The 570,617-nt window shown below is 38.8% G+C and overlaps 5 protein-coding genes across 8 annotated transcripts; 4 read left to right on the forward strand and 1 right to left on the reverse strand.

Annotated features, from left to right (window-relative positions):
* Positions 1 to 47,748: 47,748 nt before the first annotated feature.
* Positions 47,749 to 92,787, forward strand: LOC127525797 (rho guanine nucleotide exchange factor 38-like). Its single transcript, XM_028805189.2, has 4 exons — positions 47,749 to 48,148; positions 82,534 to 82,718; positions 85,903 to 86,020; positions 92,636 to 92,787. Exons 1-4 carry the CDS (start codon positions 47,992 to 47,994, stop codon positions 92,785 to 92,787), a joined length of 612 nt encoding a protein of 203 aa, XP_028661022.1. The 5' UTR covers positions 47,749 to 47,991.
* A 24,731-nt stretch (positions 92,788 to 117,518) lies between these two features.
* On the forward strand, positions 117,519 to 174,418 carry LOC114654567 (Rho guanine nucleotide exchange factor (GEF) 38). The gene is made up of 8 exons (XM_051929458.1): positions 117,519 to 117,527; positions 121,135 to 121,236; positions 131,174 to 131,296; positions 144,835 to 145,311; positions 150,752 to 150,883; positions 155,390 to 155,588; positions 170,527 to 170,768; positions 173,920 to 174,418. Exons 1-7 carry the CDS (start codon positions 117,519 to 117,521, stop codon positions 170,619 to 170,621), a joined length of 1,137 nt encoding a protein of 378 aa, XP_051785418.1. The 3' UTR covers positions 170,622 to 170,768; positions 173,920 to 174,418.
* Positions 174,419 to 182,668: 8,250 nt separating this feature from the next.
* Positions 182,669 to 206,259, reverse strand: ints12 (integrator complex subunit 12). Its single transcript, XM_028805191.2, has 6 exons — positions 205,678 to 206,259; positions 200,430 to 200,582; positions 192,122 to 192,309; positions 189,615 to 189,774; positions 187,093 to 187,245; positions 182,669 to 183,411 (listed from the first exon to the last, which is right to left on the reverse strand). The coding sequence occupies exons 1-6, from the start codon at positions 205,831 to 205,833 to the stop codon at positions 182,833 to 182,835; spliced, it is 1,389 nt and encodes a 462-aa protein (XP_028661024.1). The 5' UTR covers positions 205,834 to 206,259; the 3' UTR covers positions 182,669 to 182,832.
* A 62-nt stretch (positions 206,260 to 206,321) lies between these two features.
* gstcd (glutathione S-transferase, C-terminal domain containing) lies at positions 206,322 to 317,297 on the forward strand. Its single transcript, XM_028805190.2, has 12 exons — positions 206,322 to 206,403; positions 221,376 to 221,833; positions 222,926 to 223,372; positions 243,186 to 243,434; positions 250,149 to 250,242; positions 296,962 to 297,077; positions 297,271 to 297,315; positions 298,724 to 298,852; positions 310,759 to 310,892; positions 312,150 to 312,180; positions 313,868 to 313,937; positions 316,813 to 317,297. The coding sequence occupies exons 2-12, from the start codon at positions 221,402 to 221,404 to the stop codon at positions 316,956 to 316,958; spliced, it is 1,893 nt and encodes a 630-aa protein (XP_028661023.2). The 5' UTR covers positions 206,322 to 206,403; positions 221,376 to 221,401; the 3' UTR covers positions 316,959 to 317,297.
* A 67,976-nt stretch (positions 317,298 to 385,273) lies between these two features.
* On the forward strand, positions 385,274 to 545,603 carry npnta (nephronectin a). Of its 4 annotated transcripts, XM_028805193.2 has the most exons (14): positions 385,274 to 385,648; positions 409,492 to 409,592; positions 451,157 to 451,207; positions 465,052 to 465,144; positions 477,649 to 477,744; positions 493,242 to 493,361; positions 493,983 to 494,102; positions 501,592 to 501,726; positions 503,824 to 503,946; positions 504,808 to 505,119; positions 529,329 to 529,424; positions 537,953 to 538,051; positions 540,096 to 540,355; positions 542,821 to 545,603. In XM_028805193.2, the coding sequence occupies exons 1-14, from the start codon at positions 385,566 to 385,568 to the stop codon at positions 542,926 to 542,928; spliced, it is 1,797 nt and encodes a 598-aa protein (XP_028661026.1). In that variant the 5' UTR covers positions 385,274 to 385,565; the 3' UTR covers positions 542,929 to 545,603. The 4 variants fall into 4 exon arrangements, with proteins under 4 accessions (XP_028661026.1, XP_028661027.1, XP_028661028.1 ...); XM_028805194.2 differs by lacking the exon at positions 451,157 to 451,207 and having other exon boundaries at positions 385,275 to 385,648; XM_028805195.2 differs by lacking the exon at positions 477,649 to 477,744 and having other exon boundaries at positions 385,276 to 385,648.
* Positions 545,604 to 570,617: the final 25,014 nt, after the last annotated feature.

Consider the following 570,617-nt stretch of genomic DNA (forward strand, 5'->3'; position numbering starts at 1 on the left):
GCAGCAAAAGTTCAAAACTTTTTTTTCAAAACAGCTGATCCGTCCGCATCTCTTTAGCGTGCGTTCAGACCCCCCCTTCACAACGTGAGCAAACATTATAAATCCAACGAGAAAGAGATTTAACCATGCCCGGGGCAGGAAATAAAGGACAAATATTGTTTTTACAAAAGTTTTAAAGTAAAAATGAAAATAATGCATATGTAACAATTCCCATGAAAATAACAATCTCTTCAAATTGTTTATCCGGTAAACCAAACCCGGGGGTGGGCGGGCGAAGCCCCCGAGTATATATGTGTGTGTGTGTGTACTATATGTATTGTGACCGCTGCTGCAGGGGGACGAGGCAGCCCTTCAGAAACCCTCTCTTAAACAGTTTTTCAAAGGGAAACAAACTCACTCTTACAGCTCCTCTTTGCGAAATCAGCTGCCGGCTTGCTGGCTTGCCGCACGATATGCTTCTCATGCAGGGCTTCAAACATTTAAAAGACCAAGCTGTGGCCATCCTGGGCTCTGTCACTCTCCTGTTTCTCTTCCACCTGACTCTCTCTGCTCCGACCACTGAACCCTCTTGATGAAGAAGACTTTGTGTTCTTTTGAGCATGAGTTGAGGCCGATGCATCATGTTTGACAGCTGTTCCTTGTGAGACCGGATTGCCTCTGTAAGAGACTTGTGTTTGTATCTGGCAGAACAGCAATAAAGTTTCTACTCCTTGGGAAACCTGCTGAACTCTCCTGTGCAACTTTGTTACCCAAGTTTGACAAGTGGTACCAAGTGGGGTGTTGCACAAATGAATCCTCAGTAAGCTCCAGAGTTGGACCCTCAGTACGTTCTCCTACCTTGGGACCCAGAGGATCAGCCACCTCTTCCAGCTATTCACTCCAGAGACGTGCTTGTGGAGATGGGACCTAAGGATGACTACTGATGTGCAAAATGGACAAGTATCGGTTTGCATACATTGTGACACACTAAAATTAATTTTGAATATCCATCCATCCATTATCCAACCTGCTATATCCTAACTACAGGGTCACGGGGGTCTGCTGGAGCCAATCCCAGCCAAGACAGGTCACAAGGCAGGAAACAAACCCCGGGCAGGGCGCCAGCCCACCGCATGGCACACACACACTAAGCACACACTAGGGACAATTTAGGATTGCCAATACACCTAACCTGCATGTCTTTGGACTATGGGAGGAAACCGGAGCACCCGGAGGAAACCCACGCAGACATGGGGAGAGCATAATTTTGAATGTGATTTCTCTATTGTGAAACTTACTAAAAAGAGTTTTTGGGAGATTTATAGTATTTTTTGGGAACTGGAAAAAGGAATACCGAAGCAGTTTTATGTTGTTCTGAACAGGAGAAGGGTCTTATGTAGTTCTGGTAGAGGGTACATTAATAGTGAACACTTAAGTGGCTAGGTGTAATTGGGCTCCCAGAATGCACTATGCTCCATTATTTTTCAGGGCTAGTAGCAGGGATATGAAAAAGTGCTTCACTGTTAGTTTATTTTCTCCCAGCAGGTTATTGTAAAAGGTGGTATAAGGGCACATTTGAATATAATTCTTCAATAAAGTTAGTGACTGGTGGGGTACTGCTGTTTGCTGAAAGTGCAGAGGCACAGGGGAATGAGATTACAGGCAGCCCACTATCTGTATCTGCTTCATTTGCTTTTTCCCCCTTTGTCAGCCTCTCGTCAAGCAGCAGGGGGTCAGCAGTGCAGGAGGTTACAACTGGGCAGCCAGATTGCGGGTACAGTGCTGGACACTTGGCAGTCATCTGTGGTGTGTTGTGTAGTGTCATCAGTGCACATTGTGTTGTATGAAGTGCTGCAGGATTTCAGTCACTGGCCAGTGTGAAAAGAGGAAGGGATAAAAAGCCAGGGTAGAACACTTTCACTATGGAAGAAAATTTTGGACAAAATAAAATAAATAAATAAATGTGCTCATTTTAAAACGGGCCATGAAATGTGACAATAAACAAATAGTAACAACATGACAAGTGAGCATAGCCAATTAAATGTGTCAAGAAATATGTTTTTTGGTGCTTGTCTTTATTTCTTCTTTCTTCATTTTTTATTTCAGTGATACCGTACACAATATGAAATAAGCCTTGAAATGAAAACTGTCATTTTTACTCATCAAAGTTGAGACAGAGGGCTCTTCTGAACAGCAAAGTGTGTTTTTTAAAAATGTGAAAAGTTGCATATTTTGTACATGACGCGCACCGTCATGCACATTGCTTTGTTTTCTCTGTAGGAAATTGTCATTACACAGGAAACCACCTGACTCCTCACGTCCATTACCTCCCAAGCACCCTTTCCTGTTTCTTTATTCTCACAGCAGAGGTTGAGAATATGCACTTTCCAAACGTCGCAGAGCTTCTAATTTTTTTTTCTGTTTATGATGCATCTTTGGGATTGGAATCGCCATCATTGTCATCACAATAGACAAAGTGGGGATTGTACTATCAGAACACGTTTAGCGTCTCAAGAAAATGTTACACGTGACAGACAATGAGTCCAGTGATTACCCCCCACTACAACAACAACAACATTTATTTATATAGCACATTTTCATACAAACAATGTAGCTCAAAGTGCTTTATATGATGAAGAAAGAGAAAAAAGACAAAATAAATAAGAACTAAAATTAGGGAACATTAATTAACATAAAATAAAAGTAAGGTCCGATGGCCAGGGAGGACAGAAAAAAAAAAAACACCAGATCTTTGTTTAAGTACTAGATGGTAGACGGGCGCTTAAGGAATTAATGCATGTAAACATCTTTCTTTTCGTGTCAGTGGCAGAAATTTTACTGAAATGAGATGCAATTTGTTTTCGCAAATTTTTCATGACATGAAACAAAACGAAACAAAAAGTTTCATTGTGAATTCAATGTCATGTGAATCATTCTGTTAGATTTTTAAGAGATATTGAAGCATTTTTGAATAGGAAAGTGAAAACTCTATTATTCTTTTTTAGGGACACTTGAGTGTCTTTGAAAGAAAGGTATGACTTCAATTCATACAAAGAGGTCAGTGGAAGCTTTCTAATTTTGTTTTACAATTAAGCAACAGATAGAAGACACTCATGCCGAAACAACCAGGAGTGAATGTATGTGAAATGTAAAAGGTATTTTTAAAGCTGAGAACAAGCACAGTTAATTGTGCACTGGCCCTGAGGAGAATGATAGGCATTGCTATGAGCCAAATCTCCTGACACCACTTGGGACCCTGGGATTTGTATAAGCAAGTTCAGAAATTGTGACAGCTCAGATGCATAGTTGCTGTATAGAGTTACACATTAGGACTCCCCTAATGAAATATACAGTTTGTAGAGAGGAGTAAAAGAGACAATGGCAAGAAATTGAATTTTTTTACAGCAATCTTAGAAGTCTTTGACCCTCAGCTAGCTAAAAACCGTGCTGGTTTTATATTTTTCTAGAGACCCATTGAAAATATTTTAAAGTTTTTGTGTCTTTATTTTCATTTTTGTCTCTCTCTGTATTTTTGTTTGGCCACACACTTACTTGAACGTAATGTTTTTTTCAGCTCTTTCACTTAGTGTGACCTAATCTTTTAAGAAGATGTGCCAGACCTTAGGACAACATATCACAATATGAAGCTAAGGTAACAGAGAAATTGGTTTGTTAAAACTAACAAGGCTAATGCATTCTCCTGTGACCTTTTAAAAAATATTTGATTAATGTTTAAGTATTCACACCCAAGCTGTTTGTGTTTTACAAGTGATCATGTGTTGTGTAGAGTAAACACAGGTATTCAGGTGACTTTGCACAAACATTGCCAAAACAGAGAATCTGCTTTCTGCCTGGTGTTGTCCTACTTGCTAAATCAGAACTTCTCTGGTCTAATCACTTTATTCAACAATCTGTAGCATGTGTATAATTTTAAAGTTATACTTTTTCATCTGGATGACACAGTGGCAAAGTGACACGCTGCTGCCTCACAGTAAGGAGACCAGGGTTTGTGTCCTGGGTCCTTCCTGCGTGGAGTTTGCATTTTAATCAGGTTTCCTCTGACAGTCCAGAGACATGCAGGTTAGGTTTATTAGTGATATTAATTTTTCCCTAGTCTATGGTTTGGGTGTATGTGCATGTGTGTGTGTGTGTTTAATGTGACAGATTTGGCACCAAGGTTTGTGCCTGCCTTGCACCCTGTGCTAGCTGGGATAGGCTCCAGCACCCCCAGGATCCCTTTCAGGACAAATCTTCACTCATTTTGAATTTGATGCCTGCAACACATTCCAAAAAAGCTGGGACAGGGGCATGTTTACCACTGTGTTATATCACCTTTCCTTTTAACAACACTCAATAAGCGTTTGGGAACTGAGGACACGAATTGTTGAAGATGTGTAGGTGGAATTCTTTCTCATTCTTGCTTGATGTACAACTTCAGTTGCTCAACAGTCCGGGGTCTCCGTTGTCATATTTTGCACTTTATAATGCGCCACACATTTTCAATGGGAGACAGGTCTGGACTGCAGGCAGGCCAGTCTAGTACCTGCACTCTTTTACTACAAAGCCACGCTGTTGTAACACATGCAGAACGTGGCTTCGCATTGTCCTGCTGAAATAAGCAGGGATGTCCCTGAGAAAGACGTCACTTGAATGGCAGCATATGTTGCTCCAAAACCTGTATGTACCTTTCAGCATTAGTGGTGCCTTCACAGAAGTGCAAGTTACCCATGCCCTGGGCACTAACACATCCCCATACCATCACAGATGCTGGCTTTTGAACTTTACGCTGATAACAATCCGGATGGTCCTTTTCCTCTCTGGCCCGGAGGACACGATGTCCATGATTTCCAAAAACAATTTGAAATGTGGACTCGTCAGACCACAGCACACTTTTCCACTTTGCGTCAGACCATCTCAGATGAGTGCGGGCCCAGAGAAGCCGGCGGCGTTTCTGGGTGTTGTTGATATATGGCTTTCGCTTTGCATGGTAGAGTTTTAACTTGCACTTGTAGATGTAGTGACGAACTGTGTTAACTGACAATGTTATTCTGAAGTATTCCTGAGCCCACGTGGTAATATCCTTTACAGAATGATGTCGGTTTTTAATGCAGTGCCGCCTGAGGGATCGAAGGTCACGGGCATCCAGTGTTGGTATTCAGCCTTGCCGCTTACGTGCAGAGATTTCTCCAGATTCTCTGAATCTTTTCATGATATTATGGACAGTAGATGATGAAATCCCTAGATTCCTTGCAATTGTACGTTGAGAAACGTTGTTCTTAAACTGCTGGACTATTTGCCCACTCAGTTGTTCACAAAGTGGTGAATCTCGCCCCATCCTTGCTTGTGAACGACTGAGCCTTTTGGGGATGCTCCTTTTATACCCAATCATGACAAACACCTGTTTCCAATTAACCTGTTCACCTGTGGAATGTTCAAAACAGGTGTTTTTTGAACATTCCTCAACTTTCCCAGTCTTTTGCTGCCCCTGTCCCAGCTTTTTTGGAACGTGTTGCAGGCATCAAATTCAAAATGAGTGAACATTTGCAAAACAACAATAAAGTTTATCAGTTTGAACATTCGATATCTTGTCTTCATAGTGTATTCAATTGAATATAGGTTGAAAAGGATTTGCAAATCATTGTATTCTGTTTTTATTTACGTTTTACACAACGTCCCAACTTCATTGGAATTGGGGTTGTAGATAGATAGATAGATAGATAGAAACAGGCCTAAACAGTTTGTTGGTCAATCAGAGGACCTACTCACAGTATGTATTTGCTAATATATATTATCGACTCATCTAAGGTTGGTTGGTGTTGCGCCAAGTGCTCTTGTATCATTGACACCTGCTCCTTGTAACCCTAAACTGAATAAACAGATCAAATAAGAGGTGAATGAATGAACAAAATGTATTATACAATTACACTTAAACAGAACTGTGGCCAGTCCTATTCTGAACTGGATTAAGTGGGTTCGATGAAGGATATATATAAATATATGTTAACAAATTATTATGCTAAAACAGTAAACAGTATGTGACTCTACCATAATGTTGGTGGCTATATACAAAATATAGGTTTTTATAATGCATTAGTCAATCAGTAAAATTTAATTTTACAAAGCAGCATTAAAGGGACTAATGCATAAAAAATATAGAGGATTCAGAAAGTATTCAGACCCCTTCACACTCTACACATTTTATGGTGTTGTACATTTAATTCTAAATGGATACATTTGCCATGTTTGCTTACCAGTCTACCCTCAATAACCCATGATGACAAAATGAAAGCATGTTTTCAGTAATATCTGCAAGTTTATTAAAAATTAAAAACTGAAATTGCTTATTCGTACTTTCTGATACTGCCGTAAGTATAATTAGAATTCAGGGCATATTCTAGTTTTGTGAACTATATTATGTTTCTCTGTTCTATTTTATAAGAAACACTATCAGAAAGGTGTGTTTACATAAACTTATCAGCATAATATTTTGAGAGATATGGTGGTGAAGTCAGTAGTGCTGCCTCCTCACAGATCCACTATTCTAGGTTTGAAATCTGTGCTGGGATTTTGTCTATTTGGAGTTTAGGTGTTCTTCCCTCTGCCTGCATGGATTTCCCTCTCATATGTCCAAAAGTGTCTGCTATAGAATTTTTTGCAGTAATCTGCAATTCATTTGACATTTCATCAATCAAACCTACAGCATGACTGTCTTTAAGTGCAATATTGTTTTTTAATTGAAATTAAATTCAGTATACATTTACCTGAGATGGGATGATGCCACATTCTTTAATCAATGAAATTCACACAATAGTAGTACAATAGTAATGCAAACAAGGATTGCAGGTCCCCTGACTATAAGAGAGAGTTGCCAGTCTAATTTCACGCCACTGAATGGCTGCTGGACCAGAAATGAATTCCTTCTTTTCACTTTATTCTGACTCATTGGCCATCTTGTGTCATCTACACAATGATCTTGTGTGATCTACTTTCAAAAGACCTACAGAAAGGTAAAGGTTAAATCTATTTTACCACAGGATCTGTTTATCTATATTTTAATTCATTTTCTGAGGCTGACCATTCCAAAATAGCAATTTGTTATTGAGAAGCTGCTAATCCTGTGTGCAGTCGTATCTCTGCGTTAAACTCCTTGGCATTAAGCTTATCTCTCGGGCTCTGAATTCTATGTACAAACAGTTAAGCCTAAGTGTCTCTTGGGTAATGTTGTTATAATCTGATGTACACTACTATGCCTGAATAACACTCAGAACAGTATTCTGCTGCCATCTAGTTGATAAAATAACATAATGTGGTAAAAAATCATGAATATTTATTTCTATGCTTTCTGGCACTCCATGGTAACTCGTCAATATTCATGAATGGGGAGGAGCCTTCAACCAAAATACTCAATGGTGTTTAAAAGAAGAGTTGTAAAGGCTGTTTTAGAACAAACTGAAACTGAACCCTTAGTTGAATCAAGTAATAGTGATGAACATATGAATTGGTCATTAGGCATTGTCACAGATAGTGAAACTGATGCATACAGCACTGTACGACTGAACCTCCGTGATGTACCTGGTCACATGTAGCTTCACTGTGGTAACAGTACCTACAGTATGTGGCAAAAAAGCAAAATGATTGCAATCAAGTGGAAGAACAACAAAGATATTAGCTTCTTAAGCACTGTTCACAATTTAGAAACTGTCAATGTTCATGTCAGTGGAAATGTTGTAGTCAATAAGCTATATGCTGTGGTAGCCTATAATAACACAAGGGGGCAATGACCATGTGGATCAGGCACTGACATTCTACCCTCTCATGCACAAGCAACAGAACAAATCTATCTATTATAAAAAGAAATCCTGTCCTGGAAAGCAAAAAGCAAGTCTATGATACGTGATCTTCTCGTAAGACATTTTAAAGACCAGTGAGACCAAAGACACGCCCTACTTACAATCTACCCGCGAGACCAAAGACACGCACAACTTACAATCTATCAAATAGGACAATAGGCAGCAAAACATTCAGTCTTGTGAAGGATTTGAGCACACACAGATCCAGGGCTCTCAGCGCATATAAAGCGTATAAGGACAGTACATTATAAATTAAATGTCGACATCTAAGCGAAGAAGAAAGCAGCACAGAGAAAAGAGACTCAAATGCATTGGACAGAAAAAAGAGCAAAAAAGAATAATCGAGGTGCAAATTCAGAAAATAAGGAAAGTAATTATCAGCCCGGAACAAGTGGAATTGAAAAAAACACCACGTCCAATCCAGCTCAGAATTAAAAGACAATGAGTAAAAGAAAGTAGAACTTCATAAAGATGTTTACACACGTTGTCGCTAAACACATGCAGAGCAGGTTAGAGACTATGACACCAGGGAAATTAGAAAGGCTCAAAAAAAAAAAAAAACGGTGCTATACACATGTGGAGAAAGTTAAAGGATATGAAAGTAGGAAAATTAGAAAATATAAAAAAAGAAAGTAAAGATCGCAGTAGCGCAAACAAAGAAACTGCCTCATTTAACTATGCACCAGTCTAACTTTGGTTTTGCACAATAATTACTACACTATTGCACCTTAACACTTAATTCTACTTTATTCACATAATTTTAATTATTTATTATGTTCTACTATACTGTTGTCTTTCAGTCAATGACTTTTTGTTTATCTAATTGATATTCTTCTAACTTTGCACAGTTTTTGATAAGCGGATCAGGATGCATTTCACTGCGCGTGTTGTCCTGTATAACTATGCATGTGACAAATAAAGAATCTTGAGAATTTCAAAAACGGAGTTTACCGCATATGCATTTATTGGTTACTTTGTTCATGTATATATATTTATCTCTCTGCTTATTTAAAAAGCACAATTTACCCCAGGAGTCAAAAACGTTCTGTCTAGCCCTTGTACAAAAACCTAGACAAAAGCTGGGGTATCACCTTGGTAACCCCATGTACCTTTGGAACTGTGAGAGGAAAATAGCACGACTTTACAGACAGGAGTTCAATGCAGAACTCTACTTACTTTTTTACTTTGTAAAAAAAAATTATTAACTGCTGATGATATAGATCGTTTTGTCTGTGCTGAAATTCCAAACAGAGAAACCTGTCCTGACCTCATTAAAAAGATTCAGCATATTGGGACTCGCAAGATTACAAATATTGTTTTAACAGAAGTTCTGAAATAAAAGTGAAACTAATGAAATAGCAACAATTCAAAGAAAAAAAAATCTTAAAAGTGTGTATCCAGAAAACCAAACACGGGGGTTGGCGAGCAAAGCAAGCAGGGAGCAAAGCCCCCTAGTATAAGAAAAGTGCAAAATGAAACACGTTTCCCAATTGCAGTGTTGGTCTGTGATGAAAGATGAGTACTAAATTTGAATCAGTACAACAGAGGACATTAGACGTGCCTGTATTTATGTTGACATTTTGGTATTTACATGTTTCTGTTACACGCTTTAAAATTTTTTCTTTTGAAAAAATTCAGTGTTTTTGTCTTGTTTTTCTGGGATAAACTTAACAATAAGGAGGTTAAGGGCAAGTGATGCACTGCCCCTCCATTTCCCAGCAGATGGCACTATTGTGCAAAAATGAAACAAATAGTAAAGTCACCTCATAAATTTAAAATAGTGTGATGGGATCAAATCTTACATCACCCAAGTATACGTAACTTCAGTACTGAGTCAGCAGTGCTATAGAAATAAATGTTGTTGTTGTTATTATTTCAGGGTTCTTCTTAGGGTATGTTGTTATATTATATATAACAATTCTATGTTGTTTTGTAAAGGAGTTCAGGTGGGGAGTAGCTCTGTCTTTGTATATTTTTTCACATGTACAGTATTTGTGGTCTTTTGGAAGATTGTTTAAAGCCAGGATAAAAACTATTATAGAAATCATGTCATACTGGACTATTAAAAGAGGGATTACACATTATATTTGATTTGTGAAGGATGATTTTCTTATATTTTTTTTTCTTTTTATATTTATTCTAAATTTTTCAGACACTTTTTAATTATTATTTATTATTCAGTAAAATTAAGAGTGTACAGAACTGTTTTTAAGAAGATGTATTCATTTTTGTCATTTTACACACTAAAAACTGAATTTTTGCATGGGCAGTTCTGTGTTCTGCCACCGGCTATTGTTCCACTGGTGGTCCTGTTACTGGACGGCTGTGTCCTTACTCTTTTTTTTTTACTGACACAGGTTGTCACAAGGGGTAATAGTAGTATCAGTAGTATTGTCACATACTTTTAAGGATATGGAAAGAGTAAGTACTGGATAGGAAAGTGAAATGTTTCTCAGAACAATAAACATCACGCAATGTAGTGTTTAACAAGGTTGACTGACTGCCTAACAAATATGAGGATGCCTCCAGGGAGCAGGTATTCCCAGAGTATAAATGTGGAAGCAGGACATTCGGGGATTATATCTTGCTATGGGTTCCCAGACCAACACATCGCAACAAGGACCCCTGTTGTATTATGGGTGGTTATATTTATCCTGGGTAAACCAACTGGAGGTTTCTTGCCTGTTTCGCAGAGAGCTTGGCCTTAAGATTACAATGATGTCTGGCACAGCAAGGGTGGATTCTAGCAGAATGGCCCCAGGGCTCCCAAAGGAATTTCTAAATGTCGCTGGTACATCCCCAGAAATGGTTTACAACTGGGCTTAAAAGTACTTGAAAATCCAGAGGGCCAACTGGATGGTCACCAAACTTTTTAGCCAGTCTAATTAATGAATGTGAGGAAAACTCACAATGCTCTCCAAATTTGTAATATTTAGCCATTTGTAATTTCTGCTTAATGTAAAAATGTCTGCTAAATTTGCAGCATTGGACACAAATGTCTTTGAGTACTTAAAATCGTACAGATCACGGTCAAAGGTGCAAATGTCTTCAGTAATCTGTTGTCAGCCGACGCCACACTCAGCATAATGAATTGAACTGTTAAAACTAAAAAACGACTAAAATCTTAGGTCTTTACCTCTGATTTCACAAATATATAGTACTGGATCACCTATTCCACCACAATGAAGACAAGGGCCAACCACATGTGAAAGAAAGGCAAAAATGGTGTAAAGTTAACTGTTTCAATGCTGCAGTTACAGTGGCAACATTATTTCAAGGGATGATAATGCAGAACAAGCAATCTGCATTGATTAGTTTATTTGAAAATGTTGCTTACAAAGTCATTTTGTAATGTAGTGGATGCAGATTTTATGGATTTGTGCTAACAGCTAGAAGCACTTCTCAGTCAGCATCATCTATGTAGATGTTTCTCCACACTTTTGAAAACAATTTAATTGTTCTGTCCTTTTTCTATTTAAGCTCATAATGTTCTTTAACGACAGCTCCTCCCTACTTTACATGTAACACACCTGGAATCTGCATTTACATCTTTACAGATGGTGTAGGAGCCTCATCATGGCTGTAAAAAAAAAATAAAAAGTTAAAATCCGGTTTGACCCGTGTTTCTTCATTGGCAACTCTGGAGAGGCTTGAACACTGAGATCACTCGATTTGCATGCTGAGCCGTTCTTCACCTCACATGTGATGTGAACTCGCAGGCTCATCAGCTGGTCTGTACCTGAGGAGCGAGGTAGACATATTTTTGCTCATCTAGAAATTCAAAGAATTAATCATTAGGTTCAAGAACTACACCGTATTTATATCCAGTTTCCCAAGCAACAACATATATTGTGTTCATCAGAAATGATTTTTAATGTGCCATACTGCCAAAAATAGCTGCAAAACGCATCAGCTGTAGAGTTTCTAGGCAGAAGCTGTAATTGATTTGACATTTCATTAAATCAAATCCAGAAAATGAGTGTCTTTAAAAATAATACACATTCGTTCAACGTTATAACCCACTTATCCAGGGCAAGAGCAGCTGGAGCCTATCCCAGCAATCACAGAGTGCAAGGCAGGAGCAATCCCTGGACAGGGAGTCAGTCCATCGCAGGGCAAACACACACATACACACACACACACACACAGATATATCCATACACTAGGGCCAACTTAGTAGCACCAGTTCACCTAACTTTCATGTCCTTGGACTGTGGGTGGAAACTGGAGCACCCGAAGGAAACCAACAAGGACATGGGGAGAACATGAAAACTCTTGGGACACAAATCTCATATTGTTTTTTCAGCATAGGCACATGAAATTCAATTGACTGCTACCTTAGGGATGATGACGATGGTAGTGATTAAGGCTGCCACCGCAAAGCTCCAGGCACTTTAATTCTTGGCTTGGCCACTTCCTTTGCATGGTTTTTCAGGTTTCTCCCACATTCCAGACGTGTACAGGTTAAGTTCATTGGCCTAATTTGACTGAACACGTCTGTATTGGAGTGGCATCCTGTCCAGAGAAAGCTCCTATTTGTGAATGCTGCTAATGTGTTTTGACTAATCACTAAACATGCTGCATGTTGATTTACTGTATTCATTAAACAAGACAATAATGATCCTAAAAAAACCCTACAATTTGGTCCTTGTGCTAGATGAATAGGTCTGGATTCTCTGGTACACTGTAATGGCAGAAACAGGGTAGAAAATGGATGAGTGAAATATGTAAGTTTGTTGATGAGCATCTTTTAGGATCAATATATCCAAAAGCGTAATGAACATTTATTTTTTCTCATGTCGCTTTGACATGTTTATCGTTTACCTTTAAGAAGAGGCTTATAATCTTTTGTCCTATCTTTTCCTCCACTCAGTTTGTGCTTACCTTTTCAATATACTACTATATATGGCATTCTTTGCTTCTTGATATATTCTGTATTTACCATTGCCATATAGAGTTTAATTTTTTTTTATTTTATTTTGTAATTTTGTAAATAATTTAGGTAAATAATCGGGCACTGCCCTGTTTCGGGGTTTGCATGCTTTGTTTACGTCTGTGTGGGTTTTTTTACAAGTACTCAAAGGCACAAGGGTTAAGTTCACGTTTTAAAATTTGCCTCATGTGGTTGTGAGTGAGGACGGTCTTCTGCAAACTGGCCCCCCCGTCCAAAGCTTTGTTATTGCCTTTCTAATAAGATGCAGGAGCAACCCATAAAGGTTTAGGGAATTTGTACCCTGTATACTTGAAAAAGGGCAAAATAATAAAGTAACATCTTTACAGACAATGAGTTCAAAACAGAATTGACATAGGTAGGTAAAATGGTAGATATAAATGTTGGTGATAGGAAGACCAGGGAGCTGGTGGAACTGGAAATTATGTCATCCGGAGGAGGGCTCTTGGTTGGTGGAAGTGACATCAGCAGGAGGCGGGTGCTGTTGAGAGCTGCAGAGGGAAAAGAGGAGAGAGTATTATTGGACAGCGCCACCCCTTGGCTTGGCTGAGAATCGTTTATTTTGAACCCCTTAAGCTGTCTCCTAAGCGCATGTGTGTGACACCTTGTATCAGATATTGCCAAAAACTACATTAAGAAGGTTTAATAATGGATTTTTCGATATATTTAGATATAAAGTCAGAATATGGAGGGTCAAAGTAAGCAAATGTAGGGGGCTACCAGGAGACTGGTCTGAGCTGCCAATAGTCACCGTGGGCTGTACTCCAAACTGTATGCGCCAGTTTGCCTGAGTGCTTTATCTGAGTTGCCCCTAGGGGACAGTAATCCTGTGATGTATGCTACAGATAAAACTTCAACCCATAGTTAGGGAACAGAACAACACAATGAAGAAGAGTGCAGAAAAGTACCACGAGAGAGGCCTACGTAATGAAGAAGTGCATTTCATTTTTTCATAATGTCTTTTTGTACTGCAGATAACATAGCATAACTTTCCTAAACCGGATTTGTCCAAACCAGAGCTGCAATGGCTGATGCTTATCTCCAATTTATCTGGAGTTTTTGTGATTGTTTATTTTTCTTGATTTTATCATTGGACTTGTCTTTAGAAACTTACAGCGCAATATTATATGTAAGGATTCTACGTTTCTACTAACTATATATCTATGTTATATAAGTTCATACTGATTTATTTTTTTTTACTTATTCATTTTTATTCTTACCTACGGTATTTTAATTAGTTTTTCTTTCCTTGTAAGTATTTCTTTGATATTTTGTATAGCACTTTGGGCTATATTCTGGGTTTGAAAACATGCTATAAAAATAAATGTTTTTGTTAGATACAAATATATGTTTAGCCTAAAGTAACTCGATTATGTTTACCTCTTTTGTAAGTTGCTTTGGATAAAAGTATCTGCCACACAAATGTTTTGTTGTTGTTATCTGAAAGCATCAATCGTAAGACAGGAGCCAAACCTGAGTGTGACTCCAGTCCATCTCAAGCCTCACTATCACATGGGAAAAATTTAGAATCGGCAATTAACATAACATGCATGTCTTTATCTGGAGTACTTAGTAAAAACCAACACAGACACAGGGAGAAATTGTAGACTCAACACAGATAATAACGACACAGGAGATTCTAACACAGGACGCTGAGGCTGTGCAGTAGTCCAGCTAACCATTGTGCCAATGTCCTGCCCATTGTGCCCTGTTAATCCAGTTTCATTAGTCAATGGGCTTCTATTCTACAAAAAAATGGAAAATAAAAAAATGACAAACTTAAAGTTAAAAATGTGTGAATTGCTGTAGAAATTGACAATTTCTTTTTTGGTTGACTTTTTAGGGCTGGTAACTATTAACTAGATTTAGTGGGCTCAGAAATGGGTCATGTGAAGTTTCCTTAAAGTCATTTCTTTCGTTAGTGTCTAAAACTTCTGCATAAAAAACAAAGCCCTTCAACTTAGCTTCAGCATAAATCATGTAAGAAATAAAAAGCAAAAGATACCATTGCATGAAGGCAAATACGGTGCTTGCAATTTTGTCGTGCAGTATAGTGCCTTGCAAGTATCACCATTATGGACATGATGAAATCTCAAGTACAATGTGAAAATCCATCCGTTGCTTCCCAGTAGAGAGTTCAGGGGAGAATAAAATATAATGAAATTGAATTTTTCTCTTTTCTCCATTTAAGTTTGTTTCTCCCATTATCTGATAATATAAAAACATGTTAAATTTTCAGTGCACCATTCAGTGTGTTTTTTTTTCTTTCAGACTCTCCTATCTCCATCTGCGTCATTTTATTGTTCTGAATGTTCCCATTCAGTGTGCTTAACTCGTCCCTAATGTGTTTACTAATGTTATCCCGGATGTGAAGGAGGAATAGGACAGGTGCCGGCTTCACGCCGTCGCTAGGGTGTTACCAAGCAACATAATTGACCACAGAATAATCAAGGAAGCCAAAGAATGAATAGCTGCATACATCTGGCAACCTTTGACCTAAAGAGAAACTTGTTTGCTGCATGAAAGCTGAGCAAGCAGACAGCCGCTAGTAAAAACACTTCATAAACCTCAGCACCAGAATGGTACGTTGCTCTGAAAACACTTGAATTCAGTAGCTCCCTAGCGCCCATCTGGGAAAGTGCCATATGCCACTGATCAGCAGCCTTGGCTCTTGAGGCTTGCACCAGGAGGAAGTACTTCAACTTGGCTACGTCACAGAGGCTGTCAAGACTGCCAGCTGCCCTCTAGAAACTTGGCAACAGTGTGGATTACCAGAGGGGCCTTTGTAGAGTAAGCTGAAAAAGGAGCTTGGCCTTTGTTTGAATTTAGGTTTGATGAAATGTGTTTTTATATCTTGTCATTTTGAATCCTCCTGTGGTGATGCCTCTTGGGCAGACTGCATATGGTGCATCCTGTGTGGGCCTGTCTGTGTGTTCACTCATCACTGATGTGCTGGCCAATTGTTATATGCTTGACAACAGTGTATTAGTGGACTTGAAAAGAAAATACTGTAACCGTTCTGAGTCTGTCTTGTAATTTCCAGGCCCTCCAGCAGAACAGTAGAGCCAACCAAAGCCAGTGAGCTAAAGCAAGTTTTAACTATTTGCTGTTCTTCCAGACTAGAGTTGCTGACATCACTTCATTTCCTTAATATATTTGTCTCAAGATTTGACTCCATTTTTAAAGTAGATTCAAGTAAATGATCATTTTGAAGCCCAGAAGGAAAGTGACTGAGAACGGTGTAAAGGACTGATGTCTTGGATATGATATGACAGTAAAGGGAAGAAAAGGGGCAGCACCCTGGATGGTGGGGTGAGAAACAGAGGAAGGAATTTCTTGATGGCTTGGGGAACAGCTAAGAAGGTGTAGAGGGAAAGAGGGGGGAGTTGAGCAGGGTACATAAGGTGGGTTACACAAGTAGAACTGGTGGGTTTTTTTGGTCTGTTGATGGTGTCTCTCAGGGCCGTAAGAATGAAAGATTCATAAATTATTGTAAGTAGCTCACGTTCAAAGTCGTTTGTTTTGTTTTTACATTCATGTACTATTTTTGACTATTTGAGTATACTGTTCTGCAATCCCTTCTTTGTCCTGCTCTTTTTTTTTTTCCTTTTTGAACCCATCATGGTTAGGTCACTACAATATGTAAGTTGTTCACTTTCAGACTGTAATCAGAATTCCAGTCAGAAGAGAGTTAGTCAACAAATGGTGGTGAGGACTCAGGTCAATGTTGTGTTCACTTATTATGGGACAGATGATAAGTATATTTTTCCCAATGGGAAATTTAACTTGAATGCCTTTGGGTGTGTTAGCTCCCACTTCAATAATGCTATCCACATTAGCTGAGTTGTAATATCACTTTGACTTCATTTACTAGTATAAAATAAAAAATGACAAGCAGATCTTCAAAAAATAACATCATTATGATGAAATTATATTTAGAATTATGTGATACCTGTATACAGTGTTTTATTTTCAACCCACAGAATAAAGCGTATCTTTAATTGCTTTTGTGTGGACCAAATAGAAAATCAACAAGAAACTTGTGTCTCTCCCAAAATGACAACCAGAAACTCACAAAAATGGAACAACGAGAGAAGACAAAACATCATAACAGGTAACGCCAAAAATGCACAAAGCTTGTGTCCTCAGATTTGGTCCAGAACTGCTACAGTGGCTAGAGGGTTTTGTCTATTGCTTATTTAGGAACTAATCATTGCCAATAAAATAAAATATTTAATTTTGTATTTCAATTTTGCCTAGTCAGGTCATTCTTATATTGTCGATTTTGTTGTGTGTTCATATCTATCTATCTATCTATCTATCTATCTAACTAACTAACTAACTAACTAACTAACTAACTAACTAACTAACTAACTAACTAACTAACTAACTAACTAACTGTGGACCTTAACAGATTAGTAATTCTCAGTTCTTTTTCTTGTTCTCTTCCAAAGAGTGTTGTAAAGGTGACTGGGTTAGAGTGTGAATTGTTGGCTCTTTTGTATGCATCTTTTGGTTAATTGTCAGCTTTTTAAGACTAAAAGAAGCTATCAAAGGAATACTCTGCCTAAAAATGAAATATTTTTTATATGTTACTTACTCCATTTAACTTTGTAGTGATTGTGGAGAAAACATTTTCATGCATTTTTTTCATGCAGAATGGACAGCAAAAAGTATATGATATAATACAAACCAATAGTGACCAATGCTATACGACTACAAACGATGTGAAAAGCGCCCACGGGAGCAGCACAAAAGAGCATGGCAGATTTTTTTTCAGCGAGATGCACAGCCAAAAATGTTCTAGAAAACAAGAGATGAAAGAGGCATCTTCAAAGTTGATCTGAATGTTATGATTGATGAAGCCTATCTAAAAGACTCCCAAAACTGAATAAATGTTTAGCAGGTGTTAGTGTTTCTTTTGGATAGCAAGAAAAATGAAAAGGACTAGTACATTTTAACCTCACAAAAGTAAGTTGCTTAAACTTGCCCATTTTGCTAGGTTTTAGTGGCACACAAGGCCTGTTAAGACAGAAAATTTAACAGGAATCTGCATTCCTGAGTAAATGGCTGAACTGTGGCTTGTAACAATTCTTTGGTCAGCCCTGTACTTCATCTGATAAGACAAGAGTAAATCAGAGTTGAGCTGACGCCTCTCAAAAGATTCCCTTGAATAAAAAGTCTCCCAGATAGATATTCATTTAAGGCTTGTAACTGCTAACTAAACTCTGGCTAGATGTGATGAACAAGACAATGCTCCGATAACCAGGCACTGGATCTATAACTGGAAGGGGCCTTGATCCAGTCACCAGATATTACACCTTCCTTCAAAACTAGCTGCATTCATCTCTTCTGTCTCTTTGTGGGGCTAAAGGCTGACAGTCCACTTTCTTTGGGGACCTGAAAGCTGATGAGCCGCTCTCTAAAGCTGACAAACTGCACTCCATTTGGGTTGAAAAGCCATCCACTCCCTTAAGAGGAAAAAGCTCACATATTTTCTTTGTCCTGGAAGCTACTCTCCATAGAGCCTTGGAGCTGGATGCTCTGAACTCTGAGTCTCTGTGCCAGTGACTGAGCCTTGTCTGAGAAGACTGAAAAGAAGTATCAGCAAACAGCCTAAAGGCGAGCTGAGAAAGGCAGCATCAGACCACACCATGGACTAAGGTCAATTTAGCGGACCCAAAAGTGCACACCAATGCAACAAGAATCCTCCAATTAAACCCGGAGCAACAATACTCAGTTCCACAAAGCATCAGAATCATCCAAAAATACTTGGTATTGTAAAACTGTTTTTCTGCTCCAAGATAACCTAGAATTGGAAATAGGTAGTAAACAGCCAGCCTCTTCAGTGTTATATGTTTGTCTGTCTTGTGTCCTGTCTTCTATGTCGAAATTATGCAGTCGTCATATTTCTATAAATTTCATTATTCTGCTTTTTAAAACTAGTGTGCTTCACTTACCTTGATAGACGTCTAATGGCCAAAGACCTCCTCCTCTGAATATGAACTTTACCAAATTATTTAGTTAATTGCTCGCAAAACTGATAATTAACTGATTGACATCAATCAACCAATTTTGTTTCTTACACCCATACACCATTTTGTACATTTATTTGGTGTCACTGGGTGGGCAAAACAGAAATCTTTTAAATTTCCTAAAATATTAGGTAACAGTGTTTCCATATTAGCAGAACTATCAGTAGATGAACTATCAGATGCTCTCAATGTGACATCATATCTATGTTTATATTGTTAATGAAAACTATAACAAAAATTACTAAGATAGAATTTAGTTAACTGAAATAAAAACAATACTAAAAACTGTATGAGATACAAAAACTGAAACCAAACATAATTTAAAACTACACCATCATAAAACCCCCCTCCTTTAACCGCCACCTTATCGTGGTGGAGGGGTTTGCGTGTCCCAATGATCCTAGGAGCTTTGTTGTCCGGGGCTTTATGCCCCTGGTAGGGCCACCCAAGGCAAACTGGTCCTAGGTGAGGGATGAGACAAAGAGCGGTTAAACAAACCTCCTATGATGGAAAACAATTTTGGACGGCATTTTCCCTTGCCCGGACGCGGGTCACCGGGGCCCCACTCTGGAGCCAGGCCTGGAGGTGGGGCTCGATGGCGAGTGCCTGGTGGCCGGGCCTGCACCCATGGGGCTCTGCTGGGCACAGCCCGAAGAGGCAACGTGGGTCCCCCTTCCCATGGGCTCACCACCTACGGGAGGGGCCAAGGAGGTTGGGTGCAGTGTGAGTTGGGTGGTGGCCGAAGGCAGGGACCTTGGCGGTCCGATCCTCGGCTACAGAAGCTGGCTCTTGGGACGTGGAATGTCACCTCTCTGAAGGGGAAGGAGCCTGAGCTAGTGCGCGAAGTTGAGAGGTTCCAGCTAGATATAGTCGGACTCACCTCGACGCACAGCTTGGACTCTGGAACCAATCTCCTTGAGAGGGGCTGGGCTCTGTACCTCTGGAGTTGCCCCCAGTGAGAGGCGCCGAGCGGATGTGGGTATACTTATTGCCCCCCGACTTGGAGCCTGTACATTGGGGTTTATCCCATGGACGAGAGGGTAGCCTCCCTTCGCCTTTGGGTGGGGGGACGGGTCCTAACTGTTGTTTGTGCGTATGCACCGAATGGCAGTTCGGAGTACCCACCCTTTTTGGAGACCCTGGAGGGGGTGCTAGAGGGCATACCTGCTGGGGACTCCCTCGTTCTGCTGGGAGACTTCAATGCTCATGTGGGCAATGACAGTGAGACCTGGAAGGGCGTGATTGGGAGGAATGGCCCCCCATGATCTGAACCGAGTGGTGTTTTGTTATTGGACTTCTGTGCTCGTCACGGATTGTCCATAACGAACACCATGTTCAAGCATAGGGGTGTTCATATGTGCACTTGGCACCAGGACACCCTAGGCCTCAGTTCGATGATCGACTTTGTGGTCGTGTCGTCGGATTTGCGGCCACATGTCTTGGACACTTGGGTGAAGAGAGGGGCGGAGCTGTCAACTGATCACCACCTGGTGGTGAGTTGGCTTCGATGGTGGGGGAGGATGCCGGTCAGGCCTGGTAGGCCCAAACGTGTTGTGAGGGTCTGCTGGGAACTTCTGTCAGAGCCCCCTGTCAGAAGTAGCTTCAACTCCCACCTCCGGCAGAACTTCGACCACATCCCGAGGGAGGTGGGGGACATTGAGTCCGAATGCGCCATGTTCCGTGCCTCTATTGTTGAGGTAGCTGACCTTAGCTGTGGCCATAAGGTGGTCGGTGCCTGTCGTGGCGGCAATCCTCGAACCCGTTGGTGGACACCGGCGGTGAAGGATGCCGTCAAGCTGAAGAAGGAGTCCTACCGGTCCCTTTTGTCCTGTGGGACCCTGGAGGCAACTGATAGGTACCGGCAGGCCAAGCGGAATGCGGCTTTGGTGGTTGCTGAGGCAAAAACTCGGGCGTGGGAGGAGTTTGGGGAGGCCATGGAGAACGACTTTCGGACGGCTTCGAGGAGATTCTGGTCCACCATCCGGCGTCTCAGGAAGGGGAAGCAGTGCAGTGTCAACACTGTATATGGTGGGGTTGGTGCGCTGCTGACCTCAACTCGGGACGTTGTGGGTCGGTGGGGGGAGTACTTCGAAGACCTACTCAATCCCATTAACATGCCTTCCAATGAGGAAGCAGAGCCTGGGGACTCAGAGGTGGGCTCCCCCATCTCTGGGACTGAGGTCACCGAGGTGGTCAAAAAACTCCTTGGTGGCAGGGCCCCGGGGGTGGATGAGATACGCCCGGAGTTCCTCAAGGCTCTGGATGTTGTAGGACTGTCTTGGTTGACACGCCTCTGCAACATCGCATGGACATCAGGGACAGTGCCTCTGGATTGGCAGACCGAGGTGGTGGTCCCCCTCTTTAAGAAGGGGGATCGGAGGGTGTGTTCCAACTACAGAGGGATCACACTCCTCAGCCTCCCTGGAAAAGTCTATTCAGGGGTCCTGGAGAGGAGGGTCCGTCGGATTGTCGAGCCTCGGATTCAGGAGGAACAGTGTGGTTTTCGTCCTGGTCGCGGAACAGTGGACCAGCTCTATACCCTTAGCAGGGTCCTGGAGGTGCATGGGAGTTTGCCCAACCAGTCTACATGTGTTTTGTGGACATGGAAAAGGCATTCAACCGTGTCCCTCGGGGAATCCTGTGGGGGGTACTCCGAGAGTATGGGGTACCGGCCCCCTTGATAAGAGCTGTTCGGTCCCTGTACGATCGTTGCCAGAGCCTGGTCCGCATTGCCGGCAGTAAGTCGAACCCGTTTCCAGTGAGAGTTGAACTCTGCCAGGGCTGCCCTTTGTCACCGATTCTGTTCATAACTTTTATGGACAGAATTTCTAGGCGCAGCCAGGGCATTGAGGGGGTCTGGTTTGGTGGGCTCAGGATTGGGTCACTGCTTTTTGCAGATGATGTTGTCCTGTTTGCTTCATCAGGCCGTGATCTTCAGCTCTCTCTGGATCGGTTCGAAGCCGAGTGTGAAGCGGCTGGGATGAGAATCAGCACCTCCAAATCCGAGACCATGGTCCTCAGCCGGAAAAGGGTGGAGTGCCCTCTCAGGGTTGGTAGCGAGATCCTGCCCCAAGTGGAGGAGTTCAAGTATCTCGGGGTCTTGTTCACGAGTGAGGGAAGAATGGAGCGTGAGATCGACAGGCGGATTGGTGCGGCATCCGCAGTAATGCGGGCGTTGCATCGGTCTGTGGTGGTGAAAAAGGAGCTGAGCCGCAAGGCGAAGCTCTCAATTTACCAGTCGATCTATGTTCCTACCCTCACCTATGGTCACGAGCTATGGGTAGTTACCGAAAGAACGAGATCGCGAATACAAGCGGCTGAAATGAGTTTCCTCTGCAGGGTGTCTGGGCTTTCCCTTAAAGATAGGGTGAGAAGCTCAGTCATCCGGGAGGGGCTCAGAGTAGAGCCGCTGCTCCTCCGCATCGAGAGGAGTCAGATGAGGTGGCTCGGGCATCTGATCAGGATGCCTCCTGGACGCCTCCCTGGTGAGGTGTTCCAGGCATGTCTAACCGGGAGGAGGCCCCGGGGAAGACCCAGGACACGTTGGAGGGACTATGTCTCTCGACTGGCCTGGGAACGCCTTGGGATTCTCCCGGAAGAGCTAGAAGAAGTGGCCGGGGAGAGGGAAGTCTGGGCATCTCTTCTCAAGCTGCTGCCCCTGTGACCCGACCTCGGATAAGCAGGAGACAATGGATGGATGGATGGATGGATGGACCATCATAAAACCGAAGAAGGTGCCTGAGTTGCCTCGAAAGCTTGCATATTGTAATCTTTTTAGTTAGCCAATAAAAGGTGTCATTTTGCTTAACTTTTCAATTCATGGGACAAAATTAAAATGACTACGTAATCCATGTATGTGGTGGGTGGGTTTATGGAGTTCAGCTAACAACAAGAAGCTCAATTTTCTGTTGTTCTTCAAAAGTAATGAGTTAAAACTGCTCCTTAAACTCAATATACTTATCTTGTGTATCTTCTGTGCCACTGATCCCTTAAACCTACTGTGTGTTCAGTGACATCAGGAATCAGAGGAACCAGATGACATTCTAAAATTCCCAAGTCCTCACACAGCATTGCCTCCTGGTTGGCCAGTATCCCAGGTTTAGATCGTTCACATTCTCTGTTTATTTACCTGGTTATATCTTCGATACCCTAAAGGTTAGGTTGATGGGTGACTAAGAATATGTCTTAATGGGTGAGTAAGTATTCTCAGCAATGGTCAAAGCCTTACACAATTTGATCTGGCTCTCTTTGACCCAAATCTGAAATAACATAGTTCATTAAATAGATAGATGGATACATATTCCTCTTTATATCTGACCTTTTTTCAATATGGAATTCCATTGAGTTCTTCTGAAGCCTTTTCTTAGATAGATAGAGCAAAATGCTCTCTGTATAGGGAAAGAAAGAAAGAAAGAAAAGGTGTGACTTGGCTGTCACAGTTACAGTGAGGCATCTTGCAGACATATTTCTGTTGGTATAAAGGAGCCCCAGTAGGGTTTCTTGACACACTTGTGCTGAATAATTCATTGCCTGAAAGTATTCGGTGTCAGTGTGCCACAGAGAAGATGTGCAGCATTGTTCATAATGGCACTCAGTTTTGATAAAATTCTCTCTGTATAGGTAGATTGTCCAGCTCAGTGCGCTCTGTCAGTGGTTCAGTTTAGAGTTATCACTTAGCTTGTATGTGTTAACCCGTGCAGACAAAGTGAAAATATGACAACTCTAAAAAGTCAGGATTTGAATGTAGGGCTTTAAATTATTTAGCAGTGGTGCTAACAACTGCACCACCAAGCTTTCCCAACATTAAAAAAGGTCATTTTCTTACAAGCACCTACTGCATCTTGTATTGTTCTGAATCCTTGAAACTGCTGGACTCATTATCTTAGCCTCACATCCCAGGCAGTATCACCTCTTTAGGATCAGCCCTCACTTTCCCATAATGCATTCCTGAAGAATTGTTGAAATGCACAACAACCACAACATTTATATATCACATTTTCATGCATCAAACTCACTCAAATTGCTTTACAATAATAGCTAAACACTTTTACCAAATAAAGTAAAAACTAAAGAACAGTTATGTATAACAGTACAGAATCATAATGTCCAAAATGTATGGCCAGCTGGACAGGTATATAAAAACTTCAGTGGGGTTCCAAGGTGAAAAGAAAACTGAGCCTCAGTGTTTCATTCTACAGTCCATGACAGTGTCACCAGGTTGAAGAGGAATAACAAGAACTGGCTGTGCATTTTCATGAGTAAGGAGATTTTCTCCTTACCCTCTGACAGGACCATGAAGTGCATTTCAGGTGGTGTTGCTCTTCCGAGGGTCCAACTCTATTCTTTTCCTTAACAATCATAATCCACAGGATGTTAAGAGTTTTTATAATCAGGTCTCACAACTTCTAAAAAAGCCTGAATTTTTTTTATAAAAGAAGCCTAGGTCTTAAACTTGATGCAGGAAGAGGGGAACCATTTAAAACCTCTGTCTCAAAGAGAAAAAAAAACACATTATTTAATATAAGTTAATTTATTATTTCATTATTAGTTATTTAGTTGGGTGATGACTAGTACTACACAATAAAAAACAGTATCAACAATATACAATAAAAAGTCTCACATTACTTGTGTCATATCATGCATGTTAAGCCTTTTTTACACTGGATCTCACTTCTGAAATAAAGACAGGTCTCTTGGCTGATGTAATGGGGTACAGGTGGGTCTTCAATTCAAAAGAACCATCCATCTATATTCTAACTACAGGGTCATGGGGGTCTGCTGGAGCCAATCCCAGCCAACACAGGGCGCAAGGCAGGAAACAAACCCCGGGCAGGCCGCCAGCCCACTGCAGGGCACACACACACACAGCAGGGACAATTTAGAATTGCCAATGCACCTAACCTGCATGTCTTTGGACTGTGGGAGGAAACCCACACAGACACAGGGAGAACATGCAAACTCCATGCAGGAACGACCCGGGAAGCAAACCCAGGTCTCCTATCTGCAAGGCAGCAGCGCTACCACTGTGCTACCCTCAAAAGCACCATCCTGTGTGAAAAGGTTTCTGGGTTGTGGGCTACTTTTGTTATACCGGAGAAACTGATTTAGTTATATTTTAGCAAATCAGCTATCACTTCAAATCACATGGGATAAGCAAACTTTTAAATATATATATATATATACAGTATATCATTTATAGGGGGAGTATTCCTTTGAGACAATTTGAATGGTATTCAAAATGTGTTTTAATGGTAAAAATATTGTTAACATTGGCATGCTATTCTGCCATACTTTATCTACACAGCATACTAACTCCTCCAGATGTAAATATTCAGAAAAGAATACCTTTCATTTTGTTATGTGGAACATTAATTTTGTGTGGAATAGTAATATGTTAATGCCAATTAAATCAAAGAAAATCAATGGAAGACTAATGACTAACTCCAGTGATCAAAAAACCGTATGCAAACATGGGAAAGGCACTATATAAATAAAATTTATTATTATTATTATTAAAGCAACATTTTCAAAAAACAAAAATCCCCAAAAAAAAGCCTAAACACTAGGAAAACTTGCACAGAATTCAAAGTCAAAAGGGGAGACAAACAACATGAACTAGTTAGCTAATGCCTCAGCACAGGTCTGAGGCATGAATTGTATAGGCAGTCTAATCAGCTGTGTATCTGCTTACCAAACCAACTTAACTGTCATGGCTAAAAGAGAAGAAAAATGCTTAATGAAAGACAAATGCAAAAAAGAAAGAATTAACAGAAACATTTTCATTAAAATAAATCTCATAAACCAGAAAAAAAAGGATTAAAGGGTTAAAGCCAGGGATGAAACTCTGCTAAAACCATAACAGCAGTGATGTAGGTGCTTTAAAAAATCTACCGAGCCAGCAGTCACTTTAAAAATCATGGGCATTAGTTATGTGGATTCAGGAGAATTTCTCATGGGATACTGGCTGCCACAAATGGTACTCTGTAAGTTGTAAAATGTCTCTGATGGGGCTTGGCATTGCATACTTAAGCCAGTATAGCTGAGCTCAACTGGAATAAGTCCATTGTGAAGTAAACATGCCCTCAATGTCAGAAGCCCATGTAGTCACTTAAGCTAATGGAGCTCTCCTTTGGTTTGACTCCCTTAAACAGTTGCTTTCAGTGCTTTGTGTGACATGTGGACCCAGCTTCACATCCAAGGAGCCTAGTGGGGATATTCTGTTAAGGACGTGCTGCTTGGTTGAATTTTCTCTTATGGTCTGGTTTACATAATACAACAAAGTGAAGTGAAGCTGGGTGGTCTTTTAGCCTTGGAACCCCTAGAGGTTTACTTTCTCCATCACTGGAGCTTTTATATCCCTGTCCATCTGACCATGTGTTTTGGACATTATGATTCTGTACTGTTACAAATAACCATTCTTTAGTTTTTTTTTTTCTTTGGTAAAACTATTTAGCTAATATTGTAAAGTAATTTGATGCATGAAAAATGTGCTACATAAATGTTGTGGTTGTTGTGCATTTCAACAATTCTTCAGCAATGCATCATGGCAAAGCGAGGGCTGATCCTGAAGAGGTGATACCACCTGGGATGTGAAGCTAATATAACGAGTCCAGCAGTTTCAGGGATTCAGAACAATACAAAATACAGAAGGCGCTTGTAAGAAAATGACTTTTCTTTAATTTGTGTTGGGAAAGCAAGAGGGTGCAGCTGTTAGCACCACTGCTAAATAATTTAAAGCCCTACATTCAAATCCTGGCTTTTTAGTGTTGTCACTTTCTCACTTTGTCTGCATTGGTTAACACATACAAGCTAAGTGACAACTCTAAACTGGACCATTGACAGAAAGCACTGAGCTGGACAACCTACCTATACAGAGAGAATTTTATCAAAACTGAGTGCCATTATGAACAATCCTCTCTGTAACATACTAACACTGAGTGCTTTCAGTGAAAAAATTATTCAGGACAAGTGCATCAAGAAACCTACTGGGGCTCCTTTATACCAACAGAAAAACGTCTGCAAAATGCCTCACTGTGACTGTGACAGCCAAGTCAGACCTTTTTTTCCTTTTTAATTTTCTTGGTTTATAGTCATTCTGGTGTGTGTTCAGACCAAAATGTGTGTGTGTATTTATTTATTTACTTATCTACTGTAAATGATTACATACTGTATATGGATGGGCGTCCCGGCCAGGATTGGTCTTTTTCCATTAACCGGCCTGAAAGCCAATGTGGCAGAACAATGGAGGAAGGCTTCAATTTAAAACTGTATGTCTCCCCAACATGCTAGATGGTAGCATCCCTTTGTTTCTGATACCTACCATGAATCATGGGATTGTAGTGCAGTGAAGCTGCCCTGCTGGGATCCGTGGGTGCCACCAGAGGGTGCTACAGGGAGTTGTGCTCCTTGTTTTAGGGAACTTTTGATTAACCTGGAAATACTTCCATCAGGCTATGCTGTGGCACTGGAAGTACTCCTGGTTCCAAGATAAAAGGAGCCCCTCAACCTCAGTCAGCAAGTTGGAGTTGGGAGGAAGAGGGCTATTCTTGTAGAACGAAGAAGAGTTTGAGGAAAGAAGAGAGAAGAAAAGAATCACTACTAAATGTGTTTGTCTTAGACAGAAAGGTATTTGAAAAAAAATCTTTATTTGAACCTGTGACTGTGTGTGTGTGTCAGTTGTGTCTGGGGTTCCACAGCTATCTATCTATCTATCTATCTATCTATCTATCTATCTATCTATCTATCTATCTATCTATCTATCTATCTATCTATCTATCCCTCTCCCACTTGGACAGAGGCAGTGGTGCTGTAAGAATTATGTTTCTAGACTTCTCTAGCGCCTTCAACACAATCCAACCTCTGCTCCTTAGGGACAAGCTGACAGAGATGGGAGTAGATTCATACCTAGTGGCATGGATCGTGGACTATCTTACAAACAGACCTCAGTATGTGCATCTCGGGAACTGCAGGTCTGACATTGTGGTCAGCAACACAGGAGCGCCGCAGGGGACTGTACTTTCTCCGGTCCTGTTCAGCCTATATACATCAGACTTCCAATATAACTCGGAGTCCTGCCAAGTGCAAAAGTTTGCTGACGACACTGCTATCGTGGGCTGCATCAGGAGTGGGCAGTAGGAGGAGTATAGGGATCTAATCAAGGACTTTGTTAAATGGTGCGACTCAAACCACCTACACCTGAACACCAGCAAAACCAAGGAGCTGGTGGTGGGTTTTAGGAGGCCCAGACCCCTCATGGATCCCATGATCATTAGAGGTGGCTGTGTGCAGAGGGTACAGACCTATAAATACCTGGGAGTGCAGCTGGATGATAAATTGGACTGGACTGCCAATACTGATTCTCTGTGCAAGAGAGGACAGAGCCGGCTATACTTCCTTAGAAGACTGTCGTCCTTCAACATCTGCAATAAGATGCTGCAGATGTTTTATCAGACAGTTGTGGCGAGTGCCCTCTTCTACGCAGTGGTGTACTGGGGAGGCAGCATAAAGAAGAAGGACGCCTCACACCTGGACAAACTGGTGAGGAAGGCAGGCTCTATTGTAGGCATGGAGCTGGACAGTTTGACATCCGTGGCAGAGCGACGGGTGCTGAGCAGGCTCCTATCAATTATGGAGAATCCACTGCATCCACTAAACAGTGTCATCTCCAGACAGAGGAGCAGCTTCAGCGACAGACTGCGGTCACTGTCCTGCTCCACTGACAGACTGAGGAGATCGTTCCTCCCCCAAAATATGCGACTCTTCAGTTCCACCCGGGGGGAGTAAACGTTAACATTATTCAAAGTTATTGTCTGTTTTTACCCACATTTTTATTACTCTTTAATTTAATATTGTTTTTTCTTGTATCAGTATGCTGCTGCTGGAGTATGTGAATTTCCCCTTTGGATTAATAAAGTATCTATCTATCTATCTATCTATCTATCTATCTATCTATCTATCTATCTATCTATCTATCTATCTATCTTATAGTGCCTTTTCTAACTGTTATAACACACTGTAGTTACGTTGTCACTGCTCATATCCTCAGATCTGCAGACTTACTGAGTGACATGCACAGGTGTTTTGTAGAATTTGGCTCTTTTGCAGTGTGACCGACACCCTCCTCTCTTAGCATATTGTTGTCTGTGATACGCTACACTGCAGGTTTAATAAAGTTTCACGGATGACATCTCAGTTTTCTGGTGAATAGCTGATTAAGACAATTCATATTCATGACACCGTCACTGGGAAATTAAAGTTGAGGCGGCAGTCTCATGTTTTCCCTATGGGATGTAATTTCATTCATTGGCAAGGAATGGCAGTGATATTTCTTCATGGATTGTCACATCATTTCCCACAGTTTCAGTTATTGCCCAAAGCCTCATTTAGTTTTAGTAATGGTTAAAACTTGAGTCCTTATAGAGGGATAAGTGCTTTTCTAGGCAGTCTCCAGAGATGGTACAAGCATAACAAAAAGAACGTATCAGTTTGTTGTCATTCATTTTTTGATGCACTTTTCTTCTTTTTATTTTTGGCTTTTAGGGAGCATAGCATAGCCCCAAAAATCAGACATAACTGGACCTAAGACAGTCCCGGGTTCAAGTAATTTTTATTATGCAAAATGCCTTACCACAGTTTTTTTTTCTACAAGTTTCGACATATATAGATCTTTTCCTTTCCTTTCCTTTCTTTTCATTTCCTTTCCTTTCCTTTCCTCCACCACTCCTTCCCAGGCCAGCATTGTCCTCTTCTCCCAACTCCAACTTGCCTGAGTAAAGCAGATAATCCATGAGTGCTTCCAGCACTAGAACTTTACACTCAGGAAGCACTTCTGGGTCAGACAGAGCTGCTAAAAAGTAAGGAAGCCTTCTGGTGGCGTCTGAGGAACTCAACATGGCTACTCTCCATTACTACAAGTCCCACACACCCTTGTGGGTATGCAAAGGGAGCCACAACTGAGGCGCACTACCACCTCCAGCATATGGGGGAAACAAATGTATTCAGGAGGCAGCCTTCCTCTGTCCATCCACTATTCCTGCCTTCCCACTGAGGCCTGGAACAGCACCCATCTGTCTCTTGCATTGAGCCTTCCCTGATATGGTCACCCAGCTCAATAAGGGGACATCATGCAACCCGGACAAAATACCTGTCCATCTTTGACACAAGTCAAAGACTGTCCTATAAACAAATCGTGGAAGGCAAAAACCAGGTCTAGATGAAATGTCACCTGAACATATACTTCATTTTATATTATCCTATATGATATATATTTGATATAAGCGTATAATACATTTCATTTTGTATAGTACAGTGGACTCTTCAGTATCAGCATTTAAATTAAAGCTGAAGACTCTATTTTTAACATTTCAATCACTTATTCAACTTCCTGCTGAGGGTTTCATATTTCTTTTTCAACTGAAGTGGTTGTTTTGTTTGGCAGTTACTGATTAACTTCCTCTTCTCTGTGTCTTGCAGTGGCACTTGGTGTACCTTGGTATAAATGTATCGCCATCAGTGATAGACCCATCTTCAGACGTGACTGGTTACCTTTATCCAGGGACGTGCAGTTAGGGGAGCCAGCCTCACCTATCATCATGAAAAGTAAAAAACTAATAATGATAAAATAAAAGTGTCCACTGGTCTGTGCTATAAATTTGTTTTCTGTGTGATTCCAATAACTTTGATCATTTTATAGTCAAAACTGCTGAATTGGCGGATTTCCTGTTCACATACAGGGAAGAAACACGAAGTGCGGCAGAGACGAGCCGAGTCTCACCTTGGACTGCGCTCTCCCTCACACACTGGGTTGATGCATGCAGTTGGTGCGTGTCCATTGCTGTCTCTCTGTATGTGACCAATATAATGTTTGCAGAGACGTTTATTATACACCCTGGCTTTCCACAGTCTGGCTAATATCTTTAATGAATGTGTGTGACATATTTAGTCTTGCTGATCGAACTTAAAACCGCAGTGAAAAGGCACAAGGCGAGGCGGACAGTACTGTGACCCACTGAAGGGGGCGCATGTGAGCCCAGCAGGTGCTCGTTGCTGCTGTTCTTCTAGGCAGAGGCTCTGGGCGCCAATAAGTTAGCGATATCAGAAAGTCAAGTGCACTGCAGCGGCCCATTTATTTTTATCTTTTGTTCCGACTGACTGCCAAAATGGAAGATTAAGACTTTTAAAACTAAAAGAAAATACGGAGTACTTTTACAAGAAATTGGCGAAATTCACGTAATTTTCATGGAGAAAGATAGGCGCATGGACTTAATTTACTAATAAAGGTAAGACCATAAACGGTTTTCAATTTTGTAAGAAATGGGATCAAACTAAGAAAAAAAAAACAACATTTTAAAACTAAATTTTGACCTTAAATAAAATATTCTTTTGTTTTTCTTGTTATTCCTTTGTTGAACAGTCTGTATTATAATTGATTAAAACATCAGAATTAAAAGCTTTTAAAAACAACTAAATATTTCAGTTAAGGTCAAAATTGAAATCATTTTTTTTGTACACCATTCAACACTTTCATTTGTATTGAATGAGTTTGAATTGTGGAATTGCAACAGGAAATTTAGAACACATGGAGGCTGCAGAGCAAATGCGCTCTCTCTGCTCTCTCTCGCTGCTAAAAATGTAACATTCTTTCTTAGCCAGCTATGCACCTTACCTGTGTGTGTGTAAAGAATGCTGATGAGATAAGAAACATAACCAGAGGTCAATGTGCATGCTGGCTGCCAATTGAATAGTGAATAAGCTACTCTTTTGGGTTCATATATTTGTAAATCTCACTCTGAAAGAGTCAGTGCCTCACCAGTCATGAACCTCACCGCACGTCATTGCCTTTATCGTGACCCATCGCAAAGGGCAGCTGATCTAAGATGGTGGAATCTGGGACTATTAAAAGAAACCTTTCAAAACTTCAAGACATTATTTATAGTGTTAAAGCAAGCCCTCTGCACATACAGTGCATTTAATGTAAGACTCCTAAACCTATTTAATACAAGTAAAGAAAGCAGGGTGCCCCTAAGCCTATCCTAGCAACATCAGGTACCAGGCAGGAACCAATCCAGAATAGAGCTCCAGTTCATTGGACTGACTTACACCCACACTTGCATTTTGGCAGTTTGGAATCAATGGTTGACTAAATAATGTAGGACAAAAACTCCTCACAGACACAGAAAGAAATGCAGACAGTACATAGGTAGTGAGTGTGTGCAGACTGAGAGTGCTGCACCAATAAGGCCTCAGCTCTTAAACTGGGCCACTGTCTAGCCCAATCTGCAATAAATATATCATGGTATTCTCAATTGGTGTTTTGTGTTGTAGTTTTTGTGAAATGATACGTCTTGACATGTCAAAAAGGTTTGGGGCAGCCACCTGTATACTCAAATTAAAGGCTTGAAATAGTGAAGATTTAAGGTACAGTGTTGTACAGTTTGAGTCCAAAACAGAATTAAATCACAGAAGGAAGTTAGATGGGTTTTAAGGCAAGACAGAGGAAGTGATGTCATCGGGCTCAGAACTGGAAGTAGCGTCATCGGGCCAACAACTGGAAGTGACATCAGAGGTTCCAGGCAGAATTTCCTGTGTTTTGTAGGCAGGGATAAAAGAGGATGGTTTCTGCACCCCACCAGCCTCTGAATTACCTTCTTTTGGTCCTTCTAGCTGCCTCCCTTGTGCATGTGTGTGACATGTTATTTTTAACTATATTATACAGTATTTGTAATAAGCTTATACTGTGCTGAGCTTATAAGGGGAAGCAGGCCTTATGATAAATTGAAAATTTGTGATTTTTAGAAAATGTATATAAAATGCAAAGTTGACTGACTGACTGGATGACTCACTCACTAACTCATCAACAAAAACATTATTTCCAATTTAGTTATATACTGTAGCTGAAATTTAACATATCTAGGGCAGTAGATATAACAACAACAACAACAACATTTATTTATATAGCACATTTTCATACAAAAACGTAGCTCAAAGTGCTTTACATAATGAAGAAAAGAAAAATAAAAGACAAAGTAAGAAATTAAAATAAGACAACATTAGTTAACATAGAATAAGAGTAAGGTCCGATGGCCAGGGAGGACAGAAAAAACAAAAAAAAAACTCCAGACGGCTGAAGAAAAAAATTAAATCTGCAGGGTTTCCAGGCCACGAGACCGTCCAGTCCCCTCTGGGCATTCTACCTAACATAAATGAAATAGTCCTTTTTGTATTTAAGGTTCTCACAGAAGGACTTGATGATGATGGTCATGCAGACTTCTGGCTTTTAATCCATCAATGTTGGAACATCACGGTGCTTTGAGTAGATGGTGGTGGCGCAAGCTAAGACAGAACATTTTGATATATCAATATTCAGGAAAACTGAACACCTCAAAATCTCAAAAATGCTTTGACTGATTTGATTGAAATTTTGTGAATTTCTTTTATTTACCAGTGCTTAATGTGCAGAAATTTAACTTGGTAGATTAGGAGCTGCTTATAACAGAACACAATATCACATACAAATAACATAAATAGCATAAGTTATAAAGAAAAACTTCAAACAAAGTTGCAGAATAGTGCAATTATAAAAGAGATGTGCAGATGATGATGTGCAAGTGAAAGTGTGAGTGTATAGTGTGTAAGTGTGAGTGTATAGTGTGTATGCACATGCACACTCATATATGTACATACACTGTAAACACACACACACTTTCTTAACAGTATATGACAGAACACATGAATATGCAAAGAAGACGGGCTAAGTTACTGGTCTGAGAGGGCTATGGCTCTGGGAAAGAAATTATTGAGGTGTCTATTAATTTTAGTTTTAATTGACTTGAAGTGTTTACCAGAGGGGAGTTTTTGGAATAAGTGATGAACTGGGTGAAATGAATCCATGGTGATCTTTATGACATGGTTAGCGACATAAGATGTATACATTTGTGTCACAGATGGAAGCGCACAGGCTTCTTTCTGAGATAATGTGCTATATAAATCAAAAGTAACAATTTCAGACTGCAATTTTTAGAAATGCAAAATAAATGACCAAAAAAAAAAGGCAGAAAAGACAAAACACATAAAGGAATGGGGTTGCACAGTTGGTAGCGCTGTAGTAAGGAGACCAAGGTTTGCGTCTCTGTGTGGAGTTTGCATGTCCTCTCAGTGACAGCATGGACTCCCATTGTCCAAAGACAAGCAGGTTAAGGAAACTGGTGACGCTGATTTAGTCCTATTGTGTGTGTGTGTGTCTCTGCTGCAATAGACTGGCACCCTGTCCTTGGTTTGTTCTTGCCTTACACACTATGCTAGCTGGGATAGGTTCAAGCACCCTCTGTGACCTGGCTCCAGCTTAAGTAGGTTAGAAAATGACTTAAATGAATGCAAGGGCATATTGTAAGTTCGCAGGATAAGCTTCCAAAGTCATTTTCCATTTTAAGTTTCTCAAGCCGCAAGTGTCCCACAGGATGCCGTTGGTTGACACTGTATTGCTGACACTTTTGCAAAATATACACTGTAAGAGATGTTTTTACGGCATCAAGTCATTTGGAAAAAGGCTCTGGTGCAGATGCAAGCTTTATAATGTCACAGCGGCTTTACATCTGCCATCACCGGCATGTTCTCTAGCTGTAATAACTTATGAGAAATTCTAACCAGCTATTTTGTCAGAAGCGAATGGGACTGTTTTGACAGTCTGAAATCATCACCCATGTAAATAAATCCCAGTGATATATATTACAATTTCACAGGTATAAACAAATGTGCTTGAAATCATAAAAATAAATAAAGTGTTGTTTGTAACTATCTTTGCATATGTTAAGCCTTTTGTTTGCCCAATCCCCCCCTTGGTATTTGCTATATAAAGAACTAGTAAAATATTAAGCTGTGAAAAAAAAAAGTGAAAACTTTGAGAGTAATTAGTAAAATTCAGTTTAAAAGAAATCTTGCAAAAGCTTTATGGTGCCCTGCCGTGGCACTTGCTGCCATTGCTCAACTGCCAAGCTGCTTCCTTCCCATTGAAGAGACACTGGTGAATACAAGAAGCCCTGGAATCAATGGATGGAATAATTCTGTCATTGATTGGACTCAATTGTAGAATGCCCAGCTAGGAGTGGACGGCCATTTGGCTGAGGTCTTCAGCGCTGTGACTGTGTCTGTCTTGTCTTTAGTTTTCTCTGTTAGAAATGCCTGTGGACCCCAAGAGGTTTATTTTCAACAGTGATGCTGCTCATTGAAATTAATAAGTTTCAAAATACTTTGTGTCTTTATGTACTTATTAGGGAATGTATTTATTTGCATTTTGCCTGAGACCTGCGTCTGGACTTAATGAAGAGGACTATATTGTACACAAATAAATGGGATTGAATTTAAACAAATCATGTAAAGATGATTACTTATTTGAGACACACTGCCGCTGATTTTTTTCCTGATGTCTTACAATTAACAGGTCCTGTGCCTTTTTATATAGGGTGTTACCATTTGTTAAAATGTTAAATGTAGGAACATATGTTCTGATGTAAGTGATGGAGGGTTTGAAGACTGTCATGAAACTAAGAATCCCCTAAGCACCAAGTCCCAAAAAAATGTTACAAAAAGCTTCACAAGTGGAAGCATCTATCATCCTTCAGCTTGTAAAACATAAATGCCAGACAAAGATATTTTATAAAATAGAAAGATTTAGTTAAATGAAAAGGCTGTGCAGCACAAGAAGCTATGAGGAACACAAAAGACCCTTAAGGAACAACAAAGGCAATCCAAGGCAAACACATCTAAAAAAAAAAACAAAAAAAAACACACAAATCCAGAAAGAGAAGTCAAAAACAGAGCAGAGAGGTTAAAAATCTGAAAAAATAAAAAATAGGAAATATGCCAAAACAACTCATGAACACCACCAAGTGCATTCAATGAACTGCAAGGGACTGTGTGCTCCCTTGGCCATTACAGGATTGAGGGCAGCACTTTGTCGGTTATGGACAGGTGGCCCTGCCTCTTGGGGAACCACCCACACAACACAAGGAATATGGTAACTCAAGAATGAATGCATAGAACAAAATATACAGAAAACTAATACAAAAGACAGAACAATGCAAACAATTAACATAATTAACAATATTAACCCTTAAACCACCAGAACCAGCTATAGTCAGTCCCCAATGCAATTTGCCAGCACGCCGGAGCCGAGTATATTCGGTGACATTCATTCATTGAACTCCGCAATGGGCTAAACTTGTTTCCCAGTGCAATTTGGAAGTGCGCTGGAGCCGAGTATATTTGGCAAATTATATTCATTGAATGCCGCAACCAGCTACAGTTGCTTCACAGAGCAATTTGCCAACACGCCTGAACTGATCAATCAGTGCTATATATTCATTGAGCAGCCAGCTCATGACCACTGCCAGCCCCAGCAGCACTGCAGCATCACTGTCCTTGTAATTCAGCAGCTGCTCTAGACTAGCCTGCAAGCATCAGCGTTTACCTCTGTGTGCTTGCGTGCAGCCTGTTCAAGCATATTTGGCTTGGTGATTTACTGAATTTCATCAATGGGGTCAGTTGCACCTTGTACATATAATAATTGATTGTTGTAGTAGTTTTTTAAACGTTTTTACAGTTCATTGGCAGTGTGTAAAATGATCAGTGTTGCAGTAATTGTGATGCTCTTGGCATGAAAAAAAATATGTGTTCCATTAAAATTTCACATTTTCTTTGTGAATTGTAACGTTTACTTAAAAAGTGCAGCAAAAAAGTATTTGGTGTCCAGGGGTGCATTAACCCCCAAGTATGTGGCGGTTTAAAGGTTAACATTGCGGCCTGAAGGGGGCACTCCAGCTCCCCAACACCCGACACAGAGAGATACAGGCACAATTCTAGCAACACACAAGGTTCTTTATTTGCATAAAACTCTTCCCAAAGAGTTTCTCACAGCACCAAGCAAGTACAATAAGGACAAGTACAAGAGAAAACAGCCGACAGCACTTTGTCACTTTCTCTTCTCTCTCTGTCTTCTCTTCGTCTCTCTCTCTCTCTCCCTTCACTCCTCCAATCAAGCTTTGCCGTCCACTTCCCGATTCTGGCTTCTGGAGCTGTGGCAACCGGCTTCTTGGATACTGCACACTGGAGTACTTCCAGTGTCCCGTAATCCTGGTACAGAAACACTTCCAGGTGAGGCAGGAGCCCAACAAAGTGGGACTCAGCAGTCCTTGCAGCACCCCCCTGGAGGCACCTTGGAACCCAACAGGGCTGTGCCACCAAACTCCAACTCCCAGCATGCCCTGTGGGAATTTGTGGTGCTGTAACAACCCAGGGAGGCAGCCATCTAGCAGTCCAGGAAAAATAATGCCCTGGGCACACTTTCTTCCCAAGTCCTTCCATTAAGAAGGCATCCTGACCAGGCAAGGGCACCAGCCATCTGCCACAACATAAACAAGAGAACCAAAAAAGAAGAAAAACGCATGAAACAGGAAACTGAGTAACAACTGGGTGGAGGGAACCTAGCTCAAGCATAACAAAGACTGGGATAATTTCCCACATATTTAATTTTGACGAAGAGTAAGGTTGCACCAGCATTACCGCTTACTATTTAAATTACTGTATATACTCACGTATAAGTCGGGTCTTGAAACCCGAAAAATCTATGATAAAATTAGACCCAGATTTATACATGTTAGCATATCATGATCTCTTGGACCAATAGCGTGAGTTTTCCGCATTTGACTTATATGATTGAAATTATAAAATACCGGAAATTATACAGTAAAATCAAGTCCTTCCTTTTTTTAACGAAGTTCATGTTCTTCTCTTGAAGAAATGGCAGTTTAAAAAATGTATTAGGACTATGAGAGAGTGAGAGAAGTGAAGTAAAATAAAATTAGCGAGGGTCTGAGGCCAAATATGAAGGGAACCCAACTAACTAAGCCCAACTGTTATGTTTCAGCCAGTGTTTCTCCCCTGGCTTGGGTTCAAATTTGTGTTTCTTTATTGTTTTGTCCATTTTTGTGCCATTTATTTCTGTGAGAGTTTCTTTTGTTTATTATGTCCTTTGTCTTTGTCTGTGACTATAAAATGCCTGTGTTATGTCCCTTGTGTTTATGGGTGGTCCCCCTGAGCACCCTGAGTGCCCTTCACCCTATAAATCAGGAGGGTCTCCCATAGTTCCTGACAGTTCATTTCAAATGTGCTAAGGAGAGGAGTGGTTGCTTGTGTTTCTTTTGTGCTTATTGAGATTTCCTGGATTTTTTAACCTGTGCTCTGTATTGGGAGTGTGTTTTCTGTGGATTGCCTTTCCTTCTCAGGCAAACGCTTTTGTACTCTATGGAAATTCTTATGCTACAGAGCATTTTTGTTAAAAATAAATCTTTATTTTATAAAGATTGTTCATGTCCCTTTTTGTTTCTAGTTGGATCCTTGACTGTAATCCCTGGTCCCCAGAGGGAAATTCTGAGACTTATGTGCTTTTGGGACTTCCAGTTCAAGTCATCAAAATGCACACCAAACCCAGAGTCAAAAGACAAAAGCAAAAGCTCTAATTTTCATAAAAATTAATGATAACAACATGCAAGAGTTTTGTATAGCAAAGTATGTGCAAACCTGGTATTTGAAAGTAAATTGCCACCATCTTATACAGTGTCACACACATGCGCATAAGGGACAGTTTAAGGGCTCAGATAATTGTAATCTTCCTCCGGAAAGGCAGAGGACGCTGTCGACTAATGCCTTTTCTCTTCCTCTCTATGCAGACTGGAAGACTGACAGCCATGACACCTCTGATGTTACTTCTGGTTTCCTCTTGCCTGAGACCCATCCCTTCAGGCCAAGTGCCCTTACCACTGGAAGCAATGCCATCTTAGTCTATCTTGGAGACTAGCATCATCACAACATTTCTTTTTCTTATTCAGTGCTTCTTTTTTAATATACCGGGTTAGCCTTCATGATGCCCCAAAAATTTATAATCTCTTTTGTCTCTCCCAATAGGCAGACAACAATGGCAGCAGCATTAACATTATAGACACAACCATGAAAAAATACACAAAATGGGAGCAAGCAAAATTAAGCGCAAAATGACAAAGTGAAAGCATCATGTTAAAAATGAAAAAAATTATTAACTAAGTCAAACTTTTGCAAATAAATAAATATGTGCTGAAACTTTAAAATCACAACACATTCAATCAGATGACCCAAAATGTCATGTAGAGGCAGTGGTCTAATATATAAGAGCTTCTGTTTTCCATTTTCCATCATGAACTCCCTGCTGGACATTTAGACCCCCATACACATTCTACTAACCAGTGCCAGTCACAGACTTAGCCTTCAGTTTCTGACAAACCACCCACAAAGGTTTAAACTCAGCCCTCATCTCTCTCTTCCCTTCTACTCAGCACAGGGTCTCCACAAGGCTGTGTGCTGAGCCCACTACTTTAATCTTTGTACACATATGACTGCACTCCTACCCATCCCACAAATACTATAATTAAGTTTTCAGACAACACCACTGTAATAGGGCTCATACGAGAAGGAGATGAGGTCCAGAGACTGAGAAAATGGTGTTCATTGAATAAAACAAAAACCAAGGAACTCATTCTGGACTTCAGAAAACACAGCACAGAACCAGTACCTCTCTACATCAATTTGAGACCATGTGGAAAGGGTGCAGACCTTCAAATTCCCACATCTTAGAGAACCTTTTCTGGTCGTAGAACACCACAGCAGTGGTCAAAAAAGCACAACAGAGACTGCACGTTGTGAGAGTTCTCAGGAAATACAACTTGGAGCAAAAACTATTGGTGGCTTTTTATTGTTCAACCATCAAGAGCATCCTAGCATACTGTATCATAGTATGGAACACCAGATGCATGGCAACAGGCAAGAAGGCTCTCCAGAGAGTCATAAACACAGCACAAAACATCACATGAAGCTGTCTGCTCTCCCTGGATGACACAGCCTGCTCTTGCTATCTCACACGAGCCACAAACATCATTAAGGACCCTTCACACCCTGGTCACTATCTGTTTGAGCTGTTGCCCTCTGGTCAGCATTAGATCTTTGAAAGCACAGACCAAAAGATTCAGAAACAATGAATCTTTCCAATGGCTATAAATACATTGAAAAACAAAAAGCAAATTAAGGCAGGTTAAACAATTTTTGGTCAGTGCTGGGAACCATATTCATACATACTGCTGCTGCTCTTGTGCAGCTACTCCCCAATGGAATGGTATTATTTATTATTTATTGTATTACTACTGGTTTCATTTTTGATCTCATTTCTTTTTAAGTATATGTTTTACATATAACATACTGTGTGACCACTACAGGGTGGTCCAGTCACAAAAAAACCAGACACAAGCAGACACCAGGCACAAGTGCAGCACAGCACACGTTTTATTTACAAGTGGGGAAGCCCTTTTCCTTCGATCCACACAGCAGCACAGTATAAAGCACCAATATATAGTTCCAAAGCACTTTCTTTCCTTCTTTTTCTCTTCCTCATTTCACCTCTGCTCCTCTATGATCAAGCTTCCTCCTTCTTCCTCTGTGCTCCAGGTAGATAATTAGCAAGGTCTGGACTCACTCCAAGGTGAAGTGAAAGGCCCACATAGCAGGGCTCTGCCATCTCTGTAGATCCCCCATGGAACCCAACAGGGCTGCATCACCTCAAACTCCAACTCCCAGCATGCCCTGTGGGAATTCATGGGGGGGCTGCCCTCTAGTGTCCCGGGGAAAGTAGTGCCTTGTGGATGTTCTCTCCTCCGATCTTTCCATCCAGCTGGTGTCCCAGCAGGGTAATGGCCATGGCCGTCCATCACAACTGTTATCTATCAGCTGGGTTAATTGTGCAATATCCTTTAGTGCGATAACATTTTTTTATATTTATTATTTTTTCGTTGTTCTTATTGTGTGTATTATGTATTTTTTCACAAAATTAGTGTTGTTTGCTTTTTTGAACCCAGCTGGAGTGGCGCTCATAATTTTGTAACAATGACAATAAAGGCTTTCTATTCTATTCTATTCTATTCTATTCTATTCTATTCTGTTCAGTTGCTGCTCCTTTGTACTTAGTTGACTTATTTATTTAAACAGGTTTTGAAAGGGCTTTGTTTTAGTCTGTTAAGCCTTTCATTTAAATGACCCTTCATTTAGCCCTGCAATCTCATTTTTGGCCACGTTTGTGTTTTGGCTTTCAGTGTATATTTACCTGCTCCCTGGTACCAATGTTTAATTTTTCTTCAGATGAATATTTTTTTGTCCTACATTTGTCTAACCCACATCTTCAAATCTGCCTCTGAATAATGTGCTTTATCAAACTTTAAGAAAAGAATAGGTAAGACTCAAAATTTTAAAAAAAATTAATAATAAACTTATGTAAACTCAAAGAAAGTTTATGTGAACTCAAACTCAAATTTAACTTCTGATTTCTGGCCTGTGTTTGGTGTTGTTGCTTTGGTGTGCTGAATTTCTGCCTTGCTGAGCCAGGCTTCAACTAAATAGCCTCTCATTTGACTCCAAAAGCTTTGTTTATGCACCTCTGCCAATTAATATACTGTACAAATGTTGTCTGGCTGGACAGTTTTATAATCTAAAATGAATAGCGCACTACATTCAAACCAACATATTTATTTAGAAATACATTATAAGCAAATTTTTAATACTGGCCAGATAGTGAAACAAAAATTTGTTGATAAATTAGTTTTCTTTACAAAACATGCCATAATGGATAAAAACCCCATCTACAGTAGAAGCAATAAATCCAGAAATAGTCTCAGTAGCCATGAACTTGAAGAAAAGCAATGAAATGAAAGAAAAATTACAGTTCTTACTTTGAGAAAGTAATGCGTCAGAAAAGTTTAGCAAGTTCTTTGCTGTTGAGAGAGCTTCTCTTGTAGGGCACCATAAACACCATTTTATAGTAGATATTACCAGAGTCAATAAAGATTGTATCTTAACTAACAACCTGCAAACAATATGTGAAAGTGTAGTAGAAAAAAGTAAAAGAAAAACTGTGTTCCCTGGCACCCTCTTCTGCCCTACAGCCATTAATAAGATTCACTTTATTATCGGTGTCCAGACTCACCTATGGTACGTAGTACCACAGTAGGAAAAGTGGGAGTGCTGCGGCTAACAGTCTTGTCTCCCTTTTCCCTCACAACCTCGTAAACCACACTTTGAGGGCAACAGAGCCAAAAAAGCACCACCCATTCCAGTCCGATATAAAAGGGAGACACTCCTGAAAGGTGGCATCTCATTTGGTCCAGACAGAGAGTTTTTGAGAACATCAAGAGAGCGATTTTGGAGACAACTAGCCTATCACTGTATCATCATCAAGCTCATGGTTTGTTTAGAAGTGTCTCTTTTGTTCATATTAAACTGTTTTTTTTTTCCAGTTGGTACCCCAAATATTCCTGGACTCACCCTACCTCTTGACTCACCCTGCTTCACCAGACAGACAAGATTTCTGCCAGTAGCCAAACAGTTTTAAATGAATAACTGTCTACTTACTATGGCCATGATCCAGTGTAGCTGCAGATTCCAGCTAGATCAAACAACATGAGCAATGATACTTTGTTTAATAACAGAAAAGTCCATTCATGTTGTAAGCTTTACTTGTTCTTCTTGGACAAAACAGAAATAATTTTAACTAGGACCACATGAGTAAAGGCTCATCTAAATGCCAGGCTAATTTTTTTTTTATCACAAGATCAAATCGATCTTACGTCAAAAGAAAAGAACACACAATCCTTAACACAAACTCCTAGCTGTTTGAAACCCTGCCATTAATTAATTGCCCATAAAAGCAGTAATTTAAATGCAACCTCACATTCTCCAAGGTGGCCAAGAAATGTGTAATGTTGACTTTTCATCCTGTCATGACGGTGATGTCACATGTCACATACTTATGAAGAAATGAAAATGGTAGTGCCCATAATAAAAACAAAGGTGTTAGAAAAAAATGCAAATATATTTCAACTAGTAGAAAACAAAGCCAAAACAAAAAAATGGTAACACTTTAGTTAGGGCACTGCAAAAATGCATCTACTACTCATTTAATCTTATGAAACAAGACCTTAACAAAAACTTCTTTTTAAACAAACATAAGTAGGTGGAGAATTTCATTGGATCACCGTAATCTCAAAGCCAGTATAGGCTGGGCCTGATCAGCCATTCCAGTTTATTTTCTGTATTAATTTGATCCTACTACAACAAATAAAAGTTAAAATTTAGCATGTACCTCATTTAGGATAAGAACAAGGCAGAATGTTTAAATTGCAGCCCAGTCTTTGACTTCAAACAAACACTCAGTCCTTTTTCAATTTATGGTCATGCTGTTTTTCCAAAGCCGCACCTTTATTGACCTAACCCACTTGTAGGCTAGTCACTTTTAAATGGAGATCAGAGACACGCTTATCTCTAAAATGCCCTTGCACTCTGTGCACAGATTAGAAGCATTGCAAACTCATTTACTGTAGATGATAGAAGTTACTGTACTTTGGCTTATTTCTCCTTATTTCTCCATAATTCTTTGCATCAGAACAAAACACCTAAGCTTCACACTTCCCCATTTTTGTCAGTAAATAATTGTAATCAAATGGCACAGCGAATATTTAAGCTACTAAATAAACTCGCACATTAATGCTTCTTTTTCATTGATTTAGACTTTAAATCAAAGTGACTGAAGCTAGAAACTGTGCTTTAGTCATAGCTGTATATTTTATTGTACCCAAGTATATTGGAGGATGTCAGTTATACATAAGCTGGTTGGGCATTTGGACTGAGTCAGCTGAATCTCACATTTACATTTATTCCATTAGCAGATGCTGTTGTCCAAAGTGACTTACAAAAAATGTCAGCCTAACTTAATCTGGGGGACTATTAAGAACAAGTGTTACAGGACAATGTTACAAAATTGATCACAACAAGTGACATGTTGTAAACCAAAGATAACACAAAAAGCATTTTCTTTTAGTTACAACAACCTATCAAAGCCATTTTCAGACAGATATTCACAGAACAAGAGAGTCTTCAAATGCTTCTTAAAATGGAGGTGGGCAACTCCTACACCATCATAAACATTGTAAGTTGACTTGGATAAAGTTGTTAGCCAAATAAGTAAATGTAAATGTAAAATCTCTCCCATGAAGTTGTAATCACTTTGAATCAATATAGTGAGAGGGTCCCCTCTGAATTCCCGATCGTGCTGCACATTTCACTGCATCACTTTTCGAGGCAGGGATAGCAGAGGAGTCTAGGAAAGAGAAATGAGGGGGAGTAGAGGTGATGGGAGAAGGATACAGTGAAATAAATGGCAGTGGAAGAAGAGGTAAGAAGCAGAAAGAACTGAATGAAAAAATGGCCAGATATGTGTAATGAAGTGACAGTTGCATTTGTGGATGTGCAGTTCCATGAGAGAACAAGGTTAAGAAGTTTCCCAGCTTTGTGAGTTGGTTGGGTGTGGAGCTGTATCTGGTTGAAAGAGGAAAGAAGAGAGAGGAAGTCTATAAAAGAAGGACTTTCCAGATGGATGTTTAGGTCCCTGAGAATTAGATGTGGACTGCCAACTTCGGTGCTCGAGGAGAGCAGCATGTCCAGCTAAACGAAGAAGTTCTTTAGCACTCCTGGATGGCAATAAAGAACAACAATGTTAAAATTAATAGGGTAGGAGACAGTAATTGCATGGTACTCAAAGATGGCGCAGTTGCATACAGTACCTTCAGTTTTTGGAGACAAGCATGCCTGTTCCTCCATCACTTCTTGTAGAATGACATCTGTAGAAGAAGTTAAACCCGATCAAAAGCATTGTTGGTTTTGTTGCATTTTTCTAGACAGATCCATTACTCATTCAGTACTGCAAACTTGGAGTTCTCTCTAGGGGAAATGCTGCAACGGTCTGTTTTGTTCACAGCAGACTGACAGTTCCACAGGCCAAAGGAAAAGGAGTCTCTGAAGGAGATAACGATTGTCAAAATTATGGCCTCTCCTGTTAACAGGGTGACAAAAAGTCTAGTATTAATCACAGGAATGTTCTTAAAACAAATGTTTAGGAACAAAAGAACAGAGAATGTGTATGTGCTTGGATAAGAGTGTCCATTGTATTGCTCAGTGTCCTTATTCGGTGGACTTACTTAGGTAGACTCGCAATCTTTACACAAGTAAGTTTTCACATGAGGAAGGCAGCACATAGGGGCTGATACTTCCGTGGCAGTGACATAGTTCTCTTAAGTATGGAGCAGCTGACTGAGCACAGATGTGAGTATGGAGGTAATTATCAGGACAAAGTCAGAGTGTGGCACTCGAGAAACAGAAACTGGTCAGCAAAGCAACAAAAATATCAATATAATTAAATACAGAAAAATACAATAAACTTAAAAATAAAACCTAGCACAAAGCAAAACTATAGCAATGCTTTGCCCAAGTTACTAATCAAAAGAACTAAGCTTCAAACACTTACCATTCTCAATACAGATGCCTGAAGCCCAGAAGTTACTTGCCATGAAGTTAATCTTGACTTTTGCTTCTTCTCTAGTGCCACAGGTATATTTTTCTTGGGTCTGTTTGAACTTATTACTGAAAAAGTTCCTTATTATCAGTTTGCTACAATTTACTTTCACTGGTATGTCTCCTTGTCCCATTATGATTCTCATTAGAAAATCACAAAAAACATGTCTAGTAGTAGATTCTTCCAGTTCATTATGTAAAAAAATAACAGCATAGAGTTCTGCTATCCATGACATTAAGCAGGTAGCCTAAACCTTCTCATGGTCATCATTTAATAGGCCACAAGAATCTTGGAAAGTGGATTTCATATCCAAGGCAGCTTTGATGTAACTCCTAGGTATGATTTAGATGGTCTTCTAGAGATTGAAATGGCAGGCAAGAAAAAAAGAAATGTGAGGAGAAGGAAAGGTCATTTGAGGATGTAAAAGTGGACTGCCACCCCACCAACCAAAGAGGACTTGTCAGGATGATTGGGATAACTAGGCTTTATTTTTTAATTTTTAATGTGAAAAGACAAAACAAGAAGGGCTGGACTTCCATCCCTTTAATGATGTTCTTGTGTAATTTTCTTCAGTGAACTAGGTCAAGCTCATAGGACTTGATATTAAAATCCCAATATTCAGCACTTTCTTGATGTCTTGAATGGGTATAGGGCAATCACTTTGTTGGGGTCATCAGGTGGACACCCTTCTTCATCAGTGTTTCATTGATAGGCTCACAATACCTCCATAGGGCTCAACAGCGCCACCTGGCATCTCAGGTGTGCTTCTCACCACTTGTACCCCATGCTTCTCATTTTGCAGCCAACTTGGGAGGATTTCTCTTCTTCCAAATCCAGTTGCTGTTTCGTTCAGCAGCTTTTGAAAGCGACTTGACAGCCTGTCAGAAGACCTGCCTTTGCACTCCCATCCCCTTCAGAAGCCTGATTGCCTACAAACCTTCTACACCCTACCTCTACCAGGACCACCTGGGTATGCCAGCCGTGTCGTTCTGCCTTAGCTGCTATGTCTGCATACATAAGAACTTTCATATGCCTCACCAATTGCTGCTTCCTATGGAACCATTAACTTCACAATGAACAAGGACTTCTGTGAGGCTGACCATAAGTTCATGCCTGGCCTAAGACTAGATGTAATAATTTCTGCTGGAAAAATTAGCTTCTAATTTACATTAACCTGCATCTTCCAATCTTGGGAAATCCCCTGTAGGGTCAGCTTCTTTGGGATGGTGTTTGTGAATCTGGTGATTGAAGGAGGGAGGGAATTGGTGGTAGATCCTCTTTCTTGCATGGTTATCGCCAATTATTGTAGAACCTGGTTATGCCTCCAGGTGTAGCGACCTTGGGATAGACTGGTTTTAATGTTACTGGGAATTGGCAGAGAGAACATGATGAATCTTTTCCAACCCATTGATGTAGGCTAATGGGCGTGGGAAGAACATCACAGGTGACTCCAATGATGAAGCTGATTTGGCTTCCTTCCATCTGCCACCTATCCTTCCAAGTAAGATTGCAATGCTCTAGATTTTCCCAGCTAGTCCACTGGCACTGTTGGGACTGTGAGACTTCCCTTGCATATCTCTCTGCCTCATCTTGCTGCCGAACCTCAGCAACCACCAGCTGTCTTCTCTGGGTAGATGTTGCGCTATGCCAGGTGGGTTGACTTGTCCCTAACCCAAACCCACCTCTTCCTTGTTGCACCTGTCCCACAATGTCTGAATGAAGAAAATGAATCCTTGTGCACTTGCTGTCAATGGACAGCTCCCTTTCCTCACTGATCGCATTGTAAAAAGCAGCTGCAGTGATGTCGCTGTGCAGGAAGGTCGAGTCAACCAGAGTTCAGGGATCTTCCTTAGGGGGGGGACAGTCTCAGAACTGCAGGAGAAATTAACAGATATGTGAGTTCCCTGATCTCTCTTGCAATCCTGTCTCAATGAGCTCATGTAAATGAGCATGTTCTTCACCATATGTACTGTATTAACATTCTTGATTACTTCTCTCACATTTTCGTTTAATGATAGGATCCTGTTTGGCTACTTCTTCTTCCAGGCTGAACTAGACTTCTAGCTGCAATAACAAATTGTATTCTAATAATAATCAAAAATAAATATTTCACAGTCTTACTCCTAACTGCAGACATCCACTATTAAATCAGCTTAGTTCACTTCAGGGTTGGAGAAGCATTGGGTACAAGCCAGGCTGGGACAGAGTGCCAGTAACACTAGGATTTAAATCTGGTGCTCTGTAGGTGTGAAACAGCAGCTTCACCACTATGACACCCATACAAGAACCATGGTTATTTTATTTCTATATACAGGTAGTAAAGGCTGACTTCCTATAGGTCCAAGCATTCAGGAAGTCATACCCATGCTTACACTCCTTCCTAGCCAAGTCAATGTAAACTTCCCTTCTTCTTGTTTGCTTAGTTTTGATTCTGAGCCGAGCCTTCAGGTCTGGAATATTTGGTCAGCACTCAGTCACTCGATTGTTTGTGTTTTTTTTTTTTTTCTTTCTTTCCTTCAGCTGATGCTGCAGGTCTCTCAGGTGACAGGTAAATGATTCTCTTAGGGGTGGAGCCGCTCTTGCAAAGCTCTTGGCTAACCGGAGAACAAGTACACCTGTTGTGCCTCCCAAGCAGCTTGACATCTGACTATGCCTTTGGATTTCCACACAGCTTGAGGACAATTACTACACAACCTAGGCTCCACCATGGAGAATAAAATGAAGCAGATTTTCAGACCCAAGATGTACATTGGAGAAGGAAGGAGAAGCACAGACACGGTGGTGGCAGAAAATGTTACTGATACATCTGGCACAATCAGGAGGAGCCAGTCTGATAGGACAGAATATGGCAAAAAACTGAAAGGTAATCTTTATATATGGGATGAGGTTTTGCTCTTTAAAGATTCATGATATTGCTGTGAGATATAAGATCATTTAAAATTAAATTATTATACTCTTTCTTAATAAAAGTAGGCTTTCTTCCAATATTTAATAAGCAGTAAGTTAACCTACTACCATTTAATGTGATTTCCCAGCTGGTAGAAATGTTCTGTGCTCACACTATGCAAGAAGAGCTCCTTCCCACCTCATTAAAAATATATTGACTTCACATTAAAAATATCTGCTTCACTTACTGTATCATGGCAGACACACCTGTAGCATCCCTGGGGATTTGTCGCTGAAAGGGTACAAACCTGAAGGGTGCCAGCCAAACATCACTAAATATTTAAGGTGGTCAGACATTCACGTTGGACAATGTCACAGGCCATGGCAAAATGCCTGGTTGTCAGGTGCTGGCATTCTGAAATGCTGTAGAAACATCGCTGACACTGGTGAATCTCAGGAGGAATGCAGTCATCACTAATGCTTCAGGGGCACGGAGTCATCGACTTGCACATTTGAAAAGCAGTTAATAATTTTATGAAATGTAATGAGTGTGAACAAATGTTCAATAATGTGAGACGTGTCACCATGAAGTATAATGGAGGTCTGATGTTTTGGCAGATAAAAATCCAACTCAATATTCCTCAGGTTACCTTACAGCCAGTGAAGTGAAAATTAAGAGAAACAAAATCTATTTTCTTACCTGCTTGATTTTATATATTTGGTTGATATCTTTATCCAAAAAATGAAGACCCAGATATATTATAACTATTTTCTTATATCTGGGTCAGAAACTGTGAGACTTGCTCAGGGTCACACAGTGGTGCAGAGGCAAGGACTTTCTTATTTAACAGCCAGTACCTCACTCACTATATCATCTTGCCTTATCCTTTTCAGAGTGGTGGTGAGGGGTTAGTGCTTATCTCAGTAACCCTGGATGGGATGCTAGTCCATTGTTTACACCCCTTCTCATTCATTCCAGTTCAATGTTAAGGTGTCAGTAAAACTAGCAAGCACATCTTTGGATTATAGGAATTAAAAAAAAAACTCACATAAACATGGGGATAACATGTAAACTGTACTCAGGCAGAGGCTAAGCCAGGATTCAAATCATGGACTCGTGGGGATGTGAGGCAGCAGCATTAACAACTTAGAATATAATTAAGATGATGCAAGTTTGAAAGTAACATAAAAGAGAGGTATAATAAAAAGCAAAAAACATCCATAGTTTGTTTATCTTCTTTAGTAATAAGTTCAAATCTTTTTAATTTTTTTCTCCTAGTATAAAGTAAGAGTGCCGGGCATATTTATAATTAAAATATATCCAACTATTTCCTAGCCTGCTTAATTCAGCTATAGGACAGCACAAAGCACAATCTATTCCAGGTTGCCACCAATACAAGCATTAAGTAATTTTAAACATATATGTTCAAGCTTCTGTATCTATCTACTGTATGTACTGTAGAGGTGTGTGTCCATCCATGTTGTTCTCCCATATTTGGTTGAAGGATTTTATTTTGTGAATACTTGGCTTAAGGCAGGAACTAAACCTGGGTGGGACATCTGTGAGTTACTGGGCACACCCACCCAGACATACTAGGCCAACATGGAGGCAGACATCAACTTAAAGATGCACGTCTTTACATTGCGGGAAACAACCCACATGGACAAATGGAGAGCATGAAAACTCCATGTAGGTAGTGCCCAGACTGAGATTTGAACCCGGCTTCCTAGAGCTCTGATGCTACCAATTCAAACACTATGCCACTGAATTGCCTTTCTAAAGAAAGAGCATAAGGCTTGGCACAGTGGTAATGGACTGTGTTTAAAGGTTGGACATTACATTTTTTAAATATAATGTCATTACCTCACCTCTGTTGTAATGCAGATCTAAACAAACTAGATCGTCCACATTTCTTTCTGTTGTACTATGACAGATCGTTTTACGCTTTTCCTTAATGACTGGATAAATTACGCAGAGCAAGAACCCAGTAATTCAGGTTACGATGATGTTCCAGTCAACACTTTGTTCTTGACTACAATACAAGTCTTCAAAGACACAGAAATGCTCTTCTATTTATTCCCCTTTTGCATAATGTTACTCATAGTATCTGCTTCCTCCTTTCCTTTGGTTTTGTATGCTGTAAATAAACACTCAGCCATTTTAATGTAGATACTCTAGTCATTTTGTGTTGGTAAGCTGCAGTGTCCTGAAATTCCAGTAGTCCTTCAACACTTTATACACGTATCCAGATCATTTTACTGTCTTTTCAGCCTTTAAAATCGCCTCTTCTGTCTCTTGTTATGAATCTAAACTCCTGGGGACCCTTATTATAATGAAGCGGAAAAGAAGATAAGCTTTCAGATAACCACTAGATAATCTTTCTGCAGAGCCTGAGTGTTGTTTTATGAGGTTGTTAACCTTAAAGAGAAATGACTAGTCTGCTGACTACTGTAAATAACTGAATTCGAATAATAATAATTATATATTTTTATGGCACATTTCATATTTTGAATGCAGCTCAGTATACTTTACACAAAAAAATACAATACCAATAATCTTAAATTTGTATTATATATACAGTATATTTATATATAATTATTTGTATAGTATTTATGTATAAATACATGTTGTCATCAACCAAGGGACACACTTGAGCACAGAGGAAATGTTGAGGCACCAAACAGGTCACCCCTTTTACTATTTATAGCATTCAAAATAAATAGACACTCAATGGCACATCAAATAACAGCAAACAACAAGCAGTAAAAAAACAAAGAGTAAACAAGAGGATTCAGCGTTCTCTTAACATGGCCAGTACTCAGGTGGGAGCTCTGTTCTTTGGTCTGCTGTGTCCAGAATGACATGACCCTTTGCTGGGTGCACCTCGTTTTTATAGTGGAGGGACCGGAAGGGGTGGAGTCAGTACCCCTTAGTGGGTGGTTTCTCAGGGCTGGGGGAGGCAAAGGTGATATTACTGTCAACGACAGCACCCCCTCATATCCCAGAGTGGAAATTTTTACCTTCTATGAGCCCTGAAGGTGAACCTCAAACTCACAATGTACTGTATATATACACATATATATATTATATAAATATTTCTACATATAATAATAATAATATTATATAAAGTATACCGAGTATCTTAAAAGTTTACTTCTTTATCCTGTGATGTCATTTTTTTTTACCATTAGCTACATTAGTGGTCAGATGGCAAAGAAGGAGAAGGGAAAAAAAACCCACCAAACTCTGGAAAAAAATAAACATCCAGGCGTCGACAGTCTTCAGCAGCTGAAGAACATAAAGACCTGTTGACCTATGCCTAATGGCCGCCCTGTCCCTCCTGGGTATTCCACATTTACATTATCCAAGTCTCAGAGTCCTGATGTAGAAGTGTTGTCTTTTAAGCTGATAATACGTTACTGCTGTGACATTTTAGATTTCAGTAAATTACAACAATTTTAAGTCAACAGTTGTACTTATGTTGGTCATCCATTTTTTAAGCATTTATCCTGGTCAAGATCTAAGTGCACACTGGACAACACACCAATCTAGAGTTACAAACCGGTGTCACAAAATGTCTTGAGCTAGTTGGTGAGAAGTAAAGGGCAGAAGAGTCATTATGAGGGAGCCAGCATGAGAGAGTCTGGTTTTATACCTTTTACGTTAGCCAGTTAGCTCCTATCAAGAACTAAATGAGTTTTTCTTGGTACTGGCCATTTTACAACTTGTAGCCAGTTCAGTCTTTTGGAAGTGACCCATGAACGCAGTCATATGTGTAGAATGTTGCTGACCATATAAAGATGACAAAGACCAACAATCCCTAAGCTTTCCTAGTGTATAGACTAAAAAAAATCATTCTGACATTGAACTGGGCCCTGTGCCCATTAAGTGACCACATCAGTTTATTCTTAAAACATGTTTATTGAAGGAGACAAAGACAAATGTAGAAACAATCCAAAATTCAAAAATCCAGAAACAACAAGCACAAGGTAGGACATTGTCACATTATTTCAGGGCACTATTCCATTCTGTCTTCTTATAAAGGTGCAACACAGCGGCACAGTGGTTGGTGCTGCTGCCTGGCACTTACAACGAGTTAGGTTCAAAATAAACCCCATTCACTCTGTGTGGAGTTGCCCTCTTTATCACATGTCTAAATGGACTTTCTCCTAATAATCTGATGTCTTCTGACACCCCAAAGACATGTGTGTGTCTTTAATTAGCAACTCCAAACTGCCTGGTGTAGGTCTGCATAGTAGAAGGCCTCATAATGCAATAGCATTCAAGTTAAGGTTAGTTCTGTTCTTGTATTTGACACCCTTGGAATACACTCCTGTTCACCATGACCCTGAAGAAGGATTACCTTTGGCAGACACCCCAAGGAGATGCCTAATACCAGGGTACCTGACAGATGTTTATTACATATATGTTTACAATTGGAGCACAAGGAGATTAAGTGAGTTACTCAGGGTCACTCTGTAAGCTAAAAAAAGAACTGACAGCATAGCCTTGTGTCTTAAAGTCCAGTACGGTAGTTTAGCATCTAAATCTTTCTATAATTCATTATGTTATAACTCCCCATGCACTAAATTGAACTAGCCAGGATCCCGAATGGATATCACATTATTGCATACCCAACATAATTAAGGGCGGCACCATGCCGCCGTGGTAGTGCTGCTGCATAGCAGTAACGCGACCAGAGTTTTTGTCTGGGGTCCTCCCTGCGTGGAGTCTGCATGTTCTCCCTGTGTCTACATACCATTTCTCTGGGTACTCTGTTTTTCTCCCACTGTCCAAAGACTTTCCAAAAGTTAAGTGAACTTGTGATGCTAAATTGGTGTTAGTCTGTGTTTGGTGTGTTGGTGTGAATGTGTTCACCCTGTGATGGACTGCCATCCTGTCCAGGGTTTCTTCCTGCCTTGAGCCCTTTGCTAGCTGGGATAGGCACTGGTCTGGAATAACTAGGTTAGGAAATTACTTGACATATTTAATTTCACCACCTGAAAATATTAAAGATAACATTTCAAGGTTGTCACAGAGAATAACAGCATATTGCATGTTGATTAGCACATGTAAGTAGAACTTTCACTGTACTCTTTACATGTGACAATAATTGCCCTCTAAACCAGTATGACATATGATAAGACATGAGGGTGTTATTGTACTGCAGTGGTTAGAGCTGTTACTGCTTCATGGATTCAGTATCTTGGTATGTACATCTCCTGTGTATGGAGTTTGTATGTCCTTTCCATGTCTGCATGGACTTTTCCCTAAGTCTGCATGGACACATTCCAACAGCACAATACATCATTCATACCCACATAACATGTTCAGATCTGCTTAATTCAATTCAGGGTGGTGGGAGGCTCAGAGTTTATCTGAGCAACATTTGTACAACACCGAATAAAACACTGTGCTAAACTACAAAGTCCAGTCACATATACACTCACAGCCACAATAGGCCAGTTTAGAATCACCCGCAGTATTAACCTTTCATCCATCCATCCATCTTCTAACATCCCGAGCAGGGTCACAGAAGATCTGGAGCTTATCCCAACAAGTACAGGGCACAAGGAAAAGTCAAACTTGGACAGGGTGCCAGTCAATCATAGGGTGAACACACACACACATAACACCAAACACACACTAGGGCCAATTTAGCACTGCCAGTCTGCCTAACCTGTAGGTCTTTGGAGAAAACCTACACCAGACACGGGGAGAACATGGAAATTCTATATAAGGATGAACCCATGTCTCCTTATTGCAAGGCAGAAACGCAACCACTGCAACACCATGAAGCCCATCCGTATTAAACCAAATACACTATTCTCTGGGGATTTGTGAGGAAAAATAGAGTACCAAGAGAAAAACCCATGAAGACACAGGGAAAACCTGAACACCCCTCATAGACAATGACTGGGCAGGGAATTTGAACCCAGCATGCTGGATCAGAGAGGAAACCACGTTCACCACTAACCATTATTCCGATATTATATTATATTATCCATCCATTTTCCAACCAGCTGAATCCGAACACAGGGTCACGGGGGTCTGCTGGAGCCAATCCCAGCCAACACAGGGCACAAGGCAGGAACCAATCCTGGGCAGGGTGCCAACCCACCGCAGGACACACACAAACATACCCACACACCAAGCACACACTAGGGCCAATTTAGAATCGCCAATCCACCTAACCTGCATGTCTTTGGACTGTGGGAGGAAACCAGAGCGCCCGGAGGAAACCCATGCAGACACGGGGAGAACATGCAAACTCCACGCAGGGAGGACCCGGGAAGTGAACCCAGGTCCCCAGGTCTCCCAACTGCGAGGCAGCAGCGCTACCCACTGCACCACCGTGCCGCCCATATTATATTATATTATATTATATTATATTATATTATATTATATTATATTATATTATATTATATTATATTATATTGCTTATGACTCATTCTGGCCGTGTTTGTATTTACTTGTTACCTAAAGCCATCTGCTAGCTAGAAAGAGGACAAAAACTCACTCTTTTTAAATACCATCCAATGAACTTGTATGATTATATGTTTCCTGTTAAAGATAAAGAGCCAAAACTTATAAATACACAAAACAATCTGTCCAGTCATTCAATTTCTAATACCACTCAAGTTTGTGATGTCATCTGTAAAGGTTGACTGTGAATCATACTTAAAAACTGTGGTGGTCACCAAGCACTGCAATTGACTCATTGGTAAATTAAAGCAATCAGACCCAATGTTGGACTACAGTCTGGACTGTGTATCCTACCCATCAATCTAGTTACAGTGGACTACCAATTGATGGCATGATATACACCACTGGTGTCACTTCTCTTGTCTGGTCAGGTCCAAGGGTTCTAGGTGACATGTCAGCCTGAACTATAACTCTGCCATGTGACCTGAAAAAACATTCTACAAATTCTGAATTTACACCTGATTTGTATGTGCCTTTCAAAATGCATTGTGGTGATATGCTCTGAAAGGTGATAATGAAATAAAGTTTGACTGCCAGATTAATCGATTCTGCTGATATCCAGGCTCAACAGATACATACAACCCCAATTCCAATGAAGTTGGGACGTTTTGTAAAACATAAATAAAAACAGAGTACAGTGATTTGCAAATCCTTTTCAACCTATATTCAATTGAATACACTACAAAGACAAGATATTGAATGTTCAAACTGATAAACTTTATTGTTTTGCAAATCTTCACTCATTTTGAATTCGATGCCTGCAACACGTTCCAAAAAAGCTGGGACAGGGGCATGTTTACCACTGTGTTATATCACCTTTCCTTTTAACAACACTCAGTAAGCGTTTGGGAACTGAGGACACTAATTGTTGAAGCTGTGTAGATGGAATTCTTTCCCATTCTTGCTTGATGTACAACTTCAGTTGTTCAACAGTCCAGGGTCTCCGTTGTCGTATTTTCATAATGCGCCACACATTTTCAATGGGAGACAGGTCTGGACTGCAGGCAGGCCAGTCTAGTACCCGCACTCTTTTACTACGAAGCCACGCTGTTGTAACACATGCAGAATGTGGCTTCGCATTGTCCTGCTGAAATAAGCAGGAACGTCCCTGAAAAAGACATCGCTTGAATGGCAGCATATGTTGCTCCAAAACCTGTATGTACCTTTCAGCATTAATGGTGCCTTCACAGATGTGCAAGTTACTCATGCCATGGGCACTAACAGCCCCCATACCATCACAGATGCTGGCTTTTGAACTTTGCGCTGATAACAATCCAGATGGTCCTTTTCCTCTTTGGCCCGGAGGACACGACATCCATGATTTCCAAAAACAATTTGAAATATGGACTCGTCAGACCACAGCACACTTTTCCACTTTGCGTCAGACCATCTCAGATGAGTGTGGGCCCAGAGAAGCTGGCGGCGTTTCTGGGTGTTGTTGATATATGGCTTTCACTTTGCATGGTAGAGTTTTAACTTGCACTTGTAGATGTAGCGACGAACTGTGTTAACTGACACTGGTTTTCTGAAGTATTCCTGAGCCCACGTGGTAATATCCTTTACAGAATGATGTCGGTTTTTAATGCAGTGCCGCCTGAGGGATCGAAGGTCACGAGCATCCAGTGTTGGTATTCAGCCTTGCCGCTTACGTGCAGAGATTTCTCCAGATTCTCTGAATCTTTTGATGATATTATGGACAGTAGATGATGAAATCCCTAGATTCCTTGCAATTGTACATTGAGAAACGTTGTTCTTAAACTGCTGGACTATTTGCCCACACAGTTGTTCACAAAGTGGTGAACCTCGCCCCATCCTTGCTTGTGAACGACTGAGCCTTTTGGGGATGCTCCTTTTATACCCAATCATGACAAACACCTGTTTCCAATTAACCTGTTCACCTGCGGAATGTTCAAAACAGGTGTTTTTTGAACATTCCTCATCTTTCCCAGTCTTTTGTTGCCCCTGTCCCAGCTTTTTTGGAACGTGTTGCAGGCATCAAATTCAAAATGAGTGAAGATTTGCAAAATAACAATAAAGTTTATCAGTTTGAACATTCGATATCTTGTCTTCATAGTGTATTCAATTGAATATAGGTTGAAAAGGATTTGCAAATCATTGTATTCTGTTTTTATTTACATTTTACACAACGTCCCAACTTCATTGGAATTGGGATTGTATTATTTGTGATTATATATAAACATATAGCTTCTCTGGCTAAAGGAACCTTAGTATAGGTTAAAGTTTGAGATGCACCAAAGCCAGAATTCTGCTCTGGTGTTGTCATGAATGGATCACAGGAGGTGCAACGGAGAAAACATTCTGTCAGACTTTACACAGTAAATGCTGATATTCGTAATCTGTATAATTTTAACTTATGTTACTGTCTATCAGATATCTCTTACAGTGGACAGAAAATGTTTTGTCATATGAGAAAGCGTACTTAGTATTGTATGCTACTCTTCTGTTATTTTGTGATGTTTGTAATAAGAAAGATCTCAAATATTTGGAGACTGGTCATACAGTCACCTAGCCCAGCGGTTCAACCTCTTGATTCTCACATCATGACATGACATGACAGTTCGTGCTCCGCGAGAAGATTTACTGTCTTTTTCCTGTCCTCAATGCACTTCAACCTGTCCTTGAGTGTGCATTTCACTAATTAGCTGGTAGAAATTTGTCAAAAAAGCAGCATAACCCCGTTCTGATCATGCGAGTGTTCACAAGCAGTGACTGCTACTTTTAAAGATTCTAATAGTCTGAGTAATGTTAAATCACCTGATTGGGAGCAGACTACTAATTAATATTAATACAATTAACATGTAACTTTGCAGGAACTATCGGAATCCCGTTTGGTATTTTGAAGTGACTACAGGAGAATCCTCCCAGGAGCAGTTCATGTGCCATTAGTCATGGAGCTGCCTGCGAGGCAAATCAGTCCTGACGCAAAAACATTTGGATATGCGTGTTCAAGCAGCACGTTGTTTTTGGGGGAGGTGCTTACAGAGCACGCAGTTATTGCTCTTTATTTTCAAGAGCATGCAATATGTATTTAAGGACAATTATTAATTTCTTTCAATTTGAATACCTTTTATAGCAGATGTAATACTATGAGTTTTTTTAATTGAAAATTTCATTGAATATTATTTAGTTAACTACACCCCATATATATAACTGGTAGCTTCATCCTGGGCTACTTTTTTGCCTTGCACTTAGTGCTGCTAGAGCAGGCCATGATTGGATTAAGCAGGTCCAGAAGTCAGATGAACAGATTAAGCATAGGATAGTGGTGTAGTGGCTATCACAGATATCACTGGCTTCAGTTCCCAGTCCATGCATTTTTGAGCATTCTCTCTGTGTCCGAGTTTGTATTTCTCCCAGATCTCTTCTTTCCTTGGGCTTTTCAGAGGAAATAGAAGGTGAGATTTATAGAGCTGCCTTTTGATATGTAGCTGCCAAAGCATAAAGACACACATATAAACAGACTTTAAGGACACAAAATACTGGGTGTGCCAAATTTTCAGCTAATTGTTATTTTCTTATTCAAGATTTTCTAATCTTTTCTTCTTTGCAACCCTCTTTAGAATTGGTACATATTGTCCAGACACCTATCAAATTGTAAGTTCCTCTCTATTGTGACTTTCTACTCTATTCATAGAAAGTCTTCTCTAAACTGAATATGTCACTATCCCATGAATGACAAATACAGCTGAACACTCCACCTTGAACACCTGCAAAATTTTACCTCACAGTTCAGTTCCTTAAGTGAATCTTTACATTTTAATAAACCTGGAAGATGTGCACACTGCACGACATGTAATTAAAAAAAATGTCAATATAAGAAATCCTTCAAACAAGTGCAAATTGGAAAATTCTAAAACTCTTGACCAAGACGGGAAAAATCCAGATGAGATGCCATAGTCTGAATAACATAATGCCTTTGTAAGCTCTTAGCCTGTGTTTTGAAAATAACAACTAAATGTAGATACAAAATATGCAAGTCAAAGAAGCTACAGAAAATCTTTGGTCAAAATTGATTGAAAATCCTTTGAAATAATTAGTGCATAACAAGGTGGTGGCTTCATGGGTTCAAACCTATAAAAATAATTTCTATAAAATGAACAAAATACACCACAAATTATCAATACTCTTCTTATAGAGTCAAGTTGACCCCAATAACACATCTAGTTTTGGCTAAAAGGTGTTGATGGTGTTGAACTTCCTGGTAACCAAATGTGAAGAACTACAAAAGCAAAACTAAGTCATGTTACATAAAAATGACCATACTGTCATCGACAACACCCAAATAATCCACCCATCCATTATCCAACCCGCTATATCCTAACTACAGTGTCACGGGGGTCTGCCGGAGCCAATCCCAGCCAACACAGGGCGCAAGGCAGGAAACAAACCCCGGGCAGGGCACCAGCCCACCGCAGGGCGCACACACTCACACACCCACCAAGCACACACTAGGGACAATTTAGAATCGCCAATGCACCTAACCTGCATGTCTTTGGACTGTGGGAGGAAACCCACACAGACACAGGGAGAACATGCAAACTCAATGCAGGGAGGACCCGGGAAGTGAACCAGGGTCTCCTAACTGTGAGGCAGCAGCGCTACCCACTGTGCCACCGTGCCACCATGCCACCCCACCCAAATAATTCAGTGCTTAATTTCTTACTGGAGAACACAACACTGGCTTCAAAGTAAATGAAGTGGCACATTTTAAGTGAAAAAATATACTTGAAAATACGCAAAAATCAGCAATCAAAGGTCTTTATAGATTCATTTTCACTGTTATGCTGATGACACCCACCTCTCTCTGTCTACTAAGCCTGATTCCACTCTTCCACCTTCTCCCTCTCTGACTGCCTGCAGGAAGTTAAATCACGGCTGTCTGCTAATAGTGATGAAACAGAGGTTAAGAATTTAGGTGTCATTTTTGATAGCACCTTAAAATTTGAGGCACATATTAATAATATCACTCAATCTGCAAATTTCCATCTATGTAATATCAGCCGTTTACAGCTACCAACACTGCTATTCCTGTTCAAGTTCTGGTTACAATTATTCTAATTCTATCCTTGTTGGTCTTCCTCACAAACTCCAACTTGTTCAGAATGCTGCAGCTCGTATCATTACCAGAACCCCTTCCACATAACATACTACTCCTGTCCTTCAGCAGCTTCGCTGGCTCCCTGTTGAATATCACATTGATTTTAAGATTCTGCTTATTACTTACAATACCCTCTGTTTTGTCTTGGTAGAGTAATATATTGCTCTACTTTCCCCTATTGTATTATTAATATGTAGTCTTTGTCAGAATGCCTAATCTCACAGACTTACCACTGTTTATGAGGTATTATTGTATATAACTTATCCCCACCTTCCCTTCTATATCTATAACCTCAGGCAATTAGATGTAGTAAAAAGACAAGCAGAAGTTAAGTTACACATAAGATAATGTATTATTGGTAATATTCATAAATAATAACAATATGCAAAGTACATTTGAATATTGGCAACCATACAACCTGATTAAATGGTGATATGTAGTTCAGGCGGCACACAGACTTGTAGTTACTTAAATGTCTCTAGTTAAGGCATCATTGGTGCTCAGCTTTCAGCCACATGTCTGTTCAAAATCGCTGCTAAACTGTGCTCTTCATTGTGTTGTCTTCATCATCACAGGTTAGCAAGAGAGAGATACTTCTTCATCATATGCTAGTTGGTAAGAGAGAGAGTGTGAGGTTAAACAAGTAAATATATAGATTTTCTGTCCAACCCCTACAGCCAATAGGGCGTTGTAGTACTTAAAGGCCTCTGAGACAGCCAATTCCAAACGAGCATACCTCAGACCAATGGAGGAATACAGCATCTTTAAACCTGCCACCCCAGGACCATATGTCTTTATGGCTTTTTTGCGGGGGGTTGAAAGACTTTAGCAGAGAAACACTCGCCAAACTGGTTTAAAGCACACACCCCAAATCCTGTCGTAAAATTCAAAGAGATCTATTCCTTGGGTTGCAAACACGAATGCCTCTCACCAAAGTAACACTAAATTACATTGCTTTGCCTAAATTACAAATAAAGACATACAAAATATTTATCAAGTTATATGTAAAATCTCACATCACAACACCCTCCATAATCTGGCACCTCCTTATCTTTCTGATCTTCTTCATATCTCCATTCCTTCTCATATCCTTCTCATATCCTTAGATCTTCCACCTCTATTAATCTTATTCTACCTCCTGCTCACTTGACTACCATGGGTTTTAGAGCTTTCAGTTGAATGGCCTCTCACCTCTGGAATTCTCTCCCACAAGATACAGTATTCATAATATTGACTCTCTTCCTACCTTTAAATCTCACCTTAAAACATATCTTTTTAAGATGGCTTATTCTGTTTGATGTACATTTTAGTTAATATATTTAAATTTCATTTTATTATTGTATTTATTCTGGTTTTATTGTACTATAAATTTTTATTAAGCTTATATTGTGACTGTTGTTATCAATGTGTTCTGTAAGATGTTCTTGTGTGCCTTGAAAGGTGTCTATAAATAAAAAATATATATATTAAAATAAATTATTAATGTTAACAAGATGGCATTTTTATAGCAGGTTCAGAGGAAGTGATGTCACTGGGCCTGAATCAGATATGATGTTGACAGGCTCAGGGGAAAGAAAGAACGGGTTAGTTGAATATTGCCACTCACTGGTCTGGCATATAATTACTATCTTCTGGGCCCATTGGCTGCTTCTTATTCGCACATGTGTGACAATAGATAGATAGATAGATAGATAGATAGATAGATAGATAGATAGATAGATAGATAGATAGATAGATAGATAGATAGATAGATAGATAGATAGATAGATAGATAGATAGATAGATAGATAGATAGATAGAGGCAGAGGCCTTCACTCACGTAACACAAATAATGAGAGTTTCAGCGAGGCATTATGCAGACGTATTGCGTAAAGGAGCCCCAGTACCATTTTTTCACACATTTCTGCTGAATAATTCGCTTGCTGAAAGTACTCAGTGTTAGTGTGTCATTGAGAGGATGTACAGCATTGTTCATAATGGCACTCAGTTTCCTTTTAATTCTCTCCTTTGCTACTGCCTCCAGGGGATCCAGAGTGCACTCCATAACTAAGTTTGCCCTTTTAATTGGCTTGTTGATTCGGTGGGCCTCTCTTGAAGTGATGTTATCACCCTAGGACACCACTGCATAAAAAATCACACTGGCCATCATAGATTTATACTATAGAAGGTAGAAGTCACTTCCCACATTAAAGGAACACAGTCTCCTGAGGAAAAGATCCTGCTCTGCACTTTCTTGTAGTTCCTCTATGTTCCAAGACTAGTCATTAAAGTGGACCCCCAAGTACTTGTCCTCACAGGTGGCGCAGTGGTAGTGCTGCTGCTTTGCAGTAAGGAGACTGTGGAAGATTGTGGGTTCGCTTCCCGGTTCCTCCCTGTGTGGATAGTGCTTTGAGTACTGAGAAAAGCGCTATATAAATGTAATGAATTATTATTATTACTTGTAGGAGTGGACCACCTCTACATCCACTTCTTGAAGAGTGACTTGACACAGAGCCTCTTTGGTGTGACGAAAGTCCATAATCAGTTCCTTGGTTTCTGCAGATATTAAAATGCAGACAATTGTCTTTGCACCAAGAAACAAAGTTGTCCACCTGACTCCTATCGTTTGTCTCATCCCCCTTATCAATACACCTATAAGCGTAGAATCATCCGAGAATTTCTGTAAGTGATATGGCTTGGTGTTGTATTCATAGGTGTATAGGGGGAAGAGAAATGGAGACAGGACTGTTCTTTGTGATGCTCCAGTATTGCTCACATCTGTTTTGGAAAAACGGACCTTGAGTCTCACAAACTGCAGTCTGTCCGACAGGTAGTCCATTATCCAGGACACCATAGGCTCATCCACCTGTTTATCTCTGAGCTCATTCCTTAACAGGATCGTAGTGAAGGCAGTGGAGAAATTAAAAAAACATGACATAAGAATAAGCCTTGTAGAGCAGATAGATAATTGCATCCTTCACTCCCATTTTTGTTCAACTGTCAAACTGCAGTGGGTTCAGCTGGTTTACCACAATAGGACTCATATAGTCCAGAACCAGCATCTCAGAGGTCTTCACGCTTCTTTTCAGTGTCTCAAAGTTCTTCTTTTGTGCCACTGGTCTGTAGTCATTAAGTGAAGAGGTGCCTGCCTTCTTTGGAACAGGTACAATGCATGATGTTTTCTACAGCAGCTGCACTTTTCTGAAGCATTAGGGACAAACTGAATGGGTAGCAGAGGACACCACAAAGTAGGTCAGCACAGGCCTTAAGATCTCCATCTGATCCTGTGGCTTTTCCTGTTTGTAGGTTCCTCAGTTGTCTCCTTATCTGGTCTTCAGTTATGGACAGTCCATACTGATGGTCAGAGGAGAACTCGTCATTGGCCATTCCAGTTGATGTGGTGGGAGTTGGTGATGTAGTATGGATGGTATGGGGAAACTGGTCATTGGAAGATGGTGGCATTCTGAGGGAAAAATCTATTTAAAAAATTGGTTCAGGGTGTTAGCTTTGTCCACATCACCTCCTAGCACCTGAGCCATGGGCTGCTTGCATCCAGAAATCAGACCCAGTCATGATGCACCATTTTTTATAATGACAGAGACATAGCAACTGCACAAATACACAGGCACTTATCTCATTATTAAGGTGACCCAAAATGTTTGCGGCACTTTTTAAACTTAATTATTCTCTAATAAAAAAATCGTATGAATGGGGCCAAAATTTATATTATAATGTGGGTCAATGTGTGCATTTTTTTTCTTAGGTCTGTGGTAACTGTGTGATAAAAGTTAATGAACGACTAATATTTTGAACATTACATGGCCTTTAAATTTCACCGCCTTTTTTTCTTCTTAGGTCTGTAGTAACAGATAAGAGTTAATCTATAACTAATGTTTATAACAAAACATAGCATGTAAAGTTCTCCATGGTTTTTTTTTCACCTAGCTTTACATACATCTCACAGAATTTTTTCTACCCCTGCGTTAACTGTTAAATGAAAGATAATGTTATACAAACAACCAAAGAAGTCCTTGAGATTTTTTTATACGTACTATAGATTTGATATAAATATTTGATAAACGTTAATAAATCAGGATTAGATAATGCTGTGGTATTTAAATATGACTTATAAATCATTCAGTCATTTTCTAACCCGCTTAGTCCTGAACAGGGTTGTTGGGGTCCACTGGAACCTATTTCAGGTAGCATAGGGTGCAAGGTAGGAGCAAACTCTGGACATGGCGCCAGTCTATCGCAGTATTGCTCAAAATATTTTTAGTAATGTGTGGTAATAGGTAAGTGTTAATTTTATAAATGTGATTATTATTAATAAACAGATAACTTGTTTTACTTTGTATGTCCTTATGATTTTCTGTTATAATGTAATGTTGGTTCCTACTTTGTCCCTGATGCTGCCAGCATAGGCTCAGGCTTCCATGACCAAGAAATGAAGGAAGGTGTTGTATAAATAAATGAATGGTGTAATGCAAGTTTTTCAGCAAGTTAAGTATTGCTATTGAGACGGTTTCATTATTTTCTAACCATTTTTTCAAAAATAGTGGTGGCTCATCAAAAATTGGTTAACAAAATCTGATCCCCAGTTTTGCTGAAGTAAAGTCCACGTAACACCCACATATATAACACAAATGTGTCCTTTTTACTGAAATATTAAAATGTTCAAAACTGACACATCTGCTAGTTGTTCCTGAAGATTTTAAACTGCAGTTTTTAATTTGGTGTGTGAGTAACTGCAGAAATGAATGAATGAATATACAAGTAATAAACAAAGGTGAGTTTCAGAAAACGTAGAAGCATCAAATAAATTGCCAATTTGGAGCAGAGAGGTCTTTAGATAGATAGATAGATAGATAGATAGATAGATAGATAGATAGATAGATAGATAGATAGATAGATAGATAGATAGATAGATAGATAGATAGATAGATAGATAGATAGATTAGTGCTGTTTATGTACTTTTGTTCGATGAGCTTCAGTAATTTCTTTAGTTATTCTATATGTAATTTTGCCATTTTGACTTTCCAGAAACTGATAAACATGTTTTGGTAAATTGGACCATAATCAGGACATTTCCATTAAGCACTAAGTTTAGCTTCAGGACATGCAAAGTATGTTCCAAGCTGCAGTCTTTTAACAGCCCCAGCTATGTCAAATAAAGGCTAAACAAGATGGCTCTCAGCCGGTTCATCACTCCCACTGTAGAATAGAATGGCCTCAGCTTACAGAGCGGCTGCACGTTCCCACCACCCGATCTGCTTAATATTGTCACCCAGCTCTAAATAACTCTTTTCACCCTCTTTCCTCATAAAATGCATTCTTTTAAGCTGGTGGATATCTAATCTGTCATTTATTCAATAGCTTATTGTTTTCCTTTTGCTTTCACATCAAGAGATGCCCTCAATTTTGGAATTTATTTAACCAAAGGTGGAAAGAAATCTCATAAAGAAAGCCTTCCATATGGCAGACTACAGCCTTCAGCGCCACCCTGTCTGTGCACTTTTGTTGCCCAGGTATGAAGGGCTCGCATTCAGACCTTCATTATATTCTACAAAAGCATATTTGGAAACAGTGGCTCTGTTAATGGTGTGCTTGAACCTCACCTCCAGCATTAAAGGAATCACTCATATCTGTCCAGAAACAGATGGAATGCCTTTGTAGCTTTTCAAATTACATCAGCCAGGTGAACCGTGCTGCAACCTGACACCCATCCTACATAGCGCTTAGGGGAAGGCAGAAGTGTTCCTTGCAAATGTACCTAATTATAGACTAAAAATATATTCTCCTTCCAACTGCTGCACCTCAGTGCTGCTTTTATAGCAGCATTTGACCTAAAGAAACTGAGAAACCAACCACCTTAAGAATGGAGGAGAATCATGTCGATCCATTCATTTAGTTAGGGTCTGGTGGCTGCAGCCTATCCCAGCTGCAAGTGTTGGGTGGGATGCTAGTCTGTCATTGAGCACATTTCCAGAGGCACGTTCCTTGAGTTGCAGTTTAACCTAAACTGCATGTGTTTAGGACATGGGAAGACATCCAAGCCACGCAGAGAAGGTGTGCATGTTAGCTAGAGACAGAATATTGGACTTCTGCACACAGTCGCAAGACCATACATTGAACCCAGAACCCTGAAAGTATGACGCAGCACCACTCTAAAATCATAAAAGGGATGATTTTTTTTTTCAGCTCGGTCAAGCATGGAAATATAAAATTAGACAGCAACTCAAATCATCATCACACCGATTGAAATGTATGCCATTAGGTGCTTTTCACACTGAAGATACCGTAGCTACAAAATAAGTTACATTTACTTACTTATGTGGTTACTTTTGTACCCATTGCCATCTCAAAGATCAGACATTGGAAAATCATGTTAATTTTACAAAGTGTGATTTGCAAATGGGCTTTGGAGATGATGAACGGTTGGATGGTTGGATGAATGAATGGATGAATGGGCAGACAGCCCAGGAGATCACCAGTGGGAATTGCTGCTTTTGCCAGGTCACTGTCTTTGTAGGGTTTGCCAGATGCTGCTGATTCTACCACCTTATGGGCCTGTAATGGAATAAGCATGTTTAGAGAAGAGGAAAGGTAGATGGATAATCTGTTGAGGGTGACAAAGTGGTTTGTGTTGCATTACAAAGTTATGGCCCATGTTTAATTGTTCTGCAATCTCTGTATGTGTAGAGCTTGTGCAATTTCAGCATCTCTGTGGCATTTATCTCATGACTCTAGACCAGGGGTGCCCAACTCCAGTCCTGGAGGGCCGCAGTGGCTGCAGGTTTTCATTCTAACCCTTTTCTTAATTAGTGAGCAGTTTTTGCTGCTAATTAACTTCTTTTGAATTCATTTTATCTGATTTGCTCTTGAAGACTCAAACCCCTCAATTGTTTCTTTTTCTTTAATTAGTAGCCAAACAATAATGAGACACAAAATGAGCCAAAACAGGACCAGCAAACTGTGACCATCATACAATATCTGAACATAAAGAAAGGTGAAGGTCTCAGGAATGCTGATCTGCTCTTAGAAAAGAGAAAATCCACAATTTCGGAAATGTCATTAATTAAAATCGTTCTTTAATTCCATGGCTTGTTCCTGCTCTCATTGTGCAATAGCAGACAAGACTCAGAGCCTCATTAAGCAACTGGTTGGAGTGAAATTGGTTGGAGTTTGAGGCCCTGACTTAGTTGGTATTCTGCTGGCTCACTCACTTCACATTTCACTTCTGTTTTGGTGCCATTTAAGGAAATAAATGAAGCAATTTAGAGGGACAATGAAAAAATTCAAGGAAACATTTCTTAAAAACCAAGTCAATTAAAATGAATTCAAAAGAAGTTAATTAGCAGCAAAAACAGGTCACTAATTAAGAAAAGGGTTAGAACGAAAACTTGCAGCCAGTGCGGCCTGCCAGGACTGAAGTTGGGCACCCCTGCTCTAGACACATTGCAAAGGTTTTGCTTTATCATCTGAGTCTTCTGTCTTACCTGGCCCCCTACTAGAGTGGTCATGTATCTGTATGTGACTCTAGCTTGTGATGGCTAGAGTCCAGGAATGCTGGGGTTCCCTGAAACCATTAAACATAAAGGTGGGTTCACAAATCATATCGCTGGATGACTTGCAGAGTGAGCAGATGGATTTCCTCAACACATTTTTCAAACTGACTTCTAAAGCAACTTCACTTCACACGATTGTATAAAGTACTACAAAGCAGAATCTCAACATATTTTCCTGGTGCCAAAGTAAATTAGTTACATTTAAATTATAGTTTGATTAATAAAGAGATAATTCCAATATGGGCACTATTGTCCTGGGTCTAAATCTCTACCCTGGCACTTTCTATGTGGAATTTGCTTGTTCTTCTGAGATTCTTTTGGCTTGGCATATTCTAAATGGTGACTAAATTATCTTAGTGTTAGTGGCTAATGAGTCAATGTGCCCTGTGATGATTGGTTGGTCTGTGTTTTGCATCTGATGCTGCTAGAACAGGTATGACACCTACCCTATACTGTAATAAGCAGGTTCAGAGATTTGGCCAATGCAGAAATTAGGGGTTAATGTTGACACACAATTCTCATCTTTCAGGCAATGTACAGAAGCAACAAACTTCTATAAGGTTATGTTGTTCATCCGTTTTCAAACCCAACTGACCCCATTCAGGGTGTAGCATCCGTTCAAGGAAGGAACTAATTCCATATAGGGCATTAGACCATCACAGGGTCCATTTAGGCACATACTGTACCATTATGGGGCCAATTTAAAATGGCCAGTCCTAATCAAGATATGTTTGACATATGAGAGAAAAACTTGAAGTACCCATGGAAAAAGCCACACAGATGGTGAGAGAACATACAAACGACATTCAGTAGATTTGGAACTGTGAGGTATAAGCATGAATTATTCCTCCACTATGTTGATGACATTGTGATCTGTAGCGAGAGTAGGAAGCAGGTTGAGGAGACCCTGGAGAGGTGGAGATATGCTCTGGAGAGGAGAGGAATGAAGGTCAATAGGAACAAGACAGAATACATGTGTGTGAGTGACAGAGAGGTCAGTGGAATGGTGAGGATGCAAGGAGTAGAGTTGACAAAGGTGGATGAGTTTCAACACTTGGGATCAACAATTTAGAGTAACAGGGATTGTGGAAGAGAGGTGAAAAAGAGAGTGCAGGCAGGGTGGAATGGGTAGAGAAGAATGTCAGGAGTAATTTGTGATAGACAGGTATCAGCAAGAGTGAAAGGGAAGGTCTACAGGACGGTAGTGAGACCAGCTATGTTATATGGGTTGGAGATGGTGGCACTGACGAGAAGCAGGAAGTGGCAGAGTTAAAGATGTTAAGATTTGCATTGGGTGTTATGAGGATGGACAGGATTATAAAAGAGTACATTAGAGGGTCAGCTCAAGTTGGAAGGTCGAGAGACATGTTCAGAGGAGAGATGCTGAGTAAATTGGGAGAAGGATGATAAAGATAGAGCTTCCAGGCAAGAGAAAAAGAGGAAGGCCTAAGAGAAGGTTTATGGATGTGGTGAGAGAGGACATGCAGCTGATGGGTGTAACAGAACAAGATGCAGAGGACAGAAAGATATGGAAGAAGATGATCCACTGTGGCAACCCCTAACGGGAGCAGCCGAAAGAAGAAGAAGAAGAATTTGACCATTAAGGGTGGTGCAGTGGTAGTGCTGCTGCCCCACAGTATGGAGACTAGGGTTCATGTCCTGGGTCCTCTCTCTGTGGAGTTTGCATGTTCTTCCCGTGTCTGTGTGGGTCTCCTCCCAAAGACATGCAGGTTAGGTGGACTGGCAATACTAAACTGACCTTTTTTGTGTGTATGTGTGTTTGCCCAGCAATGGACTGGTACCCTATCCAGGGTTTGTTCCTGCCTTATGCCCTGTGCTGACTGGGAAACGCTCCAGCACCCCCACAACCCTGTTCAGGATAAAGTGAGTTTGAAAATGACTGAGTGACGATGTGATCATTTACATTTTTTTACTACTTTATCTTCTGAATCATTTCCCATGTGGAATCCTTTTTGGCTACACTTTTTAATGCCATTTGAAGGTCGACTTCTGCTTTGACGTTTTAGCAACAAAGCCTTGTTTAGACACCAGACGTGTTGTGCAGGTGTCTCAGATTTAGGCTGTACTGGGTAGAATAACACACACACACACATAACAATGGAACGTTAAACATTGCCTACGTCTCTAGTAGAGCCTCAAGGTGCTGTCTTATTATTTAACATTCACATGATCCCAGAGAGCTGTACACTTTTTGGCCATAGTGTTCTCTTTCATTGTTTTGCTGATGCACATAAATGTGAATCTCCAGTGCTGATTCATGTGTGTTTAGCCCGTGAAAGGCTTATCTGATTTCATACCATGAGGTATGATCTTATAGAGGTGAAAGAAGACAAAGATGTTGATGATTCCTTTCAGGACAACAAGTGGAGCATTGATTATTATTATGAATTGCTGGTCTGCTTGAATTAGAAGAATGGGAAATGTTGAAGAGGTCACTTTGTCAACAGTGTCTCATATTTTAGAGTAAATGACTTTTCCCTATGCCCTGTAACTCCTGATTCTGTTAATAATTTAATTTTCTATCTCTAAGTAGCAGTGGTGTTTTTGGCATGAAAGTAAGTGAGTAGGTGAGTCGGAGAAAGAAAGAAAGAAAGAAAGAAAGAAAGAAAGAAAGAAAGAAAGAAAGAAAGAAAGAAAGAAAGAAAGAAAGAAGATTTTGATCTGTTTGGCTTTGAAATTAACATGCAAAAACTTTTTAAACTTACACTTTTACTGTAAATCTTCAGTCAAAAACAATTTTTTTAATTACATTTTTGTCAATATCGCATTGAATTTTGATTCTGTGTTTGAACTTTCATCGTGACAATGCAACATATAACTGCCCGTGAGTGAATATCGTTTCTTTCTTTCTATTAAATAATATAACTTTTTCAAATTCTAATGTTATCTGCGGAAGATGTACTACAGTACATTGCCTTTCCTGGATACATACTTCTTTCTACAGTAATTCATGCGGTGGAAGACCGGATGGTGTTAACGGTTGTAGATATTCTTTGGGATATTGAAAGTTGATGTTTTCATCTTCCACACGATCACCACCAACAGTTTCAGCATAGTCTATTGATACGCATTTAACCAATTTGCTGTGTAACCGATCGAATTTTTTGCCTGTGTACTCTTTTTTTCTGTTGATAGCCCTTCATGATGAAATTCTTCAATAAGATTTGGACATAATACGTCTTCTTTAATTGGGAACTTAAAGTGAGAAAAACGTTAACATTTATAGGAGCTGAGAGAGCAGGAACTGAGTCTGTCAAAAGCATTCACATGAATGAGAGATGAGAGTACCATGTGTGTTGTTGAATTTGGTTGAGAGGAGGGCATGACTTTAAAAAATCTCATGGCCGAAGTCTCCTCTCGTGGGACTTGAAAAATTCTCTTGAAAAAAGTCTTGTCTCGTCCCAGGATTTTTTTATATAATAGAGAGACATCAACCTATCAACCTCTAGGTGGAAATTCCAGTCCACTTGCTAAATGGAGACATTCGAAGAAGCTGAGTGTCAGTATAACTGCATTCTGGTACTCAAGACAGATGGTTTGAAATGGGCAAGAAACACTAGAATTCGGTTCTGGAATTCTTTAGTCTGAGGTTAGACGAAGGTTTTCAAGGGGTTGGCAGTATTTAGAGAGACATTTCAAAGCCAACCCTTTGATGGATCAATCTCCTGTCTGGTGCGGTTTCCCACCTAATATTTGATAAAAAATAGTGCATTTTTCTCAAATTGTCCTGGTTTTCTAATTAATCTGCAATCAGAAATTGGCCCAGTGTAATAGAGTTTGCTTGAATTGTTCCAGCAATCTACTGGCGCCCTGACAGGTGTTATTTGTCACCTTGTGCTGAAGGGATAGACTTTGTTCCCTCCTGATGCTGAATTGGATTAGATGGATCTGAGAAGTTATCCATGCCTAACATAACCTAACATACATGTCATTGGGAAGTTGGGAGTAAGCTTGAAAGGAACAAAATGTAAACTCAGCTCAGGCAATGACTGATCCAGGATTCAAATGCAGTATTTAGAAATTGTGAGTCAGCAGTATTGTGACCACCATGCTTTCTGATACAGAAAGGTGTTATATAAAATGAAAGATATTTATGTGTTTGTTTGTAAGGTTAGAGAAGAAAGTATTAACATGCGCAATAATCTGACTCTTCATGTAAATATGAAGAGACCAATCACTTTCACACATAGCCATCCATCCATCCATCCATCCATCCATCCATCCATCCATCCATCCATCCATCCATCCATCCATCCATCCATCCATCCATCCATCCTCTTCCGCTTATCTGAGATCGTGTCATGGGGGCAGCAGCTTCAGCAGAGATGCCCAGACTTCCCTCTCCCCAGCCACTTCTACTTTCTCTTCCGGGGGAATCCTGAGGCATTCGCAGGCCAGCCAAGAGACATAGTCCCTCAAGCATGTCCTGGGTCTTCCCCAGGGCCTCCTCCCGGTTAGACGTGCCCAGAACACCTCACCAGGGAGGCATCCAGGAGGCATCCTGATCAGATGCCCGAGCCACCTCTTCTGACTGCTCTCGATGCTGAGGAGCAGTGGTTCTACTCTGAGCTCCTCCTGGATGACCAAGCTTCTCACCCTATATGCATCCATTACATGACACACTTAATCCACTTCTGGGTCACAGGGGCTGGAACTTCTATTGGCTGTATAGGACACAAGAGATGAACTAAGTCGGGACAGGGTGACAGTCCAGCACGGGGCACGCTCACTTGCCATTGTTTCAAAATAAACCAATTAATTTTAAAATTTGATCCTTTGCAACAATACCACACTTGATATTTAGTGCCAGCATCGAGTCAGGAAACGCAATAAACTTCAAAAAGATATTTTGCTGGGGCAGCTCCACTTCCCTGATTATCAAACTCAGGTTCCCATGGAAACAATTTTACCTCAGTAGCTTTTACTGCTGTAAGAAATTCAGCAGAAAGCCTTAATTACTTAACAAGAAAGTTAAATTACATATGTAAAAAAAGGCAATGCAAGAAGCATGAAAAATGCAACATTGTTATAACAAAAAGACAGAAATTCATTTAACCCTGGAGTGTCTGGCTTTTAATTTGAGTTCCACAGTTTCTATTCTCCTGTATTCAATGCAATGTCACCTTTCTCGTTCCCACTGTTTATTAACCTCCTATCCCTTCCAGTAGTTAAAGAGTGATAGTGAAAAATCTAATATGTTTAACTGAAAGAAAAAAATATTAGAAGCAAAGATAAAAAAGCCCCCTAGCTGGACATTTGTCTTTTATGTAATTAGATGCCTTCTGTTTCCCAGCAAGCAGTGAGGCAGCAAGAAAAGAGGATGAGCAATGCCATTTTGTGTCTGTATTATCATGGAGTGAGTGGGACTCACCAAGGTCATTATGGATTTGCCTACTCTTGCAAGCCCTAAGCTTAAAACACTCACATGCGGAAGGCAATCATATTTGTGTTTAAGCAGTGATTATCAGTTATTCCTGCATGGCCTAAACTCCTCAGTACGCCACACAGGGACTTACTAGCTTTGGCCTGAGCAATCCACACAAGCCATCCTGAAAGTGGAAGCTAATACACTTTGGGCATTGCCACTAACCAATTGTGCATCAGTCCTTAATGTGCTGCTCACTATTGGAAGAGTCCCTCCTCATTCAGAACCATGTTGGAAAAAAATGGCAGCCTACCGCACCAGGTGCCCTGTATTTACCTCAATTGCCCTCAAAGTGCAAACAAAATATAAAAATTAAAAGCAGAGCAATTTCTTTTAAACAGAATAAAAGCAGTTCAGGATACTTTGAAGTGTCCAAGGATTATTGTGAGTGTGAATGAACCAAGTGATGATAAATACTGAATTAGGCTGCGTTCACATTACGAGGATAAAGTGGTTCAAATTTGTTTATTTTCCTTAATGTGATACAAATCTGATATTTTCAGGGCTTTCTGGACGCAGAAATCCAACCTTTTCTATTCAGATTTGACTCAAATTCAAATGTGGTCCTAGACTGGATACTTATTCGCTTCGTGGTCATGTGACATGAATGAGAACAGTCAGATCGGAATTAATGTGTTTTTTTTTCCCTATACGCATGAGCTGGCAGTGTGGCAGTGATCATGACATAATCCTTGTTTCTGTGTAGATTTCCTGTCCATTGCTTCAGAATTTTGTTTGTCACCTTTCTCCCTCTCTTTTTAATTTCTCATATACGAAGTATAGGGAAAGTATTGTAATCGTCCAAAAATTCAATCTCGAGATTTTGATGAATCTCAATGTTTTAGACATCCCTGAGTCCGAAAATACCGTTTTTGGAATTATGTCTGTGTCTCTGTCTGTGTGTGTGTTTGTGTGTATGTGTGTGTATGTAAACAGGATAACTTGAGTATGCTTTCGCTTAGGTCAACCAAATTTTGCATACAATTGTTAGGTACAAAAAATAGATTTCTATCAACTTTTGAGCTATTTCCACTAACCAGAAGTGGTACTTTTTCGATTAATTCAACTTTACTTTTATAATAATTGTTCAATATATTATTAATTTGATTTGATTTGTTCTTGATGGTTCATTAATGTACATAATATAAAAATATAATTGTTGTCTTGCGGTTTACTCCTCAAATATTTATCCCCAAATCTGAGTATGCGAGAAAGTCTAGGGGAGACCACTCCCGATTTTTTACTTTAACACAAGGTTCAGTAATGACCTGTGTGAAAACATTGATAGGCCATGTGTTAGAGCTTGTATTGTTTTGCTATTTTTATTTGTCATCTGGAGTTGTCAGCATAAATACTAAACATTGTGCACTACAATATGGTGTGAATTATGAAAAATGTTCTCTATCCTCCCTTACCTGCAAAAGAAAATGTAAGAGTCAATGCTTATGTAACAGATAGCTTAACTAAACCAGGAAATTATGATCTCCAATGCCTCCAGTTTCCTCGTTCCACATCCCTACGTTTAGTAAGTTGAGAAAGGCCAACATGGAAAATTTAATCACTGTACTGTTCATTATTATTTGATTGTTCCTCCATGTTTAATTATTACGTTCGCTGTGCATTGATACATTTTACCAAATAACCATAGAATTTATATGACCTTTTTTAAAAGAAATTATCCTAGAGTCATATTGATCTATCCATTTTCCAAACAATTTAATCTAATTTAGGGCTAAATGGGGCTGAAGCTTTTGCCAGCACAATCCAGCAGAAGGTAGAAAGCAATCCTGGACAGGGTCTCAAACCACCACTTCATATATTCAAGCTGGGCCAGTTTTGATTCGGCAGCCAACCTTTAGAATGTGAGAGAAATCTCCACATCAACACCACACTGAGGGTCCTACCCAGAAAATGGTGAATGTGCATCATAAGGTTTCTGTGTTAATAAAATGTTTAGAAATAAATGAGGCAGAAAAGGGGAGAATTGTGGTCCACAAACAATCTCAGAAAAGAAGCCCTACAATGTTATTCTGCAGGTAACTGGTTTTGGGTGATTGAAAGCACTGACAGGGAATACAAACACAAAGTTTCATTATCAGCAATGATAGACTTCTCTTGGGAAAACGGCTGAAATGAAAACCTGCAACCACTGCGGCCCACCAGGAATGTGAGCAAGACAGGTCAGGTACGCCCATCATATGCACTGGCACTTAGGGCAGCAAACAAAGCTCATCCACCCATATCTATCATTGACCAATTTCTCCACGGCTCTTTTTTAACTGTAAGCGTCCATGTTGTTTTTAGGCACCCCTTTCTTCTTCTGCCTTCTGGAGTCCAGTGTAGAGAAGTTTTAGGGATGGAATCTGCATCCCACCTCAACATATGGTCTATCCACCTCCATCGCCTGGTCATCAGAATGGTATTCATGTCAACTTGGTTGCACTAGGCAAGGAGGTCTTGGTTGGAAATTTTCTTTGGCCAAAAGATGCAGCATATCCTTCTGAGGCATGTTGTGTGAAAGGATGAGAGTTTGGCAAAGTTACTTCCCACTATTCTCCAGCACTCAGATCCATACAGTAGTACTGACGAGACACAATTCTAGTAGTGGCTCAGTTTGGTGTGAATACTATACTGAGCTGATTTCCATGCACAGTTCATAGTTCTGAAGGCATTTCTTGCCTTGCTGAGCCTGCTCTGAATGTCGCTTCTGGCATCTCCATCTTTTCTGACTACACTGCCGAGATAGGTGAACGTGATTGGTAAGTTCTGCCCATTAATCTTCACAGACGCTAGATTCTCTATGTTTAGGAGCATTGTCTCCATATTTTTACAGCTTACCTTCAGCCCTACTGCATTTGCAAATGTGCTCAGGTGGTCAGTGTTCTCCTGCATGTGGCATTGTGTGTGTGGCAGCGTATCGTCTGCAAAGTATAGATCTTCTGTTGTGAAAGGTGTCCACCTAATGCCTCTGGGTGTGTCACTGGTGGTCTGCCGCATAATCCAGTCAATGGCAAGACTGAACAGTGTAGCAGACATCATGCATCCCTGCTGTACACCAGTTTTCACTTCAAAATGCAAGTCATTGTAGCCCACACTGCTGCAGAAGGTCATACAGAAACTCTAAATTTGTTGCACCAAATGTTGCAGAATTCCATAAGCACTCAAGATACACCAAAGACTCACTCTGTGAAAGCTGTCAAATGCTTTTTTGAAATTAACAAAAGTGATGTACAGTTGTCTCTGCCACTCTGTACACTGCTCAATGATGTTGCGTAAAGCAAAGATCTGGTCAGTAGAGCGTCTCCCTTTCCGAAAACCTGCATGCTCTTTCCTCAGTGACTTATCTACTGCTTCTGAAATTAATTTGATGATAATCTTAGCTAGAATCTTACTGGGGATGGAAAGAAGTGTAATTTCGTGTCAGTTATTACAATCACTGAGTGATCCTTTTTATTTTGGAATTTTGATTATAATTCCCTTATTCCATTTCTCCAGGATCTGAGCTTCCTCCCAAATAGTTCTGTATGGATAATGGAGAATAGTGGCTGCATGTTCAGGGTCTGCCTTGAAAAGTTCAGTGTTTAAGTTGTCATATCCTAGGGATTTTCCATTCTTTAGTGATTTCACTGTTGCTATTGTGTCTTCTTTTCCTAGCGGTTTCACATCATTATCAAGGTCTTCTTCTGCTTCTAAGATTTCCATATCTTCTTCTGGTGGAGGTCTGTTTGAAATGTTTTTTAAAATGTTCAGTCCATCGGGTTTTCCGTTCTTCTCCTGTTGTTAGGAGGCTTCCTTATTTGTCTTTAACAGCCACTACTGTTGTTGTTCTACGCCTGTGCATATATCTTTAGTAATCTTGTAGATATTTCCCTGTTCTCCCTTACTAGCTGCCTCTTCAGCTTGTGCTGCAAGACCATCCATGAAAGCTCATTTCTCTGCCCTCACCATTCTCTTCACAGCTCTATAGGCGTCTCTGTATCACTGTTCTAGCCTTTCCTGGAGTCTAGCTGACTTGGTGCCATTCTGCTTGTTTTTAAATTTATGTCTTCCATCAATGGCTGATCATGTCCCTTCTGATATCCATTCCCTTCTGTCCATAGCCTAAACATTCCTCACTGCTCTTAGTGTACAGCGAAGTCACACTCTTCCACTTCTGATTAATGCCTTCTTAGTTATTCTTAATCTCGATAATTTTGTAATGCCTAGTATCTGTTTTGATTTAAATTACAAAGGCTTTCTTGGCTTCACTGTTCTTCAGCAGGTCCACGTTGAAACATTTCTAAGACTTGGTCTTCCTCTTTGTGCTCCTTAATTTCAGTCTCACAGTGGCTCCTACTAGATGGTGATCACTTCCAACGTCGGCTCCTCTCCTCACTTTTACATCAAGCAGCGAATGCCTCCATGTGCTACTGATCAACAAGTGGTTGATCTGGTTCTTGCCTCTGTGGTTGGACGAGTACCATGTGAGCTTGTGTATATCTTGGTGCTGTTTAAGTAATAGAATTCAATGAGGCTTTCTCCATTCTCATTCCTGACTCTGCAGCCGTACCTCCACATGACTCTCTCATTATTTGTGTTATGTGAGTGAAGGCCTCTGCCTCTATCTATCTATCTATCTATCTATCTATCTATCTATCTATCTATCTATCTATCTATCTATCTATCTATCTATCTATCTATCTATCTATCTATCTATCTATCTATCTATCTATCTATCTATCTATCTATCACATAGAACCTTTCATATTTTGAAACACAGACATTTGCTTTACTTTCTAGAGGTTGTATGAGGATAGCAATCATAAATGAGACTGGCACTCTGCGTCATGTCTGGCTGTGACAGAATGCCTAGGCCACATGTTGTCACATTTCATGTACAGCAGTTCTGTACCTGATGATTCAGAACAAGCCAGACAATAGATATTTAATTGAAAAGCCAGATTTAGTTTACTGCGGTGGGCTGGTGCCCTGCCCGGGGTTTGTTTCCTGCCTTGCGCCCTGTGTTGGCTGGGATTGGCTCCAGCTGACCCCCGTGACCATGTAGTTAGGATATAGCAGGTTGGATAATGGATGGATGGATGGATTTAGTTTAGTAACAGACTGGATACATTGCTTTTGATAACCCTTGTACCATTTAGTCCTCCTCTCTGACTGAGTAGAATGGATGGTTTCATATTAATAAAGTATCTATCTATCTATCTATCTATCTATTTGCTATTAAGTCAATGGAATGCTTTACTGGAGTTACTCCACATTGATGGGGTATAGAGCAATTATGTAAATGTACTGTTTATTTTATGTTTTTTTACTTATTTTACATAAATAACAATAATTCTACAATAAAATGCCGGAGGATGCCTTTCTATTTCAGGGTGCATGTTTTGTATCTTTTGCAGCCAATATAGGCCTAGGCTTCTTAGCAGCTCCAATTGTGAATTGTGCACATTTGCTGATGCTCACCTACACAAAGTGCTGTTATGAAAAGGAAAAAGAAGTCCCACTTAACATAACTGAGCCTGACTTGTAATGTGGTTTTTACTTATGAAAATGTGTTAATTTTATGTGTTTTATGCCTCCTGAAAAGTAAGTTCTTTTACCTTGCAGACTAATGTTAGTACAAACATACAAACATGCCTGAAAAGAGGCAGCAGGGGACAAAGTATTCAAATATTGAAGGCAAATGATACTTTGCTTGTTTTCAATGTGATTCAGATAGCACATTACAATCATCAAAGAAGACTCTCTTGTACAACAGGAACATAGCCAAGTTTCATGTTTGTGACTCACGTATTGTTTCTCCAGCTGTGTCCAGAGGGCTTGACTCAGAGAAATGCTCCAAAGGCTAGATGGCTTGATGACTTCCAACAAAACAGCATGCAAGTTTTAAATCATTATGATAGACAGGGAGTCCCTAAGTGAGTAAGCAGAACATAATTCTCTCGTCACTTTATTGAAGAGTTGTTTACAAAAATTAGGCCAATAAAGAAAACAGTTACATGCAGTATACACTTCTTCTTCCTTATCCTCCTCTCTTCCAGTGGAATATTTTTGTGCGCACCTTTCAGTTACATCTTGTTGTCTAGATAGTCATAGATAGATATGCCTTATAGTTCAAGTACAACATAAAAAAGTTTTATATGCATCCTGAATGTGAGCTTAACTCATCTGTTAATATTTAAATATATATACAGCAAAATGACACATATGCCTGCTTATCAATTTCATGCATTCATCATAGTGTTATACTAATTTTTGATTATTTTTGCTAGACACACTGTATTATGGTTGTTATTTTTTTTTTACTTTAGTTATGTTTCTTTGTGCACATTAATCTTAATTAAATACCTTAGATTTCTAAAGTCTTCATCTTTCTGATCAATTAGACATTACTGGGTGTACATAAAATATTTATTTATTTCAAAAAGAGGACTCATTTGGGACTGGGACTACAAGCAGAATGGCTGTCACAAGACAGGGCAGAGATTAAAGGTCCTAATATAGACAGAGTAAAAAGGCATTTTTTAAACAACGCCATTCATCATTAATGCAAGTGCAGGAAAAACTGTCACCACTGGGGGCAGCAGTCTGTGCATTTGCTTTGGGTAGAACAGCAGAAGAAGTAGCATCTCCAGCACCACTAAAGGGCACACAACCCCAGGTGGGAATATTTCAGACAGTGCTGCCTCTCAGTTGGACAACTGGCCATGGAAAACCTGGGACTACACAGCTATTTTTTGGAGCCAACCTGACCCAATAACTAACATTAAGCTTCACCAGAATGTAATCCTAGGATGGGGGTATGTAAATTCAGTGTTCAGAGACTGTAAAATAACACTTGAATGTACAAGGAGGGAAGCTTAGAGATTGATAGACAGAGATAGAAGGTGAGTGGAGAGAGCGATTGTCCTTTGGGGGCAAGTGGGCTAGCTTCCTCACCTAATAGCCAGAGTTTAAACCATTTCACTGACTGTTCGGCATCTCTGGCAGCAGTGGCTGTGCAGGGGCAGCTCGATGGCCAGCAGGAATGCACAGTGGGCCGGCTACCTCTTTGTCTTCGCTCAGCAGGTGGGCAACAGTGGCAGTCGCAGTGTGACGCAATATGTTTGGTACCTCTTGTCATCATAAGTGGTGGTACTCCTAGGCGAACGCTGCTGTAGGCATATCAGCTACACAAACATGGTCAAATCAACAAAGCTACATAACTTTCCTTCAACCAAAGAGAGTTGAACTAAAACATAAGGGCGAGTTTTGTCGCAGTTTACAGCCCATTACTGCCCTCTACCCCTGAATTTTAACAAAAATCAACACCAGTCATGAAAGAGTTAAACAAATTTCATTTTGTCTCTAGTCATGGGGTGGGTTCTGTGTACATTAGAGCTGACAACCAATGAATGCTCACCCAGAAGTTCAATGCATCTAATGTAGCAATGAGAAATAAGGAACATGTTTGTTTTAGACATGACAAACAAAAGAGTGTCTCCAAATGAACAAAAAAAAGGTCTGAGATTGCAGTTGGACTTGCCGTAGCTGTTAACCCTTCGTACAGTTCTGTCTGGCAGGATGTTATTGGCTGTCAGAAAAAACAGTGAGCACGACTGTGCTGGAAAGTCATCATGCTGTTGCTAAAATTGACATGCCCAGCAATTTCCAGTCATGTAAACTGACATGGTATGGCGATGAGATCAGCAACTGCAGTCGGCAAGTCTGACATACTTTATGACTTATAGTCTCATAATGTGATATCTGCTTTACTGAGCCATTTAAGGAGGTCCAGAGGGGCACAAAGCTTTCTTGTAGTCTTGCGTTATTTTGTAATTTTCATTCTCCTTTCTATATACACGTACTGAGAGTTTTATTGTTTAATTAAACATTTGTTCTTATATACTTTGGTCTCATTAGCATTTTTCTTGTTTTGGGGATTGCTCTTGAACATTATATACACAGTAGATAGATAGACAGACAGATAAATATACAGGGTGATCAAAATGTTTTGAGCCTGAACATGAAAGATGTTATGAATTCCCAGCAAGGAAATGTTCTGAAAGTTGTTATTTTGCTGCAAAGATGACTGTGAAATGGAGGTGACAAAAGAAGCTAGCAAATATAGTCTTTTAACAGACTGGGGTCAGGAAACTGTAGGAAGCAAACTAAAACTGACTGTCACAGTCAAAACCACAAAAGGAAAGTCAAAGTCAATTAAACAGTGTGGATACCAGCCTCGACACAGACAGGCAGACACCGATGATTTAAACACCACAACACGTTTATTCATATTTACACTATTTACAGTTTCTGCACACAACCCAGTGCCCCTGCACCACACACCCTCAGTCCGGGCCTCTTTAATGTCCAGCTTTCCTTCACCGCCTCCACTCCTCTCCTCCGAGCTTCGTCCTCTTCCACCCGACTCCAGCTAATGAATGGAGGGAGGCGGCCCCTTGCATGTCCACCTGGACATGCTCCAGGTGCCTTCTGACGAGCCATGGTATTCCTTCCGCCAGCACCTCCTGGTGTGGCGGAAGTGCTGATGTCCAGGAAGTGCTGACGTCCAGGGCTTCAAAGGCATCCGGGCACCCCCTGGCGGTGACCACGGGCCCCTGTAGGGTTGAGCTTCCATGCTCCGTTCCTGTGGCCCCCATACAAACCAAGGCGGCTGCCCTCTCCTGGTCCGGAGGAAGCATAGTCCCTCTCCCGGTCCTTCTAGGCATCCCGGCTGGGCTGCCCACACAACAGACAAAAGGACCTCACAACTAACACATTTTCTTACTCCAGCTATGGCTAACAGTCTTTGTTCTTTTTGTTGTAACTTATCCAGTTCTTGGATAACATAATGCTGGGTGCTACAATTTTAAACAGGGTGATATCATGACAGGCATCCTGAGAATGTTTGAGCTTATGGTTACCAAAGGACAACAAAGCAACAGCAAAGCCAGAGTCATCAGAAAATACCACAGAATAAATCATGGCAAAACCTCATCAATGATTACACCACAGTGATGTCACGTTCTACCATGACGGATTGCTTATCATTATCATATTTATATTTGCCATGGTTTTGGCTCCCAGGGATGACAAAATATATGTAGTGCTTGATATCATCTACACAACCACTTAAAATGTCATCATTGTGCACTTCCTGGTCATCCAAGATTCCGAATAATTCAAACTAATACTGTCTTTAGGGGTTTGTGATTATTTAAAAAGTTTATTGGTTTTTGAACCCTTGCTAGTTTTATTGACTTCAATTTTCTATTTAGCAGGATAAACTTAGATGAAAATTGTACTGAGTATCTCTTATTTTCGCATCTGTCCTCTGGTTGATAATATTCTTATTTCTATCTGCCTCCCCACAGTGGCACATCATATATTCAGTACTCATTGCATGCCATTTATACTTTTGTGAGCATGCAGGTAAGAATTGTATTGTTCTATGTACACTATCTGCTATGTACACATAAGTAGGAGTTCATAGGAGTATTCTATGGTGTTAATTTTGTAAATGGCCCAAGATTATGTGTTGTTGATAGTTTAAGGTCCTTGTTTAAGAATCAACTCAACCTAAATGCTAAAAGCCACAAAATCAAGTGCTGCGTTATTCCTGAAATTCTATTGGTAGAGAACATTACATTTTATGTGCACCAGGAATAAAGCCCCCTTTCTCTACCACAGTCAATAATACCACAATGCTGGATTTTGCTCACTAAAGTGTAAATACACTATTCTTTATAGACAAAATTACTTGACCTTTGTCTTTCAAAACAGATAAAATGGCCTCCCAAGACACACCAACTTCATCCTGTTCAGCCCTTGATCCACAGGAGATAAGAAGTAAAATGATGGCTAAAAGATTAAAAGTTATTCAGGAGCTGCTTCAGACTGAGAAGGACTACCTCACTGACCTGGAGCTGTGCATCAAGGAAGTTGTTGAACCACTTAAAGACATACAGGTAACCCGGAAGCTCATTTACTAGAAAATAAATAAATGCTGAAATTGCTGAATAGACTATTGTTGCAGTTTGCTATTGGCTATCAGCTGATAAAAGCTTGTTTCAGGAAACAGGTTGGGGCACTAAGCGAAGGACAGGTTTTTCAGGAAATAAAAAGGCAGGTATTCATATGGAAATTTAGCTTCCTTACAGTATCAGCTGATCTCTCCAGTTAAATACCTTAAACAATAGAAAATGAGCTGCAATTATTGATCAATCAGGCAATCGCTCATTCATTCAAAATCAATCCTACTTAAACCAGTCAGAAGGAAGGTGACAAAGCTTGCTGGATGAGGAGTGGAGGTGGGCAGAAGCAGAGAAAGAAGGCACAAAGAGGAAGAAAAAGTGATGTGTGCTTCATTTGTGCTTTTGTACTTTGTACTGTGCTGTGGGAAATGCTTGGGGAAAGGTTTCCCACATAATACAAACCGTGTATTGTGCTGGATTTGAGCCTGTGTCTGTCTACAGTATGTCAGGTTTGGGGAGCTGGAGCACCCCCTGCAAGCCATAAATGCTTAGAGCAACACCTGAGTAACATCATCAGACTCAAAACATATGGTTTTAAGACAACAGCTTTTACCACTGCGGCACCATGCCAGCCTTTAAAAATCCACTTATCTATTATACATTCCATTTTCCAGTTCAGCGTCATGCAGAGCAAAGTGAGAACCAATCCTGGACAAGATGTTAGTCCATCGGAGAGCACACTCATACATTTTCAGACTTGCTCAGACTGTAAACATCAGTATCTTGGGAGAAAGTGCCCCTCCTGGCTACATTAGTGGCAAGGCAGGAAAAATCCCTAGGCATCAGCCCATTGGGCGGCACACTGCCTCATGCAGGATAAAAACTCAGGTAAATTCCAGACCCCTGCAATAAGAGGTTCATTCTATAATGGATGGGACAAAATGTACAAGTTAAACAAAGGACCTGGGGCCTCATGTATAACGCCGTGCGTAGAACTCACACTATAACATGGCGTAAGCACAAAAGCGGGATTGTGCGTACGCACAGAAAAATACAGATGCAGGAATCTGTGCGCACGCATACTTTCACGTTCTTCCACTACATAAATCCCGATCGGCGTGAAAAGTAACGCACGTGCACGCGCCTTCTGTCCCGCCCCAACTCCTCCCAGAATTACGCCTCTTTCAATATGCAAATCAATATAAATAGCCTTCTGTGAAAAGACAATGGGAAAAGCACGGGGAAAATATAAGAATTTCAGCGAATACCAAGTGGAGGAAAAGGAAAAACGTACTATTTGTTGGTTTAAGCAGTGGTATAATCAACAAAAGAAAGTTGATCGAGTGACAGAGTGTCGGAGAAACTCGAAGGCTCAACTTCACAAAGTCACACAGTGCCCGAAATAAAAAAGAAATCACATATCAAAGTCGCCATGAAAAGGCGAGTCGTAGCCCACCGTCTGAGTGTCATATGAAAGCTTATCAGGGCACAGAAAAAAAAATAGGCACACAGTGGGAAAAAAGCACGAAATGTCAACTTTAATCTCGAAATTTAACGTAGTTTATTTTGCCATTAAAGTAGAACATCATAGACTTCATTTTAAAATCGTTTATTTTACTAGTTTCTCAAGTAGCACGTTAAATGCTTTGTTCTGTATTTGATCTTCTTTGTGCTCTATGTATATGAATCACTACGTGCTTCCGTTCTTTCTCTTTCTCCGACACAGAATCCATTTCATTTGTGATATTACAGCTCTCTGAATAATTAAAATACTGACATGTATACGTGATATCACTTTCATGATGATAGGAATGAAAGCATGTTATTAAACATGGGAACACGGTGGCGCAGTGATTGTTCATATCTCACGCAAGAGGCTTGCTGCGCCATGTGCGACCTTCGATGAAATAATTTATTACAGAAGTACTGTCTCTTTCAAACGTACTAACCTCCAATTCCTGTCCTTACTTTTCTTTCTCCAAATGACCAATCGCCACACAATCAGCTCTGTAATAGACGTTAAGCCATTTGTAAGCTTAGAACGCCGATTCTTCAAAACTTTTAAGGAACATCGAAATATCTTCGTAGTACATGTTTAATTATTCTATCCGTCTATCTTTCCAGTGTCGCGTCAGCGCAAGAATACAACGCAATGCAGGAACAATCCCTGAGCTAGCTAGCGCTGCGGCACCGTGTCCTCACATGTTTAATTATTAACAATGCAGATTATTTAAATGAAGTTAAAGTTTTATCTGTATAATATAATCAACATATTTTGCTGCATTTCATCTTAAAAATGAATACCGTCATCATATGTAAATACGCACTTTATAAAGTGGCGCAGGTTGTGCAATATTATAACTGTAGTGCAAGTTTACAGTGAGGTGATTGTACTTATAAGTAAACAGTTATATAAGGAGCACTTGATGGACTGATTGAGTGCGTTTAGAGTTCTTGGGATGAAACCTTTTCTAAACCGCGAAGTCCGTACTGGGAAGTCTCTATAAAGCGTTTTGCCATGGCTCAGGCAGCGTCTGCTTCATGCTGTATACCGATATTTCAGCTGCTGCTGTGATTCCCCACTCAGATACAGTGATATAAATACTCCGAGTAGTGCAGCGAGAGTAATATGGAAAAAGATGATCTGCTGTGGCAACCCTTAACGGGAGCAGCTGAAAGAAGAAGAAGATGCAGTGAGAGTTACAACGCTAAAGCAGTTATGGTATTTGGAATACTATGGCTATTCCCTGGACCATTATATTGCTGCAGGTTAATTACAATCAGATGCATTACACTAATACACAATATGCAGTTAGTTTCAGTGTATTTATAAAGCAGCGTCAGGAATGTGGATCTAAGAAAGAAAGGTGATCACACAGGAACAGTAGCACTGCTTTGACGCTGGGTGCCGCCAGTCTGCAAAACCGATCGGAGAAATTGCGTACGCCAAGGTATGAGTTACCGTGGAAATGTGCGTGGCTTTACACCAAGTTTAGGTTTTATACATCGCGATTTGAGCGTGGAAAGGTTCGTACGCAACATTTCTGTGCGTACGCACCGTTTATACATGAGGCCCCTGGACTGTTCCCAGTTATCCTATTCCTATTATATTATTCTACAAATGCATTATTATGTGCATCTGCTATAAATTTAACCTTCTTCCTTTCTGTTTTCGAAGGCTGTGGAAGTGGACCGACTCTTCATAAATATTGAGTCTATCAAGCAGGTTTCAGCTTCACTACTGGCCAACTTGGAAGAGGCTACAGCCGGAGTAGACCCAGAAATACAAATTATAGGTAAGCTACTAGATTTTTTTTTTTACTTTATTAAGAAACAAAATATTAGTGAGAAACTACAGGAGTAGCGCTGCCGCCTCGCAGTTAGGAGACTCGGATTTGCTTCCCGGGTCCTCCCTGCATGGAGTTTGCATGTTCTCCCCGTGTCTGCGTGGGTTTCCTCCGGGCGCTCCAGTTTCCTCCCACAGTCCAAAGACATGCAGGTTAGGCAATTTGGCGATGCTAAATTGGTCCTAGTGTGTGGTTGGTGTGTGGGTGTGTTTGTGTGTGTGTCCTGCGGTGGGTTGGCACCCTGCCCGGGATTGGTTCCTGCCTTGTGCCCTATGTTGGCTGGGATTGGCTCCAGCAGACCCCCGTGACCCTGTGTTCGGATCCAGCGGGTTGGAAAATGGATGGATGGATAAGACTACAGGAGTCACTGTGTGGAAAGCAGCACATGTCTAGAGTATCTGCATGTCTTCAAAAGATAAAAACACATCAAGATGGTATGAGTGTCTATCCATCAAATGACCCATCCATTCAATTTCAATTTCTTTTATTTTTTTTCCTTTTTATATTTTATTTTATTTTATTACAATCAAAAAACATTCCATACATGCAAGTCAAGTTTAACAAAATTGGTTTGAAACAAATCAACCCCACCCAAGAGAAAGAGAGCTAGGTCAGCAGAGTAGCACTTTAATAACAGTAAAAATATGTAAATAAATAAATAAAAATATGTAGAATAAAAAAAGGGGAGAGAGAATCCATTTTCTCAATTGAAATGCTTATTCTAAAATGTTATTTATCAGATTCTGCCAGGTTTTGAAAAAGTTTTGTAAAGATCCTTTAAGTGAGAATTAGATTTTTTCCAATTTTAGATAATATATAACATCAGTTATCCATTGACTTAAAATAGGAGAGTTAGGATTCTTCCAATTGAGCAAGACAAGTCTATGTGTCAATAGTGTAGTAAAGGCAATTACAGTTTGTTTGTCCTTCTTCACTTTAAGCTCATCTGGAAGTAAACCAAACACAACTGTTCAATTTCTTGAGCAGTTCAGTCTCCTGGTAGCATTGAGTGAAAGGCAGATGCCAACCCAGGTTGGGATTCCAGTTAATTGCAGTACTGTACACACTCACACACTCACCTGTGGGGCTTCAGTTTAAAAGTCTCTGACTAATTTAACATGTTATTTATTTCTAGGACAGCTTTTGAAACTTTAGGACTTACTGTTAGGTCCATAAATATTTGGACAGAGACAACTTTTTTCTAATTTTGGTTCTGTACATTACCACAATGAATTTTAAATGAAACAACTCAGATGCAGTTGAAGTGCAGACTTTCAGCTTTAATTCAGTGGAGTGAACAAAACGATTGCATAAAAATGTGAGGCAACTAAAGCATTTTTTTTAACACAATCCTTTCATTTCAGGGGCTCAAAAGTAATAGGACAATTGACTCAAAGGCTATTTCATGGGCAGGTGTGGGCAAGTCCGTCGTTATGTCATTATCAGTTAAGCAGATAAAAGGCCTGGAGTTGATTTGAGGTGTGGTGCTTGCATTTGGACAATTTTGCTGTGAACAGACAACATGCGGTCAAAGGAGCTCTCCATGCAGGTGAAAGAAGCCATCTTTAAGCTGCGAAAACAGGAAAAACCCATCCGAGAAATTGTTACAATATTATGAGTGGCAAAATCTACAGTTTGGCAAATCCTGAGAAAGAAAGCAAGCACTGGTGAACTCAGCAACGCAAAAAGACCTGGATGTCCAAGGAAGACAACAGTGGTGGATGATCGCAGAATCATTTCCATGGTGAAGAGAAACCCTTTTACAACAGCCAACCAAATGAACAACACTCTCCAGGGGGTAGGCGTATCGATATCCAAGTCTACCATAAAGAGAAGACTGCATGAAAGTAAATACAGAGGGTGCACTGCAAGGTGCAAGCCACTCATAAGCCTCAAGAATAGAAAGGCTAGATTGGACTTTGCTAAAGAACATCTAAAAAAGCCAGCACAGTTCTGGAAAAACATTCTTTGGACATATGAAACCAAGATCAACCTCTACCAGAATGATGACAAGAAAAAAGTATGGAAAAGGTGTGGAACAGCTCATTATCCAAAGCATACCACATCATCTGTAAAACACGGTGGAGGCAGTATGATGGCTTGGGCGTGCATGGCTGCCAGTGGCACTGGGACACTAGTGTTTATTGATGATGTGACACAGGACAGAAGCAGCCGAATGAATTCTGAGGTGTTCAGAGACATACTGTCTGCTCAAATCCAGCTAAATGCAGTCAAATTGATTGGACGGCGTTTCATGATACAGATGGACAATGACCCAAAACATACAGCCAAAGCAACCCAGGAGTTTATTAAATCAAAGAAGTGGAAAATTCTTGAATGGCCAAGTCAGTCACCTGATCTTAACCCAATTGAACATGCATTTCACTTGTTGAAGATTAAACTTCGAACAGAAAGGCCCACAAACAAACAGCAACTGAAAGCCACTGCAGTAAAGGCCTGGCAAAGCATTAAAAAGGAGGAAATCCAGCATCTGGCGATGTCCATGAGTTCAAGACTTCAGGCTGTCATTGCCAGCAAAGGGTTTTCAACCAAGTATTAGAAATGAACATTTTATTTCCAGTTATTTAATTTGTCCAATTACTTTTGAGCCCCTGAAATGAAGGGATTGTGTTAAAAAAATGCTTTAGTTGCCTCACATTTTTATCCAATCGTTTTGTTCACCCCACTGAATTAAAGGTGAAAGTCTGCACTGCAACTGCATCTGAGTTGTTTCATTTAAAATTCATTGTGGTAATGTACAGAACCAAAATTAGAAAAAAGTTGTCTCTGTCCAAATATTTATGGACCTAACTGTATACACAGCTGATCAGCACCACAATTGACTTGTCCAACCCAGAACACACTCTTTAGAAGAAAAAGGAAAAAGACACTCTTGGTGCTTAAGACTTCATTTTATCTATTTTTCTGACCTTAGCTTCATTAAAAAAAAAAAATCTGTAGATCTTACTATGCTGCAGACAAGCATGTGACTGACAAAAAGAGGAGCGGCCATTGACAGAAAGAGGAAGGCATAAACAAGACGCTTGGTTTTGAATAATTCATTTCATTCTTTCCCATTTTTGGGGTGATGGGAAAAGGTTGTTTTGTGAGGAAGGAGTTAGCAACATAAAAATGTGAAATGTTTTTTTTAATTAAACTCAGACTACTGTAAAAATTCCAAAATTCAGAAGCGTCATTCATTCACTGTCATGATGATCACAGGGAAGAGAGATTCTGGTTAGTTTTTGCTTGTTTTGTGCTTTTTTTTAAGGGTTTGGACTTCAGATTACAAACTTGTCTGCAAATCATTAAAGAGGTGTTATGAAAAACAGAAGGTTCTGTGTCAGTAAAGACCATAGATGCCAGAGCAGAGTAGGAAAAATAGTAAAATCAGCAACTAATATCAGACAGACAGATAGAATAGAATATACTTACTGTAGTCAATGGATGTTTTGACCCATAAGACCAATAAAAATTGAGAACTGCAATAATCTAGTCAAAGGATGATAACAATATAACAGAGTATGTCTGCATCAGAAGAAAGGTCAGACTCTGTAAAGTCAGTGCCAGTCTAAGACCATTTAGAGGCCTGGGCAGGGGTTTGGGGAAGTAGATGATGCCCCTTGGTGTCCAAAATAGGCAGTCTGTACTATTAGACAACCCTTGTCCCCATCAATGTCCAGAGTGTCCGCCCCTTCAATTACAAAAATGACACTCCTCTGTGTTCATACCATGCACTTGAACAGAATGCCGCCCTTTAACTTTCCTTTTTTTTTTGGTTTGGCCATCCTGTGTCGCACCCTATAAGATGCCACACTTGGTGGCTGCCCAAGTTGCCCATTCCTAAATGCGTCACTGTGTAAACCTGATGTCACATTACATGAGTTCTTCTTGAACGGAATTTCGAACTTGATGACTGCATTGCTGATCTCAGTGCCAGAGTATGTCAGATTATGCAGCTGAAAATCGCAAACTATGTCAAATTACACAACTGTGTGATAAGCTTCCAGCAGAGTTTCACATTTCCAAACCATTGTGAGCTCAACCCTTTTTCTCATTGCAACTTGGCAGAGCCAGTGCCTGTACAAATGCTTTACAGGTATGGTGAGTTCAAACGAAATTATGGCCTTGTTTTCCATTCTTGTTGCAGTACATAAAACACGTTTCATAAGACAGACAAGTTTCTCTCCTGTTTGTCAGGTCCATAACACCGTGTTCCTCATTCTTCATAGATGCATTATATACATTATACTTTAGGAAGAGCATACATTGGTTCATTAGTTGTCAGTTCTCACACGCATTCAAGCCCACCCCTTTGACTAAAGACCTGTTTGATTTTATTTGAGAGAGTCACAGACTGGTTAGGGTGAGTCACTAGACATGTCAGACTACGTAACTGGAAGTCATACAGTGTGCCATGACTCAATAAAACTATGTGAATGAAATCTATGACTGAAAACCACTGGAAAATTTGTGTAATGTGACTTGGTCATAAGTAGTAAAAAGATGACAATTGGAGAGATGTGGTTTTCAAAACTCAAAGTGTTATCAAGAGTAACGGCAAAGACCACCTTAACGACAGACTAGCTGCTACAATAGGCCTGGTAAAAGACTGAGCACAGTGCTCCACTTACAAAAAAAGTCCCAATCTCATTCCCTGAACATTTTTAAAGATACAGTTAAAAACAAAATGTAAAGGTGAAATGTAAATATATTATTAAAAAGGGAAACTATATAATATAAACACTGAGCCCCAAACATCTGACACAGTAATGCCCAGCACGCTTTTAGGTTTAAACATTAGATATGTATTACAGTACACCAAAGCACCTTTCCAACAGTCACCATTCCAATGATTATCCACAATACAAATAAATCAATTTCTTCTTCCTTCCTTCCTCCAAGAGTATCACCCCTCTGAGCTCTTACTCCTCGATGTGAGGCGGCAGCGTCTCCTTTTCAATCCCAGCTTGAATGCTAGAATGCTTCTAGTGCCACAGCGTGTCTTCTTGGAAGTTCTTCCGGGTCATATGGAATGTAAGGAGGTCCTCCCCACGACAGCACCCTCTACCAGCACTCAGGGACATCAACAGGGTTACACTTCCAGACTCCAAATGTAGGTGTCCAAACTGGGATGCTACCAGAGGACCACTGCCACCTGCCATATGAAGGATAAAACTGTTCTCAGCCTCTGACTCCTGCTGACCCATCCATTATATTGCTCAGGTCAGGCACAAAGCTGTTTCCTTGTCCAGCCGACAAGTTTGTCTGTCTTTCAGTTCTGGCCTCCTTTCTGGACAAGAAATGATCCTCCTTCCTGGCCAGGATACCCGTCTGTCCTCTTGGGCATTTACAATAAACATACAGTAAATAATAGAAGGTACCCAAAAACATACAGTTGATATCTAAAGTAACGTAATATTTGCATACAATAGACAAACAATCCTCTCATGTTTCCTCACCAAAATAAACATTATATACAACACATACAAAAAATACAATAAACCAAACACACATAAAGTCCACATTGCAACAGTAGCTGAGATGTAAATGTTAAATGATGAAGCCAGACTAAATTCTTGAGGTAAAGTGAATGTAAATATAAAAAAGATGGCACTATCCTGAAGTGAAAGAACCTGAACAAAAATCAAACCGACCTCACCAATCTGAGTTCTGGCAGATGTAAAGTGTTTTCCAGATTAAAGTCAAAGAAAATGCCTTTCCATAAAACTGTGTTGAGATTGTTGCTCGAATTCCCTCACTGCTTGAGTTCATCAAAAAACTGTGTTTGCAATTAAATTTAAGATGGCAGAATATGAGAAAGAAGATGAAGGGAGAAAGACCTGAGCTTTAAACTCCTCTACATATAGAAAAAGAAACAACAAATGCTCAAAAAGAGCAAATAACAGTTTACTTAAATACACTTCACAGCAACCAAGTCTCAAAAGCATAATCTGAAAGCAGAATTTTAAAGGCAAAAAATACACAGAAAATCCAACAGAAAAGCAATACTTACAAAAATGTACCACTGCTGAGCTCCCCTTTTTTCTGGGCTTCTACAGCCAGAGAGGAGTCTCAGAAGCGGTGATGCCAGGGTGGTCCCGCCTCCTGGGGTGTCAACCCCAGAACACAAGGGACATCAGAAAACACCACATTACACGTTGAAATGAAATAATTTAAAAAAAACTGAACGCTATTCACATGAAAATGCATAATTACAAGAAACATATGAAAAACACTTAAAAATAAAGCAAGAAGACATAAAAAAGGAACATAAACAGAGGCCAGTGAGTACACCCTGGCTGATGCATAACATGTGCAGGATCTTTCCTTATTGTGTCAATAACAATTGAAGAACTCTGTTTGAAACATATAATTATTATACAAATTTTAACAATATTTTTGTTCAATTTCTGGTGGTAAACAAATGTGTTATAAATGTGAAAACGTAGATACAGTTAGCATAATAAACATGTGTCAAGGAGTATTGACCTCTAAACTTAAAAATAAAATCTTGGTAAAGTTTACTGAATACAACTTCATTACCTTCAACTTTTTTCTTAGGCAAAACCTTCTCACATGTCAAAGCAGAGATGGAAGAAGCATATAAAATCTATTGCTATCACCAGGATGATGCAAATAGTTTACTAAGCACCTATGAAAAAGATGAAGAAGTTAACCAGCAGTTCATCAACTGTATCATGACCCTTAAGTAAGTGATGCTTTTCTGTTACACCTCTGTCACATGATTTCATAACAACTGGGGACCTTCATCACAGTTAAATTCAGTGAGTTTGTTGTACTGAAAGAAGAGGATGGCTTCCTAGGTGGTGCTGCAGCGGGTCTACGCCACATCCTGTACACGTTAGTAGTCAGTCCCTGTTTGATTTGAACCCTCAATTTTGGGCTGATTATCCTGGTTAGGGAGCAGAAAATGAGCAGCTACAGAGCTGGAGCTATCTACTTGCTTCATTGTGGTGGGGTGATTCTAACATATCACTTATCGACATTGGTTTTATAAGCATGAATTAAACCCCACTATTCTTTTGTAGTGCATTTCAAACTAACACGAAAATTGATTGCCATAGTGAAAAGAAATGTATTGTTTGGTTGATATGTTTTTAATTTTCACATGATACAACTGCCAAAATTAAATGTGCATTGTGCATATGCATTATATTTCAGTGTAGTTAACATGTTGGATTGCATTTAATTTTGGCCCGAATAATCTTCCATAGTTTGTAAGAAAACACTTATATAGCTTACTTTTATATAAAATGTGCACTGTAATATTTTTCTGCTTTTTATACAGTTAACAGTGCAATTCTGATTAGTACAGAAAAATACAATAAAATAAAGAAGTTATTCATTAATACATTCTTTTGCAATTGATCTACTGCATTTTCTTTTTTCTTTTGCAGGACAATTTATGATCGTGAGTAAGTATTTTCATTTTCTTTCCATTGTTACTAAAATTAGATTATGTGCTTTAAAGTGGCTGAATGAATGAATATTTAAATTACCTTAAAACCAAGTTACATATAAGGAAGCATATTGCATATTACAGGTCTCAAACTAAGGTACTCCTGTGCTACAGTAGCAGGTTTTCATTCTGTAAAGAGACACAAACTTTCCCATATATTTGTCCGAGGATCTTAAGCAAAGATGAGATTGAAAAAACACAAGGTTTTGCAATGATGTCAGTAATGACTTTGGATAGGTCACATTTCCAAGAGGTCCTCTCTTCATGAGTCCAAAGTCTGATCTGGCGAGGTTGGCAGGATCAAGTGACCTTATGTAAGGGCGAGAGTGGAAGGGGCGGAGCTTTGGGTGACTCAGGCAGAAGTGGTTCCTTCCAGAATGTGCTGCTCCATTCTAGTGCAGACAGAAATTGGGTGAGAGGCAGCATTACATTTAAATCCTTCTCCATAAGGTAAGATATCCCAAATACCAAGAGACATACACCAAGCTTACGTGCTTTGCAATTTCTGCCAATTTATTAGTTAGAAGCCACTTCCTAATAAGCTGCATTGCTTTCTGGCTAGGGTGTAAGACAGGAAACTATGAGGATGAAGTTCAATTCTCACAACATAACCCTGAGCTAGTCACCTAACCAAGAGAGAATCAAAGGTACTGTATGTGTAAAAAATAAAATTTAACTCTACATGTGTCTTAAGATGGCATTAAAGTGCTTTTCAAAATTAAGGTTGTCTCTTAAATAAATGTCATTTAATTAGATCTTCGCAGGGTGGCTTGGTTAACACTGTCTGATAGGATGAAAGCTCAGCAATCCAGGAGAGCCTTAGAGTAGAGTTGCTGCATCTCCGGACTGAGAGCAGCTAGTAGAGGTGGTTTGGACATGTTGTAAGGATGTACCCCAGGAGACTCCCCTTAGAGATGCTCAAAGCACGTCCCACTGGGAAAAGACCCAGCAACACATCTAGAACGTTAGAGATATTACATCTCTCAGCTGGCATAAGACCATCTGGGAATTTTGCTGAAAGACCTGAAATCTGTAGTTAGGGACAAAGAGGTCTGGGCTGAACTGCTACATCTGCTAGCACTGTGACCCTCACCAGGAAATGCAGTTTCAGGATATATGATGAGATCAGATGGTGCTGCTCACTGCCTTCAGCCTCAGGAAGTATCATTAAAGTGAAACAAAAAACTATATGTCACAAAAAATAACATTCACTTTGTGTATACTAAGATAAAATGATTTATACATTAATAACACACTCCAGTCCTACAAAAAAAAATCTTCTGAGGCCTAAATACAGAATACCTAAAAGCAGGCTGCCTCAGAAAGAATGCTGATTACACACATTATACAATATAATAACACCTTTGGGCTTAGACCCGGTGTCTCGAAACAAATGAATGGTCAGTCCCACCAAGCACACAGCTGTTTTTAAGGTATGCCTTCATCCAGTCTAATCCATGTTTAATATTAAATAAAGTTATGACTTGCATGGTGGGGCAGCATTATTCAATTCCAGTTTAGCCGAAGAAATGTTTTCCTGAATAGTTATGCAAAATTTAACAGGTGCAGCTACATTGGGCCTGTTAGGCATAGCATTCAACATTAGAACATGAAAACAAACATTTCGACGCGAACAAATCAATCATGTCCGCCTAATTTCTCTAAAAGAACGTCAAGTCTAGTTCTGAAGGTCCCAAACGTCCTACTGCCTACCACACTACTTGGTAGCTTATTCCAAGTGTCTATGTTTCTCTGAGTGAAGGAAACCTTTCTAATGTTTTTGTGATATTTACCATTAATAAGTTTTCAACTGTGTGTCCATATTCTTGCCCAACTCATTTTAAAGTAGCAGCCTGGATCCATTGTTTAAATTCATATAATTTATATACTTAAATAACTCCTTTCATAAAATTTCTGTTATGTCATCTAGTAATCTCCATTTGATGAAAAATTTCAATTCCTTCAATCTTTCCTCATATCTCATGGTATTGCAGTCCTGGAATCAGCCTAGTCACTCTTCTCTGAACCTTTTCTAGTGCTGTTATGTCTTTTTTGTAATATGGAGATGAAAATTGCATGCTGTACTCCAGATGAGCTCCCAACTAATTCCTTATTAAACTTTAGCATGACCTCCTTCAACTTGTGTTCTACACATTGTGTTATATAACCTAACACTTTTGTCATCACTTCTGAACACTGTCTGGATATGGCTAGTGCTAATTATAAGTCCACTATGACTCTTGGGTCCTTCTCATAAGCAGTACTTTCAACTTTCAGACCTCCCATTGTGTGTTCAAATATAGCATTTCTAGTTCCTGTGCTTCATACTTTATGTTTATTGATATTCACTGTGAAAGATGCACAGACACAGACACAGACAGACATGGAGACAGCCAGATGTCCAAATGCACATACGTTTATTTACATAAACACCACACAGCACACAATTTAGCCTAAACACAGCTCACAGTCGTTTTCTCCTCAGTCAATTGCCGCCTCCACTCCACTCCTCGCAAGCTCCGTCCTCTTCCACCCGCCTCCGGCTCCTTTTATGCTCCAGGTACTTGATCACCTGTTTCTGGTTGTACTCCCGGGTGGGGCTGAAGATCCATCCAGTTGAGCTCAGGAGCCCATGCACCGCCTCCTGGCGACCTCCCTTGATCCCAACAGGGCTGTGGAGAACTCCATCTCCCATGGAGCCCTGCAGGAAGCTGAGGCACCACCATCAGCCAGGGAGGCTGCCACCAAGCGTCCCAGGGGAGGTATTGAGCAGCCCATGGTTGCCCCCCCGGAGCATACATTGAAGGGGCATCCCGGTCACATAACATTACATTACATTTGGCCCTATTCTGCCAAGCATGTAGGCTGTCCAAATCCCTCTTTAAAATATTATTCTAAATTGTCTGCTATTCCAACTACTTTGGTAAACATGTACCAGGTTCTGCAAAAACTAAAAAACATATCAGGATTACAAAGAAATGCCTGACAGTAGTCAGTCAGTCAGTCAGTCATTGTCTAACCCGTTTTGTCCTGAACAGGGTCATGGAGGGGTTCTGGAGCCTGTCCCAGCCAGAATAGAGAACAAGGGAGGAACAAATCCTGCACTGGGTGCCCCAATAGTAGTGAAAAGCATAACATGACAACTAGTGTTTATCTCTATCTTCTCGATGAGAAGTCAAGCAAAATGACACCTTGTATTAACAAACTAAAAAGATCACATCTTGCCTGAAGAAGAGGCCCGAGCTGCGTGAAAGCTTGCATATTGTAATCTTTTTAGTTAGCCAATAAAAATGTCATTTTGCTTGACTTCTCATTGCATCCATAATTAGCTAACATGGTACACCCCCCTATCTTTATCATCTCAAAACAACAAAAAAAATAACATTACCTGCCATAGGATGTTCATAGTTCAGTGCAAGAAAATGGTTGACAAGGACAAGGAAAACGTGATGCTTGAATCTTTTGTAACCATGTGGTGCCCTGTTCCAGTCTTCACTGCCATTTCATTGCTTGTCATTCGTCATTTGAATGTACTAAGGCCTATGTAGTCATGTCCACATTCAAGGCATGCATGGATGTACCACAAGTGTTAAGATCACATTATGATTCAGTCTGCTTCATTTAATTTGTTTTTTTTCTGAATGTTATTAAATTTAATTTTTATTCTCTGTACATCGCTTCATTAGTATGGTGAGGTTATCACATTGCCTTTCTGTGTATTTCTTTTCTATGGGTGCTGCTATTTTGTATGGTTGCCTGCATGGGCGCTTCCATTTTTATTGTGTTCGCATACTGTGCCATAGTCAATAAATAAGAGTTTCCCAGTGGGAGGTTTCACGTGAAAACCCTTCAATGTGGTTGTTCCCAGTAGTATCATACAAACCAGCCATGTTGCTATGATGCTGCATAGTTGCTACACACCTTATTCCGACCCATGTGACCCATGACATCATATGTCATGATGATATGTAAGTTAGATGTTCGTATTAAGCGTTTGTTCAACCACTTAAGGAACAGACTTACAAGAGACTTGCACTTGATCATCTTCGAAGAACAACCTCAATAAGAAAACAATTCTGGTTACATTTTTGCTTCATGTCAGCATTTAATTTTCATTTGCAATTTAGTTTTGCTTAAAAGACAGAACAAATTTCTATGTAAAGAGACCTTAACTATGTTTCTGACGTTCTCCTACCAAACCTTTAAAAGAAAATGTTTGCTTATCTTTACCCCTTCATATTTAATTATGTCAGACTGGTCCTACCATCCTTTCCTAACTGACTACAACAAAAGGAAATTCGACCACTGCCTGCTGTGAACAACAACATCAGCCATGTTACTCAGGCAGGTGATTCAATTTTTCATTTATCTGTGCAGGAATAGATGGACGAACTAGTTACAATAGTACACATTTCAATATTGTCAGGCGTTTTTCACATTTCTGTCTCATCTTACAGAGTGAAGATAAATTTAGTCAAAAGACAGGAAAACTGCCTGATTTATAAACTCAGAATGCAAACCAGAAATATTAGTCGAAAAATCAAAGCAGAACAATCAAAACCAGAGCATTATTTAACTAAAGCACACACTAACAAAGGGGATTTGTCTTTGTTATTATTTGCAGTCTTGGATAGTTAGGTCACCCCCCCAGGTAGAAAAACCATAGCAACCATAAGTAAACATGGCGACTCCTTGAAATATTAGGTACTTTTAACATTGTTTAATACACTTTGGATAAAATAAAATTACTTCCTTATAAATAAGAACCTGCTACAAGAGGAACTCAGTGTTGAGAGACAGGAAAAAATAGAGAAAAAATTAAAAATAATCTCAGGCCATAGCACACATACATCAATTACTTTTCATTTCAGACATGATTTTACAGACATTTTTGCTACTCAAAAGTCATGAATTCTATACGACTTGGAACCTTATACCTCTGCTTCGTCACATTTACTTTTAGAACACAATGTCTGTCTAAAACAACTCTATATTTCTACTTTTCTATGTTGGTTTTTCTCTAGGTGTTCTGGTGGGGCTAATTGCTATCAATAATCTGGTTATAGATAAGTGACTGTGCCTTGTGATGGGCTGGCATACCAATCAGTGCTGGTTCATGAATTAAACTTCAGTTTTAGTTCAATAACTGAATGAAGTGAGTTTAATACATGGGTATACTAGTTTACTAAATAGAGGCATGGTGAAATATTTATATCCTAATCAAACAAGATTTCAGACTGTTAACTAGCCCCCAAGAACATCTCATATTTTATTACAAACATTGTGTCCACTTTTTAAATGTTTGCTCTTCTGCCTATGCTAAAGTGGAGGAAGACATTTAAGACGTTATCAAAATGTAAATATTAGTGGCCATATGTGAAAACTCAGCTCCCATGTGCTTCTCATTTCAGGGGCAAGTCAAATTTGCTGAACATGAGATCCTTTATGATCAAACCAGTCCAGCGGGTGATGAAATACCCCCTGCTTTTACGAGAACTTTGGAACTGCACTCCAGACAGCCATCCAGACATCAGACCTTTGGAAGAAGCCTTGAATTCTGTAAACATAATCAACAGCAACATCAACGAATTTAAAAGAGGAAAAGATCTCGGTAAGAGTGTAGGGAATAGAGAGAAAACTGAAAACGGGGTGCCTGTCCACCACATTTGGGGGGTGTCTCAGGAGTTGCTTCTGTAAATCTGATCACAGAGCATCATTTCCATATTTCCACATAAACAATTTAACTTTCAAGAAAACTCAATATATCTGTTATTTCTTTCTTTCAAAAGAACTAAAAGGCTCAATAGAATTGTAAACCAGTCAGACTGGCCACTTTGCCCTTAAACCAGCCATTTTATACTTTCAAATGAAGAGAGTTGTGTGATACTACACAGCCATTGGTGGGAAAGAAAAAGAGCCTGTTTCATAGGTAAATAGTCACTTTTGTCTTTATAAAACTGCACATATTTATTAGCCTATACTTAGACTATACCAGAAATAACTACAAAGTTTTGTAGAAATAAGTGCAATAGCTTTCATGTGATGCTTGAACACATGGACAGAAAGAAATTCAATTTTTTTTATATTGTGAATATTGTTATATTGTGGGCGTGTACAGCCGCCCTAACCCCAGACACAGACAGGCAGAACACAGGTTCAACACACAACACCTGGTTTATTTACAGTTTTGTGTACAGTACACCAATACAACACAGTCCCTTCTCTGCCACCAATCCATCTGCCTCCACTTCCTCCTCAAGCTTTGTCTTCTTCCTCCCAACGCTGGCCATTGAATGGAGTGAGGCGGCTCCTCTTATTCAAGTCCTGGGAGTGTTCCAGGTGGTTCATCAGTATTACCTGCAATCACTCCCATGTGTGATGGAGGTCCTTTATAGGGCTCTGCAGCTCCCCCCCAGCGGCCCCCACGGAACCAAACAGAGCTGCACCAAACTCCAGCTCCTGGCATGCCCTGTGGGAATTCGTGGTGCCACAGCCGCCCAGGAGAGCTGCCTTCTAGTGTCCCAGGGAAGGTATTGCCTCACCAATGCCCCCTCCCCTGCTCCTTTCACTCTGTTGGCGTCCCGGCCAGGTAGTCACATATCACAATATATATATTGTGGAAATTGGCCTGAACACAGACAGGCAGACACCGATGGTTCAAGCACCAACACACGTTTATTTATTACCACTATTTACAAAGTGCACGCAATACAACCCAGTGCCCCTGCACCAATCACCCTCAAGTCCAGGCCTTTCCAATGCCTCTCTTTTCTGACCACCTCCACTCCTCTCCACCAAGCTCTGTCCTCTTCCACCCGACTCCAGCTATTGAATGGAGGGAGGCAGCCCCTTTTATGTTCACCTGGACGTGCTTCAGGTGCCTCCCGATGAACTTCCGCCAGCACTTCCTGGTGTGGCAGAAGTGCCGGCTGAGCACCCGGAAGCACTCAGGGTGTCCCTGGTATTCCTTCCGCCAGCACCTCCAGGTGTGGCAGAAGTGCTGACGTCCAGGGCTCTATAGGCATCCTGACCACAGGCCCCTATTGGGTTGAGCTTCCATGCTCTATTCCCGTGGTCCCTATGCTAACCATGACGGCTACCCCCTCGTGGTCCGGAGGAGGAGTAATCCCTCTTCCGGTCCTTCCGGTTGTCCCAGCCGGGTACCACCCCCAGCCGCTCACCACTATATATATAATATATAGAATATATAATATATAATATATAATATATATATATATATATATATACATACATATATACATATATATATATATAATATTATATATATATATTATATATGTATGTATATATATGTATATGTGTATATATGTGTGTGTGTGTGTATATATATATATATATATATATATATATATATATATATATACAGTGATCCCTCGCTATATCGCGCTTCGCCTTTCGCGGCTTCACTCCATCGCGGATTTTATATGTAAGCATATTTAAATATATATCGCGGATTTTTTGCTGGTTCACGGATTTCTGCGGACAATGGGTCATTTAATTTCTGGTACATGCTTCCTCAGTTGGTTTGCCCAGTTGATTTCATACAAGGGATGCTATTGGCAGATGGCTGAGAAGCTAGATTGCTTACTTTTCTCTCTCTCTTGCGCTGACTATATGTGATCCTGACGTATGGGGATTGAGCAGGGGGGCTGTTCGCACACCTAGACGATACGGACGCTCGTCTAAAAATGCTGAAAGATTATCTTCACGTTGCTATCTTTTGTGCAGCTGCTTCCTGAAACGACATGCTGCACAGTGCTTCGCATACTTAAAAGCTCGAAGGGCACGTATTGATTTTTGACTGAAAAACAAACTCTCTCTCTCTCTCTCTCTCTCTCTCTGTCTCTCTCCCTGCTCCTGACGGAGAGGGTGTGAGCTGCCGCCTTCAACAGCTTTGTGCCACGGTGCTTCGCATACTTAAAAGCCAAACAGCCCTATTGATTTGTTTGCTAGAGATTGTTTTCTCTATCTATGTGACATTCTGTGCTCCTGACACGCACTCCTTTGAAGAGGAAGATATGTTTGCATTCTTTTAATTGTGAGACAGAACTGTCATCTCTGTCTTGTCATGGAGCACAGTTTAAACTTTTGAAAAAGAGACAAATGTTTGTTTGCAGTGTTTGAATAACGTTCCTGTCTCTCTACAACCTCCTATGTTTCTGCGCAAATCTGTGACCCAAGCATGACAATATAAAAATAACCATATAAACATATGGTTTCTGCTTCGCGGATTTTCTTATTTCGCGGGTGGCTCTGGAACGCAACCCCCGCGATGGAGGAGGGATTACTGTATATAATATATATACATATATATGTATGAATAAGAACAAGATAAAGCATAAATAAAATGCCATTCCTTCTGAGCAATTTTAATAAGGCTCACTATTGACCTGTTGCTGCCATCCAGCGGATATCTAGTGCTATAAATTTGGTATTATTTCAGCTTTTGTAGATATTTGTACATATAAAATGTAATGTTTTATTAGCCTGTATTCTAAGTTACACTACACCGGAAATAACTGCAAAGGTCTATAGAAATAGGTGTTGTGGTTTTTACATGATGCTCTAACAGACAGATATACAGAAATTCAGTTTTATACATATAGGATAATCTCTATTTTATTGGTTTGGAAATGCCACCCTGATTCTGGGATTTCTGTAATCTATATTTTTGAGTTTAGATGCTTTAAAAATAAATTAGAAAGAGTAAATGTGCAAATCTTACAAAGTATATTTAAAGGAAGGAGATATTTTATTGCTGTGTATATTCACCTACTGTATGTCTTTCATTAATCTGCTGGAAAAAGGCTCATTACTCTTTTGTATATCAAAACTGACACCGAGCATGTATAACTAGGAAAATGCCACAATTAATTACATAAGAATATGAATAAGATAGAAATTAACCTTTAATTAAGAAAGTTGTTGGTGCAGAAACAAGCCGCCCCATAGGTCACCCAGTTCCAAGTTCAGGACCTAATGGTGCCACACAGCTATGATAATTTTAGTCTGTAATGAATTGAATATTATATTAATATTCCATTCTTAAAAAAATGACAAATGGCAGCTTATACTGTGCTATGAAGAGACAAGAGGCTGGGGGAGGTAACAGCTTTAGACTGCTGCTTGCTTGCTGCTGTGCTGGTTATTTTATTACACTTCGTCTAAAAGCAGATTGCTTCTGAACAAGGGGCTATTATCTGTTATCGTCTGAGGTCACATGTTAATAATGGCATAAAAGAAGCAGCTGGCAAGCCATGAACAGAATGGTTTGTAAATCACTCTGAAAACAGGAAACATGCCTCACTATGTTCAGTTCACTTCCTTTTACATATCACTTCATATCTGAGAGGCAAATGATTTTCATTTTCTTTAACAGTTAAAAATATTTTTAGGCACTATTTGCTTTATAAAAGCATTTGTTTATATTTTTCCTAATATTGAATGCCCTTTTAAATCTGTATATCTTGTATGTAGATATATAGATACTATACAGTCTAAATACAGTAATAGAACACATTAGAGTATATATACTGTAACTGAAATGCAATCCAAAGTAAGGTTGTATCGAATATGTTTCATTGCATACCAGCCACTGTCATATTGATTTTACGGATCTCTTCAGTGAAGTGGACTTCAACCAAAATAAAACTGAATAAGCAATCAATCATTACATCCCTCAACACAATCTGAATTCTAAAAAAACACCTTCTACCTGTAAAAAATTTCTACTCCTGGTGAAATATGGAATGCCTGTCATCTTCCTCCAGTGTCTTCAGACCAACAGCTGGTGGGACTGTGTTTCTTCTCTTTGGAGCTGTGTGCAGTCTCCGTGGGTTTTTATAAAATGCTTTCAGTGAGACTTTATTTGTCTTTTCTGCTGGCAGTCACAGAGATTCTTTGCCTGGTTTTGTGTTCCCATTTAAAGAGATGATTTTTATTACAGAATTTGGGGGAACAAGGGATTGTCCCGAGAGCAATGGATACAAAGCAGAAATCACTCACTCTGTCATGCTAATCTAATATACTCTGCACTTGGATAAAACTCACAGGTCAGTTACAAAATAAAGCAAGCACAGGTTTAGAAAGAGAGGAAATACAGCACTGTTGGTATTTTGAACAAACATCAATGGAGCCTCATTGAGTCTCAGAGCCGTCAGTAACCCAGGGCTTGAATCTCATTCTGCAGGTTCTACAGCCACTTCTGATATTGGTGAGTCTGAATGGTAAAGACTTTTAACATTTCAACCTTCCTTCAATTCTAATACAATGCAGGAGCTAACAGGACACTCATGCTGTATTGACAGATTTACTAGTAACCTAAACCTGCGATCTTTTGTGATAATGGAGATACCCAGATATACCACAAAGACACAAGGATATTGTGCAAATTGAAAACGGTCAGTGACCATCAAGATGGGCATTTTCAGAAGATCTCAGCTTCACCATGGTTTAGAATGCATCACAAGGGCAGTGTGGGCAGAGTGGTGGCTCTGAGGTTAGGGATCTGCACTGGTAATTGGAAGGTTGCCGGTTCAAATCCTGTAAATGACAGAAGTGACTCTACTCCGTTGAGCCCTGGAGCAAATCCCTTAACCTGCAATTGCTCCATCCTGGGTATGATGTTAGTCTGCATCCAGCCTTGCAAGTAGGCTCTCCAACCTGCTGGGAAAAACTTGGGGGTTGGTGGCAGAAATGACACTCCAGCCACCATAAAAAACTCACATTGTTCCATTCCATCTGTCACATGGCTGCCCTTGGGTCCTAATCTGGGATCTTGATGTGGTTTGTCATGTGGTGAATGCAACAATGCGCTATATCGGCGCATACTCCTAACCCTCTCACAAGGGCATAGTAGAGCTTTGAAAGGTCACAGCTGGCCACAGCCTAATCATGCTGTCCATTAGCCTTCAGTTATTTGTAATTTTAATGAATCAAAAGTGACAGATGTCTGTGGTCCTAATGATAAGGTTTCAAAAAAACTAATCATGCATTTCAACAAAGAGACTTGTGTTAACTTCATGATAAGTTAATTCAATGTATTGTATCACTAAAACACAATACCAATGATATAAAGTTAACTACAGATGGAAGATTAGGTCATCTCTATACACCAGTTTTCTGCCACAGAGTAGTGGCAGTAGTATGATACCAAGAACAATGAACAAATGAAACACAGAAATCATGCGTCTTGAGTCTGGCATAGGTAGGAATAGCATAGAAAGTGAGGAGTGCAGAAACAAAACAGTGAGAAAGCCTTTGCCAGAACATCTCAGGTTTCTCCAAGCTTTAAACAGCATAGACAATGCAATCAGGTGTTCTGGGTGTTTGATTTCAAGGCATTGGTTTAGTAATTAGCAGAATTTGGAAGATAACTCTGAAACAAGAGTGACCCATTGTAATGTGGACAGCTGCAAGATTATTTGATAATAGAGCTAAATATTCAATGTCTTCACTTCACTTTCACCCTGTTTATCCTGCTGAGGATCACTGTAGCAACACGCTGAGGTGGGTTGACAAGGGCATCCCATCCACAGCAACTGTTCCCAGCAACAACTGAGGAATTCCCAAATGCCAGCTGAGGGATACAGTTCCTCCTATGTAAATTTAAATCAGCAGTCACAATCAATCATTAATTATGGGCTGTATTTGCCTCACAATAGAGTAGGACTATTGGATTCTCAATCCATAGAGAGCTCACCATTATATGGCGACTAATTGAAATTTAGCACTGGCTCAAATGACCAAAACCTGTGCTTATAAATTAGATAACACAACTGTAAATTCATTAATTTACCTCTGGCCCAAGGTACTTTGCTAGCAGGTACACTTAAGAGCATCCTTGTGTTACTCCCAACCATGACACTCCAGATAACTCCATCATTTCCCATGAAAGCATTGAAATCTCCCAGTAGAACTACAGAGTCAGTTCCTTTTAAGTACTGAATGAGAGTTGTTTGGAGTGTAAATAACAAAAGTCCAAGTTTTACTCTCTGCAAACTGTAGAGACCTCCATTTCCCACGAGAACCATCCTCAACTATATGGCACCCAGCCAGATGCTTAGTAGTATTTGGGTCTTCTCCAATTGAGCAACTTCAACACAGGAAAGTGACTATCCTTGAATTGAGTGCCAATGCAGTGCATAGGCATACTGTATGTCTGGCTATATCTAGATGGTACTTTTCAACTTCCAGCACAAATTTCAGTTCCTTTCTGCCAGTAAATTTACACTCCAAATCTTATGAGCCAGATTTCATTGTGACAAGAATTGTGGCCTTGGCATTGTGGTGACCTTTTTGTGCCCCATAGGGCAATGTTGTTCTTCTGATTGGGCTAACCAAGGAATATTAATATAAGAGGGTAGACCAACAAACAATAGTCCAAGAATGACTTCCACAATGGTTCTGTTTACATAAAAAAAGTCTCTCTCAGGTAATAGACACTAACTCTCACTCTTGGGACCTTACTACCAATAAACTAAAAATTAATGGTATTGGGGAGTGATACAAAAAAGCTGAGGACTTGGAGGAAAACAGACATGGAGAGACGTGCAAACTCCCACAGTTAATAACAGATAAGTGATCCGATTCTAGGACTTTGCATTTATGAGGAAGCAGTGTTATCTATTGCGTTACCACGTCACCCCTATTATTTCATTATATACTGCAAAGAGTATAATATTGCAAAGTCAAAGACACCCAGACGTACACATGCAGCACATACAGTACATCTGTGTTTTGAGATTTTTGAGGTAAGGAAGCCAGATGTGTCAAGGTAAGGTAATTATACTCACTAATCATGGTGTCAGAAAGTTGAGATGTGTTGCATGTGGTTTAGCACATGCTTGTACGAATTTCACTGTACTCTGCAAATGTGACAAAAATGACCATATATACAAGTAGTGAACACTTTTAATAGGTACAAATTGGTAGTGCTGGGTAGAATTAATCAGGACAAGCTGAATACTTTGAGGATTGTACTCAACATGGTCCTGGACATATTCATTGAGGAATTTGGTTTGTGCTGACTTAATGGCATCATTCAATTCATACAGATGTTTTAGTCTATGTATTCATATGGCAAACCTTTACACCACCTCATTCCAAATGTGCTCTGTTGGACTAAAATCTGGTTTCAGCTTGTGATAATGTCTGTTTTGTGTGATGACACACTATCCTGCTGGAAATATCCATTTGTAAAAAGGGTAGACTTTGGCCATGACAGGATGGATAATGTCTGCAGTAATGTTAAGGTATTCAGATGATGCTCAGTTGGCATTGAAGACACCTAAAAAGTGACCAGAAAACATTTCCCACACCATAAACATGAACAAACCCACCATATACTCATGATCAAAGCAGGATGGATCCATAGATTCATGCTATATGCACCAAATTCTGAACCAACCACCATCAAGTTGTAGCAGAAAGAGATTTGTTAAATCAGATGGCATTTTCCTGATCTTTATTAATCCTGTTCTTAGTTGACAGAAGTGGAATTCAGTGTGGTCCTCTACTGCTGGAAGCCATCTGCATCAAGGTCTAATAATAATGATGTGCAATTCCAGTAAGGGTGGAACCCTTCACTGAAAAGCAGAGACAGTTTCTAGAGCTTTCTGTTTTTTCACTTGAGAAGTTTACTCCCTTTTTCAATGTTTCAGAACAATAGCCATTGTCATTTTTCAGAAACCATGGCTTTTTGACCACTTCTCTTTTCTTGTAGTTTGTGTTTTACTTCCTCTTAGAACATATTTGTAAATACATTGATCAAGTTAGGATTTTCACACTTCCTGATCTCAACGTACTTTGCAATAGGACACAGTAATTCCGCAATGGGAAGCTATATAGTTTTCCTTCTCACTGGATTATCTACCATGTAGATAGATAGATAGATAGATAGATAGATAGATAGATAGATAGATAGATAGATAGATAGATAGATAGATAGATAGATAGATAGATAGATAGATAGATAGATAGATAGATAGATAGATAGATAGATAGATAGATAGATAGATAGATAGATAGATAGATAGATAGTCTTTTTAAAATGAACATTAAAATGGCAAAATGTTAATGCAGTCATGCTGTATCATCCAGAAAGCACTTCTGAGCCATAAAAGAAGTGGGGAGGTCCTCCCCAGACAGTGCCCTCTAACGTTACCCAGGGACCAAAACAGGCCTGCACTTCCGGACTCCAACTCCCAAGTATCTCTGCAGGTGTCCTGACTAGATTTTCATGTGAGGACCACTGCCATCTATTGTATTGGGAACTGAACTTCCCCTGACACCTGGCTATCTCTGGTCCTTCCATTAATTTACACTGGCCAAGTATAAAGTTTTTTATTTGTTCCCCCAGCCAATCTATCTGTGTCATCACAATGGCCTCCCAACTGGTTAATCGCTTCTTCTATTTTCCGGCTGTTCTTTTCCTACACAGCAAATAGGCACAAGTAGATGTGGATGAATGAATCTGTGGATAATGGATCCTTGAATAGTCAGGTTTAGCTGTACTTCAAACAGTAAGAGAATCTTTGTGTTTGAATTTACATGTTCTGTAGTTGCATGTTTGGTTTTCAGCCCCCAGATTCATGGTTACTGTGTATCTCCAGTCATTTTCACTAGCTTTTGGGTTATGCGGTACTTTTTAGGGGATGCACAAGCCAACAATACAAATTTCCATACTGGATCGGTCGAGTCCCAGGTTAACAACAACCGCCACCGGTACTGTTAGTCAACAGGGTACTGACGGAAATTGGGCTACTGTTGGCCGAAGAAGAGGGGGGAGAACTGTCCGGAGGCAGGAGGAGAGGAGGAAGGTAAAGAGAGTGGAACTAAGGGTAGGAACTTTGAATGTTGGCAGTATGACTGGTAAGGGGAGAGAATTAGCAGATATGATGGAGAGAAGGAAGGTTGATATGTTGTGTGTGCAAGAGACTAAATGAAAAGGGAGTAAGGCCAGGTGGATCGGAGGTGGATTCAAATTGTTCTATCATGGTGTGGATAGGAGGAGAAATGGAGTAGGGGTTATTCTGAAGGAACAGTATGTCGAGAGTGTTTTGGAGGTGAAAAGAGTGTCAGACAGAGTAATGATTATGAACCTGGAAATTGGAGGTGTGATGATGAATGTTGTCAGTGCATATGCCCTGCAAGTTGGGTGTGCAATAGATGAGAAAGAAGATTTTTGGAGTGAGTTAGATGGAGTGATGAACAGTGTACCCAAGGGACAGAAAGAAGTGATCGGAGCGGATTTCAATGGACATGTTGGTGAAGGGAACAGAGGAGATGAGGAGGTGATGGGTAGGTATGGTGTCAAGGAGAGGAATAAAGAAGGTCAGAGGATAGTGGATTTTGCCAAAAGGATGGACATGGCTGTGGTGAATACATATTTTAAGAAGAGGGAGGAACATAGGGTGATGTACAAGAGTGGAGGAAGATGCACACAGGTAGATTACATCCTATGCAGAAGAGTCAATCTGAAGGAGATTGAAGACAGAAAAGTGGTAGCGGGGAAAAGTGTAGTTAAGCAGCATAGAATGGTGGTCTGTAGGATGATGTTGGAGATCAAGGAGAGGAAGAGAGTGAGGGCAGAGCCAACGATCAAATGGTGCAAGTTGAAAAAGAAAGACTGCAAGGTTGAGTTTAGGGAGAAGGTGAGACAGGCACTGGGTGGTAGTGAAGAGTTACCAGACAGCTGCAAAACTACAGCAGATGTAGTAAGGGTGACAGCAAGAAGGGTGCTTGGTGTGATATCTGGGCAGAGGAAGGAGGAAAAGGAAAACTGGTGGTGGAATGGGGAAGTACAGGAGAGTATACAGAGGAAGAGGATGGTAAAGAAGAAGTGGGATAGTCAGAGAGATGCAGAAAGTAGACAAGAGTACAAGGAGATAAGGCGCAAGGTGAAGAGAGAGGTGGTGAAGGCTAAAGAAAAGGCGTATGATGAGTTGTATGAGAGGTTGGACACTAAGGAGGGAGAAAAGGACCTGTACCGATTGGCTAGACAGAGGGACCGAGCTGGGAAAGAAGTGCAGCAGGTTAGGGTAATAAAGGATAAAGATGGAAACGTATTCACAAGCGAGGAGAGTGTGTTGAGCAGATGGAAAGAGTACTTTGAGAGGCTTATGAATGAAGAGAATGAGAAAGAGAAGAGGCTGGATGATGTAGAGATAGTGAATCAGGAACTGCAATGAATTAGCAAGGAGGAAGTAAGGACAGGTATGAAGAGGTTGAAGAATGGAAAAGCCGTTGGTCCAGATGATATACCTGTGGAAGCATGGAGGTGTTTAGGAGAGATTGTAGTGGAGTTTTTAACCAGATTGTGTAATGGAATCTTGGAAAGTGAGAGGATGCCTGAGGAGTGGAGAAGAAGTGTACTGGTGCTGATATTTAAGAATAAGGGGGATGTGCAGGACTGTAGTAACTACAGGGGGATAAAATTGGTGAGCCACAGCATAAAGTTATGAGAAAGTGTAGTGGAAGCTAGGTTAAGAAGTGAGGTAATGATTAGTGAGCAGCAGTATGGTTTCATGCCAAGAAATAGCACCACAGATGCAATGTTTGCTCTGAGGGTGTTGATGGAGAAGTTTAGAGAAGGCCAGAAGGAGGAGTTGCATTGCGTCTTTGTGGACCTGGAGAAAGCATATGACAGGGTGCCTCGAGAGGAGGTTTTGTTATTGTATGAGGAAGTTGGGAGTGGCAGAAAAGTATGTAAGAGTTGTACAGGATATGTACGAGGGAATTGTGACTGTGGTGAGGTCTGCGGTGGGAGTGACGGATGCATTCAAGGTGGAGGTGGGATTACATCAGGGATCGACTCTGAGCCCTTTCTTGCAATGTTGATGGACAGGTTGACAACGAGATTAGACAGGAGTCCCTGTGGACTATGATGTTTGCTGATGACATTGTGATCTGTAGCGATAGTAGGGAGCTGGTTGAGGTGACCCTGGAGAGGTGGAGATATGCTCTAGAGAGGAGAGGAATGAAGGGTAGTAGGAACAAGACAAAATACATGTGTGTAAATGAGAGGGAGGTCAGTGGACTGGTGAGGATGCAAGGAGTAGAGTTGGCGAAGGTGGATGAGTTTAAATACTTGGGATCAACAGTACAGAGTAATAGGGATTGTGGAAGAGAGGTGAAAAAGACAGTGCAGGCAGGGTGGAATGGGAGGAGAAGAGTGTCAGGAGTGATTTGTGACAGACGGGTATCAGCAAGAGTGAAAGGGAAGATCTACAGGACAGTAGTGAGATCATCTATGTTATATGGGTTGGAGACGGTGGAACTGACCAGAAAGCAGGAGACAGAGTTTAAGGTAGCAGAGTTAAAGATGCTAAGATTTGCACTGGGTGTGACGAGGATGGATAGGATTAGAAATTAGTGCGTTAGTGGGTCAGCTCAAGTTGGATAATTGGGAGACAAGGTCAGAGAGGCGAGATTGTGTTGGTGTGGACATGTGCAGAAAGAGAGATGCTGAGTATATTGGGAGAAGGATGCTAAGGATAGAGCTGCCAGGCAAGAGAAAAAGAGGAAGGCCTAAGAGAAGGTTTATGGATGTGGTGAGAGAGGACATGCAGGTGATGGGTGTAACAGAACAAGATGCAGAGGACAGGAAGGTATGGAAGAAGATGATCCGCTGTGGCAACCCCTAACAGGAGCAGCCGAAAAAGAAGAAGATACATTTATTTTCAAATATTGATCTCAGTTTTTTGTGCCATTTTATTAATGAAGTTATTATGATGTGTTGCTCTTTGTATCTAAAGATGCTTTCCTGTTGCTTCTACCCAACAGCGCATGCATCAATTGATGATATATCTGACACAGTCTTAGGTGTGGAGGGTTGCAGTTTATGAACAAAAATATAATAAAGTATTGTTTTTGTTTAAGAATTTCAGGTTCATACTTCAGAACTCGAGGCAATGATTTTTTTGATATTGCCTATGTACCAAACCTTGATCAACCATCGCTGGCTAGTGTTACAGTATTAAATTCTATTTCGTGTACAATCCTATGCCACCCAAGTAAATAAGTAATAAAACTGCTAGCAATACATTCTACGTTAAGAAAATGTTCTCCTTGGTCACAGTTTGGCATGTACACCAAAGTCCCATGAGTCAGTTGGTTGGCAGTGAAGGTGAAAGAACTTCAGTAATTCATTGAAAGCCATCATCAGAATACTGTAGTCAAATGTGTCTTGCCACAGGGTTTATGAAAGGATTGACATGTTGAAAAATAAGCACACAAGCATCACTAAAAAAATGATTAGGGAATCCATCCATGTTAATTTATGAGGCAATTCAATCAACCCTGACAGCTACTTCTCACCATCAAGATACTAACTATTGCTAACTGTGGCCTCAGCTCTCCAACACCTGACACAGACAGATGCAAACACAGGTTTTGCACAGCACACAACTTTTATTTGTGTGAAACACCACAACCCAGCACAATACATAGTTCACAGCACAAAGGCACATAAGAATACTTTCTCTTTCTCCATCTGTATCGCTTCTTCTCTCTTTCAGTCCTTCTCTCTGCTTTCTCCTCCACTCCTCCTCCAGCAAGCTTTCTCTTTTCCCTCCCTGGAGCAGTGGCAGTGGACTTCTATTATCCTGCACCCAGGAATACATCTGGTGGCCCGTTAATGTGGGTGGAAGCCTGACAAAGTAGGGCTCCACAGTTCCTGCAGCACCCCCTGGTGGCACCCACTGAACCCAACAGGATGGTGCCCTACTCCAATCTCCCATGAAGCTCTGTAGGAATCCATCACTGCAGCTCAGGGGGGGGCTGCCATCTAGCGCCCTGGGGGAGATACTGTGTCTAAGTGGTTAGCTATCCAACTGCAAACATGTTTTACTGAAAGTATACACATTTGCTGAACTGGAGTATTATTTTTTAGATCTGTTTATCTGTTATTGTTATTTTTTATGTGATAAGTTATTGAGTGTGAACACCGCCCTTTAACCCGTGTGATCTCTTTATGTATGCATGTGCTTTATTTTATTATGTTGCTGTGGACGCGGCAAATGTTTTTCCCTATCATGAACAGAAGTTGGTTACACACTTGATGACTCAATAATGGATATGCCACTTCACTGCACTGGTGGTGGTCGTTCAGCATTGAGTGAAGTGACTGCATACTGAATTGTTGAAGCTTACATTAAGAAATCTACCACCAAACTTCACTGCTGATAGGCACTGTGCCTACTGTAATATTTTAATTCATATAATTAATCATTCTGTGTTACTTAATTGCTTTAACAATGTCAGATAATCAGAATTTGATTTGGTGAGGTTCAAATCAAATAAAGCACCAACACAAACATACAACATAAGGACAAGAGTAGGCGTTATTCCCCAACAGCTCCCAAACAACCATTTCATCCAAGCACACACTGACATATTCATTAAATTAGTGTAGACGGTCGAGATGTTTTCAAATTGTTAGACTTCATAGCTTGTGGTTAAGTATGTGTATCCAGCATACCTATAATAACTTCCCGATGTTGTGTTCCTTTGCAGTGATGAAGTACAAGAAAAATGAAGAAGAAGGGAGACTGAGAAACAAAATTAACAAGTTTAGTTTTCATTCGCTCAGAAAGAAGTCAGACAGAGTGACTGGGCATATCAAACGCATCACAGGAAAAGAACCTCAGGTACATACAACTAATGTAATGAATGCGATGGATAGAAATTTTTAATTTCCAAAACACTCTTGTGGCTGCTGAATTCTGTTCCAAGAATTAAACTGTCTGTATAATTCAAAGTTTTATTTTTGTGTTTCTGCTGTGGGTGACATGTACCCATCAGTTCACCAATCTTTGCTTTATATGGTACTTTAAAAGTTGAAAATAGTATACATGCATAGTGTGTGTATTTGTGTGTGCATTTCTGTTTCATAGTAGTATAAATGTGTGATTTATGCACAAGATTAGATTGTTAATGACAAATTTTATCTATAAATATTTTTAAAGAAACTTTAAAGCTAAAGGGTCAATAAGTTCAACCAGAATTAATCAGTCCAATAATAAGTATTGTTATTCCTTTTCTTATCCTCTGATTTTTCCATTTTTTTTAATTACTAGGGGGCTCTGCCTTCTGCTCGCTTTGCTCACCAACCCCCAGGCGGGTGCAATGTACTAGTGACTTTGCAGCTCTGCCACTTGCGTATGGGGAAGCGAAAATGCAATTTAAATAGATTGTTATTTTCATGGGAATTGTTACATATCCATAATAGACCTAACTATTTTACATTACAGTGAGTAATTAACCATAGTAAAAAATAGTAAAACATAATAAATTGAAAGAAAATTATGTTTCATGTTATGTTAGAGGTATTTGTTGCGTTATACGTTTTCGTTCTTTTTGGCTTTGAAATTAACATGCAAATACTTTTTAAACTTTCACTTTTACTGTACGGTGGTGCAGTGGTAGCACTGCTGCCTCGCAGTTAGGACACCTGAGTTCGCCTCCCGGGTCCTCCCTGTGTGGAGTTTGCATGTTCTCCCGTGTCTGCGTGGGTTTCCTCCGGGTGCTCCGGTTTCCTCCCACAGTCCAAAGACATGCAGGTTAGGTGCATTGGCGATCCTAAATTGTCCCTAGTGTGTGCTTGGTGTGTGGATGTGTGTGTGTGTGTGTGCCCTGCGGTGGGCTGGCACCCTGTCCGGGGTTTATTGCTGCCTTGCGCCATGTGTTGGCTGGGATTGGTTCCAGCAGACCCCCGTGACAAGTGTTAGGATATACTGGGTTGGATAATGACTGACTGACTGACTTTTACTGTAAAACTTCAGTAAAACAACATTTGGAATGAACTTTTCTTCAATATCGCATTGAATTTTGATTCCGTGTTTGGATTTACATTGTGACAATGCAACATTTAACTGCCGTGAGTGAATATCGTTTCTTTCTCTGTAATAAATAAACCGACTTTTTCAAATGTTTATCTCTGTGATTTGTTAATTGTCATAGCAAAAGCTGTTCTAACGGGAAACTGTAAACGTTTTAATACAAATGGCATATCAAGATCTCCTTTGGTGTCTAATATACTACATTACCTTTCTTGTCGCCTGTTAAAATTTTACATGTTAGAATTGTTTGACCAATTTTCAATACAACTAATCTTTTACTATTGCATAGAACATCACTCATACATAAATTATGCAATAACATTACAATACATCCTTTTTAGGACAGTAATTTGGCCAGTGGAAGACCATACGGTGTTAACGGTTGTAGATATTCTTTGGGATATTGTAAGCTGATGTTTTCATCTTCTGCACCATCACCACCCACTTTTTCAGCATAGTTTATTGATATGCATTTAACCAATTTTCCCTGTAAGCGATCGACAATTTTCTCGTTAATTAATTTGATTTCATCGTTTTTTAATGCTAGGATTGCCCGTGTACTCATTTCTTCTGTTGATAATCCTTCGGGATAAAATTATTCAATTAGATTTGGACATAATGAGTCTTCTTTTATTGGGAGCTTAAAGTGAGGAAAATGTAAAAAATTGTAAGAGCTGAGAGCACAAGAACTGTGTCATTCACACAAATGAGATGTGAGAGGACCATGGCCATGGGTCGTGAACTAGAAATGGTTGAGAGGAGGGCAGGACCCCTTCTACCAACCTGAAAAAATCTCTTTGCAATAGTCTTGTCTCGTCTCAAGATTTTCTTTTATAAAAGAGATATTTCCCCAACTACTTTTAAAAATTTATATGCATGAAAATCCTTCAATTCATTCATTTTTTGAAGTTATTTCTTCAGTACAGAGTAGTGGGCAACTAGAGATTATAAGGCAGGACACCAGTCCATTGCAAAGCATGCCTTTCCACAAACGGGTCTTACAGTATGATGGGGCTCATTCACACTGACTTAAACACCTAAACACACATAAACAGAGAAATACATGCCTACTCCACACTGACACGTTAGGTAAGAATAGAAAGGCTAACAAAATGTTAGACTATATAGCAAGATATATAGAGTACAAGTCAAAGAACATTATGTTCAAGCACACTGGCTAGACCCCGCCAGAAGTACTGTGTGCAGCTTTGGTCTCAAGGCTATAAAAAGACATAGACACACTAGAAAAGGTTCAGAAAGAAGTGACTAGGCTGATTACAGGCTACAGGGGATGAGTTATGAGGAAAGATTAAAAGAGCTGAACCTTCTCATTTTAAGCAAAAGAAGATTAAGAGATGATATGAATGAAGTCTTTAAAATTATGAAGAGAATTAGTACAGTGCATCGAGACTGTTATTTTAAAATTAGTTTATCAAGAACGCGGGGACACAGCTGAAAACTTGTTAAGGGTAAATTTCGCACAAAAACATTAGGAAGTTTACCTTTACACAGAGAACCATAGGCAGCTGGAATAAGATACCAAGTAATGTGGTAGACAGTAGAACTTTATGGTCCTTCAAAATTAGACTTGATGTTATTTTGGAGGAATTAAGTGGATAGGAATAGAAAGCTTTGTTGGGCTGAATGGCCTATTCTCATCTAGATTGTTCTAATGTTCTAATTACCAATCAAACCAACAGCACTTTTGTAGACTGCTGGGGGAAGCTTGCAATCATATACAGTTATGTGAAAAAGAAGGTACACCATCGTACAGTTCAATGGCTTTATATATGAGGACATAACAAAACAAACATCTTGTGCTTACCATTTTCTAAAATTATTTAAATCTAACCTCAGGTGGAAAACAACACACAACAGATTTCACCGTGTCATTATTTATTTAACAAAAATGAAGCCAAAATGGAGAAGCCAATTGTGAAAAACTAAGGACACCCCATGATTCAATAGCTTGTAGAACCACCTTTAGCAGTAATAACTTGAAGCAATCATTTTCTGTATGACTTTATCAGTCTCTCACATCGTTTTAGAGGAATTTTGGCTTGCTCTTATTTACAACGTTGCTTCAGTTCTTTGAAGTTTGCAGGTATCATGCACAGCTCACTTAAGCTCACATCATTTCAGTTGGGCTGAGGTTTGCACTTTGATTGCAGCACCTTGATTCTTTTCTTTTTCAGCCATTCTGTTGTAGATATGCTGGTGTGCTTGGGATCATTGAGCTGTAGCATGACCCAATTCAGGCCAAGCTTTAGCTGTTGGACAGATGGCATCACATTTGCCTCTAGAATGCTTTGGTATGCAGAGGAGTTCATGGTCAACTCAATGACTGCAAGGTGCACAGTTCCTGAGGCTGCAAAACAAGTCCACATTGTCACCGTTCCACAACCATGCTTGACAATTGGTATGAGGTGTTTGTGCTGATATGCTGTGTTTGGTTTTCGCCAAACATGGCGCTGTGCATTATGGTCAAATATCTCCATTTTGGTCATGTCTGTCCAAAGGACATTGTTCCAGAAGTCTTGGAGTTTGTTCAGATGCAACTTTTCAAATCTAAGCCATGCTGTCATGCCCTTTTTAGAGAGAAGAGGTATTCTCCTGGCAGTCCTTCCAAACAAGCCATACTTGTTCAGTCTTTTTCTAATTGTACTGTCATGGACTTTAACTTTTAACATGCTAACTGAGGCCTGTAGAGTCTGAGATGTAGCTCTTGGGTTTTTTGCCATCTCTCTGAGCATTGCATGGTCTGACCTTGGGGTGAATTTGCTGGGACGTCCACTCCTGTTGGCAACTATCTTGAATGTTTTCTGCTTGTGAATAAGCTTTATCACTGAAGAATGATGGACTTCAAATTGTTGGGAAATGGCCTTATAAGCCTTCCCAGATTGATGGGCAGCAACAATTGCTTCTCTAAGATCATCACTGATGTTGTTCCTACTTAGCATTGTGTTAGCACACGCCTGAATGCTCCAGACCAACAAACTGCCAAAGTGTCTGCCTTTATAGAGGTGGTCACACTTGCTGATGATCAATTAATCAAGTGCATTTGATTGGCAGCATCTGACTGCTACATACCCTCTTAATTCCTATGGAAGCAGTAAGGGTGTACTGAATTGTTCACACAATGCTTCTGCATTTTGGCTTAGTTTTTGTTAAATAAATAATGACACTGTGTAATGTGTTATTGTTCATCTGAGGTTGTATTTACCTAACTTTAAGACCTGCTAAGCACCAAATGATGTCCTGATATGTAAAAACTTTGAATTGATAGACTGTAGAAGTCCTACAAGCTTCAAATATCTGTTACTCCAGCTGGCTATGCTAGGGCCTTCAGCTTATTAAGTTTATGTTGGTGGATGTTGACTATTTTATACCAGTTTTTTTATTCTTGCAATTAATTTATATTTAATTTATCTATATTGCCCCTTTGATAAAATGATTCAGCACTTGTTTCACTTTCTCATTGCAATGCTTCTGTTGTGAATTGGGCATGAAAAACTCAAGAAAATATTTATTTCAGAAATTTGTCATAATATAGGGTGATTCAAAAAGATCCATCCGATTTTGAAATGGTTGATTTCACCTGCAAATCATTACAGAACAATGCAGTGAATTGTAAATGGCTTAGGTGAACATAACGTTTATTATGTAATTTTACAAGTGCTCAATATGACCTCCTCAAGGTGTAAAGACAACATCAATGTGATAGTCCAATTCATCCCATACTAGATTGAGCGCAAAACGCTTTCTGCTCAGGGGTCGCCATCTCCTCACAGACTGAAGGAAGCCATCTTCCAGTGACAATGAGAAACTCTATGACCCCCTCTTTCAATTGGTTTGTGACTGGTTCCTAGGCACCTAATAGTTATAAAAATATCCATCCATCCATTATCCAACCTGCTATATCACTAACTACAGGGTCATGGGGGTCTGCTGGAGCCAATCCCAGGCAACACATGGCGCAAGGCAGGAAACAAACCCCAAGCAGGGCGTGCATACACACACACAGGACAATTTAGAATCATCAATGCACCTAACCTGCATGTCTTTGGGAGGAAACCAGAGTACCCGGAGAAAACCCACGCAGACACGGGGAGAACATGCAAACTCCACGCAGGAAGTACCCGGGAAGCGAACCCGGGTCTCCTAACTGCGAGGCAGCAGCAGCGCTACCCACTGTGCCACCAATCTTTTTGAATCACGCTTTATAAAGTGATAACAATCAGGCTGTCTTTGTTTTAGGTTTTAAGCATATTTAACTTTTTCATCGTTATTATTATCAAATTCGTTTAAAACATTCCTATTATAGGTGATAATATTTTCCTTTTCTTGCCTGAGCTCTTCAAAGTTCTTAGTAAAATCACATTTTCTCTTTGGATTTCACACATTCCAAAAAATATGTTCTTACTTGTTTTATTTTGCCACATTTTTATTTTCTTCTATGTTTTTGTCCTTATCCTGTCTTGTTATGTTTGCCTTACTTGCACTGTCTCTGCCCTCTCCCTTGTTGTGCTTTTGATACATCTAGGCATTTGTCTATTTTGACATCACCCTTCAAGATTTTTGCAATAAAAGGTGCTATATAAAAAGAACAGAATAAAGAAAAATTTGCTCAGCACCACCTCAGTGTATGCGCTTAATCCACTCTTCCCTCACAGCCACTGCCTTCATTAAAAGCCCAGGACTCAGAGCTTTTGTGTACATGTGGGGGTGTACGTGTCTTTTAATGAAATGAGCAGCTGAAATCAAAGGATGGAGTCAGAAGGGCAAAAAACAATATGAGGCTTGAATAATGAATTCCTTCTATTTATTGCAGCAGGCTTTTCAGAGTCAGCAGGGTGAGCTGCAGCTACAAAACAGCAGAATGCCTTGAAAGTTTAATGACGCCTTACACCTAGAGGAGCAGTTGTGATCATAATGCCACCTGCCAGGGATGGGCATCAAACACCTAGAAATATGCACTCAGCAGTTCAAGTCATGATACCTAGGCTTATAGCGACCATATTAGGCATTTTTAAAAAAAGTAATGATATAATGTGAGCAGTTCTAATCTCTGAGGCTTAGCAACAGGAGCGTCAGAGACTGTTATGTAAAAATGTAATAGTAGACTACAACATGAGGAAATGTCTGAAGTTTTATTGTTTTTAGTCCAGTACAAAAATGGATATTCTGAGACCCTGAACTAGAATAAGTTCAAAAACTGGATAGATGGTTGGACATCAATGGGAATCTTGCAGTCATAACTGAGGGAAAGATGGATGTTCTCTAGATCAGGGGTCCCCAACTCTGGTCCTGGAGGGCCTCAGTGGCTTCAGGTTTTCATTCTAACCCTTTTCTTAATTTGTGACCTGTTTTTGCTGCTAATTAACTTCTTTTGAATTCATGGTAATTGACTTGCTCTTGATGACTCAGACCCCTTAAATGTTTCTTTTTCCTTAATTAGCAGTCAAACAATAATGAGATACAAAAGAAGCCAACACATGACCAGCAAACTGTGTGCATCATATAATATCTGAAAATAAAAAAAGATGAAAGTCTCAGGAATGTTGATTTGCTCAGGTCCACAAAACATTTTAACAGTACTCTTAAAAAAGAGAAAAATCAGCAATTTCGGAAATGTATGCTATTGCACCTCAAGAGCAGCAACAAGCCATGGAATTAAAGAATGGGTTTAATTAATGACAAGACTCTGTGCCTAATTAAGCAACTGGTTGGAGTGAAATTGGTTGGAGTTTGAGGCCCTGACTTAGTTGGTCTTCTGTTGGCTCACTCATTTCACATTTCATTTCTGTTTGTTTGGCATCGAAGGAAAGAAATTAAACAATTCAGAGGAACAATGAAGAAATTCAGGGGAACAAATCTTAAAAAGCAAGTCAATTACAATTAATTCAAAAGCAGTTAATTAGCAGCAAAAACAGGTCACTAATTAAGAAAAGGGTTCGAATGAAAACCTGCAGCCACTGCGGCCTTCTAGGACCGGAGTTCAGGACCCCTGCTCTAGATTAACCTCTACATCTTACAGTATTATCATCTCATTATAAGTGCTTTTGCACTATTAAGCTTTTCGATTCTAGTTTAGAGCGGCACAGTTGCCCAGTTGTAGCCCTGCTGCCTTGCAGTAAGGAGACCAGGGCTCATGTCCTGGGTCCTTCCTGCATGGAGTTTGCATGTTCTCCCCATGTCTGCATGGGTTTGCTCCGGTTGACTCTCACAGCCCAAGCACATCCATGTTAGGTGAATTAGTGATCCTAAATTGGCCAAAGCGTGTGTGTGTGTTCAACCCTGTCCAGGGTCTGTTCTTGCCTTGTGCCCTATGCTAGCTGGTATAGGCTCCAGCAGACCCCCATGACTCTATTCAGGACCAAGAGATAGAGGAGAGGTTGGGAGCATGCACTGATACAGTGCTTTGCTGCACCCACCTCAGGATCCCAAATTAGGACCCAAGAGCAGCTGTCCAAAGGGTGACACCTCAGTACGACTAAGCGGGTTAGAAAGTGACTGACTGACTGCCTGATTTTAGGTTAAACAGACACAGATGAGTTACAATAACTGACCTTACAGGCAGCCTATCAGAGACTTGCCTTTTTACCGTGTTATTGTTACCATGGTTTTGGGTGTAAAATTTGAATCTGAAGCCTAAAGAAAAATGAACTCTTAGAAAACTACCTGGGAAGTCCAATTCAAATGCATGTCTGTTTTTGCAGATCAAAGATGAGAAATTTGACAAAGAAGAGAAAATGTTCAAGAATATTGAAAAAGCTGTGCGCCAGTTAACAAAGAATGTCAGTGATCTCCTCCAGGCTTTGGTAAGTGCAAGAACAAAGACAAAGGCTAATCTTCAACAAAACCATTACATGCCTTCAGAAGAACAGTATTACCTTTATTCTTTTCAATACCCAAACAACTTCCTTTTATATAAAACATGTAAATCAGACATAATAATGGAAGACTGCATTTCACTACCAGGCAACAATTCAAGGTTAAGGTCAAAGTCAAGGTTACTTTAATGTCATCAGCAACTGTGTACACATTGTGAAATAAATAGACCTTGACACCAAAAGAGGTTTGGGGCAGCCATCTGTATACTTGATTCAGGCTGCAAAAATTAGGTTTTGGTTGCACAGAAGTGCACAGATTGAGTCCACAACAGAACTGATTGCAAAGAGGTGGTTGGGTTTCTTTTATGGCTGGTCAGCGGAAGTGAGCTCATCTGGAGCAGGATGCAGAAGTGACGTTCTTAGGTCCAGAACCAGAAGTGACATTCTCGGAGCCGGAACCAGAAGTTACGTAATCAGGGTGGGACCGGACGTGACATCATCAGGGCAGGACTGGAAGTGATGTCATCAGAATCAGGGAGGCTTTCCCATGTCTGGTCTGCAGAGATAAAAGAGAAAGATTTACTGCACCCTGCCACCCCCTGGCCTGACATGGAATTACCTTCTTTTGGTCCTTTTAGCTGACTCCCATGCACACGTGTGTGACAATGTACATAGTGAAATGAGGCAATGTATCTCCATGAGCTCCGGTGCAATATAGCAAGATACAACAAGGTGTGACAGAAACAAACAATAAACAGACAATACAAACATATAACAGTATAGTGTGAAAGGGAGTTAAACTTTCCAGAATAAAGTAATATTGCACTATAAGTAAGATATTGTACAGAGGCACCATTGAACAAAATTGAGTTAGCAATGAGTATAAGGTTAACAAAGCACATAATAGGTGTGATAGATGGCCATGCATCATAAAGGAAGTACCCGGGGAGCGGATATGCACAGTGCAACACCTCCCAGAGAGCGCTAGATGGCATGCCCTCTGGGTCGGATTCCCACAGGGCTCCAAGGGAGCTCGAGTTTGGTACAGGCCTTTTAGGTTCCGTGGGGGCCACCAGGTGCAGCAGCAGAGTGCTACTTTGTCAGGCTTCCACCACACCTGGGAGTGCTTCCAGACCTTGCTAATGAACCACCTGGAATAATGGAATACCACATGCCTTCATCTGGGGAGCCAGAGTTGGGAGGAGGAGGAGGAAGAGGATGACTACGAATACGATGATGATGAAGAGGATGAAGCTTGCCAGAGGAGGAGTCGAGGTGGAAGATGACAGAAAGAGGAAGAGAAAGAAGAAAAGGCAAAGTGCTGTGTGCTTTATAATCTGTGCTAAATGGTGCTTTTCTACTGTGCATTGGTGGGAAATGGCTGGAGTGCGTTTCCCACAGACAAATAAAAATGTTTGTGTTGCAGAGGCTTGTGCCTGGTGTGTCTGTTTGTGTTGGGTTTGGGGAGCTGATGTGTCCCCTGGTGGCTACACAGGACATAAGTGTGCCTGTTGCATCAATAAACCACACAAAAGATGAAGTACAGGTGCTGTTGAAAAAGTCCAAAGTGTAATATGATACGTATATAAACCATAAAATGAGGCAGTACAATGGAATGACTGGTTATACAGGAACTAGATATTTTTGTGCATTCAGAATTCTGATGAGTTGTGATATGAAACTATTACTCAGTCTTGCAGAACCAGAGCGGAAGCTACAATACCATTTTCCACACAGTAGAAGAGAAAAGAGACCATGCAACGGGTGGGAATGGTCTTTCACAATATTACTGGCTCTGTTGTAGTATCGAGTTTGGTAAATGTCTTTCAGGTGAGGTAGAGGTAGACCAATAACCTTCTCAACTGTAGTGTGCTGCAATCCAAAACATTACAGTTCCCGTACCAGACAATGATGAAGCCAGAGAGCAGACTTTCAATGGTACTCCTATAGAATGTGATAAGAACTGGCGGAGGGAGGCTCGCTCTTTTCAACAATTTCATCAGTTCTGTGTGAAATGAAATATCTAAAGATAGTAATGAAGGTTTCCCGCATGCTGATTTATTCATTGGTCCTCTACTAGAATAAATGGGATTGTATGTTTCATCTGCTTGTTCATTTTTGCCCCCAGAAGCTAAATAAGGTTCATCCCATCTGCCTGTTCACCACTGCATCAGCATCCACAAACAGAATATTTATCCAGAGAGAGAAAATGTCTCATCTTCCTCTTGTTAACTTGTGTTGTTCATTTATTAACAAAAAAACTGGGATTGTGTACTGTTCATAAGCACATATGTATTCTGGCAAATGAGAGAGAACCATACAGTCCATCAGGCTAATAGTCAGTTTCTCCCATTATCGCTTCAGAATATTTTTTAGGGTTTCAACTTCATGTACATGACTTGGCAGTTTGTTCCAGATTCCCACAACTCTTTGTGTACAGATGTGCTTCCTGGATTTACTCTTAAATGCACGTCCACTTTATTGCCACTGGTGCCCTAGCGAAGGTGATTCAGTGTTTAAAAGAAGATGTTCTGATGGATGAGTTATATCAATGCTTGTTGGCTAAGACCCTTAGCAATAAGGGCAAAATTAATGACAATATGGTACCTTTAGACAGTGTAGACAGTAGAGGGTGCCAGAGATCGCCCAACACCAGATACAACCCCACAGGCACAAGTCTAATTAAAATGAAGATGGTTTATTTTCACACTACCTTCCACAAAGGTTCCAAAAATAGAATAAACACAAATCTTTCCACGCTCTTTCTTTCTTTTATTCTCCTCTACACTTCCCAGGCGAGCTTTGCCCACTTCCACCTGACTCTGACTCGCCTGGATGAAGTCAAGCGGCTTCTTTTATCTAGGACCCGGGAGTAATCCCGGTGATAGGGCATAGCCTGATGGCAGTATTTCCGGGTCAAACAGAAGTCCCACAAAGCAGGAAAGAGGAAGCACCCCCTAGCGGTCCCCACGGAACCTGACAAGGCCGTTCTAGGGAACTACAATATCCACAGTGCCTTGTGGTTATCCACAGAGGTGATATCACCCAAGGATGTAGTATTCCATTGTTTTGGGGGACCCCATGGTGTGCCGGGTTGTCTCTCCCTGTCCTCCCAATATACTGGCATTGTTCCTGGGTCCAGCCCAGCTGGGATGCCCATGTACCCACTATCGCATTTGCATCATCTGCCTATTTTCAGGTTGGTAGAGGACGATCTTCACCCTGTTTCTCGTGGCATCATAGGTCTGGCCTCCCATCCAATTAACGGACAATGTTCCATCATGGCTGGGATACCCACCCATGTGCCCTGTCCATCTCAACAGAATAATCTGTTTTAAAGACATGAGTACTCATTCTTAGTATAGGAAAGCTACAATGGGTGCAGGTTTTGATTAATTTAAATGCATTCTTTTTTTCATTTGTTCACTCATTCATTTTCTTAACTCATTCATTGCAAGATAGGGACTTAGCAGGCCAGAGCCCATCCCTTGTTTGGGGCTCCAGTCCATTGCAGGTCATTCTCATTCATGACTAATTTATAAGGTATGGGTTGCCAATTAACCCAACCTGTATGTTTTCAGAGTTGGAGAGGAAATCAGAGTGTTACAAAATTCCAAGAGTTTTAAACTGTGAAGCAGCAGTGTTGTATCCCTCCTTTCATTTTAGTTCAACTGTATTTATTTTTGATATTACATGGATAACGTCAGAGTGCTTTCAAATTTTCCAAAACACTATACTTAAAATGAAATACAAAAATGCACTAACTTTTATTTAGGTTCCTAAAAGTGTTAATGTAAGGCTAACTAATGCTAACTGATAGCTGAGATGTGCAGTACAAATTTCACTCAATAAAAACTCCTGAAACAGATAAACCTTAGGGTCCCGCAGCCATTAGAATTTATCTGACCTATGCCAACTACAGCCTATCTTGGAGGAGGTGAGTGTAAAGGATGTTTGTGGAACACAGTGATGGTCGGACGTTCCATGTGGCACTGGTAAAGCTAAATTATCAGTGATAATGATAACTACTCAATAGTTCTGTGTCTTTTCAAATGTCTCTGTTGTGATTGTGGGGACCTTACTTGAAAGTGCCTAAAACACAGTTCTTTATTAAAGTAAAAAATATTTATCGCCAAATAACATTTAGGACAGGGATAGCTGGGAAACAAAATAAAAAAAATAAAGAGCCATAGTGCACACAATAAAACCTCCCACTCTTCTGTTCTTTTTATTGTAATCCTACTCACATTACCTCCTCCTTACCACGAGGAACCATTACCCAACTCATCTCCTGACTCCAAGCTGAACCTCCTTTTTCAAAGTACTTTCAGAAAATACTTTGAACCACTTCTGGCTCAAGGGGAACCCCTCCACAATGTTCTGTGGCCCTTCCTGCAGAGCTTCCTCTGGGCCAGGCCTCCCTGTATTCCTGAGGTCTACTCCATGTTAATGGGCCGGTCACATTTTCCACAACTTTTCTAATGGAATAAAGCCCCAAAGTTATCATTTTATGGGCACTTGGAAACCTTGGAGGAATATAGTTTCTTCAGCAGAACCACATTTTTAGTGTCATGGATTCCCCTCCAGCACTTGTAAATTTCTTGTTCCTTGCTCCTTTAACTGCTAGCACTGCCTTGCCAGGCTGGAGCTCAGTCACACTCTCTTTTCTCTCTACACTTTTAAAATCCTCTACATTTTAGCCAAAAGTTTTGAGAATGACACAAATATTGATTTTCACAAAGTTTGCTGCTTCTGTGTTTTTAGATCTTTTTGTCACATGTTTCTATGGTATACTGAAGTATAATTACAAGTATATCATAAGTTTCAAAGGCCTTTATTGACAATTATATGCAAAAAGTTCATTCAAGACCTCTGTAATTCACCCTGGCATGCTGTCAGTCAACTTCTGTGCCAAATCCTGACTGAGGTCAGCCCATTCTTGCATAAATCAATGCTTGGAGTTTGTCAGAATTTGTGGGTTTTAGTTTGTCCTCCCACCTCTTAAGGACTGACCACAAGTTCTCAATGGGATTAAGGTCTGGAGAGTTTCCTGGTCATGGACCCAAAATTTTGATGTTTTGCTCCCCGAGCCACTTAGTTATCACTTTTGCCTTATGGCACGGTGCTCCATCATGCTGGAAAAGGCATTGTTCATCACCAAACTCTTCTTGGATGGTTGGGGAAGTTGCTCCCGGAGGATGTTTTGGTACTGTTCTTTATTTATGTCTGTATTCTTAGGCAAAATTGTGAGTGAGCCCACTCCCTTGGCTGAGAAGCAATCCCACACATGAATGGTCTCAGGATGTTTTACTGTTGGCAAGGCACAGGACTGAAGGTAGTGCTCACCTTTTCTTCTCCGGTCAATCTTTTTTCCGGATGCTCCAAACAATTGGAAAGGGGATTCATCAGAGAAATGACTTTACCCCAGTCCTCAGCAGTCCAATCCCCGTACCTTTTGCAGAATATCAGCCTGTCCCTGATGTTTTTCTTTGCTGCCCTTCTTGACACCAGGCCATCCTCCATAAACTCTTCGTCTCACTGTGTGTGCAGATGCACTCATACCTGCCTGCCGCCATTTCTGAGCAAGCTCTGCACTGGTGGTGCCCCAATCCCACAGCTGAATCAACTTTAGAAGATGGCCCTGGCACTTGCTGGACTTTCTTGGGTGCCCTGAAGCCTTTTTCACAGCAGCAGTGGAAATGGGTTTTTGGGGATTACTTTCATTTTCATGGCAAAGAGGGACTTTGCAATTAATTGCAATTCATCTGATCACTCTTCATAACATTCTGGAGTATATGCAAATTGCTGATATAAATACTGAGGCAACAAACTTTGTGAAGAGTAATATTTGTGTCATTCTCAAACTTTTGGTCACGACTGTAGATGCAGGCATTTAGTTTCCAATAGAAATTTGAGCAACTTCAGCTGAGTTGATGCCATTTTATTGACAAAGCTATATTCTGAATACATAATATGCTTGATAAGTCCCTTCATTCCAGTTAAATTGTTTCTAACACCAGGACTGGCTGTGTACAACACAGAAAACTGTAAATCACAGTTTGTCCTTCGGCAGAGCAGCTAACTAATTATCATTCAGCCCTGTGTTCATTTACTGAAAATTACCATTTTTTAAAAAGAGGGTTTGGCAAAAACAATTTGTCAGTTCTGAACTAGATGCAAAATGTAATTTTGTGTGCGCTGAAAGAAATAACAAAAACAGTCATTTTGATCAACGTTTTAACTGAAGATTAATTCTACTCCGACAGTGCTGATTGCAGATAAAGGAATGAGACCTCTATACATACGAACAAACTGCAGAAAGACTTGCAGCCATTGTAACACCAGCAGGTTGAAGACTGAGGCCTCACATATGAAGAGGGGTCTTGTTTGACGCATTTATTGCACTTAATGTATTTATTTAATATGATGTGGGAGACCTTCCGTGACAAGACCCTGAAGGTTGCTGAGGGTTGTGTTGGTGTTACCGGTGTTCCCAGAAGGAGGTGTTTCATCTCACAGGGCACCCTGGATATCATCAATAGGAGTCACAGTGCACAGCTCAGTGGCAACTCTGGTCTGTACCGGGAACTGAGAAGGACAGTTGTGAGGCCTCTGAGGGTAGATAAAGAGGTGCTTGTTAGAGGAATCTGTGAGCAAGTGACACACCATCTATAGTCTAGTGACCCAAGTCCTGCTTACAGAGAAATCAAAGCATTATGGACATCCGAATCTGTTCCTCGGAGAGTTGCAGTCAGGACGGCTGATGGAACAGTCCTTACGGATGACACTGCAGTTGTGACCCGCTGGGCTGGCTACTTTGAGCAGTTGTTCAAAGCTGATCCTCCAGCTAGGATGTTGGATATCTCTGGGTCCACGGTCCTTGAGGCTGATCCTCCAATTAGCTGTGAACCACCCAATCTCACTGTGATTGCACTGGTGGTGAACCAGCTGAGGGGGGAAAGGTTCCAGGGATCTGTGGTATCCGGGGTGAAGTTCTCCAGGCTGGTGGTAAGGCTGTCCTCCTGGCATTGCAAGCAATCTTTGCTTCCATCTGGGAGACTGGCATCATCCCAACTAACTGGAAAAGGATGGGTGATCGCCTGGATTGCAGCAACTACAAGGGGATAACACTGCTCTCGGTGCCAGGTAAGGTCCTTGCTAAGATCGTCCTCAATAGGATCGGTGATCACTTGCTCACCTACCGTTGATTGGAACAGTCTGGTTTTACGCTTAAGAGGTATACCATTGATACCATCCTGACACTGAGGGTTCTCATAGAGTGCAAATGCGAATATTGGCAGAGTTTCTTTGCAGCCTTTGTTGATTTTCATAAAGCGTTCGACTCAGTTGATCTGGCTAACCTGTGGGACATCCTGAGGGTTCGCGGGATCCCCTCGAGGTTGCTGGATATCATGGCTGGCCTGTACACTGGTACTGTGAGTGCTGTACAGAGTGGAGACAGAACCTCTGTGTTTTTCCCCAGTTGATTCTGGGGTTTGTCAGGGGTGTGTTCTTGTTCTACTCTGTTCAATGCTTGCATGGACTGGGTGTTGCGCAAGGTCGTGGGGTCCAGCAGCTGTGGGGCATCTGTTGTTGAAGAAAGATTCACGGATCTTGACTTTGCTGATGATGCTGTGATCTTCACAGAGTCAATGGAGGCTCTGATTGGGGCTCTTGAGAGACTGAACAAGGAGTCTGAGTGTCTGGGCTTGCAAGTGTCCTGGATAAAAACTAAGATCCAGTCCTTTAATGACCTCTTGGGCACAACCATCTGCAATGTGTCTGTTTGCGGAGAGAGTGTCGACCTTGTCGAGAGGTTTACTTACCTTGGCAGTGACATTCATGTCTCTGGTGACTCTTCCTATGAAGTCAGTAGATGGATTGGGAGAGCATGGGGGGGTCATGAGGTCGCTGGAAAGGGATATGTGGCACTCCCGATATCTATGCATAAGGACGAAGGTCCAAGTCTTTAGAGTCCTGGTGCTTTCTGTCTTGCTCTATGGTTGCGAGATATGGATGCTATCCAGTGACCTGAGACGAAGACTGGACTCCTTTGGTACTGTGTCTCTCCGGAAAATCCTTGGGTACCGCTGGTTTCACTTTGTGTCGAATGAGCGGTTGCTCATGGAGTCCCGAATGAGGCACATTACCTGCATTGTGAGGGAGCGTCAGTTATGGCACTACGGTCATGTGGCGCGTTTCCCGGAGGGTGATCCAGCTCGTAAGATCCTCATTGTTGGGGATCCGAGTAGATGGACCAGGCACTACATAACGTAAAAGCATATATGTTACCGTCACTTCAACTCAATTCTCTGCAAAGAAATTTTGCAAATGTTTGGTTTGAACACTTGATTAATAATAAATAATTCATAGTAATTTCATACTGTATCATTTCCATCTGTATGGTTTACCAATTGAGTATCATTTATATGTTGACATTTTTGTATTTTTCAATGCTCATGTTATATTGTTCAAACGTTTGTGTTGATTAATCTTTGCTGTACCGCTTGTTTTTTAATGTTTAAACACTGATACAATAAAATAAATATATGTTTAATTTTTTTGACAATTTACATTTTTATTCCTGTGAGTGGTTGTGCAGGTAAGGGCCCCACTGCACTGCTTTGCCCGGGGGCCTATAATGCTGTTAAGATGGCCCTGCCTGAAGATATTGCCAGAATTAAGCATCTCTGCCAACTTCTGGTTTGTTTGACCTCTAGCATCCTTGGAAGCATCTCTCTCTCTGTCCCTCTCAAGCTGGTTACCCTAGATCAGGGGTTCTTAACCTGAGGTCTGTGGAACCCTAGGGGGTCCATGGATGGGTTTCAGTGGGTCTGTGAGGATCAGATAAAAATTAACATTTATATTCACTATACAGCCCTCTGCTGTTGATTTAGAGTAGATGTAGTAGTAGTAGTAGTCGTAATGGTAATAGAAAACGTAGTAGTAGTTGATCTGTTTTAATTTGCACAAGAGGATTGCATTTCATAATTATAATGAGTGGCCATCACTTTTTGCATAAAAAAGGAGTTTTTTTTTAGATTGTTTACTTTAAAGTTTTATAATACTTAGTGTATGTCATATATGTATGATTCAATCAAAAGTCGATAAATAAAGTACATTATATTCATTGCATGCAAAGTTGTGTTTATGTGAATATTTCTGGGGAAGGGGGTCCATAGCTTTCATCAGATTCTTAAAGTGGTCCATGACTCAAAAAAAGTTAGGAATCACTGTCTTACATGATGTTTTTCCAGGTGAACTCAGTTTACCTCTACTTAGTGGGCCCTACATTTTCACATTGGCAGACATGAAACTTTTTTCTACTGCCAGTGAGGCTCTCCATCCTGGAGGAGTCCTTTGAGTTTATATTGTGCCAGCTCAGTTTTGGCATTAACCCCGGTGACAGACTACTCCTCACAATAGCTTTAAAGTGGGAGTCATTAAAAAAATGTTTTTGATCTCAATCACTTATCCTTGATGCTCTCTTTTATCACAAGGTAGATATCCAAAGCTACTCGGTGACTGCTAAAGAAATCTGTAAATTCCCTAACAGTGACAAGTAATTATGAAAATCATTCTCCCTCGCTAACCAGGCCTTGCCATCACTTTTTTGTTTTGATGACCTTGAGATGTTTGCAAAGAGTCCTTAACTGAATTCTTTTAATAATTAAGTGCTGACGTTAGGCACCTCAGTTTCTGAACTCCAGGTAGGTTCACATTTCTGAATTTTTCAAGGCAAAGGGTGACCCTAAGATAATAACACTAATGACACTTTTTACAACCTAGTTCATTTCAAGGGTCAGAGCCTGTCCCAGCAACACTGTACACAAGGCAGGATGCCAGTCCACTGCCAGGCCCATTTATGCACACATAAATTAATTTTATTTTTTAGAACTGATTGGTACTGTTTTTGATATTTCAGGAAGGAATTTCCACAGCAGCTCAAAATGACCAGCAGCTTCAAAGCATGCTGCTAGATCCTGACAAATGCGAGAGTGAATGTCCTTTGGATACAAAGAATGGTAGCAATCCATATCTACATTTTGTAAGTAAAAAGTCTATAAACAGTTTACTTTGGTGGTATATGTACAACCCCAATTCCAATGAAGTTGGGACGTTGTGTAAAATGTAAATAAAAACAGAATACAATGATTTGCAAATCCTTTTCAACCTCTATTCAATTGAATACACTACGAAGACAAGATATCGAATGTTCAAACTGATAAACTTTATTGTTGTTTTGCAAATCTTCACTCATTTTGAATTTGATGCCCGCAACACGTTCCAAAAAAGCTGGAACAGGGGCAGCAAAAGACTGGGAAAGTTGAGGAATGTTCAAAAAACACCTGTTTTGAACATTCCACAGGTGAACAGGTTAATTGGAAACAGGTGTTTGTCATGATTGGGTATAAAAGGAGCATCCCCAAAAGGCTCAGTCGTTCACAAGCAAGGATGGGGCGAGATTCACCACTTTGTCAACAACTGCGTGGGCAGATAGTCCAGCAGTTTAAGAACAACGTTTCTCAACGTACAATTGCAATGAATCTAGGGATTTCATCATCTACTGTCCATAATATCATCAAAAGATTCAGAGAATCTGAAGAAATCTCTGCACGTAAGCGGCAAGGCTGAATACCAACACTGGATGCTCGTGACCTTCGATCCCTCAGGCGGCACTGCATTAAAAACCAACATCATTCTGTAAAGGATATTACCACGTGGGCTCAGGAATACTTCAGAAAACCATTGTCAGTTAACACAGTTCGTCGCTACATCTACAAGTGCAAGTTAAAACTCTACCATGCAAAGCGAAAGCTATATATCAACAACACCCAGAAACGCAGCAAGCTTCTCTGGGCCCGAGCTCATCTGAGATGGACTGACGCAAAGTTGAAAAGTGTGCTGTGGTCTGACAGGTCCACATTTCAAATTGTTTTTGGAAATCATGGATGTCGTGTCCTCTGGGCCAAAGAGGAAAAGGACCATCCGGGTTGTTATCAGCGCAAAGTTCAAAAGCCAGCATCTGTGATGGTATGGGGGTGTGTTAGTGCCCATGGCATGGGTAACTTGCACATCTGTGAAGGCACCATTAATGCTGAAAGGTACATACAGGTTTTGGAGCAACATATGCTGCCATCCAAGCAACATCTTTCTCAGGGACATTCCTGCTTATTTCAGCAGGACAATGCAAAGCCACATTCTGCATGTGTTACAACAGCGTGGCTTCGTAGTAAAAGAGTGCGGGTATTAGACTGGCCTGCCTGCAGTCCAGACCTGTCTCCCATTGAAAATGTGTGGTGCATTATGAAGCGCAAAATATGACAACAGAGACCCCGAACTGTTGAGCAACTGAAGTTGTACATCAAGCAAGAATGGGAAAGACTTCCACCTACACAGCTTCAACAATTCGTGTCCTCAGTTCCGAAATGCTTATTGAGTGTTGTTAAAAAGAAAGGTGATATAACATAGTGGTAAACATGCCCCTGTCCCAGCTTTTTTGGAACGTGTTGCAGGCATCAAATTTAATATGAGTGAAGATTTGCAAAACAACAATAAAGTTTATCAGTTTGAACATTCGATATCTTGTCTTTGTAGTGTATTCAATTGAATATAGGTTGAAAAGGATTTACAAATCATTGTATTCTGTTTTTATTTACGTTTTACACAACGTCCCAACTTCATTGGAATTGGGGTTGTATGATATAGCAGGTATTGTAGTGGACATGCACATGGCCCAGTGATACAGGCCTGATATTCTTGACACTGCTGTATTGTTCCTGGATATACAATATGTCACGTTTTCTCCTGACATGGACTTAGACCTATTCTAGGAATAATTGACGTGTTGTGTAATATGTGAAGCTTACTGCTTTGTTATAGTAAGTGCAAAATACTAAGCTAGAAAGGCCTTATTAAACAGCAAAAACTATAAATTAACACATGCAGGCTTGCAAAGTGTTTATTCCTAGTCAGCAGAAGAATCTCTTCATATATTATTAATGGAATGAAAGATCAAAATGAATGACAAGGCCTTCACAACACAAATGTACTCAAATCTCTGTTTCAGCACCTACCCTGGCCTTTTGCATATCCACAAAAACTCAGTGTCACGATGTACAATTGTGTCTGAATTTTTTATTTGTTGTAAATATTTTTTGTTTTGCTTGTTTGAAATTCATTTTTGGTTATGTTTTACATAATTCATAGAGGACGACATTCATATTAGGTTTGCACTTTGAGGAAGTGGATGCACCAGGTTCTTATTTAAGTGTGAGAGTTTGCAGTTGCTCCCCTTCTGAACTTTATGACAAATAAAGGGAAGATATCTCTTAATTTCTAAGGAAAAAATAAATTCTAGAAATTCTAAGTTTTGACTGCTTTGACTCTTTTTTGCACATATGTTTCATCTCTTCCATTTTGCATTTTTGCTTTCAGACCTAAATACTGCAAACCCCTGCCACTCAGTTCACTAAACAGTTCATGTTTATCTTCTAAAGCATTTCTCACTTCCATATGGGGTCGCTACATTTGACCAGCCTCCTCCATTCTTGTCTGTTGTACACTTCCTTGCCTGATAATCCTTTTTCCCTTACATCCTCCTTCACACAGTCTATTCACTTTCCCTTTGGTCATTCATTTCTCCTCCGTCCCAACCTCCATATCTAGGAATCTTCTCTCCACATTGTTCACCTTTTTTCTCATGACATGCCCATAACACTTTACCTTTCTTTCCTGCTTTTTCTTTGGGTTCTTTATGCACTTTAACTGGACCTGTGGTTCTCTCATTCCTCATCTTTTCAAGCTTTGTTAATCCACACATCCATCTCAATGTCTTCAGTTCTGTAGGATCTAGTTACTCTTCATCCACATTCTGAGCTGCTCAGGTTAGTGATCCATAGAACAATGATGATCTGGCTACTGTTTAATACAATTCTGTCTTGCATTGATTCTTCAGTCACATAACACTCCCAATAGTGTTTTTCAGTTTTTTCAACCTGATTGCTTATTTCTAGATCTACAGTAGTTCTATATCCTCTGTTATTGTTGATCCCTGGAGGTTAACTTCTCCATTTCGTTCTTGTCCCTTAAATCTTAGATGTTCTGTCTTTTAATTGATAATCTTAAGGCCTCTGTTCTCCATTGGTCTTCTCCACTGCACTACTTTCATTTTCACAGTATTGATGCCAAATTGCACAATGTCATCTGTAAACATCATGCACCATGGGGACTGATCTACAATTCTCCTAGCAATAACATCAATAACTAGAGTAAAAGGATATGGGCTTAATGATGATCCTTGATGTAACCTGACCTTAACTGAAAATCCATCTGTTACTCGTACACTACTTTTTACTTGTGTGTAGGCACCCTCATACATCTCATTAACTATCCCCAGATACTTCTCTGGTGCTCCCTTCTCACTAAACAGTGAACATACTTCATTTCTTTAAAATTTTTTTGTTACTGACACATTGAAGCTTACCTGTCTCTTTCTCATTTCTTTTAAAAAAAATACAATCTTTAACTTAAGTGAGGATCTATGTTAGCAGTGTACATCACAATACTAGACAGCAAACCACAATAATCACACTATGTGAAGTATGCCTGTGGTGGCCATTTAGGTGTTTATAACATTTTGAAAGTGATAAGACATCTCATAATACTGTAAAAACGTGGTAAAATGCCTAAGACACAAGTCATGCAAACTCTTTAAGTGCCTGTTCTCAGTTTTATTTTTTTCCATTTATTTTCTAGTGCGGTACATCTCTCGGTGTTTAAGAGTAAATGTCAGGGCATGTGAGCAGAAAGAAGGCAAGTCTTACTAATTACTCAAAATTTACAAACAGGCCTATGAAATTAACCTTCCACCTTTTGCAGGGTGACAGTATTGGAAAGTAGTATCGCAGACTTACTAAAGAAAGAAATTTAAAAAAAGATAGATAGATAGATAGATAGATAGATAGATAGATAGATAGATAGATAGATAGATAGATAGATAGATAGATAGATAGATAGATAGATAGATAGATAGATAGATAGATAGATAGATAGATAGATAGATAGATAGATAGATAGATAGATAGATAGCAGGGTTACATGATTTTCATCATTTGTTTGGTCATTTCTGTTAGTTGCTGTCCCTTTTCATAATTGTGAATTGTTCCTGGTGTAAAAGTAACCTTCAAGGAAGGCACATGATTGACAGTGCTGAGCCCTTGAGGCGGAACTTCCTGTTTCTGTTAAACTATTTTCATGATGTTTCTCTATACAGAGGGCTATAGAGTTCAGTTCCATCTTTCCATCTTGATCTTCTTCTTCATACTTCATCTTGGCTTCACTTGAAAACACATTTTTTATGGTACCTCCTACCAATGCTTAGGGAATACCAGCATCCATCCTTATTAGAGTTCCACGGAAAAGCATGTTCTTCAACTTTTATATGACAAATGATTCATATCTTTTGTGACTCAAATTAGGGAGACTGTTTTGCTTTTCTTCTGTTTCATTCAGTTTGGGATAGTGCCATGATTTCAGGCATTCCTTTTTCATTCACTTTACTGTAAGGATTTAGGTTAGCGTCATCATTGACCACCATCTTCACAGCTACTGTTCCATCCTGGACTCTGTGTGTGTTTGGTTTGTCGGATTCTTTGTACATAATGTGTCTAATATTTATTTAGTAGGATAATTATTATATATGTTTTGTAGGGGTGAAGAAACAAGGAAGGGTAATTTTCTAGTGTACTATTTAATAATTTACTGTATATCCAGCGGCACATTTTATTATTTATGCTTATCTTTTCCTTCTTTTACAGTCTTTGCCTTTTACTTCTATATTTTCATTGCTGTCTTTGAACCATTGACAGGCAAATGAGATCTGGAAAATTTTTGCAAGCACATTACAGCATTGACTTGGCCTAGGCCCTACCTTTTCCAGGCCTCAGGCTTGCTTGTAAGTGTAGCAGACAGCCAAGGCATTTTGAGCCGGTTGTTATAAATAGATATATATCTTTTACTATTGGTAGGAGCAAAATCTGAGAGATGTATCAATGACTGAATTGTTAAAATCCATCCATCCATTATCCAACCCGCTGAATCAGAACACAGGGTCACGGGGGTCTGCTGGAGCCAATCCCAGCCAACACAGGGCACAAGGCAGGAACCAATCCCGTGCAGGGTGCCAACCCACCGCAGGACACACACAAACACACCCACACAGCAAGCACACACTAGGGCCAATTTAGAAAATTGTTAAAATCACAGACCTATTTTTATTTCTAATACAGTCCCTTCAACACAACAATGTGACACCTTACAAATCCAGACTCCTGGGTTCTCATTCTGGGCACATTGGTTGTCCATGTGGAGGGTTTTCCTATATGCACTCTTGTTTTCTTCTCACAATCAGAAAGATTTGTGTGTTTGGTTGAGTGCCAGGTTCAGTTCTCAACATCAGAAATTTTCTGGCTGTCACCTATAATGCAGTCCATCCATTATCTAAACTCACTTATTCCATTACAGGCTGATTGTCAGCTAGAACCTTTTCCTGGAAGAATCTGATTGAAGGCTCGAAACAACCCTGGAGAGCACACACACACACACACAAGTGTGCACACACGCACATGCCCACACGCGTACACACACACACACACACACACACACATACATTTTCTTAGAGATTCTAATTCGCCTAACATGAAAATCTTTCATCCTTGTGGAGAAATTGAAATACCTTCCATTTTCTGATTCACTTCATCCAGGTTTAGGATCATGGGGAGCTATAGTCCAAACCAGCAGCACCAGACACAAGGAGAAAGCTGATCCTAGCTGAGGTGCTGATCCATCTTATAGCATAAAAATACATACAATCTAACTTAGAGTTGCCAAATAACATGAGTGCCTTCCATCACAAGACACAGAAAAGACCATCTATCATTTTTTGAGTCAACTATAACTTGTTTTCGGATTATGGATACAGTTTATCTCAGCATCATTGGATATTAGACAGGACAAGGTTGCCAGTTTATTACATACTGCACTTGCACATACCAGTACACCCATACTCATTGGACCAGTTAACCCAACTTGCCCACCTCTGGGGAATTCTGGGAAAATATTGGACCACAGTGAATATCAACATTTCTTTGAAGTGCAGAATCTCTTTTTTTTTGTTTGCCTTGCTGTGCAGGCAATGCAGTTGCAAGCACTTGCTGTCTAGGCCGTCTCCAATTTTGCAGCCTATCAAAATTACCATCTTGTTGCCCTTGAAATCTGCTAAATGAATGTTTGTGAGCTGCCCATCACATTTACTGGCAGTCCTCTTGTTCTCCATGAAAGCTTCCATTCACACAGCCTTTCAAGCTCGCCTGTGATTATCTGCTTTTTTTCCTCACCTCAGTTCTTCCCATTCCCCGTGCAGACGCCTCCTTGTAATTAGGTTCACTGCTAAACCTAAAGAAGCATCCTGTCTTCAAGAAGAGCCTTGCTCGAGTGCTTTAAGCAGCACAGCCTTCCATTTACCACTGAAGAATGTGAGACGTCGCAAGTGCTTTACGCAGCAAAATGTGACAGATTGTTAAGGATGCCGATCCATCTGCCTCGCTTGTTAAAATTGTGAGTGCAACACACATTGAGAGGTAGAGCTAAATCAGAATACGTAAAATTAAGTTGAAGTCAGGCAACTAGTGAAAAAATATAGTAAAACATGAGCATATCATTTTAGGGGCAAAAAAATATACCATTTCTCACTTTGAAAATCTTCTTAGTCTGAAGAGACAGAATACGCACCTTTGATGCCCACTGTGTTTGAAGTTCATATGGCAAGGGGTTTTCTTCTATTTTTGAAGCCACTTTGAACCTAAGTATGAAAGAAGAACAGGTGGGGATGCACGAGATATTGGATTATGATTAATAGGACAAAGTGCACCTACGCATCCATTGTTTTGACTTTTAATTGTAAACCCAAATTATACTCTGATCTGAAAGTGGAGACATGGGCTTTCAGTTCACTTTCTCATTAAGATGAATAAAAAACAAACATATTTTATTTTAACCAAATGTATTTACCACATTCCACATTCTTATTTGAAAGTTGTAAGGTCATTTAATAATAGCAGTCATAGAGGAAAATTACCCGTCTGCTTTTTTGTTAGCAGGCATCTGCCAAACTAGGCAGAGCAGTAAAGGAAGGGAGACATGAGAGGTGGAAGTTTGACAAGAGCGCTCTACGCTGGGAGAGGGGATCACAGAAGAGGAAACTCAGGAAGATACACAAAGCAGGGAAAACCCAAGCCTGCACACGTTTCCTATACATGGCACCTGGGCAGCATGCCGTCTCATTCTAGTACCCAAGATGCCCAGCAGTGATCAAACAAACAGCCTTTATTTTATATCACGATGTTTTACTGGTACACATACATAGTGAACACTCTTTTCTTTTTTTTACATTTAAAGCACTGGCAAGTGAAATTTCTTCCACAGGGGCACACTTTGAGTCACAGGTGGGGGAAAGAACTGGCAACCTTGTGGTTTCGGAGCCCAATTCCTTAGCACCACAACACACCAGCAAGTGAACCATTTTACAAATAGCAAAACAATGTGGTTCACTTTTCATCCATCCATCCATCCATCCATTTTCCAACCCGCTGAATCCGAACACAGGGTCACGGGGGTCTGCTGGAGCCAATCCCAGCCAACACAGGGCACAAGGCAGGAACCAATCCCGGGCAGGGTGCCAACCCACCGCAGGACACACACAAACACACCCCCACACCAAGCACACACTAGGGCCAATTTAGATTCGCCAATCCACCTAACCTGCATGTCTTTGGACTGTGGGAGGAAACCGGAGCACCCGGAGAAAACCCACGCAGACACGGGGAGAACATGCAAACTCCACGCAGGGAGGACCCGGGAAGTGAACCCAGGTCTCCTAACTGCGAGGCAGCAGTGCTACCACTGCGGTTCACTTTTCATGATGTGCAAAGTGGCACACTATTTATAACTAGCCACTGTGTTCAAGCCTCAGTTTTTATATTTTCCTCATGACGTCATGGGGCCTTCTTCAACTTCTCTGGCTTTTTCATATGTCTCAAAGACTTGCATTTTAATGACACTAACTTGGCTTGACATTTGTACCCTGTCTAGGGTTGGTTGCTGCTGCAAGAACAATTTGAACTTGAAAGTTTTTTTTGAACAAATGAACACATTTTTGAACAATTGATCACATGGCTCTTGTTGCTTAAAAAGAGCACTAGCACCCCCAGTGGCTGTTACTTGAAAAGAGCACTAGCACCCCCCAGTAGTGGCTAACCTGCACAGGCGTTGGTTTAATTTTTAACTGATGACAGGCAGTTAAGGCTTTGAACATCTAACCCTCAGATTGTGGGTTCAAATACCACTACTGACACTGTGTGAACATGAGCAAGTCACTTGACCTGCCTGTGCTCCATCTGGAAAACCAAAAGAAATGTAAAGTATCAGCCAAATAAGTAAATGTTAATGATTACAGCACAGCACAAAGATTAAGCAGAGCACAAAGGCATCAGTGACAGACTGAACCTGAAAGGTGTGCCTCATGTTCAGAACTTTTGAATAGCATTTCTAGGGGTGCCAATTACTAGGGCAAAATATGTGGTCCCCTTTGTAAGAGCAGAAGATGGGCCATCAAAAATAAAGAGACCATTCATTTGAAATCTGCCCACCTCTCTGCTAATATTAGAAAATATTTAAATAAATTTTTAGTTTTGGAGAACAAATTATATTAAACTTGTTCTGTGCATAGCCAATTTATTGGAGTTCAAGGTGGAACTACTGTGCAGCGGCTGACAGATTGCCCAAAAGATGAATGGGGCTGCCTGACTGACAGCAGCCTGTGCATGGAGTGCTGCAGTCCACAATCTTTGGAAAGGTTTGAGCTACATTGTACAAGCCTGGGAAGATTGAAAAATGCAGTCCAAGACGTTCAGAGAGGAGATTAAATATCAGCCCCTTGCACAAGATAGAGGCTGGTGGATCGTAAAGAAAGTGTGTGACAGTGTGAGAGACAATTGGACACTCTGTTATGAGGTGTTTTCATGGCCTATAACAGTGGGAAAGTGTGACGAGGGACTTTAAACTTCACAATGTTCAGAGGGAAGATTTGTTATTATTAAATAAATGTGTCCATAGTTGGGCATAACTGCAATTTGGTGTGTTGCGACAGTCATTCTGTATTGGTGTTAGTTACAATAATAATGCTGAAACATCTTGAGACTCCAGTGTTTTTATTTATTTATATTTTTATTTCTACTTGTGGCTGGAGCTGACAGATAGCTTGACACATCTTTTTAATGGGCTGGTGGTTATCTGCACTGGAAAGAGGTGGGCAGGGAAGTGTTTTTTTGTTGCGCTTGCTGTGATGCTCGATTCACCTGACGTGATCTGCTTTATTGATGACACTGGTAGCATTTCACTAGCTCCTTCTTCCACAGATGATTTAAAAAGAAATGTTATCTTTGGTATAGTTTGGGAAAGGCTAATTTTTTTTTGGGCACTGCTTAGATATTTTCTTTTTCTAATCATAATATAACTCTTCCTTATATTTTTGTTAACTCATGCAGATGCTGTACTACAAAAAGGCCTGAGGCCATCACCCTCTAAAGTTCTGTGGCCAACAAATCACATAAAGGAACGGCCAAAACACCTAATCCAAATAAAAATCAACCTTAAATATTTAATACCATGAAAAAAATCTAACAAGGCAACACAATCTACAAATTAAAAAATGATTAAAGAAGCTTCACAGAGATACACAATACAAAAATAGTCATAAATTCAAAAGCAAAATTGTTTAAAGAAAGAATTCATAATACCAAACTTAAATACTCAAAGCAAAACAATAAAGAAAAGGTAATTCAGTAATTGCCAAAACAAGTCAACCAGAAGAAAGCATTGTAATCCCAATTGAAAAGGTTCAAAAGACCAATGTAGTACAAAAACAAGGTGAGTAGCAAATAGCACTAGCAAGGAAATGATAAGCTAATGCCTCAGCCAGGAGCTGAGGTACTCATGTGAAGTATCTGAGCTTTTTTAGGTTACACCTGGAAGCTCTAAGTAGACACTAGTGGGGAAAAAGCAGCCAAGACAAAATAACAAGTAATACAAAAATGTAAGCAGAGAATTAACAAGGAAGCAAAATTAAAAAGAAATACAAAAATAAAGACAGAATTCTAGCATAGTATCAATATGAGATGACCCTAAAGGCTTTCTTAGCTGGAAACCTTGGTGTTGTGAACATCCAGGAAGGCAGTGTATTGTAATCGTTACTTTATACTTAAAAACAAGACCTGGAAACAGAGGTTGAGATGAGGAGTTGGACAGTTTGTAACCTGCTGAGAGCGTGTGTTATAAAGCACAAAGAAGGCAGAAAAAGGTTTGGGGAACCAACTCCAATATTGTACAGCGTACAAATCAAAATTACTCATGCGTTCAAAAATGGCTCCAGAGCAATGTCTGGTTCCATGTCCAAAACAGGGACAATTAAAGAAAGAAGGAGTTGGGCTTTTATAATAGCCAGGTTAGAAGAGGTGGGGTCCAATAATTGAAGCCGGATGTGACTTTGGTAGGGGGTGCGGTCATGCAAGGGCAGCAGGAAGTACTTTATGTTAGTTACCCTTCGGGGGATCTGTAGGAGAAGGAGAGGAAAGGTTAGTGCACTTCAAAAAAAGCCGCACTTGTTTTCCACCCTTGGTTATGTCCTTAGCCTGCCTCCCAAGCACATGTGTGTGACAGCGTGGAATCAGGGAATTAGAAAAATCCAACAGCCAATCAATGTAACTGAAGTTAAAAAACAGAAGGCATAGTCAAATAAAACAGCAAAAGACTCTAATACAAACTAGAATTCCTTCCCTTAACTGTTAATATTAGGAAGCCAGTTTCTGCTGGATCTAAAATGCGAATGATTTAGTGTCACAACACAGCTATAAAAGCAGAGATAGTGTAGTTACGATTTTGAAAGATTATTCATTCCCCACTCAGTTCCATTAAATTCTGCAAATGTATAAGCACACACATTACACCACATCATCCAAAGCCTCAATAGTCACATAAACATAAGCAGATATTCCTTTGCTTCATTGGCTTGTTGCAGTCTTTGCATAGGACAGAACTTAAGTTCACATCTCAGCCAAGCAATTTGCTAAATTCATATCTTATCTGGAAATGTGGTGTGACAGGTAGGAGATATTACAGCGCTCCAAAGCCTGGATACAACTGACTCACAGACAGTCACGGGTTGAAAATAGATGCTTTTGTTATAAAAATTGCTCACAAAAGGTTTTTCTCAGGTTATACAAGCACAAGTATAAACAATATTCTTTCTTTCTTCCTTCCATCTCTTCTCTTTCCATCCACCTCACTCCAGTGAGTATTGTCTTGCTTCCTCCCTATTCTGACTCTGCAGTGGAGGCTGGACAGCTTCCTTTTATGTCATAGCCCAAAGGAACCACTTCTGGGTCAGGCAGAAGTCCCAAAAAGTAAGGAACATGAATCGCTGCAGCACCCCCTGGTGGCAAACTTAGGACCCAGCAGGGCTGACTCTAAGCACTACAACTCCCAACATGCTCTGCAGGGTGCCACATGGTTACCACAGTCCTGAAAAGTTGCCATCTAGCAGATGGGAAATAAAATTATAGAAAATTAGGAGATTTTCCCTACTGCTCCTTTATCTTGTCCTCCTGTACAGGTAAGGATGCCATACTCATCCCTAGCAAGGATGCGAGATAATCCTGCTTGGCACTTACAGTGGTATTAATGAACATTAATTTCATCCACTGTGGGCACTAGGGAGCTGCAACATCAGATTTTACCGGTTAAAAAGTAGGAATTATAAACTTACTTGAAAGTGAATACTTATGTTTTACCAAATAAATACATTTTGATTGCTTTAAACTATTTTTAATGATGCATTTGTCAGAAATCAGGTTGTTTTAAAAAAAAAATCCAACTGTATCCATTACTTATGAAGTCAGAAGCTGTACTAGGTTATCTGTCTGTGCAGCTGTGGCATCTGCTAACAGTACCCTGAGCTGAAAATTTCTCCAGATATGACTTAATGCACTTTAAATTAACCAAATAGCAACACTGAAAAGTATTAGTTTAGAGCAGTGAAGAGATTGACCTTGTCCATTTGAGCAGGTACGCAAAACGAACATTTGGCATAAAATGTTTACATACATTTTAGAAAATGTTAAATGTTAAATAATTTCAATCAGATAAGATAGACATTCTCATCAAGCAGCAATCAGGTGACTGTGGTAAAGTTTATATGAGGACATTCTGTCTATATGAAGACATTATTGAGATAAACCTGTGGCAAGACTGCAGGGAGTACTTCAATTCCCAGTAGTCAGCAAGAGTGCACAGGAGTATAAGTAGAAGCACACAGATTAAGGGAATCAACATTCAGCAGGAACTATGGATTAGCGCAGCACTCTTTCACATAAAACATCTCAGTGTGTATATGTGTCACAGAAAGTGGAGGTTTTGCTTGAGGTCTGCCCAATGCAAGGTGGTTTGGCTTTTGTGTGCAGTGTGCCTATCTGTGTATGGTGCAGTTCAATGACTTAAGATATGCATATCCTAAGCAATAACTTTCTCTATAGAGAGAGAATTTATTGTATTTGCTTTAGTATCAAAATAAGATTTTAATGCACGGCCAACAATTCCTTCTTAGGTTTTTTTCTGTTGTAAAAAGGATTAGACTCGACACATTCAAAAAGGTTTGGGGTAGCCACTCATATAATTTCCCTGGCTGCAAAAGGCTTTTTAAAAGAACAGAGATGTTCGCAAGACTGAGTCCAAAACAGAACTGGTGAGGGTTTGCAAAGATGGTGGCTTTAACGGATCAGACCAGAAGTGATGTGTGGGGACCGGAAGTGACATAAGGGAACCATAAGTGACGTTCTTCTGACACCCAGTCTGTGCGCCGGAAGTGACATTCTTCTGGGTACCAGAACTGGATGTGACATCATGCTGGGTGCTGGACGTGACATCATCAAGTCTGAATCTGACAGGTTTTCCCGCAGCTGGTCTGTAGAGATAACAGGAGAAAGTTTAGTGCACCCCTCCACCCCCTGGCCTGGCGTGGAATTACCTTTGCTTGGTCCATACAACGTCCTCCTACTTGCATGTGTGTGACACCGTCCTATTTTTTAATGTGCAATAAGTAAAATCAGTGGCTACAGGTCATATTACTGGGATGACTGACCACACTGCAGCCGCCCAATTCTGTATATAAGGTTTGCATGTTCTTGCTGAATCTGAACAAATCCCCATAGATACTGAACAGCTGCGGTGGGTTGACACCCTGCCCGGGATTGGTTCTTGCCTTGTGCCCTGTCTTGGCTGGGATTGGCTGCAGCAGACCCCCGTGACCCTGTGTTCGGATTCAGCGGGTTGGAAAATGGATGGATGGATGGATGGATACTGAACAGTGAGAACATACAAACTGCACACTCACTTTAATGGAAGTAACAACACAAACCACCATGTCACTTGTATGATTACTAAAATAAATGTTCTTTTTCCTTCTTCTCTTCACAGAAAAACAAGCTGGAGCATCTGGTTTTAAAACCCCTGTCAACGCTGCAGTCCATGTTTGTAGCCCCTCAGAAGCTAATTCAAAAGCGCTATGACAAACTGCTTGACTATGACAGCAGCCGAGAGCGGTCCTCTGATGAACTGGAGCTAGCCCGCCGAGACTATGAGGCACTTAATGCTCAGCTTGTAGAGGGGCTGCAGGTGTTTAACCCGGCCTCCAAAAAAATATTAACCAACTGTATTTATTTCATCGTTGCCCTCTTCCAGGATCTCATGAATTCCACACATCGGAAATTTCCTTCAATACAACATTTGTCAGTAAGTATTACGTTAATGAAATTCATGCTGTGTAACATCTGTTTGCTCTTCCATAGGGCTTGTCAAAATCTAAAGGCTGACAGTCCCAGTTGCACCCTAGGGGTCAGTGTCATAGCAATTCTAATCTCGAGTGCCTTCCATTACTTCAAGTCTTTTTATTTTGTAAGTGATGACCGTTTTATTACATTCTTACAGCACAAGGAAGAAAAAAATGCAACTTACTATCCCAACATACAGCAGCTCACATGAGGAGCTGTGCTAACATAGATCTGTATGGTTATAATGTGGTATTTCATTGGAGGAAAACTATAAATTGTATACTGACGATAATTAGCTGGCACATTTCAAAAACTGAAAATTTGAAAAGACTTAATATACTCAGCATGCGACACATGGGAATAAGATGCTGTGCAAGTACACAAAGACCCAGAAAATAAGTTTTACCTTTCTCATAACAATTTCAAAATTTCCATGCTTTCATATATCATGTAAATGTTGCATTGCATTCAGTAAATGGCAACTCAGGTCAATATGGTCTCTGCTAAACCCTAACCTAGCTGTGAATAGTAATGAACCAGCACTCACCATCCTTGGTCCCCTTTTTGATTCCTGCAGCTTTTGCACATTCGCCCTGCGTCATTAGAAATCTTTTTAGTTTGTTTGGTGACCCTAAATTATGGGTGAGCATGACTGCATTCTGTGATGTACCCGTGCTCTGCCCAGAGAAGTTCTTGTCTTGCAGCCAATTCTGTTTTGATAACTTTCAGCTCCTTGTGCCTCTGACAAGAAATAATTGGTGAAGAGAAAGAAAAAAAAACATTTTTTTGGAAAATGACTTCATTCCATTCAGAGTCACTCTATTAAAGCCTATCCTGGCAGTATAGGGTGAAAAGACATGAAACAGTCGCGAATGGAATGCCAGAATCTTACAAGACCACCTCCAACACAGGCAAACACACGTGGGTAATAACTGAACATGGGATCAAACCTGAGTGTCACCATGTTGACAGAGCTAGTGCATGGGGTGAGGCGGCAAGGTGATCACCTTAGGTGGCTCTTTCGTCACGGCGGTATTTTTATGTAACTTTTTTTTAACATTATGAAATAATAATACAAATATTATGTATAATTCTTAAGAATTCTATACTAATGCAGTGCTTTATTTATATAGTACCTTTAAAAATAGTGAGAAACATTTTTTAATTTAATAGTTATAAATTTCACATAGCGTAGTTGGCAAGGCCTCATCACACAGTGAGAATCAAAATGACACATGCGCATTTTGAAGGCACGTGTAAGTACATGGCCTTTATTTTCCTGATTTTTCTTATTTTAGACAAAAGTTGCAATGGTAAAAATGAGTTGAGAATTCTATACTGGCTATGTTGCTAGAACTTACTGAGGCTATATTCAGATTGCAGATAAAATTACCTAAATTTCATTTTTTTTGGCTCATATGCAATTAGTTTTATTTAACTGTTCAAATTAATTTTGCAAATAGTCCAAATCTGATAGGACTGTATTCCATTGTAAATCCTGAATCTACAAAATTATTAAAACATGAACTCATCAGATAGAAGCAACATAATAAACACATATGAATACCAGCTACCTGCTGACTTCAAATTCTTTACAGTGCAAGATGTCTGCAAATTGGTCAATTCATGACTGCAAGTGCTCAGAGCTGCTTTCAGTGGAATGATCACTGCTGAAACTGTCTGCAGGACTCTCTCAAGAAAAAAATGTGTTTAAGCAATTAAGGCATAACATTGCAGAAACATGCAGCAATTGGAATGTAATTTCCTTTCTTGCAGTTCACATTTGTTTAAAAAGATAGAATCTGCATCACATGAATGAAAAATATATAATTTTTGAATGACAGTTTAAACAAAATATTGTTCAAGGTGCAATGTCTATTAAACCCACCATGAAAAGTGACGATGACAGCACAATTATACTTTTTACTATGCAGACCCATAACCTATAAGGATATAGAAAACATTTAAAACTGTCTAGCCTACATAATCACAAAATTCAATGAAATTGACACATACAGTAATAATTATCTTTTAACATTTACCCAAGATTTCCAGTTAATTTATCCTCGCTATTGTATGCAAAGTATGTTATATCACCATCCAATCAATGCACAGCGTCAGTTTTCCCAGCGACACTCAGGATTTGGAGAACTTTTTCAGCATGCCAGGAGTGAATGTAGAAGAATAGTGACAAACAACACAGCATGGTATCTGCAGACTTTTAATGCAAGTTCTAATGCAAGCCCATTTCCCCTGGGAACAAATAAAGATCTATCTATCTATCTATCTATCTATCTATCTATCTATCTATCTATCTATCTATCTATCTATCTATCTATCTATCTATCTATCTATCTATCTATCTATCTATCTATCTATCTATCTATTTGAGAGATGCTTATATTTTTTTATTAAATCAGCCTTCAGCCAGGCAGTCAAAGTCTACAGCTGCAGTCCTGCTGCCATGTTTGTTTAATTTTACTTTTAATTTTATTAGGCCAGTTTGAGTTTTCTTCTTCTTCTTCTTCTTCTTCTTCTTCTTCTTCTTCTTCTTCTTCTTCTTCTTCTTCTTCTTCTTCTTCTTCTTCTGTAGTAGTAGTAGTAGTAGTAGTAGTAGTAGTAGTAAAAGCCGATCATTTTTCCCCCTCCACCCAGTGTTTATGATGGGTCAGTGCACATGCATATCACATTGTCCTGTATATGTACTAAATATGTTATTTTGTGAAATTGTATTAATTTCTGCTTTCTGATTAAGCTGTCAGTCATAGTGTTTGTTAAAAGTCTCTTAAGTTCGAAAGGTAAGGTGCCTTTTAGCTTTTAGGACAAAGTATGAAACAGCCAAGGTATTCAGAGAAGCGTGTCAGTGGAGTTATACAGCAGAGTTTCTTTTTGCATTAAGGTTCATATAATGCATTTGTATTTTGTGTTTTATAGTTTTAAAGCTAATCCTTTTAATTGTTTCACATTTTTTTCTAAAAATAATATATATATATATTTTTTTTTTGTCTGATGTTCAGAGAATGCAGCTTATCGCAAAGCCTGTATAGTAATGCACATTGTATGTGACTTAATTGTATCATCTAGTGCTTAGTCAGAATATATAGTGCCAACATCTGTATGGGCAGCAGAAATGTACCTTGCCTCAGGTGACACTGTTTATCACACCAGCCCAGAGTGTACCACCATGTCATTTGTTTTCTTAACTTTAAAAACATACTGTATTTTATTGTTGCAAACCTGTACATTCCCATCAAATACAAATATATAAGCAGGTATGAATGACTATTTTACATCAGGGTGAAAGTGGTAACATTTTAGATTGTAAGCTAAATTAACCATTAAAATGCATTTTTTAAAATTGTTTTTATAAAACTAAGGGATGTTGTGTCCCATAGACACAAAACACTTGTTTTCCATTTCTTAATGGATAGTCTCACATCTTCACAACTTAAGAGTTTGTTACACTGCAAGCTAATGTGAAGTACTAGTCTCCTTCCACATCCCAATGTGCCTCTTATCACATCAGATGCCCCAATGATTAGGGTTTATGTTCCTTCAGTACGAGAGTCTCCCATATGAGGGAATTTTCTTTCCTTGGTGCTTTTGGCTGTAACTGCCATTTAGTTCACATACAAAAAAATCAGACAAATTTACAACGATGGATGAGAATTTTAATTGTGATGCAGTAATTGATGTTTGCCTGCATCATACTACATTCTCTTCAAGCCGTAAATCAAAAACCTAAGCACCAATGCACGCGTCTGGAATAGTTAAAGAGCCAGGAAGGAATAAACTGATGATCTAATCCCCATGGTAATATATTAACATTCAAATATTGTTTTTTTTTTCTTTTGCATTTTATTGTTTTTTATTAAAATCAAATAACATTCCATATCAGCAAGTCAAGTTTAACAATTACAAATCAACCCCTACCCTTGAGAAAGAGGCCATCAGACTAAAACTTTAAACTAGTAAAAGTAAGTAAATAAATAAATTAATAAACGAATAAAAATAATAGCGGGCGGCACCGGTGGCGCAGTGGGTAGCGCTGCTGCCTCGCAGTTGGGAGACCTGGGGACCTGGGTTCGCTTCCCGGGTCCTCCCTGCGTGGAGTTTGCATGTTCTCCCCGTGTCTGTGTGGGTTTCCTCCGGGTGCTCCGGTTTCCTCCCACAGTCCAAAGACATGCAGGCTAGGTGGATTGGCGATTATAAATTGGCCCTAGTGTGTGCTTGGTGTTTGTGTGTGTGCTGCGGTGGGTTGGCACCCTGCCCGGGATTGGTTCCTGCCTTGTGCCCTGTGTTGGCTGGGATTGGCTCCAGCAGACCCCCGTGACCCTGTGTTCAGATTCAGCGGGTTGGAAAATGGATGGATGGATAAAAATAATAGAATAGGAAAGAGGGGAGAGAATCTGCTTCCTCAATTTAAATGCTTATGCTAAAATGTTATTGATTAGATCCTGCCAGGTTTTAAAAAAGTTTTGTACAGATCCTCTAAGTGAGAATTTGATTTTTTCCAATTTTAGATAGTATATAACATCAGTTACCCACTGACTTAAAAGAGGAGAGGATTCTTCCAGTTGACCAAGACAAGTCTACGTGCCAATAGTGTAGTAAAGGCAATTACAGTTTGTTTGTCCTTCTCCACTATTGTTTTATTTCAGAGTGGGAATGTGGTGGTGCCAAGTTTTTCCTATTTTTGATTCCCAGTTCTGCGCAGTCTATGTGGAACATGCATGCCCCTCCAAACCCACTGCCCTCATGAGTTTCCTTTAAGTACTGCACATTTTCCTATTCATGCATTTTAGTTGAACTGGAGACATTAAAGTGGTCTGGTAGCAGGTCACCCACCCTGGGTTTGCTCCTGCTGTGTGTTTAATGTTGGCATGCTAGGTCTTGGTCATCATGGGGATCTTAAAATTAATGTATGAACAACATATTGGGAGGCAACTGACAAACACTCTGCTTGTCATTGATGTTTCTTACGTGATGCAAAAAACTGGCAACCTTAATGTCCATCTTCTGGAGTTTAACATTTTTAAGGTCTTGGTTGCTTTATTTTTCATGTTTGACAATCACAGTTCTTCTGATGCACCACATCTGTTTCTACTATTCGATATTTTTTTTCCTGGCTGTTCAGGTTTACTATCACACTCTTCCAGTCATTTTGTCCTCTTTCATTATATATGGTGCAATTTAATATAATGGCAAATTCTTACTTTCAGCTATATAGCTGCAATTATATTGTCTCCTCTCTCATAAGCTGTTCTTCTGGAAGATAAAGAAGTTCTTATTTAAATAAAATATCAAACAGATAAAAAGAAAAGTGAAATGTTAGTTTAACGATAAACATAATGTGAAAGTTACGTCTTTAAAGTTGCTTACATCTCCTCACCCTTCTGCTATGCTAAGTCATCACTTTATTGAGATATCGTGATTAATGAAGTTTCACTGTTTGGAGTCCTAAGAGCCATAACTTAAATGAATGGCCTCATTTCTTTGTTGCAATCCTCGTAAATGATGTCTTATTTAAGCAAAAATAAAGAATTTTTTTTTCCATTTTCCAGGCGCCCTTATCAAACATCTCTGAAGTACAAAACAGCATTATGGAAGAACTTAATAACCTGCTATTTGTGAAGGAAAATGCTCCAAAGTTAATTGAGCGGAAGCTGAGTTTTGATAAACCTAAAAGACCTGCGGTAAGTGCTGGATAGCTCTGATTTTGATAACTCCATAATTGACTTTATAAGCATGTGATTAAATCAAAGCACAGTGTTCACTGGCAGAGGCTGTTCACCAAACGTATACTTGGCTCTCGAAATATCTGAAATGTATAAAAACCCCAGTGTGCCTACATTCATATTCCGTAACAGCCGTGTGAATGGCCATTTGAGGATTATGGGTAGGTTTTTACACAGATCAGGCATCAAAGACTAAACCATTACCTTTAAGCGAGTTGTGAGAAAAAGCCAGGACTGAGTGGGCATTTTTGAACAAGCTCCTATAAATTAACAAAGGGGATTAAGGTTTACCAAGTACACCATTGTATTTTCTAATCATATACAAGGGATTTCTCATTTATCTTAGCTTCAAATCATTCGCAGCATATGGGCTTTCCCAGAAATTTCCACTGCCAAGCTACAGTAGTCAGTGTCAAGATGTCAAGGTGAATTTTATTATCTCTATATAGAAAATTCAGTCTCTTTAAAAATGTACACTGGCAATACACTTGAAACAATCTTTTTTGTTGCTCCATGGGAATTTGATTTCAGATAGAACATATTCTAAACGGTTTTGTAGTTTTTTTGGCAGTGGGAAAGGATCTCTTTTTGGGGTCCCCAATTAATACCAAGTGGGGTTGGCTGAAATGAAGAGATAGAGGGCCAAGATCCTCGCACAGGCATGGCCCAGGGCATTATGGTATTGCTGATGTATGAGTGTCAGAAAGCTTTGCTAGTGGACAGATACTCAAATGTAAACTATAGACCCCTCATGAGAGACACCCAATAAATAAATAGACTGGGAACAGAGGCAGACCATTAACTTACTAAAGTTGCACTTGTCGTTCCAGTTGTATTGTATATGAGTAAAACATCATCCATTTTCTGAAGAAACTTTTATTATTACAGGGTGGTGAGGAATCCATGTCTAATATGGTAGCATAGAACACATGGCACTATCTTTCCCCACACTTACAGATACCTATAAACCAATCGTCCTAACCTTCATGTGTTTGATTAATAGAGGACACTAAAGTATTTGGACAAAATCCACATGAACACAGCAGGAACATGTAAGCTCCAAACAGACAGTGATTGGGCTAGACTTAGACATAAGCTCCTTGAGCTTAAAATTGGCAACTCTAACTCATATGCTTCCTCCAAATGGGCCCTTTGACATGACTAAGAAAATAATAATGTTGGTTACAATAACTAACACCAATGATTTTAATTGGGATTTCACATGAGATAGAGACATAAGGAAAGCTGATATACAGTATAGCAAATGGAATGGTACAAAGATGTAGTGCACTGACGTGTATCCATGTAGCAAATGCATTGTGGGTAGTGATGAGCGAATGAGATTTTGATTCACATAGTGTTTTTCAAAATTAAAACTAAAATTTGTTTGTAATTTTGCACTTGTAAAACTCACTAAAGAGTTTTTTTTGGAGTTTTAAAGGGTTTTTTTTGTGTGAATGGAAAATAATGAATACTACTCCCTAAATCCGCATTCACACTTCTAGGTTTATCTGTATTATTTTCTGCAGTAGCATAAAGCATATAATGAATACCACAGCAGCAAAATCAATTCTATTTATGCCTCCTGATCATATCGCTGCAGAGAAGTGCAGTTCATTTTTTTGAAATGTGACATGCTGCATATATTCCACACAAAGACTGAACAAAATATGCCATTGTGCACTTACTGTGTTTTTCTCCACAGGAAAATTCAATACACAGAAAGCAGCTGCTGAGTTTTGCTGTGAATTCAATATGTGGAAATTATTTCGCTCATCACTATTTGTGGGGGACCATAATGGCATAGTGATTAGTAACCTCATTGACTTGCGGTTATTGATCAGATAACTGCCTGTCAATATAAGAACATAAGAGGTTTGACAAATGAGAGAAGACCATTCAGCCTGTCAAGTGCATTGGGTAGCTAATAGCTAAGATGTCCCAATGTCTCATCTAGAATCCTTTTAGAATGTGTCATGTTTTCTGCTTCAGCTTGGTAGCATGGACAGCAGGGGACTTGCTGAACTCCAAACCCAGAACACAACTACTAAACACAACAGTTCCAATCCAAACCTCTTTTATTTAGCACAGTACCTTTTTACAAGGCTTCAAAGCAAACCCTAATATAACATCAATACAATAACCACAATACACATTTTTCATCCTCCTCCTCAAGGCAAATACTGTCCTTGTACCCTCACAACTTCAATTCGTCCAACTGGGGAGAAGAGGCCCCTTTTAAAGTGTACTGTCATGCCATCAAAGTTATAACCAAGAAGCACATCCAAGTTAGACAGCACTCCACAATGACAGGGAAGCCTGTCCCCTGTGATAGGGGAAGTGGGGAAGTTAACATCAACCATCCCAGCTGGGATGCCAGCCCATCCATACAGAAACATTTTGAAGATCACCTTAAATGTACTTTCGTTTCATTTCTACCAGTTTCCTTGAGCACATGACACTTGTGGACAATAGGGGGTGCTCCAGCTATGCTAACACCCAACAGAAACAGGCTCAGACACAAGTATAAAAGTAGTCAAGTCAAGTTGGGGAGCATGCACTGGTACAGTGCATTGCCGCAGCCACTACAAGACAAAACAACTCAGGATCCTGGTTGGCAACCCCCCAGGCAGACACGCAGTCCAGTCCCAACCTCAGGAAATTACCCTCTATCTGCTGCAGCCAGGTGTTACGTGGGCGACCCCTTGGCCTGGTCCAACCACTCAGGTCTCCAACAATGAGGATCTTACGAGCTGGATCACCCTCAGTGCCGTAACTGACGCTCCCTCACAGTGCAGGCAATGTGCCTCATTTGGGACTCAATGAGCAACCACTCATTTGACACAAAGTCAAACCAACGGTACCCAAGGAAAAAAAAAAGTAGAAAGAGCTTTTATTGTGGGAAACTCTCCTGGGGCAAGCGTTTCCTACCACAGCCACAGTAGAAAGCACTAAGGCATTCAATATACAGCATTCTTCAACACTTTGTCTTCTTTCTCTTTTTTCCCTCTCCCTCCTTCACTCATCCTCACAAGCTTTGTCCACCTCCACCCAACTCTTGCTCTCGGAACTGAGACAGGCAGCTCCTTTTATCTAGCACCCAGAAGTACTTCCAGTGTTCTGTACACATGGTCCGGAAGCACTTCTGGATGAGGTGGAAATCCTATGCAGTAGGGCTCCCCAATCCCTGCAGCACCCCCTGGCGGCATCCACAGAACGCAACAGGGATGAGCTGACAAACTCCAAGTCCCATGATGCCTTGTGGGGATCTGTGGTACTGCTGCAGCCTACGGGGTCCTGCCATCTAATATTCCAGGGGAGACGATGTCCTGTGCATGCTGTTTCCCCCTGTCCTTCCATCTTGAGGGCATCCCGGATGGGTAAGGTCAACAGCCGTTTCTCACACACTATATAACTGAAATGATGCTTTTGGATAAATTTTATTTCACTTATGATTTTTTACATTGTCGTCATATCAGTACAGGTCCAACACACAGTGTATGTGTTAGATTAGTTTAAACTGCCCCCATGTGTATGTGAGTAGTACATAAGTGGACCCTGGAATGAATGTGCACACTACTAAGTGTTGGTTGCTGCCTTTTGCCCAACACAACTGGATAGCCCCAATTAACTCTACCCCCAAGCCTATAACTGGATTAAGTTGGTTGGGCAATGTTATACTATGCTGTATTATAAACTGCATCCAAACAGCCACATATTTAAAGTTGTGGAAGGTGACTGTAGGATTACAGTGAGTATAGTACAGGTATACTCACCTATGAGTGGATGACACATACTTGCATAAAGCAATAGATGGCTAGGCTCCCAGTTTGGCCAAATGGTTAGTGCTGAACATTTGATCCAGTGTCCCAGAGTAAGTCTGCATTTTATTTCTGTGTTCTATGGCTTGGCACGATTTGTCCAGGGATGGTTCTTGACTTTCAGCCAAAGCTACCTGGAAAGGTTCCAGCCCCTGGATCAGGGTAAGGTGGATAGATGTGTATGGTATTTGCTGAAAAAAGAGCTATATAAAGCGAATTTTTAGAATGGCTTTGTAGACTGTAATTGTGGATTAGAAGGTGGGTCATGCCCCCCCTGCAAATGATGACAAATAGAGGCTGTGGTATTCAGGGCATGAAGCAGCTCCATTAAATTTTCTAATTCAATTAGCCCCGTTTCATTGTGGCACATTAACTAAGGTAATTAAGCAATTAGCAAGCGGCTCATAAATATTGTATCGCCGAAGCAGTAGACGTGTACCAAACTAAATTAGCAGAAGCTGTTTCTGCTCCCTTTTGGCTCACTTGCTCATTCCTTTGTGTGCCAATCTGTGCAGAAGCCAGTAATTTTTCATCTCAGAGTTCTGGAGCCTCTCTTACAAAGCACGTGCTTGGATGTTTCCATATGTTATGAGCACTCATTTTACTCTTAACCTCTTTCTTGTTTTTTTTTTTTTTTTATTAGCCGGAGTCACCAAGACAGTCGGAGGCCCAACGGGTGAAGGTGCTATCCACTTACCCCCTGGACAAAGTGCACCAGCTCAAACGCAATTGCAACGCTACGCAGGAGAGGGACTTGAGTCTGTTCGAGGGAGAGCTGGTGGCAGTGATAGAGCAGCAGGATCCCCTGGGGAGTACAAGCAGATGGCTCGTTGATACTGGCAGTGAGTGCCGCAGCCTGCTTTCTTCTAATCTTCACTCTCCCATGACTCATTGACATTCTCTCTCTGTCGCTCTCAGCTCTGATGATGTAAACCGCTCAAAGGTGCAGTCGGGGATGTAGGGCTTCTCGTTAGCTTGTAACAGCATGTGCTTATTAGACACTTTTTCCTCTGCCGCATTCCATACTGAGTCTGAGATGCTAGCTGTGTAGAAAAGCAATTCAGCAATTAGCCTTGGCGGGTATGATGGCTGTTGATAGGACTCCAACAGATTTGGGGGGTGAAGATCTAAATCAAAGTGTCATTTAAGGCTTGGGACACACCAGCTTTTGAATCTATTATTTTTATTACTGTCATGGTTTTCCGTGAAACAAATGAATTGATTGCAGAAATAAGATATAAGCCACTGGTAGGGGACCCACAGATCTAAGAAGTAAAGAAGCATATCTTTATAAAGCCTCTTGCTTCTTAATAGGGATGCACCGATACCACTTTTTTGGAAAACGAGTACGAGTACGAGTACTTGCATTTCAGTACTCGCCGATACCGAGTACTTGCCGATACCGAGTACTTAATAAAAACATGATTTAAATTTACAGGTAACAGCTTTAGTCATATAATTTAACAAAAAAAACAAGAAACTCTCGTCTATCCACTGGGAGGTTAGGCTAATTAGCGACACGGGGCTAACACTGCTTGTCCAAATATCCGTGGTGAAACTAAACGCAGAGGAGGCTTGCAGTAGGCTGTGGATATGTTTTTTCACGGAGTCGTGTAGTTTAGGCAGCTCCATGTCAGTCATGTAGCGGCGGCTTGGGACATCATATCTGGGCTCCAGAACATGGAGGAGACGCAGGAATCCCACATTTTCTACCTCCGAGAGTGGCTGGTCACTCAATGCAATGTACTCGATAATTGCCTGTGTTATTTTCACAGCACGTGGATTGTCTCTGGACATTTTCTCTCGTCTTGCAAGAGTTTGCTGCAGCGTGGGTTGTGTTGGTTTAGAAGCGTGGGTAAACTCTTTGTACTCGTTGTCGTGTTGGGATTTTAGGTGCTTGATTAAATTACTTGTGTTAAATGCGCTACCTTTTGAGCCTCCTCTGGACAATTTCGCTGAGCACAATTTGCAGTCCGCCTTTGTTTTGTCATCTTCTTAACCTAATTTATTAGCACATTACTTGGCACCCCTTCTAGAGTTGTATCCTCACATAACCACATCATGAAAAAAGCAGATTCTTACGATAGTTTAAGTTTCATTTGCAGTTGGGATCCGTTTCAGGATCAGTTTCATTTCTTCTCTTTAAGACTTAATAATTGTTCTCTGTGGTTGCTATACCTTTTGCTGGTCAATTGTCATATGACACGGAGGGGGGGGGGGTCATACTCCATGACTAAACACTACTGGTAAAAAGTTTTAGAACACCCCCATTTTCCCAGCTTTTTTTTTAATCAGTTCAAATCCAGTGAATAAACTGAAATTGTACAGGTAAACAGTAGGCTGTCATAGGTTAAAACAAAAAAAACTGAAAAAAAATTAATTTTCAGAGTTATACAAAAAGACATTTTCAGGGACCAAGTAATAGGTTGACCACTTACCGCTTTTATTGAAAAGGAAGTTAATTGTGCCTTGGAATTTAAGGTAAACAATTGCTACAGGTGTCCTAACTTTTGCTGATTACTTGCAAATTCTGTCTGTATAAAATCAGCGTGGGAGCAAACTATGTTGCTTCATCTTCTAAAGCATTATTTGGATAATATTGAACTGTATATTACTATCATAATGGTAAGAAAATGCATTAAACAATGGAAGACAGACATTCCCTTAAAAGTACAAGTCTTTCCTTTAGAAAAGCTGCCAAGAAGCCAAGGTTTGCAGTGAGTAGAGTGTCCTACACCATTAAAAGGAACTTGAAAACTTGAGGAAACTCTGACAGGTGCAGATCTGGAAGACCCTAGACAACAAAAGAACAAAAAGACAAGTGTCTGAGAGTCAAAGGGTTGCGAAATGGACTTGAACTATGTAAATTTTTGTTGTGAGGTGCCTTCATTCTTTAATTTTTTTTTTAGACTTCCAGGAGTAGTCTTTCTGGTCTCCTGTTTAATATTTTAAAATTTATTTTATAACATGCATATTAACAGTCAGTTGTTATGGGCATGATCACTCAGGTCACAATGTCGATACCAAACACAAAGAGGGATTAAAAGGGTTGTTTTTTCAAATATTTTCTATCTGAGTTTGCAGCTATATCCCTTAAGACAAGTTTGCTAAACTCTGATCTCCTTTCTGTTAATAATGTTTGCTACTACCTTTTTGACTTTGATTTTTCGCAATTAATGCTTGGTTCCTCTAAAAGTAATTAATTTGCTATTTAGTGTGTATTTTGACTATGTCTTATTTTATGGTCTCTGTTTCTTCCAAGACATTAGAAATTTCAATATAAACTAGAAAATTGGGGGTGTTCTATAACTTTCGACCAAAACTCAGTACTCAGCTAGCAGTAGTCAGCTTTGGTATATGAGTACTAGATTCACAACAGAAATCTTTCTACAGCCAATGGGGTACTAAGAAACCAATAGATTGCTGCACAAGTCTTGAATTTAAGCAAGATGGGGCAATGGGAAGCTCTTGTTAATGTGTTAGGATTTTCCCAAGACACTGGGGAGCAAAGTATGGTACTACTGTAGAATGTTTGTATTCCCATGAGTCACAAGGGTGGACAAATTCTGCACTCCCTCTAGCCTACTGTATGACACAGAGGTGCAGGATCACTTGTGGCCAATAGCAGCTGCTCAGATAACACAACCTAGGACCTTTTACACAAAGTCTGGAACCTGAGAAGTGATTTTGGGGGCTTACCCAAAAGTGGTCCATATGCTGAGCATTAAAGCCCCATCCACCCAGTACAGCTTGGTATTGGAAGGTGAGTGTTTGCGTGAGCTCAGTGGGTGTATAGGAAGGAGGCAAGAAAGGCACTCGGGCAGAGTTGTCTTAAAGGAAGTTGAGTAGTAGAGCAACACATGCAGTATTTATGAGCCACTGGACACTCTACACTCTACTCTATTATTCTTTATAGCCTAACTGTTCAGTTATCCTGCGTTTATAATTAACCCTTCTTATTCTTACACCTTTGACTTCCTTGAGCCCTTTTTGGATTCGAGGACCTCTCAAGAGTGTCCACAAACTCTTACCTTTACTATTGTATAGAGTGTGACACCCTATAGTGAAACTGTGGCATCGCAGAAGCTTATTCCACACTAGCTGCAGTTTCTGATTGCCACTTGATTATAAATTATGGTCTCCACCAAGATATTCATTGAATCTCCATAATTTGTTTGTAAGGTGGGATTGTGAAAATGTGTAACATATGTAACATGTAATTGTAACATGTAACTGTAACATATGTAACATGTAACTAGAGCTGTGAATGTAATTGGAGCCATGACTCTCAGATAAGGCTGTGGATATTCACCTACATATTCTCTTAACGGTACAATTGTAGGCTCACAGAGCCTATTCCGGTGGCACTGAGCATAAGACAGGAACCCATTTTGAATGGGGTGCCAGTGAGTTGCACTTACTCATACGGAGCCAAATTAGAGTTGTGAATCGGCCAATGCCATATGTGATATAGAAGGTCTAAATCAACCAGTTAAAAGTAATAAAATTTTATTTGGGTTATAAACATATGATTTGTGGGGCAGCACAGTGGCACAGTGGTCCTGGGTCCTCCCTGCATGGAGTTTGAATGTTCTCCTTGTGTCTGCATGGGCTTCCTCTGGGTGCTCCAGTTCGAAGATATGCAGGTTAGGTGGATTGGTGATCCTTAAATGGCCACGGTGCGTGTGTGTGTGTGTTCACCCTGTAATGGATGAGCATAACTATCCAGGGTTTCTTCCTGCCTTGTGCTCTATGCTAGCCATGATAAGCTCCAGCACCCCCCTACGGCCCATGTATGGAATAAGCTGGTTAGACAATGACATGACATTTGATGTGCTATCACCAAATGCTTATACCAGTGATCCCACTGGTTGGTCATAAAGTTAAATTCTTTTTTTGCCCTCTACCTCTTTTTCTTTTGGAGTCTTTTGTAAATTACCATACATGCTTTGTTCTACTTTTCAATACTACTTTTTTACTCTCTAAACATAATTGGTGCCAGGGGGGGAAGTCTGCAAAATCCAGGCCACCATGTACCAGACAAAATTTGTCACCAAAACAAGGTTTCTTAAACAACACATTTTTATATATGTGCATACATTTTATAGCAAGTGTTTTATGCAATTAAAAAATACATAATAAAAAAGGAGCTGACTAAAATGTAAAATGTAACAGTTTTCTGGGACAGCAGTGTACTGTAATTTTGATCACATATTCAGTTTTCAGATTTGTAAATTTCCTTCTTCTAATAGTGTGTTAAATAGTATAATTTCTTCCTTTTTGTTTTACTTAGCATACCATATCCTTGTGCAGTTTTACATTGTAAACAGTGAAGTATTTAAATAGCTAAATATTAAGCAGACAGAGCATTAACAGTGTTGTTTTAGTAGGCTTGTTAGCAGCATGTAAGCTACAGATGAGTCATTCTTTAGTTTTTATGCCTACCTTTATTTTTATTTTTTTAAATGAGCTGTAAATCTAGTACTATGTGTGTTGAGTTTGCAGTATGCCTAGTCTGTACTCTTACAGGTGCCACCCGACACATGTTTGACAGACAGTGGCTCTGCTGGACTTTGGGCTTGTTGAGCAGCAGTGTGAACCTGAGCTGCACAGTTTTATGTAGGATGAAATTCTGTTTGTTACAGTGTGATGCCGATGTATTCTCAGGCATATAAATACCCTGGGTTTTACTTGAACTGAAATTGTACATTGGTACCTCCAGTTACAATTGTTCTTGTGTCCTGACTCTGATTTTCTTCAGACTGTAGTAGAAAGTAAAGGTGTCCAAAAAGCTTTCTTTTATTTTCATGAGTTTTGCTTATCCCCTTATTTAGAACTGCCTTCCCTGGCCCCTTCTTCACCTAAAACAAATAAACATCACAATGTGTAGTTAACCAAAAGATTTAATTATTAATTTTCTTGGAAAGTCTCAGCTGCCATTGGCAGTAATGTTTGTTAACAGTCTCTAAACAAAGTCCTAATGCAGACTGCCACTCAGTAATTGTTAACCAAGTACCATCCATCCAATGTCAGATTAAAGGATAAGTTTGATATTTTTCAAATCAAAATTATTTCTTCACAAAAAGTGAAGTACTGAAAGTCCCAAATACAAATGTTGGGGCCCCAACCTGGTTGTCCCCTTTAATTCAGTCCAACAAAAATCAACAAAATGGGCCATTATGTGCACCCGTACAAGTAATAACAAAAATAAAATGAGAAAGCCATCAGGCTTTGTGTGTAGTATCTCAGCAGCACAGCCACTGATTGGAAAGATCTATAGCAGTTTGTGTCAAGAGCGAAGAAATAAAGAATAAATAATAAAATAAAGATAGTCAGGTCAAGAAAACCTAATATTGCAATTACATCGCAATGTACAATCTGATGCTGTGACACCCAGGTGAGGCCACCGCAGGAAAGAAGACACGTCAAACAATGCCAAACTTTGGTATAACAGGTTCCATGGTGATAGTGTTTTAAATAAAGTAAATATGTGCTCAGGCTTATGTGGAATGTAGGTGTATGTGGTAGTGTGGCGGAGCAACTCCAGGATGTGAATTCAGATGCAGACACACGTGGTTCAGTCAATTGCCTCAATAGTGCTCTGTAGGTTAAAGTCAGTGCCAGTACACTAGCATGCCTTCAAAAGGATATAAAGAATCCTGAGCAGGTAGCAGGGGAAATCAGAAAAGAGGCTGAGAGAATTATGAGCTTATAAAGGTAGGCATCGGGGTTGTTTTAGCCAGTGTGATGGAGAGGAGGGAGAGCGGTTAGTAGCCAGAGGATGAACGAGCGATTGGGGCTCCATGGGTAGATTATCTCCTGCTGATAATTGTGGAGGAGCGGGGGTATGATGGAGGTGTCCCTCCCAGCAATCCTGTAGACAATGAGGCGAGCGTCTCTGAGGAGAATCAGCTGGGATTGAAGCTGGAAGTGGGAACCGCAGCTACTGGCTGGGTGCACTGGGCTTTGGAAGGAGATGGAGGTTTTACTCTGGTTTTTATTATTTGGATTTATGAATTGACATTTTATTAGTAGAAGAGAATCTGTTTTTATAAATGTATTTATTGATGGTATTTATTGCCTGCACTACGTATTTGAATTTTGTTAGTGGAATAAAAGCACTGAAGCACTTTACACCATCTCTTGACTGTATGTGTCCACATTTGCGCAGCTCATACTCAGACATGTTAACAACGGCTATGGGTTCAAGCTGCCAGGGGGCCGTAGTGGGATTTTTTTTTCTACTTCAGTCCCTGTAATTAACTTATTACTGACATATGTGATGTTAATGTGTGAGTGTACGCGCTTCTCTAGTGAGTGAACTGAGGTTAGGGGTGCCCTTTGAGCTTCAACACCCAGGGACTCATGGGAATCTTAAAGGATAAGTTTGGTGTTTTATTTATTTTTGGCCATTTGTTCACAAACATGTTATATATGTATTTTCCACAAGAAATTGTGTTCTAAAGGTAAGAGTTTTCTATAAATTCAAAAAAAATATCTTGCCCGCACTGGTGCTTTATAATGGAAGCTATGGGGCATGGAGCACCAGCATAAAAAAAAAGCCCAAAAACTTAACAAATATGTCTACTTTTAAACAGCAGAAGTTTTGATATAAGAAAACATACCTTCTGCATTTACAGTGCTTGTTTGTGACAACAAATGGGATCTGGAAGTAATCAGTTTATTGCATTTTCTTGATACTTTTTCTCTTGAGATTATGATGAATTTTCTCTTTGCTTATGTGATGGTAGTGACTTTGTGGGAGTCCTTCTCTCATAAATACGTTAGTAAATCACAGAATACCAAGCACATGGCAGATGACATTTACTGTGATTTTGCCTTTTGAGAGGAAACCACCCCTCGGGGGTAAAAGGTTTTTACAGAGAAAGACAAGTGCTGAGGGAACACACACAATTGGTCTTCTTCTGAAATAGCTAATTCTCATAATATTTGTGTTTTTTTTGTCTGATGTGTGTGCGTCTGTGTAATCTTAAGATGCGGATCAATACTTGATAACTTTCCTGGTGTGAAAAATAGATCTGTTCTATAAGTTTTTAAGTTTTTGTTTTTCAGTGGTGCCCCATGCCCCATTGCCACCCTTATAAAGCATTAGTGTGGGCAAGGTATTTTTTAGAAAATGCCTAACTTTAGAACACAATTTTGCATAGCAAATACATATATACCACATGCCACGCATGTGCATATGTGGATCACCTGAGGGTCTTTGTTCCCTCTGCAGTACTGGGAAGTTGCCCAGCACAGCAACAGATGTTTTTCTTATGAATGTTGAAAAAATCTTGGCTCCTTCGACTGGTGCTGCTGACCTACTAACTGTTGCACTACTGAGAGTATCTTAACCTTTTATGTTTGTGTGTAGTATCTCAGCAGCACAGCCACTGATTGGAAAGATCTATGGCGGGTTGTGTCAAGAGTGAAGAATTGTTGGGGTGCAGCTTCCAGCCCTGGAGGACATCTATAGCACATAATAATAATAATAATAATAATAATAATAATAATAATTCATTACATTCATATAGCGCTTTTCTCAGTACTCAAAGCGCTATCCACACAGGGAGGAACCGGGAAGCGAACCCACAATCTTCCACAATCTCCTTACTGCAAAGCAGCAGCACTACCACTGCACCACCTGTGAGGACATGCTGCCTCAGGAAAGCTACCAGCATCTCCATGGATTCCACTCACCCATGCCATAGTCTATTTGAACTTCTCCCATCCGGCAAATGATTTAGAGCCTTTCATGCACAGACCTTGAGGCTCAGAGACAGTTTCATCCCAAGAGCTATAAACGCACTCATTCAGTCTATTAAGTGCTCCCGCTAGAGCACTTTACACTATATGCATATGCACATTGTATCTACGCTTTCATAATATATATTTGTGTTGTTTAATTGTACTATTTTTATCATTTTATGGGAAGATATTTTTCTTGTGAAGGAGTTTCACATTGAATCTCCTTGTATTATGTACAATGACAATAAAGGAATTCAGTTTAATTCAGTGAGGGCATCTGACTCCGTCCCTTCCAGTTCCCTGCCTATAAAGCCTGCAGATACCAGAAGAATGTATTCAGTTTGGAAGAGACAGCACCGCAGAATGGAGCTCCTTGCAACTTGAGAGAGCCTACTTATTTACCATTATACAATTTCTTGTATTAGGAATTTGTTAGTTTTCGCATAACCCTTGGGGTCAGAGCGCAGGGTCAGCCATTGTACAGCGCCCCTGGAGCAATTACAGGTTAAGGGTCTTGCTCAAGGGCCCAGCAGAGTAGGATCTCTTTTGGCAGTGACGGGGATTTGAACTGGCAACCTTCTGAATACCAGCGCAGATCCTTAGCCTCAGAGCCATCACTCTGCCCCATTACTCTAAACAGCAGTAGTTATGGCTTGTTCAAAGTACTTGCTTAAATCATCATTTTGGGTTATTTTTTGAAAATGTCAGGTATTATTAAGTACCTTTGTGAGAAGGGCCCTGGGGTGTGCACCCAAGTTAACCTGATGATGGATCCAGCCATGCATCCACCTAAAACATTGCTAAAACCATTAATTCCAGTAGCCATTCTTAGGTGGAGCACCACTAAGTAATTGTGGGGATTTGCATTTCACTTTTGGCTCATTTATAGTAGGCCTTTAATAGACTAACATTACTGAAGGTAGAAGTTTACCAAATTAACAATGATGATCTTTTGGTGATGCCGTGGTTAGCATTGCTGCATCACAGATCCAGTGAACCGTGTTCAGATAGTGTGCCAGGTTGTTGCCCTTGTGGAGTCTGCACCTTCTACCCATGTCAACAGGAGGTTTCTACCAATATCCTCAAAAAGGCACTTAAATAATTGTTGGTCCCAAAAGGTTGAGTGTGTGCTCTGTAATGGACTGCTGCCTTGTTCAGATCTGTTTCCTGCCTTGCGCCTGATGCTGCTGGTATAGACTTGCACCCTGTGACCTTTGATTGGATTAAGCAGGGTGGAAAATGTTCGATTATGTTAGGATAATCTTATTTTAACCAAGAAAACCATGACCATCAGAAAAACAATTTGAATTTTGGAATATTATTTTATATTTCAAACAGTTGCATATTTTTATGCTATTTTGCTCTTTTGCTATACATGTATAGACTTGTGACCCAAGCTGTGCTAAAATTGGACTAATGTTGCTTTGCAAAGTTTTGCACATTTAAGATAGGAAAGTATGAAAAGTGGTATAGTAGGCACCATTGGACTGAAATGATACTTCTTGATAATTCATCAAACTTCATTCAATGTAGTACACAGAAGCAAAAAATGGTTTAATAAGTATCCCTCTTCTGCATGACACCTCTGAGATTGCTTTGTGTTAAAAAAAATTTTTTACCACATCTTCCCATGAAAAACATGTGTCAATAGTTAATCATTCCAATGGCAGAGCTTTGAATTGCTAGCCAGAAGTAGAAACTGGAAGACAGGCACAACTTGATTGACTGAGCAAAACTTTCTTAATGAGGTGTAAAAGATGAATGAAGCGTAAAGCCAGGAGGGTGTTGTGGTCTCAGGTTAGTTAACCCCATTTACTTACAGGTTAATAAGGTTAGTAGGAAAGTAAAACATCGGTGCTCAATAGCTGTTCTGACTGTGCTTAGAAATCTGTGTTTTGTTATCACCATAATCAGTTTGATTCCTTCCTGAATTTGTTTATCTGGTTATTTATAACATTTATCCTTATTACTTTTTTATGGTGGCCACCATTTTGTGTGTATCTTTGCATGGCTGCAGCTATATTGTTTACTATTGCTGTGCTAGATGTTGGCCACGTGGGACAAAAGGCACATGATGTATTATGTCATCACGCCCCACCTCTTTAAGACGTCTGCATGCAGAATTAGGCATTCAACCTTTGGATTGAATTCTGAATAACAACTGCTCCTAGACTGATGGCTGATGAATTCAAAACTGAGTTAAGACTTTTTTGCATTGTATTTTATGACTTTGGTTTTGTGTTGGGCTTTGACAGTCATCACAGAAAAAACAGACATGATTTTGCTGTGCAGTTCCAGACACCGCCCCTACATGTCCCATTTAAATCTGTCCTCATAAGGACGAGACAGAATGATCACTTAACTTGACAAAAATTGCATTTGTGAGGGGGGTAGAGATTGTAATTTGGCAAAAGGGAGTTTTTGCATTACATTTATTTAAAGTTCAGACTGAGAGCAACCACAACATCACAACCTTAAAAGGGTAGCTGAAACATTGTCAGGTGGCACACAAGCCACTTGTATTTTAAAGTTAAGTTTTTTTTTTTTTTTTTTTGCAATAGTAAACTGCTATCATTTGCTTCTAAGTGCAGCTGCATTTAGTAGTGTTATGAAACATCATGGGCCCATTCATACCTAATCGTTTTACAGCTAGATCAGAACACTCCTAAACCGTTTCTAAAGCTATTTGCCATTATTTTCTATGACACTATTCCCATCTAAATGTTTTAGCTGTGAGATGTTTAGAATACTCCTGTCTGCAGCCTTCTTTGAACAGTTTCAGCGAAAACGCTTGTTCTGTTAAAGTAAATAGGAATGTTAAAAAAATTTGGTGGTAGAAAAAAACAAAGCATATTTGTAGCATTTATACAGGAAGCCATTATCTCTATATGTAAGATATGTGAGAAGTGAAGCTGCTTATCAAAACTAGACAAAAAATTATGGTGCTGTAGTACACATGTCTGCTTCGGTCATCTTGTGACAGCTATTGAGGGCGAGATTAAGTACGCAAGTAGCTTGCAGTCACGTGACAAGAACTGAATAGATGCTATATTAATACATTTAGTTTTTTTTTTCAGGTTAAAGTTTAATAAATTTAATACAGATGTTTTAACATCGGCAAAATAGTAGCGCAGAGCTGTCATTCCTGCCTCACACAGTGCCACGGTCAGTATGGGGATTGAAAATTCTGCCCGCACTTCTGAATTGATTGGTTTCAGTGAGAGTCCTTAACAGTATATGCTTACCTGTTTTAACAGTGAATACTAAATATGCATCAGTAATACTTCTCAATTAACAGTTTACGTTTAAGTCTTCATGTTTTGCAATTTAAATAAATAACACCCATCCCCTTTTTCCATCCTTAACTCAAGCCCCAGCAAATTTGTGGTATGAACAGTAGCCACTGTGCCACCAGATCATACTTTTTCACAATATATATGGCAAATAACTAGATTAACAAAAACCTATAAATGAAGAACATGTTTAGTTTTAGTGGATTATACACAGCACACTCTTCTGATTGGCAGTGCGATTGAGCCCTGCAAATAATCGGCATACTGTCCACCACATTTGCTTCTTAACTCATACTTAGTGCTTCTGTGAGAATCACTGGTTCCCTGTGAATGTAAACTGGGCGCATTAAATGCACCCCTCAGCCCATACAGGAAATGTATATGAATATATCATCTGTTCAAGTCTTGTCACTTGACTGCACACCACACACATGCTTCCTCACTAGCTGTCACTAGACAACTGAAGCATACACATTGTAATGTGGCCAGGCACAAGAGAAAGCAAACCGTGACAACTGAAGAATAGTTGGGATGCCAACCGGGTTGTCCAGTTTAATTCCTTGTTCTTTTTCTTCTAACATAAGCGCCTTCAGGCAGGAAGATACAATAGCCCAGAGGGCAACAAATTAACAGAAAACACAAACTGTGGTTAGCTGCTATTTTGAAGCAAATAGATTTCCCAAGAAACTCTGGCGCAGCCAGGTCTCAGTCTGAAAAGAAATCTTGTTCAAGGCACTCGGCTTCTTATTTTGTGAAAACAGGAAGAGGCGGAACTAATTGACCGCATTGGGTGGCTTCTCAGAGATGTGGGGAGAGAAAGAGAAGACACAGTTAGTGACAGCGTGACCTCTTGCCCTAGTGGGTTAACACATCCCTCGAGTGGGCCAGCAAGGAGATCTTCCAACGCACATGCGTGACACACATACACAGTGATGAACGATGTTTCACTAGAACAGCAGGCAATATCTGTGCAAAATAAGAGGATATTTTTTATATATGTCATCTAGACTCCCTTTGCTGCAGTACAGGATGAACCCAATTATCTGTGCTGATGGCACTAATGGCACTGATGACACCTTGTCTTCAGTACAGTGATTGCCCTAAATTAAAAAGCAATATTGTTATAGAAGACATTGAGGAATACAACATTCACCTCACAACCCACAAAAAGTTGACAAAAAAATGACATCACTCTTATTGTCCCTGCAAAATTCTCCCTTTGATAATGCTTGAGAAACACCTGAAAAATGCTTTAACATGTATGAAGAGCACCCAAAAAATTAATGAAAAATGTTTGCGAAACACCATTAAAATGCTGGAAAAATACAAATACGCCAATACAAATTTGAAACAAAAGTTTTATAATATCCACTGCAATGTGGCCATCTCTCAGTTTCACAAAGTAGGCCTTTTGTGTTTATGATACCCAAACAAACCAGAAAATAGTGTAGGTTTTTTTTTACAGATTTTTTGCTTTGTCTTTCCAGAGTTAAAGGTATAACTGCTCCTCCCTGCTCATCTCAGTGAAATTTTCATGTTAAAAACAATAACGTATAAAAAAATGTGGCCTGTAGTAAGAAATAACAACCCAGAAAAAACATTTGTGCATATTTAGCACAGCCTTAAAAGCCACAAATGGTGTGCAAATGTGCATACCCCAGATGTACTAAAAAAATGAATAAATCACAAGTGTACATGTTCCAGTAAACCCTTTAATAATCTTGATGCTTTAAAGCTACAGCTAATTATCTTAGGTTAAATATCTGTTCCCAGACTAACAGAATATTCCAGAACACAGAATGGGAAGCCAGGAAGATCACATATCTATCAGGCTACATTATAACGGTCAGCCTGCAAGGTTATGACATCACAGCCCAACAAGGTCTGTAATCAGACATACTGAAGTTATGCATTTGGTCCTTCCTGCCTTAATCACTTCATGATATATATATATATTTTGTAAATATTGTAATGGATTTTCTGGATTAGATAGATAGATAGATAGATAGATAGATAGATAGATAGATAGATAGATAGATAGATAGATAGATAGATAGATAGATAGATAGGATAGATAGATAGATAGATAGATAGATACTTTATTAATCCAAGGGGAAATTCACATACTCTAGCAGCAGCATACTGATAAAAAAATATTAAATTAAAGAGTGATAAAAATGTAGGTATAACAGACAATAACTTTGTATAATGTTAACGTTAAAATCCCCCGGTGGAATTGAAGAGTTGCATAGTGTGGGGGAGGAACGATCTCCTCAGTCTGTCAGTGGAGCAGGACAGTGACAGCAGTCTGTCGCTTAAGCTGCTCCTCTGTCTGGAGATGATACTGTTTAGTGGATACAGTGGATTCTCCATGATTGACAGGAGCCTGCTCAGCGCCCGACGCTCTGCCACGGATGTCAAACTGTCCAGCTCCGTGCCTACAATACAGCCTGCCTTCCTCACCAGTTAGTCCAGGCGTGCGGCCTCTCTTCTTTATGCTGCCTCCCCAGCACACCACCATGTAGACGAGGGTGCTCGCCACAACTGTCTGATAGAACATCTGCAGCATCTTATTGCTATTATTATGTTGAAGGACGCCAGCCTTCTAAGTAAGTATAGTTGGCTCTGTCCTCTCTTGCACACAGCATCAGTATTGGCAGTTCAGTTCAGTTTATCATCCAACTGCACTCCCAGGTATTTACAGATCTGCACCCTCTGCACACAGTCACTTCTAATGATCATGGGGTCCAGGAGGGGCCTGGTCCTCCTAAAATCCACCACCAGCTCCTTGGTTTTGCTGGTGTTCAGTTGTAGGTGGTTTGAGTTGCACCATTTAAAATAGAAACTCCTCTCACTCACCAACATAAATGATGGCACCACGAGACAAAGTGGTGTTGATGTCCAATAATGCCAACTGAAAACACTTAATCCTTACAGCAGAGGCATTTACTCTCATGGACCATTATTTAACATTTCTTACATGTGCCCCACTGGCTGCCCCTGAGTCTCAGAGAAGCTACAAGCCGTCCACTGTACTCTACTCACGTGTAGAGGTTTTGTCTGGTATGTGATTGTTTGTTTGTCATATTTTTCATATTCATATTTATTTGTCATATATTTCATATTTTGAATAAAAGCAAATCAACCAAAACTTGTCTAAGCATTAGAATTACAGTTCAAAGTATGCTTGTAACTTCACAAAGCCAGCTACCCATAACCACACTTCTCGGAGCATATAAAGAGAACCGCGTAGCCTGAGGCAGATATGCTGGTGAAACTAATGAAGTTTAAGGTGCAGAAGGAGAGGTCATGTTCAATAGTGGTCAAAAGTCTCAACAATGCAATATATCACTTTTATTTCATTGATTATTCTGGGTCCTTCTATCGTCTGAGATGAACCATGCAGTAAGTTATAAGGCTTTTCGTTCACATTGGGACTCTTGCCTCCATTAACTGCAATTTTAAGCCACGTGAGGAGGCAGAAAGGTTTTATAAATTACCACATGCAGCTATAATCAAAAAAATTAGTTTTGAAGTAAATCATAGTACATCATTCATGTGAGAAAATAAAGTTACCTACAAAAATACTTTCAAGTGTCACCAGTGCATAAATGACTATAATATGTTCATTTTTGTGTCTTGAGGGGTAGGTTGTATAGGTTTAAAGCAACACACACTTATTAGAGAAATATGGTGTTAACAATACATATTAATTTTGGTTTTGCATTTAATTCAGGTGAAAAAAGGCTATGTCTACTCCTCATTCCTAAAGCGTATAATCCCATAAAGGAGCAGAAACGGAAATCCACAGGACAGAGAGGTGGACTTTGATGATGTTAGCATTTTCGTCAATGCAGCAAAAGGAACAGTATGAAAAGCTTAAATAGTTTTTCCTCAATCAATGATATACAAGACTGGACTGAGACAGATGACAATGGACAGCTCTGGCAACACAGACGATCAACAGGTAATGAAGAGGTAACCATGCTAACAAAAAATGTTCATTAAACTTACCAGTTTCTCATTATGGTCTGTGGGATACTGTATAGATTTCTCATATCCACCCCATCGCCCAAATCCACTTGACCAATGAAGGATCACCAAGAGGCTGAAGCCTATCCCAGCAAGCATTCAGTACAAGGCAGAAACAGTCCCTGCAGTGGGCAACAGTCCATTTGCAGATGGAACACACGCACACACACCAGGCGGGAATTTAGCATTGACCAACCCAACTAACCTGCATGTCTTTACATTGGTATGAGGAGACCTGCAGCACCTGGAAGAAACCCCTCATGAACATGAGAAGAACATGCAAACTCCACACAGAGACCAGCCGGGACTTGAACCCTGGTCTCCTTGTTGCGAAGATGCAGCACAGCCACTATGCCACCCAAATTTCCTACATATTTTTTGCTAACTGTTTAGTGGTACAATTCTATTTTGTTTCTGAAATACTCAAAATTTATACTACATATATTATTTACCATTTGTGCCTTGAAACATAATGTCAGATTAGAGAGCAAGCTACCCATTATCTATCTATCTATCTATCTATCTATCTATCTATCTATCTATCTATCTATCTATCTATCTATTATGGACACTAGAGGGCATTCCCACACCTCAACCCCAGAACACAAATGCAGACAAACAGACAAGGTTTCAATAAAAGTGGTTTTATTAAATCCAATACCTTATACAGATCGAAGTCCTAATTAAACAGAGTTCTCTACACAAATTCTCTATCTCTCCTCCAGGCAAGCTTTGTACACTTCCTCCCAACTAAGCTCACCTGATGAGACGGTGTGGCTCCTTTTATCCCCGGGAGTACTTCTGGTATTAAATGGACTACAGCCTGGCAGCACAGCTGGGGTCAGTTGGAACCTCCTTCAATGTGTGCACCCTTCTTACAGCTCCCTTTAATGGCAGCCACACACCCAGACAGGGTTGTTCTCCGAGACTACATGTCCCATGGTGCCCTGCGGGAGTATGACTGGGAGCTCTGCCTGAGGGAAGCTGCCACCTAGTGTACTGGGGGAATAAACAGCCCCCAGTGACAGTACTTCCCTGTCTTTTCCATTTTTTCCTGCAAATGTAGTGAACACAAATCTGGCCGAGACGCCTATCCAACAAACTGGGGGCATCCCGTCCGGGTAAGGAACCTTCCTCTCTCTTAGTCGGGATGTTCGTCCATCTAGCTGGGGCCTCCCATCTGGGTAAGGAACCTTTCCCTCTCCTGGTCGGGATTGCCCATTCATCCTGTTTGGCATTTTATCTATCTATCTATCTATCTATCTATCTATCTATCTATCTATCTATCTATCTATGGCATATCCATGTTTCTCTCTGTCTTTGATAAACATTTTAAAATATAGTGTTATTCTTTCAAAGAAACAGGATCAATTTTTCATCCATGGAGTTCTGAATATTATCCCTCGTTTCTACCTTTTACCGTCTCTCAGGCACTAGTTTAGTTCATTTTTGAAATTCACACATTTAATTGTAGACCAGTTTAATTTAAATTTAACTGTTGACCAATGTGAATTCCATGTATTCTTACCTGTCAGGTTTTTGAATAAACAGCTGCTTCAATAAAAGGACAGGCATGCATTAGTTTATGATTTGTTAACTGGTTTCTTTTTATTTTATTTATTTACTTTTTTATGGCGTCGTTTTCACACAGCCATACTGAATTTCTAGCCAGCTTGCTTCATGTTTTATGTCCAATGCCATCCGGAGTCACTGGCCCTTCCTATAGCGCCTTTTGTTTTGTACAAAGACACATCTTTTTTTACTTTCCCGGTTTAGCCTTTTAAATGAATTAGCAGAATCTAATGTGTCTGTCGCGTCGGAGCTGTTAAACTCTTCGCTGGTCACACATTGATTGTGAAGCCCTCGCTAATTTGGGTTTAATTAAGCTTAATAAAGCAGACGCTCGGGGGTCAGTGCCCTGACAGCAGCGCCCACCGGCCGCCCTCGAGGTGCGCTGCTGCCCGACGTGTGCCGGTTTTCTTCTAAGCCTAGTGATTGGCAGCTTGTTAAATGGCTGATAATTAATTTATTCGAGGGTCAAGGCTGTCCCCAGAGGCTTTACCGCTGACTTCTTAGCCCCCACGTAATCGTATAACCTCCGCTGCAAAGTGCTAGACGTTCTGAATGAATTTGTTAATGGCCGCAGGATGAATGCAGAGGGAAAACGACCACTTCGCCTCAGTCCGGAAAGATGCCTTCTTGAATGCTGTCGTGCGGTCTTTTATATAATTCAAATGTAATATTACAAAAATAGAATTATAATTTAAATTATGCAATCTAGAATACAGTTTATTGTATGTCTGTTTTTTATTAGTTTTTATTTCATAAAGGTTTCCGCTCCTTGTACTGTTTTTGCCATTTCGAGTGATATTAGACTTTTACATCAATCACTTATCTTATTTGAAATGCCATCTCTGACTTAAATGCTCCAAGGGGAAATGAAATGGTGGCGCCTGCTGTTGACACGAGCTCTCCTCTCAGCGGAGAACATGACTGAATACCGTTATTTTATTTTATTTATTAGGGCCTGTATTCGTTTTCCATAATATTGACCACACTGCCATCTTCAGGCCAAACTGGATTATTGCATACGCATATTCCTAGGCATCCTTCCTGTTCAAACAGTTTGAATTAAATCGTCGATTTCCTAGATTTTTTTTTTTTTTTTACCAAGGGAGCAGCGTTCGATAAACTTGGATGTCCCGCGAGGAGAAGCTCGTGCAGAAACAATCAATTTGGTAAAACAAGTCATTTAGAACTCCCATCGCCTCACCTAATGACTGGTTAATCTGCCAAATTACTGAATAATTAGCGAAGTACTGCTTGCTGCTAACATGTTAGATTTAATGGATCGCTGCTCTCTGTTCCAACAATGCCTGTTACCGATGACAAAAAAAAAACAGATTTTCTATATCTAAAGTTCCTCATTTGTTCGAATGTCTAATCAGTATTTGGACTTCCTCACCTGATTGGAATATTTTATTATGCTTTAAGGGGAAGGGGCGGGGTTTGCAAATTTATTTAAATCAGCGCCGCAATAAGGTGAAGTGCGGGCCTCCCTAATCAAATCTTAAGTTTTCTCTTTTTTTTCTTGCAGATTTTCTATGCTGTCTACCCCTTTCAAGCTCGGTGTGAACAGGAGCTCAGTCTGCTGGAGTACCAACGAGTGCGGATACTTAAGTTTTGTGATGCAAGCGGCAATCGAGAATGGTGGCTGGCAGAAGCCAATGAACAGAAGGGCTATGTCCCCGCAAACTACCTTGGCAAGATGTCCTACGCATGACATTTTGTCCAGGGACTGGATTGTCATACTGCTTATACTTGAAATTTCATTTGTCAGAAGAGATGTCTGCTGTACAGCGCGCGCACTTGTCTGTCAACTGCAGTGTTTTCGGGATTCCATTTCCTCCTATGTTGCACTTCTGCTGATGTGTTTGTGAAGACGGTGATAGAAATGACCTTCACTTTGATTAAGGCAGCTAATAGTTCACTCACATACAGAGCCAAATCTATGAAGTAATTGAGAGAATATGATTTTTTTTGTTTAACTTAATAAAGATTTACTAATATATTCCAGAAACGTGTACAGTCTCGCATTTGTTTCATTGCTTTTCTCATCTGCACTTAAGTGTGTCATTTTGATCGGAACGCTTGGTTCTGCACGTGGACATCCGCTGCCACCGCATGGTCTGATCAAATTAAAAATTTAGGACAGACTTTTGGAAACTGTAGTCCATGATTCAAACTGCAGAAATGAATTGGAAGATCTTAGCAGATCGGAGGTGACTCGATGCAAGCAATATTTAATACTAGGAAACAGGCAGACTCCCGTCCTCAAATACAGGTGGTCGGTCCATATACAGGAAGGTGAACATTTCCTTTATGATCACGCATTCTTTTGTTTTCACTATAAAACATTCCTTTTTTAACATTTTATTGAATTTATTAAGAACAAGTAACATTCCATACATGCAAGTCAAAATTGGCAAAATTAAGTTCAAATCAACCCCCACCCATGAGAAAGAGAGCTAGGCCAACAGTTAGAGTAAAACTTAAAGAATAGGAAAAAGGGAAGAAAATCTTTTTCCCCAATTGAAATGCTTATTCTAAAATGCTATTGATTAGATCCTTCCCGGTTTTTAAAAGTTTTTACACAGATCCATACTTTCTGCCCCAACGTGAGCACACGGCTGATGTAACTTTCGTAAGTAGTGCTCTTGAACCAACTACTGATTTAACCAGTGCCGGATTAACCAATAGGCACATGTAGCATATGCTACGGGCCCCGCAATTTCGGGGGCCCCCAAATGGTGGACCCAATATTTAATGAAAAAGTGTAGCATTGAAAAACTGGTCTTTATTATCTTTACGTTTTTAAACTGTAAATTTCTTACACAACAAAACTTTAGGGGCCCAACACATAAAATTCACATAAATATTATAAGATTCTTATTCTAATCAAGAGTAAAATAATTATTTAGTCCGGTTTGAACTGTTCAGAATCTAAACTTCAGATGATGCAGACCAAAAAGGCCCCCAAATTTGAAATGTGCTACAGGCCCCCATAGCTCTTAATCCGGCCCTGGATTTAACCCTTAACTACTCACGCTGGTGTATTTTGTACACCAATCTCAGTTATTTTTGTCTAACGTCCTTTTAATTGAACCTACCAGCAGCATCCGCCATCGATCTTCAGCTTGATTCACTACAAGTACAGTGTTGCAATGGTTTTCTTTGAGTGTACCCCCCAGTCAGTTTTATGAGTGAATGCACAGTCACAAGTTCCATATGGTGCATTTGGTGCACCGTGCTTACCTATGTATGACAAAGATGAGATGTTCTTCTTGCAATGACTTTGTCTGCAAAGAACATTCAACAACTGAAGTGAAAGGTGATACATGTGCAAATCCTGCAGTGGATGAAAGTGTGACTGGTGACGAATGGGCACTGGAGAAGTAGATCAGGTTTATTTTCAGATAGTCCTAGACTGTGTCATACTATTCAGTACAATGGTATTAAATTACATTGCATTAAAAACATGTAAAATGATTGCAATAATTTATATTACAACTTCACAGCGTGCATATAAATAGACATTTTAACACTGGTGCATAAAGAAGAAAATGCAAGTACTTATGAGATGAGAAATCATGCGAGGACTTACAGACAGATGTTGTATTTGACAATCATTTCATTTGTTGCCATACATTTCTCTGTCCTTGTTGTTCTTGCATTCTTTATCCTGGAGTATATGTGGCATGTTGATGAGCCAAAGTGTTAGCCAGTTGCTCGATGGCTCTACAGTGCATCCAGAAAGTATTCACAGCGCATCACTTTTTCCACATTTTGTTATGTTACAGCCTTATTCCAAAATGGATTAAATTCATTTTTTTCCTCAGAATTCTACACACAACACCCCATAATGACAACATGAAAAAAGTTTACTTGAGGTTTTTGCAAATTTATTAAAAATAAAAAAACTGAGAAATCACATGTACATAAGTATTCACAGCCTTTGCTCAATACTTTGTCGATGCACCTTTGGCAGCAATTACAGCCTCAAGTCTTTTTGAATATGATGCCACAAGCTTGGCACACCTATCCTTGGCCAGTTTCGCCCATTCCTCTTTGCAGCACCTCTCAAGCTCCATCAGGTTGGATGGGAAGCGTCGGTGCACAGCCATTTTAAGATCTCTCCAGAGATGTTCAATCGGATTCAAGTCTGGGCTCTGGCTGGGCCACTCAAGGACATTCACAGAGTTGTCCTGAAGCCACTCCTTTGATATCTTGGCTGTGTGCTTAGGGTCGTTGTCCTGCTGAAAGATGAACCGTCGCCCGAGTCTGAGGTCAAGAGCACTCTGGAGCAGGTTTTCATCCAGGATGTCTCTGTACATTGCTGCAGTCATCTTTCCCTTTATCCTGACTAGTCTCCCAGTCCCTGCTGCTGAAAAACATCCCCACAGCATGATGCTGCCACCACCATGCTTCACTGTAGGGATGGTATTGGCCTGGTGATGAGCGGTGCCAGGTTTCCTCCAAACGTGACGCCTGGCATTCATACCAAAGAGTTCAATCTTTGTCTCATCAGACCAGAGAATTTTCTTTCTCATGGTCTGAGAGTCCTTCAGGTGCCTTTTGGCAAATTCCAGGTGGGCTGCCATGTGCCTTTTACTAAGTAGTGGCTTCCGTCTGGCCACTCTACCATACAGGCCTGATTGATGGATTGCTGCAGAGATGGTTGTCCTTCTGGAAGGTTCTCCTCTCTCCACAGAGGACCTCTGGAGCTCTGACAGAGTGACCATCAGGTTCTTGGTCAACTCCCTGACTAAGGCCCTTCTCCTCCGATCGCTCAGTTTAGATGGCCGGCCAGCTCTAGGAAGAGTCCTGGTGGTTTCGAACTTCTTCCACTTATGGATGATGGAGGCCACTGTGCTCATTGGGACCTTCAAAGCAGCAGAAATTTTTCTGTAACCTTCCTCAGATTTGTGCCTCAAGACAATCCTGTCTCAGAGGTCTACAGACAGTTCCTTTGATTTCATGCTTGGTTTGTGCTCTGACATGAACTGTCAACTGTGGGACTTTGACGATGCAGGTTCCGCTCCATGCTCCCATCAGCTGTTAGGGAGCCCTTGAACCCAACACCGTCGGTAATGTCACCGATGAGCTAGACAGTGAGGCAACAAACAATTGAGCAAGGGGATGATGTATTAAATGTGCAAAGTGCTTTTATTCAAAGAACAATCAAAACAATCAGTGTTCTAATAAAGTGCTGTGCAGTTCATTCAAATGTCTTCATTAAATAAATAATCCATAAAATGAAACATGAAGGTTAAAATCAATAAATAGAAAAACTCTTCTAAGAACCTCGAAGTAAAATGTCACAGGAAGTAATGTTAAAACCACAAGACCGGTGTCTTCTGCTTCCATGGCGGCTCCCCTGCTACGCCCATCTGGTCTGCTCTACAGGAGAGTCGCCTACCTGCAAGATCAGCTGCCCTTCAACCTAGTCCAGTAGCCCTCCGTTCCTTGGCTTCGTCGGGCTCCGAACCGGACCAAGACTTTGGATCATTCCCCAGCAGCCAAGGCGCTCACATTGAGGCTACACCGGTCCAAAGCCTCATCGACTCCCGCTGCCTTCTACGGTCAAGTCGATTCCTCCACTGGTCACTCCAGCTACTTAGTCGCTCGGCTGGAGCAATCGCTTTCTCAGCCCCACTGAGTATTGGCCAAACACTCCCCACTTGGGCTCTCTTCCCAGCTGCCTGCTTTCTCTAATACGAGCCTGCTCTCGCTCGCTCGCTCGCTCGCTCTCCATCCTCACACCGGCTTTCTCCACCTGCTTCCTGCTACCTCCCGTTCTCTCTTTCCTTCCTTTTACTTCTCTTTTTCTAACCAACTCGTGCTTCTCTTTATATGTGGAGAGGACATAGCAGCTGCAGCCCATTAGCCACAGGAACAATCATAGATGCGAGCAGTCTCTCACCTGTGCACTTAGGTGAGAAACGCTCACACCGCAGATCGCCCTGTGGCTTGCTATAGCCACCACGCCTCCTCGCTAAACCTCGAGCGCGGCGATTATTTATTTAAATAAAAACGGCCTTTGCTGGGAGAGCTGTGGACCCATAACACCACAGGGACCTTATATAGACAGGTGTGCCTTTCCAAATCATGTCCAACCAACTGAATTTACCACAGATGGACTCCAATTAAGCTGCAGAAACATCTCAAGGATGATCAGGGGAAACAGGATGCACCTGAGCTCAATTTCGAGCTTCATGGCAAAGGCTGTGAATACTTATGTACATGTGCTTTCTCAATTTTTTTATTTTTAATAAATTTGCAAAAATCTCAAGTAAACTTTTTTCACGTTGTCATTATGGGGTATTGTGTGTAGAATTCTGAGGATAAAAATGAATTTAATCCATTTTGGAATAAGGCTGTAACATAACAAAATGTGGAAAAAGTGTTGCGCTGTGAATACTTTCCGGATGCACTGTATATTCAGGCCTACGCTTTGTCGTTCTTCATCACCACCCCATCACCCCAATACTTCATGGACAAGCTTTTTAATCATCGGCCACCTTGGTCTATCAAGTAGCCCTCACCTTTGCTGTGAAATTGAAGCTCCACCATTTCCTAGGTGAGGGTGAGGCTATTAGTGGAGATAAAGAATGGAGCATGTGAGGGCTGAAAATGGACACCAGAGAAGCAATTCAGATATGGGGCATAAGGAGGTTACGACTTACCATTGGGTATCTCTGGTATGAACACAAATTCTGGGTGACTCTAGATCAAGACCAATGCATCCTTGGAGAAGATGGCACCCAGAGTGGACCTGGACTTTGGAAATGGAGAGCTGCATCTGCGTGGGAGAGAAATAGCTGATGCTGTGATCACACCTTCAAACCCTAAACATCCAGGTTCCTACCAGGTACGTCCCACTGGCATGCAATCTCGACAGTGGCATTCATCCTCTGGCTCAGAAAAGCTAAAAGACAGCACCACTGTTAGACAGACCCTGACACGTCAACATTCACCTCTGCTGTTGCCAATACAGCTGTCATGGCTTTATGGCAATGCACCACTTTTTATTTACGAGAACACTAACACCAATGACTGCCTTCTGCTGAAGTAGCATTTGAACATCTTTGCTGCTTATGATGAGGACCGCAACAAAACAGATCTGGTTTAGCATCACGTCAACACAGGCAGTGCTACTCCAATCCATTAAATGTCAGATAGCCGAAGAAAAGATCTGGGAAATAGCTGAGGCAGGCACGATTGAACCGTCATCAAGCTTACGGTCAGCTCCTGCAATCCTTGTCAAGAAAAAGGATGGCAGCTAGCACTTTTGTGTTGACTACAAGAAGTTAAAACACTGTCACAAAACCACTCTTATCTGCTGCCTCATATAGATGATGCCTTGGATTACGTAAGTAGCTCCAACCGATTCAGCTCTTTGGACTTGCACAGTGGCTATTACCAAGTCGCTTTAGGGCTAGTGACCAGAGAAAAGGCCGCCTTCACCATCAGGAAAGGTTGTGGCTTCTGATTGTTTAATAACCCAGCCACCTTTGAATGCCTCATGGACAGAGTGCTGGCTGGCATATTGTATGTGGATGACATCTTTTTGCATGCCCCCAATTTTGAAAGAGACCTGGCCCACCTATTTAAAGTGTTTTTCGTCATTTTAAACCTAGGATTTCAGCTGAACCCAGCAAAATGTCACCTACTGTAGAAAAAAAACAAACAAATTTTTGGGTTATATGGTCACTGCAGTAGGGAGAGCTACTAAACCTGAAAAGGGTGCCAGTATAAGTGATGGGCCATAGCCCAGTAATGTTCAGGAGCTCCGCAGTTTCCTGGGATTGGCATTTTATTACTGGCAATTAGAGAGGATTTGCAAACACAGCAGTAACACTACACACACTGACCAACCAGGGACTGTGTTCTTATTGCTGCATGTTTTTAACATGTCCTGACCCAGAGTCACAACTTATCATGGACACAGCCACTAGTAATCGGGGCATTGGAGCAGTCTTGTCCCATGTGAAAGGAGCGGTGGAGAGGGTTATTGGTTACTACAGCTGCTGCCTAGAAACTTCTGGTAGCGGTCTCCAGTCTATCTATCTATCTATCAGTCTGTGGCACTTCCACCCATACATTTACAGGCACCAGTTCACTTTACGGATGGACCACACCTTGCTCAACTGGATTCAAGATTTCAAAAAGCCACAGGGTTAGGTGGTAATGCAGATAGAATCACTGCAGGCGTAGGACTTTATCATCAAGTATAGACCTTTAAGTCAACAGTCCAATGCTGATGCCCTCTCACAAAGTCCTTGTTTCTTGGAGAACTTTAGCCACTGTGCTAGGGTTGATCAACACCAGGCTTCTCTCACTGAATGCTGTGAAATACGAGATAAAGATAAAGAGCTAACCACACTGCACGGCATCAACACAAACTGAATTCCAGAGGGCACAGAAGGAAGCCCCTAAAATTGCTGCAGTTTGTGGATAATTAACAAATGGACAGTGCCCACCATGGGCAGACATCATACCCAATGGGCCCACAGTTAAGGCACATTGCACACAATGGGACAATTTGGATGTCTGGGGTGGGCTGCTTTACCGAAGACTGGAAAGCCTGATTCCACGATGCTAAGTTCTACAACTGCTTACAGTATACCCTGGTGTGTACGTTACAAAGTCTTCAGCGAATATCCGGACCAACAAGGGGTGGGACACTTTGGCAATTCTAAGACACTACAGTAGCAGCTGAGCCAACAGTTCCACTGGATGGGCTGCAAGTGAGATACTGAGCTGTTCATCCACCACCCCTCAATCACATACATCTCTCCAGTGTCTACAGACAAGATCCCCAATGGAGCTGGTGGCGGTGGACATTCTTGAGACTTTCCAACCGATTGTTTTGTCCTTGTAGCTATGGACTATTTTACAAAGTGGACGAGGCACATGCAATCCCATATCAGAGCACGACCACCTTTGATCTTACAATTAGATGCTCTTCACCTTGATTATTGAGGCTGCAAAGAGTTAATCCTTACATTAAACACTTTTTTGCAGGTTAGTTTCAGAGCATTGATTGCCCCAGTAACTAAGTTCAATTTCATCAAATCTTTTTTTCTGCTACAGGAAAATACTAATTCCATTCAAAAAAGCATGATTAACAAATTATCTGTACTTTTGGTATCACGGATCACGTAATTCTGGTCTAATCTATTTCAGAAATGCAGGTCTGGCTAAATCCATGTTTTCTGGACTGAAATTAACCCAAATTCCATGAATCCCAACTTCAAAGTAATTCTGCTTTCTGTCGGAATCCCTAGAGCATGTTAATATAGGGTTTTACTGTTTTTGTGTTTTACTATTGAAGAGCTGTAGTGTAACTGCGGATCAAGACCAGACTACATAGGGTACTAAGAGGAAATGATCCTCGGGTCTAAAACTGTGCAGTGAACAGTGGAAGGAGATCAAACACAAGTTTAACTAATACGCAGCTACTCTTGTTTTGGTTTCATGTTTCTCCTCGGGTTGCTCAGCTGGCCTTCTGTTTGCCAATTAACAGCAGCGCACAGGCAAATAATGTCATGCCCACTTTCAATTCATGACGTGCCACTACACATTCTTCTTGATTTAAAGGGGCAGAGCAAAGGGAAAATGTATGTTCTTGCATTAGCTCATTAAAAAATAATTGCACTCGTTAAGCTATATTTGGTCGAAATTAGTTTGTTGGGGATGTTCAATTTTAATTTGCTTGGAGTGTGTGAAAATGTATATACGGAAAGTGATGACGAAGTAAGGTAAATGTTAGTTGAATATATCTGAAGCATAACGGTCTCTAACTCCTGACTGGATCTATCATCAGGGTGACCTTGGTGGCGTACCTTCTGGCTCCCTGGTTTCCAAAAAGGCCTTGGCAAATTCAAGAAAAAAAGTATTGCTGGTGCTCCATCAATTCCTCCTGCTTGGTCAAATTGCACTACTGTAGCACAAATCACTAGTTATGCCTGATGACCTGTGCTATCTCACATAGTTTCAGCAACTTTATCTGTGCGTTTGTTTTTTTTTTTTTTCTTCAAGGTTTGAGGAAGCAGAGGTAAAGTGATGAATTAAGGCATGCACAAACACTGGACTTATAGTGGGCAATGTCCAATTACAATGTCGTTTAATCATTTCACCAGGTCACTTTACAGAAGGTAGAAGGGTTTCAACATTAAAAATGAAAATATCTGTAGTGCCCACTTCCAGTAAGTAAACAAACCAACTACATTCAAAACATTTCAAGTATAGCTTTGAGAAATAAAAGGAACATACAGGAAAGAAAACAAAAAACTGTTTCTCCTTTTTAATTCAACATGTACTATTCACAGAAACATGTAGCAAGCACGTTTTATTTCTCACTGAAAATCCAAAGCATCTTAAAAGCAGCATAAACGGATCTGGAAAGAATTCAAGTACTACGATGGGGACAGTAATAAAACACCAGTTACTTTTTCAGTTTCTTCTGTGCTGCTTTCTTTTTCACCATTTGAAGGCGTTTCATAGCATTGAGCTGAGACTCCTGGGAAGTCGGTACTTTAACGCCAGAGGACGCATCAACAACCACCTTTGCTCCATTGTTAGTACCATTGGCTGCAGCCCCATTGCCACTGTTTACTGGACTGGCTACTGTGGAAGGACTGCTACTTGGCCCTGGCAAACCCACTTTGCTGACATTATCGCTACTTGAGGATCGGCTGAGTCCTGGTTTCCCCAGAGTTAAAGGAGGTGGTGGTTTTAGTGGTGGAGGGTTTGAGCTACCACTACTATTGTTATTGTTGCTTCCAGCAGACATTTTTGACCCTAGTGTAGTTTTCACACTTGCAAGCCCTAGTCCAACTGGCTTCTGGCTGCCAGAAGTGGTTGTCACTTTTCCACTGGTGCTTGGAGTAGGTGTTCCAAGCTTTGTGCTTGCTGGTACAGCAGTGGAGGTTTTGGCACCAAACGCAGCCCAACCTGTCAAACCACTCGCAGCTGAAATCGATGCACTAGCACCTGTGGTGCTCCCTGAAACTGTTGTGGATGCCTGTAATGGATAATAAAAAAAAGTATGAGGACCAATACACTTTTAAAGTAACAAGTAAGGTTCCACTTTAAATAATCAACAAATTATTTTTCATCATACATACCACATCGAGTACATTACTAGCCCTTTAATGTATTCCTTAATCACAAGTGTAAGTTTACAAAGACAAATAATAAAAACCTTTTATACATATTTCATAAGATCTTTCAAAAATATCACTAACTGTACTGTATGTGTGAAAACTTTACATTTTAAAATAGTGTCCAATTATAATAATCCTTAAGATTTTTTTTCATATTTAAAGTCAATTTTTACTATCCTAATTTCAGCATTCATTTTCTAATTATGTTATTACATAAATGGTGTTTTAAGTTCTGTTTTTGTGACACAATTTGAACTGTTCAGACTTTGGCCAATCTGTCAGTCTAATGGGCCAGACACAGAAACCTTCCATTATATTAACATATTGTTTTTCAAATTCTCACAGAGTAGACTTGCAAAAAAGTAACAATCAGATCAATGTGGTCACAGGCACAGTATTTCATACACTATAATAAGTAAAAAAAAAAAAAGTAAGGCACATTTTTATATTGTATATTATTTCCCCACTTCTCTCAAATATAAACAAACGTTCCAAAATTCCTCATCAATGTACACTGTTGATATCCTTGACTTGGTAACAGCCATATTTTACACTGCTCTTTCCTACTAACCACCTAAGATATTATAAAACACTAAGGTCTAGGTGTCCAGTTCCTCTGACCTATCTGACTGGTCAGTTTGGCTTTGGTGACGTGATCGAGAGAGGAAGTGCAAGTATAAGCTGCATGAGGAGGAGTAAACGCATTTGAGGAACGCTGAGAGCATTGTGTTTGAAGACGACAGGTACAAAACCAGACAGGAGGGGAGAAAGGCACCTCAAAAATAATAACAGAGTCTGAGAGGCAGGCCATATGGGAACACATTTGTGAGAGGGAGCGCTGGTTAACCTACATTCACACACAAACAAATACAGAAGAAATGCGCTGAATGTACACGTAGGGCAAGAGGTAGATTAATAAAAGACTATTTGCTACTACCCGTCTTTAAACAAGTATTGTGGCTAATTTAACAAAAAGGAGCTCCACAAAGAGTGGAAAAGTAGTTTCCCTGATGTTTCTGTATACTGAAACAACAACAAAATGCTTGCTGCATTTGTGAAAAGTGTTCGTTAAAGCTAACGTTTAAAAAAAAAAAAAACACCACTCAGTTGCCAGAATCTTTGTCTGACCAAATTAAATGCTGAGAAAAGACCTGTTCAAAATTATGAAGTGTTTTTGTGTCAAAACAAACATAAGCCTCAACCATTTTCCACTGCTACTGGGGGTTGTGAACCTCACAAAAATGAAGACAAGATGGCCTGTCTGATGTCTCATATTTTAAATAACATAACAGAATGGAAAGAAAAAAACTAAAGAGGAGAGAGTGCTGTTGAACTCATTGCAGCTGTTAACCCTTCGTACAGCACTGAGCAAGAGCAAGCATGACTGAAAGATCGGCACTCAATCAGTAAATGTGCCATGGGCTGCGATTTCCAGTCATTTAGCTGATCACAGCCGCTGCGCAATGTCAAATTAATCTGAAATACCCAATAATAAAAGTAATGTGTTATCACATTTTCTCAGATATTTTTTGTCCAGTAGCTCAAATATAATGTTTAATTTCTATACTAAATATAAAAATTCAAATATTTCTATTAATGTACTGTTGAATGACCGAATTCCAAGATAATCGAGGATATTTTATTTAAACAAACTCCTTAAAGCAGTTTATGTAAGAAAATGCTTTTAAAGTCTGGTTTGTGAGTGTACCATTCTGTTGGAAATTTAACATTTGTTTTTGTCTATACACAAATCCAGAATTAGAAAGTTACTTGGGCTGTCATTAGCTGTACTCAGATTTATAACAGAGACAGCATTACATTCTTCAATGTACCATTCAAGTATATATGACATGTAAGCTTTTACTTATGGGATATACTAAGGAACATTAGTATGCCTTCAAAAGCCAATCAGTGTTTACTATTCATAGTTAGCAATAAAATATGCTGTTTTGCTTGTCCTACTTTGTGTTTTTCGACGATGATGAGTCTCTGTTAACACAGTCCATGTCGTATTAATAGGGAGACGTGCCTTGTCCTTTGAAACACTAAATACATTTATTTTGGTATTGACAAATGGAGTAAATCATGTCATCGTTGGTGCAGACAAGCAAAATAGCCACTTCTTTTGTTTCTTGCCTCAATGTTTACTTGCTGCAGCTGTTATTAGGACTGCCAATCCTTCCACATCCCATGGTCCTATATGCATAACTGTGGATGCGAGTGTGCCCCACCCAGCCACCTCGAACTGTATACACCAATTAGAATAAAAGATGAGTGCTTGGACTAATGGACAGACATCTGTAGATTCATTTATCGTGACTGTGTAAGACACAACTTAAAAGTGATTAATCTTGTTATCTTTACATCTTTAAAAATGTTTGACAAGTTACATGATTGCACTTCATTTGATCGGTAATGTTATTTTCTTCTCAAAGCATACATAAAACCTATTTCTAAACTAATTCCACGATGGAAAGAAAGTGGCAAGAATGCAAACCTATGGTTTTTTTTTTGTTTTTGAAAACAAGTACTAATTCTGCACTTGCACACTGAAATTTACCTATCATTAAGCCATTATTTCTTGCAGTATTGTAACCATTACCATTATAAGTAATTCTTATATTTAGTTTTAACTCACATTTTTATCATGTATTATTGTGCCACTGGACTAATCTGTCTACATGCAGTCAAACATAAGTACAGATTTTCTCAGTATTGCTAATACTGTAAAAAAGCAGGCATTGTTACATTTTCTGAACTTTTGTTTCAAACTAGTACAGAAATATTGGTTCTTGTGACATCCCTAGTGCTAATAAATTATAAAATGTCTTTGGGGGTGGTCATTGAAAACATGCAGCTCCTTAATGTGACTAAAATTTGAGGGGAAGGGTCAATGTTCTGTGTAGCAAATTGCCTGTTCATGGATTATGTTAAAAAGTGCATGTATGGAAAATATAACAAAGACAACATGGAAATTATTAGTTTTTTGTTATCTGCATCAGGAGCTACTATGACTGACAACACAGGTTTCAAAAAGTGAAAAAAGACTTTTATTCTCTTAAAGTAATAAATATTCATCTGGAACCTGCTTTGGCATTCCACTTATGCCTTGAAATAAACCCCTTTTGCATTAAGGGTATTTTGGGCATTATTGCATTTAATTACATACCTAAAGATGAACGGCTATTATTTTGCTTTTATAATAAAGGAGTTGCAAATGTCCAAAAAGCAGTTAGTATAACACTTCAAATTTTAAAAAGAAAGTCTTTATATGAAAAAACATTTGTTTCACACCAATATAAACTAAATAAAAGACAAAAAATTAGGCATTTTAAGAATTTTTTCCCCAAAAAAAAAAAAATTAAAAATAAAAAAAGATTTTGCAGGTCATAACCAAGCCATTTTATGATGCAAAACCCTGGAATCAGTTTTCCTTTGTGCCCCAATCTGTCATCTATCTTTGTACCAAGTTTAGATTTCAGATTATTACTTAAAAGGTGTTTGTAGTAATGGTGCACATTAGACAAAACAAGTTCTACCTTTAGTTCGGTTCTCTTGAATGCCTGGAATGTAGCAGTGGTTTCCTGTTTGGGTTTGATCTCTGGTTTTTTGACAAGAGTATCCTTAACGACAGGAGCAGATGATGCGACGGCTGTTGCAGCTTTCTGGGGAGGTTTTTGAGTCTTTTGTGCCTACAAAATACAGGGATCAATAATTAGTATATTAATTTCCAAGACAGATTTGAAGGATTCCAACTTTGCTGAATTACATACCGCAGATTTTATTCATGTAATGCAATACAGAAAATTATTTTTGAAAATAACTGATGTAGCACAAAGGTTTACATAAGCACAGAAAGGAAAATATTTTTTACAGACTAATGTACAATAAACTTTTTGCTTTGGTTAACCTGAGGAAGTCAATCAGTTTGTTATGTTTTTAAATATTTTTCCCATGTCACTTTTTACATCTGTAACACTCTATAGAAGTTTTCTTACATGTTCATAACCTTCTAATATAGACATAGACTGAAAACAACATTTCATTCAGGCTTCAATCTTGGGAGAGGACAGTGCTCACAGTACATAAAAATTCTCACATAACTTGTATTGCATAATCCACATGTTCAATATCCATTTTAGTGATGAAACCATGCAAAATGTGTGCAGTTTTTGCTAAAATATTAACAGTTACTTCTTGAAACATCTGCATAAAATGTAATCAGGGAAGATGTCATTCCCACAATACTGCTCATTTGAATTAAAAACACTATTGATCAAACATTGAGGGGTAGAATCATATCTTGAGTATGAATGTTCAAAATGTAATTTCTCCTTGGCCACCACTACAAACTACATGGGGTAAGTACCATTAAAGAAATATACTCCACTCAAAAATTATATATCATTAAGGCTACAATTGAGCTAGCCTTCTGAACTGAATTTTGCCTAATAAAATTTATTAGTCATGGAAGAGGACACTTATATTTGTCTTTTGTGGGACAAAGTAAAATCGGAAAAAATGGCTGACCTGGACAATGGAGTCCATGCCCTCCAAAACTTCATAATCTGACCTCTTGCCAAATCTGATGGGCTTGCTTAAGCAACTGCTGTGCATCAAAACATAAACCGTGATTCATTCAGCTAAAGACACATCTATCATAAAAAAAAAAAATTATATCTTGTTGCAAGGTGTGTGCATCCAATCTTCACCCATTTCTCAAGCACTGGCTTGGACTATACTGCTGGATGTCTACAACAAGAAGCAGTTAAGGCACTTTGATTAAGCACAACAAAACAAATTATATTTTGCCTACAATAGCTACAATGCAGGATGCAAATTGCCCACATGCCAAAACAAGCTATGGAAGACAAAGTCATGACACCATCCAGAGGAATTGTTTGCGTCAATAAAGAACTATGGAGGCGGCACGGTGGCGCAGTGGTAGCGCTGCTGTCTCACAGTTAGGAGACCTGGGTTCGCTTTCCGGGTCCTCCCTGCATGGAGATTGCATGTTCGCCCCGTGTCTTCGTGGGTTTCCTCCGGGCGCTCCGGTTTCCTCCCACAGTCCAAAGACATGCAGGTTAGGTGGATTGGCGATGCTAAATTGGCCCTAGTGTGTGCTTGGTGTGTGTGTCCTGTGATGGGTTGGCACCCTGCCCAGGATTGGTTCCAGCCTTGTGCCCTGTGTTGGCTGGGATTAGCTCCAGCAGACCCCCGTGACCCTGTGTTTGGATTCAGCGGGTTGGACAATGGATGGATGGATGGAAGAACTGTGGATGAAGACAACGTGAGTGTACTTCACTACCACACACGCGTGTTTAGGGGACAACTAAAGGGCCTGAGTAGATGTAATTCCACGCCGGACCAGGGGGTGGTGAAGTGCACTAATTCTCTCTCTCTCGATTGCCTGCAGACCATTCTAGGGAAATCCCGCCCAGCTCTGGGGCAGCCAATGATGTCACTTCCGGTTCCGGTCCTGTTGACATCACTTCCCATACTGGCCTTTAAAGCCGCCATCTTGTTTCTAGTGAATCTGTTCTGTTTTGGACTCAGTCATGTGAACATGTCTGTTGTTTTTCATCAATTTTGCAGCCGGGAAAAATTATACGGGTGGCTGCGCCAAACCTTCTCAATGTCTTTTGGTCATTTTTGTTACTATATATAGATATAGATATGTATAGATATAGATATGTATAGATAGACAGAGAGAGTCTTTGTTCTGTTCCATTTACTTCTTTTGGCCAACCATCCATATTGATTATAAATGACGTTTTAAACTATACCTATTAAATTTAGCAATTAATTTGTGAAGTCTGTTATGATTAACATTAATGGTTGAAAAAATATTAAACTATACTGTAGGTTATATAGTATGACTGTAATGTCTATGGCATATCTAGAATCTATCAAATATGTTGGTTAGGGCAATTCAAGTGTTATGATAATGGTAAATGTAATTACAACAACTTATGTTTTCTCAAACTCCATAGCCTTTCTAGTTCATTCTCAAATTTAACTGAGAAAAAAAAAAAAAAAAATCAAACAACCAACCACTCACCATTCGTTTCATCTGCCTTGTACAACGGGCACAATACCAGACCAAACGGGGATCATTCACATCCTTATCAGTTACTTGAGGCTTGTGACAGTCCTGATGATACAAGTTGTGGCACTCTTGACATTCTACAAGTTGATTTCCCGAGGTAACAGTCATCTGCCTGTAGACATATCAACCATTTTGTTTCACATTTTGGATATTAAGAAAAAAAGAGCCATAATACACAGTATACAGTCTAAAAAAAATAAACATACATTTTGAAAGATCATACTTTACATCAACCTCCTTGCAATCAGTTAACATTCATTTTGTATATGTACCTTTCTTTAGGCAAATTTAAAATAAGAATAGGGAGACTTAAAGGGCTGATTTCATTTTTAGGCTTTTTTTTTTTTTTAAACTAAGTTTAAAAGAAGACAAGCTAATAACCCACCTAAGGTCTAAGACACAGCCTGGTTTCCATAAAGCACATGATAAGGGAGCTTCCCAAACCTCTCTAACTAGTTTCTCACATAGCTCTTACATCATTTCTTAAAATCCTTACAAGCAGAATACTGACCAGGCGAGCACTCACACCGATGTTTAAAAAAAAAAAATTCCTCTGATGTGTGAATAATTCTTTTCAGAATTAATTTGACCAAGGACACAAATAACTTAGATTTAAAACCAATCTATTTATATTTTTGTACATATTTCACATTCATCTGTTTTGCTACATTAGGGTTTATGCTTTCTTGTACTTAACCTTTCATCTTAAATTTGTAATTACCATACAGGTAGCTGGGATCATTAGTGGAAGTAAGCTTAATAATGCTAAATTAAAATTAATATTAAAGGACAAAGAGGCACTGCAAGGAAAAGCACCACACATAGTGAAGTAAGAAGGATTTAATAATATTAAAATATTGATAGTATCAATATTATGTATGTTATAGTGTAATTAACTGTAATAACTAATAACTGTAAATGTACAGTAGTAGAAATATCAAACAAACCATCCATTAATTTTTCTTAATATATTTATTCTAACACAGAGTATCAAAGAGCCAGGCTTTAACCAGACTGTATCAAACAATGGGATGTCACTCAGTCCCAGAGCATACTCATATCAATTTTTTTATTTCCAAATTCCAGGCAGTTTAAGTTTAACATATTCATTTAATTATTAACCTTTAAATGCTTACCTCTGACCAGGACTGAAATAAGAAAGTTGTCTTATGTATGTGTATTTAGACATATTAATATAGGTTTTGTTTTCAACTATACAGTATTTGTAAATGTACATTAGAGGTTTGTTAATGCAGTCAGTATATACAAATTTAAAACCTCTGTAGTGTGAAAAGTTGGAAACAGTTTGAGTTGAAATGGCAAAAAAATTTTTTTGAAATAGTATGACAGAGTGGGTAAGTGGCAACATCTTTATCCAGCTATGTATTTCTTAATCTGTTTTATTCAACACAGGGTCAATGGAAGGCACATAACAGTAATAGATTCAAGGCAGAAGCCAACTCTGAACTATGTTCCAGTTCATTATAGGAAGCATATATACTAAAGGTTGCTTTATTTTTTCACTACACTTTTGAAATTGCATCATGTCGCAATTTTGCTTCTTATACATAAGTTGATTTCTGCTTTTAGCCATATATAAAATGAGAACCATATAGAAAAGTTAATAGTGAGTGTTTTACACTAATTTTTGAGGGGTTGAGAAGATACTTCAGTTTTCTCAAAAGTCGGTTGGGATATCATCTTTATACAAATTGAGTGAGACTCTTGCAAGTTCTTCCCACCAGCACAGCATGCTATAGCAACCCATCACGAAATCTCTCACACAAAACATCCTCATGTGATTCTGCTTTCCCATCTGTCAAGCAGTGAAGTGATAAACACAAAAAATATATATCTAAACAATATACCAGTTAATGTGTTTGAGTAACTGCTGAGAACTCACTAACTCTTTCAACTGAATGATGCAAATAGGACAGTTTGAAAAAAATCACACATTTCTTAATACAAGAAAAAAAAATGCAGAACCTTATTGAAACTTCAGGGTTTGCTGACATGGAAATGAGTAGGGTAGAATCACAAAATCTGGCATGCCAATTTCATTTAGGGCTATTGAAACTTTCATACTGCTGTCATGGAAGCAAAAACTGTATTAGTTAAAAGGGTATGCTAATGATTACAAACTCAAAGCAAATAAATGTCAGTAATACTACCAGCAATCTAAGCCAGAAGCAGTTTAAATGATTTTAAAGCATGGAACAGGAGCGAAAAGCTTATAAACATATATACTATAGGACAGGCACTGTTATCTATATTGTGCAATATTAAGAAAAAAAAATCAAAGAAGATTTTCTTAAAATGTAACACTCTGACGCAACTCATTTATGCTAACCCATAGCAATTCATATTATATTATTTAGCTGCTTGTTGTTGAATTGACCAGATTTGCTTAATTCAAACTACTGAAAAAAAAATAAATTGTTAAATTACAGTTTACTTACCTACACTCCACACAAGCCAAACCCATTTCCATTGCAAAGTCATCAGCACTAGTTTCATCAAAACTTGAAAGGTCTGGAATGGGAAGGTCCTTAATTGTTTGTACTGTAATAGGAGAAGAGCGGCCATCTGACTTTTCCAAACGTGATTTCTTTGGTAAGTCTATTCCATCACTAAGTTCCACTTTAACCTTAAAAAACACAGAGAAAATAAACAGTTTACTCCTCAGTAAATATGATTTGTGCACACACTCATCTTTGCATGTAGACCTTACAATAAAAAGTTATCCATAGTTGCAAAGGAATTTAAAAATCCAAGCAAACAAATTTTCAAGTTTCTGTATGTAAAACATTTCCTTCAAGAAGATTTTCATAAAATGTAGCACTGATGCAACTGATTCATGCTGTCCCATTTCACTAGCTTTAAAATATTAGGCATTATATAACTAATTTCAAAAATATTACAATAAAAATAAAAGTACTACTAAATAGGTTCTCAATTTGTTTTATAAAATAAATTGATATTAGTGTATTCAAGTCAATGTCATATTATTTAACAAAAAAAACATTGGTTTTAGGCACTAGTGGCATCTCTTTCAGCAGCACTTAATTCAACCTGAAATTGCCTGTGCCTGTTGACCACTTAGCTTGGAGGGCTTTCGGTCTACTCCCTTTGACAGAATTGCTTTAGCGCATTCATATTTTGAGCTATGATGCATTAACTGCATTCTAACTTCTTTTTTTCTGGTATTCTACAACAATTTAATAGAAGAAAGTTCAGGGTCTTAGATTTGCAATTTAAAAACTCAACTTTTCTTCAGGTTCAGTTCTTTTGTAGATTTTTTTTTTTTTAGGTTGTATGACCCAGACTCTGTTAAATTTCAACCAACAAATAAAGGTCTTAACATTCTCTTACAGAATAAATTTTTATAATTCAGATTTTGCTGTTCCCCCCCAATAACTGCCATTCACATGCTAAGGTAGTAAAGCAGCTGTTCTGCCTATTCCATTCTTCATGGTTTGGATTTTTTCTGTTGGAATACAGTTTTTATTTTTTTATTAATCAAGCATTGTTTTTAATAACTATGAAAACTTTTCATTCCCATCTAATTCTGGTGATGTGCAGTAAGCATGACAGTAATGCTCTTTTTGGAATACAGTGAATTCTTGTACATATCCCATAATACACTTGTACAGTCCATTTTAACGCTACAGATCCTGTGCTGTTACCCCGAGGTTCCTTGTAACCTCTTGGTGTACTGCATTACTTCATTCTATTCCATTTTCTACAGTCTTTATACAGTTTTCTTTTTGATGGTAATGAGCTCCATAAACTCAGAACTGAATGACATTTCTTCTCACTTCTCATGGAATTCTACTCAAATTACTCCATAAACTGCACACGTTATCTTGCAGATTCACATATTTTAGTCTACATGTGTAACAAAATCGAATACTGATTCAAAGAATAACTTCTGTCATACTACACATCAAATCAAATTATCTTTGTCTTTATATTCCACTGAGCCCAAAGAAGACAACACACAATCTAATGCATTTCTGGATAATTCACAAATACCACAAATAGATGCTTTAAGTGCTGAGGAACTGGATAAACCTCTAACGCTAACAGAATTACTAGACGCTATAAAGTCACTACAAAGCGGGAAATCATCAGGCCTTGATGGTTACCCCGTAGAGTTTTATAAGAAATTCTCCACTCCGCTAGCTCCACTCTTATTGGTAACATTTACAGAAGCAAAAGACCACCAAATACTACCTCAAACATTTCGACAAGCATTAATCACCGTCTTTCCTAAACAAAATAAGGACTTGTTACAATGTGCATCATATAGACCAATTTCACTCCTGAATAATGATGTTAAGATACTCTCAAAAATCCTAGCTAGAAGGATGGAGAAAGTGCTGCCCTCGGTAATATCACAAGATCAAACTGGATTTATTAAAGGCCGACATCTATCTTCAAATCTCCGACGCTTGTTTAATGTTATATATTCACCAGCAAAATCAAACACCCCAGAGATATTATTATCATTAGACGCAGAAAAGGCATTTGACATGATCGAATGGAATTACCTTTTCACTGCATTGGAGAAATTTGGGTTTGGCCCGAATATTTGTGCTTGGATCAAACTACTGTATACCAGTCTAGAAGCTTCAGTTTGTATTAATAACATTTGCTCAGACTACTTTAAACTAGAACGTGGTACCAGACAAGGATGTCCCTTGTCGCCACTGTTGTTTGCAATCGCTATTGAACCACTGGCGGTTCACTGCCGAAATTCTTATCAGATAAAGGGGATTGTCAGAGAAGGACTGGAACAGAAAATTTCTCTATATGCAGATGATATGGTCTTATATATATCAGACCCAGAAAACACTGTCCCTGCTGTTTTAACAGCACTAACAGAATTTCAAAAGATATCTGGTCTTAGAATTAATCTGAATAAAAGTATACTCTTTCCAGTGAATTCACAAGCATATAATATTAGATTAGACATCCTACCTTTTACCATAGCAGATCAGTTTAAATACCTAGGGGTAAATATCACAAGTAAACATAAAGCTCTTTATCAACAAAATTTTGGCGTCTGTATGGAAAAAATTAAGCAAGACTTGCATAGATGGTCAACCCTTCATCTCACTCTAGCCGGAAGAATTAACATTGTTAAGATGAATATCCTTCCTAAACTTCTCTTTTTATTTCAAAACATTTCAATATATATCAATAAATCGTTTTTTAAACAGTTAGATTCAATAATAACCTCATTCATTTGGAACTCAAAACACCCACGTATCCGAAGAGCGACCCTACAAAGACCTCAGGCAGAAGGTGGCATGGCTTTACCTAATTTTCAGTTTTATTACTGGGCAGCAAACATACTAGCCATAAAAACCTGGACACAAATAAATGCACATACACAGGCTTGGTCCGCAATAGAAGTAAAATCCTGTAGTACTTCTTTATATTCCCTGCTCTGCTCTCCAATAAATGAAAGTTATTGCAAATATACTAATAACCCAATTGTGCTTTACTCACTCAGAATATGGAACCAAATTAGGAAGCATTTTAAGATGGAAAATCTTTTATCAGTGGCACCTCTGCAAGAGAACCACCTCTTTCAACCTTCGCAAGTATATCCAGTTTTTAATACCTGGAAAAGTTTTGGGATTAAAATGCTCAGAGATCTTTATATAGACAACATATTTACATCTTTTGAACAATTACGTTCAAAATTTAACCTCCCAGCTACACATTTCTTTTACTATCTTCAAATTAGAAATTTTGTTAAACAGAAATTGCCCGATTTCCCCCACCTTGCACCCTCCACACTGCTGGAAAAAATACTGCTCAATTCCGAGGAAACAAACACTATTTCCGCAATATATAAAATCTTATTAGAGTCCCTACCTTTCAAAGATCCAAGAGGACATTGGGAAGAAGATCTCTTAATCAATATATCAGAAAAGGAGTGGAAGATAGAAAAGCAGAGAATTCACTCGAGTTCTATATGCGCAAAGCATAGAATTATTCAACTAAAAATTATATATCGAGCTCATCTGTCTCGCTTAAAACTGTCCAAAATGTTTCCAGGCCAGGATCCAACCTGCGAGCGCTGCAACCAAGCTCCTGCCTCACTGGGTCACATGTTCTGGGCCTGCACCAAACTAACATCATTTTGGACAAAAATTTTTAAGTGCCTCTCAGACAGCCTTAGTATCACAATCCCTCCTAACCCACTAACAGCTGTGTTTGGTGTCCTTCCAGATGGACTGGAATTGGAGAAGGACAAGCAAACGGTGATTGCATTCACTACACTCTTGGCACGCAGACTTATTTTGTTAAATTGGAAGAATCCTAATTCTCCTCTTATAAGTCAGTGGGAAACCGATGTTTTATATTATTTGAAATTGGAAAAAATCAAATTTTCAGTTAGAGGATCTGTACAAAATTTTTTCAAAACATGGCAGGATTTAATCAATATTATTTTAGAATAAGAGAAATAACTATTATTGCATTTAACTCCCTTCTCCATCTCTTATTTATATAGATATTTACTTCTCCCCTTCTTTTGTCTAATGTTGCCTTATTAAAAAGCTTAAAGAAATTTTCCTTTAGCTAAGCTCTCCTTCTCAGGGGTGGGGTTTGATTCGTTTTCAAATTTGTTGGGTTATAAATTGATCTGTTTGCATGGAATGATTACAATGAAAATTAATAAAATAAAAATATTAAAAAAAAAAAAAATTATCTTTGCAAGTTATTGGGATTGTAATTAAAATCAGATCCTACTATAGGTCAAACTCATACAGAATTACAACTAATTCTAAACTTTTCACACTATTTTCCTATTGTAATTTGTCTTATTTAATGTGAATGAAAATGTTGAGTGGTTAATCATGCATAATTCAGATTATGACACTGTATGTAATGCAAATACAAATAGTTTGCATCACATAGGCTACATAGCCAGGCAATGTTGGTACTGTTAACTTTTCTTGCATTGCACAAACTTACAAAAATAATTGCACTGGATAAAAGGATTAGTCATTAGATATAATATCATGATTTACTCTTTTCAGCTTATTTTTGTTCTCCGAAAAAAAAAAAATTAAATCAATTTATATCATCATCATTGTCATCACCTTTTTAATGGCCACTTTACAGATTTACTGAGTTTAGCCAGCTGCTCACAAATCTAAATTTTCTACACTCTCCATGGTGCTGGACATCCTATGGGGTGACATGAGACCCATGCTTTTCATATAATCTTACACCATATCAAACCATTTTTCTTCAGCCTCATCTTCTCTAACTCCATCTTGGTCTGTTTCTTCACATAATCCATTTTTCCTTTCACATGTCCAAACATCCTTCCCATGGGCTCACCACCTATGGGAGGGGCCAAGGAGGTCGGGTGCAGTGTGAGTTGGGTGGTGGCCGAAGGCGGGGACCTTGGCGGTCCGATCCTCGGCTACAGAAACTGGCTCTTGGGACGTGGAATGTCACCTCTCTGAAGGGGAAGGAGCCTGAGCTAGTGCGCGAAGTTGAGAGGTTCCGGCTAGATATAGTTGGACTCACCTCGACGCACAGCTTGGACTCTGGAACCAATCTCCTTGAGAGGGGCTGGACTCTCTACCACTCTGGAGTTGCCCCCGGTGAGAGGCGCCGAGCAGGTGTGGGTATACTTATTGCCCCCCAACTTGGAGCCTGTACATTGGGGTTTACCCCGGTGGACGAGAGGGTAGCCTCCCTTCGCCTTCGGGTGGGGGGACGGGTCCTAACTGTTGTTTGTGCGTATGCACCGAACAGCAGTTCGGAGTACCCACCCTTTTTGGAGTCCCTGGAGGGGGTGCTAGAGGGCATACCTTCTGGGGACTCCCTCGTTCTGCTGGGAGACTTCAATGCTCACGTGGGCAATGACAGTGAGACCTGGAAGGGCGTGATTGGGAGGAATGGCCCCCCTGATCTGAACCCGAGCGGTGTTTTGTTATTGGACTTCTGTGCTCGTCACGGATTGTCCATAACGAACACCATGTTCAAGCATAGGGGTGTTCATATGTGCACTTGGCACCAGGACAACCTAGGCCTCAGTTCGATGATCGACTTTGTGGTCGTGTCGTCGGACTTGCGGCCACATGTCTTGGACACTCGGGTGAAGAGAGGGGCGGAGCTGTCAACTGATCACCACCTGGTGGTGAGTTGGCTTCGATGGTGGGGGAGGATGCCGGTCAGGCGTGGTAGGCCCAAACGTGTTGTGAGGGTCTGCTGGGAACGTCTGGCAGAGCCCCCTGTCAGAAGTAGCTTCAACTCCCACCTCCGGCAGAACTTCGACCACATCCCGAGGGAGGTGGGGGACATTGAGTCCGAATGGGCCATGTTCCGTGCCTCTATTGTTGAGGTAGCTGACCGGAGCTGTGGCCGTAAGGTGGTCGGTGCCTGTCGTGGCGGCAATCCCCGAACCCGCTGGTGGACACCGGCGGTGAAGGATGCCGTCAAGCTGAAGAAGGAGTCCTACAGGACCCTTTTGTCCTGTGGGACCCCGGAGGCAGCTGATAGGTACCGGCAGGCCAAGCGGAATGCGGCTTTGGTGGTTGCTGAGGCAAAAACTCGGGCGTGGGAGGAGTTTGGGGAGGCCATGGAGAATGACTTTCGGACGGCTTCGAGGAGATTCTGGTCCACCATCCGGCGTCTCAGGAAGAGGAAGCAGTGCAGTGTCAACACTGTATATGGTGGGGATGGTGCGCTGCTGACCTCGACTCGGGATGTTGTGGGTCGGTGGGGGGAATACTTCGAAGACCTCCTCAATCCCATTAACATGCCTTCCAATGAGGAAGCAGAGCCTGGGGACTCAGAGGTGGGCTCCCCCATCTCTGGGACTGAGGTCACCGAGGTGGTCAAAAAACTCCTTGGTGGTAGGGCCCCGGGGGTGGATGAGATACGCCCGGAGTTCCTCAAGGCTCTGGATGTTGTAGGACTGTCTTGGCTGACACGCCTCTGCAACATCGCATGGACATCAGGGACAGTGCCTCTGGATTGGCAGACCGGGGGTGGTAGTCCCCCTCTTTAAGAAGGGGGATCGGAGGGTGTGTTCCAACTACAGAGGGATCACACTCCTCAGCCTCCCTGGAAAAGTCTATTCAGGGGTCCTGGAGAGGAGGGTCCGTCGGATAGTCGAGCCTCGGATTCAGGAGGAACAGTGTGGTTTTCGTCCTGGTCGCGGAACAGTGGACCAGCTCTATACCCTTAGCAGGGTCCTGGAGGGTGCATGGGAGTTTGCCCAACCAGTCTACATGTGTTTTGTGGACTTAGAAAAGGCATTCGACCGTGTCCCTCGGGGAATCCTGTGGGGGGTACTCTGAGAGTATGGGGTACCGGCCCCCCTGATAAGGGCTGTTCAGTCCCTGTACGATCGGTGCCAGAGCTTGGTCCGCATTGCCGGCAGTAAGTCAAACCCGTTTCCAGTGAGAGTTGGACTCCGCCAGGGCTGCCCTTTGTCACCGATTCTGTTCATATCTTTTATGGACAGAATTTCTAGGCGCAGCCAGGGTGTTGAGAGGGTCCAGTTTGGCGGGCTCAGGATTGGGTCACTGCTTTTTGCAGATGATGTTGTCCTGTTTGCTTCATCAGGCCGTGATCTTCAGCTCTCTCTGGATCGGTTCGCAGCCGAGTGTGAAGCGGCTGGGATGAGAATCAGCACCTCCAAATCCGAGACCATGGTCCTCAGCCGGAAAAGGGTGGAGTGCCCTCTCAGGGTTGGTAGCGAGATCCTGCCCCAAGTGGAGGAGTTCAAGTATCTCGGGGTCTTGTTCACGAGTGAGGGAAGAATGGAGCGTGAGATCGACAGGCGGATCGGTGCGGCATCCGCAGTAATGCGGGCATTGCATCGGTCTGTCGTGGTGAAAAAGGAGATGAGCCGCAAGGCGAAGCTCTCAATTTACCAGTCGATCTATGTTCCTACCCTCACCTATGGTCATGAGCTATGGGTAGTGACCGAAAGAACGAGATCGCGAATACAAGCGGCTGAAATGAGTTTCCTCCGCAGGGTGTCTGGGCTTTCCCTTAAAGATAGGGTGAGAAGCTCAGTCATCCGGGAGGGGCTCAGAGTAGAGCCGCTGCTCCTCCGCATCGAGAGGAGTCAGATGAGGTGGCTCGGGCATCTGATCAGGATGCCTCCTGGACGCCTCCCTGGTGAGGTGTTCCGGGCACGTCCAACCGGGAGGAGGCCCCGGGGAAGACCCAGGACACGCTGGAGGGACTATGTCTCTCGACTGGCCTGGGAACGCCTTGGGATTCTCCCGGAAGAGCTAGAAGTAGTGGCCGGGGAGAGGGAAGTCTGGGCATCTCTGCTCAAGCTGCTGCCCCCGCGACCCAACCTCGGATAAGCGGGAGACAATGGATGGATGGATGGATGGATGTCCAAACATTCTTAGTCTGTTTTTTCTCAGCACAACACCAAGCGTTTCTCATAAATCTATTATTTAACTTCCTCTCACTTCACACATTCATATATATCATTCTCATCTTTGTTGCTTCAAAGTGTCACTAAGTACTTGAAGATTATTTGTTAAATTGTAAAGATTCCATTTTTCAAAATTGGGATGGAAAATAAGTGTAATAATGCTGCATTGGAATGTTAAAGCAAGAACACTGGGAGATTTTCTGCTTCACCGAATCTAATCTTTCTGAGTCCTCATCCCTAAGGCACTCAAAATGATTTTCTAAAATTAAGTCCTTCCAAAACAAACAAATTAACAAGTTTCCTTTTCAATTCTATAAAGAAGAAATTACCTTTTCAGGTGGCCTCTTTTCCGCTTCCTTCTTTGTCTTTTCAGAGCTACTTGATTTACCATTGTTGCTACTTAAACTGGAAGCTGATGATGATTTTGACTCCTGCTTGCTCGTGTTTGTCTTGCTGGCAGATACCTTAATGACTTCTAACTCCTGTAACAATCAATTTGTCAAATTAGCACATTATATACAACAGATGTGTCTGATTTTAGTCTAGGGTCACTAAAAAAAAATTCGAAAAGTGTAAGAATATTTTGTGTAGATCTTAAGTATTAAGGAAAACAGGCAAAAATACATAATAACATGAACCAATGATATTTTTTGCAATGCAAACAGAAAAATGCTGTGTTTTCATTTTTTTTTTTTTTTTTTTTTTTTTAAATACAGTAATCCCTCGCTATATCGCGCTTCGACTTTCGCGGCTTCACTCTATCGCAGATTTTATATGTAAGCATATTTAAATATATATCGTAGATTTTTTGCTGGGTCGCGGATTTCTGCGGACAATGGGTCTTTTAATTTCTGGTACATGCTTCCTCAGTTGGTTTGCCCAGTTGATTTCATACAATGGACGCTATTGGCAGATGGCTGAGAAGCTACCCAACCAGAGCGCGTATTACGTATTAAATAAAACTCCTCAAATATATTGTGAGCACGGCGGCTGTTCACACCCCTAGAGGATACGGCCGCTCCTCAAAAAACACTGAAAGATTACCTTCACATTGCTCCCTTCCTTGCTAGGCTTACTTGTGGTTGCTTTGTTGTGCAATATGCTTCCCGCACGGTGCTTCGCATACTTAAAAGATCAAACAGCACGTATTGATTTTTGATTGTTTGCTTTTCTCTCTCTCTCTCGCTCTGACATTCTCTGCTCCTGACGGAGGGGGTGTGAGCAGAGAGGCTGTTCGCACCCCTAGATGATACGGACGCTCGTCTAAAAATGCTGAAAGATTATCTTCACATTACTCCCTTCCGTGCAGCTGCTTTGTCAAGTGACATGCTTCCCGCACGGTGCTTCGCATACTTAAAAGCTTGAACAGCACGTATTGATTTTTGATTGTTTGTTTTTCTCTGTCTCTCTCACTCTCTCTGACATTCTCTGGCCTAGAGGATACAGACGCTCCTCTAAAAAATGCTGAAAGACTACCTTCACATTGCTCTCTTCCTTGCAGCTGCTTTGTCCGGCGGTGCTTCGTATACTTAAAAGCCAAACAGCCCTATTGATTTTTGATTGTTTTTTCTCTCTCTCTGACATTATCTGCTCCTGACACACACTCCTTTGAAGAGGAAGATATGTTTGCATTCTTTTAATTGTGAGATGGAACTGTCATATCTTGTCTTGTCATAGAGCACAGTTTAAACTTTTGAAAAAGAGACAAATGTTTGTTTGCAGTGTTTGAATAAAGTTCATGTCTCTCTACAACCTCCTGTGTTTCTCTGCAAATCTGTGACCCAAGCATGACAATATAAAAATAACCATATAAACATATGGTTTCTACTTTGCAGATTTTCACCTTTCGCGGGGGGTTCTGGAACGCAACCCCCGCGATCGAGGAGGGATTACTGTATGCTGATTATTTTACCCTATTTTTGCATATCCAGTATTCATCATCCCAGATGGTGTAAATGAGTCTGAAAGATGCGTATGCAAACAAGAACCAATTTTGAACATGCAAAAATATTAGCAGGCAAAGGTGTAGACTGATTAACAACAAAACTGTACTTTATTATCCAGAAAAGTAAACCAGCTTTTTAAAAAAATAATCATACAGTGGAACCTTGGTTCACGACCATAATTCGTTCCAAACCTCTGGTCGTAAACCGAATTGGTCGTGAACCGAAGCAATTTCCCCCATAGGATTGTATGTAAATACAATTAATCCGTTCCAGACCGTACGAACTGTATGTAAATATATTTTTAAAAATATTTTTAAGCACAAATATAGTTAATTACACCATAGAATGCACAGTGTAATAGTAAACTAATGTAAAAACATTGAATAACACTGACAAACACCCAGGCTCCCTGCTCAGCTGCATGTACAGGCTCGCTCTCAGCTGCACGCGCTCTCTCTCTCTCTCTCTCCCTCCAGCACGCGAGCCTGCCTGCTCTCTCTCTCTCATCAGCACACAAGCCTGCCTGCTCTCTCTCATCAGCACACGAGCCTGCCTGCTCTCTCTCTCTCTCATCAGCACACGAGCCTGCCTGCTCTCTCTCTCTCTCTCATCAGCACACGAGTCTGCCTGCTCTCTCTCTCTCTCTCATCAGCACACGAGCCTGCCTGCTCTCTCTCTCTCTCTCATCAGCACACGAGCCTGCCTGCTCTCTCTCTCTCTCTCATCAGCACACGAGCCTGCCTGCTCTCTCTCTCTCTCATCAGCACACGAGCCTGCCTGCTCTCTCTCTCTCTCATCAGCACACGAGCCTGCCTGCTCTCTCTCTCTCTCTCTCATCAGCACACGAGCCTGCCTGCTCTCTCTCTCTCTCTCTCATCAGCACACGAGCCTGCCTGCTCTCTCTCTCTCTCATCAGCACACGAGCCTGCCTGCTCTCTCTCTCTCTCTCATCAGCACACGAGCCTGCCTGCTCTCTCTCTCTCTCTCATCAGCACACGAGCCTGCCTGCTCTCTCTCTCTCTCATCAGCACACGAGCCTGCCTGCTCTCTCTCTCTCTCATCAGCACACGAGCCTGCCTGCTCTCTCTCTCTCTCTCATCAGCACACGAGCCTGCTCGCTCTCTCTCTCTCTCTCTCATCAGCACACGAGCCTGCTCGCTCGCTCTCTCTCTCTCTCTCTCATCAGCACGCGAGCCTGCCTGCTCTCCCTCTCTCTCATCAGCACACAAGCCTGCCTGCTCTCTCTCTCTCTTACATTGCAGCAGTTCACATCTGACCGAGAACAATGCAACACGTGCGGAAATCATCAGCGCGCACAAACCGAAAGGGAAACTGGCTTGTTCGTATACCGAGTGTGTGGTCGTGAACCGAGGCAAAAGTTTGGTGAACTTTTTGGTCGTAAACCGAGTTGTACGTGTACCGAGGCGTTCGTGAACCGAGGTTCCACTGTATACTGTACAGTACATAATTATAGCATACTATCAGGGAACTACTTGTTGGCTTTGAAGTCCAAAGCCTTAACCAATGTGCAACACTGCCTGTAATCTTGATATCATAACAAACGTCAGCAGATATTAAAGGTAGCCGAGACATTTGGCTCTCAGACTAAGAATTTTATAAATAAGTACTTGCCTTCAGAAGCATGTTATTCAGCAGACTCTGAGATTCAGAAACTGTATGAACGTTCAAGCAGTATAACTGAATGGCATTTATTCAGCTTGGCAATGTTAATAAAATGGATGTTACTGCACCCTGCTGCATGTTACTTTTTTAACCACACAATACTGATCCATATGTTGTGGTGAGCGCAAATGTTATTGAATAACCATTTAAAACAACGATGCTGACGTTTCTCTGTACATGACATGCTCAAGTGTAACTTCTGTAGAGGAGGAAAAAAAAAAGTATTTAAAATGATTTCCTAACCTTACCCAACTGCAATGCATGAACAACTGTAGGATCTTTAGAAATATATTTATATGTGGACAAAAGTCACCTTACAAATCAGATTCTAAAAATCAGTTGAAGGACCACTATATACAGCTCAGCTTGGTAAAAACAGAGCTTCTTGTGATCCCGGCTAGCCAGTCTGCTCAACTCCCCATCTCTGTATAGCTTGGATCACTGTCACCAGCACCTGCCAAGTCAGTACGTAACCTTGGGGTGATTACTGATGAGCAGCTATCTTTATCTGACCACATTTCTACTGTTTTTCATTCATGCGAGTTCACAATGTACAACATCCGCAAGATTATACCTTATATGACAGAGTATGCAACACACCTTCTGGTCCAGGCTTTGGTCTTGTCGCATCTGGACTACTGCAACTTGCTTCTGGCAGGAGTACCCGCATGTTCTATTAAGCTGCTGCAGATAATCCAGAACACGGAGGCCTGTCTTGTATTTAACCAGCTGAGAGTGGCATGTCACTCCTCTCTTCAGGTCGCTACATTGGCTTCATGTAGCAGCGCACATTAAGTTCAAATCGAACATATTTGCCTACTGAGTAGTCCGTGGGTCAGCACCCGAGTATATGGAGATAAGAACAATGTTTGGTGATGTTACCTCTGTATGGTATCAAGTCTCAATCCAGACTCTTTTCCTGTGTACCTCCTGGTTGGTGGAATGTGCTACCTACATCCATCCATACTGCTGACTCTCTCAATGTATTTAAGGGGCAATTGAGGACACATCTGTTCTGTGAATATCTGTCTAACTGATTGAAAAAAATCCTTTGCTCTGTGATCCTTTATATTGTTGGTTAAAGCTTAATTGATTATAATGTATGATTGTAAATGATTACATCTCTTATGGCAATCAATTTCACTTACCTGTCCTACTACACTCACTGAACAAACAGGCCCTAGCTTAATGATACTTGATTAAGTTTACCTCATTTGTAAGTCGTTTTGGATAAAAGCGTCTGATAAGCAAATAAATGTAAATGATGAAACGGAAAACTTTAGATGGAACCTTTATTTATTTACTAGGAAACAGCACCTTAACTTACATATGAATGACATCCTACAATGACACCCTACAATGACACCTTGGGAAATGTATTAGTATTAGTCGTTATCTATGACACAGAAACAACAAACTGAGTAAGAAGAGAAACCAAATTGTATTCAGAATGCAGTCAAAGTTAGATGTGCATGCAAAAACTGAAACCATCTGGATAGAAAGAGGACAAGACGGATATGATACGTAAAGACTGCAATTCTCTTAACAGTTCAAAAAGTATACAGAATATTTCGCAGTTTTTAATCAAAGTATCTTACTTTCGGAAATCTATGAAATCGCAAGTCATAAAATGACGCACCTTTAAGTCATATTTGGTCAGACACCTGTATTCTAGTGTTCTAAAAATCTAAAATAATAAAATTTTATACACATTTTTCTCTCATTTCTCGTGGCGTCTAGAACAAAAGCAGGTTATATTCTGTGAACGTTTTGCAACTTTTAAGAGTGGTAGGAAGCGAAAGAAGGACACAACTTACCACTCTCGTGCCGCTGTCAATTTTGAACGAATCTATTCGTGTGATTTCATCACTCTGTCTTCTACATTATTTCCACGTTAACACAAAAATTATAAAAAAAAATATATATATGTTACATTTTGACCGCTTACCTTTTGTGCGGTGCGGTAACTCGAGTCATTTCCTCTTGCTAAAGAGTCATCCAGGAGGGCTTTCAGTTTTTCGGCAGAGTCTTTGCTCTTGGAATGGAGGTATCCCAAACCTTTCAAAAAAATTGGATCCAAATCGAAACTGACCGTGCCAGCCATTTTCTTTAACAATTCACACCAGCAGACTGGACGAGTTTCGCTAACGTTCTAACTTGTATTTACTGAGAAATCATTGAGGGGCTCCAGTCCGTTAGAAAATGTGCTCCTTTTGAGAAACATATCTAATTCTCTCGACTACTTTAATATGTATATTTTTTATTTATGTCGGCTTATACCGTTTACTATATCTTTCTGCTAAAACGTCATTTTCTTACTAAAGAAAAACACCTCAAATTATGGTAACTCATTACTCATACGTAAATGACTTTGTTGTGTGCCCGTCATTAAAAAGATTCCGCCCCGACATGCACACTTTCTTTCCCCTACCGTTATTTTTCTTTCATTCTAGGTTTCTTACCAACAGAACAGTAAAACAAAATATACATCAGTTTACAGTATCCTCCTTATACTTTAGTTGGATACGTAACTATATATGTAAATTCTTTAAGCAAATTAAACGACAGCCATGCAAAAGTAAAGTCGGAAAGATTTACTTGTAGCACTCTATGCCCACGTGATCATCTGGGAGGTTCCAGGCCGGCAACGCGTGTTGTTCCTTTTAAGCCTCAAGTAAGTAAGACAGAACGGCAGCTGTATGCCTTTACGTGTATATTTAATTTTACACATAAGTCGCATTGTAACAGAGAAATTATTTTTAAAGTTAAAATATTTGTCTTTGATTTACTATTATTTTGTAGTTTTGTTGATTAGCTTGAAGATTTCTGACGCTTGATCTGTGTTACTTAATGAATCGGTTATTAAATAAACTGCTATAGAAATCCAGTGTTGCTCGTTTCTTAACGTTCTCTCTAAACTTCATATTAGTAAAACAGCAAATCTGAATATGGTCGGGGTTTTGGATCGGTGTCTTTATAATCCTTTTCTTGCAATGTTTTGCCCTTTTATTTAGGCTTTTAGATCTAATTAGAATAATTCAAACAATACGTTAGTTTGTCTTTTTTGCATTACAGGGTAGTGTGATTATCCGTCCTTCTTTTATTTTTCCCCCACATTATTCTTATTTCAGTACACACCGGTGCAGTGCAGCGTACAGTTTATAATAAAGTATCTATCTATCTATCTATCTATCTATCTATCTATCTATCTATCTATCTATCTATCTATCTATCTATCTATCTAAACCGTTTACATTGTTTTGTGTGAGCTGTTAATGTTACAAAATGACTAGCTTCTTTGAACGTCAAGCTAGGAGAATGATCCAAGTTTGGCTTTGCTCGATCATAAATAAATTAGTGTTCTGGGGGGTATTTTTCGTACGTGGATTACTCGCTTAGCCGGATGTAATTGTTGACGATTTGGCCTGATCCTGGATCTGTCGGTTTTTTGAAACTCTTGCTGGAAGTGTTGTCATAGGAACACATCCAAATCCGCAAACCTGCTCGGAGCAGGTTTGTTCTGCGTAAACAAGGATTAGTTTACACACGTGATCAGTGACGGTGTGGAAGTCATCCAGTCAGGGCTTCGCCGTTCATGAATGAGCGACCAATTGATATTGGTGCGCAAATTATACGAAGAGAATTTCATACAAAGAGGGTTTTGCGCGATCGGCAAGATCCTTTATTCTGTACGAAAGATACCGCTTTAGCCGAAGGGGAATATTGAACCTCAAAGATTTATTAGCTCCGTATATTCGAAGTCAAACTCGGCGAAGTCGGGCTCTCACAACCACACAGACAGTAGGCATTGCTTTGAGGTTTCTTGCAAGCGGCACTTTTTTATATACTGTAGGCGATGCGGAACATCTATCGAAAAGTGCAGTTTGCCAGGCAATTCGTAAAGTCTGTTTGGCTCTGAAACATTTCCTTCAGGTTTTCATTGTGTTTCCTGGACACCTGCGTGTGCAGACAATAAAAGAGGCGTTTCATGCCATTGCAGGTAGGTAATACACAGGCTAAAACACCCACAGTTCCATAAAGAATCTCACAGTCAGCCTAACATTCTCATTACCAGGATTTCCAAATGTGATTGGGGCACATGGAACTGATCAGAGTGGAGTTTGATCAAACATTATTTGGAAAATGTACCTCTCCTCCTGATGAATAATCAGACACAGTGTCTTCATCAAATATTTGACCTTCGTTAATATCTCGTTGGTCAGAAACAGGTTCAAGGGATATGACATTCCCTGCAACTGACCCAACAAAAAAGAGGGCTATATGGAACATACCTATAGCACACATGGAGGACAAATATATGCAATGACCATCCTTTACCTGAAATGAAATGACCACTGCATCCTGCCACTGGTTCTGAGGAGGAGCTTCCCCCTGGAATGCCTTCAGAAACAGGGCGATGGGCATTTTGCTGGAGAGCCAACTCTTCTGCAGGGGTTAGGTCTGGACCGCGTGGACCTCCACCTGTTTTTTGCTTGTCTGCCTCCTTATTAGCTTTAAAATTAATGTTTTTTATATTATATATGATTCTTTATGTCAACAATTCTTTAAATAGTTATATACCAATATTTACCAGTTTGAAGTATATTCTTGTACTTCACTTTAACCTGTTCCCATGTTCTCCTTGTGCTCACGTTTGATCTGGAATTATGACATATTAAATAATAATTAATGTGACACATAGGAAATGAAACGTTGCATTCAGTAAGTACAATGTACACTTTTTAGCGTTTAATTTTTTCGGCCACTTTTTGCCACCCGTCTTTTCTGGTCTGGGCTGCTTTTGCAGTGTTACCCCTTGTGTATATTAAATCTTGAAATTCCTCGTGTCCTTCGAATAAAAGGTCTTGCGCCGCGTGTGTGAAAAAAAAATGCGCCCGTTCTTTCGTCATTTTGTTACAGCCTATCAAAGACTTGCTGATCAGGTTTTCTAGACTCAATATATTTGGGCTTTTCACTCAGCGCGGGCGCGCGCATTCATCTCGTATGATTAGATCCAGCTACACTAATCTAATACACAGCTGCGTTTGAAAAACCGACTTATCTGGATTAGTTTCACTGGCATTAACTCATTCAAGATGAGGCACCTGATCTCGGATGGTTTAAGCGACGTACGAAAAATACCCCCCTGCTCTTACTTTGAAAAGGGTTAACATTTATGTAATCAAACACATTATTATTAGGCAGCGTTTTGATTAATTTTCCTTGGGTGTCTTTTCTGTCTTCAACTATGTGTCTAGTTAATGGCAATATACTCTCAAGACCCTCTCCTCTGTTAACCAATGTTATATTGTATAATAAAACGCTACGGTGTGTGTGTTTATGTGCGTGTTCAACCCCCGATCCCTCCGAGCAATCTGATTGGTCAGTCTGGCTCTGGCTGGTCAGTGGTAGGGAGAATGATACGATACTTTAGGGAGTGCGAAGTGCAAATCCTAATTGTGTCAAAAAAAAGGACCAACAAGACAAATAACGCTGGGTCTCTAAAAATTAATGAGGCACACCGTGATCCACCTTTAAAGATGGGAAGCATGATGTTTTCACAGCGGATAATAGGGACAAGTCTACCATTGGTGGTAGTCAAGAAGCAGACAGGAGTCAAGCAACATAGACATAGAATTACTAGACGCCTCATGACCAGCAGCATCGTACGTCAACGTCGCCGCCGCCGTATTGCGAGTGGCACTGCTGTGGAGTGAAGTAATGGATAAAGATGCCTCACGCATATGCAGCTTGGGATTGTACAAACCGCTGTACGCTCCAAACCAGATCACAGGGATTACATTTCATAGGTAAAGCTGAACAATTGTTTTGGTTATATTTGGCCATTAGAAAATCCCGTTTTATAATCTTAACTTTAGCTACGCCAGACTAAGCTAGCAAAGATATGCATTTATGTGCTCAAGTGAGCCTCCAAACAACGTTTTGGCTAAACGTATTTAGGCACTAACTATGTAAATTGTTGTTAGCTGTTAACATTTCTCAAACTTTGAAGGGTTCCCAAAGAAATCCACCTCAGGAAGCAGTGGGAGGTAGCCCATAGACGGGATTTTGAGAAAGCTGTCCTGTGATGTGTGCTGTGCTAGTCTGGTAACAGCTGCTGTACCGGCATCACATGATCAAAGCTACCACTTGCTCACATTAAAAAACAAAGGAGGTTTGATGATGCCTTCTTCTGAGGGTACAGTCAAGGTAGTCAAAGTAGCTGAGTGTGTTATCCGACAGTCGACATTAGGGCAAGCTGTCAGTGTATCTTTGATCAATCAGTTTGTTCGGGCTGAGATTGGTTCAAATGATGTGTTTTTTCTCAAGGAGTACATTGAGGAAACAGTTTGAAATTGACAACCATCATTTTATGCTCATGTCTTTAGTTGTGTCTGTCTTCCACAAACTAAGGCTGCACCATATTGCCAGACTGAATACTCTCAAATTACAGAGTGGAAACACACGGAAAAAGCTATGTAAAACAGTTCTGTTTCATGGATTTTAGATCCTATCCTGTATATATTTAAGCAACCACATTGTGTGTGTGAGAGAGAGAGAGACTGAGAGAAGAATGAGTGAAATGTTTTCAGAAATTATTAAGCCAATTTGTATACAATAAAATTGTTTATTTTTGTCATTGAGTGTATAATTTCACTGTTAAAAGAAAGACAAACAAAGATAACTGGCAGTAACAGGGCAAAATTCACAATTGGTATGCCAGTTTGAAAAATAAGTTTTGAGGGTAGTTTTAAAATGTGTTATTGAATCGAGCTGACATATATGAGAGGGAAGAGAATTCCAGAGTTGAGGAGCACTATGAGAGACGCTCAAGCTCCCAGAGTACTGAGTCTGACATGCGGTACAGAAAGTAGAGCTGCAGGTGAGGATCTGAGTGAGCGAGAGGAGTGCAAGTCTGTTGGTGATCAGTGAGGTTGTGGAGAGCTTTAAATGTTAAGAGCAGTACAGTATTTTGTATTGTATTCTGTAGTTAACAGGGAGCCAGGGAAGTGAGTGAGAATAGGTGTAATATGTTCAGTGGATTTAGAACAGCAGGTTATTATCCTGGCAGCAGAATTTTAAAAAAGTTGTAAGCGATGGATACGTTTTTGTGGGATGCCAGATAGAATAGCCATCCATCCATCCATCATCTCCCGCTTATCCGAAGTCAGGTCGCGGGGGCAGCAGCTTGAGCAGAGATGCCCAGACTTCCCTCTCCCCGGCCACTTCTTCTAGCTCTTCCGGGAGAATCCCAAGGCATTCCCAGGCCAGTTGAGAGACATAGTCCCTCCAGCGTGTCCTGGGTCTTCCCCGGGGCCTCCTCCCGGTTAGACGTGCCCGGAACACCTCACCAGGGAGGTGTCCAGGAGGCATCCTGATCAGATGCCCGAGCCACCTCATCTGACTCCTCTCGATGCGGAGGAGCAGCGGCTCTACTCTGAGCCCCTCCCGGATGACTGAGCTTCTCACCCTATCTTTAAGGGAGAGCCCAGATACCCTGCGGAGGAAACTCATTTCAGCCACTTGTATTCGCGATCTCGTTCTTTCGGTCACTACCCATAGTTCCCCTCCTTTAACCGCCACCTTATCGTGGTAGAGGGGTTTGCGTATCCCAATGACCCTAGGAGCTCTGTTGTCCGGGGCTTTATGCCCCTGGTAGGGCCACCCAAGGCAAACTGGTCCTAGGTGAGGGATGAGACAAAGAGCGGTTAAACAAACCTCCTATGATGAAAAACAATTTTGGACGGCGTTTTCCCTTGCCCGGACGCGGGTCACCGGGACCCCACTCTGGAGCCAGGCCTGGAGGTGGGGCTCGATGGCGAGTGCCTGGTGGCCGGGCCTGCACCCATGGGGCTCGGCCGGGCACAGCCCGAAGAGGCAACGTGGGTCCCCCTTCCCATGGGCTCACCACCTATGGGAGGGGCCAAGGAGGTCGGGTGCAGTGTGAGTTGGGTGGTGGCCGAAGGCGGGGACCTTGGCGGTCCGATCCTCGGCTACAGAAGCTGGCTCTTGGGACGTGGAATGTCACCCCTCTGAAGGGGAAGGAGCCTGAGCTAGTGCGCGAAGTTGAGAGGTTCCGGCTAGATATAGTCGGACTCACCTCGACGCACAGCTTGGACTCTGGAACCAATCTCCTTGAGAGGGGCTGGACTCTCAACCACTCTGGAGTTGCCCCCGGTGAGAGGCGCCGAGCGTGTGTGGGTATACTTATTGCCCCCCGACTTGGAGCCTGTACATTGGGGTTTACCTCGGTGGACGAGAGGGTAGCCTCCCTTCGCCTTCGGGTGGGGGGACGGGTCCTAACTGTTGTTTGTGCGTATGCACCGAACAGCAGTTCGGAGTACCCACCCTTTTTGGAGTCCCTGGAGGGGGTGCTAGAGGGCATACCTTCTGGGGACTCCCTCGTTCTGCTGGGAGACTTCAATGCTCATGTGGGCAATGACAGTGAGACCTGGAAGGGCGTGATTGGGAGAAATGGCCCCCCCCGATCTGAACCCGAGCGGTGTTTTGTTATTGGACTTCTGTGCTCGTCACGGATTGTCCATAACGAACACCATGTTCAAGCATAGGGGTGTTCATATGTGCACTTGGCACCAGGACAACCTAGGCCTCAGTTCAATGATCGACTTTGTGGTCGTGTCGTCGGACTTGCGGCCACATGTCTTGGACACTCGGGTGAAGAGAGGGGCGGAGCTGTCAACTGATCACCACCTGGTGGTGAGTTGGCTTCGATGGTGGGGGAGGATGCCGGTCAGGCATGGTAGGCCCAAACGTGTTGTGAGGGTCTGCTGAGAACGTCTGGCAGAGCCCCCTGTCAGAAGTAGCTTCAACTCCCACCTCCAGCAGAACTTCGACCACATCCCGAGGGAGGTGGGGGACATTGAGTCCGAATGGGCCATGTTCCGTGCCTCTATTGTTGAGGCAGCTGACCGGAGCTGTGGCCGTAAGGTGGTCGGTGCCTGTCGTGGTGGCAATCCCCGAACCCGTTTTTGTACACCGGCGGTGAAGGATGCCGTCAAGCTGAAGAAGGAGTCCTACAGGACCCTTTTGTCCTGTGGGACCCTGGAGGCAGCTGATAGGTACCAGCAGGCCAAGCGGAATGCGGCTTTGGTGGTTGCTGAGGCAAAAACTCGGGTATGGGAGGAGTTTGGGGAGGCCATGGAGAACGACTTTCGGACAGCTTCGAGGAGATTCTGGTCCACCATCCGGCATCTCAGGAAGGGGAAGCAGTGCAGTGTCAACACTGTATATGGTGGGGATGGTGCGCTGCTGACCTCGACTCAGGACGTTGTGGGTCGGTGGGGGGAGTACTTCGAAGACCTCCTCAATCCCATTAACATGCCTTCCAATGAGGAAGCAGAGCCTGGGGACTCAGAGGTGGGCTCCCCCATCTCTGGGACTGAGGTCACCGAGGTGGTCAAAAAACTCCTTGGTGGCAGGGCCCCAGGGGTGGATGAGATACGCCCGGAGTTCCTCAAGGCTCTGGATGTTGTAGGACTGTCTTGGTTGACACGCCTCTGCAACATCGCATGGACATCAGGGACAGTGCCTCTGGATTGGCAGACCGGGGTGGTAGTCCCCCTCTTTAAGAAGGGGGATCGGAGGGTGTGTTCCAACTACAGAGGGATCACACTCCTCAGCCTCCCTGGAAAAGTCTATTCGGGGGTTCTGGAGAGGAGGGTCCGTCGGATAGTCGAGCCTCGGATTCAGGAGGAACAGTGTGGTTTTCGTCCTGGTCGCGGAACAGTGGACCAGCTCTACACCCTTAGCAGGGTCCTGGAGGGTGCATGGGAGTTTGCCCAACCAGTCTACATGTGTTTTGTGGACTTGGAAAAGGCATTCGACCGTGTCCCTCGGGGAATCCTGTGGGGGGTACTCTGAGAGTATGGGGTACCGGCCCCCCTGATAAGGGCTGTTCGGTCCCTGTACAATAGGTGCCAGAGCTTGGTCCGCATTGCCGGCAGTAAGTCGAACCCGTTTCCAGTGAGAGTTGGACTCCGCCAGGGCTGCCCTTTGTCACCGATTCTGTTCATAACTTTTATGGACAGAATTTCTAGGCGCAGCCAGGGCGTTGAGGGGGTCCGGTTTGGTGGGCTCAGGATTGGGTCACTGCTTTTTGCAGATGATGTTGTCCTGTTTGCTTCATCAGGCCGTGATCTTCAGCTCTCTCTGGATCGGTTCGCAGCCGAGTGTGAAGCGGCTGGGATGGGAATCAGCACCTCCAAATCCGAGACCATGGTCCTCAACAGGAAAAGGGTGGAGTGCCCTCTCAGGGTTGGTAGCGAGATCCTGCCCCAAGTGGAGGAGTTCAAGTACCTCGGGGTCTTGTTCACGAGTGAGGGAAGAATGGAGCGTGAGATCGACAGGCGGATCGGTGCGGCATCCGCAGTAATACGGGCGCTGCATCGGTCTGTCGTGGTGAAAAAGGAGATGAGCCGCAAGGCGAAGCTCTCAATTTACCAGTCGATCTATGTTCCTACCCTCACCTATGGTCATGAACTATGGGTAGTGACAGATAGAATAGCATTACAGTAATATACGTGAGGTGTCTCGGGCATTAACCAATACTTCAGTACTGTGTTGCATAAGAACAGGACAAAGTCTAGAAATGTTTCGGAGATGGAAGAAGGCAGTCCAAAAAATGTTACTTATATTGGAGGAATTATTTAATAATAATAATAATTATTATTTAATAATTGTCATTATTAGTGTATAAATGGATATAAATAACTGCATTTAAACAATTCGCCAAAATCTGTTGTATGTAAATGATACTGTTTTAAATGTTATTGTTTTTTCATCAGAAAACTCGGTTTCCACGTTTACCTGTATTAGTTTAAATAGCACTTTTACCACTCGCAATATGGCATACGCATTGACGTATCGTGTCGACTGGGCAACACAGTGAATGCGGCGTCTATCTGTATATGTCTATGGCAAGCAAGGTGACTTAGAGTCTGAGAATCAGGAACGTGATAGAGACGGGAAGTTCCAGGCAAGAGAAGGTTGAGATACACGAGGATACTGAGGAAAGGCGTAGGAGGAATGCTGACGGAACACTTTAGAGCAAGAGATATAAAATATTTTTACATTTATTCTATTATCTGTGTATGTAACAGTTAAGTGTCATTAATATTTTATTAATCACAATTTTTGTAATGATTTTTAAATCAGAAATGCTTAAATTCATTGGAGTTAACCCTGAGAGTGAGTTATGCTCAGAATTACACTCATGCAGTCATGTTATGATCCACTTTACAGTTGTAAGTCAGAATAACTCTCTGGACAATATTCTGCTACCATCTAGTGGATAAAATAACATTATGCTGCAAAAAACATGAATATTTCTATGCATTTTTCCACTCTAAGGTATCATCAATATTCATAAGTGGGACAGAGCCTTCAACCAAAACACAAACTGAAACTGAACCATTAGTTGAATCAAGTGATAGTGATGACAATGTGAAATGGTCATCAGACATTTGCACAGATAGTGAAATTGATGCATAGGGCACTGTATGGTAGCCCTCTGAGTACTGTTTACAATGCAGCAACCATTGTTCTTGTTAGTGGAATAACAACAATGTGTATTTCTGTAGAAATGTGGCAGTCACTAAGCCTTGCGCTGTGGTAGCCTACAATAACACAAGGGTTGCATTGATATTGCAGATCAGGCATTGTTGTTCTACCCTCTGATGCTCAAGCAATAAAAAAAGCATTATAAAAACAGTGTCGCCTTTACTGTCCCAGTTGCAACATGTGTGTTTTGTGTTTGGTGACTGTTTCAAAACATATCACTCAAAGGACGTGTATTAAATCTGCAGCAGTACAGCAGTGAGCATTAGACATACTTTTCTACTTTATGTATACATTTTGATATTTACATGTTTCTTTTAGACATACACATACCCTTTTTTCTGTTAAAAAATTCTACATCATTAACTTGTTTTTCTAGGAGTTAACATAATGCTAAGGAGGCTAAAATAGTATTTTAAATATTTGCCTCCTGGATCAAGGAAACGTTTAAATTTAGTCTAGCAAAATGTAACAGTGATCAAAAACCTTTTTTAAATTATCTGCTACTACAATTGTAAAATCAGTAGTGCTTCTTGAAGTTCATATTAAAGTGTGAATTGTCTTGATTGTTTTGTTTTGTAATGACATTTACTTTAAGCCTTACAAGGGACACTTCCTTTATTATGATCCTTTAAAGGATCATTTATAAAGTATCGCAGTAAAAAAAAAAAATACATGCCCAAATTAAAAATATCAGGCAACTGGTTTCCTCACACTTTTCAAGTTGGCTCAAACTCTATTTTATATATTAGTCTTTTAAACTCAAAACAGCAACAAAATCAGTTACATAACATTTTGTTTTGTTAGGGTTACAGATTCTAAATACTAAGCTCTGTATTGCTACAATAGTACATAATTTTTCTAAACCTGAACGTGCATGTGTCAATAAAAATACTAATTATCAAGGTATACATTTATTAAAATACTTTACATGTACCTGTAAAATCTATAATAATAAAAGGCAAAGCCCTCACTGACTGACTGACTGACTGACTCACTCATCACTAATTGTCCAACTTCCCGTGTAGGTGGAAGGCTGAAATTTGGCAGGCTCATTCCTTACAGCTTACTTACAAAAGTTAGGCAGGTTTCATTTCAAAATTATACGCGTAATGGTCATAACTGGAACCTCTTTTTTGTCCATATACTGTAATGGAAGGCAGCAAGATGGCCGTAGGAGACTGAGTTGCGTGTCGCGTCATCACGCCTCCCACGTAATCACGTGAACTGACTGTGAACTCAGTACGTAGAAAAGAAGGAGGAGCCCCAAAGAGCGCTGAAGAAAACACTCATTACACAATTGACAAGGCAGCGAAACAATAAGAAGCGAGTGAGTGACGCATACAAGCATCTTCATAAGACACGAGGTATAAAAAAGCACGGTGTAAACCGTAAGTCTAAATTTACTTTATAGAAACGCTCCCGCTGCCGTTTGCAATACCATATTCGCGAGATACAAGTTTAATGAGAAGACACGAGGTATAAAAAAGCACGGTATAAACCTAACCTTAAATTAACTTTATAGAAACGCTCCCGCTGCCGTTTGCAATGCCATATTCGCGAGATACAAGTTTAATGAGAAGACACGAGGTATAAACGAGAGTTTGCATCACTTTGTAACAGAGTTAAAATTGCTGTAGCGAGAAACTTTTAACTGCCGGGTCTTAGCTAACATTAAATAAACCCGTGGACATCGCAACATCACACAAGAGAGCGGCTCACGTGAAGTGACTGAACGCAGCAGGAGTGATCACTTCCATGAATCAAACCTGTTCAAAAAACACATTACACAAGTGATAAAGTAGGAAAAGAATATGAAACAAAGCACGGTATAAACCGTAACTTCAAATTAAGTTTATAGAAACGCTGCCGTTTGCAATACCATATTCGCCCCTGCGAAGCGCGGTGATTTTGCTATATATATTAAACTATTTCAACCATTGTATGATCTGCTTCTCGCAACTGAAAGAGGGCACCGTGGCAGAAGTTAGCCGACTTGCTCACCAACCACAAGCGTTACCTGGTAGGTAACCACCCATACAATCAGATTGTGAATCAGACTACGAATGCCTGCAATGTAATTACCCCGATCTACATGCTGTCAAATGAACGAACCACACGCCGTAGCACAACGTTAGGGGCTTCGCCTCTACGTCCGAGGATCGATTCCAGTAAGGGAGTGCAGTGACTGTGTACTCCTAATGAGCCCACAATTACGGCGAAACACGTGTCGCATACTATGCATCTTCAAAGCACGGTGTAAACAGTAAGTTTAAATTGAGTTTATAGAAACGCTCCTGCTGCCGTTTGCAATACCATATTAGATGACTTTGTAACAGAGTTAAAATTGCTGGAGCGATAAATTTTTAACTGCCGGGTCATGTTGCGTGTTCTTGGGTAGGTACACCAAAAAATGTATACATTTATGCATGTAATGGGCAAACAAAAAATGTACTATACCCGAAAGCACTACAGTAGTACTCAATGTATCTTTACTTCTTAAATGTTAATGTTTTACTGTTTAATAATTTATACGCTTCTTATATGTTATTCAGATTCTTTTATCAAAATACCAGTAACAGTGCACTGCACGATAACGTGGAGTGAATATACTTGACATGACCATTCATAGTATTTATCCTCTTTCTCTGTACGTTTACCATTCGTTTGCTCAGAGGTTGATGAGCTTGCTGCTTAATGAGCAGCTCTTCACCCTAGCGTCCCGCTGCTTCTCTTCTTTCGTCGGCATCTTTTCCCGTTAAAACTGATTTGTTTTAAAACTTAGTATGTTTTCTTTAATTTTTCAGTTAAGCTGGCACTTAAGTCTTCAATCTGCCTCAAGAATGATTAGCGGAGGTGGTAGACAATGAAAACGTCAGCCGTACGCATCCGCCACGCACGCACTGGTGCGCGCAGCTGTGAGTTGACTCTACAATAAAATAAAATAAAGATAAAAAGAGCAATAACTTGCAGCACCGCTATTCAATTACACTTGCCTAACGCCTCTCCTAAGGGGAAATACTGTGGGATCTGGGCATCCGTCAAAGCAGCAATCACAAGCCCGATTAGAAAGCGGGAAGCTGTGATTTGTCCTCTCCCTCCCATGTAACAATCGCAGCCCGTGTTGCAACGCACTATGTATATATGTGTATGTGTGTATATATATATATATATATATATATATATATATATATATATATATATGTTCATATGTGTGGGAAAGCGAATAGTAGACGTGACGTAGTATATGTGTACCAAATTTCAAGTCAATAGGTGAAACGGTTTGCGAGCTACAGGTGATTTAAAATCCTGGACAGACAAACGAATAGCCACGGTAGCGTATTATAGAAGAACATTTTACTGTTTAATAATTTATATTTATATGCAATGTGCTTCTTATATATTACTTCATATTCTCATATGATAATTATGTTAATGTTGTTTATATTGATTTCTATGTTATTGTAAGTGCCCTTTATTTGTGGAAAAATAAATTTGGCAATTAAACTTATTCTATACATACATTTTATTTTTTTCTCTTGCACTCAGTGAGCGAATCCACTGGGTAATCAGCTATATATATATATATATATATATATATATATATATATATATATGTGTGTGTATGTATGTATGTATATATATAGATAGATATGTATGTGTATATATAGATAGATATGTATGTATGTATGTATGTATGTGTATATATAGATAGATATGTATGTATGTATGTATGTATGTGTATATATAGATAGATATGTATGTGTATATATAGATAGATATGTATGTATGTATGTATGTATGTGTATATATTGATAGATATGTATGTGTATATATAGATAGATATGTATGTATGTATGTGTATATATAGATAGATATGTATGTATGTATGTATGTGTATATATAGATAGATATGTATGTATGTATGTATGTGTATATATAGATAGATATGTATGTATGTATGTATGTGTATATATAGATAGATATGTATATATAGATAGATAGATATGTATGTGTGTATATATATATATATATATATATATATATATATATATATATATATATATATATATATATATATATATATATATATATATATATATATAGATAGATAGATAGATATATGTGTATGTATGTAGATAGATATGTGTTTATATGTATATATGTGTATATATATGTAGATATACAAATATGTATATATGTGTATATATATGTAGATATACAAATAAGTATATGTATATATGTGTCTGTATGTGTATATATATGTTGATATATGTATATATATATGTGGATGTGTATATGTATATATATATATGTATATATGTTTATGTATATATATGTTTACATAACCTCTTTAACACACTACTTCTCCGCTGCGAAGCGCGGGTATTTTGCTAGTGTTTAAATAAAATCCTTTTTTTTAACATCAAAAGTCACAAATATCAGGACTATAGTCAGGTAAAGTAGACATCCATGTGTTTACTTACCTTTTTCAAATGCAGCCACTTTTGGTATACAAATGACAATTATAAAATTTTAAAATTTAAATATGACTCCTTAATAAACCTAAATAAATATGAAAATAAACATTTTATGTAACTCCTTTTTCTTAAATAATCTAACTGAAATGTCTTGCCTGTAGAAATGTATCATCTATATAAACATCCATCCATCCATTTTCCAACCCGCTGAATCCGAACACAGGGTCATGGGGGTCTGCTGGAGCCAATTCCAGCCAACACAGGGCACAAGGCAGGAACCAATCCTGGGCAGGGTGCCAACCCACCGCAGATCTATATAAACATAAAATTCTTTATTGCAATGATATGGTCAACGTCATAGATAATCTCAGTTCAAGAGACTAAGATACTTTCATGCAAGCACTTAAACCTTGTTTTGTTTTTTCACTCAGTTTAACAGGCTGTTGTCAGTTGCTTCTAACTGTGCTACTTAAATGACACTTATACACAGTTCATTTCAAGTGAAATACACTGTCTTCCACAGTGTAGTTAAAATGTCACAAAACTCTTGTCTTCTCTTGAATCAAACTTTCCACCTGCTGTCCTTGTAAAAATCATTCTAAGATAGGGGCGTCAAACTACAGGTTTCTGTTTCAGCCACTTTCTTAATTAGTAACTAGTTACTACTGCTAATAGAACCTACTTCTTGCCTTGATTTCAATTGAATTCATTCAAAGCCTTGAATTAAAGAAAAAAGTGAAAGTCTGACTAATATTGATCTGTTCTGGTCAACAAAACATTTTGATGGTGTTCTCGTAAAAAAGAAACAATTACAGTAGTGGTTTTGAATGTTAAACACCAAGTCATTCATAATTAAGGCAAATAAGTCTTGTGCATTAACAGGAACTGGTCACTAATTAAGAAAATGGCTTGAACCAAAACATGCAGCCACTGTGGCCCTTCCAAGCTCTGACTTTGACACCCCTGCACTAAAATAACAAAAAAAGTTCAATTTGAGTGAAATGTTTATTTTTTTAATTATGATCATCCTCAACCTTAAGAATTAATTTTAAGTTTGCCCCAAATAAAACATTGCTGAAAATAGCATAACATAAAAAAGTTAAAACAAATAATTTTATTAAGCTTATGCTATATTTTGCATTTGGGAATTTATACAGTGTACTGGATTGATAGGCAACTTTAAACTGGCTAAATGTCAACAGAGCCCGGGTGTGTGCATAAATTGGATGGACCTTTCTAGAGCTGATTTTGTTTCTGGTGTTAATTTTTACTAGAACAGTTAATCTTTCTTGGACAAAGATGGTTAAAAACATTGAGTGCACTTATTTATTGCATGTGTTGTACCATCAAATTAGTTCTCGATAACTCTTAATAATATTTTGGATTACACCTATTACAGAACAAAAGGTAAACTGCAGTACTGCATTCTTTATTATTATTTGAATATTTGATAAATTTTAGTTATATACATTTGCAAATTCATCCATAATTCTTTATTCATTCCCTTCTATTATAGTCTTTTCCATCTTCATAAGAACAACATTTGATATGAGTTACATAAAATACTTATTAACATTCATTCTTTTAGGAACCCACAAGAAACTGCAACACAACATGAAACAGATTGCATCAGGTAGTACAAGTAAAGATCTCTTGTACCTTGATGTGTCAAAAGAAGAAGGAGAGAAGACCCTTTCCCTTCACACCTCAATAACATTGTTCCTCCTATCCTACTGTGAATCTAAGCTTTTCAAAGTCATCTTGGTTACTGCTTCCACTCCCAGTGAAGATGATGAGTTTTTCAGACACTTGGAAGGAATGCCAAAAGACCTTGAAGTTGAAGTTCTGTCCAAGAGTCAGTTGCCTCCTATTATAAGTAGCTGTTGTCTACCTGCTTTGTTGGACAAAGAAGGCAAATACTGTCATGCTGGGTTGGCAGTAGTACTTAGATACATTCTTCAATGGACATGTGAAATGGATCCTGGTAGAAATGATGTGGCAGCACTTCTGGGTTTTAAGAAGACCTGTCTGAAAGCCTGTGCAGAAGTAAGTGTGCATATTAAGAAGTTGTAGTACACAATATTGAGAGAAATTAGTTAAATTTGTGTTAACATGTGTCTCTATAATTATTCATTCCTTACAGTCTTCCCAGCCAGCACAGGGCGCAAGGCAGGAGCAAATCCCAGGCAGGGCACACACACACCCACACACCAAGGACACACTAGGGACAATTTAGAACGCCAATGCACCTAACCTGCATGTCTTTGGAGTGTGGGAGGAAACCGGAGCACCCGGAGGACACCCACACAGACAAGGGGAGAACATGCATACTCCATGCAGGGAGGACCCAGGAAGCGAACCCAGGTCCCCAGCAGCACTACCACTGCACCACCGTGCCACCCTACAGTCTTCCCTACAGTCTATAATAGACTTCAAATTTTGCTTGGGAAGCAATTTTCAGTTACTGCCTTTTAGATTTTTAATGTCTTAAGAAATGGTGTCTGGTATATACAAAAATCATTGATGTCACTTTGATTTGAAAAATGAAATTGGTGAAAAGTTCATATCAACATAAGAAAATGAAACACCAAATTTTGGCACCTTAGCCAAAACTATGTAAGAAATGTATATGGTAGAGATGAAATTATTTCATACAGAAGCAAAGGTGTTAAAACAGAAAATATAAATGTAACAGTAAATACCAGCAGTAAAACATAATTGTCTAACATGTTATATTCTTTGCACAATAAAAAAGGCTGGGGAGTTACCAGGACTCATGAGCTGAGGGACAAAATGCTTTTCACTGTTCTAATTTTCATAACTTTCTAAAAACCTATATATTTTTTCATTATGTCTTAAAATATAATACCATTAGGTGTTATAAGTAAATGTGGTGTGAGCTGTAAGTCTTTTTCATACACAGAAATAAAATCTAAATCTATCTATCTATCTATCTATCTATCTATCTATCTATCTATCTATCTATCTATCTATCTATCTATCTATCTATCTATCTATCTATCTATCTATCTATCTATCTATCTATCTATCAAGATACTAGTGTTTGAGCACAGTGCATGTGCATTTTTGAATTTTTGTTTTTAATCAAGCTGAACACATTGTGTATTTTTTTAAAAGGTAAGTCAGTGGACTCGACTGTGTGAACTTAGCATCCCTGCTGCTGTGGAAGACTTCTTAAAACTGCCTGCTGAGAACCAAACAGACATTCCTTTAGCAATTCTTCAGCTGGAAAAAAAACTTAGAGAGCCTGTTAGAGTGCATAATGATGACAAAATCCGTCGGCAAAAGCTGCAGCAGCAAAAAGAGGAAAAGAAAACATCCTCACAAATCAGAGAGCAAAACCAGGCAGAAACTGGGGAGAATTTGCACTCAGAAGACCTAGAGCTTGGTGCAGCACTTTCTAAACTGTCATTAGGGACAGAAATGCCCACTTCCACTAGGAGGCCTCCTTGCGTCAGAAAAGTGAAAACAACACATCTTCCTCCACTGGAGCATGTATTTGCAGAAGGCCTATACTTTACACTTACTGATGTGGTTTTACTGCCATGTCTTCATCGGTTCCTGGTAGGTTTTTAAAGCATATAATAATTTAATTGTTTTACGTTTATGCTTCTTATTTATGTTTTGAATGGAATGTGATGTTAGAAAAATATTTGGGGAGGTAATGCATATTTTCGTGTTTATGTTAAAAATAAAACAAAAAACAAACACAGCCTTTTTTAAATTCTATGAAGTATTCTGTCATCATTTCAAATTAGAGTTAGTGTAATAATATAATGAGTTAAAACTATTTTATAATTAATGTTGGGAAACAGTCATTATATTTCACCACTAGTAGTTAGAGAACTCAATAACATAAGTTTTCCAAAAACCTCATTGAAATTTCCATTGTTCAGTTGATTGATTCTACATTTACTTTGAAGTTTCAGTAATTTTTTCTATTCTGTGAAACAACCTGGGTTTTCTAAATACTGCATATTAAAGTGATAATTAAAGGAACTGGAAGATATTTGTCTGCAGGGCACTAACACAAAAAACAGAAATTAAATACAGTTTTTAAGTTGGTTTGGTGCTTGTTGTAAAACGACAGGTGTGACAGGCCCTGTTGAACTTTAGTCTTGCTTTTCTGTGTTTATTCCTTAAAAGTATTTGATGGCAATACTAAATACTGCAAGTAGTCTTTGTTAGATTTAAAAGGACTACAGATATGTAGAAGATAATATTCAATAGCTTCCTGCATCTAATGAGCTATGCAAAAATAATCATTGCTAAAGGTTAGGCACATCTTCTCTTTCAGTATTCTTGAGAGCAAACAATTAAAACTGATGTATGTTTATTTTTTATTATTTTTTTCATTGCTTAGAGAGTTCAGTTTGTTAGTGATATTGAAGTGATAGCCTAAGTGACATGAAATATCAGAACAATTTCAGACAGGGGGCTTGCTCTCTGTGGTTTGCATATTTGCTATGTGTTTGAATGGTGATGTAATATTAACCAAAAGTAAGAGACTATGGATGTGTTCTTCAGTATGAGCTTCAATGGATTGTATTCTTTCCAGAGTTATTCTTGATTTGTGCCCAGTGCTGTCATAGTAACTCCTCCTGGCAACAGTAATGTAATGTTAGATAAAAAACACTTCACAAACAAATTGATGTATCTTTTGGTGGTATAAGAAAGTGTTTGTTAGGGTAAATTCTGAAAGGTTTTCTTAAGGGAGTTTTGGATTTGTGTGCTGGTTGGTGGGTATCTTTATACACATTGCATTATTGTCTCAGTGATGCCCTGGTGTCCGCAGTCATGGGCTCCAAACTCTACCTGGATATTAGGCCAAACGAAGAGACAGGCAAGATTTTTTTAGTCAAAAGTGTAACAGAACATTACTAGAAACAAAGAATTAAAGTGACACAGTGCAAATAATCCTTCAATAAATAATGCTTCATAAAATGTATGCCCTTAAAAAGCAGTGTCTTTGGTTGTAAAAAAAAAATTCATAAATAAATCAAAACAAATAATTAAGTTCATTTAAAATCTAAATAATCTATTCACAATGTATCCCATTTTTTCCTGTTAGGACCCAGAGACAAATCACTCCTGCATACAATCTGGTATCCTGTCTGGCATCTCTATCAGTACCTGCAGACCATTTTACATAGCCCATTACATCACAATCTACCACCTCCTCCAATCACTGCTGTCCCGGACTGCCAGCCTTCGCAGCATATTCACTGCAGCTCACTTGCCCTAGCCCTTTAAACAATGCTGCTATGCTTTGGATACCACCCTGCTCTGTGTTCCAGCAGTTACATTCCTGTATGGTTCTCTGCTCACTAGCTCTGTGTTATTCAGCAGAGTTTCAGTCTGCCACCTACTGGAACTCTATGGCTACTGATGCTCCTTTACACAGCTCAGCAGAGCTGATACCATTAGTCCTGAGTATTCTAGCAGGAGTACCTTCCAGCAACTCATTGATTGGTCTATTCTTTCTTTTCAGTCTGTCCTGTTTCGCTGTTATTTTCACACAGCTCAGCGGAGTTGATGCCACAAGTCATTACTTTTGTAATCAGAGTACCAACCAGCTACTGTTCATTGATTGATTTATTCTTACTTTTCAGCCTCTCCTGTTTTTGTTGTCATTTTTGTTATCTTCTTACTGAGCACATTCATGCTCTTTTAAATTTTGTGGCAACCTCAGCTGATACTACTTAATTGTGCAGACCACTCCTACTGTAACCAACCGAATAAAGGTGATTGCATGCACTCATGTGCAGACTGCTAATCCGAGGTAGGAAAAATCCACTAAAACCCATTAAAATTATTAAATGGATCTATTCAAACCAGGCTCAACTTACAACAGGCTCTGTTTAGGAGAACACAAACTTTTAGTTGGAAACTTATAATTAATTTACTTCTATTCTGTTTTGTATTTCGATTTTTACTTTAATATCTCACTGTATAGTTTCTATTTGCCCATTGTCATCCAACCGACTGCTTCCAGTTGCTGCTTATCTTGGACAGTTGCAAAACAAGTTTTTTTTCTGCATGAATGAAAACCTCTATTGTAAACTTCAATGATGAACACTTAATTTTCAACATCTGCTTAGCTTCACCTAAGGGCGTCTGTCCAAGGTCAGAGTTGACAAGGTGGATGTCAGAAATATAACTTTTGATATCTGAGATTCTCAGTTGTATGTAATACAGTTACTCAATAGAATGAGCACTATAGGATTGGTAGCTAAATCAGAAATGGCCAAATGATACATAGTAACCAAGCTAGTGCAATTTTGTGTTTGTCTTAATGTGTTAACTATAAAGTTACTTGATATTTTTGGAGAGTATCTGAATCTCTGAAGTGCTTATACCAGAGTTCTGGATTGGACCTTGTATACATAACTCCTCAAATGACTTAGCTATATTTGCTTCATAGACACTATAGCATAATCTTAAATGTTCTACTGATGACTTCTAAATTAGATAATTCAAACAACCCTTTTGTTAATGTCAAAACAAAAAACACAAGATCCTCTGGAACAGGTCATCCCACTTTTTAAAGGCTCATTTTGTAGCTCTCATTGAATACTTATTTAGTGTAATTGTTCCTTGTGTCATGAGTTAAATTACTTTTATAAACATCATTTTTTTTCTCTCTTTTAGTGTAATTAGCTATACCTTTATAATCATTTTGTTTAATTTGAACCTTTTGTACTAACTACTGATTATGCTAATACTACATTGTTAACTTATACATCAGTGTAATATTCACTTGTATGCAAATTAGTAAAACTTAAATAACACACAAATGCTTGCTACCCTCCGAAAAACATAGAAAATCTATTTTGTAGTTTCCAGACTGACACATGAAAGAAAAAAAACTGGGAAATATCAATTTTCTTAGTGAAGGTAGAAGGATAGTTAAAAGAAAATGTTTGTGATGAATCGCTGCTGTTAGGCCTGAATTTCAAAACCACTGGTTTAAGAAAATGGTTAACGAAAATTAGGCATATAAAGGTACAGCAGAAAAAAAAAAATTTAATTTCTCGTAAATATAAATATAAAATTATAATGCTATATGCAAAATAAAAGAAGAAAAATGTCCAGCTAATTAAACAGTTAGACAAGTGAGATATAAGAGTGACTCCCTGATTTATGAAATTGGTTGGAATGTAAACCAGCAGCCACAGGGATACCCCAGGATTAAACTTTGGAATTTAGAGGTTACATTTATTTTTAGCATTTTTTCAAAGGCAGAATCAAAACCATGACACAAACTGAGGTCATCTGTCTGTCAAAACAAATGAAACATGTACTGTGGAAATTAAAATTAAGTGTATGTATTCCCAAAATATTTGCAGGGAAGTATTTCTCAAAACAATCAAAAAGTTCCTTTAAAACACTAATATGCTACCATCTGAATTAAGATAAAGATATGTCAGGCTGTTAATTAGAGATACAACCCACTGTTAAGTGGGTCCACAGATAATAAGGGATATGTGCTTTCATGTTTGTACTTAACTGTTTATGTCTTTATTAATGTAAAACTACATAAAAAGCATTGTGATTATTTTCTTTCCTTTGTTTTTATAACAGCTACAAAAGAATCATCTTTCCGAAAGTTATTTACTAAAGGAATATCTTCTTGTGGACAGATTCTTCTATACGAACAATTACTATAGATAATACAAATATTTCATGGGAGGATAAGATAACACATTTTCATTAGTGAAAAAAGAATGAGAACTAAATTATTTTCATAACAGTGCTGAAATGAATCACAGGGTTTGTTTTCTTTAGGACAGTAATAAGTAATAAAATTAAATCTACTACATGTTTCCCCTTGGCCTATACTTCCATTGAGTCTTTTAACTGTTTTATAGTATGCAAACATTTGTAGTTTGTAAAAAATGTTTGATAGACAATGAGCACCTTCAAACCAAGACATAGAATTTTTTAGAACTTTTTTAACTTCTAGTAATTCCTGATTTACGACATCAGATTTGAGCTCTAATGTTTTGAGTTTTCCTGTACAGATTGCACTGGAATATAATGTACCAGTGCCAAGGAACCTTTGTGACGAAGCAAAGCTTACACCTACACCCAAGACATCTTCACATTACACCTTTAGCTAAAGATACCTGAGTTTAGGGGAAGACTTGAATGTTATCTTCAAATGGACAAAAGCTTTTTTAGTTTTTGGTGACCACCGAAGCTTCTTACTGGATTTTCTTGTCTATAAGGTAATTGAAGGTTGGAACTGAATATTTAATTAAACAACTGTGTTAGTTTGCAAAATGAGAATATCTCATTATTTGTTTAACAGGAGAAAAACTATCCAATTAATTACAGCCCTTACCTATATCCATGACAAGCCCTCCATTGGATTTCTTATACCGTAGAAATAATGCAGAGGTTTTATGAGCTTACATTTCTCAACCTGAACTTTTAGGGTTTTTTTCCTGTGTTAATTTCAGCAGAATTTCTTGTGCATATGTTGATTGCTCTTTTCTTATTCTTATTGAAGGACAGATAATATAGGAAGCCATCTTATTTTTGGATGCCATCTTAGTGAAGTATTGTACTACTTTGATTGTTGTTTACACTGCTTGCTTTTTTTCTTTCTATCTTGGACATTTTGTGACCGCTTCTTGTCAGTAGGTATTGCTGTATGCATAGCTACTCTGCTGAATTTGAACAAAGGTTTTTTTGGTACTCACAGCACAAGCTCTTTAGTGATTAGTGATCACTTTGTGAACTTATATCTGGCCAAAGGAACAAAGGGAATGCACTTATTCTAGACTCAACAGTGTAGTATTTTAATATACCGTATGACAGTTGATGTTTGTTCTTACATAGTCCTTGTTGGACATGCGTTTCTCCATTTCAGTCTGCCAAATGCAATGGCAGAGATCATTTGTAACTAAAAACAATTGTGAAAGTCTGTGCATCTTAAATGGTATTTCTCTTAACTTCTTTACTGCTTGCCCACCCTCGTGTTTTCAAACTGTTTCCATCCATCCATCCATCCATCCATCCATTATCCAACCTGCTATATCCTAACTACAGGGTCACGGGGGTCTGCTGGAGCCAATCCCAGCCAACACAGGGCACAAGGCAGGAAACAAACCCCGGGCAGGGCGCCAGCCCACCACAGTCAAACTGTTTTGTTTTACTTAATTTTTATATTGCCCTTTTAAGTTCGCACATATCTGCAGATTGCATTCACTGGCTTGTACTTTCAGTCTCTTTTGTCTTGATTGGGTCTTAGGCAACCCTATTTTCCTCTCTTTGTTGTGTAGACCTTAACAAAGTGTGTTTAATCTTATCCTTTTGCATTCATATGTTACATTTCCTTTTATACCAATGCCCCCAGGTAACAAAAGAGAGCAACAGAACAAACAAAGAGAGAACTACACAATTAATTATTATAGTTAATAAGAACAAATTATAAGGCATCAGTACCATGAGTGTTGGTTACAAACCATACAACTTGATAATGCATCTTTACAGGCCCAAGCAACCTGCCTATTTCAGTATGGCTGCAGAGACAGAGTTGTCTTCGCTTTATGGAGGAATGGCAATGAAACGTGGAGTGACCAACTTATATGAATTCCTCTCACAAGTCCTGAATTAATGGGGCGTTGTGGTACAGAATGTCCCTCCAATTCAAGACCATTCTTAAATGGCCACTGTTCAGACCAATGGGTACACAAACTTATTTTTCAAACCTGCCCTCCTGTCTAGACTTTCCTTCTTGGAGAATGGGCTAATATGACTAAACTCCTCCTGTTCCCCTTCCAAGCTATTAGGTACAGTGGCAGCTCTACACCCCATCATCCCCACCACAAATTTCATATCCTGAGTCAGTACTTAACACCATCTCCTACTTATGCCATAGAGTATATGCTTATGTGTTATAAAACTGTTTCTTTGTTTTAATTATCTAATACAAATGTAAACCTATTTGTAACAATGCTATATATCACAATTACACAACAGCAATACAACATTAAAGCAAGTGCACTCAACACATGCTCTCAACCAACTTTGTGTAGTCCTTAAATCAGTTAATTTCTACTTTATATTTTTTTTTAATTTCTGAGCATTTTTAATCCCCATTATACTGCCATTTGGTTGTTTATTAGGAAAGATTAAAGCAGTTTTGGTAATACCTAATTTGTCTTAGAATAAAATTATTTTAAGAAGCATTGATATAATTATTCTATATCTGTCAATCCAATGATAAATTTTAATTAATATAAAATAGTATTAATCCTAAATACAAATTACAGTATATACAGTTAATTTAGAAAGTATTTAGCCCCCTTCACTCTCTGCACACTTGATTGGTTTGTAGATTTAATTTTAAATTTAATTTAAACTAATGGGCTTCACCCCCTGCTCGCTTCGCTTACCAACCCCCTGGCCTACACTACGCACCAGCCACTTCGCGTCTCTGCTGCTCGTGTATGTGGATTTCACTTTCACCAAACAACAAGTCTTTTAATTCTTGTGGCTACGCCTCTTCATTGGGAAGAAACACTACTTTTCCCTGATGGCAACACGACTTAAACTTAAAGTTTAAATCCGAACAATAAATTCAATCTCTTTTCGCTGTTCCTTTATTTCAGCAAGTAATAATTTCCATTTGTTTGCACTAATGTGATCTTTACTATTATTTTTTTCAGACTGTCAGATTTTAGTACTGTCATTATCTCTAAGTTGCTCTGCATGCGTTTTGTGGCAACGTTTTTGAACCTCTTTACAACGTTCTACTTTGTCATCTACTCTTTGTCTTTTATTTCTGGCCCTGGTCGTGGTTAAATCTCTTGGCACAAAGTCTCGTCTCACAGGACTTGAAAGTATCTCCCTGAAAAAGGTACGTGTCGTCGCAGGCTAAAAAGTCTCGTCTCATCCCAGGATTTTTTTTTATATAATAGAGAGATTTAATTTTTATTTTAAACGAATACATTTTTGTCCATTAATATACAGTCAATAACCCATAATGACACTTAATTTGATACTTTAGAGAAGCCCTTTTGGCAGCACTTTGTTTTCTTGGGTAAATCTTGGGTAAGTTTTGAACACCCAGATCTGGGCAGTTTGTCTCATCTTTCCAGGCAGATCTTCTTAATCTCCATTATAATAGATTGGAAGCTTCTGTAAATTACCATCTTTAAGTTTCTCCACAGATGTTCTATGGGGTTTATGCCTGGGCCTTGGCTGTGCCACCAAGGATAGTCAGGGACTTGTCCCAGAGCCACTCCAGCATTGTCTTAGCTGTGTGCTTTGATTTGATTCATTATTGTGCTTAAAGGTGAACTATCATCCTTGTCTGAGACCACATGCATTCTGGTGCACGTTTTCTTCAGGAAACACTGTATTTACTCTCACTGTCCCTGCCACTGACAAGCATCACCATGGCATGATGCTGCCACCACCATGCTTCAACATAGGGGTGGTATTAGGCCAGTGATGAGCAATGCCTCATATAACATAACAACTTGTCTAAGGAGTCGTTTATTTTTTATATAATTTGTTATATAAATGCTTTTACATTTCACATTCATTTTATATTTGTAAATTATATTGTAGTGTTTATGCCAAGTGCCACAATGGATGGATTCTATAAACTTTACATGTCTCTTTGAGGAGGCCCTCTATCCTTAAAAGGACTGCTTGCCTTATTCTGCACCCGTTGGGAAAAAAAGAATGCGACTTTGCAGTCTTGCCATTTATATAGGTGCCCCTGCCAGTGGCGATGTAATGCCAGCTCATACTTGGGTGACTCATCCTTGGCTAATGTAACTTGCCAGCAATATATGTTTTGGCAGCTGCAAGACCGCCAACTTGTTTAACATTTGCAGTGGCAAACTGGTATGCCCCAAACCAGTACAGTTTTATCTGCACCCTATGTAAAAGTAATTTATATAGTATTACCTTTAGGGTGTTTTAACCTCAACAAGTACAGTCAAAAACATTATTCATATTAGTTTCTACAGAGCTATACCCTTTAGGTTTACCTGATAAATATTGATCAAATCAGGGTTATTCTGTTTAACAAGGTTGTCTTGTCTTAAAACAGGTTGAGTATCCCTAATATGAAATTCCTGAGACCAGGAGTATCTCAGATTTTGAATATTTTTGGAATTTAGAATATATTGCATATACATAATAAGATATATTGGGGACACCCTTGCTCAGGTAGGGCAAAGCAGCCAAAACACTGAAGTGACAACTTGCGTGTATGATAATACATATCACTGAGCCGTTATTATAATGTGCATTGACATGACAAACATATTAAACCTCAAAAGTGATGAATATGATGTACAGACTGTATTTTAGTTCCCTTTTAAGAGGGTACATTGTGTGTATTTTTACGGAGGAACTTTTTGGGTTTTTTATTAGTGTATGTAGGCTGTCTGTTTGCACTTCTTGGGGAAGTGGCCGATAGGTCAGGTGTATCTCCGCCAGTCTTCAACTCTGTCATGCACTCTGTGCTATAAGCCATTAACTGACTGTTTAGACGTTACATTCAGCTAATGTATGATGTGGGTTAACATACACAACACATGTTTTTGCGAACAGAAATAAATGACAACATTAAAAAGCAATTTGCAGCAGTGTCTGGTTTTCCTGGTGTAATTGGAGGAATTTACTACACTAAAACTTCAATAGATACCTAGGAAGAATGAATTTGCTTTGTTGACCATAAGCAGTAACATTTCATTAACGCATAGAGCTGGTGTAATCATTTCGCTCCCAAAACCCCCAGGCATATTGAAACTTCCCACCCAGCATCTATCCACCGTCACAGCACTTTACGGGGGACCCCTAACCTCGCCAGCTCCCCAGCAATCGATCAAGTGATGGTGCTACATGGTGCTCGCAGCATCACAGGGTACCCCAACTGCGATCATTTATCGTGGGTCCTGGATTTGTGGCACTTCACGTAGGACACCCCACCCCTCCTGGTTCAGAAAGAATAAATCCACATATGTTGTTCACATCCACTCAGCAGTAAAAATAAAAACAATTAGAGGGAAGACAGGTGTCACTACGCCAACACTCAAAAAGTTTGGAACTTCGAAATATGGATACTCAACCTGTATTATGCGTAGGGCATCAAAATTCACAATTGTTTGCTAATATTATTTACATTTTAGTCAGTGATTTCCATTAATGCATATTTCAAATCTATATAGAATGAAGGAATCAGTATTAAATAAAATACATTTTACTAAGAATGTTTGAATAAACTGAACACATAACATGGTTATCCTTCATCATTTTAATTTTAGTCAGAATGACATTAAGATGTCACTTACAAAATATGTAGAAATTGTACATTTTATTTAAGAGAGACCTTTGTGCTGATTTATATTTAAAAAAAGGTAAAAAAAATTTGAAGTGAAAAGTGACTGACAACATGCCTAATTGTACTGCATCACTTGTATGTAGAAAGCTCACTGTTCGCTTTAAAATTTACTTTAAAATAACAACATGTCCCACATTCAGGTATTCTTTTTAGTTGACAGAAGAAAAACAGGTGAGAGATGCCAGCATGAGGGTAGAAAATTTCCTGCTCTGTGTTAGACTAAACACGTTTGGAGTCATATGAGCAATTATCACAATGGAATGTCATAGAGCAGTTTTTACTATTTTAAAATGACTATTTTTTTCTTTTACACCTTCATGCTTGAATGCATCACTGCATTATTAAAACACTGCTCCGTTTGGAGACAAACACACATACTGATGGTTTTTTGTCCATCAAATGGTGTGGAATTCACTTTCCACATGCTTTATACTTTTATAAATAAAATATTTGGAGAACTGATGATTGTTTCTTTTATCAATCTATCCGTTACCTAAGCCTGCTTATTCTAATAATAGTTTGGAGAAACAAGCCAGAGTGGATGGGGTGCCAGTCCATCACAGAGCACATTCTTACATGCATCCACACAAAATGGGATCTTACTTAACATGCAAGCCTTTTGAATGAGGTGGAAATCTAATTACCAGACAACCCAAGCAAGTACAATAAAATTGTACAAAATTCACACAGGCAATAGGTAGGGTTGACTTGTATGTATAATTTGTTAGACATTAGCCTGTGTGCCTACTTCAGTATTTTTAAGATTTGCCTTCTTTAAAGAAATTTTTCTGAACCTTTTTATGGTTTGGGTTCTGTTTTTTTGACAGTGGAGAAACACCATCTTAGTGTACAGCAGCTATGGTGCTGCTGTCCAGAAATGTCAGGAGTGTGCAGGCTTGGTGTCATCAATGTGGCTGTATAAACACTAAACAATTTTAGCATGTGTTTAGTTTATGATTCCTGGCAAAAGACTTGTGTGCTACTTCCTCTTGATTACAATTTTTGGCTTGTGATTTTAGTATAGACAAAATATAGGACTGATTCTTGGTTTAATTACTGCAGTGTTTTTTTTTTTTTAACTGCCTCTTGTTCATCATGGCAGTACAAATATGCTGCAAAGATATAAACACATCTACTAAGTATCAGGAAACAAAGATTTTTAGTGAAGCAGTATGTAGTTGTATGAAATGAAATCATCAAGACACTATATAAAAGCGGTCGGGATTGTCCTTCCGTCCTGTGAGTGCAAAGCGTAACGGTATTCCGCTTATCACAGACTTACTGCTTGCAGTACAAAGTGACGCAATGTGAGCAGAGTTCTGGTGCTCTCATCGTTCCCTTGCTTTTATGCACGTTCTTGGAGATTAGGTAGGCTATTTTTGGATTTGTATACAAAGAAATTTTGTCCTGCCTTACTTCTTCTAACTTGGTCACTTCATTAGCAGTCATTCATTGACTTTTGCGACACGACTAAAGGCAAAGCCCTCACTGACTCACTCATCACTAATTCTCCAACTTCCCGTATTAGGTAGAAGGCTGAAATTTGGCAGGCTCATTCCTTACAGCTTACTTACAAAAGTAACTCAAACCGATTATGACAGCAGCAATCCAAGCTGTGAGAAAACAGTAAAAAGGAGGCATGTCAGACGTTGTGGTACATTTTCTGATGCAGCTAGGCGGAAACAACTTCGTGACACTGCCGCCAAATACTCAGAAAAATCCACAAGTTAATAGACATGCTGTCGCTAAATACTAGCAGGCAAATCCACAAGTTCATAGACACGCTGTCGCTAAATATTCGCACGCAAATTCACAAGTTAATAGAGCTTCTGTTTCTAGGTATGATCCCAATAATAAAAAGCGGCTCATACGAAAGCAACAGGTTTGGCTCAAAAAACCCGATTGTGGATTTGCGTACAGCCACCGAAACTTTGTAATGGCATGAGACTTCAGGTCACGTGTCTGCAAAAGAACCTAATTGAGGCAACTATTTTTACTGGCAGTGGCTCAGGGGAGAGCTTTTTATTCCTCGCATCCCCGTTATACCCTCTGATCTTCCATTTCAATTCAAACGCCTCCAATTTCCAGTAAAGCTCTGCTTTGCAATGACAATTAAGTCTGAGGGACAAACCCTACAAAAGGTTGGCATTGATTTGAGGCAAGATTGCTTTTCACATGGCCAACTGTACGTTGCATGCTCAAGAGTAAGCTCAGTAAACAGCTTGGTCATATTACAACCGGAGGGCCGAACTGACAATGTGGTATACAAAGAGATCCTTAACAAATAATTATTTGTATATTTTCCCTCAGTTTAAAAATGTTTACTTTTCTTCTTAATAACAATTTTAAGGCAGTATTTTGCCGCTGCGAAGCACGGGTATTTTGCTAGTCAAATGTGAAAAACTGGCTGTGCAGAAATTTGGCTCCCCTTGTAATTTTGCTGATTTGAATGCATGTAACTGCCCAATACTGATTACTTTCAACACCAAATTGGTTGGATTAGCTCGTTAAGCCTTGAACATCCTAGACAGGTGTGTCCAATCATGAGAAAAGGTATTTAAGGTGGTCAATTGGAAGTTGTGCTTCCCTTTGACTCTCCTCTGAAGAGTGACAGCATGGGATCCTCAAAGCAACTCTCAAAAGATCTGAAAACAAAGATTGTTCAGTATCATGGTTTAGGGGAAGGCTACAAAAAGCTATCTCGGAGGTTTAAACTGTCAGTTTCAACTGTAAGGAATGTAATCAGGAAATAGAAGGCCACAGGCACAGTTGCTGTTAAACCCAGGTCTGGCAGGCCAAGAAAAATACAGGAGTGGCATATGCGCAGGATTGTGAGAATGGTTACAGGCAACCCACAGATCACCTCCAAAGACCTGCAAGAACATCTTGCTGCAGATGGTGTATCTGTACATCGCTCTTCAATTCAGCACAATTTGCACAAAGAACATCTTTATGGCAGAATGATGAGGAAGAAGCCCTTTCTGCACTCATGCCACAAACAGAGTCGCTTGTTGTATGCAAATGCTCATTTAGACAAGACTCATTTTGGAACAAAGTGCTTTGGACTGATGAGTCAAAAATTGAGTTATTTGGTCATAACAAAAAGCACTTTGCATGGTGGAAAAAGAACACCGCATTCGAAGAAAAACACCTGCTACCTACTGTCAAATTTGGTGGAAGTTCCATCATGCTGTATGGCTAGTTCAGGGACTGGGGCCCTTGTTAAAGTCGAGGGTTGGATGAATTCAACCCAATATCAAACAAATTATTCAGGATAATCTTCAAGCATCAGTCACAAAATTGAAGTTACGCAGGGGTTGGATATTCCAACAAGACAATGACCCAAAACACCATTCGAAATCAACAAAGGCATTCATAAAGAGGAAGAAGTACAATGTTCTGGAATGGCCATCACAGTCCCCTGACTTGAATATCATTGAAATTCTATGGGATGATTTGAAGCAGGCTGTCCATGCTCGGCAGCCATTAAATTTAACTGAACTGAAGAGACTTTGTATGGAAGAATGGTCAAAAATACCTCCATCCAGAATCCAGACACTCATCAAAGGCTATAGGAGGCGTCTAGGGGCTGTTATATTTGCAAAAGGAGGCTCAACTAAGTATTGATGTAATATCTCTGTTGGGGTGCCCAAATTTATGCACCTGTCTAATTTTGTTATGATGCATATTGCATATTTCTGTTAATCCAATAAACTTATTGTCACTGCTGAAATACTACTGTTTCCATAAGGCATGTCATATATTAAAAGGAAGTTGGTACTTTGAAAGCTCAGCCAATGATAAGCAGAAATCTAAAGAATTAATAGAATTTTTCATATGACTGTAATGTTCTTTATTTGTTAATTACTTGCCATTGCCATTTATCTGTTCTAATTTCTTTGCTCTTCATTAATTATATTTTGTGTTCATTGATAGTGGGTAAAATATAATTTTAGCTCACAGTCCTCAGGTGCTGCAATCATTTGAACTGTAGTTCCCTGAGAGTTATTTAGGTCATCTGTCCATTCAGATGAGCTTACTGTGGCATAAGCTCATTGTTTCTCTCCTTTTGATATATATATTTTGTTGTGTGGGTGGCACAGTGGCATAGTGGAAGTGCAGCTGCCTCACAATAAGAAGAGGAAAGGTTTGTGTCCCAGGCCCTCCCAGAGTGGAGTTTGCATGCTCCCCCTGTGTCTCCCACTGTCCAAAGACATGCAGGTTAGATGAATTGTCAACATTAAATTGGCCATGGTTTGTGTGTTTGCCCTGCGATGGACTGGCACCAAGTCCAGGGTTTGTGCTGTATTCTATATCTATCCACACCAAAATCCTGGTCTGGATTAAGAATGTTGGAAAATGACATGACACGACTTATTGTTGTTGCTTTGACACTGCAAATTTTGTAGTTTTCAGTTTTGGAACCAAAGTTTTTTAACTATCTTTGGATGTTTGACCTTCTCTTCCCTTTATTTTCTAGAACATTAGAACAATTTTGACATGAAAATGCCTATCAGTCCACTAACCTCATCAAACCTATTCAAGTAATTCCTCCAAACTGATGAGTTTTGAAGGTACCCAAAGTACCACCCTAGTTGATAACTTATTCTATGGTTCTGTGATAATTCAATTTAATAAACTGTACAAAATTAATAACATATCTTTTCAAGGTGTTTTGGCCTTGCATACAATACAGATGCCAGTTGTTCAGATTCATGTTCTAAAGAAAAAAAATGTTAAAAACAAAACTAGTTATATTCATCAAAGATATCTCTCTATTATAAAAAAAAATCTTGGGAGGGAAACGAGATGTAATCTTCTCGGAAGACACTTTGACGTCACGCGAGACAAGGCAGTGAGACAAAAGGACAGCTGCTATACAGGCTTTTAAATGATTGATGCACAGCATGACAAGCAGAACACACAGCTCGCCAGGAGCAGCTCGCCAGCAGCAGCAAGCCAGCAGCAGCAAGCCAGCAGATGATCCAACCACATCACCTTAGCATGCATTCAGCCCCCCCTTCACAACGCGAGCGGCAGAGATGCGAAGTGGCAAAAGGACACCTGCTGTATAGGCTTTTAAGTGATCGACGCACAGCGCGACAAGCAGAACACGCAGCTCGCCAGCAGCAGCAGCAAGACAGCAGCTGATCCAACCGCATCTCCTTAGCGTGCGTTCAGCCCCCCCTTCACAATGCGAGAAGCATTATACATCCTGAAAGAAAGAGATTTAACTGGGACCAGAAATAAAGGACAAAGAGTAGATGACAAAGTAGAATGTCGTAAAGAATTCAAAAATGTTGGTGCAGTACACATGCGGAGCAGGTTAGAGATAATGGAAGTACGAAAATTCAAAACTCTCAAAAAAAGGATAGGAAAGATCGCATTAGTGCAAACAAACGGAAACTATTACTCGGTGAAATAACAGCACAACGAAAAGAGATCGAATATATTGTTCGGAGTTAAACTTTAAGTCGGAGACTTGTAGATGATCTAATTAGTGTTGCCAGCGAGAATTAAAAGATTCCAAAAACATTGTTGTCGTATGAAGTCCCGTGAGATGGAGACTTTTAACATGAGATTCTTTCAAGTCACGCCCTACTTACAACTATTTTCAAACAAGACCACGGTCATCTAACCTCAGTCGTGTGAATGCTTTTGTCAGACACACTTCCTGCGCTCTCAGCTCTTATATAAATTTTAACAGGACAACAATTTTATACGTTCTAGATGACACGTCAACGACAAAGCGAAGAAGAAAGAGCATGGACAAATATTTGAGAAAGTCATTTTATTTATTAGAGAGAAAGAAACAATATTCACTCACAGGCATTGTCACGATGTATTCCAAAGATGGAATCAAAATTCAATGCGATCTTGAAGAAAAGTTATTTCCAAATATTGTTTTTACTAAAGTTTTAAAGTAAAAGTGAAAAAATGCATATGTAACAATCTCTTTAAATTGTATATCTGGTAAACCAAACCCTGGGGTGGGCGAGTGAAATGAGCAGGGAAGGTGCCCCATAGTCTAAAAAAAAAAAAAATCAAAAACTGAAATCTGTTGTTGTTTGAAACAGTACTCGGAACTTCATGCTTGCTAGTACCTTTAGTTGCTTGAGCAACAATATAAATCTCCTTACCATTAGCTTTTGCCGTTACTTCATTGAAACCATTGCCACATTTTCTGGATTAAAAAAAAACACTCTGATTCATTAATTAGAAAAAGGTACAAAAGCACTGTATATAAATGTTTTTAGATATCTGATTCATTAATTAGAAAAAGGTACAAAAGCACTGTATATAAATGTTTTTAGATATCCCACTGAGTTTGTTTAGTTCTGTAGAAAGAATAGAAGCTGTATCATGTCACCTATACAATGCTCAAAAAGGGCGTTCCTCAGTATGTAAAAGAAGGAGAAGACATTCTTCTGATATTTGAGAATTAAAACTAAATTAAATTTCAACACTTTAGGTACTTTAAAAATCATCTATGTACTGTTATGGAAGAAAACCTTAACAAACACTTCTTTGAATCTTCATAACACTTACAAAGCATTAGTAAATTGTTAATTCATCTCTGCAGTATGACCTACTAGCAAAATGTCATTTTAGAGTGGTTTGAGGTATCTTAACTGACACTTATTTTTCTTGATTTTTCATATTTAGTAAAAGACCTGTGAATCCATCATATTAACAAGCAATTTTACCATCATGTCCATATGCCACACTGCAAAAAAATAATCTATCTACTACCAAAAGTAGCCTTTGTTAAGGTTACTTAAGAGTAAATGAGTAATAGATGCATTTTTGCAGCACTAAGTGTTGCCGAAATTTCAAGGAAAATATGCAGCAGATAAACTGAAGCATTTCCATGTGGTTATCCTTTCATAAGGCTGTTGCAACTAAGTTTTGTTTTTGGATGCTGGTAAGTTTGTCCAATTTTTTAGAAGGAGGGAAATGTCATGAACCATATTTATTTTTAATTATTTCTGGGAAAGATACATTTTTCCTTAAACAAGATTTATAAATGTTATTTATGGTCAGAAAGCTTTTAAGTTAGATATTTCAATTGTATGTGTTGCCTTGTGAAAGGTATTTATTATTTTTGTGTTGGAATTTAAAGATACTGCAATGCCATTTTGTTTTTATTTGAACATCATGATTTTGGTGTCTGAATCCTAAGCAGTTGCCTGGGTCAATTCCACATTGGTATAAATTAGTGTATGGGTGAAACTTTTCCTATGTGACAATGTGGATACAGTTAGAACCCTTTGTGTTTATTTACCAGTTTTGACCCTGCTTTGTTTTCTTTTTTGAATTACAAGTTTACCTATCCTTTTGTTTAGTTGACAAATGTCTTGTCTTCCTTGTTTCAATTCTTGTCTGCCTATTGACTTCTCTTCACAGTTAGCCCCTTTAACATGTCTGCCTGTTTTTTTCCCCCAATGGCAGAACAGGAGCATGGTCACTAAATCAACTCACATATCCTTCCATGTGTGTGAAGGTGTAGCAATTGACTCAAAAATACAAAAAATTGTGAGGAATAACCCAATTCTAAAACACATCCAACTACTGTATTGGGAACAAAAAGTATCTCTTCAGGCAGTTGTGATAGAGGAAGTGTACAGACCAATACTCCCCATAAGATTCCTGTGAAAAAAATTAGAAATCTACTGTACACAGTTATCACCCCCAGAAACTTAAAAGATGAAAGTATGGGTTCTGGTACAGACACACTTGTATCAGGTTTAAACATGCGTAAAAATGCATCAGCCTTAGTATTATGATCACCTATGTTTATTTAGCTGACGCCTTTATCCAAGGCAACTTACAACATTTATGATATAGTTGGAGCACAGGCAGGTCAAGTGACTTGCTCATGGTCACACAGTGTCAGTAGCAGGATTTCAACTCGTCCCGCCACCTCAGGTTTGAAGTCCTAAGCCTTAACCACTACACCACACTGCCTTCCTGGTTGGTGCATCATCATAAAACTGAAACAGTTAAAAAAAAACCAGCTAGCAAGCTTGTCTTGCATTCAGTTATTTATCCATCCATCCATTATCCAATCCACTATATCCTAACTACAGGGTCACGGGGATCTGCTGGAGCCTGTCCCAGCCAACACAGGGCGCAAGGCAGGAAACAATCCCCGGGCAGGGCGCCATCCCACCGCACAGTTATTTATTTAATTTCAAATAATTCAAATTTTTGTGATCGGTAAAAATTATGGATTCATAGGCTGCTTCTTCAAGTCAATGGCCCCACTCTTCTGGGCCACTTTTAATTGCCAACTGTTTTACTGTGGGAAATGTATCTGTAGTACACTATACCCACTCTAAAGTGCCCCACATGTAGAGACTTATCAGCATGTGGACAGGTGCTTTAAGAAAGGAGACTTAAAGCTCATCACAAGCAGACCAAGCCATTGTCTTCAGACTTAGGTTGCATCTGTGCCAAGCATCAAAGCAGGTGCTCACTCACCGTACCATTTTTTATTGAAAAATGTCTTTTCCTCATATTTCCTGAATGAAGGGCACTGGCCAAATGAAAGTGTATGCAAGTCCTTGATCTTCTGGCAAACAGTTGGCCTGAGGCTGCCCTTTAATTACATGCTTGCTTATTTTTCTGATGACGGAGCTCTCTACGCCCCGGACACTCCCACATTTAATGGCAGCAAATTAGTAATTTTTTATGTTTTTTTAATGTAATGTGATTGGACACTCGTCAAGAAACTATTTCATGTTCACGTCAGTAGGTCATAGTTCACACCCGCCATTAATGTATCTACAGATGAGTGAGTGCAACTTTAAGTGGAACTTCAGAAATCGAAGACAATTCAGTTATTTCTTTAATGAAACATCCCTTCATAAATCATTCATTTCAAGAAAAAAATGAAGATATAGGGGCTTGGACCAGATCAACCTGACTTAAGAATTCAGCAGCTGAAAAGTTATCAAGGACAAGCTTACACAAAGGTTTTGTTCCTGCACATGCTCTGCAGATAGTCAAGACCTGTCCGAGGAGGATAGGTCTACCTGGAGAAGCTGGCATAAAAGCAGCTCCTTGATCACCATATTAAAGCACTTCGGACATGTCTCCTGGCTACTAGAGTCCATCTGCTCTGGATCTGTGGTCACCAGTGAGTCTCACGGAGCTGGTGGATAGTGGGCATACGAGTTGCCTCTGAGTCAGAGAGGAGTCGGCAAAGGAGCTTGAAGATGCCACCAAAGTGCTCACTAAGTGTCGTGTCTGCGATTGCTGATCTCGGAGCTCCTTTTTTACCAGCTTCTCCAGTAGTCCTGCCCCTTCAGCCAGTTGAGCAAGTGTATGAGATATACTATATATTTGTTTATGATTAGTAAAATAGTGGTGTGCCTTGAGATGATTTCAGTTACAAAAAGTGTGCCACTACAGAAAAAAAAGGTTGGGAAACACTGATCAAGACAATAGTATGTGGCTGAATTTTTTGCAGGTTTAGTGAAATGACTCACTTTAATCAGAAAGTAATTGAGAAATTTTCAGGCCTGAAGAAAAGGAGGCCAATATTTATGTTCAAGGAAATATAGATATTCTGATCGTAAAGGCAAAATAAGCATTGAGCAATGAATTATGCAATTTATACAGTTTGTAGTACATAAATACTTTGTATATCAGACTCCAGTTGTGATGGGTTTATGATGTTGCATACAGAATCAAATTAGTGTTTTATTTATGAATTTAAACATTTTCTTGCCTGCTTTGTAATCATAATGTTTTTTCCTGTCTTTAGAACAGAGAGTGAATCTAGCCTGAATTCGCTCAGACAAAGTGTTGGGTTTCATAATCAGTTAATCGTATTTCTTTTTGTGAAATCTTTGGAACAGTTATATTCACTTCAACCCAAACACCTCATCCGGGACAACATATGTTTATTTTTCTGTTTGCCATTTACTAGATTTCTTTCTGATTGCATTTATGAACATTTTAATTAGACAAGATTTATTTCTTTTATTTGTCTTTCAGGGTTCCCTTGGCCTGAAACTAGGGAGCATATTGCAAAAGCTACCTCTGATAAAGCGATGGTATCTCAGAGTCCAGGAGGTTCCAGGTGTTCAAAAAGCTGCTGCAAATTGTGGAATTAATTTCATTAGACTTCCCGAGCAAGGACCTGATGAGGCATATGAAGTCACAAATGTTAGCAGCTTTCAGGAGGAAAAACAGAATGATACTTCTTTCATAGGTGGCCCTAGACCCACTATGAACAAGCTAAAAGTAACCACTTTATATTTAATTTTGTAATGATATTTTAAATATTTTGTGTACAGTGGTAATTGTCTTTTAAACATACAATATTGACCTAAAGACCTTGGCTTTTAAAACCTTCCACTAATTAAATATCTGCAAAACTGATTTCAGATTCTGCAACGTCTTTCATGCAAGTACAAATTAAAAGTTACAGTATAAGAGTTACTCAGTAATGCTATTTAAAAAAAGGAAAACACAGTTAATCTAAGGACAACAATTGGCGAGGAAAGGGTAAAGGGAGGGCTACAGACAGTCAGGGATGATCAATGATGTAATGGATTCTGCTCTACTGAAGGTATAACTTCTTTTTCAGAATAAGCCATGACCTAGTAGTAGTCTCTTTGCTTAAATGTTGCATACATAATATGAAAATATTTTTAAATAGTTTATTTGTACTCTGCTGTAGCTGCAACTCTCAACCAAGACTATCAGTTGAATTTTGCCTTTAAGATATTTGCTTTATTTTTGTATAATTCTGATACTTTTATTTTGATTCTCTAGAATTATTTACTAACTAGCCATCCCCCGCGGCTGCACCCACGTAGTAGTGAAACAGGACAGTGTGGTGGGCCCTGCCCAGCTCCCCACTCCTGACGTCACGCTTCCCCCTCCCCTCAGCCCGCAGCCTCTGTCTCGGATTAGCGTGAATATATCTCTCCTGCAAGCAAACTATGATTTTTAGCGCAATGAGAGAAGTTGCAAAATAAACTGGAATGTTCAAGCAAATTTTAGAAAAAAACCTGATCTAAATCCATTAAGTAGTTCTCTCATTCGCAAGTTAAGCAGTGGTAAGTTACGCCCCGAGGCTGGTGCGTGAGTGAGGAGGGCCCTAGTCCATTCCCCTCGGCCCACTGTGTGTCTCTCGGATTCGCCCAAATAAATCGGTACCGCAAGCGAACTATGATACATAGCGCAATGAGAGAAGTCACGAAATCAACCGGAATGTTGAAGCCAATAATAGAAAAAAAAAACCAGATCTAAATCCGTTAAGTAGTTCTCTTGTGAAAAGCAGACAGATTTTATAATAATTCTTTACATTTATATAGCACTTTTCTCACTACTCAAAGTGCTCTCCACACAGGGAGGACCCGGGAAGCGAACCAACAATCTCCTTACTGCAAAGCAGCAGCACCACCACTGCGCCACCTGCCCTGCCTAAATACATATAGATATGTCACTGTTAATATTTTAAGTGTGATTTATGTGAATAGGAGAATAAAACTGATAAAGCTATCGTTAACATAGTACATTCATATACATTTGGTTCAAGCAGGTAGAGACACACTTAAGTGCAGAAGTATCAACTTGACACAAAGTAGGTAGGTTGGTAGGTAGGTAAATTTTAGGTTTCCCACTCTAAGAAAATATAAATTATATAGTTGTTACATATTCTGAGAGGGTGGCACGGTGGCGCAGTGGGTAGTGCTGTTGCCTCGCAGTTGGGAGACCTGGGGACCTGGGTTCACTTCCCAGGTCCTCCCTGCGTGGAGTTTGCATGTTCTCCCCGTGTCTGCGTGGGTTTCCTCCGGGGGCTCCGGTTTCCTCCCACAGTCCAAAGACATGCAGGTTAGGTGGATTGGCGATTCTAAATTGGCCCTAGTGTGTGCTTGGTGTGTGGGTGTGTTTGTGTGTGTCCTGCGGTGGGTTGGCACCCTGCCCGGGATTGGTTCCTGCCTTGTGCCCTATGTTGGCTGGGATTGGCTCCAGCAGACCCCCGTGACCCTGTGTTCGGATTCAGCGGGTTGGATAATGGATGGATGGATGGATATTCTGAGATAAAAAGTATACCCAGAATCAGTGGTTAGGTTTGTATGAAAAACTGAGAACAACATTTTTTACATTCAGTATTTCTAGAATCATGTAAGTTATTGAAAGAGGGTAGATATACAGGGTCAGATCATGTTAATTGTGTAACATCATTTGCAACTGCTACAGTCATATGAAAAAGTTTGGAACCCAAATGCATAATAATTTACTCCACTTTCAACAAAAAAGATAACAGTGGTATGTCTTTCATTTCCTAGGAACATCTGAGTACTGGGGTGTTTTCCGAACAAAGATTTGTAGTGAAGCAGTATTTAGTTGTATGAAATGAAATCAAATGTGAAAAAATGGCCGTGCAAAAATTTGGGACTCCTTGTAATTTTGCTGATTTGAATGCATGTAACTGCTCAATACTGATTACTTGCAACACCAAATTGGTTGGATTAGCTCATTAAGCCTTGAACTTCATAGACAGGTGTGTCCAATCATGAGAAAAGGTATTTAAGGTAGTCAATTGCAAGTTGTGCTTCCCTTTGACTCTCCTCTGAAGAGTGACAGCATGGGATCCTCAAAGCAACTCTCAAAAGATCTGAAAACAAAGATTGTTCAGTATAATGGTTTAGGGGAAGGCTACAAAAAGCTATCTCAGAGGTTTAAAGTGTCAGTTTCAACTGTAAGGAATGTAACCAGGAAATGGAAGGCCACAGGCACAGTTGCAGTTAAACCCAGGTCTGGCAGGCCAAGAAAAATACAGGAGCGGCATATGCGCAGGATTGTGAGAATGGTTACAGACAACCCACAGATCACCTCCAAAGACCTGCAAGAACATCTTGCTGCAGATGGGGTATCTGTACATCGTTCTACAATGCAGCGCAATTTGCACAAAGAACATCTGTATGGCAGAGTGATGAGAAAGAAGCCCTTTCTGCTCTCACGCCACAAACAGAGTCGCTTGTTGTATGCAAATGCTCATTTAGACAAGCCAGATTCATTTTGGAACAAAGTGCTTTGGACTGATGAGACATAAATTGATTTATTTGGTCATAACAAAAAGCGCTTTGCATGGCAGAAGAAGAACACTGCATTCCAAGAAAAACACCTGCTACCTACTATCAAATTTGGTGGAGGTTCCATCATGCTATGGGGCTGTGTGGCTAGTTCAGGGACTGGGGCCCTTGTTAAAGTCGAGGGTCAGATGAATTCAACCCAATATCAACAAATTCTTCAGGACAATGTTCAACCATCAGTCACAAAGTTGAAGTTACGCAGGGGTTGGATATTCCAACAAGACAATGACCTAAAACACAGTTTGAAATCTACAAAGGCATTCATGCAGAGGGAGAAGTACAATGTTCTGGAATTGCCGTCACAGTTCCCTGACTTGAATATCATCGAAAATCTATGGGATGATTTGAAGCAGGTTGTCCGTGCTTGGCAGCCATAAAATTTAACTGAACTGGAGAGATTTTATATGGAAGAATGGTCAAAAATACCTCCATCCAGAATCCAGACACTCATCAAAGGTTATAGGAGGTGTCTAAAAGCTGTTATATTTGCAAAAGGAGGCTCAACTAAGTATTGTTGTCATATCTCTGTTGGGGTTTATGCACCTGTCTAATTTTGTTATGATGCATATTGCATATTTTCTGTTAATCCCATAAACTTAATGTCACTGCTGAAATACTACTGTTTTCATAAGGCATGTCATATATTAAAAGGAAGTTGCTACTTTGAAAGCTCAGCCAATGATAAACAAAAATCCAAAGTATTAAGAGGGGTTCCCAAACTTTTTCATATGACTGTACAATAAACCAAGCACATGATGATCTGTTTTTCTGTTGTGTGAATATTTGGATTACTTTTATTATGATGTCTACCACTGAGTGCTTTTTTTCTACCACTTGTGCCTAGACCGTTTTGTCATACTTACATAGTTTTATTCTCCTGTAGAACTTCGCCTGATCGCATAGTTTTATTCTCCTGTAGAACCTCGCCTGATCGCACACACAACTGCCATCTCCCTCTTCAAAAAGAGTTTGACTAAATCAAAGGTTGTGTAAAGTATATGTATGTATAGGGAAACATCAGTTTCTTTGAATGCTTATAATTTTTCACCATTGAACCAGTAACTTTCAAGCTTTATACCTGTCAATACCCTTGACATCACCTCCCTATTTAATTTGCTGTCACCCGTGCCTAAAGTGCAACGTTTACAGATAGTTCGAATTTTCTTGTCTCTTGTCTCTGATCTTTGGTATTTTGCATGCAATTAGTTTCTTCCTTGTCCTTTGGTTCTGCCTTGTATCCAATTAGTAAGTCCAGGTGCTTGCAGAATATATCCCAAGATCAGTAAGTCATGATTAGTTAAATCTTTTTGTAAGATGACAGTATAATTTTACTTGGTTAAATAAATATTTGTTGTAAAATTACCTATAAATGTCTGACAACTTTAAAAGAATTTTTTAGTTTTCAGAAATTAAACTCTATTTGATGTAGAATTACTTGCTTCCATAATTTTGGCAGCTGCCAGTACTGTACTGTAGAACTGCTTGTATTTTAGGACTGCATGTATTGTTGAACTGTAGTTTTGGTTTGTAAAGCCCTATTTAAAGCAACCACTATTGAAAAAGCTTTCTCATGTTCTTATTCATACTTATGTGTTTCATATTGCTTTATTGTACTAACTAGCCATGCTAGCCATCTAAGAAATCTATATGATATATGATTGAAATCTATATAAATGATGAAGATCTCAGTCGACATTTGAAATGGGATTCATAAAAGCAGTGTCAAAGTTTATGATGCGGCATCTATTGGAATAACAAATACAGTGCATTTTATTACTTCAACGTACAGTGCATCCGGAAAGTATTCACAGCGCATCACTTTTTCCACATTTTGTTATGTTACAGCCTTATTCCAAAATGGATTAAATTCATTTTTTTCCTCAGAATTCTACACACAACACCCCATAATGACAACATGAAAAAAGTTTACTTGAGGTTTTTGCAAATTTATTAAAAATAAAAAAACTGAGAAATCACATGTACATAAGTATTCACAGCCTTTGCTCAATACTTTGTCGATGCACCTTTGGCAGCAATTACAGCCTCAAGTCTTGTTGAATATGATGCCACAAGCTTGGCACACCTATCCTTGGCCAGTTTCGCCCATTCCTCTTTGCAGCACCTCTCAAGCTCCATCAGGTTGGATGGGAAGCTTCGGTGCACAGCCATTTTAAGATCTCTCCAGAGATGTTCAATCGGATTCAAGTCTGGGCTCTGGCTGGGCCACTCAAGGACATTACAGAGTTGTCCTGAAGCCACTCCTTTGATATTTTGGCTGTGTGCTTAGGGTCGTTGTCCTGCTGAAAGATGAACCATCGCCCCAGTCTGAGGTGAGGAGCGCTCTGGAGCAGGTTTTCATCCAGGATGTGTCTGTACATTGCTGCAGTCATCTTTCCCTTTATCCTGACTAGTCTCCCAGTTCCTGCCGCTGAAAAACATCCCCACAGCATGATGCTGCCACCACCATGCTTCACTGTAGGGATGGTGCCAGGTTTCCTTCAAACGTGATGCCTGGCATTCACGCCAAAGAGTTCAATCTTTGTCTCATCAGACCAGAGAATTTTCTTTCTCATGGTCTGAGAGTCCTTCAGGTGCCTTTTGGCAAATTCCAGGCGGGCTGCCATGTGCCTTTTACTAAGGAGTGGCTTCCGTCTGGCCACTTTACCATACAGGCCTGATTGGTGGATTGCTGCAGAGATAGTTGTTCTTCTGGAAGGTTCTCCTCTCTCCACAGAGGACCTCTGGAACTCTGACAGAGTGACCATCGGGTTCTTGGTCACCTCCCTGACTAAGGCCCTTCTCCTCCGATCGCTCAGTTTAGATGGCCAGTCAGCTCTAGGAAGAGTCCTGGTGGTTTCAAACTTCTTCCACTTACGGATGATGGAGGCCACTGTGCTCATTGGGACCTTCAAAGCAGCAGAAATTTTTCTGTAACCTTCTCCAGATTTGTGCCTTGAGACAATCCTGTCTCGGAGGTCTACAGACAATTCCTTTGACTTCATGCTTGGTTTGTGCTCTAACATGAACTGTCAACTGTGGGACCTTATATAGACAGGTGTGTGCCTTTCCAAATCATGTCCAATCAACTGAATTTACCATAGGTGGACTCCAATTAAGCTGCAGAAACATCTCAAGGATGATCAAGGGAAACAGGATGCACCTGAGCTCAATTTTGAGCTTCATGGCAAAGGCTGTGAATACTTATGTACATGTGCTTTCTCAGTTTTTTTTATTTTTCATAAATTTGCAAAAATCTCAAGTAAACTTTTTTCACGTTGTCATTATGGGGTGTTGTGTGTAGAATTCTGAGGAAAAAAATGAATTTAATCCATTTTGGAATAAGGCTGTAACATAACAAAATGTTGAAAAAGTGATGCGCTGTGAATACTTTCCGGATGCACTGTAGGTAATACACCATCGTTTGGAATGACAGAGACATAGCAATCAAACGGACAAAGAGACAGACACACTGACACTTATACTTTTATTAGTTTTTGAAGCAAATCTATGGAAACTATATCCTAAAGCACTAATTCTCAGTGAAATATACCTTATTCTTTGCAAACAGTCCACACAATTAAATGTTCAGTATAATTCTGAATAGTTATTATAGCTTAATTGTTAGTGTTTATTATAGGTAATAAGAAAATTGAAAAACTCTGATATTAGTTGTTTGTGTACATGCATATTGTATTTACAGTTTCATTACTAGTTTATTTTTAAATTGAGTTTTAAATAATGTCATTAAGCCTGATATCTTAGTATAAAGAATTTAGTCAGTATGTGCAGAATGACTGACCAAGTAGCTATTCCTACACTTACATCTATGTTATATGTTTGCCATACTTAGGAAAATTGCATTCAGGCAGTTTTTTCTTCACATCCTTCCCCTTCATGGACATTGGACTGGAATGGACTTCCAACAGCTGTCAACCCTACTGAAGGTAGGTACTATATTATTCGACAATCAGACAGTGGTATAACCTAAGAAAAAGAGGAGGAAAATAAACAAATCCAAAAATTAATCAAAACACATTTTCCTAGTGGCCTATATTTCCTATGTCAGCCAATGCATTTTGTTTTTTGCAAGCTGGGAGCAAAGGCCTTTTCAAAGTGATAGTTAAGGGACTTATTTACATTTTAAACTTCCTTTACAAAGACGGTTTCTGAGCACTCAAACATTTATGAATTGTCAATCTCATCTAGTTCCGGATTCAGCAGTATACTTTGTAGATCCTTTTACGTCCAAAACTACACTTATTTGTGCTTTCTAATGCATTTACTTTAACATGCATTTGTGACATAATAAGCTTTATTGGGTATATATGTAGAAGACCTTGGATTCGTCAGAGACTTTCAATCCATACTTTGTATTTTGAAGAAACCAGCCATTTTATATGTTTAGCTTTTGCAGTTTACTTTCTAATTAATTTTTTGTTCACTTCTTGTAGACATTTTCTGGAGTTTAATTCTGAACCTCACTTTTATAAATGTATTGAATTGCAGTATTTTATTCTTCACAAGAATTTATATTTATAAATTTATTTATATTATTAACCTCTGCAAAAAAGAGGGGTCAATAGGGACTTATTTTGTCCTAAAATTAAATACTTTGTAAATAATTATTAAAATAAAATAAACATAATGTCAGTAATGGATAGGTTCCAAGGGTGTCGCATCCCTGAAATGGAATATGCATTTTTGAATGTTATGTTATACTGTCTGTGGTGGGTTGGCACCCTGCCCGGGATTGGTTCCTGCCTTGTGCCCTGTGTTGGCTGGGATTGGCTCCAGCAGACCCCCGTGACCCTGTGTTCGGATTCAGCGGGTTGGAAAATGGATGGATGGATGGATGTTATACTGTCAAATCTATGACACATGAGTTTGGCAGTTGGGAGCAGCCTTAGTTTGAACAATAAATACATTGACTGAAATTTCAGTTCTTCGTGGTGTCAGTGTTTAACATATTATTGTTTATTACATCAACTATATCCACACAAAAGTAAATTTTGGGGTGGGTGATTTGGGCACTTTTTTGATTTTCTGCACTGGGCTGAACTGATCTGATATTAGAAGAATGATACTGCTGTTTTCATTTTAATTAAAATTTAATTCCAATTGTCCTTTGCCTGGGCAATCTGCATCAATTGCAAAGTTTAAGTTTGCATTCAGGTGTTTTATTCTAAATGAGTAATCTTGCAAATTCTTATCAGAATACTAGGTTATGCTTAAATGCATATTCATGTATAATTGGTGTTCAGGAGAAGCAAAAATACTCAATGGTTCCAAAGTGCAAGGGGCTACTGATTTTCATTGGGCTGTTATGGTACATGTTACTAGCTGAAAAACTGAAAGTCTCGGAAGGAAATATTTGTCGATTCCAGTGGACCTTTAACCACTGTATTTTGTAGGGCATTGCTTGATACTTCATATAATTTCAGGGAAGCCTTCAGAAGTAATTCAGTAGTTATAATTTCAATGGCTGTCACCAGCCAATGAATATGGAATATATTTCATGAGTTGAACTGAATAAAAACTCCTTAGTAAGGAGGTAGCACAACCATGAATTTTTGGAAAGGATACTGAAAGGTAGTAGAGCGAACACTAACTGTGCTTTGTGAAATGGGCACTGCCATTTTGGGAATGACTGATTACATAATTGGGCTTAGTGAGATGGCAAAAATTTTATTTTTTGCATATTATGCCATAGTGACCCCCGTGACCCTGTGTTCGGATTCAGCGGGTTGGAAAATGGATGGATGGATATGCCATAGTGCTCATTTGCCTTTATATTTCATTTCAAGTGGGTTATATATAAAATATGCAAATACACATCATTCACCTAGCACATTTGACATAAAATTAAGTGTAAGTCTAAAGACTTGGAACACATCGTTGTTACTGTTATATTATCGGAAGAGTTAATAAACATCTGTTGATATAAATTAACTATTTTTACAATTGAAATTTAGCATGGATTTTATTATGGTGTTTTATATGTTTATAAGACATTTTGCACACTCACCAGTAAACCTGATTCAACTATAGCTAGTAATGTATCTGTTCTGCACTATAGAATTGCAGGCAAAAAAAAATCTAAGCACAAGGACCAGAAGAGAATATATAAAAATTGATGGGCAAGCAAAATATCTGAAGCCAGAAATTTAATTAGAGCTAAAGAATTTCAAAATCAAGCCACTAATCAACGCCAGACTCAATATTGACATGCCTTCTTATGTCTTCTCCCATAAGTAATTTTCAAGCACTACTGTACCACAAAATTTTGAGAACAATTTCAAGAAACTTGGACACATGATCCCAACGTGCTGCTATTTTAAATACAGGCAGCATGGTGATATCATGCAATGCATTTCCGACCATTATGTGGTAACAATTGGAAGCTGTCTCCAACAACAATATGCCTTTGAAAAAAACAGAAAAATAGCAAGTGGAAAAACAGAATTCTCGTAAAAATAATATTAAAAATATTAACTATGCTCTGTTGCATAAATGAGCCAAGAAATAAGTTGATATTTACATTCCTCACATGTCAAAACTTCAAATCATGACAGTATCTAGTAATAATTGTATTCTAGGAGGTTATTTAGAAAATTAAAAATAATTAAATATTTTTTTTGTAATTTTATTGTTTGCTTTCTATATTTGTATAAATTAACTTTTATACATTTATGCACAATAATATTATAAAAGAAAATTTTATAAATGTCCATTATCAAAAATGCAAATAAAGCAATTTGCAGACTTGTTATAATCAGAATGAAACATTAGTGTCAGGATTCTGCTGGCACAAAAATAAGGCAGCTGCATCATGTTTGTTTCAGGTGACAGGAATGTCATGATCGAACTGTTTTAAATTTTTTTGAACAGTTCCTTGGTCTCTAAAATATTTGAAACATTGTTTCTGGGATTATAGAGGCCACATAATCCAGTGGTTAAGTAAAAATTTTCTAGGTGTTTTAACAGTGTTGAATATGAAATGCATTATTCTGCTATGTCATCCTTCTTTTTCTAATGGAAATGCTGCAATTTTGAGACCTTTCTGTTTACGTTACACATGCTGTTGCTAGGTAGGTAAGGTCAATCGGAATTGGGAGCTGCATTACATCACTGGGTTGAAAACATAAAGGTCATAGTCATACACTTCCTGGTTGTTCAAGCTTGGAAATACATCTTAAAACTCTTGAATGGTTTTCTTTTAGACTAATGAATGATTTCTGATTACAGACCTTTTCTTTATTTTGACTATGTCTTTTGGTTTACATCTTGAATCTGCTTACTAAGCACTTTAGTGGTTTTTAACTCTTGCTGTAATGATTGGGAATCTGAAAGCATGCAAGTCCCAAAAGCACTTCCAAAAAATGCTTACTAGAGGGTGGAATCCTTTGATAGATTCAAAAAGGGCCAAGCAGAGTCTTTATAAAGTGAAAGATTTATTGTTACAAAAAGGCTGTGCATGTATATGAAGCTCCGTAGAGCACACAAGGCATCATGAAGGGCAATCTAAAGTGAACAAGTCCCAATATACATTCCAATCAAAATGGTCCGAAATCCCCCCACATAACACATGGAACATATCAAAGGCAGATTGCATCCAAAGACAAAATAAAAAATAAAAAAAGATGCACATTGTCAACATAAATAAAAGAATTAAGAATGAACTAAAGACACATAAAACATGAATGAGAACCCCAGACTGGCTGTGATATAACACTTGATATGCCCCTTTAACTATGATTTTGGTTGCTCATTCTGATCTTGTCTCTTCAATTCTTGTTTTTTACCATTTTGACCTTGGATAGTTTATATTGCCAACTTCCGTCTCCTGACTCCATACTCATTTCATTACCCGCCTTTTAGGGCGGGAAGTACAAGGAGGAGCCAAATTATGTGTTGGTATTCCCTAAAAACAGCCCTTTTATAACACCTTATAAAGCTACCGACAAGACTCTTATTTCCTTTTCAGCCCTACAAAGCTGAAGCTGGCCCTGTCTTGTTTCAAGGAGCAGACTAATGTGATAAACGAAAAAATGTCAACACAAAAATTGAAGCGTGTACTTAAAATAGAAATGCAGAGTAACAAGAAAAAAAACAAATGAAAAACAAAAATTATCTTCAGAAACTCATTGCAGACAACCTCATGAAAATAACATCAAGCAGGTACAGTACAAGTTTTAACTAAGAGCTAAATTTCACCTACACAAATGAGTTCTCTTACATATTAAGCACTGTTTATGTCACATGTACAATTAACAGCAACCACTGTAACACCTGCACACTCTTGGTCAAAGAGCTGGCACCATCTTGCAAGCAAAAATATAAGGCACCAGACCACTGTAGCAACACTGTGGTTAATAATGAATAAATGATTTAATCAATTAGAGGCACACTCAACTGATGTCATCAACTATGGCACCTCACAGGTACTATATCAAATGGTTATTGTTTTTGAAGTGGTAAAAATAATTTTAATAAATTCTGTATTATGCTTTTACTTTACAGTAAACACATCTGTAATTAGTTAAAATTAAAAATGAATACTATAATGGTAGGCATTGAAGATTATAATTATTTGAATTTAATATGCTTGAAGGTTCTAAATGTAAATGGTTAATTTGTTAATAGGTAAGTCTTACCTTGTGTTATTTTCAGTCTGCTTTTAGTAATGGTGGCAATAAACAGAGTTGGTCAGACTCATCACTGACCCTGCAGTAGTCATAAAATGTGGCTGGCGAAAGGTTGCGTATTTCTTGTTGCTGGCATTCCCTGCTCTGACTCTTCTCTTCAAACAGGGTTTAGTACCTTTTGCCCTTTCAGGGTGCAACTTTAGCTCTACTACCACCAGTGTAATACAGTTTCCTTAAGAGATCTTTTGTGGATCTTTCTTTTGTACATTGTTACAGCAGTAGTTCCATTGTCTTCACAAAGACAAAATGATGTTCGATGAGCCCTTCTACAGTAGATACAAAATGGACAAATATCTGATTAAATAGGTGATCACTCCCTTTGTTTTGATAAACAAGGTCTCGAGCAACCAATTACTTTTTGAACTTGTGTAATTAATTTAATGGAGTCCAGTTAAGTACATTGAATATGTTTCATAGGAATTAAAAAAAAAATAAAATTTGATTAAATCAAGGTCACAGCATCTTCCAGCACTGAATATTTGGCTGAGAAGTGTACTAGAGCTCCAAGAAGCCTTTGGCAGTGCTCAAAATGTAACAGTCTTCCACAAATAAGTTTGAGGAAATTGTGCATATCACAATTGCCTGAGCCCTGAGGAAACAGATCAGTTCCATAACAACAATGAATACTCATCCAAATGTTCTCAGTCATTGAGGTTAATTTACTTAAAGGAGACAGGGACAAAAACGGCAATAGGTTTAGAGAGACAAAAATATTATTTTGATATCCAGTTGTACATTTGGTGTAATTTTGTGTCTAAAGGATCTCTATAGGTGCTTTCTAGTTACATTAGTTATTGATTTTATTAATTAAAGTGCACAGCCATGTCTCCTAAATAGGTAAAAAGAGTTATTTTTATTTAATATATTATGGTAAGACTTTCAACACTGAATTATTGTCACATTTTCTCTGTGTCAAACAAGTAAGCTCCTAGATAATTTCATATAATACATTTAATATACAATACAATATTTATGTGCACATGATAATAAATATGAACTTGGATTTATAATTAAAGCAAATTTTATATTCTTATAACTTGATAAAATTCAGTTTGTTTTGTTATTATTAAGTACCCTTCTACGTATTAACTTGGTACAGGTCTCTAAAGTATTTCTGAGTATTGACCCATAAATAAATTATTTATTTCCAGCTGCACTTTAAAGCCATATACCCCAGCGTGTTTAATTACATATTTTCTTCCATAAAAAGATGGTTTCCATGCAGCTACAGGAATCAATTTGTTTTATTCCCAGCTAGGCCATTCTGTGTATAGAATTTGAATTTTTTTCTCATTTTTGTGCTGGTTTTCTCCAAGTATAGCACTTTCCTTCCATATCCTAAATGTGAACATGTTAATTGTAACTGTAAATTGTGTCAGTGAGGGTGTTTGTGTACATTTGTAGGAGTTCCATTGAGGGTTGATTCCTACCTCTCACTGAATCTACAAAACTGAAATGAATACAGATTATCGGGGAAATAGATTTAAGGACTATGTGTTTAACCAAAGTTTAAAGAAATTTATTTATTTTTTTATCCTAAATGCCTTTATAGATTCACTGAAGAGATGAAGCTGAATTAGTTCAGTTGGTATTCTCTTTTTTACTTTAAGAAATTTATTTTGTACCTTAAATTGAGATTTATGTTTATTTTCATAATGAAAATACTCCATTTGTTGAATTTTTTGTGTCTTTCATGTACTATATTATCTGGAGACTATCATCTCTGAGATGCAGTAGTGAAGATTGTTGAGATATTTTGTTATGGTTCTGTTTTGTCTCTTATTTGACAGTTCTGATTTTGATCAGTATAGCACGTCATTTTAGAGAATGTACCGATGAATATTTCTCTTAAGGGGAAAAACGTTTAATGTTAGCAGGGAAAAATTAATTTTTGACTTTCAGAGTTATTTTCAGTACTCTTTAGGATGTTTATCTGCTGTGTATTATGTTCATTCTGATTAAGATTTTTCATTTAGCTCCAGCCCTCATCTAAATTATCAGTTTCTTGTTGAGGCTAATCTTTGATTAATGTTCCTGGGTGCTTTGATTTGGTGCAAATAGGATATTGCTATGCCACATTAATTTCATGGATTTCATGCTTTGCTTCATGCTGTGCCAATACCTTCCAAACAATCCATGTAATGACATGTCCTAATACTTGTATGAGTGGATCTCTCTCTTTGGCTGTTTACATGTGAATTTTGTACTTTAATATGAAATCAAAATATCTGAAACTTTAATTTAACAATTAGCAAACTGTCAAGCTATGTAATTGTTTGGTTTATATTGGAATAATACTTAAGAAGTATTGGTAAATCACTTTTATTAGACACTTTTCTTGTTTTCATTTCTTTCTTTTGCTGTCATTTCTGTCTGGTTTATTTGGACAAAACATTTCATTGTGATCAAATATATAAGCATTTAAATATTTGAATTTACCCTTTAACTATAGCGACAGGCCACATCTATTTCATGTATGAGATTTGTCTATTACAGGAACCCCAACACCACTGCACATAAGCCAGGAACCAAGCCCAGAACTTATTCTGTCATAGGGCACCGTCATTAACTCAGTCACACCAGGGGCCTCATGTATAACGCTGTGCGTAGAACTCACACTATAACATGGCATAAGCACAAAAGCGGGAATGTGCGTATGCACAGAAAAATCCAAATGCAGGAATCTGTGCGCACGCAAACCTTCATATTCTTCCACTACATAAATCCCGATCAGCGTGAAAAGTAACGCACGTGCACGCGCCTTCTGTCCCGCTCCAACTCCTCCCAGAATTACGCCTCTTTGAATATGCAAATCGATATAAATAGCCTTCTGTGAAAAGACAATGGGAAAAGCACGGGGGAAAATTTAAGAATTTCAGCAAATACCAAGTGGAGGCAAAGGAAAAACGTACTATTTGTTGGTTTAAACAGTGGTATAATCAACAAAATGAAGTTGATCGAGTGACAGAGTGTCAGAAAAACTCGAAAGATCAAATTCACAAAGTCGCACAGTGCCCGAAATAAAAAAGAAGTCACATATCAAAGTCGCCCTGAAAAGGCGACTCGTAGCGGACTGTCTGAGTGTCATATGAAAGCTTATTAGGGTACAGAGAAAAAAAATAGACACACACAGGGGAAAAAAGCACAAAATGTCAACTTTAATATCGAAATTTCCACTTTAATCATTTTGTCATTAAAGTAGAACATCATAAACTTCATCTGAAAATCGTTTATTTTACTAGTTTCTCAAGTAGCACTTTAAATGCTTTGTTCTGTATTTGATCTTCTATGTGCTCTATGTGTATGAATCACTACGTGCTTCCGTTTTTTCTCTTTCTCCGACAGGACACAGAATCCATTGCATTTGTGATATTACAGCTCTCTGAATAATTACAATACTGAGATGTATGCGTGATATCTTTTTCATGATGATAGCAATGAAAGCATGTTATTAAACATGGGAACACGGTGGCGCAGTGATTGTTCATATCTCACGCAAGAGGCTTGCTGCGCCATGTGCGACCTTCGATGAAATAATTTATTACAGATGTACTGTCTCTTTCAAAAGTACTAACCTCCAATTCCTGTCCTTACTTTTCTTTCTCCAAATACCCAATCGCCACACAATCAGCTCTGTAATAGACGTTAAGCCATCTGTAAGCTTAGAAAGCCGATTCTTCAAAACTTTTAAGGAACATTGAAATATCTTCATAGTACATGTTTAATTATTCTATCTGTCTATCCTTCCAGTGTCGCGTCAGCACCAGCAATAATACAGCGCAAGGCAGGAGCTATCCGTGAACTAGCTAGCGCTGCGGCACCGTGTCCTCACATGTTTAATTATTAACAATACAGATTATTTAAATAAAGTTAAAGTTTTATCTGTATACTATAAGCAACATATTTTGCTGCATTTCATCTTAAAAATGATATCATCATCATACGCACTTTATAAAGTGGCGCAGGTTGTGCAGTATTATAACTAGTGCAGGTTTACAGTGAGGTAATTGTACTTATAAGTACAAACAGTTCTACAAGGAGCACTTGATGGACTGATTGAGTGCATTTATAGTTCTTGGGATGAAACTGTTTCTGAAACGCGAGGCCCGTACAGGAATGGCTTTGACAGGTTTTGCCATGGTTGAGGTAGTGTGTGCTTGAAACTGTATACTGATCAGCTGCTGCTGTGATTCCCCACTCAGATACAGTGATATAAATACTCCGAGTGGTGCAGTGAGAGTAATATGGAAAAAGTTGATCCGCTGTGGCAACCCTTAACGGGAGCAGCTGAAAGAAGAAGAAGATGCAGTGAGCGTAACAACGCTAAAGCAGTTATGGTATTTGGAATATTATGGCTATTCCCTGGACCATTATATTGCTACAGGTTAATTACAATCAGATGCATTACACTAATAAACAATATGCAGTTAATTTCAGTGTATTTATAAAGCCACGTCAGGAATGTGGGTCTAAGAAAGAAAGGGTGACCACACAGGAACAGTAGCACTGCTTTGACGCTGGGTGCCGCCAGTCTGCAAAACCGAGCGGAGAAATTGCGTACGCCAAGGTATGAGGTACCGTGGAAATGTGTGTGGCTTTACGCCAAGTTTAGGTTTTATACATCGCTATTTGAGAGTGGAAACGTTCGTACGCAACATTTCTGTGCGTACGCACCGTTTATACATGAGGCCCCAGGTGAAAAAGGAAAAGCCATATTTTACCAAATATTTATAGATAATTAATGAGAATAGTAAATTGGAGAACCTGGAGTAGACTTGCATAGTAACAGTAGGAAGGTGCATGCTCTGTGGAGACAGTGACCTGTCTGGTAATTAAAGTCCAGTCTCTCATGCTATGATGCAGCAGCATTCCAAACCTGTTAATGGTCTTTTCTTTGTGAAACAGAAATACTAAATCTGTAAGTAATATTCAAGGTGCTAATTGTACATATCTAAAAGCTATAATGTAAAGGAACTAGAAGCCCATGAATACCTAGAGGTAAATAGTAGTTAACTGCTGTTGATTTTAAGTAATTCTATACACCATATTAATAGGATTGCCTGGAGATACCATGAGCTCATGCTACTGTCTTACAGTTCGAGAGTCCTATGTTAGAAATCCAGGCCTGGGCAATAGCTGTATTTGGAATTTGCACATTCTCCTTTTGTCTGCATGTTTTTTTTACTACATCTCAAAGATCTGCATGTTATGTTAATTGGCCCAGTGTGAGCCAAATATTCTCAGCAATTAGAATGTTGGCCCATTAAAGCCACAGTGATAGATACCAGTTCTCTGCAACTCTGAATTATAAAAATGGGTTTGCATATTGATTTTATGAATATAAAGACATTTTATCATATATTTTTATCTATACTTTGAAATTCTCTGCAAATGCACAAGATAACACACAAATATTCTGAATAAAAATAATGTAATTTAAGGTCTGATTGAAATAAATTAAGCTCTACTAAGGCAAATGAGTACTTGTGCAGGTTAAATAATGTCATTGTTTTCTTTTACACAGTTTTGATAAGAGTGTACAACAAGTACCACTTAACTTTTTTGTAACTTTCAAATACTTTACTGTCAGATATTTAGTGATAAATAAAATTAATTTTCAAAGAAATAAAACATGAATACATTTCACAGAAGGTGCCATTAATACAAACTTCAGTGCTTACGGTACTATAACTTAATTTTACAGTGGATTCTTTAGATGTGTGAGGGCCATGTTCCTAGTAAGTTGTGTAAATCTATATATAAAAAAATAGAATGTGTGTATTTTCCCTGTACAGTCCTAAACCCTTTAACCAATCTGGACCAAATTATGCATAGTTATTCTCTAGCCCATACGAACAAGATAGGTTGCCATGAAATGTGGACTCCCCACCCCGTCCCCCTGGTTTGCTGTAGCAAAATTTTTCCTCATGAAAAATGTGGATACTGTATTGGGGGTCATTGCTTTTTTTATTCAACCACTATTTTATTGAAATGATTTTGCCCTTACACACCATCCCAACAAAATTTTAAAATCATTTTTACTTGTCTGTTGGGGTCATTTCCCTATAACCACCCACTATGCACTGTTGTTTGCGATGCTTCCAAATGCTTACATCAGTTCTTATTGTTAATATATTGATTTAGGCAACATTCAAGTCAATGAAGCTTCTGTCTTTAACACTTCCATGTGGCTTCCCTTGAGAGTAAGTCAAAACAATAAAGAATGCTGTTCTTACATTTAGATAGTGTAATTATATGTACCATAAGAGTCACCTGTTATAAATATAATGACAGTGTGATGGACTGCATCTGAAGGTTTCAGAATGAAACACATGCATATACAGTATATGATATTACCATAGTCAAGGATTAAAATAAGACCTGTCTCTACTATTCCATTCTGTAACATAAGGGAAAACAGGCCTTATTTCTATATGAGAGACCAACCTTCACTTTTAGTTTCTCAGTGTCGTTACATGATTTTTAAAACACAATTTATTATCAAGATAGATGCCAAGGTATTTATATATTTTATTCCATCAGGAGTAGATATTGTCAAGTGAGAGTGATCTTTGCTTAGTAAACAACATACATTTTGTGTTTGCATTTAAGAGAATTTAAATACTAAGCAGCTGTATTTGAAGACTTTTAAAAAACAAGTTGTAAGTGTTCAATGGACAGGCTTTTTTCTCATCAGTGCAATATACAGCTGTGTCATCAGCTTAAAGATAGACACTACAGGATTCTAAAAAAGACATAATATAATTTATGTATATAGTGAACAGGCTTGGGCTCTGCATTGACCCATTTAGAACCAATAAGAAAGTCTGTTCACAGGTTTTCTATTTTATGCACCAAAATTAATCAGAAGGGTAACTGTAAAACCAACTGCATGCTATGGAGTTTAAAGTAATGGGTGAAAGCCTTTCTAAGAGTGTAGCATAGCCTGCTGTGTCAAATGCAGTAGACAGATCCATGAAAAGCGCAACATAATACTGATGATAAGATATTCTTCATAACCAAGGAAACAGCAGTGGTTGCACTATGTTGTGCTCTACACCCAGATTAATTATTACTTAATAGTGTGGTATGTCCGTGGCTTCAAAAAAAAAAAAGGCCAGGTTTTAAATCCATAAAGCTGTGTCACTCTCCATGGGCGCGATTGCGCGACCACAGGTAGTTAGTGAGGTAGTTGGGGTGAGTTGCACCTGCATGTGTGGGTGTGATCGTTCTCAATTGCTTAATTGGCTTCCTGCGGCATGTGATTAAGGAGCTGCGCCCACGGAGACAAGTGTGTATATATACTGGCCGGCACAAAAGGAGAGGAGATGAATCAAAGAAAAGTAAAAGATCAAAAGAAAAGAGGTTAAAAGACGTTAAAGGCAGTCTTGGCGATGAGCTGGCCACCTGGAAGGAGGAAGCAAAACGAGTTAGGGCCCCGCAAAGGAGCTTTGGCTGTGGCACTCTAGGGATAGTTCACCCCACTGAATATTCGGGTGGAGTGTGGCGAGCAAGGCAGGTGTTGTCCCTAGGCTTCCGAGGTGCAACCAAGTGAGCGTGAAAGGAAGAAGGGAGGAGAGCTGACCTCAGACAGTCTGGCTGCGATGTCTGGAGGCATTCAAGACGGGTCTGCATAATGGAGCTCGTGGCTGCTGAGTCTCTGCCAGCTACACGAGCAATGGGTGAGCCAGGGGAGAATGAGAAGGAGGTTGCCTGAGATTGAGAGGAGGTAGCCTGCATTTTTAACCTCTGATTTTTAACAGATTTATTTATTGATTTTTTTATCCCCACTTTTCACTAGATTTTTATGGATTTATATATGTACTGTTTTTAGAACACTGCACAATTGACACTTGTTGGTTTTACTTTTGTGTTGACTGTTTTTTAATAAAAGCACTTGAGCACATTTTCCACCATCCTCTCGCATCATCAGAGAATTGTCCTCATTTGTCAGCTCATCTTGGTTATAACTATCAATGGTGTTGGTTCAGCAGACTCCCATGTGAGAAAAGGAAGTCTGTAGGGGACCAGCATCTGTCAGCTCATCTTGGTCATAACTATCAATGGTGTTGGTTCAGCAGACTCCCATTTGAGAAAAGGAAGTCTATAGGGGACCAGCATCATCACAAATAGCAAATGCTTCATCTTTCTTCCCCCATAAAACATTGGTCAGAAGTTAGATCTGTTTTGTCTGGCTTTCTATAAGAGACCTTCCATTAAGCATTCCATTTATGATACTTCCAATTTCAGGTAGTCTCTGTCAGACCTAGAGTTATATCTTTGGGTATTTACCCTTGGACCAACATGGAGATGGTTAAAGTTTCCCACAAATCTACCATTTTGGTTCCCTGTTGAATCAAAACATGGTGTTCCCTAAATCTCTGTTTTTCCTTTTAATGCCCTGAAATTAAAGACACGCATCCCTATTTTAAGTTCCTTAGTTTTATATGCTCTAAATATAATATAATATATAATGAAAGGGAGGTCAGTGGAATGGCGAATATGCAAGGAGTAGAGTTGGCGAAGGTAGATGAGTTTAAGTACTTGGGTCAACAGTACAGAGTAATGGGGATTATAGAATAGAGGTGAAAAAGAGAGTGCAGGCAGGGTGGAATGGATGGAGAAGAGTAACAGGAGTAATTTGTGACAGACAGGTATCATCAAGAGTGAAAGGGAAGTTGTACAGGACAGTGGTGAGACCATCTATGTTATATGGGTTGGAGAGAGTGGTACTGACCAGAAATCAGGACACAGAGCTGAAGGTAGCAGAGTTAAAGATGCTCAGATTTGCACTGGGTGTGATGAGGGAGGTATGGGTTTAGAAATTAGTACATTAGAGAGTCACCTCAAGTTGGATGGTTGGGAGACAAAGTCAGAGAGGTGAGATTGCGTTGGTTTGGACATGTACAGAGGAGAAATGCTGAGTATATTGGGAGAAGGATATTAAGGATAGAGCTGCTATGGAAGAGGAAAAGAGGAAGGCCTAAGAGAAGGTTTATGGATGTGGTTAGAGAGGAAATGCAGGTGATGGGTGTAACAGAACAAGATGCAGAGGACAGAAAGATATGGAAGAAGAGATGATCCACTATGGCAACCCCTAACGGGAGCAGCCGAAAGAAAAAGTTTTATATGCTCTGCAGGTATGGCAGAAATTTGATTAACATCTTTGCACAACTCCAATTTGGCACATCCATAAACCCATCTTTTAGAATACTTCTCTTTGTATGTGTGGCAGGCCCATCTCTTTTCAGCCATGGACTGGTTGGGGCTTTAGGACATTTGGTAATATTTATAATGACTTTTGAATTGACCATTCAAGTTACTCAAGTCCAGGTTTTCTGGTCCAACTTCTTCCTTCTTTTTCTATCTTCAAATAAGGTAAACAGGGGCCCAAAATCCTCTGTACTCCCTTCCCTCATTAAATTTTCCTGATTATTATTTTTAAGTCTGCTTAAGGCATCTGCTATACTTCTACTCTTATTTTCAGTCTAGCAGAATCCTCCAAACATCTCAGTTAACAAAATACACAATTTAAATTTGTACATCACCTGTACCTCACCCCTTGTAAACTTTATGCTTTGCATCTGGCTATTGATTTCATCTGTCAATTCTGTCCTTTAAATCATTCTGGCACTTCTCCATATGTTTTGGAATTGCCCTCCAGATTCTGCTTTTTGGGTAAATGTTTCCATTTGCAATTTTCTTCTCTTACCTTGACTTCTATCCAGTGGAGGATATTTTGTCTGGGAACCATCTATGCTAAACTAATTTTAGTCTTTTGCTAGAAAGCTCACACTCTGTGAACTTTAGGAAATCCTCTTTTTTTAATCTAACATTACTTGAAGTTTTTGGCAGTGCAGATCAGTGAATCATCTGTCTCCAGTATAGAGAAGAGGAAAGCTTCTGTGCGGTTGGCAGTGGTCTTTAATCTTAATCGTTAATTCTCCCCTTTTCTTATTCCATTTTTTGGACTCATTGTGTCTGTCTGGCCTCTCTCACCAGTTTACATGGACATCAGTATATTTTAATCCTATATAATCCCTTTGTACAGGGCAATTTTCAATTAGATGCCATGAAGGGATGTTGAAATTTTGTTTTTCTGTGATTCCTGATTGTTTTCCAGCTTTGATCTTTCAATAAAAAAAAAATTCTTGATTGAAAAAAAATGTATCAGTTCAGCAGAGGCCATACCATCTGTTACTGAAATCCTTGTTCTTATTTTTGCTGAATATATAGATTTCTTGTGATTGGGGCAATTTTCCTGCTGCAGAATGAGACCAATCTATCCTTTATGGTATTGTCAGTGGATGTTTGGCATTGAGGATGACATCAGTTCTGACCAGATCACCGACTCCATTTGCATAAATGTGTCCCTAAACATGCAGGGAACCTCTGCAGTCACTGTTGCATTCAAACACTCATCTGTCAATTTCTTCTCCAGACAAACTACCACCTCCTTCGGCCAAATATTTCAAATTTGGTCTGTCCAGAGCACATACTACCATTGTTCAGCACCCCTTGTGTGGGTCTCTTTGCCTTTTTCCACTTTTAAGGATTGGCTTTTTGGAATTAACTCTTACATGAAGACTACTTCTAGAAAATCTTCTCTTAACTGTGGAGGGGTATAAGCTGAAAGCAGTGCTGGACTTCTTCCATTTTTGAAGGGATGTCAAATTGATGTATGTCTTGTCTGCTGTACTCGGTTTCTGTGGCCAATCTCTTCATTTCTGATTATCAGCCTTGCCTTTATGCTTGTGCTTCTTTTACTGACACAATAATGTAGAAAACAAAAATCAAGCAAAAAAGGCAAATCTGATAATCAGAAGTGTCCTTTTTATGTTTGTTTATCTATAGAGTTTATTTATATCACAAATATATTATCAAGATATTCGGTTTTAATGCTTTATTTATTTATTTCTAACTGTTTCATTTTGTTCACGAATGAACTATTTCATTCATTTGTATTTGTTAATGCTTAATATAGCTTAAAAATGGCTTACAAGCTTCCAATTTTAAAGTATTGTATATGTAGAAACCAATGACTGCTGCAAAATATTTTGTGCAGCTCTTAACAAATGCCATTTGTTCCTTTTTGTACACGGAATGAAACACAATTACTGGAGTAACAGTTTGTTATAGTGGTTCATATGTTTTTGATGCAGGATTATTTGGTTAATTTCAGTAAAAAACAACTGTTCCAGTTCTTATTCTGCTCCTTGTTCTGTAATATTGTTTGTTTGTCCAAATCAATCAAAATAGCAAAATTCTTACCTCTAGTTCCTGTAGTCGTTTATCTAATTTAAAACTATTCACTAATTTGAATAGACTGTACAGGTAAAATAAAAAATTATATTAAAAAGCCAATAATAAATTAATCACAATAAAGTAAAATGCATTGCTATAGCCAAAGCTGAAAAATGACACTGAGCTAGAACTATAATCAACTTTTGAGGCAATTATGCCATTACTATACTGAATGTTTTTTTAATTGATTTATACTTTTTACTTTTGAAAGTAAAGGTTTCAAAATAAGTAAAGGTTCCAAAATAAGTCTTCAGAGTGACACCATAGGGGAACCATTTTTGGTTTCAAAAGAACCATGAGGATTCAAGAAAGAACCTTTATTTATTTCGATCCATAACCAATTTCATATGCAAAGAAAACTTCCCAGATTGAAACAGTTCTTTGTCAAGCAATGGTTCTACAAGGAGACACATCAGAGACATTTTAGAACCGTGGTTTTTAAGAATGTTGTGATATTTTAGAACAAGTCAAGCATTTTTTCTGTATCATTCCATTTTAAAAGTGAAGTCTTATGCAGAAAAAGGTATTTGGAAAGGAGCCAAAATATTACTAATCTAGCTTGCTTTCTTTGGATTCTTGACGGAGACAGTTTGCTGTGATTTATGAAGCCTGCGGCCAAAAAAGATGATACAGCAGCAGTGGAAAGCAGAACATCACAACAACCTGCTTGACAACTGAAGAAAACAAAGAGCATACTGTAAAAATGACAGACCATTATTTCATAGTTTTCCTGGTATGGGATGTCTGTATAATGGAATGGAACATTTTGCTTGGAATTGTCAGCTAATGACAGGGATAAGCATGTGTTTTCAACGCTTTTATAGTGAATTAGTATTCCCTTACAGCCCTTGTAATCTTTCTGAAAATTTTTAGTAAATTCTCAGGTTAAATATTCCATCAGGTGTACACAGACTTCAAAGTAAATAACATGCATTTTCAGTCAAACGAAATGTGAAAAACATCTTGAAAAATATGGGATAAAAGTTGTTGCCCTGAAATCCATGACATTTGTTTGCTGTTATACCATGCATGAAAACGCTCATGGGAGTTCTAACCTCCCAAGGTTAAAATTTTATTGGACTTTGTGGTTAAGGTGGAATACATCTCTGAAAGGCCACAATATGAAGGTGAATTCTACATAATATGCATCATGTCACCTTATAAATTAAAATAATTATTGTGCATGTATGTCACCATTTATAGAACACACTGCCATTAATGCAGCCATAGATAAAGTTGGACCTTCAGTTTTTAAAGTTAATACTTAAGTGGCAACATTAAATAATAATACAGGGCCAAAATATATGTTTTTGACAGAGGAGGATGCAAAGGTACTGATAAAGATGAAAATGGGTAAAGCATACAGCCAAATTCTAGTGGTGTTGGTAATGCTAAAGGCAGTGGAAGGTTCTGGAGTTGCATAGTTGCGCAACATGATTGTGTATGAAGGAAGAATTCTTGAAGACTGGAAAAGAAGTGTGCACATTCAAGTATACAAAGGAAACGGTGACCCATTGGAGTGTGGCTCATATCGAGCAATTAAGCGTTTAGAGCAAGTAGTGAAAATGGTTGAGAGACTATTAAAAGAAAACAATTGAAGATCAGGTAAAAGTTAGCAAAATGCAGTTTGGTAGGAAGTCAGCAATCATTGTGATCTTTTTTCTGAATTTGCATGACAACAAAAGCATATGGTTAAGGGGAAGTGCATTATGCACTTGTAGACCTGGAAAAGGCTTTTGACAGAGTCCTATGAGAGATGATGAGGTGGGCATTGAGAAAGTTAGATGTGGTGAATGGTTAGTGTCTGTGTAATATCTCCATATGAGAAAGCAAAAAATGTGTTCATGATGGCGGATAGAAATAGTGAAAATTTTCAGTTGGAGTTGGGGCTGCACTAGTGATCCATATTGAATCTGTTGCTTTTCATGATAATGATGGAGGTGGTGATCAGAGAACTGTGTAAAAGATTTTATTAGTCTTGCTCCCACAGAGTTTCATCCTACATCAGCTCTAAATTGCAAAACTTGCATTATTAAAAAATATGTCCCTGTCTTACCTAAGTGCCTGGGTTTCCTGACTTTTCATTCTGCAGATGTGCAATTATTAGATAGGACATGATTTTGTTCCCTGGTAGATGGCAAGCCATGAAGGTTGCCAATGAAGTGTCCAATGTCCATTACATACTGTATTTTTTAACTAGTCTAATAGAAATGCATTTTTCATTAACTGAACTGCTGTACCTTTAAACATTTTCATGTTTCTCTGAGTATTTGCTATAAAATATTGAAGACTAACAGAGATGGGATAAGAGAAATAGTGTGCAATGTACAGTAACGGTCAAAAGTTTTAGAACATCTCAGTTATTTTGGACATGCTCGCAGTTTAATGTCTTAATGTTTCATGAAATCAAGGCAGAGAACAAATAAAAATGGCAAATAAAAAAGTCAAGGAATCATTAAGTGTACAGAATGTTACTGAGATTTTTGATTCATAAAAGTAGCTACCCTTTGCTGATATAACAGCCAAACTGTGGTAACCCTTTTGATTCAGAATACCACACACTGTTCAAGTCACCAACTGTGCCTCCAGCAAAAAAAAAAAAAAAAAAACCCAGATCATCACACTTCTGCCTCCATGTTTGACAGTTGGTGTCACACTCTGTCAAACCTGCAGTACAAAGTTTCCTCTTCCTTATTTCCTTATTCCTTATATTCCCTTTTCTTTACAATATATTCATCTTTCACCTATATATTTTGTGACTTTCTGTCATTTGAGGGAAAAGAAAGTGGGAAACTTGTTGTAAGCAGTGTCTGGGTTACACTGGGCCTAGTCCAAGCTTTTTCTGGAAGTGTAGCAGCCAGCAAAGGTATTTTGAGCCGATCCTTACAAGTTTTTCTCTTATACAGTATTTTGTATTGGTGAAAGAGATTGAGTGGCATAAACTTAAAAATACATTTAATCATGTCTTTCCAATTCAAGAATGTTTTATTTGTCTGAAATAATATTATAGGTGAGTATTATGTGCTGTTTCAAAAGACTGGTAATAATGAGGAAACACTCCAAGTATCAAAACATACAACAAAAACAAAACCCTGGCACCATTTATTCTGAGCTTGAACTTGGTCTACTATATGTGGTAGCTTAACTGCTTGCTTAACGACCCAGTAGTATAACTATGACTCCTTTGTTTACCTCTCATCTGTCTTATAGGAAAGTACAAACTTACACCAATGATTCAGTCCATCAATCTCTCTCTCTAACTTTCTTTCTGTCTTTCTTTACTCTCAAACCTAGTCTCTCTTTCTGTTGTCGGTGCACCATGCACTCACCTCAACTCCAATCTCCAGATTCAATGCTTCTTTAAACCTCTACACATCACACCAGATCCACTTTCAAGGCCTGTCTTAGAATGACTCTTGTGGTTGGAACGGATCTACAAGTCTTGTGGCTGCCAAGCCACAGTTCCCACTGCCAATCTTTGATACCATTGCACCAATAAAATCTGTCTTATCCTCAAAGGGGCAGGGTTATAAATTTTTCCTTAGGATTGTTATCCTTTGAAAATGTCAATTCTGCCCCCACAGTCCTACCTAGGGATTGTGAATATCCTCCTAGAGGTGTGGGGAGTTGCATCAACATCTTTCCATCTCACAGAGGCTTTAGTCCTTCATTAATGTTCCCCTACATCTGTCTTCTTCCTATTTTTCCTTGGCAAATGCTGTTTGTCAACAGAGAAACAGAGATGTTCTTTAACAACCAGTGTGGTTTTTTATGTCTCTTCATTGTCAAATGCCATCTTGGTGTTTTCTCTGTATCTGACAGTTCATTCCCAGGCAGGTAACCCATCAGAGTACCTATGTATTTTGAGATTGCAGGTATAACCACTTTGTATGTTGTGTTGAAAATCTGTGTCCTGTTAGATCCCAGTTTAGTGTTTGACTGGAGTATCATTTTGAAATTTTTTTTTTTTTTTTGCAAGTTCTTCTATGAGAGATGCAAGTTTATAAATAAATAGTAAGACATGCTGTTAGGTGTGTTTGTATGACATCCTATGCAGAATTAATTCATATATTCTGAAAACACTGCTTATTCAATCTACTTTAATCTCAATAATTTTTGTACAGAATAAATCATGAAAACATGCACATAAAAAAGTGCCTTTATCTTGTCAAAGTATTTCGCCACTTTACTGTGGCCAATGCTATCAATATATTTCATTATGTAACTTTGTGATTGTATAATGACGGTATATTTCAGGAAAATGTATAGTAGTAAAATGCTCCTGAGAAAAACAAAACCATTTTTACATCAGTCTACACAACTGAAGCAGTTCAACATATAGTGGGCTACTTTGAATCTTAATTTTTAAATTCAGATTTGGGCTGTGTTGTGTAAATTGAATAACAGGTTTTTCTACTTTATAGTTATAGTAACACTTTCTTTCAGTAAAACAACCCAGTAATTATTTTAGACAAAGTATGTTTTGAGCTTCTTAGTGGATATGTTGATTTAGTATCGGCTTGTATTGTTAAATTTGTCTCTAGTGTTCAATACTAATTTACAAGCAAACCTAATCATACCTAGTCATCTTGATTCCACATTTTAGCAGTGAAACAGAAAAAGGTTTGAGCTTTCATTTTATTGAAGTTTAGAAGCTTGAACAAGTCGATAGCCTCCTAAAATTAACAGCGACTATTAACGAAGTACTTAGTAACATGAAACTGTGGAGAGAGAAGTACTGCTTGGATTAAATTGGCTGAAATCTGACAAGTCACCATGACCAGATTACATTTATCCTTGAGTACTTAAGGAAGTTAGTGAGTACATATACTGTATAAACCTTTGGCATATCTTTGTATGCTGAGAACTTTTTAAAGTTGGATACTAGAAAATATTATCCTGTTATATTAATAGGGTGATCAGACAGATCCAAGAAACTATAGTCCAACAAGCTTAACATGCATTATAAGCAAATTAATGGAAGCAATTATTAAGTAAAAGATCAAGCAGTAGATAGTATACAGGCATGCGCATATTTGTGGCAGATAATATTTCATGTAAATATTACCTAATAATTATTTTAGAAGAAGTAAAGTATTACTTTAGGAAGTAAAATGTTAGTTTTGAATACACAAAGGAAGTCTGAAACTTGAAAGTTCATCCTATGAAAAGGAATATGGTGTCCTAATTAACTCATCACTTTGTACATACAGACAGTATACAGAAACAATCAAGAAAACTAATAGGATGTTAGATTATATTTCACAATCTGTGGAATACAATTCAAAGAAGGTTATGTTTAAGTTATATAATGCACTAATGGGTCTTTGCCTGGCATACTGTGTTCAGTTTTGGTCTTTGTATTACAAAAAAGACTTAACTACAGAAAATCCAGAGAATAGCAACTAGGCTGATTCCGGGACTAAGAGGTGTAAGCTATGAGGAGAGACAGAAGGAGCTGAACATTTTTAATGTAAGCAAATTGAGATTAAGACAGGACATGATTGAAGCGTTTAAAAGTATTAAAGGAATTAGTACAGTGGATGCCTGTTTTTATTTTAAAATAAATTCTGCATCAAAAACACAATGTTATGATGGGTTACCTCTTAAAAGCAGTTTCTTCAAAAATGTTGGATAGTTTTTCTTTACACAAAGAACCATAGACATATCAAATAAATCACCAAGTAGTGTGGTAGAAAGTAGGACTTTGGGGCCTTCAGATCTCAACTTAATGATGTTTTGGGAAATCTGGATGAACAGGATGACTGAGCTTCTTGGGCTGATTGACCTGTTCTCATCATAATTTTCCTAATGTCCACATGCCAGTTTTTTATTCATATTGAACTATGGCTTCTGCATGCAAGTAATTATTTACAAGCAGTTTTCAACTACCAGTTATTATTTTAAATATACACTAGCTGTTCTACCTCTCTAAGTGTGTTGAAATCTAAGTAATAAACGTAAACCTCAGCATTATCATTTGCAGTTCATCATGCAATGCATATGTCTCTATTATATGCCATTGGTATGGGATTCATAAAAGAAGTATCAATGTTTGTGATGTGCCATCTATTGGATTGTCAAAAAGAAATAACAACCAGACAGACACACAGACACTTATCCTTTTATTAAGGAGAATAGCATATTGATAATTTTGTGATATCTCATGAACTACAAAAACCATGAAGAAAACAGATTTTTAGAGGAGATGTGATTTTTTTTTTCTTAGTTGCATTTTCTGATTTACTTTTTAACTGTTTACTGAAAGATGTCTTATGGTAATGTCAGATATTAAATATTTCGTACAAGCCTTGTATAATAAAAATGCAGAGTGCTTATCAGTTACACATGTCAACATTCAGTGTCACTATTGGAATCTTAAAAAACTGTGCCCACCAGGCAATGGATCATAAAGTAAACAATACCAATACAGTAATCCCTCCTCCATCGCGGGGGTTGCGTTCCAGAGCCACCCGCGAAATAAGAAAATCCGCGAAGCAGAAACCATATGTTTATATGGTTATTTTTATATTGTCATGCTTGGGTCACAGATTTGCGCAGAAACACAGGAGGTTGTAGAGAGACAGGAACGTTATTCAAACACTGCAAACAAACATTTGTCTCTTTTTCATAAGTTTAAACTGTGCTCCATGACAAGACAGAGATGACAGTTCTGTCTCACAATTAAAAGAATGCAAACATATCTTCCTCTTCAAAGGAAACAGAGAGTAAAGCAAACAAATCAATAGGGCTGTTTGCTTTTTTAAGTATGCGAAGCACCGCCGGTACAAAGCTGTTGAAGGCGGCAGCTCACACCCCCTCCGTCAGGAGCAGGGGGAGAGAGAGAGAGAGGGAGAGAGAGAGAGAGAGAGAGAAACAAGTCAAAAATCAATACGTGCCCTTTGAGCTTTTAAGTATGCGAAGCACCGTGCAGCATACTTAAAAGCTGCACACAGAAGGTAGCAACGTGAAGATAATCTTTCAGCATTTTTAGACGAGCGTCCGTATCGTCTAGGTGTGCGAACAGCCCCCCTGCTCACACCCCCTACGTCAGGATCAGAGAAAGTCAGCGCAAGAGAGAGAGAGAGAAAGAGAAGTAAGTTGGGTAGCTTCTCAGCCATCTGCCAATAGCGTCCCTTGTATGAAATCAACTGGGCAAACCAACTGAGGAAGCATGTACCAGAAATTAAAAGACCCATTGTCCTCAGAAATCCGCGAACCAGCAAAAAATCCGCGATATATATTTAAATATGCTTACATATAAAATCCGCGATGGAGTGAAGCCGCGAAAGGCGAAGCGCGATATAGCGAGGGATCACTGTATCCTGTTTTTTATGTCATGAATAAATTCTTTCATTTAAAAATATAGAATATTTTTCATTTTGTGTTGCTATTGGTTGTTACTTTTAATTTACTTTTTAATTTAGTTTATATAAAAACTAAATTGTTTTGTGTATGATGACAAGTATATCATTGTAATTCAACTTCATAATGACTCTTTTCCTTCTAGACTTGTAATCTTATTGTGATGGAGAAACATGCATTCCTTAGAGATTATGATATCTGTTATTTAAAGTCTGAGGCAAGGGGCTTGACAGAGACTGTCTCTCATGAAACTAAACTGAAAATACCTTACATAGAATAGAGTACCTGAACTCATTGTTGTTGCTCCCATGCTGAATGATGGTGGTGTTGGTGGGAAAGCCATATGTGAACTAAAACTCAAACTTGAACAGAACAAGAGCCATGTAAATTTTTTTTCATGATTTCTTACATTAGTTATGTTTAATATATGTAAATATTTTTCTGTTAAATATGTAATTAAATGTTTGCAAAAAAAATTACATTTTTAGAACAACCATTTGTATATACTATAGATATAAACTGATCGGCCACAACATTAAAATCACCTGGCTAATATTGTGTAGGTCCAAGTCATGTGACCAATCCAGCTGTGGGATCCACAAGACTTCTGAGGGTGTCTTTGATACCTAGCAGATCCTCAAATTCCTGTAATTTATGGGGGGTGCTCCATGGATCGAACTTGTTTTTCTAGTACATCCCACTGATGCTTGATCAGATTGAAATCTGGGGAATTTTGAGGTTCAGTCAACTCTTGAACTCTTTGTCATGTTTCTCAAACTATTTCTGGACAATTTTTGCAGTGTGGCAGGGCACATTATTCAGTTCTAAGAGGCCACTGCAATCAGGGAATATCATTGCCAAAAAGGGATGTACGTGGTCTGCAACAATCTGGTATATGTCAAAGTAACATCTTTATGAATTCTGGGGACCAAGGTTTCCCATGAGAATATTGCCCAGAGCATCACAATGTCTCCGCCAGCTTGTCTTCTTTCCATAGTGCATCCTGCTGCTGTCTCGTCACCAGGTTAACAAAGCAAGTGCACCCAGTTATCTACATTATCTAAAAGAAAACACAATTCATCAGACCAGGCCACCTTCCTCCATTTCTCCATGGTCCAGTTCTGATGCTCCCATGCCCATTGTAATAGCTTTCAGTGATGGACAGGGGTCAGCAATGGCACTGTGAACAGCTGTGGCCACACAGCGCCATATGCAACAATTGGTAATGCGCTGTGTCTCCTGACACTTTTCTCTTATGGTTAGCGTAACATTTTTTTGGCAATTTCTGCTACAGTACCTCTTCTGTGGGATGGGACCAGATGGGCTTGCCTTCTCTCCACATCCGCATCAATTGCCTTTGGTGCCTATGACCCTGTTGCCTGTTTAGCTGTTGTTCTTCTTTTGAACCACCTTTGATTAGTACTAACCACCTCGTACTGGGAACACTCCACAAAACCTGCTGTTTTTTGAGATGCTCTGACCCAGTCATCTAGCCATCATAATCTGCCCCTTGTGAAATTGCTCAGATCCCTATGCTTGCCAATTTTTCCTGTTTCCAACACATCACCTTCAAGAACTGACTATTCACTTTGTGCCTAATATATACCATTCTGGATAAGTGCTATTGTAATAAGATAATCAATTTTATTCACTTCACCTGTCAATGATTTTAAAATTATGGCTAATCAGTGTCAATACAAACACAAAAATAAGATTAATACAATTTTAAGTTAATTTGCTTATTTTAAATAACTTCTCAGTTATTTAGACTTATATATATTTGGGTGTTTTAAAAGCTACTTTACTCCATTGAACTAGGTTATTTAAACATTCAGCCTATGTAGCAAATAAAATCTTTTTCTAATAAAGCAGATTTTTTAGTAAATATGTAAAAACTGGTTCTGTTTGAGTGAAAGCCATAAATTTGCTTGTTTTTATGACTCAGTTCCATTTTCTCTAGCAATTCATAATAGTAGATAAAATATAATTTAGGAGTATTATCAGTTTTCTTCTATAACAGTTGAAGTATAAATGTTAGCAGTCCTTACAGTTTTAATCTCCATTCAAAATAAATTTTAAAATTTAGAATTTTAGGAATACAAGCAAAGCAGGGTGATTAAGCTTGTGGCTTACAAAATATAAAGATGTCTGATTTCTCAATAGAACTTTAAAACACTACATTCAAACACTTCACACAGAGTTTCTGAAAATGGCAAAGTTTTTTTGTGAATACACTTGACTTGAGCATTCCCAGTGTGATGGATGGCTGGCTACATATTCCGGCCCTCACCCCCAGGCCGCCAGGAGGAGCTCTCCCGACAGCATGGACGTGCCCTGAATTCCAGCAGGGCCTCATGGACTTTGTAGTTTTTATGCACAGCCCTGCTGGATACCTTGGGGACCACCGGGAGTCACTGTAGGGAGGCTCATGGACTCTTATGTGCCCTATAACCTGGAAGTACGTCCTGGTCACGTGAACAGGAGAAATTACATACTTCCAGGTTGAAGAAAAGGACCTTTACCCTGACCCAGAAGTAATAAGGACTTGTGGACTGTTGGGCAGGAACACTTCCAGGTCAGGGGGTATAAAAGGACTCTGGGAAAGCCCAGACACTGAGCTGAGCTGGGAGGTAGGGTGGCAAAGTGTCTGGGAGAGGAGGATTGGTATTTGTAATTGGTTTATGGATTTATATGAGTAGTGTGGAGTGGAGGGTGCTTTGTGCACGTAATTATTGTACAATAAACAATAATTGTACTTTCACCTGGTGTTTGGAGTGGTACCTGAGGGTTCAAGAGGTCGATACAAGCCTCTACTGCTACACTAGTTTTCATACTCTTTCTCTGTACGTTTAGCATTTGTTTGCTCAGAAGTTGACGCACTTGCTGCTTCCTGAGCAGCTCTTCTTTTCTCCACCCTAGCAGCCCGCTTCTTCTCTTCTTTCTTCGGCATCTTTTCTCATTAAAAGTGATTAAGTCAGTGTTTGTGTTGCAATTACTTAGTACATTTTCTTTCATTTTTCACTTAAGCTGGCACTTAAGTCTTCAATCTGCCTCAAGAATTACTTAAGATATAAAGAGGTAGGGGACGAGGTAGAGGTAGTGACGGTGAAGGTGGTGGGGATGAGAACAGCGCCCGTACGCATGCACTGCATGGCTGCCTAGCTGGCCCCTGCCGAGAGCTGATTGTACAGCATGGTCCAGATCTAATTATGCAATTTTCATTATGCTATAACTTATTAAGTTTATTACATAGAGAATTCACAAAAAAATTCTTTTTGTTGCTGATAGATGGCAGCACCTGCCCTGCATTCGTTTATTACAAGATATTTCGAGCAATTCTTTTGTCTTGTATTGTTTTCCTGCATTGCATTAAAAGTTGCATAATTACATCTGGACCACCCTATACAATAAAATAAAATTAAAATAAAAAGAGGAATAACCTTGGAGGTCAATCATCACCCCGAAAGCGGATGGTAGATGCCACTTAGTATATGTGTACCAAATTTCAGGTCAATAGGTCAAACGGTTTGCGAGCTGCAGGTGATTTAAAATGGACAGCCACGGTAGCGTATTATATATAAAGATAACTAGGGGGCTTTGCCCACTGCTCGCTTCGCTTGCCAACCCCGTGTTTGGTTTTCCGGATACACTCTTTTAAGATTTTTTTTTTCTTTGAATTGTTGCTATTTCATTAGTTTCACTTTTATTTCAGAACTTCTTTAAAAACAATATTTGGAATCTTGTGTGTCCCAATATGCTGAATCTTTTAAATGAGGTCAGTGAGACATGTGTTTTATGACTTTGTACCATAATTCAGGATAGGTTTCTCTGTTTGGAATTTCAGCACAGACAAAGCGATCTACATCATCAGTAGTTGATCATTTTTTTTGCAAAGTAACCAATAAATGCATTTCAGGTAAACCACGCTTTTGAAATTCTCTGACTTAAACTTCAAAGCCTTACAATATTTATATACTGTACTTCTGATATATCACCTGTGTCCATATATTCGATCTCTGTTCGCCTTTTCGTTTTTTCTCCGAGTAATAATTTCTCGTTGTTTGCGCTAATGCGATGTTTACTTTCTTTTTTTGACACTGTTGTTTTTTTCTGCTTTCATATTCTGTATCTTGCTCTGCATGTGTTTCGCGCCTATGTTGTTTTTGAGGCTTTTGAATTCCAGTTTTCATTATCTCTAACCGCTCTGCATGTGTTTGGCCTCCTTGTTTTTTAACATCTTTATGATGTTTTACTTTGTTTTCTACTCGGTTTTTTTATTTTTGACCTCGCTTTGTCCTTCTTTTTTTTCAGTGACACCTGGTCCATGGTGATTATTTTCCCTTTTTCGAGTAATAATTTGTTTGTTTGCACTACTGCGATCTTAACTTTCTTTTTTTTATACTTTCTAATTTTCCTACTTTAATATTCTATACCTTTCTCCACATGTGTATCACGCCGTTTTTTTTTTTTTTTTTTAGTCTTTTGAATTCCACTGCTTTCATAATCTCTAACCTGCTGTGCATGTGTATAGCGCCAACGTTTGTGAACGTCTTTATGAAGTTCTACTTTGTCTTTTACTCTTGTCTTTTAATTCTGAGCCCGATTGGACGTGCTTTGTTTCAGTTCCACTTGTTACAGGCTGATAATTACTTTCCTTATTTTCTGAATTTGCACCTAGATTATTTTTTCTGTTTTGCTCTTTTTTCTCTCCAATGCTTTTGAGTCTCTTTTCTCAGCGCTGCTTTCTTCTTTGTTTAGTCATCGACGTTTCATTTATAACATATTTTCCTTATACACTTTATATGCGCTGAGACCCTGGATCTGTGCGTGCTCAAATCCTTCACTTGACTGAATGTTTGCTGCCCGTTGTCTTCTTTGATATTGATTGAAAGTAGGGCGTGTCTTGTCGCAAGATGGTCCTGGGTCAATCTCTTGGCACAATGTCTCATGTTTAAGATCCCGTGGCAATTTTTTTTCGTCTCGCGGGTCTTTTAAGTGTCTTCCGTGATCTTAACGTGAAGATGACGTCTCGATGCCCTAGTGTTTCTCTCCAGGATTTTTTTTTATAATAGAGAGATGTAATTGACACTGTTTTGCCACTACAAAAACCTCCGAGAATCATCATCAGCTCATGCACATTTTGAAACTATGTGTCAGAACATGATATTGGTGTTCATTTTCCTGATTTTTACATACTGTATCTATGAATGAGACTTTAAGTAAATAAAATTTTATAAACTAAACAAGCAACATGACCTGTGCTTTTGAGGATGAGGAGGTCAGGTGTGCCACTCTACCCTCATTTGTCTCTCAGCGATAGAGTTGCGCATTACAACTGTAGTGTATGCTACATGCTTTAATAACATTTTTGCTGAGCTATTGAGATAATTCTCATTACTGTTCTATGAACTGTTCTTCACTGGAAAATTGCATTATGTTTCTTTAAATCTTATACTTAATTTCACAGTTACATTTTTCAAGAGCTTAATAAGCTCAAAAGTACTGGATGTTAAATAATACTAAAACACCATGTCTTTCTGCCTAGGAGGAGCTTGTAAGTGTCAGATCTGCTTTTTATTTATTTTAAGCATGCAGGGTTTTCAAAATGCCCACTAGACTGAAGATGGGAAGGACTATTAACAGAAAACAACAAATTTTGCAACTGGAACATAAACACTAGAGAAGTATTTTGAAAATAATTATTGCTGTTATACGATTATGTTCTTCCCAGAAAAAAACTCCAATATTAATGGTTATCATCCTATCAATGGGAACTTTTAAAAAAAAATATTAAAAATAAGTTGAATAGATGTTTTGACATTGTTGAGGTATTTTACAGTCACCTTATAGAACTATATTAAGATGACAAAAAAGACACTGGTGCCAAAATTGTTTTTGCCTGGCAGCATATTGGCACAGAGGTTAAGCACTGCTGTTTCATGAATCCAGGGTATCGTCACGTTTCTGTGAAGTTTCCTTAGGTTTTGCTCTGGCTGCTCTGGTTTTTCTTCCACATCCCCAATGATGAGTGGGTTAGATTATTTAAAAAATTTCAAATTAGTAGGGTGTGATTGTTGCTTGGACATGGGCCATATACTGTTAAGTGTTGACTCCTTCCTTGTTTCGATTCTGTGTTTCCAAGATAATCTCTGTTCACTTGTGATTTTGAGCTGTATTAAGCAGGTTTGAGATTGTGTGTGTGTGTGTATGTATATATATATATATATATATATATATATATATATATATACAAACACAGTATCTCACAAAAGTTTTGTACATTTTGGTAAATATTTTATTATATCTTTTCATGGGACAACACTGAAGATATGACACTTTGATACAATGTAAAGTAGTCAGTGTACAACTTGTATAACAGTGTAAATTTGCTGTCCCCTCAAAATAACTCAACACACAGCCATTAATGTCTAAACCATTGGTAACAAAAGTGAGTACACCCCTAAGTGAAAAATGTCCAAATTGTGCCCAAAATGTCAATATTTTGTGTGGCCACCATTATTTTCCAGCACTGCCTTAACTCTCTTGGGCATGGAGTTCACTAGAGCTTCACGGGTTGCCACTGGAATCCTCTTCCACTCCTTCATGACAACATCACAGAGCTGGTGGATGTTAGAGACCTTGCGCTCCTCCACCTTCCATTTGAGGATGCCCCGCAGATGCTCAATAGGGTTTAGGTCTGGAGACATGCTTGGCCAGTCCAGCACCTTTACCCTCAGTTTCTTTAGCAAGGCAGTGGTTGTCTTGGAGGTGTGTTTGGGGTCGTTATCATGTTGGAATGCTGCCCTGCGGCCCAGTTTCCGAAGAGAAGGGATCATGGTCTGCTTCAGTATGTCACAGTACATGTTGGCATTCATGGTTCCCTCAATGAACAGTAGCTCCCCAGTGCCAGCAGCATTCATGCAGCCCCAAACCATGACACTCCCACCACCATGCTTGACTGTACGCAAGACACACTTGTCTTTGTACTCCTCAGCTGGTTGCCGCCACATACGCGTGTATCTGAACCAAATAAGTTTATCTTGGTCTCATCAGACCACAGGACATGGTTCCAGTAATCCATGTCCTTAGTCTGCCTGTCTTCAGCAAACTGTTTGCGGGCTTTCTTGTGCATCAATTTTAGAAGAGGCTTCCTTCTGGGACGACAGCCATGCGGACCAGTTTGCTACAGTGTGCGGCATATGGTCTGAGCACTGACAGGTTGACCCACCCACCCATTCAAGCTCTGCAGCAATGCTGGCAGCACTCATACATCTATTTTCAAAAGACAACCTGTGGATATGACGCTGAGCACGCGCACTCAACTTCTTTGGTCGACCATGGCGAGGCCTGTTCTGAGTGGAACCTGTCCTGTTAAACCGCTGTATGGTCTTAGCCACCGTGCTGCGGCTCAGTTTCAGGGTGTTGGCAATCTTCTTATAGCCTAGGCCATCTTTATGTAGAGCAACAATTCTTTTTTTCAGATCCTCAGAGAGTTCTTTGCCATGAGGTGCTATGTTGAACTTCCAGTGACCATTATGAGAGAGTGTGAGAGCGATAACACCAAATTTTACACACCTGCTCCCCATTCACACCTGAGACCTTGTAACACTAACGAGTCACATGACACTGGGGAGGGAAAATGGCTAATTGGGCACAATTTGGACCTTTTTCACTTAGGGGTGTACTCACTTACACTGTTATACAAGCTATACACTGACTACTTTACATTGTATCAAAGTGTCATATCTTCAGTGTTGTCCCATGAAAAGTTATAATTAAATATTTACAAAAATGTGAGGGGTGTAGTCACTTTTGTGAGATACTGTGTATACTATATATATAGCAGTGCATAAACATTAGTAGGAACAGTCTTTATTAAATGGCAAAGGACAGTCTATTTTCTGTTACAGTAATACTGGCTTGTATGTGGCTATAATATGCGTCACTGTATTGTGTGCCTTTTAATTTTCTCTCACAGCAATACGTCTCTCCAGCAAGTATTTTACAGCTGATTATTGTATGTATGGCGTCTCCCCAGCAACGGATTTTATGTGCGCGAAAATAAATCTACTTTTAAAAGGCATCCTATTGTAATATCATGAAAATTCGTATATTTAGGAAAACACTTTATACTTTACCGGGCAAAGTTTGTTAATCGCAAATCTGACATCCTCAGAGTGAACACTTGCACAACAACAAACACTAATCCCACCTCTTTGGGGAAGCTGGTCTCCGCGTCTCAGTACCCGATTGGATTGTTCGTGCGTTATGTTTTAGGTCTTACCTCATTTACCAAAATCTGATTGGATCGGCCGTGCGATATTTTATAGGTCCTGCCCTCTCTGTCTTGTGTGACGCGTCAGGCGGCCTTTGATGCATTGCACTATGCCCCGCGCATGCGCACTTCACCAGAAGACACACACACACGCGCACACAGGGATTTTATTAAAGAGGATATATATTCTGATGTCACTTTTCTATATCCTGTACCACTTCCTTCAGGTTTCTTCCTTTTGCTCCTGTGTCTCTTCCTTCCTGTATCACCATATCTTTCCACCACTTTCTTGGCTTTCCTGTTCTTCACCTTCCTACCAGAATCTATCTTTCCACTCTTCTTGCTGTCCTTGAGTCGTCCATGCGCCGTACAGGTCCTGCCCATCTTATCATTTTTGATACACTCTTTTCAATGAGCTGCATCTGATCAGTCTTTTCTCTCAAATCTTCGTTATTAATCATTTTTAGCCATCTTATTCCCATAATCCGTCTCAAGCATCTTTGGTGAAACACGTCTAGTCTTCTCTTAATTGCTTGGCTAAATCACCAGCTTTCAGCTCCATATGAGGCTACTAGTGCATTAGACCCTTCAAAGTCCTCTTTCTAACTCAGCAAATACTACTCCTGCCAAACATAATCTCTTCATCATATCAGTCTCACAGCTGTCTTTCGCCTCAATCTAACTTCCCAAATATATGAATCTCTTTATTCTTTCCATTTCTTGACCTGTATATTACAACCTGTTTGTTTCTTCTTGTTCACCAATCTTGTTTACCATCTTCAAACATTTTAATTTGGCTATGGTTATATTTAATCCCAGTTCCTCTGATTCCAATCCAAATACCACTTTATAGTATTTAATTCACTTATTTAACTGGAATGGTGCAATGTTGTATTGCTCTCTAAATAAATTGAATAACCATTTTTTATTATATATTTATTATATTATTTGAAGCAAAGAGAATATACAAATAATTACAATTGCCATTCCTTCAACTGAATAGGAAGAAATGCCTCCTTACTTATTTTTTTCATTATCAAGAAAGCTGTCAAATAAGTCTACCAAGTCTATAGACATTTAACATTGTTCTCTCAAGAAATGTACTGTATAACAGTTTTAAAGATGTTACGGGGTATTTTGAAACAGTACTTGTTACATTTTGAAATAAAATAATGTCTTCTAACTTCAATTTAAAACTTTTCAGGAAATAATTAGGTGTTTTTTTTTTCTTACTTAGCCATATCATACTAGGAGTCACAAATGCAGTCAGGTATGTCTTAATTTCAGGATGATGGAACAGTTCCAGTTAGCAGGCATGGTTTCAGTATTTTATTTTATCCATGCCATGGTGTTTTTTGGCATATTGTCAGCCAGTCACTATTAGAAAGCTTGGGAACCTAGCTTGATTCCAACTACACATGATTAGAAAGGAAGAGGTCAACACATTCCCATCTTTGTACTTACTAATATAATGCAACATGCAGTGCAATAAGCTTATTTTAAATTGCACTCAAAGTTGTATAACTTTTTTTTTTAATAATTAACATTCTTTTTTTCCTAGAAATATATTCAGAAAATCTTAAGCTCACTTGTCCTTTATTCTCTAGGGCCAATTTAATTAACTTGAATATGCTGGCAGCAAATGCAATCAGATGGCATAAGAGTTGTATTCTTATCTTAGCATATTGGGTGGCCCAAGAGATAGTTCATTTAGTATATTTAGATTAGTGACTAGGTAAAGTCTGACACATTTCTGACAGCACTGCTTTAGTGAATACAATCCTCTGTTTTTGGAGATGCCTCGAATCTTTCAAGTGCAGTTATGTATGTCAGCAGAAGCTTTCATTACTAAAATAAATCTCACATGTAAAACTACACAATAAAAACAGGAAAAAGGTGGGCCACATTCCAAAAACAAGGTGCAGATCTTAGCAGTGACTAAAAATTGCACAGTGCCGTTAGCAGTCTTTCTGCTTACAGTTCTAGCAAAAACACCCCCACCCCCCCTTCGCTATCCTCTAAACCTTTATGGAATGCTTCCCTGAATGTTTACCTGAACAACAAGAGGAAACAAAAGAGCCCTGTCCTCATGGTATAAAAAACGAAAGCAAAAAAAAAAAGTGTTAATCCTTATTTCTTCAACTGTTACTCTTTGTAGTGTATGCGTTCTCATCATTTGTGTTAAAACATGGACCAGATTTTATTTTTTAAATAAAAGTCCAAAACAATGAAAAGTATATTTCGCTAATTTTTAAGATGTAATAGTTTCTAACATTCTTATGTGAAGGTTCATGTCTATAGCTTATATTTGTACAGAAACACTTCCTACACAATTGATTAACATTTTTATTCACTCTTATTTCACCACTTCTTTCTGTGTTGTTTGCATTTTGTCTATCCATTTTATTAACTTGGCTTATTAGGGTCGCTGAAAGTCAAAAGGAGTCTATTTCACCAAAATCAAGCCCAGGCAAGAAACTAGCCATGTATGAAAGACCAATCCATTTTAAAATACTCTCTGGGATACTGGCAGAAACCATCACACCATCTAACCTTGAAACTACACAGAGAAATACAAAGTGAGGTGTCTAAGAATTAAGCTCATTTTTAGTATGCCCTGTGGCAGCTGAACTAACCCATCTGCCACAAAGTCACACTATTTTATTGCAATTTTTAAATGTGGGCACAATTTTGTTTATCCAAAATCAAAAATACATAACATGTTGAATGGTCCTGGTACAGAAGTGAATCTGATCAGGATACTGAGAAAAGGCAAGTATGACATGCAATCTGAGCTGAAGAATAATAACTCTTTTACACTGTATTTCATCCATCCATTATCCAATCCGCTATGTCCTAACTACAGGGTCACTTGGGTCTGCTGGAGCCAATCCCAGCCAACACAGGGCGCAAGGCAGGAAACAAACCCCAGGCAGGGCGCCAGCCCACCGCAGCACTATATTCCTCCCACTTCCATTACAATCTACATGGAAACGATTAAGATCAAAAGGAAACACAGTGCTGGTACACTGGTTAAGCACTGATAATGTATAAAATCACCATTTTTTGTTTAGATTTAACATGAAATAATATAGGATCATGAAGTAAAGAAAAATAAGGTGTAGGAGAAATGCTGCAGTTCATTTCATTTAAAAGTACAAATCAATCTATTAATTTATTTTTTTAACTATTTTGATTAGTTTATTTTTTCTTAATTATCAATGCATCATCCATAAGTCTCTAAGCCATCGGTAAGTACATAATTGCATGAGGCAGCAGGAAAAGAAAGCACCCCAGAGCACCTCAGAAAGTGATAAGCTTAGAATTTTACAATTTGATATATTTGTTTGAATGCTTATTGGTATTAGACAGTATAGATATTACTTAATTGTGTTAAGTTATTGCTGTAACAATTGTTTTTTGAAATTTGATTTGGTAAAGCTAATGCATATAAAAATTACTAAGGATGTTAGTAATCATCATTTCCCAAAAGCCCCTAAACAATTTTATAAAAACCCACTTAGACGTATTAAATTCTTTTAGAAAATTTTTAATGGTAAGTTTGTGCAACTCACACTTTTTAAGTAACTACTATTATGAAATCAGTTAGTCCATGGTCTTGACTGTTTAACCACTTTCTCTGGTCAACAGAGATTCTACTGCACCAAATTGTGATGATGAATGTCAACATTCTTTGCATACCATTAGAAAATAATCACTGCATCCTGTGACTATCTGAACTTTAATTGTCCCAGAAAGAAAAGCCCCTGGTGAGCTTTTTAACCATAACAGAAGGGTTGAACTACCATCCTTAATTATTTGAAATGGTGGTGTGAAGTAAATTCAGATTCTCCATTACATTCACAATCTAACCATTTACTGTATAAAGGTGCATGATATTTTTTTGTCTTAGTTTAAGTACACCACCAATTATTTCTGATTTATTGACATACAGTCTCGAGTTATATAGACTACACCATTTGACTGGTTCTGGTACCTTATTTCTGTACTTGAACACATCATAATTTATATGACTTATTAAAGTTCTGTCATAACCAAACCACCATTCTTATGGAGTCCATATGTGAAATTAATTCATTTTTGAATAATAAATAAAATGTTCATAATAAGTTACATGGATCTCCTGTACTCAGCGGTAAGTGGCATAGAAATGCTGTCTTTGGTCTTCACCACCAACTCCGCAAGGATGAAAATCCAATGACCAATCAATGATTGATACCCATGTTTGTCAGTTTTTCAAAAAAAACTGTAGTTATTAAAGAGAATCCAATCCGAGTTAATTGTAGATGTTTTGTTTTTGACATACCAGGTGAACATCACAGGCTGATGTTCTTTATTCTATCCAGGACCGGAGTTGGCGACCCCTGCTGTAGACAAATTGATAAGATTTCATCTCCATTTTAGTCAGGAAGTTAATTATGACTCATTCACATACCTTCAGCCATACTAAAACAGGAACTTTTCCCTACTCAGATCAAAGGTTAAAAAATCTATAAAACAGGAGCAATCTGACTAGCACAAGACATATGCATCCTTGTAGAAACAAAGTCAGGTTCATATGCTTTCCTGAATTATTGAAAGTGGTAGCAAAGTCTGTCCTGTACAAAATTGTTTCTCACCAATTATGACAGCTGCTACATATTCATCCAAATCAATTTGTTCATAAGTAAAAAAAAAAAAAAACAGAAGAATTTGAATGTGTGAGGGACACATTCTTACAAAAATGGATGTAAGAAGTTTTTGTATCAGCCCTTAAAGGTCACAGCAAATATCTTTACACTTATTTCTCTCAGTTTCGTAATGTTTCCTCAGTTTTAGTTGTCAGTTGCCTAAGTTTTTATAAGTAGTTTGCATGATTTTGAATTATGTTTATATTTGAGTTCAAGATGATGATGTGATCAAATTGGCCAGAAGGTGGCCAGACTTGCATACATCTAGTAAGCTTCAGAGTCTGTGCAGTAAAGGTGATCATTTGTTTTTTTTATCTCTTCCAGTTGTGACTTCTATCTGTTTGTATCTGGCTATATCCTTCCTAAGATTAAAAAAGGACCCTAATTTAAGCATGAAAAGAATCTGGATTTGCATTTTCTGTATCAGTAATTTTCTTCTCTTATTGTTGGAGAGTAGAGGCTACTGTATGATAGAAGATAAAGAGCCTCCTGGAAATCAGGGGAATTTCTCCCAGCAAATATGTATTTAATGATATTTTAAAAATATCTGTACTCCAAGCACTTTTGCTTCTTTTTATATAAGCACATACCTAACCTAACCTAACCTTCAGTGAGTAATGACCTAATTGATCAGCTTATAACAGTGAGTAACCTGGCTGTCCTACCAGTTATCTGACAGTAGTGAAATTAACTGTTTTCAGTAAAACCTCAGCCATTGCAATTAAAGTAGTCCTACTTGATCAAATGGGTTTAAGCAGTTCAAACATCTTATTTGGTAAGGGATTTTACACAGAAAGAGACTTGGCAGTGGTAAGCAACACCTCCTTTTCCAATGCTATGTAAGGATGCCAGCCCTTCTAACTCCTTTCTTCCTCTGCAGTTGGTGATTGCAAAATATCACATATCTTGCTGAGATCAAACAGTCGCTTGATGAAAAAGTAGTGTGGTTGAAAGTTAATCAGCATGCTCATGAATTGATGTAATACAGTAGATCCTGTCGATTATACCCGAGTGCACATAGAAAAAAAATGATAAAGAACAGAAACAGCAAATGCAAATTTACTATTAAAAAGAGACATCTTATGATACACACTTAGTTCGTTGTATATAATTTGTCCTTCCATTTAATTTGTTTCTATCATTATTATACACCTCGTACATATTGTGCTTTTTAGTTTCTTAGCAAATAACATGTTCCTGCAGCACACACAAACCCATCCATTCAGGGCAAAATTTTCATAGGGCAACATTTTGTAAACCATAATAGATGTAGTCGGTTATATTGGTAGGAGATGGCGTCCTGCGATATTTGGTACCCTTCAATCCCAACACCCTCACTAAAAACTGGCCTCCAAACCCCCCATATGATCTTCAATTTCCAGTAATATCTATAGCAATTGCCTTCAATACTCTGTTGTTTGGGAGCAACATCTTTATTTTTGCCCAGGGCAGTAAGAAAGTTAAAGTCGGCACGGTATCCATTGAATAAACTGGCATTGAGTGACTCTCAGGTATTAATTCTCTTCCAGCCTAATTATGGAATTGGAATAGAACAAGGTATTGTAAAAGTGTAAAACTACTGAACCATTTCCTGCCATTCAAAAAAAATATGTGAATGAGTATGAAAAACAACATAAACATCATCTTTCATTAACGTGAATCTGCTTGCCCATATCCCCAGGTATGGTTTCATATACTAGTAGCTAAGCAACTCTTTTTTTTTAGTGCCCAGCTCCAATCTATTTTAAGCACATTTTTATTGGTTCAGTTTTTTTTCTGGAGGTCATCAAGTGCTGTCTTCTGGCAGTACTGCTGTGTTATGCATGCATGACAATCACTGGGAAAAATGGTCAAGGTAAGCATAAATCAATGCATCAAGCAGTTAAACTGCACAGTTTATTTCCAAAAAAAGTTGATACATAGCACATTAAAAAGTACATAAGTAAAACACATAAAAGCTAAATTGTATCTCTTTTTGTTACAATGCATATAATAATCTTGGTTCAAACCAAGTTTAATTAAACCTTCTGTCTTAATAATTTCACAATGGCTGCAATTTCTATTTGACATGCATAGCTGAAAAACAAACCCTTTGTAAATTTCCGTTTTGCAAAATTTTATTGCTTTAACTCACCAGTGCACACCTGTATTTTATGTTGTCCTTCCAGCTTGTGCCCTGTGGTAAAATCCTAACTTATAAAAGTTGAGAAAATGCCATTTATGTTTAAGAATGCTTCTTGAAATGATTAGACTTAGTGTGGGGTTAATTGTCAGCTAATTATATGTAAATACCAACACAATTTTTTAAACTGAAAAGTGTAATCTACTGTAAATCCACTTGTACGCAGAAACGCATCAAAGGACAGGAGCTAAATTGTTAAGTATTACATTACAATCGGAAACAGACCATTACCCTTTCCAGGTTTTATTGCTTTTTTTTTTTTTACTTCCTGTGTGGTTCTACAATAACCAGGCTTCTGATTCACCTTTAATACGTCTTAAGTGTAACCAGGTTAAAGAAAGTAATGGTGCTCATTTGAATTGCCTAATAAAACAACTTCATGGAAACTGCTTCAGGTTTAGTATTTCTCTGTTCCAGTTGCACTTGACTTCTCTTTCAACAACTCTTATTAGTGACCTTTCTGGTAAAAACCCATCCGTCAATCTTCAAGTCAATTTAATCCTGTTCAGTAAGAATAAATCAGTTTAATAAGTCCTTCATTCTGTGTTTTTTCTTTGTTTTAATACATATATGGCAAGTGTAAGCCAACAGGAGAGGGAAACAATGTAAAGTCATACAGCAATAAATAGAAGAAATAAGAGAGGAGGAGGAGCAAAAATGCTCACTTGTAAGTTTATGCAAATCTACACATAAGTCTGGGAAGAAGGGTGCCATAAGGTAGCTGAAATCCCTGAATGTATACAGAGAGAGACATACAGACAAAAAGGCAGGCAGGCAGGTAGGCAGGTCAAAAGGTCAGTTCTTGACCAATAGGTTGCACCACATATATCCTGCAACCACTTTGCCATTTTAAAGATCAATGACTAGGAGAATGAGCAGGAGGACAGTCATTTCACTTAGTCTTTGTACACAAAATTGTTGTAGGTTGTTGTCCATTTAGAACAAACAGCTTGAAAGCTGCCGAAGACAGCTGACCCTTTTCTGGAGTACATTGTACTGAATTGGTTAGTAACACTAGGAGTTCCTAGGAGGAGTTATTACCTTCTCTGCTGCATCCAAAGCAGATTACCTCTTCCCCTAGAGTAGTTGAAGGCTGGCTGTCAAGAGAAAGATGTTGTGTTCATGAATTGAGAGAGGATGGGAGGAAACAAAAACAGCAACACTTATTTCTATAGCACATATTCATACACAGAATCTAGCTGAAAGTGCTTTAAAATATATTTAAGAAATAGGTAACAAGCAAAGAAATTCAAATTAAAATTAGATAAGAATAATAAATAGCATACAAAAAACAAGTAAGACATTATTAAAAAAGATATATTATCTATCAATCTCTATCTATGTCTATCTATCTCTATCGATATCGCTATATAAATAAAAATATAAAAGTCAGTGTGTGTGTGTGTGTGTTGGTGTGTGTATGTATGTATGTATGTATGTATGTATGTATGTTCCTCATTGGTCGACTAAAAATACTGCAGGGTGAAATCAACCCTAACCCACCCCCTTCTGGGTAGGGTGGGGGCTGATCTTGTGGTCTTGTATGCATGTTATCATCCACTTGCCACTCTAAACGACCACCAAAGGGCAAACTGGAGGTGACTGCCAGCATTTTTTATGTTTGAGCGCCACCGCACCCCTGTTGCTTTTGAAATTAGAGTTGGCCGGTTCCAAGCGTCAACTGGATGATAACATACACACAAGACCGCAAGACAAGCACATTAGTGAGTCTTCAATGTTTGTTAATTTATTTTTAGAATTAAATTTGTGGGGTTTTTTTTAATTATATTTTTCTCAAACAAAAAAAAAACACTATTTTCCTTCCGGGCAACACCAGGTATTTCAGCTATGTTAGCTAGTAGAGAAATAAAGCTCTTATATAGTACAGAATTTGTTTTTAAGTTTGTAAAGATAAGTACAATGATAAGGTTAGATGGACAGGGAGGACATCTTGGAGAAATGAAACAAAATCTGTAGGGGTTCCAAGGCCAGCCGTTACTGGGCATTCTACATTCAAACATCGCAGTGCATAGTGCTTTGATCAGGAGGTGGAGGCACAGAACGCCACTAGAGAAGAACCAGGAAAGAAAACGCAGAAAAGTACAGATTAATGACTGCAGATTCATTGAAGAATATGATAGTTCTATGCATTTACATTTTCTTATTTGGCTGACACTGTTATCCAATGTGATTTACAACATTTATGATGCATTTGGTTACATTTCTTTTTTGTTTTCCAATTGGAGGACATACAGGTCAAGTGACATGCTCAAGGGTCACAGTGTCAGTAGCAAGATTTGACCTCATAACCTCAGGGTTTGAAGTCCAAATTCTTAACCACTACGCCACACTGCCATCACATACCCAGTTTAAGAGTAGAATTAAAAAGTAGGTATGAAAAAGCAAAATTTAAAAAGTGAGTTTTAGGATTTTTTTTTAAAATGATCCACAATTTTAGCCTGGCATATTGGTAAGATATTCCAGATTTTTATATGCATAACAGCAACTGGCCACCACACTACTTCTTTTATATTTGGCTCTTGGAATAATACGCAGACCATTATTAAAAGATCTAAGGAAGACTGTTGTGTAGCGGGTCCACAGCTCATATCAAAGGCCACTTTTTAAATAAATAATCACCGCACTCGTGGCTTAGAAAGGGGGCGTGGTAGTGTTGCGGAAGCGGTTCCCGGGGGAGTTTGTGATGCAGGCGGTCCTTGCTTAAGTGCACAGTTGAGGAGTTGTCCGCATCCGTAATTGTTGCTGGGGGCTGCTGATTGCCACAGCTGATCCATGTCCCCGTGATAAATAGAAGCGCGAGGCGGCTAGCAGGAGGAAAAAAGGAACAGGAAAGAAATGGACGGAGGTTAAGGGAAGAAGAAGGCTGGAGGCAATGAAAGCCAGTGCAGGAGCGAGTAAGAGCAGGTTTGCTGGTAAATGAAGGCAGCTGGAAAGGACACTAGAGAAGGGGCAGTTGGAAGTGGTCACTCCAGCTGAACGGTTTCTAGGAGCAGGAGTGACCGGCAGTATGGATGACTCCCCGCAGAAGGCAACGGGAGTCGAGGTGACTTAGGAAGGTGAGCCTCAGCGTGAGCGACCTGGCCATTGGGGAACCCAAGTCTTGGTCTGGTAAGGTAGCTGTACAGAGCCAGGGGATGGAAGGCAACCGGACAGAAGCAAGGTCAGCTGCACCTGCTGATAGGGTGACTCCCCTGTTGCAGGGCCCGTATGGGAGAAGCAGGGGAGCTGCCAGTTGAACGGAGAAGGCATCGGGGTTTTTAAAAAAGGACAGCTTCCAACCATTGTTTTAACTTCATTGTTTTTTTAAAGAGTTTTTCTGTTAGATTTTAACCTCCACTCATCACTCGTTTTTATGGATTATTTATTTATGGATATTTGAGAGATACTGCACTTTATTTATTTGGACACTGTTTTGATTTGTTGTTTTTCTATAAAAGCACTTTGCATTTTTTGTACCATCCCCTTGTTTCATTGTTATGCCTCACTGCCAAGATCATCGGTGACATTACCGATGGTGTCGGGTTCAAGAGCTCCCTGAAGCTGCATGGGAACCTGGAACAAACCCGCATCGTCACAAAGACCCTATGCAAGAGTAGTTTCTTTTTTGTCCTTTTATTTTCTTTGAGTTCTTGGTTAATTTATCCCCACACATGCAGGATTAAAATAAACAAGTTTAATATAATTAACTTCCTGGCATTATTTTGGCACAAAATGACTTGCTGTATCTCATTGGCAGTTATTTTTATGTATGAAATTAATTAGAAGCTGAGTAGTTTTCACTCTTTATGTAAAGATCAGACTTTGACTGATTTTGGTGAGACTGACTCAATCGTCTTGTTTTTCTGTTTGACTTTGATTAGAAATTGTGTGGTGTCCCTGTATGGTATGGTTATCTGGACATCACTCAGTTTACCACTTCATGTTTTCAATGCCCTTTTTTGGATTGGGGGTAACAGAAAAGTAAATCTGAGCATTCGCCCAAGGCCTTGGGATATATTTTTGCCAGTTATTTTGTACTTTCTATGTAATACAAACCTACTTATTAAAAATAATTCAAATTCTTGACCCCTGCTTTTAAAGCCTTCACACACTATTAGAGACTGTCCTTAAAGTATACCAATAGTTAGTTAGTTTTACTGATTTCACAGAAAATGAAAATATATCTTTGAATTTTTAGTAGCTACATTATTTTACATGATCATCTCACTGTAGGTGTAACGCTTGGTTTCCTAAAGTAATCCTAAAGTAATTGAAGAGTTTGCCATTATTTCTTTGTTTGAAAGAGTCTTTGTTTTCCAGTTCCTTGCTTAATTTCAATATATTTTTCCCAACCAAACTTCATTCACAGTTGCATCAATAATTGTGAAATTAAAGAGGTTTGGAAATACTAGGACACTTCCTAGAGATGAATCTGTCTTAAATGAGTATCCAGGCAAGGAGGGCCTTGGTCAGGAAGTTAACGAAGAACCCAGTGGTCACTCTAACAGAGTTTAAGAAGTCCTCTTCTGAGATGGGAGAACATGTCATAAGTACAGTAATCTCAGCAGCACTTCCATAATTAGGCGTTTTATGGTAGAGTGGTTAACTCCTACTTGGAGTTTGCCAAAAACAATTTAAAAGACTGAGAGCGTGATAGATTCAGTAGCCTTATGAGTCAAAAAGTGAACTCATTGGAAACGACTCCAAGCACTATTTTTGTGCTTTGATTTTTGTCTAATAAAATCCTTATTGTGAAACATTGTGGGGGCAACACTATTCTATGTGGGTGCTTCTCATCAGCAGGGGCAGGGACATTGTGAGGAAATGAGGGAAGAATGAATACAACCAAATACAGAGAGGTCCTTGAAGAAAACCTGCTTTGGAGTGCATGAAGGTTCACCTTTGATCATGACATTGATCTGAAGCATTCAGACAAGGCAATGCTGGAGTGGCTTCAGGACAAGAGTCTGAATTGAGTAGCCCAGTCATTGCCCAGAGTACAAATCCAAAGAACATGTTTAAACTGTAATTTTCAAATCTATCTAAAGATGCTTCCCATTCAATCTAATGGATATTGGGAGGATCATTTTTGAAGAATGAAATAAACTGAACAAATCCAGTTGTGCAAAGCTTGTAGAGACTTACCCAAGAAAACCTGAAGCTTTAATTTCTGTCAAAGGGGCTTCTACACAGCAAAGGATTAAGGGTCTGAATGTCATTTATTCATTCATTCATTTTCTACCACTTATCTATGATCAGGTTGCTGGGGCAACAGTCTTAGCATTGAGGCCCATATGCGCCTTTCACTTGCCAGCTTATAATGTGGGATCCCAAAGTGTTCCTAGGCCTTCCTCCCAGGTTTCCACCCAGCTAGGTCATACCTATAAAACCTCCACAGGAAAGCATCTAGGAGGCATTTGTATCAGATGCCCAATCTACTTCAATTAGTTTCTCTTAATGCAGAGGGTCAGCACCTTTACTCCTAGCCTCTCCCATTTGTCTACGTTTCTCATTCAGTCTCTAATTGAGAGCCTAGCCACAATGCAGAGAAAGCTCACTTCAGCTGCTTGTACCTGTGATATTGTCCTTTCATTCACTGTGCGAATTTCATGACCATAGGTGAGGGTAGGGACGTAGAACAACTGGTAAATCAAGACCTTTGCCTTCTGGCTCAGCTCCTTCTTCTGATCCATATAGTGACCACTTTTCTGCACTTGCTGCTCCCATCAGTCTGTTGATCTCAATATTCCTTTTCCCTTCACTCCTGAACAAGACTTAACTCGCTTACCACTTAGAGAGGGCAGTACATGTTTTTCCTATTGAGGACCATGGCCTCGGATTTGGAGGTACTGATCCTCATCCCTAACACTTCACACTCTGTTACAAAGCATTCCAATTCATACTGGAGTTCATAGAACAATGAAGCCAATAGGACCACGTCATTTGAAAAAAGCAGTGACGTACTTCTGAGGCTACCAAACTGGACACCTACCCCTACCTGGCTTTGCCTAGATATCCTGTCCATGAAAATCCAAAATATTTTCATGAAAGATTTCAGTTTTTGATTTTTAATAAATCTGCAGACCTTTCTAAAACATTTTTATTTTGTCATTATAGGTTGAGTGTAGATAGATGGGTAAAAATCGCAAATTTAAACCTTTAAAATGGAATTTATACAACACAATGAAGTGTACATCAAGTGAAGGGATCTGAATACTCTCAAGGTAATGTATATGAAGCCCTGAATTTTTTAGTAGTCATTATGTCCATATTTGAAAGAACCCAATGGTTAGTACTCTGTGTGGCAAATATTTTTTGGAATGTATGACAAAAAAGAGAAGATTGCAGAACTTGGATTTTAGGTTGTGGCGTGACATAACGTGAAATTGAGTGTTTAATGCCCATGATTTATTACTGTATAGAGTATCAGCCTGAAAGCTGGAAGTCGGATATTTGTTTCACATTAAAAAATTGCATGTGTTTACCATCAATCTCTTCTTTTTTAACTGTAATCATATTACTTTACAAATATAAAAAAAGGGAAACTGTCATTCAACCCCTCTATGTCATACAGTGTACAGTACTCACATTAGGCTTCTAAAAAAGTGCTCACAGTATACAGGTTAAATAATTAACTGGATAAAAAGAAGAGCAGTCAGATGTTTATTTGATAGTACTGATGCAAACATGTTTTTTTCTGAATAACAATAGCTATCCAGTAAGCTGTTTATGCATCTCCCTCTGAATTTAGAATATTTTTTTCTACATACATCAGCAGTACAAATTTTTAAGTTGTTCGACCTTACTCTAAGTAGTTCACTGCAGCCAGTGTAATATGTTTTAAAAAATCTACTAAAGTTGTAAAATTCTTAAGTTGTTCTTAGTGATTGATCTTACTCCTAGTAGTTCATTACAGCCAGTATAATCTGTTTAAAAAATCTACTTAAGGAAATACACATAAAATAATCTCTCACCTTTTTACTATTTAAGATATTGCAAACCAAAACTTTAATTTAACATAGTTTAGCAGGTTTAAAACAAGAAAATATACCAATTACCATGTACTGTTGAGCTTTTTCCTTTGCCCACCTTACAATTTTAACTTAACAGGAAAATTAGAGCAAGTTGAAAAAGCAGATCCTAAACTGACATGGGTAACAAGATGAGTCATGTCCAACTCTTCTAGGTCCTCTTTGGAAAAGAAGGAAATTATTTTTTCACCTACTTAACTAAATCAGTAACTGGCAAAGTGAAAAACAACAATCTAGTTATATCCTTCCATTTTCTACCTGACTAAATCCAGTTGAGGTTCATGGGAAACCTATACCTATTCTGGCATTGAGTGCAAGACATGAAATAGCCCAAGGGTAGGGCAGTGTCTGGAATTTATCTCTGAAAACACATTTCTGCTATACTTTAAGGCACTCGAGCACCAGTTTATTTTGTTGTTGGCATATGCATCCAACAGTAGACCTACTATTGTATTGTATTGTGTCAGATAGTAAGTGAACTCAGAGACTTTATGTCATGATTTTACTGCAAAGTGTTAGATGTTTACACAGCTTCAAATCTAGAATTAAAGATAAAGATACAAATAATTATTGGGATCTCTTACACATGAAAGGTAAATAAATTCCCAGCCATTGTGGCTGGAAAGCATAACATTTGCTATTAAAAAGAAAAATACTTCTTGTATAATTTAACAACTTCAAGTGAATATGTTTTAATTGTTCATTGAATATAAGTAAATAACTATCACGTTGTTTCTTAATGATATAAAAGGTTGATTAATAACTTGTGTTTTTAATCTTTACAAGACATTGACCCTTCCATTCATCCATTGTCAGACCCACTTAGTCCAGCTGAGGGTCATGGGATGCCTGATCCAGTCTCTGTAGCATTACATCATAAAATAAAATATTCTTGAAGGTTTCATTTTGTTTTAACTTGTGTGTTGTTAGGTGAAGGTGATATTTCACAATATCATATTTTTCACTTAGGCCTACAGGCCTCTTCCTAATCAATTATCACATTTAAAATGAATTTTTGTGTGCATTATCTATGTAATTTCATATTTGTAAAATTCTATATTCGAATTTTTATAAAATCTATTTACATTATTATTACTATAATTATTTTAGGAGATATGTCCTCTCATCGGGCTTTGAGAAAGCAGCAACAATTGAACAACCTCCTTTCCACGGTGATTGAGCTGGCCAAACCAGGAAATACTTTAGTTGACTTTTGCAGTGGTGGGGTAATGTATAATTTATTTTTTTAATCAGCTATTTCCTGGAATCTTTTTCACGCTTCTTAGGGTTCTGTCAAATACAAAGTGTGTTCAAGCAGTAGAAAACTGAACTGATATGGTTGTGTATGATAGAAATCAGCAAATAGATGAAACCCACTAAATAAGCTTTATTGACATGACTGTTTCCTTATGTTTGTAGGGCCATGTGGGAATTGTTCTTGCTTACAAATTACCAGCTTGCCAGGTAAGGAAACATAATAAATTATTTTTTACCTAAAAGGGATTTGACATATTATATGAAAAAGCACAGACAACTGAAGTGTCCGCCTGCCTGAATCTAACTCTTCATACCAGAAGTCCTGATCAGCAGAAGCTCCACCACCTTGAACAGTCTATTTTGGAGATGTTTTTCTTTTGTCTACATGACAAAAAGTAGCCATTGTCATATCAATAATTTGAAAAATAAGAAAGCATCTTGTTTTCTTCTTTTTTAGTGGTAGGGTTCTGTATTCCATTTACATGCCAGTATGTTAAATAAATTATTAATTTATCATAATCACACCTTTTTTACTTTTACTATAATATGTCTCAAGGAATAAAGATTGTTGAGGTTTAACCATGACTGCTATGTAGGTAATAGAAAGTATACTTTTAGATTGAATGAGTGGAAATATCTATTTGAAATCCTCCCACTCCAATGGAAAAGGATGGAAAGTTGAACAACTAAAAATAAACTCCATCTATGGAATTCTAAGCTTCAATTTTTCATTATCACATTAAAACACTAGTGCATCCACTCATCTTATGACATGAATGTGGATAAGCAAAGTACTCTATACTTTGTGATATTCAGGTTATTTCTACTGTTGTACCATTGTCATTGCTAGCCATGACACACGCAGTAGATTGATGTCCAGACACCTGGTAAAGGTAATCAAATAACTGAACTTGTCAGTAAAAAAAAACAAACTATGAAGCAAACATCCAAAACATCCACATCAGACTACACAGCCTCTTGTTTCTGATATTCAAATTTACCCTTTTGTCAGAAAGGGCTCTCCCAGATATGCTTGTGGTACTATTTTTTGCTGACATCTGGAAGTATGAGCTGTCCACACATTTCTTGAGCTCAGTAATGTGTTTAAAACAAAAGGTGTCCAGAGTCAGTTCCCATACTTTGGCCAAAAAAGAGCCCACTTGGATCTGCTTTTCCAAAGGAATATCAACTTCAGCTAGAAATGTATATGATTCAGAAAATTGCCAAAACTTGTAGTTGCCCAAAAGTGCTCATAAAATATGCACTTACCAAAGGTAAATAAATATCCCCTGCCTCCAAGAAAAAAGTTAGTTTCCCTAAATACCATGTATTTTATCAAATTTTAGGATTTTCAAGGAACCTTGTTCATTTTTATGTATGTGATCTTTGTATCCACATTGCATCTTCAAATTGCTATTACTCAATTTTGAGCCTCTTAACGCATTATTACTGAACTATAGTCAGTACCAGGAAGCTGCACTATTGTTTTGCTATTGTCTGTAGAAACCAGTGTTGACAATTCACTTCTGATTACTAACCCTTCATGCTGTGGCATTGTAAAAAGCATGCTAACACTCTGGAACACAGTCTTCTTTTAAAACTTTGTTCATTTTAGGTTATCCTTATAGAAAACAAGGAAGAGTCTTTAATTAGAGCTAAGAAAAGATGTGATGCGCTTGGACTTAACAATGTTGGATTTATTCAAGCAAATCTGGATTATTTCAAAGGATCCTTTCAAGTTGGGGTAAGTACTTCTTTGAATTTTTATTGTGCTCTTTAAAGGTCATACTGTTCAAGAAAAAACAATTTTTAAAAAGCTCTCTTTTTCTACCAATGCATAAACACATAAATTATTGACTTGGATTAGCAGATTATTTGCTGACCTTTTGAACAATAAACTAGATTGACATTATAAGCAAGCCTATTAATTTGAAAGCATTTAGAATGATGGCTAGTTACATTTGTTTAGTCACACAAAAAATTCAAAGGTGACAGAAGATCATATTTATCATTTTTCTCCCAAACTTGTCATGGTCAGATAATAGTCACTTACAGTAAAGTTATTCAAAACATCTTTTCTGTTCTGCATAGGGATTTGGTTCCATTTAAACAAGCTGATTAGTGAAAAAGGGAAAAAAGGATTTAACTTGCATTAAAGACTAAAATGAAGTGTGCAAAGTGACTAAGGATAAAAGCAAGAATTCACAGGTTATAAAGCTCAGAGAGGTAAGAAAGGCATAAATGTACACAGGATTTCTACAATGACACCAATGATCACACCCAAGTTTCTGAAAAAAGGAATACAGAACTCTTAACAGTTCATTCTTTGGTTGAAGGATTATAGCCAGCTCATCCATCTTATTTGGTAAGGAATGAACATTTGACAGAGTTACTCATGATAGTGATAAGAAAATGCAAGTTTTGAAGTGTGCCTTGCAAGCACACTAATATTTCTTCTTAGTTTCTTTCTTGGAATTGGTTAATTATTGCTTGACTTACATTTGTTGCTCAGATCAATAAAATCACTTGACAAATATGTGGTGTTGGCTGTTGCTTAATAATTATATATCATACCAAAATAAGAGACATGTCAATTAAAAGCAAGCAGCAAAAAGAATTGTAAAAACTTGAAAATATTCAGAACAGGAAAAAAATACCCATTAAATAAAATTCTGTAAAGGAAAGAAATACAAACATTAAAAGAAAATACATTAAGCAAATACTGAAAAGGATGGAACCCATTAGTTACTATAAACAGGTGAGCCTCCCAAAAACAATGAATCGTACAGATCAAAGAGCAACTTTAAAATGGACATACATAACTTGTGTGTTACTTTTTCACGAGTTTCCCAAAATCCACTCTTAATCAGGCATTGTGCAAGTGAGTATAAAGTAATAGTGTTAACTCTGCCCCTGAAGGTGCTAACAAAAAGGCATCATAAGTCAACTGGAAAACTATAGATTGACAATACTTTTATTCTCTTTTGGTTCTCTTTTGGGGTGAAATAAATGAAAACAACATAATATGAAGTAGACACCACACCATTATTTATAATAACCAATTAAACTAAAGCTGTAAATAAGCACAAAATCAGTCACCTGTTGTTTCTAAGACTTTATGAACTTTATGTGTCATAAAAGAAAACCACACTTTTCTAAAGAGGAGCTTGTTCATTAATAACAACAGGGTGTTGTTGTTTACTAAGGCATGAAGAAGACTTTACAACAGCAAGGGGAAATAAAAGTGGGATTAGATGGTAAAGAGGCTAAGTACCTGCACATCACAACCATTTTCACATTTCATTTTCAAGAAACAATGCTGAGATAATTTTAACTTTGTGGCATGGCGTGTTATCCTGCTGGAAATTGCCATCAAAAGATTGGTACACTTCGGTGATGGACATGGTCAGCAACTAACAACTCAGGTAGGCTGTGGCATTTAAATGATGCTGATTGGGTACTAAGTGACCCAATGTATGCCTAGAAAATATCCCCCGCACCATTACACCACCATCACCAACCTGAATCATTGACACAAGGCAGGATGGATCTCAGCTTTCATGTTGTTGATGCCAATTTTTAACCTTACCATCTAAATGTTCCAGTTTCTGAAATACTCTGAGCAGCCCATCTGGCACCAACAACTATGCCACATTCAAAGTCACTTAAATCACCTTTCTTCCTCATTCTGATGCACAGTTTGGATTTCAGTAGGTCATCTTGACAATGTCTACATGTGTAAATGCATTGATTTGCTGCCATGTGATTGGCTGATTAGATATTTGTGTTAACAAGCAGTTGAACAGGTATACCTAATAAAGTGTCTGGTGAGTGTATACTGTATATTGTATGAGACTGTAGAAAAGTAAAATGTGGGCTATTATAATAAATAAGCAGTAAAAAAATAGCTTCAGAATTGTCATTGATGGTTTGTTATCATGTGCTCTAATAGTTGTGTTTATAATATTCCAAAGGTAAAAAAGTTATTGTTTAATTATTCCGTTGGCTTGTGCACATAAGCACTAAATGTGTCTGCTATGTACGTTATTTTCTGTGCATTTACACCAAAACTTTTATAAGTTGTTTGCATCTGGCATGAACGAAATATCATTCAAGAGCTTTATGTGTGAATTTTAGCTGGCTCAGACAAATACTATTAATCGACTGGGAGGAAAGGAGGATTCTTAATCTTAAACAGTCTTTACTGTATTACGTCTCATCAAAACACACTTAGACATAAAATGTGACCCTCTTTGTGCATCCATGACTAACTAATCCCTTGTGTTTCACTGGTCTTGCCTCAGCAAGGCACCTGTCTTTTTGCTAACTAGGTTTCTCTTGGCAGCCTCATTGCCAGAAGGTTGCCCCTTTCTAGTAAAGCTTCTTTTAGTCAAGGAAGTGAACCCTGACTCTAAAGCCCAGATATTTTTAATCAGCTGCCTTTTGTGTCCCAATTAGTCTTAATGACCCCAATACCTGTGCCATAATTGGTGAAGGGTCATGGTTCAACTCGGAACTAATCAATTTAAATAAAGGTTAAAAAACAAAAACTTAAATACAAGGAAGAGCCAGTTAAAATACAAATGTATATATACAACAAATTGAATTTAACTTAATAAGTTTGAGGGTAGAGATTAAATTATAAAATACCTAATGCAAATGTGAAAATGAAGAAAACATTTGAACTGTCTTAACCTCGTATTCAGACCTAGAGAGAGAGTTTTGGAAAACAGGAGATGTAAAGTGTGATTTATTCAGGGTTGAATAAACAGAATTTGAAATAGTAGCTTGTCCTAATTTACTCAAACTTGAAGCATCAGTTAATTTAAACAAGACTAAAGATGGTTCACACTTTCCTCTCTGAACTTTTTCACACTTTATTGTGTTATAGTGTGGAACCATAATTTATTTCACTGATGTGTTTTGCCACTCATCAACATAAAGTACTGTATAATGTCCAAGTAAAAAATACAGACATTCCTCTAAATTCATTAAAAATATATTAAAGAAAGATAGATGGCCTAAGTATACACCCCATGTTTTGACACACCTAAATTACTTCTGAAGTAACTGCCTTTCCTAACGCATGTAATTAATTGATTGGAATCCACCCCTGCACATTTCAGGTGTTTTAGATGTCTACAGAATAAATACACCACCATCTCGGAGGAAACATTACGCCATGTACATCAAGGAACACTCCTGGCAAAATCTGAGAAAAGGTTCTTGAAATATACTAGTTAGGCCAAAGATATATGAAATATTTAAAGGCATTTAATGTACCATGTGACAAGTTGTAACAGCACACCAAAACCACAGATACAACAATGCAGCCACATGTCCCAGGTTCAAAAGCCCATTTATTTAACAGAATATCTTGCACAGGCTTCCTCTTCAAAGTTACATAAGCACAACAATCTCTGTGTTACTTCCACTTCTCCCAGGCAAGCCTCATCCACCACATCCTGACTCTTACTTTCAATTGAAGAGTGGTGACCTCTTTTATTTTATACCTGGTAGTACTTTTGGTGCCACCATACTGCATAGTGGAAGCACTTTCAGGTCTGGCAGAAGCTCTTCAAAGCAGGGAGGTCCTTTCCCAGCAGCACCCTCTGGTGGCCACCCAAGGACTGCAACAGAGCTGCTGTCCTTAACTACAAGTCCCATGCAGCTCTGCAGGAGTCCAGAAGAACACAGCTATCTATCATTCTGGGGGACAGACTCCCCCAGTCCATTTATTAATCTTTCTCCTTAACTGAGATAAAAACATGCAGCCATCCCAGCAGGGTTGCAACTCCATCCACACTGTCCTTCCATAGTGGCCTTCCAACAGGTAAAGGTCGACGCTCCATCCCAGTTGGGATACCATTCCATCTATCACATCTATTACAACCTCTAAACACATCATTAAAAGGTTAGAAAATATGCCATACATCTGTGAATCTATCAATAACTGTATTACAAAACTGAGTGCCAGGGCAAGAAGAGCTTTAGTAAAGGATGTCACCAAGAGGTCTGTGTTGTGATGAGAGAAACTGTGCAGCAATGACACAAACAAAGGCGGAAGAATGGCAAGAAGAAAGCCTTTGTTGATAAACTCCAATCACATCTTACATGGAATTTGCCCAAAGGCATTTCAGAGACCTAAAAATCTGAAGGGAGAGTCTATTGTATGATGAGATGAAAATGGCATTTTTGGTCTTGAGTTCTAACACAGCACTTCATACTAAGAATGAAGCATGATGATGAAAGAATGATATTTTGGGGATGTTGTGCTGCAGCAAGGACTACAAAATTCACACAGAAGGAAACATTAATAGAGGTAAACACAGAAAAATGCTGGAGGAAAACATAACTTAAATCACAAGAGCACTGGAAACTTGGAAATAATTTTTTTTCCAAAAGGACAATCAACCAGTACATACAGCAAAAGCAATACTGAACTAACTTAAAACAAAAAATGTCGATGTCCTTGAGCAGACCACTCAGAATAACACCTTAAACACTTTTCATATTAAATTTCAGTGTTCTTTTTGCTCTGACTAAACAAGATTTATTTAATTGGTCCAGCATTAGTTTATAGTTATTGGTTGAAATTATGAACACAGTTAAGATAAATATACCAAGTAAAATTTATAACTTCTTTCACTGTATTCCTTACGTACATAAATATTTAAGCAACTGTAAACACTCAGCAGCATTTATTTAAAGATTGAACAGAGAACAGAGAAACTGTTCTTGTCCATCCTATTTTTTTGTTTTACATTTGGCCATTGGATGGTCTAGGCTCTGCTTCTCAAATATATCAAGTATCCATTAGTAGATTGCCATAAAAAGTATCAAGTCTGTCAAGTATCTCAGACTCTTTTTATGTACATCAGTCTGCTACAGTTTCCTTGAAGTTGTGCAATTCAGCAAAAATCCAATGATGCAGACCACACTAAAAATGTGATATCAGTGCAGACCATGTATTAAGTCTGAAGTACTGTTCACCCTAATAACCAGAAGACAGTAATGTGTATTCATAGTATATGAATTACAACTGTTTCATTATATGTAAGTCAAAGGCATTACTAGAAGCAACATAACACAATTCCTAAAAAAAAAATATTTTTTATCTGCAAGAGATACATTGTACAGAATTACAAAGGATTAGATCCTACAAGTGACAAATGCCTTCAAGCACCAGCATCACCAGGTCACATGTTTTGGTTATCTCCTTTGCTTATGTCATACTGTCTTTTCCTATTTATCAAACACCTTTGAAGCCTTCTCAAAAGCTACCTTTCTAACAGCCCTCCCTGGGTTAACAGAAGAAGGATCATCATTGTGCTATGAACAGATTATCATGATAACATTTGGTACTCCACTAGCTCACCTACTTATCTTGATTAGCTGGAAGAATACTTTTCTGTCTAAAGTTTTACATTAAAGACAAGATCTAAAATTAGAAAACATCTCAATCACTCTACAGGGTGCTGTTGCAAAGCATTCAATGTTGGAAGCTCTTTGTATATATCAGTGCATACACTTACATTAGGTGCTGATAACTGCACTAGTCCTGCTTCTGATTTGAATTAATAATTTAAATGTATTTAATAATAACTGCATGAATAAAGTACAAAGTTAAAAAGTAAAGGAAAAATAATCTTACATTATACAGAGAAAAAATTATAATTGACTTTACATCCCTTTTTTCCATTGTACTTCAACATTGAAAGTGCAGTTGCCTGTTTTTTTAATTATTGTTTAGTTACCTTTTATTTTTAAAGAATAAATCAAGTACTTTAATATTAATGTGCACTGCAGTAAGCTATGCCAATTATGAACAATTTGAAAAGTGCAGTGTCCTTCTTAGTTTAAATATCTGGCAGTTTGTGGCAAATCTGATGTGTGAAAATAAGATAAATATAAAAAACACATGCTTAGAATACATTTTTTAAACTTTTTCAACAATTTTTAAAGTATCACTGGGTAATAGAAAATTTTGCTTGCCGTTTAAAATGCTGTTCAGCAAATATAACTTTCTATTGTATTTAAATCCCCAAGACCTTTTCTGAGGATTTGAAAATAGGAAATAAAAACATATATAGTATATGCCTAACTGGGAAATAAGTGAGACTTTTTAAACAATTCCATTATTTTCATTACTGTGATGCTGTTTGCCCAGTTTAGAGATGCTTATATTTTTAATCAAATAATGGGAAATTAATGAAATTGAGCAGCTGTTTTAAACTTAACATAGATAGGCATCTTTATGTAAACTTAACATATTTGAATTAGACTCTTAATCATTGTTTAATGTGCATCTGGGCCTTCCCCTTCTTTTTTTATCTTGGTTGGATACAGTTTGCCTTATTCTCAAGACAGTAATAGACATCTTTGTATAAAATCTTCGCATGTGACATGGAATAACCTTTATTCTACCAAAAGAAACATTAGACTGAAATGTTTCTAAAGAAAGCTGCTTCATTTTGGCCATTTTTGACCCTAGAACTGAACTTTAGGAATGCTAGCACCTTAGAACTCAAGCAAACAGGGTAAAAGGTTTCAGCAGTGCTAATAGGATTACAAATGCTCATCTATTACCCAAATAGTATTTAAACATGACAAATTATGGATGAGCTAAGGGAGCTTACCATTAGGACACTGAAGGAATGGCTGCTGAAAATGAGGCTTTGCCGTCATACATGAATAATAAATAAAAATCAGTCATTTAAGCAGTAATAGCCATTAGCAACACTAGTAATGTCTTCGCTTTATTTTTAAATCAATTTATTGGTTTCTTGATAAAAAAAATTTATATCAGAAATATGACCATTTCTGGGTGTGTCCAAACTTGTGACTGGCAGTGTACATGTATTGTGATCTATGATTAGCATGGTAATGAATCAGGTGCTGTCTCTCCTTATATAAAGCAGTCAAACAGAGAGTCACCAGTTTTTCCTGACTGGCAGACACAGGTGCCGGCAAGGCAGGCAAGCTGTTGATCACAATGCATAAAATGGAAAAGAGGAGACATAAAAAATATCTTTGGAATAAACATGTTATTTGAGATCCTTCTTTGAGGCACTGCTATTCATGAAATTAAGTTTTGTAATAAAGTTTCATATTATTGTGAAAAAATGTACCAGGTTTGGACTCTTATATATAAAAAAAAAAAAAAAAATGTGCATATGTACATATGTATATATGCGTATATATGTATAACTGATGCTGATGTTTAATCTTTTCTATGTTTTGAGAACATTTTAGGTCAAAATAATCACTATGTAAATTTAAGTCTCCTCGGTTTACATGGTAAAAATACAGCTCCAAAGGCACTATTGCTTACTAAAAATCAGTTAGAAATGTTACTCTTAAAAAAAAACTTAAAAATAAAACACAAACATTTTTTTACTTTCATAAGGAAGAATGCGAACAGTTGCATTTTTGTTGTAAGGTAATTTCTTTTTATGTTGGTTGTAAACCGTTTGTCTTGCACTGTCATTAAATTCATTAAATACTAGTGCCTCTAAAAGATAACTTTAATATCTCTTTTTTGCTTACTTTTGACAGCTATCTCAATTCATGTGGCAAGGATGCTCAAATGTCCTGCTTATGAAGAAAATTACAGTTAATATAAATTAACCAAAATTAGTGTTGCTAGGTGTTCAAGGATACTTAGCTGTCTTTGTTTAACCATGGTGAAGTCTTTCATGTAAGGTTGCCCAAATGAGAATGTTATATTTTATTTTTTCAATTCCAGATTAATTACAAACTTACTTTTTATATTGCATGAAAAGTTTTTTCTTTAATTCAGCACTGCAAGTATTTACAGAATAACATATACAGTACATATACTATTCAGACTTAAATAACACTGAGCCTGCAACCAGGAATAAAAGACATTCTACAAAGTTTATGAAAATATTGTACTGTAGCTAAAAAAGCAAAAATGTAACCAAGAATTTAAGTGCCTGCGCATCTCCTTTAGGCATTGTTTTTAGGTGGGTAATTTTCCACACCTTGGCTCTATTTTTATCTCTTTCCCAAGACAAAATATAGACTTCAGCAGATTGATCATTTGTGGGCTATTTTTCAGAATTGTTTGTGTTTTTGATCTGGCTTTAGGGGTAAAAACTGCATAAAAAGCATAATGTTGGCTCAGTGGACAGCATCTTTATCATAGCCACTTTTTAAATTAGTTCATCTGTATTTTTGTTTAGTAGTTTGACCTACCAGTGGTTATCAGACCTTTTTTTAATTTGTAGCGTGTTTATCCTAGTTCTTGCAGTAAAGCATAACATTTTTCCATCTGATCCACACTACCAGTGTACAATCCGTAAATTTTATTACATGGCCATGTGTCAAAGTCGTGGGGATAATTTAATGTGGAAATCACAACCAATACCAGTATTTTGTCTTACTGTTAAAACAGTACATGGTTTTTTGTGAGCAGACATCCATCCTTTGTTTCCTGATTTGCAGAAAATTAGAGTTTAAAATGTTTTATGTTCACATATTTCAGCTGAAGAGTAAATAATGATATTAAGAGCTATGTTTCAGTCTGGTTACCCCAGTCACATCACGAAAATAGCATGCCTGTGTAGTGCTGATGCACTGTGATCTATCTTATAAGAAACTATATGGAAATAAATGCACAGGTCTGTAATAAAGAATATCTTCATAATATTGCACATGTACCCTGACTTTTTCAGAACAAAAGTAACAGATGTTGAAGTTATGACAAGAACTCATTTTCCTGTTTTGTTTAGGAAATCTACCTTACGTTGATCTCCCATTACTGGTACATTACATCCATAGTATTCTTGTATGTTGTGTTTTGTTTTGGTTTTTTTTTTGCTCATGTTTAATTGAAGGATCAATCTTGGAAAACCACTATCAAAATATCAGTTTTCACAGCTTGGTAATTGCAAGTTAAAGAGATGATATCATAAAGTATATGTGGAAAAGTGTTGTGTCAGCTGCCTGATCTTGGGAAATCTGTGTAATTTTGAAGTGTTTATTGACCATAATAACTTTAACTGTTTCCTGTGATATTTATTAGAGTATAAAGCAGCATGAATGTATGGGCTGCATAGGAATCATTAGTAACTACAGAATTGTAGCTGAGATATTTTCATTAATTATTTATCTTCCAAGAATGGTGAATGCTTTCTTGAACTAGATAAAATAATAGTAGTAGTCTGTCACTAAAATATAAAAATGTTGGAAACATTAAGATGCTTGTAATACTAGATAGCTAGACAAGCATAAATAGTAGTATAGAAAAGAGAAGAGCAAACCATCATGCAGAGCATTTATTTTTCTTTTATTATACTATTATAGTATAGACTTGCACACGTTCAGTACAGATTTATGTACTTAAATCATCCTCTATTTCAATTTAGTCCTAGCATAACCATAAGATTAAACCCTCCTTTCATGTAAAAGAACAAACTTGATTTCTTTTTTCTATTCTTTGTGTTTCTTGGTTTAAATATATTGGTAATAGAACAGGAATAAATGCTGCACTGATACAGAAAATCATCCTTTAAGGAAGGTATATAACTGCTTTACCACTTACACAGTAACATCATAATCCATTATCCCATTCACCCCCACTACTTTCTTTTTCTGACCAGTCTTTCCCAATGGAAGTAAGCTTTTACCAGTGTTGCATCAGCATGTTTAACTGGGTTTGTCAAGACAAAGAAATAACTGATTTGAATGGCTGAGAATGGTTGTTTTTCAAAAAGTCAGAAAAGCAGACAAAGGTCAAGAACTGGAATCAAGAGTCATTATAAAACCAAAACCAAAAATGTAAAGCAATATTTGCCTTTAGAACAAAGTCTTAGGTTATGTTTGGCTAACAGTCCAACCATCCATTTTCCAACCCGCTGAATCCGAACACAGGGTCACAGCCAACACAGGGCACAAGGCAGGAACCAATCCCGGGCAGGGTGCCAACCCACTGCAGCTAACCGTTCTTTGGTTAAATCTGTAATGTTTGAGATTTTTCTTAAGGTTCAGATGCCTCCCTGGTTGCATCTCCATCTTTTGCAGCAGTGGCATGATGATATTAAATTTTTACCATTTTGTCAAAGGCCCACCTATTAAAATCAGTGCCTAAAAGGGCAGGGCTCATAGAAAAACATAAAAGAAAATGGTGATGTGATGATGTAATAAAAATATTCATAAAAATATATACCAAACATAACAATAATAATCATCATCATCCCAAATAAGGCACACAGCACAATGTGTATTACAAGTTCCTGACTCCAGGTACTTGTACCATGACAGTGCTTACTTTTCTGCTGCAGGACATTAAGACCTTAGCACAGCAAAGACATGGCCCTTATTGGTACGGCAGTAAAAGTACCAATCTTTAAACAGTCCCAAAATCATTGTTCAAGTTTAATCTGACATTTTAAGTTGATTCTTAAAATTGTTGGCAATAATGGGTAGTATCAAATAATAATCTCTAAATTGCAATTACAAACACAAATGTAATTTTCAATATCAGTTGTAAATCCAATCACAAATATAATTTGAAATATACTGTATATTTGTTTATTGAATGCTTTATACAAAAATGTATCTAGTGGTGTGTTTATGTTGTTTGCCCTTGGCTTGTACATAACTGTACATGTTTCTCATGGTGTGTTTGGACAGTTGAGGAATTTTTGTTTTATGCTTTGACCGAGTGTTCTTACAGTTTGGAGGACAGGGGTGACAGCTTTCTGGCATCATTCAGGGATGAGGGCCTCTTTATAAATATACTCCATGCTGCTGAGAACAGCAGCTCTACAGTTTTTAGTGTTTTTTCAAAACACTTCTATTTTGCGCATTTGGGAACCAACAGATTGCAGAGTTTTTACTGTATGTAATTGCACACTTTTGTGGAACAGAAATCTGCATATCTTGAATATTAGGAATAAATTAATGATGAAATTTTGTAAGATGATTTGGGTGATTTATGGATAAATAGATTTTTAAGGCATGTAACTCTTGGGATGAAATGAGAAATGTTATACTGTATACTGTTAGCATAATTTTGGTAAAGAAATTTTATAAGCTAAGTTTAGGCCTGGAAATACAAAAGTATAACATATTCCAACATTTAAGCCTAAAAAAATACTTGCCTAAAAGGCCATAAATTATATAAGTTTGGTTTGAAAACACCAGATTCTTTAGTTGATGAATTACTTGATGAACTGTGCACACCTTTGTTTACAGAAAAGTGCAGTTAGTCTATTTTTAAATACAACATCATCAGGCCAATTAAAAACTGGTTTAGTTTATCTTTTGTTTACTAAGTATAACATTTTGATAAATATTTTGATATAACTAATATCTAAATAGAGATTGAATTTTTGAATTATTTTGGGAATTCTTGGAAATTATATTTACAAGAAGCGTTTGTTTCTCCTCGCTTGTATAGTTACACAGTTGGCAGATAATTATTTTTTTTTTTTTTAATTTTATTGATTTTATTGAAATCACACAACATTCCATACAAATAGATCAATTTTTACAAAAATAGGATTGAAAACAAATCAACCCCCACCCCTGAAAAAGAGAGTATGGCCAGCAGAGTAAAACTCAATGATTTATACAAAGCTCAGGAGGTATAATTCATCAGTGTTTTTACTGTCATTGCAGGTTGCTCTTCATGCCTGTGGAGTAGCAACAGATATGGTCATTGAACACTGCATGAAAGCAAATGCTGCTTTTGTCATCAGTCCATGCTGTTATGGATTCATACAGAACACAGTGAAGTGCTCTTTTCCAAGGAGGTAAAAATGGCAGAACGACAGAAAAAAAAGTAAAACATTTTAATAGATGTGTTTGGTTTGAATAAAATGTCTGCTAGAATGTATTTTCCTTTTATTTATCTTTTTTGGGTTCTTAAAAACTGGAGTATCTACTATGATATGTACTCCAGTTTGGGCGGTGGGTAAATCTGCTTCTGTATAGATCCAATGTCCTATGTCTGAGTCGTGCACCCTGTGATTGTCCTTGTGGATTTCTCCTCTATCTGCACTGGTTTTCTTGTTTTATTTTTCCTACATCCTCCAAGACAAATACAATACAATAATTGATGGTTCTAAATTGTCCCCATGTGAGTGCAAGTGTGGTGTGTGTATGATTGGGTCCTGCATGATATTTTGTTCATGGTTAGTATCCTGCACGCAATACAGTTGGGATAGCCCATGGCTTCCCTGACAATAAAGCAGTTTTGTAAACAGTATGTGTGTGTGTATATATATATATATTATATATTATATATTATATATTATATATATTATATAGTGAGAAAAAGCGCTATGAGTGCTGACCCGACACAGACTGACACCGGAGGCACACGTTAAATAAATAAACTTTTTATTTTTCTTCACCTGGGGCCACGTCTTCCCCGTGTCCCTCAGGCACAACACAGTCCCAGCACTAAGCACAAACCACACAAAATAAACTCCTTTGTCTCATTCCAAGATCCTCCACTCTTCCCAGGCAGCTCTGCCCCTCTGGCTCCATGAGTAGTGACTGCTGGCTCCTTTTATAGTCCACCCGGAAGTGCTTCAGGTACTTGATCACCTGTTTCCAGTTGCTTTTCCGGGTGTAGCTGAAGAAGCTCCCAGACAGGCTCAGGAAACCCTGCAGTGTCCCCAGGCGGCCACCCCAGATCCCAGCAGAGCTGTGGAGTACTCCATCTCCCAGGGAGCCCTGCGGGTATCTGAGGCACCACTGTCACCCAGGGGGCTGCCACCCAGCATTACAGGGGAGGTACTGTGCGGCCCATGGCTGTTTCCCCGGACCAAGTACAGAAGGGGTGTCCTGGCTGGGCATGGGCCCCGGCTGTCTGCCTGTATGTGTGAATGTATGATATATATATATATATATATATGTAATATACAATATGCAAGTTCATGAATCAACCTGTTTTTTATGTTAAGTTAAATAATTAAATATGTAAACCTATATACAAGTATAATTTATTTATTATATAATTGTGTTTTAATTTAAATGCTAATAGTTTGTTGTCTTTTCCTTAGTCAGCAGTTTATGGATGTCTTATCCTATAAGGTATGTTTGTTTCAGCAAATAATATTTAAACTCTTTTATCAAAAACTATTCATACTAACAGTTGCAAACCACTGAACAATTTACAAAAATACAAAACAAAGGTTATCAGGTTTTCAGGTTATTCAGAAGGCTGGCTCTGTGATAGACAACTTAGAAACTGGCAAATTGGAGAATGTTGTGTAGACTTCAGTCTATTACTGAAAATGCTGATCACCCACTTCATAGTGTTGTGTTTGGACGGAGGAGTGTTTTTTGCAGTAGGCTGACTAGCATAAAGTGCTCCACTGACCATCACAGAAAATCCTCCCTCCCCATGACCATCAGACTAAGTAACTCTTCTTCCAGTCACTCATCCACATGATAAGTTGTTCCCTCTATCCTTAATTGATGTCCCAGAACATTTTTTCAGCTACTTAGATGTGCAATAACTTGTCTGTTGTTTCTCATTTGAATAACTTTTAACTTTTTTTTTGTTCTCAAAATGTTCAATATTTCACCTATATGTGCAATATTATTATGTGAAATACTTCCTACTTGGTGTGCTATTCTGTTTAGTAAACTAGGGATTTTGTAAGAGATTCAGATTTATAGTATTATATTTAATTCACCATGTACCTGTAGAGCATAATGAATGAGAATTTATTGTAGTTGTAATTAATATTTATATTCTATTTTACTTTATATGCTTATTTTTTATATTTGGTCTCTGTGTTACTTGTACCTTTGTCTATTTGTACAGTTGTAACATAAGTAATTTCCTTTGGGATTAATAAAGTATTCTGATTCTGATTATTCTAATTAATCAAACACTTGTCTGAATTTGCCATTAATATTAACTTTCTAAGACTGGCACTGTACACCCCCATACATTCAATTACTGTAAACTATATATTTAGGTAATAACTTTTTTGTATGAAGCATCAATGAGAACTGCATTTATAAAAAGTTACTGCATTATTTATGCTTTATTCCTTGTTTAGAAAATTATGAAACTGTGGAGAAATTATCTGATAGCTTGACATATAGTTAAACTGAAGTGTGTATTGAATTGAATGTGCAAAGCCACTGGAGTGATCAAATTGAGTTAATATTGCTTTTAATGTATTTTCTGATTACTATAATATCAGATTGTTAATATTCTATAAGCAAATAGTGACATTACATGTTTTAATGTTATATAATGTTATATACATATAATGTTTGAAAAAATTGTCTAACATGTATCCTTAAACACTTAACAGTCAACTGACTAAAATATTTCAACATGTGAAAAAAGTGATAATAAGAACTTGCCATTAAAACCTCTTCTAAACACAAGAATGCATCCAAGAAAAGAGTGTTTTACAAAGTAATCTTTTATGTTTAAAAAAATGGAAATGTCCATAGTATGCTTTAATAAACTACACTTATTCTAAATACTGAATTACAACATTAGAAAACTAAGTATTGAATCTGGGTGGTGTTTTCTGTAATGAACCAGAATTCCTTTCAGGTTCCGTTTCTTGCTTTCAAACTGTTCCTGACAAGTTAGGTTCTGTAACCCCCCAAGACCACAACTAGAAAAGACATGGTAAATTTTACACTTAACAATGCTGAATAACTTGTTGAAAATGATTTTTTTTTGTTGCTGCATTTATTAGTTTCTTTTTTCAGAGCTCAGACTGTAAAATGTTTTTTTCTCTCTTAGGAACACATGATCTTGTGTAGGTTTGCAGACCAGACAGCTGTCCAGTTAACCGCTGATCGACGATTAATAGGCATGTTTCTTATTTTTTGGTGGGGAGGAATCTTAATTTTATTTAAAGGAAAACTAAGTTAAAAATAGAATATGTAAATGGGAGATTTACATATAAAATAAAGTAAAAATATTTTGCTTTAAATGATTATTTGGTTATAAGAATCCAGACTTTCATTAAAGGAAAACTTTATTCTAAAGGTGATGGTATTGAGCCAAAAGTGGCATTTAGTTATGGTGTGTCTCGGAATAACTGGAGAAATATGATGGCATAGACTTTCTTGGAATGGTGAGTGATATTTAAGGCATTTCTCCCTAAGTATTTAGGATTTCAATTATTTGTGTTTGGTATGGTATACATAGACATATACTCTGATTGTGCTTATTTGTTTGTATTTAATATACTATGAAATAAAAAAGACTGTGCATTTTAGCTTTTTTGTCTGTTGCTATCCAAAAAGGACAATTGTTTCTCCTTTACAAACATTTGTTCTTAGAATTACAGCCTTAGCGTGCTTGTGTGCCTCAAGAGCTATTGTCTGAAGGTATATGTTCCTACTAGGATTACCCAGAGCCAAACAAAGAGCAATACTCGTGAATGTGCTAATTAAATCAAAGACAACATTGTCTGGAGCAGGAATACGGGACTCGCTCTTGGAGCCAGGCCTGGGAGTAGTGTTTGCTAGTGAGCACTTAGTGGCCAGATGACTTATGCAGCCCAGTCAGACTTAACCTGAAAAGGCTAAGTGGAGCCACCAACAAGGCAATGAGTGATGATCAGGTACAGTGACAGTGTGGAGAAAGGCAGGAGCTAGGTAGACCTAGGCATACTAGATCTTGTCAATGTAAGCTGGCTCGTAGGGCATGGAATATAACTGCTCTGGTGGAGAAGTGAGCCTGCTCTCATTTAGGAGGTTGAAAAATACCACCTACCTCTATGCACTGCATAGGCTCTGGAAGAAAACTTCTAAATCAATGGTGGTTTCTCAGTCTTTCTCTTTCACATGTGAATTCTGCTCCATCTGGCATTTTCCAAAAAGCTGACACACATGAGTTACATAAAAAAGCTGAAAATGTCATTTGTGTTCATAGATCCAATCACTGTTTAGACCATTTGTACATTTTTAGAGAATTCAGTGGGTTTTGTTTTTGTTTTTTTTAAGAGAGAATTCAGTGCTCAAAAATGTACCTTTGCCCTTGACTCAGTAGTCCAACCAGAAATATTCAGTGCTCCAGGACTAATACTGGGGATATCTGGAGGGGAATGATTGGAAAAATGGTCTGTTGGATTAGAATCAAGTGGTAAACTGGTACTGGATTTTTGTGTAAGTTTTTACCCATAATGAACAACTTGTACAAAACAAGGCTGCTCATAAGTGTAATTGATACCAGACTACCTTGGGCCAAAGGTCAACAATCAACTTTGTTGTCATATAATGTAATCTGAGGCTGTTTGTTATGGACAGTACAGTAAAGAGAGGTGGTAAGCTGTCAACTGATCATCACTGACCAGTATACTGGCACAGATGGAGGGTGCACCCAGTGGACCAACTCCTAAACCATGTAGATATACCAATACTGTGCCAAAAACATTGACTGAGGTTAAGTCCATCTCTGTAGAGGAGATAACTGCAGTTATTATAAAGTTCTTTAGTCACAGTTCTGAGGGGTGGGTGACATCCAACCAGAAATGCTGAAAGTACTGGATATTGTGTGGGTGTTTTGATTAGCAATGTTTAACATTGTTTGATTAATGTTGTCTGGAAGGCTGGAACAGTTCCTCATGACTGGTGGGAAAGATTTAGCAGTTCCCATATTTAAAACGTTTGTTTAATTTATTAAGAGATTATACTCCTCATCCTCACTGCATACACCTTTTGTAGAGGACCTAAGTAGACAATCTATGTGATAGCTGAACCTTCCACAGAAGTCTCAGGGGCCAGTAGAACTGTTGTTGCAGTCTGCTTGCAAGTGTAGATAAATTGGAAAGCAACTGGCTTTGCCAATTCCTGTAAAGGAGTCCTCTTTGTGTTTAAAGGTGACTCCCACAGAAGAAACTCAGCATAAAGTTTTGAGTATTTCTAAGCAGCGCAACCAAATGGCAAAGTCATCACTGCATGAGGGGACTCTTTAGGGAAAATGTTTAAGTACATGAAAATTGGTAACAATGTGGAAATGTGTTAAACTTGCTATTGTTCATTATCTTACTGTGAATATTTTTTATCAGCTAAGAATTTGCGTCCCATGCAGATTAATGCATTTTATTACCAATACTGTCAGGGCAGTTTTTCATGCTTGCCAACCCTGAATGGCACCAAAGTGGAGTAAACAAAATAGATGGCTGGACCATTATTTCTATCACCAACACACAACAGCTTTTATTTAGTATAGAAAATTTGAACTATAAACATTGTTACTTGTATTACATTGTTCATATAAACATAATGTCAACTAACCTATCATATCATAGTTTAAATGGATTAACAAAAGCTCACCCCCTTATTTTTATAACACATATTTGGTGCTCAAGTCTTTTTTTGTCATACTTATAAAGTACAGTGAAATTGTAATTTGCCGGTGTGGCATTTTCTTTGACGTATATAATGTCTGTTTGTTATAGGATTAGCTTATAATCTCTTTAAAATGCTGCTACTTTGTTTTTGCTTTCTGCCTGGATTTTACCATTCATCCATATCATATTGTTCCTTTGAAGCACTGAATAATCTCCCATTTTTACCACATTGGACACTTATACATTACATACCATTTGATTTAAAACTGTACCTGTATAACTTTGAAAGAGTTTTGAATTTTAAATATTAAAGCAGTTTTTGTATTTTAAATGCAGATAAATTATTATTTTGGCTTAAGGAATATCCTTTGTTTATGCTTTGTAGGTAAACAATGCATGGGCCTTGTGGATCTGGATCGAGCCTGGGCTGCAGAGAAAAATGGCTATTCAGTTAAAATCATAACCATGGAACCAGAGAGTTGCTCTCCAAAGAATAATATGTTAGTTGGTATTCCCAATAATTGCAGATAAGATGAGTTCTTCAAATATTACTACAGACTTTTAATTGGTAGTTCAAAATATCTGTATAAATCATCCTAAAGTTCTAAGTCTTTTAGTTGGTTTCCTTTTTGTTTCTTGTTTCAAGACTGTGAACTGCTACTTTATATATCATCTGGAGTGAAAAGAGTTCTGAGTTTATCTTTTTTTGCTTTATTGGACTGATATCATTCTTGTTACTGTCAGTGTCTTTTGTATTTCAGCATTTAGAATATGTTCACTTAATAAAACAAACTGAGTTTTTACCTTTTATGATTTTGCTTGGACCGAATGAACATTTTTATTTCTTCCAGAAATACAATTACACCTCAAGATATGGAAGCTTTTTTTTTTTTTTTAATTATATTTTAGGAGATGCATGACCCATAAATTCAGAAGGTATTTAAGTCAATACAAATGTGTATGTACAAAATTAGACTTTATTAGCTTTGAAAGTATATGCAGACATTTTATGGAATATATAAATTATAATGCATACTGCATATACGTATGTTTACTTTTTTGACTACACTATAACTGTCAGTCTTCACTTCTGTTTTCAAGTTGATGTGCTTTGAATTAATCATTTATATCAATTAAATAACATTTGTCAGGCTTTAACTGGAGTACTGGGTTCAGTTTTGATCTTCAAATTACAAAAAAGATATAGCAGCACTAGAGAAAGTTTGGAGAAGAGGGACTAGCCTGATTCTGGGATCAGGAGGTATGCGATATGAGGAGAGATGAAGAAGTTGAACCATATTAGTTTAAGAAAATTGAGATTAAGAGGTGACATGATTGATGTGTTGAAATTATGAAGGGAATTAGTACGGTGGAGCCCAGATGTTATTTGAAAATAAATTCTTTTACAAAAATACAAGAACACAGGAACACTGTTTGAAACTTAAGGGCAAATTTTGCACAAATGTTAGTTTTTCTTACCAAAATGGAATCATTGACACAAGGACTAATATACAAAGTACTATGTTAGAGAGTAGGACTTTAGAGACTTTTAAATCTTGAATAGATGTTATTTTGAAAAATCTAGGTGAATGGGATTGGTGAGCATCAAAATTGTCCTAATGTTCTAATTTTAAAAGAATATACAAATAAAAACTCTGGATTCCTTGTAGTTGGGGACAACATAGTAATTAGCATTCTTGCCTCATCTCTCCAAAGTCCTGAGCTTAAATCCAGGTCCAGGCACTGCCTATGTGGAGTCTGCATATTCTCCCCTTCTTTACATAAGTTTTTTCCTCACATCCCGAAGATGTACAGAGTAGGCTTACTAGGAGTTGTAAATTGCCCCATTATGAGTGAGAGTGGTTTATGCACGAGAGTGTCCTGAAATTGTCTGCTGACCTTCCTAGGATTAGATCCTACATGAGATACTGTAGATTTACCCAGAACTGAAGTGCAACAGGAAATGGATGGATAGCTTCCAGTTTGTTACTTTAACATTAAATATACTTTTGAAAGCTGTTGCTTTGTATTCAAATGCTGAAGCCAAAATAAATATGCAATTGAAGCTATAATCTATTGAATCTAAGGTAATCATTCAATTCTATCCCAAACAACCTTATTGGACTATAGGGTCAAAGTCAGGTACATAGCAAAAATCTAGCAAAGGGTCGAAAATCCCTCACATTTTACCAAACATCAGCAGCTCTGTGTTCTTTATATCACTTTATGCTCATAAGTACATTTTTTAGATAAACTAGGGGGCTTCGCCCCTGCTCGCTTAGCTCGCCAGCCCCTTCCCCCCTGCCAGCACTACACGCCGTTGTGAAGAGGGGGGCAGAACGCACCCCAAGGAGACGTGGTCACCCCTCCGAAACCCCTTCTTAAACAGTGATACAATGGGAAACAAATGCAGTTTTTTTTTTTTTTAATCTCCTCTTTGCTCGATCAACTGCTGGCTTGCTGCTGCTGCCGCTGCTGTGCCGCGTGATCTGCACTTCGCTCACCTACCCCTTTCCAACCAACAACGCCAGCACTACGCACTGTTGTAAAGAGGTGGGCTGAACGCACTTTAAGGAGACGTGAAACCCCTCTTAAACGGTGATACAATCCTCTTTGCTCGATCAGCTGCCGACTTGCTGCTGCTGCTGACGTGACACATGATCTGTATTTCATGCGGCGCTTCGAACATTTAAAAGCCTGTACAGCACCTGTCCTTTTGTCTCACAGGACGTGAAAGTGTCTCTCTTCAAAAGATCACGTCTAGTTGCAAGATTTTTTTTTATAATAGACAGGTTTATGCACCACAACTCACCTATAACCTCTATCTCTAGGAGATTAAATTCTCTATAGACTTGTAGATTAGGCTTCCATCAACCGTCCCTATGTACTATGTAACAAGAATGACCAAGAGACATTGGGAAGGTTTGGGGCAGCCACCCATATAATATTTCCCGGCTGCAATATTAATTAAATAGAACAGACATGTTCACACGACTGAATCCAAAACAGAACTGACTATTATCTTAAGATGGTGGCTTTTAAATGCTCGCAGAGGATGTGATGTCATCAAGACATGACATCGTTGGTTGCCCCAGAACCAGGGGCGGGATTTCTCGAGACTGGTCTGCAAGGAATTGAGAGAGAGAAAATCAGTGCACTTCGCCACCCCCTGGTCCAGCGTGGAATTACATGTATTCAGGCCCTTTAATTGTTCCCTAATCATGCATGTGTGACAAATGTTGTACCAAAATAATTCAGTATGCACTGAAATAATGGTCAAGTTCATGAAAGAAACAGTTGAGAAATGAGTTTGTACAACCAGAGCAATTTATATGATTTAATACCGGAAGTAGGTGGAAGGAAGGAAGGGTTGAGGTCTTTAGAAAGTGATGGAGGTGATGTCATCGGAGGGCAACGGGAAGTGACATTGTCAGAGCTGGATGGATGAAAACACGGAATTTTCTTCATGACATGGAGCAATGTTTTCTGGTGTGAAATTCAAGGTGTGGGAGTTTTTGTTCTTCCTTTTTTCTAGTGATGAAAAGAGAAAAGCATTAATACGCTGCCTTAAACCCTGCTCCGGTGTGTTTTCGCGTTCCGTTGGACCCTTCGGCTCCCCCTAATCATGCATGTGTGACACTTGCGTCAACAATCAGTGCACTGTTGACATTTTCATCCCAGTTGTCTTGAGCTGATGATGTATTTTTCACCAAACTTCATTGCCAACAACGCCCTAGCCTCTGTTCATGAAAGAATATCATGAAAATACTGAAAATTTTTATGGTACTGAAAATCCTGTCAAATGTGTCCCAACAATCAACCCAGTTTCTGAGATGTCTTCTTTGATGCAAAGTAGCAAATAATATGAAAAATTGGTTCTGGCCAGAATTTTGATTCATGATGTAACTGGTTAATCATTTGAATATCCTCACCTTCTTTTAATATAATTTGTATTGCTTATTTAACTTGGGTGTTTCTTTTGCGTTGTCAGTTACTGTATCTGTATCTGAGCAGCAGTCACTGGAATGACTAGAAAGCTACACTGCATGGTGTGTTATAATTTACCATACAGGAAAGATGCACAGTAATACAATACTTACTGTATTTTTTCTTGCAGTGTCAGGCAAAGCACACGTTTAAGTAAGGATTCTCTTCCAAGGAAAAATGTACTAAATTTTCAATAACATTTTTAACACTAACTATTGTTATCCTGTAGTAACAGCACTTTAGAAACTAACATGTAATTCTACATGCTGCATGGTGAACTGTAATTAATATGTGAAGAGTGAAGAAACCCCTTTTTTTGTTTATAGCAGGGGCTAAGATAACTGCAAATTGCCCCTTTAACTTTTGGAACAGAAAGTTTGAATAAAATCTTTTGCCACAGAAGTTACAGCTTATTGTTTAATATAGTTTGACTTCTGAGCAGTACTCAATAGATTTTCTATCTTATTAAATGTAAAGTTATTTAAGTTGCAGAGCAACATAGTTAGTAGTGTAGGATATAGCTATAATGTATCTAAATTTCTGCTGGCATACATTATAGCACCTTCTATATATTCATCCTTTTTATAACCCTACTAGCCAACCCGTGGCGTAGCATACGCCGCATAATTATGTATTGTTGGGTGAACACTTCCTGAAAGACACAGTTGTCCAAATGGGGTTGGTTTTGAGGATACGACTGTAGGTGAATGAAAAGATGTTACTCTGGAGAGGGCAACATACAATACAGCGTTTTACACACTGCATACAGTGATTCACATCGAAGCATAGACACTGCTAAGACCATGGGATACCCCTTGCAAACTGTTTTACACGCTGCATACAGCGATTCACATCCGCGACAAATATGATTCTTCTTAGATGGTGCTGTTGCGTCCACCCTTGCTCTCGAAGCATACACTGCCTGGTCATGTGCCCGCTTGCAAGAGCAACTAACAGAGACCTGCCCACCAACTCTAAGACCATGGGATACCCCTCGCAAACTATTTTACACACTGCATACAGCAATTCACATCTGCGGCAAACAAACTGTTTTACACGCCGCATACAGCGATTCACATCCGCAACAAACATTCCTCTTCTTAGATGGTCCTGCCGCATCCACCCTCGTTTTCGAAGCATACACACCACCTGGTCATGTGCCCGCTCGCAAGAACAACTCACGGAGACCCGCCCACCAACTCTAAGACCATGGTGTGTAAAACAGTTTGTGATGGTGGACGCGGTCGTGTGTCATAACCGAAAAGAATGCAGTGGAACCTCGGGTCACGACCATAATTCGTTCCAAAACTCTGGTCGTAAACCGATTTGGTCGTGAACCAAAGCAATTTCTCCCATTGGATTGTATGGAAATACAATTAATCCATTCCAGACCATACGAACTGTATGTAAATATATATTTTTATATATAACAAATATAGTTAATTAAACCATAGAATGCACTGCGTAATAGTAAACTAAATGTAAAAACATGGGCGGCACGGTGGATCAGTGGGTAGCGCTGCTGCCTCGCAGTTGGGAGACCTGGGGACCTGGGTTCGCTTCCCAGGTCCTCCCTGCGTGGAGTTTGCATGTTCTCCCCGTGTCTGCGTGGGTTTCCTCCAGGTACTCCGGTTTCCTCCCACAGTCCAAAGACATGCAGGTTAGGTGGATTGGTGATTCTAAATTGGCCCTAGTGTGTGCTTGGTGTGTGGGTGTGTTTGTGTGTGTCCTGCGGTGGGTTGGCACCCTGCCCAGGATTGTTTCCTGCCTTGTGCCCTGTGTTGGCTGGGATTGGCTCCAGCAGACCCCCGTGACCCTGTGTTCAGATTCAGTGGGTTGGAAAATGGATGGATGGATGGATGTAAAAAACATTGAATAACACTGAGAAAACCTTGAACAACAGGGAAAACTAACACTGCAATAGTTTGCGCTATAGCAACAAAAAATGAACATTTGAAAAAATCTGTAATTTAATAAACCACCAAGAAAAGTAACATTTCAAAAATGCACACTACGAACCAATCGCTGTAAACAGAAGTGAAAACAAAATCAAGCCCAGTGCATTCTTTAACTGCCTTCCTACCTTATGAGTCCAGCCCTCTCTCTCTCGCGCTGCCTGTGTGTGTGCACGGCTCTCTCTCTGGCCCTGCCTGTGTGTGTGCGCGGCTCTCTCTCTCTCACTGCCTGTGTGTGCCTCTGTCTCTCTCGCGCTGCCTGTGTGTGTGCGCGGCTCTCTCTCTCTGGCGCTGCCTGTGTGTGTGCACGGCTCTCTCTCTGGCCCTGCCTGTGTGTGTGCGCGGCTCTCTCTCTCTCACTGCCTGTGTGTGCCTCTGTCTCTCTCGCGCTGCCTGTGTGTGTGCGCGGCTCTCTCTCTCTGGCGCTGCCTGTGTGTGTGCGCGGCTCTCTTTCTCGCACTGCATCTGTGTGTGTGTGTCGCACAGGAAATGCACAGGGAGAGACTGAACCTCGCAAGAGCAGCTAACAGAGACCCGCCCACCAACTGTAAGACCATGGGATACCCCTCGCAAACTGTTCTACACGCCGCATACAGCGATTCACATCCACGACAAACATACTTCTTCAGAGGTGCATGTGGAGTGTAGCAGAGACGAACGCGAATGACGCCCCGCTCTGTGAGTTGCTGCGTCCGAGTTGGTGGGCGTGGCTCTGCGAGTTGTCATCGTATCCAATGGTCTTAGAGTTGGTGGGCGTGGCTATCTTGCATGCTTTCCATGGGTGTCTACTTGTCAGCAGCTAAGTGAATTATATATATAGATGTTCTAGTTCAGAAACACAAGTAGTGTTTGTCCTGCCAGCAGTGGGCACAAGACAGAAAACTACTCTGGAAAGCCATCCAGTCCATCACAGAGCACACAGGCTCACACCCGCATGCACTCATACTAGGCCAATTTAGAGTTACCAATTATCCTGAAATGTGTGCCTTTGAGATATGTGAGGAACCTACACAGTCACAGGGACTCAGTAGTGATAATGGCTGAATCACCATAGTGTCTAAGCACTGTTTGTAAGTTATAGGCAGCTGTCACAATAAGAATACAAATTTTTCATCAGTGTTTTTGATCACAAGATTAATACCTGGCTTATTTACATTCTTTACAGACTGGGCAGTTGTTTGGCCATGTTTCTGATTTTTAGGCTCTTTTATTATGCAGTATTTTACTGAGTTTATTCTGTTTACTAGTATGCAGTTGTTTGGCCATGTTTCTGATTTTTAAGCTCCTTTATTATGCAGTACATTACTGAGTTTATTCTGTTTACTACTAAAGGTGACAATCTCTACAGACTTTGCCAGATTGCAAGATGCTTTGCAGCACATTCATGTTAAGTTAATTGACCATTTGACTACTCTGATAGGTGTACTTGCGCATCTTGCAACAAGCTTTGAACTGTATCTGGAGGAACAAGATATATATTCCTTTAAAACTAGATGTGTGTCTGTATTTCTCCCTGGAGCTATTGGGCTAGACACTATTTTGTATTCCCCTGAAGACCCTGAAGGGTCACTAACTCTAAAATGAGTCTTTGCAGTCTTTGGCTTTGTGTCAGTGACAGTACAAAATTTATCAAGAAGAGAATCTCAGCACCTAAACTCTTTATAGAAAAAAATCCACATTAAACTAGTAGTATTTCAGTAAGAGCCACTGTTATCCCTACAAAACTACAGGATACACAGCAAATAGCATATCAATGAAAATGAGCTGAGGAAGACCACAGCATGAATGTTGATAAGGGACCATAGCGTTATATAATTCTTAACCCTTTTACTGTGTTTAACTCGTATGTTGTATTTGTAGCTGAAGCCTTCCTTTTATCTGTTGCCTTAGCCGACTGCATCCATTGGTATGTCTGTAGGGGCCTGCAGCACACCCCAGCAACATAGTTGCAAAATCTGGTGTAAATATCTGTCTTAGGTACTTCTGAACAACACAAGGAGGGATGATTACGGGAAGAACACAAATGAACTAACAAAACAGCAACTAAAACCAAACTATGTCCTGCCTAAGTGGCGGGATGGCACTTCAAAATACCACCAGTACTCTCCCTCTTTGTCAAGCATGACTTTTCTTTGCTCTTCTAATGAACCTTAACTCAGTTCCTCTCCGGATGTTGGCTCCTGCTACAGTCGGCTTCCATGTTAAGCCCTTCTGGGGTCATAGCAGCCATTTGTAACTAAAGTGACAGGAGTTTGGAGCTTCCTTTAGTTTACACCCTTGTGTCTGTGCTCCCACAGGCCTGCATAAAGTTAAAAGTGTCAAGTCTCCAAAGCGGCTTCTGCAGTTTCTTTATCTTTAAATAAGTAATATGGTCACACCTGTCAATGTTAGGAACTACATACTGCCATTATTTGGCTTGATGGATCTGATGAACCTCATGCCAGTATTCCAAAGCGTCATTCTCCCTGTGGTGCTTTTTTCTTGTTCTTCCAGGGAACCATTCATGGCGTCAAGTCATAATTCTTTCTAGTAGCTCAATGTCTGTCCACACGGGTGAGGGCAAGTGTATTCGTACTGCTATCTTTCAGGGAGATGCTTTTCTGAACTAATCTCTATTTGGTGCTGTCTTGATGGACTAAGTTTGTATAGCATTTTCAGAATGAGCAGGACAGGCCAGACTCCATTGCCCCCCAATTATACAGTCTACGGTTTCTTTTGCAGGATTTCTTGACATTCTCAGGGTAGCTAACAGAGAGATATAATTCCTGCAGTGTGTGATGCATCTGTCCTTGTCCCTCACTGTGCCATGCCCAGTATACCCAGAGTGGATTGTGGTAAAGTCTTCCTGCAAGTTATCCAATCCTCATTATCTGCTTTCGATCCGCAGCTGGACCATCTCTGTTCCAAGATTCTTCAGTACTGTCAGGGTCCACAAGCACCAGAGAAATTGCATTTTGTTCATATGGGCGTACGTAATAATACATAATAATAATACATTTTATTTATATAGTGCCTTTCCCATGCTCAAGGCGCCTTTGATAACAGGGAGGAGAGGCAGCAACATGCGTGCGCCAGTGTCCCCTCCGCTGTTATTAACGTAATAGAGCATTTAAAGAGGAAGAACTGTTAGAAGCCCCCTTCCTATACCAAAAAACAACCTGAAACATAGATAGAGACCTTCCTCTTCTGTGAGCCTCATAGTAATAAGAATTATAAATAATTTTCATTTCTCAAAAAGTTAGTCACTTCTAACTGAAGTGTCAATTCCAGTCAGCCCACAAGTTTATTAAAATGATGCTGTGGAGAAGAGCTGTTTCATGCCCCCTTATGTGACTTCAGGGGGTGACAAACTTCGAGTCCTCTCTAGTAAATCATTTTTGAGGAAATTAAAACATTTGCAACTGAAAAACAAGTTGATTAAAAACTTTCCATCTTGCACCATATATTAGCCAACATCACAAAATACAGTACTACTAAGAAATGCAAAATTGATATGAAATGGAGCGCCTGCTTCCTCACTCACCCCACAATTATTTAATCTAAAAATCACTCTATTTCACACTGCCACTCTCAGCATGAACCATCACAGGTCACTTTACATACCAAACTAAATAGAGATTTATTTTGCAATACAGTATTTAAACTGATCATTACAATATAATAAACACTGCTGATAGAAGTAAAATATAAATGTGGCACTTGGCCCATCTTTAATCATTTTATATTTCTTAACTTTTACATGAACATTTGGAGAATAGGAGCAGCAGTCTATGAGCCCTTACAGTACATGGGTGAAGACAGAAATGTAAAATCACAGCTGCTCTGACAGTACAAATTTTTTGGCGACCCTCCTTTGTCAGAGATTATAAACTTGAGATAATGAGGCAGTTTATTGGTAGAGTTAACAATGGTAATAGTTAAACTGTCCTGATTATCATCCCAGAAATATACTGTAAAAATATAAGCTAAACCTACAGTAATACTATGTTGAAGTCTGGAAGTGCAGCAGCACAGTAAAGCCTTCATTTCCTTAAGAAAACAAATAGGAATTGATGGCAGACAAGATTGCTGATGTAAAAGACTGCATATTAAAATGTAGCCTCCTTCTAAGTGGATTTTGCATGAAAGCACATGGTTCTGATTCAGTCTTATTCATTCATCCGTTCATCTATCCTTAATGCCTCTTAATCCAGTTCGGGGTCACACGGCTGGAGTCTGTCTTGTCAGCACCTGGCAAAAGGCAGGAACCAGTCCTAGAAGAGGTGCCAATCCATCTTATTGTCCACTCACAGAAACACACACAACTTAACATGCATGTTTTTAGGATGTGGAAGGAAAACTAGCTTAGCTAGAGAAAATGGCATTATCTCCCCAGAGACCGTGACTAGGCCAGGGTTCAAACCCAGCAGTCCGGAGTTATGAGCCATTGCCTCCTCAGTGGTTTCCTTCACTGCAACATCAGAATTAGGAAGTTAAACAACATATGCCATAAACTCATTCAAGTCTGATACATCCATGCATCCAAACACCTTTATCTTCCCCATCTACAGTTCACAGATCATCAGAAAACATTTAGCCCTTCCAGGATTTCTCAAACCCTAAAATACAAGGGAGCTGCTCAATGCTTTTTTCTTTCTTGGTTTAAGCAAACACCTATAATCTAAGTGACACACCTTAGACCCAGTAATTAAGAATGTAATGTATTATATGAGACAACTCTGAGTTTGAAATGCTGTGTACATGCAGCTGTTATTTTGAAATGTTCTGTTTTTTGTGACTTAATGTGTTTTATTATTAGGCAAAAGATATACTGTATGCGTGCTGGTTAACGACAGTTTGTACTGTGAGGTAATCGAAGAAAAAAATCAGCTACATTATTGAACATTATACTGTACTAGTTTCATCCTCTTTTTAAATTTTGTATTGCCCAGGACATAAGAGAATAAAAATCTGGATGGCAAACGTTTACTTTATTGCTATCTGGTATTTGAGAATCTAAAGCCAACGTAGTGTAATAATGTGGGAGTGGGTTTTCTGTTTATATTCTGGGCAGTTACATTTTGACCAATATATACAAATTAGGTATACTGGTAGACAGCACGGTGACACAGTGAATAACAATGGTATCTCACATCTCTATGCTCATGGGCTAATCAGTAATGCGTTGTCATGATACAGCTAGTGTTGTTGCCATGGCTTAAATTTGATTAATGAGTATTTCATATTTTTGTTGTTATGTATTATTTTTCATGTTATGCTATTAATTCTGTTTTGGTTTTGTTATACAGTGGGTTGAAAAAGTATTTGACCCCATCTGGAAAACCACCGTATTTCCATCTCACATCATTACAACCTATAAAAATCACAAATGAAAAATGAAATCACAAGTGAACTTTTATTTCTCTGTGTACATATTTTGAAACATTTAGAGCTTGGTGAACTAAACAAATGGGCGGCACGGTGGCGCAGTGGTAGCACTGCTGCCTCGCAGTAAGGAGACCCGGGTTCACTTCCTGGGTGCTCCCTGCATGGAGTTTGCATGTTCTCCCCGTGTCTGCGTGGGTTTTCTCCGGGTACTCCGGTTTCCTCCCACAGTCCAAAGACATGCAGGTTAAGTGCATTGGTGATCCTAAATTGTCCCTAGTGTGTGCTTGGTGTGTGGGTGTGCGTGTGCCCTGCGGTGGGCTGGCGCTCTGCCTGGGGATTTGTTCCTGCCTTGCTGGGACTGGCTCCAGCACACCCTGTGACCCAGTGTTAGGATATAGCGGGTTGGATAATGACTGACTGACTGAACTTACAAATGCAAATTGACAGTCATGTTGTGAAAAATGCTGTTGAAAAAGTAATTGATCCCGTCACATGACGCACAGTTAATACTCGGTAGCAGCACCCTTTGCAGCAATAACTGTTTGCAATCGCTTTGGATAGCCATCTACAAGCTTAGCACATCTGGATGGAGGCAATTTTTTCCCATTTTTTCTTGTAGAACTGTTCCAACTAGGCGAAGTTTGAAGGCTTTAGTTTGTGAACTGCAATTCTGACATCACACCACAAATTTTAAATCGGATTCAGATTCGGACTCTGGTGTGGCCACTGCAAAACCTGAATCTTCTTTTTGTCAAACCATGCTTTGGTTACTTTTGCACACTGTTTCGGGTCATTGTCTTGCTGAAAGTGGTAGCATCGTCCGAGTCCCAGTTTTATGGCTGACGTTTGAACGTTTTCTTCCAAAATCTGGATATACTTCTTACTATCCCTTCTTCCTTCAATACGGACAAGGGACCCAGTGCCTGCCCTAGAGAAGCAGCCCCAAAGCATGATGCTCCCCTCACCATGCTTGATGGTAGGTATGGTGTTTGCCGGATCATCGGCAGTCCCTTCCATCCGCCAGACAAACGCCTTTGTGTTGAGGCCAAAAAGTTTAATTTTGGTCTCATCAGACCAAAGTACATGACTCCAGAATGCAGGACTCTTGTCAAGATCTCTGTTAGCGAATTCTAATCGAGCTTTCAGATGACATTTTTTTAGTAGTGTTTTTTTCTGGCAAGTCTGCAATATAGCCCCTTTCTGTGCAAAACCTTCGATATTGTAGTCTTGTGCACATCCACTCCAGCTGCAGATACGGAGCTTTGCAGGTCACTGAGAGTCACCTTAGGATTTGCTCATATTTCTCTGACTAGTTTTCTTGACATTTTCTTTGTTGTTTTAATAGGGCAGCCTGACCTAGACCAGTTCACTATGTTTCCAGTTGTCTTCCACTTCGCTATGATAGCCTTCACAGTGGACACACTGATGCTAAGGAGCTTGGCAATCTTCTTGGCACCATGGCCATCTTTAATCTTCTTAATCACAGTGATTTTCAAGTCATTAAAAAGTCATCTTCATTTTTGTCAGTTTTTGAGGTTTCACCAAATAAGCCTCATGTACTGATTTCTCAGTTGTTTGTTCCTAAGAACTGGCATAAATAATCACTTATAGACCCGTCTATAGCTAGAGGATTAATTGCTTGATTGTTTACACCTGTTTTCATTACCCTTATTGCATTGTTAACAATCATACAGTCTCCGAGCTATTAGGGGTCGAATACTTATTCAACAGCAGATTTCACTGATATGTTCTTATGTGTGCAGTGTAATTTGATTTTCAGAATTTTTTAGTGAAAATTTATTGTCCAAGAGGCCCTAATTTATATGTAACAGTATGAAACTAAAGATGCATTTTCAAAGAAAAATATTACAAAAAATTTAAAGGTTGTCTAGGGCAGGAGTGGGCAAAGTCGTTCCTGATGGGCTGCAGTGGCTGCAGGTTTTTGTTCCAACCCAATTGCTTAATAAGAAGCACTTATTGCTTAAGTAACACTTCTGCTTCATTTTCGTTGTTTTGCTCATTTAGATTTTAAACCCTTATTGCTTATTTTAGTCTTAAACAGCTGTATTCTCATTTTTTAATTACTCCTTATAAGCAATAAGATGCAAATGACAAAAAAAACAACAAGTCTCCATTTACACCTGTGTGGATTTATTGTGCATTATTTGGTTTAATTTAATACTTGGAAGAAAAGTGAAGAGAAAAAAGTGAAGGACAGAATTACTCATCCGTTTACACTTCAAATCATTTGGTTGATATCCTTAGAAAGGAAAATGACATGACGTGGCAGAGTTAAAGCACTAACAAGCCATGAAATTAAATAATTGGAAACAATTCTTTTCTAATTAAGCAATTGGGTTGGAACAAAAACCTGCAGCCACTGACTTTGCCCACCCCTGGTCTAGGGGGTCGAATACTTTTTCAACCCACTGTATATGTGTTTCATTTATTCCATGTGATGTTGTTTTATTAATTATTTTTCATTTTTATAATATGTTAAGTTTCTGTGTCTTAGTGTTTCTTGTTGTCTCCCCTTACTCCTGTGTGTGGAGCCCAGAGAAGTGGGGCCCCCCTGATTATGATGCTCTGTACTGAAGCATCTGGACTACACTTTTGACTTTGATTCGTATGTTTTGATATTTGTGATTCTTTTGTATTTGGAGTTACTGGCATCGACGTTTGCTTTTTGTTCTAAGGAACATTTTATTGTTTATGGTTTAGACGGGTTAGCTGTTAGACTTGCCTTTTAAGGCAAAACCTATTTTTTGCTCCAGCCTATTTTTGTTATTCTCTTTTGATTTTTTTTTTTTTTAGAATAAATATTTAAGTAGACCAGAGCTTTCAGTTCCCTCTGCTCCAGTTCAGGACATTTTCTGTTTTAAAGCCTTACCCATATTTTTGGGGTTGTGCAGGTAGGAAGCCTGACATTTCAGTGTGGGTCTACACTGCCTGGGGTAAAGCTTATCCAGTATATCCAGACATGTAAGCGGGCAGGTCAGGCCTTTTGTGTGGGTTTTCTGAGGCCTACTTCCTCTTTCTGCACTTTGATGTAGTAGGAAATCAAAATATGTGTGAACTTGCACCTTTTACCTGTATCTCTGCAGGTTTTCCCCTATTTACTCAATGTTCCTCTTTTATTCCAAACATTTGGAATTTACTTTAACTGGAAACTTTAAATTGGCTATGTTTGTGAGGGTTTGACTACTGTAACAATGCACTTGTTTTCATTTAGTGTGAGCAACTGTCCTGATGAACTCACTACAGCTTGTAGATCCAATGTAATGGAAGAAAGGTTTAGAAAATGGATTCTCTGATAGTTTGGCATTTTCTGTTTTGGTTCGAGGCTCTGAGATGATGCCACCTCTCTGATGTTTAGTCACAAATTCAGATTGTAAGCTAAGATGTAAAAAACAAAAATATATTTTAATATAACATGCAGTTAAATTTCTTTTTTTAAATAGAGCTGTCCAATTGAGATTTAGATATTTAATATTAACAGTATACATCTGTTAAAATATGTTTGAATAGAGATTAGAAATTTTGACATTTACAAACATCTTCCTAAAATGAGGGAATGTCACTAAGATAGAACATTGATATGCTGCATGCACAAAAAATTACATATTAAAAGTTAAAATTTATTTTGACCTTTTTTGTTAAGCTCTGTTATTTTTTTTAATATCTGACAGTATTCATATTTAATATTCCTGGATAATATTTATATTTAAGAAATGTTTTTATAATTTTCCTGTTTGTTTTTTTAATGGGTTCTACCATTTTAGGTAATGGTTGTTATGACGTGGTGAAGTTGCGCAAGATGACATCATAGATGACATCAATGGAATAAAGGTTGGCATTCCAGTTAGAATACTGTAGAGAACTGTAGTGTGTGTTTTTTAATGTTCTTTTGATTTTTGATTAGGGTTATTTTTTACACAATTATTTATTTTGACTATGTCTGTCTGTTGCTTACTGCCTGTCCTTTGTTTATCCTGGGGAAGAACAGCATGAAGTGCTCGGAGTTCACATCTTGTCACATACACACACCAGTTCATGCCGTAGTTTAAACACACCTTCTTACTGTTGAGGGTTTTGTCCCTGGCTCAGGTATGTTTTCTTTGAACCTTTGCTCATTTTGGGGTGTGGAGGGTTCTGTAGTCAGTGCTCACCCACGGATTTCCTGTATTCACCATTAAGAATTGTATTTGTCTTAATGTGCTTAATTATATTGCTAAAAATTATTGGAAGAAAAAAATGCACACTTAAAATTTTGTCACTCCAGACTTAATGTAAATTATTTTAAATATTCATTTTTAAAACAAGTGTTGTGACTAGAATTTCTCATGATTTTTTTTTATATCTTTTTGGAGGTGTTATTCAAAGATTTATCTGGGCAATCAAGAATTCTGATTCTATCATTGGTTTATTTTTGGAAGTCTTTAGATATTATTTTTTACAGTTTATTTCAATGCACTATTTCATTTAGCTGAGGGTGCTGCCATATTTGCATTGGTGCATCTCTTATTACCATGACAATCAATCCCAGAGTGACCTGGGAATGTACAGCTTTTAATGCCTATTGTGCAACATTAGAAATGCTGGTACATGCTGTGAAAGGCACTATATAGGCGCCCGACCTGGCACACAAAGACCCAGAGGCACACGTAAAAATAAAAGCACAGTCCCAAAAGCACAAAGTAAATACACCAAAACAAAAAGCACACTGGTCTTCACCACCACTCCTCCCAGCAAGTGTTGTCCTCCACCTCCTGACTCTGGCTCTCGGAGTGGTGGCTGTTGGTTCCTTTCATAGCCCACCCGGAAGTGCTGCAGGTGCTTGACAACCTGCATCTGGCTGCACTTCCGGGTGTGGCTGCACTGCCGCCCAGACGGGCTCAGGAAGCTGCGCAGCTCCCCCCTGGCGGTGGCCACGGAGCCCAACAAGGCTGAACTCTGCGGCCCCAATGCAACCCAGGGGGGCTGCCACCGAGTGTTCCGGGGGAAGTAGTGTGTAACCTATGGATGTTTCCCCGGACCAAGTGTCGAAGGGGCATCCCGGCTGGGCATGGGCCCCAGCCATCCGCCACAATGCATTTCTGAATAGACCATGACTGGGATAAATACTGTTGGTGTGTGATTCTTTTTGTGTGTCATACTAGAAAATTCCTCCTAACAAAGTCTCAAAAACAGTTGCAAAAATCCCCATAAGTGAAAGAGTCAGTTGATCTTCTGCTTGTGTAACAAAAAGGGCAAATGAGGAAACTTTATAAAATGAAAACTTTCTTACACAAAAATGCTCACTAGGAAAAGAAGCTCCTAGGAGCACAAAAGGCACCACATAGCCTTCCATAAAAGGGAAACCAATGGCAAAGAAGTCTGAAATACACAATTCTCAAAGAGAGGTCAAAAAACAGAGCAAACGTCCAGTCAACAGGAATAATCAAAAGTAATGTACTTCAAGTAACTGTGATCTCCAGGTTTTATAGGGTTGATTCTAGCACTTTGATGGAGATGAACAGGTAGCCCTGCCTCTTGGGGAACCACCCAGCAAATACAAAGAACATAGCAGAAACATGGAAATGTATAATTTAAGTAATACACAAGGCTAAAAGAAAGCACAGAATAATGCAAGTATTCATCATAAATAAAATTATTAACTCAATGAGAAAAAAAGACATTAAAAAGAAATTTGAATACCAGGCAGAGGCCGAACCATGTCCGAAATGCAACATTGTGAGATTCTTTTTAGGATTTCTGACTACATATCTAGTAAAAGACCTACACTTACTAATCTTGACGATCAGTTTGATTCTCAGTCTTGAGTCCCATCCATTCATTAAAATCTTAACTGTCTCACTTCTGAGTCACTACATCTGAGTTATAGAAATGGCACAAGCTACAGAACACACATTTCAGACTTATGCAAAATACAACTTAAATATTTTTCTTTACCCTTTCAAATTTAATTGATGTTTAAAAATGCAAATCACAAAAGAATCACACACCTGACATTCTAGTATAACGCCACAAATGATATCAAATCTAAAAATTAGAAACTTAAAGACAGATTTTAATGAACTAAAATAGATTTTAATTGGTTTAGAAATGTAGATTTCTACATGTAAACTTCACCTTGTTTGCAATACCAGAAAAACATTTCAGAAAATTGGCAAGACGATGACTGGACATGTTTTGTTTGGTCTGCTGTACAAAGATGCTTTGCAGATGTGACTATTTATCTCACTGTTATTTGTGTTTACAGTTACCGCAGTCTCTGATAATTTGAGTTCTGAACTGTTGTGAAATCTTCTTGTTTTCATTACAAAGTTTTTTTAAGGCCTGTTATCGTTCTGCTGCTAAGTTTTGGCTTTAATTTTTAGTAAACACACATATATAATTTTCATACACATTAACGCATTTGCCTAGCAAATTGTTTTAATAGATACAGGAGAATAATTATTAAATCATATTTATTGTTAAACTCATTTATTTTTGAGGCCTTATTGTTGTGTCACTCTATACAATAAGGTGACTTGTTTTTCTTTCCTCTTGGATTATGGTGGCTATTCTTTCTGTCACAGGTGTGACCATCAGTCCGTTCACATGGTCAAGGAGTTAAGGGAAATTTGTGGAGTTTATACCCTATGCTTCTCCAAATCAAAGAGAAGTCCTGTCTACTTCAGAGTATTTTGTCATGGTTACAGCCATGCCTAGAAGACTTTAAAGTTAAGTACCAACATAAAGTATGTTTACTTTTATTGTGTTGTCTTTATTTTAGTTACGGCAGCACAGTAGCACAAGGATTAGTGGCAGAACCTGCCAACTCCTGGTAAATGACTTGAAGACTGACTTTGAATCCTGGTCCAGTCACCATCTGTGTATTAGTATGTATGGTTGTCTCAGTGATCTCCAGGTTTACACTGAAATTGAAAATGGAAACTATTCAAGCAAAAGTTAAAAAAAAAAAAAAAAAAGGCTCAGAAAAGCACAATTTTAGGTAATTTAGAAAAAAACAAATTAGTATAAATTAGCAAATATTCTTGAATATCCATGCCATGTATTGGAAAGTATAAATAGAATATAGATAGAGTGTATATTAAATGGCATGCTGTCGTTTATATGGCAATTCAGTTTCAGACAAATGTATCCTTTACATGTCTACAAAATACAAAAAAAGAAAATCTAAGCAAAGTACACATCAGCCTTACTAATTTAAACTTGTAGTTCTTATTGTACACTTCTATTAAAAGGGGCCCATCATCAATTGCCAGGCACATTATACTCCCCTCTGCTCAAATGAGATTTAAAGTTATTGAGGCAAACCACATATTTTTATTGCTAGAAATCTACAATGATAATTAAAATATGAATTCAATAAGGTTGCTGTGTTGTTTATTTATATTTAGTTTAAAATGTACCGTAGATGAACTCAGTAGAAAACCTTACATGCAACAATATAATTGTCAATTAAATGTCAAAAATCGATGATTATGTGATAAAATTCTAAACATAGAACTATTATATCAAAAGGATCCAGTGCCATCACTTTCTCCTAGACTTAAAAATATAAAAACATTTTGATTATTAAACCAAATCCAAATAAACAGCACATCAAACACAGTGGTTTCAAATTGCAATTATTATTGCCTGCTTCTTGGAAACTGGGTCCTTCATCAACTGCATAGTGCTTCATTCTCTCCCTCACTGGAGTGAGATTTAAACTTATGAATACAAGTCCTCATGTTTTTATGACTACAATTGTACTACACTCAATAAGGCTACTATATTATTAAGATTATTACTAAAGTGTTAATGACCACACTCGCCTCAGCCTATTCCACTAATAGTGCATATCACTGAAGTAGTCTGTATATTTCAAATACTAAAATATGCAGAAATGACTTCATGACCATAAATTCATGGTAAGTAATCAAAATCCTCTCTAAATATCAGATGACAATGCAATCTGTAGTTATCAATATAAAGTATAATTTGAGACAGCAAACACTCCAGAAAAACTGTTCTGCAAATAAAGTGGATTAATTAGGAGACATTAGACAGGTACAATCTGTATAGAACCAGCATCTAGAAGTAAGTTTTAAAAATTCAAACCGCCATGTTATTTCTAAATAGCAAAGCAGAATATAGATTAATAACCTACAGTAAATTTCTTGTCGTTTTCCAGCATACCCTTGAATGTATAAATGTTGAAAAATTTAAAAAAAACAACATGTAGGCAGATGTTGCAGAAGCAGTATTGGGCGATAAGTAGAACTGTTTATATTTTGTCAGTTTTTCAGTTGAAATTTGAAGTTTTTTTTTTTTTAAGCTTTGCCCTTTGTATGACCAATTCTTGAGTGTCGAATTCACTGTGAAAGATAGCTGCTATGCTCTCGTCATTACAATTCAGAGTGACAAGCTTTTTGAAGCCAAAAATTTTGCAAGCGTCCTTATTTTTATGCTGAAAATTACTGCTAAATATTATAATTTTACTAATGCATACTACGCATAGTTAAGAAGTGATGTACTGTATGTGCTAAATGCATTGAAGGAGATTTTTTTTTTAAATGACACCTCCAGATAACCTAGTTTATTCTTTTAGCCTGTTGGCACTGCTTCATTCTTAGCATTAAATGGTTATCAGACATTTAATGTGTTATTTTTCAGTGAAGTTGACTACACCCTGCAACTTTAAAAATCAACTTGCTTCCACAGCTTTTTGTAAATTTGATGACGTGTTCTTGTATACAGGAAACTCCACACACAGCTTTTTGGGATACAGTTAACATGGCATAATGAAGCTGTTTGGTCTTACGCCCCTTAAAACTGGATAGTTCTTGTAAGTGTGACCAGTGATGTATAGTACTGCGCTATAGTATTGTCTCTCTCTCTCTTTTTTTTTTTTTTGAAAGGATGTTGCCGCTGCTAATATACTGAGAACTTTCCACCCTGTCTTCCATTGATTTGATTTGATTATGATTTAATATTGCATGGTGCTGTCCAATTACAGCAGAAACATATTGTCACGGCAGATGAGAGGTGGAATCCATACCAATGTAGCCCATAAAGTGAATCATGACACCATGATATTATGAGATGCAGCCACTCAGCAGAGAAAACAAGAAAACTGTATTGTCTTTCTATAATATGCTAATATACTGTGCTTTGTTTCCAGATCCTGATCTAAAACCTCCTAAACCTTTGCATGTAATTTTATTTTAATTGGCCACTGTGAGCTCCAGATTTTTGGTTTTATTTATTTATATAGCACATTTTAAACAAATAAAAGTTGACCAAAGTGCTTTATATAAAATAAAGGCTAACAGTAAGAAAAAAAAATATACAAACAAGAATACACATGCCAACATAAAAACATAAATAGCTTATGTAAAATTATTTAAAATAAAATTCATACATAAAATGAACACAGAATAAGCAATATAAATAGAAAGATTTAAACACTCAAGCTTATAAGCTAAAAGCAAGTGAATAAAAGTGCATTTTTTTAGCAGAAACCTAAACCTATGAAGTGTGGGAGCCGACCTTATTATGAGGGGCAAACTGTTCCACAATTTAGGTCCAGTCACCACAAACATACAATTGCTCCTCAGCTTTTTTAAATACAATCAATTATAATTTGTGACAACCCACCACCATGAAAATGTAACAAAGTAGAACTGTTACTAAATAAATTTAAAGAGTAAAAATATTTAGATTTAAAAACGGGGAGCCACTTCAACCAACCAACACCACCAATGCCAATGTTCAACACCCATCTGTATGATGCATCAGCAACCATTTTCACACCAGTACGTTAACCACACATTAGCTATTAGGTGGTAAATGGGTGAGATAGTTAGAGATGGGATGATTATGGGGCCAGAATGGACAAGGTCGTGGTGGACAATTTACTCAGGACATTGGGTTACACCCTATTCTTTTTGCAGGATGTCCAGGCAACTCTTATGACCACAGGGAGTTAAGATTTCAGTTTTACATCTCATTAGAAGGATGGTGCCAATTTTTACAGCACAGAGGGATCCATATTCAGATCACAGTTCAAGCTCACCCTGCTGGCCTCTACAACACCTCTTCCAGCAGCAACCCATGCTTTTCCTAGAAGATCTCCCATCCAAGTACTAGCCTAAACATGCTTAGCTTCAAGTGCATTACCTTTTCTGAAGAATAGGATGTAAGGTTGCTGATTAAATGTTGTAGATCACCTCTGCTAAATTCCACTACTGCGTCATTACATCTTGGCCATATTGATGCATCCTGGCCAAATGTACAAATTCCCCATACCATAGGTTGGTTCCAGATCTGTGCTTCTCCACCATGTCAAAACTTATTTAACTGAATATATTTTCTAAACTGTGAATTAGACTAAATCATTTTAATATTGTTTAGCAAACCTTTGCCAGACCAATATGAGGTTTTGCTTCACATTCACTATCTTAAAGACAGACCTCAGTATGTGTGTCTCGGGAACTGCAGGTCTGACATTGTGGTCAGCAACACAGGAGCGCCGCAGGGGACTGAACTTTCTCCGGTCCTGTTCAGCCTATATACATCGGACTTCCAATACAACTCGGAGTCCTGCCACATGCAAAAGTTCGCTGACAACACTGCTATCGTGGGCTGCATCAGGATTAGGCAGCTGGAGGAGTATAGGGACCTAATCAAGGACTTTGTTAAATGGTGCGACTCAAACCACCTACACCTGAAAACCAGAAAAACCAAGGAGCTGGTGGTGGATTTTAGGAGGCCCAGGCCCCTCATGAACCCCGTGATCATCAGAGGTGACTGTGTGCAGAGGGTGCAGACCTATAAATACCTGGGAGTACAGCTGGATGATAAATTGGACTGGACTGCCAATACTGATGCTCTGTGTAAGAAAGGACAGAGCCGACTATACTTCTTTAGAAGGCTGGCGTCCTTCAACATCTGCAATAAGATGCTGCAGATGCTCTATCAGATGGTTGTGGCGAGCGCCCTCTTCTACGCGGTGGTGTGCTGGGGAGGCAGCATAAAGAAGAGAGATGCCTCATGCCTGGACAAACTGGTGAGGAAGGCAAGCTCTATTGTAGGCACGGAGCTGGACAGTTTGACATCCGTGGCAGAGCGACGGGCACTGAGCAGGCTCCTGTCAATAATGGAGAATCCACTGCATCCTCTAAACAGTATCATCTCCAGACAGAGGAGCAGCTTCAGCGACAGACTGTTGTCACTTTCCTGCTCCACTGACAGACTGAGGAGATCGTTCCTCCCCCACACTATACGACTCTTCAATTCCACCCGGGGGAGTAAACGTTAACATTATTCAAAGTTATTGACTGTCTGTATACCTGCATTGTTATCACTCTTTAATTTAATATTTTCTTTATCAGTATGCTGCTGCTGGAGTATGTGAATTTCCCCTTGGGATTAATAAAGTATCTATCTACCTACCTACCTACCTACCTACCTACCTGCCTGCCTGCCTGCCTGCCTGCCTGCCTGCCTGCCTGCCTGCCTGCCTGTACATTTTCAACCTAAACTGATTAAGGACCAAAAGTATTTTCTGTGAGCTTTCTGTTTTATTCAGAAAAACCTGTTTAGCTCTTGCTTTATTAGCACATAATTCAAACGTTAGATGCCCAGACATTTATTAATATCCTATGATGAGATCAAAAATAACTCAAAAAGATAGATAATAAGGAGTCCAGAAAGTGCTTGCTAATTCTTAATAATAGTAAAATTTTAAAAATAGGAATAATATTGAGATAATCTGTCATATTCATGGCAGATATCCTTATGTGTAGATAATCTTTCCCTGTGAACTCTTCTGGCTCATTCTCAAATCCATTATACTGTACATTTGGTCATAATATTTGAAGCGCCTTGAGCATAGAAAAGGTGCTACATAAATAAAATGTATTATTATTATTATTTTTATTCTGCAACAAGAAGAGGAGACTTGTCCAGAGGCCTGAGGAGAGGAGGAAAGTAAAGAGAGTGGAACTGAGGGTAGGAACTTTGAATGTTGGCAGTATGACTGGTAAGGGGATAGAGTTCGCAGATATGATGGAGAGAAGGAAGGTTGATATATTGTGCATGCAAGAGACTAAATGGAAGGGGAGTAAGGCCAGGTGGATTGGAGGTGGATTCAAATTGTTCTATCATGGTGTAGAAGGGAGGAGAAATGGGGTAGGAGTTATTCTGAAGAAACAGTATGTCAAGAGTGTTGTGAAGGTGAAAAGAGTGTCATACAGAGTAATGATTATGAAGCTGGAAAGTAAAGATGTGATGATGAATGTTGTTAGTGTATATGCCCCGCAAGTTGGGTGTTCGATGGATAAGAAAGAAGATTTTTGGAGTGAGTTGGATGAAGTGATGAACAGTGTACCCAAGGGACAGAAAGTGGTGATTTGAGCGGATTTCAATGGACATGTTGGAGAAGGGAACAGAGGAGACGAGGAGGTGATGGGTAGGAATGGTGTCAAGAAGAGGAATGAAGAAGGTCAGATGATAGTGGATTTTGCCAAAAGGATGGACATGGCTGTGGTGAATGCGTATTTTAAAAAGAGGGAGGAACATAGGGTTACCTACAAGGGTGGAGGAAGATGCACACAGGTAGATTACATCCTATGCAGAAGAGACAATCTGAAGGAGATTAAAGACTGCAAAGTGGTTGCAGGAGAAAGTGTAGTTAGGCAGCATAGGATGGTGGTCTGTAGGATGACGTTGGAGATCAAGAAGAAGAAGAAGAGAGTGAGGGCAGAGCCAAAGATGAAATGGTGGAATTTGAAAAAGGAAGACTGCAAGGTTGAGTTTAGGAAAAAGGTGAAACAGGCACTGGGTGGTAGTGAAGAGTTGCCAAACAGTTGGGAAACTACAGCAGATGTAGTAAGGGTGACAGCAAGAAGAGTGCTTGGCTTGACATCTGGACAGAGGAAGAAAGGAAACCTAAGGGTGGAATGGGGAAGTACAGCAGAGTATACAGAGGAAGAGGATGGCAAATAAGAAGTGGGATAGTCAGAGAGATGCAGAAAGTAGACAAGAGTACAAGGAGATAAGGCGCAAGGTGCAGAGAGAGGTGGTGAAGGCTAAAGAAAAGGCATATGATGAGTTGTATGAGAGGTTGGACACTAAGGAGGGAGAAAAGGACATATACCGATTGGCTAGACAGAGGGACTGAGCTGGGAAAGATGTGCAGCAGGTTAGGGTAAGAAAAGATAAAGATGGAAATATACTCACAAGTGAGGAGAGTGTATTGAGCAGATGGAAAGAGTACTTTGAGAGGCTAATGAATGAAGAGAATGAGAGAAGAGGTTGGATGATGTGGAGATAGTGAATCAGGAAGTGCAACGGATTAGCAAGGAGGAAGTAAGGACAGCTATGAAGAGGATAAAAAATGGAAAGGCCGTTGGTCCAGATGACATTCCTGTGGAAGAATGGAGGTGTTTAGGAGAGATGGCAGTGGAGTTTTTAACCAGATTGTTTAATAGAATCTTGGAAAGTAAGAGGATGCCTGAGGAGTGGAGAAGAGGTGTACTAGTGCTGATATTTAAGAATAAGGGGGTTGTGCAGGACTGTAGTAACTACAGGGGGATAAAATTGATGAGCCACAGCATGAAGTTATGGGAAAGACTAGTGGAAGCTAGGTTAAGAAGTGAGGTGATAATTAGTGAGCAGCAGTATGGTTTCATGCCAAGAAAAGCACCACAGATGCGATGTTTGTTCTGAGGATGTTGATGGAGAAGTACAGTATAAAGAAGGCCAGAAGGAGTTGCATTGCGTCTTTGTGGACCTGGAGAAAGCATATGACAGGGTGCCTCGAGAGGAGCTGTGGTATTGTATGAAGAAGTCGAGAGTGGCAGAGAAGTACGTAAGAGTTGTAATGGATATGCACAAGGGAAGTGTGACAGTGGCGAAGTCTGCGGTAGGAGTGACGGATGCATTCAACGTGGAGGTGGTATTACATCAGGGATCAACTCTGAGCCCTTTCTTATTTGCAATGGTGATGGACAGGTTGACAGATGAAATTAGACAGGAGTCCCTGTGGACTATGATGTTTGCTGATGATATTGTGATCTGTAGCGATAGTAGGGAGCAAGTTGAGGAGACCCTGGAGATGTGGAGATATGCTCTAGAGGGGAGAGGAATGAAGGTCAGTAGGAACAAGACAGAGTACACGTGTGTGTAAATGAGAGGGAGATCAGTGGAATGAAGAGGATGCAAGGAGTAGAGTTGACGAAGGTGGAGGAGTTTAAATACTTGGGATCAACAGTACAGAGTAATGGGGATTGTGGAAGAGAGGTGAAAGAGAGAGTGGAGGTAGGATGGAATGGGTGGAGAAGAGTGTCTGGAGTAATTTGTGACAGACGGGTATCAGCAAGAGTGAAAGGGAAGGACTATAGGACGGTAGTGAGACCAGCTATGTTATATGGGTTGGAAATGGTGGCACTGACCAGAAAGCAGGAGACAGAGCTGGACGTAGTAGAGTTAAAGATGTTAAGATTTACACTGGGTGTGACGAGGATGGATAGGATTAGGAACGAGTACATTAGAGTCTACTCATTAGCTGACCGTCTAATGATTAGACGGTCAGCTCAAGTTGGACAGTTGGGAGACAAAGTCAGGGAGGCGAGATTGCGTTGGTGTGGACATGTGCAGAGGAGAGATGCAAAAGTGTAAGGCAATTTGTAAAATTGATTAAACATATAAATAAAATTTGAATACAAATGCACTCATACAAATTGAATTATCTAGATTAAGATTATAAAAGGATAAGTGCTTTTCTTTTGTTTAGGACAGTCTTACAGGACATTCACTTTTTAAATGTACTTTTGTGGACTTTGATTACTTGCTGCATTTACATATAAACTCTGAACTTTTAGCCTAGTAACTGAAAAGACTTACTTTGTCCTATGATGATTTTGTTTAGCTGTAATTTTATTTATTGGTGAATTGTGTTGTCATGGACAGGCATGGTGCTGCAGTGGTTTGTGCTGCTTCATGACACCCTGCATTACAGATACAGTCTGTGTTGTTTGCAGCTTCTTTTTGTATTTAAATGGGCTTACAAATGTTGTGTGTTAGATTAATTATCACTTCTAAATAGGTCATGAGTGAGTGGCCAGTGAGATGTATTGATTTCTCATCCAGTGTTGGTACCTGAATTGTGCCTGGAGCTTCTTATATAGGTGGTAGTCTCGCCCACTGCCCCAAATTGGATTAAGTGGGTTTCACTCTGTGATTTCAAATTATGGTTTATTGCTGGGGTCATTTTGGTTGCTTTACTGCAACTATTTTTTTTACATGTCTGTTTTATTTCATAAAGATATACAGTAAGTATTATCTTCTGTTTCCCAGTCCACTGTTTACCAACTGCACTAGATCTCCACTCACACCCACAAGCTACTTGAGCATTGCCAGCTGACCCTAAAAGCATTTTGTTTTTAATTAATTTTGTGTCAGTTACCTGACCTTTTTTGCGTCATACTTGGTTCTGTATTTTTGAGAACTAGTTTATAGTTTTGCCCAGGGTAATATCTGTCAATGTGCTAATCCCACCTGCCTGTCTGGTTTGTACATTTTAAATACAGTATACAAAAAGGCTTTCAAAATTAACAATATTTATATATTGCCATTTTACTTGTTATATTATTTATATTGTTGTTTTTATTTTTTTTTGTTTACATGAGTACAGAATTTGGGTTTAGTTAATATAAAGATTTTTGGTTTTCTGTTGATATACAATATCCATAAAATTCTTATTGTGACTGTTGTCAAAACAATTAATAAATCATTGTCATCCATGAGCGTAATAGCTTTATACATACAACCCCAATTCCAATGAAGCTGGGACGTTGTGTAAAACGTAAATAAAAACAGAATACAATGATTTGCAAATCCTTTTCAACCTATATTCAATTGAATACACTACAAAGGCAAGATATCGAATGTTCAAACTGATAAACTTTATTGTTGTTTTGCAAATCTTCACTCATTTTGAATTTGATGCCTGCAACACGTTCCAAAAAAGCTGAGACGGGGCAGCAAAAGACTGGGAAAGTTGAGGAATGTTCAAAAACACCTGTTTTGAACATTCCACAGGTGAACAGGTTAATTGGAAACAGGTGTTTGTCATGATTGGGTATAACAGGAGCATCCCCAAAAGGCTCAGTCATTCACAAGCAAGGATGGGGTGAGGTTCACCACTTTGTCAACAACTGCGTGGGCATATAGTCCAGCAGTTTAAGAACAACGTTTCTCAACGTACAATTGCAAGGAATCTAGGGATTTCATCATCTACTGTCCATAATATCATCAAAAGATTCAGAGAATCTGGAGAAATCTCTGCATGTAAGCGGCAAGGCCGAATACCAACACTGGATGCCCGTGACCTTCGATCCCTCATGCGGCACTGCATTAAAAACCAACATCATTCTGTAAAGGATATTACCACGTGGGCTCAGGAATACTTCAGAAAACCATATTCAGTTAACACAGTTCGTCGCTACATCTACAAGTGCAAGTTAAAACTTTACCATGCAAAGCGAAAGCCATATATCAACAACATCCAGAAATGCCGCCGGCTTCTCTGGGCCCGCGCTCATCTGAGATGGACTGACACAAAGTGGAAAAGTGTGCTGTGGTCTGACGAGTCCACATTTCAAATTGTTTTTGGAAATCATGGACATCGTGTCCTCCGGGCCAAAGTGGAAAAGGACCATCCCAATTGTTATCACCGTAAAGTTCAAAAGCCAGCATCTGTGATGGTATGGGGGTGTGTTAGTGCCCATGGCATGGGTAACTTGCACATCTGTGAAGGCACCATTAATGCTGAAAGGTACATACAGGTTTTGGAGCAACATATGCTGCCATCCAAGAGACATCTTTTTCAGGGACGTCCCTGCTTATTTTAGCAGGACAATGCGAAACCACATTCTGCATGTGTTACAACAGCATGGCTTTGTAGTAAAAGAGTGCGGGTACTAGACTGGCCTGCCTGCAGTCCAGACCTGTCTCCCATTGAACGTGTGTGGCGCATTATGAAAATACGACAACAGAGACCCCGGACTGTTGAGCAACTGAAGTTGTACATCAAGCAAGAATGGGAAAGAATTCCACCTACACAGTTTCAACAATTCGTGTCCTCAGTTCCCAAACGCTTATTGAGTGTTGTTAAAAGGAAAGGTGATATAACACAGTGGTTAACATGCCCCTGTTCCAGTTTTTTTGGAACGAGTTGCAGGCATCAAATTTAATATAAGTGAAGATTTGCAAAACAACAATAAAGTTTATCAGTTTGAACATTCAATATCTTGTCTTTGTTGTGTATTCAATTGAATATAGGTTGAAAAGGATTTGAAAATCATTGTATTCTGTTTTTATTTACGTTTTACACAACGTCCCAACTTCATTGGAATTGGGATTGTACATATGGAGACATTTTGCTTAAAATCAATAGACACTGTAGGAATTTTACAGTGCTCCTAACTTTAGGAAGTTTCATTTGGATTAAAAGATTCATTTTTGAATTCTCTCTTCATACTCTCATTTTAATATACTCTGTACAACCGTTACTCCAAAAGTTGTCTTGAACTATAGACAGACCACCAGTCCATCATAGGGCCTCTTTCACACACATACCCCATTCATAAAGGGCCAATTTATGTTGCGTGAGCACAAACATCATTTTCATTTAACTATGATCTCATCAAATTTGAGGATTTTTTAAAGTTTCTTTTTATATCTTGAACTTCGTCAGATTTAATGGAAATTAACCTTCACAACATCTTCAAGCATTGACTCAGTGTTGTACCTTATGTGCTTTTGTTGAAGCAATTCAGACACATCTTTTTAGGTGCCCTGGACATCAGACTTTTTACCCCAAACCTATTTTATATTAATTGATCATCTTAACCTGTAGTAGTGATGATCATGTTTTAGAACAGGTGACATTTAGGGTGGCTTTATGGGATACAAGCAAACATTGCCCAAAATGGAGATTACAACTCGCTAAAGCAGATGGGTAGATATGTAAGGCATTAAATAACAGATAGAGAGATAGTTAGTTAGTCCTTTTATTTGTCTAGCTTTCGGGGAAGGTTAAAAAATATAGAAGTATGGTGGATCAAAATTGTGAGATTTGGAAACATTTTTACTTTTTGCAGAATTATTGTACTTTATTATATAAGTCGTAACATATCTGAGTGAAAAGATGGTATTTAGGTGTTTGTTTATGAGTTGTGAGCAAACTACCTTAAATGTAGTGGAAAATCCATTACTCAATGATGGGCCAAAGGACATTGCTGTGTTCAAAACATGTAGCAGCTGTATAAAACTATACAATAGGCAAAAAAGTTTCCAAATGTTAAAGTTAGGGTGCTTTACTAAAGGTCTTTACAATTCTAAGACGAAAAGAAGACGATGAAGATGTTTTCTATGGGTTATAAGCAAACAGACCTAAACCTAACCTAAATGGAAAGTGGTGAAAGTGAAAAAATCCATGAAAGTCAGTGGTGGGTCAATATTGTCCTGTAATACATGGCTGGGTAAAAGATTTTACAAGCTGTACAGATTATGAGATTTTCAACTTTTTTATTGCTCATTACTGTTGGGGAAATGTAGAAAAAGTTTCATCCTGAACAGATGACATTTAGGGTGTTTTTACTTCAAAAAGTAAGATTTCAAACACAAAAGCAGGTCAAATTTGACCCAAACATGTAGGGGTTAAGCATCTGAAAAAGTAAACCTACAGTTTGGAAGCAGCCACAGACTGTGAAGGGTGAACTTTGGATTATCTCTTTAGCCCTCAGAAGCCATCATGGCAAATGTACTGTACGCTGAAGATTAAGTGCATTTGAAGGTTCTTCTAACATCTTTAATTTTTCTAAATCAGATTATAGTAAAGCTAAGATTCCAAAAAACAAATCTACCAGTTTCAAAACAGACTGAGAAAGTTGAGCTCTGGATCACCTCAACAGATATGAGAAGATACCCAGGCAAATTGTTGGTGCATTTGGAAACATAATTATAAAACCATTGTGCATACATGGTGAGTTTCTAATGTAATTTAAATGCAGAAATGACACACACATAGAACAAGTACATATAAGTAGTATGATGCTGCAATATAGCTTGTGATATGTTCATGTGGTCCAAAGAAACCCAAAGGCAGAGGTTGGATGGTCGCACTAAAAATGAACAGAAAATAATTGTCAACAGGTTAGTATAGTGATATCCTACAGGGTCTCTGACCAATTATAATCAATCATTACAGTAAGTTATGTCACAATGGCTATTAGTAATGTGATGCTATCCAGGTACACACCAAGTCAAAAAATGTATATATGTGCAGAAAGCAATTCTCTGTTAAGCCTATCTATGCAGGGTTCCAGGCTTATCAAGCTGGTTTATCCCTGATATTGTCTCACTTACTTTTACTTGCTTCTCTTTGTCCAATAAGCCCTTAGGTATTACGCCAAAAACTCCTTTCTAGTCAGCCCCATTCCACTGAACTCTGGCATCACCTTTGGACCCACCACCCAGAACCTTTCCTGTTATGCCTGCTCTTTTCTAAATAAAAGATCCTAAGAGCCCCTTTTTTAAGTCATGCATGGCTACACCTTGTCTGGATCCTTAGTATCATCTGTCTTCTAATCTGGGTCTGTAAGGTCAAAGGAATATGTCCAATAAAAAAACAGGCACACAGCATGAGCCAGCATTGGATAGGATGCCAGTCCATTGCAGGGTATACTTATCCATGCAATCTGCAGTCACATATAGTTAGGTCCATAAATATTTGGACAGAGACAACTTTTTTCTAATTTTGGTTCTGTACATTACCACAATGAATTTTAAATGAACCAACTCAGATGCAGTTGAAGTGCAGACTTTCAGCTTTAATTCAGTGGGGTGAACAAAACGATTGCATTAAAATGTGAGGCAACTAAAGCATTTTTTTAACACAATCCCTTCATTTCAGGGGCTCAAAAGTAATTGGACAATTGACTCAAAGGCTATTTCATGGGCAGATGTGGGCAAGTCCGTCGTTATGTCATTATCAGTTAAGCAGATAAAAGGCCTGGAGTTGATTTGAGGTGTGGTGCTTACATGTGGAAGATTTTGCTGTGAACAGACAACATGCGGTCAAAGGAGCTCTCCATGCAGGTGAAAGAAGCCATCCTTAAGCTGCGAAAACAGAAAAACCCATCCGAGAAATTGCTACAATATTATGAGTGGGAAAATCTATAGTTTGGTACATCCTGAGAAAGAAAGCAAGCACTGGTGAACTCAGCAACGCAAAAAGACCTGGACGTCCACAGAAGACAACAGTGGTGGATGATCGCAGAATCATTTCCATGGTAAAGAGAAACCCCTTCACAACAGCCAACCAAGTGAACAACACTCTCCATGGGGTAGGCGTATCAGTATCCAAGTCTACCATAAAGAGAAGACTGCATAAAAGTAAATACAGAGGGTGCACTGCAAGGTGCAAGCCACTCATACGCCTCAAGAATAGAAAGGCTAGATTGGACTTTGCTAAAGAACATCTAAAAAAGCCAGCACAGTTCTGGAAAAAAATTCTTTGGACAGATGAAACCAAGATCAACCTCTACCAGAATGATAGCAAGAAAAAAGTATGGAGAAGGTGTGAAACAGCTCATTATCCAAAGCATACCACATCATCTGTAAAACAAGGTGGAGGCAGTGTGATGGCTTGGGCGTGCATGGCTGCCAGTGGCACGGGGACACTAGTGTTTATTGATGATATGACACAGGACAGAAGCAGCCGAATGAATTCTGAGGTGTTCAGAGACATACTGTCTGCTCAAATCCAGCTAAATGCTGGATTTGGGCGGCGTTTCATGATACAGATGGACAATGACCCAAAACATACAGCCAAAGCATCCCAGGAGTTTATTAAAGCAAAGAAGTGGAAAATTCTTGAATGGCCAAGTCAGTCACTTGATCTTAACCCAATTGAGCAGGCATTTCACTTGTTGAAGACTAAACTTCGGACAGAAAGGCCTTGTGACGAACGGTTGGGTCCCATGCCCGGCCGGGACGCCCCTGCTACTTATGTTCCGAGGGAGTAACCATGGGCAGTCCAATACCTCCCCCAGGATGCTTGGTGGCAGCCTCCGTGGCCGATGGTGATTCCCCAACCTCCCGTAGGGCTCCATGGGAGATGGAGTCCTCGACAGCCTGGTTGGGGCCCGGGGTGGCCGCTAGGGGGGGCTGTCTGGATGCAACAGCCTGGCTGGACGAATCTTCAACCCCAACCGGAAGAGCAATTAGGACCAGGTGATCAAGCACCTGGAACGCTTCTGGGTGGGCTATAAAAAAGGCCAGCCACCACCACTCGAGGAGACAGAGTTGGGAGGAAGGAGACAAAGCTTGAGGAGGAGTGGTGGCAAAAGGGAGAAACTGTTGGTGTTGTGGTAATTGTGCTTTTGCGGGACTGTGTATTGCCTGTGGGTCATGGGGAAGACCTGCGCCCACGGGTGAAGAAAATAAACGTCTGTGTTTAAGACATATGGTGTCTGTCCGTCTGTGCCCGGGGCCTAGTCTTCTACATGGCATCTCAGATGGGACGCTCCGCCTGTTAAAAAACGGGGATCCTTTTACAAATAATTTGTGGAAACAGGCCAGCACAGCAGACGAAGGCGTGTACATGCTGCAGCACGCTCACCCTGCCACAAGCAGCAATCTGAGAGTCCTGAGGTCCACAGAGGCACCGATTTACTGATGGGGAAGAAGAGCAGGCGAACCCTAAAAGTGGCGAATCCCCAGGCACGCATCGTCGTCGAGGACGCCCGGGTTGGCGCAGTGGCTGGAAAAGCCGTCCGGAAGCAGCTCGTTCTGGAAGTTGGATTTCGGGAGGTAAGTCTCGAGCCTGGGGACGATCTGTCCGGCGGAGCTTACCCCTTCATCCCATGGTCTTGCTTTTTAGCAGGGGAGTGCCCGAATCCACGTCAGTGGCCAAAGCATGCCGACCCGTGGAGCTACAACGAGATGACCGCGGAAGAGGATCAGGGATTACTGCTCGGTGCAGAACAAAGGCCGGGTGAAGGGCGCCTGGCAGCTTGTCTCCCCACAGGGCCTGAGCCAAGGCTGGAAGAGGCGGTTGAGGACTGGACAGCCCTCCTCGAGACAGGCGAGGGATTGGATGGCTCGTGTTATGTGCCCGCCGCTGTTAGGTCGTAGGCTGGACTGATGTACGTCAATCCCAAGCCTGAGGAAGACCCGACTGAGTCTGCGCAAGCAGCGCAGCAGCTCTGTGACTCGCAGCCGGCAGGTGGGAGTGAGAAAAGCATGAATCCACCGCCGGCTGGCATAAGTGACTTGTTGTCGGCTGTACAGGAGTTGTAGAAAGTCTTTCGTCCTGTACAGCCTCTTTTACAGGTTATGCGCGACTTGAAGGGCGTAATCAAGACGCTGGAGGAGACTGCGGACGCGCCCCTGAGAGCCGTACTAGGGTGGTTGAGGCAGCGCGACGTAGGATTCTCCAGCCAGTCCGATGCCTGGGCACAGGTGAGTGATACTGGTGCCGGATATAATATTGGAAACCCTAGCGAAGGGAACTGGGATGTAACGGAACGGATTCAAGTAGCAAGGATTCCGACAGTAATTGTGGCCGCAGAGTGAAAGAGGGCGGAGCGCAACAGCTGCAGTTATGGTTAGTACTGCTTGCCAAGTCACTCCGCCCACTACACAAGACGCTGCCGTGATGACCGACAGCGTGGCAGAAGAGCGTGCGGAGAGGCAGCTGGTGAATATCGGCTGCCAAACAACTCCGACCCAACTGTCCGCGCCGGTCTTACAGCCGTCTAAAGGGGTGCAGACAGCACAGAGTCTCCCTTCTTCCCATAAGGGGACCCAGACCATCAGTGCACCCCAGAGGAAGAGGAGGACCTGGACAAATAAGTCGGGAACTCCTAAAAAAGTTGCAGCGTAAGCCCGTCGGTTTGACGATACAGGAGGGCTATGCTGCAGAACGGCGGAAACGTCATGAGCCAGCCACCGAGCGGGCGAAGGGGCAGGGGTTTCCTGCCTGCTTCCGCACTCGCAAGGGTCGAACTGGAGGGGGTTGGTTGTGCTTTAACTGCAGCCACGGTGGCCACGTCTGGAGGTGTTGCCCAGAGAGGATGTCCGAGTGGCAGGGACGTTGGGGCAGCATCCCCACACCTGTTTATGTTTTTACAAGGCACAGCCGTGGAGCCAAGGATGCTGACTCCCTGTCCTGGAGAGGACCAGCCCTCGCGGGGCAGGCCGATGAGCCCCACAAGCCTCATCTGAGGGAGGGGCACTGTGACAAACAGTCGGGTCCCATGCTCGGCCGGGACGCCCCTGCTACTTATGTTCCAGGGGAGCAACCATGGGCAGTCCAATACCTCCCCCAGGACGCTTGGTGGCAGCCTCCGTGGCCGATGGTGATTCCCCAACCTCCCGTAGGGCTCCATGGGAGATGGAGTCCTCCACAGCCTAGTTGGGGCCCGAGGTGGCCGCAAGGGGGGGCTGTCTGGATGCAACAGCCCGGCTGGACAAATCTTCAGCCCCACCCGGAAGTGCAATTAGGACCAGGTGATCAAGCACCTGGAACACTTCTGGGTGGGCTATAAAAAAAGGCCAGCCACCACCACTCGAGGAGCCAGAGTTGGGAGGAAGGAGACGAAGCTTGAGGAGGAGTGGTGGTAAAAGGGAGAAACTGTTGGTGTTGTGGTAATTGTGCTTTTGTGGGACTGTGTATTGCCTGTGGGTCACGGGGAAGACCTGCGCCCACGGGTGAAGAAAATAAACGTCTGTGTTTAAGACATATGGTGTCTGTCTGTCTGTGCCCGGGGCCTGGTGTTCTACAGCCCATAAACAAACAGCAACTGAAAGCCGCTGCAGTAAAGGCCTGGCACAGCATTAAAAAGGAGGAAACCCAGCATCTGCTGATGTCCATGAGTTGAAGACTTCAGGCTGTCATTGCCAGCAAAGGGTTTTCAACCAAGTATTTGAAATGAACATGTTATTTCCAGTTATTTAATTTGTCCAATTACTTTTGAGCCCCTGAAATGAAGGGATTGTGTTAAAAAAATGCTTTAGTTGCCTCACATTTTTATGCAATCGTTTTGTTCACCCCACTGAATTAAAGCTGAAAGTCTGCACTTCAACTGCATCTGAGTTGTTTCATTTAAAATTCATTGTGGTAAAGTACAGAACCAAAATTAAAAAAAAGTTGTCTCTGTCCAAATATTTATGGACCTAACTGTATCACCAGGCCAGTAAGCACGTGTTTGGACTGAAGGAAGTGAGTATCTGGTAGGAATTCAGCTAATAAAGCAAAATAGCTTGACTGCTGCTCAATGATCACAAAAAGTTTACTGGTGTCAGAGTTTTGATCTTTGCCAAGCAGAAAATGAGTTCCTAGTCACAACATTTTCTGGCAGAAAGCTCTAAGGGGTACTATACCAACTCTCAAATAAGAAAATAGTAAAATCCTATCACATGCTAACCTTATTTTGTATAATCACAAGCTGTTAAACACAGTTGCTATTGCACTCTGAAAAGGGAAGCAAGCACCATTTTAGCATCCATCCCTGTCCCTCACCAACATAATGATTCAGGTAAGACAAATGCATGTACACAGGATGGGAGTGAAGAAGATGGGCTTGAACTTCTGGAAGTCCAGTGTCTGCCTGCCCCACCATCCAGTCTTCTGATTTTCCTATGAGAAGGGAAGACTAGATATACTTGACATTTAAAGTTCTGTTTTAGTGGTTTTCAAAATGGAATATAAGAAACACATGACGAGGAGTAACAGAACTAGGCAATATTGTCCTACAAGAATTGCTGATGACCTGCACTTACTTACTATATTTAACTGGCATATTGTAATTTATATTTACGTCTTGCCTCATCCCTAACAATACAGCAAGAACTGGAATTATGCTGCCTAAACACCTGAATGGAGTATAGAAAATCAACACAACATATTTAGGTACAAATGAGACATGTCACAGTCCTGGACTTAAAGCATAGCTCCAAGATAATATGGATGGCTATGTTCCTCAGGATATGTGGCACTGTAGCATAAAAGCTGATTCTGAACCTCCTCATCTGCAACTATGTCAACAAAGGTGAAGACAATGTTAAATCCTTTATTACAACATGTAATTTATTTCATCAGCATTTGGAAAAGACCTCTCAAGATTATGGCAAGTCAAATTAAACTATCTTTTGTATCACTGTCCCAGTCCTGTCATCAGCCTTTGTAGTATAAGTGGTTGTGCAAGAATATCTAATGCTGGTAGTTCTGAAATAATGACACTTGTATGTGTATTCTGCCTCATGTTTCATTAAGTTGATAAGAAAGTAGGAGAATTTTTTTCTGTAAAATCTGAGTGTTGTGCATCCAGGTTCAGATGACTGTAACCCTAGGAATCTGAATAAGTGGACTATTTCCACTGATGCTTAATTGATCTTGACAATGAAGATCTCTGTTCCTGAGTTTTCTTATGTCTACATTGGAAGCATTAAGGCTTAGATTGCTGTTGCTGTTCCACTTTATCCTATCTGCCATCTTATTCCTATATGTAGTCCAATCATTTTTTTGATCATCCAATCACTATAATTTCTTTGCTAAACATGATGATTTGGTTGTTACTGTCTCATTGTGATGTCTGAGTTGGGAACACAGAGAAACCACTGGGGAATTGACAAGGAAGTCCAGATAATGCAGAATATGCTTTTCTCTTCTCTCCTGAGAGAACAAGGAATTGGCTAGTGAGAAGAAGGTCCATTGAGGACAGCATTCACTAAAAACGCCCAATCCCCTCATATCATGCAACTTTAGGGACAGAGATAAAAAGAGGAGCTGGCTGTTCTCTTCCAACCTCATTAAGAAAAGGAATTCTGCCTAGCGCTAGGCTTTTCTATAGGAAAATGGTCCTTACCCTGAGAATTAGGACATCTGGTGATGACTGATTTATAAACATTATTTGAAGAGACTGTTATATATTTGTACCTGGAGAAGTACCATTGTGCTTGTGAAAGTGAGTCTCAAACTACAAATCTCATAAAATAAGGCACTTTCAAAAACTTGTTTGGCTATTAATTGTCTGAATAAACAATTTCTTTAGAATGTAAAGAGTGATGCATGAGTTTGTAATCTGGCTGACTGAGTGTTCTTCCACCTTCACACTGTATTTTTCTGCATTTTATTGGGTGGAGGTGGAGTAGCAGTCTTGAGGGCTTTGGTATTTAAAACCTGCAGGAATTAACATTATGTCCAGTTTCCTGACATAGGCCTCAAATTATAATAATAAAAGTGACAACTATAAAAGAATGTTCCCAATTACTGTTTATCATAGCATTAACTGCATTATTCAGATCCTGAAGGGAATGGAATTTGTTGACACAATTGAATTTTTATACACATTTATTATACTCAATTGTATTAATGCCAAGGCCTGTACTCAAGATTTTCTGGTATATTCTTTCAAATATTGTAATTTCAGGTAAATGTTTGTTAGTGGATCAGTTTTCATATATTGATATTAATCCTTAGTGCATTATTGTCCAAGAATTTCAATTTTTGAAATGACGAATGGGATGTAGAATGCAGTAAGGGTGGAAACACAGTTTGGAATGCCAAGGTTCATTTTCAGTTATAAACTATATAAAGATAATTATTGATGAGTGAAATGATACATGTGAAAATGAATCTGAAGCAAAACCTTCTGCATTCACTTTCCAATTCTGTAAACCAATCCAAACCAAAATCCTTCTGCCAGCTTGTCAGCAGGCACATAGCTGGGCCAATGGATTTTAGTGGGTGAGAAGAGCATCCACAGTTCTTGCAGGTTACTTGCTCTTTACCTGCACTCCCTTTTCATGCTCTGCACCAAATTTTGTAATACTTTTCCACATGGAGAAGAAGGCTGCGGATAAGATGAAAATAAATATAGTAATGGTGAGAATTTCTCCTATGGCAAAACATCACTTGTTTCACTATTTTTTTACAAAGTGAAACTCTTAGGCATTACCTTTGATCCCAGATGAGGAATGCGAGGCAGAGCCAGCAGCGTAAATGTGTACGTAGGCAGTGCATGAGGCACATGAGAGCTCTTGGAGTCATGTAGAGTGATCCATGGAATATCAGGGCAGAGTTAGAAAGTGGTCCAGAAAGGAGACAATAGTTTTGTCTGTGGAATAACCTTTGCTAAAATCCCCCTGAAACTTTAAAAATTCCAAAAACCTTGTTTCAGTGAGTTTCACTTGTGAAATATGTGTGAATTCCTTTTTAGGGACAATTTCACAAAACTGTATGCAAAATGAAACTCTGCTGTTTTGCTCACGACTATATATATATATATATATATATATATATATATATATATATATATATATATATATATATATATATATTTACTGTATATGTATATATATATTATATATATATATATATATATATATATATTACTGTATATGTATATATATATATATATACTATATATGTATATATATATATATATATACTTGTATATGTATATATATATATATATACTGTATATGTATATATATATATATATATGTATATATATATATATATACTGGTATATGTATAATATATATATATATGTATATATATATATATATATTACTGTATATGTATATATATATATATTATATATATATATATTTTATATATATATATATATATATATACTGTATATGTATATATATATATATATACTGTATATATATATATATATATATATACTGTATATGTATATATATATATACTATATATATATATATCATTTGGTACAATATTTAATTTCTGATGGTTTTGCTCCCAAATTACTAATTTTAAAGTATTTTTCTTTAATCTTAATCATCACATAATTTGTACCCCTCATCATTGCCAGAGCACACAGATGTATTATGTCTGGATGTAGAAAATCTTTTCATAAGACTGAAAGGGACTACACACCTCCACACTGCATGGGTTCGGGTTTGGGCACAAAAATAATAGACTGCTCAAATCCTGAATCTTTAGTTCATGTAAATTTTCATAGTAAGTCATAGTACAAGATAAGAATGTCCTCCTTTAACTGTTTTCACTATTACTATTAAATTGTTATTTCATTGGCTGAAGCTTGGATAATTAAGAGAGAAATTACAGAATGAAAGGGGGAATATGTCACACTATAATCCTAATCCAGGCTCTTCACTTCAGTACTCACTAAAGATATTAGACAAATTAGGGAAGAATTCAAGCTTCAAGATAAGCATATGTAAAAGAAAAATTAACGCAGTTAAAATTAATATTCTGCCAGTGTTCCCGTAGTGTTCCGTAGAAGGGTTTTGGAAGATAGAGGACTGAACATAAATCGGAAGAAGGCAGAATATATGAGGTTTAATGATGATCAGGATTCAAACTTTAACCAGCAGGAAGAGCAATTGAAAAAAGTGGATACATTTAAATATCTAGGTTCAAAGGTAGTTTGAGATGGAAAACTAGATGCAAAGATAACCCATGGAGTGCACTGTGGAAGGCACAAATGGAGGAAGGCATCAGGAGTATTGTGTGGTTGAAGAATTAAGGTGAAGGTTAAAGATAAGGTTTTTAAGACAGTAATAAGACCAGCAATGATGTATGAAGCTGAGACACGGGCAGTAAAGGAGTGCAGGAGTGCTCTGTTTATGCTTTCCAGTGTGCACCATTATGTGCTGTTGTGATCTGATAGGCTAGTCAATAAAAGAGCAATCTGTAAACTGATGTAGAGAGAATGGTTTTAGTGACAGATATTAATTAAATACTAGACATCAAGTTAGAGAAATCAGACAAATCTCAAAGCCAAAGATTTTAATGAAAAACTCATGTGGTGTTCATATTCTCAAGATAAAGAAACCCCCAAAATTAGTACAATTTGATGAAGAAAAATGTAAGCATTAAATGATAAATTAATTCATAGCAGATGTGATTGTTACATGAAATGAAGATCGATCTATCTATCTATCTATCTATCTATCTATCTATCTATCTATCTATCTATCTATCTATCTATCTATCTATCTATTCACTCACTCACTCACTCACTCACTCACTCACTCACTCACTCACTCCAAGGGTTGGATATAAGGAGGAATATGGATCCATCCATCTCTATATGTGTGTCTGACTGTCATGTAATGTTTTACTTGTTTTTTAAATGGCTTTTTGCCAGTGAGGTCATTAGGGTGGTGACTCCCAGGGCTTTAGCCTATGATTTCAGATGTACAGCCCCTTATCTCCATGGGAAACTGTCTTGGACTGCATGAAAACGCAAAGGTCTACTCCCCACTTGCAACATTACCAGAGGGGGTGGGAGGCCCAAATAAATGCTAAAGATAGTAACACCACTGTTTTAAAAGAGATTTATGTTACTATTATGGTTTTCTGGGCTGCTGAATCTATTTCTGGCATTCGTTTTTTGTTTTAGTATAGTTAAAATTAATTTGTGTTTTTTTTCCAGCACCATTTTGTTGTGCAGCCGTCACTCATCGCTGTGGAAGTGGGACAAGAAATACACATGCGTGTTGTCACAATGCGATAAAGGTCAGTGCATACACTTTCTGGCCATCTGAGATTATGTATAAGTACTTTGAAGTCTGTACATGTCTTATTTAGTGATTTTTTTATTTAAAGAATTTATTTTCCATATGTTTGGGGCTAGACAACTGATCAGACTGAACTTGGCTATGCTTAAACCAATGTTTTGTCTTCTCGTTCCTCCTTAAAATTCCATCTGCTATTTTCTTAAGAGGTAAATCAATCTAAATTTAGTCTTGAAAATGCTATTATCAGGAATACTCATACAAGATCTTGCAGTAATGTCTTTGGTGGAGCCTAATGGCCAATATTATATTTAATGGTATTTTTCATAAAATAACTACACAAGTTGGATATATTCTGAGTTATGCACAATTGTTTCTGTTTTATGGATTTAGAGGTTTCTAATGATTAGATAAATACACACATATTTTTGTGCTATCTCAGGTAAGTTATAAGTTCTAGAATGTGCATCCTCAAAGAACACCCTTTAGTTTACATGTAGATTAACAGAGCTCATATCTGAAAGTATGCAGCTAGGGCTGAATTGCTTCCCAGCTGTTAAATTTATTGAAAGCAAGAATTTAGTCCCTTGTTGTTTAGAATGAGAGTAATGACAGCAAACTATGTGAGGAGACATCACTGGTGTATGTGTTAACAGAACAAATGAAAAATGCAGCATCTGGAATGAAGACACTTATCCTCCCTTCCTCATACTGCACTACTTTGTTTTCACATTTTGAAAAATGACTGAAATACTTTAAACACATGATCTTCAATTAGAACTCTGGTCTTATTTGGCTAGGGAATGTGAAGACAAGTTTGGGCTCATACTTGGCTAGTAGGAGTCTACAAGTTTAAATACAAAAGGTTAGCATCTAAGGCCTATTATAATTTAATGCCACTTCTAGTGATAAATAGACCCTCAGCAGCCTATAGCAATTGAAACAAGTAGGAAAACACACTTATTATCTACATGTGACTTTGTGTTTGTTTAGAGGAGCTTTTTGATGAAAAGGCTTATGACTGCCTTGAAATATCTCAATCAGTCCATTACATAAAATGTGCATCAATTATAAATGTAAAAGATTATTTAAAAGCAATACATTATCAAACCCAGTTAATTCAATGCATGGGTCTAGGATTCGAGTCTATTATGGTAGCATCAAATGCAAAGCAGTAATGTGTTCAATAGGACGATGGAACCAGAATTTATATCAAGTACCTGAGATTTTAAAGTCTTCTTTATATGACTAAGGAAAAAAGTCATCAAGGTCATTAGTAGAGCCATTACACGAAATATAACCATTTTATTTCACCACGTGAAAAACAAAACTAATCTCAAAATCAAATGCTATTTAAAGACAGTAGTGTTTTATTAATTTAGGAAAATAGTACTAGGAACAAAAGCAAAATCTGAAGTCAAGATGAAGTAATAGTGAGGGCTAATACCTTAACTCTGAAAAGCTTTTTTGCTTTTGTGTGCTTAAGCGGTAACTTTCTCACAAAGTTCTTTTACATAACTTGTTCTAAGCTTTGACACTTTGCAATGTGCAATCTGCCTTCTTTATAGTGTAACTGTGCCAGTGTTACTAATCACACTATGTAAGTCAGCAATTCACTGCACCCACATCCCCAAAATGCTGGCACCCACAGCAAAACAATAAAAAAGGAACAATAAGAAGTAAGATGTATTGGACAGGACAAAATAACACAAAGCGAATTACTAACTTATTCCTGACAAACAGGCACACTCAGACCAGTTTAAAATATGTGTCTCTGCTAAGGTGTTGACCCCTGATTCCTGAGACAGCACTGCTGGGATGTGAACCTCTAGACATTAAGGAATACAAGCAGAAAGCTCTGCCATTGGAATGAATGGAAATCTCTCTTGAGCCAATAGCCAATCCACCTACCGGGTATAGAGGGGTATCGCATACAGCAGCAGCTCTCTTTCCCTCAGCTTCACAGCATGCACCAATCCAGTTACAATTGCCCTTCCCTTGAATAGATCTGGCTTGCAGTACCATTTGTCTCTGCATAGGGATTCACAAAGGATGTTGCTTTCCCTCCTAACTGCTTTTTTCCCTGAGACAGCATTGCTGGGATTCATATTCAGGATCTGGACATTACAAGGAGTGAGTTCTACCACTTTGATAGAGGAGCTCAGAGGCAAAACACACTAATTGTAAACCTGGCAACCCATGGTCATGTCACAGTGGTGTTGACTCAAGTAAGGAGGAGGAAGAGAGTAGTGATATCCTGAGCAAATTCTTCAGTGAGACAATCGGTGTCATAACATGGGTTTATTCAGGGCAGTATTACTGGAGAGGGGTGCACAAAGAGTCTGACATAGAGAACAATGGTGGTGTTAGAAGTCCCATCACAGTGGACAGGCATCATCTCCACAGCGGAAGAAGCTCATTGATTTTATTCCCAATAATCCTGAGTTTACATCCCAGGAGTGCTGTCTCACTGAGGAAGTGGAATGACACTCTGAGAGAACACATGAGCGGAAAACAACTAGTGTTCAACTAACTAACAACCTAACTCAGTTTCCTTCTAAGCAACCATTTTGTTTAAGCAGAGCTGGTCAGTAGCATAAGGGTGAACTGCGGCCTTGGTAACAAACTTGAAACCTCTTTGAAATAAGCACTGCTTTGTTTGTCTCAGTGCTTATTAGTCTAATTCCATATTAAACCCACATCTTTTAGTTGGCATCTCTTCCACCATATTTACTGTTCTGAGGTTTTTCAGGTAAGGAAGACAGATGTTTCAAGGTAATGCTGTTATACTCTACTCATGGCACCAGAGTGCTGACTTGTCTCATGTTGATCCACACATGCAAATAAGTAATTTCATGGTACTTTGTACACATCACAACAAAGATCCTATAAACCTTGTATCAAAGGCGGCATGGACAATATAGTCATTCATAGTTCATCATTTTTTACAAATCAATCTATTTTGGAAACAATGAACCTCAAAAGTAGCAGCATGTAGGTGTGGAAACTGTCAAGATAGGACAATGGTGGTGGGAGGTCAGGACTATAAAGCAAATAGATGCTCAGAGTTTAAAGAGAGTAGTACATCCTGTTCATTCAGTGAGGCAGGTACTCAAAGAGGCTACAAATTAAATAACAATTCCAACACATTAAAATATTTCTTTGGGTGTTTTGCTTAATGATATAAGACTAAATAGATTTGAATGTACTGTAGCTGCATTTGTCTAGGGTTTCCAAAATTTTGCACCTTCAATTCCATAGAATGGTTCAGGCAATGACATTTTTATAAAAATTCCACAGTACGTTGTAGTGAAATTCAAAGCAAACAAAGAATACACGGAATGAAGAAAAATTTCGTAATGCAGACAAAGAGGTAAACTTCTGGTCAATGAATCTTGGTTACATTTCTTTAAGTTTCTATTTTGTAACAGGGTGAATGAAGAGGCAGGGCAAAAGCCAAATGCTTGGGGTGCCAACCATGCAAAACTCTGTTTAATTCTAACAAAAATCTAGAAAACTAATATAAAATATGTGCTTTATTGTGCTGTTTGTGAGGTACATTTTCACTCTGAGAATCGCTTGGCAGCAAGCTCTTGCCTTGATCTGCACATTGGCAAAGTCAGCAACGAAATGAGATACTGCCTTCAGGGAGTGTTCTGCTTTTATACTGGACAGACTGGAAAGGGTGGGGCTTCTTCGGCTTGATTACCCTCAATGGACTGTTTCTCAAGGCTGTGAGAGAAAAAGGAATAAGGACCGTTAGCCTCAGTGCCCCCTCTTGTCCTGGAGTGGTAATACTTACTTTTGGTGAACCTAGAAGGTGACGCTCTGGCGCGCATGCATGACAATACGTTATCACATTCGTAGATACTTGTATATGACATACTGTACAGTCAGAAAACTGTATGCTATTTTGTAAAGTTTCTATATGCAAGCAAACAATGTAATCTAACAGTCCATTTTTGGAGCTAACAAACTGACTAACATTCTGTTATCACATTACAAATACCTGTATAGCTGAATGTTAAGGAAGTTCAATTACACATTACATGGTAGACTTAAGAGATAAAAGAATCTTCCATTGACTATGTAACTATATGAAATTTAACATTCTATTCAAATGTATTAAACATTTATGTAAATTTACTATTAACATTAAATTTCTAAGATTGGCTCTTCACATAAAACACAAGATTTACACAGTCTGTGTTTGTATAGGGGAAAGCTTTTCTTAAGCATTATAATATACTAGCTGTGTAAGCCCGTGCTGTAAAAAGCACAGGGTCCTAGAAACTATTAAAATTGTCAGAAAAAAATTGAAATGTCGAGATGTCAGGTAATTGAAAATTTCTTCTGAGGTTTCGTTTTGCCAGTGTGCTCGCCTCGCATGTGTATTAGCGGCGGGAGGAAAAGTAAAAGGGATACTGTTTCCCAATGTGCTCGCCTCGCTCCTGTATTAGCCACTAAGCGAGTTACTTTCTTCGGAGGTTTCGCTTTGCCAACTTGCTGGCCTCGCTTGTGTATCCTCAGAGGTAGAGCCCTTACCCCAACTCCACCTCTCACTTCCAGGCCGGACAGACACACACACACTTCCACATGTAGACGTTTATTATAATATAAACCTATATAATACTTTTTCATTACCTCACAGTTAAATGTGATGTTGGGCTGTAACTATATTTCCTGAGAATTACCGGTATGAGTGTAAATCAGTCCAGTTGTCTCTATATTTTTATATAGTGCCTTGTATTGCATAAAAAATAATATATGTTTTTAAGTGCTCCCTGAGTTGGAGAAAAGCTTTAGCTGCTGGTAGGAAACTATACTATTCTTTAAACTTTTCTGTAAGTATACAAGTATACGTGTATTGGTTAATATTGTTTTTATATTATAAGGGAAGGTATTTCAGTCCAGTATGCAGGATAATATTCTTCTGAGACTGTTCAGGTAAGGAAGACACAAGTTTCAAGATAAGGCAGCAATACTAGTTAAGTAAGAATTTCTCTGTGCTTGTGACAGTACTGACCCTATTAATGTACAGTATATGTTTTTAAAAACCAAAACATAATCACCTAAGCTTTATATGTCCTGCTATAATCTGAAAACACGCACTGCTTTAGTAGTAATAGTGCTAGTCATATTGTCACGTCCACAGAGTGCAGTAAAATTCTTACTTGTATTTCATCTGACATGCAACACGTCGATTATCTAACTGTCACTTTGAGCTTGTCCAGGGGAGATTTTTGCTAAACAGACCCTTTGTCTGTGTTCAACAGGAGGGAGAGGTGCCAAGTGGGAAGATCACTCCATAGAAGAGTATTTGTTCTCTTTGTAATTTTTGCAAGAAAAATGTGTGTTTTTAATAGAGTGCGGTTTACATCGTCTGTATTCAGCTTCAAGTATATTTAGGGGGATTTTTCCAGAACATAAATGATTTTGCCATTATTCAGAAAAAGAAAAGATAAAATATTTTAATACTTTTATACATTTTAACAGTATACTCACCAGTCTGTGCTTTGAATTTAGTTATTTATTTATTAAACCATCTAAATAAAGGACATGTTTTTGGATGACTCATTATACTATACGAAGTGCATCTAAAAACATGTTCTAGTTTGGCACCACATAGCTCCCATTGGTGGTGTACTGTTGGAATGTTCCTGCATTGGGACAATTAAATGAATACGTGCCAAACAAAAGTCCACAATGCCCAGACCTGTCTGTTCTCAAGCAGGTTTTATTCAGGAAGTTTTTGTTCCTCCACATGTAAATAAGCAAATAAGCCTGCTCTTCAGGAGTCAACAATGGAGTTTGTGTCCAGTGCCAGTGGAATAGACTCCTTTCCTATTTGATACAATAACGAGAAGTCTCCAAAAATGGATAGATTATTTTAATAATATTCATAAATTCAATATAGTTAAGCTATCTAGATTTATGCCCCCCTTTGTTCAAGTGTTTCCTGTTAGGAAAGAAGACCTTCATTCCCACTGACGGTCAATACCCGTATCTGTCAGTGGTTGTTTATTTAAAACTAAGCAGGAGTTCATCTTCCAATTGTGGTGGCTTAAACACACCATAACATGAAGGTAAGGCTTCATCCACATTACTACGTTTTCATTTAAAAATGGTATTTTTAACCAAATACATATCTCAATTTACACTGACGTTTTCACAACATTTTCCAAAGTATCGTCATTCACACCAAAACAACCAAAAACACCCATGATGTAGTTGTTTGCCTACTCTGGGCATGCAAACATCAGTAGAAACGGGAAGAGGAAGTGCCTTCCAAATAAGACATTCATTTGCAGCTTGGGTTTAGCAGCAATGGCTAAAGGCAAAAAAAAAACCAGATTGTTTTGTGTGGCTTGATGATGAGGTTGCTGCATATAAGTATAAGGCAAGCGAAGCAGCTAAGAAAATGTACTGACTAGGGTGAGATTATGTATTTTCAAAACTCTTCATTTTCTCCTATCTACACTGCAACACTGAGCCAGCATTTTCAGAAATATAATGTTCTGGAGAATGTCTTCAAAACTTCAGGGTTTAAAAATGCTGAGGTAGTGTGGACAACAGGAAAAAACAGAGTCTAATGTCTGCAAGAGTCTACAATTTTAAACAAAAACATAGAAGTGTGGACATAATTTAAGGAGGGTCAAGGTCTTCAGAGGAATGATTTCATGTATTCTGGTGAATCTACCTCTATTTCTGCAAGGTTATAAAATCGTAATACATTCATCCATTTTTAACCCATTTGTTCAGTACAAGTTTGCAAGTAGTCATGACAGCACTGGGTGCAAGGTGAGAAGAACCCTGTTGGGAACCATTCCATCGTGGATCACATTGACAAAGACGGAGCCTGTTCTACATACCTTTGGGATGTGGCAGTATCTGGAGAAAACCCCAAGCAGATGCTGGGAGAACATGCAAACTTCACACAGACAGAGACTGGACTCTGAAATATACATGGGGCCAATTTAGAAAGTACCTTGGTGCACCAGTTGCTTTGATTTAGCTCTTTCCTTTTTCCTATTTCTGTCAAGATAGAGTTTTAGTTGAACCGCAAGCATTTTTAAAAGACCCAGAGTACTGTTGCTACTTGATACCTTGGCTTTGATAAATACAGGGTACTGAGGCTTTCAAATAAAGACGGTACATCCTAGTTTGAATATTATTAACATTTTAAATTAAAAAATCATACATTCACTCAATGCATTTTATGTTTATAAACACTAATTTATATATTTGTTAATTCCTAATGTAAACAAGAGTGGTTAATATTACTGCTTCACTGCTCTAGGGAGGTAAGCTTAGTCAATCCTGGATGGGACGCCATTCCTTCACTGAGAATGCGCGTGTCTGTAGCTTTGCTCATTCCTAGCTAATTAACCCTAAAAGGCACATCCTGATAATATGCAAGAAAAACAGGCTGCCCAGTGCTTGCACACAGGGAGTTTAAGTGTACTCCAGATTGAAACTGAATCCAGATCTTGAGAGCAATAGGGAGAGCACAAACCACTGCATGGCCTTGTCCCCTCATATTAAAGTTTACCTTTTAGCATTCATGGAGACACAACCACACAAGGACACCATTTCAAGGATTACTTCAAGCCTCAATGAAGGGTACTACTTTCGAATTAAATTCATAAGCAAATGAAGAAGGGAGGACCCACGGTCTCTGATTTAAGCATATACAAATTTAACCGGACACACATTTAAATGGGATTCGGTGCAAGTAAAATTCAAGGCTAATACTAAAAGTGCCAGAGAACTGGCTAAATCATGGCTATCCAATGAAAACGCCATTAGCAGACATTTGGACATGAACCCAGCATATGCAGGCTTAAAAATAAGAACATGCATATAATAAATAAGACTTTATGACCAACACCCTCCAAAACTCACCTTACTAAACCCTCACTGCTACACCCACCTATGCCACTTCCTCATTTTCTAAATATTGCCTTGGATCCTGTTTGTCTTATTATTTTCCTCTGATGATGACTCCTGATAGGAGTTGAAAGCTTAGGAATAAAAATACTATTTTAAGATACTGTACATGATCCATTTTCTCCCTTTGTGGATTTCCAGCTGTAAATATGCAAACCATGTCACAGACCTTCGCTTCCATAAGCAAACCTCTACATTAATATGGAAAAAATAGGCCAAGGCTAAAACATTGTGTTTTTATTATGTATATTGTCCTGTTATGCAAAAAGCTTATTTTAACAGTTTTCCTGTGGCCACTACATTTATTAATGAAAATTATTTTTTCATTTAAAACCCTCAGTGTGAATATGGCTATTTTTTTAAAATAATTGCTTCATCCCTCAAATTCAGACATTTAATGTAGGTAAACATATTCCCGACAGTCTATCATTATATTAACAGAATTCCTCACAAGTATACAAAATTATTAAACAAAAAAAACAAACAAACATTTAGCTACAAATTGTGATTTAATGAGACAAGAGACTCTTGGTTGTAAGTCCAGTCCTAATTTCAGTTGCAGTTTTTTTAAATCCTAATCAAGATAAGAGGCAATTCTAACATTTATAAAAGAAAAGAAAAATGCAAAAGATTTATTCCACCAGAGTGATCTCCAGCCCATAGTTCTACAGCACTGCTTCTGTTTTGGAGTTCACGGCCAGGTAATGCACATCATGCTTGCTCCATTCAGCTTGCCTTGCTTTCTTAACATCCACCTCGCTATAGAGGGTGTGTGGGCAGATGGTTATCAGGTCATTTCCTGATCAGCAACTTAACAAATCCATTACACGCACACAAACACCTGCCCACCACACCCCCCAAAGACTGCTGACAGGATATTAGGTTTTATTTCAGCAGGTTTTGTTCCAAGAGCCCCAAAGCCTGACAGGTGTTAGCGCCTGTCTAATGCTTGAAATCAGATGAAATCAGAGCTCCACCCTGTCTGGATGGCATTTGGAGGGGACCAAAACTGAGTGGGATTGTCTGAGACCATAAAGTCACATCTGTCTCATGCGTCTATAATGCAATAGGATTTGATGTCACTCATCCATTTACTTTTCATATAAATCCAGAGGTTTAACACTCATTTGCAATAAACACTTGATCAAGGCAGTGCGGTGCCATTTGAGTGACACAAATGCATGTCAAAAAATTTGTATCCATTGTTATTACACAAATGCCAGTCTCTGAGTACTCCTTGATGTGCCGGAAGCAAAGAGATTATATACTGTGGTTTTTAAAATGAATTACTCTGAAAGACAATCTCCTAGAAGCGTTTAAAGTTTCTCTGTTGCATGCTGGATGCATACTGTTTTGATGGAAAAAAAATTTCAATATATTAAGTGAAAAGGATATTTTCTGTGATTTCACACGCACACACATTATGCATATAACAAACAAGTCTGAAACCACAGACATCATTAAATTGTCTGTCTCTCTGGAATAAGAACCTTCTCAGGGCAACCGCAAAATTAGAGGTGTAAGAACAGAAGATATAAGCATAACCATGAAATTGGAGGAATAAAGCAACGGAGATCACGAAATCAGATGTTCACATAGGTCACGCTGACATGTGTGTTGATTTTGAGATAGAAGAAGAGAAATTAGCAAGAGCAAGCAGGGCCAAGAAAGAGATGAACAGAAGTTTAAATTCTAAACACATATCTGGTTTAAATATTTCTTTTAAATGAAACTGAAGATAAAAAGGCAGAAAGCCCTCAACACTCTTTAGCTATGCCCACTTAAAGGATATGTTTCATTATTTTTGATCTTTGATATTTTTAGTTATTTGTTTCACAATTATGGTGTATGATCATCTGCCGAAGACATTTCTTTGTTTGCTGATTGTATTTTGGAAAAAAAAATAATGTATCACCCTAGCTATCTATGGTAAGTGCTAAGCATAAAAAACAGGCAAATATTAAACAAGAGACTTACTAAATATGTCCAGTATGTAGCAGCAGAGCTGATGATTTTGCAAAACATGCTTTCTGTGTTTCATAAGTATATTTATGACAATAAATTTTAGCTGGAAAGAAATTCTGGCAAAGGGAAGAATTCCTTTTCCTTTCTCCATTACTTTTGCAGTCACATATATTGATGTTTTAAGTGACATTTCTCTAAATGCCAAGAACAATTCTTAAAATTGCCTAATTGAAACAAGGATAGCCAAAGAACCACCAGCCAAAATAGTTCTAGAACTTTAGCTTTCATAAAGCTAACTCTAAGTAACCTCATACTGGGGAAGAAAGGGGAAATGTCTGTGCAGTGAAAGGAAGAAGTGATGGGGACATCTGATAATGGCACACAGTATCACAAAAGCCAAATATATTCTTGTGAAAACTTTCCCACACAAATTAAATATGAACATATCCAACCTCGAGATAAATCAATACGCAAAAACATACTGCATTTCTAAGTGGACACACCTGTTAAGTTTGATGTTTTTTTCCTTTCATAATTGTAACCCACTCAGGAAGACGTGTGTTATTTTATTTAACAATGCAAGTGTCTAGGAAACATGACAAGATTCAATGACAGTGAAAGAATAGTCTTAATGTCAAAAATACCAAACTTTAAAAGCTGGCAAGTCCCAAGTTAGATATCATTTTTCATAGCAACCACTGCCTTGAAATGCTAATGTTATGATTCAGGCCTCAAAGGAGCCAAAGCCCTATTACTCAAAAAAAAAAAAAGCCTGAATACTCAATGCCCAAAAAAGAGAGTGGGAAACCGCAAAAACACCTGGCTCAAAGAAGCAACATTTGTATTATTTAAATCAATTTATCAAATTGAATAAAGATAATTCAAAAAGCTCAAAAAATTGTAAATCAAGATACTGGTTCAGTATCCCCATTCCAAAATACTTGGGACTACATGTATGTCAAATTTTGAAATGTCTGCATATACATAATGAGATATCTTATGAAGACCCTTGATTAAGTAGAGAAATGCAGCCAAACCAGATGACTCACGCGTGTAATAATTCATATCACTCAGCTGCTATTATAATTTGCATTTACATGACAAATATATTATACCCCAAAAGTTATAAACATGATTTATGGACTGTATTTTAGTCTTCTTTTAAGAGGGCCAATGCTGTGCATTTGCACTGTAGAACTTTGTTGTTTTTTTGTCAGTTGATATTGGCTCCATGTTGGCACTTCTCAGGGAACTGGCTGACAGGTCAGGAATCTCTCAACCAACCTTCACTCCATCCTGCCTGCAGTGCTGGAAGTCATTAACCGAACAACGAGTCACTATGTTCAGTTTTCGTGTGGTGTGGGTGTGCATATATAAAACATAACGTTGTTATCAATATAAAAACGCAAATTGCAGCAGTGTTTGGTTTTTCCAATATAATTAGAGCAATTTACTGAACGAATATTGCAATAAGGTCACCTAGCAGAATAATAAAGAATAAAGATTGAGGCTGCTTTTGTTAACCGTAAACAGTGACATTCCATTAATGCCATCCTCTGCAATTTTGACTGTGCCATGCAGCACATTTGAATACTTGTGTTCTCATGTGGGGCTCCCTCCACTTGATCCCACTTTGAAAGAATTTGTTTTGAATGTGTACATATATTATTCACATCTGTGTTTTGGCATAAACATATTTTCATGCTCAACTCCAAGAAAAGTTTTATAAAAGAGGCCCCTGGTGTGCAATTTTTCACTTATGATGTCATGTTGGCACTCAAAAAGTTTCAGATTTTGGTGCATTTTTGGATTTTGGAATTTAGGATTAGGGATACTCAATCTGTAAAATTCAAAAGTGAAGAACAAACCATTATTTTATTTAATTTACAATAGCCATTTAAAGCACTCACGGACACCTTACAAAATACATAAATAGCAATAGTCATAATAATTAGAAAAATTGCAGTAACAATAAAACCAGTTAATTAAAATTAAATATATCAATTAAAATTTATATCAAACAAAACAAGCAAGTTTAGAGATGTGTGTCTTAAGGCAGGACTTAAAGGTACGGAGAAAGTCAATGTTACAGATGTTTTGTGGGATAGTGTTCCAGAGACGGGAGGCTACTCAGCTAAAAGCTGTAAACCCCACAATAGCTGGCTGAGCAGAAGGTATAATAAGATTAATAGAGGAGGAGGAGGAGGATGATCTAAGAATATGAAAAGGAGTGGGGATATGAAAAAGATCAGAGAGACAGAGAGGTGCCAAATTGTGAAGGGTCTTGAAGGTAAAAAGCAAAATCTTAAAATGAATGCGGTATCTAATAGAGAGCCAGTAAAGCTGCTGGAGGACAGGAGTGATGTGTTCTGTGGAAGGGGTTCTGGTAATGATACGAGCAGCAGCATTCTGAACCAGTTGGGAGTTTGTGGAGGAGTTTATGAGGAAGACCAGAAAAGATAGAATTACAATAATCAATATGAAATGTAACCAGAGCATATACAAAAATAACAGTGCTGTTAGCTGTAAGAAATGGGTGTAGATGGCTAATATTATGTAGAAAGGAATATACAGACCAATTGATATTATTAATATGTGCTTCAAATTTTAAGGTACTTTCGAGAATAACACCTAAACTCTTAACCTGAGAGGAAGAAGAGATTAGAGCATTATCAATAGTCAAAGAAATATTGTAACATTTGGCCAAAACAGTGTTAGTTCCTACTGGAAGAACCTCTGTTTTATCACTATTTACTTTGAGAAAATTAGCAGACAACCATGATTTAACTTCCTGCAAGCAGTCAGTGAGGGAAGAAGGTGAAAGAGTGGAATTGTGTTTAGTAGTCGGATAAAGCTGAGTATCGTCAGCATAACAGTGGAAATGAATATCAAATTTCCTAAAAATATGACAAAGAGGCAGAAGATAAATAATAAATAGAAGGGGGGCTAAGACAGAACCCTGGGGAACACCACTAACAACTGGGCAAACTTGTGATGTGGAATTTTTCAACTGTACATACGGAGTATGATCCGAGAGATAAGGTTTAAACCAGGCATGTGGAATGCCAATGATACCAATTGATTCTAATCTCTCTAAGAAAATATTATGAGAGACTGTGTCAAAGGCAGAGCTCAGATCAAGGAGCATAAATATGATAAACTGCCCAAGAGTCAGCTGCCATCAGTAGGTCATTGGTGACTGTAACCAGGGCTGTGTCTGTACTGTGAAATGGACGAAAACCAGGCTGAAATTGTTCAAACAAATATAAATGAGAAGATCCCAAAATATCCAGAAAAATATAATAGCAAGAAGACAATCCAATAAATAGACTTTTATGTTTCAGCCCAGATTACATTCTTGGCTCAAGTTTTTTTTTTTTTTTTTTTGTGGTTATTTAAATATTGTTTTCATATTATGTTATTTATTCTGTTTTGTTCTGAATATATTTTATATATTAAATGGTGTTGCTTGTTAATATTTTTTTTTATTTTATATTTTGTTAAATTTCTATGCCTTAGTTTTTCTTGTTATCTGCCCTGCCTCCTGTATATGGAGTCCAGGGACGCGAGTCTTCTGATAATGCAACTGGGGGACTACCCCAACTGTATAAAAGGAGGTGCTTCAAGTTTTACTGAAGCTTCAGCACTGTTTTTGTTTCAATTCCTGGTTCAAATTCTTGATTCTGTTCAGAATTTGGATTTACTGGCTTTGATCCCTTGCTTATTTTGTGTCTGATTTCATTAGATTTGTTTTCTTTAGGTTTTGCAGTTTAGCTAAGACCATTTTTTTGCTAAATTATTTTGCTGTGCCCTTTTGAGCACCCTTTTTAAAACTTCTTTAATGACACTTTTACAAATAAATGGCAAGCACAAGTAGAGCCAAACAACATTTTCCAATGTTGAGATTATTTATTACATTTTTTCTAGCTTTTGAATTTTTTTCTGTAAATTCTCATTTTTGTAGTGGATTTGAGTTCTAGAAATTCAAATATGATATTTTCAGTGAAGCTTTTTTGTTATTCAGTTGCTAGGATGTAACTGGAAGGTGCTAATGTGATATAAAGTCAAAAACATGGCCAAAAGGGGTTGATACCTCCAAAGATGCCTCTACTAAAGCAGGACAGGACCTTCACTGGCCAGCTCAGAATAGGTTCACCCCTGACCATTTTGCTCCACAAACCACTTCCTGACTGCTTCAACCCAACCATGCCTAAAATGGGGGCACTGGCCTTTCAAGTTCAAAAAGCTCAGATTATCAAAAGTGTCTTCCAAGAAGGCAAAGCCATAAGACTCTGGCTTGTACTGACAAACTGAAATGAGGAATTTTTATAAATGAGTGTCTTTATTTATACACTAGAAAAATAACCAAAAAAAGCTTCAATGAGTGAAAAAATGAGTTGCCTAGAAGATAATCCACAAAGAATATGGCCTTAAACACAATTCATAATCCAAAACTAGAAATCAGTGCAGAAAATAATCGGAAAACAAGAACATCCACAAGAAAAAAAAACAATCCTCAAATTTGACTCCAAACAGCTTCAGTGAACTACTACGGAATACACATAAATCCTAGTTGTAACAGATTGTATGCATTCACTGTCCAAAGTTGTAAATACAAAAATATCATAGTGCTCCTATTAAAGATTCTTTTCATCTTCTGGCTATTAAAACAGGATTCATTGGTTTGCTTCTGATGTTTTGGATCAAATAGAAACAACAAAGTAACTATAAAGGTGATTATTTGATATGATATCCATGAACTAAATAAACAAGTTAGTGTCATTAAATATCTCCCAAAGAATTAAAACCAAAGCAAAACTGGTAAGTAAAAGATGTGGTTATAAAACAGAAAGGTCAAACACAAGAAATACAGTACATGATGTGACCAGAGTTGGCCATTTTGCATCTTGCTTGCCCATTGATTGTCTCTTTTTGTGTCTAATGTCTAGCATTAAAAGACAGAAATATGTGTGCTGATCTGAAGACTCCAGTATCCTTGATTATAATTATATGTGTATGTTACTTTCAACAAGCGCAAAACATTGTGTTTTTCATCTAAACAGTGATTAAGGACCAAGATTTAAGCCCACCTAAAAGTACTTGCTTGTGGCGATCAAGTGCTCTAGTTGAAGTATGAGATTGGCAAGCATGCAAGGACATGATACAGAATTTTCTCACCAAGTGTGCTTGCTCATAGAAAAAAAAATGGACATGATGAATTCCACAGCCATACCTCATAAATGTAAGATTTCTTTTATTATTTCTAAAGAATGTGAATGGTTGTAAAATATCTAATGCTGCATATTTGACGGGTTTGGGCACTTATGATATGTAAGCTTCTTTGGGTTAGTGTTCAATAAATTGATGTGCGTAAGGTTAATCAGGCATGTGTATACAGGTCAGGTAGATTAATATAAAAATTAAAATCAAATGAATAAATAATTAAAATCACTTTGCTACTTACTGTGAGTAAATACTGTTCTAGATGATACCCTTTCCATACTCAGCGTTAGCCAATACATTGAATGACTTCAGTCTGTGTATTTCCTCTTTTATTTTTTTATTGAGAGAATAAACACAAGTCAAAAGTATTCCAATATACAGTATGTTTAATTATGGCAAATACAAATTGACTTGACTTTAAACACAGAAATCTTGTATTTCATGAACCATCATAATCAAGTCATGTCAAGTTAGGGAGTATGCACTGGTACAGTGCGTTGTCACACCCACCTCACAACGAAACAGCTCAGGATCTCAGTTGGCAACCCCCCAGGCAGACCAGTCCCACCCTCCAGAAATGACCCTCTATCTGCCGCAGCCAGGTGTAACGTGGGAGACCCCTTGACCTGGTCCAGCCACTCAGGTCAACAACAAAGAGGATCCTACGAGCTTCATCATCCTTGGGGAAACGCACCACATGGCCGTAGTGCCGTAACTGACGCTCCATCACAATGCGGGTAATGTGCCTCACTTGGGACTCCATGTGCAACCGTTCATTCGACACAAAGTCAAACCAATGGTACCCAAGGATTTTCCGGAGATGCACAGTACCAAAGGAGTCCAGTCTTCATCTCAGGTCACTGGATAGTGTCCATGTCTCACAACCATATAGCAATACAGGAAGCACCAGGACTCTAAAGACTTGGACCTTAGTCCTTTTGCATAAATAATGGGAGTGCCACACACCCCTTTCCAACGACCTCATGACCCCCCATGCTCTCCCAATCCGTCTACTGACTTCATAGGAAGAGTCACCAGAGATATGAATGTCACTGCCAAGGTAAGTAAACCTCTCGACAAAGTCAACACTTTCTCCGCAGACAGACACACTGCTGATGGCTGTGCCAAAGAGGTCATGAAAGGCCTGGATCTTGGTTTTAATCCAGGACCCTCGCAAGCCGAAACACTCCAACTCCTTGCTCAGTCTCTCGCGCGCCCCATCAGAGCCTCCATTGAATCTGCAAAGATCACAGCATCATCAAAAGTCAAGATCCGTGAATCTTTCCTCACCAACAGATGCCGCACAGCTGCTAGATCCCACATTCTTGCCCAACACCCAGTCTATACAAGCATTGAACAGAGTAGTAACAAGAACACACCCCTGACGGACCCCAGAATCAACTGGGAAAAACACAGAGGTTCTGCATCCACTCTGCACAGCACTCACAGTACCAGTGTACAGGCCGCTCATGATATCCAGCAACCTCGAGGGGATCCCCCGAACTCTCAGGATGTTTCCACAGGGTAGCTCGATCAACTGAGTTGAACGCTTTATGAAAATCAACAAAGACTGCAAGAAACTCTGCCAATATTCACATTTGCACTCAATGAGAACCCTCAGTGCCAGGATGTGGTCAATGGTAGACTTCTTAGGCATAAAACCAAGTGCTCTGGTCGCTGGTAGATGAGCAAGTGATCATGGATCCTATTGAGGAAGACCCTAGCAAGGACCTTACCCGGCACCAAGAGCAGTGTTATCCCCCTGTAGTTGTTGCAATCCAGGCGATCACCTTTCCCTTTCCAGATAGGGATGACATGTCCCGTTCTCCAGTCAGTTGGGATGATGCCAGTCTCCCAAATCTTTGCTTCCATCATAATCCAACATATGATAGTCCAGAAGTTGGAGCATCTTTCAGCTAAATCAGTGTAAGGCCGGTTTCAAGCCTGAATTCAAACATCATTCACACTGTGCCAGTTTGTGTTGCCAGTCTAACTAGCCTGGGCATCTTTGTTATATTGGAGGTAGCTTGACAAACTTGTGGCTGGGTAGTGACTTGAACCTGGGACATAGCAGCTTTGAGGAGTCAACAGTGTCAACAACTGTGCCTTTCACCTCTCAGCTCTGTATATGACTTATTTACATTAAACTCTAATTTGTGAACATGACAATTGAGATATGGCCAGTTTTCAACACAGGAAAGGATAGCAAATACTCCACAATCAGCTTTACTAAAGAAACCAAACATCTAGAGGGTCCACAGTCATTAAGCAAAGTCATAGGCAAAGTCAGTCATAACCATAGTTCTGGGGACCCAGACCTACTGGCTGCCCATCTGGTCCCAGGCATTCCACAATATTACAAATTCCTGCTGTGCAGTCTAAGGATAAGATTACATCTTTACTTCTTTGGATTGCAAGGCTACAAACATCGGTTGTGTCATTTTGCTTGGGCAGTGTTGTGTTTCAGCTACAGTGTACTCCCTAATTTATGTTTATTTTCTTTTCTGCTGCCCTTTTTGTCATTTCAGACGCATTTTTTATGTGTTTTCATTATGTAAATTTTGGTAACACTGCTCTGTTGATTTATTATTTATTTTCTATGTATTATGTCTTGTTCTAACATGTTCCTGGTGCTTTGTAGGTGGAACCCCAAGAGGCACTACCACCTGATGAAGTTCCGCCCTTAGCCTATTTATTTGGTTTTGAGTGGCAGGTCCTTTAGTGGGTCATTGACCGTTACTGGAGGTTGTAAGTACTGCTATTTACTGGATTACAGGTGGAACTTGTTTGCTTTGGATTGCCTTTGCTGTTTATACTGGGTAAAACAGTAAATGTTTTAATGTAGAGGAAGGAAAGATGCATGTAGTCAAAAGGCAAGATAAGGTCAGAACTGAAAGTCAATCCTATCTTTTAAACAAATCTTAAACATAAATTAAAAATTCGTAGTTAGAAATGAGAGTAAGAAATCAACAAACAAAAGGAACAAAAAGTTTCAAAAGATTTAAATGTAAGTATTAACTGTAAAAACTCAGATTCCCTATAGGTATATGCAATGACCTTTAAATTGTCACTCTGATGACATTGCATGCAGTTTACCATCTGCAGAATTGTGGGACAATGTTACAGCGGGTGACGCCAAACATGCCAAAACTGCAGTGCCATAGGAAACAAAGGTGGCATTGTGGCATAATGGAAAAAATCTTACTTATACTAGAAACAAAAACTGAAAAAAAGTGTGATCCCTAAGTTCAAACACCATGTAAATCTATCCAGGAAATCCCATAAAAACCTTACTAAAATCCAGATCACAACACCATTATTTTGCCATTTTATGATTTTTGTAATTTTCAAAAAAATATCTTTCTTTATAAAGATCCTGCTTTGGCCTTGTCCATCTAAGCCAGAATTATTTTTGGATCCTTTCCCTTGAAGAGCATATTTGATATTTTTAGGGACATTAAAGTATATTTTGAACTTTTTAATTCAAAACCACTTTCAGGCCCATGTAGGCTACAGCCAGCCAGTAGAAGTTGAAGTTAGGCTGCTTGGGGTGAGACCTATTCCAGGCATCCTAGGGAAGGCCCTAGACTGTTTTTCTATTCACCCTTTCACTATTTGGAACACTCTTTTGCTGTATCATGACAGGCATGAGTAGCAGCTTGTCAATATAACAGCGGCACCAAGTGTCAAAGTAGGATACTGAGAGGAGAAACTGAATAAATGGAGGGTCAGAAGCAGTTCATAATGATTATCAAATTAGTATTTTTGTGCAAATGACTAACAAAGAGAGTTGCAATATGAACAGCTAATCAGCAAGTTTAATCAGGTTATGCTAAACTTAAGTTTTGACTCTTCAGCCTGGACTTAAATGTAGAGATCAATAAGGCATCTCTCACAGGTGCAGGCTGGTCATATGCTGTTCAATAACTAGTGCAGTCTGGATGCAACAAGGAATACTGATTCTAACCAAAAGTTCTATTTTATAGTAAGCCAGTGTAAAAGACAGATATGAATATTCTGTACACTGGTTCATATACTTGTTTTCTTTGTTTCAGTAATATCTGACTTTGATCACAGCCCAATAACACATGCTAGGCATACTTCCCTTTCAGGAAATATGGAGATATTAGGAGAAGTTTTAGACCATTCGTCTTGACAAAGACCACTTTTTTGATAAGTTAATGCAGAAATTACAAAGGGTTCCCACTATTAATGGTGCACAAACACATGATGGCCTCTTTGAGCGCTTCCCCATTGTTGATTTCAGCCCATCGACATTCAATCCTTTCATTGAGTGGTTCACCCTTGGTGATTTCAGCTCATGCGTACACTCCATCATTTCATCTAGTTTTCCCCTTTAGTGATATCAGCCCACAGAATCTCAATTATTTAGTTGTGTGGGTTGGGGTGTACCCATTAGTGATTTTTTCTGAAATGCTGCACAAAAATTTTATATACCTGCTAGATTCTGGCACCTTATGCTTTTCCCTGACTCCCACAATGCAGAGGAGAAATGCTATAAATCCACGCATGATCTTGCCCACTCACTTGAGGAGCACAACCAGATACTCTTGAATGCAGGAGGCAGGGTCTCAACGCATCAGAAACGAGGCTACTGTAGCAGACAATGAAACTTTGTGGCATTGTGATTGCATAGGAGGTTGATTAGCATGCTCCATATATGGATATTTCAGGGCGGCATTCCCATAAGCATATTTACAAGGTGATTACGAATTATAAAGGGCAAATTGCATAGAAATGTGAATACACTAAGTTTTATAATTTTTTATGTATGTACACATTTTTATGTTTTTTGCTATGTGTATATTTTCATGCTCAAATCCACGCAAAGTTTTATAAATAAAACCCCTGGCCTTACTGCTCTAAATTTTCCATTGGATACTCTGTTTTCTCACTATGCTAATAACATGAGTATTCACCAAATAATAAAAAAGTAAAAGATTCAAATAAATTTTCTTGTTTCAATGAAGGACACAATTAGGGTTTGCTCTCTCAGAGGAATTCATGCATACATGTAATACAACCCACTGCCATTCTTTTTAAAGCCGTATGCAACAACTATTTCCAACACATACTGTATAACGTGTTCGAAAATAAGTAACCCTCTTCTAAAAATTTCATCCCTTATAAAACAACGTTCAAACTTATTTGCAATAAAACCAAGGTGTCAGGACCAAAATCAATGTTTGTCCTGAATGAATATTGATAATAAAACATTGTGCATATAACAGCATTCAGACAATAAAAAATAATTAATTTAAAAGACTGTCATAATAGTTAATTAAGACAAAGGCGAACACTCAGTTAATGATAGAAGAGCTTGCCAGCCTCAATGATTTTATGGTCAGCTACAATAAATAACCTGCTGAGGCTGCTTAAGTGCTTTAAGCATTGAATTAGCGCTTGTCCCACTTTAGTTCTACCTGTTTTATAACTGTTACTATTTATCCATACACAACATCGTATTGTTTTAGTACTAATTAAACAATCTGTTGTCAAGTCATGTCTGTATATCTTCAAACCCAACTTGCAGTGTTAAACAAAATGCAGTCTCCTGCTTCAACTGTCCTTCTTCCGCCATTCATATGCAGTCACGATCTGAACAACACTAACTTAATGTGACACCCAAAATCTCCTTTTATTTTAATCCTGTCACTGCACAAATCAGGGGAGAAGCAGAAATGACCTGTAACACAACCCTTTTCTCAATTGAATGAATTAAAGGGCTTCTTTGGTCAGTTAAGCTAATTTTGTTGGTTGGTGTTTACATTTTTATGCTAGTGTCATTTGACTAGTGACAGTGAAAGAGAACACTGGTGCTCTTCCTGGAATGAGATTTCAAAAGCTGTGATATGCTTTAAGAACCCAATAGGAACCAACATTAAATGGGTGTCGGCCTGGTGCCCCAACTATTTTAATGCATTCTTATTGTTTCTCTAGGACATTTCCTTGATTGTGGGGCTTTTGAGATATGCAGAATCCACTTCTGTGTTTTAAAAATGTATTTCAAATGTTTTTGAAAATGTTTATATGATTATGTCTATTTTGGCGACATTTTGTTTTCATTATGGACATCACCATTTTGTGAAGTAAATGTCCTTTGGTTTTTATGACAACTGACCACAAGAGCACAGTGCACTCAAAATATTAACTTTGAATGTTGGTTTCTAATTTAGGTGTGATGAATGATAAGACACACAATGGTTACAAATATTCACTTGGTTATGGACAATGTTTCATCTCCTGGTTAGTACATTAAAAAACATAACCTACTGCAAATATTACTATATAACAAAGGTGAGTTTTTTTTAAAAAGAACTCCCAGAAATTATTTTCATTTCCTTAATATGCTGTATATCATTCCTTAACATATTTCCCTATGAGCATAAAGCCTGTCTTGTTTTATATTTACATTTTTTTTATTATTTTTTTAATTACTGCAAATGTGTAAAAGGTACACAATGAGGGTTTTAGAGTCACATACAGTAGCAAGTTGAAAGACCTTTACTTCCTTCTTCAGCTGTGCTCTAGCCCACCTTTTCCAGCCTTAACAACATTAAAACAGTGACCTCTAGCCACCAGCGTCATTTGACTAGTGACAGTGAAAGAGAACACTGGTGCTCTTCCTGGAATGAGATTTCAAAAGCTTTGATATGCTTTAAGAACCCAATAAATGGATATCAGCTTGGTGCCCCAACCATCTAAATGCATTCTTGTTTGTCTATTATTATTGATGGTCAAATATGACAAGTCTAACGTGAGAGGAAACCCATGTGCACCCATGAATATATTTTTATTACTCAAATTATAACAAGAAATATAAATAATAACAAAACCCCTCAAGAACAGCACAATGGAGACAGACTAAAGCCAACCAGTGACCATGAAGCCACTTAATGGAGCCAAGTGAACCATACAAATTTCATGGAAGGCTCTGGACATTCCTGTTTCCTGAGTCAGCCAGGTTTAGTCTGAGTTGAAAAGACCTGTGTATTTTGGTAGAAAACCTGTGCATTTAGGCTTTCATTTTTTAAAATTTTGCTTTGTTTTTATTTATTTTTTGATTATTTTTAATTTTTCTCTTTATGATGGTGACATCATTGTACTGTCATTTTGTGGTCTAGCTTCTGTATTGTCACTGCCTTTTTGTGTCAGTACTTGAATGGACGTAACCATATTCTTTGCCATTGTGACACTTGTTGCTGATCATATAATAATGTAGTCACATGACACACTACAGGTATATCTTAACGTTCAGCATATAAAATATCAAGATATCAATTAATAAGAACCCGGGCTTTGGGTTCTTTTTGGTAAAAAAACAAACATTGAGACTTTAATTTCACTTTAGATTCATGATTCTGGTTTTGCTGATTCAATTTTGTTTGTTTCCCTGGCTTTTCCAACCACTGCCTAATTGATTATGCTTTGATGGGCTTCTTTTTTCACATCTATTTCTGTGTCTTTTTCTCCATCATACCTTCAGACACCAGCTCATAACTTGAGTGAGTCTTTCTCTTGAGCCTAGTGGAAAAGCAGCCTATGATCACCCATGTGAGGCAAAATGGCCAGTCTTTCTCAAAATGGTCCAGTTTATCATGTTTTCAGTATCTCTAAAATGGCATATTGGGCTGCACATTGGCCCAGTTACTAATGCTGCTGCCTCATAGCTCCACAGGACTCAGTACAATTTGCTGTCTGGGTGGATTTTGCATCTTTTTCTAACGTTTTCATACAGAGCCATCCTTAGCAATTGTGGGACCAAATCTGGACCATTTTGACAGGGCCTCCTGGATTTAAATTATTTAGGATTAGGCATCAAAAAATATACATTGTTGGATTTTATTAAAAGCAAAATAATTTGATGATTGTTACATTTGCAGTAATTTAAAAAAAACCAATTAAAATAGAAATATAAAATGCAGAACCAATTATTACATATAGTATAACTGAAACAAGTAATAAAAATAAACAAAAAAAATAAATAAATAAAAACAGGAAAACTCAAACAGCAGACTCCTTGCAACTCACCCGACACTTGATGGACAACAGTTTATAAGAATCTGAAAATACTGAACAAGGTAGGGAGTGCTTTACTTTAGTGGGAGAACGGAATGTGGAAAGTTTCTTTTTATTAACATGGGTATTCATCACCTCCACACAATAAATACGAGAAGCTGATCTCTGCTGTGTGCCATGCAGATGAGGCAGAGGATGCAGCACACAGGCCAACAGTACTTGTGAACAATGACCACAAACTGATCTTAATCTATACTGTTCTTGTTGACAGACGGTAAAACACTGAACATTAGTTTTTGGCTACATACTCTGAGTGCAGAAAATACTCAGACCCCTTCACTTTATGCACACTTTATTTTGTTGTAGATTTAATTTTAAATTTATACATTTTCCATTTTCCCTATCAATCTACACTCAATAACCCATAATGACAAAGTGAAAACATGTTATGTGAAAGGCTTGTAAAAGTATTAAAAATCAAAACCTGAAATATCCACTTTCCTGTAAGTATTCAGACCCTTTGCTGTGGCACTCCAAATTGTGGTCAGGTGCATCCTGTTTGCTTTAATTATCCTTAAGGTGTGTCTAAAACTTGATTGGAGTTTACCTGTAGCAAACTGAATTGATTGGACATAGTCTAGCAAGGCACACCCCTGTGCATATAAGGTTCCACAATTCACAACGCATGTCTGGACAGCAACCAAGCAGTAAATTCCAAGAAACATTGTAGGTGTCTGTGATAAAACTGTGGTGAGGCACAGATCAGGGAAAGGGGACAGAACCACTTCTAAAGGTGGTGGATGTTCCCAGGTGCACAGTGGCCTTGATAATAGTTAAAGGGAAGATATATGGAACCACCAGGACTCTTTCTACTGCTGGCTGTTCGTCCAAACTGAGTAAATGGGCAAGAAAAGCCTTGGTCAAGAAGGTGACCAAGGACCCATTGGTCAAACAGAGCTTCAGAAATCCCCTCCTGAGATGAGAGCACCTGTTGGAAGGATGAATGTTTCAGCAGCACTTCAGTGGTCAGGCGTCTATTGTAGAGTGGCTAGACAGAAGCCACTATTGAGTAAAAGCTTTCTTAAATGTCATTTAAAAAACTCTAAGAGCCTGAGGAAAAAGATTTAACATAACATGTAACTCTTTGAATAGAAAAACATGTGACTCTTTGAATAGAACTCAAAGTGCTTTGCCTAGTGAAGACAAGACACAGCTCATCACCTGTCTAATACCATCACTAAAGTCAGGGGTCCTCAATCACAGTCCTGGAGGGCCACAGTGGCTTCAGGTTTTTGTTCTGACCTGGTTGCATAATTAGAAAGCAATTCTTGTCAATAATTTAATTTCATGGCTTGTTAGTGCTTTAACTCAGTCATGTCAGGTCATTCTTGTATCCGAGATTTTCTTCCCCTTTCTAAGGATATCATCCAAATGATTTGAAGGCTAAAATGGACGAGTAATTCTCAGGTCTTCACTTTTTTCTCTTCAATTTCCTTCCAAGTATTTAATTAAACCCAATAGTGCATGATAAATACACACAAGTGGAAATGGTAATAAGTGCTTCGTATTAAGCAATCGGGGTGGAGCAAAAACCTGCAGCCACTGCGGCCCTCCAGGACCGTGATTGAGGACCTCTGACTAAAGTGAAGCATCATGCTATGGGAGTGCTTCTAAACTGCAGGGACTGCGAGACTGGTCAGAATTGAGGGAAGGATGAATGTAGCCAAATACAGAGGGGTCACTGAACAGAACCTGCTTCAGAGAGGCTCGCCTTTCAGTATGACAATGACCAAAAGCATACATCCAAGACAATGCTGCAGTGGCTTTCGGTCAGGTCTCTGAGTAGTCCTTGAGTAGTCCAGCTACAACTCAGATTTAAACCTCACAGAACATGTGTGGAGAGACCAGAGGATGGCAATTTACAGATACTTCCCATCTAATCTAATAGAGCTAGAAAGGATCTACCAGGACAAGTGGGTTAAACTGCCCAAATCCAGGTGTGCAAAGCTTTACCCAAGAAGACACAAAGTTTTAATTGATGCCAAAGGGGCTTCTACAGTGTACTTAATTAAAGATCTGGATATTTACAGTGTATGAGCTAGAGATTTCAGATTTTGATTTTTAATGAATTTGCAAAACTTTCTGAAAACATTTTGTATTTATGGGTTATTGAGTGTGGATTATAGGGCAAAATGGCAGATTTATTCATTAAAAATAAAACTTACAACACAATAAAGTGTGCAAAAAGTGGATGGGTCTGGATACTTTCTGAATCAACTATAATTAGACATTGTTCTCAATTCTTCTGTAGGGCATCTCTCACCTCTTAAAGCTGGTGATAGCAAGCCTACTGCATGCTCCATTGGGTCAGTTAGGTTCCACTTCACTTAAGGTCAGCTCTGCTTGTGTTTTTTATTCAGTTATACCAGTTGTCCCTCATAGATCCTCAAGACCTGCATGTTAGATTAACGTTGAGCTCTAAATTGGCCCCGTTTGAGTGGGTGTAGGTGGTTGTGTCCATGAACGTACCTCACTCGGAGTTGGTTCCAGCTTTCCGACTAGTGCTGCAGGGATAGCCCCTGTTCTCTGTCACACTTAATTAGATAAAGCCAGTTCATGGATAAACACATAAAGGTCAAACGTTGATTTTTCACAAGACATGGGATGGTAGTTCACTGTTGTATTTGGAGTTCATCTATATTGAAGTAGCCCATCTTTTGCTGCCACGCCTGTCCAGCCTCACTTATTTTTTCCATCGTCAGCAGTAATCCGCAGCTCCAACTGTCATCACTGGCTGTCTGCTAAACCTCCTTATATCCTTCACACATTTTTTTTTGTAACACTCTTTCTTCAGCAAACTCAGAAAGACATTCATCACAGACAAGATCTGTCTCCAGCACCTTTGTTCATACCTTTTTCAATTTTCTCTTTGCTCATGTCCTTAAGACCTTAAAATGTATAATATTGCACTAAAATAGTCAAGAATGTTAGTTGTAACCTGCACTCTCGCAACACCAGGACACAGTTTCAACTCTCAGCAGTGTGGGGTTTTCTTTCCCTCCATGTGTTCATGTGCTTTCCTCCAGAGACTCTGACTCTGTGAGTTTCCATGTATGCTGTTGTGCTGCCACACTATCTAGAGAGGGGTTATCTGCAGTGCCGGTGCTAAGTTATTTTGTGCCCTAGGCTAAGCTTATTAGAGCGCCAACTGACTGTTTGGTAGCTAACCCATGCGGCTAGCCCTCCACACCCCCATGATCTGTGCCCTAGGCGAATGCCTAATTTGCCTTAATGGTGGTGCTGGCCCTGGTCCAAAATAACCACTGGACCAAATAAATGCTGGAATGGAAATGAATGGGTTTTATAAAATAATTAATAAATAGAGATACAGTCTCAAACTTCCTTAATCAGATTCACAGGAGACTGAAGCCTATCATTGCAGACAAGATGCCAGTCTATCACAGGCCAAACTTAAACACACACTCATTCACACTGGAGCTAGTTTTGAGTCACCCCACCTAATTTACACATCTTTGAGGATGTGGGCAGAAAGCTGCAATATCCAAAGGGAAACCAATTAAACCAGGAGGGATCAGCGCTAACCACGGAACCACCCTGCTGCCCCATAATTAAATATATTCATGTTTAACACCATTCCATTGTGAACATAGTAAGTAGCAAATATATTTATATATTTACTACTTATTTAACTTACACATTTATTGACGCCATTCCCAGAAGTGTACTAAAGATAGGAACAAACTCTTAAAGCGATGCCACCATGTCGTAGGAACCATGCGGACACTCGCTTATACTTTGCCAAATGACGGCCCATATCACGTCTTTTGGATGTGGTAAGAAGAAACAACAGGTCAGGTATGTGCAGTAACAGGAGTCGAAATGAAGTCCAAAAAACTGTGAGGCAGCAGCAAAATCTAATGTGACACGTAATCATTAAACATCTTAAAATAAATAATACGTACCATCCAACTTATAATTAAACACTTATAATAATGGTATGGAAAGCAGTCCTTAAAAGGCGCTATACTGTACTGTACTAAAACAATTCAAATATTAAAGTGAAAATGTGTCTTTATATGTTTTGCAAAATAAAATTCAGTATTTGCTAATATTTTCATTAACAGATGTAGTTTTCTTTAACAACTAATCCCGTACTAAAAATGATTGACTCACCCTTCGGTCTCAATGCCATGTGCACTGTAGCGCGTCTGTCCGAGTCAGATTTCAGTCTTTTTGTCTGCAGTTTACGTTTCTTTTCCCCCGTCTGAAAATAAGGAATTAGCATTCTGGAAGGTGACTGGGGTACAAGATGAGATGAGCGAATCAATCGGTCTTAGCTTCATATAGCACCGTTCACACATTTTTCAAAGCGCCCCAAAAATTAAACACAGATATTTTGTGCGAAAGTGAACCATAATGGATAGACTTTTTTTCCTCTTTAACCCCGCAGACTACAGCAGAAAATAAAGTTTAAATCTTTTCATGTGACACAAAGATTAAAAGATATTTAAAATTAAAAAAGACATGGTGTACTTAAACATGGCCAAATATTTATATTTGTCAGAATGCGAAACAAGGCTGATAAAAGTCCTAATGTGTTTGTTATTATATAAACAACAAAAAAAAAATCTTATTCGTGATGACAGATTTAGAAATGACACTAGTGTTTCAAAATAGCGCTGCGGGCAACACTTAAAAAGGGCTGCTTGGGATTCCTGACACGTGAGATTGGGCTGTAAGGCGTTGAAGCGTATTCCTCTCCACACACTTGACTCAAGAAAACAGCAGCAGCAGCAGGAGGAGGAGAGTAACATTTATCACAAAAGTGCGTCTCCACTGTCTCCTTGTACCAGCACAGAGAGTTGCCCAGAGCTGACGAGTGAGCGTCTCGGACGGGTCGGGGTGCACGTCGCCTACTTCACCCCAAGGGGGCTCGCCTGCTCGCCCAGCGGCCGCTTTAATACGCGCTCTCTGATCAAACCCGAGCAGTCGGCGCAGCACGCCAGTGCCTACACTCAACTTTCTTCTGGGATTTGCTTTACCGTGAATGGGAGCCAAGATGGATGTAATGCTCAGGATTGCGTTTCTGTCCGCGCTTTACCTAAGAGCGACAGGAGACTTTGACGGCAGGTAAGGGAGCCGAGGCGCCAGCTCTTGGAGATTAGGCAAAAGGCTTGTCACGTAACCTCCAGGAACGCTTCTTTCCAACACGACAGGGGCTGTCAAGAATCTAAAGGTTAATTTCGAGCAGGTTTATCATTAGCTGAAATTGCGAGATATCGCAGTGTTACTTACTTCGCGTTTGAACCGGTAGATTGACCCTCGTGCCCGAGCAGCGGAGTTCACCTGTGTGAAAGTTTGGAATAATACCAAATAAATACATAAATAAATACTGACACCCACGACGAAATAACTCATTTCACGAGTGTGTGTTTAAGTCTTGTTCTGTATTTTCTGTGGACACACTGATATTGTTGCACGGTGAAAAAGTCATCGCCGCGGAACCAACACCTGCCCAAAGGAACCGCGACCCCCTTAAAGGCTCGCTCGGCGTGGTAGTCGCTTTTTGGACGTGAAGAACTGGGTATTTCAATTAAAATGCTTTCCTTTTTTATTTTACTGCTTCAAGTTAGAACTCACACAGCGTTTTAATATAAAAAAAGTTTTATTTTGTGTCTTGCAGGGTGTTGTTTAAGGATTAACACTGAAGTTCTGTAGTTAATCTGTTGCAAAACGCTTCCAGGATTCCTGTCTGAGTAGTTTGTTTTGTAAGCTATTCGCTACATTAAAAAGTGCTAGTCTAGTTCTTTGTAGACATTTGTTTAGTAAGCTAAATGGATTTACAGCTGGTGAATCTTGCACTTTGCTGACAGCATTTCTGGCTTGCTGTTACGGTATCTGCTTATTTCCTATTGGATTTGTAGTACGGGCAATGTACATTATTTGCAATTAGAAGTGTATAGCTGGAGCCATTCTTTGGCAATAAACACTCTTAGGGGTTACTTTAACACTGTAAGACATAATTTAACATTGCTGATTTTTACTCTGTAAATTCTTTAAAAATACAACAGGCTTACATTCCCTCTTCTCCCTTACACTTGGAGGAGCCGACTTTCTGTGACTAATAATTCAAGTTCAAACTTGAAACAGGTGAAATGGTTGAAAGCTATTGGAAAAAAAAGTGCTAAAGTACATGAATTTACTGGAGGTATGACTCAGTTAAGAAATTTGTCAACACTGGCCAAGTGTTTATGGTGTCAAAATTAGCTGCTCTCGTTATTGAAAGTATTGGTGTGTGATTTACTGTACTAATCCTAAAGCATGATGGATCAGTAGGATCACTTGGAATTATGTATACAAATTAGCATGGAGGAAAACGATATGTTTCTGTCTCTTGTGGTGGAGGCTGGCTTTTTCTTTGTGTTTTGTCAACTTGGGCAGTGGGGCAAAAAAAAAAAATCAACTCCGTTTTTACTGTGTTTTGGTGCCTCTCTGTCATTCTTATCCTTAATTTTGTTTGCTCATCTTGGCCAAACTTAGAAAGCCCTGCCTGTGGCACTGTTTGTAAATGCATCAGCTACACACGTTGTGCACTATTTCCATTCTCCTTACACTGGTGATTATTAAGAGACCAAAATTAAGACATGCTTCAAAATGTGCACTCATTTGTTTGTTTTTTTTTTCCTGTGGAGGTCACTTGTTGGTATCACTGGTCTTCTAGGTAATTTGTACATATTTCATGTCTCTAATTTTTTTTTTTTTTTAATTAGAGCGATGTCATTCTGATTTAAATTGGCTGATTTGAGCGTATTTATCTATTCAGTTTTCCATCCATTAATTTACTAACGATCTCATATCTTTTAATTCAGCACTGCCTTGTGAATATTAAAATGAATATCACTTTACAGAACTGTCAGACCTCAAGCTGGTTTTTGTTTTGTGTGTGTCTGCTGTTGTGGATGAGGTATTCTGTCTTGGTTTGTAGCCTTTTGCTTTATAGTGGGTGTAGATGCATCAGTGCAAGGACTTGGTAGTACTGATATAGAAAACCAGTAGTCACTCTGAAACTGAGCATGTATAATTCCTCCAAAAGCTCTTTGTAGTAGGCAGAAAAGTAATGAAATTCAAAATGAACTTTTATAATATTTAGGTACTCCTTTCTTGAAGCTGCTGTTTCAGGTACGTAGTCCCAGCAATTTAGGGTGCAAACTGGCAGCCCTCTCTGGACGACACTCCAGTCTGTCACAGGTTGTTTTTCCTCATCCACTGACTTTAGGACAGTGTAACCTAAGGAGGTGCTTTAGGATACAAGAGTAAACCAGAGTATCTGTCAAAGATCCCCATGAAGACAGGAAAAACATGCAAACGCCTAAAGCCAGTGGCTGGTCTGGAAATGTAACTCAGATACTTTGAACTATCTAGAAGCAGTGTGGAAGCAATTGTGCTGTCTACATTTGCATATTTCATCTGTTCCACTGTTTAACTTACAGTAAAGGGTTATGGACAACTGGACAAGACTGGACCACTGACAGGATGCCATTCCATCATAAGGATCCACCAGAACTCACAAGGCACTTACCCAATACAGAAACCTTTTTTCAGGAATGAGGGACATTTTAGAAACTCGGACTTTCGTAGCATTCTCACTGCAGGAATTTGGGTCTTTTTGTAGGTCCTGGTACTTTTTAGCTTCAGCTCCCGCAAGGTATGTACGTTTTGTTCAACCAGGAACCATCATCATTGAATTGTGCTGATTGGTTGACCACAAACACCGGCTGGCAACATCTTACAAATATACAGTATTAGTAGTTTGAACTTTGGAGAGTTATTGGTGAAAATGGAGCACCACACTTTGCATCGCATCTCTTTTCATAGCCACCTTTTCAGGGTGGTGCACCTTGCACTGGACTGAAGGAATAATCTTCCCCGCAAAGTTCTGAGTGCTTTGGAGCAGTAGGGTGCAGGGGGTCAGAACCCCTGATAACACTGCACTTCACACCAGAATACTCTTCATAACCATCCATCCATCCATTTTCCAACCCGCTGAATCCGAACACCGGGTCATGGAGGTCTGCTGGAGCCAATCCCAGCCAGCACAGGGCACAAGGCAGGAACCAATTCCAGGCAGGGTGCCAACCCACTGCAGTTTTCATAACAACCTCCTTGATACTCTTTGCCATACTCCATTTCGAAGCGGGGGGGGATGGGGGTCGTCAGGTCACCTGTTAACTCCCAACTACTTAACTCACTTTGTATGCCACATATTTTGCATAAAGGTTACAGTTCATGTTGTGTACTGGGAATGCAACACATGAAAGTAGCCACAGACCACAAGTGGCCTAGAGGTTCCTGCGGTGGGAGAACACCTATAAAGTTATGTTAGGCCAGTTTAATGTTTTATTTACTTTAAGTGGTATTTGTAATGTGGAAAAGAAGTGGAATACCTGGCGAAAAACCTCACGACCCAGTGAAAACAAGTTCATTGTGTATAGACAGTGACCAGGTTAGAAATGAAGTCCAGATCCCAGCAGCTATGAGGCATTTTCACATGCCACTGTGCTGCCCCACATGCAATGCCAATATTTGGTTGTGAAAATGACTTTGGGTTGTTGTTTGCATGATGTAAATCAAGTTCGTGACACTGAGTGACATTCCTTGTTGGTGGTGGTGCTCACCACATACGTCCTCCATTCTTTTTCACCACATAAATTGAAACTGCTGCTTTCAACCTTAAATTAACTTTGCTTTGCCGTAGGCTGATATATGATTGAAATCAAAATGAAAACATGGCATATGCCAGCAGAGAATATGTAAATATTGAAACACTTACAAGGTTACATCAAGGTCAGAGCTTCATATGAAAAGTACAAGTTGAACAAGTCACGCAGCAAAAAGGGCTCATAGTAATTTAAATACAACACATAAATATTGCCTATTAGAATATTTCAATACTCGTGTAGTAGAAGTTTAGATTACCTTTCAATATACAGCCTATGTATGTATGTATGTATGTATGTATGTATGTATGTATTTATTTATTTAAAGTCTGTGCATGTGGAGTAACACCAGATGCACTGAACTGGCTCTGCTGCCTTGAGCTAACTCTTCTGTGGATGCTGGTCAAGTCATGTTAGGCAGCAGAGCCCTTGTTGTGTTTTTATCTAACATCTGCTGACGATCTGTGCAGTTATATTCTTGTGTGGAGAGGTGCTCCATAATAAGGGAAAATATCCCACTCAAGATGTACTTAATCATTACCTGTTCACTGACTTCATCAAAATTGTCAGTAGTGCACAACTAATGGCAAAGAGCATTTACTAGTGTGTTCCTATAATTGTTTTCTTAAATGTTAGAACTTTCTCAAACCTGGTTAATTCAATGCATGGGAACTACCTTTGCAGTGGATACTAGTCCTTCACTGAGCCCAGGCAGTTAAAGAAGAGTTGTCCATTATTTGGGGATGTGAGGGGCAAAAACCAAAACACATGGAGAAAAATGATGCAACCATGGGGAGAACATGTAAACTCCATGTAAACAATGACCAAACAGGGGATTTGAACCCATCAAGACCATTTATCTATCTACAAAGTTAGCTGACTCACTTACTCACTCACTTATCAACAAAAACAATGTCTCCAGTTTAGTTAAAAAGCTGAAATTTGGCTGAAATCTCATAAGAAAGAACATGTTGATATACAGTATCAGTATTTGGGGTTAATCCTGCCCTGAACAACTAACTAGTCAAAAATGCCTTGATGGATTTGATTGAAATTTGATAAATGAAAAATAGCTAAAACTATAAGTTTGTTGTCAATTACATTTTTGCTGACTTAAATGCTCTGACTAGCTATGCAAAAAACACCAGTAACCAATAGGATGGGTGGATGACTGCAGATGGAGCAGTGTTCTGGACAAGAGGAAAGAGATTTGATTACATTTTGAAATGGAGAGAGGAAATTTGGCGAAGCTCAAGGAAGATGCTTGATGGCTAGCAAGTGATGTGTTTGGTTTTTTTTTTTTTTTGCTGTCAACTACTGGCAACTGCCATCGACCTCCAGCCCATGGTCACAGTGCTGAAAATTACAGGGATTGACCCTTACAAGGGAGACCACCAGCTACACATGTTTACTATTGAAATGCTTCAATAACGCAGTACCACAACATCGGTCTTGGATAGTGATGTCTGAATTTGTAATGGGGAAGCTGCAGAAGGTGGTTTCCAATGCTTGAAGCTACTGCTCCTTGCTCATCAGTGTAACACAGAGAGAATCTGGACTTTTATGCAAAGCTGTGCTAAAAGTTGCTATACATATACATTCACATCTGTAGACTTTAAAGGGGGACTACATACAACTGATGAAAAACACAAAAAGAAATGCTGTACTTGAGTGAATGCCATAAACAAACGAAAACCATAAGCATCTAATAATGATATGTACTCAGATTTTACTTTATTCCTACTGATTACCTGTTTCAATTGAAAATTATATTGTTCTGTAAAATTGTCTTTTACAATGACAATTAACTAAACTATGTCATTAAGAAAAGCAAGAACCAATCTAAAGCAAGATTGTTTTACTAATGATTATACTAATGATGTATAGTATGTTCAAGAGTAAATGCTCCAGTAACCTAATAGTATTACTGTTACATAACTGATGCCTTTATCCAAGGTGACTATCAAAATTAAGACACAATTGGTTACATTTCTTTTGTTTTTCCAGTTGACGCACAGGCAGGTGAAGTGACTTGCTCATGGGTACAGAGAGTCAGTAGCAGTTGTTTGAACCCACAACCGCAGTGTTTGAATTCCTAGGTCAAAGCCTTTACTACAACATACTACCTGTCGATAATATTAGCTCTTGGTTTAAAAAAAAAAAAAAAAAAAAAAAAAAACCTTCAAATATTGTTTGCACAAAACGAGTTAATTGCTTAGTACTTCTGAAACATCCAATTAACCAATGGCACTATAACCGAGGACCATTTTCTTATGAAATGTCTTGGTCGAAGCCAGGTGACACAGCTGGTTTCTACATATAGCATATTTTCATTCAAACAGTGTAGCTCAGTTATTTGCAATTTTTAATAGAAAAGTTACAGAGAAAAAAAATGAATAAAAACAAATACAAATAAGCAAGCAAAATGAAAAATGAAGCAGTCGCTTTTTAAATTCCGCATGGCTTAAAGCCCTATTACCTACACGCCATTTTTAGGTCTCTACTTGTTATAGTAGTAGCTGACAGAGTCTGATGCTCAAAGGGGACAGTTAGTCAAAAAGTGCAGCTCATGTGATGCCGGAACAAATAAACATCTCAGGGTTTCAAGTTCAAAAGACCACCCAACCCCTGGGCATTCCACAATACATAAATGTGATAAAGGTCTATAAATGTGATAAAGGTCTATAAAGACATAGGATGCTAGATTTTAAAGTGTCAGTTTTAAAGATTGTCATCCATTCCATCAGAAGTGCAAGTAATTTTCAGAATGTCCTTTTATGAATTATTTCAATGTCTGTCAAATAATACACCATAACTTAACTACATTGCCAAATTTTCATAGAAGAGTAGACAGCCATATGTAAGATTTTCCACCTGCCAGGATTTTTCTAAACTTTAAACATTACATGATAGTCAAGTCCTTCCTTTGCTTTCTTTCATGGGTGGTGAAATGGATAGCTTTAGTCCTGCTGCTTTACAGCCCCAAGTATCTTGGGATCAAATTCCAGGCGGGCCTCCGTCTTGTATGGAGTTTGCACGTTCCTATTGTGTCTGCCAACATTTTCTCCTCCCACATCCTAAAGACATGTAGGTTAGGCTCACTGGAGGCTCTTAATTGGCCCATTGTCAGTGAGAATGACTTGTAAGGACTGGTGAACCAACCAGGCTTTGTTCATGTTTGTTTAGGCCATTTGCCATTGGCTCATGTCAACCGTAAAACAGAATTAAGCAAGTAACTAAATTCATGGATAGATATAGCCTTTTTGTACTTTAATAAAAAATATTAGACGTAACGATGAATTACCGCTGAGACTTCCTCTAGCAGAGTTTCATCTTTCAGACTGCCAGTATAAAATAGCAGGTCAGCCTGAATATCTTCAGTCTCCATGGTTTGTTTTTCTGTATTGTGGCAAGCGACTGGGGGTGGTACCCAGCCAGGACGCCGGAAGGACCGGAGGAGGGAATATGCCTCCAGACCATTAAGGGGCAACCGTCCTGGTGGCTATGGGGACCATGGGAAAGGAGCTTGGAAGCTCAACCCTATAGGGGCCTGTGGTCTCCACCAGGGGTGCGCCCTGATGCCTGAGGAGCCCTTGCCCTCAGCATTTCCGCCACACTCTGAAGTGGTGGGGGGAAGAAGACCAGGGACACCCGGAGTGCTTCCAGGTGCACAGCCGGCACTTCCACCACATCGGGGAGTGCCAGCAGGCGCTCATTGGGAGGTGCCTGGAGCACATCTGGGTGGGTATAAAAGGGGCCGCCTCCCTCCATTCGATGGCTGGAGTTGGGAGGAAGAGAGACAGAGCTCGGGAGGAGAGGAGTGGAGATGGACCTGAAGAGAGAAAATGCATTGTGAGGCCTGGACTTTGGGGGAGTATTGGGTTGTGTGGCTACACTGTAAATAAAATATGTAGAAAATGGAATATGTAGAATAAACGTGTTGGGTTTTGTACCTATGGTCACCTTCCACAGTTTTATATATATATAATATAAAATGCTGTCACTTCTGGCTTCATAGATTACAGTGAACAGCTTGATTCCAAACCAGCTTTCAATGTACCACAATGCAATATTTAACTGTTCAGCTGAAACATTCTTTGCTTCCAGAAGCATTACACTTGACCACCCCAGCCTCTACAAAATAATTCTCTTTGTAGAAATGAAAAAGTTTATTTTTTTATTGATTTGATTTTTCATCTTTAAATACAATATTGTTTTTTTTTTGGGGGGGGGAACCCTGCCTTAAAATATACAAAATTCAGGAAAAAAATGTGCACGCTTTGTAAGACCTCTGATCCCATTTTATTCTTAAATGGGTTTGGAAAATAAATTGAATGGCTTAGTTAAAAGTAAATCAAAGTTTGACAATGTGTGTGGTTATTAATATATATTGCTGTCCATTTAAACACTTAATAAAAATAGCCCATCTGTTATTAAACCAACTTAATCCAGTTAAAAGTTGCAGGGGTTAGAGCCCACTGTGTCAGAGTACTAGCCCATAGGAGGACCCAGTTGCTTCTCACACACACACATTAGTACTTGTACACTCATGTGGCATCAGGTTAGGTTCACCAGTTACTCCCATCTTGTATGCCTTTGGGGTGTGTGATACAAGTCTAGATAAAACATGCAAACTCCATGTAACCTGTGGTCAGACCCTGTATGGCTATATTGCATCCCTAAATAATTACTTGAAACACTTCATTTAGACCACACAGAAATAAGAAAAGTCGATCCATCCATTTTTCCGGTCTCCCAGGGGTGTGTTAAGAATACATAGCAAATATCTGTTAAGTAAGTGTCATGTACTTGAATTCATTGTCATATTAATATTGTCTCATAAATGGTACCAAAACATCCACCTAGAGCAACTTCCCCCAACCATCCAAAAACAGTTTGGTGTCGAACAATTCCTTTTCCAGCATGATGGAGCAAAAGTCATAACTAAGTGGCTTGGGGAACAAAACATCGAAATTTTGGGTCCGTGGCCAGGAAACTACCCAGAACTTAATCCCATTGAGAACTTGTGGTTAGTCCTCAAGAGGTGGGTGGACAAACAAAAACCCATAAATTCTGACAAATTCCAAGCAAGAATGGGCTGCCATCTGTCAGGAATTGGCCCAGAAGTTGATTGACAGCATTCCAGGGCAAATTGCAGAGGTCTTGAAAATGAAGGGCCAGTACTGCAAATATTGAGTCCTTGCATAAACTTAATGTAATTGTCAATAAAAGCCTTTGAAACTTATGAAATGCTTGTAATTATACTTCAGTATACCATAGAAACCATGGTACCATCTGACAAAAAGAAGCAGCAAATTTTGAAAACCAATACGTGTGTCATTCTTAAAACTTTTGTCCTTGACTGTATATTTGATACTTGTGAAATTTTAGTGACAATGCTGCACCTCTTTCAATGTTCTATCTACCTGTTGCTTTTCATGCCTATCCATTTTTGATAAAGGTCTGTCCAACTAGGAGGAAGCTGGTCCAAGGAGGAATGGAAGTACATGTAACTCTGTTTATGCAAGTTTATGCAAACATTGCCACAAATGCTGCACACCTTCAGTTCAGGGAGATTTAAGTCTTAGTGAGAGCTAGCAGTCATGACTTAGAATACACATAAAAAAGAATAAAATTGTTTCCTTAAAGGGCCTGTGCCTTCATTAAATGAAGACTGCTTGTCTGTACCTTTAATACTTGCCTGACTGCTGGTTGTCTCACAGCCTCATCTCCTGCTTGTTCTTTTGTTGAATATGTCTGCCCTTGTTCTCTTGCCTGTACTAGGGGATGGGTACATAGTCATGGGTATTTCAGTCTGTAGAGGAGTTTTGAATTAGATTTAAAAGTAGACTTTTTTTGACTGGTTTCTTGAAAAGCATAACATTTTTTGGGTATAACATCTTAAAAGGAGTATTGGAAAAAATCCCAGTTCTCAAAGGGACTATAAGTAAAACTGACAGGGCTATACACAGTTGTGAATATTTGTCAGTGTAGAAGAAAGGCAATGATTTTGTAATCTCAGTTCACGGGAGGCTCTACATTCTCTGCTAAATTCTTTTTGCTTCTTAATCACACAATTTCCTTTCTAAGGCTTATTTTTCAGTTACTCAGGATTTAACTTTATTATTTATGTAATTTTATTGGAATTTGCAGAACTACCACCATTTCTCACCCTAAATGACAGTGTAAAGAGTATTCATGATTGCATCAGATTTAACATACAAATGTTTGTATATCTACTTCTTGATGGTGTGATGCAGTGTGCTTCGCTTTGTTTATGCTATCAGAGTACTCCCTTTCTAGCCTTGGGATATCTTCACAGCAGACTAGACAGTATATCTGAATGTATTTGTTTTAGTGTCTTTTCTCACACACATATCTCATGGATGGGAGGAATAAGACAAAAAGTAAAAACAATAACGAATTTAATTTCCCTTTCATGATATGTACAAAGGGAAGAAAGATTAGTAGCTTAATGAAAGTAAAAGTTGAATGTCAATTTGGTAATTTTACTAATGTACAACCTTTTTTTTAATTATGTGTAAGCAGTGGGCATTGCAGCTCCCTTGCAGTTTTTGGGATTTGGGTATAATTCTCAGCCATTTTGTCTTTGTGAATTCTATACTTTCTCCTAGTGTCTATGATTGTTCTCTCCAGGCTCTGTTTTCTTTCCATGTTTTCTTTACATGCATTTTAGGCTAATTAGTCTCTGTAAATTAGCAAAAAATATGTATGTGTGGACAACTTCTGTTTTGTTCCAAATATTTCTGGCATTTGGATACCTGGGGCCTCATGCATAACACCGTGTGTAGAATTCACACTAAAACATGTCGTATGGACAACAGCGGAAATGTGCATACACACAAAAAAATCCAGATGCATAAATCTGTGCGTATGCCAACTTCCACATACCGCTACATTAATCCCAGTCTGCGTAAAATGTAATGCTCGTGCACACGCCTGCCGCCTAGTGCTGGGTGGTATGACCAAAATTCTATATCACGGTATTTTTCAAAATTATACCGGTTTTTACGGTATTCAACAGTATTTTATTCCTCATGCATGAGTGTAAGTTAACCACATTTTCCACTGCAATTACTGCAGTAGACTGGCTAAGAATAACCTATTCCACTGTCATGAGAATTGTACATTGTACAAAAAGACATTTTAATGTGCACACAAGTATTAATACAGGTCTTAATGGCCCCATAAAGGGATAGTTTTCAAGGGGGTGGCACTAATGAAGAGAAGGAATCACATTGCATGACAGTTGCAGTCAAAATATAGAACCTTTTTATTGAACAAATTTTGCAAACAACTTAAACTAAAATTTTGACAACATATTTTCAACCATCCAAAGAGGCATTTAGACTTATGACAAGTACCTCTGGATATTTTGCTAAGTTGTATTGCACAGAACATGTCTTAGAAAAGGAATAAATAGTAAATATTTTTTGTAAACCAACTACACTTTCTGTTAATGTTAACAATCTCTGTCCACTGACACTTTAAAGTGACTTTTTAAACAACTTTACCATCATCAAACTGCATAATATTTAAACTAATAAATAATAACAATAAAATAAATAATAGTGCAAATTCCAGTAATAATACTATTACTTCAAAACTTCAAGCCCAGGTGCATTACACAGTATTCGCCAAATAAAAATAAAATAAAAGAAGTGCAACTTGGTGATGACATCTTTACCAACTGAATCATCATTAAGGCAAACTGCATATATGTGGAGCTTGCTTCAAGCTAAGCTGTATGCATAAATAATAAAACTGCAACTTGCATTTATAATGCTATTTGTGGTATAACCCTACGGAAGCGTATTAGGGCCATGGTGAAGAAAAAAAACTACAGACACAGTGGGGAAAAAAAAAACTATATGTCGAATAAAGTCGACATGTTGACTTTCTTCTTGACATTTCCACTTTATTCTCAGTTTATTTTGTCATTAAAGTAGAATGTCGTAAACTAAACTTCATCCTAAAATCAATGTTTAATTTACTAGATTTTCTCAAACCTCGTCATAACTATTGTAGCACATTACTTTGTGTTAAGTGTTCCCTGACCCAGGTTGCTAATCGCTACGCGCTTCTTAAACTGACTTCCTCTGCATTAAGAGGAGGCGCAGGCAGCAATCGCTGCACAGAATACATTCACTTTATGATATTCCTGCTCTCTGAAAATTTAGAATGCTAAGATAAATACTTGATATCATTTTCATGATGAAATGAATTAAAGCAGGTATTAAACATGCACGGTAGTGTGACGGTAGTGCTGCTCCCTCGCAGTTAGGGGTCCCCAGGTGTATGTTTAGTGTAGATAACTTTATGGCAGGTGTGACGAGGCTCCAGAAACTGGATGTATGAATGGGTATTGCATAGGTTTAACTTAAATATTGTGTAAATGTTGGGTTTGTGATCTGGTGGTCGGAGACACGAACATAGAATTCAATGGATGTTCTTCTGAGCGGGCTTTCTTTATTACATGCATGCTGTCTCTGTCTGAAGTACCAAATCCCCAGTTCCTATCCTTCCTTTTTCTTTCTCCACATAACCAATCACCACACGATAAACGTCTTTGTGAAATTAAAACTAGTTATAAACTTAGACCATGGAGTGTTCAGAACTTTTAAAAAAATCTTCGTTATATATGTTTAATTATGCCATCCATTCAGGGTTGCACCCATCCCAGCCTGCATTGTGTGCGAGGTAGGAGCAAATCCTGAACAGGGCGCCAGCACATCACAGAGTGAATACGAGCAATACATACACTAGCAGCGTCAATATAGTATAACAAAACCCCACATCCTACATGACTTTGCAAGGAAACTGAAGCACGCCTGAGTAAACCCACCAGAAAAACATGCAAATTCAAGGCAGGGAACACCCGGGACCCCCATGCTTCGAGGCAGCAGTGCAACCTCCATGCCACCGTGCCCCCACATGATTAATACATGCTTTAATGCATTTCATCATGAAAATTATATCAAGTATTTATCTTAGCATTCTAAATGTTCAGGGAGCAGGAATATCATGAAATTAATGTATTCTGTGTGCTGCCTGCACCTCCTCTTAGTGCAAGAGGAAGTCAGTTTAAGAAGCCCGTAGCGATTAACATGGCTTGTGGAACACTTAACACAAAGCATTTAATGTGCTACATAACTTATGACGGGGTTTGAAAGAATCTAGTAAATTAAATATTCATTTTAAGATGTTTAGTTTACGAAGTTCTACTTTAATGACAAATTACGAGAATAAAATTAACATGTCGACTTTAATCTCGACATAAATGACGAGAATAAAATGTTGAGAATAAAGTCAACATGTTGACTTTATTCTTGTCATAAGCGTCGAGATTAAAGTGGAAATGTCGAGAATAAAGTCAACCTGTTGTCACACTATTACACAGTACCCAAGTACATTACACAGTATTGAAAAAAAATATAACAAGTACAACTTGGCTTGCAGTAATATCCAGTACAGGTAGTCCCCGGGTTACGTACAAGATAGGGACTGTAGGTTTGTACTTAAGTTGAATTTGTATGTAAGTCGGAACAGGTACGTTATTTTAATAAATGCTATTGTTGACCGACTGTAACCAAGTGCTCTGCCAATGAATGATGGAGTTTCACCTCTCTCTGACCTTTTTATTATTTCTGCTTTATTTTCAATTGTGATGGTTTTTCTCTTCTTTACTGTATCACCAGCACTTGCATCATTTGTGTTTCAGAGACATTCTTGAAGGGTAAAGACAAAAGGTTAAGATGAGCTCTTCTGCACAGCACTGTACACATTATCACAACAGGAAGGCACCCGTCAACACGTCTGATGGACTGACAAGACACAACTTCCTGCTATGTGCGTAACAGTACAAGCAGGCTTGCTATTGAGAATGAATGGGGGTGGCAAGGGGCGGTTCATCACCAGCCCACATCACAGTCACCTCCACTACAGTATGCTGCTTGCAGTGTCCGCTCACCGAGAACGAACACGGTGCGGCCAAAGGCGTGTAGTGAATCGCCCAACCCCAATTCAACAGGCAGCCATTCGAGGCACATTACAATGCTAACCCACCGCCCCGTTCAGCCACAACCGGGTCACAGCTTGCAGCATTATCAGCTGTGTGTGCTGGGCAGGCAGTGAAAAGCCCCACTCCGCTGCTTCCAGCCTGCGTCCAGTCAGGAGCAGTAGCTGCGGTGGCGTAGTGGGCGGGCAGCGAACCATCGTCTTGCACACGAGCGATAGCTGTGGCCCTGATGACTATGGACCACGGGTCACCACTTGCCACTGGGAGCCACCCGAGGAACACTACACTACACTGAGTGAGCAGCGAAATCGCCCCTGTCCAGCCACCGCTTGCAGCATCCCCAGGCCGAAGATGATGGAGCAGCAGTTACTGAGGCGCATGCATCGCAGCTGCATCCTTGTTCGTAAGTCGCAGGTCAGATGTCCGTAACCTGGGGACTACCTGTAGTATAGAAACAGAATTCACACATTTGAACATAATGGTCCACATCTGATCTTTTAAAACCAAAGTATCTCCAGACAACAAACACGGCTCCTTTTTTCGGCAAAAGTTCTTCCGTGTCATCATTTTCAATTTCATCGTCTGCTACAGCTTCAGTTTCGGAATGTTCTCTGTCCATTTTCACCGTTCAATACCTCCACTAACGCATGTACTCTGTTGCATGTGTATTTAGCGGTGCAGCAGTGAAAAAGGTCCCCCCTTAAACAGTTTCCCACTGCGCCATGTTCTGAACGTTGTTTAGGCTATTTAAACCGGTGCTGCGGTATAAGATAAATCCATATCATAACAAAAATAAAAAACAGTTTTTGGTATGAACCGGTATACCGCCCAGCACTACTGCCGCCCCTCCCAGATTCCTCCTAGAATTAAATATACAGCTGCTGGTCATAAAATTATAATATCATGACAAAGTTGATTTATTTCAGTAATTCCATTCAAAAAGTGAAACTTGTATATTAGATTCATTCATTACACACAGACTGATGTATTTCAAATGTTTAATTCTTTTAAAGTTGATGATTATAACTGACATCTAATGAAAGTCCCAAATTCAGTATCTCGGAAAATTAGAATATTGTGAAAAGGTTCAATATTGAAGACACCTGGTGCCACACTCTAATCAGCTAATTAACTCAAAACACCTGCAAAAGCCTTTAAATGGTCTGTCAGTCTAGTTGTGTAGGCTACACAATCATGGGGAAGACTGCTGACTTGACAGTTGTCCAAAAGATGACCATTGACACCTTGAACAAGGAGGGCAAGAAACAAAAGGTCATTGCTAAAGAGGCTGGCTGTTCACAGAGCTCTGTGTCCAAGCACATTAATAGAGAGGCGAAGGGAAGGACAAGATGTGGTAGAAAAAAGTGTACAAGCAATAGGGATAACCGCACCCTGGAGAGGATTGTGAAACAAAACCCATTCAAAAATATGGGGGAGATTCACAAAGAGTGGACTGCACCTGGAGTCAGTGCTTCAAGAACCACCACGCACAGACGTATGCAAGACATGGGTTTCAGCTGTCGCATTCCTTGTGTCAAGCCACTCTTGAACAAGAGACAGCATCAGAAGCATCTCGCCTTTGGACTGCTGCTGAGTGGTCCAAAGTTATGTTCTCTGATGAAAGTAAATTTTGCATTTCCTTTGGAAATCAAGGTCCCAGAGTCTGGAGGAAGAGAGGAGAGGCACAGAATCCACGTTGCGTGAGGTCCAGTGTAAAGTTTCCACAGTCAGTGATGGTTTGGGGTGCCATGTCATCTGCTGGTGTTGGTCCATTGTGTTTTCTGAGGTCCAAGGTCAACTCAGCTGTCTTTAGAGCTGTTTTAGAGCACTTCATGCTTCCTGCTGCTGACGAACTTTATGGAGATGCAGATTTCATTTTCCAACAGGACCTGGCACCTGCAAACAGTGCCAAAGCTACCAGTACCTGGTTTAAGGACCATGGTATCCCTGTTCTTGATTGCCCAGCAAACTTGCCTGACCTTAACCCCATAGAAAATCTATGGGGTATTGTGAAGAGGAAGATGCAATACGTCAGACCCAACAATTCAGAAGAGCTGAAGGCCACTATCAGAGCAACATGGGCTCTCATAACACCTGAGCAGTGCCACAGACTGATTGACTCCATGCCACGCCACATTGCTGCAGTAATCCAGGCCAAAGGAGCCCCAACTAAATATTGAGTGCTGTACATGCTCATACTTTTCATGTTCATACCTTTCAGTTGGCCAACATTTCTAAAAATCCTTTTTTTTTTTTTTTTTTTTTTTTGCATTGGTCTTAATTGATATTCTAATTTTCCAAGATACTGAATTTGGGACTTTCATTAGTTGTCAGTTATAATCATCAACATTAAAAGAAATAAACATTTGAAATACATCAGTCTGTGTGTAATGAATGAATCTAATATACAAGTTTCACTTTTTGAATGGAATTACTGAAATAAATCAACTTTGTCATGGTATTCTAATTTTATGACTAGCACCTGTAAATAGTCCCTTATGTTTTGCATTCTGTGAAAATTCAATGGCAAAAGCACGGGGCAAAAGGAAGAATTTCAGCGAATACAAAGTAGGGGCAAAGAAAAACATACTATTTGTTAGTTTAAACAGTGATATAAACAACAAAAGGAAATTGATCGAGTAACAGAATGGCGAAACTCAAAAGTTCAAGTTCAGAAAGTCGCAAAGTGCCTGATATAAATAAGAAGTGGTCAGATATCAAAGTTGCTGTGAAAAGGCAAGTTGTAGCTTACCGTCTGTATGTCATATGGAATTAGAGTATAGAGAAAAGAAAAACAAAATAAGTACACAGTTGAAATAGACTGTGCGCATGGCTGAGACAGCGTGTGCTAGATGCTGTATCCTGGTAATCTGATCAGCTGCTGTACAGCTGTGATTCCACATTCAGATACAGTGGGTTAAATACTCTGAGTGGTGCACTGACAGTGACAACTCTAAGCATCTATAGTATTTGGAATAGTTTGGCCATTCTGTGCACCATTAAATGGTTGCGGGTTAATTACAATCAGATGCCTTAAACTATTAAACAATATGCGGTTAATTTCAGTGTATTTGTTAAAGCCTAGTCAGGAATGTGGATCTAAAAAAGAGAGGGAAACCACACTGGAGCAGTAGCACTGCTTTGACGCTGGGTGCCGCCAGTTGGCAAAACCGAGCGGGGAACTTACGTATGCAAAGGGATTGAGCTGCTGTAAAAATGAGCATGGCTTTACAGCAAGTTTAGTTTTTATACATCACGATGTGAGCATGGAAATGGGCATACGCAACATTGTTGTGTGTATGCACCGTTTTTACATGAGGCCCCCTGGTTATCTGTAATGAAAATAAAAATGAGTTTGGAAGATGAATTATTAATTATACAGTACATTAGAAAGTGAGAAGTGGTGGGTTTTTTTTTTGTTTTTTTTTTTTAACTTTTGAGCTGCCTGATTTATTACACCAGATGGAGGAGGGGACGTTCTTTCCATATGTACTTGGCATGCAAATGTTGATTTAATTTTAAAATACAGATGTATTTGGCTTGTCTGTGCCACTCTATATTCATCTTCTTCTTTTGGCTGCTCCCTTTAGGGGTTGCTGCAGCGGATCATCTTCTTCCATATCTTTCTGTCCTCTGCATCTTGTTCTGTTACACCCATCACCTGCATGTCCTCTCTCACCACATCCATAAAATTTCGCTTAGGCTTTCCTCTTTTCCTCTTCCCTGGCAGCTCTATCCTTAGCATCCTTCTCCCAATATACCCAGCATCTCTCCTCTGCACATGTCCAATAAAACGCAATCTCGTTTCTCTGACTTTGTCTCCCAACCGTCCAACTTGAGCTGACCCTCTAATGTACTCATTTCTAATCCTATCCATCCTCGTCACACCCAGTGCGAATCTTAGCATCTTTAACTCTGCTACCTCCAGTTCTGTCTCCTGCTTTTTTTGGTCACTGCCACCATCTCCAACCCATATAACATAGCTGGTCTCACTACTGTCCTGTAGACTTTCCCTTTCACTATTGCTGAAACCCGTCTGTCACAAATTACTCCTGACACTCTTCTCCACCCATTCCACCCTGCCTGCACTCTCTTTTTCACCTCTCTTCCACAATCTCCATTACTCTGTATTGTTGATCCCAAGTATTTAAAGTCACCCACCTTCGCCAACTCCACTCCCTGCATCCTCACCATTCCACTGACCTCCCTCTCATTTACACACACGTATTCTGTCTTGTTCCTACTAACCTTCATTCCTCTGCTCTCTAGAGCATATCTCCACCTCTCCAGGGTCTCCTCAACCTGCTCCCTACTATCGCTACAGATCACAATGTCATCAGCAAACGTCATAGTCTCATGGGGACTCCTGTCTAATCTCGTCTGTCAACCTGTTCATCACCATTTCAAATAAGAAAGGGCTCAGAGCCGATCCCTGATGTAATCCCACCTCCAACTTGAATGCATCCGTTACTCCTACCGCAGACCTCACCACTGTCACACTTCCCTCGTACATATCCTGTACAACTCTTACATACTTCTCTGCCACTCCCAACTTCCTCATACAATAACAAAACCTCCTCTCGATGCACCCTGTCATATGCTTTCTCCAGGTCCACAAAGATGCAATGCAACTCCTTCTGGCCTTCTCTAAACTTCTCCATCAACATCCTCAGAGCAAACATTGCATCTGTGGTGCTCTTTCTTGACATGAATCCATACTGCTGCTCACTAATCATCACCTCACTTCTTAACCTAGCTTCCACTACTCTTTCCCATAACTTCATGCTGTGGCTCATCAATTTTATTCCCCTGTAGTTACTAAAGTCCTGCACATCCCCCTTATTCTTAAATATCGGCACCAGTACACTTCTTCTCCACTCCTCAGGCATCCTCTCACTTTCCAAGATTCCATTAAACAATCTGGTTAAAAACTCCACTGCCATCTCTCCTGAACGCCTCCATGCTTCCACAGGTATGTCATCTGGACAAACGGCCTTTCCATTTTTCATCCACTTCATAGCTGTCCTTACTTCCTCCTTGCTAATCCGTTGCACTTCCTGATTCACTATCTCCACATCATCCAACCTCTTCTCTCTCTCGTTCTCTTCATTCATCAGCCTCTCAAAGTACTCTTTCCATCTGCTCAACACACTCTCCTCGCTTGTGAGTACATTTCCATCTTTATCCTTTATCATCCTAACCTGCTGCACATCTTTCCCAGCTCGGTCCCTCTGTCTAGCCAATCGATACAGGTCCTTTTCTGCCTCTTTAGTGTCCAACCTCTCATACAACTCATCATACGCCTTTTCTTTAGCCTTTGCCACCTCTCTCTTCACCTTGTGCCTTATCTCCTTGTACTCTTGTCTACTTTCTGCATCTCTCTGACTATCCCACTTCTTCTTTGCCATCCTCTTCCTCTGTATACTCTCTTGTATTTCCTCATTCCTCCACCAGGTTTCCTTTTCCTCCTTCCTCTTTCCAGATGTCACCCTTACTATATCTGCTGTAGTTTTCCAGCTGTCTGGTAACTCTTCACTGCCACCCAGTGCCTGTCTCACCTCCTCCCTAAACTCAACCTTACAGTCTTCCTTTTTCAACTTCCACCATTTGATCCTTGGCTCTGCCCTCACTCTCTTCCTCTTCATGATCTGCAATGTCATCGTACAGACCACCATCCTATGCTGCTTAACTACACTTTCCCCAGCCACCACTTTACAGTCTTCAGACTCCTTCAGATCAACTCTTCTGCATAGGATGTAATCTACCTGTGTGCACCTTCCTCCACTCTTGTACGTAACTTGTATGTTCCTCCCTCTTCTTAAAATACGTATTCACCACTGCCATGTCCACCCTTTTGGCAAAATCCACTATCCTCTGTCCTTCATTCCTCTCCTTGACACCATACCCACCCATCACTTCCTCGTCTCCTCTGTTCTCTTCACCAACATGCCCATTGAAATCCGCTCCAATCACCACTTTCTGTCCCTTGGGTACACTGTTCATCACTTCATCCAACTCACTCCAAAAACTTCTTCCTCATCCATTGCACACCCAACTTGCGGTACATATGCACTAACAACATTCATCATTACACCTCCAATTTCCAGTTTCATAATCATTACTCTGTCTGACACTCTTTTCACCTCCAAAATACTCTTGACATACTGTTTCTTCAGAATAACTCCTACCCCATTTCTCCTCCCTTCTACACCATGATAGAACAATTTGAATCCACCTCCAATCCACCTGGCATTACTCCCCTTCCATTTAGTCTCTTGCATGCACAATACAGTATATCAACCTTCCTTCTCTCCATCATATCTGCTAACTCTCTAGCCTTACCAGTCATACTGCCAACATTCAAAGTTCCTACCCTCAGTTCCACTCTCTTTACTTTCCTTCACTCCTCCTGCCTCTGGACACATCTCCCCCCTCTTCTTCTCCTTCTCCTTCAGCCAACAGTAGCACAATTTCCGCCAGCACCCTATTGGCGGAACTCTATATTCATTAATAAAAAAATAAAAAATTGCTGATGTAACCTTGCTAAGTAGTGGTCTTCCAAGAAATATTGATGTAAGGATATAAAAATGCCTTCATGTAGTCTGAAGTATTGACTATTTTGACAACTTTCTTGATTGACACTGCATTTCTGTCTCTAGGGAATTCTTTCATAGTAAGTCCTGGACTTTTTGTTGCATGCCTGTGAACCAATGTGTTTGTCTGCTGGTTAGCTGCTCTGTATTCATGATTACTTCTTGCTTGTCAATGTGGTTCAGCGCCTTGTCTTCTCATTCTTTCTCCTCTTTAGCCACTTAATCACCTTCTGCAATTTCCTTGATGCTCTGTAGATACTGCTGCTCTTCTTTTTCTTTCTGCCCTAATGGTGGTTATTGCTGGGTTTTGTGATCACTTTCATACACATAAAACTACAGGTCACTTTGCTGTCCTTTATTGACATGTAATACAGCATGATATTTGATGATCAATCAACACAATACTTACACTTGATAATGAATTCTGAACATGTATATTGTCTTTGGGGATTATTAACAGTTGGGCTTGCGGGTACGGTGTTTCAACCTAAGTTTTTTTTAAATTTCAAGAACATATCAGGCTATATTTAGAATTACTTCCTGCTTGTCTGTGTCCTTCAGTGTCTTGTCTACCTTTTCTTTCTCACTTAATTGTCATCTGTAATGTGCTTAACACTCAGCAGATGTCAACTGCTCTTCTTTTTCTTGCTCCTTGTTACGGTGTTCTTTGTTACATGATTGGCTTCAGTGATTTGCTTTATGCTTGGAAGATGTCACTGCTCATCTTTTTCTTTTTGCCACATCACCTGGTTTTGCGATTGTTTTTCAATAATAAATCCACTTTGCTGAAATTGCTGCTATTTAAAAGTTTTTGAACTTCCAGAATATATCAGGTCATAGGCTTTTGATTTTGACCAAGCTCAATGTTCAACCCCGAGTAGTTTGCAAGTAATGATGTGACCGATGGACAGACTTTAGCATTTTATGCGTATATTTTATTTTACCAGAACTAAACTGCTCTGAAGTAGTTCCAGCTTTAGCTTTCTGCCAGAGTCATATAATTTGTGTTTAACCAAAATAGAAATAATTTAATTGCTCACCAAAGTTTCACATTGTTCTGTTGTTTGTAGATGTTTTGGAAGGTTTCAGTTTTAATAATCCAAGATAGCCTGCACTTCTAATCATCCTACAAGGATAGGAATCCTACAAAAATTGAAGTAATGGATTTAGGAGGCTGAGGCACACAGAATGGTAAATGTAGTGGCCTGACCCGTTAGCCAGCATAACTTGGCCAGTGGGTCAGGCCACTACATCTAATTTATAACAAACTATTGTAAGTAATTAACAATACATGATCAGTTAGATACAGGTTGGACCGCACATGCTGGTTACTGTTGGAGCATACGATGTGGAAACTCTTACTTTTTGCTAAAAAGTATTGTCTTCTCTGTTACCAGAACGGTGATTCCACTAATTGTAACTTTAGAAATGAATGGTTAGTGGAGTGGTAGCAGGCCAGCCATGTACCTACTTCATTCCTCTCTGCATTGTAATAGCTTATGCGTCAACACTTTCAATTATTTTGTACAACTTGTTCTGCCCGAGATTGTTGGTTAACTTTTTGGATACTAACAAAGATTTCCACGTTTCTACTACTTAGTCAATAAAGTAAAGTATGATACATGTTTTTCTTCAGTTTAATGTGTTTCAGGGTAATGTAAACAAGATGTCATTTAATTCTGCTGTGTTACCAGTATAAGGAGTAAGGTTCAAATCACTGATTGTGTAGAGTTTTCCTGTGAATTTCCATAAAGCACTTCTGTTTCTTTCAACATTTCCGAGTGTAGCAATTATATTATATTGAGGGAAACATGATAATTTGTGATGGTTTATATATGCCTGGGCAGTGTGATGTAGTGGCTAGGGCATTGGAATCTTAAACCCTAAAAATGCAAAGTCACTCCTCACCTCGAACTCCACGTAGAACTCTGAGAAAATCACTTAACCTATCAGAACTTTAATTGTAAAAGAACACAAGTAAATATTAGTATTTTAGACATTTTCTCTACTTTGTAAAGCTATCTGTTCCTGAAACCCCATTATAATACAAAACATCATTTAATTTAAATGGAAAACATTTTGAAGTTTTCCCTGGCCCCTAAAAATAACTCATATGTACTTAAATGACACCAAACTACATGGAAATGGAGTTGGGTAATTCATAACATTACTTATCAAAACATACTGTACCTTAATATATTTAAGATATAAGATATATAAGATATTTTCCTATTGTTTAATGCAGTCTAAGACTCTTACTTGTGCTTTAGCACTTCAGGGTTTTCATTCAAAGGAATGGGTTTTTCATATTTCTTTGACTTTTCCAACTATTTTGTAATCTTTTTTGGAGCCAGGATGCTCGAGATAATGTGAAAAAAGCAGCATATATGACTGAAGCATAGCACATGAACTCCATATCTGCTGTGAGAAGGACCAAGACTATTATTGGGTTCATTATCATCATGCAAAGATAATTTGGTGTTTGCACCAATGGCACATATTTGAAAATCATGCCAACCTTTAGTTCCATTAAAATTCAGCTTCATTGTGGTTTATAAGACAATAAAAGGTATAAATTGATGTTATTCCTATACAAAGATTTTGTAATAGTTGTAAATTGGGGGGATACTTCTGTAGGAATGGCATCATAGTCGTATCATAGCAAAATAAAATCCGACTTTTTCATAGATACCATTGTAATATATTTATTTATAATTTTCAGACCGAAACACTTTTGTTATTTAAAAAAAAATGTGTCCGTGAATAATTGTGCACATAAACACACCAATGAAAGTGCACCTCGGCAAGACGCAGCTTTTTTTTATCCATTCACCTGATTTCATATCACCAGCTTTAAACAAGCCTATATTGCCATACCCACTTAATTTAATGCAGAGTCCCAGTGGGCTGGAGCCAACATCAATACACCAGTTAGACTGAATTACACCACTCTGGGTAATTTTCTTAAAGAGAGAGGCTCACTAAAGCCCATACTTTAAGACAATACCATTAAGACACTCATAGAGGGACAGAATCTAATTTCCTCTTTTGTTTTGCATGTACAGATTTGGACATTGCATGAAAAGACAGTTTTGGATCTTCTTGAAAATCCATACCTCAAAAAGGATTTTGCCCAGTATATCAGTATATATCTGGTTTATTGACCACTCCTAGTACTATATCATTGTACTTGTAAAGCATCAGTGGATGGTGTTTTCTATATGAAAAGAAGTTGCATAAAAAGTTATGACACCTGAATAGAATACCACTGGTGCAATCCAATATTTGTTTCATGCTCTTCTGTTTAGGCAGATGGTTACTGGAGGCCTGTCGCTTACAATATAAGAAACATATCTGTTATAAGTCACGTCTTCCTCCTATATACTTTTTCAATCTTTAGTGGTAATATATCAACCCATAACCACGATAGATTTGTATTGTGAACATTTTGCGTAAGAGAATATATTTAAAGCTTTTTTGTTTTAAATTTATCACATGGCAATAAAGCATAGTATACAGATGTTTCAGTCAGATTTTTTTTTTTCAACATCTAGGAAGTGGAAGAGTCTTTTTGAATTTGTTCATAGCTTCTTACAGATAAATACAGTTTTTCTTGTTTTGTAGGTGGCCTAGACAGTTGGCTTCTTCAAATGGATTGTGCCGCTACGGAGCTCGAATCGACTGCTGCTGGGGATGGACAAGACGGTCCTGGGGCCAGTGTCAGCGTGAGTAAAGCCAAAGCTGGGGCTTCTTGGGTTTAGATGGAGCTTTCCTCAGTGTCTATTGGATTTAGCACACTGGCACTGCAAGAGAGCCTAGACAATTGGGCACACATGGACTTACGCATACACCCAACCACGCACAACCATTTGTTTTGTTTTGGCATGAATATGACAATCTTTATGGGAAAGATTGCTTCATTATTACAAGTGCATGATAGAAAAATCTGGCATTTCAAACATGCAAAGAAATGTTAGTTACTGAAATAAAGTTGTAGTGGAAGGTGAATGTGTTTGCCGGTTTACTAGTAAAATAAAAACTGGAAGCTGTACTTGGGAGGCTAATAAGGTCTGTGCCAAATGCATTTCAATGTGTGCCACTTTTGCTTATTACTTGCTAGTCAAATTATGCTTTAGGTGTTAGGGTCAGTAGAATGTTAGGAAATCCTAACAACCAAACAGGGGTTGCGTTATTTTGGCAGAGGCCAGTAATAGGAGTTTGTCAAGTTAGGGCCCCCCTGTGTTTGATGTAAGACACTTGCTGAGTGGAAGCGGAGTTGCTCAAACAGTAATGGGTAATCTGTCTTTCTACAGATCTTGGATAACTCATTATAGACCCTGTTCAAAAAATACCTAACTGCTCCATGGTATACCTGTATGTAGCTGGCCTCTTCCTGTTTAGCACTGCAAAATTTACAAAACAGACCTGTGGTACTTCTGTCACATCTGGCTCTTTACAAATATTGTAAGCAGTGTTGAGAAGGGACCCCCAGAGATTAGTGGTCAAGTATTGGATCCCTTAATCAATCAGTTAACCTTTATTTTACAGTGCAGTCTTTATAGAGTACACCATCACAAGATGCTTTACAAAGCAAACTATAGTACACTTTGAATGTAGATAAATATAAGATAAAGATAAATAAGATAAGTATAATATCATTCTAAATAAACTCAGGTATACTTAAGATAACGTTATGTATGTTAACAATATCCATCCATCCATTTTCCAACCCGCTGAATCCGAACACAGGGTCACGGGGGTCTGCTGGAGCCAATCCCAGCCAACACAGGGCACAAGGCAGGAAACAATCCCGGGCAGGGTGCCAACCCACCGCAGGACACACACAAACACATCCACACACCAAGCACACACTAGGGCCAATTTAGAATCGCCAATCCACCTAACCTGCATGTCTTTGGACTGTGGGAGGAAACCGGAGCGCCCGGAGGAAACCCACGCAGACACGGGGAGAACATGCAAACTCCACGCAGGGAGGACCCGGGAAGCGAACCCGGGTCCCCAGGTCTCCCAACTGCGAGGCAGCAGCGCTACCCACTGCGCCACCGTGCCGCCCCTGTTAACAATATGAGATGGCAATATACTATGTTCAAGATCAGGGCAGTTGTTACAGAGAATTTCAATCTGAGAAAATCTTTTGGGGTATTTGGTAAAAGTGCATTTTATTGGTCCATAGAAGTGTGCAGTTTTAGTTAAAAGCAGTGCACTCCAGTTTGGAGGGGAACAGGTGCATGCAGTAGCGACAAAGAATAACCCCGGGGTACTGATTGAGGGGATTGGTGAAACATATTTTCACGTACAGACACGATTTCCTCTTTAGTGGCACTCTAGGGTCTGTAAGTAAGGCACCTGTGCCCATAGGAGTTTGAAAGATCAGCCTGATCAGGTAGAAGGGATGTAACAGGAAGAAGGGGAAAAAAAAGAAAGAATCAAGAGGTGAAAGAAAAATAAAAGGAGGATCTAGGTTCTCCCCATGTGAGGCAGGCAGTTGGGAATGGCCCCAAGAGAAGGGAGGGGATCCACTCAACGAGCAAGATTGTTCCTGCTGAGCAACCAAGGAGCAAGAGTGACCAACTGCACTAGTTGACCCCCACAGAACATTCTGGAATGGTGGTGGGAGGAAGGAGCAGGGCTAGCAGAGGTCCCCTGCTGAATGGCTAGGGATAGTGACAGGGACCTGAGCCTGATTTAATGGATATCTGGGCCTGTTAGAGGGCGTCTCCCTATGCTGAGGTGACTGTAAAGGTATAGCACAGGAAATTTCAGTGTTGGAAATAAGCACTACACTCAAGTTGTTTTTAAAGGACATATCCTGTGTGTTTTAACTGTGATTTTAACCTGTTTGGATGGATGTATTTATTGTTGCTTTTAACCTCCACCAGTGACACTGTTTTTATACTGGATTACTTATTTATTGTATGGACTACACCGCACTTTCTTTTTTTAATTTATTTTTGAACACTGTGGAATAAAACCACTTTTGCACTTTACACCACCTCTTCTGGTGTTATGCACTCATTACCCGCCTCATCCTTGGACATGACTATTGACAGACCAGAGTGCAAGAGTATATGCGAGCCATTGCAGGGCATAGTTAAAATATTGCCAACCAGCAAAATAAAATATTCTCAATGTGCAGTCAATATTCCATGCTAATAAAGCTGTAAGTTATAGAATAGATAGCTTATGTTTACCCAGTTTAATATCAACAATTGTATTGTATTAGCTGTAGACTACCTTTGAAAAAATTTAAAGCTTAAAATACCTGTCGGGCAACTTTGGTGCTGGATATGTGAATGATGTTTAATTTTGGATTGCTTCATTGCTTTATTTTGTGTTATTTAGGAGTTCAGGAGGGTTCTGGCAAATGCAAGTGATAGAGGTCTTGTTGGTTCGAATGGTACTTGCATAGCTGGTGGATTGCCCTGGTTCTTTGAGAATTTCTTGCCAAGATGAAGTGTAATTTATGATTTCTGACTAGCCCATCAACAGGGGGAATACCAATCAAAAATGAAGTGGCAAAAACAAACAAAAAAATTGTAAATGTAATTTTTGGCTGCCTCTGTCGAGTGGCTGGTTGTTCCTGTGCTGAAGCAATCTATTGGCATGTCTAGCAGGTATGCCGTGATCAGTAGACTTGAGTTTGGCAATTCTGTTAACATTAAGCCTTTCAATGTTCTCCTTCAGCAAATATGAATAATGCACCTATATAATCTTACAGACAAAATAAAGCAACTTACTTATGTTGATCAAAGAACAATTTAATTTGACAAGATAATAGATAAAACTGTAACTGTTAAAACATTGATTAACAAAAAATGAGCGCAGTTTACTGTAATGGAGTATATGAGAGAGAGCGTTTTTTAATGTTGAGGTAAAAAAAAAATCTGAATTAAAATTAACATTTAAACATACTGTAGGTTAAGATAGGTAGACTCTATTATTTGATTGGGAAATTTGTTTTCAGCAGGAATGTGCAAACATAAGAAAATGTTCCATAGATAAATAAGAACAAGTCAAGAGGCATGAAATAATATCCATTGTTAGAATACACATACAGATTTCTACTGAAAGTGCAGTTTTCCTTTAACATTACATTGTAATAGTTTATAAGGTCATCAGGGTCTCTAAAGCTTTAGAATTTAAAATACTTAAATGTTCTTAGACTTCCAAGGCTTGAGCAACAAATTTAAGTCTGCATCTGTACAGTACCAAATGAAATTTTGGAAACAGAAAATGGCTACTATCTAACAGAATAGAGCTCATCTTTTTTCTTATCTGTTTATTATATAGTGAAGTGGAATAGGACTGCTGCAGTCCAGTAATTTTAGTTGCAATTCTGACAGTTTTTCCTTTCAAAACTAAAACTAAAATGTATGGTAGATTCTGTAAAAGTCTAATAAAAGAGTAATCATTTATAAAAATTCAGTGTCCTTAGTAAGAACATCCATTTTCGTCCCTTATTGGAGATGTATGACATGTTGAGGTTAAAGGACAGCCTATTGTCCGTGATTGTTCCTATATATTAGTATTGCCCCACAATGTCCACACTTTGCCCTTTCATTATTGTTGACAGAGGGGAACTTCTCACATCTTCAACCATGCTCTTAGTTGTAAAATAGAACATGACTGCCCACCTTATCTTGTAAAAGACAATTACTTTGTTTTATAGATATTAATTTTAAGAGGTGAACAGAAGCATTGCAGGGATCAGGTGATAGGGTAACTTATTAGAGAAACAACCATCTGCACAAACTCAAATAGTTTAAAAAAAATCCAAGATTCTGTCAAGTTAAGAGTCCAAAAGAAATTATCCATATAAAGAGTAAGAGCAAATGAAAAATCATGAAATAACAATTTAGAATGACTATCGAAACCTTCTAAGTTCTCACTGCATTTGCAGATTTGAAGCTGTGTTGTTCTCCACCACTTATTTGCTCTCTTTCCAAGTTGACTAGGGTGCAGAACTGCAGATAGGTTTTAGTGTTGATTACCAGCTCTCTCGTTACACTTCTAAAGGGTTTTCATGATATGAAAAGCTAAGTCAACTGGTCTGATATCAGAACTTAGACACCAAGTTATCAATCTAGGGACACTGAAAATATTGTATGTAGTAGAATGCAGGGCAGAGTTACTCTACACTTTGCTGAAGCAGGTATCTACTTATTTTGTCTGGTCCATAGGAGTTTTGTTGTTTTTTTATTATTATTTTAGCTTGCTAAGGAGCAGTTTTGAATTTTTTTTTTCTAATCAAGGATAGGCTGACTCCAAGCTATAGTCCCTAGTTTAGCCTTTTGCTTTAAATCTCTAAGGTAAAAAATCCTGTGTCAAAGCTTTAATAAAAGTCAATTGTGAGACACCTGTTAAATCATTCTAGCCTCTACCACCACTATGAGATTCAGCCATTATTTTCATGTCACTGCACAAAGAACCCAGGTTGGCAGTCCATAGGTCTCTCTCAGGTCTGTCCTTATACTTCAACTTTGCATGTCAGATTTGTAATTCTCCCTGTTTAATTATAGTTCCATTAAGAATTTCCCTTTAGAACAGTTCCTTTAAATCATTGACAAACTACGGCTTGTTTTTAGAATATACCTTGACTGATTTGATTGAGATTATAGCATCCACAATAAATAAGATTTTAAAAATGAGAATGGTATCCAATGTTGTTTTAGGAAGCTACTGAATGATTGCAGACTTGCTTAATTTACAGTATGCTGGGTTATTCAAACAATAAAAATACAAGAATAGGCAGAAAAAAATACCTCGCCCAAATTAGCCAAGTTCAATAGTTAAAATGTCCTCTTTTTCTAGAACTCAACTCCGTTTACTTCAGGGTTGTGTGATTTTGGAGCCTATCCTGGCAGACATGATAATCTCTCTCTCCCTTTTCAAAAACATTTGTTTAAGGATATCATTCCAAGAACTCTGTTTTGCTAAAGTTATCCAAACTATCTTTAAGGTGACAATGTTAAGTAGCTATGCACCAAATCTTCTGGTGTTGATTACTCTTTCAGTGTCTGTCTGTCTCTCTCTCTCTCTTTTGCTTTATTTTATTTTCTCACACATTCATGACAATTAACAGAGGAACATTCTTGTCTAATAGATAGATACTTTATTAATCCCAAGGGGAAATTCACACATAATACATAATTTATAATATAAAATATAATTTATGTATAATAATACATTCACACATAATATTTGCTTAAAAATAAAGGCTGCTTGATTGTATTAATGATTGTTTTTGGACATTGCTTGCCAAATGGTTATTGCGAATAGTTGTGTATAATTTGAAAAGACAACAGAATGCTTAAGGTGAAATGAGCCATTATATTTGTTAAAAACACTCCTTAACATTGTATTTCACAATATGTTTATATTCTGTTCTTGTGACATTTAAAAAAAATATGTTTATAGTTTCTGCTCATTGCAAACTGAACATATTCAAAATTAGTTGTAATTCCTAACAACCACTTTCATATATCGTATGTCTCTTGTTCTTTTTCACGCAGAACTAGGTTTATAGTCTCTTCTTAGGATGTGTATGCACCTCATTAGTGATGTTATTTATTAAAATAATACACTTAATTTCAGTGAATAATGCTGCTGGGATTAGTCTTCACAATCCTTTTACAGATGAGAAAGTAGAAATAAACCTCTCCTCTAATATCTCTTATTCATCCTGCGATGTTACTGTTTATTTCAGCTGATGTCTGTTCCATTCAACTTGTACTTAACCCCTCATTATCTGCAAAATTATGTCAATCTCATGTATTAAAACATATTAAATGTGCCACAGAGGTGTGCTTGTAAGGAACTTCTGCTATTTGATTGAAGCAAGTTCGTTTTGCATAACTTTTAATTAAGGTACCATCAGCTGACTTTGCTTACTAGAGCTACTATCACTGGTAGAGAAAAACATTTACTCATAAATTATCTTGTCAGTATTTTATAGCACCTTGCAGTGATTTCAGAGCCTATTGTGAACAACTGGCATTCTGTACTGTGGTTAGGAGCTTCTTTCCTATTAAGTAGTAAACTGACCAAGTATTTCACTGCTTTGCACTTTTCAGCATTTACAGATGTAACTAATGATGAAATGTAAAACTTTACAGACCTTTTAACATTCAGTAACTTTGCTATGATATTTATTTAAAAGACCTCTAATAGACATAAATGCTAGAGCTTCTGATTAATTGCTGTTAGCATGTGCGATTCAATTTGTTAATGCAACCCCTAAATGTGTTAAATTTATCCAGTTGTTAGTGAAGCACTGCTAATGAATCCAAGTCTGTTAATAGTAGTAGTTGGTCACCAGCACATGATAGTTTCCGATGTTGTTTCTTGATAATGAACTTCATCCACACTTTCCAGTGTGGTTTCCACCTGTCCCTTATAATACAGGATTGTCCCATATTGGAACATAAAATGTTGCATACCATACTGAATCAATAAAGGAGATGATTTGTCCTGTTTTTTCATAGCTCTTCAAAGTGTAAAGAATAACACCCACAAACAATTAAAATATAACCAATTATACAAATGGAGTGAATGAGTTTCATTTTTGTGCCACGCTAACGTTGCAGACAGACAAGCACTATGTGCTGAGGGAGATTGTATGTCAGGTGATCCTTGTCATTATGCTGCATTCACACTTTTGATGATTAAAAAAATACATGGCAGTGGTGGCCAACCCTGATCCTGGAGTGCCACAGTAGCTGTTCATTCTAACTATTTTCTTAGTGACTAGTTTTTGCTACTAATTAACTTCATTTAATTTATTTGCTATTTAAGACTCAGACCCTTTAAATTAGGGCTGAGGAGTGTCAGTCCTGGATGGCCACAGTGGCTTCAGGTTTTTGTTCCAACCCAATTTCTTCATGAGAAATCATTTATTGCTGATGAAGCACTTATTGTTCAAATGACATTTTTCTGCTTCATTTTAGTTGTCTTGTTTAAGATTTTGAACCCTTAATTGCTTATTTTCGACTTAAACAAATGTATTCATTGTTTTAACTGGTCCTTATTAGCAATAAGATGCAAATGACAAAGAAACTAGCAGTTCTACATCTAGCTTGTCTCCATTTTCACCCGTGTGTATTCATCATTCACTATGTGGTTTAAGTACTCAGAAGGAAACTGAAGAGAAAATGAAGAACTGAAAATTACTCATCCGTTTCAGACTTCAAATCACTTTGATACATGTATCATTAGAAAGGAAGAAAAAAAATCTATGATTTAAGAATGAACTGACATGGTAGAGTTAAAACACTAACAATCTATGTAATTAAATAAGATCTGTTATTGATGAGGATTGGCTTCTAATCAAGCAACTGAATTGGAACATAAACCTGCCACCTCTGCGGCTCTCCAGGGGCCTCATGTATAACGCCGTGCGTAGAACTCACACTATAACATGGCGTAAGCACAAAAGTGGGATTGTGCGTACGCACAGAAAAATCCAGATGCAGGAATCTGTGCGCACGGAAACTTTCACGTTCTTCCACTACATAAATCCCGATCAGCGTGAAAAGTAACGCACGTGCACGCGCCTTCTGTCCCGCCCCAACTCCTCCCAGAATTACGCCTCTTTGAATATGCAAATCAATATAAATAGCCTTCTGTGAAAAGACAATGGGAATAGCACAGGGGAAAATATAAGAATTTCAGCGCATACCAAGTCGAGGCAAAGGAAAAACGTACTATTTGTTGGTTTAAACAGTGGTATAATCAACAAAAGAAAGTTGATCGAGTGACAGGGTGTCGGAGAAACTCGAAAGATCAAGATCACAAAGTCGCACAGTGCCCGAAATAAAAAAAAAATGACATATCAAAGTCGCCATGAAAAGGCAAGTCGTAGCCCACCATCTTAGTGTCATATGAAAGCTTATTAGGGAACAGACAAAAAAAATAGGCACACAGTGGGGAAAGAGAGCACGAAATGTCAACTTTAATCTCGAAATTTCCACTTTAATCACGTAGTTTATTTTGCCATTAAAGTAGAACATCATAAACTTCATCTTAAAATCGTTTATTTTACTAGTTTCTCAAGTAGCACGTTAAATGCTTTGTTCTGTATTTGATCTTCTATGTGCTCTATGTGTGTGAATCACTACGTGCTTCCGTTCTTTCTCTTTCTCCGACAGGACACATAATCCATTAGATTCGTGATATTACAGCTGTATAATATAATCAACATATTTTGCTGCATTTCATCTTAAAAATGAATATTGTCATCATATGTAAATACGCGCTTTATAAAGTGGCGCAGGTTGTGCAATATTATAACTGTAGTGCAAGTTTACAGTGAGGTAATTGTACTTATAAGTAAACAGTTCTACAAGGAGCACTTGATGGACTGATTGAGTGCGTTTAGAGTTCTTGGGATGAAACCTTTTCTAAACCGTGAAGTCCGTACTGGGAAGTCTCTATAAAGCGTTTTGCCATGGCTCAGGCAGCGTCTGCTTCATGCTGTATACCGATATTTCTCTTTCCGATCAGCTGCTGCTGTGATTCCCCACTCAGATACAGTGATATAAATACTCCGAGTGGTGCAGCGAGAGTAATATGGAAAAAGATGATCTGCTGTGGCAACCCTTAATGGGAGCAGCTGAAAGAAGAAGATGATGCAGTGAGAGTTACAACGCTAAAGCAGTTATGGTATTTGGAATACTATGGCTATTCCCTGGACCATTATATTGCTGCAGGTTAATTACAATCCGATGCATTACACTAATAAACAATATGCAGTTAGTTTCAGTGTATTTATAAAGCAGCGTCAGGAATGTGGATCTAAGAAAGAAAGGTGATCACACAGGAACAGTAGCACTGCTTTGACGCTGGGTGCCGCCAGTCTGCAAAACCGATTGGAGAAATTGCGTACGCCAAGGTATGAGTTACCGTAGAAATGTGCGTGGCTTTACGCCAAGTTTAGGTTTTATACATCGCGATTTGAGCGTGGAAACGGAAGTACGCAACATTTCTGTGCGTACGCACTGTTTATACATGAGGCCCCAGGACTGGAGTTGGCCACCTTTGATAGTACAGTATAGTATAATACAGGGGTAGGCAACGTCGGTCCTGGTGAGCCGCAGTATGTGCAGGTTTTTGTTCCAACCCAGTTCCTTAACGAGAACTCAATTATTGCTGATGAAGCACATATTGCATAAGTGACATTTTGATGCTTCATTTTAGTGGTCTCGCTTGTTAAGGTTCTCCAACCTTAATTGCTTATTTCAATCTTAAACTGCTGCATTCAGTGTTTTAATTGCTCCTTATTAGCAATAAGATGTAAAAGACAAAGCAGCCAGCAGTTCTCCAGCTAGCTTTTTTCCAATTACATCTGTGTGTGTTCATCATGCACTGTTTGATTTAATAAAACACTTAATAGAAAAATGTGACAGACTGAAAATGATCTGTTTTAGGCTTCATATCATTTGGATGATATCCTTGGAAAGGAAAAAAATCTACGATATAAGAGCTTTACATTGCACAGACTAACAAGCCATAAAATTAAATAAGGTCTGAGATTGGCAATGATTGGTTTCTAATTAAGCAATTGGGTTGGAATGAAAACCTGTAGCCACTGCGGCTCACCAGGACTGACGTTGCCTACCCCTGGTATAATATTTAGTATAGAGGAACATCCAGAACAAGATGATGCAAAATGATGTCTGTTAATGCAAGTCTGCCCATGAAACTTAAGAGGATGTCAAGGTATAGCTCTGATTGGAAGACTGAATGTCAGTGCATCACAGAGAGATGTCTGACCTGAGCATGCACAGTGCAGGTGCTACCCATGTTCGAGTAGCCAAACAGCAAATGTTACAGAGTGGAGTCACTCAGTTCTTTATACCTCACTCACACTTCCTCCAACGCAGAAAAGGAATGTTGTTTAATTAATTGTATGTTACCTACTGTAGCCTACATTATAACCTACTACCTATATTATACTGGAACCAATAACACTAGGCAATGATCAGTGCAAACTGGATCACACTAATATTTCCATCCAGCCGGACTGCAGGTTAAGATAGTTAGATATATATATATATATATATATATATATATATATATATATATATATATATATATATATATATATATATATATATATATATATATATATATATATATGATATTTATTTAACAGATACTTTTATCCAAAGCAACACACAAAGGAGGTCAACATAATCAAGTAACATCAGTCAAGGTACTGTTTTGAACAAGGGTAGCAGGAAAGGTTACACAAGTTGATTACCACAAGTGAACAGATACAAAGCTAGCATAACAAAAAAATCAACAATTTGCCAGATAGCCACAGAACAGTATGATTTTCAGTTGCTTCTTAAACACTTTGAGGGAGGCAGCAATTCAGATGGAGGTGGGTAGCTTGTTCCACCAACTAGGAGCTACATATGAAGAGTCTGAATTAAGATTTGATACCACGCACAGGGTGACATCACCAGACGCTATTTACTGGCACACCTGAGTTGGTCAGAAGGAGCATAGCCCCTCATCAGCATCTCCATATACACAGGTACTGGCCCATTGACAACTCTGTAGGCAAACATGGATTTGAACTTAATGTGTGCTGCTACAGGAGCCAATGTAGCAACCTGAAGAATGGAGTGACATGCTCTAATCTTGGCTATTTGATTACAAGATGGGTGGCTGCATTTACGCACCATCTGTAGTGGCTTGATGGCACATGCGGGTAGTAGTACTAGTAGTTGTTATGTCTAGATTATTGCAACTAAGACCATAGCTGGACCAAGCATTATGGTGCCAACTCAGCCAAATATGTCTGATTTTGCAGATAATTATTCAGTGGTAAAATTTTCATCTGGGGTATTGCCTAGTTGAGTCTCATTGGAAACAATCGGATGTTATATTTGTTTGTTAGGATGCAGGTATGAAGGGACCAACTGATTTTTTTAACATTTTCTAGATATGTATATTATACAGTAAAAAAAACAATGAAATTCACACTGATTTGTTAGTGGTAGCTATTTGACTTCTGCATTGCTGTTTCAATAGTAATAACATACAGAATGCTATTTTGTAAGCATATCCTCTTCAAGGAGGATTTTATCTCTTATTGGGAGGAAAAGGTGATCAGTGAGCAGAGTAAAGCTGGGGTTAAGGTTCCTCTTCTGGGTTACCTGATTCTGTACTTCTGAAGAAAGAGAACTCTAGGCATGTGATTCTCTTCTCATCCAAAACACCATCCATCCTGTGCTCAATCTAATTTGGTCCTCATAAAACTGGTGGAATTCGCATGCGTTAGATAAGTGACACAGGCATGTGTCAGTGTTTTAAGTAGGGGTGCTGCTGGCATAAAATCTTGACAAGATTATGTACTATTATTAATAGCAGTCAAGAATTGCAAAAATAGTTGGATGTTGTCTACCTTAATTGTGCCTTAAATCCTGGTCATGAATAATGTTCATATAACTGATTTACATTACCTCTTAGGGAGAGAAATCTGTACAAATGCAAATATAAGATCATGTAAAAAAAAATACATTTTGCAAAAAAGTCACAAAATCTCCCTAAAGCTGAGTACCAAAGTAACTGCCTAAGAAAAACTTTTAAATCTCTGTTGACTAAAGATTTTAATATATTGCCCTTTTTTTAAATTAAAAACCTCTTGCTACTCCATCCATCACAGGCAATTGCAAAAGTGAATGTGTTTGATCAGTGGTACTAATTTTGTGACTGTTCTCTGTGTTCATGTTGTCCTAGCAGCAACATTATTTGTGTCCAATGCTAGTTGGGTAAACTTGGCCCTTTTGCAACCTTAAAGAGGATTCAGTGGCCTTGATAACTGAAGCATATGTGGAGAAACTTAATTGTGAAACAATCTGCAATAAATATCTACCCAGTGAACATTTTGATGTAATTCAAATGCATATAAAAAGAAAACTCCTCCTCTTCACTAGTATTAACAGGTAGTAGTTTTAAAGCACTTGAATAATTTTTCTTCCTGTTGATAACATCACAGATCACAAGCTTTGGTCCATTTCAGAAATTAAGATATTATTTAAACTTCAAATTTAAAAATAAAAAAAAAATGACAAATTAATTGCAATATATTGCAAAAATGAATCACAGTACTTAACATTTTAAAGCATGAGAAAATCTGCAATATTATATCATGAGCCAAGTATTGGGGTTATGTTTTGTTATTGTGTTTCTAGCAATTCCCACTCCCGATAGTCAGTATAGAGAAGTCAAAATATTGTTACCTCCAAACAGGAAGGAAAGATATAATGAAAACATAATTATGTAATTGCAATTATATAATTTAGCTGGAACTTTCAAGAGATTTTAAGAGTAGATAAGATGTTTGGATCAGTTTATTCAACAGTCAAGAATGCCTCCATTTATATTATATTTCAGTTTATGAATATAATATACATGAATATATCCTCTGTTTTCCTCTGGTTTGTACTTTTCATCAATCAGACAGAAATAGAAAATTTCATAAAAATGGTCCCACAATGCCTGAATGGTTTACAAAGTGTGATGCATTAAGACTTGGAGTTGGTAGATTTTTACATATACTAATTTAAGTGAAAAGTATGTAAATATAGGTAGCCTCCACAGAATAGAGATATTGAAACTTTGTAAGTTAGCATCAAACTCTGACCCTGATTACTGAAATGGTCACAGAGGCTAAGAGTGTCTGTCTGATCCTCAAATTAGCTTTCCCAATACTGTACTGATATATTCCTCTCTTTCATCTGCAAAATTGTATCTTTCTTTAGGTAGAATCCTGTTTTAGGTCCTACCATGCAGTAAACTGGGACACCAGAAAGATAACCCCTTTAATGTCAGAGTTTCTGTTTTTTATTCAACAGACATGGAATGTGTTTGTTTCCTCAGATGTACCTGACTTGCCTGGGCAAAGTTTCCATGAGCTTCCTATTCAGCTGTCCTTGAAAATAGACAGACATGTTTTGCGGCAACATTAGTCTTATGTCACCCTTTTGAGATGTTACTTTGTAACTAGGGTATCCTGTTGAAAGCAAGAGAGGCTAGCTGAGACACTATTTATACAAATCCTGCAGCAAATGCTTAATAAGCCAACCAGGGCAGGGTTTAGCTGGAACATACAAGGGATTTGAAGAGCAGATAAAACGTTTGAATCAGAGTTTGTTAAATAGTCATGAACACATCCATGGTTGTTCATTGGAAAGGATAATAGTAGCCTCTTGGGTTGTGTTGTAGACTCCACACGAAACAGATTAGGTTTCCAGAATCTAGTGGACATCATTTAGCACTGTTAATTGGATCCAGATTCCTGTGAGTTAACCAAATGTCATTTTAATTATTATTAAACTTGCAACATACCAGAGAGATTATATCTCTTTGTTGGCTTGGGAACACTTGGGTTTTTGCCAAAAAGAGCTGAAATCAGTAGTTGAATAAAGAGAAATTGGGCTTGCCCTGCTAAGCTTGTTGTCATTATGACCTTCACAAGAGGTTATAAAAATTGATGCATAAAATATGTTAAACTACTGTATACAGATGAATCGTAATTGTCTGCATTTACTGTACAGTAGTGGAAATGCTTAATTTGATATCATGTAATGAAATTTGCAAGTAGCTTTGACCATGTAGTTTTTGTAAATCATGAATAACTGACTATAACTACAAAGCATTTCACAGACTACAAGTGGCACAGCGGGAAAGCATAAAGAAAACTGTATTATTTTTCAGCCATGTATCAAAGGGGTTTTCATCCTGGCCCAGTCAGTTTGTGCATGTTAGGATTTTCCCCAGGTACCTGATTTTTTTTTCTCCATATGTATGATAGACTGTGCATTTCATCCAGGGCTGGTTTGTTCCTTCTGCCCAGTGGTACCAGGATAGGGTCTTGCTTCTATAATTTGATTATTTTGTTTTTTTTTAAATTGGAAGAATCAATAAAATATAGAAACAAACTATGCATTTGCAGTTGAAAAATATCTTTTATTGTATGTAGTAGACTAATGTCCTTTAACTGAACAGGAACACTGCTTAATTGCTCGATATTCATGTGCGTTAGTGCTGGGCGGTATGACCAAAATTCTATATCATGGTATTTTTCAAAATTAATACCGGTTTCACGGTATTCCACGGTATTTTTTTCCCATGCATGAGTGGATGTTAACCACATTTTCCACTGCAGTTACTGCAGTAGACTGGCCAAGAATAACCAATTCCACTCTCATGAGATTTGTACATTGTACAAAAAAAACATTTTAATGTGCACACAAGTGTTAATACAGGTTTGCATGGCCCCATAAAGTGATAGTTTTCAAGGGGGTGGCACTAATGAAGAGAAGGAATCACATATTGCATGACAGTTGCAGTCAAAATATAAAACCTTTTTATTGAACAAATTTTGCAAACAACTTAAACTAAAATTTTAACAACATATTTTCAACTATCCAAAGAGGCATTTAAACTTAGTAAAATATTCAGAGGTGCTTGTCAAAAGTTGTATTGCACTGAACATGTTTTAGAAAAGGAATAAATAGTAAATATTTTTTGTAAACCAACTACACTTTTTGTTAATGTTAATAATCTCTGCCCACTGACACATTAAAGTGACTTTTTAAACAACTTTACCATCATTAAACTGCATAATGTTTAAACTAATAAATAATAACAATAAAATAAATAATAGAGCAACTTCCAGTAATAATACTATTATTTCAAGACTTCAAGCCCAGGTGCATTATACAGTATTCACCAATTAAAAATACAACAGTAAAATAAAACAGGAGCAACTTGGTGATGACATCTTTACCAGTTGAGCCATCATTAAGGCAAATTGCATTAATACGGATCTTGCTTTAAGCTAAGCTATATACATAAATAATAAAACTGCAATTTGCATTTATAATGCTATTTGTGGTATAGCCCTACGGAAGCATATTAGGGAAATGGTGAAGAAGAAAAAATACGGATACAGTGAAGAAAAAAAAACTATATACATTTCCACTTTAATCTCGATGCTTATGTTGAGATTAAAGTTGACATTTCCACTTTATTCTCAGTTTATTTTGTCATTAAAGTAGAATGGCGTAAACTAAACTTCATCCTAAAATCAATGTTTAATTTACTAGATTTTCTCAAACCCACCATAAGTTAATGTAGCACATTAAATGCTTTGTGTTAAGTGTTCCCCGACCCAGTTGCTAATCGATACGCGCTTCTTAAAATGACTTCCTCTGCACTAAGAGGAGGCACAGGCAGCGATCGCCGCACCTAATACATTCACTTCATGATATTCCTGCTCTCTGAAAATTTAGAATGCTAAGATAAATATTTGATATCATTTTCATGATGAAATGCATTAAAGCAGGTATTAAACATACACGGTAATGTGACAGTAGTGCTGCTGCCTCGCAGTAAGGGGTCCCCAGGTGTACGTTCAGTGTAGAGAACTTTACGGCAGGTGTGACGAGGCTCCAAAAAAACTGGATGTATGAATGGGTATCGCACAGGTTTAACTTAAATTTTGTGTAAATGTTGGGTTCATGATCTGGTGGTCGGAGACATGAACACAGAATTCATTGGATGTTCTTCTGAGTGGGCTTTCTTTATTGCATGTGTGCTGTCTCTGTCTGAAATACCAAACCCCCAGTTCCTATCCTTCCTTTTTCTTTCTCCACATAACCAATCACCACACGATAAATGTCTTTGTGAACTTTAAAAAAAATCTTCGTTATACATGTTTAATTATGCCATCCATTCAGGGTTGCACCCATCCCAGTAATCATTGTGTGCGAGGCAGGAGCAAATCCTGAATGGAGCGCCAGCACATCAATGGGTGAATACGAGCAATACATACACTAGCAGGGTCAATATAGCAGAACAAAACCCCACATCCTACATGACTTTGAAAGGAAACTGAAGCACGCCAAGTAAACCCACCAGAAAAGCATGCAAATTCAAGGCAAGGAACACCCGGGACCCCCTTGCTGCAAGGCAGCAGTGCAACCGCCACGCCACCATGCCCCCACATGATTAATACATGCTTTAATGCATTTCATCATGAAAATTATATCAAGTATTTATTTTAGCATTCTAAATGTTCAGGGAGCAGGAATATCATGAACACTTAACACAAAGCATTTAATGTGCTACATAACTTATGACGGGGTTTGAAAAAATCTAGTAAATATTCATTTTAAGATGTTTAGTTTATGATGTTCTACTTTAATGACAAATTAGGAGAGTAAAGTCAACATGTCTACTTTAATCTCAACATAAATGGCAAGAATAAAGTAGAAAAGTCGAGAAAGTCAACATGTTGACTTTATTCATGTCATAAGCGTCGAGATTAAAGTGGAAATGTCGAGAATAAAGTCAACATGTCGTCACATTATTACACATTACCCAGATACATTATACAGTATTGAAAAAAAATAAAACAAGTACAACTTGGCTTGCAGTATTATCCAGTAGTATAGAAAAATCCATTTCATAACAAAAATAAAAAACGGTTTTTGGTATGAACCGGTATACCGCCCAGCACTAATGTGAGTGGCAGTGAAGTATCACCATGAAATGTAGCAGGGATGGAGTTGTTTGTAAAAGCAAAGGTCAGAAACCATAAATCAATTTGGATAGATAAACAAAACTTGAAAACACCTTAAACAGCCTAATTTTGATTTTTCATAAAGATGTAAATGAAATCTACAACAAATTGTTCAGTCTTCCCTCCTGGCAAAGTTCAGACAATATGCAAATGCAATAGTTTTTCGAATGTAATACCACCCCACTCGCCTAGCAATATCCTCCATATCCTAACCATAACAACTGATACAAACCTGAAAGATGGTGATATCCTTTGAAGAGCACTGCCCAAAATGCAAAATGTCAGAAAACGAATCCACAAATAAATACCTAATAAACCAACTTTAAAAAAATTAAGTAACAAAAAAATAGTGTTAAGGATGTTTAGATATACAGTGATCCCTCGCTATATCGCGCTTCGCCTTTCGCGGCTTCACTCCATCGCGGATTTTATATGTAAGCATATTTAAATACATATCGCGGATTTTTTGCTGGTTCGCGGATTTCTGCGGACAATGGGTCTTTTAATTTCTGGTACATGCTTCCTCAGTTGGTTTGCCCAGTTGATTTCATACAAGGGACGCTATTGGCAGATGGCTGAGAAGCTAGATTGCTTACTCTTTGCTTACTCTTCTCTCTCTATTGCGCTGACTTTCTCTAATCCTGACGTAGAGGGATTGAGCAGGGGGGCTGTTCGCACACCTAGACGATACGGACGCTCGTCTAAAAATGCTGAAAGATTATCTTCACGTTGCTATCTTTTGTGCAGCTGCTTCCTGAAACGACATGCTTCACAGTGCTTCGCATACTTAAAAGCTCGAAGGGCACGTATTGATTTTTGACTGAAAACAAACTCTGTCTCTCTCTCTCTCTCTCTCTCTCTCTCTCTCTCTCTCTCTCTCTCTCTCTCTCTCTCTCTCTCTCCCTCTCCCCCTGCTCCTGACAGAGGGGGTGTGAGCTGCCGCCTTCAACAGCTTTGTGCTCCTGACACGCACTCCTTTGAAGAGGAAGATATGTTTGCATTCTTTTAATTGTGAGACGGAACTGTCATCTCTGTCTTGTCATGGAGCACAGTTTAAACTTTTGAAAAAGAGACACATGTTTGTTTGCAGTGTTTGAATAACGTTCCTGTCTCTCTACAACCTCCTGTGTTTCTGCGCAAATCTGTGACCCAAGCATGACAATATAAAAATAACCATATAAACATATGGTTTCTACTTCGCAGATTTTCTTATTTCGCGGGTGGCTCTGGAACGCAACCCCCGCGATGGAGGAGGGATTACTGTACTCGAGCACTTAGAAGATGCATCAGAAAATGACAAGCATTCTGGCACAATTAACATCAAAACAACGTATCCTTCACAGAACAGTCTGATCGGGTTCACTTTCCAGAATGCATTTTGAGGCGGTTTCCATACCAGCACATTTGTACATTTTTAAATCCAGCTCACAGGTGCAGGGTACCTATCTTGGCAGCACTTGGTGAAAGGGGGAACCAGTCCTGGATAGGGTGTCCGGCAATTGAAGTATCCACTCACCCGTACCCAAGACACTCACACTGCGAAATTTGGAATCACTAGTTAATCTAAGCAGCACATCTTTAATATGTAAGAGGAAAACCTAAGTACCTGGAGTAAAGCCCACAGAGGCATGGAGAAAACATGCAAACTGCACACGCACAATAATAAGTCACGGGATTCTATCCCAGGCACCAGGATTTTTTAGTCAGCAGCTCTAAGCACTGCACTACATTACCATGTTCAAGCTATTTGATTTGTTTCAACTTTTATTTTAAAAATAAGCCAGGTCATGGGGCTTTGAAAATAACCCTGCAGCCCCTGTCCTTAGAGCTTACTAATTGTTTTGCAAAATCATTGAACAAGAATTCCAACAAAGTAAAAAAAAAATTCCATAGATATGATGTATCCAAATTGAGTTTGTTTATTTTGTAAAAGGGACACAGTCTGTCTGGTCATTTTTGTATTTTTTTAATCATGTTTTTATGAATTAGCCAAAGAACTACCAAAATTCAACTAGTGTTAGTACCATATATTTATGTAAAGTCATATCAAAATCAAATTAATATTGGCACTCCTGCGCTGCTCTTCCATTATCCATGTGGGCAAAGCAATATGCATGAATGCCTATTGATTTGGCCAAAACATCCAAAAGCTTACGAGCAGCCAGCTTGTTTATCTTAATACATCATTAATAGACTCTTGCCAAATAGTAAAAAAGCTTTGGAATGTTCCTTACTGAGAAGATGAAATATTTTCTAATCTTAAGAAAAATAAGAACTCATTTTCCCACTGGTTTCTGGAAGGCAAGTAAGAGTCTCTTTTAGTTGAGTAAAATTAAAAGACAACTAAGCAGTACAGATGCAGTTTCATGACTGACTGTTACTCCAGATAGTGCCATGATAAGGTATGGAATAACTGTATGTTCAATACAATTATTGTTTTTTCCAATATGATATGTGCATAGGGTATTCCCAAAACGACATAGAGAGACAAGAGCATGAACACAGTTTGGATCTTGTCCTTGATATGTTTTGGATAATCCTAATCAAGCCAGATGCTTAAAATATATGATTTTTAAGAAGTATACACAATGCTTTGCACAAACTAATGAAGCTTGGATCTTATCAGTAACTCTGTGCTTAATTTAGCAAGACATGGTAGAATGTTTGCAATATATTTTACAGTCTTATAAAATCCAGTTATAATCTGCTGGTATAATTCTGTCATATGGAGGCAAGACTTGAATTTATAAGTGAGAATATTTTGCAGGTGGTTGATATAAACATGTTGTATTTTCAGCAGTACTGATTTCTACTGTAGCAAACTATAGCATCTGGTAAGAGGTCAGAAATCTATACATTGCAATTGAAATTAGTCTTGCCAATACAATACTGTACATTGCTGAATTCATGTAAGCAAGATACGAGATTACTTTTAACAACTTTTACTGGCTCACCATGGAGCTGCAACCTGCCCAAAGTCAAATAACACCAAGACTATAATAGGCCAAAAAAGGCTACCACTACTAAGTAAGAGTGGTATCCTCAGTTTTTAGCACCCTATCAATCCTTTCAATTAACTTTAGTTTTAAATGTTTTCAAAGGAAATATGTAAATGTGTATGTATATGAATATTATTAGAATATTTAAGGAGAATAAATACCTGCTTTGAATTATGTAATCCTATGGTAGCATGAAAATATTGAAAACTTGAAAAGCAGATGGTGGACAGTAAGGACCCAATTTCTCTCCATGAAGATGAAGAATTTAACATTAGCTTTTTGAACTGTTAAATTTGTTATTCATTCCCTGCTTCATCTCCATTACCACCTTGCTACATGCCTATAAATACCCAATTTCAAGTCCTTGCAGAATCTGTTTTGGGTGTCCTAGCGGTTGTCTTGTAGTAATATATGCCATAACATGAGGGGTAAAAGTAATCCAAGATTTAAAACAAGTGGTAAAAACGTCTCTCTAAACCTATCCTGTAAATTTCAGAGGAATGAAAAGCTGCAGTCAAATACAGTAAATGTACAGTGAGGTGACTGATGACAAACAGAAGTAAGAAAAATAAAACAAGATCAAGCATTAACTTTGTGCCTTCAACAGATCTAACCGGTTGATTGATACAGTGGCTCAGTAAACAGCTGTACTTTAATTTGGTCAAGAAAATGTTTAAAAGGAAAAACAAATGTTTAATCGTGACAGAGTATAATCATAACCTGCTTAAAAATGTGTGAAAATTTGGTGTCAAACGATTTTCTGTTTTAATTTACTGTTTAAAGATTAGTAAAGAAAACACTTAATATTTTAAATAGCATAAGAATTTGTAGAAAGCGGGTTAATGCATTTTTCAAAAATATATACAAATGTGAAGTTTGAAATTATTTGATCCAGAGCCATTAGCTTCCCCATTTAGGAATATTCTAAGCTTGTCATTGCTCTGAACACTGGTTATGACCCAGTTCACATTAAGAAACAGTGTCTCCCGTGTTTGCTTTTAGCCTTTTGTTTAGTTAATGAGGAGTATTCTCAAAACACTTGTTGGTTGTAATAACACTTATTGCCAGTCTAGTTGATACAGTAATGTGTAAGTTAATGGCATGAGTAGCGTAACAAGAATAGCAGTAACCTCGTGTGTCAAGTGCAGGAGAGAATGGAGGTAAACACTCCAGTCTTGAAAAATACTTATGATGGATAATGTAATTGTGAGAGTGAAATTAAACTCTGATTTTATATAAAGAAGGGAACTGTTAATGTTTGCCTCTGCTGTCTCCTGTAACACTGCCAAATTGTGTATGCTTTTTCCTCTATAACTTTCTCTAGTTCTGTCATTTCACTGTGACTCATTTTTAATGTTAGCCTCACCTGTTAGTTTAGACAAAACTATAATCAAAATCAATTTTTAAAGTAGTAACCAGTAAAATTATATGTTTAGTGAGTGTGTCTTGGCAGGAATAAGAGTTCAGGTGTCAGATAATCCACTAGGCACTTTTGCCTTCAAAAGATCTGTGATCACCATCTGTTTTTGAAGAGGGAGAATGTGATAAAGTGACCAGTTCTTACAATCATGTTGAATAATCTCAGTTAAGTAGCCTGCATGGCATTTGCTAAATGTATGCCTTTGATGCAAGGCGTTTGTATGGCGTGGTGTGGGAATGCCTAGCTTGTCTGTCTGAGAGCTTGCCAGCCATTTGTAAGTGCTGCAGGGGCTGCAAGGCTTATTTTTGTTGCTTTTTGATAATGATGTCATGTTGTACTATTTTGGTTGGCTTGAAATTTTGTATACTTTTAGAAGGATTTTATGAAGGTGATAACTTAGAAGGTGTAAATTAACCATATTAAACAATTTAATAGCCATTTTGAGAGTTCATCTAATTTAGCTGGTAGCCCCAAAGTTTAATTCCTCCACATTTTGAATTTTTTTGACAACTTTAGAGACAAGATCCATTATTCTCATCTTCTATTTCTTCATCTTTGCTACATCTCCTCTAGCTCCATTACACCTCCACCTTTCACCATGTGGCATAGTTCTCCTCATCAGATCTCTTGCTGTTGATAAACCAGTCCTTTTACAGAATCCTTCAGTTATCTTTCAGTGTCTTCGTGAATTTTTGTACAAAATCCTGAGTCGTTTTCATTATTTTAAACAATGCTTTATGCACTCTTGTTGTTGACTGGCAGTCACTAACACCGAACAGCACCTTAAACTGCGCCATTCAAGATTTTTTTTTCAGCTTCGGAATAAGACTCATCTAGAAGTTAGAACAAGATGTAAAACCTGAAAATCCTTCCTTATAAATCTTATTTTTAACATATGCCGTAGCCTCAAGGGAGCTGTTTCACATCTTTCATCATGTCCAAAAATGTTCTTTTTCATCCTCTATTACAGTGGTTCCCAAACTCGATCCTGGGGACCCATTGTGGCTGCAGGTTTTTGTTCCAACCAGATTCACATTCGTTGATAATAAAGCAGGTCATTTTTACTCTTCTCGTTATTCTGTATTTAGAAAAACAACAGTATGGTTTTTACATTTATAAGACATTTTGAAATATCTCTATTTTTTTCTAAAGCTATAAATGTGTAACTCACTTCTGTTGTTTTCCTATTGTTTTCCCCTTTTTCTGTGTAGTTTGCTCCCTTCATTTAACCCTAAGAACGACAATTAAAAACCAACATAGCAGAAACCCAGGATGATGAAAGCTGAAACGACCTTAGTGTCAGACCTGCTAATTAGTAAATAATCAATTAAATAATCAGAACACCTGGAAAAGCAGAATGAAAATTAGGTTGAAATACTGAACCCGACAAAAAAAAAACAAAACTACAAATTCCCCATATAACTACAACCTCTCCAGATAACTGCTTATTACATTTTAATAACAATCTACCATATTTAGTTTGTAATTTCGACATTGACTCCAAAACACAGAAACTGGGAAATAATGACTCACTTAATTAGGCTAATAGTCCAATGAAAAATGGACGTTGGTGGGAACAAAAACATGCGCCACAGTGGGTCCCCAGGATCGAGTTTGGGAACCACTGCTCTATTAGATTCATGTATTGCTAATCTCCTTATTAATGAACATCATTTCCTTTGCTTGTGTAGACTGCATCATACTCTTTAAATTGACAATAAGTGTACCAAATTTGAAGCCCCCTAAAATTTTCTCCTTGCTATTTTATTAGTTACCATACATCTGTTGACACCAGATTTAAGTAATAATGTCCCTACCTCAGCTTTAATTTACTGCCTCTATAGTACCACATTGGGCATGTGCAGTGACGGTTCATCACAAGGTTACCATCAATTGTCCAGTGTGTGTACAGCACATTGTGTTAATATCCTAATCTCTTTATGATGAAAAACAAATGGAAAAATATAAAGTACAGCAACTCGTGAAATGCTCTCAGTACTTACAGCTACTGTATGAATAATTTTTGCTCCTTTCCAATTCCACCATATGGAACATATCTAGTTCCTTCCTATTCAATAGCTCCACTGCTTTCCTTCCTTTTACCCAACATTGTACAGTATGTCTCTTAAAGTGTCTTCTTCATGCCTTCGCTTTCTCACTTTCTTTATTTCATCTATCATCCCATCACGCCTGCCTTCCCACAGTGCCTCAGATCCAGGACCATTTCAAACTGGATCCACCCATATGTGGCGTGACCAGATTCCTTAGGTTATGTTGCTTATTATTAGGTGAGGGAACCCATGTGGTACTTCAGACTGTACCACACTCATGCCTTATATCACTTATTTTGGAGCAATTTGAGCAGTTTGTTAAGGATTGATGCCCTAACTTAACATCAGCCTCCTGGGCTTAGGACAACGAGTCGACCACTTTGGTCTGGGTTTAGCAGCTGTGAAGTATAGTCTGAAATATATATATATTTTTAAAATTAGTTAACTGTTCTTTTAGAATCAAATTTAACAAAATATTTTTATTCTTCAAAAGTGGCACAAATGCATTGATTGCAAAAATAAATGAAACATTTCTTCTATTTTTCAGTTCATTTGGATTTAGTTAATGCTGCCAGAGTCTTTTTGCTTATAGTTTGCTAATGTGAATTAGTCTGCATGGCTAATGTTTGCTTGTGCTAAATGGGGCTTTGCTAAATGTGTTGCAGAAGCTGTAAATTTTAAAGCTTTTTTTGATATGATGTACAGTGCATTCAGTATGGATTCACCTCCTTAGCTTTATTTTTAATTTTTTTATATATTTTTTTACATTTTTGCACATCAAAATTTAAAAAATGTCTTTATTTTTTTCAAATAAGAAATGCATAATAATGAGTACATGTGTGAAATTAAATTTTTACATGGAATTTACAGACAATAATCTTGATTGAATAAGTTTATATTTGCAGTTATTTTCTAAACTAAGCTCAAGGTAATCTAGTTGCTCTGTGCAGTCACCCTAAACCTTCAACTGGTTGTCTTAATTACTTAAGAAATTGTAAAATTGGATTTCAAAGATGAAATTGTGAGATGAAGACCAAAGAGCTGTCAACTGTCTTGATAAAATCGTGAGGAAACAAACAAGGAGTTATACAGATTTCTAGGGTGTTGAAAAATATGTGGAGTTCAGTCAAACTCATAACAGCTGAAGGAAAAGATAAAAAAAAAAAACTGGACAACAGAGCCAGAAGGCCTTTGGTCATTAAAGTAACATAAAAACTGAGTATTTTTTGTAGAAAAGATGAGAGACCCTATCTGGAGGGCAGCAATCACTGTGGAATTTGGAAGACTTGGGGCTTTTGAACGGTGGCTGCACTAAAACTACTCCTGAGAAAATGACGCATGACCACACGCCTAGAGGCAAAATACAGAAAATGTTTTTAGTCTAATTTAAAAAATGTACTGTATAGCTTGAAAAAAAAAGTATAAAGTTTATCAGCTGTTTTAAACCATTCCAACTAGGGATCACAGTGATGACTGATTATGATATAGAAATGTTGCTCACCGAAAGACATTGCTGTAGAGGAAAGACGTTGTGCCAAATACAGGCTAATCCTTGACAAGAATGTGTTTCAGTGTGCAAAAGAGACCCTACGCTTAATTTCAGTGGCTTCAGGCATATAGCCAAACAGGATCTCTTGAGTAGGCGAGCTAAAGCCTCATCTTGAATCCCATTTCAAGGTGGTGGAAGGATTTTAAAAAGATTTGAAGCTTGTGCCACGCTAACATTATATATCTATCATTAAAGGCAGGAACAAATCTGCTAGGAACAGTTACTTGATGGAAATCCAGATTTTTGCAACTCTTACACAAACACTCAAGAAAACACAAAATGGTAAATGGTACAAGGTAGAGTTTGTAAGCAAACAACAGTTTGAATGCTTATGGGAGCAAATTATTTCCCTTTTAAAATTTTAAATTATTTTGTTGCATGTGTTAAGTCAAAGACTAAACTAATTTAATATATTAAAAATCAAGGTAAACGGCAACATTTGCAGTTGTTCAGGAGGTGAAATCTTTCTAAAGGCACTGTACTTGCATGTAATTTAACAGATTAAAGTAAACTAAAAATGGCTTATTGTGTTTATTATCCATTTTACTTGTTTATTAAATGTGTTGTTCTATGAAAGATGTATGTTATTGTAGCAATTGTTCATTCTTTAAGACCTGTTTTTTTTGCTGTATTCAGTGAAAAGGAAGGATTACTGCTTTCAAAAGTATTTAACCTTGTCCTCGCATTGCCTGATTCTTTTTAGCCTAGAGTTATAACACAATTTTCCATTCTTTATTTGGATTTGAGGCTTATGTACACAATTACACACCCAATGAGAAGAAAATATGGAAAATTACTTGATCAGAAAAGTAAGACTGAGACAGCCATGATTAGTTTTTATTCACATTCTTAAAATCAGCTGTATTTTGGGGTAGGTACGATGTGGTTTGTACTCTCTCTCTCTCTCTCTCACATATATATATATATATATTGTGAACGGCGCTATATAGCGCCCGACCCGGCACAGACTCAGACAGAGGCACGTACTTAAATAAAGCACACTCCTTTATTTTTCTTCAGCCGTGGGGCACGCCTTCCCCGTGTCCCACAGGCCCAACACAGTCCCAAAACACCCACTAACCACAACACTCTTCTCTTCCTTTCTTTACCACCACTCCTCCTCAGGCTTAGTCCTCCTCCTCCCGACTCTGGCTGTCCCGAGTGGTGGTGGCTGGCCTTTTTTATACCCCACCCGGAAGTATTCCAGGTGCTTGATCACCTGGGCCTAATTGCATTTCCGGGTGGGGCTGAGAAATTGACCAGCCGGGCTGCAAAGTCCATGCAGCTCCCCCTGGCGGCCATCTGAGCCCCCAACCAGGCTGTGGAGGACTCCATCTCCCATGGAGCCATGTGCCCGGTTGGGGAATCATCATCTGCCAGGGAGGCTGCCACCAAGCATCCCGGGGGAGGTATTGAGCTGTCCATGGTAGCTCCCCCGGAACAGATGCAGTAGGGGCGTCCCTGCCGGGCATGGGACCCGGCTGTCCTTCACAATATATATATGAGAATCTCCTGAAGTAAAATTGTACTAAAATGCTTAAGGCTTGTGACAACACAAGCAGTGAATACTAGGCAAGATGTAAATTCGTATTCCATTTTCTTCAATGGTTAATGAAAACTGCATCTCATTTACTGTAGAGTATCAGAGTATTTGCTTAATCTAATCATCCACACTATCATCTGCATTTAAAAAAAACTATTAGGATTAAAAAGCTGATTTAAAATGTTCTTAATTTAAGTTGTTTTGGAAGTAAGAAATTCTGTCCGAGGCGTGTTGTAACCTGAGCAAATAATAAAGTAATTAAGCAATTAGGTTCATGACAGTGCATGATATCCCAGTTGGATTTAACACATTAACATCAGACGCTGAACTCTTTATGGCTAAGAATACAAAACAGTTGTGAAGTCTCGTAGTAATTGTGTGTTAATGTAAAGACTAAGAGGTATCACTAGCACAAAATACTGCTTTTTTTCTGAAATGCAACCATTGTACTAAGAAAACATTTTCCACTCTTCTGTTTGTCAGTGGCTACAAACAACTAATGCCATCACCCGCCTACCCTCCACATCATTATTTTTATAGACCATGCAAGTTTGAACAAATTTAAATGTATTTTGATGTTTAACAAACCGATTGCCTTTAAACTGCTTTCTTCTTGTAATATGTATTGAGGTTTCTTGGCTTACAGCTCTCTGTCTTTTTCCAGAGCTCCCCTGTCAATTCATTTCTCATTCTTACTTGAACAGGCACAAGCATTTTAATTGCGTAATGTTTTTGGGCTGATTTAAGAAAACTAAACGCAAAGATTTGGATTAACATGCAGAGAAATGCAGTTTTATATTAAATCTGAAAAAGTAGTGTTGCCAACATATGAATGGGTGAAGTATATCTTTGAAAAAATATATAGATGTTTGATTATATTATTACCTGTTGTGCGGGTATAACCCATTTCCAGATTTCTACTAGAATTTAAGGGAGGTGTTATAAAATCCTTTGTTTGCATCTCATTGGTTAGGTTTTCAACTGTAACCAATGCTTTGCTTTGGTTTATTTTTAGTATATTTATTTGATATCAAAAAATAATCTGGTAATCTCAGTTTTGAACATGAACTAGAGGTTTGAATTAATCTTAAAAGTAGAAGCAATAAAATGTAGAGCTTTATGTATAAGCATTTGAGTACTAGTACTCTAGAAATTATTTATTGGATTGAATTTCAGCGAATGGCTGATGACATGCAAACAATGTAAATGTAATCAAGAGAAGGAATAAGGAGTTAGTTACACCTCCCAAAGACCAAAGATGTATTTCAGGATATTTTTGCTTCTTCATGAGTTACTGAATAACTGAATAGTTGTATTAGTACAACTATGTAAGGTTTAGGGCATTAAAATTACTTAGTGCCAGTACGAGTGCAAAGAAAGGATCTGTTTCAGCTTTTTTGTTTTTTTAAATCCATCAATTACTGTATATATTGAACTACTCTGCAATATGTATACTTGGTCTCCCTCAATTTTACATTCAACGTTTCCATTTGAGGTTCAAGTGGATGCTCCTTATACAGTATAAAAGAATGAGCTGTACAGTCTGAGTCCTCTGAAACAGTGGTCATTAAAGCTTTCTTTTCCTTGAAACTCACCTATAGGAATAAATATCTTTGTAGACAAATGTGTATTATTTAGTAGTAAGCTGGCTTAGGGAGTTTTATAGTTTTATTGATCATAATTTGTCATGATTACGAACAATCAAATACTTCAATGTAAGAAAGGTGAGATTGATGGTTTTTTTAGTAGATTTTAGACTTTCTTTGTTTTTTGAAAATGTAAACTTTTTTCACATCCAGAACTTAATTAAAAGGTTTTCAATGTCTTTGTTAAAACTAGACTTTTTTTTTTTCCTCTTTAAACAACCCAGCCGCTGACTCCTGATTTTCCCCAAGCAGTTCTTTGTGGCTGTTTGCCAAATACAGTGGAACCTTGGGTCACGACCGTAATTTGTTCCAAAACTCTGGTCGTAACCCTGTTTGGTCGTGACCCGAAGTAATTTCCCCCATAGGACTGTATGTAATACAGTTAATCCGTTCCAGACCGTACGAACTGTATGTAAATATATATTTTTTTTAAAGATTTTTAAACACAAATATAGTTAATTATACCCTAGAATGCACAGCGTAATAGTAAAACTAAATGTAAAAACATTGAATAACACTGAGAAAACCTTGAACAACCAGAGAAAACTAACATTGCAAGAGTTTTAAGCACAGGGAAAAAAATGAACATTTGAAAAAATCCGTACTTTAATAAACTATCAAGAAAAGTAACATTGCAACAATGTACGCTACGAACTGATCGCTGTAAACAGAAGTGAAGTGGAGGTTAAAATCCAATAGAAAAAAAGCCTCCATTAAATACAACGAGGTTAAAACAATGCTCGAATCAGTCTCTTTAAAAACAAGCCCGGTGCATTGTTTAACTGCCTTCTCGGCCTTATGCGGCCAACCCTCTCTCTCTGGCTCTCTCTCTCTCTCTCGTGCGCGCGTGTGTGTCTCTCTGTCTGTCTGTCTGACTGTCTGTCTGTCTGTCTGTCTCTCGCTCGCTGCACAGGGAATGCACAGGGAGAGACTGAACATGTGCGGAAATCATCGGCGCGCACAAACCGAAAGGGAAACTGGCTTGTTCACATACCAAGTGTGTGGTCGTGAACAGATGCAAAAGTTTGGTGAACTTTTTGGTCGTTACCCGATTTGTACGTGTTTAGAGACATTCGTGAACCGAGGTACCTGATAGGGTTTTACCACCTAAATGTTTATTGACATTATTTTTTTTATTTGTCCTACTGTACCAAATTTATAAATACTGTATATCGCTTTAAAATCGGCAAATTCAAAGTTACAAAGCTATATGCCTTAATGGGAAAGTATTTGTCAACTGTAAAAAACAAAGCAAAATATTTTTGAGATGTTTTATAAAGTTTCTAAAGTTGTAATAACTGGGCCATCTTATTGAGATACTTATTAGATCTCTTAGATCTAAGTTCTAAGCATACAGGTGGACTTTACCACCATCAAAGTACAGATCTTTTATGTCTTTACAATCCCTACAGTTAATTCCAAATCCAATGATTAATAAGGCGGACCACTATAAAGGGAGTTAACAGTGAATATATTACAAAAGATTATGAAAAATGAAAACAATCTCACCATTTATTATTGGAACTCCCCAGATGTTCATGCAATGTCTGTGAATAATCAAAATAAACCAACTTAATGTCTGGGAATATATACAGTAGATGAGAGCAAATTGAGAAAAACGTGGAAAATGTAGTCCCCATCATTCTAGATTCAAATTGCAGGAGAATTGTGATGGAAAGTCATTAGGTGTTCCAAACTCTTTTCTCTGTGTGCACTGTCTGTTAATCATAAAACCTAGGAAATGGTGACAAAACAAAGTTTTACCGCTCAAGGACAAATGCTGTCTATCACTGCCATTCTTCTTATTTATAATAGAAAGCAACATTTATATTATACTATATACATAAATAAAGGACAGTAACAATATTACCAAACTGAGGAGACAAGACTACTCACATGGCACCATTACAAAGTTACTTATGTGCAATAATATGGCATCCATTTTTCTGAGCTAGAAATGATTCACTATTAGCATCCTCAGTTTCTAGCCAATCAACAGGCCCTCCATTGCTAACTTGTCACATTATTTGATTTTGCAGAATTCTTATATCCATTCTTGTCTGTCTCTCTCTGTCTCTCTCTGGCTTTAAGAGTCCTGTTCCTTGGTGGTTTTTAAAGCACCTGTGCTTTTGTTGGGTTTATGTTGGTTTATTTTTTCTCAACATTTCTTGGGTTATCCTTTACTACGGGGTCATGTCTGTACTGTGTGAGAAATGCTACTGTGGTTTTTGTGTATGTGTTTTTCCCCTCCATCACTGTTTTTCTAAACTTCAAAGCATTTTATATGCCCTGCGCACTTGCAATTTAAATGGGATTGTGCTGATAAATGGTAATATTATTTATCATGATAAATAAAACCATTGTCAACAATTTTCAATATCGTCTCTGCACCCAAGCTGCCACATATGAAGAAGGAAAATAGTGCTTCAAAACAAAAGTCTTGAAATAACAGCCATTTTCTTTTTTTCTTTATGCATATTTCAAAGAAAGAATGGAAAAGGAAATTGGCTAAGAAGCTACCCAGTATAACACATATTACAATTTAAAGTAAAAAACTTTGCCCAATTAACTAGAGCACAGAGCTTACATTTTCACTTTTTTAAAAAAGTGAAAGTGGATAACCTAGAGATTTTAAATTTTTAGAAAAACATAGTTTGCATAAATGCACATACTGTATAACTAGTCTTAATTCATATCTGAAGTTAAAGCATGTAAGAGCAGGTGTTCCAAGTGTGAGCCAGTCAGCCTACATTTAAGTGGTCTTTTCAGTTGCTACATGAAGGAAGGAGTGAGAAAAGAATCCCTTTATGTGGTGTATAATAAGGGCATCTTCAGAACAGCATGGGACATTTCTTATAATTTGGTGCTCTGTCCTTAGACCAGAGAAAGTTAACATGCCTGACTTTCTCAATAAATCGTATGAAGTCTAAATGGGTTTTTCACAATGTCAGTTTTGGATATAGCTTATTGTAAAAATATTAAAGTAGTTAATAAATTATGCCAGACATAATAACTTCTTCAATAAGTATATTAGTCTTTTTTCTAAGGTTTTGCATGTTATTTCACACCAATCATGTACACTATTCCCAAGGAATAGAACTGAATGAATGTACTGTAAATAGCTTACCAGTGCTAATATGCCTGTTGAGGCTACATTTTATAAACTGTTTAGGTTCTCCTAACAATTATAAACCAGTCAACCAGTAGTTACTATCATTGTTGACATATTCCTATTGTTTCTGTGTATAATTCAAGGAAGTGTTAGAGTTGTGGGAAAAAAACAACTGTTAAAAAAACAGCTGTAAAACTGTAAAAACTTTGTTATAAATTGCAACTCTACTCCGTGCAGTTTACCTCTATTCTTATAATAATAATAATAATAATAATTCTTTGCATTTATATAACGCTTTTCTCACTACTCGAAGTGCTCAGCAATTGCAGGTTAAGGACCTTGCTCAAAGGCCCAACAGAGCAGTCCCTTTTGACATTTACAGGATTCTATCCGGCAACCTTCCGATTGCCAGTGCAGATCCCTAGTCTCCGAGCCACCACTCCGCCTAATACTTCTACTGTATAAGGTCCTCAAAAAACTAACTGACTTAGCATTAAATCAACTTCTCATAACATATTATAGTTTTTAAATTACAGTGGGTAGCTGGTTTATAAATGTATTCAAATATTCTATTTAATCCCCATTTCTTATGTTTAATCTTGCATGTACTGGCCTCTGCTTCCTTGAGTAGTCAAACTGTAGACGGTCTTCCAGTTACTGAAAACGCCACTCGCATCATAGGTGAAGAGTTACATTTGCTTTTGGATTGTTGGGCACTGCCTGTCTTGTTAACCTTAGTTTTGACTTTTTGAGTAGGCTGTTTCTTATGCTAGAAGTTTTGGTTGTTTTCATTAGACATACTGTATAGTACTTTATAATCCTGCTGTTTCCTTACAAGTATTGAGGATTTTGGACTTGAGGACTTCCAAAGCTTTGTCATCACTATTCCCAATTATTTGAAAAAGTTTTGATTATATCGATTAAACATTTGATACCCTGTCAGTATTGCACTATTGCATTTAGAGCTAATGAAAAGGATATGTTGATCAACAGTTCAGCAGTAGTAGGCAGCTCCTCAGGTTTCTCTGGAAACCTTATTATCATAGATATGAAGGGTGACATATTCAGCATGTAACCAGTCATTTCTTGTTGCTTCAGACAATTTATTTTAATAAAAAATAGTTGGTGATGCTGAATTGACCATGATGTGCATGTGTTTACCTTGCGATGGGCTAGCACCCTGTTCAGGAATTGTTGCAGCCTTATGCTTGCTAAGTTAGGCTTCAGCTTCCCTGCAGCCAGGCTCAGGATTAAAGGGGCTTATGAAATTGTATGATATGATAGTATTTTGTTCTTGGAGATACCCTTTCCTCACATTTTCAACCATTGATTTATAGTTCAACTTACCTTTCAACATTCCTTTTAAATTCTCATGTAATTGAAAGTATATAGCTACAGTTTAGCAGCATGTAGAAGACTTGTCTTTCAAGTATCATTCACCAGTAGTGCTTAATACATGCACCAGCTTAGTGTAGTTTACAGTATGTTTCACAGGTTTGCATAATTAATCTTTAAAGAAGTGAGACATTAGTGTGCACAGTGACATGACAAGCTGAAGACCTACAGTTAGTAGTAATTGCTGAAGGTAAGTGTTACAAATTATGTGTAACCATATAAGCAGTGTGGTTACACATATGCAATATTCCTCAGCCTTGGGGCATTCACTGTATAATCCTAGTTTTGCTGCAGACAAGAACAGAAGGAAATGGTACATTTCTATATGATTTACTATCTGATCAAAATCTTATTTTCCCACTAAAGGCATGTAAAAGCTATTCTAGTACACAACCAACTATATATAAAACTAAGGAGAAACTGTTTACATATGAAATTTAATATTGTTGGATTAATAATAATAAATACAACAAATAGATTACTTAGCTCATATAGATAAATGCATATGATTTTAGCTCATTCTTTGTGCCTTCTTGTGTTTAGTAAGGCTCTGAGCTAAACACTTTAACTGAAGAGCTTTGTAGCTGACTGCCAACCCAAATTAGGGACCTTTGCTCTCTGTTTGTAACTATTTTTCTCATTTATCCTCCTCCTCCATATCATCATCCTCATTATTTTCAGATCCGTGTTATATGAAAGATGTACATTCAGTCCTCTCACTGCCTTCCCAGTTAAGCAGTCAGTTTCCATCTAATAAATAAAGGTGCATGTGTATTTGAGTGTGTGTTTGTTATGCAAAGCCACACTGTTGAACATGTTTCTGCCAGGATTTGCACAGATTAACCATTTTTACAAAGTTATACCCTAGGCTATGTTTTGTTCTGGAATGTTTCCCCTTGGGGAGCTATATTTAGTGACCACATTTACCCTTTATTAGGTAAGTGCCGTTAGGGTCTTTATCTTCTTGTGCACAGTCCCATTTTCTTGAGTCCTGAGAAAGCCATTGCCTTCTAGTTGTGTATTATTTCACAGCCAGTTAGTTTACTCGTCTTGATAATGCATATTTATATTAGCATGTCAAAGTGTTTCCTTAACCAAAAATTGGGATTGTAGTGATCTTAGAAGGAAAGGGCAATTCTTTCTGGATCCTCCACAAGTAGCGACACAAAGCCATTACAGGCACTAGTACTTGTAGATTCTTCAATAATTGCTGGATGCATCTTCTCTTTCAAGGCACGATGATCAAAATAACAGCTAAGCTATTCATCATGTCTGCACCAAATTCAGCACTAAGTGAAGTCGTAATCAATTGGTTTATGATTGCCAACTCAGGAGGGAAAAACTGTGAAAGATAGTCTTGCAAAATGAAATGAAGTCGATGTGATCACATTGAGCAAATGGTAGTTAAAGTAAAACTTTTATATGCAGACACTAAAACCCCTTGTCGCATGTAAGGGTGACATAGTCATATGCTTCAGATTATATTACAGGGATGCCTGGCTAAATTAATAGATGAGTTCTGGTTACCTAGCCAGCATGGGGAAGATATTCCTGACAGATGACACCTGCAGTACTTTATGCTAGGCAGTTGAAAACCAGAAGGCTTTTACTGCTAGTGCTGAGTCTGAACACAAACATGTCAAGGCAGTTATCAGAATCAATAATTTGTCTTCACCTGCTTTTTCCTGTGCTGACAGCTGATGGTGGTGGAAATGGGTGGTGAAGTGAAAGGAAATGACATTACATCTAAAGCCTGTATGGGGGAGACAAAAGCAGTGACTTGTTACAAGGTCACATATGCCACTGTGTAACATGTCAGAAGTGTGTTTTTTTTTTTGCCTCACCGAAGCAACAACCCCTTACAGTATTTGACACTGCACTATTAAAGTTGCATTCCCTCATTAAAGCTTCTGCCATGTCACTTGGCTGCCAGACAGTACTGGACTCCATTGGCTCTGGCAGCTCTTTCTGGATAGCAGCACAAAGGCTGGCCACAGAGCTGTCAGGTTGAACCTCCATCTAATTGACTCGTTTATTGCCTTGGAATTCAGTGCTTATGGTTGTGAAAAATGTGCAGCTATAAATTTAAAACTTATAAACCAAGAAATAACAGTAGCTTCTGTTGGTCTATGGTGCAATATTTAGAAATAGCAACATTTCTGTAAATAATGTGAATATTTTTGGGGACACTATTCACAGAATAATAAAACTAACCTGTATTGTAACTGAAGGCATTTAGATATTTGAAGACTAGAAGAGTGCATGTCAACCTCATCTTTAATAATTAGATGCCATTTTGAAGGCCAAGTTTGTCTCAGATGAGCAATGGCTGTATTATATTACATGGACTCCTGGACGTTGGTTAGATGTTAGAATGTTTTCTGGCAGGAAGCTCTCTGTTGTAATTTGTCAGGCAGCTCTCGAGGGAGACACAATCAGCTAGGGCACTAACTTTGACCCTTGAAAATGCTTGTACATCAGCTGAATGATTACTTGCCATCCACTTGGTTATGTCATTCTTGTTGGCAGAGGGCTTTCTTTATCTGCTGTAGTGCTCGAGTTTTTAAAATACTACATCTAACTGCAACATTGTTCAGTGTATGCATAAGGTTGCAGTTAGAGTAATCCAAAAAGAATGCATTGTAATTCCAAAATACCCAAACTAATATTACTCTGAACCCTGAAATCAATTTAACTTAAATTAAATCTTATAGCAACTATGGCTTTCAGCATTCCTTAGTGTTAACTCTTTTTCATTTAGCATATCACTATGTTTTCCATACCTAGTTTCTTTTAGCTTTTGAATTAGAATAGGTTTTGGCACATAAATCATGTAAATGGCTATAAACATGGATGGAAGGTAGAGCTAGATATTTTTCATCAAATATGACTTTGGATGCTTTGCCATATGTTCTGTATCACCTTACTGCTGTGGCTATAAGAGTAAAATAGACTGTTTACCTTGTGTCTGTGTGGTCCAAATTTGCAGACGACGATAGTGCAGCTCAAGGCAGACCCCCAACACGCTGAATTAGATGAGAATTGTATATTAACAGCAGGAGAGTCTCCTTGACAGTGAAGAGATGGCTGTTGATTGAAAATAAATAGAATTCAAAATTAAATAAAATGACAAGCAGTTCCTAGTATAGCATATTATTTAGTCTCTGGAAATGATGGATTGTGAGATAAACTGACCAATGCTGTTGACACAGAACTCCATCCTTTGTCCAAAATTTGTGCTTTTTTTGTTGTTCAAAAATTTTTTAAGACAGATTAGTGTGTATTTGTAGCTTATAATCAAGGAATATAGCTTCCAGTAATAACATAATAAACTGAATGTTGAAAAGTTAATTTCCCATATACTGTTTTTTTCAATATTTTAAATAGAAAAGGGTTCCTTAGGGAAAAAAAAGGAATAGAAAAATTTTTATACATTCATTTTTCTTCAACTGTTCATCCCTTTTCTGACTAGCTTACTCCAGGTCGTGGTTGTAGGATGCTGACGCCTATTCCAGCAATATCCTGCTTAATGCAGGAACAAGCTCTGGACAAAACCAAGGCTCATTACGTTGTTTTAATAATCTTTGCTTTAAATATAAACAATTAAAGCACAATAGCAACTGAAGTATTTAAAGTGTACTTTTTGTATAAATGTACGTACATGGATGTATTAACTTATTGTCTAGTGTCTTTACAGGTAGAGGGGTTTGGTATGTATTTGGGATGTTAGAGAGTGCTTTATTTCTCATTTTTTTCTGTGACCTAGATTAAATCCTTTAGTGTCCCAAAGCACTGAAAAAATTGGATCCATAGTCCCCCTACTCGTAAAAAGTAAAAACTGCACTAAAGTCTAAAATACATTTGAATTTTTCTAAGTGAATCAAAACATTGTTGTCCCTTAAGTGTGTGTTTTATTCTTTTCAGCTAATGTTAAAAAATTAAATATTGCATTCTCTGCAATTTGAAATTCTCACAATCTTCCAGTCTTTCATTCTTGTACCATAAAGATCAATGTAACTGAAACTGCTCTTTCCTTTTTAAATAGATTTTGTGTGCATAGAACAGTGGGACCATTGAGTTCATTCTCAAACCAACTATATATGAGGCAACTAGTGAAATAATTCCTGACAAACTTGTGAACATTTTTTTCTGGATAAGCCCATACCATTTGCAAAGAAGTAGTAAAAGTAAACTCTCAAACAACAAATTTTATTTTTTTTTAATATCCCACACATATCTTCTCCATCCCAACTCTTGTCCTCTTATCCTTTCAATCACTTGTCACACAAAGAGATGTGGCCTGCACCCTCAATGCACTTGCACCTGGGACTATACTCTGACTACACCCAAAGTGGGCGACTGCCACTGGGCTTCACTTTCTGTACTGGAGGGTGTCTCCTCTCCTCTAATTCTCCAGCAACATTCTTTTAGTTTAAGGGTGAATCATGTACTCGAGGACATTAGCGGAAATTAAGGGGAAGTGCATTTAAGACTAAAGCCAGGAAGCACTTCATTAAGTAAAGGGTTGTGGGACTCAACAAACAGCTGACACATGTAGTTGAAGCAGAAGCCTTGACAACCTTAAGAAGAATCTGGATAAGATATTTTGACAGCTTAGCTATTACCTAAACAAACAGGCTTGATGTACTGAATGGTCTCCTCTTGTCTGTCAAATTTCTTATGTTTAAGCACTATACAGTAAGCTAGAGCAACAAGGCAAGCAGGGGAGCAGATTTAAACTTTTATTCACTCATAACAGATTTCAAATTCTTGATATACCAAAAAGCAGAATCAAAGCAAATGATGTGACGATTATAGTTTTAGCAGCTCTGAAAGACATTACCTGCTGACATACCAGGTTCCTTGCGTTTCTGCTGCATTTGGTTAACAGCATTATTCTTCTGGTCCTTATCATTTCATCTTACTGCTTTTGCTTGCAGTTACTAACCTTTTACAGGCTGTCAGGAACGTATTAGCTCATGTTCAGGAGGTGTATATGCACAAAGGTATTCAATGGGCCTTGCTTTTTATGCACATTGAAAGCCATAAAAAGATACTTTTCCCATGTTTACAGTTTGATACTTTGCTTGTCTGTTTTGAACAGCAAAAATAAAAGCCCCACTTTACTAACACTTCATATTTTGTTTTATTTTGGCAAACTGCCATCTAGTGTTAGATCGGTACTAAAAATTTTGACTTTGGTATCAATACCAGCTCTCAAACCTCAGTACCGGTTCCAAAATGGTACCAAAACAACTAACTTGCGACTCCCATCTGTCACATATAATACAAAGTCTGCTTTGTCTTCAGCATCACTATAGATTTGTAGCCATTTAGATTAATCCCGTTGCTGGTAGAGCGGAAACCCAACATTAATAGTTTATTTCTAATGTTTCAATGCAGCTTTCTTCAAAAATTACTGGAATGGGAGTAGTGTGCTGTTCACTTTCTTGCTTTCCTCATTGCTCTCATTCACACTAGTTCAACCTTTTGAGACAAGTAGCTTATTATGGCCTGATGTTATAGAGTGGCCCTGGTTCTTTGGTTTCTTACTAATTTTTTCTAGTTCATTCTGTTCCCAGCTTATGTTCTGTCAGAATCACACAGAAAATGTGGCTGTTTTAGTGTGTTCCAAATCCTAGTTAATTTAAAAAGTTTCAATAAGACATTTCTTCTACACTATATTTTGGTATGTCTTTCTTTCAAGCAAAGGATAACCTGTCTGAAGTCTCCTGTTCACTATTTCATTATATCCTAATTAGTTATTCTTTATTGCACTTTTCTTAATGATTAAAGTTATTTGAAATATCAATTTATTACAATACTACAAATTAGTTGATCTTCAGCTCATGCAGTAGTGAGGATGGCATCCGTTCTTACAGAATATTCCAAGGGATAGCGCATGTCGTCAGAGAGACTTTGAACCTTATTTATGTAGCCCCCTAGGAAACTGTACTGTGCACGAGCCATTAGAGCACACACACACACACACACACACACACACTGCCCTAGTTACAATACAGAAATGGATAGGTGGGTAGAGGAAAGATTGAGGATTGTGTACTTGGTTTTGTTCAAAAGGTATTACGTGACAGGGCTACTCTAAAAGATCCTACAAAGCCTCAATACCTATGCCAGCCTCATTTAATAGAACATTCAAAGATTCTGATATTTTCTTTACTTTAGTGAAGAACTCACTGGCAAATGGTCAGCCTGACCTTTCTTCTGTAATAATACTTGCGCTTTTTCCAAGAAGTGTTTGATTAATTCCATGTTGCTGTTTATTTGAAGCCCGATCCCTAGATAGGGCTGGAAGTGCTTATAGGTTTTAAAGCTTTGGTTGCTCCAGGGTTCAAGGAGGACCCCCTAGACTTGAGATATACATTCCAGGATAAAATCTGTATGCTTGGCAATTCAGATAGCTGAGTGGAAAAGGCCAGAGTCCAAACATTGAAAAAGCTATTTAAAATAAATTCAATGAGTAGCTGAGAAAGAGGTCTGCATTGCATATATACACCCCTCATTTTTAAACACTGCAATCATAATTCTGAAAGCTGTGCTTGCTCAGAAACACTCTGGGAACTCAATTGTATGAATAATAGAGTTCAAGTATGAAAGCAATCCAGACACATAAGGAGCCACACAGATTTGTTGTGACACTATATGAAAGGGGACAGGCATTTCTTGCATTGTTTGACAACACTTTTCTGTCATGAGCCATGTTTCCATCAGACTAAACAAGACAGGTTTTAGTTACACTCAATTCTCAATTTCCAGGTGGTTAAATACTTTTGATAAGACGTTATATCCTTCTAGCTTTCTTCAAGGGCTAAATATATGTTTGCACTAAAGATGTATGTATCTAGCCAGGCTTTCTTTCATGTGAATTGTAAGAAGGTGTTTCCACTGGGCATGACAATAATTGGTATCATTTAGTTTAATGAATGCTTTTGATGATTAGAAAGCTAGAAACCAGTGCTTGCTTTTTGTCAACTTTGTTTTCTTGTAGGAAATGGCAGTCTTTCATTACTAAAATGTTGTTTTGTGTTACTGTGAAGTCTGAATGTTCTCACTGTGTGGCTTGCTTCAAAAATAAGAATTGTTGCTAAAATATGTCACTTACTTTCCTGGATGTTAAGTTGAGAATGCAGCTTCTTAAGTGTTTAGATTTGCAAGACCCTCTTGTTTTAGGAGTTCTCCACTTCAGGCTTTAGGGGCTGCGCAGTGTCAACTGCTGTACTTGATTTGTTTAGAGAGATTTTCACTGTTGGCTAATACTACCAACCATATTTTTTAATTCAATCTATATAACACCTTTCATAAAATTATTTAAAAAGCTTCAGCGCAAAAGTTAATGAAACAGTTCTTAAAAAACATTCATCGCCATTCCCCTCAAAAACAGAGTGGTATTGTGCTCATTTTGAAATGATGCTGAGTCCCCCAACCACTCTTGTTTTATAGTAATGCAAAGCACTCTTTGACCAAGTGTAACACACAAACAGCTGTTTTTTCAGGAAAAAACAAAATTAGCCAAATCAAGGGACACCTTTTCTATGGAAAAAGAGTCGAAGCATACATTTTTATTTTGAACAGGAAAAAAATTATTCTTTATTATTTGAAAAGAAAGTAACATTTTCTGAAGGAAATAAAGAACGACTTACATAGGTTAAGTTCTGTGAAGCAGCATGGTGCTACGTTGGCTAACACTACTGTCTCACAGTTTTTCTGGACCCTTAGTATGTGGAGTTTGCTTGCTATCCCCCCATGTTCATGTGGGTTTTCCCTAGTTAAACTTGTCATGTTCCCTTATTCCAAAGACTCACATGTTGAGAATAATGGTAACTGTACATTGAACTCCACAAGCGAGTGCATATTTATGCCATGCAATGGACCGACGTCCTTTCCTGTGTTAGAACCTGCCTTGCATCCAGTGTTACTTGGACTTCCACCCCATTATGGAGAAAGCCAGTTCAGAAGATACTGAATGCTCTGTTAGGAAAGAAACCTGAAGAACAGAGTATAAAAAACTAATAAGTCAATTTTATTTATTATTGCCGTATTCAGAGAATGCATCAAAACTAGACTGTACAATGAGAAAAAAATAAAGATTACAGTTTGGTAAAGGTGAAATCTCTCTAAAAAGTGTGAAATTATCAAGTAAAATATTTCCTTGTCTGAAAAAGACACTGCAGCCAAAAAAGAAAGGAATCACAGAGTTCTTAAAACATAGAAAAAATAGAAACCTTTGACTTTTGAATTTTTAATATTGAAAGGGTATGAGAGATAGAATAGATTTAACTGTGATAACACAGGGAAGCGCAGAGACTCATTACGTATCACCTTTGTGACTCCAAGAATTTGAGTTCACCTCATGCCTCATTATAATTTTGTGGACTTGACATGTTCTCTTGGTGCCTACATGATTTTTATCTTGGTATCTCACCACAATTTAAAGATAAGTCAGATATGGTGGATGTTGACTCTAAATTGCCCCTTACTGTGGGAGTTCACCCATCCAAAATAGGCTGAAGTGCTGCTGGAATAGGCAGAAGCTCCCCGAGACCTTTATAATAGATAATGTGGATCTAGAAAATGGACGGATGACTGAATATAAGATTTGACAGTTTTGTTCTCTTCCTTCCAAATAACCTTTTCCTAGTAGGACATTTCAATATGAATCAATAAAAAAAAAATCATACTTTTATTTATTTATTTATTTCCCCCCACCCCCATGTAATTCTAATTCCTTGTTAAGTACAACAGTTGTCAGGTTGAGGAGGGTCTTGCACCTCAGGCTCTTTATTTATAAATTAAGGTTTGTGAAGACTGCATATAAAAGTGTAAATCCTTTGGAATGTACTGTATATCTGGTCTTTTTTTTAATGTGTCTCAAGGAAAGAAAAACAAAAACAACAAAAGCCTGGAATTTCTTTTTTTGGACATTTGTTTTGCAGCTCTCTTCGTCCTAACGCACAGAGTAGTCGGGATAAAGTGCCAGCCCCAAGGTTAGCTCAACATATTTCTTGAAATAATCTTAGTCATGTCCTAGAGTCATGACCTCTAAATCATGAGTTTCCACTTACAAATGTTGTTTTTCCTATCTGATGATGTATCACCTAGTGACTGTTGATATTCTTGGAAGTGAAGGACACAGAAGGGGACAGCCTTGGCCACATTTGAGCCTTTACAGTTTTTCATTCTTGTGCACCTTGATCGTTGGTGTAGTGTGGCTACAGAGATACTGGCTATCAAAGCTCATGCCACCCCACTCCCGGGCTCGATATTCAGTCCTCTGTGTTGAAGAGCTGTACTGTATTTCCCAAAGACCTACAAGGCAGACACATTGTTTTTCTCACAAACCTAAATTATTAATGTGCTGTGTACTTTTTGTAATGGAAAATTAACATTAGTTCATGTTATTACCCTATGAAAGGGAAATTAATATCTATATGCAGTGCATTTCCAGTGAGAACCATAAAAGGTGCTAAAATGCAATTCAGAATAATTAGAGATAATGAGGTTTACAAAATAAACAAACTGCTAAATTTATTCCAGTTAAAAACGGACCGACATTCAAGACCCTCAGTTAAAGATTACCACACTCTAAACTTGCCAGGTACACCAGGGCTAAAAACATTTTAATATGTTTTTTTTAATTACTACCAAAAAAATCCAAAGGAAAAACTTGTTGATGTGTTCTTTGAAAACTGCTCTGTTTATGGAGTTCCAATGAAATATCAAAGAATAATGATAAGATAAACTTTGCCTTCCCGTGGCTTCTGTACTTCAAAGCTTTAGAACATACAGTAGGTAATCCAAATGAGCTATAAAGTACATTGCATTGCCCTGTCAGTGTTTACTGTTGCTAATCTTGTTAAAATTCAGTTAAAAGATGCAACTTAGCATTTGCATCTCAGCCTCACATTGTTTTAGAAATGTTAGATGTTGAAGATTTGACCAGATATGTTAAACCGAATTGTCTGTTCACATGTAAAATTTCCCTATGACTGAATATTTGAGTCCATGCTTCTGGAAGGCTTAAAATCTGCTCGAATATTTACCTGAAGGAGCTTGGTGGCCTTATATTACAGACAAAAAGGGAGCCAAAGTGGAAAATGACAAAGGCCAAAACAGCCTGCCCTTATACCATTGAGCAAAATCCATTCCAGTACTTCTGGCAGTTTCCCAATACACCAAATCCAGACTGAATTTAAAATGATGGCCAATCTTTCTGCAGCCTCTTGCCAGCTAATTGATCCCATCTATCAGTTAGGAATGCTGCTAATTTGGCAAAGTTTCTTGGGGAAAGGGGAGCGTGGGTGAAAGGTCTTGCAGATGTTTCAACAGATACTTTAGAAAACTTAACGACAGGAAGCACAGTTACACTGTAGTGGTGCAGGGGAATCAGGGGCCCATATTGAACAGCACCTGAAGTTAACCTTGTCATTAGATTCATCTGTCAGAGCCCTTAGCATGGGCTGTTAGAGCGCCAAACATTTAGATAAAATCCCACATCCTGCAAAAATAAGAGACAATTGGCTACCTGAACAGAAAGCCACAATACAAATATTCATAAAAATTCAAGTAATGATAACAAAAACACGTCTTAAATATGCACACATGTTCCTAGAGTTTGAATCCAATTAATTAATGATTCTTTGGTGAAGCTCCTGTATTACGATAAGAGAGGAACTGAGGACATCCTAACTTAGGCTGAAAGACAAGGAGCAGCATTCGCCTTCTGTGTGCTGTATGAAAATAATGTCTTTCACACTTTCTTACTGCTAGGCACAACTTTATTTTTAGACTTGTGCTTTTAATATTTTTATAATTATATGTCAGCCCATTGTCTGCCTTGAGTGATGAGCCTGAAAGGTATGAAGCTGATATACCTCACAATGTCCAAATATACTTGATCCACTACTGCAGGTTGCCCAAAAGCAATATAAATTGAATTAAACCAGCTGTTGAGTACTTCAGCTCTAGGAATTTGTCAAGATCTGCTGCCAGGAATCTGGCGGAATCTAAATTTACAGCACGCTCATTACAAGACAAAAAACGTGTAATTGAAGTCTTGCAGAAACCTGCATCAGTCATGGGAATCGCCCACATTACAAAAATCGGGCAACACAGCCTAAAATTTTCTTCATTGCAGAATGGAGTGTTGAAGCCGTCAATCTCTTTCTGTCACCACTCTTCTAATTACTGTGTCGTTTGTCTGAAACCTCTGAGCTCAGAACCGAAACTGTGCCAAAATGTGCAGCATAGATAACTACACTTCTGTGGGACACACATTTTATTAGATATTAGATGTAAGTGCTGGGTGTGCTGGAAACAGTTGACTTGTCAGTCATTTCAGGTGGCAGACTTGACATTTGTATGATTTATGTGTTTGTATAGTACTGTGTGTTATCGAGTGATAAGAAGAATGGTAAGAAATCAAGAAAGTCAAGCTAACAACAGTGTTTTCTATAGACAGCATTTGTAACAGACACATTGCTAACTTGCTGTAATGTCTAAAGCAAAAATGAATTTAGGTATTAATTATCTCTACATCTATTTACTGTACATATTTAATGGATTTTTTATTTTCTTTGATTTGTGTGTATTTATATACATATGAATGCATTTTTGAGTGTGTGACTTTGATTTTTTTTTTTTTTTTAGCAGTTTTCTTGTTTCTTCGTTTCTTTAGATGCTACACAGCTTCCATGTTGTTTCAACATTAGATTCTAATAATTTTGAGTTGTCTACTTAAGAATAATTTGTTTTTTGTGTCGGGGCTTGATTTTCTATGTGACTTAATGGCTGAAAGACGACATGATGTCCGCCTTTAGAAATCACCCTCTCACATGGGACTAAGCATGCTTCAGGCTCTAGGGATAACCTTACTCTACATTTTTAGGGAAGTGCTGAGTTTCAAAATCTGAGATGACTTGTCACTTTACACTAAATCAAATTGCTGAATGACAAGACAATCTTGTCCTTGCTTAAGTGTCCTTTAGAGACTCTGCAACCAACATGTGTGGCATTGTTTGGGCTCTTGTTTATATACAATCTTCACATTTAAAATTTAATTGCAGCATACTGTGTATATTGCTTTATACATTTAGCAATAATTTATTTTGTTCAGTAGCTGAAACATAAAATGACTAAGATATTTTATTTCTGATATTGTTTAGACGAAGTGAATGTGTGAAAATGCAAAGTCCTTCACAGTTTCTAAGTAAAATTTTGTTTATTAAGTGTACTTGCTTTTCGATTATTAGACTGTACACTGTTGTTTTATATAACACATTGAGTAGAAAGTGGTTTCATTAGGTGGTTTACAGTACAATAGCAACATTACAGAGTTAAAAATAAACAACTTTTCACAAAGGAACCTGAAGGCACTTTGTTGATATTAGTCACATGATTAAAAAGCAACTTTTAAAATCCATAAACTATGGTGTTAATATAAGTGAAACTGCAAATACAGCTTGAACTAATACATCTGAAAGAAATAGTTAGTTTCAGATGGAGAGTCCATTTGGAATTAAAATTGAAAAGATGCTTAGATTTGCTTTTCTTCACTGTGGAGCAATTGAACTAATTATTTAGAAAATGTAAGATGAATTAAACACAGAACTGTTGCTGAATATGTGCACTGGATGCCTAAAGCTTTAAAACAATATAGGTAGCTTAGTGATAATGTAGTGTATAGTGATTTCAGGTCCAAATGGTATTCATACTTAGTGTTTATATACTGTATACTTAAAATATATAGTGTGTATGATAGGTGTAAATGGCAAAAATGATTAAAGGCTATTTCCACACTGAAAAGGAAAGAAGGTAAAAGACTCAACACTTTGGCCATACAGTATAGTCTTTATCAGGTGTTCAACTGAAAAGGAAAAAGCATCCCTACACTAATTCCTATGATATGGGATCATATATACAGTACAATACATGCTCACAGAACAAAACAATGCAGCAGCAGTTACTGTGTGGCAGAGAAGACCACTATGGCAATGTGAAGAGTTTCATGACAATGGTAGAGATGACTAGAATTGTTTACCAAATAAATAATTTAGTGCATCTGTCATCTTTCATAATCCACACTACTTCATTTAGAAGTGCATGGTATGTTACTGCCAACAGACACCAGACAGGACTTGTTGCCCAAACCACACTAGAAGATGATGGCCAATTTCAATATGGATCATGGAGATTACCCTTTATGAACAGCAGATAAGCATTTTATTTTATGTATGAGCCTCTGTGAAAAGATGGCTTACAATCTTGTTTGATTTGTTATTGTATTCAAATGATCATCCATTAATTTTTCCTATTGCATTTCTACAGCTGAAGTGCTTGTGCCAGGTGTACATGTATGTGTACAAAAAAGTGCTGCTGCAATATACAGTAGTTGCAAAACCATGTTAAGTGTCTATTCAAAAGATTTTACCAAGTTATACACTCGACTTAATGTCTATCTGCTGCTTGCAAAGCATCATCTCCATAATATTGACTGTAGCCTTCTAGCAGGCTGACCATGATCATGTTTTTCTAAAAGACTTATGGCATCACCTTTGTGACTTGTAAACTGAATTGCTGTAAAAAATTTAATCTCTACCTACATTCTGTAACTGCTCACATTGCTACAGTTGTTTTTGCAAAGTTCATTTTATTTTTTAGTTTATCTTGTTACTGCTTTTATGTGTATAATATACACACACGCACACACACACACCCCTATTCCAACAGGCCTAATCTTCAGACTTTAAGAAGCCTTAAATATGTCACTTATTTTCTGTCACAAACTGTCTTTGCTGAGCTTTGCAGAAATCCAGACAAAATAAAAAATTGCACAAGGAGCCAGACACTTCTAAGCAGAATACTCAATGGCTTCTGTATATCTATAAACAAACTCAAACAGGTCCACTTATAACATCTGGTGTATTTATACTGTCTGTAAAAGTGTAGCTGGTAAATGTAATAGTTAATAACAGGCATAGACAACCAGCTTCCTAGAGTGCCACGGTGGTTATAGGTTTTCATTCAAACCAGTTTGTTAATTAGAAGCTAATCTTTGCTGGTAATGGAGTGCCTTGTTTATTTCGACAGCATGAGCCCTAAATTGCTATGCCATTTGTTCATTTTACTTTGTTGCTTCTCAGGAGCAGACTGGATTACCTAGTACCCCTTGTTCTTTATTTTACTTATGTTATTGCTTTCTAAATACTTTAATAAAACTACCATCATATCAAAAACACCAGCTAGCATAAATTAAACTGCTGTGTACTTTTTTTTATAACCATTCTTAGGTGAGAGGTAGTAAAGAACAAAATTACAAGGTTGATCCAAAATAAAACAAAACAAATATTCACAATGTGTATCTTTGAAGTATATAGTGTGCAACACCAACAAGCATAAAATAAAACCTGCGGTACATAATTTATTATTTCTGAGATCACAGACTAAGAGCTGAGGTAAGCAATTTAACTAAACAAAATTTCAGTTTAAATTGATATTGACTGGAGAGGCTTAGATGAAAGAACACCTACATCTAATGTGTCATTTCAGGACCATATGCGACGAATATAATGTAATTTTAAATGTTGTATCTCATTTTTTTTCCATTGTCTTTTGTTTTTAAGATTTTTTACACCAACCATAAAATTGTCATTATCCTTTGGACCCTGCAATGTATCTGAAACCTGTACAGACAAGGGAATGCCTTGACAAGACCTTGGTCTCAGATTGGTTTCAGTACATGAAGTTGCATTCATTTTTGACCTTTCAGTGAGCTTTGTGCAAAATAGTCACTAAAACATTAGACTGCAGATTAATCAATGTTTGCTCTATTGACTGTGTTTAGCGCAACCTCAAGTAATAAGAAGAAAGGATATAGGTAATATACAAACAGAAAGCAGCCTCAAAAAAAAAAAAAAAAAAAATAAAAATATATATATATATAATATAGTATACATACATACATACATACAGTATCTTATACATGAGTAAATAAGCAACTGTCCATCCCTTTATGTAGAAGTAACACATTTTAATGTTATTATCTGTAAATCAGAAAACAGTCTTGCAGCTAGGCCATCTGATTCATTGTGGTTCGTAATAGATTAGATTAGATAAACTCTGTTAATCCCAAGGACAAATTCACAATATATAGTTCCTTATGTTAGAAAAAATATCTATACTGATATGGACTGGGTAATGTGTTAGGAATGAAAGGATGCCACATCATTTGATGGAAATGAAAATTATCAACCTACAGAGGGCTGAATTTAAAGACACTTCGAAAATCAAAGTGAAAAAATGATGCGACAGGCTAGTCCATTTTGATGAAATTTCATTGTAGCAACTCAAAATCATACTCAATAGTTTGTATGGGCCCCACGTGCTTATATGCATGCCTGATAATGTCAGGGCATGCTCCTAATGAGACGATGGATGGTGTCCTGGGGGATCTCCTCCCAGATCTGGACCAGGGCATCACTGAGCTCCTGGACAGTCTGAGGTGCAACCTGGTGGCATCGGATGGACTGAAACATATTGTCCCAGAGATGTTCTATTGGATTTAGGTCAGGCAAGCATCATCCTCCAGGAACTGCCTGCATATTCTCACCACATGAGGCCGGGCATTGTCGTGCACCAAGAGGAACCCAGGACCCACTGCTCCAGCATAGGGTCTCACAATGGGTCCAAGGATTTCATCCCAATACCTAATGGCAGTCAAGGTGCTGTTGTCTAGCCTGTAGAGGTCTGTGCATCCCTCCATGGATATGCCTCCCCAGACCATCACTGACCCACCAGCAAACCGGTCCAGGCAGCATAGCATTCTCCATGGCTTCTCCAGACCCTTTCACATCTATCACATGTGCTCAGGGTGAACTTGCTCTCATCTGTGAAAAGCACAGGGCGCTAGTGGTGGACCTGCCAATTCTGGTATTCTATGGTGAATCGAGCTCCACGGTGCCGAGCAGTGAGCACAGGGCCCACTAGAGGACGTCAGGCCCTCAGGCCACCCTCATGAAGTCTGTTTCTGATTGTTTGGCCAGAGACATTCACACCAGTGGCCTGCTGGAGCTCATTTTGTAGGACTCTGGCAATGCTCATCCTGTTCCTCTTTGCCAAAAGGAGCAGATACCGGTCCTGCTTTTGGGTTTAAGGACCTTCTACGGCCCTGTCCAGCTCTCCTTAACTGCCTGTCTCCTTGAATCTCCTCCTTTTGACCATACTAGGAGACACAGCAAACCTCCTGGCAATGGCACATATTGATGTGCCATCCTGGAGAAGTTGGACTACCTGTACAACCTATGTAGGGTCCAGGTATCGCATCATCCTACCAGTAGTGACACTGACCATACCCAAATGCAAATTTAGTGGAAAAAAACAGAAAAGATGAGGAGGGAAAAATGTCAGCGGCCACCACCTGTTAAACCATTCCTGTTTTTGGGTCCGTCTCATTGTTGCCCCTCTAGTGCACCTGTTGTTAATTTCATTAACACCAAAGCAGCTGAAACTGATAAACAACCCCCTCTGCTGCTTAACTGACCAGATCAAGATGGCTGTACTAATTCAGAAGGAGAAAGATGTGCATCTTCAAGAGGCACCTGAGTAAATTAAAAATAGGTTGACTTTCTTTGTTTTGTTTTTTTTATTTACTCCTTTAAAGCCCTGTTGCTTATTCTGTGGCTGTTCTACTGTGTGTTGGTATCTGCGGACATGGTGTAAGTTTGCCATTTAGCTTGATTTAGCCTCCTTCTTCAGGCTATGTTAGCGTTGCCTAAATTCACCAAACTAAGTATTAGTTTGGAAGTCTTGCTAGCATAATTTTCCAGCAATCTGTGTAGAGTGTCCTGTTGAAACTATAGTCAGTTGTTATCTTGTTAAATATGGGAAAGCTTCACACATATGATATCAATAATACAATGATACAAAAGCCTGTTGATTTAGTGCTCTTCATGTGTGGCTCAGTGCTTCTGTACTTAGCAGTGAGTAAATATGAGAAGAGAAAAAGTCTCTTAGAGGCATTGGCGTAGTTATTTCAAATGCTTTACATTTTGATTTTTAAAAATTAACCCTTTTATATTCCATATGAACAGTAGTGGCTAGTTAAAAATGTTGCTGGCTTTTCAGAATGACATTTGTAATGCAAGTGTATCTGTAATAGTTGCCTTCTAGCATATAAACTTTATTCTGTTCTTTTTTTGTTCCTTAAATGCAAATTTAATACTTGTACAAATACATATACTTCACAGATGTTGTGTTTTTTTTAATAAAAAAAGAGGAGGTGGTAAGTTGATTTTTAATAATAATATAAAGCTAAACACATGTTCCTTCTGTAGCTGAGAGAAGGAAAACCAGAAGAAGCTGGCTATCAGAAGGAACATGTAACAAAATGGAAATCACTGCTGCCCTAATGCTCTTAAGTCATGTTTTTCTTGCAAATGCAAGAAAACAATACTCTGCCTTTGGTCTCCATAAGCGGTGTCCCTTCACTTCCTACAGTACACTTACAACCAGACTTGTGTGCTGTCGCACACACACACACGCACTCTTGTGTTTAACCTCCTGTCCACTAAGAAGTTATTCTCCATCTCATTTACTAATAAAGGTTCAGGGGCCACTGTACTTTTTGTACCCTGCTTCAGGGTTCAGATATTGAAAAAGCAGGACTCCTGCAGATAATGAAGAGTTACTATGGGGAAAACTTTCCTGACATGACAAGTCAAAAGGAAAATATAAGACAGATTTCGTTAAAGTCATTAAATATTTTCCAAGCTCATTCTTTGAGTTTCCTTTGTAATGGTGTACCAGAAGTCTATAAGAGGAGGCAATGATGTCAGTATCTGTGATATTAAAGATTATAAAGGAATATGCATTTTGCTTAGTAGGCTGGTTGATTTCCAGTTCTGTGGAGGACTGAAAAATTAGAGGTCAAGCATTCATTCCTCAGAGAGAAAGCAAACATTTGGTATGAGTAGGAATTTAGGGAACTTCAAATCGCGACTTGATGTTAGGATGGATGAGGTTGTTAGGCAGAATGACCTGTTTTAATCACATCTATTAAAGTATTCAAAAGAAACTTACTACTTTATTCAAATGGCACTGGTACGCAGTGTTAACAGTTTAAAGTGATGAATATTTGCATTTGGGAGAAATAACAGATGTGAATTAACTTGCCTTTGTAAGGAGATCAGTAAAAAAGAACATGAATTTAAGTATATGGGCCCTTCCATCCTATCTTTTTCATCATGTGCTCTGCCTTTGGTATTTGCTGTATCAGCCTTATAACAGCTGGAATGTAGTGAGAGAAGCAGATTTACAGTTTCCTCCACCAGATTACAGCAAAAAGTCACAAAAGGTCTGCTAGTTTTACACCCCCCCCCACCCCCCCCCCTTCAGTTCAATTTATTAAAATTTAGGGGAGTATCTATGCAATGGAAATGCAGTATGACCTAAACATGCAGTTTGGGGGATTGGGGGAAGGGACATGACAACTGCACTCAGAAAAATGCCTGCTGGTTTATGCTACTATGATCACTTGCCTTAAGATGCCTGAAATGACAGTGTGCCTAGCAAGTTGTACTATTGGCTTTGCATTTTATCTTAAAACTATTTAGAAAATGTTTAATTTTAGTAGATGAGTCTACAAAATTAAGAAAAATGTAAACAAATGATCATGAGCAGGGGAGGGAAAATATTCTACTATGAACGGTTTAGATTTCCTCATGACTTATCATGTTGCAGCTTCCAGTCAATCATTCTCTTTTTATACATCAATTTTTGCAGAAATCACCATACCTAAAAGAAATAAAGAATACAATATTAAAGTAACACAAAATTACAAGGTAGCCCTGGGTCACTAGGAACAACTGTAGCTGGGGCACGTCAGCACAAGCCTCGCATTCATCAACTGCACAGCCCACTAGAGCGCCACAGGTCCTTCACACCAGTAAACAGAGGTACACAAAGTGCTACAAAATTCTACTCAAGTAGAAGCATTGTTACTTAGACAAAATTTTACTTAAGAGAACGTATCCAACCTGCAAAAGTTTAACAAGCAAAAAATATAGGCTCAGAGAAAGTGACTCATGTAAAAGTACAATTTAGTTACTTTAGACAAAAAAACAACTTAAATTTGTAAATACCCTCAAATATTCAAATATATTATGTGCTTTGGAAACCATAAGAAGAATATACATAGCAGTACAATAGATTGTATTTATCAAAATGCATATTAATGAACTATATACATATACACATAGATACAGCTAGAATGTGTACCGTATATGGCCATTGAATTTCAAACTAAGTACTTATGTACAATACTAGCAAGTACATGGTAAGGCAGTAATCAGAATCGTCTTTATATATGAGTTAATAATTATAAACTATCATTTGAGAAAGCAAAGACTTAAGTGGAGAGAATAGAAAAGCTTACAGTTTTACAGTAGGAGACTCAAGAAATGAAAGAGGTATTTACATCCAAATAGCAAAAGGCTTTTTAATTCTATTGACTCTAGACAAATACAATCCAAAGCATATAAATGCAAATTTTCAAAACTCAGATTTATGTAGTTGTGCTACACTCTCTGAAATACATGAAAGTACTAAAAATGAAAAACAAATATGTAGGGCGGGAGAGCAGAACTTTTCTCAAATAAAAGGGGTCCTTGATTATTGCTTCTCTTAATTGGAGTACCTAACACGATCAGTTGCTCCTTGAAATATGTGCTTGGATGAATACAACACTATATCAGCTGCTGGTTATGAGTGTCATTAATATAAAATCGAGAATGGAGCTATTGTATGTGCTAAATGTGTCTCAGTTAAGCATTATGCACTGAAGGGGGACATCTTTTTGTTTTTGTTTTTTTTTTTTTAAAACAATGCTGCATCATGTTGTTGTCAGCTTATACTTTTAGACAAATGGGCACTAACTTTATTGCAACAATACTTGACTAAAGTGTTGGGTTTACATCTCATGGAGGCCAGCGTGCAAACCTTGTGGAGGTGCTTTTCTTTTACCAGAATAAGTGACAATCAGAAATACTGTTCTCACTATCTTTATGCATTGTGTGCACATCTGATATGAATGCAAAAATTGTGTCAGTAAGACAGAAGTCTTGAAATTTGTTTCACAGACAGACTTGTCATTTATTAAAACATACAAAAAACAGTTTATTATTTTAAGCAGGTGCTCTATTTTTCTACATACGGTGCATACCTATTTATCTGCCTCTGTTTGGCAATCAGAACAGCCGTATCTTCCAGATACCAACAACTATTATTTTTATTATTAATGTTAAATTGTTTAAACACCCTGAATATTTAAAAAAAATAACTTATTTCATATATTTTTTTAAGTTGATTAAAGTGTTCTTGTGTATGGATAACTGCAGTTTTTGGGAAGCAGAGTTTACAGCAAATAGTAAAGCCGCTTTATTTCATGTTGTTGAGGCTGAAAGGCTCTAGTAAGTTTGGCCAGGGATATAAAATCTCTACTTTATAAAGAGTACTGTTGTTTCTGATACTTTTCCGAAACCTTGTTGCTGCATCCTACATCACCTAGGTAGGCATCATTATCTCCACATGAAGAAAACATCAAGTCACTGCACACTAGATTTAAGATGGGTTCTTTTACAATGCATACTCAGTTCTTGGCCAATAAACTAGGCTGTTATATTGTGATATACAGAGATGTATCCACACTCTCAAAGCAAACCAAGTAGGTAATCTGCAAGGCCATTGCAACATTTACTGAAAAAAAAATCTAGTATAAATATTGTCTTATTTAAAATGTTCATTGGAAACTTTGAACATAAGTAATCAATTTTACTTTGTAGTGATAACTTTGAAAACGTGATGAAGTACAAGTGTTACTAAATAAATATACAGTGGTGTGAAAAACTATTTGCCCCCTTCCTGATTTCTTATTCTTTTGCATGCTTGTCACACAAAATGTTTCCGATCATCAAACACATTTAACCATTAGTCAAATATAACACAAGTAAACACAAAATGCAGTTTTTAAATGATGGTGTTTATTATTTAGGGAGAAAAAAAATCCAAACCTACATGGCCCTGTGTGAAAAAGTAATTGCCCCCTTGTTAAAAAATAACCTAACTGTGGTGTATCACACCTGAGTTCAATTTCCGTAGCCACCCCCAGGCCTGATTACTGCCACACCTGTTTCAATCAAGAAATCACTTAAATAGGAGCTGCCTGACACAGAGAAGTAGACCAAAAGCACCTCAAAAGCTAGACATCATGCCAAGATCCAAAGAAATTCAGGAACAAATGAGAACAGAAGTAATTGAGATCTATCAGTCTGGTAAAGGTTATAAAGCCATTTCTAAAGCTTTGGGACTCCAGCGAACCACAGTGAGAGCCATTATCCACAAATGGCAAAAACATGGAACAGTGGTGAACCTTCCCAGGAGTGGCCGGCCGACCAAAATTACCCCAAGAGCGCAGAGACGACTCATCCGAGAGGTCACAAAAGACCCCAGGACAACGTCTAAAGAACTGCAGGCCTCACTTGCCTCAATTAAGGTCAGTGTTCACGACTCCACCATAAGAAAGAGACTGGGCAAAAACGGCCTGCATGGCAGATTTCCAAGACGCAAACCACTGTTAAGCAAAAAGAACATTAGGGCTCGTCTCAATTTTGCTAAGAAACATCTCAATGATTGCCAAGACTTTTGGGAAAATACCTTGTGGACTGATGAGTCAAAAGTTGAACTTTTTGGAAGGCAAATGTCCCGTTACATCTGGTGTAAAAGGAACACAGCATTTCAGAAAAAAAACATCATACCAACAGTAAAATATGGTGGTGGTAGTGTGATGGTCTGGGGTTGTTTTGCTGCTTCAGGACCTGGAAGGCTTGCTGTGATAGATGGAACCATGAATTCTACTGTCTACCAAAAAATCCTGAAGGAGAATGTCCGGCCATCTGTTCGTCAACTCAAGCTGAAGCGATCTTGGGTGCTGCAACAGGACAATGACCCAAAACACACCAGCAAATCCACCTCTGAATGGCTGAAGAAAAACAAAATGAAGACTTTGGAGTGGCCTAGTCAAAGTCCTGACCTGAATCCAATTGAGATGCTATGGCATGACCTTAAAAAGGCGGTTCATGCTAGAAAACCCTCAAATAAAGCTGAATTACAACAATTTTGCAAAGATGAGTGGGCCAAAATTCCTCCAGAGCGCTGTAAAAGACTCATTGCAAGTTATCGCAAACGCTTGATTGCAGTTATTGCTGCTAAGGGTGGCCCAACCAGTTATTAGGTTCAGGGGGCAATTACTTTTTCACACAGGGCCATGTAGGTTTGGATTTTTTTTTCTCCCTAAATAATAAAAACCACCATTTACAAACTGCATTTTGTGTTTACTTGTGTTATATTTGACTAATGGTTAAATGTGTTTGATGATCAGAAACATTTTGTGTGACAAACATGCAAAAGAATAAGAAATCAGGAAGGGGGCAAATAGTTTTTCACACCACTGTACATTTGTTGGAAAATCACAAAGATGATGTTTTCGAGGTCCCCTTCTTGGGATACTCAGTCAGTGCAGATTTTACAAAAAAGAGTTTGGATTGAACAAGTTCACAGGCTGATATTGCAAAGAACAACCTCTAAATAGTAACAGTGATACACAGAAAGAGAGAATCTAAATGAAAGTGTTGACTCTTGAGTCTTAATTTGTACCCTGATTAAAAAATTAAGCCTCAGGTTGTATTAATGGGTATTGTTGTGTTGTCTGTTTTATATTTCCTGTCAGGTGGTTCAATCTCCAAAATAAATATAACTGCTTTTTGCTTTTTCATTTTAACAGCACTGTGCCAGCCAGGTTGCAAACATGGGGAATGCGTTGGACCAAATAAGTGCAAGTGCTACCCGGGATACACTGGCAAAACCTGCAATCAGGGTAAGTTAGATAACCCCACATGGCCAAAGATGGGCTCCAGGAATGAACCAAACCGGCTGTGGCTTTACGAACAGACATGGTCTGTGACTTTCAGCTGGACCTGAGGACTTTGAATTCTGGCAACACATTCACATAAATTGCAAAGTATGTCTGCTATTCTCACTCAGGGCCCTTGGTAGCTTCATTATTTGGGACTGCAAAAATGCTCTTAGTAGTGGGAGATCAGATGTCAGTGAAGCACCTGGTGTTCTATAAATGTGAGTTAAGGTTTGAAGAAAAAGCTATGATTGAATCCTGGCTTATTTTTAAGCAACTCATCTGTTGTATTCAAATATCCTATGGGTCACAATTCAGTGCTCTACTGGTGTATTCCATGTTATTATTTGTATTTACGTTTTTATCATTGCTTTGTTATACCATACTGGTGTATTCTATGTTATTACTTGTATAATTATTTTTTTATCATTGCTGTTGTTATACCATTGTGCTTTTTTGTCTTTTTGTTTTGCTTCACAGTTTGTGACAATCTGCATAGCTGCTGCCATGTTTATGGTTACTGTGGCCATGTTTATGGTTACTGTGGCCATGTTTATGGTTACAGCACCCAAAACCTGTTTAAGATGGTGGCACACATTGTAAGGTATACAAGTGTTTCATGTTTAGCTCAGTTCGGGAAAGAACCAATTTGCTTACAGTTGGGACTCATTTGCAATGTTATTTTTTTTACTTACATTTCGGCTTTCTTATTTGATTTAATGATCAGTAGCATTCTGACTTTTGATACTGTATTTAGACCCTGGTCTGTCCCTTGACTACCCTTGATTAACACTCTGTGAGTTTTGGTTACTTCATCTCCTTACCACGTCATGGCTGAGTTGATCAGTGCAAGGTGGTCCATGGGAGGGCAAAGGTGATCCAGGAATAGTTCAAATCCTTTATAACAGTTTTAATACAGTTTCTCAAAAAAAAAAAAAAAGAAAATTTAAAAGCTAATCAAAAATGCTAAAACTGAGCAGAAACCCAGGGGTCCCAATTATGGCTCAATAATGGTGAGAGGAGTCCAGTTAAATAATGAGCTTATGGTGGACAGTGGCAGATGAACCTGATATTTAATGTGGGAACAAGACTGCATTGGCCATGGACATGTCCATCACTGAGGTACAATAATATGAAGGTTATGACCTATATGTCATAGCTTAAGTCTGTGAAGTAAATGGCTTTTAGGGATGTTTGTTTCTTAGTTGTTTTATTCAAATTCAAGCCAAATGCAATACATCACCACTCTCCAGTTACTGTGTGCTTGGTGCACTGGATGCTACCAGGCAGTCAGTTTGATTTACCATGAGCAGGGTCGCACTGCAAAGGCAGAGCAGACACTTAGCGAAGCAGAAGAACTGTGTCAGTTCACTTAAACTACAGATTCTATCACTATAGTTTCAACCTATCTAAGACAGACTGAAATCTAATAAGCTTATTTCTGTCCTAATAGCAGTTACTCTCTGATAGATGTATTTGCAGTGCACCATCTATTGGAATGTCTTTTGTAATGCGTATAGTAATAAAAAGAATTGCATTTTTTTATTCCATCAGATGGCACATCACAAACCTTTGCAATGCTTTTATAAATCCCAGATCCGCCTTAATAAAAAGAATAAGTGTCTGTGTATCTGCCCAGTTGCTATGTCCCTGTATGCCGTTTGGTGTGGGATTTTGTAAAGTGCTAATATTTGTGATCCGCCATCTGCTGTAATGAAAGAGACAAAGAGACAAAAGATGACAACATCTTAATATTGTTTGTACATGATTATTTGCTTCATATAAAAAATTGCATACACCGTAAAAATACATTAACCTAGCATCTTTTACAAACAAGGTGCTGTTACACTGTTAATAGGAGGCTGGCTAATGCAATTAAGATTTTTCTTTATATACAACATCCTTAACACCATTATTTCTATTATTGTTGCAGTACCTTATATACATGTTTCATGCACACAAACATTTTTACTTTGAATATATAAAAATACTAAAAGTTGTTTTTATTCTGCATTTTCTAAATACTATATTCTTGTTCATTTTCCTGAAACTATAACCATGCCACTTTATAAGTGCACATTTTCCTTTATTAAGCTAAAGAATGGTTTGCCTACTAGCCATCCACTTGCTACTCAAAGGAACTGCTCACAATGACAAATGATGAGAAGTCTACACAGAAAAAACAAAATCCTTGCATAGGTCTGTATCATCCACAAATTATATAAAACATTATTTTTGACTGTTAAATTTTGGACAAAAAATGCCTTACATTAATAGATTATTGGATTTTTTGTGTTTTGATATCCATTTTTCTACTGATTTTCCAATTCTGCTGTCCAGTTCAGCACTTGGTGCAAGATGAAGCCAGCCATGGTAAGAATGTCAACTCCTCTCAGGGCACACCTTCGGCCATACAGCAAATTTAGAGATGTTGGTTAATTTGACTTGCACATCACTGGAATGTGAGTGGAAAACTACAAAGAACTTGCAAACTCCAAGCAGGCAGTACAGACGTGAACACTAGAACCTGAAACTATGGGTAAGCAGATGCTGCAACATGCTGTCCTTGTTATGAAATGTAAACCAAAAACACCTGCCAGCATCACAAATTATCACAATTTTGTTTTATTTTAAGTGTGATCTTTTCCATAATTCACTGTTTGTAGGCTCATTTCTTCTGTGTATTTTCTGCATTGTGATAATAATTTGGCTTTATTCCGTCTAGAAAGTCTTAAAACATCAAACATTGCAATTCCTTTTTGTCAGCTTCTGAACAGATTAGTTCTGTGACATTGCTGGACTTGAATCTTCGATCCAGTGTATAAACTTTGTGTTGTAGTTTCTGTCTTTTTCTCCTCCTTACTTTGGGGGTAAAACGATGATTGGTGTTTATAAATATGATAACTGGAAACAGTTATTTGAAAATCAAGACCCAGCTATACTTCTGTCCAGAGCCAAAATGACAACCAACAAATCATTCTGCTTGGTGTTCGTACACCAGCTATCAAATAAGACTGGGAAACCGCACAGTCACCAATGAAAGACAAATAAGAACTTTCCATGAGAACCAAAGCGTTCACCTGTAGGCATACACAGACAACACATGTGAGGAGATAACTAACTACTAGTGCTGCCTTGCTCTACCCTTATACGTAGTAATGCAATGTGGATTCTAAACTACCAAGGCCCATATATGAAGCAGAATCAATTTTGTCTGGTGTTGTATCTTGCCCTGCCATGTGTTTGGAATTAGGTAATAGTTTCCCAAATGTGAATATGAGAATATGCCTGGGTTTGCTCCCACATCCCACTGAATGTAATTGTAGTACATCGTAGCTAAATGTTTTTGTGCAGCAAGAACCTGCCTACATCAAGAGAAAAAAACAGGAGGGATTTCCTCTAAGGTTGGAACTAGGTCAGCTCCATTCTAATTGAGGGTTGAGACTGAATGGAGGTGTGCACCTTGGTCATTTCCTTTGCCTGAGGCAAATTACTGGGGATGCACGCCTTTCCTTGGCCTGAAGTCTGCATAACTCCTTAAAAGAGTATGCAGTTTCAGCTATTGCCCGAGTCTATCTTGTGTGAACCACAGTACCTTTAGAGATGTACTTTATGGTGTGTACTGACACGCAAATTTTATTTTCCAAATCAATAGGATTTCACAACGTCCAACAAAAGAGCAGTGGTCAGTTTAATTGTATGAAATAACTGAGGTAAATGACATGCTGCCCCTTCCTACTCCTTCCTAGTCAGCGTTAGTCAGAAACAAGATACCCCATAATTATCATCTCAGAAAATCCTATTTGGAATGTAAAAAATCAACTGGTTTCACATTGCAGAGTGCTGGAACCATGTCACATTCATCTTCTGAATGCCTCAACTCTGGTTTGTTAAAGCTTTTCCCTCCAGTTCTTATCTTACCTCAGTCTGTTCAGCACTACTGTTTTCATGGCATTTATAGATGTGGGTGTAGATCATTATATAAATAAAACATACATATTTATGTACAGTATGTGTACACAGAACTGAGAAATTATAAAATCCACTTGTGATAAAAAGCCATCTCTTCTAATTAACGATGTATAGCCAGAAGAAAAGCAACAAGATCTAAGCTGCAAAAAATATCATGAAGATTTGGCATATATCATCAGTACACCATCTTCTGTTATTTCTTTTTTGTTGGCAGGATGGGGTGCCACTTTGTTGCAGGTCATGCAAATGTGACCGCACATTCATTCCCTCCCAGATGACCGAGTAACCATAGTTGACCTAACAGCCTGTCTTTTGGAGTTTTGGTTTACATTTCAGTCTCCAGGGAATGTCAATGTATGGCCAAGTGGCCAGGGTAATAGACTATAACTCATAAGGTTGTCATTTTATTTCCTAATATATGCATAGTATGTGGCCCTGTGGCAAATCCCTAATGCCAACACTATTCTAGTTGTAGAAATATTTAATAGCTATTTTGAAAAGTCAGTTAAGTAAATGTAAAAAAAGATCGAGCAGCAAATCCGTAAAGAATCAAACCTATTTCAGGATGAAGGTCTATCACATGGCAGTACCATTAAGCTGTTTACTTACAGTTCATGTAGCTTGTAATTTCCACAAATGAAGGTAAATGTGGCTCATTAACTATACAGCATTTTATGTGTAATACAGAAATTTAGTTGCATTTTGTTTATTATTCCCATTATCAGAGGAACACTAGATTGTACAGTATGAGGAGGCTGCCAGTGCTGCTTGCAGGAGATATTTCTTACTCCAGATTTAAATAATGCTTGTTCCTTAGAGAGGCATGCACTTTTATCTGTGTTGGGAAATAAAATTCATGTTTATTTTTTTAGTATAAACTTTCTTAAACTGTAGCATGTCTTGATAAGCACAATGAAGAAAAGTAATCTTGTGGGGATGGAGCAGTAACTTACTGGGTAATTAATTTTTATTCATTTTCTGTACATACAGCAGTGCTGGGCTCTATTGTCCACACAGGTAGTATCAGCTGCAAAGCACGAGTCAGCCCTGGTTCATGAAAGGGTGCAGCTACATGTGTCCCCTTGCCTGTTTACACTGGGCCACTTCTGATTCATTGATTAACCTAATCTACATGTGTTTGAAATTAACAAGGAAAAAAGTGGTGAAAATCCCCTTAGCTGAACCTCCAGCCATGTATGTTCTGATGTGTCTTAATCCACCGTTGGGATCTCTTCAGGCCAAGATCTGTCTTGGCTTCACAAGTCGCAAGGAGAAGAACCATCCCTGCATGAGGCACCAGTCCATGGCTAGGCATATAAGCACATGGGGCCATTTCATCCTTTTTATATGGTTTTTTTATTTATTTATTTATTTTTTTTAAGAGAGGCCTGAGTTTTGTTGGTAGCAACTTTGCTGGTAATTTTTCATGCCTGACAGTGTTAATGTTAGAAGGGCACAGGTGATTCAATGGTGTGTTCTTGGGATCATTTATGCTGTACTTTTGTTATGAGACAGATTATCTTTACTAGTTCTAGTTGCCTTCCAAACAATAAACTGTAAGGAATTTGCTTGCAGGGATATGTCTGCTGAAGGACCCATCAGTCATTACTAATTTTCTGCACTACTAGAAACTGCATCCTGAAAGCCTGGCAGCCTCTTCTCCATGCTAACTGGCAGCTGTGAGCACATGTTGTTACAGCTCCACTCTTTCTTTTTCTCTTTATATGTCTTATGTTTTTGAACCAGAAAATTTAAATTCAGTCTCGTTTATTCATCTGTACAAAGCCTGCTGCAAAGATCTGATAATATTCTGGCCACATGGTCATTTGGAAGCCTTGTTTCATCCTGAGGGCTTAAAGATTCTATGTATAGTATTTCTATTTTTTGCAGTAGCATTTCCAGTTTGTTCAACTTTTTAACATTGGCACTACTCAATATCCATGTGTTTTTTCCACTTTTAAGTTAATTTTACCATGCATGATGTAGCCTGTTTTTCTTTTCCCCTCCTTATTTTCATTTTGTTTGCTTTTTACATTATAAATGTCATATGTTAACATTCTTATGCTTTTTTCTTGATTTTTTTTTTTTTTTTTGAGTGTCCTTAGTTTGTGTAGTTGATATGGTAAGACGCTGAAGCGGAGTTTAAAGTTAAGTATTTTTTAAAGAACACTTAGAAAATTGGTGCTGTAGGATTACTCTTGAGGAGTTATTGCATGATGGACAAAGGTTATTTTATATATTACCCAGCTCTCCTATAGTCTGTTGTTCAGTTTTATTCAGGCAGTATGGTCAGGTGATTAATGCATTTGACTGTTGCACGTTGCTGACCAGCCTATGCTGCACCTGTGACCGTGTGTATGACAACAATTGTAGCATAGATCTGTACTTGTAAAGTACATTGGGATGGTGTTCACTATAGAAAATCACAATATAAAATAAAGTTGTATCCATGTCTGTATATAAGAATTAGCTTTAATTTTGGTGCCTTAAGTGTGATCCTTGAAGTAAGAATTTGATGTGTAATGAAAATGAAAAAGTATACATACAACAAGAAATGTCAAGTTTATTGATGTGTACACAATACATATTTCATGTCTTACACAGAGTAATGACAGCAATACAGTACCAACAACGGATAAAAAAGCCAATGAATATAGCATCATAACCAACCTCTATAAGTGGTATACAGTCATCTTTTTTTGTTCAAATTTTCTTTATCCAATTTTTCACTATAACGGCTCTTGGATTTTTATACCATATTTTAGAATCTGGATCCCTCCTGACCTATTTTCATAAGTGGATTTGAACTGGATTCCCAGGGATAACTGTTCAAGAAAACAATCATGCATTTGTCAGTATGAGTAGTCTTGACTACTGTAGCTCCTACTGGCATGAGTACCTGCATGTGCTACCAGGTCACTGCAAATGATTCTTGTATTAAAGCAGCTGACATGTGCACATAACACTTTTGTCAGATAGCTACACTGGCTCCCTTTTGCAGCATGCATTAAGTTAAAATATTTGATGCTTCTCTACAGAATAGTCAAGGGACAAGCACCTATGTAAATGGAGACACTCATGAGGTCTTATGCTTCTTCTCACTCACTCGTGTGCTAATGAACAGGATCTGGTGATGCCACCTTTGCAAGGCACGTGACATCAAATGGCTAGTGGAATGAGCTGGCCAACACCATCCGAACTGCTGAATCCGTCAATGTGTTTAAAAAAGTGTTGAGAACTCTCCTCTGTGAATATTTGTCAAATTGGTAATGCCTTTGATAGGTGATGTAACTAAGGAAAGATTAACTTGTTTTGTATTCTGGTTTAAAGCTTTTCACTTGTGATGATCTACATGTATTTTGCAACCTTGTCCAGTAACTTTTGTTCCTAAACAGTCCCCCAGACTGATGTTTACTCTATTGTGTTGACCTCTTTTGTAAATCGCATTGTAGAAAAGCGTTTGCTAAGGAATTTGGTGATCGACTTAAATGGTACAGCAATGTGCAATGCTGAGCTCTAGTTTATGGCACTCTGGCAGAGATGTTCTTCTTCATGTGTGTCAGGCTAGTATGAACAGCAAGGGATATCGCACTCTCGGTGGACCGGTTGTGACAATATGCAAAATGGAGGTGATTGTGACTATCTGGAATTTTGTGTTCAATGTGTCCTAGCACCAGGTTCTCCCAAGTATTTCATTCAATGAATGCGAGTGCTACTGGTGTGTCATCATTGAGGCTGTCTACTTTTGTGTTTTTGGACAGGGATAAAATAATTGCTGTATTTTTGATAGTTGTGGGACCAGAGATTCTGTCAATGAGAGGGTAAAGTTGTTATTTAAAATGGAATTTCTTTTGTTTCCATATCTCTGACTTTTTAGCACGCTATAAAGTTTGGATTTCACTGTTGATCTGCAGTTTTTTATCAAGAAATTTGCAGGTTGTTGTTTTTGTAAGCACACAGTCATCCATACATTTTTGTGGAAACTGATTTTGACAGTGGCACACTCACCCAGGTTTGATGAGACATCTCTAAACATGTCCCAGTTTATTTAATCAACCAATCCTGCAGTTTCTCCTCTCCTCTTTAGTAAATCTGGCAGCAAGTGATGAGTAAATACTCCAGCATCGGGTGGGCAGATTTTTGAGATGATTTTAACACTGTCTGTGCACTTTATTTCACATAAAACACACACAACCTCCTCCTTAGCTTTCACCTGATGATTTAGTCAATTTCATAAGTTAGACAGAAGAACAGTCTAATCGTATTATAACAGCTGATGTTTCTGAGATTAGCTGCATCTCTGAAAAACTGAAAACAAAGCACTTTTAGATGTCTCCTCATAGAGCCAATCTTACTATAATGTCATCCAGTTTTTTAACCAGTGACAAAATGTTAGTCAATAAAATCCTGGATAGAGGTGGTTGGTGGTAGTGGTGTTTGACATAATTTGAACGCTTTCTCTTTTGTCTTAATTTGGTTGTTCCTGGTTGAGTCCTAACAGTAGTAGGTTAATATTTAACAGACTAAAACCTAAATCCTGAATCTTTCCTCCGATGTTTAGAAAGGCTTGGTGACCATAAGTATTATCTGAGTTAAGACTTTACAAATAAGAGGCATGACATGAGTAATAAAAAAAAAAAAAAATCAGCAACCACTTTCAACGAAGATTTAGCCATTCTCCATTAATGTGACATTAGCAAAAAAAAAAAAGTGTAGTGCCTTTCATTGGGAACATCCATCCATCCATCCATTTTCCAACCCGCTGAATCCGAACACAGGGTCACGGGGGTCTGCTGGAGCCAATCCCAGCCAACACAGGGCACAAGGCAGGAAACAATCCCGGGCAGGGTGCCAACCCACCGCAGGACACACACAAACACACCCACACACCAAGCACACACTAGGGCCAATTTAGAATCGCCAGTCCACCTAACCTGCATGTCTTTGGACTGTGGAGGAAACCGGAGCGCCCGGAGGAAACCCACGCAGACACGGGGAGAACATGCAAACTCCACGCAGGGAGGACCCGGGAATCGAACCCAGGTCCCCAGATCTCCCAACTGCGAGGCAGCAGCGCTACCCACTGCGCCACCGTGCCGCCCCCATTGGGAACATTATACTGACTATCCCAGAGCACTTATAGAATCTTTGTTAGAATTGCCACATTACCTGAAGTCCATCTCAAGGTTGTGTGTGTCATTGCTCTGAATTTTTTTTTTAAATTAATCCATGCTGTCATTCATCCATAATTTCCTAAAATTGGTTTCTTTGTTAAACAATTGCTGTTGCAGCAGCACTGTGGTCAAGATACAGACATACCCTGGGTAAGACATGAGTGTGTCTTTTAATGGACTGGCATAATGGACTTCCAGGTTAAGTTCATACCTGAACATCATATGTGGATTAGAAAATGGATGGATGAATGAATATAATTACATTTTGACTCCAAATATTAAAACTCTACTAGTCTTAAGTATCCTTTCAGACACCTCTTACTAATTGCTTCACAACACTTAATAAAAGTAGTCTCAGAGTTGTTACTCTGTACAAAGGGACACTTAAAATATAAAAATTCAAAAATTTTGATCAACAGTATTTTGATCTTCAAAGGAATTTTCAGTTCTTTAAATTTTCACTACGGTATGTGAGAGTTGCATTGTTTTTAGAAAATTGTTATCTGTGCTTGTAAGAACTGCATTTTAACCATTTAAAAGTTCTTATCTTTTGGGTTGGAAATAAACCAAAAGAAAAGGTTTTCACAGTATGATCTATAATTCAATGTAAAGGCTTGCTTACTCCATTTAGGTAATAAGTATATTTTATTTTTAAAAAAATATATTATTTTCAATGAGGAAAGCAATGTAAACATTTTTTTCCCTGTAACTGAAAAGTTGTGTGTAGCTGAATAATAATTCTTTAATAATAATAATTCTTTGCATTTACAGTATATAGCGCTTTTCTCACTACTCAAAGCGCTCAGCAATTGTAGGTTAAGGGCCTTGCTCAAGGGTCCAACAGAGCAGAGTGCCTATTGGCATTTACGGGATTCAAACCGACAACCTTCCGATTGCCAGTGCATATTTCTAGCCTCAGAGCCACCACTCCTTGAATCCTTGAATCTCCTTGAATCAAGGAGATGGATGTGACATTCCATGAATAATGTTATAAGGTGCTGGAATACTAACTCCTGTTAGTCTTTGATTGGATTTGATGGCACCCACACACATACAAAACAAAAATTGAGAAGGAGAAGCAGAGTACAAGTGAGCCCTATAAGTGGTGCCATTGTAGGGATGACCAAACCTTTCAGAGCTTTTTTGTATAATAATGACCGCTTCATTTTTTTGCATCTTGAATTGAATAGGATCAGGTTTTGATCCTGTCTGTGAATGAAGGAAGCTATGTCTGAGTGATAATCTTTTTAGCATAACAGAAAGGGCTTTAGATCACGATTGAAACCTGGACCTTGGAACTGAGCCTTTAGCATGGTTGCACCCTTCAATGAAATGAGTAATACGTCAAACATGATGGCTTCTACTACAGCCCAAGGCAACTTTGGCAAATCATCTGGTTTGACCGAGAGTAAATATGGGTATTAGATTTAATCCTACTACCAAATTGGAACTCAAACGCCAATGATAAGTAAATTACTTATATTTGGTGATGAATGCATGTTATTGAGGTAAATGATCTGTTTTCTTTCAGAATTATATTTGAACCCTGTGGTGTAATACATAATATATATAATATATATACACTGCTCAAAAAATGAAGGGAGCACGTAATCATCACAGTCTAACATTAAGTCAGTTAGGCTTCAGGGATAACAATCTGTCCAGTAAGGAAACATAAGTGATTGTGAATCAATTTCACCTGCTTTGGTGCAAATAAAAGTGACAACAGATGCACTGGAGAGGCAACAGCAAAACAACCCCAAAAAAGGAAATGGTTTTGCAGTTGATGGCCACAGACAATTGCTCTCTCCTTATTCTTCCATACAGATTCTTCTCTAGTTTTGCATTTTGCTAGTGTCCTCGTCACTACTGGTAACATAAGGTGTTAACTGTAGCCAATTCAGGTTTCACAGGTTGTCCAGCACCTCCAGGATGGCACATCCATACATGCTGTTGCAAGAAGGTTTGCTGTGTCTCCCAGTGCAGTCTCAAGAGCATGGAGGAGATATTAGGAGATGGGCCATTACACAAGGAAATCTCGGGGCTGTCAAAGGGCAGCAACCCAGCAGCAAGACTGGTATCTGCCTCACACAGACCTCCATGTGCTAGGCAATGGTACCATGACTGCTGTTAGGTACCGGGATGAAATCCTCAGAGCCATTGTCAGATCTTATGCTGGTACAGTGGGACCTGGGTTCCTGATGGTGCAGGACAAATCCTAGCCTCATGTGGCCACAGTGTGTAGGCAGTTCATGGATGACAAAGGCATTGATGCCATTGGCTGGCCTGTATATTCCCCAAATGTGAATCTAATTGAGAACCTATGGGACATTATGCATTGGTGGATTCAATGCTAGCAAATAGAGCCACAGACTGTATATACAGTATGTGTGTGTGTGTGTGTGTGTGTGTATATGTAAGGTTTTAACCAGTAACTGCAGAGGAATGCCAACTGCAAAAGTCAAGTGGAAGATGGGCCAGGGAATCCATGATGTTTGCCTTTCCCCTATGTAACAATGGAGGGGCTGGGGTACTGTGCGAAGAGTGATGTTTTATAAACTATATACTGCAAATAATTTGGTGAATAATATACATGTAGAGGTCTGCATAAGGTATTTGCATTTTTAGAAGCTTGTGTGGATCATGAGAACATAAAAACTCAAACTACATTAAGTATTAATGTTATTTAGATAAACCCAAAAATAAGAACAATAATGTGTTATCTTGGCTTCCACCTTTCTGAATAGAAAAATGGTAAAGGTAAATTACTCCCAGTAAAAGACTTAACATTTCAGAGTTCCTAAAGTGTTTTGTTTGTCATTATGGAATATATCTTTTCCTATTTATATATTTTTTTTACTTTTGTAGATTTATGCTAATGCGGCCCTTCTCCAACTGTTCCAAATGGTATCAGGTCTCTTATGTAACACTTTCACAAGTGGCAGGAAGGTAACAACAATGTGCAATGCTACTATGAAAGGAGTCTAGAATGGCGTATCTAACAAAACCAACCAAGGGATGGATTTGAACTTAAATTATATGATATATTTTAACACATTTTCTTGCTATGCTGACTTTAACAGTATGGAGTAGCTCCATCTTACAATGTGATTTTTAATTTTTTTTTCTTTAAACAAGAATGTCGGTCTAAATGTTATCAGCTGTTGATGAGACGATAATCAGTGGCCGGAAAAAAAAATAAAGCTAGTTAGATATAATGTTGAATTCAACTTGTTTACAGAATAACCTGTGAGTCACTTGAAATGGGATGATTCACACTCTAATTATATCTGTCTTTGTTGTGTTGCTGGCTTTCACGAAGATGAATGGGAGTATGCCACCCCTCCACTGTGGGACACTTTTCCTCCTCTCTTTCTCCCTGTGGATCCTCCACCACCAGCAGGTGCCCCTGCAGCGGGTGAGCAAGTCCCTTCCTTGCCCATGAGGCAGCTCCCCTTCCATCTGCACGGCTTATACCAGGGGAGACGAGGCTGCCATCCCCTGATGTACAAAAGATGAAGGATGCCAGAATCCGCTGTGGCAAAGCATGTGATTCCCTAAAGCAAAAGGCATTGGCTGAGCCTACCACACTTTTTATCAGTCCTACTTGTATAGAGGAAATCTTTGCTTAGTGCTTATTTCTGTCTCTTCCTGCTTACAGGGCTGTTGTGCTTGCATTGTCATATCATATCTTGTTTTTTCCCCATAGTACAGAAATATTGTATGCAGACTAATATAGTGACATTATAATTATTACTGTGTTCGTGTGTGTGTGTTAACAGTACACATAGTATAAAAATACATAGAGAGAGGTAGAGGTATTCTGTGTGTATATGTTGAGGTGTGTGTGTATGTGTATGTATGAGCACTATATGGCTAAAACTTCTCTAGACATCTTACCATTACACTTACAATATATAAGCTTGTTGGTCATCCCATTCCAACCCCATGGGCATTCTTATATAGCTGCCCTGATCTCTGCAGCTATAACAGCCTCAACTCTTCTGTGAATGCTTTCCAAAAGATTTTGGATTGTGAGGTCAGGTACTGATATTGGACAAGGACACCTGGCTTGTAGTCAACGGTCCAATTGATCCCAAAGGGTTGAGGTCACTTGAGTTGCTCCATACCAGACTCATCAAACCATGTTTTTATGGACCTGGCTTTGAGCATAGGGGCCCAGTCATACTTGAACAAATAGGGCCTCCCCAAACTGCCTGCACAAAGTTGGAAGTGTGCAATTGTCTAAAATGTCTTTGTATGCTTTAGCATTAATTGTACCGTTTACTGGAACTAAGGAGCTTAGCTCAAACCCTGAAAACCATCCCAGACCATTATCTTTCTTCTGTCAAACTTTACAATAAGCACTATACAGTCAGGAAGATGGCATTCTCCTGGCATCTGCCAAAGCCCAATTTCAGACTGCCAGAGAGTAAAGTGTGATTCATCACTGTAGAGAACATATTTCCACTTCTACAAAATCCAATGGCGATGTGCTTTACCTCACTGCTGCCAACACCTGGCATTGTGCATAGTAATCTTAGTGCAGCTAATCAACAATAGAAATTAATTTGGTGAAGCTCCCGATGCACAGTTTTTGTGCTGATGTTGGTTCCAGACACCGTTTGGAACTCTCTTGTGAGTGATGCAACAGAGGACAGGCAATTATTATGTGCTATTTGCTTAAGCCCTCAGCAGCCCTGCTCTCTGAGTTTGCATGGTTTGCCATTTGTTGCTGAGTTGTTTGATAGAGATAGATAGATAGATAGATAGATAGATAGATAGATAGATAGATACTTTATTAATCCCGATGGGAAATTCACATTTGTTACTCTTAGATGCTTCCACTTCACAATAGTAGCATTTACAATTCACAGGAGCAGATCTATCAAAGTATAAATGTCACATACTGACTTGTGGCAAAGCTAACATCCTATGACAGTACCACGTTTGAAATAGTGTATAACCCATTCTACTGTCAATGGAGTTTGTAAGACTATGTGCTTGATTTTATGCATATGTTTACAATGGGTATGGCTGATACCCCTGAATTCAGTAGTTTGGAGAGGTGTCCACATATTTTTGGCTAGCCATATAGTTTGTGTGTGTGTGAGTATGTGTGTATGTATGGATAGTGGGAGGGTCCAAGGCCAATTCCAGCAATATTAGGTGAAAGGCAAACAGTGATCCTGTACAGGACAAAAGTACATTACTGAGCCCACTCCCTCACACACACACACACACACACACACACATACACACACTTGGTTCAGGTTAAAATCGGCAGTTAGTCTAACCTGCATGTCTTTGGCCGTGTGGGAGGAAAATTGGAGGACCTTGGGAAATACCCAGAGAAGAGAATGTGTAAAGATCACATGGATAATAGAGATACTGTATATATATTGTATGTATATAATAATTATATATATATTTAGGGCATTATTAATATTTCAGAATTCTTTTCATGAAACATTACTCAAAATAATAAATTACATTTTTACTGGAATAATTTTTGATAAAAAGGAATATTTTTTTCCCTTTTGTTACAGTCGTTGTTACGACTGCAAAATTTAAAATACTTCTATGCCATGTGTGATATCGGGGGCAAGGCTCCTAAAGATTTCTTGCTGTACTCTAAAAATGTGAAAAACATTTTTGAAACAGTTCTTTTAACCATATTAAAGATTTTATCTTACCGTTTATCCTCATTCGGCCATTTTCTTAACACAGGACAGGACACCAGTCCACCAACATCTTCGTGTGTGCATCCAGCCACAGTAACTCTCATAACACCAATTTAGAACTTCCATTCAACCAAAAGTACAACTTTGTAGGATGTAGGTGGAAACTGTCGAATCTAATGCAGCACATTTTAGTGGTTTAAATGATTTTTTTTTTTTTGCATTGAACACAGCAAAGAAAAATATCAAATTTGTGTTGAATATGTCAAAACATCAGATCTAGGAGATATGAAACTGATACTGCCAACGTAACTTTAATTTCAAAAACACTTACTTGTTGACATAGTAGTGATGTTAACACTAGCTGAACCCAGATGTTGTCTAAGAACTTGAATGTACCTCTCTCATTATTTCATCATTAGAACTGGTATGGTTTTATATATTTTAGTCTTAAGCAAGCTGTTTACTTGTCCATTTTTGGGGTCCCATTTTAGCATTTCACTAACAGATTGTTCTAGATTGCTTACACCCCCTAGTTGGTAGTTGGTCTCTGCACCCATAGTTCTTGGGTATGGCATTCCTGATCTGTGCCGAAAGTGACTTCATTTTTGTATGCACAACAGAAGGCAAATGCAGCCTGTGCCACAAGTCAGCCCTCAGAGGGGTTCTTCAAAGTTTTATAAAGTGAAGCTAAACAGGTCACAACTGAAAGTTTATAACATTTTTACAGTTCTAAACAGGATGTATTCAAATGTAGTTTTAATTGTTGTAAAGCCACATGTAGGTATTTATTGAGGCATATTTTTCAACAGTCTTTTCAACTGCCCTACTATTAAATCTCAATTTAATGTACAGTGTAACTGCAACACTGCAAGATGGAATACCCCATCAGTATTTTGCAAACTTTTAAAATTGCTCACATGTAAGTGTTAATTATACATAAAAGAAAAATAATGACCAGCCAATGATCATGGCCTTCAGTATATTTTCAGATCACAAAATCTTGCATTAAATAAATAAAGTACTGATGTATTTCAGTGCTGGACTAATTTGTCTTGGATAAATTAACATTACTGGAATGACCTTTTCCAAACCAGATGTGGCCAGTACAGTGCTTCATGTCTGCTTGTGATACATTTCCTTGGTCCTTGAACAGTTACTACAAAACAGACTCTACACTAACATTTTGCATTGCCATACACCAATGACTGATATTCAAGAAGAAAACTGGAAGCTGTTCCACATAAGCTATATGTTTTTTTTTTCAGTAGAGAAGATTTTAAAAAATGGATTTCGTTTCAAAATGAACTTAAAAGCACCCAGAGATGTCAAGGAAATAAGCCTGATAAACCAATAGAAAATACGGTTTTCCCAGTAAAACCAAGCAGAACCAATATATATTTTAATATACTAAATAACCTGCAGAACTCCTGGCAATAATTACTGGAGATTTCCAGGGAAATTCCATCTTATTTGATAAAATGATGGATTAATCCTTTAAAATGTTTCTGAAAGGCTATACAATGCTCTTTAAACAAATGCCTTGCACGCAATAGCACAAATACACTTCTAAAAGAATGTTAAATGTGCGCTAGAACAGGACAGTCTTTTAATATACTAAATAATTAAAAATGCTAGCGCTAAGTGTGACTATTAACTTTATGGGACCACCTGCTGTATCTCAGGTCTCCATTAGAAGACTAAAATGTCAATGTGCTGTCAGAAAACAAAAAAGTGAGATGTGTGTCTCTTTCATTTTTACGGAGGCAAGCTTGGACCAGTGCACTTACTTTATGAAAGTGTCAAATAATAAGACATCACAAATGACTGAAAACTAAAGAGCTAAGGGATTATTGCTTGCTTTAAAAACGATTTCATGTTTTATTCAACACAAAGGCTGGATAAGTAATTATAAATGATAGTTCCTTGGTTGAAAAAACATTTAACATTGAAACTGAAGCAAGCATTCATTCCTGTCCGACTGACTAAGAAGTGATCAGAAAGTTCCAGACTGACACTGTTTTGAGTATCAAATGCAACTCGTTCAGGTAAATTTCGCAAAAGGATTGCCCTTTGATCTGTAGTCATGTTTGGATGCCTCAGACTTGCTTAATTTATTTCATAGTATTAAAAAATTGGATATGTCATCCCAAAAACCCAAAGAACTCCTGATTGTTAGGTGTGTTCAGTTCAAGAGTTTCTGCCAAAAGGCTCCATCACTGTAGGTTTTCATTCACCGCATTCAGTTAAATTAGTGCACTGTTTTTATTTATTTATTTTTTTTGATGTTCTTAAAGTAATAGCAAAAAGGGTGCCAGGACTTTGTTCTGGGCAATTACCAGAAACTTTGAACAAACTTTTTTCCCCAAATGAGAATTTTTTTTTCCTGAACAAATTTTTATTTTAAAAAAGGCAAAACAATAATAATCTGAACAGTGCCACCCACTCACTAAAAAAAAAAAAAAAAAAAAAAAAAAGGATTGCTTGCCCTTCACGTATTCTGAACATCACACAGACTGCAGGTGCCTGACAAGTCCGGGAGAAAATGAGAGGAATATATTAATAACACATTAATTTGGTTTCATTGTAATTTGGTTTATGATTTCTGGGTTAAATTTTCTGAAATATATATATAATCTCAAAAAGCTGTCTTTTGCTCACATTAGGCCTTTGTCTATTCTGACTAAAATTTATAATCACACAGTGTGTATACATATACAGTAATACAGATGCAGTTAATTTTCAGTTATAGACTTATGGAATCTTCTGTTAATATGAATTTAATTAGATAATCATAAATAGTGCCTACCACTAATGTGCTCTAATCACTGTACATTACATTTTAAGTCCTAGTTTGTTTGATATTTCCATGAAACATCTAAATATTTACTTGGTTTACAAATATATTTTATAGTATGAATTTAAATAAAACTGATATTTTGATTCTGAAGAAATTTTTAAAAAATCACTTGAAAATTCCTATAAACCCTTATTTGTGATGTTATTCCTCCAGCTCTTCTAAAACACACATATATATCTTCACCAATAATGGCGTAAGCTAAAATATTCAGTTTTATAATAAAGTTAATCTTTCTTTCACTCAGAACTATTGATGCTGAAACATAACACTCCATTTTTGTAAATGTTTAAATTACAGTCATAAATACCACCAGCAGTTGGTAATAGGTCATCCCACTGTTGTGGCTGTTGTTAAAATATAGTCATGAATTTTCTTACTTTAGCATTGCAAAACGATGAAAGTGTGTGCCATTTCAAGACTAAAGATATGATTTTACTGAATGCATTAAGCACCCTCATTCTATTTTTTCATTTTTCTTTCTCATCAGGTCATCTGTGAATACTTTTGGGCCTGTGCAGATTTTGAACTTCTGCTTTACAATAAATGAAAATATTGGCTCTACTGGTATTTTTAAACAGTAGCTGGATACCAGTTTGCTTATTTATACCACCATATAGTTTCAGGACATTGCCCATCAGATTAATATACATGGCAGATTTCCCCAACTTGAGTGTTTATGGTAAATTCATTGCAACCACTGCCTGTTTCAGAATTGGCTGATCTAACATGGCTCTTCCCATCCGTATGAACTGCAGTAGTCCTTCATTGTGCTTCTTAATAACTGCATTTTCTTTTATTAATTAGCATCTATGAACATCCCAGCACTTTCTACAGAATTTCTGCAGACATCTCCAACAACACTGAATATTGTTTGCTTAATTATACTCTGTATTCTTCGTTCCTTTCTTTCTCTACTACTTTTTCAATATTGCTACTCATTTTTGCTAAGCAGCATGGGCAGCATCTTGCTGAAGAGATGTTATTTAGATGAAAGCAACTGAAACTTTTCTTTGTGCTATTAATACATTTGCTTTACAGGTTAAGAAGACTGGAACTGAATGTAAACTTACACAATTTATTTATTTTACTTTCTTTTCTTTGTGTTCTTATAAAATGAATTAATGGTTTAATTTATTTAATTTATACCAAAATCCTTAATACGTAAAAAGTTCAATCAAAGTGCTAAATTGTTACAGTATATTTGAAAGATTTACTTTCTGTTTCTTGACATCATAATTTCTGCCAGTTGACCAGTTAAGTTGAGCTGTTATTTGTCAAGAATGAGATTAAAATTCCACCGTGTGTGTGTGTGTTTTTTAACTGATGCTTAAGAAATCTCGACCTCTAGTAATCCTCTTTAACAAAGCTGCCATGCCGGTGGTCTTGTTTTCATTGTGAATCGGATGGAAAAAACCAAAGTAAGGGGGTTTTTTGGGTCCATTCAGCCTTAGTGAAAGAACTCTATAATAATGTCAAATGGCATCCTGCTAAAGGCCAAAGCTGGGTTTTCAATTTTGTTTTTCCTGCCTTTTGTCTGCATTTTTTCCTCATTGCCAATCACTTGCACTTTATATATTATAAAAGGAGAAAAGAAGCCACCACAAGTGCTTACACATTTGCAACATTTTATAATTAATGGCATAAGACCATTTTGAGTAAGTAAAAAAGACAAAAAAAACTATTTTTATATAAAACACATAAATGTACTGTATATAATTTGGGAATCCAACTTAAGCTATTGATATTTGGAGTTGTCTTAAAAAGAGTGACTGGCAACTAAGGTTGTGGGATATTTGGGTGGGCAACTACTTGCTCATTTTTTCCCACAAATGTTCTTTCCTTTATTTCTGCACCTGATTTAGGTGGACGTTTATATCTGTGCCTATCTTCTATTCCTTGTGCGTGGTGTTTGTGTGTGATGGAGGAGTTAGAACGCATGTGCTTTAGTTTGAAATGGGAAACCTTTAAAGGGGGAAGTATGCAGCCATGACTCCATTTTTTTTCCTTCCAAACCTATTTATGTACAGGGTTGGAGATACTCAAGCTTATCTTAGCAGTGACGGGTGCAAGGTAGGAACCATTTCTGGATAAGTCCCTGCTCTGAGCACACTCATCCATTTGGTACTTGATCCAAATTAGGGTCACAGAGGCCAGAGCTTACTCCTGTAGAGCTGCACAGAAGGCAGCAACCAAAAAAAGATGAGGCACCGGTTGTTTGCAGGCAGACAGTTTAGACTCATTAATCAGCATATTCTTTGGAATGAGCCAACAACAGAAAAAAAACTCATATTTACAGGATCTGAATCAAGGACTGTGGAGCTGGGAAGCAACAGATGCTTTGGTATGCTGCTTTACCCAATTCTGGTTAATGGCATTGAGCAGTCAGTTAAGAAAATTTCTTCACTAGCCAAGCATTGTTAGCTTTTAGTCTTGTAACAGAACTACTCCAGTTCTATGGAGTTAAGTGTGGTGTAGTAGTGAAGATGAAAAAACTGGGAGATTGTTTTCCTGAGAAAGTGTGTCATAACTGCAACTGCAATAAGCCTGCCACTATGTATTGGTTTGAATGTGAATCAAACATCTGTTCAATGCAATAAAACAATAGCCATTCAAACAGTGTTATATACAGTTCTGTGTGGAGTGTGTGTGTGTGTATGTGTGTGTGTGTGTGTGTATATATATATATATATATATATATATATATATATATATATATATATATATATACACACATACAGTGCATCCGGAAAGTATTCACAGTGCATCACTTTTTCCACATTTTGTTATGTTACAGCCTTATTCCAAAATGGATTAAATTAATTTTTTTCCTCAGAATTCTACACACAACACCCCATAATGACAATGTGAAAAAAGTTTACTTGAGGTTTTTGCAAATTTATTAAAAATAAAAAACAGAGAAATCACATGTACATAAGTATTCACAGCTTTGCCATGAAGCTCGAAATTGAGCTCAGGTGCATCCTGTTTCCCCTTATCATCCTTGAGATGTTTCTGCAGCTTCATTAGAGTCCACCTGTGGTAAATTCAGTTGGTTGGACACAGCCCTATTGATTTCTGATTGTTTGCTTTTTTCTCTCTATCTCTGACATTCTCTGCTCCTGACACGCACTCCTTTGAAGAGGAAGATATGTTTCCATTCTTTTAATTGTGAGACGGAACTGTCATCTCTGTCTTGTTATGGAGCACAGTTTAAACTTTTGAAAAAAGAGACAAATGTTTGTTTGCAGTGTTTGAATAATGTTCCTGTCTCTCTACAACCTCCTGTGTTTCTGTGCAAATCTGTGACCCAAGCGTGACAATATAAAAATAACCATATAAACATATGGTTTCTACTTCGCGGATTTTCACCTTTCGCGGGGGGGTCTGGAACGCAACTCCCGCGATAGAGGAGGGATTACTGTATATATATATATATATATATATATATATATATATATATATAATATAAAATATACAGTACTGTGCAAAAGTTTTAGGCAGATGTGAAAAAATTGGTTGATCATACACCTGATTATAATCCTACAAAATCCCTGACTTTGTGCAAGTGTACCAATAAGAATTGATACTGGTTTGAAGGCAAAAGGTAGTAACACCAAATATTGATTTGATTTAGATTTTTCTTTTGTTTGCTCACTTTGCACTTTGTAAATTGATAACAATAAACTATCATTTATATTTCTGAAAGCATTCTTTGTTTACAGCATTTTTTCACACCTGCCTAAAACTTTTGAACAGTACTGTATATGTGTATGTATGTATGTGTGTGTGTGTATATGTGTGTGTATATATATATATATATATATGTATGTGTATATATATATATATAGAATGTAAAACAGATACCAATGAAAAAGCAAATGAAGGGGTAGGTAACCCCTTGATTTACCTTGATACACCTGATTTAGTGGCATCTACTAAATTATTTATTTATTTAATTTTTTTTGCACAATCCACAGAATTTACCCTCCACTCTTAGCTCTTTCTAGCTCTAATCATGTTGTGGTGTTTACTCCTTCTATCATTTTTATTTCCTGTATTTTTCCTACTAAAATTCTCCTTTATTAAGTTAAAGTGTCTGTTTATCTGTTGCCTCGGTTATATGGATTTAGTATAGGATTCCCAGCAGTAGTGCTAAAGTTTGTGATGCGCCATCTGTTGCAATGAAAATTGCAGTGATTTTTATTACTGCATGTGTTACAAAACACATTCAAATAGATGATGCATCACAACGTAATGCTGAATCTGCCCAATGGAATGTAACTGCCAGATGGACATAAATCAAATTCTATTATATACTTATATTAGAATATACCTTTTTTGGTTTAGTGTTAAATATGATGTATTTTAATTTTTTGGTCTTATTCCTGCTTATCTTTCTTTATTCCATGCACCACTACTTCATCACTTGTCATCTACTCAATGGCTGTTGGATACACCTGCCCCTATCTGTCTGTTTCTTTCAGTTGTGAATTTAGTTTTACAGTGTTGTACTTGATTGGTCTCCATTTTTTAGCCTGAATCAGATTGCTTCTCTCGGATTTTAATGTATCCAAGCCATTTCGTCTTGACTCAAGAACTGTGATCAAAAGCATTGTCTTTCTATTCTCTTACTATTTTCAGTACATACGGTTTTCATTGATTTTTACAGTTTTCAAAACAGATAAATTTTGTGTTTCTTTATGTATACAGCTCAGGAACTTCTATCCTGCTTCTTCTTGAGCTCTTTGTTCATTTACTTAGTAAACAGATCTCTGTCTTTGTTTTCTTGCTTTTCTTGAACCTAAACTGAATTGAACCTAAGGAGCAACATTTTTGATATTCTCTTGTGATTTTTTTTTTCATGGTTTGGGTGAGAATGGAAAAGTAAAAGCATCTGGCAAGCTTATTACACAAAGGAATTGCACATGAGGATCTGAAAGCAATTGAAAGAGGAGACCAGGGGCGTCATGCATAATGCCATGCGTAGAATTCACACGTACGAGCGTACGGACAAAAGCTGAAATGTGCGTACGCACAAAAAAATCCAGATACATGAATCTATGCATATGCCAACTTCCACGTTCTTCCACTGCATAAATCCCGGTCAGCATGAAAAGTAATGCACATGCATGCGCCTGCCGCCACTTTCCAATTCCACCCAGAATTATGCCTCTTTGAATATGCAAATCAATATAAATAGCCCTTAAGCTCAGTGTTCTGTAAAAAAAAAAAAATTTTAAAAATCGCAAAAGCATGGGGAAAATAGAAGAATTTCAGTGAATACCAAGTGGAGGCAAGGAAAAATGTACTTTTTGTTGGTTTAAACAGTGATATAAACAACAAAAGGAAGTTGCTTGAGTGACATAGAGTGTCAGAGAAACTCAAAAGCTCAAGTTCACAGTGTCGCCCAGTGCCTGAAATAAAAAAGAGACTGTCAGATATCAAAGTCGCTGTGAAAAGGCGAGTCGTAGCCCACCATCTGAGTGTCATATGGAAGCTTATTAGGGTACAGAGAAAAGATAAAAAATAGGCACACAGTGGCAAAAAAAGCTTGAAATGTCAACTTTAATCTTGAATTTTCCACTTTAATCACATAGTTTATTTTGTCATTAAAGTAGAACATCATAAACTTCATCTTAAAATTATTTAATTTACTAGTTTCTCAAATGCCATCATAACTAAAGTAGCACGTTAAATGCTTTGTTTTGTATGCGTTCATCTATGTGTGCTATGTGTGTGAATTACTACATGCTTCTTAAATGGGCTTTCTCTTCCTCCGATAGGATACAGAATCCATTACATTCGTGATATTACAGCTCTCTGAATAAATTAAATACTGAGATGTATACTTGATATCTTTTTCATGAAAATAAGAATTAAAGCATGTTATTAAACATGGGAACAAGTTGGCTCAGTGATAGTGACGAGCTAGCGCCCCATCCAGAGATTGCTCCTGCCTCACACAAGATGCGTGCTGCGCCATGTGCAACCTTCAATGAAATAATTTATTGCAGCAGTACTGTCTCTTTCAAACGTACTAATCTCCTATTCCTGTCCTTCCTTTTCTTTCTCCAAATACCCACTTGCCACACATTCAGCTCTTTAATAAATGTCAAGCCATCTGTAAGCTTAGAATGCAGATTCTTCAAAACTTTTAAGGAACATTGAAATATCTTCGTAGTACATGTTTAATTATTCTATCCATCTATCCTTCCAGTGTCACGCCAGCCCTAGCAAGAATACAGCGCAAGGCAGGAACAATCCCTGAACGGGGCGCCAGCTCGCTGAAACACCATGTACTCACATGTTTAATTATTAACAATATAGTCTATTTAAATTATAACATTTTATCTGTATAATATAAAAACATTTTGCTGCATTTCATTTAAAAAAGTATCGTCATCATATGTAAATACGTGCTTTATAAAGTGGCTCAGGTTGTGCAATATTATAACTGTAGTGCAAGTTTACAGTGAGGTGATTGTACTTCTAAGTAAAAGCAGTTTTGCAAGGAGCACTTGATGGACTGATTTAAGTGGGTTTTGAGCTATTGGGATGAAACTGTTAAAAACGCGAGGTCCCTACAGGAAAGGCTTTGAAGCGTTTGCCGTATGGGAGCAGTTCAAATAGCGCATGGCTGAGACAGCGTGTGCTTGATGCTGTATACCGATAATTCTCTTTCCGATCAGCTGCTTGAGAGCTGTGATTCCACACTCAGAGACAGTGGGATAAATACTTGAGAGTAACAACGCTAAAGCAGCTATGGTATTTTTGAATAGTTTGGCCATTCCGTATATTGTTATGGGTTAATTACAATTGGATGCCTTAAACTAATAAACAATATGCGGTTAATTTCAGTGTATTTGATAAAGCCGTTAGGGATGTGCATCTAAAAAAGAAAGGGAAACCACACTGGAACAAAAGCACTGCTTTGACGCTGGGCTCCACCAGTTTGCAAAACCGGGCAGAGAACTTGTGTATGCTAGGGATTGAGCTAGCATGAAAATGTGTGTGGCTTTACGCCAATTTTAGGTTTTATACATCGCGATATGAGTGTGGAAACGGACATTTTTGTGCATACGTACCATTTATACATGAGGCCCCAGGTCATATCAAGCAAAAGATGAGTAAGTGAAGTTAATAGTAAAATGGTTTAAAGATACAGAAGAGATCATAGCTTTTAAAGAAGAATAAATGTTAAAACAAAATTATAAATAAAGACGGGAAGATGCATACAGCAGTTGATGATGTTTAAATGAAACAGAGACAAAAACACAAGATACTGGAGTAATCACAGAAAGACTTTGAAGAAGCAGCACCAAGCAACTGCAGAGAGCCTGCGAAAATAATAAGGCTAAATGAGCATCAGGTGGTGGTAAAATAATTCGTTATCAGGCACCAGTAAACAAGAGACACAACAGGAACAAATTCCGTATGCAGAAGAAAGCCAGTATCATAGATTATTTTGCATCCTGTACAATTTTGCCAGGTGATGAGGCTACCTGTAGTAATCACCATGGTCTCTTTCATTCACAACTCTTCCATAAAATTTCTGTGTCTCCAGTTCATCCTGACTTTCTTCAGTAGGTCTGTTATATTTCTGTAGTTTGAAACCATTTTTAATATCTGATAATCATTTGATTAGCTCTTCAGTGAACTCTATCCTTCACACAAATATAGCCATCCTCATTATAGCTATTGAATGGTATCTTTGTGCTCTGTAAGAAATCAAACTGATATTTTGTTAATCTACACATTCCATCACATTACTTGCTTTTCAAGTGTCACTAGTGTTAACTTGTTGAAGTCTTCAGGCCGCCCCCATGTCATACAATGTATCTTCATATTTGTTTGAACTCCTTTTGACCTTTCTGTCCCTTTAGCCTTTTGAGTTTAGGTGGATGTCATCTATTGCTAACATCTTATCCATTTTTTATTTGCTGCGTCCCATTCAGCTTTCATCATTTCAAGCATGTTCTTTTCCAGAACAAATAAATCTCTTCTTAAAATGTCTCCAAGAGGCACCTTAAATCATAGAATGGGAGGGAGCGCAGGTGGGAAGCCAATTCCACAGGTTGAGATCAGGAGGCTGAAGGATGCAACTCCTGTGTTTTCAGGGGATGGGAAGTATACTCGGCTATGTGCATCCATAAGGCAAAATCTATTCTTCAGGCTTAATCACTGTGGTAAATAAAAAATGTAAAAAATTTTTTAAAACAATGGTACAGGCAGCCACATTAACATTAACCTTTCCAGATGCCTCCCCCTCCCGAGATTAGAAAAAGGTCTCATTGAATATTTCTTGGTTTCCATTTAGATTAAAAAATAAAAAACTGAATTTCCAGAGATATGTATATTTTAACTGATGTGTTATTCTGTATGTAAATCAAATTTAAGAATATTTAGGATTATCCCATAAAGGCTGACTTGTTAATAACACAGAGCAGCAGTAAATACATGCTTGAAGAGCATTTTAATTAATGGCGTCATATGAGAACTACTTATGGTATATTTGTTTAATGACGTGATTCCAACCGTTTTTCCAGAAACTAAACTTGGCACCGTTTTGTGTTAACTAAACAGCAGCTACACTTTGTACAGTAAGCAAGATCTATTTCTATGATGCATAATTATGTTAGCTAAAACCAGATAAACACTCGGCCAAGAAAAGTGCAGCTCATCTTCTGTAGATGTTATATTTAGAAAGTATCAGCACTCTTGACACATACACTAGTCAGAATTCAGTAACGTTGTTCATTTCACCTTTCAGCATCAATTTCTTCCTCACAAGTGTACAATAATCTTGGATCACTTTGATAGAAACACACAGCCACCTGCCTTGTGTATGTCAATATAATGTACAGTATTTAAATCATAAGTGCACCACGATTGCTTTTGAATTATATCAGGTCTTGTCATTCAGTCCAATGACTTTTAAGTGAATGTTGTCCACCCTCTCCGTGTACCACACCTTTTGTGTAAGTAAACGAGACCTTTGAGGATATTTTAACCTGGTGGGCTTACAAGAAAGGTGTCAAGTTACCTGGCTCTTTGGGTACTGTTGAGGCAGGTCTACGTGTCATCCACGATCAAAATGTTTGTTTTGGAATGGCATCCAGAGAACCTTAAACATTTTCAGCCCACTGCCTTAGTATTTGAGGAATTTAAGATGGCGCTTATCGGCACAGCACTGTTTGCAGATAACATTTAAATATACACATGCATCATATATTTCTGTGCGTGTGAACTGATGTAATTTATGTGTGCACGTTTTTGTATTTATGTGTGTAAATTATTATAACCAGATTTCACAATTGCATTAATTTCAGTGTCCTTTCAAATGTGATTTGCCATTTTATTTTCCAGATAGGTATAAAATTATTTCTGACCAGTGATCCAACCAGAGTTGCTTTCTACTTTGCTCCCAGTGCTGGGATTGGTACGTGCACCCTTATGATCCTGTAATGGAACATGAATGTTAAGGAAACATATAGATAAATGAGCACACATCTTACAGGTTGTATGGTGGGGCAGTGGTTAGCTTCTGTCTCAGATCTCCTGGACGCTGATGCAGGCTGAGACACTGTGTGTGTGTGTGTGTGTGGACGGGGGGTCTTCTAGAGTTCTTCTCACATCTGTGCAACTCTCTTCTGCTGCTCCAATTACCTCCTGCTTCCCAAAGTTATGAATATTATGATGATTGACAGTTGGACTGGTGCCCTGTTCTGGGTTGGTTCCTGTTCTTGTTAGTGCTGCTTGGACAGGCTCCTGCTCTCTGCTACCCTATCAATGAAAAAGCTGGCTGAGAAAATGGATGAATGGATTTTTTTTCTTTATAGCTATAAAGCTTACCAATAATTAGCACTTCTAATTTAGCAGAATAGGAACCTTAGTCTGAACCTGGAATGAAAGAAAGCAATCAAGTGCCTCCAGCTCCACATTACTCCCTACAGTATAAAAGAGTTATTTATTAAGGTAGCAAACTTAATTCCCAGGCAGTAGCTATTGTGCACAGTCTTTCAGTGTAAGTTCTGATGAGTCCTGGAGCATCGCCATTATTGTATCAAGAATATGTTTAAGAGAGAATCCTTACAGGAGGACTTAGGGGCTGAGTGCAATGAGCTTTACGCTCAGACTGGTACCGAGATCTTTCAGTTCAGCAGCTTTGGTTGCAAAAAGGACTGTTTGTTTAAAACACTTGAAGTCAAAGGTGTCATAAACTTTGCATTGGTCACTTCACTGAAAATTTGAGAAAAAAAGATAGGGTGAGGTGAGCTTTCAGTGATGACCTTTGACTTTGTCTTGCTCAAAGTGGCACGCGTGACCTTTTCTGCCTACTCTTGTATCCCTTAGCCATGTCTTTTCTATCTTCAGATTTCAATGAGTGTGGACTGAAGCCGCGACCCTGTAAACACAGGTGTATGAACACCTATGGGAGCTACAAATGCTACTGCTTGAATGGCTACATGCTCATGCCTGATGGAACATGTGGAAGTGAGTAATTTGACTCTGTGACCCTCATTCAGCCAAAGGACATTACCAATAATAAGTTCAAGAAGGTTAAAATAAATGTTGCCCTGTGAAAGAAAGATGTTTATTATGCAGTGGTTTCTGTTTAACTTTGCATTTCAAAGATATGCTTTCACACGTTGTACAGTTTAAACCTCACAGCATTTTTCTGGCTTTGCTTAAAAGTAAACTCATAAGTCAAACTGTAGCACAGCAGATAGCACAGCCACCTAACATCATAAGACACTTGGTGTGATTCAGAGTTTTGATGCCTTTTTTGTGCACTGTGAATATTCTTCTTACGTTTCTATGGGCTTTAGTTCTCTGTTACAGTCCAAAGACAGCATGTCTGTAGTGTAAATGTTCACTTCACTTTACACTAGTTACTTTGACTTTGTGTGTGTTCTGCAGTGGACTGTTGTCTGATTCCCTGCCTTGTATTAGTTTCTACCAGGAACATTAAATAGTTGGGTTATTTTCGAAATCAAATAATGAAATTAGAAGAGGATATTCCCACTACATAGTGAATTTCTAACAGGCATCCCTTTATTTAAAACTTCAATTCATACCCATTTAGCCACTACATGCTTATCTGTCTTCACTCAGATGCCCGCTCCTGTTCCATGGCAAACTGTCAGTATGGTTGTGATGTGGTGAAGGGAGAAGTGCGCTGTCGCTGTCCTTCGCCAGGACTGCAGCTGGGTCCTGATGGCAGGACCTGTGTGGGTAAGTGCTGTAAAGAACTGGCATAATGTCATGGGTAATAAGTTAATTTATTTGAAATGTGAACTCTTTCATTGTGGACTGCAACAAAATGTACAATACAGGAACATGCTAGAACTTTATTAAGCATATTGCTCCGCATTAAAGTGCATAGAATGGATTCTGAATGATACATAGATACGAGTATGTAATTCCCCACAATTAAGGTATTTTTCCTTTATATTTGTAAATGGGGAAAAAAAACATACAAGCACTATTCTAATTAAATGACAAGTAAATGGGCAAATAAATTAATCACAAATTACCAGGAGTGTATGATATTAGTGTTCTGATCAGAACTTTTTAGTCCTTGACAAGATGTACATCAAGGGCTAGCACAGCAGCAACCACTGGTGTTGATAGCTCTTGCTCGATTCCTACTCTACTTTCTGTCAGTACGGAGGCTGCACTTCCTCTACATCTTTCTTTGGGTACTCCAGTTTTTAAGCACTTGCAAATTGAAAGCACCATTTCAGGGGGGACCACCGATTATTTCAAAAAATGTAGTCACATTGCTCCAATTTCTTCTCGTCAGTTAACTAAACCTGCATCTCGTTGGTAGAAGGAACATGGGCTACTCGGTGACAACTAAAATGAACACAAGAAAAATCTGCAAACCCCCACACAGACAGAGAGTGGGAATCAAATCCAAGTTTTTGTTGTGAGGCCTACTTTGAATCTAAAGAACAAAAAAGAATTAAAGATATCTTAAAGGTGAAAACTTTACCACCTTTGATTTAATCTGAGCTAATAGATACATAAATTAAACATTCATCTTTTCTGATTATATTAAGCCAGGATTTGTAAGGTCCTCAGAGGGACCACCAGGGCCCAAGCCGACTATTTCCAAGGACAGGCAACCAAGAAGCCGTTCTGTGTATCCAAACCTTTAACATACTTGACACCTGGACTACCAGAGTTTCTAGAGATGAGAGAAGGATCCTTCAGACTAGGAGGAATTAAACAAGATACCTTCAATATGTACAGGTGTAGTAGGATTTTGGGGTTTATGTTGATGCATTTTCATCATCTATGCAATATGAAAAAGCGATTAAAATGTTATGTAAAAACTGTTGAGTATGAATCAAGTTATGCGTGGACTGTAATGCACTAGTGAGGCCACATCTGGAGTATTGTATGCAGTTCTGTTGACAACGCTGCAAAAAAGATGTAGGAGCACTTGAAGGTGTACAGAGGAGAACAGCAATGTGCATCCCAGGACTTAAGGACAATATCCTACTCTGATAAACTTGGAGGTGGAGTAGTAGGCAGGCAGTATGGCATACTGGTTAAGGCTTTGGACTGCATACTCTGAAGTTGTGGGTTCAAATACCATTACTGACACTGTATGTCCATAATCAAGTCAATTCACTTGCCTTTGCTCCAATTGGAAAAATAAAAGAAATGTAACCAAATGCATGTCGCATGTTGTAAGTCACCGTGGATAAAGGCATCAGCCAAATAAGTTAATAATAATAATAAGAATTAAACATGTTTAGTCTCAAGTTGAGGAAACTGTGTGGGTTTTCAAAATCCTCAAAGGCATTGATAAAGAAGATCCAGCAGACTTCTTTCAACTTAATGGTGAATCACATACTTAAGGGCAGCAGTAGAGATTAAGGGGAATTGCATTTAGGACTGAAGTGCCAGGAAGCACTTCTTTACGGAAAGAGTTGTGTGAATTTGAGCCACGAAGTTGAAGCAGAAACCTTGACAACCTTTGAGAAGAATCTGGATGAGATATTGGGACAGCTTAGCGATTAGCTAAACAAACAAACATAATGGACTGAATGGTCTTCTTTTGTTTGTCAAATTTCTTATGTTTTAGGGAAGCTTACCCAGACAGTGGTGACTTCCTGTTGATACAAGAGTGTCATGATTTCAGGGCTTGTGAACATGTAGAACCCTATTCTCTGCTTGGCTTTTATGGATATGGTGACTTTTGCTATTGACTTTTATGGTGCTGTTCTTGACAAATATAGTTTTATTTCCCAATACTGGACATTGCCCTGATTTAGACTACAATTCAGCTGTTTTGTTTGCTCAACTACCATTTCCTAGTCATTTTTCTCCCTTAACTCAGTGAGCACCTTACAAGTGCTTATAACAAGAGGGTTGAATGCCTAAAAGCAACTGTAAGTCCTGCTTATTTGAGTATAGGATTATAGCTCTTTCAGGAGTTGCAAAGGGTCACAGGATATTATTGCCTACTGTTTCACTGGATGTCCCTGCTTGGAGTTTAAGGCCATTCTTGTGAGGTGAGATGGGGCAAACATTTATGGGTGGGGCTGAAGAGGCTCAAGATGGTTTGTTTAGAGAGAGAGAGATACAGGAAGGCGAAATGAAGACTGGTGCTGGTGTTTGAACAGTAAGAAAAATGGAGGTGACACTTTCATGCTCTGTTTTTCTCAGCCCTCTTGAGTTTTCTTTTTGAAAACATTTAGGGCCTCCTGCATAACACCGTGCGTAGAATTCACACTATAACATGATGTAAGCACAAAAGCCAAAATGGGCTTACGCACAGAAAAATCCAGGTTCAGGAATCTGTGCGTTCGCCAACTTCCGCGTTCTTCCGCTACATAAATCCCGCTCAGCATGGAAATAAACGCACGTGCACGCACTTGCTGTCCCGCCCCAACTCCTCCCAGAATTACGCCTCTTTGAATATGCAAATCAATATAAATAGCCCTTAAGCCCAGCGTTCTGTGAAAAGGCAATGGCAAAAATACGAAGAAAAATAGAAGAATTTCAGCAAATACCAAATGGAGGCAAAGAAAAACTGTACAATTTGTTGGTTTAAACAGTTATATAAGCAACAAAAGGAAGTTGATCGAGTGACAGTGTGTCGGAGAAACTCGAAAGCTCAAGTTCACAAAGTCGCACAGTGTCCGAAATAAAAAAGTTGTCACATATAAAAGTCGGCGTGAAAAGGCGACTCGTAGCCTACCGTCTGAGTGTCATATGAAAGCTTATTAGGGTACAGTGAAAAAAAAGGCACACAGTGTGAAAAAAGCACGAAATGTCAACTTTAATCTCGAAATTTCCACTTTAATCACGTAGTTTATTTTGTCATTAAAGTAGAACATCATAAACTTCATCTTAAAATTGTTTAATTTACTAGTTTCTCAAATCCAATCGTAAACTAAAGTAGCACATTAAATGCTTTGTTTTGTATTTGATCTTATATGTGCTCTATGTGCCTGAATCACTACGTGCTCTTCCTCCGACAGGACACAGAATCTATTACGTTCGTAATATTACAGCTCTTTGAGTAATTCAAATACTGAGAAGTATATGTGATATCATTTTCATGATGATATGAGTTAAAGCATGTTATTAAACATGGGAACACGGTGGCGCAGTGATTGTTCATGTCTTACAGCAAGATGCTTGCTGCGCTATGCGCGACCTTCAATGAAATGCTTTATTACAGAATGTGGCAGGTGGCTGGCATCCATGCCCAGCTGGGATGCCCCTGCACACTATATTCAGGGGGAGCAGCCCTGGAAAGTGCAATACCTCCCCCTGGACACTAGATGGCCTCCCCCCTGGGCTGGAGTAGTGCCTGGGTTTCCCACAGAGCTCCCTGGGAATTGGAGTTGGGGGCAGCCCTGTTGGGTCCCGTAGGTACCGCCAGGGGGTGCTGTGTTTGGGACTCCTGAGCCCATGTGAGCAACAGATTCGTCACACCTGGAAGTGCCGCCGGAACTCGGTGATCAAGCAGCTGGAGCACTTCCAGGTGACCTATAAAAGGAGCCAGCGACCACCACTCAGGGGCCAGAGTCGGGTGGAGGAGGACAAGGTTGCTAGAGAGGAGTGGTGGTGCCAAGGATAAGAAAAGTGCTTGTACTGGTGGTTATTAGTGCTTGGGACTGTGTTGTGGCTGGGGGGTTTATGGGGAAGACGTGCCCTCCAGCTGAAGAATAATAAAATATTTGTATTTTATACGTGTCTCCTGTGTCAAGTCTGTGCAGGGTCGGGCGCAATATAGCGCCTTTCTGACAAGAAGTACTGTCTTTTTCAAACGTACTAACCCCCAATTCCTGTCCGTCCTTTTCTTTCTCCAAATACCCAATCGCCACACAATCAGCTCTGTAATAGATGTTAACCCATCTGTAAGCTTAGAATGCCGATTCTTCAAAACGTTTAAGGAACATCAAAATATCTTCGTAATGTTTAATTATTCTATCCATCTATCCTTCCAGTGTTGCGCCAGCCACAGCATGAAAACAGTGCAAGGCAGGAACAAACCGTGAACGAAGCTCAAGCTCACTAGCACTGCGGCACCGTGTAGTTAAAGGTTTATCTGTATAATATAATCAACATATTTTGCTGCATTTCATCTTAAAAATGATATCGTTATCATACGTAAATACGTGCTTTATAAAGTGGCTCAGGATGTGCAATATTGTAACTGTATTATAAGTACAATTACCTCATGGTAACTTGCAAGTACAAACAGTTCTACGAGGAGCACTTGAGCCGCCGTCGTGGATGTGGATCTAAGAAAGGGTAACCACACAGGAACAGTAGTACTGCTTTGACGCTGGGTGCCGCCAGTCTGCAAAACCTAACGGAGAACTTGTGTACGACAGGGTATGAGGTACCGTGGAAAAGTGCATGGCTTTACGCCAAGTGTAGGTTTTATACATCGCGATTTGAACGTGGAAACGTTCTTATGCAACATTTCTGTGCGTACGCACCGTTTATACATGAGGCCCCTGTTATTTTTAATACAGTATATTTTTTTATTTTTCAGCTTTGTATTTCGGGCTGAAATTACGCCAGAGGGTGCCTCTAATACAGTCTTCATTTCTATTCATGAAGTTTTGCCATTTTCATTTTTATGTTTTTATGTCTTTGTAAGCTTCTCCAAACCTTTTTATAATTAGAGGGAAATTAAAGACGCCAAATCCTGATATTCTTTAAGTCTACCTGAATGCTAAATTTGCATTCCTCTCTTTTTTAACTTTTATTTTGAGTAGAGCTGCTATAATTTAACTGCAGTAATTAAATCTTAAGCAAAAGAAGCTCACAAGAGAATGGGACGGCTATTCATTGCCAGTGCATAGTGGCTGCTGGTGAATTCTGTTCAAAGCCTATAGAAAATTGATTTGAAGCTGCAGGCGCCAAGATTCAAAACAAAAAAGGCTTTCCCATGGTTACCTACAAATAATAATTTATAGCTTTGGGCAAACTGTCTGCAGTGCACAAAAAAAGTGTCCTGTAGCATTACATGAGAATTCTTTTCATATCCAGCCTACTAGCTTGTTACCTGGCAGCCTGGAATGCAGCCATTGTGGAAATGTGCTATTGTAGTGACGCTAACAGATCCATTTAGACTGCCCTGCTCCAAGGCCACTCACTGGTGATGTGGAGGTGGAGTTATTCTTCAGAAACGGGCATTGATTGATTTTTTGGTTTTGTGCATATTTAAATATTGGGTAGAAAATTATAAAAAACCAACAAGAACCAGTTCCATGGAGTTGTATATTGAGCCCATGTGGTTTAAGATCACCTGACTCTCATGTATTTTATAAAGACCAGGATTCCATTTCCCAGCACACAGCATTTCAAGTACCTACTTAATGTATCTGTTAAAGAGAAGGGAAGGGAAAATGGAAGAAATACCACACCAAAATGAGAGAAATCAAAAAACATAATCCTCACAGTGCTACCAGCTTTGTCCAGGTGAGATTAAGCCTTGTGGAGCAGAGCAGATAGATAATGGCATCTTCCACTCCAGTCTTGGTCCAGTTTGCAAAGTGCAATGGGTCTGGGTGGTCTTCCACAAGAGGACTCTTCTAGGACTAGCCTCTCAAAGATCTTCATGGATTAATGTGTAAGTGCCACTGGTCTGTAGTGACTTGTTGAAATTGAGGATTGTTTCACATCAGTGGCACCTTCTGAAGCCTTAAGGACAGAATGAACCGGTCACAGAGGATACCACAAAGTTGGTCAACACAGGCCTTAAGAACTCAAGGACTAACTCCATCTGGTCCTACGGCTTTTTCTTTGTGAAGCTTCCTCAGTTATTTCCTTACCTGGTCTTCAGGCGTGGATAGGCTATACTGATGAAGATTCATTTATATGCAGTATATTGCTGTAGTTTTTCATGTGATTATTTCATAATTGCATTTTTTTCATTTTAACACAAATAGTATTCCTAAAAATTCTTACAGGTTTCCTAAACTGTCATTCCCCACGTGTAGATGCTACATATTCAAGCAACAAACAGTTGAATATTGTGAATAACTGTTGGTTGTGTTCATCCAAAATACAGATGAAGAAAGACTTCCTCTCCAGTCTTGATCACAGGTACAAACTCCCCAAATATACAACACTCTGTCAAGGAATCCCATGACGCTTTTCTCTATGCCCACCTAGGGGTTGTCCTATGGAGAAAATCTCAAGACCAGGTAAAACCTAGCTTCCCAATCATGAAGACATATTCCAGAATCCAAGCTCTAGCCAGTAATTTTCATTCTATTAGACCTGTGAAATGATTAAGAAAAAGAGATGGAAGGAGCCCGAGTTCCCACAGGCAGACATGGATAGGAAGTTCAAACTTCACACACTGTGTAGTAAAGAAATTAAATCTGAGTTCCTGGATGTGTGAGATAGTAGTGCGAATACCACAGCCCAGCTCACTGTCTTGCAAGAAAAGCAAATGTCCTCTAAGGAAGCTGTTTGTGGTTCTGAACAGTCTTATTACTGACAAAGCTTCTCTTAAATGTTCTGTGTGTCCGACAAGGATGTCAGTCATTGACAACAATAACAATATTTGCAAGCCTTTTAGAAAATGAAGTTTCTCTTTAATTAGTAATTTTTTTTCTTCATTATGAGAAAATTCATAAGCTTAGGCTTTCTACAGAGGTATGTTGAAATATTGGTGAAGCTCATCTCACTAGCATGCTGATCACAGAACAAAAACACATACAGGCATTTTCGTGCCTTGCAGTCTATGAAAAAGTCTTATTTCAGATGAAAACATTGCCTTTTTATTTAATGCTCTGGTTCTTGGCTTGATGGTGCATGTACGATGAAAGTGCAATTATTTAGTTCAAGGAAGCTTCATACTTGAAACACACCTCTCTCTTCATGTTTTGTTATTTTATTAAACTTCCGTACAATTTCCTCTTGATCTGTAGTCATAAAAGACAGTGAAATAAGTACCTTTCAATTATAGGCTAGATGATCACCAGTGCACTATTAAGAGAAATTGGTGCTTGTCTGTATGGACACTATAATACAGTACCACAAAATTAGCAATTGGCACTTTAGTCTTATCGGAGTGAACACTCATTAATTAATCCATTAACAAAGACAGTATTATGGCATCAAAATGAGATATCAAATGGCCTCACAGCTATTCATGCATCTTACTCAATGCAAAGCAGACTTTGAAGTCATGTAGAATATCTTAAATGAAATTTTATTTTTGCCATTTTAGATGTGGATGAGTGTGCAATGGGAACAGCAGTGTGCCCCAGATTTCGTAAGTGCATCAACACCTTTGGAAGCTACATCTGCAAATGCCACGAGGGGTTTGACCTCCAGTATGTCAATGGCAAATACCAGTGCATAGGTAAGAAGGAATCAACAGCAAAGGATGCCCTGTAATATTGGAGTTTTTGACTAATATGGTATAGTGTTTAAGGAATCTGAAAAATAACCCATTGGGGAGAAATCAGAAATTGTTTTTGTGACCAGTTTTTCTCAAATATTACAATGGAATGGTTAAAACCATTCAAATTCATTTTTCCCCAACATCAATCAACACTCAATATAGATTTATTTAAAAAATTCAATTGCAAATTTATTAAAAATAAAAAGAATGTCAATCTCACATTGACATGAGTATTCAGACCCTTTCTTCACTGCTTAGTTGGAACACCTTTGGCAGCGATTATGGCCTGGAGTCTCTTGGGTATGATGTGACAAGCTTCACACACCTGCATTTGGAGATTTTCTACCATTCTTCTCTGCAGATACTCTCAAAATCTGTCAGGTTGGATGGAAACTGAAAAGTTATTGGATGGAGGTAAATAGCTATTTTCAGGACTACACAGAAATGTTCAGATGGGTTCAAGTCTGGATGGGTCACCCAAGAACATTCCCAAAGATGTCCCTAAGGAAGGTAATCCTTGGCCTACTCAGAGGAACAGAGCACTCTGGAGCAGGTTTTCATTAAGGAAATCTCTGTACTTTGCTCTGTTCAGCTTTACCTCAACCCTGTCTAGTCTTCCAGTCCCTGCCACTGAAAAATAACCCCACAGCATGATGCTACCACTGCCATGTTTGGTCCTTGGAATGGTATTGCACAGGTAACAGGCAGTGCCTGATTTCCTCCGGACATAACACTAATCTCGGTTTCATCAGACCAGCGAGCATCATGTTTCTCATAGTTAGAGTGCCATTTAGTTATCTTTTGCAAACTCCAAACAGGCTTCCATCTGTCCTTGACTGAGTTGAGGATTCTGTCTAGCCAATCTGTCTTAAATCCCAGATTGTTGGAGAGTTGCAGTGGTGGTTGACCCTGTCAGAGTTTTTCCCATCTCCATACAGGTTCTCTGGTGCTTAGCCAGAGTGAGCATTGAGTTATCAGTCACGTCTCTTAGTATGGTCCTTCTCCCACAAGTGTTCTACTGGGTGGGTGGTCAGCTCTCGAAAAAGTTGTGGATGTTCCCAACCCCTTCCATTTAAGAAGTTTGAAGGGAACTGTGACTTGGGACTCTTCAGTGCTGCATTATTTTTTGTAGATCTGTGCCTCAACACATTCCTGTCCCTAAACTCTGCAGGCAATTCCTTCTACCTCAGGCCTTGGTTTTTGCTCTAAAATTTGTGAATTTCCCTTTGGGATTAATAAAGTTTATCTATCTATCTATCTATCTATCTATCTATCTATCTATCTATCTATCTATCTATCTATCTATCTATCTATCTATCTATCTATCTATCTATCTATCTATCTATCTATCTATCTATCTATCTATCTATCTATCTATCTATCTATCTATCTATCTATCTATCTATCTATCTATCTATCTATCTATCACACTTGTCAACTGCAGTTTGACTTTCCTAATCATGTCTAATCAATTGAATTGATCACTGGACCACAGGTGGACTCCAAACAAGGTACAGAGAAACATATTAATAATGCCCAAAAGAATGGGATGCACCTGAGCTACATTTTAAGTGTTGTATCAAAGGGTCTGAATGCTTGCATCAATGTGATGCTTCAGTTTTTTGATTGTCCTGTTTTTTTATTTGGTTGTCTTTTTTGGGTATTAAGTGTCTTTTTGATGTGGAGGTAAAAGGAATTTTAATCATTTTAGCACAAGGCTACAACATTGCAAAATGTGGAAAAAGGATCCAGAGTACTCTCTGAATACTATTAGAGTCTTGTATGAAAAGATCTGCAGTGTGCAAAATGCAGCCTTAATATATGATTTAAGAAGAACCCATCAGAGGCTTAAAATTCCCATGTTGGGATGCTGCATACTCGATAAGCCAGCATCCTGATTGACATTTTAGCTGTGTCTGTGTCCTGTGTGAATGCAGACTGCTGTGACCCTTGAGCCCCTTTGAGACTGTAAGGACGCCCATTAGGCTGCTATCAGATTCTTTACCATTAGGCTTCATTTCAGCTGTGATGACATTTGCTTTCTTTCCTTGACAGATGTGAATGAGTGCCTGTCCTCCCAGCATAAGTGCAGTGCCTTTGCCGCCTGCTATAACACACCAGGCTCATATAAATGCAAATGTAAGGGAGGATTCAGGGGAACAGGCTTTGACTGCAAACGTGAGTATCATCATCATGAGCAGCAGCTGATTTTGTGTGTTGGAACTCATACAGAAGGTTTAAACTAGTTTATCCCAGTAAAGGGATGCAGGGGGCCAGAGCTTGCTTTAGCAGTATGGGGCTTAAATGAAGCAACAAGGTTGTGACTTGGTGTGAGACCATCACAGGGGACATTCACCAGGCCAGTTTAGAGACTCTGGACAAGACAATAACCTGAAGGGTTTTGGAACCAAGCACTCTGGAGAATGTGAACATGTGAAAAATCTAGGCAGTTAAAAAAGAGGCATTGCTCACATACTGCGTCTGTGCCAACTGCATGTTTCTCTTCCAACTAGATTGCAAGCATTTTATTAACAGATGGCATGAAGCTTCTTTGGGGAAAAGAAGTAAAGAAATTTGAACCTTTATATTTTGTAGATAGTTAATTTTCTGAGATGGACTTTTAAAGGTGCCAACAGTGCATGCTTAACAAATACACATCGCACTAGGGACGGCGAACTAAAACACTCAGCTGTTCTCAGAGTGTCATACAAGCAACTGAGTGCAGCTAGTAAAGCTCTGCGCTGAAAGCTCAGGGTGTTTCACCTTTTGTGATCCTTTTGGGTGGTATAAGTAGAATGATCTGATTCTGTAGACGTCCTGAGAAGCTGAGCACTGCATGTCTCTGTTGCATGTGTGCATACAAGTCGTTGTTGGTGTGTGTGCACCTGCCCGGCCTGGCCTGGCCTTGTTACTGACATGGTCCTGATACTGCCAGTGTAGGCTCCACTACACTGCACTGGAACAAGAACACGAGTGAGTATCAATGTGAAAGTCGATTGAACTGAATTGACATTTTCTCTTTTTTTTTTTTTCCCCCAGCCATACCTAAGGTCAACATAGATCCATACCTTCCCTTTAAAAACAACAAACCCAATAACACAAATAAAATTCCGGATTCCGATAGTAAAAGAAAATTCACCACTCCACATTCACCGATAACAAGTAAAAAACCTGCAACTACTCCTGCAAAGCCAGCCACTACTATCACCACGAAAGTAATCCGTCCTGCAGCCCTCACAACGAAAAAAATGGAGCTGACTCCCCTGCCTACCACCAGCCCACCGGAGGTCAGTACTGTGGATAACAGGATACAGAAGGAGGTCACTCCGAAACAGAGAGGGGATGTCCACAGTAAGTAACTCTCCTTTGGCCTTTTAACTTGTTGCTGAAAATTCATCTTTAATTTGCATTGTGACGATCGACTTTTGGGGCAGTTGAGCAGGTTATTTTTGCATTTCTGTGACAAGTGCTATGTCTGGGGGTTTTACTACAACTGATAGCAGATCTGGCTTGTACAAAATTTATCACCATGTGTAGTTTTGGCTTCCACATCAACCATTTCTTCATTTCAGAAGTCAATGATGCTCATTTTATTTAAAGGCCATTGACATTCATGGGAATTCAACTTGATGTTTCATTGTTTATAATGGCAAAGACGGACATGCTTCAGCAAGGAGATGGAAGAAAGGGGTGGCTTAAATAGTTACGTATTTTTTGTTTGTTAACACTCCATTAATAAAGCTAGGAGAAAACAGAAAAACAGTTCCCTTGAGCATGACCTATCTGTTTCTGGGCTGCCTATACCTGGATTAGCTGGAGTGAGCTGTCGTGTATTGTGGGCTTAATGCGCAGTGGTGGCAGCTGGCATGAGGCATTCATATTCCACAGTGTCATTTAGAGCATTGAGGAAGGCACCAAGCTTTCTTCAGACTGCTGCTCAATTTTTTAGAACACATTTGATGAGAGACCTACAAGTACGGTAATTACGTTGCCCTTTCATCAGCTCCCAAGGCGTCAAAAGTTTTGGCAGAAATCTCCCCGCTGGGCACCATGAATGTGGGTTGGAGTCTGTGTTAAAGCTGGGATGGTAATCTCTCAATAAAAGGAGGGATTTCATGTCACTTTTTTGTGATTGTCAGTGAACCAACATGCTCTGGAATACCTTAACAACTTTAATGTAGATCCAGCAGTTTAATATAGATTGAAGAGAGTGGCTCCTTGTCTGGAAAAAAATATATAAAAGCAGTTTTACAAGAGATGACTGCAGCCAAAAATACTCGCCTGACACACTGCCAGAGTGCCTCATACTTTGCATTACAGCGTGCGTGCGTGTTTTGGCAGCCGTCTGCCAAAGTACACTGTGCACCCCATTTTATCTCCACTAAAAAACTGGAGTTAATTATAGGACTGGCAAGGATTTCTGAAAACATTTTGTCTGTCTTGAGTTTCTTGATTCACAGACAAACAAAAGATTTTTTTTCCTTTAATGCTGTTTGAGGCAGGTGTAATGCTGTGCTTCAAACTTTTGGGTCTGTGCCACTAGTTGTGGTTGCCTGCGAGCACACGTTAATTTGTTGTGGGATATCAATAGAGCAGAGAAGCCTCATTCACAAAATGCTGTCAGGTTGACGGTTATGACATTTGTTGCATTCCGTTTCTATTTAACTTAGAGCATGGCCTCCTCATGCACAACATGAACTCTCAATAGGTTTTCTGATGGCGATAGCTTATCCTGCATTTTCATTTGACGTTCCTACTGGAAGGATCCAATTTGGCAGCATGACTGGTTTGTGGAGAAAAAAATTCTTTATCCACTGCATATGGAAGAATATGCCTCCCTGTTGATTGGCTCAATCTTTGGTTTTGATGTTAAGCAGCAAACGAGCTTGTGAAGCCGATTTAAGAAAGGACAACACACAACTGAGATGTGGAGTTTCCCAAAAAGCTCAGAACACACAAGCAGCCCGAGTTTATCTTTTGTACTTGAAAAGCACTTAAGTATCCTGAATAGACTGCGTAGATCAGAGGAGCTTTGTCTGTATACTTGAATCTTTCTTGATCAAAGTGGACCAGATCAAAGCCTTAAGGATGTTGTAAATTTTTTATATACATCAAATAATGTAAAACTTTATTTTTTGTAAAATATTCCTGCATCTGAAAGTCTGATATTTTATACGAACAGGACAATTTTCAAAGTGACAGTACAAGTATGGAAAACTTTCATATTTCTAGAGTGAAAAAAAAACACCAACCTGTCATCAGGAGTTTTAATGGACTTTGAAAGCATGTGGATTTTTTAATGAAAGTGTGTTCTTTACAAATATGTTGTATCGCATTGCGTTGAAATAGACTGAAAAATCCATGGGTGTCATTTGGGCCAGCTGTTAGTGCTGGCTTTAAATATTGGTCCAATTGCTGTGTCAGTGTAGAGTGTTCTCAGTTTCTTCTCCATGTATTCCAATTTCCTCTCAGAGACATGCATATTGGGTTGCTCATCGTACCCAAAATGGGTAGAAATACCCCCATCCATTGTAAACGTCATTTTATAGCAACCCTGGACTAAAAAGAATGGATAAAACAAATTCTGTAAATTTACTCAGAAATTCTGAAAAGCTCAACCTGGTGGTTAATTTGAGATTTTTTAAAGGTAGATGTGAGTGTTACACCCTTCTGTCGAGCTTCTAATGAAATTCAAGTTTGGCTAATGCCGGGGGCAGAAGATGCCAGTAATCTTTGCTTAGCAGCACCTTATTGTAATAACACACATCTCTGTGTCTCATTCGAAGTATTACCGGAGCTTTTACACCAAATGGCCTGTTCAAAAAGTAAATGCTTGTGGGCATTCTCTGGCCATTTGGGTTTCTATACCGCTGAGATTGTGCATCTCTGGCAGTCTGACTGTGTCTGTGCTATTCGCTTACACGGGTCTCTCCGAGGGCAGAAGGACATGTGTTAAAAGTGTTTTGTATACAGTTAGATTATATGTCTGTCTGAAGCATGCCGTATGTCACAGGATTTGACAGGGCTGCTAAAGTCATGTGTCAGGTAGCGGGGTGAACGGCAGCCACCGAGGCTTTGCATCATTACAGTGTTCAGCTTCTATACATTTTTAAGATTCCTGTTCCAATTGGGGTAAGGGAGGACCTGGCGAAAATAAAACTGAGGATAATGTTTAAGGTAGCGTGGTGAGCTAGGAGTGCAGTATAAGAGCCCAATTAAAAAATATAACTGAAAGGACTTTCTTCCTTATTACATTTAATTAGAGAGATTGCCTTTTTAGTATGGTACAGTTACTAGTCTGTTACCTATGAATTTATTGGCCTTTTGGTTTACGATCTGGTGTCTTTAGTGCACTGCTTCTAAGTAGTCATGTAACTATAAATCTCATCTTTTGGTAGGCATCTGTTTCTGAGTACCACTGTGGATTGTAACTCAAGGCAGAATTCTGCAAATGTAGAGGAAATAAGTATTGAAAACATTGATATTTTTCAGTAAATATATTTCCAATGAGGCTGTTTACACGTTGTACATGAAATTCTCACCAGACATTGGTATTGACCCAAGAAAACCACAAATACAAAGAATTCACATTCAACATTAAAGGCCATAAAGATAGGTTTAATAAAGTGGAATGACACAGGGAAAGAGTGTTGAACATATTAAGAAAAAGCAGTACACAAAGGCAAGGTGTTTTGCTACCAAGGTGTCACACAAGAAACTTCTCGTGATGGGTAAAAGCAAAGACCTTTCCCTAGACCTTCACCACTTGTTACAAACCATATGAATGGAACCGGTTATAGACGTATTTCAAAACTTCTGAATCTTCCAGTAAGCACCACTGGGGTTATTATCTGCAAGTGGAAGGAAAATTACTCCACCGTCAGCTGGCCATGCACAGGATCTCCTCAGAAGATCTGACTAGGCAGTCAAAAGGATAGGCAGAAGAGTAGCCCAAAAGCTGAGGACCATGCGGAAGGAGCTCCAGTAAGGCTTGGAGGCAGCAGATACAGTCATTACAGAGATAAACAATAGGCAGTGCACTCCAATGGCATGGCTTCTATGTGTGCTCAACCGGGCAATGACACCATTACAGAAGAAAAGTCATGTTGAAGCTCATTTAAAGTTTGCTACATAACATTTGGACAAGCCTATGTAATACAGGGGAATGTACAGTAGCCTGGTCAGACGAGACAAAAGTTGAATTTTTTTGGCTGTCATACTATACACCATGTTTGGAGGAGAAATGGCACTGCACATCACCTGAAAAAAGTAAAGTTTCGAGGTGGAAGCATCATGGTGTTGGGATATTTCTCATCTCATGGTAATGGCAGACTTCATGTAATTGAAGGAACAATGAATGGGGCCATTGTACCCGGAGATTCCTGAAATTAATCTGCTGCCATCGACTAGGACAATGAGGATAAGGTGTGGGTGAACCTTCCAGAAGGACAACGAAACTCTCAGTTGGTTTCAGAGAAAGAAAATCAAGTTGTTAAAATGGCCCGGTCAATCACCTGACTTAAATCCAGTTGAGCATTTGTGGAAAGAACTAAAGATCAGGGTTCACAAGAGGGCTCCTCGGATTCTTCAAGCTTTAAAGACAGTCACTTTAGAGGAATGGGTCAAAATTACCTGAGCACTGCAGGCGATTGGTTTCTTCATACAGGAAGCATCTTGAAGCTGTTATTACAAACAAAGGCTTCTCCACCAAGTGTTAAATTAGCATGTTCAAAACTTCCTCATTGGCTACTCTAGATAACAAAACCAGCATGGAGCGTTTGTGTCCTGGGCACTGTGGGGAACGTTACTTTTAAGAGTAAGTGTTATGTTACTCATTATGTACAAAATAAATGTTGTTATAGTTACTTATTATAAAGTGTAATGCGTAAACTATGTTGGCTTTTTTTGTGTGAAAACTGCAGATTTGACTGACCAGTTATTATATTGTAAGCCCATATATGAACCTTCATGAAACTAACCAGAAACACAGCCAAATGTTATCATGTTCCTGTTTTTTAAATAAATATGTTTAGTCCTTCATGTGCTGTGAAGTAAATCACATTTATCTCCTTTATCCATCCCCAACCTGAGCAGCTGATGACTCACGGTGTCACTACTGGCCACTGCATCACACAGGTTAAGCACATCTATTGCAGATAGCTGGATTAAAAACTAAACTGTCACTTTATTCATATTTTTCTGTTTGTGGATTTCATGCAGCACACTCTTCTGCTTTGTAGTGTGATTGAGCCCTGCAAAGCAGCAGCGTATTGGTACATGTGATCACGACACTTCATGTTGGAACTGGTTGATTCCTGTTTTGCTACTTCCTATGTTTCAAAATGTAAACAGCAGAACATAATGAATACATTTTGAACTAATGAAATAATTCATGGCAATAAATTATGTAAACATTTTTACAAGGATATAACACACACTTTGTCAGATAACTTCTATTTTTAAAACCTGCTCATTTAGCTTTGTGCATTTAGTTGATGCTGCCCCAACAATGTAGGAGCAGCTCAGAATGGTGGCACCGGCAGTGGCAGTGATTGAGTTAAGAATGGCTGATTGGATATTAAAAGGTCACTGTGGCGGTCCATGTCAGCTCCACACTACCTGTTTCTCCCGGGAGCCTCTTAATCCTGAACTGTCAATAGTCATTACCGAGATGAGCTGGGCAAATGAGGACACCTACATCCAAACAAGGGGGAGGTGCGTAAAGTGATTAGTGTTTTTATTAAAATCCAAAAATCAAAACAGTGCTCAAAGCAGTGCAGTGCATCCTCTTATAAATAAATAATCCATAAAACAAAAGTTAACTATGGAGGTTAAAATCCAAAATAAAAAATCCATAAAAACAAGGTTAAAATCCCCATGCAGGTAACTGACCTTTAAAATTCGCAAACTCTGGTGCATGCCATTAAAACCGATGTCTCCGATTGTTAGCCAGTTCAGATCTCGCAGCATGGATAGACATCATCCAACAGGCGCAGGCAACCCTCAGTTCCTGCTTGTGTCCCTGCTGCCCAACCCATGGCATTTCACATGGTGCCGTGCCACTGAACCTCCACTCCTTCAGCTCCCACTGCCATGCCCCAGCCTTGCAGAGGGGTCCTCTGGAGTACTGTGGTTGCTCCTGCTCCCTGGCAGCTCAGCATTAGCAAACTTCAGCCTCCTATTGAGCGCCAGTCACACGCTCTTTTCCCGTTCGCTTGCTTCCTCACTTTCACCCAGGCTCTCTCACTCGCTCTTGCCTTTCTGTCCATCTTTTGACCACAGCAATCGTTCACTCTCAAACCTTTTCCCTTCTCTCCTGTACAGGCTGTCCCTTATATGCCTATGTGGGTGCAGCACCTCAATCACAAACCATGGAAAGCCAATGGAGCAATTAAGACAGAGCACACCCCATGTGCAGGTGTGCTCAGTCTCAATCACTCCACCAGCTTCCCTGTGAGCACCCACACCCAAACGGAGATCGAGATGGCTATTTATTTAAAACTGACCACTAGCTGCTAAACTGCAGACCAGCTATTCCACAGTGACAGAGTTTTGCATAACTGCGTGCGTTTTTTAGATGGAGCTTCAGTGACCTTGAGATTATGGAGGATCCCATATCCAGATATGGCTGAATGGCCTCTGCTTTGTGCCTGTTCAAACACAGTTCTTCAGATATTCGTAATTGTCACTTCCAGCCTGTCTGTCCGTCTGCCTATATTGATCTCAGAGATGATCAGGAGGTGTATCTGTATGCATTTTTGTGAGTGAAACTTCATATGTCCCCTATCTATCTATCTATCTAATAGTAGATAGAGCTGTAAACTGTGTTCTGAGACCTTTCAGATAAGGAAGGCTGAAGCTCTGAGGTAAGGCTGTTATACTCACTAATCATGGAACCAGACAGTGGCAATTAGGACATGCAAGTCAGAATTTCACTGTACTCTGTACATGCAGATCTACTACTACTACTTTGACAGTATAGATGGGCATATGGAAGCCATAGTGAACTGACAGTTGAGAATTTTGCTTATCCCTGTAGCCATATACATAGTATGTTTGGTTCAATTGTGTTGGTATGGTTCTAGAATGTCATATATGGATGTTTGAACACTGAAAAAATTAATGAACCATTTGAGATCTGTGGACTGTGAAGTTGGAGTTTTGTATTGAGTGTTTGAAATAACGGGTTTGAAATATATTTAATATACTTTGTACTTTAAACCTATTAATGTTGTTTTGTGGTGTCATTACAGTGGGCTTTTAATTAGATAAAGGGCTGAGTAGAGCTTTGCAGTAACAATACTGGAAGAAAACTACTTCATGTTAAGACACCCGTGGTCCTTGGGTGCCATTATAAGTTTTGACATAGGCGCAATGATAAGAAGAAGCAGTGTGTGTGTGTGTGTGTGTGTGTGTGTGGTTTTTTTTATATATTCATATATATTTTAATAGGTATGCAAATATGGTTGTATCATTGAATGGATTTATTTGAGGAGTAGAGGGAGTTTCTGATACTTAAAGTGCATCATACGCTAAACTTATAGCTTTATTTGGGACTGGCCATTTGGCTGTATGTCAGATTGGCTATATGTACGTTACAAAGTGTACATGTCATTGCAACTGAGGCTCTGTGTGTCTGGTGCAGGTCACAGCTAGGCATACTTTAACTGCCAGTACAAAGTAGCACCAGAAGATCTTGGAGTTTCAACATCCACATGCGGAGTACGTGTAAGGCAGTATTACTTGAGCATTGGTGTGCTGCCAGTGCCTCATGTGTTGCCATCGTTGGTTTGGAAGTGGGTTGCCTAAGTGATTGGCAGCATTGTGTTATATAGTTCTCCCTTTTTAAGTGAACTTGTTTCACTATGGGGGACCCAGAGTCAAGCTTGTTTCACCAAGGGAGCTGTTTGCAGTTGCTCCTAGTGGGTCATCAATGAACTTAAAAAGGCAAAACTATGTCATTGGACCATAAAGGTTGAGAAACACTGGTCTAAGAGAAGGTGGTACAAATTGAATGCATTAACCACATGGAACGGTACAGATCATAATGAACCTTAAAGGCCCCTCCAAGAGTCAGAAAACATATGAGACCCTCTGAAATAATAAAGATACTAATAAAAGGTTTATTACTGCGGCTGGTTTTGGCATTTTCTAGAACATTTTTACCCTAATGTTTTCACATGGTCCATGCCTGTAAGTGCGGATCGCCTTAACTCGGTTAGCCATAAATTAGACCATGTATAGCTTTTTATACAGTTCGGGATATCAACCTGTGGCATCTGTACAATAATGGCAGGTAGCACACTGTCCAACAGATTTGCAGATTATTTAAAAAATGAAGTACTTTCCTGCTGCAATAATTTAACTTATTGTTAAAATGCCTGCTAAAATGCTTTAATAACCCAGTCCTTTTTTTGTCCACAATGAAAAAAAGAAGTAATGTACACAATATGACATAGACTTTTGCTAAAGAAATATTTGGAAATTTCTAAATATTTGTAGTTCTGCTTTCAGTTTTGAGTATTTGATTCTGATGTTTAGAAATCTTATTAAAAATTGTCTTTTGGTGGTTACACTGATTAATGAAATATGTTGCTAACTCTTAATTTTGTTAGTGGTTCCTTTTTTTTAATGATAGTGAAATTCAGTGTGAAATTCAGTCATTCTCATGAGGCTTACTGGAGGTCATCTCCTTCCTTGGCTACCTTCAATCGTACTGGCACTACTCTGATCTTCCATATAACTACAATAATTTACTTCACCTGCCTGCACTTTCACTCTGCCACTCACTGCTCACTTGGAGTTGGAGGCAACACCATCTTCACTAAATTTTATTCGCTGGAAAATGCATATTCAAGCATGTGGATTCAAGCAGAGGAGGCAGTCTTGTAAGTGCAAAACTTTAAATGCTTGAGGATCGATCTCTATCTCTCTCTCTCATACACACACGTTGTGTTTATGGTCAGCTTCACATGATGGCTCTGTCTTTTCTTACAGTCAACAGATACTTTGCTGTAACTGTTTCCCTGGTTCTTGTGGCCCCTTAGAATTTTCACACCCAAAGTGCAGTTGTTATCAAATAAAGTAAATAATGAACTGATATATAGAAAGGTGAAATTCCACATATGAGAGCTGTTCAGTTGCTAGCCTATCATTTTGTTGCTCAGAATAAAGATACTGTATGCTTCCAGTGCCTACATTTCTACTGTATCTTTAAATTCAGTCATTTTTTAATACCCTAATGATATTTATCAATTATAAAGAAGCATTTTACACCCACACTCAATACTGTAAACGTTCTTTAGAAGTATGAATTAAAAATACAAAGTTACAACTCCTAAACAAATCTGTAAACATCAAATTGATAAGGTACATGGCCTTACATGATGTATTAAGTGGCAGCCTGGCCTCTGTCTGTGTGCGCTCTGAACCTTCTCCCTCTGTTACTGAAGGTAATTCTCCTACATCCCATCCATTGATTCACTGGCAACTCCAAATTGTCCCATTATGAGTTACTGTGAGTGTGCCATGCAGTAGGCTGCCTCCTGTTTAGGGTTGATTCCTGCCTTGTGTTAACCTTTGGCACCTTGTGACACTACAGATTTGGAAAATTAATGAATAAAACATTTTTACTTTATTATTCATTTTCCTTTCCATCTTATGAGCTTGTAGAATTTAGCAAGTAAACACAGCAAGTACACAGTGATGGTTTTTAGCAAAAAGTGAGGCAGCTGATACTGTTCCCTATATATTGTACCTGTGGTCTCAAATATGAACTGAAAAAGTTTTGGTAAAGAAAGTTTTGGTATTCTGCTGCTGAATGACAAGCCAGCAAAGACAAGGAGAATCTTGAGATGGGCTTTTTTTTGGGTTACTTACTTCAAAAACTCTTGGACAGATTAGGATGAAACAGTACCAAAATGGCCATGTACTGTAGAGTTTAGAGTCACAGGGAAACTTGTAGCACTTGCATGTAGGAAAAGAGCATACAGTTTTCTGTTTTAGGGCTTCATACTCTTTGTGGTCTCCATTGCATTTCAGGAATGGAAAGTGACCTTAACTTTAATTTTACCCCACTCTACATGAGGAATTCACAGTCATAAGATCAACCTTAAAATAACACAAACTCATTTCTCTGTGAAAAAAATAGCTAATAATATCCATTTCCTTTTGCATCAGGGTATTTGAAGTACCCAGGCACATTGCCAGTGGAGTGCATACCACATGAATGAGGAGCACTTGCATCACAAAGCCCGCACAGCCCATAGCCATTTGTTACAGCAGGTCACTTGAATGGCATGAATTTAAACAGGTTTATGATTTAAATTAGGTCAGCTTCACTTTAAAAAGTGCAGTTCCGTTTGTATAAGCACAGTTCACACTACACCATTACAGATACTTCCTGCCAGTTTATATTCAGCAAGCTGCAATGCTTCTTTGCGATGCCAACAGAAAACAGTAAAAACAATTCTCCACTGTAAACCAGTGATGTTTGGGAATGGCTGAAACATTCCATACTTCCAAATTGTGTCAAAAATGGTATTTTACAAGCAGGACTACACCATTTAGCTACACAATGGTGCACAGGTAGAAGAATGATTGCTTTATAAATTTGCTTTAGCTCATTCCATAGGTTTCTGGGAGTTAGAGCTGACTCCAATAGCATCATTTGCTAGACAGAAAAGAGTGTCAGTCCATTGCAGGACACATTCATGGTCAAAAATCACATCCAGCCATTTGAAATAAGGAAACTGGAGAACCTGGAAGTAGCTGAAAGCTCTAAAGAGACAGGAGGTTTCAATAGGGACCCCAAGTCACTGCAGCATTATGTTACCCCACAAGGCAATTAAGGCAGTAAACATCTAAGCATTTTCACATTGTTTGTAGTGATTAAATATACTTTTTGGTACGGTTGGATTATTGTGGGCCCTGAAATTGATGCTTTAGTGTAAACTGTTTTTCCTGAGGTTGTCTGCAAATAGCCAAGAATTTCTCGTCCGTCAGTCTGTGACTAATTCTGAGAAGTGCAACTTTATATATTGAAGAATTTTAATATGCATTTGAATTTGAACTAAATTATTTTCATACTGTAATATATACAATTGTGAATGTTTCCTTAAGCTTTTTGACCTCCGCCACCCCAAACCTGGGCAGTTGGTATTAAGTTAAAATTATTAGAATAAACCAAATGTGATTCTCTTTTACATCTGCCACTGCAAAAATAACTGTCCTCTCCATGCATTTAATGTCAAAGGGCAAGAGGGACATAGAATACTTTGCCATATGACATGAATATTTAAAATTCCAGTTATTATTAATATAGGCACTGACCGGCCATGTTTCTGACCAAAAAGTTGGGGCATAAAAAGTGAACGTAAGTGTGGATTTCACAGAGCATGCATCCTAAAAATAACATTGAAACTTGTAATGATGTTGCGAGTTGATGTAATGACAAGCACACACCCTGACACTCTCATGAGTACATCTAGGCAGGAGTCCATAAATACAAACACCCAACTCATGTTCATGAAAGACCTCCATGCATATTAATATACTGTAATAGCCTCCAGCTAGAACAAGGAGATGAAAGCTGGATGGGCAGAATCCATGAGCCCAGCTAGTGAGCACAAAGAGTAAATGGGGTATCAAAATGATCACAAGTAGGTTTGAGGAGAGATGTAATGGGGGTAAATGTGTAATGTATGATTACCATCTGCGGAGAAGAGAGCACTGCATTGTAACCATAACAGGGTGGTTTCAATTAATAAATCATGTGTATACCCACATGTACTGGGCCATTTTCATCCTGTCAAATAACCTTAGCTGCACGGTTTTGGGATGTGGAAGGCACAATCTGAGTCTGCTGGTTGAAAACCCATGCAGACATAGGGAGAACCTGCAAACTCCATACAGACAACAATCAAGCATGGGATCTTAAAGGAAAATGCCTGCAAGTAAATAAGTTGGAATCACTAATAATGGTGATGTGTTACATGCTGATTAACAGAGAGTACACAGTAACTCTTTAGTTTAGGTACTCAAAGTGCATCTATTACTTTTTTACTCTTACATAACAAGACCTTAACAAAAGCTTCTTTTGGTCTTCATGAGATTTATAAAACATCATTAGATGGGTTATTCATCTCTCTGCAGTGTGATGCATTGACATGATGGTAAAATTACTTGTTAATGTGAAGCATTCACAGCTCTTATACTAAATATGTAAAAGCAAGAGAAATGAGTCTCACATAAACCATCTCAGACCACTCCAAAGTGAAGTTTTGTTAGTAGATCACATTACAGAGATGAATGAACACGTTATTGAAGCTTTGTGTTATGGAGACCCTAAGAAGTATCTGTTAAGGACTTGTTACAATAGTGTAAATGAGTAATAGATTTATTTTTTACAGTAACTAAAGTGTTACTCAGTATGCACATAACTGTTTCAGTGTAGTCTGTATGTGTGACAATGATGTCTCTATCACCAGACCGTACCAAAAATGCTAGAACTTGTTCCAGTTATAATCAAGTGTGTTCTAATGTCACCTTAGCAAAGTGCTTGTAGTGGCACAGTTTTTAAGATTGCCGTATCTGATTTCCAAAGAAAAAAAAAAAATACACGTGTGAAATAGGGATACAAATGAAGTAAAGAAATGATGACTCTGTGTTGTTGTTGTTTTTAACAGAAGCTTTTTACTGAAACAAATATTTTAAGTAAGAAAATGGCAATGAAATAGTAATACTACAATAAAATCCTGTGACAGATGTCAGAACAGCTGTCTCTGCTGCTTTTTGATATGTCTGGCGCTGCATTAGACAGTTTTCTGGGACAAGATGGGCATCCATATAAATTCCAGCGCTCTTCTAACCCTCCTCTGCATCATTAACTTAAAGGAAATTATTGTGTGACTTTGGGAACTACTGTGCTGCACACCTGGATGGCAGGACATTACAATTCCAAATTAACAGTTAAACTCTAAAATCATCCTGGGAATTTGGGTAGTGTGTCTGTAGTGTTTTAGGTGCTGTTCCACTGCCGCAATAAATGCCTCTATAAACTTCAGATTCTTGTTTAGAGTTTCTTTTGTGGAACTTCAGAAAACGAATAGGAAACCTTACATATGAATTAGGCTTGAAGAAACTATTGAAGTATTTCACTTTATGTCTCATGTTTGTGTCCAAGGAATAGAACATTAATTTGCTGCTAATCCATCTACCCAGAAAAATTCTTGGTGGAACGTCTTCTCCTGCAGAAAACCCAAAATGCCGCTTTTTTCATTATGGTAGCACTCAGCCTCTTGGATGGGCTCAGAGCATTTTGCTACCTTATACTGTAAATGTAGTAATAGTAAAACAGAAACCTGCAAGTGACACAAATAGAGGATTGAAGATGACCTGTGTCGGCACATGGAAATAACTTTTAACATTTTCCTTATGCCTGCAGATATTTATAGACAATAATAAATCAAAACAGTTTAAAAGGACAATTTCTAAAGTCGCACACATTACTCCCCCTGAGGGCAGCTAAACTTATGACTTGTGTTCAGTTAGACGCTACAGATGGGAGAAAGCTCAAACTGGAGACTGAACGTGGCCCTGAGAATAGTGAACTAATAATATAGCTGCGTTTCTTCAATATTTACAAAATTCTGTAGCTACTGGAAAGCTTTAAGCATCGAGTGTGATACACACACAAGAAAGTCTGCAGTACAAATAGCTTTGTTTGCAATGTTTTAGTGAAACTGAAAGCAAAAGTTGTTTTTATTTTTTTTGGAAGCCTTTATTGTCATTATACCATGTATAACGAAAATACAGAGCTGCTGTTCCTTTAGATGCAACAAAAAAACCATTTATATGATAACTATAAAGTACTACATACAAAACTGCTAAATAAAAGGAATATAAAAAATACCTAATTAATAGGTAACAATGCGGTATTGCTAAGCAACAAATTACTAACCGGAATTATTGTTGATCATGCAGGTATTGCACAATGAATTACCAATGATCTGAATATTATACATAAAGAATACTAATAAAGTAAAATATTACACATAGAACAAACAGAGCAGTATTACACTAGAATGTGATTATTACACAGAGGATTATTGCACATTCAAATAAAAGGGGAGCAGGAAGAGAAGGGGAAGGAGAGAGAAAGCAGAAAAGGACAGAGAGAGATGGTCAGTGCATGTTCAGATGTTATGGCTTTGGGATATAAACTGTCCCTGAGTCTGTTCGTTGTTGATATGATGGACCTTTAGCACCTACCAAAGGGCAACAGGTCAAACAGGTGAAAACTAGGATGTGATGGATCCTTCAACATGTTTTGCCCTTCCAATGCAGCGAGAAGTATACAGTACAAGTCTTGTAGGAAGCGCAGCGAACAGCTGACAGTCTTCTGAGCTGCATTGATGACATGCTGAAGCCCCTTCCTATCTGCTGCAATGTAGCATGTGTAGCACTGCAATACAGTATGTCAGCACACACTCTATGAAGGAGCAGTAAAAGTTCACCAACAGCTTTTGATCCAGATTATTCTTTCTAAGCAGTCTCAGGAAGTGAAGTAGCTGATGTGCCTTTTTAATGACTGCTTTGGTGATTGCAGTCCAAGACAGGACACCAGACATGAAGGTACCCAAGAATTTGAAGTCTGGGACCCTCTCCACACAATCCCCCATGATATGAAGGGGGGTGGGGGGGGGCAGAGATCTATACCGTTTTTCCAGAAGTCAGAGAGGATTTCCTTTGTTTTCAAGAGATGAAGAGAAAAACACAAAACTTTTTAGCCATGATGCTTCAGTTTTGGGATTACATATCTTAGTTACGTTTGTATTCATTATTATTTACTCAAGGCATTCTTTACTATATGCAGTCAGAAAACTGTATACCTCCATACCTGCCATATGCAAGCTAATAATCTGTCTGTCTGAGTGTTTTGCAGAATTACAGCAGAATTCTGGTCAATGTAGTACACGCGGGGTAAGAGATAATTGTGTAGTGGCCAGCTGATGAGAACACTTGCTGATTGACTGGGAACTCCCGAGAGGCAGCCCTCATGTTGCACAGCTTTCTAGTAAGCACTGACCTGAGGATGGGCACACTGTGACTAAGGTGGTTCAAATGGGAGGCAGTCTGTCTTTTCTAACAGCAACAGGTGAAAAGGAGAGCCTGTGTAAGGGCGGGAGGGTCCTCTGGGTGGGTGTAAGGAGTTTGTTTTGAGTAAAGCAATAAATCTGTCCATTTTGTCTAAGGGCTCACACTGCTCATCCTATGTGGTGTATTTCTCCAGTCTTGGTCCTCGTTATCAGAACTCCTCTTACCCCAAACACACTGCTGATGCCCCTTGCCACACCTCTTAATGCTGAATGATCTTTTGATTTTGTTTAGTTTTGAGAAAATTAAAGCATGACAGTGGGAAGAAATGTAACACACTCCATTGTGTGCAGTGGATAATTTCACTGATCTCTTTTTAATTCTAAAATGAAAGTACCAAAACTAAATGCACTGCATAAATATGCCATGCATTTCAGTAATTGGATTGGATTGAATTTTGTCACAGTCTTCCATATCAAGGCATAGAATTAAGAATCACAACAAGTCTCAGGCACCACTTGCCAGTTTGGCTGGTTTTATGTATTTAAAACCATCAAAATGTACAGTACCTGAACTAGCTTCTCTTCATTGACGGGACAGGGTGTCGGCAGAATTCACCATACCACTGTGATATTTCGGTGAATAATGAATTTTACTCCAAGGGTTAGAGTCAGGATGTTATCACATTTAGCAAATCCTTTGCTCCCAGTAGCTTTTAAGAACACGGCACACCACATGAGATTGTGTTAAGGAGTGCCAGAGGAATGTTGCCACTCCATCAGAACAATGACTGTAGATTTGTAGGAGGGGACCTTTTAATTTGGCTTCTAAAATGAGGATCACAGGTGAGCTTAAGAGTAAGTGAGTGGGGGTTTGTTTTCAGAGGGGATCAACCTGCAGAGATGTGGTGCCAAACTTTTACAACAAATGATGAATTACAGTGAGACAAAATCTGCATACTGTTTATTAAATTTGGGAAATGTGAATAAAGATGGGCTTTTCAAGAGCCTAAACAAAAGTGCATATCATCTGTAAAATATGTAGATACTTGTGTTTTGTTTTTTTTTTTGTTTTTTTGTGCAGTATATGAGGCAGCTATAGTAAAATGGCATCTAAACCATATTGATGTAAATCCAATGGAAAACCCCAGTAATATAATCCAGAAGTCCTGAAAGGGCTTGTCCTATGAAAAGCAAAAGCTTAGTTCCGGTCCTTAAGTGCTAATCAATCTGCAGTTCACCCCCACTCGATCCCACTTCTCTGGTCATGAGGGGTTTTTATGTTTAGTAGAGACATGCGTCACAAACAGCTGCAGAGCAAGAGTCCTAATCCCTGTCCCGTTGACTCCAGCTGTCTCCCTAAGATGCTAAATGAGTAAATTGAGGCCGGCATTAAATCTGATTTCTGCTATTCGAAGTTCAGGATATTCATAGAGCATGCCAAAAGGGGAGCTGTTAGACGGCTGCCATGGCAGATCTGAAATGAGTGACCTCACCGTCACCTCAGGAGCAGTCCAAATCAGGAGGAGAACCGAGAAGCAGTATTGCCTTGTGATTCTGTTAATAACCCATTTAATACCTTTCATTTCCATTGGCTTGCAGCTTGGTTTTCTGCTCTGTATATCTATTAGCATCACAGATGGTCTGCCATGTCCATAGTGGAGCGGCTGTGCTGGTTATGTATACTTGTGTCCCACTTTTTAGGACTCCACTACATGAACTGCAGGTTGGTTGTGAGTAATTATCATCACAGATAACAGACCCATTTCGTCAGTTATCACTGTCTCACATTACATTTTAAGATATTATAAAAGCATCTCTCAATACACCATAAAAAAATAAAAAGGTGTTTCCTGGCTGAAACCCCTCCACAACATGAACTGGCAGAGCACATGTTAAAGACATGCATTGCTTCTGCGGAAACGGGATACACTGTGACACATCTGCATGGTTTTCGTTTTTAGATCCCGTGGTCGCTCAGGCCTAATTATACCTAGTGAAGCCTCTGGCCTTTCACCACTCCAGCATTAGCTTAATTGGCTTGATATGATGGATAGAGATACTTCATTTTACAATAGCACAAAATATTGGGCGGTTTTGTTGGCATCCATAAGCTTCTTTTCAAAGAAGACATTCTTAATTTCTTGTAACACGTTTCTTGTTGAGAATAGCATAACATTGATCCTCATTGTCCCCAGGACTTTGGTTCAGTTTTTGTCCAAGTCTTGGGATTCCTTTCTTACCTCTTAAATTTCAAGACTTAACATATGGGTCTTTAATTTATTGCATTTTAATTTGTGTATAGTGTACTTTATAGCAATAAACTGAACTGAATGATGGACTCCAGATTAACCTGATGTGAGTGAGTTCTGCTCCAGATTGGTATCCATTTGGGATCAGGCCCTTCATCATATCCATTGCTGAAAAGACCGTGTATTTCTATAGGAGCCCATCCTTCTCTCCTTCATGTTTAATATTTCTGTGTAGATTAGAAAATGCAATGAGTTCTAATAATTGCAGATAACAAGACTATAGTGCTGTAATCACAGACAAGAATAAGATAAAAGGGGATGAATAAGTGATAAAAGTCAAACAAAACTGTGTAACTTTTGAAAGCAACATGGAGCAAATGTGAGAACTTGTTCAATTTGTGGCTAAGGTATACTACTTAACTCAGTGCGACTATATTGTACATTTTAGGCTTGTTTTAACCAACTGTTTAGCCAACCAATGTAAACCATTTTATCCTTAATAGGGAAATTTATTAAAAGGCATGACCTTTTGTATTATTTCAAACTGTAATAACAATCATGACATTTCAGCCCACACTGCTTTTTTAAATAAATATGCCACATTATTCCTGGCATTCAAAGTTAGCAAAGTCGTAAACCATTTTAAGGTGGTAGAGTAAAAATATAAAGGGAACATGTCGCCTAAAAAGGTTCTGAAAATGGCCATCTGGCTGCAGCTTTCCACTTCTTTACTGACCTTCTTTTGTTCATAATGTTGAACTTTCCATGCAGTTTGAGAATTCACATATTTTCATTCTTAAAATGTCTTCGAATCTTGTGCATCAGATACAGTTGGACATGTAGTTAATAATTTGAGTCAGTATGATCAGTAAGTGTAAGTGTTGTTTACTTAATTTATATATTTAAGATCTATATATTCAAATACCAAAGAAAGGCACAGAAGCTGAGGTTAGAAACACTGAAGTGAAAGTGAAGCAAGGAAGGATTTCAGTGTTGTGTGAGAAAAAAACAGGAGACTACTAAAAGAGAAAATGCTGGTCAATATTCATCTTCCTCATTGGCCACAGGTATGTGGCCTGGGAAAAACTGGAACCTTCCAAAGGTTCAAGGATTGAAGAAAACTACTTCACAAAGAAAACTCTTCTATTTTTTGCTTAGACTGTGAATCAGCTAAGGAGACATCATCACTGCAATGTTTCCCCATGGGCTTCTTTTAGCTGCTGTTTATTAAACAGTGTGTGTCATCATCATTAAAACAAGTTTCATATTACTTTTCTTTCCTGTGTTAACTCACATATGCCAAGGATGGATAGAATTCAGCTCTACTACTAACTAAATAAAATGAATGCCTGGACATTGTGCATCACAATGGATACAGAACAATACAAAAAAAATTAGGCCCCAAGACACCTAGACAATCTGCCTAACTCAGTAATGCTGTCCTTTCATTCTGTCTGAGGCACCCAAGTGGGTTCATATATCATATCATGTCACACAGGCAAAAAGAAGGGACGGTCACAGGGAAACAGCAGTACTGTGTGAGACTCATGCCCTGGAAGCAGTTTGGTTTTAAGCCCTGGCATATTCAGAAAAGATACTTTCAGTGAGGATGCACTGTTGATCCTAGTGATAATAGTACAGAAGTTATGCAGCCAGAAATTAATCATCGGTATTTGGTCTTGTAAAACAAAGTAGGGAATTAGGGGTGCAGTTGGTTTAGAAATCCTTGCTATTTAAATTTTATTTGGGTTATGCAAACACAGGACATTGGAATGATTACTTCTATCTATTCTCACCTAAAATCAAATTGACAACAGTGATGAACAATACGTGACACTCTTCTGTTGTATAATGTACTAGGTTGAAAAGAAACTCATCCTACTGCAGTAAAATTCAATTTACAAATCCACAATTAATAAATCAGATCCTTTGATTTAAGATGTCAAAACCGACATGTCATAGTGGTACCATAGTTGTGCTGCATGATAGCAGTAGACCACTGAATCAGTAATGGCAAACTGACCAATCTGATTGTTCAGTGGGACCGGAGTCTGTCTGTCTGTCTCTCTCTCTCTTACACATACATAGACAGGAGCATTTTATGATATAGTAGGTATAGTAGATTCTTAATATCCTCTGTTTTATAATATGTTCAACTATCAAAATAGTAAAGTATGTTGTGAAAGGCCTGGTGTTAATGTGTAGCAGTCAGAGTACACCTGCTCTTTGTGATTCATGACCTCTGGAGGTAACAACTACATTTGACCCTGCAGGTCTGTGTTTGAAGCTGCCAAACCATAAAAATGATGAGGGTTTGTGCCTGACATGGCCAGATATTTGCAGTATTGCACAAATGTGTGTGTAGCGCCATTCAATATACAAATCCACAATCAACAAATCAGATCCTTTGATTTAAGATGTCAAAACTGACATGTCATAGTGGTACCATAGTTGTGCTGCACAATGGAAGTAGACCACTGTGTGTGGAAAAAATAGTCACCTTTTGGTTTTTTGGTTTGGTGGGGATTGTTCTGCCAGTTAAATAGTTTTTACAGGTAATCATTTTTAACTTTGGTTTCAGATATAAATACTATTACATTTTGGAATTTCTTTTTGTATTTTTTTTTTAACCTTTTGTAATTTTTTACTTTAGCCAAAAATTAAATGTATTTTGGTTGGTAGCTTCAGTCCTCTCTTGGTACTGTATATGTAGCTTCTTGAAGCTTCTGCAAAGAAGTATTTTTCACTCACTATGTAAAGCGCTTTGAGTAGTGAGAAAAATGCTATATAAAAGTAAAGCACTGTTATTATTACACGTGGTTAGGCAGAGAAAGAGTTAATCTGTACTGAACAGGAAACTGAACAATGGCTGAAAGCAAAAGCCGACCTTGAAAAAGCAGGTTTGATGGCAGATGGATGAGATGGAGCCCAGAAGGTCCGTCCAGATCACCGCCATCAGTATTAAACTGTGTGGCGTATTGGCTTGGAATATGAAATCTCCCCTTGATATCATCATATCACTATTGACAGTGCTGTATCAAATAAATCTCAAGATTTTAAATTATAATTAGATGGGAGAATTATAACTTGATTTTTTTAAATAAAGAAACTCCACATTTTTACTCATTTGTTTTTTATCTTCTATTTTCTTTGTAATTGAAACTTTTAATTCTTGCAAAGCACATTGAACTGTAAGTTTTAATGAAAATGTGCTATATAAGTAAATTTTATTTTTATGAGAACATAATTTAAGTCTATCTTAGTTGCACCAAGAACTAGTGTGATTTATTTTTGGCATATAATAATTAGTGTTATTAAAATAAGATTTTTTTTTTGTCATATGCTTAACCACAAAATATGTTATTGTGGGTTTTTCCACAGACCGCTCATAAAACATATTTTGCAAACACAAACAACATGTCACAATGGCAATTTCCATCATATTGCTTAGACAAGTAGCAAAGAGGTTCTTTAAGCCTGTGTGTTTTTCTTCCTGAATGTGAACAGAAACATCTTGTTGGGGTATCTGAACCTCTGAAAATGTTTAGTGACTTCAAAGGCCATTGGCACTGTTTACGTCGAGACACCGTCTGCTTCTATCACCTCGGCAGCTCTTGCTCTCCCGGACAATTTTTACTAAATGCATTTCCAATGGCTGATCTACAGTCAGGCAGCATTTAAAAAGGCATGGTATTGCAGCTCACGATAGCATTTTCACATTCTGAAATCTATCTATCTGTGGCTCCATTAGAGGAGTCGTCGTTCACAAGTTAGTCAACTTTCTGTTTCCCACCACAGTTAAAGAATAACACATCGCCATTACTAAGAGAGATGCTGGAAAGAAGACTCAAGTTTTTGGTATTTGTTTTACATTTTGTGGCTCATAAGGAGCTTATGTGACATGGAATGCTGCGCTGCCTCACAAAACAAATGTTTCTTTATTGGTAGCATAGAAAATATACATACACACAGTTTTATTTAAACTAAATAGTATACTATCATTTATATACAGATTTTTAAAATATTTTTTTTGGCCATGAGCCTTATTAATAACTATTTGATATCTCTTGCCATCTGTAGACCCTCAACATTCATCCTATGCCTTTCCTCTGTGTCCCTGTGTGTCTCAATCTCTATCTACCGCATTCCCGTAAAGCCTGTTTCTCAGACTCTGTCATTTCAATGCACCTTGCTTGCCCCGTCTGTTTTTTGACTACCACTAATAGTAGACAGGCCCCCCATTACCCATTATGAAAGAATTATTCATATTCTTGTGCTTACTTCCCATTTATAAGGCAGCTCGGGTTGCCCATCATTAGTATTTAGCAACCCAATGATGCTCAGTACGTTATTTACTTTGTTGTTGTTGAAATGCTCCATTGTAACTGCTTTTTTTTGTCTCTCTATTATAAAAAAGAAATCCTGTCCCCTGTCCTGATAGTCTACGATACGTGATTTTTCTCGGAAGATAATTTAAAGACCCGCGAGACGAAAGAGACCTGCCACGGTGCGTCTCACGGGAACATAGAACGAGAGTCTTGCAAGACACACCCTACTTACAAGCAAGATCAAAAAAAAACAAATCAGTACAGTGATCCCTCGCTATATCGCGCTTCGCCTTTCGCGGCTTCACTCTATCGTGGATTTTATATGTAAGCATATTTAAATATATATCGCGGATTTTTTGCTGGTTCGCGGATTTCTGCGGACAATGGGTCTTTTAATTTCTGGTACATGCTTCCTCAGTTGGTTTGCCCAGTTGATTTCATACAAGGGACGCTATTGGCAGATGGCTGAGAAGCTACCCAGCTTACTTTTCTCTCTCTCTCTCTCTCTCTCTTGCACTGACTTTTTCTGATCCTGACGTAGGGGGATTGAGCAGGGGGGCTGTTCGCACACCTAGACGATAAGGACGCTTGTCTAAAAATGCTGAAAGATTATCTTCACGTTGGCTACCTTCTGTGTAGCTGCTTCGTGAAGTGACATGCTGCACGGTGCTTCGCATACTTAAAAGCTCGAAGGGCACGTATTGATTTTTTTATCTGTCTCTCTCTCTCTCTCTGCTCCTGACGGAGGGGGTGTGAGCTGCCGCCTTCAACAGCTTTGTGCCGCGGTGCTTCGCATACTTAAAAGCCAAACAGCCCAATTGATTTGTTTGCTTCTTTGAAGAGGAAGATACGTTTGCATTCTTTTAATTGTGAGACTGAACTGTCATCTCTGTCTTGTCATGGAGCACAGTTTAAACTTTTGAAAAAGAGACAAATGTTTGTTTGCAGTGTTTGAATAACGTTCCTGTCTCTCTACAACCGCCTGTGTTTCTGCGCAAATCTGTGACCCAAGCATGACAACATAAAAATAACCATATAAACATATGGTTTCTACTTCGCGGATTTTCTTATTTCGCGGGTGGCTCTGGAATGCAACACCCGCGATGGAGGAGGGATTACTGTAGTGTAAAGGCAGTCATGCAGCACACACAGCTCCAGGGCTCAGTGCATATAAAGTGTATAAGGTCAATACGGTAGAAATGAAATGAATAGGGAAGAAATGAAACGTCGACAATTAAACGAAGAAGAAAGAAAAGCGCTGAGAAAAGAGACTCAAATGCATTGGCCAGAAAAAAGAGCAAAAAAGAATAATCGAGGTGCAAATTCAGAAAATAAGGAAAGTAATTATCAGCCTGGAACAAGAGGAATTGGGGAAAAAAAAGCACGTCCAATCCCAATCCGGCTCTTAAATAAATGACAGTGAGTAAAATGACAAAGTAGAACGTCATAGTGATGTTTACAAACGTTGGCGCTAAACACATGTAGAGCAGGTTAGAGACTATGAAACCAAGGAAATTAGAAAGGCTCAAAAAAAAAACGGCGCTATACACATGTGGAGAAAGTTAAAGGATATGAAAATAGGAAAATTAGAAAATATAAAAAAGTAAAGATCGCAGTAGCGCAAACAAACAAACTGCCTCATTTAACTATGCACCAGTCTAACTTTGGTTTTGCACAATAATTACTACACTATTGCACCTTAACACTTAATTCTACTTTATTCACATAATTTTACTTATTTATTATGTTCTACTATACTGTTACCTTTCGATCCATGACTTTTTGTTAATATAATTGATATTCTTCCATCTTTGCACAGTTTTTGATAAGTGGATCAGGATGCATTTCACTGTGTGTTGTCATGTATAACTATGCATGTGACAAATAAAGAATCTTGAGAATTTAAAAAACGGAGTTTACCGAACATGCATTTATTGGTTACTTTGTTAATATATATATATTTATCTGTCTGCTTATTTAAAAAGCTACTTTTACCCCAGGAGTCAAAAACGTTCTGTCTAGCCCTTGTACAAAAACCTAGACAAAAGCTGGGGTATCACCTTGGTAACCCCATGTACTTTTGGAACTGTGAGAGGAAAATAGCACGACTTTACAGACAGGAGTCCAATGCAGAACTCTACTTACTTTGTTACTTTGTTAAAAAAAAAAAAATATTAAATGCTGATGATGTAGATTGTTTTGTCTATGCTGAAATTCCAAACAGAGAAACCTGTCCTGACCTCATTAAAAAGATTCAGCATATTGGGACTCGCAAGATTACAAATATTGTTTTTACAGAAGTTCTGAAATAAAAGTGAAACTAATGAAACAGCAACAATTCAAAGAAAAAAAAATCTTAAAAGTGTGTATCCGGAAAACCAAACACAGGGGTTGGCGAGCGAAGCCTCCTAGTAAAAAAAATTATAAAGAATTGTCACAATCAGGAAATGAACCTCACACTCCTAATGTGTCATGTCGTCACTGAACCAGTAAAGGCAAACTGACCAATCCGATTGTTCAGTGGGACTGGATTCCCCCTCTCTCTCTCTCTCACTCACACATACAGAGACAGGAACATTTTATGATATAGTAGGTATAGTAGATTCTTAATATACTCTATTTTTTAATATGTTCAAGTATCAAAATATGCAAGGTAAGTTTATTGTAGGTTTCTAAATGATGTAATTTGCATAAGTGGTTTTGTTTCTTTTGGAATATTAACATTTGGCCAGCCTTCACCAACTAGCAATCTGGTCTCTTAAAAGACAGAAGTATACAGTACTTTTAATTCTGTGCATTAATCTTGCATTGTAAAATTTCTATTAAAGGGTTGGTTGCCTGATTAAATCTAGATAGCTAAACCTAACTACTTTGATTATTTTCAGTTCCTCGGAGGCCAAATGGAAACAACATAATTGGCAAAATTGACATTGAGTTGGGGAACACGGCAGAAGATGAGGAGCAGGTCAAGGATGATTCAGGTAACTTTTATAGTTTTACTACTTGATTTGACTGACTGTGCAAAAAAAAAAAAGAGAGAAACTCAAGTTGTGTGTATGCAGTTTTTAAAGCCACATCCTATCTGCAGTTGTATTTCAGGCTTGTGATTCCATATTGAGATCCAGTGATTTATGGCTCATGTTTTTAGTAGTTATTTTTCAATGTTCTGTTTATAAGGAGTGTACATCTAAAATGAAAGAAGAAGTCAACAATTCTGTAAATGGCCTGGAATGTGAAGGCCGGCAGTACTTCTTCACTTTATAAATAAACTTATTAGCCTACCTCTCAGGAGCAAATGTGAACCCAGAATTTACTCGGTAAAAAAGAAGAAAAAAAGACTTAGAATGAAAATTAACCATTTGTATACCTGCAAAACTCAAATGCTAAATGATATTCTCTTTTTCGTGGACAAGGTGACATTAACAACAAGAAAGGAAAACAACCAATTTGTCATGGGCTTCTGAGTCAATGCCAAAAATAACAGGCACAGGATTTTCCCAGGATATTCATCCTACCTCATGTTAGTTGATCTCCACATACACACCACATACTAATCCCATTTGGAGCGAACAACCTTAAAGTACAGAACTACAGCTGAGAAGTAAACCAACACGAAAGTTTTATGAAACAACGGCGCTGACATTGACACTGAAGTGCTGCTTCTACACTTTTGTCAAATAAACACATTACGATAAGTAGCGGTTAATGCTCAGAAATAGAGTGGCACAATAAATAGTGCAGGGACCTCACTCTTTCAGTGGCCTGGATGCAGATCCCATCCTGGACAGTTTCTCTGTGCTGTTTGGCGTTTTCTGCCTATCATGTTAGTATTCTATGAGTAGCACAGCATGCTGAGGACGATTGTAGGGACCAAGTGTGCCCATGATAGACTTGTAGCTGTCCAGGATTGGTTCCTGTTCCTTGTGTCAAAAGCTGCCAAATCCAAAACTATTCTAAAAAATAGAAATTCTGCCATCCAATATTCACAATTCAGTAATATTCAAGAAATCAAGTAGCTGCCTTGATTAACTAAACTGTGCATTTTATTTCTTAAAAGAATGTCCTATAGAATAATTGTTCCCAAATTGGTTGTTGACAGACCTCCCTGTTTCACAAGAAGATGGTAATTATAGGTACTCATGTACCTATTTACTGTAATTATTTATAAAGATTGTGCTGGCACTTGATCTCTATGCTCCTAAGAGAAATTCCTTCTTGTTAGGGCTCTAAAACTAACATTCCTGGCCACTTGGAGAAATTGTGACATCTCTTGGCACTTCTTCAAACTGGCAATCTCCCTGTCTCTCTCCCCTATCCAGCTAATCTCTGGCAGTGGGTGGGACTGATTAAATTCACTTCACAACCACTTTAATCCACACAACAAGTACTTCATAATTTCTGACAGGCTGTCTAATATGCTGTCTTCATGCAGAGGAATTTTTACAGACAAGGAAATAGCTGGACCTCTGGTTCATGAAAGAAGGTGGTTTGTGTGCTTCTGACAAAACACAAAACACAGCATTACACGTCAGTCTGGACAGGGTGTCACCACCTCTTTTGTGCAGTATTTCCAGAGAAATACCTCTCTATTATATTAAAAAATCCTGCGATGAGACAAGACTTTTATGAAGAGATTTTTTCAAGTCCCGCGAGACTTTGGCCATGAGATTTTTTTCAAGTCATGCCCTCCTCTCAACCATATTCAACCACACATAATGTACTCTGACTTAGCATGCATCCAAGTAGCAGGAAACTGCTTGATTAGTTTGGAAACCCACCTTGTTTACCATCATGGGCTGATCACCCTATTGATTGCATAGATTATGAAAGTGTTTACATGTTCATTAGAATTTATATGGTAAACGTCTTTAATCAGGAGCTGGCCCATTAATTGATACATCCATTTTAGAACCTGCTTAGTCCAACTTGAGGGTCACAGATAGCTGAAGTCTTCTCCAATCCAAAACTAGACAAGGCATAAGTTCCTTGCAGGGCAACCTCACAGAGGGCCTAACTGGATCTTCACTTAAATGTACATCTGTATAAGATAGGATAAGAACAGGATCTCTAGGTGAAAAAGTCCTGCAGACACACTAGAAGAATCTGTGAACTCCACATAGCCTGTGAGATTCCTATTTCAGTTTTAATTCTACTTGTATTTAACAACAATGCCCTTCCACTTAGACATAGCAGATACTTTTGTAAGGCCATATGTATTGCAGGTGAATGTCTAAGAAATGCTGTTGCTGTAGTAGTATTGTCACATACAGTGCATCCGGAAAGTATTCACAGCACATCACTTTTTCCACATTTTGTTATGTTACAGCCTTATTCCAAAATGGATTAATTTAATTTTTTTCCTCAGAATTCTACACACAACACCCCATAATGACAACGTGAAAAAAGTTTACTTGAGGTTTTTGCAAATTTATTAAAAATAAAAAAAAATTGAGAAAGCACATGTACATAAGTATTCACAGCCTTTGCCGTGAAGCTTGAAATTGAGCTCAGGTGCATCCTGTTTCCCCTGATCATCCTTGAGATGTTTCTGCAGCTTAATTGGAGTCCACCTGTGATAAATTCAGTTGACTGGACATGATTTAGAAAGGCACACACTTGTCTGTATAAGGTCCCACAGTTGACAGTCATTGTCGGAGCACAAACCAAGCTTGAAGTCAAAGGAATTGTCTGTAGACCTCCGAGACAGAATTGTCTTGAGGCACATATCTGGGGAAGGTTACAGAAAAATTTCTGCTGCTTTGAAGGTCCCAATGAGCACAGTGGCCTCCATCATCCGTAAGTGGAAGAAGTTCGAAACCACCAGGACTCTTCCTAGAGCTGGCCGGCCATCTAAATTGAGCGATCGGGGGAGAAGGGCCTTAGTCAGGGAGGTGACCAAGAACCCGATGGTCACTCTGTCAGAGCTCCAGAGGTCCTCTGTGGAGAGAGGAGAACCTTCCAGAAGGACAACCATCTCTGCAGCAATCCACCAATCAGGCCTGTATGGTAGAGTGGCCAGACGGAAGCCACTCCTTAGTAAAAGGCACATGGCAGCCCACCTGGAGTTTGCCAAAAGGCACCTGAAGGACTCTCAGACCATGAGAAAGAAAATTCTTTGGTCTGATGAGACAAAGATTGAACTCTTTGGTGTGAATGCCAGGCGTCACGTTTGGAGGAAACCTGGCACCATCCCTACAGTGAAGCATGGTGGTGGCAGCATCATGCTGTGGGGATGTTTTTCAGCGGCAGGGACTGGGAGACTAGTCAGGATAAAGGGAAAGATGACTGCAGCAATGTACAGAGACATCCTGGATGAAAACCTGCTCCAGAGTGCTCTTGACCTCAGACTGGGGCGACGGTTCATCTTTCAGCAGGACAACGACCCTAAGCACACAGTCAAGATATCAAAGGAGTGGCTTCAGGACAACTCTGAATTTCCTTGAGTGGCCCAGCCAGAGCCCAGACTTGAATCCGATTGAACATCTCTGGAGAGATCTTAAAATGGCTGTGCACCGACGCTTCCCATCCAACCTGATGGAGCTTGAGAGGTGCTGCAAAGAGGAATGGGCGAAATTGGCCAAGGATAGGTGTTGCCAAGCTTGTGGCATCATATTCAAAAAGACTTGAGGCTGTAATTGCTGCCAAAGGTGCATCGACAAAGTATTGAGCAAAGGCTGTGAATACTTATGTACTTGTGATTTCTCAGTTTTTTTTATTTTTAATAAATTTGCAAAAACCTCAAGTAAACTTTTTTCACGTTGTCATTATGGGGTGTTGTGTGCAGAATTCTGAGGAAAAAAATGAATTTAATCCATTTTGGAATAAGGCTGTAACATAACAAAAGGTGGAAAAAGTGATGTGCTGTGAATACTTTCTGGATGCACTGTAGATAGAGTACAGTGAAACTCTTACATGTCTGACCAACCACTCTCTGGCACCATGATCTATAAAGGGTAAGAATTGGCTCCTGATTATTACATTGGTTGGAATGGACTCCAGTACTCCATGAAGTAGTTTGGGAAACACTGCTATACATTTTCTTGTCAAAATTAACCGTGGTGGCGCAGTCGTTCACATTTCTATGTCAGATCTTGAATGCGGAGGTTTCACCACCAGCCTGGCCACTGTCTGTGTAGTGTTGGCACATTCTCTCTTTGTCTGTATTGGATCTTCCCAGGTTTTCCATCCCAAGGGTGTGCATTTATGGTTAATTGATGCCCTGATGTCTCTAAATCGACCATAAAGGACTCTACTAATTTTATGAGAAACTGAGTTCATTATAAAGCAGGTATATTAACAGATATTGTATATTAAGAAAATTCAGCAGTCACATCTTACCCAATGAACTTGACAACATGGCTAAATGTTAGTACACTTCTGCACAGACATTTCCTTATTCCCTGACATCTGAGAAAATTTGTTGTGTAAACCAGCCAAGATCTTCAGACTTCCATGATAAACATATTGCACTGTGCTTTCATTTTGCCAATACTGGAAAATATTAATTTGGGAGTATTCTTGAAAAATATTGTTGCTGGCTGGTAACAGTCAAGTGTGATGTCAAAAGTAACCATATAATATGTATGTATGGATGATGCTGTTACATTTACAAAACGTAACTTCATTTGTTTTTACAAAATATGTTTAAAATGGCAAATTGAGTTTTGTTTGCTTAAAATGCAGCTGGCTCAGTTGTTGAGTACAGTACAGTACAGTACACAGTAGCACTTTAAATTTCATCTGTATAAACATTAACAAAGTTAATAAGTTAAATATTGAACTCAAGTGCTCAAAAATACAAGAAGGTAAAGCAAAGTATACGCACCATAATCAGTCATCTTAAAGATTCTGAGATTTCTTTTTTCAAATATTTCTAATTCAAATAACACCTAAAATGTAATGTACAGAGTGTCACTTGAAGTCACTACTTTAATATTTTGTTCTTACTGAAAACAAAATCGTAGAAGAATGGTGCCTCTTCAGAAATTAGAACTGCTTTGGCAGCCCAGCCCTGGCGACCCGCAGCCAGACAATCCAGTTTGATTTTTCTAAATTGGTGAAACTCGGCAAAGGGGATCTAAGGCAGCAAATCGCCAGGTGTGAACGCCTAGTATTGTGTAAATAGCACTTAAGTAAAATGGGGATAATTGAAAGATACAAACCTGAAAAGAACAGAAACAAAGAAAAACCGACCTCCCTCAATGAGGAGAATTGGTTTTAGCTGCTTCTGTTTGAAATTTGTAATTTCATTTAAAGCTAAGTAGCTGTGAAATGTACGGAGGACCTTTGTAGGTAAACTGCATTTATGTAGATACACCCCTTTTTTTTTTTTTTTTGGAAGATGGAAAGATTTTGAGGTTGGAAAAAAAAATCCACAATGAAATACAGACTGTACATTCATACAATACACTGTATTAATTCTTGATGGCAGTCATCTAAGAAGATTTACAATTTAAATAACATTTTAATGATTTGGATGTAATTGACTCTAGGAATATCAGTTAGTTTTCCTGTTTCTTGTAAGCAAAGTCAAAATGGCCTTCTGCATAAACATTCTGAAACAGCAATGTGAAATGGCACATTCCTAGTCAGCATGAGGGGACAGCAAGGCATGCGGCAAACAGACAAAAGAAAACTGCAGCCCCTTCATGAGCTGCACACATCTTACTCTGCTTCTCACTGGGCTTTGAATCTTAGTTTGAAATGTCTCTGTTCTTGACTGGTTTCTGTGATTGTTCCATTAAGTGTTTGCTTTATTATATTTATCTACTTAGCCTTTAACCATATTTTATACATAAATAACTATTTCCACACAGTAAAGGAAAGAAGGTTAAAGACACGAATTTGCAGCTGTGTAGCCTTCATCAGGTGTGCAACTAAAAATGAAACAGCAGGTAAAATATATAGAAGGAAAAGCAGGGAATAAAGCCAGGGCAGATGAACAGAGAAAAGGTCAGAGTAGGTGAGAAGAAGCTGCCGTTAGAGGAAATAAAGGGAGAGATTAAAAAGTTAGTCGTCATTAATACCTGGAAAAATCTGTAATCCCAGGTTGAGAATGAGATTAGCCTGTTCTGATTTTTTTTTTTTTGTTTTTAAGTGTCTTTGCTGCCCTGTAGAATAACACAAACAGAGCAATTAGTGTGCCTAAGGGAATGTGAAGTATTCTGCAATAGGCTTTGCGAGGCCTTTGATTTTAACAACTTGAATGTGCTTCATGAATCAGTCTGCCTGCCGTCTCCCATGTTACACCTATGTAGATGGCTGGACACATCCTAAAAGAAATGCAGTAAATAAGATTTTTAGGTTGGCAAGAGGCCCGCTGTCTAATATTGAATTTACTAGAAAATCTGTCTGAGGCCAATGAGACCTTCATCATGAGGAATGACTATGTACAGAGTGCTGATGGCCATGGTAAAGGTGAAGCAGTCAGGACCATAAAGCCTGAAGCGTTATATAAACGGCCCTCAGTGAATGAGTGTGAGTGTGCATCCTGTCCAAGAAGGGTACTTATTGTTGCCAAGATGAACAGTGTTTCCCAGCATCCCAGACCACAAACAAGCGGGTTCAGAAAGTGGCCAGATGAATGAAATGTATTTATTTTTGCAGAAATTCACTTTCAGAATGACAAAGTGATCAATTCAACACCCTCTGAGTCAGTCCTATACTGTTTAACCGCTGACTAACCTGAAGGAATTCCAGAATGTCATTATTACATCAAGGTATTGTTGCTAAGAACTCATTTCATTAAGCTGAGAAACTACCAGACATTTTACAAGCAGCTTGATTGCTTGGCATGAAATTAAACAAGATCAAGCCATTTTTTAATTAAGTAAAGGGACGTTTTTGTCTTGAAGTACATCCAATAATGTTGTTAGGTTTCCGCAAGAAACATATAATAGTAGAGTGTGGTTATTACAGATGGATTTTTCAGTGTTTATTCTGGCATACACTCAGTTTTCCAAGGGTTTTGCATTAACATGAAAGTAACATGGAAAAAAAAACAAGATTTCCCAAACAAAACTGGTTACTTAGCAAAAAAGATGTCAAAAAAGGATAATGACTTTCAGAGAGACAATGCAAATGATTAGTCCTTACTGGGCTTGACAGCTCGGCACAGCTACGCAGGTTCAGTTCCTAGGCAGTCTGCACTTTCTTGCTATGTCCTTGTAGGTTTTCTCCAGAGATTCCTGTTGCCTGCTCGATTAGATCACAAGTGGACTAATGAGAGTGACGGTGGCCACACATATTGAGCGGGCTGCCCTGCAATGGCCTAGGCTTGTCAAAGCCTGCCCTGATGCTACCAGAATAGACTTGCTCTCTCTGATTGGCTCATGTTAAAGTAACCACTTTAATTAAAGATGGTTTGTACTGTTTGGTGGCGTTCCTCAAGTGATTTAAGAAATCATTTGAACTATTTATTTACACTAAAAAAAAAAAACCTTGATCTCTACACATAAAGAGACTGAGTGCAGAAATACACGGTCTGAAGTGTCACAGCTAAAATGTCAGATTTCACATTTAAAAACCTAAGCTTGGATTTGAAAGCCGAGACCACAAAAGCTATGAATTGCAAAGGAGTGACTGTGTAATGATTTGGAGTTTGAGATCCGCAAATTCTGATGGACATGCTGAGCCGTTCACATTTACAGTTTTGGTAAGCAGCAGGGTCTAGAAGATTACCCTAAAACTGTCACTACGTCACAGTCCTGTTGGCACCTTGGGAATATTAGGTCAAAGTGTAAAACATGTCTGAGAAAGCTTCTGTACCAGCTGCAGCGAACAAATCAGCCCTGACAGCTCGCCTGTCAGTGTACTTCTGGTACAGCTGATTATCATCGCCATGATCATACCCTCGGGGAACATGTCAATGGTGGGTCGACCACTGAACCTCGGAGAATGGCTGGAGCGAACTGCTTTCATCTCCACACTTAACCGACAGCAGGTGGCCAAAGAGGCAGCAACTGAAAGCTCTTGTCAGTCTTGTCTTATATTTCTGGAATTGCTTCTTTATAACAACTGAAACTGCAGAAAAGAAGCCCCATAAGGTGAATTTAAGGCATCAGCACACCTGAGCTATTTGTTGTCAGACCTGAGCTTACTGATTAGTTTGTGTTTTTTTTTTTTTTTTTTTTTTTTTTACTATTCTAAAGAGAAGTTTACATGTGTATGTCTAGTGCATGTTTACTCTAAAAACACCCGTTTTAGAAATTAACCGTTAGACTGGCTGGCTATTCCTTCTGTGTTTTCTGTTTCATCACATATGCCACAACTGGGTAAATTGTGTTTGGAAATGCAGAGCTCAAGAGTAAAAGCTACCAATCATCATCAGTAACATTAAGACAGTGAACTCCATAAAAGGCAGCCATTAGCTAATCAAATATAGCAGTTTAATGTGAGTTTGCACTGCTTGTCCAATATGCGTAGCTGAGCATTCCTAAATAAAGATGAATTGGGCTCATGCTGTAGTGGGAACTGCGTTACTTACACATGATTGTGTTTCTATTTCCAGATGTTCTTATTCACAGCTGTAATTTTGACCATGGTCTGTGTGGATGGATGAGAAACACTGAAGGGGATTTGGACTGGGAGACCATCACAAGTTCCTCAGGTAGGAGCCCAGGTGGGTTTTCAAGATCCCCAGCCCAAGTGAGCATTTTGTTTTAGAAAGTCAAGGGCTTCATTAAGAACTGAGATTTGCATCACAACCTCAAACTATCTTACCTTTCAACAACAGTTTTACTGTAAAGACTTGAACCAAAGCCATAGTTGTAGGCCAGACCCTCCATGCATATCCTTTAGAGGAGAAGTCAGAAAGCTGAATTTTGATCATTCAAATGTTAAAATGTCTGTCTACTCATTAATTATTCTTTTTTATTTTTATAATGCACAGTTTATTTCAGCGTTGCAGTTATTAATCTTTCACTTTATTGCTGACATATTAAATATCAGTAAAATTAGGCCATTTATCCTTTGAGTTGTTTGTTTTTTAATCATTTAACCGCCTCTATGGTAGTATTTCGCACATGAACCCTTTGTGGCCCCCCATCCCCCCTTTGACCAACCCTGTTATAAAGCTGTACAGCAATACAGTCCTTCATTCCTGCCCCAAATTTAAACTGTACATCATGCTTACATGATTCCCATCTTTGACAATGTCAATGTAAAACGTAATATTAAAAGAGTGTCCCCACCCCACCCCAAGACTCATGTCTCTCTCACCCAGAATCCAACAACTACCTGTTGTGAGTAAGCTGCTGGCATGGCAGAGGCCTGCTCATGTTGACTCTGTGTCAGGACTTTCAGGCTTCAGCACACAAACAAACTTGTGGAAGGTCGCGGAGTTGTAATCTACAAGTGAAAGGAGGTCACCCGATGTTCTGCAGCTTTGGCCTTTAGACATCCTTTGCTGTTAACATGTATTTTGGTTTAGGGAAAGTCAAGACCATCCCCACCATGTGGTGCATCTTGCTTCAGTTTCACTATCTTTTGTTTTAGATGGATAATAACACTGACATGTTATTGGGGCCTTTATATAGTTTTCTATAAACGTATTTCTTTATTACTAAACTAGCACTAAACTGGTTATAAATGATATTCTTGATAACCATTTGCTTTCCTTCCAGTTAGTATGTTTTCTACTAGTCATCCTGTGTCTGATTAATTATATTCGTTTAAATAATTTTACCCTTTGTTATTCTACTCAAGCCATTCCATACAGTTTGTCTCTTTCTTGCTGTGAGCTTTTTGCTGCTGTATGCTTGTTAATACACATCTGATGGAGATCTTATTTGCTCTACTCTATTACCTAAACACTTGAAGAAATTGCAGGCCTGCCAAGTTAATTCTAAGTTCTTCACTTTATTTTCAATTTTTGTTATATGTTCAGAAATTTTGAGTGCATTTGTCAACTGTGGATTTGTACAGCTTGTAGTTCTAAGGATTCCTTTTGTTGTGATTTCTCAAATGTGTAGGCATAGATATAAAAACCCTACTAGAATAATTTTCACAAGTAGATAGATGAAAGCTCAGACCCAAAACTCTACAATCTGGTGGTGCTGTGGTGTTGCCCATTGCACGGGGCCTCCGTCCATCTGGCTTAAGAATGGGATGGGATGGACTGAAGCACAACACAGAGAAGACCTGGCAGATTGCTTTAAAGTGTGGTGTGCACACACAACACTGGGAGATCACTGACCACAAATGTGACCCCAGACTAGGGCTATAGGGGCACCCCGGCCAGTGGAGTAGCAACTCACAGACAAGATAGGGACAAACTGCAGAAAGATGAGAGGTATTTGAGAACTAGAGGGGGGTTACATTTCTCTTAGTATAAATTGGTCATTTCTCACAAAAATAACATGGAGAAAATGAAACATTGTTTTGACTGAGGAGAGTTTGAAGGCCAGTGTAAGAGAGATAAAGGGTGTATTTGTTTTTGTCCGTTTTGAATTAATTTCATTTATTCACTTTCTGAAATCCTTTTTTCCCTCTTCATTTATGTATGCAAATATTCATATTTCACATCACTCCGATCAGTACCTAGGAGGTGTGAAACAGTTCTTTGTCCATCCATTTTAGGTAACTAGGCAAGGCAAATGGTTCATATTGACTCCCCTCAGTTGCCAACACTATTTTCTTTTTGCTTTCTTCAGGCGGCAAGTACTTAACCATTCCGGACATTAGGGGTAAACGAGGTGGCAGAGTGGCACTGCTGGTCCTGCCTTTAACAGAGCTGGAATATGAAAGTGACCTGTGCCTCTCATTCAGCCACAAACTCTTGGGCCACAACGCTGGCACCCTGCAGGTGTACGTGAAGAGGAATGGAGCACTTGGTCCAGCAGTGTGGGGACGAACGAGTGGGAATGGCTGGAGGCAAACACAGATCACACTGTCGGGGACTAGCCTTCAGAGTGTAAGTAAAGTAGGCATGAAAATACTTGTCATGGTTTCTTGTCTTGCACTGAGGCGGTCATTTTACAAGGTATTGACAAGTTAGAAGGGCAGAAGAGGCACTAAAGAGTCACAGGGCAGGCAATCCAGCTGAAGAACTCCTCAAAGTATTGGTGTAAGCCAGGGTTCTCAAACTCCGATCCTGGAGGGCCACAGTGGCTGCAGGTTTTCATTCTAACCCTTTCCCTAATTAGTGACCTGTTTTTGCTGCTAATTAATGTTTTTTGAATTCATTTTAATAGACTTGCTCTTGAAGATGCAGACCCCTTAATTGTTTTTTTCCATAATTAGCTGCCAAACAATAATGAGATAGGAAATGAGCCGACACATGAGCAGAAAACTCTGTCCATTGTACAATATCTTAAAATAAAGACAGATGAAGCTCTTGGGAATGCTGATCTGCTCAGGTCCACAAAACATTTTAACAGAATTCTTAGAAAAGAGAAAAATCGATTTCAGAAATGTATGCTATTTATGCACAATGAGAGCAGCAAAAAGCCTTGGAATTAAAGAATGGGTTTAATTAACAACAAGAATCAGAGCCTAATTAAGCAACTGCTTGGAGTGAAATTAGTTGGGAGTTTAAGGCCCTGACTTCACATTTCTTTTCTGTTCGGATGCTGTTTAAGGAAAGAAATGAAGCAATTCAGAGGAACGATGAAGAAATACAGGGAAATAAATGTTAAAAAAGATGTCAATTACAATTAATTCAAAATAAGTTAATTTGTAGCAAAAACAGGTCACTAATTAAGAAAAGGGTTAGAATGAAAACCTGCAGCCACTGCGGCCCTCCAGGACTGGAGTGTTAGAACCCTGGTGTAAACAGACAGTAAGACATGAATGAGCTAATCAGTGGCAGGGTTGGGGATAGAGGGGCACCAGTTGAATTCCTCCTCACCAGCAGAGAGCACTGGAGATACAGGTGGGTTTCTGTTACCAGGTCACCCAAAAACTTAGCACGTTGTCACGGAGTCTTCAAGAATCAGAGCACGCTGCAGTGTGAGATCATTCTAGAGCAGTGCTTCTCAAACTCGGTCCTGTGGCCCCCCTGTGACTGCAGGATTTTGTTCCAACCAAATTCATAATCCGTGACAACACCTGATAGCACTGATCTCATTTAATTAGCTGGTATTTTTTTCTGTTATTCTACATTCAGAAAAGCACTGCAGCATAATTTTTACATTTATAAGACATTTAGAAATACAGATGTTTCTGCTTTTGCTGTAGATTTAAATGTTTAACTCTCTTTTGTTGATTTCATTCTATTTTGCCCTTTCTCTGTGCCGTTTTGCCCCTTCATTGTATCTTAATGACAATTAAAAACGAGCAGATCAGACACCCAGGCAAACAACACTGAATCATGAAAGGCAGCAACTACTTTAGCGTCAGACCCACTAATTAGGAAATAATGGATTAATTAAACAATTAGAACACCTGGAGAAGTAGAGTAAAAATATTGTTAAAAAGTAAAAAAAATAAAATACATTATTTACATTAGCTGGTTGGAACAAAAACCTGCAGCCACAGTGAGTCCCCAGGACCGAGTTTGAGAAGCACTGCTCTAGGAGAAGTCAATCATCAGTAAGGTTTAAAGGCCACCTCTTAGTCCAGAGATGGACGCTGGGTTGGAGCAAAGGCTCATCAGGCAGTCAGGAACACAAAACTGGAAGCAAACGGGTCATCTTGTTTGAGTAGGTCAGTCAGGGCCTGTCATGTATTTGGCCAAATCCTGTGGTGCAGGAAAGTCTGCATTGTATTTATTATTTTAGAACATGTGATACTTCTTGTGTTCATCCCTAGCCTGTTTATTTGGTTAATAAATTGCATTGTTTGTCACCATTGTGGTGTTTGTGTTGTAGAGCCAAACAGAAGGCACTCTGCCAGTCTGTGTATGTATAATATAACATAAACTCAATGCAGAAATAAGTAAACAGGACTACAGGGGAGATATATTAGTGCTGGCCATTGGGAACCGTAAAGCCTATGGCCAGTGTGGTTCCACCTGCTTGTCATCTTATGATAGCAGGTCAGATATTCTGCTGTCTAGAGGCAGATATGAGTTTAAACAGGCATGAAATCTTCATCCTTTGTTCCCTTGATGGGGTAACCTCCAATGCCAGTCACCACGCAGATTAGACACCGGCCTCTAGCTGTCATCTGTATGTCTACTCCATGTCTGCTTGGCCTTCCTTCACTTGCGCTGGATTGTGTGGCGGTGTTCAGTCTTCTCAGGTTTGAATTTATTGTAGTCATTTAGTTCAGAGTGTCAACTCTTATATCTTCTGTTGCTGTCTGGGCCCTGGTGCCATATAATCCTTTTGGCAAATCATAAAAATAAACGTTTGGGTATCACCAATTCAGTTCTTATCGAGTTAAATTTAAACCATAACAAAATCCTGTGTTTGATAGTCTCAATTAATATTGCAGGTCATATTTAAAGGTGAAAGAGGCAAGGAGAGGATGGGTGAAGTTGGCCTTGATGACATTAACTTGAGGAAAGGCACTTGCTCTGATAAACATCTGCGAAGGCATTAACAAAGTCCGAGAAAACTGGAAAGGACTCTATTTAGGAGGAAACCATCCCCACTTTCCTTCTTTACGGGGATGTCTACCTGAGAACATTGGCCCTTACCAGAGCAGTTCCAGTAACTGGGAAATTCTCTAACAGCAAAGACAGACCCACAAGGCTTTGGAGTCGTTTTTGGATCTTCCTTTGCCTTCAGTTTTCCAGGTGAACCTGAGAGATCCCTTCATAATGAAGCCGTGTACACGTGTGTGATGTATCCGTGTCAGACAAATCGCATTGTATGCTTTTCATATCTGATTCTCTTATTTACTTTGTTGTTAAAATGCAGTATATCCCTGTCTAAAGCTCAAATTTATTTAAATGTTTTCTGTAGAAACTTCTCCAGTACATTTCATTTTTATGTCCTGCCATTAATTTAATATGTTAAATGTTGACGATAAAATGAAATTCATTTTAAAAATACTGCCAGTTTTAAAATGTGGACTGTATGTACCGGGCCGCCAGGAGTCACAAACGTAAAGGTACCACTACCACCATTTCTCAGTTTGTTTGGTCTGTGTTAATTGGAGGAAGTCTCTTAAACTTAAAACAGTTTTTATGTTTTAATAATTTTTATTGAAATTTCTAGTTCTATTCATCCTCCTAGAATGGCTATGACCACACTGCTATTCAAAAAACGACACCAGCGACAATAGCTGCTATTTGTTTTTGTCATGTTGGTATTTTTTTTTATAGTCTAATCTATTATTTACCATTTAATTTGGTCTAATTAATTATATTTGTTAGCATGCAAATTGAGGTATTAATTGCTTTTGTTTGAAGGGCCAACCAGATTGCATCATTTGACAGAGAGAGTTTCACGGTGAAAACTTGGAGTGCATTTAACTGCATCAAGGAGACTAGAAATGCTGACGTATTCAGAGAGATCAAAATGCTTTTCAGACACTATTGGTGGTATTGTTTTCCCATTTATATATATATATATATATATAATATATATATTTACGGTATATATATATATATTACCCCTTCAATGACTTTAGTCAATCGGTAAGCTAGCATATGATACATCTTAACTACCATTAAACGGACTGAAGAGGATCGAATGAGTTAAGAAATAATTTGACTCGTGTTCGGGATCATCTTGACTAAGGTGTGCAAATGTAAAACGTGTTATATTTCATTGGTTATTTTCACTATAAGTGCCTAATCAAAACTAGTTTCACAATTTCAAAACAAATAAATGCTATAAAAATATAGGAAATAATTGACTATGTAGTTATTTTGGATAAGATTACAAAAGAGTTACTTACTTAGTAATATAAAATGTATTTAATCGATAAGCTGATCGAACCAACTTATTTTCACGTTATACCGCAATATTTATACTCATGATGATTTATGTTAAATACCTTGTGCTTTTAATCCCATTTCATTCCCAGTAATGATCCCCAAATTCCAGACTTTTCAGCTTTTACTGCTCCAATACACTGATGTTGCCTCAGAGTGTCCTGTTTAATTCTGGTCACATGGCTATGAAGCGTCCTCTTAAAACTGCGAAAAATCAGTTCAGAATCCACAACAAGGTAGCAACAAAATCTTTGTGTTTCCTTCTATCCAAGAAATTGTTTATTTTGTTTACTCTTCAACATTACTTGCTTTTATCGGCTCAGGGTGGAGGTGGCTTTGAGGCTAAGGATCTGCACTGGTAGCTGGAAGGCTGTCTGCTCAAGTCCCCTTACTGCCAGAACAGATCCTACTCTGTTGGGCCCTTGAGCAAGCCCCTTAACCTGAACAATTGTTCCAGGGGCACTGTACAATGGCTGACCCCCAAATGTCATGCGAAAAGACAATTCTTAGTGGGCAAATTGAGAAAGTTTGACCACCCCATTCTTTTACATATGTCTAATTACTTTTAACCAATTTTACAAGTACTGTAGTAGTTTGTTGGCAGCAGTCTGAGCTGTCGGGGACACGAGGAGTACAAACACAGGTATCGCACTTTCAGACTAGCAGTCACTAGCGTACACCTCTGTGTTACAATAAAGGAGATACTTGAATGGCATTTTTCACAAAATTATGCATAATTAAAGTGTATGTATTTGAAGACTATGTTAAAAAATTGAATAAAAGTATTATGTCAAACCCTGCTAGTGTAAATGCTGGAAGATGATAAATCTGCACAAAATATTTGGTCACCATTACTAGAACCAACTTCCCAGAGCGCTGCATGCAGTTGTTCTGGGGCAAAACTAAACACGTACCAGTTTTCCAAACTTTAAACGAGAATTGTTTCCAACAAACCAATCCTGCTTTTCATTTGCAAAGGAGTTTAAGCAGCATAAAGAGAGGCCGCGATTTTTCATAGTTTGCCTTTTTAACTCCGTATGTGCGCATAAAGAGCACAGAGTTCCCCGTGCACTCACACTGCTTCTCCGCATTCCCAAAGACGCAGGCCAAGTGGACGGCCATACTGTCCACGAAGACCGAGACGAGTCCTGCGTTGTGCAAGCCCAGCCTCCCGACAGCACAGCATGTATTCAGGGAATGAGATGCATTTTGTTGAGTACTTGAAAAATGGGTGTTCATGTCTAGAATTGTGTTCCAAAACCTGCTTTTTGTACTGTATACTGTATGTCTACAATTGTAAATATATCATATGCAAATAAACATTATTGAGTAACCGTGGGATGTGTTCATTCAATTCTGTTTGCACTTCTTTGTCTCCTTATTATACAAACTTATGTTAACACTAATGGTTCTGCTATGTATATACTTAAATTGTCCACAAAAATTGCATATATGTGCCACATATGGTATATGTGTTGAACATGATGGCGAACAGCTTGAGACATTCCTGTAAAGCATGTTGCACATATGAAGTGTGTTTTGTGAATAAATTGTTTCTGCCATTCAAATGTTAAACATAATTTTGACTCACCCTGTCTATTAAGGGAGCAGCGACTCACACGATTTAAAAATGAACACAAATTGGTTTGGTATTGTAAGTTAACTTTACAGGCTCAGCCAGGGTTACTGAGATGACTGTGCCTGTGTGATGAAGTCAGTTGATTGTGAGGGGTCTACAGAGCTTCATGTTTTGTTTTTTCTGCCCCATCGCAGTGCAGACACTATAGACCTTCAAGTTTATTTTTTTTATTTATTTATTTTAAATGTATCTGAGAGAACACCGTGCTAACTATGGATCAATTTTAAAGTACACAGTACAGTACTTAGAAGAAACAATCCTCAGGTCCAAGTGAACAGCACAGCGAGTTCAATGCCAGCTTTAACAACTGTACTATGCCGCTCGTCTTGTTCTGGCTTTGTGTTTCTCCTCAGTTTGCTTAGCTGGCCATCTGATTGCCTGGTAATGGTGGCGTGTCGGCAATTAACAATATGCTGCTACACATTCCTCTGGATTTAAAGGAACAGAGTGCAGGGGAAAAGTACTGCATGTTCTCATGTAAACTTAAAATATATATATATATATATATATATATATATATATATATATATATATATAATTGCAATCAGTAAGCTAATCAACTGTTGATATTATAAAGAGTATTCACTCCAAGTGTATGAAAACGCCTGGAAGCCCTGGTGTGGAAAGCAATGACATCAAGAGGTAACCATTAGTAGAATCCTATCAGAAGTAGAGTTTCTCTTTGTAACTCATGAGTGACCTGGGGGTGCACCTCAGCCGTAAGTAATGCTTGCAGTTTTTCACGCACAAGTAATCTGTGACTTGACTCCTCATGGTGGGCCACCCCCTGCTCAATATCATGTGTAAATGATGATGTTCTCAGATCTCCGTGAGTGCTTGTTTCATTTTTATATGTGATGTTCACAGAGTGCAAGCATATGCTTGTGACACCTGGGGGCCTGTGTGGGGGGGGGGGTTGGTCTGGATTTGTACTTGCTATCATTTTCCAAGTATGTAGGTAATACAGAAGAGTTTGTGCTTGTCATTCATTATGCACCCATCTTTTCCTAATAACCAAATTAACCTAACAATCGTCAAAATGTAAAAAAATAAAATAGCAAGTCTGAGGTAGGACAATATTCACAAAGAACGTCGAATTACATCACAAACTTCACAGTAGATCACAGGTGCTATACAATAAACATTGTGAGAGATGTTGTATCAGATATGGAGGACATCTGTAAAGATTCCTCTGACACTCTAAAGAAATGCAACATGGAAGGAACTTACAGCATCATTTACTGTGCACTGGCGGCCAAGCAGTTTCTTAATTTGGGACACCCCCTCTGCGTCTTTTTATGGACGATTAATGACAAAATGTGTGTTGATCTGTATTTTTCTCATTCTTATATTATGCAATATACATATTTCCATGTATCAGTTGTCTTTTTCTCTGACAAAGAGTTAGATATATTTGATTCGATATCTGCACGTCCAGACAGGGGACGCAAGTGCATTGAGAAGGGTGGAGACTCCAGTGAGAAATGACATTATCAGTTGTTAAGGTTCGTTCCGTTTTCTGATAAATCCCTTTTTCTAACTTTAGCTTGGCTCCCCCTCATAACTAAGTAAATAAATACTCATTTTCTGGGTGACAGAGATAAGAGGGCTCCCTTGAGTAACAAAAGAAGGGTTTTGGACAGTCCTGGTCATCTACTGTCTTTAATAATAATAATACCTTTTTTCTTTTATTGTTTGTGAAAAAACAGACCTATTTTAAAGGTTTTGCTAAGCTTCTTTGGAGGTCAGAGTGTTTTTCTAGGTACATTGCAATTTTATTTTTTGATTTTTGCTAAACTGATAGTGACAGTGTCATCATGCACACAATCATGAAAGCAGTGGAGCAGTGACATCGTTGAACCTTCACCAACAAAATGGCAAAATTAAATAAATATTACATGTAAGAGGGACTTGTAGCCTCAGTCACTTGTTGGGGTGATTGATTTTCTCTTTTGCAGACTGCTGAAACGGATACGTGCCGACCTCTAGTTAAAAGTGGAGAATTTCAGGCAGATGGCAGGACCTACCGTCTCCGAGATGTGGTCACCCAGAGAACATGCACGTGTCACACAGACAGTTACTGCTGCAGGACCTCCCTAGCCTCTGAGCCCCCAAGCTTGTCCTGCAGTTAAATAAAGCAGCTATTGAGCTGACAGACACGATCATGGAATTCATGAGCTGATTAAAAGGCACTGAAGTCATTTCATTTTTACATAATCACTGGCCAATGCACCTTGCCGTATAATAAAGCAAACCCCCAGCAGGCATTCCACATGCACTTCAGAACAGATCACCCACCTGCAGCTAAGTACGGTCAGGCCTGGCCTGTTGATGGGAGACCATCTAGGAAAAGCCTGGGTTGCTGCTGGAAGAGGTGTTGGTGCAGCCAGCAGGGGGCGCTTACCCTGTGGTCTGAATGTGGATCCCAATGCCCCACTGTAGTGATGAGGACAATGTGTTGTAAAAATGGTACCATCCTTCGGATCAGACGTTAAAGTCCTCTGTGGTCATAAAAGTACCCTGGGCATCATTTGTAAAGAGTAGGGTTTATCCCAATGTCCTGGCTAAATTGCCCAGCATGGCCTAATCATTCTGCCCCTTAGTCATCCCCTGTCTCTAATTGGCTAACTTCTCTCACCACTTCACCACCTAACAAACAATGTGTGGTGAGAGTACTGGCACAAAATGGCTGCCGTCACATCGTCCATGGCGATGGTACACATTGGTGGTGGCTGAAGTGGCTCCCCTCTGCCTATGTAAAGAGCTCAGCGTGCATTAGAAAATCCCTACATAAATGTTATTAATTATTATTATTATAAACGTTTGTCCCCTTTCAGCCCAAGTATCTGCACCATTCAAAACTGGATTGCTTGTGGCGCCTACTGCACATGCCATCAGTCACCCCATCTCTGCCAGTCTGCCCCACAGGATGACTCTCATCGAGCACTTGCAGTATCTTACAAGACGCAGAAATAATGAAACGCTGCCAGTTCGGCACCTGCTTGCTTCATTTATTTCCTTTGTGTTTTAAGCAATGTATTTTTTGTTACCTGCTTTAAACGCCTTATTGGAAACCAAGCTGGATGTGTCAGACGTGCATTAACACTGAAGAGCTTGCTCGTGGTTATTCGTCACATAATTCCAACACTTAAGTAAAGCTACAAGGCTCGACAAACGCCTCTTCTTTCTCAGTATTTTACATAAAAGCAATCCTCCTGTCGAGGCCTCCTTCCAATTTTGGTAGTTTTCCTGGAATTCTATTCAAGTGAGTCATATTCTGGTTTAAGTCCATTGTATTGTGTTCCACTTCAGATCGAGACTGATGCTAATTAGAAGAGCCATTACCTGACGATCGCCTCAGTCTCTTTAAGCTTTTTGGCCCGGCTGCCGCTTTTCAAGTGCCAAAGACCAAACTGCTTTATAAGGGAAAGAAAGCTGCAGAAAATCTTGTGTCCGGGCCGAGTCCAGCTAAAACTTGGCAAGAGGGCTGAAGCAGTCGGATGCTTCTGTTATTACACACAGATGAAAGACAACCCTGGATGGAAGTAGGTTAGTGTGGTGAAAGTATGAAGGCAGAGCCGATGCTGGCTGCTTTGATAAAATGTCAGACTGCTTAGCCAGTAACCGTGCAGCTGTCCTGGAAAGGCTTTCAGAAATAGTAGCGTGCTGCGAGCTTAGAAGGAGAGATTGTTCTTAGATAAGTCGAGGCTGGCAAAGCTTAAACTGAAGTTCTCCCAAGCTTGTAATCACAAAGTTGAGCCTCATTAAAACAATAAGTGACTTGATGAGGACTTTAGGTTCACCCATTCTCAGGGCTCCAATGACCACCAAAGTCTGCAAAGAATGCTAAATATTCGAGTGTACGTCCAAGTCTGCCATTCACCTGCACAGCTCTGCCGCTGACCCACAGAAGACGTTCACCCAGCAGACACCATCTAAGGCCGGGCCACAACGTCACTATAATCTCCCTGTGGGAAGCCCCTGCTACTCTGGTGTTCAATTTGGGACTCCTGAGACATACCTTTGAACCGCCCCATGTCACCTCAGGATTTCACTAGTATTTGTGCTTCTGCTCGTGTCTCATAACATGTTGCCCACTCAAACGAGTCTCTGGACATTTTGAGCACACATCCAGATGGAACCATTGCATACGGCTTGACAGTGAGTGCAGGACTATGGGATTCCATCTTTTTAGTATGGTCCCTTTTAAGTGAGTGCCGATTTCATATTTTAGGGGTTGTAATTTGGAGCCGTAGAAACGCAAGCCAGTTGCCGGTTCGAATTCTGGCAGTGACAAAAGGAATGCTACTCCATTGGGCCCTTGAGCAAGACCCTTAACCTGCAATCGCTCCAGGAGTGCTGTACAAATAGCTGATCGTGCACTCTGACCCCCAAAACTCTCTGGAGAATAAGTTGGGGTATGCAAAAAAATGACAAATTCCTAACACAAGAAATTGTATTTGACAAATAAAGGATTAAAAAAAAAAGTTAAAGGGGTAATCTGAAAGAACAGACAACAAGCCAAAGACTGGAACCTGAATCAGAAATCAGAAGGTCAAAGCCAAGTTCAAATCCATAAACACTTTCTAAGGTTGCCATTTCAATTTGTTTTTCCTTTACTAAATGATGTTCAGATTACATATGTGCTGCATTCTTCTTGCAATGACATCACAAATTACAAATCAGGTGACAACTGTAATCACAGGGGTTGTTACTACAGTCAATGGGAGGGGGAGCTGTGTGGCCACCAGGGGGCACCCCAGATCCCCAAACCCGACATAGACAGACATGGACACAAGTTCTTCAGCGCACACACAGGCTTTTACTCATGTGAAATGCTTTCTCCACAAGTGATTCCCACAGCAGCAACACAGTACAGCAATAAAGCAGCACACATAAAATACAGTAGTAATAAAGTTCACAGCACTTTGTCCTTACCTTCTCTTCTTTCTCTCCTTCTGCCTCCAGCAAGTTTTGTCTTCTCCCTCCCAACTCTGGTTGCCTGAATGAAGTGTGGCAAACCCCCTTTATACTACACCCAGGAGCACTTTAGGTGGTCCAACAGCATGATGGGGAAGCACTTCTGGGTGAGGTGGGAGCCTGATGAAATAACACTCCTTGCAGCACCCCTTGGCCACACCCACGGAACCCAACACTGAACTTCAAATCCCATGAAGCTCTGGGGGAGTCCAAGGCACTGCTGCAACCCAGGGAGACCACCATCTTGTGCTCCGGAGGAGGTAGTACCCTGTATATGTCTGCTCTCCTGGTCCTTTTATTATGGAAGCGTCCCAACTGGGAGAGGGCCCTGGCTGTTTGTCACAGTGGTGAACATTCAACCCAATCCTAACAGCAGTAGGAATCACTGGAAACGGCAAACAAAACAGCATCTTGGTGATGTCACCAAAATCTAACCACCTTAATAAAAGGACTGTGTGTCCATCCGCTTGCTTGGGTTAGGAAGAAAAATTTGAAAATAGGTAAAACATTTAGGAAAAGCATCAAAAAAATGAAAAATGACTAAAAAATATCAAATAAGGGTCAAAAATAAGAAAATTATTCTCATCAGCCTATTGTGTCGTTCAATGTTCTATGGCAGCTGTAGCATGGTAGCAGCTTTCCAGCACCCACTTGGGCTACGTGAACGAGATTTACAGCTGTAATGCTAATGACTGATAACTCTGCATGGTGGACAATGGATGAGTGAAAATAACGATAAATCAACGTGCATGTCAGGAAACCAAAGATCCGATACAACCAGTCACTAAACCAGGCTAAAGCAGCTGTGACCACCGGAGCATTTTCCTAGGAAAACACTAAAAGTTGAAGACCACTGTAAGAGTGGTCAGTTCGATGAACAATGCCAAGAGGAAGTGGAAAAAAACAGGTGGCTCTATCCAAAGAGGAAAAGACCACCGTGAAGGAAAGGGATCAGGTGTGTATTATTATACCAGACCAAATGGACAACCAATGTAACAAACAAACGTGCAGCCTGCATTGATTACTTCGATTTCACCCATCTTAGACGGCTGGCACAGCTAGCACCTACAGTGGCATGCATGAGTATTCAATCCCCTTGAAAGTCATCATAATTTTCTTCATGACAAACACATATTTATCCATTCAGTATTTTAATGTGACCTCTTATCCAGTAACAATATGTTTCCAAAATCCAAATAAACCATTTTCTGTAGATATTTTCCTGAAGAAAAATTCAAAGGTTAAATGTTTGCAGAAGTATTCAAGCCCTACACATTAATACTTTGTCGAGAACCCTTTTGCTGCAGCAATAGCCTTTTATTCTTTTGAGCTAAGTTTGTACCAGTTTTGCACATTGTTGTACCTGTTTTGCACATTGTTCAGGAGTGACTCTTCTCGGCAGAATTTATAGAGATCATCTATGTTGGTGGGATGGCGCCTCTGGATAGCAGTTTACAAATACTGCCACAGATTTTCAATAGGGTTAAGATCAGGGCTTTGACTTGGCCATTCCAAAACATTCACCATTCTGTTTTTGAGCCATTCCAGTATCGCTTTGGCCTTAAGCTTATGGTTATTATCATATTGAATGATAAATCTTCTCCCGAGCCGTAACTTTCTAGTAGACTGGAACAAGTTCTCCTGTGGTACAATGCAGTAGTTGTGGCCATCTATTGTCCCTTAAACTCTGACAAGATCCCAGTCACAGTACATGAAAAGCATCCCCATAGCATGATGCTGCCACCACCATATTTCACTGTAGGTATGGTGTTCCTTAAGGCATGAGCAGTGCTAGTTTTACACCACAAGTACCACTTTGAAGTCTGGCCAAAAAGTTCTATATTGGTTTCTTCTGACCATAAACCTTCTCCCACATATTAAACAGGGGCCTCATGCATAACTCCGTGTGTAGAATTCGCACTATAACATGACTTAAGCACAAAAGTGGAAATGTACTTATGCACAAGAAAATCCAGATGCATAAATCTGTGCGTTCGCCAACTTCCACGTTCTTCTGCTACATAAATCCCAGTCAGCGTGGAAATTAATGCATGTGCACGTGCCTGCTGCCCCACCCCAACTCCTCCCAGAATTACGCCTCTTTGAATATGCAAATCAATATAAATAGCTCTTAAGCTCAGTGTTCTGTGAAAAGACAATGGGAAGAGTACGAGGAAAAATAGAAGAATTTCAGCGAATACCAAGTGGAGGCAAAGAAAAACATACTATTTGTTGGTTTAAACAGTGGTATAGACAAGAAAAGTTGAAGGAAGTTGATCGAGTGACAGAGTGTGTTTGTGAACTTGAGCTTTCGAGTTTCTCCAAGTCGCACAGTGCCTGAAATAAAAAAAGAAGTTGTCATATACCAAAGTCGCCGTGAAAAGCCGAGTCATAGCCCACCGTCTGAGTTTCATATGAAAGCTTATTAGGGTACAGAGATAAAAAATAGGCACACAGTGGGGAAAACTTTAATCTCCAAATTTCCACTTTGATCACGTAGTTTATTTTGTCATTAAAGTAGAACATCATAAACTTCATCTTAAAATCATTTAATTTACTAGTCTCTCAAATCCCATCGTAACTAAAGTAGCACATTAAATGCTTTATTTTGTATGTGATCTTCTATGTGCTTTATGTGCTTTTTCTCTTCCTCCAACAGGACACAAAATCCATTACATTCGTAATATTACAGCTCTCTGAATAATTAAAATACTGAGATGTTAAAGCATGTTATTAAACATGGGAACACGGTGGCGCAGTGATTGTGTGCGACCTTCGATGAAATAATTTATTGTAGCAGTACTGTCTCTTTCAAACGTACTAACCCCCAAATCCTGTCCTTCCTTTTCTTTCTCAAAATACCCACTCGCCACACAATCAGCTCTGTAATAGATGTTAAGCCATCTGTAAGCTTATAACAGCGATTTTTCAAAACTTTTAAGGAACATTGAAATATCTTCGTAGTACATGTTTAATTATTCTATCCTTCACGCCAGTCCCAGTGAAGCATACAGTGCGCGGCAGGAACAATCCGTGAATGAAGTGCCGGATCCTTGCCACCGTAGCGACACCGTGACCTTTAATTATTAACAATATAGATTATTTAAATGAAGTTAATGTTTTATCTGTATAATATAATAAACATATTTTGCTGCATTTCATCTTAAAAATTATATCGTCATCATATGTAAATATGCGCTTTATAAAGTGGCTCAGGTTGTGCAAAATTATAACTGTAGTGCAAGTTTACAGTGAGGTGATTGTATTTATAAGTACAAACAGTTCTACAAAGAGCAGTTAATGGACTGATTGAGTGCATTTAGAGCTCTTGGGAAGAAACTCTTTCTGAACCACGAGGTCCGTACAGGAAAGGTTTTGAAGCGTTTGCCGTGTGAGAAGCAGTTCAAATAAGAAGCATGGCTGAGGTAGCGTGTGCTTGATGCTGTATACCGATAATTCTCTTTCCAATCAGCTGCTCTGAGTGGTACAGTGAGAGTAATATGGAAAAAGATGATCCACTATGGCAACCCCTAACAGGAGCAGCTGAAAGAAGTAAAAGAAGGTGCAGTGAGAGTAACAACGTTAAAGCAGTTATGGTATTTGGAATAGTTTGACCATTCCGTGGACCATTATATTGTTACTGGTTAATTACAATCAGATGCATTAAACTAATAAACAATATGCGGTTAATTTCAGTGTATTTATAAAACCGCGTCAGGGATGTGGATCTGAAAAAGAAAGGATAACCACACAGGAACAGTAGCACTGCTTAATGCTGGGTGCTGCCAGTCTGCAAAACCAAGCAGAGAACTTGCGTACGACAGGGTATGAGCTACCGTGGAAATGTGCGTGGCTTTACGGCAAGTTTAGGTTTTATACATCGTGATTTGAACATGGAAACGTTTGTACGCAATATTTCTGTGCGTATGCACCGTTTATACATGAGGCCCCAGGTCTTTTTTATGCTTCGTAGCAGATGCCATATGTGCTTTTATGCACACCTTCTTAAGAACTGTCTTCCTTCTTCTTACCCTGCCATAGAGTTCTTGAAATTATGGACCCATGCACCTTTACTCCAGTTTCAGCCAAAGAGCACTGCAGACTTCTGAGAATGACAGATTTTTAGTAGCCAAAATTCAACGTCTTGCTCTGATGTTTAGTTCTGAGGGACGGCCCATTCTAGTAAGAGTCTGGGTGCTGTGAAGTACTTTCCAATTTCTGATGATGGATCCAACAGTGCCTAACAGAACATTCAAACTCTTAAGATATTTTTTTGTAGCCATTTCCTGCCTTATGCATTTCAATGACTTTGTTTCTCACATCAGCAGAATGCTCCTTTGTCTTCATTTTTGCAGTGATTGTTAAAGACTATGGCCCTTACAAAGGCTGCTTTTTATATCCAGAGAGATATAAAGGACTCACAAGTAGTACCTAATTATGTTTGATTATGCTCAAAAGACTGTCACTTTTATGTTGCTTGTGATTAATTTATCATTTGTGTAAACCTGGAAATTCCAAAGCACAGAGGTTTAAATACTTATGCAAACACTAACTTCTGATTATTTCTTTAGTTAAATATCTACAGAAAATTTTTTATTTTGATCTTGGAAATGTGTTGTTACATCATAACAGTTCACATTAAAAATACTGAAAGGATAAAAAGGTGTAAAAATCTTTTGTCATGTAGAAAATTATTCTGACATTCAAGGGGAGTGAATACTTTTGCACACCTCTGTATATAAAATGCTAAGGGTTGTGACCATCTGTCACGTAATTACTTGTGAAGCACTGAGGCTGGAATGTTAATCTTGGTCTGCATTGAAAACTTATGACATGATCTGTGGCTAAAAGCAACCTCCGCTAAGTTATCAGTGTTCACGTCTCACCTACGGTAAATTACAAAGGAAAAACATGTTTTTTTTTTTTTTTGAATCAAAGGTGACATGGCGGAAAGAAAAAGAAGAACAGCAGCATCTGCTAAGCATGAGGTAAACTACTGAAGCCATTTACAAGATAGGAAGAAGAAGAATGAAAACTTCAGCATCTGCTAAGCGTCAAACATATATGGTGTGGCAACCTCAATCTTGAGAGTAATGGAAGTCCTCATGTTTCCTAATCAAATATAAAAATAATTAAAGTATGTCAAATGAATCATTAATAGCACTAACAAATTCCTAACACATTCACTCCTTTGTAATCACCCATAACCAAATTTACATTGATGTGGCCCACAGCATTGCCAAACAGTTATTTTGATTTTACGGCTAGACTCATCTGAATAGACTCCCACCTGAAGAATTCAAATTTATTCAGCCAGGTTTTCAGTTTTGGACAGGAGCCTCTGGGATGTGACACTCTCTGCATTGTAAGCTGCTGATGTTCATGACGTCTGATTTCTGCCTTTAGCTCAGTCACATATCACAGGGTACCCAGAACTGGACTAAGCGGGCTGCATGAAGGATGGATGTGGCCCAGGGAATGCAGGGTCCTCAAGGCAAAGGACCTCAGATGTGATAAAGGATTTCCACTTGAGATGCTGACCCAGTCAAACTCAGCTGATCCCACTTGGTCTTTGGCCGTTCTTGTACTATGATATGCTGTTAACTGCATTGGAGAATACTTGCTCATGGTGTTTGCTGTTAAAGGCACAATACAAAATAAAGAATCATTCACAAAGCAAAAGGACAAGCCCTTTCTGAACTGATTGCAAAGACATTTAAGTTGTAAGGGGGCCTCCAGACATTTCAATTACAAATATAAGATTAGCCTTCGATTTGGAATCCTGTTCCACTATTAAGAGCTTCTCCTCTGTGTTTGTAGTAAATGTCACCGACCGCCGAGTCCTCTGCCGGAATGCATAACTGCCAACGGCTATTTGTTTTGTAATTAAGAGCAAACATCAAGCAACAAATAGCAACTGTGTAAGGGGAAAAAAAAATAGCCAACCCTGCTGTGCGCTATTAAAGATAAAAGCATGGAAAACAGGTCTGCGCAATGCTTGTGCTTCTAATCAAACTCTGATTGCCTTCCTGCTTTGTTTTTGCACAGAATAATAGAAGAGTCTGCAGAATTCACCCCAGCGGTTAAGTCTCTGGCAAGCCCTGCACAGGATATTAAAAAGAAAACTCGGTGCTTTACTCAAGCGCCTCTTAAATTCATGTTTTTCCATTCTCAGTTACTCACAAATAGCAGCCCCTTTAAAGCTGGAAATAGCCACAGACAGCCAAAAATACTGTAAATATGTTGTGTTTTCTTCCAGCAAGAATATAATGCATTATAAAAACAAGCAGAATGAATGACTACCTTAATAATGGCTGCCAATCCTGGCAGCATATACTGGCATCGTGTGTGGGGTTTTGTTATTAAAAGCTCTGTTACAAGTTGTTTAAATGATCGTGAAGAACGTCGATGACTCTGAGTGTGCTATTCAGAGTGAAGCCTCTGCGTAAAGGTAGAACTCCTGATAGGATGCCACTCCGTCTGACACAACACTCCATGATATCTGCACAAGTTGGAGATGTGGAGGAGGAAAATCTGCTAAACACACGCAGATAGAGGGAGGTCATGCGAATGCCATTGTGATCGTGAGCCGGCCGCGATTTGAATTAAGCAGGTTATCAAATTTGGTATTTTTCACTATATACATTATTAATATTAGTATTAATACAGGAAAAGAAGGATAAGGGACTGCTCAATCTGATGTGGGAAATGCCCCAGATACTACAGCACACTGTTAAATAATATTTTATACACACACACCAGTGACGTGCGGTCTCTGTCTCATCTGTCATCATGAAAATTAAAAAAAACTAATAATGATAACAAAAAATAAATTTGTCCACTGGTCTGTGTTATAAATTTGTTTTCTGTATGTTTGCAATAATTGTGATCATTTTTATAGTCAAAATCACTGAATTTGCGCATTTCCTGTTCCAATACGGGGGGGAAACACGAGGTATGGTGGCGACGAGCCTCACCTCACCTCGGAGTGCGCTCTCCCTCACACACCGGACTGATGCATGCAGTTGGCAGGTGCCTGTTGCGGTCTCTCTGTATGTTGGTAATATAATGTTTGCAGACACGTTTATCATACACCTTGACTTTCCACAGTCTGGCTAATATCTTTAATGAATGTGTGTGACATATTTAGTCTTGCTGATCGGACATAAAACCACAGTGAAAAGGCACAAGGTGAGGCAGACAGTACCGTGACACACTGAAGGGATCTCTCATATCACCAAAATATTTTGACGGTGTTCTTAGAAAAAACAGAAAATCAACAATTTTGGAAATGAGAGCAGCAACAAGCCATGGAATTAAAGAACGAGTTTAATTAACAGCAAGAATCAGCTTCTCATTAAGAAAATGGTTGGAGTGAAATTGGTTGGAGTTTGAAGACCCAATTTAGCTGGTCATCTGTTGGCTCGTTTCACGTCTCATTTCTGTTTGGCTGTCATTTAATGAAGAAATTAATCAATTCAGTGGACTGACTCCTTAAAAACAGGGCTATTAAAACAAAGGGCAAATGAGTTAATTAGCAGTGAAAACTGGTTAGGAAAAGGGTTAGAATGAAAACCTGCAGCCACTGCGGCCCTCCAGGCCCGGAGTTCGACACCCCTGTTCTACGCAGAGACTCTCGGCGCCAATAAGCTAGCGATATCAGAAAGTCAAGTGCACTGCAGTGGTCCATTTATTTTTTGTTCCGACTGACTGCCAAAATGGAAGATTAAGACTTTTAAAACTAAAGGAAAATAAGGAGGACTTTTACAAGAAAGTGACGGAGATTTTCGTGGAGAAGGACAGGTGCACGGACATCATTTACAAATAAATGGTTTTCAATTTTATAAAAAATGGGATCAGACTAAGAAAAAAAAACAATCCAATATTTAACTAACAATATTCTGATCTTAAATAAAATATTCTGTTGTTTTACTTGCTATCCTTTTGTTGAACAGTCTCTATTAAAATTATTGATTAAAGCATCAGAATAAAAAGCTTTTAAGAAAATACTAAATATTTCAATTAAGGTCACATTTGAAATCCATTTTTTTGTATAACACTCAATACTTTCATTTGTAGTTAATGAGTGTGAATTGTGAAATTCCAACAGCAAATTTAGAACACACGGAGGCTGAGGAGCAAATGCGTTCGCTCTCACTGCTATAAATGTAACGTTCTTTCTTAGCCAAATATGTGCCTGTGTGTGTGTAAAGAATGCTGATGAGATATTAAACATTCCCAGTAGTCAATGTGCATGCTGCCAATCGAACAGTGAATAAGCACCTTTTTTGGGTTCATAGATTTGTAAATCTGACTCTGAAGGACTCAGTGCCTCACCAGCCATGAACCTCACCTCACGTCACAGACACACACAGCTCTCAGATGTAGCACATTGAGTTAGTGAGCGTCTTACCTGTTACTTTATTAGCCTCATCATGTAAAGTTACTGACAGCACGTTCAGGGATGGTGCATGCCTTGCAACCAAAGCTGCTGGCATACACTCCGTCTCGTGAGCCAGTAATGGAAGGGGTACTTTCAGAAAATGAATGGACAAAAAATGAAGGAGGATCAAATCCCACTTTTCTGGCTTCTTTATAAACACTAAATCACTGGTCAATTGCACTTCTTATTATCCTTTAAAGTGTAAGTGAAAGCTTACGTTAAACATATTAGTGTCTTCCAACTCACATTTCTAATGCCTTCTTGCCACTGTTTTGATTTCACGCCGTTGCATTAGAAATACGTGCCCAGGAGGATGAAGGTGGATTGTCGGATGCCAGGCTCTCTATAGACGTGTAACAATGGAGTTTGCTTGGTCCCTAACGATTAGCTTGCAATGTAACCACTGGGACAAAGTGCACCACTTTGATTTGAGAATGGACTGACTGGAATACGGTTTCTCCTGACTATAGAAAGGCGAATCACAGCACCTTACGCTACTCACTTGCCCCGCTTTTCTGTCTTAAACAAATACCACATAGCACGCAAGCCAGGGAGCACCAGGCGACCATATCCTACATTACACTGATGGGCCAACTACGGCACAACACGTGGGTGATATGCAAAGCTAAATTCCTTGGCACGCTGATAGATCAGAACTAAAAACTGCAGGAGGAAAAGAGTATCAGAACCTTAAAAACAAACCGAACGTGACTGGCCCATGTACTTGAGATACAATGTCCTTATCAGAATTGTCAGGTTCAACCAATGCTGGTCAACCCATTAGGCGACACAGGCAGTCACCTAGTGTTCCATTTTCTGGGGGGGGGGGCTCCGGTTTACCAAGGCAATTTTGCTTTGTCTCAAATGTCATGTGCCACAAGCTCTGCAAGCTCCTCGCGACCTTAAGATTATGGGCCTTCTGCAGTGGCGGCACAGAATAGCTACGTGATGTCGGTGGATGGGGAAGGTGTCAAAGCTGCTGGCTGGTTAATTCGGTGCAATCCACCCTTTCCATCATCCACACCCTCAACAAAATAACATAGCAAGTAAAGTATCAACAAGAGAACGAGGACCCCGTCACGGAGTGTTTCAGAATGAAAAGGCAAAAGCCATGAGACGCTCAGTACTGCAAAAGGCAAACTAAATACAGAGATATGAACATTGTGTCAGTGCGTAAATTGTGTTTGTTTTATCGATGCAGCATGACACCATCACTATCACCATTTGCACAAACGTAAGATAAAGAAACTCTCTATACTTGATAATGGATGTGTAGAGTTAGACTGCAGGCTGTTAAGTACCTGTTTATACTTACTGTAGCTACCTGTATTTGCATTTCTGCATCTGCGTAACAGTGAAATCTACACATCATAGACATCACCAGGTTCTGTGGTCAGAAGGTTTTAAGGAAAAATTTGCACATTCTGTCTGAAGTTACAGTAATGTCATGATAATCTTCCAGTCCTTCTACCTAAGCATGCTTCCATGGCCATACTAAATCAACAGGGAATATGCCCCAGGGTTTGATTGTGTTTATATTCCTCATTATTTAATGTTATGATCAATGACACTGGTCAGTAATATAATAATAATTCTTTACATTAATATATGACTTTTCTCACTACTCAAAGAGCTTCAGTGAGTGGGGAGCCACTTCAGCCACCACTGATGTGTAGCATCCACCTGAATGATGCAATGGCAGCCATTTTGAACCAGTACGCTGACCACACAGTAGCTGTTAGGTGATGAAGTGGTGAGAGAGATAGCCAATTAGAGACATAGGATGATTAGGGGGCCAGAATAACTAGAAGATGGTGGGTAACTTAGAACATTAGAAGACTCTAGACGAGAACAGGCCATTCAGCCCAACAAAGCTCGCCAGTCCTATCCACTTATTTCTTATAAAATAACATCAAGTCGAGTTTTGAAAGTCCCCAACGTCTTACTGTCTACCACGCTACTTGGTAGCTTATTCCAAGTGGCTATCATTCTTTGTGTAAAGAAAAACTTTCTAATGTTTGTGTGAAATTTACCCTTAACAAGTTTCCAACTGTGTCCCCGTGTTCCTGATGAACTCATTTTAAAATAACAGTCTCAATCCTCTGTACTAATTCCCTTCATAACACTTCAATCATATCACCTCTTAATCGTCTTTTGCTTAAACTGTAAAGGCTCAGCTCTTTTAATCTTTCTTCATAATTCATCTCCTGTAGCCCTGGAATCAGCCTAGTTGCTCTTCTTTGGACTTTCCTAGTGCTGTTCTGTCCTTTTTGTTGCCTGGAGACCAAAACTTCACACAGTACTCTAGATGAGGCCTCACCAGTGCATTATAAAGGTTGAACATAACCTCCTTGGACTTGTACTCCACACATCGTGCTATATAACCTAACATTCTGTTAGCCTTCTTAATGGCTTCCGAACACTGTCGGGAAGTCGATCTCTCCTTCTTACAGTCGCTGCAATGTAGCAGACCTCTCAGTGCATCTCTCCGTGTTTTGTACCTGCTTTTTGTTCTTAATTTGTGTAAAATTGTTTCTTTTTGTTTAACTTTAACTAGTTTGCAAGTAGTTATTTCTATAAAATGCTTTATAACATTTGCGAAAGTTTCTTACTTTTGATCGTTATCGCCTGTGGAATCCAACGGGACACTAATGCAGTACCTGAGCAGGAAATCCAAGGTGTGTGGCCGGCGCTGTTATTCTATAGCCGGGATGCACTGCTATCAGTGAGACCTGCTACCAGTTACTCCCCGTGTACTACTAATATACTGGGAGAATTAAAATCTTTGAAACCCATAAAGAGGGGAAAAAGAGGTGGACTACGAGTACATCTGAGACGGAGAAGTTTTAAAACACCTTTGCCAATTATCATCATGAACAATGCACAGTCCTTGCGAAATAAACTGGATGAGCTGAGAGCATCTGCACGATACCTCCATGAGTACCGTGAAAGCTGTCTGATGTGCTTTACAAGGACCTGGTTTAAGAATACAGACTCGGATATAGCAGTCGAAGTAGATGGATTTGTTTGTGTACGGCAAGACAGAAATCCAGCTTCTGGTAAGCAGACGGGTGGTGGGGTCTGCCTTTACATTAACAAGAGGTGGTGCAGGAATATCACTGTAAAAGAGCGCATCTGCACACTGAATATTGAACTACTCACTGTTGGACTTCGCCCGACTCATCTACTTCATGATGTACAAACAGAAACTGAAACAAGAAAAAAAAGCCATACGCATAACACAAAACTGGTGCAAGGACAGTGTAGAGGAACTACAAGAATGCTTCCCCTGTACAAATTGGGATGTGCTGATATCCTCACAGTCACTGAATGAGGCCACTTACACTGTCAGTGAATATATGAAACTCTGTGAGTCTATGATCATTAAGGCAAAAACTTTCTACTCTTTGTCTTTTATTTCCAACCCCGCGTAGAGCTGAGAGCACAGGAACTGTGTCTGACAATAGCATTCACATGAATGAGAAGTGATTGGACTGTGGTTGTGGTTGTAAATGTTTGAGAGGAGGGTGGGACTTGTCAAAATCTCTTGGCAAAAAGTCTTGTCTCGCGGGAGTTGAAATTATCTCCGAGAAAGTCTCGTCCCAGGATTTCCTTTTATAATAGAGAGATATTCATATAAATAATATAATAGTAATAACCTTGCATGCACTTTGCACGTGTTTAGTTTGCCATTATGTTGGTCTACTGCATTAAACACAGACATCTGTGTTTCTTATGTCCTGCTATGAACTTGAGTGTTCTCAAACATACATAAATAGTCCTAAACAGTGACTCAAAATGTCCACTGGGGGGTATTACTGTCTTCTCCCGACCATATAAAAAGGGAAAGAAAGAATCTCTATTAATAAAATATTTAACAGAAATACTCTGTGGTACAAAAATAAGCTCTGAGGAGCACGAGGCAAAAGGCACAGAAGGCAATGCTTTCAAAAGGCAAAGCCAAACGCGAACAAAGTTCCGATCTGAAATCCAAGAGGCGAAGTCACAAAAACAGAGTACAGGTTGAAAAATACACAGGAAGTCGCAACAGCACAGGAAATTACAATAGAAACTTCACAAGCGCATTAACAATGAACCACTAGGCACTGCAGGTGGTGCCACGATGGTGATAGACCTCTTGGGGAGTCACCGATAAAACACATGGCACATAATAAAAGATACTTAAGCTTAAAGAAACTAAATAATCAGCAATGCTAACATAACAATGAACAAAATAGACATAAAAACGGTATCTGAACCCCAACTATGGGAGGAACCCTGGCTGAAACACAACATATCTATTATCTGTGCATTTGTTTTGCTGTGGTGTTATTGGGGTTTGTCCACATGGGCTTGGCCTGGCACTGGGCTCGACTCCAGACCTACAGACATGGATCAATCTGTGCGTGTCATGTTTTACTTGCACTAATTGGCCATTTGTTTTTTCCCTGTTTCACAAGTTTGTGTTTAACTTGCGTAGCTGGTTGAATTAAGCTGCTGCTCCTAAAAAGTTAGAAATTTCATAAACTCATCCGTGATGGAGAGAATTTAGAATTTGTTTGGAGATGTCAGTTAAACACCTTCTGAAAAAAAAATAATAATAATGAAGAAAACCTTGAAAAGACTAAGGAGAGAAGATTAAGTTGATCAAAAGGGTAGGGTGTAGGCACAAGAAACAAACCAAAATACGTATTTAAAAAGCTGAGTGTTGGATGATGCAATTAAAGGCACAGATCAGCAAAGAGCACTTGAAAATACAGGACTCTGCTTACTAAGATGACGTAGTCAGCTCTCATTAAGTTTGGCTTTATGCTAAAGATACAATTTTTCATGATAAAAGACTTACCTACAAAAGAGTTGAAGTTGAGCATTGTCGTCAATGATTTCCAGACTGTTTCCATCCTTCGATAAGCCTAAAAAAAACTTGAAACTAGTGATATCAGTGCAAGTCTAGCATTTTCAAACATGCTCATCAAATTGAGGGTTTGTGTGGAGACAGAATGGGTGCAAGGAAGGAATCGCTAGTCGAGTGTCAGCCCATTGTAATGCTGATTGCACAGATCTAGCTGTATTTCTGAAGCCAGTTTACAAATGCAGCTGACCAAGTTGAAGAGGTCGACACGATGGGCCTTAGTGTCCCCTTGACAAAAATCTTTCCTCACCACGACTTAAACATCCCTGTCAGCACTTTAATCCACTTACCCATGTGAACAGATATTTTCGTATGGGAATATCCATCGCTAACCCATTAATGGATAACAATGAAGCCTGTCAAGGCCTCCCGGTAATGACTAGAGACCAGGCATGTTGAGCACAAGAAAACACAGACAGAGGTGACTCTAAAGAAGCACATCATAGTGCTGCAGGGACTGCCATTACTGCCTCACACTTTTAGAGAAAGAGGTTCAACTCTCCGCTCAGTCACAGTCTGCATAGTTTGTATTACATAAATAAACAGTATTATTATCATTATTATATTCTCCTCATGTCTCGGGGGCTTCCTCCACCATCCCAAAGAAAACAGTTACCTCTAAGTAGGCCTAATGCGAGTATGCGGAGGATTGTGTTCCAGTCTGCCCAGTGACACCGATGGACTGGTTGCCTCTCGCTTCTGATTTTAATGACAAGGATGGACCTCGGCTTCTCACAACCTTCAACAGATAGTTAACAGTAAGAAAATCAATGGATATATATGCTCTGATGTACGTCTGTGAAGAGTTATTCTGCAAGGCATTCTCAAACTAACTGCTAACACATACTATAAATTTCAAACTCCTGGCATACTTTATATAAAAGTTTCTCAACCCTCATTCTACAGGTTAACGTGTCCAACATCAACACCATTTGTTTAAAAATGCTGAGTGAACGCTCACTCTATTCCACCTCACAACTGTATTTATTTGCTTGCGTCTCCTTCTACCCAACTGTACTGCTGGCTTGTTTTTTTTTTGTACTAAAATTAGCTCTTTCACTTCATTAATCTCTCTGGAAGTAATGGGGTTGGGTGGGGGGTATCTGCACTCCATCTGCAGAGATGAGCCTTTTTGACAATCATGTAGTGCCTGTACTGTCTTTTACATTTCTATCTTTTCTAGTGGGTAGCACTGCTGCCTTGCAGTTAGGAGACCCGGGTTCGCTTCCCAGGTCCTCCCTGCGTGGAGTTTGCATGTTCTCCCTGTGTCTGCGTGGGTTTCCTCCCACAGTCCAAAGACATGCAGGTTAGGTGCATTGACGATTCTAAATTGTCCCTAGTTTGTGCTTGTTGTGTGTGTGTGTCCTGGCACCCTGCCCGGGGTTTGTTTCCTGCCGTGCGCCCTGTGTTGGCTGGGATTGGATCCAGCAGACCCCCGTGACCCTGTAGTTAGGATACAGCGGGTTGGATGATGGATGGATGGATCCCTTCTAGTGAACACCATCATAAGGCTACTGACCTTCTTTATTTCAGCTCTGCTGATCAACTCAATTATCGAGCACAACGTTTACAATTATCGCACATACACACTTTCTAATTAGTCGCCTTTTTACTTTAAACGATAGCAACAACTGCTGCCTGCTTATCTTTATTGCAGCGGCACACTGGGTAGCACTAGTCCCTGAGCTGCACGGTGTTGTAGTTTCTTACCTCACGCCACAGACTCACATATTAGTAGTGCATTGGTCCGGTATTATTACAGAGTGTGAAATGGACTAAGAGTCCCATCATGGAAAGGCTCCTTCTCCATTATCTATGGCAGGGGTGGGCAAAGTCATTCCTGGAGGGCCGCAGTGGCTGCGGGTTGTTGTTCCAACTCAGTTGCTTAATTAGAAAACAATCCTTGTCAATAATTCCATTTCATGGCTTGTTAGTGCTTTAACTCTGCCAAGTCATTCTCATGTCCTAGATTTTTTTTTCCATTCTAAGAATATCATCCAAATACTTTGAAGTGTGAAACAGATGGGTAATTCTCAATCCTTCACTTTTTTCTCTTCTCTTTCCTTCCAAGTATTTAATTAAACCAAATAGTGCATGATAAATACACACAGGTGTAAAGGGTAACAAGCAAAATGGATAACTGCTGGTTTCTTTTGTCATTTGCATCTAATTGCTAATAAGGAGCAATTAAAAACCAAGAATGCAGCGGTTTAAGACTTAAATAAGCAATAAGGGTTCATAATCTTAATGAGGGAGATAACTAAAATGAAGCAGAAGTGTTTCTAGAGCAATAAGTGCTTCTTATTAAGCAATTGGGTTGGAACAAAAATCTGCAGCCACTGCGGCCCTCCAGGAATGACTTTGCCCACCCCTGATCTATGGGCATTCTTAAAACCTTGTACTAGAGAAATGAATCTGGCAAACAGACAGAAGAAAAAGAAAATAATAGCTTTTTTTTCTTCCCTTCCAAATATGCAGAATTAATCTGTATAGCCTATTATGAAAGACTCTCATGAAAATAAATTGTGGTCTATAAATGTTACAGTTTCTCCCAAAGCCACTTTTAAAGTGCATCATTTCTTTCTTTTGATTTTACATTTTGAGTCAAATGCTAGAAATGAGTCAAACTTCTGTTACAAAGCATCATGACATGTAAATGGGGGGAAGAAAAAAGTCAGTTTATGTGGGAGTTTTAAAGGGAAGTGTTGCCAGCACCTTTTCTATAGGTCGGTCTATATTTTTCTAGATATAAAATATCAAGATGTTAAACAATGCTGTCTTTATTCTGTGGCGCCAGCTTTATGTTCTGCTCTGAGGCTTATCAGGAAAGGTTGACGTCGTCTCTGCCTGTCTGTCTTAGTGCCAGGTGGAAAAGCCCCAGCGCGAGCCAAAACAGACAACATTTCAGTAAGTTTGGTATGTACACAGTGACAAGGAAGGAGGCCAGGCATTCACTGACTGACTTCTGAATGCACTGACACAACACAATGGCCATCTCATACCCAAACTGTTTAAAGCAAGCTCATGCCTGGAGACAAATGGGTTTACCTCTGTATAGAGTGATGAAAAGTATATCAGTCCACTGGGAAATGGCAAAAAGAACCATGACCACTAAAAGCCAGTCAGTCATAGTGTTAGAGAGCTGAGGTAGCTCACTTTGAAAGGCAAGTCAACTGTGGGGAGCCTGTTTATCTAATCAGTTCCAAAATTGAACATTTTTCACACTGTCACAACAGCAGACATCTGACATTTCATTGGCCAAATTGCTGATTAATAACATATTGCAAAGTGCAAATGGTATTCACAGTAACTGATCCTGGGGATTTCACTTTGAGAAAGTTCAGAAAGGCCATGTTCAGTGCAGGAGAAATTTCCTGCTAGACGAAGCGAGACAGAGAAAATGATCTCGGCTGTAAATTATTGTAATGAGATAGGTATGACAGATCTAGCATTACATCCGACTTAAGTGGTGGGTGCTGGCCAATACAAAACTACTCAAAGATATTCCTCTAGCTCGCTGGTTCATCAGTGTTAAACATTAGAAAATCACACCTTTAAGTACATTTGTTAAAGTTAGCAAGTTTCAATAAGGCAGGGGTGCACAACTCAGCGGCCCTGTTATTTTTTCTCCCTTATCATAAATAATGCATATTGGTCAAACACCACAGAAGGAAAGAGCCAGACAAACATTTGTCTTTTTTCTTTCTAATCGATCCCCTGTATTGAACAAAATGGACTTTGTTAAATGGTGCAACTCAAACCACCTACAACTGAACACCAGCAAAATAAAGGAGCTGGTGGTGGATTTTAGGAGATCCAGGCCCCTCACGGACCCCGTGATCATCAGAGGCGATTGTGTGCAGACCTATAAATACCTGAGAGTGCAGCTGGATGATAAACTGGACTGGACTGCCAATACTGATGCTCTGTGCAAGAGAGGACAGAGCCGACTATACTTCCTTAGAAGGCTGGCGTCCTTCAACATCTCCAATAAGATGCTGCAGATGTTCTATCAGACAGTGGTGCCGAGTGCCCTCTTCTACGTGGTGGTGTGCTGGGGAGGTAGCATAAAGAAGGACACCTCACGTCTGGACAAACTGGTGAGGAAGGCAGGCTCTATTATAGGCACGGAGCTGGACAGTTTGACATTTGTGGAAGAGCAACGGGCGCTCAGCAGGCTCCTGTCAATCGTGGAGAATCCACTGCATCCACTGAACAGTATCATCTCCAGACAGAGGAGCAGCTTCAGCGACAGACTGCTGTCACCGTCCTGCTCCACTGACAGACTAAGGAGATCGTTCCTCCCCCACACTATACGACTCTTCAATTCCACCCGGGGGGGGGGGGGTTCACGTTAACATTATACAATGTTATTGTCTGTTGTACCTGAATTTTTATCACTCTTTAATTTACTAGTTTTTTATTAGTATGCTGCTGCTGGAGTATGTGAATTTCCCCTTGGGATTAATAAAGTACAGTATCTATCTATCTATCTATCTATCTATCTATCTATCTATCTATCTATCTATCTATCTATCTATCTATCTATCTATCTATCTATCTATCTATCTATCTATCTATCTATCTAATGCGTACCTCTACAACATGATAAGAGAGTAAACGTTGAACCCTGTACTACTTACAATTCATTCCAGATAGGCTCTCAGAAACACCTTCGCAGATGTTCATGGCCTGCTTGAGGTGATGTTCAGTCTTCACATAACAGATGTCAAATGTGGCTCAGTTAACAAAACAGTTCCACATAAAGGGGTGGTTGGTCCTGAAAGTGATGGAAAGTCTACAACCATCAGGACTTTGATTTTCATTTCAGCAAATGCCAAGTGTCAAGTTTCTTCTTTCAGTAATATTCCCCACACAAATCCAATTTCTATGCTTATACACAGAGTCCATTGATTCCATAAATCACATATATGCAGCACTTTTGTATACAATCCTCTTTTATGCATTGTGAACCCTGCAGAATAATTTTGTCTTCAGTTTATGTAAGTTGCATCAACTCTTAGTTCTTATTTCAACTCTTAGTTCCAAAATTATCGATAGGCCGCAAAACAAAATTTTAACCCGATACTTGTTTATATAAAAAAAATGTTTAACTAAAGTCTCTTTTCTGGAACTTTGGCTTTTATTCATACATGATGTCAGCTTTTCTACCTGACTATTGTCTGCTAACATGGGAATGCCTATATTTGCTGTGTACTGTGCTTGTCAGCCAAAGTTTTACTAATGAGCAAAAACTCAACGACTCTTGTGGTAATTTTGACGGGAGTAAGCATGCATAATAGCATGAGAACAGTGAGATGGATTCATCAGTCCTTTCAAATCTTTTTTTTTTCTTCTACTTTTTCAATCTGAATGTTAAGTTAGTCCATTAGAAAGAACACCTAAAGCATATGCAGTCACATCACAACTACAACATTGTACAATTCAGACCATAAATCCTCTCAATGTGGGATGAAGCCAGAGTTTAAAAAAGAAATCCTAGTAAAAATGAAAGAGAAAAGAAAAGCTGACTTCACACAAACTCAAAATCTAACCAGGGTACAGGGACTCTCCAAAGAGTCACTGCCAGTCGCTGTACTACCAGGCCATCAAGTGAGATTCAATGCCAAGGGTGGCTTTAGGACTGTAGCAGTAGGGTGTTGTACCATGTTAGACATTATGGATACAATGAGAAGTCAAGCAGAATGGCACCTTTTATTGGCTAACTAAAGAGATTACCGTATATACCAGGGGTAGGCAACATCGGTCCTGGTGAGCCGCAGTGGCTACAGGTTTTCATTCCAACCCAATTGCTTAATTAGAAACCAATCATTGCCAATCTCAGACCTTATTTAATTTTATGGCTTGTTAGTCTATGCAATGTAAGGCTCTTATATCGTAGATTTTTTTCCTTTCCAAAGATATCATCCAAATGATATGAAGCCTAAAACAGATCATTTTCAGTCTGTCACATTTTTCTATTAAGTGTTTTATTAAATCAAACAGTGCATGATGAACACACACAGATGTAATTGGAAAAAAGCTAGCTGGAGAACTGCTGGCTGCTTTGGTCTTTTACATCTTATTGCTAATAAGGAGCAATTAAAACACTGAATGCAGCAGTTTAAGATTGAAATAAGCAATTAAGGTTGGAGAACCTTAACAAGCGAGACCACTAAAATGAAGCATCAAAATGTCACTTAAGCAATATGTGCTTCATCAGCAATAATTGAGTTCTCGTTAAGGAACTGGGTTGGAACAAAAACCTGCACATACTGCGGCTCACCAGGACCGACGTTGCCTACCCCTGATATACTCATATTGCGGATAAGTTGGGACTTGATTTTACCATATAATTTCCAGTATTTTATAA

The sequence above is a fragment of the Erpetoichthys calabaricus genome, chromosome 7, assembly GCF_900747795.2.
Source record: "Erpetoichthys calabaricus chromosome 7, fErpCal1.3, whole genome shotgun sequence".
NCBI lineage: Eukaryota > Metazoa > Chordata > Cladistia > Polypteriformes > Polypteridae > Erpetoichthys > Erpetoichthys calabaricus.

Bases quoted from the DNA above. Each gene is read 5' to 3' on its own strand.
- ints12 (XM_028805191.2), bottom strand. From the start codon at position 205,833: ATGGCTGGCACGGTCAGTTTCGATTTGGATCCAATTTTTTTGAAAGGT. The intron at 200,583-205,677 runs GTAAGCGGTCAA...TGATTGTTACAG, and splicing joins GTTACCGCACCGCACAAAAG to GAGTTAGAAGTCATTAAGGT. The intron at 183,412-187,092 runs GTAGAACTTGTT...TATCCATTACAG, and splicing joins TCAAGAGAACCGAACTAAAG to GCATCCACAACAGTTTCAGG.
- gstcd (XM_028805190.2), top strand. From the start codon at position 221,402: ATGAAACAGATTGCATCAGGTAGTACAAGTAAAGATCTCTTGTACCTT. The intron at 310,893-312,149 runs GTAAAAATGGCA...TCTTTTCCTTAG, and splicing joins AAGTGCTCTTTTCCAAGGAG to TCAGCAGTTTATGGATGTCT. The intron at 313,938-316,812 runs GCATGTTTCTTA...TATGCTTTGTAG, and splicing joins CGCTGATCGACGATTAATAG to GTAAACAATGCATGGGCCTT.
- LOC127525797 (XM_028805189.2), top strand. From the start codon at position 47,992: ATGGAGAATAAAATGAAGCAGATTTTCAGACCCAAGATGTACATTGGA. The intron at 48,149-82,533 runs GTAATCTTTATA...CTTTCAAAACAG, and splicing joins ATATGGCAAAAAACTGAAAG to ATAAAATGGCCTCCCAAGAC. The intron at 82,719-85,902 runs GTAACCCGGAAG...CTGTTTTCGAAG, and splicing joins AACCACTTAAAGACATACAG to GCTGTGGAAGTGGACCGACT.
- LOC114654567 (XM_051929458.1), top strand. The intron at 131,297-144,834 runs GTAAGTAAAAAG...TTCTCTTCACAG, and splicing joins GCAATCCATATCTACATTTT to AAAAACAAGCTGGAGCATCT. The intron at 155,589-170,526 runs GTGAGTGCCGCA...CATTTAATTCAG, and splicing joins ATGGCTCGTTGATACTGGCA to GTGAAAAAAGGCTATGTCTA.
- npnta (XM_028805193.2), top strand. From the start codon at position 385,566: ATGGGAGCCAAGATGGATGTAATGCTCAGGATTGCGTTTCTGTCCGCG. The intron at 538,052-540,095 runs GTAGGAGCCCAG...TGCTTTCTTCAG, and splicing joins GACCATCACAAGTTCCTCAG to GCGGCAAGTACTTAACCATT. The intron at 540,356-542,820 runs GTAAGTAAAGTA...TTAATATTGCAG, and splicing joins CGGGGACTAGCCTTCAGAGT to GTCATATTTAAAGGTGAAAG.